The sequence below is a fragment of the Bos grunniens genome, chromosome 3 (assembly GCF_055505025.1).
Source record: "Bos grunniens cultivar Pamir isolate PY7600 chromosome 3, Bosgru_T2T1.0, whole genome shotgun sequence".
NCBI lineage: Eukaryota > Metazoa > Chordata > Mammalia > Artiodactyla > Bovidae > Bos > Bos grunniens.
In genome coordinates, this window is record NC_141167.1 from 85,598,694 (window position 1) to 86,175,409 (window position 576,716).

The window sequence follows — 576,716 nt, forward strand, 5'->3', positions numbered from 1 at the left end:
GCTCAGTCATGTCCGACTCTTTGCGACCCCATGGACTGCACAATCCATGGAATTTTCCAGGCCAGAATACTGGAGTGGGTAGCTTTTCCCTTCTTCAGAGGATCTTTCCAACTCAGGGATTGAACCCAGGTCTCCTGCATTACAGGCAGATTCTTTATCAGCTGAGCCACAGGGGAAGCCCAATTTCCCAGAGGCATTACTTATATGTTTCTTTGTCTAAATAAATGAGTCAAGAAGTCTGGAGATAAAAGTGGAGTAGGTAGGCAGCCATGTTTCTGTTGAGCACCAGAGACATCTCCATTTGGCTGTTTCATCAATATTTTAAATTCAACATTTCCACAACTGCAGTTGTCCAATTCCTCCCACCTCCCCAGACGTGCTCCTCCTCCAGTGAACCCCAGCCCCGTGAAGAGCATCACCATCCAGCCACTGCTGAAGCCAGAAGCCGACAAGCCATGCTTGGCTCCTTCTTTTCGGTCACCTCTCCCTCCATCTAATCACTCATGAAGTGCTGTGGGTTCTGTCTCCTGGGAATCCCCTGAACCTGGTCATTTCTTTAAATATCCACATATACTGTTCTAGTCCAAGCTCCTGCTGTCTCTCACCTGGACCACTGCACTAGCCAAGTAACTAGACCCCGTACCTCTGGTCTTCTACCCTTTGACTCATTCTCATTCTTGTTGCACACAGGCAGATCTTTCTGAAGTATTTCATTCTTGTGCTTAGAATTGTTTTCCCATTTTCCTGTGTATGGTTTTAAACCCCTCATCTGGATTACCGGGGTATGTAGGCTCTGACCCCTTTCAGCCTCTCCAGTTTCATCATGAGTCATTCTCTTCTTGTTTCCTCTACACCAGCCATTCTTGTCTTATTTCTGTTCCTGAAATGTCCCTTATTCCTTCTTGCCCTGGGGCTTACACACATACCTTTCTCAACTTCTGGCCCCCAGCTCCTAATCCTCCTAAATTCTGCCCACCGTTTGTATCACATCTCAAACGTGTCTTCCTCAGGGAGGGCCCTGGCATCAATCACTCCCACCACCAGGACTGTCATACTGAAGCAATGTTCTCTTGTAACACTCTACTCCTCTCCTCCCACCGTGTTAATCTCACCTGTTCAGTTATCAAACATCTGTCTCCTCCCCCAGTTTGTTAGCTCCACGAAGGCGAGAACTGGTTCTTATCTTGGTCACCACCGCGTCCTCAGTGTTCAGCATGCATTTGAGGCATAGTAGGACTCAGAACGGAGAAGGCAATGGCACCCCACTCCAGTACTCTTACCTGAAAAATCCCATGGATGGAGGAGCCTTGTAGGCTTCTGTCCACATGGTCAGGAAGAGTCAGACACGACTGAGCGACTTCACTTTCACTTTTCACTTTCATGTATTGGAGAAGGAAATGGCAACCCACTCCTGTGTTCCTGCCTGGAGAATCCCAGGGACGGGGGAGCCTGGTGGGCTGCCGTCTATGGGGTCACACAGAGTCGGACACGACTGAAGTGACTTAGCAGCAGCAGCAGCAGCAGGCACTCAGTATATATTTGTTCAATGAATGAACAAATGAATGGATAGCCTAACCATATTCTCAGGCCCTGTTTTAAGATATTTCCCATCACGTTAAACAGGATGTTCCAAGAATCCCACTCCTAAGGATATTGCTTATGATTCACACCTATGCATTTTGTACTAAATGTGCACTAAGCTGTAAGAGGAATATTTTTTATTTTTCTTCTTGCAAGTGGATAGATTATTCATACACCAGCAGACCAGTAACTAGAGGTAAGGCTAATCCTACATATTTTTTCCTCTACCTTGCTTCTCAGACTTGTCTTTTTGGAGAGGAGTGATAAAGCAGATGGATTTAGTTTTTATGTCAGTCATCATCAGCTGAGTGCAGGCTTTCTGTGTGAAAGGAAAGGCTAGCATTAAATTGATTGATGGTTCATTTTTTCCTATTTGCTCCTTGGCCGTTGGAGTGACACCAGGAGGGCTGTCTTGTTAGAGGTGTGTGAGACAATGGCTCTGACAAAGGCCGTTACACACACAGAATTCATTGCTTGTAATTGACCCCTGGAAATGAGCATGTTCACACATCGTCACTTGCATGTTGAGCTGCTTGGGAAAATCTATCCTGCACTTATCCAAGGGCTATAAGAAATTAATATTAGCATGTAATCTCACAAGGAATGTTTGGAATTGTATTTCTCTAACAAATGGGAGATGACAACTAATTAGTGTGAGTGTTAATAATTTTACCTTTGAGTTGTCTTCATTTCTGGCCACACACCAGGTGTGCAAGATATGAAAATATGTGATTTCCATGCACTGCCAGGGTTGTGGGCGGCACAGGTGTTGTGTCCTTGCAGTCTTCAGCCTTAGAGCCTATTGCTGTTATCACTTCCCTTATTAAAACATCCATGCTTTCTGCCCTAGAAGGTGAAGCTCCAGGCAGAAAGAAAGAATTCACCAAGAGGACCCAATATCGTCTACCAGGGTTTATGTCCCCTCTGGGACTTGCTCACAGAAAATTGCCCTGCCACCAGCCTGCCACCGGAAGTGGCTGCACCCTCTTGAATGCTCCTGCACCAGTGGGAACAAAATCTCCTGCCTGTGGCTGTCCTTAGCACAGCTAGGCCTGGCTGGGCCTGTCCAAAAAAAAAAATTTTTTTTAAAGTACAAAAGGAGCACACAGGAGGGATAAACAACGAAAAGCAAGAATGATAAAATGTCCTGCTTAGAAAGTACAGATTTCTGAGCCTATCTTGGCCACCTTGCTCTGGAGGCTCAAGGGCCCTTCTCTTTCTGTCATTTTCTCCTAAGGATGATATTGTGCTTTCACCTGAAAAGGGAGTGGTGCGCCTGACTTCCTGGCTTCTCAGAAGCAGTGTCCCTAGCTAGAGATGAGCCTCCGTCCACAGTCTGAGTTCTCCCTTTGTTCCTCCCTTGCAGACAATGTCAACCATCTCATCTTTCTCCTTCCAGCAGGAAATGTGAGTATATGAATAAGACCAACCATTTTTTTGGGATTCTGTTTCTGGGCCAGCATCATGATTAGTTTCTCAGGGTGAGAGGCAGGGGTACAGCAGAGAGGTAATAGGGGAGAGCTTGTTTTGTGACTTACAGGAAAGTGAAAATTCGCAAGAGATGTGGTGCAATTCTGTGGGAGTCGTTAGTAACCAGGTCTCGTGTTTCTCTCTTCCTCTCCCTTTCCCTCACTTTCTTTTTCTTTCTTCTCTCTTTCTCCCCATCTACCTATCATCAGAACTGCTAGTGGGAATGGATACTGATCCAAATGTGACAGTCAGATCATGCCAAACCTACTGGCCTGCTGGAGGGAAACAGTCTAGACCAGCACTGTCCCAATAGGACTCACTGTGATCAGGGAAACGATCTGTATTCAATGACGCTGCCCAAGATGGTAACCACCAGGCTTATGTGGCTACTGAGCGCTTGAAGTGTGTGACCAAGAAAGTAAATTCTAAATTTCATTTCCTTTTAGTGAAACTTAAATAGGCACACATGGCTGGTAGCTAATGTGTTAGTGCAGCTCAAGAGGCTAAATGCGGCAGGGACCCAACGGGAAGTAAGTCCAGCATCTCTGCCACCTAAGTGTAGCCCCACAGCCGCCACCCTGCTTGTCAAGCTGTCTGACCAGTGAGAGAGACCCTTCAGGACCCCCGTGTACATCGTGAGGCCCGCACACCCCCTTGGCGATGTGCTCTCACAGCACTCTGTGGTTTCTCCTCTGGGGCACTTTTCACAGCTGGACTTTAGAAACTCTGTGAGGTTCATTCATTATTTGTTTACTAAATAAGTTTATTTAGTTAATAAATTTAGTTAATAAATTAAGCTTAGTTTATTAAGCATCTACACCGACTGTCCCAGGCATGGTTTCAGGCATTGGGAGCACAAAGTGAACACTGCAGGCCAAGTCCCTGCTCTCAGGAGCCTGCTTTCTAATTGGTAGAGTCAGATCGGAAAGAATAAATACATGTATTTACTTATCACTTACTAGATTGCAAGGGTTTTATGAGTTTTGTGCCTGGAGCCTGGGATGAAAACCATGTATACATTAGTGACATTACAATATCATTACCTCGGTGTAAAGTGAAAGTGTTAGTTGCTCAGTCATGTCTGACTCTTTGGAACCCTATGGACTGTAGCCCACCAGGCTCCTCCGTCCATGGAATTCTCAAGGCAAGAAATCCGGAGTGCATTGCCATTTCCTTCTCCAGGGCATCTTTCCGACCCAGGGATAGAATCTGGGTCTCCTGCATCACAAGCAGATTCTTTACTGTTTGAGCTACCAAGGAAGCCCCAGTAATCAATAAATATCTGTGGAATAAACGATTTTCAGGTGAGCGCAGGGGCAGGGGGGTCTTTGCACCTTCTAGTCCACCCTCTGTATGCACTGTTGCCTTCACATTGACCTTGCCTCTCAGTCAGATTGTGTGGGCCGTGCCCACCATGTGAGGAGGCTCACGGTGGTTGTTCTGACCGAGGTAGAAAGGCAGAAGTGGACCTGGAGTACCCTTCAGGTACCGAGCCTCTCTGGATCAATTGGCCCTGCACCTGGTTGATTGCACAGTGGGACACTGTCATGAGAAAACAGATGGAGGCACACAGAGGAGGCGGCGTCATGGCTCACGCTGACCACTGAGCTCCCCAGGGAAATGGATGCTGACAGCTCGGGGGAGTAGAGGCCAGGGAAGCAATGTAAGAACTCACTCTGCATTTCTGTAACAACAATGATAGGATGGTTTTCCTGGTGGCTCAGTGGTAAAGCATCCGCATGCAGTGCAGGAGCCACAGGAGACATGGGTTTGCTCCCTGGGTTAGGATCCCCTGGAGTAGAGCATGGCAACCTACTCCAGTATTCTTGCCTGGGAAGTCCCATGGACAGAGGAGCCTGGAGGGCTACAGTCCAGGGGGTCACAAAAGAGTTGAATATGACTTGGTGATTAAACAACCAACCCTATCCAGCCATGAGGAAAAAGGTCAGGTATGTTCCTGCCTCCCATTCCCTCTTGTCTTCCTCCCGGGCATGACAACGTCTTCAGCGTGCCTGGGCCTAGAAGGTAATGGGGAGACCTCACATGGGGGTGAGATCTTTCCATCCTCTGGTTCAGGAAGGATGGGGGGGGCACCCTTTTCCCAGGAGCCTGAGGCAAGCACAAGATTGAGAAGGCAGAGCTGTAGTTACCCTGCGTGGCCTCTCCCTCCTCCAGGAAGAACAAGGTGTTGTGGGTTCCGCTCCTGCTTCACTTCCACCCTGACTCTGTCGGCAGCTGTCCACTGGCAGAAGGATCAGTTCCAGAGGCCAGGCCCAAGGCCACAGGTGACTGTAGAGTGCAGTGATGCATGGTGATTAAACAACAGATTTCAGGGCCATCCCCAACCTGCAAGGGGTCCATGAGTTTACTAGTTATCTGGAGATCATAATGACCCCAAGAGGTCTGCGCAAATGACCCTCTCTCTGCCACCCCACTCCCAACCAGAAGCAACCAGAGAGTAAGACGCGACTTCCCATGGGACAAAGGTGAATTTGAGACATGCAAGACCAGACAGACCCTGGGAAGTGCCCTCATCACTCAGCACAGGGCTTGTCCTTCAGCCCAAGCTTGGCCCCTGGACTGAGAAGTTCCCAGGCTGCAGTGCAGGGAGGAGGGCGAGGGGATGCTGAGATGGAAGGGAGGCTGGAGTGTTGAAGAGGAGCCAACAATGGAGGTGCCTGGATGCCCTGCGGGGAGAGTCTCCCTAGAGCCTTGTGGATCTCAAAGAAAACCCAGCAAAAAGCAGTGTTTAAAGCTCCCCTTTCTCCTAAGTTTTCACCTACCCTGTAGCTCTCATGGACCCCCACCTTTCCCCTGCCCCATGGCCTCACTGCACCCTGCCATGTGGCCTCCAATCCTCTCCTGTGCTTTGCACCTACTGCCCAGCTGAGTGATTATCAACAGCTTTAGGGTCCCCAAAGGGAGGCTCATCTTCCATTTTATCTCTGTTTCTAGAACCTGCTGCATCATCATGGTGGAGGCCCAGAGCTGGTACCCACACCTGGGGAAGCAGACCAGGTGGAAAGGAAGAGGATGCTGAGGATGGATTGTGGAGCATCCTTCTCTCTTGCTGGAGCCCCACCACCTCAGTTCTCACCATGTGCCCTCTTGTGGGTGCTGAAACAAGGATGAAGATGGAGTGTGGTGGAAGACACACCCCTTCTCTGTGGGCTGCACAGTCATGGATGGCCTCCTCTCAACCCAGATCCTGGACCCCCTTAGCCTCCGACCTTCAGACATCCGATGAGTCCCTGACTTTAAGACCTGCAGGGTGATGCTCCTCCCTGTGGAAGAAAGGGTCCAAGGAGGAGCTGGGAGGAGATAGAAACTCAGTTCAACTGGGTGTCAAGGTCAGGGACCCCACCTCTCCTCATATTAAAGAGGAGACTCTGTAAGCAGAGGAGGGAAGCCAGCCAAGTGACCCTTGAGTGGAAATCAGAACAGAAATCTTTTGCCACACAATCCCCATGGGAAATATGACAAAATTAGTAACGAGAATGAGGTCTCCCTCAGAGGATATGAGAATCACTGACTTGAAAATAACCGCAAGGGCATCTAGTCCAGCTGCCACCAGCTGCCTGAAGTTTTCCAATAGATTTTTGGACAAGCAGGCATCAAGCCTCACACAGCAGCTCAGTGCTTTGATTTCCAGCAAAGACCCTCGGTGAGTCAAGATTCCTTTACTCTGGGCTATGTATTTGGCTGCTTTAGTGAACTAGCCTTAAAACATTCCCCAGGACAGGTCATTCTTTTGTTGTTATGGGCTTTTATTCCTGTGAAAGCTCTGAGATCATGATTTCAGAACTGGAAGGAACCTAGTCATTTAATCCAGCCTCCTCATTTGACTTATGAAAACTAAAAGGAGCCTTGAGCCTTGGGCTAGAATTCAGACAGCATCCCCACTGTTGTCCCCCAGCACATCCTCTGAGGTTGCAGCCTCTAGCCCTAGGACCCTCGTGGCAGGACTCAGTAGACTCCTTGTCTTCTGTTACCTGATCCCCTGCAGCCCTGGTCGTGCTGACGCTTCCCTTGTCTTCAAAACCCTCCTCTCTTGGTCTTTGCATCAGCCTTCTTGGTGTCCACTCACCTTTTCAGTCTTCTCAGTTGGACGTTTCTCTACCTGCCCTGTAAATAAATGCAGGTATTCCCTACAGCACGCACTGCGCCCAGCTCTCTCACTCCGAATATTCTGTTAGTTACAATCACCTCCTGCGTATGGATAATTTACCAATATCCATCTTCAACCCACAGCTCTCTCCCCAGCTAGTACTTTATACTCTATAGCTAAAGATCCAGCTATTGACTGATCATCTCCTTGTCAGTGTCTCATAAGCATCTCCACTCAGTATGTTAAAGAATGAATGTAATTCACTATCTGCTCCCTCCAACCCTGTTCCACTCCTGCATTCCCCACCTCCCCAAAACATCCCTCTGTCATAATACTCAAACCCAGGAGTTATTCTAGACTCCTCTATTTCCCTTAACTCCTTCCTCCAGTCTGTGCCTACCAGGAAGAAATGATGGAAGGAGTATAGCAAACAATCGCACCAGGATTGAGGAAGGTGGCCTTGCCTCCCAAACTCAAGGGATGTCAAGAATGAAACGAAGAGCAGACTCCTGGTAAGATCAGCAGACACACCTGTGCCCATCATGAGTGGGACAGCCATGGCTTCAGTCTATCCTTAGATGCTTTCCAAAATTCACCTCATTAACATAAACCCAGGTATGAGGTAAAGGGGCTTGTTATGAATAACAGGACATCTGTTTCACTTATATGGCTCTGAAGAGACTTCAGGAACTGAAGACAAGAAATCAAATATTACAACAAAAGATGCTCCCATTCCCCTTACTGCTCAGAAAGTTCCAGAGGTTTTGGAAGCTGTGAGCCAGGTACCATGGAACCAGTATCTATGAGAAATACATTTTGGTCATCTGAATGACCAAATATATATTTTTATAAATCACAATATCTCAAGCTGCTGAGTCTATGCAGCCACTCCCTGATCACTGCCTCCTCCAAACATTTTTCAGCCACTTAAGGTTTATTCACTTTAAAAATAATGTGCTCATATGGGCAGCTTTGCTGCAATACCTGTGCCTTTCACAGCTATTATGCATTCTTATCTACCTTCGGCTTCTATGTCCTCACCTTCCCTTCTCTCATCACTGCTTTATTTATCTTAGGCTTCCTGCAACTGCTCTCACCAGTGGCCTCCATGCTCCTAATTAATTCCAGTGTATACTTTTAGCCCCTGCCTTGCTTGATCTCTTAATAATAGTTGGCACAGCTGGCCATACCCTCCTCTGTACCCTTGGCCTGCTTGACACAATGATTTTTCTCCTAACTTCATGGTAGGCTCTTTTGCCTACGTGACTGAGGCCTTGAAACACTGGAGTCAGGTGGCATTCTGCCCCAGCCCTCCTTCCTTATTCATCCTCAAGTCTTTCCTTGTGACCCCATCCACCCAGGGACTTGGATCACCATCTGTCTGTAAACTAATGGCTCTTTAATCTGTGGCACCTGCTCAGACTTGCTCCTAAGCAGAACTATCACCACGGGGATGTTGCCTGTGTATACGTGACACTCAGCGTGTCAGACGCTGACTCAGAGCCTGCTCCCTGTTCTCACCCTCACCATCACATCACTCAGCATCCCAAACCCCACTTATTCCAACAAGCCTCCCAGAAATGGCATACACCGGCTGTTCAAGGCAGACACTGAAGTTCATTTTTTACCCCTCTCACTTCCTAACCACCCAAATCCTATGCAAACAGGCTCTAAATTCATGTCCTTCCTTCTAATGCGGGCTGCCCCAGGCTGTGACCATCATTTCTCAGCGGCACTCCAGAACACACCTCTCATCACATCTCCCTGTGTCCACTCTTGGCCCCTTTCAATCCATCCTCACACTGCAGCCAGAGAGGACTTTACAAAATGCAGTCAAGTCACCAAGGGGCTGGGTCACTTGACTGCATAAAAGCCTTCAATGGTTCCCATGGTTCAGATAATGCTCCAAACCTCAACATGGCTTGATTTCTGTCCCACAATGGCACTTCTCAGACCCAACTCGCCAGCTTAATTAAACATTTTCACTTCTTCAAGTGCTTCAGCTCTTTCTAGTGTCTAATTAATTAATTTATATACATTGGCCATTAGACTTAAAGATCCACAAGGTCATGAGTCTGTCTGTTTTGTTCACCACAATATATGTAGCAATAAGCACAGTGCCTGACACCTATTTGGGAAAATATATGATTTGTTCATTCAGAAAATAGTCTTTAAGTGCCTAATGTGTGTCAAGTTTTATTATTGGTTCTTTGTGATATGGAAATAATATTTTTTAAAAAAGGGACAAAGTTCCTTGCCCTTAAGGAGTGTATATTCTAGTACAGAGAGACAGAATAAACACAGTGAGAAAAGTATATATCTGATGGTGATCAATGCCATAGGAAAAAAAAATATGTGGGGAAGGAGGAGGGAAAGAGAAAGAAAAGAAGAGACAGGGAACGAAAGAAAGGAGAGAGGGGTGGGGAGGGAGGGGGAAAACCAAGTAGGTATTTGGAGGACGAATGCTGCAGCAATGGGAGCAGGCAAGTTCAAATGTCCTGGATGGGCGTACACCTTAAGAGTTCATTGGCCAAAAAGAAGGTCTGTGTGGCTGGAGTGGGAAGAGCCAGAGGAGAGCAGTGAAAGATGAGTGCAGAGACACAAGAGACTCCATCACACAGGGCTGGACAGCCTGAGGGAGCTCCATGAAGGTACCTAACGTGGAGCCACTGGGGTACCTTCAGTGAAAGTAAAAGTGAAGTCGCTCAGTCATGTCCGACTCTTTGGGACCCCATGGACTATAGCCCACCGGGCTCCTCCATCCATGGAATTTTCCAGGCAAGAGTACTGGAATGGGTTGCCATTTCCTTCTCCAGGGGATCTTCCTGACCCAGGGATTGAACCTGGGTATCCCACATTGCAGGCAAACACTTTACCATCTGAGCCACCAGGGAAGTACCTTCAGTAGAGGAGCACTAAGGTGGGACAGGGCTTCCAGCAGTCTTACTCAAGATGCTATGTTGGTAATAGACTGAATGGGAGTAAAGATGGGGGCAAGAGTGCCAGGGAGGAGACTCCTGACACCATCCGGATGATAAACTATGACAGCTCCAACCAGGGTGGTAGCAGAGAGGCTGAATGCCATACAGATTTTGAAGATAGAATTGACAAGGTTTACTAATGAGTGGATGTTGCATATGAGGGGAAGAGGAATCAAGAATGATTCTCATGGGTTTTGGCTTGAGCAAATGAAAAGGTAGGATGGCCACTAAGATGGGGAAGACTGTGGAAGTTGTAGGTTTGAACATATTAATTTTAAGCAACCTATTAGACAATTGAGACATTTTGTGCTGATCAGAGTTACATTTTTTTTTAATTAAAATATCACTTGTCAAAATGCCTCATACCTTTTAGCATGAGTCTCATATTTTTCAAGCCCAAGGCTCTGGCCCTATCCCAGACTTTATAGATGTCGTAAAGCTGTTCTAAGGGGATACATTATTTTGGTACCGTCTGTGATGCCAGATCTCCAGAAGTGCTTCTGTCTAGATATTTACTCTGAGCATCGTTTTAAAAATTTAATAAGCAAAACATTCCTGGGTGTGCAGAAGGACTGGAGCTACTCTTCTCTCTAAAGCTTCCCAAACTCAGAGGTATTAGATGAGGTTTTCTTGGCCAAACCATGTGCCAGGTCCTCTGATAAACCATCTGCTAGGAATCTGTCCTTCCCTCACACTGAGCCAAGCGCTCCAGATGGGGTTGTGAAAGGACGCTAGTCTGGATAACGAAGGCGAAGGGAGAACCATGGGCATGTTTTCAAATCATTGCGCCTGGGCCATCAAGGACATCCTGAGATAATGTCCTTTCAGGCCTTCCTGGAGTGGTCAGATCACTGCTGGCCCAAGGATGGAATATTTAAGCCCAGCAAGCCCCTAAAAGAGCCTCTGTGGGTAAATTGGGGGCAGGTGTTGCCCCCGTGAGTAAAGTGAAAAAAAAAGAAGAAAAGATCACAGAACTCCAACCTGCTGAAAGACAAACATTTTACTGCAAATCTACAATATTAAATGACTAGAGAGAACTTTCTTTTCTTAAAATAACTTGCTTGCTAAGGAAAAAGATGTGCACAGTTCTCAGACTCAAAAGTGCATCCAAGGAAAAAAGCCAAGTTCTATAGACAGTGCATAATCCACCTGCAGCCTCTTGTGACAGGCCTTCGGCGATTAAAATTTTCGTGTCTCTATTTGGAATGGATTTTCCCATCTCAAAGAACTCAAGCAGCAAGGGGTCCAGCTGAATTCCTAGGGTGGTTCTAGACAGTGCCTCTTTTGCTATTCTCATATCGAATGGAGGAACAGGAGGAACCTGATGACTGATTTAAGTGTGTGTATTCAGTGGCTCAGTAGTGTCCAACTCCTTGCAACCCCATGGACTGTAACCCACCAGGCTCCTCTGTCCATGGGATTTCCCAGGCAAGAATACTGGAGCAGGTTCCCATTTCCTTTGCCAGAGGATCTTCCTGACCCAGGGATTGAACTCACGTCTTCTATGTCTTCTGCTTGGCAGGCAGATTCTTTACTGCTGAGCCACCAGGGAAGCCCGCCCAGTGTAGGAGTGGCCATCGAATGACAAGCCTGGTTTCTCTAAGAATTAGTTCCCAAGACTGATTAGCAACAAGATTTCCAAACCCTTCAGGGGAAAAGGCAACAGCAATGAAATGAGGATAAAGCTCTTCAAATGTTCAAATGATAACATGCATTTGAACATTTAGGATCACTATAAGTTTACTGTTTAAAACTTCTTTCATTTAGAATAGTTAAGTAATGCACTGGGTAAATAAGAATAGCTGGAGTGATTTTTATTAGTAAATGTATCAAATAACATGATACTCTCTTCTACTTAAATCTCAAAAATCAGTGTAAATAGTTCAGGTAGATTCTGTTTTCATCAGTATCTAGGAGTTCAAGTGGGGAGCCCTCTAGAGCAATGCATAAGAATATCAGAGGGAGTAGTTACTTGTAGAAAACATGCTCGTGTCTCCCAGCCTGGAAACTGATCCACTGCAAGTATAAGGCCCACATCTCTATACCCATAAAGATACCCAGGGGAGCATGGGGATGCTGCAGCTTCACTGGTGCAGATAAATGTTTTGAATGAATCGATGCATATTCACCATGAAGTACATTTGTAAATTTGTCTGTGATGGTAGGTGGCAATGACCCTGTCCTGAAAATCACTCTGGAATCATGCCCACAACACTGACATGCTAATCATGTGTTTTGAGGTCTAACCAGAGAGGCAGCAGGGCATGAGGTTACAGGAGGCTGGGGTCCTGGCTGGGTCACTTGCTAGCTGTGTGACCTTGAGCAAGTGAAGAAAACTTTATGTACCTGATCTATTCACTTATAAAGTGAAGAGTAGTAATTGTATAGCTCTTGGAGGAAAGTAAAGATGGAATGGTTAGTATGTACAGAGCATTTTCTCCAGTTCCCAGCCCATAATAAGGGCTGTATAGTGTTTGCTATCTCAATATCCCTGTCATTGTTGACAGAGATGAGGATTCTATACCGACTCTGGCAAGAAATGGATTAAAAGGATGCAGGCAAACAAGTTGCCAACAGTGTCCCATATCTTCAAATGATGTCACCAGAGGATGCAGGAACCAGGGCAGAACAGGAAGTCACAGCGCAGCTTGGGCACTTTTAGACTCTGCTGTGCAGGGGGAATGAACTGGCCGAGCTTCGTGGCTAGAGAACAAAGAGGGAGTCCAGAGGGCTTTTTGTCTTTTACAGAAGCTGAAACATGGCAGTATCATTCTCTCTTCCAGCATCCTCCACCAAAAAAGAAAACAACTCTAAGGATTTGTGGCACCAATGTGTAAAGTGTAGAAAAACATGAAATTCTCAGCTTTTTCTTAATCTGCTGATGTTCAGGACAAACATAACCCATTTAAAGATTTTGCATTTTAATGATCTTAGTAGCTTGAGCCATATAAAATTGCTGATTTGTGGATCAAAGAAGATAAACTATCAGCAGTTTTCATAGGGGTCAGTTCATAATATGCCCAGGACACTGCTATTCTGTGCAGTACACTTTAATTGTTATTTTTTATGCTTTGTACTCAAGGGAAAATTTATTAAAGGGCATGTTTACAAAGATGTGTAAGAAATAAAAACATTTCAGGGCTGACCTTTGGCTACATAAAGATTGAATTTGCATAAAACTTCCAACCATTTTGTCTAGCTAATACCTGAAACTTCTAAAATTGGAACGGACTTTAGGGAATGAAAACCTTTTCTAAACTTTTTTTTTAATGATGAAACTGAGGTCTGGGACTTCCCTGATGGTCCAGTGGTTAAGACTCCATGCTTCCAAAGCAGGGGATGTGGGTTCAGTTCCTGGTTGGGGAACTAAGATCCTGCATGCCTCGTGGCATGGCCAAAAAAGAAAAGGGAGGAAAAAAAGCAGGTATAGAGAGGATTTTCTCTTGTGAGAAAACTGAATCTCTATTGTCTGAGAATTTGTCAGGGTGTGTTCATAAAGAAGCTACATTCATGGTGTGGATAATACAGGTCTGAGCAGATTTGCTCTGACCACCTTCTTCTTAGCCAGGTTCCTGATTCTGGGTATGATAAAGCTTGGGAGAAAAATCCTTCTGTATCTAAGAACTCTCTGACCCCCTAAATCAAGTGACACTGCCAAGTTACAATCAAGTTACAATGTCCAGGAAAGAAATATTAAAAAAGAAGGTGTTGGGGCATCTATCTTGCTTCCATATTAGGTACCTGATGTTACCCCTGCTTTACAGGAAACAGGTTCAGAGAAGATGCCTGCACCCACACTGTCCGTATTCAGTTCAGTTCAGTCGCTCAGTCATGTCTGCATGCGACCCCATGGACCGCAGCACGCCAGGCCTCCTGTCCATCACCAACTCCCGGAGTTTACTCAAACTCATGTCCATTGAGTCCGTGATGCCATCCAGCCATCTCATCCTCTGTCATACTCTTCTCCTCCCGCCTTCAATCTTTCCCAGCATCAGGGTCTTTTCAAATGAGTCAGTTATTCGTATCAGGTGGCCAAAGTACTGGAGTTTCAGCTTCAGCATCAGTCCTTCCAATGAATATTCAGGACTAATTTCCTTTAGGATGGACTGGTTGGATCTCCTTGCAATCCAAGGGACTCTCAAGAGTCTTCTCCAGCACCACAGTTCAAAAGCATCAATTCTTCGGCACTCAGCTTTCTTTCTAGTCCAACTCTCACATCCATACATGACTACTGGAAAAACCATAGCCTTGACTAGATGGACTTGTGTTGGCAGAGTAATGTCTATATTAGCTTATAAAGAAGGGGCCACCTTCCTGAGGGCTTCCAAATCTCAACTGAGTGTATCTGATTGGGAGAATGGCCACAGGAGAAACCTGGCCTCAAGGAGTTTTGAGAATGCAGTGAGTATTGAAAATCCACCTCCCGAACTGAAAAAGCACAAAATAGAGATCAAGGCAATCCTTGGAGGAGGCACTGTAGGGAATGCGTTATACGAATTGGTTTTGGCATCTTTTCCTGGCCAATAACTGGCACCCCACTCCAGTACTATTGCCTGGAAAATCTCATGGACGGAGGAGCCTGCTAGGCTGCAGTCCATGGGGTTGCGAAGAGTCGGACACGACTGAGCGACTTCACTTTCACTTTTCACTTTCATGCATTGGAGAGGGAAATGGCAACCCGCTCCAGTGTTCTTGCCTGGAGAATCCCAGGGACGGGGGAGACTGGTGGGCTGCCATCTATGGGGTCGCACTGAGTCGGACACAACTGAAGTGACTTAGCAGCAGCAGCAGCATGGCCAATAACAGGGGCATAGCCCCATGGGCTTAAACCAGCCCTGGTTTATTTCTTCGGTTGACAGTTTGGTCATTTCTTTAAGTACAGTTGAGCCTTGAAACACATGGCTTGAACTACAAGCCCACTTACATGTATATGTATATTTTTTCCCCAAAAAATGCTTCCCTGGATTTCTCTAGTGGTCCAATGGCTAAGAATATGCCTTCCAATGCAGAGAGTGCAGGTTCGATCTTTGGCTGGAGAGCTAAGATCCCACATGCCGAGGAGCAACCAATCCTGCACATTGCAACTACTGAACCCATGCACTCTGGAGCCTGTTTGCCACAACTAAGACCTGACAAAGACAAAAATTTTTAAATACATATACACATGGGTAAATTGGGGGGATATTTGTGACAGTTTGAAAAAACTTGCAGACAAACCCTGTGGCCTGAAAATATTGAGAAAATTAAGAAAAAGTTATGTATGTGAATGATATTTAACATAAAATTAATAATGTTAGTTTTCTTACTGTTTCATAACTTTGCTTTCAAAAAATTACATTATATGGTTTGCCTCTCTCATAATTGTGAAACTGAGGGTTAAATCCATTTCATCTGCCCTCCCTAATCAAGGAGGATTTACATGTCCTCCTATCGGCACCATAATCTAAGCAATAAGATGTTTTCCTGGGGTTGCTTTGTAGTGATTTGGAGCCAGTTGCGTCTGGTTGGAGCTGAACTGGTTAAGACTGGATAGGACCGCCCACCCTTCAACTGGGCTTGTGCGAGTGACCTTTGCAGGCGCCCCACCTGTAGGCTGGTTACGCCTGCGCAGAATCACCCGTTACTTCACCTTTCTCAAATCATTATCCTTGCATCCCCGGGGCGTCCCACTCCTCAGCCCTCAGTGCTGCTTGATTCCTCCCGCACTCCCTCACCTTCGGAGGAGAGGGTTTGTTCTCCCATCTCATGGGTTCACTGCCTTGTGAATAAACCCCCCCTGCTGCAAACCTTGGCGTCTGGGCGTTTTTGGCTTGCTGTGCATCGGGCAAGTGGAACCTGGTTCTATAACAATTGAAGAAACTGCGTATCTTCACAGCTAAGTGTTTTTTGTTTAATGTAACATGTTTCTAGTATGATATTATGAGTATGGCTATAATACTGCATTGCCTTAAAAATCTTATAATGATTCATTCATTAGTATATAGGCTAAGCTACCATGAAGCTAATCGTATGAATCATACTAGGCTTCCATAATGCATGTTACCATTTCATCATTATCAATGCATGAATCATTACATCTGTAAATACAAGTTTTTCACGTTATTTTTTTCATTTTTGATGCCTTATGTTAGTAATATATGTAACATTGACTATCTTTTGTATCACAAGACAGTGTTGATGTAGGTACTGACTATCCTTGTGAAGAGGTGACGAATCACAGTACCGATAAATAGAATACAGTTCTCATAAATATACTTTCTTATGATTTTCTTAAAACATTTTCTCTAGTTTTATTGTAAGAATATAAGTATATAATACATGTAATATATAAAGTATGTGTTAAGTGTTTTATCAGTAAGATTGCTGGTCAAGAATATAAGTATATAATACATGTAATATATAAAGTATGTGTTAAGTGTTTTATCATCAATAAGATTGTTGGTCAACAATATAAGTATATAATACATGTAATATATAAAGTGTGTGTTAAGTGTTTTATCAGTAAGATTGCTGGTCAACAATATGAGTATATAATACATGTAATATATAAAGTATGTTTTAAGTGTTTTATCAGTAAGATTTCTGGTCAACAGACTACCACTAGTTTAGTTTTAAGGGAGTCAATTGACTGGGGGCGGGTAGGGGGTTGGGTGAACTAATCCCCACATTGTTCAAGGGAAAACTATGTATGAGAAGGTGCTGGGGTAGATAGGAAGAATACCCTAGCAAAATCGGATATTTTTAGGGGAAATGGGTGCTGGGTAGCCAGCTGACAGATCCCGAGTACCGTAGCGCATGCCACTGTTGGGTACCTATGTTTTGATTTTTCAGTCTTATGAGTTGGCTGTCTCTACCTCTGTACGCATCTGCGATTGTTTTCCTGGAACAAATTCTTAATGTTGAGTTGCTGGGTCAAAGTAGACGAACGTTTGATTTGGTCTTGATAAGCTTTCTGGAAGAAAGTTTGTTTCCTGGCAGGCCGTGCCTCCTTACGCTGGGAGCTGCACGTGTTCACACACGACGTGCAGCTGTGTTTTAAGTTTTGCTAATTTGATAGGTAAACGCCTGTGCTCCTCAGATAACACTTCACAGTGGTGCACTAGGGTGTGTGAGGCCACAGGAAAAAAATGTCACATCTTTGTGCAGCTGCAGTTCTTTTAGATTTACAGAAGCTGTTTTATATTTCTTGATACCTGACACAAAATGAAAAATCCATACAAATTTTACTGATAAAACATGAATCTTCAAAGAAATTTCCTGTTTACAATGGGATGTCCCTATCATCTCCTCCTTCCCAAGAGTCTCCCTAATTCCAGAAATTCACTTTCCTCTGCATTTAGTGACCTTGGTAGAAATCTTGAAATAATTGTCCTTCACTGGGAAATCATGAAATCTTGGTAGAAATCTTGAAATAATTGTCCTTCACTGGGATTCTCTGATTATAGTCATTGATTAAATCTGTGAAGATGCAGATAATGCTGACCCTGAGTATAAAAGTCATATTCAGAGGCAAGAAGTAGAAGAAGGAGCAAATGGAAAGAAGATGCTAAAACCTGACATCTGAGGACAAGTAGTTTCAACAAGGACAAAGAAATTACTCCAGAGGTTTAATGCTAGAACCATAGCCTACCAGTTCTAGAGATAGATAGAATCCAAGGCTCCTGCTTTTTTGCCACAGGAAATCCCAGCCTACAATGGCCAGCAGGTGGCAGGGAGATGAAGCCTGCCTACTGCATGTCCCACCACCATAGGGAAACCCTTGTTAAAACAAGCCACAGTCTCTTTGTGATTGTTGAATGGTATTTGGTTAAAATGGTATAAATTGTCTTATTCATTGGAATCATGTGGTATTTGGAATACAGTGATATTCAGTGAAAACTCCAGTGGTAAATGGGGAAAAGGTAGTATCCAGTTAAACTCATTTAAGAATACCAAGTGTCATTGTGAAGGCATTGTTCATGGGTATTGTGTGCTTCAATTATCCTAATGACCAAACAACTGTTTTCTGGTTTATTCTAAATGTAGGAGTCCCCAAACAATTCAATTTTATTTGATGCAATGCAGCTAAATTAAGTCTGTGTCCTTATAGCTCTTAAAGACAAAATACAGACAGACAGACATTCAAGCCAAGTGATTTTCGTCTGAATGAATACTTAACACATCAGGGTTAGCAAGATAGTAACCAATAGAGCTTGACTACATATTACTGAGTGAAGAGCACCCTTTCAGGTATGTTCATGCAGGAATATGTCTCTAATAACATGTAATAGCATAGTGCTTATGTCTGGGATATGATTACTTTTCTCCCCAGTAAACCTGGATTCAGTAGTCTATGTGGACATTCTCTTTGCCTCTGGATCCACTTTTTACCCTGCCCATAGGCAGCAGATCTTTATGGACAGCACTAAACAGAGGCCCTTGACCTCTGGCCTGTGATAGTTTGTGAGAGGCCCTGGAAGGGATGGAAGGGTAGAAGACATTGAAGCAAAGGTATTTGTTCCCCAGATCTCTCCATTGGGTGTAGGTTGGCAGTGACTCATCTTAGGCCCTCTCCCCAGCTTCCTCCAGCAGTTCGAGTTCCTGAAACCACTCATTACTCTTGCTCCTTTGAGCCCTGTTCTGCATTGCTTCAAGTCCGGAGATGCTTCCCAAAGCTTCAGTGGTATCCTTTAACCCTGCCCTGGGCTCTGTAAACAGTCTCTCCATTAGTCATGTGCCTTATGTTCCTTGCTGGGAGGTGACAAATGCAGCTCTTGTAGATTCTGTCAAGCAGCTTGAAATGTAATTCCATGAAACGCACAGGAAAAGCACTCAATTCCCCCAATCCACCCTCCAAATAGAAATGAGCACTTGACCAACCAAGAATTTATTTGGGTTCTTGAAAATGTTTTTGCTTTCAGAGATGACTCCTTATAAAATGGGTCATCCTGTTCATGACTTGGTGTCCTTTCCAGTTGTACCCCAAGAGATTGATAATTAGCACTGATAACACAAACTTCATCTCTGAGGCCAATGGTATTGCTTTTATTGGAGGAGGTGCGGGGGGAAGGGAGTGCCTGATAATAAGGGGGAAAAAATCTGACATTCAAGAACAAGTGTTAACACACATTCCGTAAAGAACAATTAGTGTCACTACCACTACACTCCTCACTCTGGTGCAATAAAACATTAAATCCTTGACTGTCCTTCTGATGTCTAGTAACTGAACATGAAAAATCCAAAGTTGCTTGAAATTTTTACAACTAAATACATTCCTTGCCTTTCTCGTAATCAGTCTCAAGAAGCAAAGTAAAATGCTTTCAGATCCTTCTTATATGAGAACTTACAGAGCTACTATGAGAACATGTAGATGGTCAGGGCATTAGATATTGGACATAGTGAAAGTTAGTCATGGAGAATTTTAGGTAGTCAATCTGCCAGAGAAGTGGAGTCACTATGAATACCATGAGATAAGAGCGAAGACGAGCTAGAGACACCGTGAAGGGGTATCAGGAGGAACTGTATGTAACCTCCCGGGTTCTCCTGTGCTTGTTCAGCACCATTTATCTAACATGACTTTTTCTGGGAGTAATGGCCACTGTTTTCTTTCTTCTAGACCTCAGGCAAGTTCCTTGGTTGACTATCACTTAGAAGCATTCAGAAAAGGGGATTCTAGGCCATGTGTTTCCCAAATTAGCCAAATCAATAAAGCATAATCCAGCCCAGTTCATTCCTGTTCAACTATACATTCCTCATCAAGCAAATTTAACTTCTAAATAAAGACAGTAGAGAAAATAGAAAAACCATGGTTCTGCCTAACATGGTTAACATGGTACAATTATTTGAAAGTGTTCAACCTCTCCTCCAGAAAGGACATATGCAAAATCTCCTACGCTACTTTATCTGCCTTTTGGTGGCATTCATTCCTCTTCGAACTGAGTCACTCCCACTCTGATAGCCTGTAACTTAAATATTGAGATGTGAGGTTAATTGCTATGAATATATCTTATGTTCGATAGTACAAAAACTAGTTAAATATGTCTGTCATTTATATGAATACATTTATATTAAAGCAACAGATTTATCACTATTTTATTCCTCATTTCTGCAACTTGCCATGTGATTATAACTGGTATTTCTAACTTCATCCACTATTTATTCCCTATTCATATAATTTTTCTTAGCTGGTCATAGTTCCTTGATGGGTTCAGTTCAGTTCATTTCACTCGCTCAGTTGTGTCCGACTCTTTGTGACCCCATGAATCGAAGCACGCCAGGCCTCCCTGTCCATCACCAACTCCTGGAGTTTACCCAAACTCATGTCCATCGAGTCTGTGATACCATCCAGCCATCTCATCCTCTGTCGTCCCCTTCTCCTCCTTCCCCCAATCCCTCCCAGCATCAGGGTCTTTTCCAGTGAGTCAGTTCTTCACATGAGGTGGCCAAAGTATTGGAGTTTCAGCCTCAGCACCAGTCCTTCCAATGAACACCCAGGACTGATCTCCTTTTGGATGGACTGGTTGGATCTCCTTGCAGTCCAAGGGACTCTCAAGAGTCTTCTCCTTGATGGGTAGGAGTCTCTAAACTTTATGCATGAAGGGTTTGAACATTTTATACTGTCCTGATGTAGCTTTTCATTAATTTTTGTCACAGGTTATATGAATACTAATACACATCTCAGGGGAGCTCTGGTTCTTTTTTCTTTACCTTATTATTTTGTATTGGGGTATAGCCAATTAACAAACAATGCTGTGATAGTTTCAAGTGAACATAGAAAGGATTCAGCCATAGGAATACATGTCTCCATTCTCCCCCAAATCCCCCTCCCATCCAGGCTGCCACATAACATTGAGCAAAGTTCCTTTTGCTATACAGTAGGTCCTTGTTGGTTATCCACTTTAAATAAAGTCGTGTGTACATGTCTGTCCTAAACTCTGTAACTATCCCTTCCCCCCATCCTTCCCCCTAGCAACCATAAGTTCATTCTCAAAGTCTGTGAGTCTGTTTTTTAAGTTCATTTGTATCATTTCTTTTTAGAGTCCATATATAAAGGATGTCATATGATATTTCTTCTTCTCTGACTTCATTCAGTATGACACTCTCTAGATCCATCCATGTTCATGAAAATTGCATTATTTCAGTCAAAGGGCTGAGCAATATTACATTGTATTAATATACATGTACCACATCTTTATCCATTCCTCTGTCAATAGACGTTTAGGACCTTTGCTTCCACGTCTTGGCTATTGTAAACAGTGCTGCAATGAACACTGGGGTGCTTGTATCCTTTGGATCATGTTTTTCTCCAGATAGATGCTTAGTAATGGGGATATGCATATATGCTTATGCAGGGTCATATGGTAGCTCTGTTTTTAGTCTTTTAAGGAATCTCTATACTGTTTTCCATAGTGGCTGTACCAATTTACATCCCCACCAACAGTGTAGGAGGGTTCCCTTCTCTCCGTACCCTCTCCAGCATTTATTGTTTGTGGATTTTTTTGATGATAGCCATTCTGGCTGGTGTGAGATTATATCCCATTATAGTTTTGATTTGCATTTCTCTAATAATTAGCAATATTAACATTTTTTCATGTGCCTGTTGGACATTTGTAGGTCTTCTTTGAAATGTCTGCTTAGGTCTTTGGCCCATTTCTTTTTACTGGGTTATTTGTTTTGATGCTGTTAAGTGTCATGAGCAGTTTGTAAATTTTGGAGACTAATCCCTTGTTGGTCACATCATTTGCAAACATTTTTTCCCAATTTGTGGGTTGTTTTTTCATTTTGCTTATTGTTTCCTTTGCTGTGCAAAAGCTTTTAAGTTTAAGTAGGTCCCATTTGTTTCCTTTTGTCTTTATTTCCATTATTTTGAGAGATAGATATTAAAAAAAAAAACATTACTACAATTTAAGTCAGAGAATATATTGCTTAAGTTTTTCCTCTAGGAGTTTTATAGTATCTCTGATCTCACATTTAGGTCTTTAGTCCATTTTGAGCATATTTTTGTGTGTAGAGTTAAGGAATGACCTCATTTAATTTCCTTACATGTGGCTGTCTAGTTTTCCCAGCACCATTTGTTGAAGAGACTGTCTTTTCAACATTGTATGCTGCTGCTGCTGCTGCTAAATCACTTCAGTCGTGTCTGACTCTGTGCGACCCCAAACACAGCAGCCCACCAGGCTCCTCCATCCCTGGGATTCTCCAGGCAAGAACACTGGAGTGGGTTGCCATTTCCTTCTCCAATGCATGCATGCATGCTAAGTTGCTTCAGTCATGTCTGACTCTGTGCGACCCTATGGACAGCAGCCCACCAGGCTCCTCTGGCCACAGGATTCTCCAGGCAAGAATACTGGAGTGGGTTGCCATTTCCTTCTCCATCCAACATTGTATAGTCTTGTCTCCTTCATCACAGATTAATTGACCATAAGTGCATGGGTTTATTTCTTGATTTTCTGTCCTATTCCATTGATCTATATTTCTGTTTTTGTGCCAGGACCATATTGTTTGGATGAATGTACCTTTGTAGTATAGTCTGAAGTCAAGGAGCCTGATTCTTCCAGCTCTGTTTTACTTTCTCAAGATTGCTTTGGCTATTTGGGGTCTTTTGTGTCTCCATAAAAATTTTGAGGCTTTTTTTCTGTTCTAGTTCTGTGAAAAATGCCATTGGTAATTTGATAGGGTTTGCATCAAATCTGTAAATTGCCTTGGGTGGTATAGTCATTTTGACAATACTGATTCTTCTAATCCATGAACATGGTATATCTATCCATCTGTTTGTGTCATCTTCAATTTCTTTCAGCAGCATCTTGTAGTTTTTGGAGTCCAGGTTGTCTCCTTAGACACAAACCTAGATTTATTCCTATTTATTTTTATTCTTTTTGATGTGATGATAAATGGAATTGCTTCTTGAGTTGTTCTTTCTGGTCTTTCGGTTGGTATTTAGGAATACAACAGATTTCTGTGTATTAATTTTGTAGCCTGCAACTTTACCAAATTTATTGAGTTCTAGTAAGGCAATGGCACCCCACTCCAGTACTTTTGCCTGGAGAATCCCATGGACAGAGGAGCCTGGTGGGCTGCAGTCCATGGGGTCGATAGAGTTGGATAAAACTGAGCAACTTCACTTTCACTTTTCACTTTCATGCATTGGAGAAGGAAATGGCAACCCACTCCAGTGTTCTTGCCTGGAGAATCCCAGGGACAGGGAAACCTGGTGGGCTGCACAGAGTCGAACACGACTGAAGCGACTTAGCAGCAGCAGCAGCAGTTTTCTGGTAGCATCTTTGTATCTTGTATGTATAGTATCATGTCATCTGCAGACAGAGTTTAATTCCTTTTCCAATATGGGTTCCCTTTGCTTCATTTCCTTCTCAGATTGCTGTAGCTAGGATTTCCAAAACTATGTTGAATAAAAGTGGTGAGGGTGGACATCCTTGTCTTGTTTCTGATCTTAGAGGAAATACTTTCAGCTTTTCACCAATGAGTATGTTGTTAGTTGTAGGTTTGTCATTGTAAGTATTATGTTGAAGTATGTCCCCTCTGCTTATTTAACTTGTACGCAGAGTACATCATGAGAAACGCTGGTCTGGAAGAAACACAAGCTGGAATCAAGATTGCCGGGAGAAATATCAATAACCTCAGATATGCAGATGACACCACCCTTATGGCAGAAAGTGAAGAGGAACTCAAAAGTCTCTTGATGAAAGTGAAAGTGGAGAGTGAAAAAGTTGGCTTAAAGCTCAACATTCAGAAAACGAAGATCATGGCATCTGGTCCCATCACTTCATGGGAAATGGATGGGGAAACAGTGGAAACAGTGTCAGACTTTATTTTTCTGGGCTCCAAAATCACTGCAGATGGTGACTGCAGCCATGAAATGAAAAGACGCTTACTCCTTGGAAGGAAAGTTATGACCAACCTAGATAGCATATTCAAAAGTAGAGACATTACTTTGCCAACAAAGGTCCGTGTAGTCAAGGCTATGGTTTTTCCTGTGATCATGTGTGGATGTGAGAGTTGGACTGTGAAGAAAGCTGAGCGCCGAAGAATTGATGCTTTTGAACTGTGATGTTGGAGAAGACTCTTGAGAGTCCCTTGGACTGCACAGAGATCCAATCAGTCCATTCTGAAGGAGATCAGCCCTGGGATTTCTTTGGAGGGAACGATGCTGAAGCTGAAACTCCAATACTTTGGCCACCTCATGCGAAGAGTTGGATCATTGGAAAAGACTGTGATGCTGGGAGGGATTGGGGGCGGGAGGAGAAGGGGACAACAGAGGATGAGATGGCTGGATGGCATCACTGACTCGATGGATGTGGGTCTGGGTGAACTCCAGGAGTTGGTGATGGACAGGGAGGCCTGGCGTGCTGCAATTCATGGGGTCACGAAGAGTCGGACATGACTGAGCGACTGAACTGGACTGAACTGATATTCCCTCTATGCCCACTTTCTGGAAAGTTTTTAATCATAAATAGTTGCTGAATTTTGTCAAAAGCTTTTTCTGCATTTATTGAGATGATCATGTGATTTTTATTCTTCAGTTTGTTGATGTGGTGTATTACATTGATTTGTGGGTATTGAAGAATTCTTGCATCCCTGGGATGACTTTCACTTGATCATGTTGTTTGATCTTTATAATGTTGTGTTGGATTTGGATTGCTAGTATTTTGTTGAGGATTTTTGCATCTATGTTTGCCCTGTAATTTTCTTTTCTTCTTTTTTTATGGCACCTTTGCCTAGTTTGGTATCAGGGTGATGATGGACTCATAGAATGAGTTTGGACATTTTCCTTCTTCAACTTTTGGGAACAGTTTCAGAAGGATATGTATGAACTCTTCTCTAATTGTTAGAATTTGCCTGTGAAGCCATAAGGTCCTGGACTTTTCTTTGTTGGGAGATTTTTTTTTTTTAATCACAGTTTCAATTTTAGTGCTTGTAATTGGTCTGTTCATATTTTCTCTTTCGTCCTGGTTCAGTCTTGGGAGGCTGTATCTTTTTAAGAATATGTCTGTTTCTTCCAGGTTGTCCATTTTGTTGGCACACAGTTGCACATAGTAGTCTCTCATCTTTTGTATTTCTGTGGAGTCAGTGGTAACATCTTTTCATTTCTAATTTCACTGGTTTGAGCACTTGCCCTTCTTTTCTTGGTGAGCCTGGCTAAAGGTTTATCAATTTTATTTTTTCAAAGAACCAGCTTTTAGTTTTCTTAATCTTCACCGTTGTTTTCTTTGTCTCTAGTTCATTTCTTTCTGCTCTGATCTTCTACTAACTTTAGGTTTTTCGTGTTCTTCTTTCTCTAGTAGTTTTATGTGTAAGTTAGGTTGTTTGAGATTTTTCTTATTTTCTTGAGGCAAGATTGCATTGCTATAAACTTCCTCGTAGAACTGTTTTTGCTGCGTCTCATAGGTTTGGAATTCTGTGCTTTCGTCTTCATTTGTTTGTAGGTTTGTTTTTTTTTTCTTTGATTTCTTCAGTGATCTATTGGTTATTTAGCAGCATATTGTTTAGCTACCATGTGTTTGTGTTCTTTTATAGCCTTTTCCTTGTAGTTTATTTCTAAAATCATGATGTTGTGATCAGAGAAGATGTTTGATATGATTTCAATTTTCTTAAATTTACCAAGGCTTGTCTTATGGCTCAGCATGTGGTGAATCCTGGAGACTGTTCTGTGTGCAGTTGAGAAGAATGTGCAGTCTGCTGGTTTTGGATTGAATGGTCTATAAATATCAATTAAGTCCAACTTGTCTAAGGTGTCATTTAAGACCTGTGTTTCCTTATTAATTTCCTATCTGGATGATCTGCCCTTTGATGAAGGTAGGGTATTAAAGTCCCCCACTATTATTGTGTTACTGTCAATTTCTTCCTTTATGGTTTTTAGTATTTACCTTACATAATGAAGTGCCAGAGTAGCTCTAATTCTAGATATATTCTTCCCTGCTGCTGCTGCCAAGTCATGTCAGTCGTGTCTGACTCTGTGCAACCCCATAGAGGCAGCCCACCAGGCTCCCCCATCCCTGGGATTCTCCAGGCAAGAACACTGGAGTGGGTTGCCATTTCCTTCTCCAGTGAATGAAAGTGAAAAGTGAAAGTGAGACCCATTGTGAAATAGTAACTTAACTTCCCTTGGTAATCAAGTCTCAGTGTAGTAACCTCATTTTTGCTTGTTAGCTCAGTTGTTTGAAGAGAACAAAGTGGCCAAGTGGTAGCTTCAACTTCCAGCTTAATGGATTTGTTAGATCCCCAGTGGAAGCATTCTGTCTTAAACTAAGAATGAGTTTAGCTTAAAGCTAAAGGAATGGGAAGCAAAATTTCACTAAAGGGCAATAAGGATAATTGTGAAAGTACTCACACCCATGACATTCCTTAATTACCAGACATGAAAATCTTGACTATGGGAAAAACAACTTATGTTGGTCTCTAATTTGGGGGTATATACTATATACTGGAGGATAGTACCCCAACTTTGTAGTGTTGCTAGCCAGATGGATCCGTAACTGAATCTTTAGTTCTGTCAGGTCAACCGCCTCAGTATGATGGGAAATATGGTAATACCAGTAAAATCTGAACATAGGACCATTGTTGCACTTAATTTGCTACAAAATGAATTCCTTGATCAGAAGCAGAGCTCTGTAGAGTAATGAATAAGGCACTCTGCAATTCCATAGATAGTGATTTTGGCAGAAGCACTCTGGGCAAAGAAGAAATCTGTATCCAGTGTAAGCATTTATTCCAAGGAGAACAAAGCACTGCTATTCTATAATGGAAGCCATCCAGAGTAATCAGGTGGCTGGCTGGTTCCCTTGGGGAATGGTACCATATTTGGCAGTCGGGGCTGCTCCTTGTTGGTAGATTGGGAGTTCAGCATAGGCTGTGCTCAGATCAGCCTTGAAGAGTGGAATTCCATGTGGCTGAGCCCATGAATAATAATGCCAATAATCAAGATTTAATCAGGGAACTGGAGCCACTTGACTGTTATTGGATTATTGTTGTTGTTGTTCAGTTACTAAGACATGTCCAACTCTTTGAGACACCATGAACTGTAGCCTACCAGGCTCCTGTGTCCATGAGGTTCTCCAGGCAAGAATACCGGAGTGGGTTGCCAGTTCCTTTTCCAGGGGATCTTCCCAGACCAGGGATTGAACCTGTATTCCCTACTTGGCAGGCAGATTCTTTACCAATGAGCCACCAGGGAAGCCCATGACTGTTATTGGATATCTTATATCAATACAACTGCGGCAAATACTAGACAAGTTACATCCTGAAGGGAATGTCAGAGGAACCAAGTCACGCACCAGCCAGTCCTCCTGAAACACAGGGGCAGGGTGGCAAAGTCCAGGCTTCAAGGGAAATCTAAGTGATCCTATAAGAACTGCAAAAGGGAAATTTTTGATAGTTCTGTGGGAAGCTGTGGCCTCTCTACTCCTGCCTCTGTGTATCCTCAGCCCAAAGTCTGGTTTTGAATGTAGGAGTTAGGTCTAGTAGTTGGAAAGAAGATCTGGATAAACAATAAAGAAGAAAGATGACAAGCAGTATCCCCTGGGCACTTCTGAATCTGTTCTTCTCCACATTCAGTAAGTTTCCTACATATGAACGAGTTCCATTCCAAGAGCATGTCTGTGAGTCCAGTTTGTTTGTAAGCTAAACAAAGTTAGTCTAGGTACCCAGCTAAGACAATCAGCTATGTATAGTACTGAACTGTAATAGGTTTATAATACTTTTCAAACAAATAATGCATAAAAAAGCAAAAAAATAAAACTTTTAAATTTATTTTTTTAATTGGAGGAAAATTGTTTTACAATGAGGTATTGGTTTCTCCCATACAACAACACAAATCAGCCATAATTATACATATATCGCCTCCCTCCTGCCTGCAATCCCATCCCATTAGGTCATCACAGGGCACGAGGCTAGGCTCCTGTGTTATATAGCAACTTCTCACCGCTGTTTCACACGTGGTAGTGTGTATATGTGATGCTACTTTCTGTTTGTCCCACTCTTTCTCCCCCCACTTTCCACAAGTCCATTCTCTATATCTGAATCTTCATTCCTTCCATGAAATAGGCTCTTCAATACTAGTTTTCCAGATTCCATATATATGTGTTAATATACGATGTATGTTTTTCTCTTTCTGACTTACTTCACTCTGTGTAACAGGCTCTAGGTTCATCGACCTCACTACAACTGACTCAAATTCATTCTTTTTTTAATTGCTGAGTAATATTCAATTCCAGGTTCCTATGCAGTGTTGTTCTTTACAGTATCGAACTTTACTTCCATCACCAGTCACATCCACAGCTGGGCGTTGTTTTTGCTTTGGCTCCATCTCTTCATTCTTTCTGGTATTATTTCTCCACTCTTCTCCAGTAACATATTGGGCACCTACCAACCTAGGGAGTTGATCTTTCAGCGTCATATCTTTTTTCCTTTTCATACTGTTCATGAGGTTCTCAAGGCAAGAATACTGAAGTGGTTTGCCAATGCATTCTCCAGTGCTGTAAAGGACAATATTTCTTTAATTGTTCAATATTTCTTTAAGTGAACAAATAAGCAGTTTTTCTCCAATTAAAAAATTAAATTTAAAAGTTTGGAGTCCAAAATGGCGGTGGCTAAAAGACAAGGAAGGGAAAAGCCAGTGAAAATAGAACAAAGGAAGGTCAAAGGAAGGTCTGAGGACCAGAGTAAAGACTTCAGGTAGAACAAACAGCACTCCTGGTTAAGCCCAATTTGCATAGGGCAGGCCCAGGTAGAGGAAAAAACATATAAAAGGAGGAGCCAAAGCGCTTTCTCCCTCTCTGTCTCTCCCACGTGCATGTGCTCTTTCTCTCCCCCTCTCCCCCTCTCCCCCTCTCCCCCTCTCCCCCTCTCCCCCTCTCCCCCTCTCCCCCTCTCTCCCTCTCTCCCTCTCTCCCTCTCTCCCTCTCTCCCTCTCTTCCTCCCTCCCCCCCTCCCCCCACCCACACACTCCTCCACTCTCTTCTCTTCAAGTCTTTGGGTTGGCATGCCCTCATGCTTTGAGGATTGATTCTACTGCTATCTTCTAAATAAAATAGAGCTGTAACACTGAAAAAAAAAGTTTTCTTTTTTTCTTTTATTATGTACTGTTTGTGTGAAAAGTACTATAAACCTATTACAATTCAGTTCAGATGCTGTAAAGAAAAATATTGCAAAGAAATATTGTAAAGAAAAATAGAAAAATAGGTTCATGAATCAAGGTACATTGGAAGTGGTCAAACAGGAGATGGCAAGAGTGAACGTCGACATTCTAGGAATCAGAGAACTAAAATGGACTGGAATGGGTGAATTTAACTCAGAGACCATTATATCTACTACTGTGGGCAGGAATCCCTTAGAAGAAATGGAGTAGCCATCATGGTCAACAAAAGAATCTGAAATTCAGTACTAGGATGCAATCTCAAAAACGACAGAATGATCTCTGTTCATTTCCAAGGCAAACCATTCAGTATCACAGTAATCCAAGTCTATGCCCAGACCAGTAATGCTGAAGAAGCTGAAGTTGAATGGTGCTGTGAAGACCTACAAGACCTTTTAGAACTAATACCCAAAAAAGATGTCCTTTTCATTATAGGGGACTGGAATGCAAAGGTGGGAAGTCAAGAAACACCTGGAGTAACAGGCAAATTTGGCCTTGGTATACAGAATAGTGAAAGAAAGTGAAGTCATTCAGTCGTGTCTGACTCTTAGCGACCCCATGGACTACAGCCCACCAGGCCCTCCGTCCATGGGATTTTCCAGGCAAGAGTACTGGAGTGGGGTGCCATTGCCTTCTCCATTAACAGTGGCTAGGCATATGAAGCAGGACTAATAGAGTTTTGCCATGAGAATGCACTGGTCATAGCAAACACCCTCTTCCAACAACACAAGAGAAGACTCTACACATAGACATCACCAGATGGCCAACACCAAATCAGATTGATTATATTTTTTTCAGCCAAAGATGGAGAAACTCTATACACTCAGCAAAAACAAGACCGGGAGCTAACTGTGGCTCAGATCATGAACTTCTTACTGCCAAATTCAGACTTAAATTGAAGAAAGTGGGGAAAACCACTAGACCATTCAGGTATGACCTAAATCAAATCCCTTATGATTATACAGTGGAAGTGAGAAATAGATTTAAGGGCCTAGATCTGATAGACAGAGTGCCTGATGAACTATGGACGGAGGTTCGTGACATTGTATAGGAGACAGGGAGCAAGACCATCTCCAAGAAAAAGAAATGCAAAAAAAGCAAAATGGCTGTCTGAGGAGGCCTTACAAATAGCTTGAAAAGAAGAGAAGTGAAAAGCAAAGGAGAAAAGGAAAGATATACCCATTTGAATGCAGAGTTGCAAAGAATAGCAAGGAGAGATAAGAAAGCCTTCCTCAGTGATCAATGCAAAGAAATAAAGGAAAATAATAGAATGGGAAAGACTAGAGATCTCTTCAAGAAAATTAGAGATACCAAGGGAACATTTCATGCAAAGATGGACTCAATAAAGGACAGATACGGTATGGACCTAACAGAAGCAAAAGATATTAAGAAGAGGTGGCAAGAATACACAGAAGAACTGTACAAAAAAGATCTTCATGACTCAGATAATCACGATGGTATGATCACTGACCTAGAGCCAGACATCCTGGAATGTGAAGTCAAGTGAGCCTTAGGAAGCATCACTATGAACAAAGCTAGTGGAGGTGATGGAATTCCAGGTGAGCTATTTCAAATCCTGAAAGATGATGCTGTGAAAGTGCTGCACTCAATATGCCAGCAAATTTGGAAAACTCAGCAGCGGCTATGGGACTGGAAAAGGTCAGTTTTCATTCCAATCCCATCACTTCATGGCAAATAGATGGAAAAACAATGGAAACAGTGACAGACTTTATTTTCTTGGGCTCCAAAATCACTGTAGATGTTGATTGCAGCCATAAAATTAAAAGACGCTTGCTCCTTGGAAGAAAAGCTATGACCAACCTAGACAGCATAGTAAAAAGCAGAGACATTCCTTTGCCAACAAAGGTCTGTCTAGTCAAAGATATGGTTTTAGTCATGTATGGGTGTGAGAGTTGGACCATAAAGAAGGCTGAACACTGAAGAATTGATGCTTTTGAGCTGTGGTGTTGGAGAAGACTCTTGAGAGTCCCTTGGACTGCAAGGAGATCCAACCAGTCAATCCTAAAGGAAATCCATCTTGAATAGTCATTGGAAGGACTGATGCTGAAGCTGAAACTCCACTACTTTGGCCACCTGATGTGAAGAACTGACTCATTGGAAAAGATTTGGGGAATGATTGAAGGCAGGAGAAGAAGGGGATGACAGAGGAAGAGATGGTTGGGTGGCATCACTGACTCGGAGCAAGCTCCAGGAGTTGGTGATGGACAGGGAAGCTTGGCGTGCTGCAGTCCATGGGGTCACAAAGAGTCGGACACGACTGAGAACTAAACCGAATGTTCCATTGTATATATGTACCACATCTTTATCCATTCTTCTGTCAACGGATATCTTAAACCCCAAAATAAAGCATTTTAATCTTATAGTACAGTACTTTGGAAAATACGGTAGTACAGTAGAATAGTTGGCATACAGGAACTGGCATTGAATGAAAAGGCAGGAAGAGTTACTGACTAGGGGAGGTGGGAGATTGTAGAACTTAAGGATTGTCAGCAATAAAAGACAGGTCAGGTTGCAATTTCACTCACGCTGATGATAGCATCTTTGAAAGTTCACAACTTGAAGTTTCTTCAAGTAATGTAGAAGACTTACTGTCTTTGATTGTGAGACCTTCTTCAAGTAATGCCCGTTGTTTTACTTTCACTTCCAAATCTTGTGTTAGTTCTTGTTTTGCAAATTTTACTCCAGGGAGACAAAGGGAATGGCATTCTGGGAAATGTAGTTCCATTTAACCAAATTGATATGGCACAGTCCACCACAGTCCCAGAGGAAAAGACTAATCATTCTTTGTTCATTAATTCAAGCAAGAACTTCATTGTGCCAGTGACACTCTAGGTATTCATTTTGCAGGGCTTAAAACAGCCTTAATGAACTTGAGTAGTGGGATATATAAGTGAATTTCAAACACCTAAATCCATAATTATAAACATGGTAGTGTAATAATGGAAAATGAGCCCATGAGAGAAAATGACAGAGGAGGAAAATGTAAATTCTCAGAAAATGCTTTGCTAAAGAATGATATCTAACCTGAGACCCGGAAAGAAGTTCAAGACAATGTTTCAGAAAACAGAGAAAGATATTTCACAATGTCTTGAGAGGAGTTGAGGACACTTGTTACAGCCTACTCCTCACCTGCCATTTTATCTAGAATCCCAGAATTTTAATTTAACCCTCCACTAAAACTTGCGACGTCAGGGTTACCACCCAGGCCCTAATCCAAGCCTGAATCTAAAGTCTGGTGGTTAACTCACAGTCCTCGTCTCACTTGATCACTCACTCGATCACTCAGCATTACTTGTGCAGCAGATCACCTCCACTTTGAAACATTTTCTTCACCTGGCTTCCATTGTTTGTCTGTCTATTAGGATGTGCCGTGCTCCATGATAGCAGGGCTTTGGCCTGTTCACTGCCATATCTCTAGTGGCATGGACGATGTAAGTGGAGAGTAGACACTAAGTAAGTACTTATTGAATGAATTATACTTTTTTAAATTTTTTTATATTCTCTCCCATTGCATGTTATTATAAGACACTGAGTATAGTTTCCTGTGTTATATAATAGGTCCTTGTTGGTCATCTATTTTATATATTGGAGTGTGTATATTTTAATCTCAAACTCCTAATTTATCCCTCTTGCCACCTCCCCTTTTGTAACCATAAGTTTGTTTCCTGTGTTTGTGAATGTATTTCTGTTTTGTACATATGTTCATTTGTACCATTTTTTTGATCCACATATAAATGATAACATGATATTTGTCTTTCTCTGTCTGGCTTGTCTTAGTATGGTAATCTCTAATATGATAATATGTTGTTGCAAATAGCATTATTTCATTCTTTTTATGGCTGAGTAATATTCCTTTGTATATAGGTACCACATTTTCTTTATCCTTTCATTTGTCAGTGAGATGAACACTTAAGTTACTTCCATATCTTGGCTATTGTAAATAATGCTCCTATGAACATTAGGGTCCATATGTCTTTTTGAATTATGTTTTTCTCTGGATCATATAACAGTTCTATTTTTAGCTTTTTAAGGAACCTCTGTACTGTTCTCCATAGTGACTATACCAATTTACATTCCCAGCAACAGTATAGCAATCCCCACACCCTCTCCAGCATTTATTATTTATAGATTTTTTGATGTTGGCCATTCTGACTGGTGTGAGGTGACACCTCATGGTAGTTTTGATTTGCATTTCTCTAATAATTAGTGACATTGAACATCTTTTCATGTGTCTTTTGGTTATGTGCATGTGTTCTTCAGAGAAATGTCTATTTAGATCTTCTGCCTGTTTTTGATTGGGTTATTTGCTTTTTTGATATTGAGGTATTTGTATATTTTATTTTACTTTTTGTTGAAATATAGTTGATTTACAATGTTATTTTCAGATATACAAAAAAGTGATTCAGTTATATATATATAAATGTAGATAGATACTTTTTACATTCTCTTCCATTTCAGCTTATTATAAGATGTTGGGTATAATTACTTGTACTATACAGTGGGTCTTTGTTGATTATTTATCTTATATATAGTAGTATGTATATTTTTATCTCAAACTCCTAATTTATTCCTCTCTTTCCTCTCCACATCCTCTCCAGTATTTATTTGTAGTTTTTTGCTGTTGGCTATTCTGACTGCTGTGAGGTGATATCTCATTGTAGTTTTGATTTGCGTTTCTCTAATAATTAGCAGTGCTTAGCATCTTTTCATGTGGCTTTTGGCCATCTGTGTATGTCTTCTTTGGCTAAATGTCCATTTATGTCTTCTGTCCATTTTTTTATTTTTTTTTTTTTATATTAAGCTGAGCTGTTTGTATGTTTTGGAGACTAATCACATATCAGTCACATCATTTACAAATATTCTCTTTGATTCTGTAGGTTGTCTTTTTCTTTATGGTTCATTTGCTGTGTGAAACATTTTATTTTAAAATTTAAATTAGGTCCTATTTACTTTTGTTTTTATTTCCATTATTCCAGGAGATAACTGAAAAAGATGTTGCTGGCAATTTATGTCAAAGAGTGTTTTGCTTGTTTCTTTTAAGAGTTTTACAGTATCCAGTCTTATATTTAGATCTGAATTCCATTTTGAGTTTAATTTTGTGTATGGTGCCAAGGAGTGTTCCAATTTAATTTTTTTGTTGTTTGTTTGTTTTTACAAGTAGCTGTTCAGTTATCTCAGCACTATTTATTGAAGAGACTGCTTTTTCTCCATTGTGTATTGTTGCTCCTTTTGTCATAGATTAATTGAACATATGTGCCGGCTTATTTCTGGGCTTTCTGTTCCACTGATCTGTATTTCTGTTTTTGTGCCAGTACCATACCACTTTGATGACTGTAGCTTTGTAGTATAATCTGAAGTCAGGGAGCCTGATTCCTCCAGCTCCATTTTTCTTTCTCAGATTGCTTTGGATATTTCAGGGTCATTTGTGTTTCTATACAAATTAAAAATTTTTTTTGTCCTAGTTCTGTGAAAAATGCCACTGTTAACTCGACAGAGATTGCATTGAATTTATAGATTTCCTTGGGTAGTATAGTCATTTTGACAGTAGTCTTCCAATCTAAGAATATGGCATATCTTGCCATTTGTTTCATATCAGATTTCTTTCATCAGTGGCATAGTTGTTGGAGTACAGGTCTTTTGCCTCCTTAGTAGGTATATTCCTAGGTATTTTACTCTCTGTTTTTTAATACTCTGGCTAGGTTTGTCATAGTTTTTCTTCCAAGGAGCTAACGTCTTTTAATTTCATGGCTGCAGTCACTATCTGCAGTGATTTTGGAGTTAATAAAATAAAATAAAAGTTTGTCACTGTTTCCATTGTTTTCCCATCTGTTTGCCATGAAGTGATGGGACCAGATGCCATGATCTTAAGTTTTATGAATGTTGAGCTTTAAGCCAACTTTTTCATTCTCCTCTTTCACTTTCACCAAGAGGCTCTTTAGTTCTTCTTCACTTTCTGCCATAAGGGTGGTGTCATCTGCATATCTGAGGTTATTGCTATTTCTCTTGGCAGTCTTGATTTCAGCTTGTTAGTCATCTAGCTCGGCATTTCACATGATATACTCTGCATGTAAGTTAAATAAGCAGGGTGACAGTATACAGCCTTGGGGTGGACGTACTCCTTTCCCTATTTAGAACCAGTCTGTTGTTCCATGTCTCATTGTAACAGTTGCTTCTTGACCTACATATAGGTTTCGCAGGAGGCAGGTAAGGTGGTCTGGTATTCCTCTCTCTTGAAGAATTTTCCACAGTTTGTTGTGATCCATACAAAGACTTTAATGTAGTCAATGAGGCAGAAGTCAATGTTTTTCTGGAACTCCCTTGCTCTTTCTATGATCCAATGGGTGTTGGCAATTTGATCTCTAGTATGTCTGCCTTTTCTAAATCCAGCTTGTACATCTGGAAGTTCTTGGTTCACGTATTGTGGAAGCCTCACTTGAAGGATTTTGAGCATTACCTTGCTAGCATGTGAAATGACTGCAATTGTGTAATAGTTTAAAATTCTTTGCATTGCCCTTCTTTGGGATTGAAATGAAAACTGACCTTTTCCAGTCCTATGGCCACTATTGAGTTTTCCAAATTTGCTGGCATAATGAATGCAGCATTTTCACCCCATCATCTTTTAGGATTTGAAATAGCTTAGCTGGAATTCCATCACCTCCACTAGCTTTTCTCATAGTAATGCTTTCTAAGGCCCACTTGCCTTCACACTACAGGATGTCTGGTTCTAGGTGGGTGACCATACCATCATGGTTTTCCAATTTCATTAGACATTTTTGTACGGTTCTTCTGTGTATTCTTGCCCCTCTTCTTAATAGCTTCTGCTTCTGTTAGGACCTTGACATTTATGTCCTTTATTCTGCTCATCTTTTCATAAAATGTTCCCTTGGTACCTTTAATTTTCTGGACGAGATCTCTGGTCTTTCCCATTCTATTGTTTTCCTCTATTTCTTTACGTTGTTCACTTAAGACTTTCTCTCTCCATGCTCTTCTTTGGAACTCTGTGTTCAGATGGGTGTATATTCCTTTTGTCCTTTGCCTTTTGCTTAATTTCTTTTCTCATCTATTTGTAAGGCCTCCTCAGATGACCATTTTGCCTTTTACATTTCTCTTTCTTGGGGATAGTTTTGATCACTGCCTCCCATACAATGTTATGAACCTCTGTCCATAGTTCTTCAGGCACTCTGTCTATCCCTTGAATAGGATCAAGATCTAATCCCTTGAATCTGTTTGTCATTTCCATTGTACAATCGTAAGGGATTTGATTTAGATCATACCCTGAATGGTCTAGTGGTTTTCCCTACTTTCTTCAATTTAAGTCCAAATTTTGCAATAAGGAGTTCATGATATGAGCCACAGTCAGATCAAAAACCCAGTCTTGTTTTTGCTGATTGTATAGAGCTTCTCCATCTTTGGCTGCAAAGAATATAATCAGTCTGATTTCTGTATCAACCATGTGGTGATGTCCATGTGTAGAGTTGTCTCTTATGTTGTTGGAAGAGGGTGTTTGCTATTCCCAGTGCATTCTCTTGGTAAAACTGTCATGGCCATTGTCCTGCTTCATTTTGTACTCTAAGGCCAAACTTGCCCGTTACTCCAGTTATCTCTTGATTTCCTACTTTTGCATTCCAGTCTCCTATGATGAAAAGGACATTTTTTTTTTTAATGTTCTATAAGGTCCTTTAGGTTGGTTTAGTGTATAGTATGCAAGAGATTTGAGTATTAATTTTGCAGCCTGCAACTTTATCAAATTCATTAATGAGCTCTACCAGCTTTCTGGTGGCATCTTCAGGATTTTCTATGTATAGTATCATGTTACCTGCAAACAGTGACAGTTTTACTCATTTTTCAATTTGGATTCATTTATTTTTTCTTCTCTTATTGCTGTAGCTATGACTTCCAAAACTGTGTTGAATAAATGTGGTGAGAATGGACATTCTTGTCTTGTTCCTGATCTTAAGAAGATATGCTTTCACCACTGAATATGATGTTAGCCATGGGTTTGTCATATATGGCCTTTATTACATTGAAGTAGGCTCTCTCCATGCCCACTTTCTGGAGTTTTTATCATAAATGGATGATGAATTTTATCAAAAGTTTTTTCTGCATCTGTTGAGATGATCATTTCATTTTTATTCAATTTGTTAATGTGGCATATCACACTGATTTGCGGATATTAAATATCCTTACAGCCCTAAGATAAATCCCTCCTGATCACGGCATGTGATCCTTTTAATGTATTGTTGGGTTTGGTTTCCTAGTAACGTGGAAGATTTTAGAGGAAGTTTTGGGGGAGTCTTGAGGTCAAAGATCAGACTGGAGTAGGTTTAAGAGACACTGGAAGAAGAATTAATGGTAGCAACTTTAACTGTTTTGAGGAACGTTGCTTTAGAGGAGACATAAAACAGACAGTAGCTAAAGGGAGATATGGCGTGCAAAGGAGCTTTTTTTTTTTTTTTAAAGAAATTTATATCTTGATGGGAAGGGTCTGATAAAGAAATAAAACCTGAATTTTCTGAATGGAGAGAGATAATCACTGGAGTGATGTCTTTGAGGACAGGAGAGGAATGGGATTCTGTGTGTAAGTGAATTGGTAGGCTTTGAACAGGAGCAGGGATGGTTCATGTAATACCAAAAGGGAAGGATGTTGGTGCAGATGCAGGTACATGAGTAGTTGTGGAAAAGCCTATGAATGGCTCCTGTGACGTATCTCTAATGCTGGTGTCTTTTCTACCCTACCTGTAAATGCTGGAGTGTCTCAGGGCTCAGTCATTGACTTGCTTCTCCTGCATTCGTTTGCTAAGATGGTCTTATTAAGTCCAATGACTTCAAATATGCTGCTCATTTCCAAATATTTTTATCCTCCCATAACTTCTCAAACCACAGACTCATACCCAACTTCTTACCTGGTATCTATGCTTAGATGGTGAACAGGCATTTTAGACTTTATGTATCTACAAGTGAACAGTTGACTTCTCATCTCCCTTCCCAAAGCATCTGCTCACCCTTCACCATGTATGCATGACACCATGCACTTGCATGACACCATTTAAACCAAAATGTTGACATCAGTCCTAATGATTCTGTTTTTCTCATCATTCCACATTCACACTGTAAATAAGGCTAGCAGTGACTTCAAAATATATCCAAGATCTCAGTACTTTCTTACACATCCTGTGGCATCATCCCAGTATGAGCTACCATTGTTTCTAATCTGGGTTATACGATCATGCTTTTATGATCTCTCTGGTCTCTCTGCATCTACTTTTGTCTCTTTAGTAAAACTTCCACCAATAAGCCAGAATGACTCTTCAGAATGCCACTTTGCTGCTCAAATCTTTTCAATGGATTTTTGAAAAAATAAAATCTAAAGTTCTTTCCATTATCCACAAGGTCCTAGGTGATCTGGTTCAAGATTAGCTTTCTCTCTCATCATCTGCTCACCTTTCCCTTAGCTCACTTTACTCTATAAACAGATCCACCTGTCAAACAAAGCACATCCCACCCCAGGATTCTGCACTGGCTCTTCTCGCTGCCTGCCATGCATTGCCCTGATATTCACATGGCTCCCTCCCTCGCTTCTTCGGGTCTGTGTTCAGATATTCTGCAGAGGGGCCTTCCGTGGCGACCATGTCTAAAGTAACACTTTCTCTATCTCCTTCCTCTGCTCTGATTTTCTTTGCTGTATTTATCACTTACTGAAATTTTCATTTGTATTCATCTGTCTCCCTGTTCTTGCCAATAAAAAGTTAGGCTCCACCAGAACTGAGCGTTGTGGTGTTTTACCACCACATACCTACAGCACCCATGCACATAGGTCAGTACTCAATACATGGATTGAATGAACGGGAGCTGTTAAAATTTGAAAACAGAAATGAAGTGATATGATCAGAATTGGATAAAGGCAAAAATAGGAGGAGGCATTGCAGCTGGGGGCTGGGCTCTTACAATAATCTCAGTGAGATAAGGTTGACTTGGTTGACTTGGTGTATGGTAGAAGCAATAGCGCTATTAAAAAGAGACTGATTTAAGTCTTCTCCCACTCAAAGTTGTACACCCCAATTTTGTTCAAGCTTCACTTCTCTGACCCATTTACAGATTTGGTCTCCTGGCAAAATACTTGTCAAATGTCTTGGCACATAAGGAGAGAATGCTAAAACTGGAAGTAGGCACAGATATCATTAAATTTGATGCCTTCCTCCTACAGAAGAGAAAACTGAGCTCCAGAGAGATAGAGATTCCACTCAGAGTCTCTTGTTGGTGAAAGGAGCCAAGACTCAACCTGCTTTGCCTTATTCTCCTGTGCTCTTTCATCTCCCAACTCATTGTATTATAGAACTGTAAGGAAAAAAATGCATGTACTTTTTAACATCTTAAGGACTTTGAAACTGCTGATTTAAAAATAACTTGCTATGTGATCACAAGTTCAAGTTTGGCTTTTTGCAAAACTTTAATTGTATTTTGGGCTGTGCTAAGAAGTCCCAAGAGAGTATATCAGGTTTTCACTAGAGTCTTTCTATTCAGTGGCTTCAGACAGTGGGGCAGCAAGCAAAGGCATCATTCCAAGGTTGATTCCCTATTTGCTTCATGGTCCTCCTGGATAGCTACTTAATGTCATCTTTAAGGCAGGATCTCAAAAAGCAGACTCTGTCCAATGTTTTAAGGAAAATGCAAAATAAATTGAGTAGTATCAGTAAACCAGCATGAAGAAAAATAAAGAAAATAACTTTTCCACACTAATGTAGATTCATTTCAACACATATCATTAATGTAAATTTTCACCTTCAAAGTGCCCAGGCAACAATATCTCAACATTAAGTGTAATAACTGCTGAGGGCACTTTCCCACCTCTCGACAAAACTTCAGCATGCTTTCCCTCCCTCCTTCATATATTCAGGTCTAATTTGCACAGGATTCAGAAGCACTTCACTCGTTCATGTAAATAGGCTGCTTGTTCCTGATGAGCTCATCACACAAAAGCTTCTTAAGAGCTTTCCTCTCCTTGGCAAGGTAATGTGTGATCCTGACATGCAGGGTGAGAAGAGAAAAGGGGTCATTCACTTGGGACTGATGGCCTGAGAAGCTAAAGAACACATGGGTAGAAGCGGTATTGTTTCTAGTGGCAACTACTTTCACGTCTACCAAAGTTTGTCTTTGGTTTGTACCCCTTGAACCTGAGCAGTGCAGAATCTGAACAGGTTTGAGAGGTGTGGTTTTGGCCTCCCTTTGGTTCACTTTGGGCTTCTCTGGTGGCTCAGATGGTAAAGAATCTGCCTGCAACCCAGGAGTCCTGGGTTTGATCCCTGGCTTGGGATGATCCCCTGGAGAAGGGAATGGCAACCCACTCCACTATTCTTGCCTGGAGAATTCCATGGACCGAGGAGTCTGGCAGGCTACAATCCATGGAGGGCTCACTTTTTCTTCCCATGCTGCATCCTCTCCCTTCCAGTCTCTGCTGAATCTGTTTATTTTTTAGGAATCTGATAATATAAGGAAGAAAGTTGTTAGGGGTTAAATTGTCTCCTTCCAAAATTCATATGTTGTAGTTCTAACCTCCCAATACCTCAAACTCTGACCTTATTTGGAAATAGGATCCTTGCATAGGTAATTTAGTTGAGGTCATACTGCAGAAGGTTGGGACCCTAACCCACTATGACAGGTATCTTTATAAAAGGGAAATTTGGACACTCACAGGGAGAGTAGCATATGGAAATTCATGTCCCAAACCAAAGAACTACTATTAAACTCTGGGAGAGCCCTGGAACAGATGCTTCTCTGGGGCCTTCTGAGGGAACATGGCTCTGATCACACTTTGATCTTGGATTTCTGCCTCTAGAACTGTAAAGACAAGAAACTCCTACTGTGTAAGCTGCATGGTGTGTAGTATTGTTTTTACAGCAGCCCTTGGCAACAGAGGTCCATCTAGTCAAGTCTATGGTTTTTCCAGTGGTCATGTATGGATGTGAGATTTGGACTGAGAAGAAAGCTAAGTGCGGAAGAATTCATGCTTTTGAACTGGGGTGTTGGAGAAGAGTCTTGAGAGTCCCTTGGACTGCAAGGAGATCCAGCCAGTCCATCCTAAAGGAAACCAGTCCTGGGTGTTCATTGGAAGGACTGATGCTGAGGCTGAAACTCCAATACTTTGGCCACGTCATGTGAAGAGTTGACTCATTGGAAAAAGATCCTGATGCTGGGAGGGATTGGGGGCAGGAGGAGAAGGGGACGACAGGGGATGAGATGGCTGGATGGCATCACTTTCTTGATGGACGTGAGTCTGAGTGAACTCTGAAAGTTAATGATGGACAGGGAGGCCTTGTGTGCTGCAATTCATGGGGTCACAAAGAGTCGGACATGACTGAGCGACTGAACTGAACTGAATGGAGGAATTTGTTGTTGAGTTGCTAAGTCATGTCTAAGTCTTTTGCGACCCCATGGACTGTAGCCCACAAAGCTCCTCTGTTCACAGAACTTCCTAGGCAAAAATACCGGAGTAAGGTTGCCTATTCCTTCTCCAGGGGATCTTCCCAACCTGGGGATCGAACCTGCATCTCCTTCTTTGGCAGGCGGATTATTTTTCACTGAGCCACCAGGGAAGTCTAATGGAGGAATGGCAGAGTGTTAATTTCCCAGGTTTAGCTCTGTCTCAAGCTATAGCATCCTCTGTGAGCTTCTGAAATATACATGGGATCATGTCATTGCCCAGTATAAAGCCCTCCAATGGCTCTCACCTCCCTTATTACTGGGCCCTCAAGACCAACCCAGTCTGCCCCAAGAAGGTCTCTGACATGATCTCCTATTACTCTTTTCCTTATAACTCTCTGCAACCCCACTGCACCTTGCTTGCATACTCAGTCATGTCTGACTCTTTGCCACTCCATGGACTGTAGCCTGTCAGGCTCCTCTGTCTGTGGGATTATGTCCACAAGAATACTGGACCTTACTATTCTACGAACTCTAAGCACATAGATATTCACACCTTTTTTTCCTCTCTCACTTAAATTTGGTTTTTGTTCAAAACTAATTTCCTTGACCACCCTATGAAGAATAACACTTATTTTGCTTTTTTCCTTCTTCAATAACACCTCTCAGTACCTAATTCCATGTATCTCTTTATTGCTTGTCATCATCTGCAAGCAGGTAAGCTTCTCAGGCATAGGACCTGGCAGGTTTGTTGTTGTATCCTCAAAGCCTTTGAATGGTGGAATACATCAAAGGAGCTCAATGTATATTTCCTGAATGAACGGAGGATTTGCCTGACACTTGGAGATATTATAATTTTAAAATTTCAGCAGCTATATTTCCACGGCATACTGGGCTGCTGCTTTCACGTTCCTGTTACTGTGGGATTGATTCCACTTCCTATGTGTCTGAAAACACTCCTCCTTCTCTCATCCTTTCCCAGCACAGACTCCCAGGAAAGGCATTTCCTAAAAGAGAAAGGACAGAAAATGAGCACCTCTGAGGAGTCATTCCTCTTATTGTCGCCTATATCCTCTGCAGTCTGGAACACAACAAATAATGGACTTAGGGAATCAACAGGAATTTTTTTTTTTAATTTATTTTTTAAACAACTAAATTTTAATCAACTAAATTTCACCAAAAGTAACCTATGCTCTTCAGGCGAACCTCCTACTTGGCTTAAAAGATCTTCAGTTTACCCAGTTGCTAAGATGGTCCCCAGTGATCGCGTTGTCCAGGTATTCAGGCTGCTTATAATCCCTTCCTTCCCCTTGAATGTGAGGTGGTTTAGTAGCTCACTTTCTAAGGAATAGAATAGATCAAGGTGATGGGCTGTCACTTCTGAGATTAAGTATGAAGAGGCTAACTTACACCTTGAGTGCTCTTGCTCTCTCCCTCTTGGATGGTGCAATTTTGGGAAAAGCCAGATGCCATCTTGTCAGTCAGTCATGTAGAGAGGCCCACGTGACTGAGCTTGAAAGCTGACTGTCCCCCACTTGAGCTGTGAGATGACTGCAGCCCTGGGTGACTGTTTCGAGGGCTTATGGGAGATTATGAGCCAGAGACCCCTACTAATATATTCCCTCCCTGATTCCTGGCCCCCAGAAAATGTGGGAAAAATAGGTGTTTGTTGGCCTCCATAGATAAGGGTTGGATTCATTTGTTACATGGATGTAGACAACTCATATACCATGTGCTGTGTTTGATTTGTGGTCATCAATTTTAAAGGACTGCTAATGTGAAACGTTACCTTAAGATGATTCTTTCAAAGGCAAATATACATACATACAAGAGGTTTTTTTTTTCCACATCTGAATTTAGCCTGCAATGTTTATTTTTGTATATTAAATGGCCAAAATGCAAATATATGAAAGCTCTGTTTATACATGTTGCCGCATTTAAGCTTCATGTCTGAAATAAGGTGCTTCATCACCCCATCTTAACTAAAGAGAAGCTGAGGAACAAGCAGTGTAAGCAGCTTGCCCAGGGTCATTCAGCCAGTATGTGGTGGAGCCCGACAGTCCAGTTTTAAAGCTGAGGCCTTGACCATTAATCTGTGCTGTTTCTTAGACAAAAAGGTTGATTAGGCTATTAAAATAGGTCAAATTGCTTTAAAAACTAGTTCTAGCTCTTGTGTAGAAGAGTTATTCAACCAGAACAAGAGTTTTCATGATTCAAAGATGCAGTGTTACCAACCTTTGAATTCTCAGAATTAAATGAGATGAGATTTTTTAAAATATTCAAATGAGGAGACAAAACCTAAATTATCATTGGGAAAAAAACAAAATATTTACCCTCATGGAGGCAAGGACATTCAAATCACTAGAAAATCCAAACGCATTTGCTGTTCAGACTTTGAGACATTATTAGATTTATTGACACATTTCAAACACGTCAGTATGTGCTGACAGCAAGAAGTATGAGGATTTTGGCCCAGTTGTGCTGCCTCTTGACCTAGGACGTCAGCAAATGCCCACAGTGTAGATAGAAGCTCCTCTGGAGAAAGGCCTTAGGGATTCTGAGAAATTGCAAGTTCCCGTGCATTTTCATTTCATAGATGAAGGTTGCCCTACCTGCCTTTCAGGGTTGTGCTGCGCCAGATTCAGTGAGACGAAGTCTGAAAAGATTCCAGGAGCTGCAGATCCCAAATGTAGGGATGCTTACTTTTTTTTATCATCAGCAGAAGGAAAACGTACTAAATGCAGATCATGTGCATTCTGCTTCCTGTGGGCACAGAGCAGTAACAACTGCAGAGTACTGTTGGAGCAGCCCAGGTGGTGTGATGTCCACAGCACACATGCCCAAGCAGTTAATTCAGGAGAGAAAGGTGGTGGTGTCATGACAGCAGCCAAGAGCTGGCCAGTCTCCAGTGCCCCCTCAAGGAGGTGTGGTTTCTGAGGTTCAGTTGCAACCTTCCACACAGAACTCAACTGCTAGAGTCAAAGTCAGAGCACATTTAGCATTTCAGCCACAGAACCTAGGGCCAGTGCCTGCCCACAGGTCCCCACGCAGGAGTGCTGGGGACCTGTTCACTCCACGAACATTCCCCGGCTTCTGGCATGTGCCAGTGGATGGGTACTAAGGGTACCATGGTGCATACAGCAGACCCACAGATCTGCCCCTGTGCCACTTACAGCCACGAAATGATTGTGCAAAGAATTTTGAGTACAGCTGAAAAGAGATTTGACTATCCTAGTTAGTACTAGCATATTCTAAAACCTCTATATGTTGGTGAAGTCGTTTGTTTCTTCTGTGGTTCAGAATAACTTCATAAAACCATGGAGCTTAGATAGAAATAATGGTTTTCAACTGGTTAACCCCTTCATTCTCAGAGACTGTGATTCAGGGGCTCTGTGTGCTTTCCCCAGGCTTGCTCAGCTGGAGAGGGGGCCAGGACTGTGCCAGCAGACGGGGGTCCACTATTCTGGGGTTTACCCCCCACCCCCGGGCTCAACATGCACCCCAGTGTCCATTAGCAGACAGGGCAAGGAGTGATTTGTGTTCATTCTGTTTCTGCTCTGCGGTCTCTCAATGTCTGGGTCACTGTGGTTGTACTGTGCCTAGAAATTCTGGAACTTCCTGACAGAGCCAGTCTAGAGTGCTTCAAGAGTTATTTTTCTGTCACTATTTCCCTGAATACTGTCTAACTGATGGCACCTAACTTGAGAAAGGATTCCGTTTGACCTTTTTTAGGGACTGGTTCATTACTTACAATAAGATACTTTTTAAAGTCTGCCAGACGCTAGAGCATAACATTTCTAATCAGAGCTCAACCAATCCCAGAAAACTAGTTTCAGTGAAAAATGAAGTGACTAATGGACTAAGTCTAAATGATTATGAGATGGGTGATAATCCTATTTTCCTAGTCAAAATAATGTAGAGCTGTTAAATTCAACTTCTGAGGTTTTCTGTGGGTTTGAATATTAATCTTCCTGAACACACACCTTTTTATTCCATCTGTAATTTGAATGCTCAAAATGTGATTATATGTAAGAAAACATGAGCTTTAGTATTTAAAATGAAAGCTTCCAGTCCATAATCTGGTCCCTAAGCATTTTACAATTCATCAGGGGAAGGGGATCAACATTTCTTGAGTACCTACCATGTGCCAGGCTCTTTACTGGCATATTTTTCTTCATATGTTATGATTTATCCTTCAACTCTCTCAGACACTTATAATTATCCCTTTATTACAGAAGATGAAATTGGTGCCCAGAAAGTCACTGGTGGTGCTGGGGTTTGAACCCAGGTGCAACTGCTAAAACTTCTACTTTCTATGATACCAGATGATTTAACATCATTCCTAGAAAGACTGTCTAATTGAGAATCTGTAGTTTTACCCCTTAATCCAATAAGTGAGCCTGATTTACACTGAAGGAATTCAAAGATTCATATAGCAACTACCCAAATTTGACAGCAAATCCATCTGACAGTGACCACCATAATGACAGTGATAAAAATGGTTCAGTGCAAGCCAGACACAATCACACTTTATATGTACAGTCTCAGTTGAGTCCCACAACCTCCGATCAAGTACCTGCTCTTATTATACTGATTGGCTGAGCCCCTGTGTGGTGAGGATGGGATGGGAACCCAGAGATGCTGGTGTCTGGGGCGACGGTTTATCACTCTTCTGTACAGCTGTCAAATTAAATAGAACAAAGCAAGGCACCTAAAGACTGATTATCAATATATTTTACTTCAATTACTTGATGGAAGACAATATTTTAATGATTTATAAGGGTTATTCCCATGCACCAAGCTCCTCCGTCCATGGGATTTTCAAGGCAAGAGTACTGGAGTGGGTTGCCATTTCCTTCTCCAAACTAATAAATGAAGAGGGAGTTCTTATCATGATTGGTAGTGGTAAGAGTGGTGATGATAAGATACAAGGTCTAAAGTCCCATCAATGATAACATGTTGAAGAGAAATCCAAAGGAATCAGCCCTTCAAGCAGTGGGAGTCAGGACTAGGGTAACCCACCATACTATAATGAAATAGGGGAGATTTTGTATTTCTAAGCACAGTGTGCTGGTGACATCAACCAGACGCTATTACCTTGGAACTGGCCTTTTCTGCTCTCTAGAAGGAATGGGTTTCCCTGCTGTTCTGAGCCAACCTGCCTCCACCACTGGGGACAACCCACAGGCGTGCTCTGCCAAGGGAAACTTGCCTCCAAGTCTCTCTGGCTTAGCACTTCATCATTTGCTATGGAAAGGTTGAATCAAAGTAGATAAAGGTCAATCTCTGACACCTCTCCCTCTAGGCAATATCTATTTGAGGCTCTCTTTTAGGAGGCAGGAATAGGAGACTGTTTCTGAATTGTGCTCATCTTCAATCATTTAAACCACTCTTTGGTATCACAGCTGCTCAGCTATGCAGTCTGACATCCCTAATCTCCCTTTTGTCCCTGTTGACTGCGAAACTGTGGACTGTGGCCCACCAGGCTTCTCTGTCTAATGGGATGTCCCAGGCAAGAATATTGGAGTGGGTTGCCATTTCCATCTCAAGGGGATCTTCCCGACTCAGGGATCGAACCTGTGTCTCCTGCATTGGCAAGCAGATGCTTTACCGCTGAGCCACCAAGGAAACCCTTTTGCCCCTATTAAGTGTGGTGGTACAGGCTCTGGAGTCAGACCACCCAAGCTGGAACTCTCTGACACTTGCCAGCTCTGTAAGGTGGGTCAAGCTACAGCCTCTCAAAATGCCTGTTCCTTTATCTGAAGAGTGGAGATAATATGGGGTTATACCTCCTGGGGTTATTGTAAATTAGAGCACATAAAGCATTTAGAACTGTGTGGCACGTGGTAAGCATGTCAATGATATATTATCTGCAACTATTGCAGATCACAGTTAGGGCTTCTAGTCTTGTGTTTATGATGAGATCTGCACATGTTGAATTATGTATGGAACTGTTCAATGGAAAGACTTCCGCTCTCAATCGATGTAATGCAAGTAGTAACTATTTATTATATTGACATATTTACAAAATATTACAAAGTGAAATACCACTCTAATTCACCATATTACACAGGGCTGCATACAGGCAAGACAAAGTATATGGAAAACATTTACTTCTGTCTTTGGTATTAGAAATCTACACAAATCGGCAGCATTTAAAGTTTCCAATATGAAGTATTTAACATAGACAAAGATGTAAATGGTAAGGTCATGAAAAGGGATGCTAATATCCTCTGCTGGGAAACCCCCAGGTCCATGAAATGTAGCAAGAGAGGGAGTCTATTGACTAAAAAACAACAAAAGAAACAGCACAAGCTACAGTACTTTACACAGGAGTGTTTCAGTTTGTATGAAGCTGCTCTCTGGTAACAGTTGGCAGACAGTAACAGACAAAACATTACCCAGACACAATGTTGCAGATAAGACTTTATGGGAGAGAATCCACTCCAAGAGACACCTTGAGTGTGTAACTTCACTATACAGAACATCTTATAAAACTCAATTTCATGATCATTTACACATATACAAAAACTTAACTGGTTTTAGCAAGTAACTTTTCTAAAACACAATCACAGTTTACATAATTCTGAGGTAAAGGTCCTGAATCTATCCTATTTGAGAAGTCCTAGCCCACGAGGGTCTCTAAAGGGAGAAGTATCCACCAAACATCAAGTTCTGGCTCTCAGTGGGTTGGGGAGAAGGCCAATCGCACCCACCTCATTTTAAAGATGATCCAAGATTTCAGAACTAAATGTTCCTAATTTGGCTCTATGCAGTTAATGCTTCTAATGTTTTCTGTAGATACTGAGTCTTGTCAGAACATGACTTCTGCTATGGAGAAAATATTTCATCAGGAAAGGGCCAAGTTAGTGTCTTAACTTGATTCTCTTGACTGGGCACTCTGTACATCCCAGGAAAAATGTACTTAGGCTCCTCATATAAACGGTGAAGACTTGGTCAGATAAATGCACTGCAGACTTATCTTCCCACCAGTTAATACACACCCGGAAATGGACTCAGATGGGAAGAGCCTCAGTGAGTGCTGGGAGCCCACAGTGGATAAGATCAGAAACAGAAAAGTCTAGTGACTCTCCTTTGTGTCCCGGAAATGCATAAAGGACCTTAATGTGCTTTCCTTCAGAAATCCTCAACGAGGTTGTTTGTGCTACTGTAAATACTCCAGGAACATGTGGGAATCAGCATGTATGTCCCAGGTCTTTTTCATTTGGGCAGGGGAGTTGGGGAGGAGGAAAAGGCATATGTTAATAATGTTGCTTCTCTGAAATGACTTACTATAAATCATAGTCGTTGGTCTGTCTATGTAAACAATGCCACCTTAACTCAGGTTACTTGTAACTACCTAAAAAAACATACCCAGCCCAGATTATCTCATAAAGTGAAGTACTACATTTTCTAAAATAACCCTATGAAATCATGAAGGTTGTAAAGATTTAACATGAAGATATTCTTTTATCCACTTTTTGGCATATGTCTTCTTATGAAAAAGTTTGCAAATATAATCAGGTTTTCAAATGAATACTTGACTCCTCCCTCCCACCTATGTCACTTACTAAGCCAAGCTGAGCATTTGCCTCTTAAACTTTCACATGAGGAACACCGGTGGTGGTGGGGAGGTGGGGTACAAGTGTTTGCCAGGCACTGAGTCACCTTGCCGGGCAATTTAAGACAAGTAATGCTGGACCTTTTCAGTAAGCTGCCCCACTGGCAGAACTCCCATTTTTCTTCATGCTGAAGAAAGCAAAATTAAACTTCTGCTTCTTTGTACCATCAAAAATTCTGGAGAATGGCACAGGAGAAGAAAGTAAATACACATTAAACATTTACTAATGGCTGGCATTCATGACATCTGACTGGAGAAATAGAAAGAAACATGAACCAATGTGCTTTCAGGGCTTTCTGGGGGAAGAAAGCTTTTGGCTTTGCCCTGGTCCCTGACGATGACAGCCGGGCAGGCTGTTTCTTGCATAGCTCTAGGCGAGCCATTAATCTGTCAGTACCAGCATCTTTAGAAATCCCAGCATTAAGACTTAGGAGGGGAAAGAGAGGGAAGATGTTGAATAGCCAGAAAGGCAGCTTTTTAAACACTTCAGTGAGTTCATAATGCTGTACAGGCTGCTGTTAATCCCGTCTCTGAAATTCCTGGTGCAGTGCAACGCTGGACTGGAATTTATTCGTCCTCTTCCACATACGTGGATGGAAACCAGCCCACCTAAAAAGGAACAGCAACCAACACAGCAATGTGACTCTATCCAGCACTTCAAAAGGCTCTACAAACAGAGCATTTCATTTTCATAACACCCAGAATTAAGCTGGGGTTTAATGCCCACTGCAGATGAAGAGGATTGGTTTAAACTGCTCCTAAAAGCCCAATAGAGTGAGTGGTAGAAAGGGTGAAATAAAATACGCTTCAACAGTGTTCTAATCTGCGAGGACACAAATATGTAAATTAAGGGGTTCTACTACTTAATGCTCTCTCTTTCTGCTATAGAACAGGATATAAAGACAGAGGTCCTATGCTGCTCTTTCTAATTTAGATCAGTGGCTCTCACAGGTATTTTGTGCTCCACATAAAGCTGATGCTCTAGACTTAAAAAGAGGTTTACAGACTCAAAAGAACTGACATGCTCCTAAACCCTTTTCCCAATAGGAAGCCATCAAATTTGCCTAAGTAAACTTTATTTATGTCAGTATCCTAGCCATGCAATGCATTTTTCTGGAGTCCCTGTTTTCAGTAAGGACCACCACCCATGTGGAGCCAGGACTCTGGGGGGTGACAACTGTAAGGTGGTGTAGGGGTTCCCCCCCAACATCATGGGTGCCAGTGGCTGCCCAGCCCCCTTCATTTACATGATGGTCACATTGAGAGGGACGCTCACCCTGCCGTTCACTTCTCCTCTCCACCAGCCGTTTGCACTCATCTTCGTGTAAATCTTCACCACATCTCCTTTCAGCAGGGACAGTTCTCGCATATCTCTGGCACAGAAGTCATACCGAGCAATAGCGATGCCCAGCACCTTTGGACTTAAGACTGTAAAGAAATGATGGGGCGTCAGAATGGCTTTGCACTTTACCAATCATAAGAAGCTAGTCAGATGGATGCTATAGATGCTATCAAGATGCACAGCCGTGATTTCATTACAGACTAGTGATGATGGCAGAGGGGCTTGAAAGCAGCAGGACTGCTGTTTCAATTCAGTCAGCGGTAGTCAGGTTCACAAAGTTTAAAGACTCATTATTCGGTGTTCATGTTCTTCATAGGAACTTCCAAACAGGGACTAGTTTTTGTAGTTTGGTGGGAAAAAAGGTTAATATCTAAGTTACTATCTAGGGTGACAGAATCTCAAATAACTAGCATAAATTTCCTATTGACAGCATAGTACTCCATTTTTAACTAGAACCTCTATGGTAAAAGCTTCACATTTTTATCTTGTAAGCTTCTCAACTAAGACTCAAAACAATCAACTTTTTTTTTTTTTTTGCTCTGAAAGGCTCCTACTGAATCCATGTCATCATTTCTAGTCAAATGGCATCTCCTCCCCCCAAATAGCCTTTTTTTTTAGTTAAATTTATTTAGAGACAGTTACGCTTTTATATATAATTTCACTTGTGAAGAAGCTTAAATCATGTTTCATAGAAAAAAATAATAAACACCATCCATGTATCTTCTTTGTTTCAAACAAATCTTATAGAACTGCCCTGGTGGCTCAGATGGTATAGAAAATCTTTACTGAAATACATAACCAAAAACAAGATTCAGCGTGTTCGCCTCCTATACTTAGATTTTTTTTTCAATGGTAGGAGAGGAGCTAACCTCTTCTTTGCCCTCACCTGCCTGTCCTGAAAGGAAAATTCAGTTCAAGCTAGACATCTGTTCGTCTCTGGTGTTTCGGAACACATTTCATATTAACATCTCTACCTGTTGCTCCTTGGGGTTATAAAATATTTTCAATTATATTTTCCGTGATTCTGAGAATCACTCACCTGGGATTGGTGGAACTTTATAAACCTTAAATGGTAGAGAAACTGAAGTATAAGAAAGGAAAAAAAACCATGGGAAGTGCCATACATCATATTTGTAACAGTTCCCAGAGTCTAGGCAGCTACAGTTGTGACTGTCACCCTGGAAAAGTGTGCCCTCTTGGAGACTGGGATTTCTGGCCTATTTTACAGAGCTTTGCAATGATAGAAATTTTTTAGTCTCCAGGTGTCCATCATAAGATAAACGAATGGCAATGCTGTAGATTTCAGAACTGTAAAGGGAGCAAAAATAGGTCATTTTATTTTACTGTTCGGACACAAACCACTTTAATAGTTTCCTTACTGAAAACCATCCCATTACTGGGGCACTACTCTTAGAGTCGTGCACATAAAAACACCCCAGTGATGGAAAAACCCATCATCAACTTAACTGTGCGACTTTGTACAGTTCTCTTAACCCCTCTGAGCCACATTCTTCTCACCTATAAAATGAAAGGTCTATACCAGATGACTTGTAAGGGCCTTCTAGTACTATATTTTATTATTCCATTGGGGTTTACAGGTTAATTTTTAAAAATCTGTAAGAAAACATACTTTATTCAGTCATCATGTACTCCCCACATGTCACATAAACAGCCCTTACATTCTCTGGCTAATGACAGAAATTAAGACCAGAATGCCTTGCACAAGCAGATGAACAGTCATCCTTCAAAGCAATATGAACTAAATTCTATTCTTATATTTGGAGATAAAGTTGGGATTTTGGTCCTATTTATTTTCTTAATGGAAAGACATGAACACTGGCTTTTCCCAACTAAAATTTCTGATCCTCAAGAAAACTGGTTTTATAAAGCACTTCATTCTCCCTTTATACTTTCACCTCTCAATTCTTTCCAACTGATGAAAGAAAAAATGTCTTGCTGAAATATAACATGAGCACACACATAAAACTGGAGGATGGGAATGTCAAGACAAACGATGACTTGATGACAGAGAAAAGGAGAGTGCATGGTGGGAATGTGACTGGAGGGGCTGCTTGTGAGGAAATGTATCTATATGAGAAGCCATACACAGAAGTCAAAATACTTGCAAACAAAAGCAAGTTGAAAAGACATATAAAAGCAGTAAAGCAGTACCTGACCAGAAAGGAGTGGAAGAAGGGGGGACAAAGCTGTAGTCTGGTGGAGTTACAAAAGAAAACCCACAGAACAAAGAAGGGGCTTAGAGAAGGAAAGAAAAAGAGAGAAGCAAAGAGCATTTAGGTGTTGGCAAAACATATCTTGACACAGCTATTTCGTTGTCTATAACCTTAAGAAAATTGTCACATCCAAGTTGAAATATCAAGCTTCATTTTCACCCATTTGTCTCCTCTCACCATTTCTAAATGAAGAACAAGCCAGATTTTTACATTTTGATTGACATTAATGCAATTCATTGTGACCCATCCCTTTACAGGTGAACACAGCAAACCCCTCCATGCTGCCATCGATGAACCCCTTCCGCCCAAGGATGGCCTTCCCTTGATGTGGTGCACAGTTCCTACTTTGTCACATCAGTGGAGATGGCGATCATCTAAATTCTTAATGTAATACACTTCACATTATAACTGATATAAAGAAGAGATATAAAGAGCCTATATAGGGTGGCATCAATGAAATATGCAGAACCCATAGAAAATTCAAGAAAATCATTCATAAAATTTGTTAGGAACCACCCTCACCCTCCAAACAAGCATGTGCATGGTAGCTTATTTCCAAAAATAAAATATGTGGAAAAGACAGTAAATATATCCCCCAGTTGTAGGAATGTACAGAAAATATCTATGCTTTTAGATGCTCAAAAACTGCTCAGTGTTTTCTATTCATTTAATTATCATAAAAACTCAGAGGAAGATACCCATTATATTTCTTCTTCATATTTGAGAACAGCCTAGACTCAAACCTACACAGTGTGACTCTAGTCAAGGCTCTTCACTGCTGCCTACTCTGCATCTATCCCTCTGCTTCAAGTACCACCTTAGACAGTTTTTAAACTCTCCCTGCTGATGCCAAGGTACCATTGTAATAGAATAGGAAGTGTGATTGTAAACTTTCTCCCAATATTTATTCTCCCCTTAATCCATGTAATAAGTTATTTGGTTGAGCTATGTTTGCCCAGAGACTCTATTACTAAGTTCTTGCTACTGGGATGGGATGTAAGCAAAAGTATCATGAGGCATCATTTCTGGGAAGGCAGCTGGCACACACCTCCACCCTTCTCTTGTTCTTTATTCTGCCCTGCTGTCTGGAATGCGATAGTTACCATCCTGGTTCTTGAGAAGGCACACCTCACCTTAAGGATGAACTTGAAAGAATCCGGGTTATTAACATACTCTTGTACCTAAGAATAGCAGTAGCTCATTAAGGGGATGCTTAGATTCCAACCCGGAGAAGGCAGTGGCACCCCACTCCAGTACTCTTGCCTGGAAACTCCCATGGATGGAGGAGCCTGGTTGGCTGCAGTCCATGGGGTCGCTGAGGATCGGACACGACTGAGCGACTTCCCTTTCACTTGTCACTTTCATGCATTGGAGAAGGAAATGGCAACCCACTCCGGTGTTCTTGCCTGGAGAATCCCAGGGACGGTGGAGCCTGGTGGGCTGCCATCTCTGGGGTCGCACAGAGTCGGACACGACTGAAGCAACTTAGCAGCAGCAGCTAGATTCCAACCAAACAGATTGGGCAGAGGAACTGAAAGGAGGGGTTCAGTGGTTCTTGGGTTCATATATAAATTGATGCATGCATGACACTTTTTTAGTAAGTGGCCACCCATATTTAACCTACCCTGAAGTGTATCCTTATTGATAATCAAGGTTCTCTTCTAGTCCACTGCATGTTCCAAGTTATACTTTTTTTTTTTTTAATGTGCAGTATGTGCCCATACAACTAATTTTATAATCTATGCAATTGACTTTATATTACCATGCAATGCAACTGGTTTGTTTGATTTTCAGGTCATGTTATATCTATTGTTAAAGAGAGGAAAGGACACCATCTCTGAATGAGGAAAATGGCACCCTAACTCTACTATTGGCAGAAAATCTGGTGCCAAGATTCCTATCCAGCGTTTGGGAGAACTCTTCATTCTACTCGTTACTTCCGTGTAATGAGGAGAATTTGTTCCTTAAACTGTTTTCTAAGTGTCCATCCTTGATTCTCTCTCTGGGACTATTTATCCATGGAGTAATAAAAAGAAGTGGTATTTTCCCAAAATTTCTAATGAAGGTAATTCAAGTCAAGAGTCTGAAAGATAACAAAAGATAAGTTAACTCTAGAAGGAAGAAATAAGAAATCAATGAAAACACAACTAAATGGTACTTAAATCTCAAATTTAGGTAGATAGCTCCTCCTCCTATTTGTTGAGCTCATCTTTGCTCACTCAACTGCTCAACTTCCAACAAAAACCGGCACAACACAAAGGAAAGAACATGAAATATGTTCACGTCTTGTTGCTCAGGATCCCTGAGAGCCATAATCTATCAGTGATATTCCTACAACAACTATCATTTTTTCCTGAGATGCTGAACAGCTATTAAATACAGTAGGTCTCATGGCATTAACCATACCATAGGCCTGAGAATCTTCTCAGGAGAGAAACTGATTAACCTCTTACATCCCAATATGTAGCTCTCAGCCAAACATTGTAAGTGCTGGTACGATGCTTTCTAGTTTCCTACACATTGTAGCATGACTTATTGTTGTCACTCTTTCCACATATCAATTTTCACTGCCTTTGGGTCCTAAATTCTTGTATTGCTGGCAAAACAGCATTTGAATGCCTGGAGATAAGAGTGTAAAAGAATGTGTCTCCCTAGGAAAGCATGGACTTAAATCTAGATGTAAGCAATGTCAGAATAAAGTATTTGATAAAGATATTTTGTGAAATGGTTTAACCTATAAAACATTTATGCCCACAGTGAGACTATATCCCACCTATTTCTACACACACATACAGATAGACGTTTTCTACATCATACTCCTCCAACTGTACCAAGACGCTAATGTAAGAATTATTGGTAGGTGCATACCCTGGAATGGAATTGAAACAGCTCAGTAACAGTGACATTCAAATGGGAACATTGAGGGGTTATAACCTCCCATTCCTTTTACTTCCTGGCCTAAAATTCATTCACCACCTAATACTATAGAGAGCCTGGTGCTAGTATATCACCTTATTCCAGGAAGCTTCTTAAGAACAAGAACTTTTATTCATATCTGTATCCACTGAGATAATATTAAAAATCTATGTTGAGACCTTTTTCATTAAAAGAATCATTTGCAAACTGCATGCCTTAGTTTAGGGCCTAACTTTCCTCCTTCCTCAAATACTTTCAACTCCTTATTAGCACAGACGGAGAACATTGCTCAGAGAGACCATCATACCAGGTAGGTCTCTCTGGTTAATTTCATATGATACCTGGCATTCAAATGGGCTAATGTTTATGGAACATTAGCAAATAAGTAGCTCATAGTCTAGGGACTTAATAGTTCTCATTAGGAGTTATTTAAAGTACAGTCGAATATTAACTCTTCCAAGTTAAAACTTGAAATACTGACATTTTCTAATAGAAACAGAAGCTATTGGCATAACCATCATAAACTGACTGGCAAATCACTACTGAATATTATTCAGTTCTGAGACTTGACTGAGAGGACAGAGCCACAGAAGTATGTCAATTAAAAAAGGAACACAATGTTCACAGTAGAATAAAAAGTACTAGTGAACTGGTATTGACACACGTTTCTGTTGTCAAGGTTAACTTAGCATTGCTTTAAAATGCTATGCTCTCCCTTGATTAGGCTATTCATGTTCATGAGCAAATGAAAATCCACTTGATTTTCAATAACATTTGAAATTTGTACACTGCAGAGACCAAGCTCAATCAACACTTGTCCTTAAGGTATTGATTATCAAATCAAGGTATTTTTGAACTACCACTTAATTATCCATCATTTGTATAACTGAAGATGAGGCTAAGCATTTGGTAATTATTCTCTGGGGCAGGAATTACCTAATGCTGAACCTTTAGTTGGAACAACCACAGGTATTCACACTCATTTATGTTAACAACAAAAAAGTTATCAGTAAAAAATATCAGATAGTTGTACCAATGGTACCATCATCAACACAGCTGTCCCTGAGTTTGGGCCCAGTGGCCTAGAGATTTTCCTGAAGACCTGTGTTCCTATGTGGACCCACTATGAAGGATCCAGGAATTCCTTTTACCAGGATCATCTACAGATGGCCTAGCAACCGAGAACATGTTGAGAATTTAATGAATATTTAAATTTGTGATCCTTAACCTAGTTTTATTTTGGAACCTAGTCATGTCTTCTTAGACTTGCAGCAACATTCATAGACATAGTATCAAATATCTGTTCCCCCAATCTCTCTCAAGTACACAGTGTTTATTCTGTATTTTATATATTGTCACTGAAGAAACTAATTCAGATTGGTTGAATTCTGACAGTAACCTAGCAGGACATTCTGACACATCAGATGTGAGATGGAATAGCAAGAGAATATTCTAAGATGACTGTAAGGTTTTTGGCTTAAGCAACTGGAAGATTGGAGTTTTTTTTTGTTTTTTTTTTTTTAGGGAAGTACTCAAATGGAGCCTAAATTCTACTCACAGCACTAAGATGAGTGATTTCTGTATCTCAGCATCAACTCTCTCTCCACTATATATAATATTGGTTTTACTTAATTGAATGCTGACATCTGGTAAATGAACAAATCTCCTCTAACCTAAAATTCAAAGATATGACAAGGAATACTTAAACTTATTATGAATATAAACAGCTACTTGGTATTCAATACTGCACAATCTAAATATATAAAGCCATTAACGAGAAAAACTGAGTATAATAAGGCCTTATTGTTATGGAAAATCAGATCATTTGACATTTCAGGGGACTTCAGATTATTTATAGGCATCTAGTTTACCAAGATGTGAACTTTATTCTAAATGCTTACTCTTTAAGACAGAGCATCAGACTTCAAAAGAGCTTACAAATTAGTGAAGAGAGAGAGTTGATACTGAGATACAGAAATCACTCATCTTAGTGCTGTGAGTAGAATTTAGGCTCCATTTGAGTACTTCCCTGAAAAAAAAATCTCCAATCTTCCAGTTGCTTAAGCCAAAAACCTTACAGTCATCTTAGAATATTCTCTTGCTATTCTGTTTCACATCTGATGTGTCAGAATGTCCCTCTGGGTCACCATCATAATACTGGGTTGGCCAAAAAGTTCGTTCAGGTTTTTCCATAAGATATTATATAAAAACCTGAATGAACATTTTGAGCCAGTGAGTGAGTGAAATCGCTCAGTCATGTCTGACTCTTTGTGACCCCGTGGACTGTAACCCACCAGGCTCCTCCGTCCATAAGTTTCTCCAGGCAAGAATACTAGAGTGGGTTGCTATTTCCTTCTCTAGGGGATCTTCCCGACCCAGGGATCAAACCCGGGTCTCCTGCATTGGAGGCAGACACTTTAACCTCTGAGCCACCAGGGAAGCCCCACATTTTAGCTAACCCAATGTATCACCTGTCTGGATGCGTGTTGGTCCAGGCTGCTGAACTGCTACATAAGCCTCCTGACTGGTCTTCCTGTTTCTACACTGTTGCTGTGCTCACGTGCTCAGTCGCTTCAGTCTATTCTTGGCAATCCTATGGACTGTACCCAGGCAGGCTCCCTAGAACAATCCTATTACAGTCAGACCACGTTTCCCCTCTGTTTAAATCCTTCCAATGGCTTCCCATTTGTTCCAGAGTAAAAGCTAAAGTCTTCCACAGCTGCACATAGGCTGATCTGCTCTCTGTCTCCATCTCTGCTGTTCACACTGCACACATCATATATGTGCCTTCCTTTGCACTGGCTCTTCTGTGCGCACTTCCTTGAGTTTTTATTCAACAGTTACTTTCACAATGAGGCCTACCCCAATGGCCCATAAAAGAGCCATGGACACATGCCAGTTGTGCCATGTGATACAGAGAAAAACCTGAGATTATTGTGGGGGGTGGGGTGGGGAGTGATATACAAGCAAAGAAGTAGTTAGAGGGCACTCAGTCCCCTAAATTCCCACCGTCCTACTGTTGACGATGAGCATGGAAGTTCTGCCAATGTCATGGTCAAAGTTCAAGTAGCCTGCTCTTCAGATGGATTAGGGTATTTATGTGAGTTTATCATAGTAGAAACTCCCCGTTTACTCTGGACCAGATATTTGTGACCCCTTCACCATCCCCCAAATTCATACGTTGAAACTTAATGCCTCATGTGATGGCGCTAGGAAGTGAGGCTTTGCGGAGGTGCTTAGGTCTTGAGAATGAAGCCTGCATGAATGGGATTAGTGCTCTTAAAAAAGCAATCCCACAGAGCTTCCTCATTCCTTTCCACCAGCTGAGGACACATGGCACCTTCTGTGAACCAGAGAGCAGGTCATTACCAGATACCAAATCTGTCAGCATCTTCACCTTGAACTTTCCAACATACAGAAGCATGAACCATACCTTTCTAGGGTTTATAAGACACTTGGTCTATGGCATTTTGTTACAGCAGCCCAAAGAGACTGCAGCACTGGTCATCCAAGTGACCTTGTTAGAAAGGGGAGCTTGTGAAGCCAGCAGCTGTTCTACTATGAAGAAAATTCAAAACTGCTGAACCAGCTTTCTACTAAACAACCAAAAGGAAGAAAAACTAATCTCTAGTTTTGTTCTTCATCACCTGACCACCTAAGTTAAATTCATAAACCACTCCCAGAACTCCTAAGTAGCATTACACTATTAAATTATTTTTCCAAAACACTCACCAACTTCTAGTATCAGTTCAGTTCAGTCACTCAGTCATGTCCGACTCTTTGCCACCCTATGGACTGCAGCACGCCAGACTTCCCTGTCCATCACCAACTCCCGGAGCTTGCTCAAACTCATCCCCATCAAGTCAGTGATGCCATCCAACCATCTCATCCTCTGTCATCCCCTTCTCCTCCTGCCTTCAACCTTTCCCAGCATCAGGGTCCTTTCCAATGAGTCAGTTCTTTGTGTCAGGGGGCCAAAGTACTGGAACTTCAGCTTCAACATCAGTCATTCCAATGAATATTCAGGACTGATTTCCTTTAGGATGGACTGGTTGGATCTCCTTGCAGTCCAAGGGACTTTCAAGAGTCTTCTCCAACACCGCAGTTCAAAAGCATCAATTCTTCAGCACTCAGCTTTCTTTATGGTCCAACTTTCACATCCATACATGAGTACTGGAAAAACCATAGCTTTGACTAGACAGACCTTTGTCAGCAAAGTGATGTCTCTGCTTTTTAATATGCTGTCTAGGTTCATCATAACTTTTCTTTCAAGAAGCAAGCGTCTTTTAATTTCATGGCTGCAGTCTCCATCTGCAGTGATTTTGGAGCCCAAGAAAATCAAGCCTGTAACTATTACCATTGTTTTCCCATCTATTTGCCAGAAGTGATGGACTGTATGCCATGATCTTTGTTTTTTGAAAGTTGAGTTTTAAGCCAGCTTCTTCTCTCTCCTTTTTCATTTTCATCAAGAGGCTCTTTAGTTCCTCTTCGCTTTCTGCCATAAGGTTAGTGTCATGTGCATACCTGAGGTTATCAATATTTCTCCAAGCAGTCCTGATTCCAGCTTGCGGTTCACTCAGCCCAGGATGATGTACTCTACTTATAAGTTAAATAAGCGGGGTGACAATATACAGCCTTGACATAATCCTTTCCCAATTTGGAACCAGTCTGTTGTTCCATGTCCTGTTCTAACTGTTGCTTCTTTACCTGCATACAGATTTCTCAAGAGGAAGGTCAGATAGTCTGGTATTCCCATCTCTTGAAGAATTTTCCACAGTTTGTGGTGATCCACACAGTCAACGGCTTTGGTGTAGTCAATAAAGCAGAAGCATATGTTTTTCTGGAATTCTCTGGCTTTTTCTGTGATCCAGTAGATGCTGGCAATTTGATCTCTGGTTCCTCTGCCTTTTCTAAATCCAGATTGAACATCTGGAAGTTCTTGGTTCATGCACTGTTGAAGCCTATATTGGAGAATTTTGAGCATTACTTTGCTAGCATGTGAGATGAGTACAATTGTGTGGTAGTTTGAGCATTCTATGGCATTGCCTTTCTTTGGGATTGGAATGAAAACTGACCTTTTCCAGTCCTGTGGCTCCTGCTGAGTTTTCCAAATTTGCTGGCATATTGAGTGCAGCACTTTCACAGCATCATCTTTTAGATTTGAAATAGCTCAACTGGAATTCCATCACCTCCACTAGTTTTGTTCATAGTGATGCTTCCTAAGGCCCACTTGACTTCACGTTCCAGGATATCTCACCTTAGGTAAGTGATCACACCATTGTGATTATCTGGGTCATGAAGATCTTTTTTGTACAGTTCTGTGTATTCTTGCCACCTCTTCTTAATATCTTCTGCTTCTGTTAGGTCCATACCATTTCTGTCCTTTATTGAGCCCATCTTTGCATGAAATGTTCCCTTGGTATCTCTAATTTTCTTGAAGAGATCTCTAGTCTTTCCCATTCTGTTGTTTTCCTCTATTTCTTTGCATTGATCACTTAGGAAGGCTTTCTTATCTCTCCTTGTAAAACTCTGCATTGAGATGGATATATCTTTCCTTTTCTCCTTTGCCTTTCGCTTCTCTTCTTTTCACAGCTATTTGTAAGGCCTCTTCAGACAACCATTTTGCCTTTTTGGCCTTTCTTCTAGTAAACTATATAATTTATTTTTATCTGTTATCCACTGTCCCCACTACCATGTGAGTTCCACAAAGGCACAGACTTTGTGAATGAGCCATAAGTATACAGATGTCCCCCTCTCATAAGCCTTCCTCCCACCCCACCCCAACACCCACCCTTCTCGTGTTAACACCGCCCAGGTGTTACCGAGCACCAGGCTGCTTCCCTCGCGATACAGCGGCTCTCTCCTAGCTGTCTGTCTGGCAGATGGTGGTGTGGATATGTCAGTGCTATTCTCGCAGTTTGTCCCACCCTCTTCTCCCCACGCCATGACCACAAGTCTGTCCTGTACGTCTGTGTCTATTCCTGCCCTGCAAATAGGCTCATCAGTACCGTTTTTCTGGATTCCATATATATGTGTTAAGATCTGTCAAATGAATGAATGTGGGGACCTGTGGGGCTTAATGGTGAGACTGTAATAGCTAAAGAAGGGATGAGGAAAGAAGTTCTTTAAGAACTTCCCTATGAGGGAGAACAATGAAGAAAAAGAGGGAAAATTAACTGGGAAGATGGAGCTTTGGATAGAAAGACGGAGCTCTGAATAGGAAAAGATTTGAATGAGCAAGTTAGCCAATCCTGAAATGCTTGTGCTCAATTCTTAAAAATTTGAATGTATTCATAGCAGGGTGGCCAGGATGGTGACAAATTTGGCAACCATGTATATGACAAGGGGTTGATAAATCTGAGTAGTTTATTGAAAAAGAAATACGGCAAGGAAGGGAACAAAGCACATCATATGAAAGGTTATCGTGGTAGAGTCTGCATATAGTGTATTTAACTTGGAGTAGCTTTGAAGAGACAGGCAGGCTTCCCGGGTGGCACTAGTGGTAAAGAATACGCCTGCCAAGGCAGGAGACACAAGTTTGATCTCTGGGTCAAAGGAGGGCTCTGGAGGAGGGCGTGACAACCCACTCCAGTATTCTTGCCTGGAGAATTCCGTGGACAAAGTAGCCTGGGGGGAGCTAAAGTCCATAGGGTTTCAAGAGTCAAAGAGATAACTAATGATGGTAAATAGCTACAATAAGTCAAGTTTCTGGAACAAAATAAGCATTTTAAAAATTTTGTTCAAAAAATAATTAGATGCTTTGTGTAGTTGTGGACATGAAGTCACCTGAGTATAAGCGAAACCTGAAGATGGCCTCTCAGAAATGTCTCAAAAGGTATTTGCTTTAAAAAGCCTCTACCAGGGTTGACGTGAAGTCTGAGAAGCCTCCATCCTAGGATCCCCCTGCACTGCCCTGTTGTTCAGCTGTTAAGCTAGCATGTAACACCCAAGAGGTATGTGTGGTAGAGTGTCTGATGTAAGTGGAGTCTTAAAATATTGACTTAAAGCTGTGAATGAAACGAAACCTTGACCACGTTTGTATTCAACTTCTCATGCTATGAGGAAAGGCGAGAGTTGCAGAGTTAATACTGGCTCCCTTATGCAGATCTGGAATTCAGCAGGGAAAGCTGGACACTGGTCATAGATACGAGGCAAAAAAGAGCTCTAGCATTGTTCCTCAAAGCTAGGAGCCTAATCCAAATTTTAGCGAGGGGAAAGAATAAAAAAGAATTCTTCTCAGTTTATGTTTGTTTTAGAAGAGAGAGACCAGAAAAACCAAAGCCTTGGGTCAGGCTGCCACATGAGGATACCATAGTCAGTTGGGGAGCATTACACATACTGAGAGCAGTTTTAACTTTAGAAAATAAGGTTTATAGACAGAACGGTATACAAAATGAGACATGTTAAAACATATAGACTGCTTTTTGAGCTTTGAAACACGAAAAAAGATAGCATTGAGTGAGGTTACTTGTATCTGTAGAATTTCAGTCTGTAAGCTATAGATTTCTGAAATGACCCTGGGTCCTGGCTGCTGCTGCTGCTGCTACTGCTAAGTCGCTTCAGTCGTGTCCGACTCTGTGCGACCCCAGAGACGGCAGCCCACCAGACTCCCCCGTCCCTGGGATTCTCCAGGCAAGAACACTGGAGCTGGTTGACATTTCCTTCTCCAATGTATGAAAGTGAAAAGTGAATGTGAAGTCGCTCAGTCGTATCCAACTCTTAGTGACGCCATGGACTGCAGCCCACCAGGCTCCTTCATCCATGGGATTTTCCAGGCAAGAGTACTGGAGTGGGGTGCCATTGCCTTCTCCGGGGTCCTGGCTACTAACTGTTAAATCTATCAAGTTCAGGATAAAAATGCCTTACAGTAGCTAGTAAAGCTCCTGATAAAAGTAAATAAAAAAGGGAAGCCCAACATGACCTAATAATGAAGATGTGCGGCTGTAGTTGATCAGTTGCCCAAGAACAGTAAATTCTGTGGATGTGATAGACATCCTAAGGAAAAGAATATACAAAACGTCAGCAGTATGTTGGACCCACCTTAGCCCAGGAAAAAGTGTGTATTTTGCACTTCCCACATGCCAGACATTGTTCTAAGTACATCACATATTTAACTCTCTTAAAGCAAACGATGCAAACATTACATATGCTGAGACACTATGATACAGAGTTGCAGGATGCGATAAACTAGGGAAACTTGTCACTTTGCTATATCATATAAGCAGCACTTCTGGTACATTTATTTAACCAATGAAACCTTCCCTGGATGCTTCTCATGGGGCTGGCAGTTCATGAGACACTAGATTGGAGACATTAATATATGTGAAAGGTGTTTGAATAACATAGTATTCTGTTAAAAATTAAATTATTAAATATCAGAATTACTAAGTTCTTATTCTGTATCAAGTATATTTTATAATACTTCAGACAATCATTCATGTAGGTTATTGGGGAAACTTTCATTGGCTAGAAGTATCCTCTCTCAGGAAGACCATGCATTTCACTGTAGGAAAGTTACAAGCCATTGAATACACTTTGCAGTATTAAGGTAATGTTTCCCTTCTAATTCCCTATCCATTGACTACCTGTCTACCCTAATAATGCACAGTCTTCTGATAACTCCAACAAAAAAAGAAAAGGATGGAAAAATTCGGAGAAAAATTTAAAATTAGTACTGTGAGACTATAGTGAGTTGAAGGGTGCCTCACCCCCACCCATCCCTCCACTGCCCTCAACCCCTGCAAAAGTTATGTCCACCTAAAACCTGTGAATGTGATCTTATTTGGAAAATAGGTTTTTGCAGATATAAGTTAAGGATCTCAAGATGAAATCATCCTGTGTTAGGATGAGCTGTAAATGAAATAAGTTTCTTTATAAAAGAAGAGAAAGGGAGATGACCCACAGAGGAGAAGGTGATGTGACCACAAGGCAGAGATGGGGAGTGCTGTCTGTAAGCCAGGGACACGAAGGACTGCCAGCGGCCATCCAGAAAAGGAGGGAGGCGTGCAGTGAATTGTCCCTCAGGGACTCCAGCAGGAACCGACCCTGCCAACATTTTGATTTCAGACTTGCGGCCTCCAAAACAGGAAGAGCAAATTTCTGTCGCTATTAATCCCCTCAATTTATGATAATATTTATGGCAGTTCAAGAAGCTATTTTATGAGATTAAAACAAATATTTAAATTACCAGCATAAAATTAGATTAAATCAAAGTCACATCCCAAATGACCAAGGAAAAAGAAGATGAAAGACTGAGGATAAAATCAGGAGATCAGAATATGAGTAGATAAATATGGGTATGTTGAACTACAAGGGCAAGAAGTTAAAAACTCGGTGGATGTTTGAGGAGTTAGTATAAAGGAGATAAATATTATCCACTATTAAGACTGTGACAAAACTAATAGGCTAAGATATTATCAGGATATTTAAAGAGTTATCAGGAATAAGCAAGTTACATTACAGTGAGTTAAATAAATATGAATGATACAAATTCTGCAAGTTTCTAAAACACTGGCTAAAATGAAGTTTAAGCACCTTGTCAGATGGCTAATAGAATCACAGAGGTACCTGCATGAAAGGAAAGCAACCGCACTAGTAAGAAGCAGGCTTGGCTCTGGCTTTTACTTTTTCCTGCAAGCTCACTTGTATGGTCCCAAAGACCCAGGAAGCCTTTGTCAATTTTTGAAGAATTGCTATAAGATTTGTCATAGCTTCAAAATGATCGAGCTGTTCTTTATTTGTTTTCAAACCCACTCATCTTTCCCAGTTTTTTCAAATAACATAGTGCTTTAATACCTGCTATGTTTCCCAAAGACCTGAGGCTCTGACTTCACTCATTTAGCCCTTCCTAAACACGTGTTTTATGAGAGGCGCTGTGCAAAGTGCAATTTGAGAATAAGAAGCAAAGGAACCTGGTTTCCAAGGCTTCAGGGAGCAATACACTTGAAGAAATTGTTAAAACCTATATAAAAACAATACTATTTATATATATTCTATGGAAACTGTGAGATGAAGTATGAATGATTCATAACTCTTATCTTCAACCCCAGCCACTCTTCTTAGTATCAGCTGCCTACTGAACCACTGAGTATGCACAGATACTAAAAATTTGTGCAAAACTGAATATATTACCTTCTCCTTTGTATGTGTTATATCCCTTTTATTTCTTGATCAGGCCATCATTTCACCATTTGGGTCATCTAAGGCAGATATCACACATGTACTATTTCTACCTCAATTCCTTTATCCAGTCAATTCAATCTCCAGATTATATCTAAATCAGCCCATTGTCTTGATTTACTGTCTTTATTCAACTTTTGTCCAAATGTCCATCATCCCTCCCCTGGACATCTGTGGAATTTTCCTCACTCCCTTCTTCTGTCCATGCCTCTCTCCAAGCCATTCTCACAGAGTAGGCAGTGATCTTTCAAAACAATGTAAATCAGTTCATATCATTTTCTGCTTATAATGCTCTACTACATTTCCATTGTACATATTAGAATCCACTCACTATGTTCTAAACATTTGGCCCCCTTCCAGTTCTTTAAATGTATCAAGTTATTTCCTGTTAATGTCCTTCACACAAACTGCTTCTTCACTCTGGTGTTTTCCTACCCTTCAGTAATCCACACCCTGCCAATTGTCTGTAGATCTTGTAAATTTCACCTAGCTGCCACTTCTTCAAAATGTCCTTCCCTGACCTTCCAGGTTAAACAGGTCCTCTTGCCGTACCCTTTCACCTGTGCATCTGCTTCACAAGACTTAGGAGAATTTGGTGGCTCAGATGGTGAAGGATCTGCCTGCAATGCAGGGAGACTGGGGTTTGATCCCTTGGTAGGGAAGATCCCCGGAAGAAGAGAATGGCAATCCACTCCAGTATTCTTGCCTGGAGAATTCCATGGGCAGAGGATCCTGGCAGGCTATAGTTCTTGGAGTCGCAAAGAATAAGACACAACTGAGCCACTAACACACACACACATGAAGTTATTTGTTTTACATTTGTTCAGTGGCATTAATGGTAAAGAACCCATTTGCCAATGCAGGAGACTTAAAGAGATACAGGTTCAATCCCTGTTAGGAAGATCCCCTGGAGGGAGGGCATGGCAACCCACTCCAGTCTTCTTGCCTGGAGAATCCCAAGGACAGAGGAGCCAGGCGGGACTATAGTCCATAGTGTTGCACAGAGTCAGACACAACTGAAGCGACTTAGCAGCACCACTGTCCATCTTATTCACTGTTATATTTAGCATCCAGAACAGAACTTTGCACATAGTGTTGAATAAAATATTTGTTGATTAAAAGAACGAATGAATGAATAAGTAAATACAGTATGGTCACAGGTAAAGAAGAGATGGTTTCAAGTACAATGTACTCAGTACTCTACACATCCTAAAATCAGTGCACCAAGCTCCCCCTGTTCCTGGAGCAGGTGGAGGAGGAGAATGCTGACATTTTCCTCCAATTCTGTTAGTTCTCTTCAGCTAAAGGCACCATCTCTAAATTTTATTACTTCTAAAATAATTCAGATGTAAAAATTGCAAGAATAGTACAAAGGATTCTAATTTTTTTTCACTCAAACTCCTCAAATGTTAATATTTTACATTTGTTTTAAGCTCTTTAGTTTTCCTGAACTATTTTATAATATGTTTCAGATGTAATGCCTTTTATCTCTAAATATTTCACTCTTGTTGTTTAATTGCTAAGTCCTGTCCGACTCTTTTACCAAGGCTCTTCTGTCCATGGGATTTCCCAGGCAAGAATACTGGAGTTGGTTGCCATTTCCTTCTCGAGGGGATCTTCCCAACTCAGGGACTGAATCCACGTCTCTTGAGTCTCCTGCATTGGCAGGCAAATTCTTTACCAGCTGAGTCACTGGGAAAGACCATTTCAGCGTGTCCTTCCTAAAATCAAAGGGATTTTCTTCTCTTACACATTAACACTACAATTATCAAAAACAAAAAATTACTAATCTAGAAACATTCAAAATGTGTTAATTGTCCCATATGTGTCCTTTATAGTAAAAAAGAAAAAAAGGAAAATACTTCCAGGTACAAGATTCTACCTGTTGTGTCCAGCTGTCATGTTTCATTAGTCTCCTTCAGTCTAAAACAATTCTGCACTCTTTCTCTGTCTTTCATGACACCGATATTTTTGAAGAGTAGAGGCCAATTATTTTGTAGAATGTCATTGAATTTGGGTTTGTCTGATGTTTCCTCATGATTAGATTCCATCTGTGGACCCTGGAGGGCAGGAATACCACCAAACTGGTGTTGCAGCCTTCTCAGGAGCATCACATTAGGAGGTACATGATATCAAGTTGTCCCATCATTGGTGATGCTAATTTTGATCACTTTTATGGTTTTTCTGTCCCTTTTGTAATTAACAAGTTCTTGTGATGAGAAACTTTGAGACCATGTAAATATAGAGGTAACCAACAATTTTTTAAACATTAACCAACTCTTTGGCCCAACTAATCTTCCATTTACTTGGGAAATACCTAAGGTCTATTAATAAGTTATGAAATAGCTAACTGTGCCACTTTCCCAAGTATAATGGTCCATTACCATTCTACCTTACCTCCTTTTTTCACGTGTACAAAGAAAGAAACCTAGGAGCTGCTTTTGAAAGAACATAATAAAATATCTAATCTCATTCCTTATTCATCAGATGAGAAAGTGGGGCCCAGACAGGCTAAGTGACTTGCCTAAGGTCAGACAGCTTACTCAGTAGCAGCCCTGAAAATAATTAAGCGCTCACTGTAGAGCAAGAAAGGCAAAAGTCAACTCAGTATATACAAGCCCTAAGGGTACACCTGCAGCAGTCTAAGGCAGTTTTTCTGTGACCATTTTTGGAAAGTAATGAGATTCTTACAGAGATCCACAGGACCGGGCAGAACATCTTCCACGGGGCCACTGCATGAGGGGTCTCTAGGGAAGCACAAGAGCTCACTGCTGTGCCCGAGTTCTCTTTGTTCTCTTCCTTCCTCTCTCCATCTCTAGCGGAAACACTCAAGTCATTGCAAAGGCAGAAACAGTCTCACAGTCCTAGGACAGAGCATTGCCTACTCCTCACCTAGAAATGCTAATATGCTCCTTGCTCAATACTCTGGATATCTGTTTAATTCTAAGTAGTATCTTTATATATGTTATTTTGAAATTACATGAGGTAGGCCTGTCATAATCTTACCATATTTTACACATTTGAGAATAGTTTTTAATTTGCCTAAGAACATTCTAACCTAGGGGCTTCTGAGATGGCACTAGTGGTAAAGAACCCGGCTGCCAATGTAGGAGAGATAAGAGGCACAAGTCTGAGGCCTGGGTCAGGAAGATCCCCTAAAGGAGGGCATGGCAACCCACTCCAGTATTCTTGCCTGAAAAATCCCATGGGCTATAGTCCATAGGGTTGCAAAGAGTCAGATATGACTGAAGCAACTTAGCAGACATGCATGCATTCTAACCTAGGCTAATACAGAAGCAAGCAGCCTCTTCCACAATGCCTCAGGTCTTTCTTTTCCAGGGTGACTATGTATTTAAGAGAAAAATAATAATAAGTAGCAGGCACCGGGAGCTGGAGCTCCAATCTTACCCAGAACATGGGTACTCCTTGTCTGTGGCTTGTCTGCTCTGCTTTCTCCGTTACTCAGAAGGAATGGAGACACCATGCCCTGTCCAAGCCAATGTCCCCTAGTATTTACTACTTCTTCATAAAAGTTATTCTGAGATGATATTTGGCAGTACACCCAAAGCTATGAACCAGAGGTAATGACTCTAAAGACATCCTACACAAACTTTCTATACAGAGTATGTAGAGTTTCCTCTCTACCACTTCTTGAAAGGCACATGTATAAAAACAGAAGCAATGCTTTAAATAAGAGTCCATCTTTAATCAGGACTTGGCATAAAATGAGCAAGGGATATTTTAAAAAATCATAAAAACAAAGATGTAAGTTGCTATGAGTTAAAACTGGTAATTCAACTATTAGAAATACATGGAAATGTTTGCTGTGTTAGAAGATGAGGGCCTGGTACTAGTGGGGCGAGCATCAGCCACAGTGGAAGTGCAGAATCAGCAGTAGCTCAGCTGACTTCTGTGTGTGTTTACCATGTTATCAGCACTCTGTGCAACGCTGTATGTATAGCACCTCATTTAATCTTCAGAATGATCTTAGTGTTCTTCTCATTCCATACAAAGTTAGCATCAAGCGAATAAAACATTGGGATAATATAAATCTAATCTAAGATTGTAATCCCACTCTATGGTAACAACTGAATAATCCTGGAGTGTAAGATCTTGGAGACCATGGAGAAATTATTGCTGACTGACGCACCAACTCACACCCTCACTGCTTTCTGGTCACTTTGGGAGTGAGATCTTTGCTTCTCATCCTGTATAGAAATAGGACTTGTCAGAGCCTCCTCATTAAAGTATACGCTCCATAAGGTCAGGGCCTTTGTATTCTCGACTACTATTTCCCATACCTAGAACACTGCCTTGTCTGTGGTAGGTGATTATTATATGTTGAAGGAATCAATAACTGAATAATATGTGAACAAAGGCTAGCTGTAACAGAGATTAAATTTTAAATGAATGATTCTCTTTTACTTCTCAATTATAAACTGGTTCTTATATCATGACTTGCCAGAGTCTCTTAAAAAGACTGGGCTTACAATGTTTGAACTCATGACTCTAAAAATCTTCCTGTGGCTGGCATGGATGTTCATAATCATGCTGTTGGATATGCTTTAAAAGACAAGAAGAATCTGTATCTCCATCCCTAGTGACTAAACAAGTTTAAGCGTTAAATATTTAGTTAAACACTAAACAAAAATTTAAACTAGGCAACTTCATTTGCTGTTAACAGTATTCTCTGAGCAACTACATGTGTCAAGCACAGGGAGTGCCGGTGCTTTCCCTGACTGCCAGCCCCTCTCACCTGGACTTTCTAAAACTGAGTGAGTGACTCAAACAGGATTTGTAGTGTAGCCGACCTCCTTGGCAACTTTTATTATCTTCTGCTACCAGGAAGGCAAACTAAAAGAACTGAAAATTATACTTTTCATGTAGGGAAAATGTCATAAGCCTGGTAAATTTTTAAGGAATTTTGTAGAAAATTTGTTTTTTTTTTTTTCCCCTTTTTGAGGGAAAAGGTCCATTTCTGAATTAGCAAAAATTATGTCCTATATGAGTGTCTAAGGTAATTGGGTAACAGAGGGCTAAAAGCATAGAAAGATAAATTTTAATGTGTTTACAGTTTCAACAAAAAAGTGTGCTCTGACTACTCTCATTGGACAAGCCTGTTCATTTATCACTGATCTCTGTGAACAGAACAGCTATTAAGTTATTCAAATTAAAAAAAAAAAACCTGTCAGTTGATGTGACAAATTACTTGTATATTTACTTTATGGAAGTGCTATGAAATTTTACTGGTGGTGTTACTGCCCTGAGCATTATTTGTTTCCCTTTCAGTTTCTGCTTTTAGGAAAAAAAAAGGTAAAATTATATTACCTGACGCAAATTCTTTTTCAAACACTCTAGATATTCTCATTTTGATTAGGCTAAACATTCTGAGGGCAATAAAATTGTATTCCTTTTTCTCTAAAACAGTTTATTAATACTTTTTAAATGCTATTAAAATAAGGGAATGAAAGCAGTTTATTCACAGCATTTTTTTCAGTGTTCTCTTTATACACTATATCTACTCACAGGAAGATTATATGACAGTAAATGATGAGAAAAGTTTTTGACTTGAACTCGCATTCAAATTATAATTGGGGACATATGTATAATTATGGCTGATTAGCATTGTTGTATGGCAGAAACCAACACAACAGCATTAGAACAATTTTCCTCCAATTAAATTTAAAGATGCTTTTGGTTTGTATGCTAATCTCTGTGATTATGTGTGGCACAGTGCTCATTCCAAAAGTGCCTAATGTATACCTTTAAATATTGGAATCAGGGGAAACGTGCTTTTGGTTACTTCAGAGTTCCAAAAGTAATCATTGAACTGGAATCGATAAGCAGACTTGGGGTACAAAGTTAGATGGAGTCTTGCTTAAATCCTGTTAATAAAACAGGATTGTGACCATAAACATGTGTCAGTTAAAAAAGAGTTTGGCTAATATAAAAGTCATGGAAAAGTACAAAACTTACATATCAACATACCCTTCATTTCTGATGGATTTGACACAAACATGATTTTTAATTTGGCACAAAGAACTAAATCTAGGCATGTTCATAAACCTGTTGGTCCATCTGATTCTACTTTGCTCTAGAAAAAATAATTCTTTGTTAAATTCATCAGCGTATAAATTGGTTCTGTTTCAAAATTTGGAATGAAGATGTTCAATGTTATCATGCCTTCAATCCTTAGGTGTCAGCAATTGTATTCTAAATTACAATACTCACAGCTGATGCCTGCTCTATTACCCCTCTGTCCAGTTGAATGTTCTGGCTCCTTGTATGGAAACTGCAGAGTTGTATCCAAGGTTCTGAATCCTTCTTTAAGAGAATGATGCTTGTAGTACTCCACAAGTTCCTTTAGGAGAAAAGAATCAAACACACAAACTCCTTGACACATAATGATATGCAATGAAGGGATAATCAACTTAATGCTAAATTTTCCATAAGCCCCCTGGTGCCTCAGTGGTAAGGAATCTGCCAGCCAAAGAGGAGATGCAGGTTCGACTCTAGCCTGCCACAGGCTTCCCTGGGTCAGGAAGATCCCTTGGAGAAGGAAATAGCAACCCCTTCCAATATTCTTGCCTGGAAAATCCCATGGATAGAGAAGCCTGGTGGGCTATAGTCCATGGGGTCGCAAAGAGCTGGACACAACTTAGTGACTAAACAACATGTTACAGTAAGTAAATGGTAACCTCTCCCTGCTTCCTGGTGTACAATACACCCAACTAGTAATTGTCCTTGTTACCCAGGCCATTTATAATGTGAGTTACCCCCCATTGTTACTCAATATCCTGTTAGTCTTCAGTCGGATGTAGTAAGTAAAAAGAAGCCATAATAAACCTCAAACTCAGAACAGAAATTCTTGTTCTTACTTATGAAATACTTTATTTTTGTTTAGGGAGGCAAGGGCTGTTTTATGAATATATAGTAATCTATAGTTTCCTGCATTTTCTTTCAACATAGCAGAAAAACAAACTTGATCCTAAATATGCTTTTCCACTGTAAACCAAAGTTGTTAAACCATAAATATCGCTTTCTTGACATTGCTTCTGGCTTACGAGGAAGTGTTAGTGACCTTCTCTTAGCTCTGTATGTCACCTCGTACTCACAGAAGTCAATAATGTAGTTCTTTCCAATTTTCTCTTATACCTAATTTGCCTTAAATACATCCAAGCCTAATATAATAACCACCCACCATCTTTCATACTGCGATCTCAGAATATTTCTTTTGCGATGTCAGTTTCACAGATTCTGCACAAATCTTAATCCCTCTACTTTAAACAGAAAATTAATAATGGTTAATTCATAATATAAAATGCATATTATCACTAGATGAGTACCAGTTATGTTTCTTAGAAAAACCTGAAATGAAAAGAAATGCAAAATAACTTTTAACCTAATTATTCAGTGCTTATTCTACAGCACTATTATTTAAAACTGTATAAAAGCAACTCATTTCTTAAAAAAAAATCACACTGTCATCAACTCAGCCCTTCCATTCAGTGCTCATGTTCAAAGTCCCCCAAACAAATCAATCGAGTCAAAAATCACCTGAAAGAAGAGAAAGAGAATCATCGATTTATTTATTATTTATGACCAAATTTGGATAAGTTGTGGGATACATGGTGTGGGGTGTTCCAGGGATCACAGAGATTATGAAGATAAGGTTCCTAGGCATACACACCGTGGAAGGAAAGAGAAAGGTTATGGGAGTTTGAAGGCAAGAAGGAAAGAGAGCCTCCTTTTCAGAGTCCAGAGGGAAGGAAGAGGGACGAGTTCATGAGAGGAGGTAGCTTGGCTTAAATTGAATAAAAGTATAATTTCAAAAGCCAAGAAGGATGAAAGGATTGTTTTAAGTAGAGCAGACAGGCTGGGAACAGACAAAGATAACAAAGACCATCTTCATAAACTAAAACCAGCATGGTTTGGTTCAAGTACTGGATAAAGCAAATGGAGAGGCTTTACCTTTCACATCTGTAAAATGGGATAATAAACCATTTCACAGACTATAGCAAAGAAGGGATAAAGTATCTAGTACCTGTGAATAATCATGAGAGCTACCATGATCACATGTGCTACATAGTTTTATATAGTGTGTGTGTGTATATATATATATAGTTTTATATAGTATATGTATAGTTTTCTATAGTTTCTTACAATCTTCAGACAAGAAACAAGAGATGGGTCTTTTCCCCACTGATGCTCAAGGCTCAGTGAGATTAATCAGCTTGGGCAAGGTTGTATAACTGGTGTCTGGCTCCAAAGTTTCTGCTCCCAACTACATTGTACTATTACCAAATAGTAACCTGGTAAATGTAAATATGCAAAACGGGAAGCAGAGGGAAGGAGCATTTTCTAAGTATCTTCTTGTTTTCTTAGACCCAAGATGATATGGTTTTACACATGCTATAACTTGAATTTTTTTTTCTTCCATTCTTTCTTCTTTGCTTGGGCCCAGATTATAAGTGTACTTGCTGAAGCAAAGGAGTAGAATCTGACCACCTTAAAAGAAAAAAAGCTAAAATATCAGAAGTTTTCAGTTCAGTTCAGTCACTCAGTCATGTCCAACTCTTTGCAACCCCATGGACTGCAGCACACCAGGCTTCCCTATCCATCACCAACTCCCAGAGTTTACTCAAACTCGTGTCCATTGAGTCGGTGATGCCATCCAACCATCTCATCCTCTGTCATCCGCTTCTCCTCCTGCCTTCAATCTTTCCCAGTATCAGGGTCTTTTCAAATGAGTCAGTTCTTCGCATCAGGTGGTCGAATATTGGAGTTTCAGCTTCAGCATCAGTCCTTCCAAAGAATATTCAGGACTGATTTCCTTTAGGATGGAATGGTTGGATCCCCTTGCTGTCCAAGGGACTCTCAAGGGTCTTTTCCAACACCACAGTTCAAAAACATGAATTCTTTGGCACTCAATTTTCTTTATAGTCCAACTCTCACATCCATACATGACTACTGGAAAAACCATAACTTTGACTAGATGGACCTTTGTTGGCAAAGGAATGTCTCTGCTTTTTAATATGCTGTCTAGGTTGGTCATAACTTTTCTTCCAAGGAGCAAACATCTTTTAATTTCATGGCCGCAGTCACCATCTGCAGTGATTTTGGAGCTCCAAAAAATAAAGTCTGTCGCTGTTTCTATTGTTTCTCCATCTATTTGCCATGAAGTGATGGGACCAGATGCCATGATCTTAGTTTTCTGAATGAGTTTTAAACCAACTTTTTCACTCTCCTCTTTCACTTTCATCAAGAGGCTCTTTAGTTCTTCACTTTCTGCCATAAGGGTGGTGTCATCTGGATATCTGAGTTTATTGATATTTCTCCCAGCAGTCTTGATTCCAGCTTGTGTTTCATCCAGCCTGGCATTTGCATGATGTACTCTGCATTAAGTTAAATAAGCAGGGTGACAATATACAGCCTTGATGTACTCCTTTCCCTATTTGGAACCAGTCTGTTGTTCCACGTCCAGTTCTAACTTTGCTTCCTGACCTGCATACAGATTTCTCAAGAGGCAGGTCAGGTGGTCTGGTATTCCCATCTCTGAAGAATTTTTCAGAGAGTTTGTTGTGATCCACACAGTCAAAGGCTTTGGTGTAGTCAATAAAGCAGAAGTAGATGTTTTTCTGGAACTCTCTTACTTTTTCGATGATCCAGCGGATGTTGGCAATTTGGTCTCTGGTTCCTCTGCCTTTTCTAAATCCAGATTGAACATCTGGAAGTTCATGGTTCATGTACTGTTGAAGCCTGGCTTAGAGAATTTTGAGCATTACTTTACTAGTGTGTGAGATGACTACAATTGTGCGGTAGTTTGAGCATTCTTTGGCATTGCCTTTCTTTGGGATTGGAATGAAAACTGACCTTTTCCAGTCCTGTGGCCACTGCTGAGTTTTCCAAATTTGCTGGCATACTGAGTGCAGCACTTTCACAGCATCATCTTTCAGGATTTGGAATAGCTCACCTGGAATTCCATCCCCTCCTACAGCTTTGTTCGTAGTGACACTTCCTACGGCATTAGAAGTTTATATCCCCAAAATGGCTTCACTGATCAGAATACAGCATTTATATTATGGTGGTTTTAACATGGTTTGCGAAGGCAAGGTCTGGAATTAAATTCTGCTCAGAGACCAATATTATCATTTAAGTTTTTTATTTATTTATTTATTTTTATTATTTTTTTCTAAATTTTTAAAAGAAAATCCATCCTGAACCCTCCTCCCTCATTTAAGTTTTTTAAATGCAAAATTTTGTAAGGTCTCTGAAAGAATCATACAGTGTATCATTTGCATCAGCAACACACTTCTCTTAGTTTTATTATTGAACTGAGTGTGTTCTTTAGAAAAAAATGTGAAAATAAACCTGAAAGTAATCATAAGCCAATAACTTTGAACTTTAATGTAACTGAAATTGTTATAATGTTATCAGTAATTTGTTATAAGTAACATGAATTTTATGCATGATATATCATGAGTAGTATGAATTAAAGTTTATGAGAAGTTGGGTAGAAAACACAGAATTACCATACTGAAAAGGACTTGTTAATCATTTAATACCTATCCACCTCCAGATTTTATGGGAGCAAAAATGACTTTTCCAAGGCCTAGGGCTGTATGGCTTGGTAAGCTGCAAACACTTCAGTAAGCATCAAAGACATTTGAGTTCCATTTTTACCGTCTTATGAGGGTAGATCTTCCTACATGTTTCTACTAGGTGGAATTAAATAGTGCCACTGTGCAGCTCTTCTAATTCATGCCTTTCTGCTTTCTATATTTTAGTCTAATCCGCCCCCGCTTTAGCAGTCATTGACCTTCAGGTACTACAAGTAAATAAGAAGATGCTAAACAAAAGAAATCACTAAGCTTTCCTTATCTCACACTGACACAGTGGTGTCAACAATTCAAGTCTCTCTGAAAAATAATGAGTGAGAGCCAGTTATTCCAATTACCAAGGAAACGGGCAATGGAGATGATTTATAAACAGCATTTGGACATGGATTGTCTGGCATACATGAAAATTAGAACAAAATTAATGCCTTGTAATCTGGATACAGAAATTCCTTTAGAATTTAAATGTAATGACTAGAAAAACAAAGATTTCGATTAACCAAGCCACTGAAACCGGAGGGGGTGAAAAAAGGTTAGGTTATAACAACCTGAGGTCAGTCTTCTTGAGAAACAGGCTGATTTAAAACAAATTCTGGATTTTGTTTGCATTTTACATCCTTTCCCAATTAAATTTAATCCTAGAGTGTCATTAGATAAATGAATATTACGTAGGTGATATAATGTTACCAGTCACCACGGGAGGAAACTGAACTATACTTAAGAAATAACTCAATTCCTAGACCAAGATATAACGGCAACTGGGTTATCTCCCAACAACACAAAAGGCATGATAAAAGGTAACTCCTTAAAGTTGCAGAGGGAAGCCCCTAGCTCCCAGAGAGAAGTGCCTCTTAACCCTTTATCTTCTTCCAGAGGGGCTGGTACTCAGATAGGAGCCATTCCTTCCAATCAGGTATCCAGGTGTGGCATTTCCTAGTTTAGGGTCCAAGTATAGATTTATTTGAGGCTTTGGTACAGATAGATTTACTAATTTGAGAATTTTTTCAGAACTGAGTCCTTTTAGAATTCTGCAGAATCACAGCGATTTCACACAGTGAGGCCTCAATATGAATTTGTTGAAGAAATGAACAGAAACAAAGAAGAGGTAGGTCCAGGAGAGTTCAGTGGTCTCTTCAGCATTTTTTTACAGTGATTTTCTTCCTGACAGAAGTATTTATCTAAGACTGAGATTTTTTAGCCTCTTGTCTGTCTTTTCACAATCATATCCATTTGCTTATTTTTGTTTTCAGTTTCATTGTAGTTTTGCAATTAATTCTTAATCCCCTCCCTTTAACTATCTGTATTATGTACTTCCTTACAAAAGATCCCCTGATATGGAGGGAAAAAACACATATATATGTCTCCAGCAGTGACATTTCTGATGTCTTACACACACCATGTAATAAGCTCTGTTAGCTTATGTGAACTCTTTTACTTCCCTTTCTGGAACATCACTGAAAAAACTTTTACCGCTCTCAGATACAAATTACTTGAAATCTTGGTCTTTATGGCGTATATTATAATCACAGCTTTCCATGCACATAGGAACCTGAGGATCTATGATCACTAATCCAGGTCATGGTGTTATCTACTGGCTTTTCACATCTAACCTTAGAGGATGAAGAACTTTCTTGAGCTGAATCCAGGTGACACAAAGTTGAATTGACTGGTTCTTGCCAGTGATTATTCCTTTCATCCTCTTGTGATGGGAGTCCCTTTTGTTGCTTTCAAAGTCAGCAAAGCTGGTAGTCAACTTTGGCCCTACAGCATTTTTTTTAAAGTCTCATATTAACCATGATACCACAGAGCAGCCTCATTACCAAGCACCCTACGTTCTGCAGGTGAGAGTCAAGCTGGTGTGTCTTTGCAGTGATGTGGAGACCCCCTGTGCATGCTTTGTTCATGTCTCAGCTGGGGCTGTCACTCATTATCTGTGCATCCACTTGCCACCTACCTGCTAGGTTTTCCTTTCAGGAAGAAACCTCCTCAGGTCCTGTTCTCTCTGTGCACAGCTTGCTTGCTCCAGCAGAATATAACTCGCTGCCAGCAAGGAGAATGCCTGGATCTTGGCTGCCAATTTGACAGGGTTTGCATTTTCCAGGACACATCCTTAGGATGCTGCCCATCCTTAGCTTTTGAATTGGGAATGTGATATTTATGTCAAGACAGGTTTCCGTACTTTTCTTTTGACTCAGTTCAATTCAGTTCAGTCCCTCAGTCACAAGATGCTTCAATTTCTTTAAAATGCTGATTCCTGTCTTGATCCAGTTCTAAATTTTTGGGTAAGACTTTTAAGCTGGCCTATTTTGTAAGACTGTCTTACACTAAGTTTTAACTTTAGTGTTAACATCTGCAAAGTGCTCTGAGATGTTTTCCAGATGGATGCAGTATGTATCATTTGATTGATGGTTCAGTCAATGACTGGTCCTTCCCAATGTTACTCAAAGTACTTAACAGAGCTCTACAAAGGCATCTTATGTCCTATATCCAAATTCTTCATTATCCTAAGAGACTCTCCAACTTGAGAAACAGGCCTGAGACTACTTTTCAGGAAATAAGAACTTTTTTCTTTACTGTTAACAGTGCACATGTAATGATATGTATGTATTGTTTATGTGACAATACATAATATTCTTGTATGCTAAGTTGCACTTTTAAAAATCAGAATCATCTTTATATGAAGCAACTTGGTAACAATATACTGTTTCAATTTAAATATAAAATTGCTATGAAATCACTGTCGTATGGTAAAAGTGTGATCTTGTTAATGTTTAATTGTCGAAGGTAATGAAGAAGAACTGTAGCACAAGTCACTTAGACTAGAAAATACAAAAAGGTTTTCCATTTGACAGTATATTGTATTTTGCATGAAATGAACCTGAATGTGTCTATGGTTCTAAGAATCATATAGTGTGGACCCTGAAATATTATCTTAAACTTGCAAACTTAGTTTACAATGAAAAATATGTTTAGAGTAATGTAAAACTTAACTAGAATTCTTAAAATTTTCAGGATTCTGCTGCAAAAAAGATATTATTCTCTTTAAATGTGTCAGCAAGCAAAATTTCCAAGAAACTATAGAACTAAACTGACCTTTCCAATAAGAGAAAACTAAGGACCACAGATTGAAAAGAACTAATCAATGCTTACCATTAAACTTTTAAACTTTCTATTTTCCGCAATGTGAAAAAAGCCATCTCTTGTTAAAATCTTGATGTGCTTTGCTTCATTATTGTACCTGTGGGCAATGGATAACTTATGAATATAAATGTGTTTTTAATCAGTAGAAATCAATAATTACCAGAGGGCATGCCCCAATAACATTATAGGAATTAATTCCGAAGACAAAATATATACCTATGCCAATACACTGGTGACAGCTAATTAACAAAATATATTCACTAGATTGGTTGAAGATACAACCAATTTTTTTTTTTTTTTTACAACCAATTTTTGAAGTGAGATTGGGGGGCAGTAGATTTGACCAATCATTCTGCCCAATTTACTTATAAGATCAGTTTGAGAATACAGAAAACAAAATAAAATCTGTTAATTTATAATTCTTAGGATTTACTAGAAACATACACGCATCAAGTCACCAAAGCACAGTGTTATGAAAGAAATCTGGTATGCCAATTAGCAGCCTATAACACTTAATACCATTTTTTTCTAACAGATATTTTCAAGTATTAATGAACTGTCTAGAGAGATGATGCATTATTTCTGCTGCAATTAGAACCTTGGTTTTCAGCTTCAGTGTTGTACACGTCAGATGATCTATGCAATTATGAAAACAGGAAAGCTATTTCTTGTCCTACTTACTTAATGCTAATTGCGTATTCTCCTGACTCTCTGGTCCTGTGTCTCACAAGGTAAGTACTGTTTACCCTGTTAATAAGTTCAGTCTCTGCCTGCAGTCTTTCCATGGCTCCAGCATACCTTTGAGAAACAAGGACACAGAAAATTTAGGTAATGTACCTGAAAGAGAACAGAGGCTAAAAATAAGTATCTGTCAGGATTTTAATTTAGTAGCAGATCTGAACTGTTTTTACTGCTATACTAATTCAAAAAATAATGCAGGAAAATGTCCTTTAAATACATTCAAACAAAGATACTTTAGTCTCTACAAAGATTACAACAGTGAACAATGCCAAACACACTAAACATTTATCAATAAATAAATGGAACAAAGGGAGGAATTTAGTGGGTATTGGGTCAGAGAGGGACTTCCCTGGTGGCTCAGACGGTAAAGCGTCTGTCTACAACGCGGGAGACTGGGGGTTCGATCCCTGGGTTGGGAAGATCCCCTGGAGAAGGAAATGGCAATCCACTCCAGGACTATTGCCTGGAAAATCCCATGGACAGAGGAGCCTGGTAGGCTAGCGTCCATGGGAGAGGGCTGTGGAAAGTTTAGTGTCAAGAAGGAAAAAGACTTTAGGGAAGGATGGCCTATGTAAGACACACTCAGACATAGACACGTGCACACATATACACACATTCCTCCAAAATTTCACATTTTCTAGGTAAAACAGTATGAAATAACATCTCCTTTGAGTATTAAGAAAATTTAGGGACAATTTAAATTATTTTTAAATAATTATTTTTTAGATATAAGATTAATTCTTAGTCCACAATTTTGATAACCAATTTTCTTAAGAAACTACTAGTAGCAAATAGAATTTTTAAAAGATATTTTCAAAACCAAAATTCTGTTGTTCCCAAACTCTGCTGGCTTAAGCATATAAAAATTCCACAACATTAAAAGGGACAAATTCAATGTTAAAATATTCTTATGATTGGTCTGTTCACATACTTTCCATTTATTCCTGGTTCAGTTCAAGGAAACTGAATTTGGTTTTGAAGATCTTTTTTCTTCCCCTCCTCTTTTGTTCTCTCCTCTTGTCATTTTATGTCTATCTTTAGTGATGTGTTTGGATTGCTTTGTTTTTTTAATTGTGTGTTTCAATTGTAGATTTTTGGTTTGTGGTTCCCAGGTTTTTTTTTTTTTTTTGGAGTGGTAATGTAGGGGATTTCTTTGGAGGGAATGATGCTGAAGCTGAAACTCCAGTACTTTGGCCACCTCATGCAAAGAGCTGACTCATTGGAAAAGACTGATGCTGGGAGGGGTTGAGGGCACGAGGAGAAGGGGACGCCAGAGTATGAGATGGCTGATGGCATCACTGACTCGATGGACTTGAGTCTGAGTGAACTCCGGGAGTTTGTGATGGACAGGGAGGCCTGGCGTGCTGCGATTCATGGGGTTGCAAAGAGTCGGACACGACTGAGCGACTGAATTGAACTGAATGTAGTTTAAGTTAAAATATATGTTGTTGTTCTTGTTTAGTTGCTAAGTTGTGTCTGACTCTTTGCAACCTCATGGACTATAGCCCACCAGGCTCTGCTGTCCGTGGAATTTTCCAGGCAAGAATACTGGAGTGGGTTGCCATTTCCTTCTCCAGGGAATCTTTTTGACTCAGGGATCAAAGCTGCATTTCCTGCATTGGCAGGTGGATTCTTTACCACTGAACCACCATGGGTACAGCATTTAAAAATTTTTATTTTATATTGGAGTATATTTGATTAACAGTGTTGTTTAGTTTCATCTGACAGCAGAGTGACTCAGTTATATATATATATGTGTGTGTATGTATTCTGTTTCAAAATTATTTTCTCATTTAGGTTATTACAGAGATCAAGCAGCGTTCTCTACGCTATACAGTAGATCCTTGTTGATTATCTATTTTCAATATAGCAGTATGTACATGTCAGTCCCAAACTCCCAATCTATCCCTCCTGCCTGACCTTTCCTCTCAGTAACCCTAAGTTCTCTAAGTCTGTGAGTCTGTTTGTTTTGTGAATAAGTTCATTTGCATTATTTTTTAAGACTCTGTATGTAAACTGATGTCATATATTTGTCTTTCTCTGTCCACTTCACTTAGTGTGATCATCTCCAAGTCCATCCCATGTTGCTGCAGATAGCATTATTTCATTCTTTTTCTATGGCTGAGTTATTTCATTCTTTTTATGGCTAAGTTATACCTTTTGTATATATGTACCGTATCTTTATCCATTCATCCATCACTGGAGTTATGGGTTGCTTCCATGTCTTAGCTATTGTAAACAGCATGGCAATGAACATTGGGGTGCATGTATCCTTTTGAACCATGGTTTTCTCCAAGTATATGCCCAGGTGTGGGACTGCTGGATCATATGGTAGCTTTATTTTTAGTTTTGTAAGGAAGCTAAATACTGTTCTCTATAGTGACCGCACCAATTTACATTCCCACCAACAGTGTAGGAGGGTTCACCTTTCTCCACACCATCTGGAGCACTTATTGTTTGTAGATTTTTTGATGTTGGTCGTAATGACTGGTGTGAGGAGGTGATTCCTCATTGTAGTTTTGATTTGCATTTCTCTAATAATTAGCAGTGTTCAGCATCTTTTCATGAACTTCTCGGCTGTATCTCATGTGAATTCATGTCCTTCTACCCTGCCATCCTGTCTTCTCCCATTATGTATCTCCCATGACATTTTGATATAGCAGTCTACAAATATACACACTTGTTTTATGTTGCTGATCCCTTAATTTCAAGTTCATCTCCAGTATCCTGCATTTGTATTCTCCTCTTCTCAAAACTGCTGGTTTTGATATCATATTTGTATATGGATGATATCCTATGTTTAGGAAAATCTCTCTTACCAGTGAGATTTCACATTTGTAGTTTTCTTGATTCTAGCTGTGGCCTTTTCTTTTCCACCTACAGAAGTTCCTTTAGCATTTGTTGCAAAGGTGGTCTGGTGGTGCTGAATTCTCTTAGTTTTTGCTTATCTGTGAAACTTCTGATTTCTCCATTGAAACTGACTGAGAGCCTTCCTGGATAGAGTATTCTTGGTTGTAGGTTTTTCCCTTTCATCAGATGACATATATTGTGCCTCCCTCTGGTCTGCAGAATTTCTGCTTAAAAATCAGCAGATAACCTTATCAGGGTTCCCCTGTATGTTATTTGTTGCTTTTCCCTTGTTGACTTTAATATTTTTTTCTTTGTCTTTTATTTTTGTCTGTTTGATTAATACATGTTAAAATATTCCTCCTTGGTTTATCTTGTATGGAAGGAATGCTGCACTTCCTGAATTTGAGTAAATTTCTCATGTTAGGGAAGTATTTGGCTATAATCTTTTCAGATATTTTCTCAGGCCCTCCTTCTCTCTCTTAGCCTTCTGAGTTTTTATCAATTTCAGATCCCAGGACAGAAAACCACTGTTTCTCCACTTACGCTCATGCCATCATAGTGCTGCCCCTCACTCTCCTTTCTGAAACTGCCCCAAAGCCTAGCCATCATCTGACCCAGTTTTGTCATGTTGTCACATTCGAAGAACATCCAACATCAACAAACAAGTCCTCAAGTTTTTGTTTGCTCAAGCTTCTTTGTCTCTACCCAAATTTTTTTTTTCCAAATTCTCCAAACGAATTATAAACCCCGCAGTGATACCTGTTCAGCACCATGTACTGTACCTATTAATTCTTTCTATGGAGACATCTATTTTCCCCAAACCCTCCACCCTCTTGGTCTAATCGCCACTGCTTTCTCTCCAAGCCTGCTGAATTAGTGTAGTCCTGGAATCCCTTCACTCCCATTTCCTAGATTTTGTATCTCCCTCTTTCCTGGTTTACTAGCTAATTCCTCAGATCTTAAACGAATATATGGGATGTAATACTTAGAAGTTCTCATATCTATGATATTTGTATTTTACTTAATAATCCTTAATTCACAATTTGGCTGGATAAATAATTCTAGGTGACAAATCATTGTCTTCTCAAATTTTAAGGCACTGTTCTGCTTTTCTAACTTCCAATTCAATGCCATTCTGATTTCTGAGTCTTTATCTTTTTTTTTCCCCTCTCTGGAAACTCAAATTCATTGCTCTATATAGCAAAGTTCATAATAATAAGCCTTCCGGTTATATGCTCTACTAAAAAGTTGAGTGTTGTCCTGGGCTCTCAGGAGCATCTTTGATGTAGAGTCATATAGCCTTCAGTTCTAAAAAATTTGGGGTTTTATCTTTTTATATATATATAATTGTTGTTAGTTTCTCTTTCTCAAGTTCCTATTAAATGAAGGCTGGACTTCTCAGGTCAGTTGTCTGCTCTACCTTTTCTCTATTATCTGTCTTTGATTTTCTAGAGGATTTATTCAACTTTATTTTCCAATTTCTCTACTCAATACTTAGAGAACTCTTTTTCATTCTCAATCTCTGTCTCTTTTATAAAACATCCAGCTCACTTGTATGGATATATTATCTCTTAATTCTGAGAATATAAATTAAAGGCTTCTCTCTTCTGCCCATGCTAATGTTTGTAATTCTTCCAAGTTTCTTTTTGACATTTATTTTTTTCTTTACTTCAAGGCTTTTCTCAAATGTCAGGTTACTCTTTGTTGTCTGCTCACATTTTGTTGTATGGCTCAGGAAACTTAAACAGGGCTCTGTATCAACCTAGAGGGATGGGATGGGGAGGGAGATGGGAGGAAGGTTCAAAAGGGAGGGGATATATGTATATCTATGACTGGTTCATGTTGAGGTTTGACAGAAAACAACAAAATTCTGTAAAGCAATTATCCTTCAATTAAAAAAAAAAGAAAGCGAGAAAGGCATCCAAGAACTGACTGGGAGTTCTGTGTGGGGGCAGTATGGGAGGCTCACTGGGTTGGAATCTGATCATGTGGGAAGAAGCTGATGATAGGGCTGGATTTTAGGTTTTTAATTCTGAGTCTATTCCATTTCTTTAGAGAAAAATCTTCCCAATTCCTATCTGGATGGAAGAAGAGAGTAGTCCATGTGTGTAAGACACAGCTGTCGCAGTACTGTAATTGAGCTGTACAAAGGAACTGAGGATCATCATCAGTCTGTATACTGACTTTCCTTAATTTGACTGATCTGTTTTCAGTATAGCATCTCTGCCAATTTTTGCTGGGCCTGCTCTTTCCAAGTCTAGGCCTCATATGGCTCAATTTTTCCAAGTAATATACCCTCTAATTCATGTCTCTTGCTAAGGGAGGGAAAGTTAAGTTGTCTGACTTCTTGGAGGATGAGGCAGGGACAGTGGTATCTGCATCCTTTTCTCCATAAGGATTTTCAGACAGTTCCCCAGATGTGAGCCCCATGTCTCACCCCAGTCTTCATGACACCCAAAAACACAGACTGAAGATTCATGGCTTATAAAAGAGACAAAGTTTACCTTACGGGAACAGCTTTAAAATGTGAAAATAACAAGGATATTTAACTCCTTAATGACTTGAGAAAGTGAAAGTCGCTCAGTCCTGTCTGACTCTTTGTGACCCCATGGACTATACAGTTCATGTAATTAATTCTTCAGGCCAGAATACCGGAGTGGGCAGCCTTTCCCTTTTCCAGGGGATCTTCCCAACCCAGGGATAGATCCCAGGTCTCCCGCACTGCAGGTGGATTCTTTACCAGCTGAGCCACAAGGGAAGATCAAAAACACTGGAGTAGGTAGTCTATCCCTTCTCCAGGAGATCTTCCTGACCCAGGAATCAAACTGGGGTCTCCTTCATTGCAGGCAGATTCTTTACCAACTGAGACTAAGCTATCAGGGAAGCCCTCTTAATGACTTGAAAACCACAGTGTAATTTTTCTCTAAACAGTTTAGTTTTTCTAAAATTGAAGGTTTCATTTTCTGATATGGTTGATCATTTTGTTCCTTAGCAGAAAGCATTTCACATGAAACTGCCTGCTTAGTGTGAAGAAACTGTCCCAAGTTTCTTAGAAAAGAAAAAGTAATTTTGAAATTCTATTATCTTTATTTCTTACTGTTTTCAAGGGTGTTCCTTCATCTAAATATCTTGATTTTTTTTATCATTAGAAACAATACTATTTGGTCATAATTTCAATAGAATTTTACATATTGGCAAGGGTACATTTTAAAAGAAAGGATTCAAAAGCTAATCTCCTGTGTTCTGAATGGTTCCCAGGTATCAAATCAGTTTATTTCATAAAATCTATCTTGTGTGTGGCATTCGTATTTCTCTAATGTCATTAGTTTTGTAACTATTATGCCTTCTTATATAGAAATAGTAAAAGAAAAGAGAAGGAAACTATTAGCACGCTTTCATGATTTCACCAGTTCTTGATGCTTTACAGTTTGATTATCCATGCTATCAGTTCTGTTCCAAAATTAATTTGTCAGGGTTACAGTCTTTAATTCCATGAAAACTAAGACCTCAAATTTGTCTTAAAAGAGGTAAACATATAGCAAAGATTTGTAGTTCTATCACAGACCTGCTATAATTTCTCAGCGGGCTCAGTGTTAAAGCCAGGGAAGGATGTCAGAGAAAATAGACAATGATTACGCAAAGCAGATGTGGCTGGGGAGGAAGAGTAAGACTGCTGAGAAAAGGATCCCATACTATGGACAATGTGTTCCTACAGTAACCTGACATTTTTCATGCTTTGGTTATATAACAGAAAATGATCAGTTTAAAATATCAAGAAACTCAGGTGTTACCTACACTTTCAAACTGAACTAGTACTTACTATATACTCTCAGAATACCTCATTTATATTCATACCCTGATTTCTAATTTGTATGCATACATTTTAATATCAAGAAAATGAAAATAGATGCAGTCATTTTAAGAGGAGGTTAGCCATATCACTAACAGAAACAAGGAAACAATAGATAATGATTATTACTTTTTAGACATTATGAGTTTAAGAGAAAATGACATCTTCAACCAGAAAAATTGTTTAGAATAGTTATAATCAAACATATGACGCTAATTAACATATTTTGGGTACTTACTATGTACTTAGTATTATACACATTTTATTTCATCTTTCCAACATCTGTATAAGGAACAATGCAAAGAAATAGAGGAAAACTATAGAATGGGAAAGAATAGAGATCTCTTTAAGAAAATTGGAGATATCAAGGGAATATTTCATACAAGGATGGGCATGATAAAGGACAGAAATGATAAGGATCTAATAGAAACATAAGAGATTAAGAAAAGGTGGCAAGAATACATAGAAGAATTATACAAAAAAGGTCTTAATGACCCAGATAACCACAATGATGTGGTCACTCACCTAGAGCCAGACATCCTAGAGTGGGCAGTCAAGTGGACCTAGGAAGCATTACTACAAACAAAGCTAGTGGAGGTGATGGAATTCCAGCTGAGCTATCTCAAACCCTAAAAGATGATGCCGTGAAAGTGCTACACTCAATATGTCAGCAAATTTGGAAAATCCAGCAGTGGCCACAGGACTGGAAAAGGTCAGTTTTCATTCCAATGCCAAAGAGTATTCAAACTACCTTACAATTATACTCATTTCACAAGCTAACAAGGTTATACTCTTATGCTCAAAATCCTTTAAGCTACGCTTCAACAGTACATGAACCAAGAACTTCCAGATGTTCAAGCTGGGTTTAGAAAAGGTGGAGGAACCATCAAATGCCAACATCATGGAGACAGCAAGGGAATTCCAGAAAAACATCTACTTCTGCTTCATTGACTACACTAAAGCCTTTGACTGTGTAAATCACATCAAACTGTGAAAAGTTCTTAGAGATGGGAATACCAGACCACCTTATCTATCTTCAGAGAAACGTGTATGCATGTCAACAAGCAACAGTTAGAACTGGACATGTAACACTGTACTGGTTCAAAACTGGGAAAGGAGTACATCAAAGCTGTATATTGTCACCCTGCTTATTTAACTTATATGTAAAGTATATCACATGAAATGTTGGGCTGCCTGAATCACAAGCCAGAATCAAGATTGCTAGGAGAAATATCAACAACTTCAGATATAAAGATGCTACCACTTTAATGGCAGAAAGTGAAGAGGAACTGAAGAGCTTCTTGATGAGAGTGAGAGAAGAGAGGGAAAAAACTAGCTTAAAACTCAACATTCAAAAACCAAAGATCATGGCATCTGGTCCCATCATAGCAAATAGATGGAGGAAAAGTATAGTCAAAGCTATGGTTTTTCCAGTAGTCAGGTATGGATGTGAGAGTTGGACCATAAAGAAGGCTGAAAATTGAAGAATTGATGCTTTTGCATCGTGGTGCTGGAGAAGACTTTTGAGAGTTCCTTGGACTGTGAGCAGATCAAAACAGTCTATCCTAAAAGAAATTAACCCTAAATGTTCATTAGAAGGACTGATGATGGAGCTGAAGCTCCAATACTCCGGCCACCTGATGCAAAGAGCCAACTCATTGGTAAAGACTCTAATGCTGGGAAAGATTGAGGGCAGGAGGAGGTGGCTACAGAGAATGACACTGATTCAATGGACATGTATTTGAGCAAACTCTGGGAGATAGTTAAGGACAGGAAAGCCTGGTGTGCTGTAGTCCGTGGGGTTGCAAAAGTCAGACACGACTTAGCAACTAAACAACAACAATCCTTTCTGGGCTAAGTTTTTGTTTCAGACAATGAAATTATACATTCCGCCCCCCCTCTCAATTTCATGAAACCTATTCTAAAATACAATATGCATATTTGCCCATGTCCCATTCCACTTTTGGCGATGATAAACTTTGGATTTACAGCCAAGTACTTGCACTTGTACTCACATGCACCACTCTCTGATAAAGATATGGAAAAGCTCAGTAGTATATAAATTCATTATGGTGTTCTGTTACATGTGAAAACATCTTTAGCCAGGACAAACAGAAATGGAATGTAGTTTACTACTCCCACATTTAAGCCGTCCTTGAGCTAAAGGTATGGTATTTCAACTCAGCGACATAAACATTTTTAATACTTACCAGGGTTGGCAAGAATAATCTACTGGTTTGGGCACCTAGGATATAAAAAGGCAAAAATAGATTAATATTACTTAAGGGAAGCTTTTAGAAATCAATCATTAATTCAGTTCAGCTAACTCAGCTCTATAAAAGCCTAAATAGCACAGTCCTAGAACTATCATTGGCAATATTATATAGTGCGAATCACAGTATATTTAGATAAGTAGAAAATAATTCATTTCACTTTAATTCTTTCATTCATTTTATTGCCACTTTACCTCTCAAGAAAGAGATAACAAGAAAATATGAATTGGAATCTTTCGGTATTAATTTTCAAGGCAGTTTAATCTTTTCATAGAAAGTTAAAATGAAAATGTTAGGAAAACCTAATAGCACTCTGCTTTCCCAAGACATTGGAAAATCAGGCAAAATAAACAATATACACTAGATATAGACTCTTATTATGTAACATAAATTTTAAACTCTAGAAGTCTACCAACTGGAAGACCTGTTTTTTTTATGAAATGTCATGGGAAATATTCAGTTTTACCTTTTTTTCCTATGTAGCTTTACAAAAGAGAAAAACTACATTTTCTATGCAAATAAAAAGAAAACTTCCAGTTGCTAACTGCAAGTAGAAAATGAACAAAGTCAAAGAAGGCACACTAATATTCATAAAATAACAAATTATATGCATACTACTTAATCTTCATGAATCACCTGAATCTTTGATGTATGTATTCTATAGTATTTACATTGAGTCCATTTACATTAGGTGATTAAAAATGCTGTTACTCTCAAGTGTAACTGAAGTATGGTCAATATGAATATATCTGTGCTATGTCCATTTTCATAATGGGCTATTACTGTTTTGACCTTCCAGGTTAAGAGTTATAATTTAAAAACTATCCTTCTGGTCAGAACATCTCTAAAGTTATCAATACTTAAATATGTTATCCTATGGAACATTTCATGCAAAGATGGGCTCGATAAAGGACAGAAATGGTATAGACCTAACAGAAGCAGAAGATATTAAGAGGAGGTGGCAAGAATACACAGAAGAACTGTACAAAAAAGAGCTTCACGACCCAGATAATCATGATGGTGTGATCACTCACCTAGAGCCAGATATCCTGGAATGTGAAGTCAAGTGGGCCTTAGAAAGCATCACTACGAACAAAGCTAGTGGAGGCGATGGAATTCCAGTTGAGCTATTTCAAATCCTGGAAGGTGATGCTGTGAAAGTGCTGCACTCAATATGCCAGCAAATTTGGAAAACTCAGCAGTGGCCACAGGACTGGAAAAGGTCAGTTTTCATTCCAATCCCAAAGAAAGGCAATGCCAAAGAATGCTCAAACTACCGCACAATTGTAGTCATCTCACACACTAGTAAAGTAATGCTCAAAATTCTCCAAGCCAGGCTTCAGCAGTACATGAACCATGAACTTCCAGATGTTCAAGCTGGTTTTAGAAAAGGCAGGGGAACCAGAGATCAAATTGACAACATCCGCTGGATCATGGAAAACGCAAAAGAGTTCCAGAAAAACATCTCTTTCTGCTTTACTGACTATGCCAAAGCCTTTGACTGTGTGGATCTCAATAAACTGTGGAAAATTCTTCAAGAGATGGGAATACCAGATCACCTGACCTGCCTCTTGAGAAAACTATATGCAGGTCAGGAAGCAACGGTTAGAACTGGACATGAAACAACAGAATGGTTCCAAATGGAGTACATCAAGGCTGTATATTGTCACCCTGCTTATTTAACTTATATGCAGAGCACATCGTAAGAAACACTGGGCTGGAAGAAGCACAAGCTGGAATCAAGATTGCCGAGAGAAATATCAATAACCTCAGATATGCAGGTGACACCACCCTTATGGCAGAAAGTAAAGAGGAACTAAAAAGCCTCTTGATGAAAGTGAAAGAGGAGAGTGAAAAAGTTGGCTTAAAGCTCAACATTCAGAAAATGAAGATAATGGCATCTGGTCCCATCACTTCATGGGAAATAGATGGGGAAACAGTGGAAACAGTGTCAGACTTTATGTTTTTGGGCTCCAAAATCACTGCAGATGGTGATTGCAGCCATGAAATGAAAAGACGCTTACTCCTTGGAAGGAAAGTTATGACCAACCTAGATAGCATATTCAAAAGCAGAGACATTACTTTGCCAACAAAGGTCCGTCTAGTCAAGGCTATGGTTTATCCAGTGGTCATGTATGGACGTGAGAGTTGGACTCTGAAGAAAGCTGAGTGCCGAAGAATTGATGCTTTTGAACTGTGGTGTTGGAGAAGACTCTTGAGAGTCCCTTGGACTGCAAGGAGATCCAACCAGTCCATTCTAAAGGAGATCAGTCCCGGGTGTTCATTGGAAGGAGTGATGTTGAAGCTGAAGCTCCAATACTTTGCCACCTCATGGGAAGAGTTGACTCATTGGAAAAGACTCTGATGCTGGGAGGGATTGGGGGCAGAAGGAGAAGGGGACGACAGAGGATGAGATGGCTGGATGGCATCACCGACTCGATGGACGTGAGTTTGAGTGAACTCCAGGAGTTGGTGATGGACAGGGAGGCCTGGCATGCTGCGATTCATGGGGTCGCAAAGAATCGGACACGACTGAGCGACAGAACTGAACTGATGGATTACATTTTAAGCTTCAGCACCATGAAAGATCCTGATATACAGCAAATAGTATTGAAAGTAAATGACACTTCCTGTCATTCAAATCCTGTAAATATTTTCTTATACGATTTTATTTTCACAAATAGAAATCAATCTTTGTTTCTGTTTTGATAAGATATAGATGGCCTCTAAAGTCTGAAAGGGAAAAAAAATTTTTTTCCTCCTTCCCTCTACCTCTTTGTATTCTTTAAATGTATGTTTATTCATAACACAGTCTCTCTTTCTGGGAACAACAACGAAAAGAGAAAAAGAGGAGGGAGGGAGGAGGTAAACAGCTTCAACATATTTTGGCTGTGTATTTTCTTGGCTGGGAAGGAGCCATAAAAGTTAAGGGTAACATAAAATTCTAAAGCAGAATGGGCATCTGATGCTCTTCACTCCTGATGTGTCCGCCTGGATCTTATTCTTTCTACAGTGAGTGCATTCTGATGTCTGATGAGCCAGCTATGTGTTTCTCAGCTATGATCCCCTTCATGAGAGTAGAATCCTGTCCTTTTTAATCTCACATGAGCCCTCCCCCTTTCTTTCATGTATACTTTGGGCCTTTGGATGAATATCTCACATAGAAAAGCTATAAATAATTTTTTAAATAGTTTTCCCCCAATGCCTTTTTATGCCTTCATCATAGGCTGTTTCCATTGTTAAACTTCTGCTACAGATATAGAATTTTTAAAAAGTTTTATTGGAAATACTGCATGCATGTGAAATTATACATAAGCTACACTCTTCTTCCTAAGTACATCTTGTAAAAGCTAGATGAGACAGAAGTGAACTTAATGTGTTTGTTAGGCTAGAGATGTCATTATTTCATCCTTACTAAAGAAAGACAGTTTTCTAGATAGATTAGATTTCTAATTTTCTTCAAAACTTTGAACATATTATTCTTACTGTTTCAAATATTGAAATCTCACTGTATAAAATTTCAATTTGTTTCTATTTTATAGTTCCTGTTTGCTGAGGTTTCCTGTCCATTCATTATAAACATATAGTTAACCCTTGGACAAAATGAGTTTAAACTGCAGGGGTCCACTTACTTGTGCATTTTTTCCAATAGTAAATACTACCGTACTATACGATTTGCATTTGGTTGAATCCGTGAAGGTAGAACCACAGATATGGAGGAAGTGTAGATATAGAGGGCTGACTATATGTTATAGATAGATTTTCCACTGCTTGGAGGGTCAGGGCCCTAACCTCTGCACGTTTCTAGAGCCAACTCTATTTTCCTTTTTGTCCTTGAGCACAATTATAATAGTTATTTAAAAAATCCTTTCCTGCAGGTTCCATCATTTGGGACATCTGAGGGTTGTTATCCTTTAATTGCCTTTTCTGCTGAGTGTGGTTCATATTTTCCTGTTTGTTTGTATACTCATTATTTAGTATCTTGGACAATTTGAATGAGAATGTTGTAGAGGCTCTGAATTCAGTTATGCTCTTACAAAGAGTGTGATATTTCTTAAAGTAGGCAGTTAATTTGTTTGAACCCCAACTGCAACCTCTGTCTTTCCTGTCCTAAGATTTCCTATCTCCCTTTCCAGCTTGTGTTTATTTCAAACTCTACATTCTGCCACTTTAAACCAGTAATACTGTGAGGTTTCTATTATATCTGAATTTTAACCACCCTGCATGGTGCATATATACATACACACACAGAATCATATATATGTGTGTGTGTGTGTGTGTGTGTGTGTGTATGAGACTACAGAGTTTGTAGTTATTTTCTGTGGGAGGATTGATCCAATAGGAGCTACCTGACAGTGACCAGAACTAGAAGCTCTCACTGTTGTTTGTTACGTTTAATCATCAACCCTTGATAGTTTTATCTCAGGTTCATTTTAATATTTTCACTTTGTCTTTGATGTTCTGAAGTTTCACTAAAATGTATCTAGGTATTCATTAACTTTAATATACACTTATCTTTATCATAAATCCTGGAAAATTCTAAGCCATTATTTGAACATTGCTTTCCCACAATTATCTATAGTGTTTCAATAAGATGCATTTGAACTTTATCACTCCATTATCTTACATTCTCCATATCTTAATCTTTCTGGATTGTTCACTGAGAAATTTCTTCAGATTTTTCTTCTAATTTTCTACTCGAGTCTAATAAATTTTGTAATATTTCCATTAAGGTTCTCATTTCAATTAGTGTACTTGATTCTTTTCAAGTATGCCCAAACATTAAATATCCTCTCAGACTTTTATTCCCCCTTTACTTTTTTTTCTCTACAATATTGTATTGGTTTTGCCATACATCAACATGAATCCACCACGGGTATACATGTGTTCCCCATCCTGAACCCTCCTCCCACCTCCCTCCCCGTACCATCCCTCTGGGTCATCCCAGTGCACCAGGCCCAAGCTTCCTGTATCCTGCATCGAACCTGGGCTGGTGATTCATTTCTTACATGATATTATACATGTTTTAATGCCATTCTCCCAAATCATCCCCTGCCTCCCTCTCCCACAGAGTCCAAAAGACTGTTCTATACATCTGTGTCTCTTTTGCTGTCTCGCATATAGGGTTATCATTACCATCTTTCTAAATTCATATATATGTGTTAGTATACTGTATTGGTGCTTTTCTTTCCGGCTTACTTCACTCTGTATAATAGGCTCCAGTTTCATCTACCTCATTAGAACTGATTCAAATGTATTCTTTTTAATGGCTGAGTAATACTCCATTGTGTATATGTACCACAGCTTTCTTATCCATTCATCTGCTGAAGGACATCTAGGTTGCTTCCATGTCCTGGCTATTATAAACAGTGCTGCGATGAACATTGGGGTACACGTGTCTCTTTCAATTCTGGTTTCCTCGATGTGTATGCCCAGCAGTGGGATTGCTGGGCTGTATGCCAGTTCTATTTCCAGTTTTTTAAGGAATCTCCACACTGTTCCCCATAGTGACTGTACTAGTTTGCATTCCCACCAACAGTGTAAGAGGGTTCCCTTTTCTCCACATCCTCTCCAGCATTTATTGCTTGTAGACTTTTGGATCGCAGCCATTCTGACTGGCGTGAAATGGTACCTCATTGTGGTTTTGATTTGCATTTCTCTGATAATGAGTGATGCTGAGCATCTTTTCATGTGTTTGTTAGCCATATGTATGTCTTCTTTGGAGAAATGTCTATTTAGTTCTTTGGCCCATTTTTTGATTGGGTCGTTTATTTTTCTGGAATTGAGCTGCAGGAGTTGCTTGTATATTTTTGAGATTAGTTGTTTGTCAGTTGCTTCATTTGCTATTATTTTCTCCCATTCTGACGGCTGTCTTTTCACCATGCTTATAGTTTCTTTTGTTGTGCAGAAGCTTTTAATTTTAATTAGATCCCATTTGTTTATTTTTGCTTTTATTTCCGATATTCTGGGAGGTGGGTCATAGAGGATCCTGCTGTGATGTATGTCGGAGAGTGTTTTGCCTATGTTCTCCTCTAAGAGTTTTATAGTTTCTGGTCTTATGTTTAGATCTTTAATCCATTTAGAGTTTATTTTTGTGTATGGTGTTACAAAGTGTTCTAATTTCATTCTTTTACAAGTGGTTGATCAGTTTTCCCAGCACCACTTGTTAAAGAGATTGTCTTTTCTCCATTGCATATTCTTGCCTCCTTTGTCAAAGATAAGGTGTCCATAGGTACGTGGGTTTATCTCTGGGCTTTCTATTTTGTTCCATTGATCTATATTTCTGTTGTTGTGCCAGTACCATACTGTCTTGATGACTGTGGCTTTGTAGTAGAGCCTGAAGTCAGGCAGGTTGATTCCTCCAGTTCCATTCTTCTTACTCAAGATTGCTTTGGCTATTCGAGGTTTTTTTGTATTTCCATACAAATTGTGGAATTATTTGTTCTAGCTCTGTGAAAAATACCATTGGTAGCTTGATAGGGATTGCATTGGGATATAGATTGCTTTGGGAAGTATACTCATTTTCACTATATTGATTCTTCTGATCAATGAACATGATATATTTCTCCATCTATTAGTGTCCTCTTTGATTTCTTTCACCAGTGTTTTATAGTTTTCTATATACAGGTCTTTTGTTTCTTTAGGTAGATACATTCCTAAGTATTTTATTCTTTTCATTGCAATGGTGAATGGAATTGTTTCCTTAATTTCTCTTTCTATTTTCTCATTATTAGTGTATAGGAATGCAAGGGATTTCTGTGTGTTGGTTTTATATTCTGCAACTTTACTATATTCACTGATTACCTCTAGTAATTTTCTGGTGGAGTCTTTAGGGTTTTCCATGTAGAGGATCATGTCATCTGCAAACAGTGAGAGTTTTACTTCTTCTTTTCCAATTTGGATTCCTTTTATTTCTTTTTCTGCTCTGATTGCTGTGGCCAAAACTTCCAAAACTATGTTGAATAGTAGTGGTGAGAGTGGACACCCTTGTCTTGTTCCTAACTTCAGGGGAAATGCTTTCAATTTTTCACCATTGAGGATAATGTTTGCTGTGGGTTTGTCATATATAGCTTTTATTATGTTGAGGTATGTTCCTTCTATTCCTGCTTTATGGAGAGTTTTTATCATAAATAGATGTTGAATTTTGTCAAAGGCTTTCTCTGCATCTACTGAGATAATCATATGGCTTTTATTTTTCAACTTGTTAATGTGGTGTATTACACTGATTTGTGGATATTGAAGAATCCTTACATCCCTGGGATAAAGCCTACTTGGTAATGGAGTATGCCCCTTTAATTTCTTCAACCATATTAAATATACAGTTTTGAACTTAGTATCTGATAATTGAATTATCTGCTATCCTTGTGAATATAATTCCTCATGTTATTGTTTTGTTGATTTTTCCTTAAGATGCATTTATTTCCTCATAAATGTAATGATTTCAAATTGTGAATTTATAATCCCTGTAACTTTATCTGTAGAAATTGTTTGCGGTACGAATCTAGAGAGATGGGTACTTGCATTGAGAAAATAAGTCAATGTGTAATCATCTTATGTTTCTTTTAAATTTTTATTTTATATTTGAGTATTATTGATTAACAATGTTGTGTTAGTTTCATGTGTACAGCAAAGTGATCCAGTTATACACGCATCTATTCTTTTTAAAATTCTTTTCCCATTTAGGTTGTTATGAGTATTGAGCAGAGTTCCCTGTGCTATACAGTATAATCCTGTTGCTTATTTATTTTAAAAGTAACAGTGTGTATATATCAATCCCAAACTCCCAATTATACCTCCCCATCCCACCCTTTCCCATGGTAAACGTAAGTTTGTTTTCTAATTCTGTGAGTCTGTTCCTGTTTTGTAACTAAATTCTTTTTTTCTTCCCTTAGAGTCTACATATAAGCAATATCATTGATATTTGTCTTTCTGTGTCTGACTTAATATGATTATCTTCAGGTTGATCCATGTTGCTGTAAATAGCATTATTACATTTTTTTAATGACTATGAAATATTCCATTGCATATATGTGCCACATCTTCTTTGTCCATTCCTCTGTCAGTGGACAGTTCGGTTGCTTCCATGTTCTGGCTCTTGCAAACAGTGCTGCAATGAACATTGGGATGCATGTATCTTTTTGAACCATGGTTTTCTCTGGATATATGCCCAGGAGTGGGATTGCTTGGTATGGTAACTCCATTTTTAGGTTTTTAAGGAACCTCCATACATAATTCCATAATGGCTGCAACAATATCCATAGTGTAGGAGGGTTCCCTTTTTCTCCACACCCTCTCCAGCATTTATTATTTGTAGACTTTGATGATGGCCATTCTTACTGGTGTGAGGTGATATCTCATTGTATGATAGTTTTGATTTGCATTCCTCTTAATAATTACTGATGTTGAGCATCTTTGATTTGCATTTCTCTAATAGTGATGCTGTGTCTTTGGGCCATCTATATGTCTTCTTTGCAGAAATGAGTACTAGATCTTCTGCTTATTGATAGATTAGGTTGTTGTTTGATATTGAGCTGCATGAACTATTTGTAAATTTTGGAGATTAATCTTTTGTCAGTCAAATCATTTGCAAATATTTTCTCCCATTCTATGGGTTACCTTCTCATTTTTTTAAGATTTCCTTTGCTGTGCAGATGCTTTTGAATTTAATTAGGTTCCATTTGCTTATTTTTGTTTCTATTTCCATTACTCTAAGAGGATCAAAAAAGTTGTTGCTGTGATTTGTGCTAAGGAGTATTTTGCCTATGTTTTCCACTAAGAGTTTTATAGTATTCAGTCTTACATTTGAGTTTTAACCCATTTTAAATGGGTTATTTTTATGTATAGTTTAGAGAATATTCTAATTTCATTCTTTTACATGTAGCTTTCCAGTTTTCCCAGTACCACTTATTGAAGAGACTTTCTCCTCACCACTGAATATTCTGGTCTCCTTTGTCATAGAATAGGTGACCATAGCTGAGCGGGGTTATCTCTAGACTTTATGTCCTTTTACAGTAATCTATAATTTTGTTTTTGTGCTAGTACCAAGCTGTTCTGATTTCTGTAGCTTTATAGTAAATAGTCTGGAGTCAGGGAGCCTGATTCCTCCGACTCTTTTTCTTTATCAAGATTGCTTTAGCTATTCAGGGTCTTTTGTGTTTTCATACAAATTAAATTTTTTTTGTCCTAATTATATGAAAAATGCCATTGGTAATTTGATAGGGATTGCACTGAATCTGTAGTTTGCCTTGAGTAGTATAGTCATTTTAACAATATTGATTATTTCAGTCTAAGAACATGGTATATCTTTCCATCTGTTTGTCATCTTTGATTTCTTTCATCAGGTCTTATAATTTTTGGAGTATAGGCTTTTGCCTCCTTAGATATGTTTCTTCCAAAGCATTTTATTCTTTTTGATGCAATGGTAAATGGAACTGTTTTTTAAATTTCTCTTCCTATTCTTTTGTTATTAGTGTATGGAAATGCAGTAGATTTCTGTGTATTAATTTTGTATCCTGCAACTTTACCAAATTCACTGATGAGCTCTAGCAGTCTTCTGGTAGCATCATTAGCATTTTCTACATACAATATCATGTCATCTGCAAATAGTGACAATTTTACTTCTTCTTTCCCAATTTGGATTCCTTTTATTTCTTTTTCTTTTCTTTTCTTTTTTTTTAAATTTAATTTAATTTTATTTTTTAACTTTACAATATTGTATTGGTTCTTTTTCTTTTCTGACTGCTGTGGTTAGGACTTCCAAAACTGTGTAGAACACAAGTGTCAAAAATGATATCCTTGCCGTATTCCTGATCTTAGAGGAAATGCTTTCAGTTTTTCCCCACTGAGTATGATGCTAGCTGCAGGTTTATCATATATGGCCTTTATTATGTTGAAATATGTTCCATCAGTGACCACTTTCTGGAAAGTTTTTATCATAAATGGGTGTTGACTTTTTCAAAGGCTTTTTCTGCATCTATTGAGATGATCATATGGTTTTTATTCAATTTGTTTATGTAGTGTATCACACTGATTTGTGCATATTTAAAAACTCTTGCATTCCTGGGATTAATCCCACTTGACCATGCTATATGATACTTCTAATATATTATTGGAGTCAGTTTGCTAGTATTTTGTTGAGGGATTTTATGTCTGTGTTCATCAGTGACATTGCCTCTTTTTGCAGCATTTTTGTCTAACTTTATCAGGGTAATGGTGGCTTCATAGAATGAACTTGGGAGTATTCCTCCCTCTGCAATTTTTGGAAGGGTTTCAGAAGGATAGGTATTAACTCTTCTCTAAATGTTTGGTAAGATTTGCCTGTGAAGCCATCTGTTCCTGGCCTTTTGTTTACTGGGAGTTTTTGTTTTTGTTTTTTAAATCACAGTTTCAATTTCAGTACTTGTGATTTGTCTGTTCATATTTTCTCTTTCTTCCTGGTTCAGTCTAAGGATATTGTACCTTCCTAAGGATTTGTCCATTTCTTCTTGGTTGTCCATTTTGTTGGCATTTCATTATCCTTTGTATTTCTGTGCTGTCTGTTGTAACTTCTCTTTTTACATTTTTAATTTTATTGATTTGAACCCTTCCCCATTTTTGTTGCTGAGTCTGGCTAGAGGTTTATTAATTTTGTTTATCTTTCTAAAGAGCAAGGTTTTAGTTTCACTGATCTTTTATATTGTTTCTTCATCTCTATTTCTTCTATTTCTTCATCTCTGATATTTATGATTTTTTCCTTCTAAAAGGAAACTTTGAGTTTTGTTTTTTCCTCTTTTCCTAGATGCTCTAGGCGTAAGATTAGGTTGTTTGAGATTTTTCTTGTTTCCTGAAGTAAGATTGTATTGCTATGAACTTTTGTCTTAGGACTACTTTTGCTTCATCTCATAGTTTGAACATCATGCTTTCATTTTTGTTTGTCACTGTATATTTTTATTTCCTCTTTAATTTCTTCAGAAATCCAATGGTTGTTTACTAGCATATTGTTTAGCTTCCAAGTGTTGTGTTTTTTACAGTTGTTTTCGCCTGGTAATTTATTTCTTATCTCATAGTGCTGTGATCAGAAAAAATGCTTGATATGATTTCAGTTTTCTTAAACTTACCTAGGCTCTCCTTGTGGCCCAGCATGTTATAAATATGGAGAATGTTTCATGTGCACTTAAGAAGAATGTATATCCTGATGATTTTAGATGGAATGCTCTATAAATATCAATTAAGTCCCTTGGTTGACTCTGTCATTTAAGGCTTGTGCTTCCTTATTGATTTTCTGTCTAGATGATCTTTCCATTGATGAAAGTGGGGTGTTAAGTCCCCCAACTATTAATGTGTTACTGTTGGTTTCTCCTTTTATGGCTGTTAGTATTTGCCTCATATATTGACATCCTCCTATCCAATTTACAATTGTTTTATCTTCTTGGATTGATCCTTGATCATTGTGTCCTTCTTTGCTCTTATAATAGTCTTTGTTTTAAAGCCTTATTTTGTTTGATACGAGTATAGCTACTCCAGTTTTCTTCTGATTCCCTTTGTATGGAAAAAAATATGTCCATCCCCTTAATTTCAGTCTGTATGTGTCCCTAGATCTGAAGTGAGTCTTTTAAAAGCAGCATGTATATGGGTTTTGTTTTTGTATCCATTCAGCCAGTCTACATCTTTTGGTTGGAATATTTAATCTGTTTATGTTTAAGGTAATTATCAATAAATATGTATGCTCTACTGTTTCTAGCTTAGAATTATTTAGGTCACAAAGGTACTATGACTTCCAACCCCTCACATGTGTGGTCTTTGGATTTAAAGTTAAGAATTCTTTAGAGGACAGTATGGTACTGGCACAAAAGCAGAAATATAGACCAATAAAACAAGTCAGAAAGCCCAGAGATAAATCCATGCACCTATGGGCACCTTGTCTTTGACAAAGGAGACAAGAATACACAATGGAGAAAAGATAGTCTCTTCAATAAGTGGTGATGGGAAAGCTGCACAGCTACATGTAAAAGAATGAAATTAGAATACTTTCTAACATGACACACAAAGATAAACTCAAAATGGATTAAAGACCTAAATATAAAAATTCTTAGGGGAGAGAAAAAAAATTTTTTTTCCTTTCCAACCAAATGCTTTCTTTTTCTTTCTAATCAAGGCCCAAGCAAAGATAAGCATATCATCTTCTGTAAGATCGTTTTCTTCTCATTCACCTACTGAAGGCTCTGGAATTCAGAGATACCCAAGTCTACCTTGTGCTGTAGCTCCAGGCTTTGTCTCCAAGTATCATATTGGCAGAAGTAATAAAACTGTCTCTTTTATGTTCTTCCTGTGTTTTCCCTCCTTCTAAATATTTACCTTAATTTGACCTACAACCAACAAATGAATCTATAATATCACTAAGTAAAACAGTAAAATTTTAATAGCTATTTATTAATTTTAAGCTATAAAAACAATTATATTTAGTTGGTAATCCAACTCATAATTGTGTGTTCCTACAACTCTTTATCAGCTTAAAATCCTAAGCATATTTCTTTTTCCAGTAACCAGTTCACCAAATACCATTCACTATGATCCTACAAGCTGATTCAATTAGTATCTGCCACTGATAACTGCCTACATTGAGTTAGGGACTTTGTTTGTTTTTTCACTCCTTTGCTCATTCATACAACAAAAATATGTTAAATACCTGCTCTGTGATAGACTATTCCTAAAATAAAACTTCAAATGCTCATTTTATGCTATATTCAAGGAGCTGTGGAAGGTAAACAGTATGTGGGACATGAAATGCTTAGTAGTTTTGATTTGATGTCTTTGCTGTGCTTAGTTGCTCAGTTGTGTCTGACTCTTTGCAACCTCACGGACTGTGGCCCATCAGGGCTCTAGTCCCTGGGGATTCTCCTGGCAAGAATAATGGAGTGGGTTGCCTTGCCCTCTTCCAGGGGATCTTCCCAACCCAGGGATCAAACCCAGGTATCCCACATTGCAGGCATATTCTTTACCATCTGAGCCACCAGGGAAACCCAGTTGATGTCTTTAGGTTTCCAAATCTTAATTTTCGGCTACATGCCTACATATAAATATCATTTCTTTAAGCATAGGAAGACTTAATGATGTTCATATAAATGACAGAAAACTGGCTAAACAATCATTTTTGCTTATCTAATAAAATGAATGGTATCAAGCTTCAGTGATTTTTTTCAAGATATAACAGGCTAAATAATATATGAAATTGGATCATAGAGCCAACAGAAATAGCAAGACCTTTTTTTATATTCATTTTGCTTTTGAAATTTAATTAATCTTGAATGAGTTGAGTAAATTATTCTTCAGATTACATCTGAGGTCAAGGATGGCAGACATTCCCATTATTAATTAATATTAAAAAGAATGTTCAGTTTAGAAATCTCAGAAGGACCAAAATTTGGCAAGCAAGATAGTTCAAGGTTTTTATTCCCTCCAAACCATTAATTGCGTTATATTAGTATCAGGAAAAAAATTTCATTTACTTAGAGTTAAAAACTTAAAGTTTCATATAAAAATCTACTCTAAACATCAAATTCTGATGATTAAATATTATGCTAAATAGAAATTTATAAATTTCATGAAGCATTAGGGAGTACATTTTATGTGACATTCATCCATAATAATATTTGAGTAAATATTCACTCTTCTTGTATTTGCCTAATGTGTTTGATGTTTTCAGACAATATCATTATGACACTAAATAAACAGTTATGACAAACTAGAGCACAGAAAAATGTATAATAGTAAGATATTTGACTGGAGAATCTGTGGACTTTCATGCTTTCTAGCATGCTTTCAAACACACTAGTTGAAGTGCAATATCTCTGTAACTCAAAGTGACTGGAAATAGATTAGATCCTCACCTTGGCTTCCCTGATAGCTCAGTTGGTAAAGAGTCCACCTGCAATGCAGGAGACACTGGTTCAATTCCTGGGTTGGGAAGATCCCCTGGAGAAGGGATAGGCTACCCACTCCAGTATTCTGGCCTGGAGAATTACATGGACTGTGTAATCTATGGGGGTCGCAAAGACTTGGACATGACTGAGCGACCTTCGCTTTTAATTCTTACCTCAGAGGGAAAAGGGAAATTAGTACAATATATGTGATAGGCAGCTTTAGTTTATTCCTTCTAAAACCTGGTAAAATTTTTAGTTTTGTTCCAACAAACAAAAAAATACTAAAAAGTTCCTCTTTCATATATTCCATTAACATTTAAAAATGTTTTCTGATAATGGAGTTATGATTTTGGTATGTAATATTATTAATAAGAAAATATAAGTTAATGAGGGACCAGACCAATATCCTTTGTACATTCTTGTATAATTAACTACAGCATCAAAAAATAAAGTAGAAAGAAATAAAATACTCATACTTACACATGGGCAAGGCTTGACAGCATCACTCGGAAAAAATCCAACCTCTCCAGATGTTAGATTTCTACCCTAAATTAGAAAAAAAAAATGCCAATATTGAGAACAAATTTACCATAACGATAATCCTGTAATGGTAGATAAATCTTCAGAATTACTTCCACATTGTACCGAATACTAGCATTAACTTACGATAGCTCAGGAAGGGAAACATAAGCAGAAAGGTTGTAAAATTGTTAAAACTAATAATGTAACTATACACCTAAAGCAACTAGAAAAAGAAGAAATGAAGCACCCCAGGGTTAGTAGAAGGAAAGAAATCATAAAAATTAGGGCAGAAATAAATGCAAAAGAAACAAAGGAGACCATAGCCAAAATCAACAAAGCTAAAAGCTGGTTCTTTGAGAAGATAAATAAAATAGACGAACCATTAGCCAGACTCATCAAGAAACAAAGCGAGAAGAATCAAATCAACAAAATTAGAAATGAAGAAGGAGAAATCACAACAGACAACACAGAAATACAAAAGATCATAAAACACTACTATCAGCAACTATATGCCAATAAAGTGGAAAACTTGGAAGAAATGGACAAATTCTTAGAAAAGTATAACTTTCCAAAACTGAACCAGGGAGAAATAGAAAATATTAACAGAACCATCACAAGCACGGAAATCGAAACTGTAATCAGAAATCTTCCAGCAAACAAAAGCCCAGGACCAGACGGCTTCACAGCTGAATTCTACCAAAAATTTAAAGAAGAGCTAACACCTATCCTACACAAACACTTCCAGAAAATTGCAGAGGAAGGCAAAGTTCCAAACTCATTCTATGAGGCCACAATCACCCTAATACCAAAACCAAAGATGCCACACACACACACACACAAACTACAGGCCAATATCACTGATGAACATAGATGGAAAAATCCTTAACAAAATTCTAGCAAACAGAACATCAAAACAACAACATATTAAAAAGATCATACATCATGACCAAGTGGGTTTTATCCCAGGAATGCAAGGACTCTTCAATATTTGCAAATCAATCAATATGATACACCACATTAACAATGTGAAAGATAAAAACCATATGATTATCTCAAAAGATGCAGAGAAAGCCTTTGACAAAATTCAACATCCATTTATGATAAAAACCCTCCAGAAAGCAGGCACAGAAGGAACATACCTCAACATAATAAAAGCCATACATGATAAACCCACAGCAAACATTATCCTCAATGGTGAAAAACTGAAAGCATTTCCCCTAAAGTCAGGAACAAGAGAAGGGTGCCCACTCTCACCACTACTATTTAACGTAGCTTTGGAAGTTTTGCCACAGCAATCAGAAAAGAAAAAGAATAAAAGGAACCAGATTGGAAAAGAAGAAGTAAAACTCTGTTTGCAGATGACATGATCTTCTATGTAGAAAACCATAAAGACTCCACCAGAAAATTACTAGAGCCAATCAATGAATAGAGTAAAGTTGCAGGACATACAATTAACAGAGAAATTCCATGCATTCCTATACACTAACAATGAGAAAACAGAGAGAAAAATTAAGGAAACAATTCCATTCACGATTGCAACGAAAAAAATAAAATACTTAGGAATAAATCTACCTAAAGAAACAAAAGACCTATATATATAAAACTACAAAACACTGATGAAAGAAATCAAAGATGACAAAAATAGATGGAGAAATATACCATGTTCATAGATCAGAAGAATCAATATAGTGAAAATGAGTATACTTCCCAAAGCAATCTATAGATTCAATGCAATCCCTACCAACGGTGTTTTTCAGAGAACTAGAACAAATAATTTCACAATTTGTATGGAAATACAAAAAAAAAACTTGAATAGCCAATGCAATCTTGAGAAAGAATAATGGAACTGGAGGAATCAACCTACCTGACTTCAGGCTATACTACAAAGCAACAGTCATTAAGACAGTATGGTACTGGCACAAACAAAGAAACATAGATCAATGGAACAAAATAGAAAGCCCAGAGATAAATCCACGCACCTATGGACACCTTATCTTTGACAAAGGAGGCAAGAATATGCAATGGAGAAAAGACGATCTCTTGCACACATGGTGCTGGGAAAACTGATCAACCACTTGTAAAAGAATGAAACTAGAACACTTCCTAACACCATACACAAAAATAAACTCAAAATGTATTAAACATCTAAATATAAGACCAGAAACTATAAAACTCCTAGAGGAAAACATAGGCAAAACACTCTCTGACATAAATCATAGCACAATCCTCTATGACCCACCTCCCAGAGTAATGGAAATAAAAGCAAAAATAAACAAATGGGACCTAATTAAACTTAAAAACTTTTGCACAACGAAGGAAACTATAAGCATGGTGAAAAGACAGCCTTCAGAATGGGAGAAAATAAGCAAATGAAGCAACTGACAAAGAATTAATCTCGAAAATAGAAAAGCAGCTCATGCAGCTCATTTCCACTTGATCTTAGCCAAAAGGCCGAGAAGTGATGCAGCTCAATTCCAGAAAAATAAGCGACCCAATCAAAAAAATGGGCCAAAGAACTAAACAGACAGTTGTCCAAAGAAGACATACATATGGCTAACAAACACATGAAAAGATGCTCAGCATCACTCATTATCAGAGAAATGCAAATCAAAACCACAATGAGGTAACATCTCATGACAGTCAGAATGGCTGCTATCAAAAAGTCTACAAACAATAAATGCTGGAGAGTGTGCAGAGAAAAAGGAACCCTCTTATACTGTTGGTGGGAATGCAAACTAGTACAGTCACTATGGAGAACAGTGTGGAGATTCCTTAAAAAACTGGAAATAGAACTGGCATACGACCCAGCAATCCCACTGCTGGACATACACACCAAGGAAACCAGAATTGAAAGAGACACGTGTACCCCAGTGTTCATTGCAGCACTGTTTACAATAGCCAGGACATGGAAGCAACCTAGATGTCCTTCAGCAGATGAATGGATAAGAAAACTGTGGTACGTATACACAGTGGAATATTCAGTTCAGTTCAGTCACTCAGTCGTGTCCAACTCTTTGCGACACCATGAATTGCAGCATGCCAGGCCTCCCTGTCCATCACCAACTCCCAGAGTTCACTCAAACTCATGTCCATCGAGTCGGTGATGCCATCCAGCCATCTCATCCTCTGTCGTCCCCTTCTCTTCCTGCCCCCAATCCCTCCCAGCATCAGAAATCTTTTCCAATGAGTCAACTCTTCGCATGAGGTGGCCAAAGTATTGGAGTTTCAGCCTCAGTCCCTCCAAAGAACACCCAGGACTGATCTCCTTTAAAATGGACTGGTTGGACCTCCTTATAGTCCAAGGGACCCTCAAGAGTCTTCTCCAACACCACAGTTCAAAAGCATCAATTCATTGGTGCTCAGCTTTCTTCACAGTCCAACTCTCACATCCATACATGACCACTGGAAAAACCATAGCCTTGACTAGATGGACCTTTGATGGCAAAGTAATGTCTCTGGTTTTGAATATGCTACCTAGGTTGGTCATAACTTTCCTTCCAAGGAGTAAGTGTCTTTTAATTCCATGGCTGCAGTCACCATCTGCAGTGATTTTGGAGCCCAAAAACATAAAGTATGACACTGTTTCCACTGTTTCCCCATCTATTTCCCATGAAGTGATGGGACCAGATGCCATGACCTTAGTTTTCTTAATGTTGAGCTTTAAGCCAACTTTTTCACTCTCTTTCACTTTCATCAAGAGGCTTTTTAGTTCCTCTTTACTTTCTACCATAAGGTTGGTGTCATCTGCATATATGAAGTTATTGATATTTCTCCTGGCAATCTTGATTCCAGCTTGTGCTTCTTCCAGCCCAGCATTTCTCATGATGTACTCTGCATATAAGTTAAATAAGCAGGGTGACAATATACAGCCTTGATGTACTCCTTTTCCTATTTGGAACCAGTTTGTTGTGCCATGACCAGTTCTAACCGTTGCTTCCTGAACTGCATACAGGTTTCTCAAGAGGCAGGTCAGATGGTCTGGTATTCCCATCTCTTTCAGAATTTTCCACAGTTTATTGTGATCCACACAGTCAAAGGCTTTGGCATAGTCAATAAAGCAGAAATAGATGTTTTTCTGGAACTCTCTTCCTTTTTCCATGATCCAGCGCATGTTGGCAATTTGATCTCTGGTTCCTCTGCCTTTTCTAAAACCAGCTTGAACATCTGGATGTTCACGGTTCACATATTGCTGAAGCCTGGCTTGGAGAATTTTGAGCATTACTTTACTAGTGAGATGAGTACAGTTGTGTGGTAGTTTGAGCATTCTTTGGCATTGCCTTTCTTTGGGATTGGGATGAATACTGACCTTTTCCAGTCCTGTGGCCACTGCTGAGTTTTCCAAATTTGCTGGCATATTGAGTGCAGCACTTTCACAGCAGCATCTTTCAGGATTTGAAATAGCTCCACTGGAATTCCATCACCTCCACTAGATTTGTTCGCAGTGATGCTTTCTAAGGCCCACTTGACTTCCCATTCCAGGATGTCTGGCTCTAGATGAGTGATCACACCATCGTAATTATCTTGGTTGTGAAGATCTTTTTTGTACAGTTCTTCTGTGTATTCTTGCCACCTCTTCTTAATATCTTCTGCTTCTGTTAGGTCCATACCATTTCTGTCCTTTATCGAGCCCATCTTTGCATGAAATGTTCCCTTGGTATCTCTAATTTTCTTGAAGAGATCTCTAGTCTTTCCCATTCTATTATTTTCTTCTATTTCTTTGCACTGATCACTGAGAAAGGCTTTCTTATCTCTCCTTGCTATTCTTTGGAACTCTGCATTCAGATGCTTATATCTTTCCTTTTCTACTTTGCTTTTCCCTTCTCTTCTTTTCACAGCTATTTGTAAGGCCTCCCCAGACAGCCATTTTGCTTTTTTGCATTTCTTTTCCATGGGATATTACTCAGCTACTAAAAAGAATGCATTGAATCAGTTCTAATGAGGTGGATGAGACTGAAGCCTATTATACAGAGTGAAGTCAGAAAGAAAAATACCAGTACAGTATATGAATGCATATATATGGAATTTAGAAAGATAGTAATGATGACCCTATACGTGAGACAGCAAAAGAGACAGAGATGTAAAGAAAAGACTTTTGGACTCTGGGAAAAGGCGAGGGTGGGATGATTTGAGAGAATAGCATTGAAATATGCATATTATCATATGTAAAACAGATCGTCAGTCCAGGTTCAATGCATGAGACAGAGTGTTCAGGGCTGGTGAACTGGGATGACCCTGAGGGATGGGATGGGGAAGGAGGTGGGACAGAGGGTCAGGATGGGGAACACATGTACACTCATGGCTGATTCATGTGAATGTATGGCAAAAAACACTACAATATTGTAAAGTAATTAGCCTCCAATTAAAATAAAGAAATATAGTGCCATTAAAAAATAATAAAATAAAATTGTTAAACCTTATATGTGGCTTCAGATTATGATTATAAAATAGGAATTCAGGTTTGACTTTCCAATCTACTATTCAATTTTGTTAGCTTCACACCCCTCAATCCTACAGTAGAGATAATACATGCATACTGTATCTTTCAGATTTACATTTGTAAATACAAGCAGATCACATTGGTTTTGTTCAATAATTATTCATAATTAATTAGGAATTAGATTTCACTGGTATTTGTATCCCTAACAGAACTCATGGGAATGTTCCTCAAATAGGATGAGACATTGCAAGACCCATGGAAATGGAAACAGATATGATGTTTTAGATGATTTTCAAATTTAGAAGAAACAGGATACTGATTAAGGCAAGAGGACAGTTAAGATTTTGAGGAATGGATTGTAATTCAAAATAGCATTGTAAATAAGAAAGAGAAATTAACAATAAGAAAAGAATTTATTCTTGGAGGCCACTAGTCAAATTCCTCTTTAAAATAATCTCATGACACAATTATTTCCCCTTTCTAGAAAAACAAACCATACGCAAAACATACTGCAGTAATCATAACATGTAATTAAAATGTTCTTGTGAGATTATTTCTCCTTGTCCAGATATTGGGCTTCTTTTTATTTGCTATTTAACAATTGCTTGCTTCTCAGTACCTCATATGAGTAAGCTGCATTATAATCGGATGCTACATGCTCTATTATTTTTGACAAAGAAGAGTAACAAAAAAAACAATCAGAAAAAGATCTCCGTCTTGAAGTAGTATCCCTTTGTTCTTACAGATCTTGGCAACGAGTTTGTAGAGAAAATTTTAAAAAGTAGGAACCCACAGTTAAAGACAATGAGGAGGAGGAAGATGAAGAGAAAAGAGAAGATGAGGGAAGGAGAGTGGAAGGGAAAAAGGGTAAGTGGAGCAGAAAAGGGGAATAATTAGAGGTATGGGGAGAAAAGAGAAGAGGAAAGGGTTGGATTAAAATAGAGGGAGATGAATTACATAACCAAGCAAAGAGAAGATACTAGTTGCGGCAAGGTTCTCAAACTGCAATTGCATTCGCATATTAGGGAAAAGGTAAGTGAACACATGGAATATTTATTCATTCAGTCAACAAATACAGTATCTAATGTTTGGTTAGACCATGAGAAAAATTCATAAGACAGTTTTTGTTTTCCCCTATATTTTCAGAAACTATGTATACACATAATACAAAGTAGAAAGGGCTAAATTGAAGAAGGAAATGGCAACCCACTCTAGTACTCTTGCCTGGAAAATTCCATGGATGGAGGAGCCTGGTAGGCTACAGTCCATGGGGTCACAAAGAGTTGGACACGACTGAGCAACTTCACTTTGTTTCTTTCTATGGTTCCTTTTGGAGAAGGAAATGACAACCCACTCCAGTGTTCTTGCCTGGAGAATCTCATGGACAGAGGGGCCTGGTGGGCTGCAATCTATGGGGTCCCAAAGAGTCAGACACGACTAAGCAAGTAACATACATGCACACACAAACAAAAGGGCTAAATACTGTTAAAAAGGTACAGGAAAGGCTATGGAAATTCAAAAGACAGATTGAGTACTCAGGGTTTTCCTGAAAGCTACATGGAAAAGGGGACATAGGAATGTAAAATATTCAGGGTTTAAACAAACAGAGATGGAAAAGGAGAATATTCTGAAAACAAAATACATCATGAGAAAGGCCTGGGGCTAAGAAATTATAACATGTGCACAGGAAATGCAAATCATTCCCTTTAAGCAGAGTCTAATAATGAGTAACACTTATTATACCCCTACTGTATGCTAAACACTGATCTGAGTGTTTCATTTAGTCCTTAAAATACTCCTTTGTGGTAGGTCCAACTACTATCCCTATTTTAAAGGTGAGAGAAATGAGACACAGAGGAGTTAAATGATTTACTCGTGATCACAGAGCTAGCAAGCGACAGAAGTGAAGTGAAGTGGCTCAGTCGTGTCCAACTCTTTGCGACCCCATAGACTGTAGCCTACAAGGCTCCTCTGTCCATGGAATTTTCCAGGCAAGAGTACTGGAGCGGGTTGCCATTTCCTTCTCCAGGGTATCTTCCCAACTCAGGGATCAACCCAGGTCTCCTGCATTGCAGGCAGACGCTTTACCGTCTGAGCCACCAGGGAAGCCCTGGTGAAGGAAACAAGTGACAGAACCAGAATTCAAATTCAGAAGCTCTAACTTGAGAGCTTTGCACTGCTTCTCCCTGCATCATGAGACTCACAAAGGGGCACAGTAGAAAGAAAGCTAAGGAACCAGCTTGACTATGATATCTGAAATTTATCACTGGCCACAGGGTCTCAGTAAAGGGATTATATATTTTAGAATAACTAATATGACATCAATATGCAGCTGGCTTGTAGATGGGCATGGCTTGGTAGGTGAGAATGTCATTAAAAAAATGGTGTCATAGAAAGGGGACAGGCCTGCAGGAAGGGTAACAGGTGCTAGCGATATCATTTAACTGCAGTGTTCAGGACTTGCCTGTGGATTAGATAGGGGAAGAGTAGACAATGGGAGTTAAAGACTCGGGGGAAAGTCAAGGAGGTGATTATGTAATCCATCTGGATAACACAGAGTTAGATGGCAATCATACAGAGGGGAAATTTAAAATCATAGAAGCAAGAATGTTGTGGAAGAAAATGTAGAGAGAAGAAATCAGAGCTTACAGAAATCAGTCTAACTAAAAAGCAGGAAGGAACCATCAGGGGGGAGGAGATCAGAAAAAGAACAGAGCTTACTCTACTGAATTCAGAATTTAGAAAAAACAATGATGTTCTGTGACAATGCATTTAACACTAGTAGATATCTTCTTGGAGAAGGAATTTTTCACTAAGCAGACTACTAAGGTCATTCTGAATTTTTCTCTTAATGAAATGTGCTAGCAGTACAGGTTACATTTCCTTAATGGTCACAGGCATCTCTTCAATCAAAAAGAAGTGAGATAATTTAACACACCTTAACAGATGAATAAAGTTACATTTCCTCACTAACTTCTACGAGATGTCAGTTTTAGCTACATGAAACAATATGTACTGTACTTAACGATTCTCTACTTATTAAGGGAGTAGCCATCCTAAAACATTTGGAAGATTGAAAAATAAAGTAGTGTGTAGGTGGGGTATTTTTGGTTCCCTGGTGGTTGTGCGTGGGCTGTACATTGATAATTCATTAATATTAATGGGTGGAGCAGCTGCCAATCCCCTATGCATGGCTGGAACTGAGGATTATAGCTATGAAATCAACCATTTTCAAAGCCATTGATTTTGTGCACTTCATATGATGATCTACTTATGAAATTTTTACTAACCTTGATAAGAGACATGTAGCTGAATTTCCTCCTTCTTTTCCTATGCGGGCATTTTATTCTGGGTCAGATAATTGACTTGTCATTCCTTTTATGCCTATTACAAATGCCAGAGATAGGGAGTCATCTTCTAGTTAATCTCCTGTCTGGTATTTGTTGTGGTGAGTTCCTTAACATCTTCAAGGTCAACTTGAAAACATTTACAGTTATATGTCATCTGATGTATCACACAGTGCTATCTTTATATGCATTCATTTTACAGGGCATTCTCTGCATTATGTGATGGGACTTTTGTAAATCTAACAGTACACATTGGGCCATTCTAGTGAAAATATTCTCTTTGGAAAGTACCTAAGAAAATAGGCTATGGGCTGTATATGGTAAGAAAAGAGGCACCTTTATAACTTTCATTAAATAAATTGGTGCAGACACAAAACAATATTAAATTATGATTCATAAAATATGCCTTTTCCTGAAAAACAAATTGCTTCCTGTATAAAAATGGATCAAAACTAAAATTGATGACTCTCTCTGATATGCCTGATCACAAGTATAAATGCATATTCAGACATTTATTTCTGACTTTCGCTTATAACTGTTTTTTCATTTTACTTCAAAAGGAAACTACAGTGAATCATAATGAATTAAAACTACTTAGAAATGCTTAGAAGTGATATTTACAATCTACTTCTATGGAGAAAAGTGTTAATGTATGCTAGGATGGCAGAGCTAAAATTGCATTTTTTAAACTCATAGACAAAATGGCTGAAAATGATACAGAATATCCTCCAGAAGTCTTAATCGTAAATTGCTTGGCTCCTAACTTTGTACAAAGGAGAAAGAATTGCTTTAAGAAAAATACAGAGTGTATTTTCCCTGTGGCTCATTTATCCCCTTAATACCACCTGGATTGGAGCTTTAATGCACTCCTGGAAATAGCACTGAACAATTTGAAACAGATTTGGAAAGCTGAACGTAAAAGGGATAGATTAATGGTTATTTATGAAAGATTGGAATTTCTCCCAAGTTACAATGCCCTAAGCACTTTCAACGTATGCATGATGGTGGTGTAGAGATTACTAGGCGATTCATCACCCATGGATAAGGGCCAGAGCAACTGTCACCCTGGCCAGTCACTGTCAGAAATACACACTCTGGTGGGGGTGGGGAGAGATGTACAGGGTGCCCACGAATTATGGGAATAGAGGTGAATATATAAATTAGTTTATTGACTGGATGGATAGCTTTTAGCAAGCACTATTTTGGGAATTATTCTGACAGGCTTTTTTTTTTTTTTTTTCCCTTCCCCTTCATTTTTTTGAGTACCTGAGATGGAACTAAAGGACCAGAAAAGGAGAGAAGACCACAACAAAGAACCTGTCTGAAGCTGGTCTTTGGTAAGAAGCAATCTCTGATCCTAGCTGCTTCCACACCAGTGTTATCAGGTAGATATACAGAATCAGACAGCAGGGACGTGGCATCGGAAGAGCTCATTCTCATCCCAGTTCTACTATATGAATCTGCCCCACTGCAGGCAAGGCTCAGTGGTAAAACAAGGATGATGATAAGCTCTACCACACAGGCCTCACCAGGGTGTTCTAAGGTTCAAAGAACTAATGTTTGTGAAAGCACTTGGTAAGTGCTAAAAGAAAAAAAAAAAAAAACACCTTTCTTTTTTCCCCTACACTATTGCTTTTTGATTTATCTCAGTTTTTTTAATTTTAAATTTTCATTGTTTAGTTGACCTATTCACATTAAAACAGAAATGCCTGGTTCTGTGTTTAACCCCATCTTCCTTATTTATATTTATGCAAGTTTGCTAAGCCACACGGAGAAGGCATTGACACCTCACTCCAGTGTTCTTGCCTGGAGAATCCCAGGGACGGGAAGCCTGGTGGGCTGCCATCCATGGGGTCGCACAGAGTCAGACACGACTGAAGCGACTTAGCAGCAGCAGCAGCAGCCAAGCCACAAGTGACACACTTTCATGTGTTTTAACCTGAACAGGAAACAGTGACATTGCAGAGAATCCAGATCTTAATCTCAATGCTTTCTTGCAATTATACACATTTTTTTTCATTGTTAATTGCTTCTTATTTGATGAGTAAGATAAGTTACATATTTTCCTACCAGTGATCACCTTGAAAATGTGCCAAACATAATTGCACATGGTTATACTGAATGATCATGATGTGAATTCCAAAATATTCATGCACACACATAGAACAACAAAACCATAAACCAGGTGCTTTTAAAATTTCTCAGTCAGAACAGGGTCTTTTACTTTTGTCCAATGTATAAACAGTAAACATGAAGTTTTTCAGAAGGCTGTATGAAATTCACATTCCTGGAATAATTCTTCTGTAGGTAAGTGGCTGTGATAGGCTTAGAATTCTGAATAACTCTAAAAAAAAACCCTTGCATCTTGATCTAGGATCTTTGAAATTAAATTTATCCTCAATTTATAAGAGTTTATAATTGCATCAAGTTATCAAAATATATGACAAAAGCTTCTTTAATATTTGATGGTTTTACCAGTGCACACAAAATTGCTTATGTTTATTGTTTATGCTTATTGCTTATTTCTCTCTGAAATTTTGGTAGACAAAAGTGTCAAAAACTTAAAAAATTTGTGAAATGTATGTTAAGAAAAAATTCACTAAAAAGCCATAAACTATATTTCTAAACTTATTAGATGTGAGATGACTATAACAGAAGAATGAGACATGAGACTGCAGTGCATTTTTCTTGTTATCCAGAAGATAACATTTTCTGATGTTCCTGAATTCTGCCAGCAGGGAAGGGAACACTCTAGCTATGTGTATCTTGAGTCCCCCGCCCCACCCTGCCACCCTGCCAAAGTCTCACTGGGTAGCTTACACAGTGTGATCCTGAATCAAAATATTATAACTGATGAAAGAATTATCAGCAAGCAAAAACTGATCTGCATATAAGTCAGTAAAATCACAAGTAGTTACTCAATACAAAATCTGAAAAGAAAAACAGGATTTTACCACATCTTGGAAGAAATCCTATTTGGGAGAGGCCACATAAGCCTCCCAAATAAATCAGCATTAGCAAGGTTCAAAATATAGGAATTTGTTTTTCTAATCCTAACAGATAACTGCACAGAAAGCAATGGCAACCCACTCCAGTAGTCTTGCTTGGAAAATCCCATGGATGGAGGAGCCTAATAGGCTGTAGTCCATGGGGTAGCGAAGAGTCGGACATGACTGAGCGACTTCACTTTAACTTTCATGCATTGGAGAAGGAAATGGCAACCCACTCCGGTGTTTCTGCCTGGAGAATCCCAGGGACGGCAGAGCCTGGTGGGCTGTCGTCTATGGGGTCGCACAGAGTTGGACACGACTGATGCGACTTAGCAGCAGCAGATAACTGATGAATATTTTCCTATCCTTGGTGATTACTTAAAATTAAAATCACAAAAGAAGTATTCTGAGTAATAGCACCATACAGATTATATGCTCATGACAGCATTAGGCATCTTTAAAGAAATACTATTTTACAGTGAACAGTTAGTACTTTAATGAAAAGTATATTGGCTTCTTAATATTCATACTATGCTAGGTACCAGGAGATTAAAAATGAATAATATGACTACTGTCTCAAGGATCCCATTCAGGTTGTATCTTAACCAGCTTTTGATTTGGTTATTTCTATAGCAATTTGTAGAATTTTGGAATAGAAGAAATAAAACATGTATGGTAATAATTTGATATGTATAGAAAGTCAGAAGCACAGTATTCTCTTCCTGGCTTTCAGATCTTTGGTAAGTCATTTAATCATTCTTGGCTTCAATAGTCTCACCTATAAAATGACAGACTTTGACCCACGGATTTCTGAGGTCGCTTTTACTACCAAACATTTTTATTTATATGATCACTTTTACCAAGTCCCTGCAGTTTTCCAGTCAGTTGCTATTACCAAGAGATATCTGACCCACAAATTCTTAATTAGGGATACTATGTGTCAGTAATTGAATCTGGTTATACTTATTTATACTTATAAATGTTGTCCTTATTTAAGAAGCCAATATACTTTTCATTAAAGTATTAATTCTATTCATTGATAAATAGTATTTCTTTAAAGATGCCTAATGCTGTCATGAGCATATAATCTGTATTGTGCTATTACTCAGAATACTTCTTTTGTGATTTTAATTTTAAGTAATCACCAAGTTTTCAGTTTTCATTCCAGTCCCAAAGAAAGGCAATGCCAAAGAATGCTCAAACTACTGCACAATTGCACTCATCTCACATGCTAGCAAAGTAATGCTCAAAATTCTCCAAGCCAGGCTTCAACAGTACATGAACTGTGAACTTCCAGATGTTCAAGCTAGATTTAGAAAAGGTAGAGGAACCTGAGCTCAAATTGCCAACATCCGCTGGATCATGGAAAAAGCAAGAGAGTTCCAGAAAAACATCTACTTCTGCTTTATTGACTACGCCAAAGCTACAGTCTTTGACTGTGTAGATCACAACAAACCATGGAAAATTCTTCAAGAGGTGGGAATACCGGACCACCTGACCTGCCTCCTAAGAAATATGTATGCAGGTCAAGAAGCAACAGTTAGAACTGGACATGGAACAAACAACAGACTGGTTCCAAATTGGGAAAGAGTACGTCAAGGCTGTATATAGTCACCCTGCTTATTTAACTTATATGCAGAGTACATCATGAGAAATGCTGGGCTAGATGAAGCATAAGCTGGAATCAAGATTGCCAGGAGAAATATCAGTAACCTCAGATATGCAGATGATACCACCCTTATGGCAGAAAGCAAAGAAGAACTAAAGAGCCTTTTGATGAAAGTGAAAGAGGAGAGTGAAAAACTTGGCTTAAAACTCAACATTCAGAAAACTTAAGATCATGGCATCTGGTCCCATCACTTCATGGCAAATAGATTGGGAAACAGTGAGAGACTTGATTTTTTGGGGCTCTAAAATCACTGCAGATGGTGACTGCAGCCATGAAATTAAAAGATGCTTGCTCCTTGGAAGAAAAGCTATGACCAATCTAGACAGCATATTAAAAAGAAGAGATGTTACTTTGTCAACAAAGGTCCGTCTAGTCAAAACTATGGTTTTTCCAGTAGTCATGTAAGGATGTGAGACTTGGACTATAAAGAAAGCTGAGCACCGGATAATTGATGCTTTTGAACTGTGGTGTTGGAGAAGACTCCTGAGAGTCCCTTGGACAGCAAGGAGATCCAACCAGTCTATCCTAAAGGAAATCAGTCCTGAATATTCATTGGAAGGACTGATGTTGAAGCTGAAACTCCAAAACTTTGGCCACCTGATGTGAAGAACTGACTCATTTGAAAAGACCCTGATGCTGGGAAAGATTGAGGGCATAAGGAGAAGGGGACGAGACAGGATGAGATGTCTGGATGGCATCACCGATTTAATGGACAGGAAGGCCTGGCGTGCTGCAGTCCATGGGGTCGCAAGGAGTTGGACACAACAGAGTGACTGAACTGAACTGAACTGATTTATAGAAGAGGAGGACAGATGGTTCAGGTCCTTAATGACTTTCATTCTGACTCAGTTTGAAGTCCTGTTTTCTAGGGTATATAGTATTGACTTGAGAAGAATAACATTCCTTTATTCAGATTACAATGAATAATTAAAATTCAATATATGTTATAATTTGATAAATGGCCCAAAGCCTTAAGGGCATGCATACTCCATGGAAACCCCTCACAGTATCAAATCAGTTGCAGATTGATGGCCTACTAAAGGTATTCTGTTATTGACACAAACTTATAGTAATTATGACAGAGCATAGTTTCTATGATGGTAAAATAATGTAAAAAACAGATTTCCTCAAACTTTTTCTTTAATAATGTTGTTCTCTATATGGAAAAGAAGCAGTAATACTTCACCATTGGCACTTCTCCTTAGACAGTAGAGTCCTTATCAGGTTACATTATAACCTATATTGTGCCCTCTACCAAATGTAGGTTATACTGGAAACCATGGGAAAAGAACCAATAAGAACTCTTAACCAAAAATGCCCATCTTGAGAGTTAACAATTAGAACCTCACCCACTTTGTCAGGAGGTTTGGCAGTTCCCACAATACCGTCTGTATACTTGGAAACATTCCTGCAAACTCAGTTTATGATCTATTCAATCAAAGCCAGTTGGCAGTCACCCAGGGAAAATGTTTCTTACAGCCCTTTACTAATGTCTATTATCTCCTATAATCATCTCTCCCGGGCCTCCCTTGTTTTATTACAGACCCACTCTGCCTTTTTCTACTTTTCTGTAATTAGGGACCCTGATTTAACTCAATATTTTGAGGTAAACACCTGTCAAAATAAGGGTCCCATAATTACAGGACATATTTCTACCAAATCAGCCTCTACTCATCACACAGCTTCTAATCCTCACATTATAATTTCACTTCTGCCTTGGTTTCTCCTGGTTTTACACAAGGGATGAGCAAGTGATAAGAGGCAGTGGAGAAGCAAAGCCAAGGTCACCTGAAGAGCACCCTGAAACTGTTCCAGTACTGCCTAACAAGGTATCACTGCCATCTTTAAACCAAGTTTCAGATTCCACAAAGAAATGCCCTCAAGAAGGAATCTGACCTCAGAATAGCAGTTCCCAGAGATGTTTACTCTCTGGTTCATAATGCCAAAGCAATGAGTCTTTTGATATTAGGATTCAACTTTTCTTAACAAAGGAGATTTGAATCTCTTAAAAAATACTTCTTTTGTGTTCTATTTGCCTCTGACTATGATCCAGCCTGACATTTCAATTTTGGATCAGGAGGAAAAAATGCATAGTTTTAGAAAATTCTATTATAGTTAATATTCTTGTGTGGTCTTGAAGGAATCAGAAAGTCTCTTTCTAATTAAGGGCAAAGGAAAATAATCTTTTGACATGATCTGACAACTAAAATTGCAGGCACAGGTGCTGGGAAGAAAGATCCACTAACTCCACTCCCCTTACCTCCCTTCTTCAGACCTCAGAGGGTGTCTGGGTCAGGTTCTATGTTATGGGTCAGGTTCTATGTTACAGGACAGATGGCTTAAGAACAAAAGCTCTATGGAGAACAGTGTGGAGATTCCTTAAAAAACTGGAAATAGAACTGGCATATGGCCCAGCAATCCCACTGTTGGGCATACACACCGAGGAAACCAGAATTGAAAGAGACATGTGTACCCCAATGGTCATCACAGCACTGTTTATAATAGCCAGGACATGGAAGCAACCTAGATGTCCATCGGCAGATGAATGGATAAGAAAGCTGTGGTACATATACACAATGGAATATTACTCAGCCATTAAAAAGAATGCATTTGAATCAGTTCTAATGAGGTGTTTGAGACTGGAGCCTATTATACAGAGCAAAGTAAGTCAGAAAGAAAAACACCAATACAGTATAATAATGCATATATATGGAATTTAGAAAGATGGTAATGATGACCTATACGTGAGACAGCAAAAGAGACACAGATGTAAAGAAAAGACTTTTGGACTCAGTGGGAGAAGCCGAGGGTGGGATACTCTGAGAGAATAGCACTGAAATGTGTAGTACCGTATTGTGAAACCTATTGCCAGTCCAGGTTCGATGCATGAGATAGGCTGGTGCACTGGAATGACCCTGAGGGATGGGATGGAGGGGTGTGGTGGGAGGAGGGTTCAGCATGGGGGACCTATGGCTGATTCATGTGAATGTATGGCAAAAACCACTACAATATTGTAAAGTAGTTAGCCTCCAATTAAAATAAATTAATTTACAAAAAAAAAAAAAATGAACAAAAGGTCAACAGTTCCCACAAGTAAGCACACCATTCCCTAGGCAAAGTCTATTTTATTCCCACTCTCCTTGACGTATCCAAGGCCTTCCTGGTCCAAACCTGCTGTGAAGAAAGAGCTCATCATTTTATCCTGTTTATATTAACTGTCTCCTGCAGAATTTATCATTTGTGCTTTTGTCTAATTATGGAGTTAAACATTTAATATCTATTAAAAGAATTTCAAGAATTGGGTGTCAAAATTGGGAGAGCAGAGTGGTCTTCTATGAACCTGTGTATATTAGGAGGACTCTTCATATTAAATATGGGGAAGATGAAATTTAAAAAATTTTTTCAAAACCAAACTGATAAGCATTGTTTCATTTCTGAAAAGTGAAGCATATCTTTCAGAATCACTAACAATTATACAGAAATATACTTTTTCTCCTTTTCAATTTTCTTTCAAGTCCCTGTGATTTTTATAGTAGCAATACCTTTATAAGTCAGTTAAAGTATTAACATTCCCATTATTTAAGTACAAAATTTAGGACACAAGGTTAAATGGTTTTACGACTATTCTGAGAGAACAAAGATAAATTTAAATCTGAAAAGATGAATGAATATTTTTCATATAACAGTATAAAGTGTAATTTAAGTTAATAACGTATGCACTATGGAAATAAGAGCTCTAAACAGTTATTCATTCTAACCCATGGACTGAAGACCGCTTTCATTTGAGGCACTAGAGATGAGAATATGAAAACCATGGTTCTTATCTTTCTGGGAGAGATCTATCTGGGCAGGGAGAAGGATAAATAAACCACTAGGATACAGTATTGGAGAAGGCAATGGCACCCCACTCCAATACTCTTGCCTGGAAAATCCCATGGACGGAGGAGCCCGGTGCATTGCTGTCCATGGGGTCGCTAAGAGTCGGACACGACTGAGCGACTTCACTTTCATGCATTGGAGAAGGAAATGGCAACCCGCTCCAGTGTTCTTGCCTGGAGAATCCCAGGGACGGGGGAGCCTGGTGGGCTGCCGTCTCTGGGGTCGCACAGAGTAGGACACGACTGAAGCGACTTAGCAGCAGCAGCAGGATACAGTATGATGAGTTACAAGATAGAAGAAGCCGTTTTGGTTCAGAGAAGGTGACCCACCAAATTGAGTACTGATGGTAATGAAATATTATCTAAGTGAATGGGGGTAAAAAGGAAATTTCAGGCAGAAGGTAAAATATGACCGAAGGTTTGAGAAAGGATGTCTTCTATGAAAAAGATCCCTTCAATTGAACCCTCCATTTTTTTTTTCAGGTTAGAACAAGAGAAAAATGAACTTGTGAAAAAATATTGCCTGGACTGTTGTATGTTTGAACACTAAATATAGCAGCCATGTGGGAAGCAAAATTTCTTGACCAGGTAAACTAAGACAAGGGTCAAGGTGCTGCAGTCACTGCCACCCTGTCTTCAGGGCTCAGAGAGGGGTAAGGGGCATTTAACACCTGTTGCCCATAGCCAATCCCACTCCAGGCTCCTTGCCTCCAGTCTCAGTCTGAGTAGAAATGCTTCCCTTCTCTTCAGAATTTCCCGAAGCTCAACTTATTTTCTGACTTTTTCTTCTTTCCTTTGAGGCAAAGAGCTAAAACAACTTAAAAAGCAAAAACTACATAGAGCAATGTTTTGTTTCCTGCTTGTTCTACCAAAACAGAACTAAACTGCCTTTAAAAAATGTGTTTTCCTTAAAGGTGTTAAAAATTACAAGGGACTCTCCTAAAACAAAGGATGGTCTAACATATAGAACTGAAGTAGCAGACCAGAAGTCTGGAAGAGAGTCTAATTTTAATTCTGCAAATGCCATCCTGTAAATGGATAATGAGTTTGGCCCTTTAAAAACCACAGTTAAAACTTACCTTCTTTATGCAGATTTCTGTGAATTAATCAGAATGAGTGTAAAAACATTTTCACTCCTTAGAATAAAGATCATGTAGATGCAAGATTTGTAAGTGTGAAGTATCACAACTATTTTCTAGGTTATTTAACTTTCATTGTGGATAAAAATATATATTTTTGGCACACTGATTACAGTTCTACTGCTTATAATTGCCTTTTGGTTCCAATTAGCTTACAAAATTCTCCCTGTGGAACACTTGGGTATTCATAAATGACAATGAAGCAAATAAAACCCCATGATATAGGACACAGAATAAAGCTTAAGACAATGAGAATCCTAAGAAGAAAACACATAAAAAGCACTGTATTGTAATGGATACCATAGATGGCATGGCAGGACTTTTACTTGCCTATTTCTCACTCTTTAATTTGTATCTTTTCTGGGAAAATAAAGGTCCCAATATGAAAAATCTCTTTCAGCCTGAAGGATGTGCTCAGTTATTAAGCCTTTATTATCACATACTGCAACAAGTTTATCGTCAGCCCAATCAGGAGCAGGATTGTTCCATATGTTACACTCAGTAGAGACTGTGCCTTACACCTGCACTAGAGAACAGACCCTAAATGACCAACTTCCTACTTTATATTCATTTCACTTGAAGATAATTTTATAGAACTTTCAAGGAAAGAAAAAGAGGAAAAAACAACAACAACAAAGAAAAGGCTGTGAAAATGGATCCCTTCAATGCAAAGACTGAACAGAGAACATTTTTATAGCTCAGTGGCAACTCATTGTTTGAAAGAAGTTATAATGAAAATGCCAACAGCCCACTCACTTCAATAGCACTAGAAATTACTGTTGTTATAATAATAATACAGACTAGACTAATAGCTATTCAAACAAAAAGTTCCTGATAGATAGTGGAGGATAATTTGTATTCTTTGGACATAGAGTATGTAGAAAACATGACAGTCTACAATAAAATCCAACTTTCTACACTAATGAGTGAAGCAACTCACTTGAAGAAAAAAAAAAAAAAAGATGAAAAGACAGTTTAGAAAGCATAATTTCTTGAAGATTTCCAAATAAGCCAAAGCACTTAACTAGTAAAAAAAAAAAAAAAAAAAGAAGACATTTTGGGAATTCAAATGCAAAGCCAATGTAACATCCCAATAGAGATTATAGATTAATATCTTCAACGTTTAACTCTAGACATATTTATAACAAAATGATTTAATTCACAAAAACTTAAAAATGGAAACCAGCTACCTTACCTTATCCCGAGTTTTCACCATTATACAGATCACTAAGGACACAGGGTTAGAAACCAGTCATCTATTAGACCCAACAGGAGGAAAGAGTTTTTTTCAGGAATTTAAAAAATATGTTACTCTAGATTCATGTCACTGAGTAAGTATGCAATTCAGGCCAGTGTCCTACAGTACCTCTCACATGTACGGCCTATGAAACAAAAGCTGATTTTAGCATGCCAGTCTTAAGGCATTGCAAGGTCTGAAGTGCCTTCTGAATCAGAAAACAATACTATGTAAAGTTAGTATGAAGGTTGTGGCAAGTATATTTTCACAGTACACAAATTCTTTGAAACTACACCCTCCATTTGGTAACTGTCAGAGTCAAAACACTCGAGTTCATTTTAACACCATATGTAAGTTAGCTTACTATAAATGACCCAATAGTTCACTGGGGATAATACCCTAACTACCATAGAATCTTACAAATTAGATCATCTGGTCAGTGGTTCATATTAAATTTATCTGGGATTCTAAACAATGTATTCATGCCTGGGCTCAACCTAGACTATTATTGACTATTGTGTATTAGCTCAATACACACCTGCTCAACTGAACTAAATGGGCTAATTGTTTTCTTCTGTTCTAGACATTAGCCTTTCTCGTTACTATCATATGTCCTCCCCTCAACAGAAATACACACACATTTCGTCATCCAGTGGTTCTCATTTCTCCTGAGAGTTTCCAAAGCCATTATACCATCATATTAGAAACACTTAATGTTTCCAGGCTGCTGAAAGGAAATGACAATAATGCCTTTCTTATCATCGGGAGAGCCTGGTGGGCTGTCGTCTGTGGGGTCACACAGAGTCGGACACGACTGAAGTGACTTAGCAGCACAGAGAACAACAGAAGGTAATACAATTTAGTAAGAGAACTCTGGGCCTTCCAGTTTGTCCCTCCATCCTAACAATAAAGAAGCTGAATGGGCTGAAAAATAAACAACTCTTCTTGAATCCTTAAGAGAGGGGAGGGCAAAGGACAAGCTTGGTCCCCAACACTAGACGGGCAGACAAGCAAATACAAGAAGTCACCACTTATAGCAGAGACTCACCAGCAGAAACTACTGCAAGATCCAGTGCCAGGGCAGAAAGACCTGCACTTAGCTGATAATTCGGGCTTCCCAGGTGGCTCAGTGGTAGAGAATCCACCTCCCTACACAAGAGATGCAGGCTTGATCCCTGGGTAGGAAAGATAACCTGAAGTAGGCAATGGCAACCCACTCCAATATTCTTACCTGGGAAACTCCACTGGCAGAGGAGCCTGGTGGGCTGCAGTTCATGGAGACACAAAGAGAGTTGGACACAACTGAGCGACTGAGCACATTTGACAAATTGCTGGTGGCTCACTGTTGACAACCCTAAGAGTTAAAAAAAACTCGAGGAGCCCAGTCACTGGGGTAACCCCATCATATTTTAAAAACTTACTTTAGGAAGCTCAACCAGATTCCCACAGAATTATGGGAGAAAAATTCCTCTTGGCTTCATGCAGAGGGAGGGCAAGAGGCATTCCGCTCTTAACAATGCCTGCCCTCAGAGGAAACTAGTCAACCAGCATACAACCTGCTAGGGTATTAGCAGAGCCTAGCTGACCTGGGGAAGAAAAATACTCAACTCCAGTCCTCTATAGCCATTCTGTTCCACCTTAGCAGGGATAAAGAAACCTTATGAATGTGTATGCATGTACCTACACACACACACACATTTGTGAAGTTTATCATCCAGAGCAAAAGCTCACTAAAAAATGAGATCTAATCATAGGGCTGGAAGAAGCACAAGCTGGAATCAAGATTGCCGGGAGAAATACCAATAACCTCAGATATGCAGATGACACCACCCTTATGGCAGAAAGTGAAGAAGAACTAAAAAGCCTGTTGATGAAAGTGAAAGAGGAGAGTGAAAAAGTTGGCTTAAAGCTCAACATTCAGAAAATGAAGATCATGGCATCTGGTCCCATCACTTCATGGGAAATAGATGGGGAAACAGTGGAAACAGTGTCAGACTATTTTTGGGGGGGCTCCAAAATCACTGCAGATGGTGACTGCAGTCATGAAATCAAAAGACTCTTACTCCTTGGAAGAAAAGTTATGACCAACCTAGATAGTATATTAAAAAGCAGAGACATTACTTTGCCAACAAAGGTCCGTCTAGTCAAGGCTATGGTTTTTCCAGTGGTCATGTACTGATGTGAGAGTTGGACTATAAAGAAAGCTGAGCGCCGAAGAATTGATGCTTTTGAACTGTGGTGTTGGAGAAGACTCTTGAGAGTCACTTGGACTGCAAGGAGATCCAACCAGGCCATTCTGAAGGAGATCAGCCCTGGGATTTCTTTGGAAGGAATGATGCTAAAGCTGAAACTCCAGTACTTTGGCCACCTCACGCAAAGAGTTGACTCATTGGAAAAGACTTTGATGCTGGGAGGGATTGGGGGCAGGAAGAGAAGGGGACGACAGAGGATGAGATGGCTGGATGGCATCACCAACTCGATGGACATGAGTTTGAGTGAACTCCGGGAGTTGGTGATGGACAGGGAGGCCTGGCATGCTGCAATTCATGGGGGTCGCAAAGAGTCGGACACGACTGAACTGAACTGAACTGAATTGTAGGACTATAGAATATTTCCCCTCCCTCCCCTCCTCACCACTGCACTGAAGGCCTATTTACAGCACTTCCCTTCACCCAGTGCATTACACTTGACTACCCAAGAAAAAAATTGCAAGACCTACCACAAGGCTATTGAACCTCACAGTGTCTTAGTTTGCTCATTTATAAAATGGGGAAAATAATAGTATTAATTTTATAGAATTTTTGTTCACACTGTATGTGTTAATATACATAAAGTATGCTTAGAACTCTTTTACATTAAAAAAAGGTATAGTGACCACTAGTCATTAGTGCTATTGTTGTCATTATTATTGCAACAAGAGGGAATTCTGTCCAAATCAGCTGGAAACAGAGCTAGGAGAACAAAAGTAGGTGGGACTTGAAAGCCTTCACAAAGAAGGCTCCTACTGAGCTAAAGCTGTGGCAGAAAGGGGTGCCCTGTAGGCACAGAGGGCACACAACACGTGGGCCACCACGAAAGATGAGATCAGAGAAGCAGGCCGGTACTGAACATGGATCCTCAGGTTCACAAACACTTCCATTCCAACCAAGAAATGTGGATCAGTATGGTCGAAGGAAGACACAGGAAGACTTTAGCAAGGGATTATGTAATTAACTGCATTTGAACTTTCCTGTGGTGGGAAGGGAACAGGAAGACAAATTCTGGAGGTGACAAGACTGGTTAGAAGGTGATCTCAGATGTCAGGCGACAGCTGATTGGAGAGTAGAGAGTGACAGAGATGGAGAGAGGAAGAAATGCACTGAGAGCTAGTCAGAGGATAAAACGAAGAGTATCTGATGACTAAAGAGGTATGGAGTGGGGCAAGAGAAAGAAACGAATAGAGAATATACCAAGATGCCCGTCTTGAGTATAGCATGGTAGATGGATTGGATGGTTATGTCATGAGTCAATAAGGATATTGAACACTTGAACAACACTACCAATGACTTGGACTTAATTGGCATTTGTAGAACATCCCAGCCCAAAAAGTAGAATACACTTTCTTTTCAGTTTTACACCGAACATCTCTCAAGATAGACCACTTTTGGGGCCATAAAATAATTCTTAATAAATTAAAAATGATTTAAGTCATACAAACTATTTCCTCTTGCTGTTTAGTTGCTAAGTTGTATCTGACTCTTTTGTGACTCCATGGACTATAGTCCACCAGGCTCCTCTGTCCATGGGATTATCCTAGGCAAGAATACTAGAGTGGGTTGCCATTTCCTTCTCCAGGGGATCCTCCTGACCTAGGAACTGAACCCATGTCTCCTGCATTGGTAGGCAGATTCTTTACTACTGAGCCACCAGGGAGGCCCCATTTTCTCTTATGATACAGAGTTAAATTATAAATTAAAAACAAATGTATCTGGGAAATCCCAAATACCTGGAAACTGAATAATGCACCTCTAAATAACCCATAAAAAGGAAGTGAAAGTGAAATCAGAAAATACTCTGAATTAATTTAAAATAAAAATACCAAATAAACATACCAAAATTTGGAGGCAGGCAGCAAAAGTAGTACTTAGAAAATTAAAGTGCTAAATGTCTATATTAGGAAGAGTTATCAAATCAATGAGCAAGTATTCTATCTTAGGAAACTAGAAAATTAAGAGCAAATTAAGTTCAAAATCATAAGAAGAAAGGATGTAATAGACTAGTTCCAGGTATGTTTGTTGTAAGCATTTTTGTTGTAAACATTTTTGCCATATGACTAACTGGTCATAAGGCAACTCTGCGACAAAGATAATATAATTGGTTGACAGTTTCTGGTTTGGCTGTTTCGTTTTAACTGGTTGAGATGTGTTAAGCTTTTCTAACACATCAGCAACTGTTAATGATGACCCTGTCCAGCTGACAAATGATGCTGATTTGCCCCAAGAGTTGCTTCCTATTTTGAAACACACTACATTGGAGGAGAAAGAGGCTGAGGATCTCAAAGGTAAAGAGTTGAAACCACATTTCCCCTAGAAATTTGGAATGTCTGCCAACAGACATGTGACAATATACCAAGAACAAGCAACAGTTCAGAGGCTTTCACGATACAATATAAACCTCAGGTACACCAAACAGGCATCCTATTGTTTGGAAACTGATATCACTCCTAACGAAGGAAGAAATTTTAATGAAAAAAGAAAAAGTGTGATGCCAAACAAGGGGACAAATCAACAAATATATATATATACACACACACACACACACACACACATATATACACACACACATACATACATGAATATAATGAACAAAAGAATGCAAGCAAGTGCTTAGGGACAGCTCACAACATAAAATCAGTTATTTGCATTGTATGGTCATGAGTCTACTACACACATTTTATTTTTCATTATTTCATGTTTTATGGCAAGGGTACCTTATGGCCAATTAGTTATGAGGCAAAATGATTGTGGCAAAGATGCTTAAGGCAAAAATACTAGACACAAACCAGACCAGAGCTGAAATCAATGAAATGGGAAACAGAAAAATAACAGAGAGAACCAGTGAAGCCAATTGCTGGTTCTACGAAAAGATCAACAAAATTCATAAAAGTTACAGGCATATCTTATTATTGTACTTCACTTTATTGTGCTTTGCAGATACTGTGTTTTTTTTTTTTTACAAATAGAAGGTTTATGGCAACCCTATGTCAAACAATTCATTCGGTGCCATTTTTCCAACACCATTTGCTCATTTCATGCATCTGTGTCACATTTTGATAATTCTCTTAATATTTCCAATTTTTCCATTATTATTAGGTTTGTCTGGTGATCTGTAATCAGTGACCTTTGATGTTACTACTGTGACTTACTGAAGGCTTAGATGATACCATTTTTTAGCAGTAAAATAATTAAGGTTTGATTAAGATATGAACACTTTTTTAAACACAATGCTAATGCACACTTAACAGCCTATAGTGTTATATAAACATAACTTTTATATACACTGGGGAACTAAAGACTTTGTGTGACTTGCTTTATCACAGTGGTCTGGACCAAACCTGCAATGTCTCCAAGGAATGCCTGTAGTTAGGCTGACCAGAAATAAACAAGTCACAGATTGTCAACTGCAGAAATGAGAGAGATGACACTGCATATTCTACACACAAAATAGCAAAGCTCCCTCGAATGAAATGCATAACCAAAAAGACATGTATTTACTAAAGAAGTTGAATTTGTAATTTTAAAAAATCTTGGAGTTGAATTTGTAATTTTAAAAAAATCTTCCTACAAAGGAAACTCCAGGCCTAGATAGTTTTCCTGGTAAATTCTACAAAATACTTCATGAGGAAATAACAGTAATGATTCTTTCAGAAAATTTAAGACAACAGTTCTCAATTCATTTTTTGAGTGTTAAACTATTACCAAACCCAGACAAAGACATTACCAAAACATAACAATAAAAAGGACAATATATCATTATTAACTGGGGTTTATCTCAGGAAAGCAAGATTAACATCTGAAAACCAATGTAATTCACCATATTAACAAAAAAGAAGAAGTATAAAATCATTTCAGTTGATTTAGGAAGGGCATTTAACAAAATCTAACATCCAACTTATGCAGGAGAACTATACAAAAAAAGTCTTAATGACTCGAATAACCCTGATGGTATGGTCACTCACCTAGAGCCAGACATCCTGGAATGTGAAGACATCTTGGCCTTAGGAAGCATTACTACAGACAAAGCTGGTGGAGCTGACAGAATTCCAACTGAACTATTAAATTTTAAAACACTAAAAGATGATGTTGTTAAAGTGTTGTACTACATATGTGAGCAAATTTGGAAAACTCAGCAGTGCCCACGGGACTGGAAAAGGTCAGTTTTTATCCCAATCTCAAGAAAGGCAATGCCTAACAATGTTCAAATTACCGTACAATTTCACTCATTTCACATGCTAGCAAGGTTATGCTCAAAATTTTTCAAACTAGTATTCAGCAGTACATGAACCATGAACTTCCAGATGTGCAAGCTGGATTTTGAAGAGGCAGACAAACCAGAGAACAAATTGCCAACATTCATTGGATCATCAAGAAAGCAAAGGAATTCCAGGAAAACATCTATTTTTCTTTCATTGACTATGTAAAAGCCTTTGACTGTGTGGACCACTACAAACTGTGTGAAATTCTTAAGAGAGACTGGAATACCAGACCACGTTACCTGTCTCCTGGGGAACCTGTATGTGGGTGAAGAGGCAATAGTTAGAACCAGACATGGAACAACAGACTGGTTCAAAATTGGGAAAGAAGTATGTCAAGGCTATATATTATCCCCCTACTTATTTAACTTATATGCAGACTGCATCATGTGAAATGCCACCTGGTTGAATCACAAGCTGGAATTAAGATTGCCAGGAGAAATGTCATCAGCTTCAAATATGCAGATGACATCAGTCTAAAGGCAGAAAGGGAAGAGGAACTAAAGAGCCCCTTGATGAGGGTGAAAGAGGAGAGAAAGTAAAAAAGCTGGCTTAAAATTCAACATTCAAAAACTGAAGATCATAGCATCTAGCTCCAACACTTCATGGCAAATAGAAGAGGAATAAGTGGAAGCAGTGACAGATTTTATTTTCTTGGGCTCCAAAATCACTGCAGACAGTCTGCAGCCATGAAATTAAATGACAACTGCTCCTTGGAAGAAAAGCTCTGACATAATGTATTAAAAAGCAGAGATATTAATTTGCCAACAAGGTCCATATAGTAAAAGCTATGATTTTTCCAGTAGTCATGTATGGATGTGAGAGCTGGACCATGAAGAATGCTGAGGGCTGAAGAATTGGTGTTTTTGAATTGAATTGTGGTATTGGAGAAAACTCTGGAGAGTCCTGTGGATAGGATATCAAACCAGTCAATCCTTAATATTCACTGGAAGGACGGATGCTAAAGCTCTAATACTTTGGCTAGAAAGTATTAGAGCCTAATACTTTTCACTGGAAAAGATCCTGGTGCTGAGAAAGACTGAAGGCAAAGAAGAAGGAAGTGGCAGAGGATGAGATGGTTGGATAGCATTACTGACTTGATAGACATGAATCTGAGGAAACTCCAAGGGAGTACAGAGGAGTCTGGCAGGCTACAATCCATGGGGTCTAAAAGAGTCAGACATGACTTAGTAACTGAACTGCAACAACAAACAACAACATCAAACATTCATTACTGATAAAAACTTTCAGCAAACCAGGACTAGAAGGAAATGTCCTCAGCCTCATAAAGCACATCTACAAAAACTGCAGATAACCCAATATCTAACGGTAAAGGACTTCATGCTTTCTTCCTAAGATAAAAAATAAAGCAAGGATTGGGATTTCCCTGGTGGTCCAGTGGCTAAGACTCTGCCTTCCAATGCAGGGGGCACAGGTTCAATCCATTATCAGGAAAGTAAGATCCCACATGCCACACAGTGCAGTAAATAAATAAATAGATAGAGAAATAAAGCAGGGATGCACATTTTTTTAAAACTACCTCCATTCAACACATGTTGAAGCTGAAACTCCAATACTTTGGCCACCTGACGCGAAGAGCTGACTCATTTGGAAAGACCCTGATGCTGGGAAAGATTGAGGGCAGGAGGAGAAGGGGACGACAGAGGATGAGATGGCTGGATGGCATCACCGACTCAATGGACATGGATTTGGGTGGACTCTGGGAGTTGGTGATGGACAGGGGAGGCCTGGCGTGCTGCGATTCATGGGGTCGCAGAGTCGGACACGACTGAGTGACTGAACTGAGCTGAACTGATTCAACACATGGAAGAAGACATAGAAGGCAGCCACGTGGCAAAGGAAGAAAAGCTTGTTTATTCATTTATAACCTGATTGTCTTTTTTAAAAAATCTGCTGGGATCTATAGAAAAAAAGCTCCTAAAACTAATGTTCTACAAGGTTTTAGGATAAAAGATCAATTTACAAAAATCCATTTATTTCTATGTATTAGCAATAAACAGTAGAAATTCAAATTTTAAAACTACCATTTATAATTGCATCAAAATGATATATGAAATAATCATAGATAAATATGACACAGTGGATACATATCTTCTGCTCTGACAATGACAAAACTGCTGAGAATCTAAAGACCTAAATAAACAGAGAGACATACTACGAACAGTAGTCAGAAAATTCAACGTTGTTAAAATGCCAGTTCTCCAGTACTGATCTACAAATACAATCCAAATCAAAATACAAGTAAGCTTTTATTGGTGAAATTTTCAAGACATTCTAAAATTTATATGAAATGTGAAGCACCTAAGATAGCCACAACATCTTTGGACAAAAGAAAACACGTGGAGGACTAACACTAATTTCAAGACTTACTAGTAATTGCAAAAATCAAAATATCATTATAATGGTATACAGATGAAGAAAGCGACCAGTAGAACAAAGATACCAGAAACAGAGCTACACAGATACAAATGGTTTTCTACAAAATGCAAAGGCAATCCAGTGAAGAAATGATTTTCAACATATGGTGCTGGTGATAAGAATCCCTGGTCGCATAGTGGATAAGAATCCATCTGCCAGTGCGAGGGACATGGGTTTGATTCCTGATCCAGGAAGATTCTACGTGCAGAGCAACTAAGGCTGTGCACCACAGCTTCTGGGCTCACATGCTGCTATCACTGAAGCCTGCTGCTCTAGGGCCCACGAGCTGCAGCTACTGAACCCCACTTGCCCTGGAGTCCATACACTGCAATAACTGAGCCCGAATGCTGCAACTACTGAAGTCTGTGCTCTGCAACAAGAGAAGACACCACAGTGAGAAGCCTGTGTATTGCGATAAAGAGTAGCCCGTGCTCACCAAAACTAGAGAAAGCCTTTGCAAAGCAATGAAGACTCGGCACAGCCAAATAAATAAATAAAATCATTTTAAAAGAACAAACAAATGATGCTGGAACACACTGAATCCAGAAGCAGAGAAAAAAATCTCTTTAATTATCATATATAAAAATAGCTCAACATCATAAACCTAAATATAAAACTTAAGACTATAAAGCTTCTAGAAGAAAACACAGGGAAACATCTTTGTAACCTTGGGGAAGGCAAGGATTTCTTAGATATTTACAATGCTCATAGTGTGATTCACAAAGGAACAAATTAACAAATTGGGCAACATCAAAAGTAAATACTTCTGCTCTATGAATAACATTATTAAGGTAATAAAAAGGCAAGCCAAAGGGTAGGAGAAAATATATGGAAAGAATCTAATTTATCAAGGATTTGTATCCAAAATATATGAGACTCTCAAAATTCAATGATTAAAAGCACACAACTCATTAAAAAATTTGACAATATTAGAACATCAGTGAAGTTATATGTGTGGTAAATAAGCACAGAAAAAGATGCTTAATATCAGTAGCCAGGGAAATGTAAATCAAAATCACAATAAGATACTACACATCTGTTAACCAAATCTAGGAAGACTGACCATACGCAAAACTGGTAAGGATACGCAGCACCTAAAAGTATCTTATACAGCTGGTGGAACTGTAACAGGATAAAGTTACTTAGAAAAACAGTTTGGTAGTCTCTTAAAAAAAATAAACATATATCTAATAATGATCTTTCAGTATTCAGTATTGTAGGGCTTCCCCATGCTCAGATTGTAAAGAATCTGCCTGCAGTGCAGGAGAACGGGGTTCGATCCTTGGGTCAGGAAGATCCCCTAGAGAAAGAAATGGCAACCCACTCCAGTATTCTTGCCTGAGAAATCCCATGGACAGAGGGGCATGGTGGGCTACAATCTATGGGGTCGCAAAGAGTCGGTGACGACTGAGCGACTAACACTTTGACTTTCAGTATTTACCTAAGAAAAACGAAAAGTATGTGTTCCTACAAAGACTTATACTTTAATGTTCACAGCACCTTGTTTGTAACAGCCCCAAACAGTAATAACCTGAAAGCCCCTCAACAGGCTAATGGATAAATTGTGCTATACCCATACCTAGAATAATCAACAACAATAAAAAGAACTTATTTCACTTGGCATTATGTCACTCAAGTTTTTCCATGTTTTTGCATATGGCAGCATTTCCCTCTTTTCAAAGACTGGGTAGTATTGCCCTATGTTATATAACACATTTTAATTTACTCAGTCATCCATTGATGAATATTTAGGTTGCTTCCAAGTCTTGGCTATACTCACATAAGGAATCAAAAATTGTCAAATTCAAAGAAACAGAGAGTAGGATAGGGGTAGCCAAAGCCTGGGGGAAGGAGGAAATGCAGAAGACGTAATCAAAGGATACACGTTGCAGTCATGGAACATGAATAAGTCCTAGAATTCTACTATACAACACCGAGTTTACAGTTAGTAATACTGTACTATATACTTAAATATTTGCAAAGAAGGTAGACCTTATGTTAATGCTGTTAATCACAAAATAAATAAATAAGATAGGATAGGAGAAAACTTTTAGAAGTGATGGATATGTTTATGGCATAAATTGTGGTAATAGTTTCAAGAATATATACTTATCTCCAAACTCAAGCTGCATGCATTAAACATGTACAGCTTTTTATATATCAATCAAACCACAATAAAGTGCTTTTAAAAAATGATAGAATTATTGTGGCTTCCCTCATAGCTCAGTTGGTAAAGAATCCACCTGCAGTACAGGAGACCCTGGTTCTACTCCTGGGTCGGGAAGATCCCCTGGAGAAGGGAAAGGCTACCCACTCCAGTATTCTTGGGCTTCCCTTATGGCTCAGCTGGTAAAGAATCCACCTGCAATGTGGGAGACCTGGGTTCGATCCCTGGGTTGGGAAGATCCCCTGGAGAAGGGAAAGGCTACCCACTCTAGTATTCTGGCCTGGAGAATTCCATAGACTGTATAGTCCATACGGTCACAAAGAGTCAGATGACTGAGGGACTTTCACTTTCATTTCACTATTGTTAAACAAAGCAACATGGTTTAATCTCAAGATAATTATGTTAAGTGAAAGAAGCCATACAAAAAAGAATATGTACTATATTATGTCCTATATAAAATTCTGAAAAATGTAAACTCATAGTCTGAAAGCAGAACTGTGGTTGCCTGGTGGTGTTGAGGAAGGGTGTGAGGGAGAAGGTTACAAAGGGCATAAGGGAGACTAGGGGTATGGGGAAGAGGTTACAAAGCAGCAAACAAAAACTCTGGGGCTGATCTCATCATCTTGATTGTAACAGTGCTTTCACTGATATGTACATGTGACAAAACTTATCCAATTCAACTGCACTTTCAATATGTGCATTTAATTATATATTGCAACGTTGTTTTTAATGGCATTAGTAATCCACGTAGGAATAGTTTCTGCAGGATACTGCATTACAAATAGGACATAAGGAGGCAGAGACTGAGGGCAGACTACTTTCTTAAGAAGCTCATCAGCTTTAAGAACAGGAAAAGAAGATGAGAGGGAGTGGAAGACTGATATAACCAGACAAAAAGTGGAGTTACATGTGCTTTAAGCTGGGAGGAGCCTGAGCATATTTATAAGCTGTAGAAAAGGAGCCAGTGGAGAGAATGAAATTGAAAATGTAGCGGTCAAGAGCCAACTGACGTAATGTGAGGACGGAATATCCAAGAAAAAGATAAGTCTTGAGTAAGACAAATCTTATGTATACACAAGCAGGCATGTTTTGTGGTTGCGTTGGGAAATGCAGGAGTGGATAGAAGAGTTAGAGTCTGAGTCTGTCATTCTCTTCCTTTTTTGGGAAGAATTAGGTATGAGAAGCGTAGGATACTGAAGAAGGTTGCTGGAACTCTAGAAAAGCCACTGGCTATAGAAATTGATATGTGGTTGGAGTTAGCTGTTCAACTTAGGGGCATTCTTCTGAAACAAGATGGCAGACAATAAGATGCTTTTGTGCAAACAAAGTAGCTACCATTTACACATGTACATGATGGATTATTATCCAACAATCCTTTTCTGCTCTCTGTTTACCCCTAGAAAACTTCACTCATGTGCTAAGCTTTCTGTTGATTCCACTCTTTTCTCCCTTGATTCACAATAGACTTTTAACACTCTTTAAGTTTGTTGGGAGGTATTTCTAACATATGCATGAAAATACAGAATAATTTAATGAACAGCAATTTTGACCATCCACCTCTATTCGATCATTACACTCTACCATATTTACCTCATTAAACAAAACCCTTGAACCAAAGCAGGCTAACTGGACAAGAGAGTTCATCACCAGCAAACATCAACATACTCGCTCACTTGTCACAATTTACTTATTTTGTAAATAATACCCAGAGCAAATACTCTGATAATTTCAGGTATTACTGTGGGTAGATACAAGTGGCCAGCAATGGCCTCTGGAAAACTAGTTGGTAGTTCCCCTGAAGTAAAGTGCTAATATGTTAGAACTGTGTGAATTAGATCATACCCAAAGTCTTGGGTTTGGAAAAAATGCTGTCAACGCATGGATTTTTAATATAAATGATAATTCTGATTCAGAGCCCAGATACTATTTTCTTTAGTGTTTGTTAACACTCATTGCCACTTCAGCATTGGTAAATTTGAGGGTGGTTAATAAAAAATATTTTTCTTCACGTCATGTAAAATTTCTGAAGCTGAAAGTATGCAATCAGTTCTAAAGACAAGAGCTTTGGTCTCCAAGAAGTAATAAATCATCTGTTAAATCTAAAACACTGTAATGTGAACAGTACCTGCCAAAACAGACTGTGTGCATCTCCTCTCAGAAGTTCAACTGTGTCCCCTGCCTGAATGTGTAATGGGGGTCCTTCATGAAGAGCGGGGGGCGGCGTTCCACTGTAGCTTCTAATAGCCTGCATCTTTGGTAAACCTGAAAATAAACAACACAACTCTTAGGATTATGAAAATAATAAAGTGTGAAATCCAAATGTATTTCTTAAAAAAAAAAACAACAAAGCCATTAGGAACATTAAAGAGTTTTAATAGCACCAAGCCCAAGGAAACATACGAGGTAACCACAATGGAATGCTTTTCAAGTTTCTCATTATTTGAGATGGTAATAAAATAAGACACATATTTATCCCCTGATTCCTTATACATTTTTCCTCTCCCTCACCATCAATCTCTTTTTAGTTGAAAAAATATTTCTCTTTCAGCTGATGCCTACTTCATAAAAAACACATCAAGTATAGTTTAATGGAAAAGAATCAATTTTTTCATCAATTCTGTCCTTTCTGCCTATTACTTTCCTCTTGGGCATTGGCTGATTTCATCACGAAGGAAGCCCACCCTTTCTGTGTATGTATCACATTGCCCAGTATAAGGCTCATATCTTAAGGTTATCTTTGTAATTCAAAACAAAAACGGTGATGGATGTGCCACTGCAGTCCTTAAGACATTTATATGGAGAAATTCTTCAGGCTCAAATTTAGGCTTGCAAAACGACACAATAAAGGGAATGTGTCTAAGCCAATAGTATCAACAGTACTTGAAATACTGATCCAGGCCTTTTGTTGTGTTTCTTGGAATTTCATTTTTGTGAACAGCAGCTTCAATTGCACCCAGGCCTGACTGCACCGACACGGCTTCCAAATGCACCACATCCCAGTCCCCTTTTCATCTGGAGGTGAAACTGCTCCTGCCAACAAGGCTGATTGTGCAAAACACAGTATCTGTTGCACATTGAAGGATTTAAGCTATTGTTTATTACACTTCAAGACTTTTTATTCTAAAGATTAAACACAAAGACGCTATAACTGGCTGAAATTGTGGCACTCAACAGAGGAGGATGAACGACCGTCATTCAGTTCTAAGTGTCCAGGTTACCTCAAAAGGACCTCTGTGTCTATATGAAATGCTCCAGCAAAAGGTTGAATAAAGTCCCCCAAATCATTTCTTAATAACCACCCAGCAGGGGGTGAGGAGAAAACAAGTGTGGCTATAAACTAAACAGAACTGACAAGTTTTATTCAGCACTTCCTTATCAGCCCAGTCGATCAGAAGACAGAAGGGCTGAAAAGCAATGCACCCTCCACCCCATTTAACAGCTGTAACTGTCGAGACGTGTTTTGAGTTGCCACATCTCCCCTTTGCTTCAGTTCTTGTGCCACAGAACCCCGAAGCGATGACTTTGATCCCACATCTCTCATGGAGTTTCCCCACCAGATGGTAGAAGGCGGTGGCACCCTTAAACAAACAGCAGACATTGTCTTTTCCAAAATGAGAGAACTCTTCTCGGTTAAGTGTTTATCAGACTCACTCTTAACATACTATACCTGAGTGTGTGTGCGTGTGTGTCAGTCACTCAGTTGTGTTCAACTCTGCGGCCACATGCACTGTAGCCCACCAGGCTCCTCTGTCCATGGGATTCTCCAGACAAGAATACTGGCGTGGGTTGCCATTCCCTCCTCCAGGGGATCTTCCCAACCCAGGGATTAAACCCAGGTTTTCTGTATTGCACGCAAATTCTTTATTATCTGAGCCACCAGGGACACCCGTATTTGACTACAGAAAGCTTATTTTACATTTTTTATTAAGATACTGTGGTTAACATAAAATGAGACCTAACCATCCCATGCATACCAAAACAGATTTAGAAGTTTAATAGATGGAAGAGGATGCTAAAATAGAATTTTTCAAATGCAGCATAGTTTGCATGATAATTATTCCATGTTGAGGGGCCAGAGTAAGCCTTGGTGTGCAGTAAGCCTTGGTTTTACTGAGCATTTCTAGGGCAAGAAAGGCATTTTGTTCAGTAGGCTCCCTTGATAATTTTGTTTTTATGTCAATTTTTAAATAAAGGCTGAAGACAAAAAGAAGAGTTTTTAAACCTGAAAGAGCTGATGTGGCCTTAAATACCGGGATCAGTTGAATGACAGGAAGGGCCCTGGCCTTCACTGCAATTGTCTCTGTAGACAAAGATCCACAGGGACAAAAAGAAGCAGTGCCATGTGAGAAATGGTGGGAACAGCAATTCTCTTATTGCCGATGTGCCCAAGTTACTCATTCTCAAGAAGAAATGATTGAAAATGCATAGACTTAAAAAAAATATGGAACACTTCATGAATTTGTGTGTCATAAGAAAAATTAAGTTTGATGACATTTCACCAACCAAATATAGGTTATGGATTAAAATCCAGAATGCCCAGGCTATACAAAAAGACTGTGAAATAGGTATGGAGCAATGTTGAATTATTTATGCTTTTCAATGGACTAAAATGTTGACAACATACGACCTAGTAAAATCATAATATTTAAAACTGAAAATAGTACATATATTAACATACTTCAGTCAAATAATGAGACCTAAGTACTAGTCTTAGGATTTACTTGACTAAGCAGTCTTTGGAATGATGGACTTGGTTTTCATAGTCTTGTTTATTCCTTATTTTTTCATTTACTCTATTTTTTCTGCTATTACTTTCTTCTTGGTTATGAGCTTCATTTGAGGAGTTGATTGAGTAGCACACAAGCACAGAGTATGTTGCTGATCTCATTCCTTAGACAAAAATTGTGTGACCCTTGCCAAGAATATGGTTGAGCCCAGGTAATAGTCAAAGGAGATTGCTACTAGCCTGAATTCAGCCATACCTGATTTGCCAGATATGTTTACTTGACTCATATGCTTTTCAGTGGGATGAGTTATAAATTTATAGTATAATGGAATTTATATTTTTGGCCACTTGTTAGGATCATCTTTGGCTATTTATTTCTCGTTGGCCAGCATATCCCATTTCAGGGTGACCTGTCAAGGCTACAGGGCAATAGAGATTGAAAAGGTGAAAGGAGTGAAGCCAGGGCACAGTGACACCATGAATTCTGACAGTCTGCCCCTCGCCTCTGATGCCTGCACGAGGAGGGGTTCTACAGTACTAGTGGGACGAATGGTTGCTTTCCAAAAGGCCCTTTTGTATTCCTTTCTTTATTAAAAAAACAAGACAGTGACATTGCCAAAAAAGGTGAAAATAATCACATTAACTGATAGATAAAAATGCAATTAAAATAAGAGAGGGAGTGGGTTAAACTTCATGTCCGCACTCAGCCATCAGTATAATTGTTGACATAATCTACTGCCGCAGCAGGCATTCACACCTCGTAAATGAGATCAAGAATGGAGGAGAAACTAGATTTATAGATGTTCATATTTAGAATAGTCATTTAGTGTTAATTTAGTATAGGTTGTCTTCTCCCCTTATAAAATATTCCTGACAGGTTTTAACCTCTGTTTAAAAATGTCCAGGACAGAACATTCACTACCCACGTCCCCGTGACAACTCAGTCATTGTTGCATATAGTTTATTAACAAGCTCTATCTGAAACTTACTCAGAACTTTCTCTAACTTCTCTCCATTGACCTGCCTCTTTCCATCTGGAATTACGCTGAAGAAGGCAAATCTCCTTTTTATAGACTAGACTTTCAAAATTTGTTCAGGCTTAAAATCCCTAGTTTCTTATTTGAAAAAAAAAAGAAATTCTTATTTTCCTTTGGTTATCCACCCTTCGAGGGATTCTGAGATGCAACATGGTATAAAACTACAAAAGCAGAACTGTAATTTCCCTCACTGATATGGACCCATCAGAAATAAGTGGCTAAATGTTATTCTAAAAAAAAACTGATTAAAACATATAAATTCCATTACATGATAAACTTATAACTCACTGCAGAAAGCTGCTTTATTCTTCTCAGGTAAATATGGATGTAATAGTTGTTTACTTTCTATTCTAGAACTGAATTTCTAATGGATATGTTGGTATAATTACAAGGCTGCTTATCAAAATCTGAAAAGTTATATTGAAACTACCTTCAGATATTAAATGCAAAATGATCATATGTAATGCCAACATACACAGTTGAGCAATCATGGGGTTTTCCAAAACTTTATATAATCAATAATCTTTATCCAAGGGGATATCATTAAAATGGCTGAGACAAAATAGATCTCTGTCCAAATGTTTAGTTATTTCAGCTTATTTTATTCCCTTCAACATATGCTTTGCTATATGGCTAACTGTGTCCTTAATATAATACATAACTTGTAGACAATTGTGCCCTTTAACTTTTGTTCATATTGGCAATGGCTGTCTGGGGAGGCCTTACAAATAGCTGTGAAAAGAAGAGAAGCAAAAAGCAAAGGAGAAAAGGAAAGATATAAGCATCTGAATGCAGAGTTCCAAAGAATAGCAAGGAGAGATAAGAAAGCCTTCCTCAGTGATCAATGCAAAGAAATAGAGGAAAACAACAGAATGGGAAAGACTAGAGATCTCTACAAGAAAATTAGAGGTACCAAGGGACCATTTCATGCAAAGATGGGCTCAATAAAGGACAGAAATGGTATGGACTTAACAGAAGCAGAAGATATTAAGAAGAGGTGGCAAGAATACACAGAAGAACTGTACAAAAAAGATCTTCACGACCAAGATAATCACGATGGTATGATCACTCATCTAGAGCCAGACATCCTGGAATGTGAAGTCAAGTGGGCCTTAGAAAGCATCACTACGAACAAAGCTAGTGGAGGTGATGGAATTCTAGTTGAGCTATTTCAAATCCTGGAAGATGATGCTGTGAAAGTGCTGCACTCAATATGCCAGCAAATTTGGAAAACTCAGCAGTGGCCACAGGACTGGAAAAGGTCAGTTTTCATTCTAATCCCAAAGAAAGGCAATGCCAAAGAATGCTCAAACTACCACACAATTGCACTCATCTCACACGCTAGTAAAGTAATGCTCAAAATTCTCCAAGCCAGGCTTCAGCAATACATGAACCGTGAACTTCCAGATGTTCAAGCTGGTTTTAGAAAAGGCAGAGGAACCAGAGATCAAATTGCCAACATCTGCTGGATCATGGAAAAAGCAAGAGAGTTCCAGAAAAACATCTATTTCTGCTTTATTGACTATGCCAAAGCCTTTGACTGTGTGGATCACAACAAACTGTGGAAAATTCTGAAAGAGATGGGAATACCAGACCACCTGACCTGCCAAATAAGAAATCTGTATGCAGATCAGGAAGCAACAGTTAGAACTGGACATGGAACAAGAGACTGGTTCCAAATAGGAAAAGGAGTACGTCAAGGCTATATATTGTCACCCTGCTTATTTAACTTATATGCAGAGTACATCATGAGAAACGCTGGACTGAAAGAAACACAAGCTGGAATCAAGACTGCCGGGAGAAATATCAATAACCTCAGATATGCAGATGACACCACCCTTATGGCAGAAAGTGAAGAGGAACTAAAAAGCCTCTTGATGAAAGTGAAAGTGGACAATGAAAAAGTTTGCTTAAAGCTCAACATTCAGAAAACTAAGATCATGGCATCTGGTCCCATCACTTCATGGGAAATAGATGGGGAAACAGTGGAAACAGTGTCAGACTATTTTTGGGGGGCTCCAAAATCACTGCAGATGGTGATTGCAGCCATGATATTAAAAGACTCTTACTCCTTGGAAGGAAAGTTATGACCAACCTAAATAGCATATTAAAAAGCAGAGACATTACTTTGCCTACAAAGGTTCGTCTAGTCAAGGTTATGGTTTTTGCTATGGTCATGTATGGATGTGAGAGTTGGACTGTGAAGAAGGCTGAGCACCGAACAATTGATGCTTTTAAACTGTGGTGTTGGAGAAGACTCTTGATAGTCACTTGGACTGCAAGGAGATCCAACCAGTCCATTTTGAAGGAGATCAGCCCTGGGATTTCTTTGGAAGGAATGATGCTAAAGCTGAAACTCCAATACTTTGGCCACCTCATGCGGAGAGTTGACTCATTGGAAAAGACTCTGATGCTGGGAGGGATTGGGGGCAGGAAGAGAAGAGGATGACAGAGGATGAGATGGCTGGATGGCATCACTGACTCGATGGACATGAGTCTGAGTGAACTCTGGGAGTTGGTGATTGACAGGGAGGCCTGGTGTGCTGCGATTCATGGGGTCACAAAGAGTTGGACGTGACTGAACTGAACTGAAAATCAGACAAGGACCCCACATCATCCTTATGCAGGAAGAATTAGCAAAGAGAAGAATCAGAAATATTAAAATGATGGTTTTACTCCAGTATTGTCACGCGGTTCTGGTTAAATAAAACTGAAGCCAATGTAATTATGTGGAACACTAGAGTTTTCTAAAACAATACAGAAGTATTTTTAAAAAGGGGATCTGAAGCAAGATTTCCTTTCAAATCTGAATTCAATACCAGTAAGAGTGACATATGCCAAGAAAGGATTTCAAGTGTACTTTTTAAAAAGAAGTTAATTCTAGGTAGAGTTCTATTGGAAAGTTGCTAGATATAAACTATTTCACTGGTAATTTTCACATAAAGCCTCAATGAACTTAGCCTACTGTACCTTTATCAGCCACTGTGGCTTCTGAGAAGAATGACTGCCACAGCAGAGATCAGTATCTATTCAGGAGGCTGATATGACTGCCCTAATGCAATGGGCTTCCCCAGGGCCATAACTTAGAGCTGAGAATTGTGTACTAGATAAATGAGCTGTCCATAACGTGCTGGCCTTTCACCTCTGAGGCCTAATTTAAAATCTAAACACTTGCACATTTAAAAAATAACTAGTTTTGCAGGATGTCAGAGGATATGGTTGGTTTATTCTGGGAAACTGATCACAAGCATAAAATATTCATTCATTCCTAAATGTCTCAAGCACTCCTAAGTGCAGGGCATGGTGGTCTGAGAAGGGAGGAAGGCCAAGCTTCCCACCCACAAAAAGCCTATAGTCCACTGAATACACAGGTAAACTAACACAACAATACAATCAGGCACAGGCTCTTGGTCAAGGGGAACTTTTTCCAAATATGCCTATTAATAAAAATTTGAGGCAACTGTTTTGGTAAGTCTTCAATTGTTCTTGTTGTTCTTTAGTCACTAAGTTATGTCCAACTCTTTGTGACCCCATGGACTGTAGCCTGCCATGGTCCTCTGTCCGTGGGATTTCCCAGGCAAGAATACTGGAGTGGGTTGCCATTTGCTTCCCCAGGGGATCGTCCCAACCCAGGGATCGAACCCATATCTCCTACACTGGCAGGCAGATTCTTTCCCACTGAGCCGTAGGACCCTGAAATAAGTATTTTATCTTTGCTGTACGTGTCCTAAGTGAAGAGGGAATCACATTCTCCTGGGGACAGGTGCAAGCAGCATGACTAACATCTGTACTGTCTGGTATCTTGCCAACTAAATCCTCTTTGCCATCTAGGCTCTTCCTGACACAAGTTACAATCTACCAGCAGGTCTGACGACCAGGTTGAGTCAACTGAGCTTCTGGCAAGTGAGGCAGACTGGGATGCTGGACTTCCCCTGCCCGTCACATCTTCCAGGGCTCTTCCCAGTGAAGCAATGACTTTCATTCATTTACTGCTCTTTACGGAGGAACAAAAGGAGCCTTATCATGGAAACCATCTGTTACAGCAGAAGTAGATGATTTGGTGGAGGAAAAAACCTGGAAACTGGTCTAAAGAACTAATTGTTCACAGAGGGAACACACCCTATCAATGATTTCGAAAATTTTCACTCAGAGAATCCTGCTTTACTTTTGTAAACAATGATGAGTCAAATGAAGGAGACAGCACTGCCACTGCTCATATAAAAACAAGCATCCAACAGGGAACCTTTCTTCCAACTTTATAAACACTGACTAGTCACTCCTTGGCACTATTTACTGGTGTATTAGTAAATGAAGGGTGAAAGATATAATACTGCCTTTTGCAAACCTCTTCCATTTATTAAAAAGATTTTAAAGACTACCAATTATAACAGAACTGTAAAATTTCATGTGTTATTCTAAAGTTCATGCAAATTTAACACTCTGTTCTATTGAATCAGTATGTTTTAGTGGCCAAAAAAATTAGGTTTCCCCAAAATCATTAAATAAAATCAAAGCTCTAAAAGCACATGCCATTTGTTAGACCCCTAGAAAACAATCTCTAGTAGGGGTAGAAAGAGACTCATTTGAGGAACAGTCTCAGCCAGGTCAGGATCTTCTTTAAAAACAGAAAAATGACACAGTTACACAACTTCAAGCTAAGAGCTCTGTCGCCTAGACCAACCACCTCAGTTTCTACCTTATAAAACTCTTAGACTGGCCTCCTAATTCAGTCCTCTAGGCTGTAGCTAGTCATTCTCTGCAACCTACAGGGAACAAGACCATTCAGGTATGACCTAAATCAAATACCGTACAATTATACAGTGGAAGTGACAAACAGATTCAGGGATTAGATCTGATAGAGTGTCTGAAGAACTATGGACAGAGGTTCATGACATTGTATAGGAGGCAATGATCAAAACCATCCCCCAGAAGAAGAAATGCAAAAAAGCAGAATGGTTGTTTGAGGAGGCCTTATAAATAGCTAAGAAGAGAAGAGACGTGAAAGGCAAAGGAGAAAAGGAAAGATATATCCATCTGAATGCAGAGTTCCAAAGAATAGCAAGGAAAGATAAGAAAGCCTTGCTCAGTGATCAATGCAAAGAAATGGAGGAAAACAACAGAATGAGAAAGACTAGAGATCTCTTCAAGAAAATCAGAGATACCAAGGGAATGTTTCATGCAAAGATGGGGACAATAAAGGACAGAAACAGTACGGACTTAACAGAAGCAGAAGATATTAAGAAGAGGTGGCAAGAATACAGAGAAGAACTATACAAAAAAGTCTTAATGACCCAGATGATAATCACGATGGTGTGATCACTCACCTAGAGCCAGACATCATGGAATGTGAAGTCAAGTGGGCCTTAGGAAGCATCAGTATGAACAAAGCTAGTGAAGTGATGGAATTCCAGTTGAGCTATTTAAAATCTTAAAAGATGATGCTGTGAAAGTGCTGAGCCTAGTATGTATGTCAGCAAATTTGGAAAACTCAGCAGTGGCCACAGGACTGGAAAGGTCAGTTTTCATTCCAATACCAAAGAAAAGCAATGCCCCAAAATGTTCAAACTACTGCACAATTGCACTCATCTCATACGCTAGCAAACTAATGCCCTAAATTCTCCAAGCTACGCTTCAACAGTATGTGAACCGAGAACTTCCAGATGTTCAAGCTGGATTTAGAAAAGGGAGAGGAACCAGAGATCAAATTCCCAACATCCGTTGGATCATAGAAAAAGCAAGAGAATTCTATAAAAACATCTACTTCTGATTCCTTGACTACACTAAAGCCTTTGACTGTATGGATCACAACAAACTGTGGAAAATTCTTCAAGAGGTGAGAAAACCAGACCACCTTACCTGCCTCCTGAGAAACCTGTATGCAGATCAAGAAGCAATGGTTAGACCCAGACGTGGAACAATGTACTGGTTCAAAACTGGGAAAGGAGTATGTCAAGTCTGTATTATTTTCACCCTGCTTAGTAACTTATATGCAGAATACATCATGTGAAATTCTGGGCTGGATGAAGCCCAAGCTGGAATCAAGATTGCTGGGAGAAATATCAATCACCTCAGATATGCAGATGACACCACCCTTATGGCAGAAAGCAAAGAACTAAAGAGCCTCATGATGAAAGTGAAAGAGGAGAGTGAAAAAGTTGGCTTAAAACTCAACATTTAAAAAACTAAGATCATAGCATCCGGTCCCATTATTTCATGGCAAAGAGATGGGGAAACAATGGACACAGTGACAGACTTGATTTTCTTAGGCTCCAAAATCACTGCAGATGGTGACTACACCCATGAAATTAAAAGACACTTGCTCCTCAGAAGAAAAGTTATGACCAACCTAGACAGCATATTAAAAAGCAGAGACATTCCTTTGCCAACAAAGGTCCATATAGTTAAAGCTATGGTTTTTCCAGTAGTCATGTATGGTTGTGAGAGTTGGACCATAAAGAAAGCTGAGTGCCGAAGAACTGATGCTTTTCAACTGTGGTGCTGGAGAAGACTCTTGAGTCCCTTGGACTGCAAGTAGATCAAACCAGTCCATCCTAAAGGAAATCAGTCCTGAATACTTATTGGAAGGGCTGAAGCTGAAGCTCCAATACTTTGGCAACCTGATGTGAAGAACTGACTCACTAGGAAAGATCCTGATGCTAGGAAAGATTGAAGGCAGGAGGAGAAGGGGATGAGAGAGGATGAGATGGTTGGATGGCATCACTGACTCGATGAACATGCATTTGAGCAAGTTCTGGGAGTTGGTGATAGACAGGGAGGCCTGGGTGCTATAGTCCATGGAGTCGCCAGGAGTCCAACACTGAACTGATGAACTGAGAGAATAGGTCTCCAGATACCAACTGATAGGTATTTGTGGTATTTGGGGATCATCCGAATCCCTGCTGGGTATAAAGTGTTGTTATCCTGAGGAGCAGAAAAAGAGGAGAGGAGCTCTCTTCAAGTAAGGAAAGGACTGAGAGCTCCCAGTGGGGTTGGGTGTGTTGTTTTGTGCTGGTCTCAGCTTTGATAGCTCAGTTGGTAAAGAATCACCTGCAGTGCAGGAGACCCCGGTTTGATTCCTGGTTTGGATGATCCCCTGGAGAAGGGATAGGCTACCCACTCCAGTATTCTTGGGCTTCCCTTGTGACTCAGCTGGTAAAGAATCCGCGTGCAATGTGGGAGACCTGGGATCAATCCCTGGGTGGGAAGATCCCCTGGAGAAGGGAAAGGCTACCCACTCCAGTATTCTGGCCTGGAGAATTCCATGGACTGTATAGTCCATGGGGTCACAAAGAGTCAGACACGACTGAGTGACTTGCATTTGCACAGTTTATCAATGGAGTTGAGGCTTCAAACTGCCCCAGGCTCAGATTAATCTTATAATTCACTTGAGGACAAAACATGTATGCTTTAAAAAAAAAAAAAAAAAGTGTCTTCTGTGTTCCTCTTGTTCCCTTAGATGCAAAGGACGTTGTAAATTCTCAATATATGAAGATTTACAAATTGCATCCAGACACATATATTCATTGTATAAAAACTTTTATGCCAGATTTCCCTTAAATTAAAACTTTCCCAGTATGCATTTTAATTGATTTGCGTAAGTTTGAATAATTAGTTACGACTTTGATATACTGAGAAACTGCTTCACTTGTATTCTATACCTGGCTCCTTCAAAGAGATCCCCAGAAGTCCTATACAAATAACCTAGCAGTTTGCAGACCAGCAGTTTTATTCTAAAAAATTCTAAAAATTTATTCTAAAAATCTCTATAAAGAAGGTTTCCCAGGTGACACTAGTGGTAAACAACCCCCTGCCAATGCAGGATATGCAAGAGATGTACATTCAATCCCTGGATCAGGAAGATCCCCTGGCGTGGGAATGGCAAACCACTCTAGTATTCTTGTCTGGAGAATCCCATGGACAGAGGAGCCTGGTGGGCTACACTCCATGGCATCACAAAGAGTTGGACACCACTGAAGCCACTTAACACACTACATATGAGACCTCTCTAAGATTTACTAAATTCTAGGAAGCAAGTAGTAACTCCCACCTTTGTAGGTGAAGAGAGAGCCTTGAACTCAGCTTAAAAAAAAAAAACAAACCATTATCCTTGACAGACTATGGAACTCCTAGTGCCTGACATGTCCCCATGCAGTTCTGTGGGTTTATGGACAAGTGGCCTCATGTAGTTCTTTTTACAGTAAGTTATTATCACATAAACCACATCATTTTGCTATTCTGACCACACCCGAGTGGCTCAGGGATGGTGATTAAAGCCCAGGTTGCAATGAATAGGCTGAACAGGTGAGACCCCAGTTGCTGAAAAGGAGGCTTGAAGGGAGACTGTCCAAGGAGGCAGACCTCAGTGAAGGATGAGAAATAGGACGGTCCATTTGCTCTTACAACACAAAAGCAGGAGACACATACAAGTCAGCAGGGAACAATGGTTTCTGACTTCAGAGAAGAGGTGATTGGAATTACTCGTTTCCAGAACTGTTGGTCCTGAGAGATTCTTACAAAGCCTGGTGTATTTTCCCCCTTTGTGGAAAGTACTGAGATCTGGAGTAAAGCTCTCTTGGGCTGTTTTCTTACCCTCCAAGCAGAAACCTCCATCCCACAAACATCTCTGCATGTTTCTTTTCTGCAACCACATATACACTATCAAGTGTAAATAGTGAGAATTTGCTGTATATCACAGGGAGCCCAGCCTGCTGCTCTGTGATGACTTAGAAGGGTGGAATGAGGGGGAGGCTCAAGACAGAGGGGATATAAATATATATAATTTTGACTGATTTGCACTGATGTACAGTAGGGACCACCACAACATTGTAAAGCAATTATCCTCCAATAAAACAAGAATCCAATCCTTAAAGGATATCTAAGGAATAACATAAAGTAAAAGTAAAAATGATTAAGGGCAGCTGAAATAACCTAGTTTCCATTCCATGTTCTATGAGTTCATTCATTTATTCAACAAATATTTACAGATTATTCATCATGTGCAGCTAGCTACTGGCTTAGCCACTGGGCTTGCAACTATAAATAAGAATGAGCTCATAAAGCTTGTATTTTAGTGGAAAAGATAAACATAAAAACCAATGAACAAATGAAATAATAACAGAGAAGTTTCATAAGAGTTTAGGGAAAAGTACTGGATTAGAGAGTAACGAAAATCTGTGTGTGTGCAGGGAGGAGTCCATTTCTTTAGAAGGTGATCAGGACAAACATAAGACCTCAGGAGAAGGCAGTGATCTTTTGCGGCTGGGGTGGGTGGAGATGGTTAGAGGGTGGAAGGTAGTAATTTAACAATCAACTGAAACAATAAAGATGGAGACTCAGGAGTAAGCTTGAAGAGAAAGAAAAGTGGCTAGTAACATTGCATGAAATCAACTGATAAAACTGATACACGCAGTCTTGAGGATCTAGCCCGTTTCATCACTCCTTTCACACACGCATCCTGTTGAATTATTTGAAATTCATTAGATAGGTCAAGTTCGCATTAACACGCTGTCCTTTCTTCCTGGCATATACTTGCTGTTGTCTGCACACCCATCTTACATCCCATGGTGGGGTAGGAATGGGGGAATCTAACTTACTTCTCTCATTTTTTAAATATGACTTCTGCTAAGAAACATACTAACAATCTCCCAAGTGTGAGTTAAGTGCCCCAAACATATACTCCCTTAGACACTCAAGCTTCCTGCTTCAGTACCACTTATTACACCAAAATTATTTATCTAGCTAGTATAAAATATAAATACTAGACAATAAGCATCTTCTTGTGTACTGTATTTGTAGAGTTTATGTATTAGAATATGATGGTGATGAAGATTGTCTTCTTTATCTTTATGAACTCTTTTGGAAGAAACAAGGGAAAAGTTAGCTATCCTCTCCCCAAAGCCACTCTTCCAAATACACACGCACTGAATTATACCCCCAAACAGCTCTCTAGTCAGCCATTTCTTCCCATTTTATTTCTTCCTCCCATTCAAACCTAATGTTTCAAGCTAGCCTTTCCTCACTTCCCACTGCACTCAGAATTAAATCTGACCTTCTGGCCTCTGCCCACAAAATCATGTATTTTGAGGCCGCTGATAACTCTTTAATCTCATCCTGTTCCAGCCTCATACTTGCTCACTGTTTTCCATCTTGCTGACCTTTTTATAGTTACTTAAGAGTCGGACCCGACTGAGCGACTTCACTTTCACTTTTTACTTTCATGCACTGGAGAAGGAAATGGCAAACCACTCCAGTATTCTTGCCTGGAGAATTTCAGGGATGGAGGAGCCTGGTGGGCTGCCATCTATGGCGTCGCACAGCGTCAGACATGACTGACGCGACTTAGCAGCAGCAGCAAACACTGAGCAAATGGGTCCAGTCAAGACAGTCTACATGAGGAACCCTAATTTCTATTTCCACAGCTATTCGTTTGTTGTATGTCTGCTCTCTTCATTTTCTTTATTTTTGTACTTGCCTGTTTGTATGATAAACACAATTTTCATAATATAATTTAGTTTTAATAATAAAAATATTCAGTTTTTATTGAATAAACTACCACTTCATCTTTAGTTGTGACTTGATTTTAAATTGTATTTGTTTGTGCTTTTATCTATAGCAATATGCTACCTATAACTGAAATTTTGAAGAAATAATATGATTTTAAGGTAAAAAACTGCTAATATATTTCTTAAAAGCCTTTAATAATGACTCTCTTAATAATTCATAGTCATCCTGAGTATCTTTAGATGACTTTCATCATTTATGGGAAAAATATTTTATCCCTATGCTATCAATTGCTTAATCAGCATAAAAATAACACAATTTCTAACATACAAAATAGCACATACTTTCTCAAACACTCTGCCCTAGTTTATTCTTTCCCCAGTTCTTTTCCATTATTCTCTTTTCTCTTTTCTCCCACCTTCCTGCAATTCTTTTCTTGAGTAGTAGAGAGCATATTCAGTTGCATGCCCAAATATTCTGATGTGTGCAGACAGGGTTCATTGATTTATAAGTTAAAATGAAGAGCATGTACTTCCAGCATGAAGAGCTGGAATTTCTGACTGGAAGTTTCAGAAAAAACAAATGACTCTGGACCCTCATTTCGATGTGCTGATTATCTTTTTAAGAAGTCAGGGGGCCAGGTAGGTCAGAAACCAACAATCAACATAGCTACATAAAAATGTACATACATTGAACAATCTCTTTACCTTTCTTATTGACATTCTTGCATAATAAATTAGTAAAATAAAATAGGAAAAAGGACAATTAGAAGAGCTATCTCCTTCTTCTAAAATGGCACTATGCTGAAATTAATAACTTGTAAGAACTTCTAATCTGCCTAGTCTTTATAACCTATTCTAGTCCATTTTCAAATTCTGAAAACCCACAGCCGTGACAATATCTGGGAACTCTGAGGCTTACTCTCTCCCCTGTTGTTTACCTTGATTTTTTTTCCTTTTAAAATTTTTCCTGAAATAAAATTCAGTTCAGATAGAACCATATAGTTACAAATGTATGAATTCAGATGTGAACTGAGTGTAAATGTATCTGCTTGAAATCAAACGCAGAGATAATTATTACTCGAAGCAGCACTGTTTCATAGGAGCAGGCTGGATTTGTACCTTCACTTTAATGTTGTAGAATTGCTTTTGTTTGGGCTTCCCTTGTGGCTCAGCTGGAAAAAAAAAAAATCCACCTGCAATGTGGAAGACCTGGGTTCAATCCCTGGGTTGGGAACAGCTATCCACTCCAGTATTCTAGCCTAGAGAATTGCATGGACTATAAAGTCCATGGGGTTGCAAAGAATCAGACACGACTGAGCGACTTTTACTTCACTTTTGACTGGAGCTACAGATCAACAACCACCATAGTGGAGTGGGTTGCCATTTCCTTCTCCAATATCTACATAAGATTGTAAATAAAATGAAACCATTGTCCCCTTCTCAGGAACATTCCTTCTTGACACTATAACAAGAAGAGAGAGCTTCCCTTGTAGCTCAGTCAGTAAAGAATCTGCCTGCAATGCAGGAGACCTGGGTTTGATTCCTGGGTCAGGAAGATCCCCTGGAAAAGGAAATGGCAACCCACTCCAGTACTCTTGCCTAGAGAAGCCCATGGACAGAGGAGCCTGGCAGGCTACAGTCCGTGGTCTCTCAAGAGTTAGACACAACTTAATGACTAAACCACCATAACAAGGAAAGGGAAAGATAACAGAAATCACACCAAGTTGCATATTCTTTTGAAATGATAATGTTCTAGCAGTGGAAACACTGCAAACTAGCAAGGGATATTATTCTATCAAAGAAGGGTCATAGGATAATTTAGTGAAACATTTTCATTGACATATAAAACAACTCAAGTCCAGTTGCTTATAGCTAGCTACAAGAAAAAAAAAGTGTTTTTTCCAACAGCAATTTGTCACCCAGGGAAGGTGATTAAAAAAATAAAAGGGAAGATTATGGAAAGGTCATATATGATTATTTCAGATTTAAATACTTATAATTAATAAATCACTGTCTTTTCCCAAGAAAGCTGCGAAAGAATCAGATTCAAAATGTTCCAATGAGAATGACAATTATGTGCAATAGAAGACCCTTCAAACTGTTATAAGAAGTTCAGGGATTTCCTTTAAAATTTTCTGTAGCCCTGAAGTTACCACACTGAGAGTATATATTCTGTCTCCTTCCTATAAATTGACAGAGAGTAATAAAAGAAATTAAGATATTAACCTATAAACTTTGGTCCTCTATAATTTTTCTATTTAAAGTATTTCAAATACATGTAGAATGCTAATTTTAGAAATACTGGGGGGTTTTTTTGGCCCTTCAAAATCTTAGGTTTTTTCTCCCTCTCCTATCAATTCAAAAGCCATTACTTCTCTTACCAGTCTTTATTTTCTTCTGTTCTTACTTTCCTTAGTCATATTCTCTCCTTAAATTTTTAGCTTCCTATCTTTTATCTCCTACATAAAGAGCTTCTTTCATCAACCATAAATACCAAAATTATGTTATGGTTTCAAGTTGTTCAAATTAAGCATAATAGGCTATGTAGGGTTAGACACCATTGCTTCTAATCATCTGAAAAATGGTTAAAATTAAATGAAACCTATATCCTAAGGGTATAATAAAAATATAAAGTAATAATTATTAAAATGTAAACCATGGACTACAGAGAAAAATATAAATGTTAAAATAATATTATGCTCCAAAGCTGTAAATGATCTGGTAGGAAATTATAGCTAAAAACAGGACTGTGCAAAGGAAAGACACATTTAGATAGAGTGTTCTGTTTTGCCTCACTTCTCAAAAGATCAGAGACATTGAACACAAAGTTCACATGCAGTTACAGTTTCCAAAAACATCTGAATACAACGTATACTAATATGGCTCATAACCCTAAAACAAAACCACTGATCTCTCATTAACTTTATGTATCATGAAAAATATACTCCTAAAGATGACCCTCTCCTGAGTTCTTGGACACAGTCTTGATCATTTCACTTCGATTTTTCTTGCTTCTCAATTAAGACAAACTCCTGCAGAATAATGAACAAAACTTCTCTTTCCTTGCCAATATCCCAGTGTTCATCCCAAGGTAGAAATGTGATACGCACTGGGTTGAATCATAGGAACTGGCTCCCCTTGACTGTTATTTAAGTACAAAAAGGCAGTTTCCTATGGCTTAACCAAAATGTGCCAAAATGATTCTTTCAAGGCACATGTATTGACTATCTAATATTAACGAAGTTGCAGCAAAAAGCCCTGCTTAAGCTCAAATATGACTCGAAGCAGGCAGAATTTTGGGTAGAAAAAATACTTCATGTAAATTTGTACTTGGGCATTGCCTCTGTGGAGCAACATTAATCAGTAACATTGTTCAATAAATTCAATAAACATTTGTTCAGGCCCTTGTTCCCATCTACCCTGGAGTCATAACTCTTGAAATACCTAGTTACAGGATTATGTTCAGGTTTCAAGAATAAGGATATCCTATTTTGCCCTTTGAAGCTACAGAGTATAATTTGAGACAGCATAGTCCCTATTGTTTCCTGCAAAAAATTTTTCCCTCTATATAGAAAATAAAATTTTTAATCTATTACAAAACCATAAAATAATTTGTCTTCAGAGCAGAGACTGCTTAAATCATTCATCCTTGCTTTATTAACTTCAAGCACAGTGCTTGGCATGAGGTAAAAACTTGGTAATAAGTAATTTAATTTTCAGGAGAAATTCTTTTGTGTTAACTTTAAAACAGACATATATGGTAAAACCAAATTAATATTTCTTCTTCCTCTTTTCTTCAAGGATTTAATAATTTATTATATTTGTTCTTAAAATCACTTTGATTGAACTAAGAAATAGAAATTGTGGCACTAATTTCTGCATTTTAGTAATCAAATTGAATTAAACATCCAAGGGCTGCCCAGGTGGTGCAGTAGTAAAGAACCTGCCTGCCAACGCAGGAGATACAGAGATGTGGGTTCGATCCGTGGGTGGGGAAGATTCCCTGGAATAGGAAAAGGCAACCCACTGCAGAATTCTTGCCTGGAAAATTCCATGGACAGAGGAGCCTGGTGGGCGACAGTCCATGGGGTCACAAGGAGTCATGTGACTTAGCACACTTATATCTCTGTCTCTCTTAATTAAACATCCAAGAAGGCATGGTAAACACAAAGCTAAAAAAAAAAATCCAGCATGTCCACCTAAGCAACTGAAACAGTGCCTTCCTTCCCAAATTCTAAGATGTCTCTAGGGACTATTTCATCAAACAAATAAACCCACAAGCTACTTCTCCAGAATACCACGTATATTAAGCTTTCTGCCATCTTCCAAATTGTTTGCCCTTTCTCTATCTTCTAAATAGAAAGATTCTTATAGAACATATCTTTTTGTCAAATTTCACCAAGACTAAATAAAATGATTTCACACAAAAGTGAGAAAGTAAGTTTAAAAATGCTTTGAAAAGTTACAAGTACTATTCCATTTATACAGTACTTTGGAATCTACAGATATTTAAAATATATTCATGGACAATTTTAGTAGATTGCCTGACTCACAGGTGGTCTCATTTAGTTGTGAATGTGAGAGGCATTAGAGATTTAATAATGAGTAAGGGATGAGGGTCCTTTCCTTGAGGAGTCTGACATATTGTAGGGATAAGGAGAAACACGTACCCTCCTACACAGTGACCTGCTGTGATTGTGACAGACGTATTGACATTGAAGTGCTCAGCAGAAGCACCTCAGCCAGAGAGTTCAGAAGACTTTAGAGGAGAGCAGACTAAGCTGAAATTAAAGTGTAAGTCGGCATCAGCCAGACACAGGAGGTGAGTGTATAAACCGCATCCCATTTAAAGAGGCTCAAATGACTTTCTTCAGCAGGACTTTTCATTTCAGCTACAGGAGCAAAGACAGGCTCATTCAGAAAATGGCACAAGAAGGGTTCAAACGTTGGACCATAGAAACTAAGCTGATCTGGCAAAGCAGGTAACACAGAAAGGACTGATGATCAGACAAGTAACAGAGGGGCCAAGGGTTGAGGAGAAAGAATATTTGAATTTAATGTTTTAGAAATGGAACAACTCAGGGTGATGACAAGTCCCCAGGTGGGGCTGACATGGAGCAGGGACAGAGGTCCTCAAGATGAAAACAATAATGTCAGGTGAAGTGAGGAGGCTCAGGTTTGAATGAGTCATCTATCAATATACTGTGAGTCACCCAGGTTGAAGGCAATATGCTCTCTGTGTGAGAGATAAAATCATGGAGAGAAGCCCATAGGAGAGCACAGTACATGTAATGCTCACAAACACAGACTTTGTATTAAACAAGTTTAAGGTTGAATGCCATAAACAGTCCATTTCCAGGTCTGGGAAATGGGTATACTGACACTTGCTGCTGCTACTGAGATGCTCAGTCATATCCAACTCTTTGTGACCCCATGGACTGTAGCCTGTCAGGGTCCTCTGTCCATGGAATTTTTCAGGCAAGAATACTGGAGTAGTTTGCCATTTCCTCCTCCAGGGGATTTTCCTAATCCAGGGATCAAACCCAGGTCTCCTGCATTAGCAGGCAGATTCTCTACCACTGTGCCGCCTGGGAAGCCCATACTGATACCACTAATGATCTTTGTGAAATAATTATTTCTTTGTGAAATAATTGCCAAATAGATTCATGGGATTCAAATGACAAATAGATAAAAGGGATTAGATGTGACAGAGTGCCTGAAGAACTATGGATGGAGGTTCATGACATTGTACAGGAGGCAGTGATCAAGTCCATCCCCAAGAAAAAGAAATACAAAAAGGGAAAATGGTTGCTTGAAGAGGCCTTACAAATAGCTGAGAAGAGAACAGTTGCAAAAGGCTAAGAGAAAAGGAAAGATATAAGCATCTGAATGCAGAGTTTCAAAGAATAGCAAGGAGAGGTAAGAAAGCCTTGCTCAGTGATCAATGCAAAGAAATAGAGGAAAACAATAGAATGGGAAAGACTAGAGATCTCTTCAAGAAAATTAGAGATACCAAGGGAACTTTTCATGGAAAGATGGTTACAATAAAGAACAGAAATGGTATGGACCTAACAGAAGCAGAAGATATTAAGAAGAGGTGGCAAGAATACACAGAACTATTTACACAAAAGATCTTCATGACCCAGATAATCACAATGGTGTGACCACTTACCTAGAGCCAGACATCCTGGAATTTGAAGTCAAGTGGGCCTTAGGAAGCATCACTATGAACAAAGCTAGTGGAGGTGATGGAATTCTAGTTGAACTATTTCAAATCCTAAAAGATGATACTGTGAAAGTACTGCACTCAATATGCCAGAAAATTGGGAAAACTCAGCAAATTTGGAAAACTCAGGACTGGAAAAGGTCAGTTTTCATTCCAATCCCCAAAAAAGGCAATGCCAAAGAATGCTCAAAGTACCACACAATTGCAGTCATCTCACACACTAATAAAGTAATGCTCAAAATTCTCCAAGCCTGGCTTCAGCAGTACATGAATCATGAACTTCCAGATGTTCAAGCTGGATTTAGAAAAGGCAGAGGAACCAGAGATCAAATCCAACATCTGTTGGATCATTAAAAAGCAAGAGAGTTCCAGAAAAACAGCTGCTTTATTGACTATGCCAAAACCTTTGACTGTATGTATGGATCACAACAAACTGTGGAAAATTCTGAAAGAGATGGGAATACCAGACCACCTGACCTGCCTCCTGAGAAATCTTTATGCAGGTCAAGAAGCAACAGTTAGAACTGGACATGGAACAACAGACTGGTTTCAAATGAGGAAAGGAGTACATCGAGGCTGTATATTGTCACCCTGTTTATTTAACTTATATGCAGAGTACATCATGCAAAATGCCAGGCTGGATGAAACACAAGCCAGAATCAAAATTGCCGGGAGAAATATCAATAAACTCAAATATGCAGATGACACCAGCCTTATGGCAGAAAGCAAAGAGGAACTAAAGAGCCTCTTGATGAAAAGTGAAAGAGGAGAGTGAAAAAGTTGGCTTAAAACTCAACATTCAAAAAACTAAGACCATGGCATCTGGTCCCATCACTTCAGGGCAAATAGACGGGGAAACAATGGAAATAGTGACAGACTCGATTTTTCTGGGCTCCAAAATCACTGCAGATGGTGACTGTAGCCATGAAATTAAAAGATGCTTGCTACTTGGAAGAAAAGTTAAGACCAACCTAGACAGCATATTAAAAAGCAGAGACATCACTTTGCTGACAAAGGTCTGTTTAGTCAAAGTTATGGTTTTTCCAGTAGTCATGTATGGTTGTGAGTTGGACTATAAAGAAAGCCAAGTGCTGAAGAAGTGATGCTTTTGAACTGTGGTGTTGGAGAAGACTCTTGAGAGTCCCTTGGACTGCAAGGAGATCCAACCAGTCCATCCTAAAGGAAATCAATCCTGAATATTCATTGGGGAACTGATGCTGAAGCTGAAACTCCAATACTTTGGCCACTTGATGCAAAGAACTGACTCATTTGAAAAGACCCTGATGCTGGGAAATATTGAAGGCAGGAAGAGAAGGGGACAACAGAGGATGAGATGGTTGGATGGCATCACTGACTCAATGGACATGAGATTGAGTAGGCTCCGGGAGTTGGTGATGGACACGGAAGCCTGGCGTGCTGCAGTTCATGGTGTCGCAAACAGCTGGATACACTGACTGACTGAACTGAACTGAGCACATTGCTTGCCGCATCGTCTTTAAATGTTTGACTCTTAACTTGTTCTATGTAATCATTTTTCTGTAATAAGTTTTTTCATTCACCTAGTTTACCCACATAACTTATATCCAATATTCCTATGCCTCAAAATGTTGCAAAAATAAGAAAATATCTTTAATATTAACATCAAGCAATCTTCATGCAGAATACTTTTAATTTCAATGTAATTACTAAAAAGTACAGTAATTAAAATTTTGTAGTATTAGTGCTAGGACAGAAAAATAGACAAATGGAACCAAGTAAAGAGCCTAGAAATATATGTACCCAGAAGAAACAAAGATGAAGTGTGAAAAGCAAAACTGTAATAAAACTTTTAGAAGACAATATATTAAACCATTCTTATGATATTAGATGGAGAAGGGTTTCTTATGCAAGACAGAAAAAGCACATAATGAAAGATCACTAAATTTGTTTTCACTAAATTTAAAAACTAAAATAGATATCACTAAAGAAACAGATGCATACGGTTGATGTAACCAAAGGATTAGCAGCCCAAATAAAGAACTCCTAAAAATGAGAAGAAAGAATATAAGCACAAAAAAATATGAAAAGACTATGAATAGGTAACTCACAGACGTGAAAAACTGAATTATCTTACACATGTGGTAAGATGGTTATTGTCAGGTTCCGGTATTTATTTCAGGGGTGGGGATGCAAAATTTAAAACAGTGAAGTAGCAATCTATAGTCTCCACATTGGGAAAATCTTACAAATCATTAACATTAAGCATTGTTGAAGTTTAAGGAAATAGGAACTTTCTAAACAGGATCTAACAAATAGCAAATATCTATTTAATAGATATTTAAAGAGTAAATAGTCAATAGCTATTTACTCTTAATAGTAAGTATATCTGCAGCTATCATATAATTTTTGGTATGTTTGAAACATTTCCCAAGTGCATTTTAAAATTTTATTTAAAGTACTTTGGTCTAATAAAATATCACTGTGAAGAGTTTCAAATGACCTTAAAAGTAGTTTATCCTGTATTTATCATGAATGCTATAAGTAACACAGAAAAACCCCTGTATTTTCAGTGACTATAAACTAGCAAATACAACTTGCAATGCACTGCAATAGCACTGTTGCTACTCTGAATTTTAACAAATCTTTACCATCTGAACATATCTGCACTTGTTGATACGATACTATGAATGACAGTATAAAGTACTAAAGCATTCCTGATGGCTTAGTACAGCAGGACAGTACAGGTACAATGACAGTACCTCCGTTCCCGAATGGAGGCTCCTGTTACACAGAAGTTCTCACTCCCTGCTCCAGCCGCAGCGCCTCTTCTTTGTGCGCCCTTTGCCTGCCTGTGACAGTCCTTCAGTAATGCTCTCAACAAGGGTGCCCAGAGAACAGAAGCTGAGGAAATGTTACTTCCAGATAGAAGCCTAACCTCCAGCCTCATCATAGCCTGTCACACATTTTTCAGAAAAGAATCAATTCTATTTCTTGAATAATTAATGCAACAAAACAATTTAACAAAGGTCAGGTGAATACAGCAGAAAGGTGACATATATAAGTGAATTTCTCATCTATAAAGCCAGGGTCAAAAAAGAAGAATTATTATTTTTTTTTTTTAAGAATTATTTTTTTAAGCAGAATTTCAAATTTCAAAGGCTGTATTCTCTTATTGTCCCTTTCTGGCTACCTCAGGTAGTAATGAGTATTACAGAGAGGGTGGCTAAGAAAGAATTGTCATACACAGGCTTAAATCCTTCTTGACATTTTGTCCTCAGACTGGCCTCTGGGCATATATCCTCTTTGACACCACAGTGGTTCCTAAAACCTGAATACATTACTTTTGATCTCACCATGACACTGCTCCAGAGGTCACCTGCAGTTCCACACAGCTACAAGAGGCTGCACAAAAAACAATTCAATGCAAAGATTGCAACAAAGACAGTGTTTTCTGGGATTCACAGAATACATCTAACGATGGAAGGTCTATTAACTGTAAATGTGGAAACAGCTGAAAATTAAAACGGCATTTTCACACTTGGTATTCAGTGATATCTGCAGGTGTTTCACAGGGACCATTGAAAATGTATGTCCAGCAACTTAAACACTCAATGACTTTATTAGTACAGTCACACATGAGAAACTGCTGATTGATTGCAATTAGTACAGCTATTCAGGAGAACCATAACTGGAAAATCTATAGTTTGGGTCCTAATTTTTATTCTGGAATAGAATTTACATGAGGACACAAGGATTTCATTAAATGTCATTTTCTCTCAGTTCTCCTATTTGGCACAATACTTCAACATGTCTTTTTTAGTAGAAAAACACCCCTGTTCAAACAAATGGCTTCAATAAAGTTATTAGCATGTAAATATAGAACATAGCATTATAAACATACAGATAGAGAATAGAAAGTTTAATTTGTTACTTAAAAGCTATACATACATAGAAAATGTGAATGAGAATTAGATAAATTCATCAAAGGAATTCACTTGTATAATAAATAACGGGCTAACAGATGATCCTGTCAAAAAGAAGAACCACTAACATTTCTAAGCATCTTACACATTCCAATATTTTACAACATTCATAAGGAAAACCACCAGGGATTCAGAAGTTTCTTCTTTAAGTATTCAGGAGAACTGACAATGTGATTAATCTTTAATGAGGAAGCGTTTATTTTTTATGTAACTATAACTACATATAAGTACTAAATACAAAAAAAATTTTCTATTTCTATATAACATTCTTGGAACCTATAGAAATGTATTCCAAATTAATCTTTATGTTAATTTTTTTTTTTTTTTTAGTAAATACTTACTAAGTAACTACTATGTATCACCTATTATGTAGGTCTTAAGGATACATGATTATCTGTTCTTTGTTTTCTGTTGAAGGTTTAAACATACAACTAGTTTTCTGTAAAATATTTTGACTAGGAAATGAAGCCTCCAATGAGGTGGGGGAGTGGGGGGAAGGTCTGAACCAGACCTTTCCTATGGCCCATCTTCACAAGCTTAATTGACAAATATCCAGAAAAACAAATTTAAAAGGGCAAACATTTATCCTCTCTTCTTTACCTCTATACTAAAGGAAAGCTTCTAAAATGCCACCATATATGACAGAAAGCTCTCCAACTGAATTAAAATTCCTTGGCATCTGAAAAGTATTCCCACAGATTATCTGATTCATCTTTAATTTACTCACTTCTTTCCCCACTCCATGTTTTATCTCCCTGTGTTTTTTCTCTCTTTAATTTCAGGCTATAGCATGTTGAAAACTCTGCAATGCTTAGAAAGGGGTAATTCCTTTCCTTGAAGGCCTCTTTCATGCAGCTATTATTCTTTGAATAACAGCATTGATGGTGAACCTCAGTTTCAAGTTGCTAAACTTAAAGATTTCTTTTTGCTGGGCTGTTGTATAATTGTTATTTTCATGTTAATTATCTCCAGTGAATACAAAGGCATGTTGAGGTTAATCTCCCTTGGCTTTAAAACAAGGTAACTAGAAAAGGAAATAATGCATGTGCCAGTTTTTGTAGACATCCATCTTTCTCTTCACAGAAAGACAGAAATATACATCAGGTCACCACAGTGACCTGACTTTACAGCTTCCCTCTCTAACACACGGCGACTCTCACTTTACATCCACTTACCCCTTTATGAAACACATCACTCACTGTGACTGTAAAGTGAAGCAGACCTCAGGAGGTAATTTATTTGTCGGTACTTTGGCTTTCGGTTTCCGTTTGTTCATCTTTTCCTAAGGTATCCATTTATCCTTGTATTTATTCATTAAAAAAAAATTCCAAATGCTTACTTCATGTTTAGAATGGGAGTAATAAATAAGAGGGGAATGTCCTTCCCCTATAAAACTTGGAATCTAACAGGGAAAAAGATAATTATACAGTTATGAGACATTTTGAGTTTTCTGCTAGAAAAATTGCAAAGGCTGTTGGAAAAGAGAAGAGGGCATTATCTCATCAGGGTTTAGAGCAGGAACTTTTGATAGGAAAAAAGTCCCCATTATTATGAGAGCTTGTCAGCAGGACTGAAGTTTATGTAATGTGATGCAGATGAAATGTTTTATATAAGAAATGGGACTTTTAAAAGTGCTCTTATTAAAATTATAAAAATTTATAGAATTTTAAATAACAATTTAAAGTTCATTTCTAAAACATAATTAGCATTATCTTTCAAACATTCATTCCAGTACACTTAATGATATGAAAAAACTGGAAACAATCTAAATGAATAGCAATAGGGAATTGGTTAAATTAAATTTAGGGTACATCCATATAATTGAATAGCAAGCTTAAATTTTAAAATAATATTACAGATAACTGCCTAATGGTATTGAATCATGTTCAAATATGTGTTGAAAACACAGCAGGTTGCAAACAGCAGTGTCATAGTAGAACTCATTTCTTTGACAGAAAAAAAAAGAAAAACAGTATAGAGAAGAACAGTAAAAAAGTCAACAAAGACACATACCACAATGTCAATAATATTTATATTTGGATTAGACAAATTTGAGAACTTACTGCTTATATAAATTTTCTATAGTTAACATCTGTTTCTTGTATAAATTTTTTTTTAAGTTCTCTTGTTGTTAATGAAATCCTTCCATGACACACAAGTTGCCTGAGAAATAAAGACCCAAAATCCTTGTGGTGACCATAAACCCAGGCCCAGCCCAGCTCCCTCCTACTCCGCTGATCCAATTGCCAGCCTCCAGGGCCATCACTAGTCAATACTGTATCCACAATGTGACTCATGGTTAGCACCCTCTCAGCACAGGTTTGGCAGGCAGAGGGCACATTTGTACTTAGAAAAAGCTCTCCTGAGATGCCCTGGGAAGACACTTTCCCATGCCAGGACCTGCAAGACTCTGAGGAACGGGGGGCTTGGAGCTCCCTTCATCACTAGGCTCTTATAAGAAGTGTACCAACGCCGTGCCACACTTGTGTTCCCACTGACACATCCAAAATACACACAACTTTCCTCAGACAAGTGGATCAGGCACTGTCACAATGAGGTCAATGCTAATACTTCTGTGATCACTCTGATCCCTGTGGGTACCAGCTCCAGGATGCCTTCCTAGCCCTCCCCCAACCCCCACTGCTGGCAATTAGATGCTCCCCTCTGTTTCACTGTGATTCCACAACGTTTTAAATTACTGTTACAGAAATGATTGCATTGGCTGTAAACTTCATATTATTATTTTGTTTCATCACCAGTGGAATATATGTAATAACCAGGTGGCTCAGTGGTAAGGATCCACCTGCCAATGCAGGAGAGGCAGGGGACACAGGTTTGATTCTTGGGTTGGGAAGATCCCCTGGAGAAGGAAATGGCAACCCACTCCAGTATTCTTGCCTGGTGAATCCCGTGGACAGAGGAGACTGGCAGGCTACAGTCCATGGGGTCGCAAAGAGTCAGACACGACTGAGCATGCAGTGGAATATAAACTTCACAAGATCTGGGACCATGAATTATTAAGTTGTCTGTCCTTAGTGTGGGGATAGGTGCTCAATAGTCTCTCAACAACTGTCTGTTGAATAAATGAAAGGCTGTGTAAATGTTCACCATTAGAGAAAAAAATTAAGAATACTTTTAATAAAAGTTTCAAAAGGTACTTCTTGACTAATTCTGCTTGTAGAAATAGCAACATAGGACCATTTAGTATGTACAATGTGTGCTGCCAAATTCTCTATTTCAACTGAGTCAGGACTTTGAGACTCTGAGAATACAGAACAAAGATCATAAACCTGGAGTTCTAGTCTATATCTAATATACTCTGGGACTCAGCAACACCCTGTTTCTCCAACTGGATCCACCAAGAAAAATAAAACTGGACCCAAGACTGATTGGGAGAAATACTTCTTTCTCCTAAATGACACACAATTGTTTAGATTTTTCCAGTCATTATGTGTTTGTAAGCAAAAAATTAAATAGCTCTGAGAGCAAGTGAAATTATAACTCACAGTGTGACTAACTGCTTACATGGTGTGTGCTCAGACACTCAGTCGTGTCCAACTCTTTGTGACCTCAGATACTGTAGCCCCCGACCAGGCTCCTCTGTCAGGGAGCTAGACATAGATAGCAAAAATACTAGAGTGGCGAGCCATTTCCTTCTCCTGGGAATCTTCCTGACCCAGGAATTGAACCCACATCTCTTATGTCTCTTGCACTGGCAGGCAGATTCTTTACCACTAGCGCCACTTGGGACAGACCTGAAATTTTAAAACCAGAGCACTGTGTTTAAAGTGATTGTGCCATTAAAAAAAAAAAAAAACTGCTTTTTTTCCCCAAAATTGAATCCACTTTGTAAAATGAGACTGTCAACGAAGTTATATGCCCACAGCATTATCAATACAAATGCATCTGTACCCTTTCTCCAATTAAAATTATATTTAAGAATATGACACAGTGTTTTTTTAAAAAAAGGTTACAATTAAGGCTGAAATATTAGAGAAGCTCAGAAATCAGGTACGGGAGCATACCTTCTCAATTTTCACTCTACTTGGTTTGGATTTTTCCTTAAAGAATTTCTGTAGGGGAAAAAAGCATCTGCCTGATGTAGGGAAGACAAGGTCAGTGGGGCATCAGTTATCTTAGACCTACACAGAGCATCTCTAGAGTCTAAAGGCTGCTGTTCTTCAAATGATCAATGCTATGAATGGAGACCCACTAGTTCTGTCTCCTACTTCATTCAAAGCACTGAGAGTTGAATGGATTTTATTCAAGGCCACTGGTCCTCAAGTTTCTTATATCCCCAATCCAACCAGACTGACAGGTTATGTGACTAGGTTTTAGCAAGAACATTTACTAATCAAATGAAAACTCCACAATCTACTGTGCTTTAGAGAAAAATGCTAACAGAAGCATATTCTCTCTGAGTCCAGTGGGTAGAAAAGACATATTAGTCATGAAAGTAATGGGCAAAGACATGAAGCTAAGTGTTTCTAACTCTATCCAACCCCTGTTTAAAATTCTGGCAGTTAAAAAGCACTTGGAGAATGAGATGGATGTCAGCCACAAAGCAGGAATTCCCCAGCATGGAATGAGATGCCCAATATTTGCAGCAATGTCCTACACATCTGCTCCTATCTGCTGACGGTGGTTTGTCTTCCTAAAGCTTCCCTGGGTTTGCAATCACTGTTCTTTATGAACCTGATCATATTTTAAATATGCCTAGGAATTCATGTTTTAATGAGATCTGTGGTAACTGGTGTATAAACCAGGGAATGCATTTATAATCAGGATGTGTGTTACTGCAGCTCAGTCAGTCAGGAGTCAGGGGAAGCCTCTGGGGAGGCAGTAATTACCTAATGCAAAGTTCACTCAATGACTTTAAAATATACTTTCCATTTATGTATATTCAAATAGCATTTTAATATATGAACTTTTATATTGTTGACTAGTCTTGTGTGAATTGGAGTTACAAAGAGGCTTTTGTAATGAAAAGCAAGGTTGGGAAATGCATTGTCCTAAATCAAATATTTCTGGGAGATAAAATTCCTAACAAAATAAATATATATAATATTCCATTAGAGAGGGTTTGAAAATATCTTTGGAATTTTTTTTTTTCTGTAACCTCTACAGGTTAAGCTTAAACTTTTCTCTAGGTTTTGAACTTTAGGCACATTTGGAATGAGCATACACATAGTGGGAAAAAAACACAATTGTATAAATTCCTCTTTCACCAGACTTATTAAACTTAGAAGAATGTGAGAGGCAAAACTACATGCAACTTGATTCAAGATAATTGCCAATAAAGTGGTCAGAGTTTCAAAAAAATGCCAATTTGCAGAATGAAGAGTTTACTAGGATTTTATCTCTGCTGAAAAATTGGATTGTCTTGCTTTTCTGTACCAGCAAATTCCCTACTATAATTCCAGCAAATAATGTTACAGTGATATTCTATCTAGCTATTATGGACCCTAAATGAAACTCCTATTGTTTCAATTTGGCTCTGAGTGGTTGATATTAGAAACAAATGATTTCACTTGAAGACTCTTGTAAAACTTATCAAAATATCACTTTATATACAAGCCTATGTTCCATCAATATATTGCTATGGGTTTAGAATCTTTTATTCTCTGTTCTTCTGGTCTGGAAAAAATATTACAGCTAGTGTAGACTCACTAATATTCAATATAATACTTTTTAATATTTACATACACTAATCTGAAAACTAAACATTTAATAAAAATAGGACTGCTGGCCTCAATGACAAACCATGTTTGTAATTTCCAAAGTGCACATCAATGTTAAAGAAAGAACATACACCACTTTGCCAAAGAGGTTAGAGAATTTGCACACCAGAAATCAGTGTACACTTTCATAAAGTTGAGCATACAATTCAGTTCAACATAGTTTTACTGAACATCAACTATGTTCCAGATACTATGGGTGTAAGTATGAAAAAGATGAAGTTATCTAGTAATAGCTATGAATTAGGGCACTTATGAAAATTTTAGAAAGTAGACATGTACCCAGATAATTTCCAGAAACTTTAAAAGTACTATGTCTTTTTTTTTATTTCTCATGTGTTCCCCATCCTGAACCCTCCTCCCTCCCCATACCATCCCTCTGGGTCGTCCCAGTGCACCAGCCCCAAGCATCCAGCATCGTGCATTGAACCTGGACTGGCATCTCGTTTCATACATGACATTTCACATGTTTCAATGCCATTCTCCCAAATCTTCCCACCCTCTCCCTCTCCCACAGAGTCCATAAGCCTGTTCTATACATCAGTGTCTCTTTTGCTGTCTCGTATACAGGGTTATCGTTACCATCTTTCTAAATTCCATATATATGCGTTAGTATACTGTATTGGTGTTTTTCTTTCTGGCTTACTTCACTCTGTATAATAGGCTCCAGTTTCATCCACCTTATTAGAACTGATTCAAATGTATTCTTTTAAATGGCAGAGTAATACTCCATTGTGTATATGTACCACAGCTTTCTTATCCATTCATCTGCTGATGGACATCTAGGTTGCTTCCATGTCCTGGCTATTATAAACAGTGCTGCGATGAACACTGGGGTACACGTGTCTCTTTCCCTTCTGGTTTCCTGAGAAACCAGGAAACATGAGAAATAAAATAAAAAAAAATAATAAAAAAAAAAATTTTTTTTAATTAAAAAAAAAAAAGAAATAGGAGATGGGTGTGAAATAAGGGAAATGAATGCACATTAAACTCCTGATTTTAAAACAAAGAAAAAAATAAAAGTACTATGTCAGAATCGTCATGGGGGAGGAACCCACAGAGCACATCAGCTGTAAGATACTGCTAGAGGAGCTTCTTGGATTGAGTTTAGGTAGATAAATGAAATAAAGATGAATAAGACTGAACCAGACAGAGAAGAGGGGTAAGGTTATTTTGGCCAGAAGCAAGAGCAGGAGCCAAGGTACAGAGGCAAGAAAGAATTCTGTGCATGTAGAAAATGACCACATAGATCTCTTGCTACTGCCAAAGAGAAGAGGAGAAGGAATGAGCTCAGTAGAAAGCAGGCCTTGGGAGGCTTGTACATAGTATCTTGTAGGCTGGTTCTGAGGATGCGCTAAACAGCTGAAGCAGGGGGCCATGCTCTCCTCTAGGTTAATCATTTTTCTGATAGTATGGAGGAGGCAATAAAGGAAGGTAGGATTAAAAGCAAGAGAAGCAGCTAAGAGACTATTATAGTAGTTAATAAACTGATTGCTGCTGCTGCTGCTAAGTCACTTCAGTCGTGTCTCACTCTGTGCAACCCCATAGACAGCAGCCTACCAGGCTCCTCCGTCCCTGGGACTCTCCAGGCAAGAACACTGGAGTGGATTGCCGTTGCCTTCTCTGAATAAACTGATTAATGATTTACAAAATACCTGTGGGGGTGTATCTGAGGAAGGTTGAAGGAAAGTTGGGAGGTTGAGAATATTTCACACCAGGTCACCTAATAAGGGGCAGGGTGGGGAGGAGCATTGTCTAAGGAGAATTTTAAAACTGTAATAAAAATAAACTGACTAAAAGTCTGCTTGATTTTTCTTATCACCACGAGCCAGTAATTCTAAGCAAAGTCAGTGATAAAATAACTCCCCCCACCTCTAGGGGGACCATTCCCACAGCACCAACCTCCTTGGGGCATCATAGCTAAACACATCTGTGCAAGGGGTCCTGCACTAAAATTCCCTGGGAGCTGGAAAGATAAAGACCAGGTACTCGCGGGAAAGCACTATCCATCTAGCAGGGGAGAGAAGGCACATACCCTGAGAACCATAATCCACAAACAGACTTTCTACAAATCGGTGCTTCTCCAGTCACACCACAGGATCATGGTGGGAGCCAAGCCCATCTCCTATCCCCTGCCTGCACCTGGCCATCCCTGCTGAGCGCAGGGCCCATGTCTTTTAGTTCACCTCTGAGATCCCAGTGTCCTGACCTGATCCAGAAGGAGGGTGCAATCCTCGTTTTCTTGCCTTAGTGAGCACTGCAGGGTAGAAAGCAAAGGCTTTCAGAAATCACTGATTCTCCCAACTCTGTGTAAAACCTGTTACTGAAGAGATGATGCCAGGTGTGTTCTAGAGGGGAGGAGAAGGAAGGGTCAGCTTTTGAGAACACCAAGAGAGAAAGGAGGAAGTTCCCCAGATGGAAATAGGGACGGATGTGTGTGGATTCCAGAGCACCCAGGAAATGCTAACTGCCCTGTGGCTTCTCCAGGGAGAAAGAAAGCTGCATGCACGCCTACAAAGGTTGGCCCTAAGCCTCAGACACCCGCTAGATCAGGAATAGACAGTCTTCAAACATCAAGAAGACAAATAAGGGCTTAAGGTTGGAATTAAGCCTATTTAAAAAAAAAAAATTTAATGGTGTCATCTCTTACACTCCTAAATTTATGGACTAGAGTTTCCACCAGCTACCTTAACATGAATGTCTTTCTGGAGACACAGAAGAGCACTCAGCGTCCTCTAAGACAGTTGACTGTCCCCAGCTTCTTATCCTGAAAATGCTGCACTACCTGCCTGGTACTGTCAGCTCTGTTTAAATATTAATCTACAGCCTTTTAAATATTATAATTAACTCTACATATGATACACTTCTACCATTATCTCCTGGTAACTGAAGAATCTCTTACTTTTAAAAATAATACATAGTACTTACCATGTGTTAGGCCCTAAGAGCTTAATACATATTAACTCATTTACGTCTCAGGATAATCCAAAGAAGTGAGTCTTATTATGATCCTCATTTTAAAGAAGAGAAAGTGAAGGCACAGAGGGGTTAAGTAACTTGAGCAAGGTCACAGAGCTGATACATAGTGGATTCTGCATCAAAACCCAGGTAGACTAGCTCTGTTCTGTGTACCATTAATTTACCCCAAAACATTATAAACCAGACACGTGGGAGCAGGCAGCATGTACTGCGCCTCTGCTCTCATGGGACTGGATTCTTAAAAGCAGAACAAACAAGACCACAGCATCGACACCGGCCTCAGGAGTCTGAAGCCTGGGCGCTGCCTCTGCAGGCCTCAGCTCGCCTTCCCCACCTGCCCAGATCTGCATCCTGAAGACAGTGGTGAAGACAATGGTGATGATTTATCCACTGCACACAAAGAACCTGACACTGGGCTAATGCTCTACGCATCCCTCCTCACAGTGAATCCACATATAGTAATTCAGGAAGGTGGATACCAGTACCACCCCTGCTTGACAGAAGACAGAATGAAGCAAAGGAGGTTGAGCGGCGTCCCAAAGGTGCACCGCTAAGTGGCGGAGCTAAGCCCTGAGCCCAGGGTAACGCCAACAACAAAGCCTAATTTCTTAACCACTTATACTGTCTGGCCTCCCACACACTGCACTTAAGAGCATGTCTGTGATGGAGCAACCACATGGGAAATATCATCCAACAAGGTCTCCGTATTTGCCTGGGAAATGCGATGCAATATCTGCACAAAATAGTGTAAACAGAATTATTACAAGTAATATTACCATAATTGAAGAGTGAGACCCTTGACCGATGAGAGTTTAGGATTAAACACACACACAGACATGACGAACAATAAAGCACAAGATGGGAAAACATAATCAACTTCTATAAATTATTTAAAATACCCAAATCCTATTTTCTACACAAAAACTAATGAAGATATTAAGGGAAAAGGCAGTATGTATAGAGAATAAACAGAAGCAGCATTTATTATATTTGTTTGGGGTCATTTCCTGACATTTTGCTCTGATTTTATTATCTAATCCTATTAAAATCAAAGCAAAGACACAGTAATGAAAGCTCTAGAAGGCTGTAGGGAGTGAGCTCTCTTCCCTGCCTAGAAATGTGGTGACCTTAGGTTGGCAGAGACCTGAGGGGCCATCCCTGTGCCTCCCTGCCTTGCTCATCCTCACCCAGCTGGTGGTCCTCTTTCATCTAGGACCCAAACTTCATCCATGCACCAGCAAAACTCCCCTTACCCGGAAGCCCTCATATCAAGGTCATACTCCTCCTTCCTCTTGAAATTAGCTACTCAGAATGCATATCCTTCATTCCGACCACGATTCTGCTCTCAGCCTACTTCCTTCCCCTGAGAGCTGGGTATGATCCATGGCTGAGGCCATCCTGGCTACAACATAAGTCTCCTTGAAAAAAAAAAGTGTACTCAGTGTCTCCCCCATACCACCCCCTGCTTCCCACAACAAGAATCCTAATATTTAAAAATATTTAATAGTTTTACTGGTTATGAAAGAACATATGTAACATTTGTATAAAACAGTGACTGAAAACTCAGCTTTAATCTTTATTTTTAATTTGTATAAACTTGAAACCATGCCTTAAACTCTCAGGGCAGCTTCCTCATCTGTAAAATGGGCATAAAATCTACCTTACAGGTTTTGTTGTAAGACAAGATATACAAAATTCTAGCACATGAATAAATATCACTAACATCCACCCCATGGTGAAAGTATGTATCGTATATGTTAAGAATTAAAGTTATGGTGTACAATGACATGTATCAGCAAATATTCCCTCTTTGTATTAAGAGCAGGAAACACTGGAAGCAAGGTCCTGGAATCTACATTTGTGCAGATCGGACAAGAGAAAAGTAACTGTTCTAGAAAAAATTTACTCACAAAGGAAGGTAGGTGGTTCTGTAGGAATTTCTAAGGTTTAATATTAACTTTTATATTTTTAAGTAAAGCCTACAATTGGGCATGCTACACAGGAAACAGAATTTTTGGCTTTTAGCTGGCAGTGCCTTATTCTGGAAGCATCCTGTAACAGTTAGTTCCCAAGCTCCTTATTGCAAAATGTTTGTTTGAATTCTCTTCAACTCTTTTGTAATAAGGGTGTGGCATTCAGGATTTCTGCAGGAGTCAGTGCTGACTATGCAGAGAAGATCTCCCAGGGAGAAAAGTCAAGAGCTGATAAGAAGGTCAAGAAGAACACAGGGAAAAAAAGAAGAGTGAACCTGGTGCTCTTTAAAACTGAAGACAGAAAAATTCTTGCCTATAACTTAATTCTACTTCACCTTACAAAAAACTCCTGCTATTCTACTCTGCTCAACCTCTTCTTCCCAAACTACTTTAATTTCAAAAATTAACTAAGCCTTGCTACGTGTCCATATGATTACTTCTTGATCCTTGACTGTTTTATGGGGACAAAAAGAGCTATCTGCTCTTTTACATTTACATAATATTATCACAAATTAAATAACAGCCAAATTAAAATAGCTCTGCTATTGCTGCTGGACACGATGCTTGCCTCTCTCCTGGGGCTTTCCAAAGTCTCACGGCTGCATCTTCAACCGTAACTTTAGAATGCCTTGTCTTTCAGCTTTTAACAATGCTTCTAATAGCAGAGGCCATAGAAATGAACAAGAAAGGGCAAGTCTTCTGACAGAGACAAGTAAGGAAACAACTTGTTTTCTGAAGTATCTGAAAACTTCAGCATCCATCCATTTCTATCCCCTGACACTTGGTAGCCAAGGGGCTGTAAATGAAAGTAGACAGGAGCCACTTTTTCTTCCATGTAAGATTTTTTTTTCTATTTATGATTGTTTGAATTAGTGTGTTTCTCTTCTCACATGTGGTTTGTATTATTCCTTTATTTTTTAAAAAAAGATTGTCATCATTTTCATCTACTAGCTAAGTATACTGTACTCAATTTTTCTTAATTATAAATACTTTTTAAAATTAAGAGACTGGAAAAAATAAATATGTAAAGACATACTAACAAAGAAAGAACAGTAAAATTTCCAGTAAATGGTGATTTTAAAATTGCATAGAGGATGAAATAACTACATGAAGAAGTGAAGTGAAGTCGCTCAGTCCTGTCCGACTCTTTGTGACCCCATGGACTGTAGCCTACCAGGCTCCTTGGTCCACGGGATTTTCCAGGCAAGAGTACTGGAGTGGGTTGCCACTTCCTTCTCCAGGAGATCTTCCCGACCCAGGGATTGAACCTGATCTCTCACATTGTAGGCAGACGCTTTACCATCTGAGCTACCAGTGAAGCCCGAAATAACTACATGGCTGACCCCAAAATTCCATCAAAACTACTAATCAGCTATATGATCCTAACACTGATAGACCGAAATATATGGCCAAATAATGAAGATTTCATTATTTGGCACTTATTTTTTGTTTTATTAAACAAGTTTGCATACTATGATTAAGTTCAATTTTCTATCTTAAGGCATTATCTCATTTGTGGCAATTGATAATCCTGTGATGTATATAAGACAACTATCTCTACCCCCATTTTACAGATGAAAAAACTGAGGTTATTCTCTTGCCCACCAAAGATTTCCACCAAAGCCTGGACTGAAATCCATCTTTTCAAACTTCAAGGTCATACTGCTTCTTACCAGTGATAGAATTTCTGTCACTGTGGTTATTGGCTAGTTACCTGTGCCAAGCACTGTGACTGAAGTGCTTTGCATGTTATGACCACATAGGCAGGAAGTAACAGAGCCAGGAATCTGTATCCAGACGTCTCTGATTCAGAACCCTAGATTCAGTCAATATACTTCACTGCTATATACTATGCATGGGCATCCTCAAAGCACATTAAATTTACATAACATTATCACAAATTAAATAATAGCCAAATTAAAACCTTTTAAAAATGAAGTTTGCTGAAGAAGAAAAAAATAGGGTCTTATAGAGGAATTTTTTTGCCTTTCAGAAATGTTATTGAAAAAATTGGCAAGAGACATGAAGTATGTTTGTTCTTGTGCTTCAATGATGATTAATGAACTCTGTTTTGGAGAAGCAAGATCTGTACTTGGCATTAATATTATAAACTTTTCTTATCCCAGTAGTTTCTCTTTAGGTGGGAAAACTGGTTACATAAGGCAGTGATTAATGATATGCCACAAATGTTGACTTAGTCCCAGACAGGGATTTTTTTCTCTCTCAAATCTAAACGCTTTACCAAAATTAATTTTAAGGCACACTACAAATATGAGTAAAGTGCGGATTCAAGTTGAAAATACATATGTTCAACCTGAGTCCATATGCTTTTTTCCAATTTCTTCCTGTTTTGCTAGGAAAAAAAAATCTTTGAACAGTCTGAGATTCCAAGAAGGTATTGCCATTTTGTTTTTTCAAAACCATTGGCCAGATTCTGTTCTTGAATACTGTTTGAATTTAAATGGGAGATTCAAAACTTCAAAATATGAGATCCCTAAAGCATGGCAATATAGTTTTTAAATGGTGAGCTTCTTCTTCTGGGAATTAACAGTTATAATATTAGCAATACGATAGTAGGTGAATTGGGGAAACACATGAATACTTTCATTATTCATCTATTTAATCCTTACTGTGTGCTCTAAATCAAGTGAAGGAAGAATTCTTAGTCCCAAGAAGTAAAGTTCTGCCTGAATAAAGGCATCAAATGATTCCTATGGGCCATTTGAACTATTAAGAAGTTACGAGCAAAACTTCTGGTATCTGGACATCCACAGGCATGTTTCCTGAACAGATCATTAGAAGCAACATGCCAGGTAGGAAATTGAAGTCATTATTCTACTTGCTTACAATTGGGCCGCCCAAGACAGGCTATTTATTAAACACCTAATTTTTCATGGCAACATATAAAACTTCCTAAATTCTCTAAAACAAAGAATTTCTACATTGCTTTGGAAATGAGGATATATCTATGACATTTTTCAAATTAAGCAGAAGTGAATTTTTCTTACTTTGATGATAAATTATTAAAACTAAAGATCTTTTAAAATAATAGGTTTATTAGGCTTAGCCCCATAAGCCACTGTGTAAATTAAGATGAGAAAAACCGCAAAATTAAGGAGGATATATTTACAAGGAGAAAAGAGATCAATGGAAGGTGGGAGAGACTCTGAACTCAATAGCCATGAAATATTTTTTCCTTCTACCTCTAAAGAAAGTTTAGGAGAGGCAATCCTAGTCTGTAATCCAACAAAAAAGCCTAGATTATCTCAATAGTAAATACCTATATATCTTCAAAATATTATTCCCTTATTACATATACATAGTATATACTATGACAAACTTTGTACAATATAACAGGATCTGAGCAAAATATATGTATAAAAAGTAAACAATGCAATATGGTTGTTTGACAACATATAAAAAAGGTAAATTTAAGTTTTGTAAAATATTGTACTGTAAATCCTTAAAAATATTTTGATGTATGTCTTGAAACTCCACACAGAATTTTCATTACTTAAATAAATATAAGTTAAATAATGTTACATAAATTAAACAATAAGATGAAGTAAATATTTAACAAAATTCAGAATGGGAGAATTTTCTAAGCATAAAAGCAACAACAACAACAAAAAAAACCATAAATAAAATATCAATAACTATGATCACATGAAAATTTAAAACTTTATACAGGAAGAAATAATAAATCAGAAAAAATTGGATAAATATGACCTTTGCTGGAGCAACCCTTTTGTCTCCATTCATGTTCTGTCGCCACCCCCTACTCAGTCCCCCCAGCTACTCACTTCCTGATGTTCACGTATCTAAGGTATGTGTCCCTTTAAGCATAGCCCCTGATCTCAAATCATACCTATTATCTTTGCTCTACGACACGGTGTTTTGTGTGTGGGGAAATACATCCTGTTCATCCTTGTAAACTTCACACAAAGCCTGTATACTTGTCAAATGGTTGAACAAACAAATGAATAAACAAATATGCTCATGAAACAAAGTCAAGTGATAAAAGCAGGACACTAAGTTGAAAATACAGACATTTTATAAACATGGCTACACATAAAGAAAACCAGTATTAGAAAAAGTGTATAACGAAACAAAAGTGTGAAGGGTCATTACCTAAGTGAGGGGATTACAGGCAATTTGTCCAGGAAACTCTTGTATGCCTCCTTATGTTTTCTGAATTTTTTAAAAATAAAGTTTTCAAAGTGTAAAACTCTTTCAACTGAAGAGTAGTTCCTTTACATTAACATATTCATTTCAGTTGTATATCACTGTGATTGAGCATTTTTACAGGTTACACTTCATTAAAATTGCTATAAAATAATGGCTATAACTCCCTATGCTACATAGTATATCCTTGTTGCTTACCTATTTTATATATAGTAGTTTGTATTTCTAAATCCCATACCCCTAATTTGTCCACCTCCCCTTCCTTATCACCTTTGGTAACCACTGTATCTGTGAGTCTACTCTGGTTTGTGTATACATCCATTTATATTTTAGATTCCACATGTCAGTGATATCATACAGCATTTGCCTTTGCCTGACTTATCTCACTAAGCATAATATTCTCTAGATCCATCCACATTGCTGCAAGTGGCAGAATTTCATTCTTTTTTAAGGCCAAGTAATATTCATTTGTATGCTGCAGGCTGATTCTTTACCATCTGAGCCTCCGGGGAAGCCCGTATTAATATCACTGCTTCCTTTTCCATTCATCAGTTGACAAGCACTTGAGTTGATTCGATAGTCTGGCTATTGTAAATAGTGCTTCTGTGAACATTGGGGTGCATGTACCTTTTCATATTAGTGCTTTTGTTTTCCAGATATATGCTAAGGCCTGGGACTGCTGGATCCTATGGTAGTTCTCTTTTTAGTTTTTAGGGCACCTCCATACTGTTCCCCATAGTGGTTGCAGCAATTTACATTCCCAACAACAGTGTATAAGGGTTAGAACTCTGATTTACCTAAGTTTCAGTGCCATCAAACGAACAAAACAAGCATGTGCTACTTCACCTTTAAATTTAAAAATCATCAAATCAATATAAAAAGTAGGAAATATCATGACATGAAAATATGATTTGTCACTACTACAGTTATACAAAAGACAACATTCCAAAATAATGTGAATGCAGTTTTTCAGAATTGCATGCTATTACAAAAATCACACATCAAGTTAAACAGTTAACTCCTTAAAATGGCTGTCTTAAAAAAAATCAATTGCATTCAAGTTTAATATTTAGACTGCCAGAAATCATTCTTTCCATTTCAAACCTGTTAAGCAGAGTGAATTCTGCTGGGTGTCATCCACCCAGCATGTTTCAGTGCCAGTGTCCACAGTTGTTTGTTTCAGAATCGCTAATTATCTGTCTTATCTTCTGCTAAGGATTCTTCTGGTGCTAAGTTTTAATCGTCCAAATTAATTGAAATACTGTAGCAATTTCAGATTAACATTTTCAAAATTAACAATGCAGAAAATAAAATCACCCATAAATTTGCTTTGTAACAGCAGCCACTAATGAACTCTACAAAACAGACCAGATCACATTGCTAATTTGCACTGAACTACATGGCTAAACTTCAGGAAATAAGCTTTTCTCTGTCCAAAGGTTGGCACAAACAGGGTACCCAGAAGATCTCTGGAAGAATGAGGTCTCTGGATCCAAACTTCAATTACGTCTTGGTACTAGCCAGGTGCTGTGTGACCTTGGGTAAATTACTTAACCTCTCAGAGCTTTGGTTCCCTCCACCATTAATGAACAGTATCTCCTTCCTAGAATTCGTAACAGACAGACAGACTCCAAGATGAATCCCAACAATTCTTGCCTCTTTGTATTCACATGCTTGTTTAATACCCTCCCCTGACAGTAGGCAAGACCTGAGACTTCTTCTGGCTGACAGAAAGGTGATGGGATGTTATTTCCATGATCATGTCATAGAAGACTTAATTTTCCATCCTTCTTGGAGACTCCATCACCTTATTGGCTTACACACTTTGAGGAAACAAGCAGCCATACTGGGGAGGCCTCTGGGCTAAGAACTGAGGACAGTCTCTGGCCAACAGCAAGCTGGGGGCTGAAGATGTCAGTTCTAGAGCCCATAAGGACCTGAATCCTGCCAAGAAGTACATAAGGAAGCTGGGACTGACTTGAGCCTTCAGATGAGATATTGCCTTAGCTAACATCCTGAGTGAGGTCTTATGAGAAACTCTGAAGCAGAGGACCCAGTTAAAAAAAAAAAAAAAACATGCCCAGACTTCTGATCCATAGAAAGTGTGGAATTAAATAAACATGTGCTATTTGTATGGTAACTTGTTACACAGCAACAGAAAATCAATACTACTGATTACAGAAGCCCAAGTGAAGATGGCGTGTTTAAGTATTAGTAACAAGTACCACCACCACTATCACTTACAGGGCGCTTACTGTGTGCTAACTCTTACTGATAAATGCCTTACCTATTATCTCATTTAATCTTTACAGTGACAGCAGAAGGACTTGTTACTATTACCCCACATTTTAGAGATGATAAAACAGGTTTATGGGTCCAAGAGTATACAACTAGTAAGTGGAGGGGCAGGACACAAACCCACATCTACGCCTCTGCAGAGTGCTCAGACTACATGGTGGCCCAGGGCTACCTCTGCAGATTAGAAGTGCTCATGCGAGTAAAGTACCCAATACAGTCAGCCTCCCCATCTGTGGATGCGGAACCCACAGACAGGGTGGCCCAACTGTGCTGCGCCATTTTCCATAAGGGACTTGAGCATACACAGATTTTAGTTATCTGTGGAGGATCCCAGAACCAATCCCCTGTGGATACCAAGGGACATGACTGTATAGACAAAACTAGAAGAGTCTTCCTTCTCCTTCCTTCCCCATGACCCTTTATTCCCAGAGAGCCAGGTTAGGGCCTAAACTTAATGACTGAAGGATGGCATTCTCTGGCTCTCTAGCACTCTCATCCTGACCCTCCAGGGTGAAGAGCACCTTTCCTCTCACCTGCCTCCACAAAACATGCCATGTAAGATCTTGTTTCTTTAGTTCTCTATAATTTGATGGGCCAATCTACATTAACATGTACGTAGGTAATAGTGGAACAAAGGATTATCTCCTTATGGAAACAGAGTAGCTCTATCTAAAAGAGAATATCACCTCAATATTTTAGATGTAAAGTCAGGGTTAGAAGAAGATACTGTGATGCAAGAACACTTTTGTTACCTTGCAAACTAAAGCTATGAGCAGTAGTGGTTAAGTCACTTGGTTGTGTCTGACTCTTTGCAACCCCCATGAACTGTAGCCCACCAGGCTCCTCTGTCCATGGGATTCTCCAGGCAAGAATACTAGAGCAGGTTGTCATTCCCTTCTCCAGGGGATCTTCCTGACCCAGGAATCGAACCCAGGTCTCCTCCATTGCAGGCAGATTCTTTACTGTCTGAGCTACAGGGAAGCCCAATATGAAGATGGAAGTACTGGGGGTTGAACCCAGGGCCTCACGCATGCTAAGAATGAGCTCTATCACTGAGCTATTCCCCTAGAAATGAGGCTTTTTCAAGAATCTCCAGTTTGCATTTTAGGTACATTCCTCAGGGTTTATTTTGTCTGATACTATTGATAAAAATCAGTCAAATAGAAGAGGCTACAGATGGAAAAAGGCCAAGGCAGGATAGGTGGAAAACCCAGCCACAATATGCCCAATGAGGAAAATGTCTGAAATTCACAATAACAGACACAATAACAGACCTACATTATAATCAGCTCAAACAAAGCTTCTTACTTTCCTGTCCCCATTCTTTTGTAAGCATAGCTGTTTTTTCTTACTGAAAACAAATTCAAGTGAACAGACTGAGTCAGCCTCTCTCCCCAGGCTGGAGGTGCACACAGACACCTGGTGGCTCATCACAGGTACCCTGGCTGCAGCCATGGCCTCAGAGATGAGCAGAGATCTGGGCCAGGCCAGTCAGACTCCTTGGGAATTTTGTTGGATTTATTGAGGGAAAGGTATTCCATTTTTTCTGGGATTACTAGCTGTGGGGAACGAAGAGTTGCTAGTGGCCAACTTTGCTTCCAAATGAGACAAGCCTGCCTGAGGTGCCTGACAACAGAAAATCAACAGAGAAAAAAGGAAAACAGACACAAGGAGAAATGAAACTTGATGATATCATTTGAGCCCCTGGATCTAACTCTACCTGAAGCCAAACACACTCAACTTTAGTTACTGAAGTCAGTAAATCCTCTATTCTCTTTTGTCCCTTAAACTATAGCTCCTTCTCTTATGACGGGCTCACATCCTGATAAACCCATTGTAAGCCGAAAACATCATAAGTTGAAAATGCATTTAATACACCTAAGCTATTGAACATCATAGGTTAGTCTAGCCTACCTTAAATGTGCTCAGAATATTTATATTAGCCTATAGTTTGGCAAAATCATCTAACACAAAACCTATTTCACAATAACGTGTTGAACATCTCATGTAATTCATTGACTACTAGACTGAAAGTGAAACAGAATAGTGTAAGTGTCTCAATTGTTCAGTCTGTGATCGTGTGGCTGTCTGGAAGTTGAGCTCACTGCCTCTGCCCAGCATCAACGAGAGTATCATGGCACACCTCACCAGCTGGGTAAAGAACAAAATTCAACATTGGAAGTATAGTTTCTACTGAATGCATGACGGTTTCACATCACTGTTGTAAAGTGGAAAAATTATAAGTAGAACCATCTTATTATGTCTATAGTCTACAATGAGTTTATTCCACTTGACAAATGAGCATACTGGGTGATACAGCATTGACGTCAGCATTTGAGAATATCAAACCTACTAAGAGACTGATAGCTTTATTTAAATATCTGTAGTTCTATATAAATGCACTTTGATTGATGTACTTGTCAGTTATCTGTCTCCTTGTCTTGTGCTCTTCTTTATTCCACGATGTGTCTCCCCTATCTTGCCATTCTGGTCAATGAAACCATTCATAACCAGCTACATCCACTTTGGTGGGTTCTCATACACCACACAATATTCCTGTTCGACAGCTATATGTTTGTATGGCCTATCTCTTCAACAAAACTCCAAGGTCCTCAAAGACAGGAAAACTTCCATACATTTCTAATATTGCTGCAGAAAAAAATGAATCTCAAAAGAAAAGGTATCTGTAAAAAAAATTTTTTTAAACCTAACATAAGCTTTTCTTTTCATTCAAATTAAAAAATTTAAAAATTGACTTGATTGGAATACACAAAAAGGTAAATAACTGCCAATATGAGTCATTTTGACAGAGATTCCACAAATTGCATTCCAGTGTTCTAATTAATGTGATAACCTTTCTCATTATTTGTGTTTAGAAGGACTATAAGATTATAAATGATTATGATACTAAGGATTCCTTTATCAATGTCCTCTTTCCTTGTATCAGGCAGATATTACTTGTATCAAATATTACTGTTTGAAGCCAATACTTTTGACTCAACTGCTTCCCTTCATTTACCTTACTTCAGACTAAAGTTCTGGAACAAGATTACCTGGTTCTCAGAAGTTGTTGGTTCAAAAGAAATTTGTGACGTTTCTTTGCCTACTTAGCATTACATGGCATGTTCTTTTCCTTCTGAAATGGGATAGTATTTGATTACAAGGGCCACAGGTTTACCAAAAAAGTTCAGGCCATACCTGATCTTCTAAGTAAAGAATGATTTCTTAATGATAAATGTTAAAAAGCAGATCACCAGGTTCAACACTTCCTTTTCAGAATATTTTTCTAAATATGTAATAGATACACACTTTATTTTCTAGGACGTAACTACTGTCATAGAGCTTCCCTGGTGGTTCAGACAATGAAGCGTCTTCCTGCAATGCTGGAGACCTGGGTTCATTCCCTGGGTCAGGACAATCCCCTGGAGAAGGAAATGGCAACCCACTCCAGTACTCTTGCCTGGAAAATTCCACGGATAGAAGAACCTGGTAGCCTACAGTCCATGGGATTGCAAGGAGTCGCACATGACTGAGCAACTTCACTTTAACTACTGTCATGATAGAAATTATGAGTTAGAAAGTGCATAAATGATCCAGAAGTAGGTTCTATATATACCACCCCAAATGTTTTGTAATTTCAATAATCACATAACTAATGCTGTATTACCCACCTAAAGTGCCCTGTAAAAATATTCAAACATTCCCTTTGCCCTTTTTTCCTTCGCTGGAGGTACCTGAGCCATGGAAATGACTGGGCTTTTGCTTTGCCCAAAGGTGTGGGCAAACCTGCCAGATAACAGCAATCATGACCCTTTGTGAGTTTGGAATGAGCTTTCAAAGGGAAAAATAAGTCCTCCCCAAACCAAAAAAAGATATGAAGAAGGAACTGTAATATACGTTTTAGAAAAACATCATCATGGTAAAGGGAAAAAGAAAGGCAGTCCCGAAAATAACTACATGGGGATCAAATGCCTTGTGCAAAACTAGTCTTATTGTCTGTGGTTTAACAGAAGCATGAGAAAACCAGCTATTTAAAAAACCAGAGCAGGCTCCCCAGCACTCATGCACAATTTGGATTTCTCATTTCTCTGCAGTGAATCTTAATCACTGGGTCCTATTGTCCCAGTTTTTCCCCAAGTTCATTCTTTCAATGTGAAATATATTTTTACACATTTACAATTATGCTCCCAATATTTAGATGAGGATTTATGTTTGATGAGAAATTCTTTTTAGAGGTGACAGAAAAGACAGAAGTGGGTATGACTGATTATTATGGAACTATAGTAATCTACAGACATTTTATTATTTATTTACTATAGACAAATGCTTCCCTGGTGGTTCAATTGGTAAAGTTGCCTGCAAAGCAGGAGACCTGGGTTTGATCCCTGGGTTGGAAGATCCCCTGGAGGAGGGCATGGCAACGCACTCTAGTATTCTTTCCTGGAGAATTCCCATGGACAGAGGAGCCTGGCAGGCTGCAGTCCATGGGATTGGAAAGAGTCGGACACGACTGAGCAACTAAGCACACATACACAAAATTTCACTTAAAACCTTTAACAGTATACATTTGTCTCCTTCCAAAAAAAAAGGAAAATGCATTTTTAGATCAGTACTTCAAAAAAAAAATCCTGGGCTGCTATTTTTCTCATCAGTGTTTTCTATTTGGTAATTAAGAAGATAAAATTTCTCTATTGAGAAACTGGCATCATGTTTAAAAGCAAACCTAAAGGGAATCAACAATTATGTTTAGATTTGGAATGAGTTTACCAATACTTTGAAATTAAAACATTAACAGAAAATGTATTAAATTGTAATTCAGTGCAAAAAAACAGCATGAAAAAAATTTTATATAAATGAAAACATATAGCCAACTCAGCTCAAAAGCAATCTTAACCTATATTTTCTCCTTTCTTCTCCAGTTCTTATTGCTTTCTGGCACCAATGATATAATTAGATCTTTTTATATGTTTACCAGACTATTTCCTAATTGTTTTTATGACACTATGCCATACCGTAATGAATCAGAGTATAAAAAAAATATTAAAATAGTGTGTGTATATATATATATATATATACACACTCTCATCTGCATGCATTTATGCAATCAAGACTTTGTGCCTGTATCTATTCCTTCCTTAGGCAGAATATAAATTGTGGGAGGGGCCGTGTTTTATAATCAATGATATGGCTGGTGTTTATTATTGTATAAGACACAAAGTTGGTAATATAAAAAAGATTTCTTGAATCCCTTTCTTCATACAGGAACAAATTGGAATGGCATTATTTATCAGTCTTATCCACCTGTAAGAGAAAATGACCATCTTTGAAGATGTCTGCTCAGAAGCAGTAAAACATCTCTTCAGTGAATGAAAAAAGACAATGTTTCTAAGCCGTTTTTTCCTCTTTGTAATTAAGAGGTTAACAATGAGTGCATGAGATGCAAGAGTTCTCCAAAAGAACTCTATTCATTAACTACTCAAAGCTATCACAAATCACATAAGTAACTTAAGATCAGAAGGAAAATGTTACTCCAAAACAAAGCTATGGTTATTCCAGTAGTCATGTATGGATGTGAGAGTTGGACTGTGAAGATGCTGAGTGCTGAAGAATTGATGCTTTTGAACTATTGTGTTGGAGAAGACTCTTGAGAGACCCTTGGACTGCAAGGAGATCCAATCAATCAATCCTAAAGGAACTCAGTCATGAATATTCATTGGAAGGACTGATGCTGAAGCTGAAACTCCAATACTGTGGCCACCTGATGTGAAGAACTGACTCATTGGAAAAGACCCTGATACTGGGAAAGATTGAAGGCAGGAGAAGAAAGGGATGACAGAAGATGAGATGGTTGGATGGCATCACTGATGCAATGGACATGAGTTTGAGTAGGCTCCTGGAATTGGTGATGGACAGGGAAGCCTGGTGTGCTGCAGTCCTTGGGGTCGCAAAGAGTCGGACACAACTGAGTGACTGAACTGAAACATTTCCCATCTCCCTCTAATCTTTAGGCAGTGTGACAAAGAACAAAGGACTGACTTTTTAAAAAGCTAGTGACTGTGCACTTAAATATAAGATGCTATGAGTTCCACAAATATGAGATAATTTTTCAATAGTCTAAAACCATGGAGTTGACTAAAGGAACACATGTCCTGGTATACAGAGTTACCACATGCGAACTAAAATTTTTATCTTCTATACTCAAAAGGAAAATTTAAAGCTCAGTATTAAAATTTAATTGGTAACTATGACCTTGGGTGCCACTTTAGGTGAAAAATATTACACTAGTGCTCAGATTTTCTTGAGATTTATGATCTCATGTTCTTGAAAAAGCCTAGCACCTCCGTGTTCCTGAAATAATTGATCTGTCTCTTACAAGTGCTATTTTCCTGAAACCAACATCTGTCTCAGGAAGAAAAGTACAATCTGATGAAAATACTCTGCTATATTTAAAAAACCAAAGAACTACCAGAATCTGCATCTATTGCATTACTAATAATAAACGCAGTCAAGACCATAAATTGATAAAATTTCTTAGCACATAATAGAAGATAAGAAAAAGTAAACTAAACTGCAAAGCCATATTTGTAAATACTACCTGTAAAATTAACTATAATAATAAAAAGTGAATATTTTAAATGTGCAAAAAAGACACAATGCAAATCTGTATCTCACATCTTTCATCGTTTGAACAGAACTCCACCTCAGCAGGTAAAGACCTGCCTGCCAATGCAAGAGACATGAGTTCCATTCCTGGGTCGGGAAGACCCCCTGGAGGAGGAAACGGCAACCCATTTTGGTATTCTTGCTGAAAAATCCTATGGACAGAGGACCCTGGTGGGTTACAGTCCAAAGAGTCACAAAGAGTTGGACATGACTGAGCACAGCACCATAATATACACCTTTAACCTAGTGAGTTTTTCTTTGTTTATTACAATCAGAAACACTACTATAATTCACCATCAGTGTCTCAACTACCACTGTTGATTGTGTCTCTTATTAAAGATAAGCAAAATATCATGGAAGCCATCAGATAAGTAGGCAATGATAGCAAATCTGAAAATGACTGTGATAATGTAACTTCTAGCTTCACTGAGGATTCAACATAAAATTCTGGATTTCTTTATAAAGAAATAACTGGCAAATACTTTTGATTCTCCTACACATGACAAAATGTTCAATGTTAAATAATACACTTAACACAAACTCATCTTTTAACAATACTTTTCACGTATACAGTAGAATGTACACAATATTTTATTACAATGTAAAGCTCACAACTTTGTAAGTAGGTACTATTATTAATCTCCTTTTACAAATCAGTAAAATACAGCACAGAGAAGAACCAAATTGCCAAACATCAACAGCAAGTAAACAGCTAAGCTTGGTCCCTACCCTAGGCAATGTGGCTCAAGACCATGCTTCCTCTTACTGGACTATTCCATATTCTTTGGGATACTGGTCCAATTTATCAGCAGGAGGATTTTTTTTTTAACATGTTCATAGCAATTTTATTTGTAAGAATGAAAAACTGAGAGCAACCCAACTGTCATCAATAGGAGGATGGATAAACGCAATAAACACATTGTGTTATATCAATACACATGGAACACGAAGGAATAAACTTGTGATTAAAATACAGATGAACTCCAAATTAATCAGTCTAAGTGACAGAATTGAGACAAAACAGAGTACATACTGTATAATTCCATTCATACAAAAATTTTTTAATGTGAACAAGCCAATAAGAAAGGAAACAGATTCTTATTGTCATGGTATAGAGGAGAACAGGAAGTACAGGAATAAAGAAAGAATAAACAGGTATTAGGAAATTTTGGTGGGCAGGAGGAATTTAAAAAACAAAGGAGTTGGTGCATGCAGAAGAAGTATATAGTCATTCATTAATTCATTTAACAAATACCTATTAAGCATCTCCTAAAACTACAAGCAAGCCCCTGTGTCCTTATCCTTTGACGTAAAAGGCTTTGCTTTAGTTTCCCAGGCCTCCTCTGAATCTCAAAGGCTGACTCAAGAGTTAATGAGTAGGAAATGTGAAGGCCCAGAAACAAAGAATAACTGTTGGGTTGGGGAACTGCTAACAATGTGGACTATAAATCTGCCACGTGACAGAATTACTGAACTCAAAGTTCTCTGAAAGATACAGAAAAAGGCCTGACACACATTCCTAAGTTGTTTTTACAGGATGAAAACACTGACCACAAGAACACAGATCCTACACTGGTTAAATCAGAAAGCTGATGATATTTGAAACTTCAACTTGATGCCAGCCTATCTGAGAATTACGCACAAGCTGATCACACACTCTGCAGCCTCCTCCCTCACAACTGCTTTTAATATCTCTTTCCTGAAAGCCATTTGGGAGTTCGGGTCTTTTGAGCATGAGCTGCCTGTTATCCTTGCTTGGGGTCTGCCATAAACACTGTACTTTACTTCAACAGAGTCTGGTGTCAGCAGATTGGCTTTAACACTCTAGGGTGAGTGGACTAAAGTTGGTTCCATAAGACTACTATCCAAAGAACTATGCATTAAGTTCCTTTCTAAAACAAACAGTCTAATGTACCCTTGTATATAGCTCTGAAATTTGGATCTGGTGAAGTGGTTACATCTGTCCTCCAAAAATTTTTTAAACAATTTTTTAACCATTTTTTTCCTACAAGTCACCCTAAGTGAGTCCCTGGAAAGCAGTCTATGTGCTAACACTTTGGAAAATAAAATAGCTAAAAGACAAAAGATAAAAGGACCTTTCAGCCTTTTTACCTATCAGTAAAAACACTGATAGCAAATAATGCTCTTGGGAAGCAGTTTATTCATGCTTAGGAAATCTCAAGCCTTACAGGGAAAAATGATTATTACATTAGTATCTAGAACAGGGAAGATCATCAACTATTTGCTTTCTTTTCAAAAGTGAGAAAAAATGAGAAAGCACTCAAATATATGTAATGGAAAGCTATATATATATATATATATATTTCCCCCCCAAAAAAAAACATAGCATATGGCACCACTTCTTTTGTGTTTGTAAGTTTATTCTTCATGACGTTCTAAAAACTTTGGACAAATAGAAATACCAGAAGAGTTACACCTACAGAAAGCATCACCTTTAGGATTAAGATACTTTACTACTGGTCCACTTTGCCATATTTATCATCAGTAAATTCATTACATCTACCTTTGAATAATTTAAGGGCTCCTAAAAATTTTAGCTATAAAGTACATTGTTAATAGTCAAAAATGTGCTCCTACTGACACACTATAAATGTAAAAGTGCATTTCGTTGGGGGAAAACAGATTAGATAAAAATGCCCATAGAAGAAAAGGAAACATTTTAAAATAATATTTATAAAGTTTAGACAACTTACAGAAACAGAAATACTATAACTTGTACAACATAAAGAAAAATATTATGTTCACAGTCATATACTCCTACTAAATTGAGCAGAAGTCACTTTAAAATATTATTGCTGAGTCTTTTCTACAAAGAGTATTGTCATGGGAAAGTCAGAACCAATAAAAAAGTAAGCCAGATCCCCTATTTTTTTTTAAATGGCCTTAATTTTGTTTTGTACTTAAAAGATTTAAACTGATCTCAGGACATAAGTGAGGCAATTTCTAGCCAGAGGCAACAAAGCTCCTATAAACCTTTTCAAACAGCTCATAAACTGGCATGGCTACCAGGGGTGTGGTTTCAGTTAAAAGCTATAACGCTTTGAAAGCTAAACTTTATAACTAGGTGAACACTGTTTACAATGGGAAAACAAAACACATAATCTAGATTATTTTCCAGCAAGATTACTCTATATTTCATGTTCCACTTGATTTATTATCAAGTTCATATATTGGAAATCCTCTAGCCATGAACGTCTTTACCCACAATAATATGACCATATATAACAAATCTTTGATAACTTAATTGTGGAAGGCACTGCTTAATGGATGAAAAATAATTATATGAAAATAATGACAGGGTCAACCTCATGATACTAAACGAGAAACAACTGAACGCTCTCTGCAGAGAAAAACTGGTCTCTGGAGAAGGCACCTGTTCACAAAGTCCTTAAACTCATTCTTCTATGATAAAATAGTATAGATATAGAATAAAGAAAAGTATTTTCCCAAATGGGGAGAGTACAAAGTTGTCTAGTTTATGACCTCTCTCACCCCCTCAGAGCAAGCTGTTTTTTTAAGTGCCAGTTTGCTGGTTGATTTTTTCCAGGTTTGGGAGGAAACAGGGAAAGGGTGTTGGAACTGTGAGCATTAACCAAGTACCCTGAGGCTGTTCAGTAAGCAAATAACCAGCTCAACTGCTGACTGGAAAGACTGTGGCACTGATGGTTACTTATCACATGACACTGTCTTAGGTAAATGATTTACACAGCAGACGGTCACCTCCTGGTCACACATTATATACCAAACTCCAAAGAACAAAGGCCAACAATCTGCCTGACTTTCCACTGCAATTCCCACACACTTTCACAATCACTTCACTAAAGAAATAATTATAGATGTTTAATCACACACCTGGATCCACCGGTCTATGGGTTCTTCGGAGTCCATTGGTCCGTTTCTGTGCAGAAAGACAAAACAAAGACTTTATGTTATCAAACTGCATTATTTTGCGACACTCTGGAAGTCCAATACATGTTGCACGACCTCCATTTAACACTCCTGTAAAACAGGTAACTAATAAGGACCTACTGCATAGCACAAGGAACTCAATACTCTGTAATGCCCGATGTGGGAAAAGAATCTAAAAAAGAGTGGATATTTGTGTACAGAAGAAACTAACACAACATTGTAAATCAGCTACACTCCATTACAAATTAAAAAAAAAAGACTATTACTAAATTTGATCAAAACACTCAGTTCCAGTTTCTTTTTACAATTTTTGTTTCTCTAATGTCTTCTACTTGCTAAATCATTGATATGACACTATGGGAAAGAAATACTTTTCATTCACCATCTCTGAGGATTATGACTCACTTTTTTAAGTCATAAAACAGGAATTATGAAAACAAAGCCTAGGTAGCCATTTTTGCTTAGAAAATGCTCCCAGCAAAGAGTTTTAATCTCCAAAATTCTAATGCAGCTTTTTTCAAGCCTGACAGACCACAGACTGGAGAAAGTATACAACCTCCAAACAAAGATCTCAAGCTCTTATTTTGAGCTTGGTATGGTAGTTTAATTATGAGATTTATGGTAGTTTAATTATGGATCAGTGATATCTGAATACTTTAAGAAACAAAACAGACATGCAGCTTGTAAACCATGAAAGTAAATTCTTATTACAGAAAATGAATCCATAAGAAAAATTGTGATTACAAAAATTATAGATAAGATGCAAAACAAAAGAGGTTTTAAATCTTTGAAAATGTGTGGTTACATGTTTGATTTTATAAGCATTAAATTCATTCCTACCCAATAACTATCGCAATCTCACTAATTAATAAGAACTTCATTTTCACTTTTGTTATATAACTGAATGCAATGCTCAGTCTATAATTACAATATAATTCAGATTTTCACAAGAGCAATTTTCTTTCTACATGTGTTGGGGTTTGTGCCTCTGTATGGAGCCCTGGTTTCATTCAGAGCAGAATTGGTTTTGCCAAGCTCACATTAACTATGGGTTTTTCTTAGGGTTCCCCCTGTTGCTTCTGTTCATAAGTTAAATGGGCCTCAAAGCAGATGTCAAGGTTTCTCAGGTAAAAGCAAATTGGAGAATTATTAAAAATATAAACTTTGCTTTTAACCCAATTACTTTTTAAATGCATTTGTTAAAGCCTAATACTATCATTAAGTCAGCATCGAAGCTACACTGAACAAGCTGGATGGCTGTACTGGGCAGAGAAAAGAAAACTAGTATTAAGAGAGCCTCTCCTTACTCAACGTGAGTGAGAAGAAAACACCACACTGGGCTTCTTAATAGCCAAGCACAAAAAGGGAAAACATGGCAAGTTACAGGCTCATATCCAATAACTTGGAACAAAACGGCCTTCAAAAAAACTTCTAAAATTGTATAAAATGTTTGGACCTCTCTATATAAATGACTATATTTTAAACAGGAAAATATATATTGATGAATGTCTCATGGGTGTTTACTGTCTACATTTCCCTTCATTTGCTTAATGTACAACAGACACTGTCTTTAGACTACTCTTATTCTTCCTACTGTCAAAGTGCTTGGAAGGCCAGAAAGGAATTCACTTTTTGGGTCTTATTCCTACTATCCCAAAGCCAGAACTATTTAAAATATTAACTTAGAAAGTGAAAAAGAGAATTTGAGTTGAAGAGCAACTCTGTAGCACCCTGAAGTTAAGATTAAAATAGGGAACACAGAACAATTATTTAGAGTATGGATTCTAGAATCTGACTGCGTAAGTTAAAATTCAGACCCTCCCTGTCACTTGGCATCTGACTGGGAGCAAGTTAGTTAAAGTCTCTATGCCTATTTCTTCATCTATAAAATGGGGATATTAATACCACCTACTTCATAGCATTTGTGGTGACAAACATGTTAATTCATGCTAAGTGCTTGGAACAGTTCCTGACACACAGTAAGGACTACTAAGTCAAAGCTTATTATTATTGTCATTATTATTAATTTCATGATATTTTGAATGTTGAAGCTCAGTTCAGTTCAGTTGCTCAATCGTGTCTGACTCTTTGCAACCCCATGAACTGCAGCACTCCAGGCCTTCCTGTCCATCACCAACACCCAAACCCATGTCCATTGAGTCAGTGGTACCATCCAACCGTCTCATCCTCTGTCGTCCCCTTCTCTTCCTGCCCTCTTCAGGGCATTAGGGTCTATTCCAATCAGTCAGCTCTTCACATCAGGTGGCCAAAGTATTGGAGTTTCAGCTTCAACATCACTCCTTCCAATGAACACCCAGGACTCATCTCCTTTAGGATGGACTGGTTGGATCTCGTCGCAGTTCAAGGACTCTCAAGAGTCTTCTCCAACACCACAGTACAAAAGCATCAATTCTTCTGTGCTCAGCTTTCTTTATAGTCCAACTCTCACATCCATACATGACCACTGGAAAAACCATAGCCTTGACTAGATGGACCATTGTTGACAAAGCAATGTCTCTGCTTTTTATATGCTGTCTAGGTTGGTCATAACTTTCCTTCCAAGGAGTAAGCATTTTTTAATTTCATGGCTTCAATCACCATTTGCAGTGATTTTGCAACACAGAAAAACAAAGTCAGCCACTGTTTCCACTGTTTCCCCATCTATTTCCCATGAAGTGATGGGACCAGATGCCATGATCTTCGTTTTCTGAATGTTGAGCTTTAAGCCAACTTTTTCACTCTCTTCTTTCACTTTCATCAAGAGGCTCTTTAGTTCTTCTTCACTTTCTGTCATAAGGGTGGTGTCATCTGCATATCCGAGGTGATTGACCATTCTCCTGGCAATCTTGATTCCAGCTTGTGCTTCCTCCAGCCCAGCGTTTCTCATGATGTATTCGGCATATAAGTTAAATAAGCAGGGTGACAATATACAGCCTTGATGTACTCCTTTTCCTATTTGGAACCAGTCTGTTGTGCCATGTCCACTTCTAACTGTTGCTTCCTGACCTGAATACAGATTTTTTATTTGGCAGGTCAGGTGGTCTGGTATTCCCATCTCTTTCAGAATTTTCCTCAGTTTATTGAGATCCACACAGTCAAAGGCTTTGGAATAGTCAATAAAGCAGAAATAGATGTTTTTCTGGAACTCTCTTCCTTTTTCCATGATCCAGTGGATGTTGGCAATTTGATTTCTGGTTCCTCTGCCTTTTCTAAAACCAGCTTGAACATCAGGAAGTTCATGGTTCACATATTGCTGAAGCCTGGCTTGGAGAATTTTAAGCATTGCTTTACTAGCATGTGAGATGAGTGCAATTGTGCAGTAGTTTGAGCATTCTTTGGCATTGCCTTTCTTTGGGATTGGAATGAAAACTGACCTTTTCCAGTCCTATGGCCACTGCTGAGTTTTCCAAATTTGCTGGCATACTGAGTGCAGCACTTTCACAGCATCATCTTTCAGGATTTGAAACAGCTCACCTGGAATTCCCTCCCCTCCTACAGCTTTGTTCGTAGTGATGCTTCCTAAGGCCCACTTGACTTCACATTCCAGGATGTCTGGCTCTAGGTGAGTGATCACACCATCGTGATTATCTGGGTTGTGAAAATCTTTTTTGTATAGTTCTCCTGTGTATTCTTGCCACCTCTTCTTAATAAGATCAGGTAAATGATAAATTTTTTCTATTAAAGTACTGTACTACTACTATATTTTAGGTTTTTCCTCCTGCAAGTTGTTGGAAAACAGTGACCCTGAAAGCAAACTTTTCTACAGGAAAAGTAGGCAGTGGAACAAAACTATGATTTGGTACATTGAAAAAAAAGAGAGAACGAGAAAATTTTAGCAATTTAGATCAAGTGCATTTTGAGAGTTTGAGATTTATTACAGTTTTAAAAGCACCTAAAAATATTTTATATATTCTAAAAAATTTTGAAATGTTTAGAACACATTTACACAATTTCAAAAGGCAAATTTCAATTGTTCTTCTGTCATATCCCATCCAAAATACTCCTCTCCCCAGCATATATTCTCAAAACCCTATATTCTCAAAAGTGTGAGACAGAGCTGGACAAGACCCATCTCAGGAGGAAGAGAGGGGTCCATCAAGTAGCCACCCTAGGAGCTCTCAGTGATCCACCCCCCCATGAGATCAGGACGATCAGTCTTCAGAACATTCTCAAACTTCTTTTGATTTACCAAGAAGTGGGAGGTGGGAGGGAGGGGACAACAAACCAACCTAATTTTATATCTAGCTTCATTATCTATTACCTTGCCTTTCTCGAAAACTAATATCTGTATTGCCCAAGAACCTCCCTTCTTGTCTCTTTTGGGAGAAACCTAATTCTCTCTGTTGATTTTACAAACAAAACAAGGAAAGATTCATTTGCTATATGAAACTGGCTTTGGTTCCTCTACTTAAAAGGCAGAAAAACCTACATTAAGGAATAGATCGGAAGTATACATACATACACTAAATACTGATAGACATGTAATGATGACCTTGCTTTCTAGCGCTAGAAGTTGCTTCTGAAGGTCCACTCCAAAATGGGAATCTGGAAGAACATCCCAGGTTAGGAAGATGGATCCTGTGGCTATTGAAAACTGACCTACCTTGAGAATGAAGTATAAATTAAAAACTCATAATCATTGTTATTGAAAGGGGAAGAGAATAGGACAAATTGGTCCATGGAGGAAAAAGAAGACCTTCAACAGAGAGGGGGAAGAAATCACGGAGCTTACAAAAGGGTTTCATTGTTTACTTTCGGAAAGACTCCCAAACATCACATAAGCATCTGTGTTAAGAGTGAATACACCTTTCACAAAGTCGTAGTGGGGAGGTATGGAGTGAAAGATGTTTCTTAACATTCTTTTTCTACAGTTTTTCCTTATGCTAAGCTAAAGTTTCCAAATAGGTTGGCCAGTATAAGATTTCACTATAATTATCCATTCAAAGTAGAGATTATTAGCAGAATCACACATTAAATAAAAATTACACTTATAATCAAAAGTTAAGCAAGTCACTAAAACACAGATGCTACATTAAAAAAAATCAATGTGAAAATGAATTCTTTTCATAATAGCCTTAATGTGTAATTTTTAAGAGTATTAAATGCCTGGAGAGCATTTTTTTGTATCGTTATTTTGTACCAGTGTGAAAATTATTAACCACTTATTATTAGCACACTTTCTTTTCTGTAAATATGCCCGTTTCTCATTACTTAAATAAAATCAAGTGAAATCATCTTCCCTGGGGGGCGGAAAATACATCTAACAGTATAAATGTAAAGTAATATTGAGTTACAGTTCAAAGCTCTACAAGAATATCTGTCTCAATAATCTAATAATAGTGTGAGAGAAGAAAAGAAGGCTACTTTCTAAGATCTTCACTCGCACTGCTGGAAGAACCCTTATAGTCCTGATAAAAAATCTTACCTGTCAACTAAACACTAAAAAAAGTTTACATTAATTATTTTAGCCCTAGCAGAACTTTCATGACCTATTTTTAAAATATTATTATCCTGTTATGCATTCCTTGAGCTAGATTCTAAAGTCTAAAATATAGCTGACAGATAACACTGAAAGGGTACACGTGAATTTTCTCACATCACATTCTTGGTTCCCAATATGCACAAATTACGTGCTGATGCAAAAAAGTGAAAGCAGTTACCTGTTGTTTGACTTATTGCTGTACTTTTCATTATTTTTAGCAACTATGTAAATACTACTCTATTAAAAACATGCTAATATTATACCACTCTTAATCAGATATAATTGTATATGCTAAAATGCTTTGATAAAGAAAGTACTTGTCTTTATACTGAAATTCTCAGATTATTGTATTTCTGGTTCATATTATTAATCACAGAACTTTTACATTTTAGTTTTCTTTGTAAGGATTTTTTGGGGAGGTCAGGTAAGAAATATATTACTTTTGGCTGAAGGCCAAGACACTAGTTGCCTATTATCTGCCACATTTTTCATTCTTTTCTATTTTCTTACAAGCGCTTTATTCTGAGAGGTGACAGGGATCTCGTACTTCTAAGCCATCAGACCTCAGAATCTGTTAAACCAAAGGAAATGTTCTCAGATTCTGATTTGATCAAGAAGACATGATACAAATCATGATTTTGCTCAGGTGGAAAACTGGCAGAAACATACAGGTACATCTTAGAAGAATGCTGGAACTTCTTAGTCCTAGTGAGTGTCAGGTAGCGACCTTGTTTTATCCTAAGATGAGGGCCACCCTTTCTCCTGTCCCAGCAGGATCAAAAAGATTTATTCCAAGGGAATGCCTTCAGATGCATTAAGTTTTATAAGCCTCAGGGTTTGTGGAATTCTGTAGCTGCAAACAAAGAGAAAGGTACCTCCACCAGATTAGTGCTACAACATTGCTACAGTATCTATTTGAAATTTACCTGAATAAATGAGTACCTAAGATTCTGAAATGCGCATCTTACACACATTCTGAGATGAAATATTCACATTTTCCCTCTAAGATCTTCAGATGGTATCTGAAAACTTCTCTTATTTAACCTGTGCATTTCACTCAAAAGCACTTGATTACTCGCTCTAGATCTGTTGCTATCCATTTTAAAAGGTACATTTAACTTTTTAGGCGTTTGAGCCTGCTTTAGTTAGCAAACAATCTGAAATGCAAAAGTTATATAAGAAAAATGTAAACGTTAATCTTACCTCGGATGGTTTGAGCGTCCCTTGTTCTGAAACAAATGTAAAAATTGGCATTGTCAGTGAAGTTGTTTTGTTTAGTTAGCAACCTTAGCTTGTTCTCTGCAGCGTGGTAGAACACTACTGCTTTGTTTTCCTAATGATACCTGTTAATATATTTCCAAGGTCCCTCAGGCTGGGCTAGTAATTGTTTTGCAACCAGGTTCTCTTGCCTTATTGGCTGTCAGGGAAGTGACTCATAGTACTAAATGACTTCTAGGTTAAGCTTAACTTTTTCAATTGTTTATTAAGCAATTTCAATCCAACCACATAAAGCTCCTTGAAACAGGGACTTGCACCAAGTTAATGTACATAAGAGAAAGCTAGGCGGGAGCCTTTCTTTCAACATACCCAGTTTTAAGAATCTAAACACAACACATTACAAACATATTACAACTGCCTATATTACAATTACTATAACAATTGCAAAGTTAACACATACAATTTGCATATGAATTTTGCATTAAGTGGCTGTTTCTTTTAGTTTTATTTGGGGGGAGGGATACAGATCGATTTAAAGATGAAAATTAAAAATGGACAAGATTCAATCCCAATGCTAATTTTCTTTACATCCCAGTTTACCTGTTTAGAAATAGAAATGACAAACTCCATTACATTTCAATTCCTGAAAATGACTAACAGTTAGGAAGGGCCCTGAGATATGCAAGAGAGTAACTTGGCAGAGGGCAAAGGGTATCTCTGAGAGGAAAGACACACTACACGTGGAAAAGCTGGTGGGGAATATTTTTGTTGCCTTCCCCCATATCCAGGAGTACTTTTGCATATTATAATTTCTCCAGACTGTAGAAAAACATCTCATCATTTTGAGCCTACGCTATATTTTTGCCAACCAAAATGATCCTCTGAAGAAGGATCTGAGAAGAGAAGACACTGATGGGAACATCAGGAGAGAAAGGGTAGTTCTAAAAGAGGGCTCTGTAGACTGAATGAACCTCTAATAGAGGTTCCAAGAAGCCTCAGATCCAGAGTTCAAGGGGAAAAGTACCAGAACACCTGAGTAACTGTCAGATTGCTTTACACAGGAAGACTGCCTGGGGCATGGAACAGGAGGTTTGGGGCCCTTCTGTTTTTTAAAGGACTATACCTGATTAATGGAACTGAAGAGGCATGAGCAAAAAGTCACCTTTCTGGAGAAAAGCAAACCCTGCATTTCTTTTTCAATGTCAACTCTATCATCCTAACTTTCCTACATAACTGCTATGAAGGCATCTTTGCCAGGTCTGAAGTTGGCCTTTACAAAGGACAAAAAGCTATTTCCCTTCTCCTCTCTGCTAGAAATAGGCAAAGTTTCAAAAGAAAGATTGCCTAAGAGAAGTTGTGTAGGGAGAGGGTCTATGAAAGTGCCATTTGGCTGGATACTGTGCCCAAACGGAGAACCCAGGTTAGGTGAACTCAGGTTCCTAACAGACAAGTTGTGATACCTGTTACACTGGTTTAACCAGAAAGACCTATAAGCCAGAAAAGCCCTACACTACTTTCTTCTTCTACTGTGAGTTAGAGAAAGAGCCTGAACTGGAAATCACAGACAGCAAGAAGCACCAAAAAGGAGGAGAGTTTAAATTTTCCATCCAAGCAGCTGAGGAAAGCTTTGCTATTTCCAGATGACCTCTCAATGGGAAAAGCTCCTGTCTTTCAGGGTCGGTGTTTAAAAATGAGAGTGCATCTTAATTTTAGTTCAGAAATATTTTTTTCTGACACTGCACAGAATTGTTGTTATGTCCTGGTGAAGTTGATCTGTTACAATATGTTTAAATATATTTTATTTTTAGCATAAAACCTAGGATAGCCCACATGGCAGTAGTTGGCACATCACGTTCCAGTAGTGCTCTGGGTTTCCTCAGGAAGACGAATGACTGTATCTAAAGAGATGGGAATACCAGACCACCTGACCTGCCTCTTGAGAAACCTGTATGCAGGTCAGGAAGCAACAGTTAGAACTGGACATGGAACAACAGACTGGTTCCAAATAGGAAAAGGAGTACGTCAAGGCTGTATATTGTCACCCTGCTTATTTAACTTATATGCAGAGCACATCATGAGAAACACTGGGCTGGAAGAAGCACAAGGCTGGAATCAAGATTGCCGGGAGAAATATGAATAACTTCAGATATGCAGATGACACCACCCTTATGGCAGAAAGTGAAGAGGAACTAAAAAGCCTCTTAATGAAGGTGAAAGAGGAGAGTGAAAAAGTTGGATTAAAACTCAACATTCAGAAAACAAAGATCATGGCATCTGGTCCCATCACTTCATGGGAAATAGATGGGGAAACAGTGGAAACAGTGTCAGACTTTATTTTTTGGGGCTTCAAAATCACTGCAGGTGGTGACTGCAGCCATGAAATTAAAAGACGCTTACTCCTTGGAAGGAAAGTTATGACCAGCCTAGATAGCATATTGAAAAGCAGAGACATTACTTTGCCAACAAAGGTCCGTCTAGTCAAGGCTATGGTTTTTCCAGTGGTCATGTATGGATGCGAGAGTTGGACTCTGAAGAAAGCTGAGCGCCAAAGAATTGATGCTTTTGAACTGTGGTGTTGGAGAAGACTCTTGAGAGTCCCTTGGACTGCAAGGAGATCCAACCAGTCCATTCTGAAAGAGATCAGCCCTGGGATTTCTTTGGAAGGAATAATGCTAAAGCTGAAACTCCAGTACTTAGGCCACCTCATTCGAAGAGTTGACTCATTGGAAAAGACTCTGATGCTGGGAGGGATTGGGGGCAGGAGGAGAAGGGGACGACAGAGGATGAGATGGCTGGATGGCATCACTGACTTGATGGACATGAGTCTGAGTGAACTCCGGGAGTTGGTGATGGACACCGACAGAGGCCTGACATGCTGCGATTCATGCAGTCGCAAAGAGTCGGACACGACTGAGCGACTGAACTGAACTGAACTGAACTGAAGGTGATGATCTAGCTATGCATACACCTGCACATCTTTACCTAGAAAACAAATCCAGGGAACAGAAGCTCCTCATGTACAGGCCCTTTCTGTCTTGCTGCTTGGTTCAAGCCAGCCAGCTGCAGGCATGAGTGAGCACTGAGCACAAAACACAAAGCAGGTAAGGTCCAGGCAAGGTATGAGTGGACTGGTCAAGTAAGGAAAAAACTAGACTGGCTACCACCATACGCAACACTCCCTCCTTAATTCTCCTGCTGCCTATTATCTCCTGTTTTCCTTCTTTGCATCTCATCAAGCTTTCCTCCTAATTCTTATTGAATGTACCTGCTCTTCACAAAGGCTCCTCTGTGTAACCCAGATTGGAAAGTGGACAAGGGGCTTCGTGCTGGATACAACTCCAACTCTGAGGGCCTGAGTCTTTAATGGGGACTTACCCTTTCCTTGCCCCCACTCCCTGTCCTCCTGGCCACCACAGCACCCCCGCCCTCCCCACTGCCATCCAGAAAAGAGGCTCATCTCTTCCATGGACTTGGCATAGTGCAGTTCACACTGTGATCTGCTCATGCTGGGCAGAGCACATAAATAGTGGCTCTTAAAAGTCTGAGGTTTTATTTAGTCATATTTCATGGCAGGGTTCTGTAAATATTCTGAGGAGAGGGCAAAAGCCAAAGGACTAGAAATAACTCTTAGAATCTGTGCTGAATTCAGAAATTCTTAACCAGGCTCCTTTTATTTATACTTTTGTACTTGTCCCAGTGGTTGTGCCATCAGACTGACTGGCCCCTTTACAAACACGATCTAAATTCTGATAACCATATGAAGGCAGCAGCTATAAATTTTACAAAAATAACAGTGATGAGAGAGCAGAAAACCCAACTGCAACACACTGTTTCATACATGTTTAAAGTAAAAGTCAATTCTGGACGGGAAAATAGAATAACAGCCTCTTCTGATGATGTATTCTATGGAAAAGTTGCTCTGATTTTGAAATCTACAACACCGTCCTTCATTTCCTCTTGATATGTACCCAAAGTTACTTTGGCGGGCACTCGGAGCTCTAAAACACTCTCTGTGCGTAACAGTTCCACATCAGGATGAGGATAATAAGAGCTCATGACTATCAAATGTATTTGGCTGAACTCTGACCAAATAGAAAGATGGGTGCTTGAGATATGACAAAAGATCTCTCTTTTACTGTCTCTTTTTCTTCTGGAAATTTCCTTAGAATGGTAATTCAATTCTTCAAGTTTCCAAAAGTTTCTAATCCTCAACTTGCCCTTACCCTGCAGCCGATTTCTCAGGCTCCTATTGATCAAACTATAAAATGTTCTTACCCTTTCAAGAACCTTTCTAGATGGTGACTCATGGGCCCTGAAGGGGTTTATACCTTGTGTTCTTTCATCATGTCCCAACCGGCTTAATGTAATTCAGAGCAGGGCTGTTACTGAGGTGCTTGGAGCCTGAGCAGAACTCCATCTTCAGCCCAAGCACAGTGCACGTATTTTATAAGACAAATGATTTTCACTGAGACTTTAGACTCCTATCATTCATTTGTTTAAACATAAATTTCAGTCCTATTATATTTGTTTTCTAACACAAGTGGCTCTCAATGCATACATTATTACACAACCAGCTGTGTCTCTTGTCTGAAGTTCTATTTCTTAAGACTAAACAAATTGGTGCCCAGTAAGATCATTTGTCTCAAAAGGGATCACAGGAAAGTAATTACCAGGAGAGCCTTTGAGGTTCTTTATCATCGTGGCTAATATTCTATTTTTATGAAACACTAAAACTGAAAGGCAGTAGGACTGATCAAATTTTGGAGGAAGTTGCACAAACCCTATTTTCACCACTCAGATCTACAGCAATATTCTGAAAAAACAAAAACATAACTAATACTTGGAAAGACACTTTGATTTTAAGTCTTTTCAGGAGCTCTAACAAGGACCCAACCATATAAGAGTTTTCAGTTCACTCTAACAATTATTAATGTAAGATTGGTGGTGGTGGTTTAGTCCCTAAGTCATATCTGACTCTTGCAACCTCACGGACTGTAACCTGTCAGGCTCCTCTGTCCATGGAATTTCCCAGGCAAGAATACTGGAATGGGTTGCCATCTCTATCATTAAATTGACCCAAATAATTAAATGGAAGGAATAATAACTAGAATATAAAATTGTCTCAATAAGTTAAAAAAGATAACTAATTTATATAAAAGACTTTAAATAATGTTAAATAGAACCAAAGTCATTTTTTGGTTATGAAATCAATGATTAAACTTCAGTTTATGTGAAAGTCATGTGATAAAATGCCTAGTGGTAGAAGGATAAAATAAAATTATATTCTAAAATTTATCTCATGATAAAACACTGCAGTGTGCTGTGCTTAGTCGCTCAGTTGTGTCCGACTATTTGTGACCCTATGGACTGTAGCCACCAGGCTCCTCTGTCCATGGGGATTCTCTAGGCAAGAATACTAGAGTGGGTTGCCATGCCCTGGTCCAGGGGATCTTCACAATCCAGGGATTGAAGCCAGATCTGCCGCATTGCAGGCAGATTCTTAACCATCTGAACCACCAGGGATGCCCAAGAATACTGGAGTGGGTAGCTTACCCCATTTCTCCAGGGGATCTTCCTGACCCAGGAAACAAACTAGGGTCTCCTGCACTGCAGTGGATTCTTCACCAGCTAAGTTAGCAGGGAAGCCCAAAAACTGCAATACTATTTATAAAAGAGCTATTTCAGATGGCAATTTGGGGTGCAGGTTCTAGGTAACAATCTTGCAGGTTTAAGCCATGATGACACCAAGGCTACTTTTAGGGATGGCTGCAGCAGCAGCAGCAACCTGGCCTAGATAAAAGAGTGATTAAACAGATAAGCAAATGGGGATCTGCTTCAGTTAAATATTAGAGCATCTGAGGCTTGCATTCCCCCTAAAGGAAAAGACGAATTAAACCAAAGTCATCTGCTCCAGCAATATTTGCCTTCCAATGTTACTTTCTTTGTTTAAAACAAGAGAATGTAAAGCAAGCCATGTTGATCAACATCAAGTTAAGAAGGGGACAAGAGGAGTTTAGCCATATACTGCAACAAGGGAAACACACAAAGGCCCCCAAAGGTTGCATCTAGGGCTAGACCTGCATGGTAGCATACTGTGAGAAAGAAACGCCACTCTAGAATTACATCAGTTTTGCAGTGACTTGTTGAGAAAGTCTCACACAATGGAGTTCATACTTATTCATTATTAAGGTTGGAAAGTTTTGGCAGCACACCTCAGAATCCATGTATGTGTTGATCTGAGGTTGCCATGGTGAATGTGAAGAAGTCAACTCAAGTTCAGCAAAAAAAGAGATTAGAACTGCCTTCTCTTTATATCTATGCAAATCCTCAAATGTTAAGACATACACTAATCACCCAACCTTCAAATTTGTTTCCAAGTCGTACAGTTTGTCTTAGAAAAAAAATAAACTTAAAGGACCCTTTTAAACACTTGAAATGTACTTGAGTTAATAATCTATCATAGTCAAATATTAATACGAATGAATTACTTTTAGAAATGAACTGCATTTTTGCCAACTAACTATTATTTTGAGGATGAATGAAGACTACACAAATTTAAGGGATATAGAGTATGAAATATAAAAGGTTTCTGAACCCAGGGAAGACAACATCCAAAGAAGACATAATTTCCACAGACACAAAAAAAGAAGCGTCTAAGAGCTATTTCAAATGCTTAATGGTTAGTATCTTTACCACATCCAACACTATCAAGGATTGTAGTTCGGTTAAAATATTCCTATTTAGGAAGGAGTAACAACATGATGGTCAACACCTTGACTTTGGACTGGATATTAAAGGATAGATACAAAAGATGAGAAACACATTCCCTATGGTGAATGTGCATTTCCTTTCTACTAAAGGAAATAACAAGGGGAGGAGGGAATTCTCTGACAGTCCAGTGGTTAGGACACCGCAAATTCACTGCCGAGGGTCTGGGAACAAGATCCCATAAGCCACATGATATGGTCAAGATAAAATAGAATAAAATGCTACAAACTTTCATTAAAAAAAAGGCTGATTAGAGGATGGGTACTCATTGTGAAAAACTCTTAAAAAATAAAATTAAAAATAAAATGGTCAGAGACAGTAGTGCTCACCAAAAAGTTCATGGGTTCCACTACTTGTCCAGCTTCCCTTGTAATTAAGTTGAGGCCATGTGACTGGTTTTAACCAATGGACTTCTAATGCTAAAAAATGGAATTGCTCACTTCCAGTTCAAAGGTCTTAAAAGCAGCAAGCCCAGGAGTCACATGTTGAATTCACGGTCATAAGATGGAACTAGCTTGGATCCCTAAGCCATTACTTATAAGGCAAGGACCCACAACAAATACCACATGTGTGAAAAGCAAACTTTTATGTGTTTAAACCATTGGGATTTGGGGTTTTTGGTTGCCACGATACAGCCTAACCTTGGCAAAGACATAAAACCGATACACAAACTAATTAAAGAACAATTTTTTTTTTAAGATAAGAGAACAATTTAATACAGACAACTATTAGATGGGTAGAGTAAGGTTAAAAGATTGGCAAAGATTGGAGAGGAAGTATTAATAAAAGAGGGTAATCTTGGAACTGTAGGGAGAAAATGGAGCACATTTCAGGGAGAGGAAACACTAAGAGCCAAGTAAAAATTCTAAAAATTGGGACCAAATGGAACAGGAAGTAAATTCCTCCAGAAATAGAGATATTTTTGTCATTAGGTGTCCCATGAGCCTGGTTGTCTTCTTGCTACTTATTAACCTAACCCAATGTCCCTTGTTAAAAGCTTAGTGATCAAGCTCAGGGTGTGAATTTTAACTTGAATAAATACTATAAAGGAATGCAAAAGTCTACTCAGTTTTTCAGATCAGGTTTTTATTCCACTTATCCCACAATCACTCAAGCTCTAGTCTCTCCAAGGGTAGAACCAGGAATTGTCCAATCCCCTACAGCCTCTTACTTCTGCTTCTAAGACCACAGTGATTTTTAGGGCCCAGAAATCTTGGTATACTGCAGTTCTACTCATTATTCTATCTATCTGTTGGTCTACCCACCTACTTATCTATTCATCATGGTCTCCCAGAGATCAGAACATCAATTCAGCATAGTTCTTATCAGAGAGAGGCTCACTGTCTAATTGAATTTTGAACATTATTCTTTGAGGAATAGAAGATATACTGAGAAAATAAGGGATACATCAGCCTTGATTTTAATAAAGATCACGTTGCAAAGTGTATAGTGAAGGAAAACTAACAGCAGGGAGGAGATTTTGTAGTTAATCTATAGCAATACCATATACACAGATTTTCTAGAGACTGAGGAGGAGAACTAAGAAGAATAGGTAAGTGAATGAAGATGAGAGGCTGTTAAGTCAAGGCTGACCCCCAGCTTTGGGTGACTGTATGAGTGGTAGATCTTTAAGACAAAAAATAGGAGGAAGTTAGCAGTGATGACTACTGAGATTGGTTTTAGATATCTGAAACTGGAGGTCACTGCAGGATACCCAGGAAGGGATACATTAGAAGATGAAGATTTGGAATTCAAAGCTCAGGAGAGAGGCCTTAAGTGGACATGGAGCCTTATCTACCTGGGTTGCAGATTATGGGTAATGCCAGAAAAATTAATGATATACAAAGGATGTGAAGAATGATTAACAGTGACAGATGATAGAGAAGAATCAAGTTGAATAAGGCCAGCAATGTGATGACCAGTGGAAATGTCAATTGCAAGGTGGAAGACTCTTTAGCTTTCATTTAGGCCCTTGGGTCATTTTGTACAACTTGTAACTCTTTCCAACTGACCACTCCCTCAGCTATAAACATGCCCAGTGTTGAATGAAAGGCTCCACTTTTTAAACTGTCTTCCAACCCAACTATATCCAACTTGTTTACAACAACTTAGCCATTCCTACTAGCCATGACTTTCTGAACCACAATGGATTCTTGAGTAACACTGAACCAAGTGGAATCTCTTTTTGTCTCCTGAAGAGAATATGGACTATTAACCAATGAAGCCATAAAGCTCTATAAAACCGGGGGTCAATTCAAATCACCTATGATTTATTTTACAGAGAGACTTGGAATCTTTAAGTTTGCCTTAAATCAATACTATTCACTTGCTTTAAATTTGGTTGTTGGGATGATTTCTCCCAAAGTCAAGTTCTCTCCTCTGTACAAAAGCCCCATTCAAGTAAACCATGTCTCCAGCCTCTGATATGTCTCATCCTGCCTCCTGCCCTTCTCCCGTACACCCGTTTTGCTCCAATCACATCACTCATGGAAAATTAATTATACTCATGGAAAATTAATTGCAAGCAATTACTCCTGGCTGTCAAAACAAAGAACTGTGCAAAAACTTAAACCAATATTGGGAACTGGATTTCTCTGCAGACTAGGAAACAGCCCATAAAGTCTAGTTTGCCCGTGTCCTCAAAATACCACCTATTTTACCACACACAGATCTGCCAAGCTCAAACTTAAAATCTACCCATGACTACAGCCTACACCAGAACAGGAAGGAGTGAGGCTGAGGAGAGGGTGTCAGGAGACTTCCAACTTTCAGAGGGTATCTGTTTGGCAGTGAGGGAGAAAAGGCTGCTGAGGAACAGACCTCTTTATTTCTAAGGGCTACCTAGCAAATCCTAACCTGAAGGCAAAGAAAGGGAAGACTCTTCCATACCACTAATTACCTGACTGTGGGCATTCAGTGCCACCAGTCTCTTAAAAATCTTGGACAGGAAAGGACAGAAAGAGGAGAGAAAAAGAATGAGGACAAGATGTGAAAAACAGAAGGAGAATGGAGGGCAATTTAAGGATGCAGGCAAAGAATCAAGAGAACACAAGACTTATGTTCAAAACTCCAAGAAGTGCTATTTCCTGGTGGTCCAGTGGTTAAGAATCCACTATTCAGTGCAGGGGTATGCATTCCTTCCCAAAAAATAGCTTCTTATCATAACACCTTGGATGAAAATACTGAGTTTTCATTGTATCCAGGCACTTTGCTATGCATCAACATTATTTCATATGATCCCTACAATAATCCTCTAATTTCATTTTTACGGATGAATAAATGAGATGTTTACACACTTTCCCCAAGTTCATGCAGCTAGTTAAGAGCTGAGCCAGATTTTTAATCATCTCTGCTTGACTCACAACCACTCTCCTACACTATTCCCTTTACACTGCAAGAACCTTGCCAACTATGGGATCACTTTCTACTCCTCATAGACTGAAACTCAGAAGACAGGGCTATGGGACTGACAAAAATCCACTCACCTACTATAAGCAAATAACATGTTAATTGTCCTCAAAGGGGATAAAGGACAGAACACATAAAGATGAAACCACAGAAATATTAAGTGATAAGCTGCATCGGGCAGGCAGTTAAATAGTAATAATGTGCTGGTGTGCTGCGCGCACTGCACCCAGTCGTATCTGACTCTCTGCGACCCCACGGACTGTACCCCACCAGCTGCCTCTGTCCATGGAATTTTCCAGGCAAGAATACTGGAGTGGGTCACGATTTCCTCTCCAGGGGATCTTTCTGACCCAGGGATTGAATCCCTGTCTCCTGTGCATCTCCTGCATGGCAGGCAGATTCTTTTAAGGACAGGACAGATAAAGATGGACCCACACACAAATATAAGTGATAAATTGCATCAGGTAGGCAATTAAAGGGCTTCCCTAGTAAAGAATCTGCCTGCCATGCAGGAGACCCTGGTTCAATTTCTGGGTCAGGAAGATCCCCTGGAGAAAGGATAGGCTAACCACTCCAGTATTCTAGGACTTCCCTGGTGGCTCAGATGGTAAAGAATATGCCAGCAATGTGGGAGTCCTGGGTTCAGTCCCTGGGTTGGGAAAATCCCCTGGAGGAGGGCATGGCAACACACCCTGCATTCTTGCCTGAAGAATCCCCATGGACAGAGGAGCCTGGTGGGCTACAGACCATGGTGCCTCAAAAAGTCAGACACAACTGAGCAACTACATACAGCACAGGCAATTAAATAATAATAAATGTATGTACTATTTCTATTTTATACCTTTGTAAACTGTTTCTGACCTTCAGAAACATTAGCAAGTGCTAATCTTGTCTCCTTTACCTACAGACCTTGAGCCAATTAACTGCATAAGCACAGTGACTCCCATCAGCACCTGGGCACTGCTCTTCTGAGGATGCAATCAGTCCAAGCAGGCAGGGCAGGCACAGTGCAGGTGCTCAACTAATGCCAGGCTCTTTCTCCAAGCACTGCCCAAGCCTGGCATAGAGAGTGGCTCGAGGAGCCTCGCAAATACGTCTATGGAAGGAGCCGAATGAGAGGAATGCGCCGTGATCTCCATTTTCTAATAGGATTCACAAGTTTTGTATGATTGCCTATTTTCTGAACTGGGCTCTGAAATGAGCTATTATTCTCTGTTTCACTTCTTCACATTATCCAAAATAATTCAATGTCCACCTTTCCCTTTGGGAAAATCAAAGGTTGACACAGCTACCTTTTGAACTCAGGCTGTTAAAGATCCCTTTCTTCTGTTCAAAAAGTTTTACTGATTTTGAAAGGTCTTATTGATAAAACACAGAGAAACTCAGGGGAAAAGGACAAAGAGAAAGAAGAAGAAAGAGAAATAATAAAGAGGCCAGAAAAGAAAGAGAAGGAAAAGAGCCCAAGAGGGGCAGAGAGAGGCAAAAGGCTACTGAATGCATAATTGCCAACAGTGTTAGAAACTGTCTCAGGTTACAATCATAAAGCATTATTTTTAAAAACCAAGGGGAAAACATTTACACAAAATCCAAAGGATGTACATTCTTTGTTAAAGGCTGGAAAATGACAATGTATTCAATTCATTAATTCATGAATTAGTCTGTGCACTGTTTACTCCTGGCAGCCTTAGCCTTTTGGAGATGAATATTTAAGAGAAAAGGGGAGAAATTCAAAAACCAAAGACAGAAAAAGAACCATTTCTTCCTGTTTTGTTTTCCAACTCTGTTTGTGTGCTGCAGCTATGTTTGTATAGTGTTGGCGAGATTTAGGGGAAGGGGTGAATGGAACAGGTGGTAGGGAACCTCCCAAGTCCCTCTTGAAGCCCTCCGTGGCTCAGCTAGGTATAAAAGTCACAAGAATTTCAAACCATTTTCTAATTGTGCTCATAAACAATAGTGTCAAAAGCCGATATGTTATAATAAACACATATTTAGAGTAAATTAGGCCTTAATTATGTTGAGCAAGTTTTATGTTCTCATTAAAAGCCCAATCACAGCAATAAACATGACTTACCAGCGGAATTAACTCTGCTGCAATTGTCTACTCTTCCCAAACATTCTTTGTGTGCTCTGGCACCACACTTAACACATAAATAACCTTGAAAAAATGTTCCCCTGCAAGGGAAAATCAGAGAGTGATAGGTTAAAAGGTGCAAAATTCTGCCTCTAGAAAACCATTAGCGCCAGGAAGCAGAACAAGAGAACACAGCACTATGCAGGGTCCCCTTCAAGCCAATGGAGAGAACCTTCCTGGGTTCTGAAGGAACGGTCCAGGCACAAGGCCAAGGAAAGATCTGATGGATCCAAACTGGTAAGGCATATACCCATTAGAAAACATTCTGACTGGGACCCTAGGGAAGCCGAAACATTTGGCAGTTACACCAGTTCCTTTAAACTGAAAACCAAGACCACGCCAACTGACCTCAGGAGCATCTGGCAGACTCTGCAGGATGTAACCCGGGTGAAGGTGTGCATCTTGAACTCGTGGAAGTTGGAGTCTGCATAGTCTGGTCTTATGTTGGATCTAGACAAAAGGAAAGAGGTAACATCCTCAAGAAAGCTTCACAACACAGCATCAGTCTAAGTTCATCAATTTTACACTGGGTAGAGAGGTGATTCAGACAAACAGGCTATTAAATACACAATGTTTTCTAAGCCAAATGCTTTGCATTAAAATAGGTACCAAAATCTGACTGTGTGAGAACCAGCAACATATAGACTGAAGCAACCGAATCCGGCTCAGAATTGCATGTTCCCAGGGAACTTTACAGACTGGCCACGTAGGTCAACCTGCCAGGAAAAACACAAAGCCTGAGGGATATTCACGCTGTGTGATGATTTCTTTTTTCTCTAGCCACATCACCAAAATAGAAACTAGCTGCAGGGGGCAGGAGGGAGGGGAAGGGGTGCTGCATTTCCACAGAGTTCCTGTCGAAATAGGTATGTGGATTATGTAATGATCTATAAAAGTGAATACAAATTTCCCAAAAGAGTTCAAACAAAGCATCAGTCTGATCATTAAAAATGTCTTCCTTAAAAACAACCCAGAGTTCTGGCAATCTAAATAAAAGGTAAACAAAATTACTTTATCATTTATATTCTCTTTATATTATACACATATGCAAAAAAAAAATACTAAGCGTACTGCAAAATGACATTCACTGTGCATTTACTCTGTGCCGATACTGTGATAAAACACAATGTGCTCATTACACCTCACTTAACCTTCACACCAATCCTAACTGTGTGGCACTAATCAATTCACTAGTTTACAAACAGGGAAATAGAGGCTTGCGTGCGTGCATCCGAAGTCGTTTCAGTTGTGTTTGGCTCTTTGCAACCCCATGGACTGTAGCCTGCCAAGCTCCTCTGTCCATAGGATTCTCCAGGCAAGAATACTGGAGTGGGTTGTCGTGCCCTCCTCCAGGGAATCTTTCCAACCCAAGGACTGAATTCATGTCTTGTATGTCTCCTGCACCGGCAGGCAGGTTCTTAACCACTAGCATCCCATGGGAAGCCCCAACAAAAGTTTACATTAAAGGAAAAGGCAGAGCTGGGAACTCCAACCCAGGTCTGTGCTCTTAGCCACCAAAATTGTAGTGCAAGGAGGAATTCAACAGTATTCACCTTCATATAATTAGATTTTTGTGTTAATAAGTATATGGGAAACTGTTAAGTTTAGTAATTTCCAGAGGACTTTTTATATTATTCTTAATTTGTCCATGTTACCAAAGAAAGCAGAAAAATTATGAAAGGATAAATTAAAAATGAATACAGATCAGAGGGACCCCTAGAAAGCTAAGATGAGGCTGAGATGTTACATGATCTGCGAGACTGTAGGAAAAGTTTGAGATGAGCCAGGATTTCCCCTTTTATAGAACACAGCGACTCTCAAGCACACACAGCCTTGGCATAATGAAGCATAACACAGGCGGGCAACCAGGCATCAATCTCTGAGGTACCAGGAGAAGCCTTACGAAAAAACATTCACAAAGGCAATTGGAGTAGCAGGCAGTGATGCAGAAGTGTCAGCAAGGTCAGCCTTGCAATCCATCTGCTGAATATAACCGTGCTAAAAATGAAATCAAATATTAGTGCCATCTGGGATTTCTCTGCTCTGTGCTTCTGGCGACCTCACTTTTTAGGAAAGTGTTCCACTGCGTGCTGCAAAGGACGGCCATTTCCATGGAGGCATTTTTGTGTTGCTGATTAAAAATTACAGAGTGTTTCTTCAGGAAGGGAAACATTGAAGAAAATATAATGATCTAGAAACAAAATTCTTTTCACATTGTTTCTTGAGTCCATACAGCCAGGCATTGATATGAGCGTGGAAACCCGTTTCCTCAGCCAGGGAGGCCCATTGTCCACCTCTCTCTGAGCACCAAGGTGACGCAGTGATAGAAGAACTCTCAAACAGCAACTTCGGTCTGGCAAACTTGAAGAATTCATCAGCCTGGAGTTTCAGAATACAAGTAGGTCTCCTTCAGGCAGGAACTCAAGTAAATAGATACAAAATAGCTAAGAATTTAATTAATTTTAGAAGTCTACCTAGAACATCTTTCTCTTAGGGTCAGCCCAAGTCATATGTGTGTGTTGTGTGTGTGTGTGTTTACCATTTGCATTTAACATTTTCACCAACTAACTAGGAATAAGCTGACTTTTCAGAAGATAAAAGCTGAGAGCAAGATTACACTGAAAGGTTAAAAAGAAAAATCTTACATAAAGGAAAAAAAATAGAAAATATTGTTGACAGTAGTTGCTGTAAGTTAAGCGAGACTTGAAGATGTATGGCAGAATGGTAGAAAGAACGGTTGGAAATTTGGGGCTAGTTTTTAACTTAACTGCATATTATTTTAAAATTTTTAAATCAAACACTAAAGAATAAAAGTTAACTCTATGACCCTGCTACTGAGGCACTACAGAATATAAAAGCATGGTTGAGAGCAGGAATCTGAAATCAGACCACCTGGGCTTACATCCTAACATGCAAATCACTAACAGGGTGACCTTGGGCAAGTTAATAGTACAAAGCAGGAATACTAATAAAATCAAACTCGGAAAGGAAGGCAACTTATGTGAAGTGCTTAGGACGTTGCCTAGCCCAGAGCTAGTGTTCAGTGAGTCTTGGCTCTAATTTATAAATTGCTGATTCTAATTCCACATAATAATGATGTAATCAGGACAATGCTTTTATGAGCCTTGGGACTGAATCTCTAGAGGGTCCCCATTCTCCTAGGAATTTCACTGCAGGACAGTTGTATGTTCAGTGTCCTTGGGACCAGGAATCCATATGTAATGATTTAAGCACATTAAGAAATAGGGTTACTCAGGAAAGGATATGTATGCAAAAAGTCCAGGGAATTAGATGAAGTCATATCAAACACCAACTAAAGATAAGAGAGATGTCAATACACATGGGGATGCAGAAACCAAAGACAGTAACTTAGCTGAATGGGAAAGCTGGAAAGGTAGGCTGAAGCAGAAGAGGATAAAGAAACATCAGGTTTATAGATGTGATAACACAAGGACAGAAATGATCAAAAGTAGAATGTATTGCTGCCGCTGCTGCTAAGTCACTTCAGTCGTGTCCAACTCTGTGTGACCCCATAGACGGCAGCCCGCCAGGCTCCCCCGTCCCTGGGATTCTCCAGGCAAGAACATTGGAGTGGGTTGCCATTTCCTTCTCCAATGCATGAAAGTGAAAAGTGAAAGTGAAGTCACTCAGTCGTGTCCGACTCTTAGCGACCACATGGACTGCAACCCACCAGGCTCCTCCATCCATGGGATTTTCCAGGCAAGAGTACTGGAGTGGGGTGCCATTGCCTTATACCTCTAATGTACCAGGCACAGTAATTGACTCTTCATATATTTTTTTCACATTTACTTCTCACAATAAACCTATGAAGTAGAGTGATTCATTCACTTCACACTTAAAAGCACCTACATGTAGACAGGCCCTGAAGCAGGAATAGAAAGAAGAGTCCCTGAGCTGGAGACCAGTGGGTGAAAAGGGGGGATGTAGGAGTGAGCAAGAGTGGCTGGCAGGGCCAAGGAAAGAGTTGATGTCTTCAACAGGGATTGACGCCACATTTTCACTAAGTTGCTTCAGTCGTGTCTGACTCTTTGTGACCTTATGAACTGTAGCTCACCAGGCTCCTCTGCCCATGGGATTCTTCAGGCAAGAATACTGGAGTGGGTTGCCATTTCCATCTCCAGACATCACATTTAGTTGACCCCTCAAAATCTCTATGACTACTATGTAGAGAATTCCTTGCAGTGCAGCAAAGGTGGACAGAGCAAGCCCAAGTACGGGGTTGCGCTGACTGCAGATGAGAACTGGACTTGTAATAGGTCAGCTCACTTGCCTGGTCATACAGCTAGAGAAAAAGGATTCCATTTAAGTAACTTGCTTTGATATACTACAGTTTACTTACGAGAACTTGGGTGGAATCTCATAGATTCCATTTCTTTTGCTTCATTTCAGTTCAGTTCAGTTCAGTTGCTCAGTCGTGTCTGACTCTTTGCGATCCCATGAATCACAGCACGCCAGGCCTCCCTGTCCATCACCAACTCCTGGAGTTCACTCAAACTCATGTCCATCGAATCGGTGATGCCATCTAGCCATCTCATCCTCTGTCGTCCCCTTCTCCTCCTGCCCCCAATCCCTCCCAGCATCAGAGTCTTTTCCAATGAGTCAATTCTTTACATGAGGTGGCCAAAGTATTGGAGTTTCAGCTTTAGCATCAGTCCTTCCAATGAACACCCAGGACTGATCTCCTTTAGGATGGACTGGTTGGATCTCCTTGCTGTCCAAAGGACTCTCAAGAGTCTTCTCCAACACCACAGGTCAAAAACATCACTTCTTCGGCACTCATCTTTCTTTAGGGCCTACTATTAATACAAGTAGGCTTCCCTTGTTTAATCAGTTAATCAAATATTTATAGAGAAAGGCATACTGATGCTCTTGTGGCTCCTATAACCTTTCGTGATCTTCTCTGACTGTCATCTTGTCCTCTGGCTCCATGTGGTAGCCAAGTTGAGGACCATACACCTCGCCTAGCCTGGGCAATCCTCTCCATCCTGCAGATCTGCATTTCAACCTCAGGCATCTCAAATGCAGCACACACAAAACTCAACCCCACACCTTTCCTAACATACCTGACTCTTTAAAAAAAAAAAAATACAAAGCCTTGTTTGGAGGGCTGATCTTTAATAGATAACAGCAATGGAGCTGCTAAGTATGAAATCCTGATATAACACATCTGATTCCAATCAAATTCTGATTTCAGTCTATTACCATTCACTCCTTTCAGGAGAGAAACTCAAAGAGGCATAATGAATTTTTCCCTTTCCCTGACATTCTCTACATTTTCATTTTCTCTTAACCTCTCCTCTGCTCCAATTCCCTCTTCCCTGACACCCTGACCAATTTCTACTGATTCAACTTTAAAAATACTTCCTCTAAAATGCAGGTTCCATTCTCTCTTCTCACTTCCTAATTCAAATCCTCAGTATCTCCCAACTAAATTGTGACAATGACCTTCTTAATTATTCCATCTCCTACTTTCTCTATTTAAGGCCATCTTTCCTACTATTTCCAGAATCACTTTTAAGAATGAAAATATGATATGTCACTCCCTCCTTTGAATACATCTGCTGATTCCTAATGCCGATGGGGATAAAGATAAATCTTCTAACAATGGCATGAAGAGTTTTTAAGCTCTAGCGTTAGCTACCACTCACCTGCCCCTTCTTTCCCAAACACTCACAGTTCAGTTCAGTTCAGTCACTCAGTCATGTCCAACTCTCTGCAACCCCATGAATCGCAGCACGCCAGGCCTCCCTGTCCATCACCAACTCCCAGAGTTCACTCAAACTCATGTCCATCGAGTTGGTGATGCCATCCAGCCATCTCATCCTCTGTCATCCCCTTTTCCTCCTGCCCCCAATCCCTTCCAGCATCAGAGTCTTTTCCAATGAGTCAACTCTTCACATGAGGTGGCCAAAGTACTGGAGTTTCAGCTTTAGCATCATTCCTTCCAAAGAACACCCAGGGCTGATCTCCTTGCAGTCCAAGGGACTCTCAAGAGTCTTCTCCAACACCACAGTTCTAAAGCATTAATTCTTCGGTGCTCAGCTTTCTTCACAGTCCAACTCTTGCATCCATACATGACCACTGGAAAAACCATAGCCTTGACTAGACGGACCTTTGTTGGCAAAGTAATGTCTCTGCTTTTCGATATGCTATCTAGGCTGGTCATAACTTTCCTTCCAAGGAGTAAGTGTCTTTTAATTTCATGGCTGCAATCACCATCTGCAGTGATTTTGGAGCCCAAAAAAATAAAGTCTGACACTGCTTCCACTGTTTCCCCATCTATTTCCCATGAAGTGATGGGAGCAGATGCCATGATCTTCGTTTTCTGAATGTTAAGCTTTAAACCAACTTTTTCACTCTCGTCTTTCACTTTCATCAAGAGGCTTTTTAGTTCCTCTTCACTTTCTGCCATAAGGGTGGTGTCATCTGCATACCTGAGGTGATTGATATTTCTCCCGGCAATCTTGATTCCACCTTGTGCTTCTTCCAGCCCAGCATTTCTCATGATGTACTCTGCATAGAAGTTAAATAAGCAGGGTGACAATATACAGCCTGTATATTCTCCTAATATGTCCAAATATTTCCTATTTGGAACCAGTCTGTTGTGCCATGTCCAGTTCTAACTGTTGCTTCCTGACCTGCATACAGGTTTCTCAAGAGGCAGGTCAGGTGGTCTGGTATTCCAATCTCTTGAAGAATTTTCCACAGTTTATTGTGATCCACACAGTCAAAGGCTTTGTCATAGTCAATAAACAGAAATAGATGTTTTTCTGGAACTCTCTTGCTTTTTTGATGATCCAGCAGATGTTGGCAATTTGATTTCTGGTTCCTCTGCCTTTTCTAAAACCAGCTTGAACATCTGGAACAAGCCATACACTATAAACATGCAGATCTTATCCAATTTCTCAGTCATATTCTTGTCTATAATCCTGGATTTTATAATCCATTCACTCTAAATGTTTCCCCTAACTTATAACTGCTAATTTACCTGGTTACTAACTTAGGACCCGATTTTAAAAAACAAGACTCCTTTGAATATTTTCTTTGGGTCCACATGATTAAGATAGTGATTATCAGTATCATCTGGATTCTCAAAGTACTTTTTTGGTTTTCTAGTACAATATTACCTTGTATTCGAACCGCTAATTATCTGCTTCCAACAACCAGAAACCTGTTCAATGCTATTTATGTCTATATTACCAAGACTTAGCTCAATGTTTCCTATCTATATGTATTAAGCTTACAGCATTGAATAAATTAACAAATATTCCTATCTATATATTAAGTATTCTGCTACTTAAAGGGAAGAACTAAAAAAAGTAAAAGTATAGTTGTCATACCCTCAGAAAGATATCCACTGAGTTAAAGAAGCAAAAACTCATATCCATGAAATAACAAAACTTATAATTAAGGATCAAAAAAATAAAAAGCGGAAATCAATTAGTGGCTAAACAATAAGAGAAAATCAATAGTGTTTCATGGATAAAGGAAAGGGAGAAAATGGCATAATTTTGGGGAGAAAACAAGGTTGAAAGCTCAACAATGAATATCAAGTGTTCATAGAACAACGGCAGATACACCATCTGTGACATTGTAATAGTTAATATTATGTCTCAAGCTGACTGGTCCATGGTTGCCCAAATTTTGGTCAAACATCATCCTGGGTGAAGATATTTTTGGACAAAATTAACACTTAAGTCTGAGACTGAGTAAAGCAATTGCCCTCCCTAGTGAAAGTGGGCCTCATCCAATCAGTTACAGGCCCAAATAAAATAGAAAGGCTGGCCCTCCCGCAAGTGACAATTATTTCTGCCTGACTACCTTTGAACTGGGACACAGACACTTTTGCCTTCAGACTCAAGCTTAAACAATGGCTTTGTCTGGGTCTCAAGTCTTCAGGTCATAGGAAAGACCCATGCCATCAGCTCTGCTGGTGGCTTTTGAAGTCATACTGGACAATACATCTTTGGCTCTCCTGAGTCTCCAGCTTGCTGACTTACCCTAGAAATCTTGGGGCTTGCCAACCTCCCTACATGCATAAGCGAATTCCTTATGACATATAATACACACACACACACACACACATACATACATACATACATACACACACACACACCCCCCATTTGTTTTGTTTCTATGAAGAAATCTAATACAGAGACACTAGAAAGTAACATTAGATAGGACTGCTGTTCTTGTTCAGTTGCTAAATTGTGTCCAGCTCTGTGTGCCTCCACGGATTGCAGCATATCAGGCTCCTCTGTCCTCACTATCTCCCAGAGTTTGCTCAAATTTATGTCCATTGAGTCAGTGATGCTATCCAAGCATCTCATCCTCTGCCACCCCCTTCTCCTTTTGCCTTCAATCTTTCCAAGCATCAGAGTCTTTGCCAATGATTTGGCTCTTTGCATTAGGTGGCCAAAGTATTGCAACTTCAGCTTCAGCATCGGTCCTTCCAGTGAATATTCAGGGTTAATTTCCTCTAGAATTGACGGGTTTCTAGGTCCAAGAGACACGGACTTGCAGTCCAGGAGATTCTCAAGAGCCTTCTCCAGCACCAGAATTCAGAAGCATCAATTCTTCAGTGCTCAGGCTTTTTTAGGTCCAACTCTCACATCTGTATGTGACTACGGAAAAAACCATAGCTTTCTCACAAACTGATGTCTCTGCTTTTTAATACGTTATCTAGGATTGTCATGGTTTCCCTTCCAAGGAACAAGTGTCTTTTAATTTCATGGCTGAAGTCACCATCTGCAGTGATTTTGGAGCCCAAGAAAATAAAGTCTGTCACTGTTTCCACTGTCTCCCCATCTATTTCCCATGAAGTGATGGGAATGGATGTCATGGCTTTAGTTTTTTAAATGGTGAGTTTCAAACCAGCTTTTTCACTCTCTCCTTTCACCCTCCTCAGGAGGCTCTTTAGTTCCGCTTCATCTTCTGACATTAATGTGGTATCATCTGCATATCTGAGGTGGTAGATAGGATTACTGGGCCCAATTATCAAAGGAGGGGATAGAAACAATACTAAAGTTCAAATTTGTCAGCCTCCATAATATTTTCCTTGACACCCATAAGCCGACTTAATATGAACCACCGAGGCTTTTCACTAATTTTGTGCAACCCCTAAAAGAAATCATCACTTAGCATAAAAATTGCTTGTCTGCAGGTCCATCTTCCTGCTGGCCTATGTGGTGCTTGAAAGCAGGGGAATTGACTTCTCCTTTTTAACTCGTCTCACCTTTACAGTTACCAAACATTCGACTAGGAAAATGAACTGCCAGGCATTTATGGTTGAAGGAAATCAGAAAAATATGCTTTTCCTATAGCATTTAATTTACTTTTCAGAAGGCTGCCTTTGCCGCATTGTCAGATGGAAATTTGGACAGAGTACAGTAGATATAAAGACATTTTTACTATGCCAAAAAATTTTATCTCCCATATAAAATAAAGCTGAAGAAAAACATAATGCTTAACCGAATTTCACTTAAATGCTATAATTTATGTTTATTCACCTACAACCTCTCCTTTGTGAGAAAACATTTAATCTTTTTATAACAACTACAATTCAGTTCATAGATACAAATATATTTCAGTAGAAAAGTATGACAGTGGAATTAGTAATATCAGTTCGGTTCAGTCACTCAGTCATGTCCAATACTTCGTGACCTCATGGACTACATCATGCCAGGCTTCCTGTCCATCACCAACTCCCAGAGCTTGCTCAAACTCATGTCCATTGAGTCGGTGATGCCATCCATCTCATCCTCTGTCGTCCCCTTCTCCTCCTGCCTTCAATCTTTCCCAGTATCGGGGTCTTTTCCAATAAGTCAGTTCTTCCCATCAGGGGCCAAAGTACTAGGCTTCAACTTCAGCATCAGTACTTCCAAAGAATATTCAGGACTGATTTCCTTTAGGATGGACTGGTTGGATCTCCTTGCAGTCCAAGGGACTCTCAAGAGTCTTCTCCAACAACACAGTTCAAAAGCATCAATTTTTCAGCACTCAGCTTTCTTTATGGTCCAACTTCCACTTCCATACATAACTACTGGAAAAACCACATCTTTGACTAGACAGACCTTTGTTGGCAAAGGAATGTCTCTGCTTTTTGATAGGCTGTCTACGTTGGTCATAACTTTCCTTCCAAGGAGGAAGCGTCTTTTAATTTCATGGCTGCAGTCACCATCTGCAATGATTTTGGAGCCCCAAAAAATAAAGTCTGTCACTGTTTCCATTGTTTCCCCACCTATTTGCCATGAAGTGATGGGACCAGATGCCATGATCTTAATTTTTTGAATGGTGAGTTTTAAGCAGCTTTTTCACTCTCCTTTTTCACTTTCATCAAGAGGCTCTTTAGTTCCTCTTCACCTTCTGCCATTAGGGTGGTGTCATCTGCATATCTGAGGTTATTGATATTTCTCCCAGCAATCTTGATTCCAGCTTGTGCTTCAACCAGCCAGGCATTTCGTATGACATACTCTGCATAGACGTTAAATAAGCAGGGTGACAATATACAGCCTTGACGTACTCCTTTCCCAATTAGAAACCAGTCTGTTGTTCCATGTCCAGTTCCAACAGTTGCTTCTTGACCTGCATACAGATTTCTCAGGAGGCAAGTAGGGTGGTCTGGTATTCCCATCTCTTGAAGAATTTTCCACAGTTTGTTGTGATCCACACAGCCAAAGGCTTTGGTGTAGTCAATGAAGCAGAAGTAGTAATATATTAGTAATATAGCCAGCTATTACTAATAGAATTAGTAATACAGCCAGCTATTACTTTAAAATTTTATATATTTAAACTTAATATTTTCCTCAATTTTAACTATAAACTATTACCTTTTAGTAATCTAGTTTTAGAACATAGGAAGTAAATATTGGCAAATTAAATAATCTACAATGATCCTGAGTTATTAGAGAGGAAGATGAGAATCATCTTATGACATCATTCTCTCTCATGCCTTGTCAGTATTTCCAAATCAAGTATTCAGTTAGCATCTGGGTACCCTCTCCAAATGAAAAAAAAAAAAAAAATCACCAGTATAGGCACTGTGACAGTTATGTAAAACACAAAATAGATTATTTTATCATACTGTATTAAAAGTTGAGCAAGAGAGCTGGAAGTATAAGTTAATACTTTGAAAAATACTTGTCTGAATGTAGCAGGCATTTCTGTGTACCAAAAATACATGGAAAAGTAAAAATATATACAAACTGAGCTACATGTGGCAATATTACTGAAATTCAGAGAATATACATTTTGATAAACAAATGCCAGGCATAAATTATACTGTAAATGTCCTATAAGAAAATGCTGAACAATCTTACTTATTCTATGTATTATTCTACCAAATTATTTTATTTTCTGACATCACAAGATGACATATTGCATCATGCATCGTTCTATTAACCTCTATTACTTTAATTAATAAATTAAGAATTTATTTATAATTTAATACATTTAAGTAAATCAATTTACTTAATAATTTATGCAATTAAATTATCAAAGGCAATAAATTTCTATGTTCTCTAAATTTTTAAAATATATATATATAACATATATGTATAAAACAATTTCTCTGATTAATAAAGACCTGAAAAGGCAATGGACCATCTCAATGGATGTCCAAAAAAGGCTTTAATAAAATGTATCATGAGCTTCTTAAGAAACTCTATGTGAACCAGATGCTAAACTAGATGTTAAGGGATGCATTCATAACACAATAAAGAATATTACACTAGGAGAATTGAAAACATATGCAAAATGCTGTCTCAATCACTAAAGGTTCCTGAAGTCAACTGTACTACTCAACACTTGTCTAGATCTGATCAATATGACAAAAATAATAAACATGAAAGATAAATATTATTAAAAAAATACACAGAATTATCATTTGGAAGCGATACTATTCAGACTACTAGGAAAAGCCAAGAGAATAAACTCAAAACTAATGAAACTAATCAGAGAAAAAGACATACCAGATGGTATCTGAAGAAATTCACCTGTAAGATTCCAGTCTTGTCCACCAGTAAAATGCAGTAATGTGTGTAGTGTTTTTACCTGGCAAAATTCCTCAAGTCTCATAGTTCAAGGATTTGGGGGGGTTGGTCCCACAGGAACTGAATGCCAGCAAAGTCAACCACAATCACTAAAAATTCCCTGAAGGAAAGCAGGTGCTCATCATGAACCACATGGATTGTTTCTTTAAAAGAAGTTTAGGCAGCCTAGCACAATGAAATTCAGTACCTCTGACAAACCAAATAACCTTACCACTTAGCACCGCAGGGACACGGAACATTTCAAAACCCAAAAATGTTTCAGAACTTTCCAGATGCCAGTCAAGGTCTAAGCCTGAAACAAACCCTTTAAAAGATATCAAACTCAAGCCTGCCATGTTAAATCTTTCCTGAACAAAAATGTCTAAGAAAAATCATAGCATAAAATGTTCAGGTTCTGGATGAATACAATTTAAAAATTAACTGAGGGAAATAAAAAAAAATTCAAGTTAATAAAAGCTACATACCAATTTCCTGAATAAGAATCTTGCATATTTTATTATAAATACACTTTCCTCAAGTTAATTTATAAATTTAAAACAATTCCTTTCTTTCAAAATATAAACACAAACACAAATATACAATGAGAATTTTCTGAACCTGACAAATGATTATAAAATTCAACTGGAAGAATAAATGTGTGAGACTAGTTGGGAAAGTTTTAAAACTAAAATGAATTATTTTAGAGGCTATGTGGAAAGCCATCATCCCCTAAGAGATATTAACATTTTTTAAAGCTGTTATTAAATCTGTATGGGACTGATAACGGAACAGAAAGATCAATAATAAAGTCTTCAAGGCGATCATGCACGTGCAAAAACTCAGTATGCGATTTTTGTAGCAGGCTGTTCATTTATTTGTCTATTCAAAACAAATAAATAAATAAAACTTAGAATCTGATACCAGGTGGTGGGACACAATGGTGAGTAAAAAAGAGTAAAGTCTCTGCCTGTTTGGGGAAAAGAAATAACTAAATAACTCTACAAACAATTGTGAAATGGCAGGAATAACAAGTGCCACAGAGAAAAACCATGTTAGGAAGACTTACAACTTGGAATGTGACCTTGTCAAAAGATTATCACAAAGGGCTTTCCTACAGAAACAATGCTTGAGCTGACATCTAAAGGTGATAGAGAGTTCAGATGATGAAAAGGAAAAAGAGGAACGTTCCAGACAGAGAAAAACTAACATTATAAATATGTTTCAGAAAATATATTTACAGCTTTTTAAAAATGTTAAGGAAAGACATTTCTATCACCCATTTTATAATGAAATAAAGTTTAGGCAATTCAAGAGTTATAGTATTTATTTGATAAACGTGTATTATATGCCTGTGATGGGCCGTGAATACAGTCAGTAATAAGAAATAGTAACATAGACAGTGAGCTGCCCTCGTGGAGCTTATTAAGTGCCAAGTATATCTATAAGTCTATATTTCAATGTAAAATTTAGAGAGAAACCTGAAATTTATTCTAAGCAAAAAAAAAAAAAAAAACAAGTACTTGAAGAAAATATTGATGACTACTTACAGAGTCTTTAAAGGTAGAAAATAAAGATGGCTGGATTTATTTATTTGTAAAACTCAAAACTTTTCCTTGAATAAACAATAATAAAAATTAAAAGAAAAAGCAAGTAAATAGCTGTAATTTGCATGATAAAAGATTAACATCCTTGCGATATGTAAGAGCCCTTGAAACCTATAAGAAAAAAAAAATGAACATTCCAATTGAAAAATTAGCAAAGAGATTAACAGGAAGATTTATTTTAAAAGAAATTAAAAGACAGCCTTCAGAATGGGAGAAAATAATAGCAAATGAAGCAACCGACAAACAACTAATCTCAAAAATATACAAGCAACTCCTACAGCTCAACTCTAGAAAAATAAATGACCCAATCAAAAAATGGGCCAAAGATCTAAATAGACATTTCTCCAAAGAAGACATACAGATGGCTAACAAACACATGAAAAGATGCTCAACATCACTCATTATCAGAGAAATGCAAATCAAAGCCACTATGAGGTACCATTTCACACCAGTCAGAATGGCTGCGATCCAAAAGTCTACAAATAATAAATGCTGGAGAGGGTGTGGAGAAAAGGGAACCCTCTTACACTGTTGGTGGGAATGCAAACTAGTACAGCCACTATGGAGAACAGTGTGGAGATTCCTTAAAAAACTGGAAATAGAACTGCCTTATGATCCAGCAATCCCACTGCTGGGCATACACACTGAGGAAACCAGAAGGGAAAGAGACACGTGTACCCCAATGTTCATCGCAGCACTGTTTATAATAGCCAGGACATGGAAGCAACCTAGATGTCCATCAGCAGATGAATGGATAAGAAAGCTGTGGTACATATACACAATGGAGTATTACTCAGCCATTAAAAAGAATACATTTGAATCAGTTCTAATGAGGTGGATGAAACTGGAGCCTATTATACAGAGTGAAGTAAGCCAGAAGGAAAAACACCAATACAGTATACTAACGCATATATATGGAATTTAGAAAGATGGTAACGATAACCCTGTATACGAGACAGCAAAAGAGACACTGATGTATAGAACAGCCTTATGGACTCTGTGGGAGAGGGAGAGGGTGGGAAGATTTGGGAGAATGGCATTGAAACATGTGAAACGTCATGTATGAAACGAGATGCCAGTCCAGGTTCAATGCACAATGCTGGATGCTTGGGGCTGGTGCACTGGGACAACCCAGAGGGATGGTGTGGAGAGGGAGGAGGGAGGAGGGTTCAGGATGGGGAACACATGTATACTAATTAAATAATTTTCTATTAAAGAAAAAAAAAAAATGGGCCAAAGAACTAAATAGACATTTCTCCAAAGAAGACATACAGATGGCTAACAAACACATGAAAAGATGCTCAACATCAAAAAAAAAAAAAAGAAATTAAAACAATCAAATATGTGAAACAGGTTTAAGCTGCTAGTGACCAAAAGAAATGCAAATTTAGGTAAGATATCATTTCACATATCAAACTGGCAAAAGAGAATAAAGGAAAAGAAAAAAGATAACACCTATCATGCATGAAGCTACAGAAATATCTGAAAACTTACAGATGTATTAATCTTCTGACATAAAATTCTGCTTATTAGAAATAACCATGAAGGGCTCCCTAGAACATATTTAATAATTAAAATTGGCACTGATTTAATTAAAAATAATGAAATAGGTAAATTATAGCATATCTATAGTTGGAATATTAGAAATGATAAAGTGGACATAAATATTAACCAAGAAAGATATCTGCAATATATTAAAGGAGAACAACTTGATACCAGATACATCCAGAATCATGATTAAGACATAACTGCTCATTAACATACATATGTGAAAATATAAACAAAGAGAGGCATTCGGAATTATAAATGATTTTTTAAATTTTAGAATATCTGTGTTATCTAAATACTTTACAATGAACATACATTATCCAATTTATTCCATCTACTCTTTCCAGAGACAAAAAGAATCAAATACAACCACAACAATCCATACAAGCTTTAAAACAAGTTAAGCAACTTGACTCAAATACACAGGTAATAAGTCAGTGAACAGAATCTGATTCTAAGATTTGTCTCAAAGCCTGTGTGTTTAATCACTATGCTAAAAATATCACAAGGCAATTAAAAAGTAAAGACAAACTGAATTAAATGTTTTCAGCATATATGAAAATATTTTTGATACAAGAGAAACCATTACAAATCAGTGATAATACAATGATAAACTGATCCATAGAAAACTTGACAAAGGATATGAACAAGGAATTCATAAAGAAAAACAATTCGTTGACAAGCCTATTCAGCCTCAATAGTAACTCTAGAGTGGTAGATGTTCTAGAACATGGGAAGGCTACAGCAGACACACTGTTCGGAAACCATCATTCCTGGACCCTGATTGCCTTGTTCTCCCCTACTCACCCCTCTTAGGGATGTGATCTTTGTGATGCTGCATTTACTCTAAGAACCAACAGAACTCATCATTTTTAAACACTCCCATGAATGGGAGCACACAGACTATTAGTGTTCAATATGGAAGGCAGCCCCAAGTACAGAAGGCTAGTACTGCTGCATGACTTGAAGGTCCCGGAACAGGCAAAATGCTGCCCCACACAGGTGAAGAGAGTGACAGCTGTGGGCACAGGAAAAGCTAGCTGAACTATGGTACACTTCCTCCTGCTCTAACCTCTGTCAGATCTTCTATCTTTGATTAATTACAAAGGATTCTTTTTTTTTTTTTTTTTTGGCTAAAATAGAGCCCATGTGAAAAGTTTGGTTTAAAAAAAAAAGAAAATTAAAATAATATTATTTTTTACAATAGTGAATAACTGTTAACAAGCAGTGCCCAATGATAAGGTACTAGGTAAATATATTGTGATACTTTCAAATAATGGAAAAATAGCCATTTAATCATTTTGGAGAAGCATTTTCACAAAAAAACATAAGCACAGATGTATTCTTGAAACAGTATACATGTACATATGTGTGTGTATCTGTATGTATGGATCTGTTACCATAAAAAATGATATAACACATACAGGAAAAGAAGAATTAGAACCAAAATAGAGTCTCATAGCCTCATGTAATGTTCCTTCATTGTACTTGTAACAATTTCCTTTTTTACATTTCTTCCTATGATTATTTGATTAATGCTTATCTCTGCCCCGCTCCCCCCCCAAAGACTTTTAAGCTCTGTGGGGCTGGGGTTATGTCAGATTTTGCTTATCATTGTATCTCAGGCATTATATGCAGTGCCTAACATAAACAGACATTCAACAAATGTGTCGGTGTTTAGTGGAGTATCTAAAGGAGATTAAATATGTTAAAAGTAAAATAAAGTTAGTATACACATGTATCCCAAAATATAATTAATTGTTAAACACGTTACAAGTGTAGTTCTATCCTTCCTAGCAGCCAAAGAAAAGAGGAAAACAGAATCTCTTGAAATATAATTGTATAAATTTTCCTGGCACCAAAGTGTAAGAAAAATTTCTCTGATATGTTTTTATAAAAGGGACTCTGTGTGAGATACATAGACAATGTCTTCAATAACACCATTATAAATACAGTTGTATACCTGCTCCTTTTAGCCCTCCCTGATATGAGTCATGGAGAAGGCAATGGCACCCCACTCCAGTACTCTTGCCTGGAAAATCCCATGGATGGAGGAGTCTGGTAGGCTGCAGTCCATTGGGTCGCTAAGAGTCAGACACAACTGAGCGACTTCACTTTCAGTTTTCACTTTTATGCACTGGAGAAGGAAATGGCAACCCACTCCAGTGTTCTTGCCTGGAGAATCCCAGGGACGGGGGAGTCTGGTGGGCTGCCGTCTATGGGGTCGCACAGAGTCGGACACAACTGAAGCGACTTAGCAGCAGCAGCAGCAGATATGAGTCAAGGGCATAATGCAGAAGAACTGCTCCTATTCTATCTATGTATCATCACTTAACAGCCATCATCTCCCCTAAAGTCAGATACCAACTTTGGCTAACCAAATATCTTTCAAATTTGAGTTAGTAACTCCAAACATAAAAATTATCTGTAAATAAACATTTATGCCAAATATTCAAATACTAGACCTGGAGGGGTAACAGTCCTCATCATTTGGAAGAAATGTCTAAAATAGATGAAAGGCTGTTATCTTAATTGATACTCGTTTACATAAATCAATTCTCCATGAGGGATAAAGACAGATTGGATATAAAATACACAAATCCCAGAGTTCAAAAAAGACTAGAGTTGTGTGAAATAGAAACACCATCCCCCACAAGCAGGGAAGATCTCTCTTCTCCCTGGACATAGCATCTCATGTGATGAAGTGTCTCGTATACCCTTAGAATCACCCATTAAACACTCCAGGATGTTCCAATAGAGCATCCAGGTTGTGTGTGTGTGTGTGTGTGTTTGATCAAGTTTCAAGCACTTTCTGAGGTCTCCAGTTTTGCATAAGCATACTTCAACCAAGTAAAGTCTTAGACAAAAATCAAAATAAGGTCAATCCTTTTTTACCTCAAATTTAGGCTTTCCTGTAAGATATAACTTTAAAAATCTCATTAGACAGTATTTTTTCCCTTTGTTAATAAGAAAAAAATTCAGAATGAAGTCCAAATTTTATTTTTAAAATAGTCTACAATGTGAAATTAAGGCCACAAAATAGGTAATGGATAAGTACAAAAGATGTTATTCATACAATCTTTTAGTAACTATTATAAATCTTTATCTGTTTTTTAACAATTTTTCCTCACAACATGGTACCATACTAATAACACTTCTGGCTATTTGAAAAGGGCGAAAAAAAAAAAAAAGAAAGAAAGAAAGAAAGAAAGAAAAACAGATCCTTCAAAAACCAATGTAAAAAAAAAGCAGAGTCCAGAAGGAACATCTTCACCTACTCCTAAGGATTCAAAAAAGTAACAAAAACAAAAAAAGAGATTTATAAATCATTTGCAAATCTTATTCTTTGTATTCCAAATCACATACAGTCTTTTATCTAGGGAAATGAATAAATACTTTCAAAATCCCAATAAAAATAAGATAATGCTTGGCTCTGAAAAATAGTATTTTCTTACCTATTATAAATACCACTTCCTTATTTCATTCAATGTTGATTTTATAATAATTTTAAATATGCATCCATCACAGAATTTCTGTGACATCTCAAAGAAACTATTGAATGAAATATAAAGTCAGTTAAATCCATAATAAATTTAAAGTGGAAAAATTGTCAGACTACATATAATTTTGTCTTTGTTATAAACTTGATGTGTGGCTTATGGCACATCTTTCTATTTTTGGTCTCCTCACCAATCAAGAACTCTGTCTGTCATCCCTGCTTATGGAAGGAAGGCCGTGGTGCAGGAGTGGGGGAGGAAGAGGGTCAACCATTTGTTGGACCTTGTTTCATCGATCACTCAATGTTGTTCTCAAAATAAAGTGAAAGCGCATATACGTACATCTTACTAAATTTTACTTATTAAATAGTGAAATGCATTATGTAAATGCTGGAGGCTACGTCTACCACTAGTGTTAGTATTGTCATAAGTAACAAAGATACAGCAGAAAACCCTGAGGTCTCATAAAGATAGAACAAAAAAATGGTGACCCTACCCATCACCATCTCCTGAATCAAGGGGAATAAAACTCTTCTTGTTATAGACAGTTAATAAGCATATTAAACCTTATTTGTTCACATATTCAGCAGATTAACTGACTACCTATGACATGCCAGGCACTTAACACTGGGCACACAACGCTAAATTTATCTGACCCCTACAATCATGGAAATGGCAACCCACTCCAATATTCTTGCCTGGAAAATCCCATGGGTGGAGGAGCCTAGTAGGCCACAGTCTGTGGGGTCACAAAGAGTCGGACACGACTGAGTGACTTCACTTCACTTGCAATCATGGACCTGAAGTTAATTTGGATTGCCTTGCCTTACTTCAATTTTTCCATAAAAATAGATTGTTTATACTCTTGGGGGAGGGGGACAAGGAGAGAGAAAGGAGAACAGCCAAAACATCTCCCACTGTTAGCTATTCCATGCAAGGGATAGGCCCTAGAGAATTGGGCTTTTCTCATTCTCTGGTCCCGTAGGTCTATAACATAATAAAAAGATTCAAGATAACATCTATTAGGAATGCTGAGTGGGCACGGTAAATTTAAGTTCTTGTAGTACATTTTATATTAAGTCTGATAATACAAGTCTGTTGCTGAACTAACATGTTTTAGAAGCATATGGTGATAGAGATGATACTGCTATGAAGTAGTATCAGAAACAATAGAAGGAAATTGAAAAGGTATCACAAGAACTTGCCCTACAAATTCTATGATGATTGTATATTAAAAAAAATTTTTAATCAACACTACATCCTATGCATACAAAGTTTCTGTTTTACAATAAACTCCATGTGTGGAAGTTCAGCATAAATTGATCAGGATTTCAGTATAAATTTTGCATCAATTGAGGCTACTAACTTTATCAAAACCAAAATCATTATTCAACAAAAGGACTCTAAAATGTTAAATACACCTATTAAAGAAAAAGATTATTAACATTACTGTGACATAACAGACAACTAAAAGAGATTTTTTTTAAAGTGGCTGGTAATATTCTAGGCCTGTGGGACACACAGGTTATGAAGATACACATCCTCGCCAAACTCGCCATAAGATTGTAGAGAAAGACACACACGCTGACTTGTGAAGCAGGTAAGAACTTGATGAAGGGGTTTCCCTGGGGGCGCAGTGGTAAAGAATCTGCCTGTTAGTGCAGGAGACATGAGTTTGATACTTGATCTGGGAAGATCCCACATTCCACGAAGCAGCTAAGCTGCTACACCACGAATATTGAGGCTGTGCTCTAGAACCCAGGAGCCACAACCACTGAGCCCTCATGCAGCAACTACTGAAGTCTGAGCCTGACATCAGACTTCGTAAATAAAGCAGGAACCTCAAGCTAATTCTCAGCTTCCCCCAGCCACAGAGACGCTGAGAGCTACTGCTTATGCAACCTGTTTTGTCTCTAAGTAGTTTGGTGGTGTGTATACGTGTGCACACGTGTGCCAAGTCACTTCAATCGCGTCTGACTCTTTGCAATCCCATAAATCAAAGCGCACCAGGCTCCTCTGTCTATGGGATTCTCCAGGCGAGAATACTGGAGGGGTTTGCCATGATGTCCTCCAGGGGATCTTCCCGACCTAGGGAGCGAACCTGCATTTCTTGTGTCTCCTGCACTGGCAGGTGGCTTCTTTATCACTAGGCACCACCTGGGAAATCCCAGTTTGGTGGTGGTGTTTCCCAAATGTTTCTGAAAAAAACAAATCCTATCCTGAGATTACTATCTGGGTGTCTAAAAGAAATGACAGTGAAAGAGGGTTTTGAGATAGCCTGTTGCTGTTTTCAGGTGTGCTTAGAATATGCAATGAAGTCTGAACCCAGCCTCATTCTCTCCACTGGGAAGTATTAGATTAATCCTCTATTCCTGACTTTCTGTTGAATGTTTTTTTTTTTTTTCCTTCAAAACTAATTACATTAGAGAAACTAGAGTAAAATATTCTGCAAAGCACACCTTTCTGACTATCCTTGTCAATGAACTTCAAATTGTCCTGTGATTTGGGATTCTCAGTCCTACAGTCCCTATCCATTCTAAAATAATTTAAACTCCCAAATGAGGCCCAAAGCACACAGAATAGTAAAACTCAAGTGGCTACTTCCCAAACAAAAATTGGAACAGTCTCACTGGCTGGAAATTAATGAATGTGCCAGTCTAGCTCAAAAAAAAGAAAGACATAACCACTCTCCAAAAAATATTAAGACACTCTAGCAAATGGATTCAATGTCAAAAAAACAAACAAAAATCATTTGGGGGCTACTATGCTCTGGCCAATGTGTAATAAAAATACAGTTAAACCCTTGAACTTAGGGTTGCTTTGAGGATAAAAGAGGACCCGCCTGAGCCAACAGAGCCCTCTAAGCCCCAACACTGGGTGAAGATCCAAGGTTCACAGAAGCATCAGCACAAATTTCTTCCTGTAAGGATTCCCCCAGTGGGCCTTGCCTCGGCTCCCAGCCACAAGCATCATGAGCCCAAATTACTGCCATCCTCTCCAACTCAGCCCCAGACTTGTGTCTATGCCCTTCAGGGTTGCTTCCCATACAGACTGGCAGAGGTGAGCACCCTATAAAAATGCTGCAGCCTTCAGCTCAGCCTTTAAGTCAGTTCTCCGCCGTGTGCCACCTCCTCCATTTGGAGCCCTCCTGCTTGCGCTGGTTTACACCTAGATTCTCCCTTTGGGCCCGATCCCTCCACAGACTGCCAGCTCAGTGAGAGAGTTAACTTGGTTTTGGTTTCTTTATACTCCCAGAGATTGCCTTTTAGCCTCATGCATGCAAGCCTGTGGGAAACAACCATTCAGGTTCTCAGCCACTGTATGCCACCCTGAGCCAGAACCCTGGCCTGCGTTCATCTGGGAGGAAAAATCAAAACTATCAGCATCAGCAGCCTCTTAGGATCTGGAGCATCATGATAGCTGCTTTCAATATATTTTCTCATTTAAAGTCACAACAACTCTGAAATAAGCACTATTAACTCCATTTGTAGATTATGAAACAGGTTCAGAGAGCTTAAGTAACTTTTTGAGGGTCACCTAACTAGAAAAGTGTCATGATTTAAATGTTGTCCAGTGATTCCAAAATTAACGCTTCCAACTCTATTTTGTATGACTTTCAGTTCAACATAAGAGAGAAATTTCAGGAGTCTTGGTCTCTGGGGAACTTGCATGTGGCCCATCCTTGGGATCACAGTCAGAAAGGAAGCACCAGTCTATTAGGTGTTTTTAGCAGGACACAGCCCTCAGCTTAGGCTTGTAGTCACACCAAATCCCCTAAGCTCAGAGCTCCAACCATGCAATGTCTGCATTTTTACCACCTCACCCCATATGCCATGCCAGTTCCCAGGAGGCATTCAGTATTACAGGTGGTTTCAGAGTAATGTGTCCAGTTTGTAAGCCAAAGCTTTGTTAGACCACATAGGGCACCAAGCAGCTTGGCAGGCCAGCCTACAAGCTAGTGGACCTAACTCCCCCTTGAACCTGAGGGTACACTGGCACAATTAAACACCATTGTCAGTCACACTATACAGTGAAGTTGCTCAGTCGTATCTGACTCTTTGCAACCCATGGACTGCAGCGCACCAGGCTCCTCTGTCCATGGGATTTTCCAGTCAAGGATATTGGAGTGCTTTGCCATTTCCTTCTCCAGGGGATCTTTCCAACCCAGGGATCAAACCCTGGTCTCCTGTACTGCAGGCTGACTCTTTACAGAGAGGGGCTTATTCCTTTCCCATCCCCAAAAGAATCTGGGATCATGTGTCCCATTTTTCCATCTTTCTGTGTGTGGCATCATGTTTATGGATAAACCATAGTGGAGAGGAATCTATTAAAAAAGAAGATAAATATATGTATATATATATATCTTTAGTTTGTAACATTACACACACACATATATATAACTGAATCACTTTGCTATACAACAGAAAGTAACACAATATTGTAAACCAACTATACTCCCAACACTGTGAAATGTTTATTGTAACAGATAAATAAAATAACAGCATTTACCATTTTATGATTTCCTAGTTGAGACTCAGAAAAGTTAAAGAACTTGGTCAAGCTCATGAAGCTACTAATGGGCTGAGTTCTGATTTGACTTATAAAAACTACCCAACACTCAGATCAGATCAGATCAGTCACTCAGTCATGTCCAACTCTTTGCGACCCCATGAATCGCAGCACGCCACACCTCCCTGTTCATCACCAACTCCCGGAGTTCACTCAGACTCACGTCCATCGAGTCAGTGATGCCATCCAGCCATCTCATCCTCTCTCATCCCCTTCTCCTCCTGCCCCCAATCCCTCCCAGCATCAGAGTCTTTTCCAATGAGTCAACTCTTCGCATGAGGTGGCCAAAGTATTGGAGTTTCAGCTTTAGCATCATTCCTTCCAAAGAAATCCCAGGGCTGATCTCCTTCAGAATGGACTGGTTGGATCTCCTTGCAGTCCAAGGGACTCTCAAGAGTCTTCTCCAACACCACATTTCAAAAGCATCAATTCTTTGGCACTCAGCCTTCTTCACAGTTCAACTCTCACATCCATACACGACCACAGGAAAAACCATAGCCTTGACTAGACGGACCTTTGTTGGCAAAGTAATGTCTCTGCTTTTGAATATGCTATCTAGGTTAGTCATAACTTTTCTTCCAAGGAGGAAGTGTCTTTTAGTTTCATGGCTGCAGTCACCATCTGCAGTGATTTTGGAGCCCAGAAAAATAAAGTCTGACACTGTTTCCACTGTTTCCCCATCTATTTTGCACGAAGTGGTGGGACCGGATGCCATGATCTTCATTTTCTGAATGTTGAGCTTTAAGCCAACTTTTTCACTCTCCACTAAAGGATTTAAAAACTACTACATAGGCCAACTGAAGTATCTTAAATCAGAAAATAACATCTCCAGAAGTACTGTCCCATCATAAGCTCAAAGGAAGCTATCTCACATCAGTCTCAGCTCTAAACCATCCTTCCTGGTCGTGAATATCCTTGTTTCTTCCCTCCACTCCAATACTGTCTACCGCTGTAACTTGGTCCTCACCTTTTAAGACCTTCCCAGATCACAGAAGCCTTACATGATCTGTCCATTATCTAAAATCATGTGGAACTTACTCTTTTATTTTTACTCTGATGATCCAGTCATTCTTTTATTCAACAACTATTTATTAAATGCCTAATGTATTCAAAGAACTATATAAGGTTAAAAAAAAAAAAAAAAAAGGTACATAGCCCCTGGTCTAAAGGTCCTTTCAAACTAGGATGAAGATAAAGGCATTAAAAGAAGCAGATCTAATAAAGCATTCCCCAAAGGTGCAAGATATGGTGGAGAATAAAGAAAAGATTAGTTAATTCTAGTACAGGTTGGGATGAGAGAGGGCATGAGGGCATGAAAAGAGAGCAACTGCCTTAGATCTGAGTCTTGAAAGATGAAAAGGGGTTCCCTGGCAGAGCTCAGGAGGAAATAGGTCCCAGGCCAGTAAAGAACACTGTGATCAAAGGCCCAGAGGAACAAAGGAGCCAAGCATGTTCTGGCAGCTCCCAGGAACTCAGCCTGGTTGCAGCACTGGATATGGTCAAAAATGAGGCTGAACCTGGGCATGAGCCAGACTGCAGATCCCATCTGTGCCTTCTCTAGGAATCTGATCTTATTCTGTGGACACTGAGAGACCACTAAAGGACTGTACATAGACAACCTGATTGCGTTATCTGCACATTAGAAAGAAAACCAGCATCCAAGCGGTGGAGAGGGTGAGACCAGAGGCAGAGAGACACCTTCGGTAGAAAAATCTGAAGACCTAAGCTAAGACAATGATATTAGAGTGAAAACAGGAATCAAATGAAAGATAATTCCAACAGTAGAGAAGCATGCTACATTGGAAATGGGCAAGTTAGAAAGGTTACCCTTGCAAAGCCCACTGGGCACTTTAGAGGCTGTGCTAGAAACTGGGAGACCAGATAAGAGGCTAACGGTAGTTTAAAAGACGTGATCAAGACTTTGCCATATTTTCTCTCCTCTTGCTTCCACATTACTGGTGTCATCACTGGGCAGGGTCTTAAACTCACAACTGGTTTTCTCAGTCAAAGATTGCGGATACCTAAACTGAGCTTTTCTTAAGCTCAGCTGGTGAAAAGTAAACTAAGTAAATGACATAAAGTGAAGAAAAGCAAGGGAGGAAGACTGGAAGAGGTTGACAAGGTCCTCAGGGTTGACTGACCAGACCAAACTTTAAGAACGCTGGTCATACTGGGCAGATTTCAACAGCCCCTCAGAGCCTGCTTCAACTATCTGGTTATCATACAGGAATGTATTCAGTCAATGACAGTTTTTATTGACACACAATTCCTTTTCCTTATATCAAGCAACAAGATAACTATGTTATCCTGGGAAGTATAGCAACTCTGATAGATGAAGGCAAACCCAAAACTCCTTTGAATTTAGGTTACTGCTGGACAAAACAAAAAAAAAATTCTCAAATGAAAGATTTTAATATTATGCTATCAATATCCCTCTCTCAGAAATAAATGATGATGTGTGACAGACTACCTTCAGGGCGGTTGAAAAAAAAAATCAATGATCTTTTAAAAATCTGAGCTCTGATATTTGCAAAGTGCTTTTGGTTCAGATGAGAAAAAGCAGTAGAGGAATACACCAACACATAAATAAATCAATCTATTTTAAAAAAAGAATAAATTGCTCACAGAAGATAAACAAATCACTCCAAAGCAGAATTTTATTAAACTCTACTCAGATCCGATTCTTACACGAGCCACAATTCTCCCAGAAAGTCTCTCTGAGGTCTGATTGTAAAGATGCACACACATCCTTCCCACGGAGCAGTGCTGACCACTAACGGCCAGTTGGCTCACTTCAGTTTCACCAGTCAATCTCAGAACTGCCTTTGAAGAAGTCATCGATTAAAGTAATCAATCAATTCTCTACGTAATAATGCTCTGGCTTCTTGTGATTTTAATATCAAAAAGCCTTCCTCACTAAAAATGAAGAGTAATCAAGATTCCTGATCACACACGATCTGTGCTTTTTGATCAAGTTAATTTCTTTGACTTTGCAAGATGATATTTTCTTCTGAATCAGCACAGACTATCAACTTCATTTCTTTATTGAGATTTTGAATGTAAGCAATGCCTTCACTTATAATTAAACTAATTACACTACTTTTGAGTATTCTTGATCATCATTATAGTTCCATAGATGGAATAAAGCCCACTTAGCAAATTTTCCTGATGGTTCACATGATAAGCACATGGAATTTAAAGCATATCATCACCATCAGGGCATGAAAGCACCAATCTTCCCAGAGCGACCACATTATCATTGTCCAGTATGTACCTCCACACACGTTCTTGTAAATACCCAGGCACTCACAGAGTAGTAACTGTCTGATGCAGTTTGGAGAAGCAAAAGAGAACAAGCACAATAGAAAAATGTCATAATTATTGTGCAGTTGTGTGGAAATAAAAGAATATGAGATTCCACTATTATTTCTGTATCACAATTAGCCTTCACACTTCCTACCTTCTTTTGCCCTTCACAAGCCTTCAACATATTCAACAAAGAAGCTGCAGAGAGTCATACATAGAGGAATTTTCTGATAATGCAGGAAAATAATAGGTCACAAATGTCCCCTTTAACTAGTGAATGAATTACGTCCCACAAAAGGAAAGAGTCCTGCCTGGGTTCCCCTGGTAAAGTCAGTGGTAGGACTCGGGCCCCACCTTATCTATCTCCTCTTTGTCCAGCACTCTGAATTCCACGTAAATGTCTTCTCCATTTGGTTTCCTATTCTGTTTCTAGGATGATTAATATGGTCTCCAACTTAATTCTCAGAATCTTTAAGCCTTCTTTACTATTCATCATCAACATTTTCCTCAGATGCCTTACCTTTCCTCCAAATTATTAACAAATATTACCAAAGCATAAATTAAGCATTTGGCACTTAACCTCTAAACACCTTTATGAAATCTGGTTTATTGGCAATTTTTTTTACATAAATGTGAATTCTCACTTTCCAAATGAATTTTAAAACCAATGGCAAACAGTCTACTAACAAACAATTAAAATTAATATTTGACTATTTCCCCAATGAGTCAGATATTCAGATTGTCAACCTATCTAGCATATTCAAAATGGCCAGCTAGCCATATTTTAAATTAAACATAAGCCCACAGGATGTAGCCTTTGTGGGCTTTGCACGTTTAGATTTATCAATATCAAGAGTCAATACAAACCTAATACTAACACACTCAATCTCTTATGTTGAAATTTTATAAAACCAAAGATTCTCTTAAAGCAGCAATACCCTTTTAGAATCATTTTTTAAACCCCAAATAAACTTAATCTAAGGGGAGTTTCACTATAATTGAATAAGGACTTGCAAGTTGGACTGTGCAACACATTAAACAATTAAACAAGCAAGAAGTTTAATTAAATTTCTAATTCACTTTGGGTTTTGCTCTATCCTGCAATTACAAGGTTGATTCATACTGGTATCAAGTGTTCAGGAGTCAGGAGCCCTGCTCAAAGTAAATCTGCAGTGTCAGTGGTGAGCAGTGCATTAATGCCAGACAGTATGATAGTGGGTCCCTGTGCTGATACCCCTGGATGCTGGCTGAGTTTTCTCCTCTACCCTAGGCCTACAGGTCCCTACACAGGGGACAGGCAGCTTTTCATGACACAGATATTGGAGAAAGAGGTAGACTCACCCTATTTATGAAAAAGGAACATACAGATGAAAGGCTTACCTTGGAAGAAAAGTCACCAGGAATTAAAGGACCTGGGGGCTAGTCTAATTCCTCTATTTGCTATTCCTGTGGTTTGAGGCAAGTTCCTCTACAGGCAAAGTTACTCCGGGTCCAAATGGATTTAGACTTTGTAGTCTAAAGCCACCCAGTACACAGATACTAAGGGGGAAAAAATCTGCTAACTGCTCTCTGTAAAACTGCTGAGGTTAGAGGGGAATGGGTATTGTTCCTGACCTTGTGCCTCCAAATATAGGGCTCTTTATTACACTGACCTAAAGAAAAACCTTTGCAAGGAGAGTCTCATATATGTGTGGTACATGTTGTACATGAATTTGTATATGGAGAAATGTGCATAGGAGAAAAGCACAGAACGTCCCCAAATCAGCTGCACTGAAGGAACGGCTTAGCACAGAACTACTTATCAATTTGTACAAGTCTAATGCCACAAGCAAAAGGAAGGCTTAGCTATATAACCAGATTAAAAAGTGTCTGAAAAACAAGATACACCAACGCAAGACTAGGGTTCAACATACAGAATCATCATTGTCACCAGGCATCATTTTAATCTTGATATTTCCTATCTTGAAGGGGCTAGAGTAGTTTCTAATTCATCATTTCTGGTTTCCATGGTAAGTGGAAAATCTATTAGGTTGCTCTACAATGTTTCTTCTAATAAATCTAAGCCCTGCAAAACAGTGACGTTTTTTCCTCAATCTGAAAGATGTTTAGGTCATGATAATTGGAAAATGCAATTCAAATCCCTATCACAATTAAATCGGCCAGGAATAGTTTTGCCTTAGTAAACTACATATGACCTCAGTTCTGCTTTGTTATGTATGAAACAGTATTTTCAAGCTATCTAGTTTTTAAAATGCACTGACAGCAACAGCTTTAATTTAAAATGCCAGTGTTCAATATGTCAAAACTCAAATATTCTCTGAGAAGTAGCTTTAATGCACATATATTATTAATGCACTATCAGAGAACAGATCCCTGAGTTGATTCTGACCAATGAGTCATTAGTCAAAGACTACATAAAGCAAATTTGGTGTATGATAGTAGATGAGAGAATTTTATTTCTTGTTGCCTTTACTATCCAAGGAGAAAAGAAACAAGGAAAGATATAGGAATTCTGCAATTGAAGGTTGGGAGATAGAAAAACTGGGTTTAATAAAACATCAGGTTTATTCTGAACTAGCCACTGGGTGAGAAACTCTTTGGAGGAAAGAATGGGGGAAAGCAGGTCATTGGACATGGACCTGGTGGGCTCAAAGGAGTATGACTGGATCTTGGCCTCAATCACAAGCTGTGTGGCTCAGGCAGGTTACTCTTTAGTTTCCTTACTTATACAGAGATAACTGCTCCCCTCATGAGTTTTAGGAAGATTTATGAGGCAAATACCAAAACCATAGCATTGTGCTTGGAATAGAATGTTTATGTCAGCAAATGTTAATTCTCTTCTGGAATTGACACAAAGAAAGGCTGAAAGAATAATAAAAAATACAGAACTTTTTTGTTTGTTTACTATAACAAAACTTTATTAAATAATACAGTATTACTTCTATGAATTTTAAAATTTATAAGGCTCATTAGAGCATTGGTGACTTTTGAAATCATTTTCCTTTTCTCAAAGGGCTACATGCTCTGTACAGATAGTGATGTTGCAAATATAAAAACGCAAATAGGATTAAACAATTAAACTAAACCCATTGACCACTAGAATAATCACTTCTGAGGCAAATAATCTGAGCTCCCAAATTTCAGTGTTTTCTTGGAGAAAGATGTTTAGAAGAAAGCCCACTATTCTAATAAGCAGTAGACAGGTCAAACACAGGATTCAGATAACTTCAAATCTGGCTCTCCCCAGGAAGAAGAAGCTATTCAATGTTAGTCCAAAGTTTATCCTGAAGGAGAAAAATGACAGTGTTTTCACACTGCGTTCATACCTCCAGTGACTTATGTAATTCATAGCCAGTGTTAACCTAAGTACCAGACAAACACACACACACACATTGATTTAGAACTCAATCCACCCTGATAACTGGCCAGAATTTAGGCTCAGACTATGAGCCTTCTCCTTCCCAATTCCTTTACCTCTAAAAAGGGGATTTAAACTTTGAAACTACAATCACATTATTTACATTATTTTTAAACACCATCAAATAGAATAAAGACTCTGTCTAAATTTACTAGGCTCAATCCTATAATACGGTGACCAAAAATCTTGCTATTAATTAACCTGCAAATCAAAACAATTTATTATATTCTAAGGAAATTCTTTGAAGCCCAAATCATCCTTACTAACTGCTAATAATATTCAATGTTGTTTTTTATTTGATTCTGCCAATTCTTATCTAATGGCATCAGTAGAAAGTACAAAGTAACTGAGTTCTAAATCATATTTTTCATCGAGTGCATGAATATACTACACAAGGATACCTCTTGCCTATAAAACAAACTGATGAAAACTTTTATCTTTGGAGAATACCAGTAGGTATTCTTCGGAGAAGGCAATGGCACCCCACTCCAGTACTCTCGCCTGGAAAATCCCATGGACGGAGGAGCCTGGTAGGCTGCAGTCCATGGGGTCGCTAGGAGTCGGACACGACTGAGCAACTTCACTTTCACTTTTCACTTTCATGCATTGGAGAAGGAAATGGCAACCCACTCCAGTGTTCTTGCCTAGAGAATCCCCGGGGCGGGGGAGCCTGGTGGGCTGACGTCTATGGGGTCACACAGAGTCGGACACGACTGAAGCAACTTAGCAGCAGCAGCAGTAGGTATTCTTGCTATCAAAGAGACAGCATGGTGCAGGGGGAAAGCTCTGGACTGAGATTCAAGACCAGTCTCTGCCAATTACTAACTGAAAAAACACACACAAAATACTTAATCTCTTCTCTATTTTCTGTCTCTATTTTAAAGATAATACCTTCCTGGCTGTCTTACAAAACTCTTTAAGGATCAAATGAGGTATTATCCAAAACACTTTGGGAACTATAGAGCACCATATAAGAGTAAAGAATTATCCCTCTGTGCTACCAGACTCTAAATGGCCTAACATGAAGGTATTAAAACCTGAAATCTTCCTTATAATACTCAGAGTAAAAAAAAAAAAAATTGCCAAGCATAATTCAATCAGAAGTCCCCAAATTGATTTCTAAACACCTTGAAAATTAAAACTGTCTCATTTACCTTTTTGTGGGCATATTAGCAGCTAATGTCATATCTTTCTCATAATATTAGATTGAAATTAAACATTAGATTCAGGGTATCCCAGGGAGTGCTAGTGGTAAAAAACCCACCTGCCAATGCAGGAGACATAAGAGACGTGGGTTTGATCCCTGAGTCGGGAAGATCCCCTGGAAGAGGGCATGGCAACCTGCTCCAGTTTTCTTCCTTGGAGAATCCTATGGACACAGGAGCCTGGTGGGCTCCAGCCCATAGGGTCACAAACGGCCGGACATGACTGAAGTGACTTAGCATGCACACAAACATTCAACTTACCCACACCTTTACCTGACCAGATTAGCATTCTACTAACCAGTGAAATAACTTCCCCAAATTAAGTTTCTTTTCATTTATTCAAAGGGAAAGTATATTTAAAACATGGACTTGGTGAATAGACATATTTCAATTTGTTATAAAACAGCAGTCTCTACAGTCAAAGTTAAATGAAGATAGAGCAAATATTTCTACAGGTAGTAAGTTCCTCAACACAATTAGAAAAGTTGCAGGAAAGGCTGAGGTGTAGGAATATAGAAACATTAAACACCTCTTCAGAGTGTTTATGAGTTCATAAAATGTTACGCTTTTTTAAGATCATGACTATTACAAACAGGTATTTAGGATAAATAGGAGAAAAATCATCCTGAACAAATTATTTTTTCTAAATTATGTACCAGTGGTAAATGGTATTCTTCCTAATTATTTTAAGCAAAAAATGCACATACTTAACCTACAACAGCTTACTTTTCCTAAATTAAAAGGAAAAATCTTCAGTTGCAAATGCCTTCTTTACATCCCCAGAGGGCCAATAACTCTTTCAAAATTTGCCTGAGAGCATCACATGGACTGGAGTTTTCTATGATCAAATGTCTAATTTCATTCTTCTCACATCAAAATAATGTGTACAAACTCTTTCACGTACCTTGCAATTTATCACTGCTTTGCATTGACGTTATAATGCTGACTTGAAAATATAAACTTTGCTAGAATAAAAACTCAATGAGAGAAAAGAGTTTGTCTTACTCATCATTATATTCTTGGTGCCTAGAATAGTTTCCGGGCATGTATGGGATGCTCAATAAATACATGAAAAAAATGAATGAATACAGATATATAGTATTCAGTCTCATTCAGTAATTGTTTCAAGTATGATATATAGTATTCAGTCTCATTCAGTAATTGTTTCAAGTATGACTATCTCTCCAACTAGACTGCTATTGCTTACTATTCCATGAAGAGGAAAACTGAAGTTTCTCTCATGGTTCTCATTGTGAGGATGGCCAGCCTTCAACGGCAACTTATTTTACATTATGTAGTCCCAGGTAATAATGCCTATGATCTAACAGTCTCTTATCAAGAAATATCTTAAAAGTACCAGAGGATCTTCCTGACCCAGGGAGTGAACCCTGCTTCACAGGTGGATACTATACTGTCTGAGCCACCAGGGAAGCCCTCAAAAGTAGCACGTGTGACATTAACTGTACTATTAGGTTTAGACTTATAAATTAAAGCTTGCCTACTATTACAGAATACACTGATTATGGCCTTTTCTTAGAGGAAGCTATATACAAGCTGACTCATTACAACAAAGTTCCAAAACAAACTATTCTTTGTGTTCATTTCTATTTAACCCAGACAATCTGGAGACAGTAGTGACCGCCAGTGCCCAGCTAAACTCTCCTGCTTGCAGTGCTATTGTTCTCATACACAAAGAAGAAAACACACACATGCACAATAGATCAAAGGCTCTGCTATAAAAGCTCAGGGACACCAACACACTAATTCAGCTTAATTTTATTTGCATTTAGTTTTAACCAGAGTAATGCTTATTTGTTGATGGAAATGTTGGCATCTATCCTTCATTCTTCCTTCTGCCTATGGCTTCTCCTTCCTTATAAGCATGCTCAGGAATGCCAGAAAAATGTCAAATAAGTATTAAATATAAGCAGAGAAACAGGAGAGAGGCTGGTCTCCATGAGGTAATAACAGAACAAGAATACTATTTAATATTTACTAATGCTTTGTCATGCATGAAATGCCTTTGCATGTTTCTGGGTCCAACAGGCTACTGAAAGACTCCATTTTATGACAGCTGTGATTTTTCTGAGCACTGTCCCATGTCCTACTTCCTTTTTATTGCTGTCAGGAAGCTGCGGTTTAGTTCCCTATACTGACTTAACTGCCAATTTTGAAAGGTTATAGACAATACATTAGATTCAGCGAGAGCTGTGCTGCCTTCAACTTGGGAGATTAATGTGAATAGGTCAGTAGCGGGAGGCTCAGCACAGCCTGGGGACGATGGATCATGTCAGTGTGGATTTCATATTCATAAACAAATTCTCCATATTAAAAACTGGTAACAAAAGCCTTTTAAGAAGAAAAGAATAAAAGGTTGTTTTTAGAGTGAATAATTTCTCCAGAGACCAAAAAAGCATGTGAGCAGACAAATTTGGAGATGCTTTATAAGCGGATACTTTGGTAATTGTGCTTGTAAGGTTGCGTACGTGCTCAGCTGCTCAATCATGTCGGACTCTGCGACCCCCATGGACTGTGGCCGGCCAGGGTCCTCTGCCCATGGAATTTTCCAGGCAAGAATGCTAGAGTGGGTTGCCAGTTCCTCTTCCAGGGGATCTTCCCGACCCAGGGATCAAACCTGTGTCTCCTGTATTGGCAGGCGGATTCTTTACCACTGAGCCACCTGGGAAGTGCCATGCCTGTAAGGTTACCAGTTTCCAAATAGAGAGAGATGGGGTTTAAACACCAAGAAAATACCAAAGCGGGTGTTATCATAGTCAGTTGTCACCCCTACAAACAGCTCGCCCAGAGGGCTCACCCTTGGGTCAACTCTTGACACCACCACAGCTTTCCTTCACATTTTCTCATCTTCCTCAGTGAGCTCTCCAAAGAGGGAATTTTGGAATAAATATCAGGCACAAGTGGCACTCCTAGTAAGAAGAAAATGCTCCAAGAGCACAAAGAATCATCACTGACTAGAAAACAATCCTTGTTGATGGGGTCAACTACTGAGTAAAGACCAACTCACCTTGTTGATGCTACTGGCCTGGATTCTTGGGAGCTCACAGTCCTTTCTGATAAACCACATAATACAGCTTAATGAAACCAGATACCTGAATAGCATTTTTTATATTCAATTGAACAGTACAAAATAATGCCAAATGTGTATTAATAGAATTCATCCAGGTGTTTTTGTTCTGGTTTTGGGGGAGTAGAGAATGTTTTGTAGCTAAATCGTCATGATAACCTAAACAAGAATTAGGTTCTACTGAGAAAATCATACTTCTACAAAAAGCCACTGTGTGGCACCCACACAGCCGAGATCTTTTTGTGGTAACACATACTCACTACATTCCCTAGGCCTAAATATCATCACCTCTGTGCTGTAAGACAAGAGTCACTAACTACAGCCCATGATCGCTCTTGCTGGAATATACCACGCTCATTCACTTATGTATTATCTATGGCTGTGTTATTACTACAGTGATGGAACTGAGGAGTTGTGACAGATACCACATGGTCCACAAAGCTGAAAACATTTACTTTCTGGCCTGTTCCAAGAGATGAAATTCACAGTCTCAACAGACACTTATTTTTATATTTAAGAAGAACCCAACAGACCTCTTAATGAAGAGAACAAAGAAGAGGAGGGAGAGGAAAGGAAAGGAAGAAGAGAGAGAATCAGTATTATTATTATCCTAGTAATGTAGTAATGATGATGTAGCAGTAGTCAGAGTAGCAGCAGTTTGGACTTGCTATAGAATTCTCCTATTTAGCTTTGTGTAGATGTTGGAGGAATCTTCAATGGATAAAAATATAAACAAAGTCAGTCTTTTGTATTTGCACAATAGAATGTCAAATCTGCTGCCAAACCTTTGATATCCCAACATGGGCCTCTCATCAATCAACAACAAAGGCCACTTCTCTTGGGACACTCACCAGATCTCTTAATCCTGAACTGATGTGCAAAGTACCCCAGTTTTATTCCTCCAAATCCCACAATGGTTAGTGGAGGGCTGTCTCTGACCTGTAGCCACTCCTCACAGGAGAAGCAGTGTGGTCAGGCATCATGGTCCGTTGTGGGGAGCAGCATATGGTGGGGAGGGTCACACTCCAGGTGCCACAGACGGGGTTAAAGAGACCAGGGAAATGGCAGAGGGAACAGGCACAAGAAAAGAGTCTCCCTTGTGATACCCATCAGGATCATGAAATGTACATGGTGACTGGACTTTAGGTGCAAAACGGAAAAGGAGTGAAGCCTCTCTTCTGAGTCTGACAGGTGGAAAAAAATTGTGCAGGTCACAAGGAATCAGGAGTGGGGACAGAGAGAAATACAAGGAAGCAGCTGGCTTTGAGCACCTCAGATCTTAAAACTGGTTCAAGTTCTATACCCCCTGTGTCTCCTAGAGGCAAGAAGGACTCCAATAGCACATGACTTGCATATTGCTCTGCAGTTTCTAATAGAAGTATAGATCAGATCAATATTACTTGAAAGAATATGGGCGATGTGAAAATCAGCCATTCTCCTCGGTTCTCTAAGTTCCATTCACGCATCGAGTCAGACTACCAAAAAAGCACTCATCCAGAAGGACAAAAAGAAAGCCTGGAAGCATCAGGTTAAGTGTCTATACAACTGCCTTCAAAAAACAGCAACCTCATTTTTGAAGGCTTACTTAAGGAAAAAATGGTATATGACATCAACTTCTAGAACATCAAAAACTCTAATGCTGCTGGTAGAGAACATGTTTTTCAGTGTCTCTTACCTAAGAATCCACATTGGAATTATCATACTAGTAACATTAGAATTACCATATTAGAAAAGCTTTACCTTTACTAGGATGATAATTCTACTAGTCAATTATACTAGTGAAGACTATTAAAGTCTTTATCATATTAGTAAAAGTCTCTTTCCCTTGAGGACTGTTGTGATATTTTGTCCGACAGTAAGAATTTCCTAATTCATTGAGTCTTTGTGTTTTTTTTTTTTTTAATTGCCTCTGTTCTCAGGAAACTTAATAAAATTTCAGATTTACAGTAAAAACTATGATTATCCACCATGTGCCAGGCATGATCATGGGTGAGAAAAACAGTGACAAGATCCCTGCCCTCTTGGTGTTTTTAGCCCACTAGAACAGCCATGAAATAGACAGATTGAATAGTAATGCCATGAATCCAAGGGCCCAGTTAACTCAGCCTTGGGACATGAAATATAAACACAGGGCAACCAAATTAGACCAAATGGCAACTTCATTCTTTTCTTAACATTTCAAAGAACACCAAAAGGACTATGATTCACAGTCTACGGAAATGCATTTCAAAAGTCCTTTTCCCCTCACCAAAACCCTCAGAACCCATAGCTATTCCAGAGCCTCACTCACCCAAAACCTAAAACTTTCCATTCCCAGACCCATGAGGCTTTATTTTCCCTTCTCCCAGCATTATCCATTGTAATTCAATTTAGCTTCTCTTCTAATAAGCAATAAAAAATCCTTACTCTTTAGGAGGAGACAATATAGGCAAAATAGGGCAGGGAGATAATAGACATCTTTAACAAGGAGGAGATTTCAGGTCTACAAATGCTACACTTAGATAGTTTTTGTCTGACCATATAATTATGATTGTGAGAGAAGACTAGTGGGGGATAAGGTTATTCATTTACCATAGTGGTCAGAAGAGATCTCTCTCACAAAGTGACGTTTAAAGCCAAGATCGGTAGGATAAAGAAGCAGCTACTCAAGGAGCTAGAGGAAAGACTATCCTAGTAAGAAAACCTCACGGTTGAATGCCTGAGGTCTGTGCATATTCTCCAAAAACTGAAAAACACATTCAATCTGGCTATAGGAAACAGGTGTGAGTTGTGGCTGAAGAGATGGGTGGTATAAAACACCATGCAGGGCCTTCTGAGGTCCTGGTAAAAATTTTGATAGTATACGAAGTGCCATAAATAACTAACAATGGATCTTAAGTAGGGCAGGACACAGCAGATTACCCTGGAAGCTTCTTGAAAAGCGGACTGATAAGGAGCTGTCAGGGAATGCAGAAGCTAATCAGAGACACGGAAGGCTTAAACCAGGGAGGTAAGGGTGAAGACTAAAAGCAAGAGGTCAACTTGCATCTGCAGAGACTGATGAGAAATTGACTACATGTGGAGGGAAAAGGCAAATCTTGACCTTCCATCTAATTATACATGAATAGATGGGATTGGGAGGAAGAGACTATTTGGATAGAAATATCAAGAGTTCAGTCTTGAAATTCAATCCATTATATATTAACTGAACATTATTGCATTTAGAAGCTACAGTAATTAAATTCAACTGCAATAGCTCTCTCAGTGCTATATGTCCAGGGCTTCCAATGGTGTCTGGCAACAAGGCAAAGTGCTCAATAAATACTTGGAGAATAAATGCAATTTCCTTTGATAATTACCCCTCTGGTATTCAGAATATCTGAGCAATACCTTTAGATTAAAACAAATTATATGGGACAAAATATAATTTTCTACTTAAAATGTGAAAAACATATGCATTGCTTTCATAGTCAAACTCCAAAAGGTGAATTTCAAGAAAATGTTCTTGTTTAGTGGAGCCAGAATTTGAGGAAAATGCTTTGAAACACTGTTCTGTGTGACCTCTGATTATTTAAATTTTTCTTTTTAATTCCGTGGCATGTGTGCTTTTCATGGTGAGTGACCTCAAATTCCTTCTGGAAGTAAATGGGGAATAAATTAGAAGGACATACTGTGGCTCAGATTAAACTCTACTGGTGGAGTTTCGTGGATGGAGTTCCACCCCTGCTCCCACCCCACACAGGAGAACACTGCCTTTCCGGGGTTCATCCTGGGAAATGAAACTTGGGGGCTGTCCCACACAGACGACAATGAAGCCTGGTCCCAGAGCCTCTCCCCAGCTCCGGAATTTCCATATGCCCTCTTCCTTCACTTCTCACTCCCGTTAGTCTTAGCATTTGACAGATATATACCGTGGGCTCATGTATTAGCAGACACTACTGGTCCCTATGCCATTTTTCCTTAGATGAGCTATGTGGCACTGTGCCTGGCATATGGCACACAGTGAAGAAATCTTAGATCGTATGGTGATCATGTCATATGCATCTTCCAGGGGGCTTTCCTTATTCAAGGGAGTAAACCTAAATTGCTAGAATTTCAAAAATTGGGTCAAGTCAGAAGAAATTGCAGGCCAAAGCACCTTTCCGTTCCCTTCAATTAAATATTACAGAGGCTGGTTCAGAATCTACCACTTGCTACCATATGCAATGCATTTTCCCTCATTCTACTTTTTCTTTCTTTAACTTTTCCTTTTAAAAGTCTTCTATTATTGAATTCTTTTATATCATATTTTACCCAACTTGGACTTATTTCTGGAACATGTAAGGACACCGTGTGATCCTCCGATTCCTAGTCACAGTGAAAAAAAAAAAAGAAAAAAAGAAAGAAACCTGGCTCCAGTTTTAGATAACAGGATTTGAGTCCGGGTGCTTATTTTAGCACTTCCTGGATAAAGAAAATGCTGTGAACTAAGATCCTGAACCCTATTGTAAATGATATAGCATTGAACTTGTACAAATGTGCTGAAATACTCCAGCGATTGCTCGTTTCCTGAGCTACAAAATGAGTATGACAGGGTTTATTAATGTAAATCTAACAGGAGAAAACATTAAAAACATTTGATTTAAGGGATTTGGGGAAAACACGTCCAGAGCTTCCTAACAACTTTCATTTATCTATTTACCTATTTACGGCTGTGCTAGGTCTTCGTTGCTGTGCACAGTCTCTCTAGCTGCAGGGCACAGGCTTTGCGCTGCAGCGGCTGCTCTTGCGGTGGAGCACAGCCTCTAGGGCACTGGGCTCAGTAGTTGTGGGGCACGGGCTTAGTTGCCCCACGGCATGTGGGATCTTCCCGGACCAGGGATCGAATCAGTGTCTTCTGTATTGGCAGGTGGATTCTTTACCAGTGCATCACCAAGCAAGTTCAGCTTTCTAACAATATTTTTAACATGGCTATGGGCAGTGTTCACATTCGCACTTACTGACATTATTAGGAAAACTAGCTTAAGCTAATAAATACATTTGCCATCCTAATGCACACATAACTAAGTGAAACTGTGTGAGAGAGTGACAGAAAGTCCTTTTGGAAATAAGAATAAATAATGTGTATCAATCAGGCTTTTAAAGATCTAAATGTATTTCTTAGAGTGGGATCCTAAGAACTATAGCTCTCGAACATTATTTGACTCAAAAACTGTTTCACCAATCTCAAGAGCAATCGGCCCTGCTACCACTTCTCACAGGAGAAAAAGAGAAAAAAAGATTTCCTTCTTCCTGCCCTATCCAAGTGGGTCACTGCTGCTTTTCTCTCTGTGAAGTCTTTCTTCCAGAGGTTTGCCAAGTTCTGCTGTGGTCCACTGCATATTTTAAATGTTGGAAGTGGCTATGGCCAAAGAAGGTCAGAAAATACGACTTCTGAGTGGGCTTGGGGGAGTGCTAGGGAAAGACAGATGCTGCGATTTAGGTCAGCTCTGGGGAGATGATTTGTGTTTACCAGATACTTACTGTTTATTGGTGTTCGTGCTTTTCTATGATCCTTTTTAATATTCTAAATTAAGAGCAGTATTTTAAACTCCCCAAAGGTGATTTGCAATTTTTTAAAATAAAAATGATCCAATCATCCTATAAACAGCAGAGCTGCCATCTTCTGTAAATAGAACTGGCAAGCATTTCATCAGTCTTAAAATATCACCTCCTTTGATTTCCTGCAACCCCCCAACAAACGCCTCCCTCCCCCAAGTTCCTTAAAACAATACTGCAGAATGCTGTAGGGGACTTACAGGATCCCTGTTAATGCCAAAGATATTTGAAGAAATGGTCTGCGTCAAGACACAAGGCTTGCTATTTAACATGTATTATCAGGAAGGCTGCAGGGCTTCTTAGTTTTCTTTTATTCTCCATGGCTTACAGAATAAGAGTACTAGAACTTTAGATAATGGGTACAATAGAAAAATTTGAGCCATAAGCAAAAATTTAAGCCCAGAGTTACCTAGATTATTCTACATTTCTGACAGGGCACAAGACCTGTCTTACAAAGCTGGGAGCAGGGCCTTCCTGCATAACAAGCTTCAAAAGAGAAGGGAGGAAATAAAATAATGGAACATTCTGATGCTCGAATAAAATCCTAATTTTATTTTGCTTAATTTTAATTCACATGCCATATGCGGCATAATCTCTGCTTAAGGAAGCCCTCAACTTTGAGCAATTCTCAAGAAAAGGTATCATCTGCATGGGCAGCCAGGGATACTCTGAAATGCAAATAGTCACGATGGATGTTTAATTACATTGCTGAGGTGCTTGGATGCCGCTCACAATAAAGACGTCCACCCAGCTTCCCTGTGTGTGATGCAGCCATCTTGCTTGTGGTAGAACAATTTAAACCTCTCCAAGCCCTTCCTGCATGTATACACCTTTACGGCAGGGACTGAGAGTGGCCTGCAAGTACCCACTTCTCCTTACTTTCATAATAGGAGAACCTTGGTTCATAGCCAAGCATACTCCCGCTCAGAATGAAGACTGCATTCTCTTTTTTTTTTTTTTAGTTTTTCTTTTTTTTTATTTAAATTTATTTAATATATATGGAATTTAGAAAGATGGTAACGATAACCCTGTATGTGAGACAGCAAAAGAGACACAGATGTATAGAACAGTCATTTGGACTCTGTGGAAGACTGCATTTTCTAGACTCCCTTGTCAGATACGGCCACAAGACTAAGTTCTGATCAGTATTATGTAACAAAAGTTTGCGGTGTTTCTTCACAGGATCCTTGAAAGTAGGGATCACCTTTTGCTGCCTAGAATGTAGATTTTATAGCTGGAGTTCCAGCTGTCTTGGACAACAAGGTGTGAACATTGAGGACAAAAGCCATGCAGACAATGGCAGAGCAGGAAGATCTGAGCCTGGCTTCCCGACAATACCCAGAGAGCCAGTATCCCACCCCTGTCCACCTACCCCAGATTCCCTTCCATGAAAACAGAGATAAGCATCCGTCTTGTTGAGGCTCTTGTATCCAGAGTTTAGATGTCTGATTTATGGCAAGTGAACAAAATATTAAGTGATACACCTGTCAATACAGTCCAAGGAGCCTGCCGACTCTGGATAACAAATTTAACTTTTCTCCTCTGCAGAAATTCCTTCACTCATGTAAAGATTAAACAAGTAGAACCCATAAGAAAATACCAGCATAGCATCCTTCCCACAAGAGCAAAGGAGCATTAAGGTCAATTCTGCCTTTGCACATAATCAGCAACCCCACATCCTGTCACCCCAGTCCCAACTGATCAAGTCCAAATACTGCCTATCACTTTAAACCTCTCTAAAACAGCACACTTGGTTATGATGTAGCCCACAGCTCATCAGAGAATGGGCAGAGGTCACCACCTACATCACTCGTGCTCCGAACCAGAGAGGTCCCTATACAATAGTCATTTTATGGATGCGTGCAAATACTAGGCTCTTTTAATTACTATAATCAACAACAATACATTAAAAAAAACTATAACAGTATACTGAAATATGTATTCTGATATTGTAAGTCCCTAGGGGTACAGGGATACGAAATACAAAGCAATATTAAATAACAGTGATAACAATAGATAATGCTTGCTATTCACACCATATCCTGCTGTTGTACTATCTGGCCACCATACTGCTTGACACATAGTATCTGGACTTCAAAATATCATTATTCTTATTTTACCAAGGAGGAAACTGAGGCTCTGAGAGGTTAAATAAATCGGCTAAGACTATGCAGCCAGTTCCTGACAAGGGTTATTGCTGAACCCAGAATTGCCTATAAGGTTAAAATTATTTTAGCTGTACAATCTCATCTTTCAGAATTTTAGAGATAATAATGCAAGGAAAATTTCTATTTTTCTCACTTAAGCACTGCAATAAAATATTCTAATCTTATCTCCATTTTATATCAATATAAGCATTTCCAAAAACAAAGGAAAGGAAAAAGCAAACAAAAAATCCAATAGAATTTGTCTGCAAAAGGTAAATTATGTTAGAACACAAATGAAGCAAATCACAAAAGTGCTTTTCCTTAATTTCACCTTCTGCTACCAGTTTCAATTTCAGGGTGACCTATATGTTTCCATAACAAGGGTCATTATACACCTTTTAATGCATGAACCTCAAAACTGAAAGAAAACTCCTATAATGACATATTCTTGTATAATTACATCTCTGTATGCCATTCCCTTTGAAACAGGTCTGATTTGTTTCCTACCTCTTTGTTGAGTCTCCACTTTAATAAAAGGAAAAAGCACTGAGAGAAATTAGGCCCTGAAGGCATTCATTGAATATGTCAAGCAATTTACCCAGAATGCAAAAAAGAAATAAGTTAAAAACAAACGGGAGGAACAAACAAATCTGTTTAAAATGAGATTTTTGCATGTATGAATATGTGTGTGTGTATGTGTATGTATCTGGGGGTATTTCTACTTAAAGATACATTCAAAACATGGCAATTACATTAAAAGTTTATCGGTAGAATAATTAAAATTTTCAGAAGCTGCTGAAAGCTAAGGAATCAAAATACACCCATGAGAAGAAAGTCAAACAGAAGGCTGGAGCTCCCTCTTTCTTTTTTTTGAAGAAATTCACCAAGACATCTCTCCTAGGAGACCAAAGTTCTCCAGCTGACAGCCCAGCAGCATAGCGCTCATGATCAGTGTTTTCACAACCTCTGTACACATGCTACAAACGTAGTGCATTTCTCGGTAGCTCATTGTTCATAAGAGACTTATGCAGTAGAAAAAAAGCACTTTTAAAAGTAGGAATACTCACAAAGCCATTTCAAACTGTTCCAGCCATTTTTTCTTTAAATCTTTTGTTTTGCAATAAAATTCTAACCCATTTTGTCCTTGGATATGGATGAGGTAGAAGCCATAAGACCACTGTTAAAATTAATATTCCTCAGGTTAATAGGTATCATTCATTAATAACACTGTGTTTTTCAAATCACTAAAATACCACCATAATCATCTACAAAACCTCTCATACGATTATCATCAAACTGTGAACAATCAAGATTATTGTAGTCAACTTCTTATCTATAACAATTGCTATGCCCAGTGCATTTTGCTGCCATGTTCATCAAGGCATTAGAGAGGATCATATCACCTGTGGCACTGTCTAATTGTTTCTCAAAGAGGCTTGTCTCTAATTAATCTCTAGAAACAAGAAGACCTGGATCAATGAGCCACCTCTCACATTACTGTAGCTCAGTTGGTAAAGAATCCACCTGCAATGCAGGAGACGCTGGTTTGATTCCTGGGTCAGGAAGATTCCCTGGAGAAGGGATAGGCTACCCACTCCAATATTCTTGGGCTTCCCTTGTGACTCAGCTGGTAAAGAATCCACTTGCAATGTGGGTGACCTGGGTTCGATCCCTGGGTTGGGAAGATCCCCTGAGGAAGGGAAAGGCTACCCACTCCAGTATTCTGGCCTGGAGAATTCCACAGACTGTATAGCCCATGGGGTCACAAAGAGTCGGACACGACCAGGTGACTTTCTTTTTCACATTACTGTATTAGCATACGTTCCTTGGATAGTCAAAGTTATGAGTAAATTACAGTTGTTCACTTCCAAGAATTTACCTTTTTATTTTCTTTATCAGTTGTAGGATTGTTGGCTATTTTGTACTGCTGAAGATCTATTATTTCCTTCATTTCATAGTTATCACCTTTCCTTTTACATACAATCACTGCCAAATCAAATAAGAAGATATGCCTGAAAGAAAGAGAGCAAGAGAGATTGATTTATTTAAATAGCTTGGAAGAACATGTGTTAATTCTTCCCAAGTAAAGTTTAATTTATCCCGTGAGTTAAAGACAAAGACAATGCTGCACACTGAAAGAATGAGCCGCATGTCCTGGCACTGCCCTTTACTAAATGATAACCCTGCTGTACCTCAGTTTCCACAGTTAAAAAACAGGCAAAATTATAACAAGAATAATATGCACACTGCAGGGTTGCTGCCAGGAACAATTAAGTCATAAAGCGCTGTTCATGAACCATTACTTTTTTCTTCCAGTTTAAAAGATAAACACCCATGGGAAAATATTAATGGCAACAATAGTGGTTAACGTCTTCCCTTGTTACTAGGTGTGGGCTAGACTGCCTTGAGGAGCATTCATCCCTTCCACAAAGATGGCTCACTTAATTTAAATCCCCAGGACCACCTCCTGAGGTAGGTATCATCACCGTCATTTTATTGAGGAGGAAGCCGAGGCTCGGAGAAGTTGGGTAACTTTCTCAGGATCACACTGCTAGTGGCTGCAAAGCAGGACTCACTCCTGGGTCTACTTGTGGAACCTGTGCTTGGCCCTGTAGACTGCTCCTATGCTTTAACGGACAACTTGAAATACAACTGAATGGTGCATGACCCTAATGTGAGCCACAGAAATCATGGTTAAATTTACACCTTGATATTTCTCTTCTATCTTATGAAAAGCAATGTAATTGAGGGAGAAAACAAATCTTATAAATCCTATCATCCAGTACCAACACTTGTATCTTTTTGAAAACTCTCAGTCAGTGATTAACACATATACACTGTGATAATGAGACATTCACACAGCCTTATTACTTGCATCACTTTCAAAGATTGTTTTCTGGGACAGGCTAAAAGGATGTGTCTCTCCTGAGACCTACCTTTAGAGCCTGGGTGTCAAGGTGGATGCAAGAGGGATGCTGCCCCCTACTGGTCAACTTTCTATTATCCTAAAGTTCCAGAAAATGGCCATTTCAATCAAATACATCAGTTTAACAACCACATACATATAGATAATTAGGGACATCAGGCAAGCTGACTAATCTTTAAGGAACACACCTACATATTTCCCTCAAGAAAATCTCACTTAAATGGCCCTTATTTGGACCTCATTCTCAAGACATGTTGTATTACTTTTAGTTCTTTTATAATGCATACCAAAGAGTAAAATTAAACAATTGTGTTTTCATGGTATCTATTATTATTTTATTGCTACTCTCATTTTAATGTGTACTTTTTTACTCTAGCTGACATTCTAGATTTTTCTTTTCCTTCTGAAGAACTCAAACTTAGGGAAATCAACAGATACCAGAACAAAGAAGGGACTACCTAACATGTCCATAGAAATTAAAAAGCAATAGATTGGTCTCTTCCCTTATTTTTATTCCTTTATTTCACTCCTTTATCCTAAAGGAAACGTCCTTAAGATTTTCTCAATCTCCTGATACTAATAACTGTTTTCTAAATAAGTACTGATCCTTCTCACCTTTCTTGTTTTGTATGTTTGTCTAGAGTGGTTATTCGAATTTCACCATCTCCCTGAGGTCGTCCAAAAAGCAAAACGGGTTGGTTCTAAAATAGAAAATGTACATGTCTCAGTTTTTCATAATCACATAAAGACAGAAATAAATATTAGTGAGGATATTTTCTAGGCACAACTTCCTTAGAGCAAATTTTATCATTTGACCTTTTGAGCACATTTACTCTAAAAAGCTCAGGTCTGTATGATATACGTTCAAAAACAACCTGTCCATGTTCATCCCAGCAGGCATACTGAAGACATTAATTAATTTTACTTACAACCCTGATAGAGAAGTTAGCTACCAAAAGAGAGGATTAACTGGAATAATGCAAATCACAAGAAAGTTACAACTGATACTTCCTGAGCATCCACTGTGGGCTAGCCAGTGGAATGGAATACGTACAGGACAGAACGATATAGACCCTGCCCTCATGAAACATACTGCCCACGGGGTGACAAATATTCACCCAAGTATATAATCACAAACGTGTGATTGCATGAAGGAAGAGCAGAAGCATGCGTAGCTGGAGGACCTAATTTGGTCTAGGGAGTCAAGGATGGCTTCCTTGAGGCTAAGATCTCAAAAATGAAAAGTCCTGACTTAATGATTAAAAATAATAAGCCATTTCCCAAAAGACAGACAATAAGAAGTTTTAAGTATTTATGAGCACCTAATCTACAAGATGCTAAAGGATAAAAGAACTGACTGAAAATATCAATAACATCGATGAGATTACATTCTAATAAAAAAGATATGTAATTAACTGTACTACAAAAAAGTATAAAGATTAATGCTTCCTAATAGGTAAGACAATCATAAAAAAGGTCAAAGTTAGGGTCTCATACTTCCTGATTTCAAAACTTACTACAAAACTATGGTAATCCAAACAGTGTGGAACTGGCCTAAACACAGACATCTAAACTAATGTAATACAACAGAACGTCCAGAAATAAGGCCTCATATAAAGGTCAAATGATTTTTGACCAAAGTGCCAACACCATTTGGTGGGGGATAGGAGAGCCTTTTCAACGAACAGTGCTGGGGAAACTGGATATGCACAGGCAGAAGAATGGAGTCAGGCCCTTATACTGTTTTCAAAAGCTAACTCAAAATGAATCAAAGAGCTACAAATACAAGACTTAAAGAAGAAAACATAGGGGAAAAGGTTTATGACATTGGATTTAGTAACGACTTCTTAGGACACCAGAGGCACAGGCAACAAAAGGAAAGGTGGACTTCATCAAAATTTAAAATTTTGTGCAAAGAACACTGTTAACAGAGTAAAAAGGCAACCCACAGAATGGGAGAAAATATTTACAAACAAAAGTGTGATGAGTTTGATATCCAATAATTCATAAAGACAGAACGTAGAATGGTGGCTGCCCGGGGCTGGGAAGAAGGCAGGATGAAGAACTAGTGTACAATTTAAAAGGGCAAATTTAATATATTTTACCACAATGAAAACAGCTATCTGGGCAATGTGCTATAGAATTACAAAGAAAGGGGGAAATGGCAGATTAGGGAGAGAATCTTTTTTTTTTTTTTCAATTGGACAGGAAAGAAATTTGATAGGAAATTATGAAAAAAGATATTCTGGGCTTTGACAACATTATAATAAAGGCCTGACTATAACAATGTATGGCAGGGACTCCTCAGGCAGTCCAGTGGTTAAGACTCCACCCTTCCAATACAGGTGGCAGAAGTTCAATTCCTGGTCGGGAACTATTAATAAGATCCCACATGCCGTGCCACCACACACACACGAAACGAAACCAAAAACAAGGCAGGGCAAATCGGAGACCTTACAATGCAGCAGGACAGCTGGAACATAAAGTATGTGGGCCGTTATTAGCTGGATAAGTTTAGGAATACAGATTAAGGCCAAATCATTGAGGACCTTAAATATCCATGTTAAGGAATGTTGACTGAATCCTGAAGGTAACAAAATCCTGACAAGTTTGGGAAAGCAAGTGAATGGAGAAATCCACGTTTTGGAAACACAGCTATGTGAAGAGGTAATTAGAGACTACTGTGATTGGAAAGGTGGCAGATGGAGTCCTGAAAAGGGGAAAGGGCTGTACGTGTGGAAAGACCGACACAGACCAAAGCTGTTGCAGAGAAAGAAGCAATAAAACTGCCCCACCAAGGAACGTATCTTAAATCCACTCATTTATCTGTTTTCTCTACCCACAGCCTTAACCAGACTTCCATCATCTCTCTCTTGAAACCACCTCAACAACTTGCTGACTGGTCTGCCTGATGAAAGAGTTTTCTTGACACATAAATCAGACTGCAAAACCCTCTGGTAAGAGCCTTTCACTAGCTTCCTGCTGCAATCCCTCAGAGCCTTGTCCTCCAAGGCTGCGGGGTACAGTTCTCCGGTCCTCCTCCGTCACTTCAGGGCCCATCCTTCTTCCTTTCACTCTCAATTTCCAGCCTCTCTTGTCTTGCAGCAGCTTCTTTTTTGTAATTTTTACTTTTTGGCTATGCCATACAGCATGTGGGGTCTTAGTTCCCCACCCCCTGTACTGAAGCACTGAACCCGTACCCTCTCTAGTGGAAGCGCAGAGTCTTAACCACTGGACCACCAGGAAAGTCTCCTGGCTCTTGCCCATTTCTGGGCATTTCACTTGCTATGGCTCCTGCCTGGAATCCTCTCTGTACAGACCTTCATGCCACTGGCTTCTTCTCATCCTTCATGCTCAAATGAGAAATGCCTCAGAAGGACTTTTCCTGAGCATCTTATCTAAACTAGGACTCCCCTCACTAGCCTCTGTTGCAGCAACCTGTTCACAGCATTCATCTCAATAGAGCAGTTTTAAACTCTCTTTTTACTGTCTCTTCACCCATGAGATCATGTTGCTCATAGTTACAGCCCCAGCCCCAAGCAAAACATCTGGCACACAGCAGTCACCCAGTAACTATACATAAAATGAATATATTAACAGGGCTCTACCATGAGTATGTATGGGGGTGAGGATAAGAAGAGAAAAAAATGGATCCAGTGTTTAGAGTTGGGACTACTAGGGGCAGAGGTATCACAATGTGATTAGGGACAAGCGATGGCAGAAGGTCCCTGGAGAGCAATGTGTCACAGATGCCACTGAACATTCATCCCTGTGGACTCTGTCAAACAGAAGTCAGAAAAAACCTAGAATAACAGAAACTTGAAGGTAAATTATTTTTTCTTCAAAAACAACTCCTAGAATGTCCCCCAAGCTGTGGGTTAGAGAAGCTGGATGGAATGATAATTACATACCAAATTTTCTATAGATAGCTGAAACTGTTTAATTTCACGAAGGGTCTCATTATCTCTTTTCACTTCATTCACATATTGTGCCAAGTCCTAAAGAATAAAGAGAAGGGGAGAAAAAGAAGGCACGATAAGATCAGACAAGAGATGAGCACTGTTTGAAAAGAAACACATCATTAATTTCATTAGTGATAAAAGTTACCGCCATAACTTTTCAACGACAATGAAATGAAAGCCCAGTCAATCAAAGCTGCATCTCTAAAGCAATTTAAAACCGTCTGGAGTACAGCTGGGAAGACTGAAGCCCTGTCCTTTACCACACCCTTGAGGAGAGGGAAGATCAAACACTAAACAAACAAAATAAGCTGCCATGCAGAACAACAAAAAGGAAACCAGGTTGGGAGCATGTAAATTTCAAACGCTGACCTTGAGGGAGTCACACTTGTACTTGAGTTAGAATGAGGACAATCATGAAGGATTAGACAGGACAGAAAAGTAACTAAAAGTGAGACAATGAATCCAGCAAGGCTGTTGTCTGTAACCAATTAAGTGTCTTAGTTCTGGGGAGCATTAAGTCAGTGGTGCCAGGTCAATTTCAAAGAGTTAATAAAGGGGAAGGAAAGAAGAGGAGAGAAACCAGGGCGGGAGAAAAGGAAGGAAAGAGCACAAACAACGCTGGTCTTGCTTTTCCACATGCCTTTACCTATTTTGAAACATCTTTTCTCATATTTGAGGAAACATTAGCTAATCTTTCCATACTGTAACCAGCTATTTTTATTATAGGTGCTCCAGATTTTTCCTGTTTTCTGGGTTCTTTTTCTTTTTTCCCCTATCCTCTTATATTCATCGGCAACAGCAGGAACAGAACTCACACAAAAAGCAGTTCCTAACTTTGTTCTAAATGAAAGCCCGATTTTTCATAGAATATCTCTGTAAGAGATTTCTTTAAAAAACTGGAAACCTGGTATCTCTTTTTTAATAATAATAAATAATCGTGTGCTGCTTCCTGGCATGGTATTCAAGTCACCTAAACAGCAGAGCTAACACTGAGATTCGCACAGGGACACGGGTAAGCATTATGCATTGCTTTGAGTAGAGTCATGTTGGCATTTTGTCTCCAGAACAAATACTTGGGTATGTTGTAAATTGGGGCAAATATTATTTCTTGCAAAGTCTAAGTCCAGCATAGCATGGAAATTGCGGTTTTATGCATTGCCCACTATGTTCAAAATGTCTGCGTTTATCTACTTGTATCGAAAGTTCTTAATTTTCAGATTTACCAGAAATAGAAACCCAGATTGATCCACTTTACTGACGTACAACATCCATGAAGATAAACGTGGCAGACATCCTCACTTGAGGAAAACAAGTCACACCAGTGTTCTGAAGTCATTAGCTAACCTGCTGCTTGCATAAGTCAACAGTTTTCTACCAGTAGCCATAAAAAGAATGTGAAATAAAACCTTTCTATTTAATCATTCCTGGTGATTATGGAAGGGGACATGCTTTCATAAACAACAAAAGTTATTTTAATATACCTCTTGGTTTTAGTTTTTGTCCAATAATTAAATCCATGCAAGGATATTAATTTCAGTTAAAAATATCCAGCTCTGCCCACTAACAATAAAACTACATAAACACTTATAGATATTATAATTCCTATTAGCATATCATACATATGTATTAGCAGTTTGTAGTCACTGCTTTCCAGTAAGAATGAGAAATACAAACAAGTTAATGATGCATTCCTCTTACCTTCATTGCATCAAGAGCCAATTTCAGATTTGCCTTCTCCATAGGATCAGTGGTATGTTTGACCAGCTCCTATTTGGAAGATACGGTTTAGTACTACTTTCATCAAATTAAAACAAAAACTAAAGAAAACATTTTACAAATAAACCATTTTATCATTATTTGCACCATAAAGTGATAAATCTGACATACCCAGGCTCTGTTTTCATCATAAATTTCAAACTGTAAGAAGATCAACTAGACATCAGAAGAACACGAGATGACGGTCAGAAAGTTTTCCTTTCAAAGTTGAACTTGAATTCTATCCCCCACTATCACACTGACACTCTTGCCAGATGTTAGGAAAGATCCCCTCCTGACAACTGACAGATGCTTTTCATTCATCGTCCAACTTGCCTTCATTACTATTTTTAATTCTGATGGCTATTATGTCTCAGGGCATTATGCTCTTCTGTTTACTGCTATTACTGTTACTTGTTCAGTTCAGTTCAGTCGCTCAGTCGTGTCCGACTCTTTGTGACCCCATGAACCGCAGCACGCCAGGCCTCCCTGTCCATCACCAACTCCCAGAGTTCACTCAAACTCATGTCTATCGACTCGGTGATGCCATCCAGCCATCTCATCCTCTGTCATCTCCTTCTCCTCCTGCCCCCAATCCCTCCCAGCATCAGAGTCTTTTCCAATGAGTCAACTCTTCACATGAGGTGGCCAAAGTACTGGAGTTTCAGCTTCAGCATCCTGTTACTTGTTAGTTCATCTTAAATGTCAGCCTATTCATCAGTCTTTCAAGTTTCTTCTTTCTTTGTCTGCACCTTAGAAATCAGTTATTGTTCCTTAGATTTTCACCTTGGTCTTCTGTTATTCTTACTTTACATACTCTATGAATTCTATCACAACCATTGCCATCGCATCACCTACTACCTAGTGGGACTGTTCACTCTCAAACGAATGTGCTCAATCCAGAATTCACGCCTGAGTCCCAGACGCAAATGTCCTATTTTAAATAGTTCTACTAGGTATCTCACAAGACCCTCAAGTCTAGCATGTCCAAATGTAATGAACCTTCACCCACATTCCTACTCTTGTTCCTGTTTATATTTTACTGAATGTTGGCACCTTTATCACTTAAGCCAAAACCTAACAGGTACCCCTGACTCTTCCCTCTCTCTCTCTCTCTCACTAAGTTCTGTTGATGCTAACTTTATCCTTCTCCTTGCAACCACCCCCACTGCCACTACCTTGGTTCAAGTCACTGCTCTTTTTCAAACAGGCTTCTGTTTCATCTTCCACCTTGCAGTCTTTCCTCACTACTCTATTCACTATTGACTATTCTATTATTTCCTTGCTAATCTATTCACTCTACTGACATCAGAGTTGAATCTCTAAATGTAAGTTAGATCCTGTTATTTGAACTTCTGGGAAACCCACAAAAGCTTCAGGCTGTCATCCATTCTTCATAGATGCCTCATGATATATGAATTCTGCAAACCTCCCTCAACTTCTCTCCTCACTTCCATTCAAACAACCTGTGTCCTATTTCCACTAAATTAATTGCAATTCTCAAAACACGTTCTAATATCTGATCCCATGAGGCATGGTGTTTTCTCTCCTCTAAAGCCCTTTCTCTCTAATCCACCCGTCAAACCGTTATTCTTCCTTCAAAGCTCAACTCAAGAATAGCTCCTCTGTGAAGCTTTCTACGACAGAGGCCTCTATTCAAGCCATAATTAACTAGGTCTTTATTTGTACCACCTTTGTACATACTTATCACATTGTATTGTATTTGGCAAATTACTTTTCATTTTCCCTATCTAAACAGTGAGATTTGTCAGTGTGAGGAGGGCAGTTTTATATTGTTGAGAGTCTCACACTATAATGTGGAACATGGAAGCCATTCAGAAGTCTTTGCTGAATTCAAAACCATTAGTGTTTCTAGTAAACAGAACCTATAAACATCAAATCTGTTAAGTATAATAAACTTGTCACACTTATATTCATTTCTATTTTTGCTTTTCCTCTATTAAATAATAAAAGTAAAGTGTTCTCAAAGTTTCAAATCCCACAATAAAATATTTTAATTTTATAAATCTGTGATTGCAAATCATAAGGCATTTCAAAAATTATTTACCCACTAAAACACAGTAGTATGTAGAAAATGTTCAATTCACACCACATGTACTCAACATATTTCTAAACAGTAGACAAACTAATTCTACTCTATATTATTTTGAGATGAAAAAACATTTCTAGAATTTTTATCTAAGTGTGCTATCCCAGATAAAACTTTCCCTACTTAAAAAAAAACATCATGGAACTAAATATACTTTTGAAATTTAAAATATCAAACAACCCAAGAGAAGTTAAGGGAAAAAAAAGTTTGCTGATTTTCTAAAAGGTATGGTCATATTTTATACTTTTATGTCTAAAATCTTTTAAGTGACCAAAATAGGTATTTCTTGAAAACTGTACCTTTTAAGTTCTTCAATCAATATTTGACTATCCCAAAGTTACAAAATAAATTATCATTTTCTTCTGTGATATGTTTTTAGTTTCATGATATCTCAGAAACTGACTGCCTAAGTCTTCCTTATTATTTTTTCATAAAATGCAATTTGATTAAGTTTCTTTGAGTTTAGGTCTCATAAATGTTTTAATGCATTTTTAAGGAATAATCAGGGTTGGAATTTTTCTGATTTCTCAGTAGAACAAAAATAGAAATGACTAATAATTTTGCAGCTACAGTTCAAGAAATTTAATATACAAGATGTATAAAGCACAGCAAATTCAGAATTATATTCACATACAGGTAGTAGATCTTTTTAAAATGACATTTCACAAGCATCAGCAGAGATGACAGACTAATACAGTAAGACATTTCTTTGGAGCAGAACTAATGAGTCTCCTGGTACAGCTATCAAATTAAATTTATAAGACTCTCCACCCTCATTAGAGGACTAACCATGGAAACCATAAGCTTTGGGGTTATAACAAGAATCACTTCAAAATAAATGTAGTCTTATTATAATTTAGTATAGAAAGCAACACAGAATGTGACACAATTCTCTTTCATTTATGGTTATAAGGCCCAAGTTCTAACACAATTAACCTGCCAAAACTCAAGTGTATCACAACATTGAGATTCTATCAATGATTACTGCTAACGACAGAAGACTAGGTTGTTGAAAGGATATTTGTATTTGTTTTGCGTGTTTTTTAATTTTTAAAATTTTTTGGAGCCACTTCTGTTTGCAAGACATAAAACATAGCTTTATGAAAGATACAGAATTACCTTCACACAAAAGGAGGAAAACTTTTCCAGCTGTTCTATTATTTCCCATTTAGCCATCCTCATAATTGAAAAATGTAAGGGGAAAGGGCTCCAAATATCACGTTTCTGAGCATAATTGATGCTTCATTAATGTTTGGTTGAATTAATGAATGAACAAACAATTTTAAGTTACATACCTGAAGGAGAAGGTGATACTTCAAAACACGCTGCATAGGAACCACAAGCAAATCTCGAAGAGTAAATTTCCCATTGTTTGCTCTTTTAGAACATTCCTAATGAAATATATTTTTTTAATTTAACTTTGTTAGTTTTACCAAACGAAGTCATAATACAAACATTAAAAGATGCAAAAGCCATAAGCAAAACTGCTATTATACAATAAATATTTTGCTCTTTTCCTTAATGATCCCCCTTTTTTAAAAAAAAGGAAGTATCATCAAAGAAAAACCAAAACAAACAAACAAAACTTGCATCATTTCAGCTCTAAATAAGAATATATACATAGACCTATTCTACACATGGAAATTATTTTCTCTAGTGGTCCTTCAGCATCTTCTTCCACTTAGCACTTAACCTTTCACCAGTCTCTCCAAGCAGGCCTATGGATCAGGAATCAAGAACAAGTCGCATTCATCAGACCCATTATGTGCCTTCCCCACCATCATGACTTTGGTTCATTTGGTTCTCACCAGCTGCCATGTGCTTTCTCTAATTTCCAGCAAAATCCACCACGGTCTTGAAGAGCTTTACTTCTAGGGTGTTAGTCTCAATCAAAACTGTTCTATCTCTCTGTGCTTTGTGGGTCTTTTCATTATTGTCATTAAATATATAATATCTTTCCTAATATATTTTTATATAGGAGTGATAAGAACACTTTCCTCAGTCAGGAAGAAATAGAGGAAAACAATAGAATGGGAAAGAACAGAGATCTCTTCAAGAAAATTAGAGATATCAAGGGAACTTTTCATTCAAAGATGGGCACAATAAAGGACAGAAATAGTAGGGACCTTACAGAAGCAGAAGATATTAAGAAGAGGTGGCAAGAATACACAGAAGAACTATACAAAAAAGATATTCACAACCCAGATAATCACAATGGTGTAATCACTCACCTAGAGCCAGATATCCTGGAATGTGAAGTCAAGTGGGCCTTAGGAAGCATCACTACGAACAAAGCTAGTGGAGGTGATGGAATTCCAATTGAGCTATTTCAAATCCTAAAAGATGATGCTGTGAAAGTGCTTCAATCAATATGCCAGAAAATTTGCAAACTCAGCAGTGGCCACAGGACTGGAAAAGGTCAGTTTTCATTCCAATCCCAAAGAAAGGCAATGCAAAAGAATGCTCAAACTACCGCACAATTGCAGTCATCTCACACACTAGAAAAATAATGCTCAAAATTCTCCAAGCCAGGCTTCTACAGTATATGAACCGTGATCTTCCAGATGTTCAAGCTGGATTTAGAAAAGGCAGTAGAATCATTGCCAACATCTGTTGGATCATCAGAAAAACAAGAGAGTTCCAGAAAAACATCTACTTGCTTTATTGACTATGCCAAAGCCTTTGACTGTATGGATCATGATACACTGTGGAAAATTCTGAAAGAGATAAGAATACCAGACCACCTGACCTGCATCCTGAGAAATCTGTATGCAGGTCAAGAAGCAACAGTTAGAACTGGACATGGAACAAACAATAGACTGGTTCCAAATCAGGAAAGGAGTACGTCAAGGCTGTATATTGTCACCCTGCTTATTTAACTTACATGCAGAGTACATCATGAGAAATGTTGAAATGGATGAAGCACTAGCTGGAATCAAGATTGCCGGGAGAAATATCAATAACCTCAGATATGCAGATGACACCACACTAATGGCAGAAAGCGAAAAAGTAAAGAGCCTCTTGATGACAGTGAAAGAAGAGAGTGAAAAAGTTGGTTTAAAATTCAGCATTCAGAAAACTAAGATCATGGCATCTGGTCCCATCACTTCATAGCAAATTGATGGGAACACAATGGAAACGGTGACAGACTAATTTCTTGGGCTCCAACATCACGGCAGATGGTGACTACAGCTGTGAAATTAAAAGATGCTTGCTCCTTGGAAGGAAAGCTATGACCAACCTAGACAGCTTATTGTAAAGCAGAGACCTTACTTTGCCAACAGAGGTCTGTCTAGTCAAATCTATGGTTTGTCCAGTAGTCATGTATGGATGTGAGAGTTGGACTGTGAAGAAAGCTGAGCGCCGAAGAATTGATGCTTTTGAACTGTGGTGTTGAAGACTCTTGAGAGTCCCTTGGACTGGAGATCCAACCATCCATCCTAAAGGAAATCAGTCCTGAATATTCATTGGAAGGACTGATGCTGAAGCTGAAACTCCAATACTTTGGCCACCTGATGCAAAGAACTGACTAATTTGAAAAGACCCTGATGCTAGGAAAGATTGTAGGCAGGATGAGAAGGGGATGACAGAGGATGAGATGGTTGGATGGCATCACCGACTCAATGGACATGAGTTTGACTACCTCTGGAAGTTGGCAATGGACAGGGACGCCTGGCATGCTGCAGACCATGGGTTCGCAAAGAGTCAGAACTGAGTGACTACACTGAATATATTTTTATACCTCTTAAGAATTTGTTAGTTGAAATGCATTAAATCGAATGACTGACTCCAAAAATTTGCTAAAATATAAACCCACTACCGAATTCAAAGTTTTTAAAGCCGCCAATATTATTTTTTTAATCTCACACTCAACTTTCTTAAAAGTTTACTGAAAAATAGTATTAACTGTCTCATTCTTTTGATGTTAACTACAACTTTAAGGAGAGTACTTTGAATTTGTAGTGTCAAAGCCTGAATTTAAATCAAGTTTGGCAACTCTTGGCTGTATGACCTTGAACAGGTTGATTTTCTGATTTTACTGTCACTCACATATTCATGATTTCATTAAAAAAAAAAGCAAGGTGCCATAAAAATATTTTTATTTGTGAGCAACCTAGTAAGTCCAAAATCCTAAGACAATTACATAACCAAGACCAAGGGACTTTCCAGTTCATGGAAGGAGTTGTATTCAAGACAATACTCTTGTTTCCATTTTGCCCATACTTAGCTTTTCCAGAACATGGAAGATATATTATCAGGACTACGGAAACAAACACCAGTAGCTCCAATGACCATATTGAGTTTGTGTGTTTGACTAGAGTTCTCAGGCAGGAACTGGGGACACATCCTGACATGTTAGCTTATGTCTTGTAAATTGCTGCGGTTCACTGGATGGATAACTATTTCACTGATTTCTTGCTTCCATAGCTTGTAACAAGTTCTGGATCATAAGTCTCAAATAGGAGGTCAAACTGCTAATATTATTGTAATGAATGGGTCTCATTTTGCCAGCTGCATTTTAAGTTCCTTGGAAACTGAGGTTGTATCTTACACTTGTTATGTTATGCCATCTTAACACAGTGTTAAGAATGAAAATGATATACATTTAAAATTCACTTTATGTATGGAAATCAGTTTAAAACTTTTGGGGTAAAATTAATTCAAGTTCTAAGTTATAGGCTCAAGAAGTAAAGAATCTAACACTGCTGGCATTAACTACAGTTGGGGGGCTGAGACCCCATAAAGGTAAAATGTTTATTAGTATTGAAAGTAAATAAAGGGTAGAAATGATTCTTCCACAACATCCAGTCAAGTGCTTGGCCTCAACTCTTAATCCTAATAGAAAAGAAATTGGAATAGGGATGAGCTACCTTTTAGAGCAAGGTAATGGGACTCCATTACCCTTCACCCCATGTTACTTTGGTTCTACAATAAGGGTGAAAAAAGGCAGAAATCATCAAGAATAAAAATAACCACAAAACAGAAAACATGAGGGAGGCACAAAGAAACCAATTATAAAGGAGCTTTCCCGCTCCCATGCTGGGACTTGCAGAAGACGGTTTTAGCAAAGACTATGTTTTGAAGGCTTATAGTAAGTATTTGATTAAATATTTCCAAATCAGGCCCATGGTTAGAAATAGGGGCATTTCAGCTGGGGAAAAGACAACCAGCATCACCTCACACTCAGCCTTCAAATTCAGTCTGAGGGTCTCTCTTTCCCTAAGATTTACAATGACTATAGAAACTATAACTCTAGAGATTGAAGGTGTGCTTATTGGGCAGGATTTTGACAGTGACTCTGAAAAGAAGGGAGAGTAACATTCAAAAATAATGTTGAGAATATAATGAAGGTTTGATTGTCCACTTGCTGACTCTTCTCTTGAATGAAAATTATGTATCTTTATTTTAAAAATACTGCCTTAATGGTAGCTTCATTAGGTAATCACTGTGTAAGTTGTAAAGTTTTAACTTGACCATCATATTTTAATTTGACTCAAGATGTCCTACAGTTTTAAACTTATGAGGCTCGGTGCTCTGGTGCACTGGGATGACCCAGAGGGATGGTATGGGGAGGGAGGTGGGAGAGGGGTTCAGGATGGGGAACACGTGTTCACCCGAGGCGGATGCATGTTAATGTATGGCAAAACCAATACAATATTGTAAAGTAAAAATAATAATAATAATTAAAAAAAAAAAAAAGAGGAGCAGAAGCCCTTTGAGCTAATAAGGTGGTAAGGATGTCATTCAGTGGTGACTCAAAACATCTCCAAACACAAGATCCACATCATCAAGGGATTGTAAGAGGTAAGAAAGGATCTATGATATAAAATTAGTACAGTTACCTGGTAGCCTGTTGATGTGCAAAGTTTCTCACCAATAGCTCCCCTTTGTGGGAATTATGAGTTAGGAAATCAGACCAGATATGCTCAACAGTGAAGGGGCTGTCATTTGAAAGTCTTCTATTTTTCCTTGTTTATCACCTGACCTTGTGGTTAAACCCAACAATCAGCAGCAAGGAGGGTATGAGAGGGCCAACCAAGCCACCCACAGTCACCCAAGAATGGATTATACATCTCTACCTGAACTTTAAGAAGATCCAAACATATGGATAATATATTTGAAATGACAATTCATATAACACAGAAATAATCATTTTTCAAAAATTTTTTGAAATTGCAAATCCTTCTTATGGGGGAAAAAAAGATGTACAAAAAAAAAAAAAAATGACAACACAGTTTCCAGACTTATTTTCCATTATTACCAGGTGCTTTGTTCATACTGATCTACTTGCCATTTCTCAACCTTTCCTGACTCTTCTGGTTAAGACATACCAATTCTTACAGAATTCTCTACAAGGAATCTCACCTATCAAGACCTACCCCATTCATTAGTGACCTAATTCAAATGCCACCTCTTTAGATAAATCTTCTATAGTCTAACCATACTAAAGTAATTACTCAGTCTTACTCATGGAGCCCTGGCAAAGAGTGCTTACTACTTAATCTCACCATATGTGTATGTGTCTTGTCTTACTTCTTATGGGCAATATCCATGCCCTTTTTATACACCTGCCCATAAATATCTTATATTTTTAATAAACAATTTAAATCTATGTATAGATTATCTCACATATATCTTACTCACCCTGTACCTTTTACTTCCCTGGGTAAATTACTCATAATCTCTCTGAACCTTGGCTTCCTTATTCATAAGATAAGAAAATTAATTGTATGTATCTGACAGTCATGAGGGCCTAATGAGATAATCCATATAAAAAAGCCATAAATCTATGTTACTACTGTTATTATTACTGCCACATTATTATTTTAGAGGGCTATCTAATATTTTATGAAATCACACTTAGAATTCATGGAAATTTACAGTTGCAATGATCACAAGAAGAAATATATTGTTATAGTTTATATTACTCTATGACACATACAAACAAAAAATAAACAGGCACCTCTAATTTCAGTCTGACATCCTCTTTTGTCTTAGAAATGTAGTCTAAACTAGAGATGGCCGACTCCACGCCACTGCAGTACTGCCCGTAAATAACCAACCTGAAAGGAAAAGATAGAGAAAGGAAGCTGAGGACAAAAAGGCAAGATTAAAGTAGAAGAGGAAATCCATCTACTTAAATCCACAGTTACCTATAACCAAAGCAAATCTCACTCACCCTGCACTTCTTACTTTCTAGGTAACCCTGGACAGATTGCTCAGAACCTCAGTTTTCTCGTTTTGTTGAACACACACCACACTCACAGCATTCTTACCTAGAAAATCCTATGGACAGATGAGCCTGCGGGCTAAGTCCATGGGGTCACAAAGAGTCAGACACAACTTAGTGACTGAGCACATGCACACATACAGTTCCAGAATTAGGGTCACTCATATTTATGGTATTAAAAGTGACTATTTTTAATTTCCAAATTTGAATGGAATTGATTCCATGTACAATTGTCATAGCAGGTGGATTTTACAATCAAACTTAATGACTGTTCATATTGTTGGAGTGGGCTTGCCAGGTGTGCTAGTGGTGAAGAAACTGCCTGCCAATGCAGGAGACACAAGAGATTCAGGTTCTATCCCTGGTCAGGAAGATCTCCTAAAGTAGCAAATGGGAATCCACTCCAGTATTCTTGTCTGGAGAATTCCATGGACAGAGGAGCCTGGAGGGCTGCAGCCCATGGGGTTGCAGAGAGTCAGACCCTTAGCATGCACACACACACACTATTGGAGTACATATATACATCAAAAACAAAATTAAAGTTTCTGTTCAAGTTTCTATTAGAGATCAACTTTTACACTGTTTATGCTCACTCAGGAACAGTTTTATTTTCTACTACAATCTCACTGTAATCACTAGTTAAAGCTCCACTCATTAATAAACTTCCTACTCCTTCCCACTTTTTAATTAAGAAAAATACATTATCTGAAAAGTGGGAATGCGAGGCCTGAGCTGTGCTGGGTAGGAGACCATTCATACTGCATGGGGTCTGAGTCTACTTCAGGAAGGGTATCTCTGGAGTGACAACAATTTTTGCAGAGAGTCTGGTTAATTTATTGTTTCTTGTAGCTCTCTGGTGGAAAAAAATACCACATTAATATTTATCTAATGTTGACGCAAAGCAGTTAATTAGCCACTTCTGGGTACTATGAACTATAGGGCTTGATTCAAAAAGAGAGTGTTATATTTTAAGCAAAATTCCTTGGTACTTCTAATTCATGTGAATTGCTCAGAAGATTTTTTTCAAACTCCGAAAGAGAAATTGACTTTGCCTGTGAATCTAATACTCCAAAATAGAGAATTATAAGCTATTAGAGTTGGAAAAAGCAGTAAGTACCAACTAATGTACCCCTAACATTTACGGACTAAGAAAAGGAGGCTCAGAGAGTTAAGATGACCTCCTGAAGTCTATGTACAGGACTCAAGAGTGATAGGTGTGTACAAGAACCTACACTTTCTGGTTTTCAGTGCAAAACTTGAACTCTTTTTTTCTTTTTCTTTTTTCCTGGTATATATAGAGAGAGCTCAACCACCACCCTGAGATTAACTGTCCCATGTTCTAATTACTTTGCACATAGTATCTTAATGAACCATATTTACAGCTGTTTATGAGAAACTTTAATACTAACCCTGACTGTAATTACAAACTAATAGCCACGAAGTTTAAAACCCAAAAGTTACCTTTCCTTGTAGTTAACGAAAACTTGATACAAGTTCTGGTCATTTTTATTCACAATGGAATCATGAATCTCTTGCATTAGGTTCCGATGAACTTTCACAAGTTCCTTAGAAAAGAAAACAACAGCAAGAGAAATTAGGAATCAGAACCAAAAAAAAACAAACCATCACCTGGAGCCCAGCATCCCTATTGTTGCCAGACTTGCCACTCAAGGATATGCTGAATGCCCTCAATATATAAACCTGCTCCCATCAGTAAAAAGAGGAAGAAGAGAAGGGGAAGAAAAGGGAGGGGGGAGAGAAGAGGAAGAAAAGAGAAGGGGAAACAGAAAGGTAAGGAGGGCAGGAGAAGAGGAGAGGGGAAGGGAAGGAGAGAGGGAGAGAAGAGAGAGGCCATGTACATGGGAAATAGCCATTTCAGATCTGACTCAAAATGTCAGTGTCCTGTGGAAAGAGAAATTATCTCACTAGTTATTAAAGGGTAATTTATTCCTTGTATTAAAATATGTACAGTTCATTTTCATTTTATAATCACTTTAAAATTTTAAATAAAACTATCCAAATGCTTAATGTTTTATTGACAGGATAAAGTAATGATTCATGTCCTTGGGACATGAAAATGTAGATTTGTACTTGTGTCAATTAGTGGTGTCCTGGAGCTAAGCTAACAATCATCAGACTAAATTACTTGAAACCAGACAGCTAATGGCATAAATAAGCAGCAAATACATTGTAGTAGGCCGTTTAATAGGGCAACTCAAAACTCAAGAATTTCACATTTTTCCTGATAAGCAAGTCATTTTCAGTTAGACGGTAAAATGCATACCACAGCTGGGAAACGACGAGATTCAAAAGTGTCAATTCTCCCACCACCTCTTCCCATGTAGCCTGCAGCGTACATTGACTGCAGGGCATACCTTTCCTCAGCAGGTATAAGTACAGCACAAATATGTTGGTCTCATCACTATTTTTTTTCCTCTATCACTTTTTTGAGGAGCATGGAAAAGCCATTAGAGTAAGGACTGTCAAACAGGTCCTAAGTTCTGGTGACTGCGTATAACTGGTTTGATACTTATCTTCCTAGAATGTGTGGCTTGTTTTTTTTGTTAATTTATTTTTTATTGAAGTATAGTTGATTTACAATGTTGTGTTAGCTTTAGGTATATAGCACAGTGATTCAGTTATACATACACACACACACACACACACACGTATATATATTCTTTTACAGATTCTTTTCCCTTACAGATTATCCCAAAATACTGAATATAGTTCTCTGTGCTATACAGTAGGTCCTTGTTGGTTATCTGTTTTCTCTTTTTTTATTATTTATTTATTTTAGATGGAGGCTAATTACTATACAATATTGTATTGGTTTTGCCATACATTGACATGAATCTGCCACAGGTGTACATGTATTCCCCATCCTAAATCCCCTCCCACCTTCCTCCCCATCCCATCCCTCAGGGTCATCCCAGTGCACCAGCCCTGAGCACCCTGTCTCATGCATTGAACCTGGACTGGCGATCTGTTTCACATATGATAATATACATGTTTCAGTGCTATTCTCTCAAATCACCCCACCCTTGCCCTCTCCCACAGAGTCCAAAAGACTGTTCTATACATCTGTGTCTCTTTTGCTGTCTCGCATACAGGGTTATCGTTACCATCTTTCTAAATCCCATATATACGTGTTAGTATACTGTATTGGTGTTTTTCTTTCTGGCTTACTTCACTCTGTATAATAGGCTCCAGTTTCATCCACCTCATTAGAACTGATTCAAATGTATTCTTTTTAATGGCTGAGTAAGACTCCATTGTGTATATGTACCACAGCTTTCTTATCCATTGGTTTTCTGATGGACATCTAGGTTGCTTCCATGTCCTGGCTATAATAAACAGTGCAGTGATGAACATTGGGGTACACGTGTCTCTTTCAATTCTGGTTTCCTAGGTGTGTATGCCCAGCAGTGGGATTGCTGGGTCATATGGCAGTTCTATTTCCAGTTTTTTAAGGAACCTCCTGTGTGGCTTGTTTTATGCTAAACATTCATTTGATAATCGTGAGCTTTTTCTTCCTTCTGTGTTACAAATCAATAAGAATGCCTTCATGTGGCCATAATCAGGGACAAGGACAACATGCCACAGTTCATCAATTCATGCACAGCAACGCTAAATATAAAGGAATCAAAATATTAGGGACCTCACCGGTGATACAAGCAAGCCTGTACATCAAAGCTTATGTATTGTATATAAAAGTTATATGTTAAAACCAAGGCCAATTCCAGAGGACTAAGAAGTTGAATCTTGCCTAGCAAGACCGCATACAGTATTGCACTTGGCTTGCTTCTAGGCTTCTTGGTAAATATTCTTTTAGGATTGTAAGGTACCCTGAAATTTGTAATGATTGTATAAATGTGAAGAAAAGTTCTTCACATCTTATCACTAAAATAGATTATTTTATTAGAAGGAAACGGTGTATTTCAGAAATGGAAGTTTATTATGTTACAACCAGAAGCAGAAAACACCAAAAAGCAGAGAACAGGGAACTGTAGGAATGGCAGTAAGTGGAAGAGCGGGATGAAGCCAGGACGGTGTCTGTAAGATGGGGTCGAGGGGCTAGAGAATGAGAGAGCAAGGAGTGGGGCAGAAGGGAACTCCCATGAGACAAAGAGACTGTAACACCAGGGATTCACTGGGGCTACCTTGTCATGACAAACAATTAAGTACATGAGTCTTATCCATTTGTGTTCAGCATACATTTTGATTGATTTTTGGTTGACAATATGACATGACAGTTATTTCCAGAAAATAAGACTATAAGAACTCAGGAGGCAGAAAATTGGGTTAAATTTCTTAGAGAATATAATGTTCAAGTAGAGAGCCACTACGTAAATAAAGATTTTATAGAAGTGTAGCTCCATTTTTACTAGCGATTTTTACTTACAGGAATGTTGATGAATACTGAATCAAATTCTGCTGCTGTCAGAAATCTTTTCAATGGTGCCATGAAATACTACCAGGAGAGAAGAGAGAGGTAATAATTAATCACAACTTATCCTAATCCATATGACAGTTTTTCATCAAGGAGCGATAAATATTTATTGAAAATTAATCAGTTTTTTGAATACCAAGAAAAAAGCAGAAACTATTTTCTCTGTCATAAAGATTCAACATTTGAACAGAGATATAAGACATAAATACAGGTTAACATATTTAAAATATGAAATAAAAGATTTGGCCTATAAATGCTTCTAAAATTAAGAAAAGAAAAAAAAAAAAAAGAAGAAGAGAGAATGCCATTGGCTGAATTGGCAAACAATGGCAACATTTTGGAGATATATTTGAGGACTAATATAAAATATCCCTCACATGCTTTGTGGAGATTCTAGATCCCTGAGATAAACAATCTGCTTATGCAATTTAGGGACCACTCCCTTTCATTCCTTGGGAATTCTAGTTCCTGGCCTATCATATCTCTGGTCCATTGCTACTCCATCTTTCTTTTTGACCATTTCAGTAACTATGTAGATGATCCTTCCAATAGCCTGGCTTCTTGGTTCCTTGAACTCCAACAATCTGTGCCCCATTCTAGCTGAGCTCCTCTTGTGGTCATAGCCCAAGACCCTGCCATTACCAACCACTGCATATGCTCCAGAGAATTAATTTGAAGCAAGCAACTCTCTGACTTCTACCCTCCCACATTTACAGCTCTTCCTCCAAAGGCTTCTCCAGCCCACTGGGTCTGCCCATCCCCTGATCATCCCACAGTTCCTCATATCCTCACTTCCCTTCTTACCCAGTGTACATTCCATGAGCCATCATCAGAATCACTATCCTGCAAATACCCTTACTCTCTCTTCTTTTTTTCTGGAAAAATGAAAACCCGGTTAAATCTAGCTTTCCATATATTTTGTGCCTGTACCTAAAAAGTTAAACAGAAGCTATATTGATAGCTAGTTCAAAAAATAATCACAGAACTCAACTGAACCTTCACACTATATAATCCCAGCACATTTACCCTCTCATTGTCTTAAACAACTCTTTCACACCTTCATCTATTTGTTTTTTTTAACTTGCAAACTGTCTGCTGGTTCTCATTCTCCTAGCCTCCAAATGTGGAAGTCACCAGAAGTGATCTTAAACCTCTTCTCTATCAGCATTTATTCCCTTGGCGGTTTCCTCTAGTGCCACGGCCTTAAACACCACTGCATAATGATAATGGCCCAGTTTATACATCAGTTCAACTTTTCCACCAGATGTCAGACACATATATCTAACTTCTTCCTCAACACATCCCGTTGGAAGCTAATAGGTATCGCAAATTCAGCAGGTCCCAGCAGACTCATGATCACACACCTACCCTTTCCCATCTCAGTCACCATCGTCATCATGCTAAAAACCTGGTGTACTTGATTGCTCTTCTCCATACACCCTTTACCTAACTCATCCTCAAATCCACTGGGCTCTACTTTCAAAGTTTATTCAGAATCTGACTACTGTCTACCACCTTTACCAATACTATCACTTTCTGTCAACTTTATTATTGCAATATTCTTCTAACATTTCCCCCAATTTCCACCCTTGCCTGACAAGAGTCAGAATGAGCTATTAAAAACTTGCATTAGATCCCATTACTTTTGCTACTCAAAACACTTCAGCTTTTAGCCGGGTGTTCCCATATGCCTCCTGTGCCGTGGGCGCTCACCAGGTTTCCAATCTCACCGCTCTCCTGCACTCAGTCTGCCTCAGCCTCCCGGCCTGCTGCTGTTCCTTGAAGTACACTGAACACTGTCCCATGTGAGGGCCCTTCTCCCAGGGATTGTCCGCTCTGGGATGTTAACATGGCTCACTCCTCAATTCACTCAGCTGTCTGCTTAAATACGACCTGACCATAGAGGCTTTCCATTACCACTCTACATAAGATAACACCAGATTCCCCCATCTCTCACTATCCCCTTCCTCTGCCTTATTTTTCTTCAGAGGACTTATCACCACCTGACATACTTACTTGCCTAAATTATAAACCCTCCCATGAGAGTCAGGAGAACTACAGAGTTTTGTTGTGTTGGTGGCTATACCCTCAGTCCCTAAATTAGGGCCATTCAGACACTAAGAAATCAATAAATCATTGTGGGATTGTGGGATGAATAAATCTGCTTTGAGATCTTTAAATCAAAAATTATACTGAATATCAGAATACACAGACACTGCAGAAACATTGAGCCTAAGGCATTAACTATACAAAGCAGTACAGCAAGTCCCTGACATACAAATGAGTTCCATTCTGAAAGCGCATGAGTAAATTCAATTTAAGTTCAACAGTTAGCCTAGGTACCCACCTAACACAATCAACCACATAGTACTTTACTATAATAGGTTTATAATACCTTTCACACAAATAATATACACATTAAAAAAATTTTTTTTTAATCTTATAGTGCAGTACCTCAAAAAGTACAGTCCAACAGCTGGCATATAGGAACTGTCACATACACTCACATCTTTGAAAGTTCACAACATGAAGGTTCATATGTAGGTGACTTACTGTGCTTGAAAATTGAGAATACCTAATGACTTACTTTTTCTATTGACTCCAGTGTTTCTGTATATTTTTCTTCTGTCTGCTTAATTTCTGCTAGGCAGCAACTTCGTATATCATTTTCTGGACATTTCTACAATTAGAATTTTCAAATTAAAATTATTTAATCAAATTCATATATTAATCTCTTCAGTAGAAGACAGAAATAAAAATTACTTAATTTTTAAGCATTCCATTCCAACATAATGATTTTTTTTTGGTTTGTTTTTGTTCTTTTGTTTCGTTTAGGCCATGCTGCACAGCTTGTGGGATCTTAATCCGCTGACCACGGATGGAACCCGTGTACTCTTCAGTGGAAGCATGGAGTTCTAACCACTGGACCACCAGGGAATTCCCAGGCCTTCGATTCTAATAACACAAATAACTTAAAGATACATTGAACTGCATTTGTGAAGCATCTTTGTTTTTAAAGGGCTTCCCTGGTGGCTCAGATGGTAAAGAACCTGCCTGCAATGCAGGAGACCCAGCTTCAATCTCTGAGTCAGGAAGATCCCCTAGAGGAAGGGCATCGCAACCCACTCCACTATTCTTGCCTGGAAAATTACATGGACAGAGGAACCTGACGGGCTGCGTGGTGTCACAAAAAGTTGGACACGACTGAATGACTAACACACTTTGCTTTTAAAAAAATTTTGAACAATGTAAATGTAAAAGTTTGAGATAATTAAAAACATACTTTGAGTATACTCTCTTTAAACCGAAGCATCTATTTTACTATAAATGTAACTCAACCTGGAAACATTATGAATGGTCTAATACCATTTTCTTAATGTACAGCATACTTTACAAGTGCTATAGAAAAACTCTCAAAAATCATAAAAGAATATTTGGTAAGTAAAAAAAAAACCTTAAAATATTTTTTCAAGAGTTCACATCTTGGTGTTTGGTTTTTACTAAGTGTTTAAGACTAGAGGCAGAAGAACATGGTAGGAAGATCAAAGGTTTGGGGATCAGATAGAATTGGGTTCAAGGACCAGTTTTACTGTCATTTAGCTTGTCATTGTGAAGAAGTTACCTAATTTCTCTGTCTCGATTTTCTCATCTATAAAACAAAATTACAGTAGCCAGCCCAAGGATCTGTAAATGAGATAACCCATGCGGAGCGCCTAACACCCTGAGGAGCGCACTGGACGTGCCCTGTGCCTTCTGCCATCATCACCACTCACCCTGGGCGACATGGACAGCCCAGCACCGTCAGCACAGTGAAGACAGTCCTGGGGAAAGAGAGTGAGGAATCTGCTGGTGCCCAAGGCAGCTGATAATTTAAGGGGGCACAGACAATATTTTGTCACCTAAAACACTTAAAATGCTGCCACAGGTGTCCAGTCAGCTGGCACAGCAGGTTAAAGCACACATTTATGACATTTACCAAACACAGGCCAGCCAATCTGTTTTCATCCCACAGAAGCTGCTGCTCCCTACCTGGGCATCAGACAACTTGTCAGCCTTTTATTAAATGCAAGAGGTCAAAGAGAGCTGAGCAAATTCATCAAAGTACTCAAGAAACCTAAACTACACCTAGCTCATGAAGAAAGACTTTTGTGTAAAAAAAAAAGACTATGTTCATAAAAGTTTAAGCAACTGACTTTTTCTTTTCTATTTCAAATTACAGATGATAAAATCATTCAAAGTAATTCTGAATGTTTTACATATTTTCATGCAGATAGTTTTGTGGGCTCATATTGACTATGGTAATATCTGAAAATAAGTTTATGAAACAGCAAAAAAATACTAGGGGATGTATAATGAAACAAAAGAAAGAAAAATACCTTATATCAACTCCTAACAAATAGGAAGAAATATTCTTTAACATATATTTTATGCCACATCAAATTTAAAGTAGATTTATCTGCTTTGTAAGAGATTTCCTTTCATAACAGTATAATTTTATGATTCCCTGAAATTATGCTCTATTGCCACTCTGCTTTATCTAGCTGGGTCGCACGCCCTTTACCTCTCAGACTTGATTTTTCTACTAGTAAAATGAAAGGATTAGACCAGAGATTCCCTATAGATGTTCTGAACTGCACAATGTCTCATTTTGTGCACTTCAGTTGTGTCCAACACTTTGCAACTCTACGGACTGTAGCCACTAGGCTCCTCTGTCCATGGAATTCTCCAGGCAACAATGCTGGAGTGGGTTGCCACGTCCTGACCCAGGGATTGAACTCACATCTCTTGTGTCTACTGCTTGGGCAGACATGTTCTTTACCACTAGCATTACCTGGGAAGCCCAATACCATGTTCATACGCCTCTAAATGCAATAGTATGTCATGGTTATACTGCTGCCGCTGCTAAGTCGCTTCAGTCGTGTCTGACTCTGTGTGACCCCATAGACGGCAGCCCACCAGGCTCCCCCGTCCCTGGGATTATCCAGGCAAGAACACTGGAGTGGGTTGCCATTTCCTTCTCCAATGCATGAAAGTGAAAAGTGACAGTGAAGTCGCTCAGTCGTGCCCGACCCTCAGCGACCCCATGGACTGCAGCCTTCCAGGCTCCTCCGTCCATGGGATTTTCCAGGCAGGAGTACTGGAGTGGGGTGCCATTGCCTCTTCCACATGGTTATACAGTTATACATAAAAAGGGATGGCTCTGATGGTAAAGCATCTGCCTGTAATGTGGGAGACCTGGATTCAATCCCTAGGTCAGGAAGATCCCCTGGAGAAGGGAATGGCTACTCACTCCAGTATTCCTGCCTGGAGAATTCCATGGACAGAGGAGCCTGACAGGCTACAGTCCATGGGAGTCACAAAGAGTCTGACACAACTGAGTGACTAACACTTTTTAAACATAAAAAAGAAAACAAAAAATGATTCCAGCAGAAGTTACTAAATAATTTTAACTATTATATTAATTACAATCATTTCATTACAATTGCAATTAATATACTTATTACATGAATATTATTTTATGTTATTAATTATAATTATATTAGCCATTCAAATAATCACTTTCCTAATAAAATAATTCAGACTAATAAGTCATGGTTATATAGTTAAAAGCAAGATACAAAAAAAGGCGACTCCAGCAGATGTTAGACTAATTATAACTATTGTATTTATTATAATTTTAATTTTAGCATAAATATTGTATTAATTATAATTATTACATTAATTAGTCCTTCAAGTAATCACTTTGCTTATGAAATACTCAGAGTAACTTAAAAAAGTCCTAGCCAAGTCAAAGTCCTACCGACTGCTGTGCTTCCTCCGCCTTCATCAGGTCCTCATACACCTCGCCACCTTCATCCTCCCCATATACACAGTCGTACAGACCCTCTTCATCTTCCACGTGGGTTTCACTGAAACAAAGGGTACAACATAAATGTCATTTTCTATCATGCAGTAAATACAATAGTGAGAAACAGGTTACTGGATTTTAGTAGAAAATCCCGATCAACTAGAGTGGAACGAGTGAAAGGCTCACATTCCAGTTCTGTCCCTCCTGATAAGAACAATGACAAACAACAGAATCCGACAGTGGTGGTAATGACCTAACACCCACTGGGCCTCTCCTACACCACTCTGCATGGATTATCCTCGTTTGCCCAGGCCCAGCATTTACTGTGTTAACAGGTAGGCATGTTGCTTGGTCAGTCATAGTGACAAGCATTTTGAGAGAACAAAAGATTCTTTGACTTGCCCAGAATGACACAGCTCATCACAGGGCAAAGCTAGGATTTAAAATTCAGGCTATCTTACACCCTGAGTATTTTAACTGCTTTATTATTGTTATTGTTGTTCAGTTGCTAAGTCGTATCCAACTCTTTGTGGATCCATGGACTGCAGCACACCAGGTTCCTCTGTCCTCCACGACCTCCCAGAATGTGCTCTTCATGTCCATTGAGTGAGTGATGCTATCTAACTATCCTCCTCTCTTCCTGCTCTATTTTACTGCCTCCCGCTGTTCATATGTCAAGGCCTCATGGGAATTCCCTGGTGGTCCAGTGGTTAGGACAAGGCATTTTCACCACCCTAGCCCCAGGTTCATTTCCTGGTTGGGAAATTAAGATCTCACATGCCTTGGCCAAAAAACAAAAGTCTCAGTTTCATCATCTGTATTAAAGGATATACTATGGAGAAGACAGGGGAGTTGGGAAGGAGTTACTCTGTTATAAATAATCTCTTTAGAGCGGTAATTTATGTTGATTATAATCATCAATATCTAGTGCAATAGTTTTCAAACCATGTTCCTTCAAGGCCACGCAAAGGATACCCATAGGTTCCCTTTGAGTCAGATTCCTTTTTTATCTGTTTTATTTGTATTTTGCTTAAAGAAAAGGTCCCAAGGCTACAAGACATTTTTAAAAGCCTTTTAAATTCTTCTGCTAGTCTCCCAGCAGTGGAAAATAATCTCTACTTTTAAAGCTTCCATGAATGCTTCCACAGTGACTGATTGATGTATCGTCCCTAAACTCTTCATGTGAGACAGTAAACCTGTTCAGTCAAAGCAGAAACAGCTGCTTCTACCTGTCACCCATTCTATCACTACTCAAGACTTTTTCCTTTCTGTTCAAGAGCTCCATAAATAGCTTCTACTAACAAACAATGCCAAAGAACTGAGATTAATAAATTAAGGTATGTTAGAAAGAAGCATTAACCTCTCTTGGAAAAGAAATTCCACTCCTCCAATACTGCCAGCCCTTAGCATTTCTCTTGGGCCTGTGCAGATAGAACATTATAAATTGATACGTACAAAAATAAAAACATTGTAGGTATAAATGTCACTGTGCAACTCAGAGCATTTTTCAAAGTAGGGGCAATCACAAGGTTGTCTGTGTTTGTCAGGAAGAGTTATTTGGAGGCATTTGACAGAAAATAACTGTCAAATACCCAGAAGAAAGAAAGGCGCCTTAAGGGAGAGCAATACAGAGAACTCTGCTCTGAGAAAACTCATTCCAAGATGACTTGTCCTCCTGTCTACCCACCTACCTGATTTCTACTAAGAACCTACTGATTGCCAGACCCAGAAGATACAGAAGAATGCCTAGATCCAGAAGATCCAAGGGCTCTCCCATAGTCTAATGTGGAAAACAGCACAGAAACACAGAATTCTATGATTCAGAGGAAAGAGTGAGCAATACTCTGACTAAGGAAGTCAGGGAAAGCTTCACAGAAGATATTACATCCGAACTGGATCTGCAGTGTATTTATTTACTCAACATGTATCTGGGGAATAAATACCATGTTTCAGGAGATATAGCTGCAGATGAGGCAGACACAGTTGCTGCCCTCAGGGATGACACACTGAGTGAGAAGACGGGATGAGTATTCAGACAAAGGATGCCAAGCTGTGTGAAGGCAGGCAGGTGTGCAGAGCCTGGTGATGTGAAGGGTGGAGTCCCGCCCAGGTGAGTGAGGGGAGATCCAGAGAAGGGCTGAACCAATCTGAGAAGAGCCTTGTCCTCTGTGAGGTGAAACTTACCTGGGCAACTGGGGACCATAGCGGGGTTATAGAGGGGTCGTGTGGAGAGTGAAGAAGTCAGACAGGGAGATGGGTCGGAGGTGATGAGCACCGTAACTAGGGTAAAGGCAGGTGAGGAGAGAAACATCGAGACTGTGTGACGTCCAACCAAGCAGACTTGGGGACCAATCTGGCTTAGGGAGAGGGAGGAAGGGGTGAAGGATGCTTTTCAGCTTTCTGCTCTGGAAAACTAGGGAGACGGTGAGTCGTATCGGCAGTTCCAGAATTTCCATACTGAGGGGCTTAGGCGGGCAGCCTCATCTGAGAACAGTGGGGCAGTTCAACTGGTTTGAGCACTTTCCATAACCCATCAAAGGATAAGAAGGTTTGATGAGGTCATGAAGGAACTGAGATTTAAAAACAAGATAAAGGAGTAGGTTCTATATCAAAGGGGATCCTGTTCAGAAGGAAGACAGGCTGTGAAATCCATTTCCTGCCTCAGACCCCCCAACTCGCCCTCCACCAAACAAAAACAACAAAACAAAATGCAAACAAACAAAAACTGACATCGTCTTGCTTAATCCTTGCTATTGACTATTTCGCATGAGAGCAGAGGCATATATGTATAAATCCACACAGATTTTTCTCTAAGAATTGCAGAAGGGACACATATGCACCCACACACATTGCGACTGGGCTGGAACAGTCTGGGTTTTGTTATTCAATCCCATAGTAAAACTGTTTCTTGCTAACAGTTTGGTCAATACTTTCTGATTGGCATAAAATGAAGAAGGGAGATGAAGGAAGGAGCTGTGATTTTTCAAATGGCCAGTAGATCACCAGCCATCCACATTCACTTTCCTGTGTCCAGGCCATCTATATACGGTTACATCTGACACTCTGGTCATGAAGGCTGGAGGAGCAAGGACACTGTACAGGTTGGCCATCGCACATGCTCCCCATGCCATCCTGCGTCAGCTTCTCTCCACCTCAGGAGAGAGTGCTTCCCCCTGCAGTGCAGAGCAGAGCAGACCACTGTTTGTTCCGGGGGCCTCCCTTCAGGCGATTCACCCCCAAAGGTGACAGTGAAGTATGTGAAGCCACAGAGCTCATCACAAAGCCAAGACTGAAGATCAAGACCTTATGGCAAACTCAAATGCAACAGCTGCAGGAAACACATGACATTTAGACCTCCAACTCCAGGCGGAGAGAGGAAGCGGACTGCATCTCCCAGGGCGGCCAGGCTGGGGACCGAGGTTTTCTCCAAACTTGCATCCTTACAGACTAATTCTGACATCAACAGAACAAGATGAGCAAGATTATAGGAACGAGTAAGGATAAGTGACAAATGATGGAGGTTAAAAAATGTCATCATAGCACTGGAAATAATAATATTCTTTTTAAGACCACAAAGAATTTAATTATATTACCAGTAATTTTATAGTCACTTGATAAAGACTAGAGCCAATTCAATGAGACACTCAGTAATGACTTTGCTGAAGATTAGTAAATTCTAGGAGATTTTAAATAGAAAAAATAAATAAATAAAAAGTCTACTTAAAATCAAAAAAAAAAAAAAAAGAAATCCTTCTTCTTCTTCTTTTTTTTTTTGGCTGCTCCAGGTCTAAGTTGCAGCATAACATGAGGGATCTAGTTTCTTGACCAGGGATCAAACCCAGGCCCCCTGAAATGGTAGCACAGAATCTTAACCACTGGACTTCCAGGGAAGTCCCAATAAGAAACCATTCTTGATGGACATTTGAAATATTAGACTTTGTGGCCCATCCAAATGCAGCCTACTCCAGGAGAGCTGCTGGCCGGCCCTATGGCTCCTATCACAGAGCTCTCCAGCTGAAAGTTCTTGGAGGAGCAACGCAGGGTGCTTGTAGGAGTCAATGCAGTGAGCTAGAACAAGAACTGCATGGGTTCAAACCCAAAGACTACTATTTACTAGCAATACGATCTTTGGCAAGTTACTTAGCTTTTCAAGACTCAGTTTTCTCATTTGTAAACTGTGGTGATACTAGTAACAACTTCAGAATGTGGTGTTACATGAGAGAGTGCGTGGAAACATGGTTATAACAGGCTTCTAGGAACTGACAGATGTTTCCTGATGGACAGCTCAAGCCTGAAATATCACGCCTGGAAGAGGTAGATGCTCAATGCAGCTTTGGCCTATTTATTCAGAAAACAGATATTTATTGAGGGCCTACTAGATACTAGACACTGTTTGTTTTTTTTTTTTTTTTTCAGATTTCACAAATAATTTTATTTTTTTATTATTTTTTTTAATTTTATTTTTAAACTTTACAATATTGTATTGGTTTTGCCAAATATTGAAATGACTCTGCCACAGGTATACATGTGTTCCCCATCCTGAACCCTCCTCCCTCCCCATACCATCCCTCTGGGTCGTCCCAGTGCACCAGCCCCAAGCATCCACTGTTTAAAGTGCTAGGAAAATAGCCAAGAACAAGGTAAAGTCCCTGATCTCGTGAAGTCGGTACTCTGATGAGATGGACAGTCCATGAAGCAAACCGAGACTACCTCAGACAGAGGCGAGTACCATAAAAACACAGGGCGAGGGAAGTGGTGTGACAATTTTAGGTAGGGTAGTCAGGAAGGCTTTGCTGGGAGGGCCATCTGAGTGAAAACTTGAATGGTGAGGGGTCAGCCCCAAGGGCGGAAGGCACAGCAAGGGTAAAAGTCCTAGAGTAAGAACAAGCTCCTTGTGCTGGAGTTATCAGGATGGATAAGTGGATGAATTTCCATAGGACCTGAATCTCTCCTGGAGCAGAATCTATGTCTTATTACAATTCTCTGCAAACATACCTGATCTTTGGCATCAGTTCCCTGAGGGGTGAGGATCACATTTTATATTTATTTGTAATCTGCACAAGTCACTCAATCAGCAGGAGATAATCAGCTGCAAAGACCTTTAGCCTCTCCTGACTATTTAATAATATGGCCCAAAAGGATTCTCTATTCAGAATCAACACCCTCTGATGAAACATCCCTGAATAACCCCCTCCCACACTAATCTCATCTGCCCTTGAACTTGCAGAGCAAGCATTATCTGTCCTATAAGTCTGATGGTAGATTCTACTTCTCTCTCTGATTGTTTCTTATTTTCCTGATTCCAGGTTCGTCTACTACCTCTACAATGCCTTTGAGAAACTTCCAAATGTTAACTTCATCGCCGTCTGTTTCTTTACTCTCCATAGAGACTCACACAATGCAAGATACACAACAGGAATTAAAAGCTACTTGAAGTACATTTTCTTGTGAACATTTCCATCAGGAGTTTGAGGTTAATTCTTACATGTCTTAATCACTAAGCCACGGTTCCCCTTTAGATAGCTACTTTAACACCTATGGTTAAAATTCACAAAGGATGCAAAAATTGGCACTGGTGTTAATTTTGCTGAAATTTTGCTGAAAACGCTCAACATACTCTATTAAATCGGGCAGGCCTTTGTAGATGTCATCATCATTAATGCTTTCTTCTGTCGGGAAGGGCCTAGGAGAGAGGGAAGAAAAAAGAGTGAATGAGCAACAAGGAGGTGGACATTTACCACTCACTAAACACTAAAGTTCAACTGCAGCCAAAGTGGTCAGGTCAGTCACCATGTTTCACATGACATCTGGGGTTCCTCCCAAAGTGTGGGACCCTGTGGCTGTGTCAGGGTCCCCCAGGAAAGCTGTGGCACCTGCTACCCCCAAACCCCTGCAGCAATCACTGCTGGTCACTACAGTCACGTGAGTGGTTGCAGACGTGCTAAGGTGCTCACCGTTTCCCACCAGCCACACACTTGCAGGCTCGCCTCACTGCCCACTGCAGCTTCCCAGTTCAGAGTGGGCCCTTATCTTCCACACTGTCTCTTTGCACTTAAGAGAATCTGATCTGACAAATAATTTGGTAACAATCCTCCAAGCATGACTCAGTTTACTAGTATCCATAAAAAAATTAGAAGTAAAAAATGTCATGTCCTCTATATATGATCATTGACTCTGATATACTTTTCTACTCAGACCATAAACTATATAAGTCATATTTTTGTATTTTCATCTATTGGACAAACGAGTCAAATAGGCCTCAGGGAGAGTATGATGTTTTCTTTGTCCCCTGGTCAAAGAAAATCACTTTAATTTATGCCCTGTTCCTAGCTATTGACTCCCTTGTTTGCCTCACGCTTTGATCTTTGTTCATAACAACAACATAATGCCCTAAATTCACATCTAACAAAATCACAGTGATTATACTATGGTGCCAAAAGTTTTACGCTTTCTTTACATACAGGCAGTATGTCATATGTTTCATAAAAACAAGAGGACCCATCAAAATAACAAATAAGCACTAAATAATTATATTTAGTATAGGGAAAATATTTCACATTGGTTTATAGATTAACTTAATACTTAGGACATTTAAGGAACATACATTTTTCAAATAAGTTAAAATGTGTGAGAAATGCCAGTTTCAAAATCCTTTTTTAAAACAAATATCTTGACATATTTTATTATATTCTTATATACGAGTCCATTGCAGTAAAAACAAATTATAAATAAGAGTAATTAAAAAGAAAAAAAAAAACTTCTATGTATCCTTTCAGAATGAACCATATAAATATGGTTAATTAACACATAAAAATAAAAGCATGCTATTTAAAAATCTTCTGCTTGCATATAACAAAATATATGCTGACATGGAAAGAGAATCATAAATTGAAGAGGCAATGACAGGGTATGCAACGTTTATCCAACCTATAGACTCCCTCTGTAGAAAGCTGTCAAATTCATGGTCCATTTCTGAGAAAGGGTCTGTGGGGCATCCTCCCCAAGGTCACTGTGCTTTGTACCCAAGGACTGGGCTGCCCAGCCACAGCTGATTAAACCTGTAGACATGATTGTATCCCCTCTGTTACAATCTGAACGAGAACAGAAAATTGGAAGCAACAGAAGACGAGACAGAGGTTCACAGAGCCCCATAACAGCTAGAGACAATTATAGACTCCTGAGGAAATCGCATGAGAAATGAGATCCATTCCATTTCCATATGGCCTGGCTGTGTGACTGCTGAAACTGCTTTTCTGTTGTTTCTAACATCATTAACAATACAACTTTCTAACTGAACTCACTTGAATATGCTGTATTTTAAACAGAAAAGGCCCAACACATGTATCTCCATTTCCATACTTATTGACTGCATAATATTTCACTACATGGAAAAAGTAGAATTTAACCAATTTACAGTTGACCTTTGAACAAGAGGGTCTGACCTGCACAGGTCCACTTGTAAACTGACTTTTTTCAGTAGTACATACTATACAATCCATGGTTGGTTGAAACCCCTGATGCAGAGGAACAGAGGGTGCAAAATATTAACTGTAAGTTATACTCAAATTTTCAAATGTGTGGACAGTGGGTGCCCCTAATGCCCACACTATTCAAGGGTCAACTATAATTCCAAGATTGCATTTGGTACCAAACCTTCAGTATATCTCCTTGTACATACATCATTTTGGTTGTCTGATTAATTCTTAAAATGCCTGAAAGTTGTGACTCCTTCTTATGGCTTATAGGATACAAATGTACTACAACATCTTTTAAAATATTTATTTAAGCATTTGTCTTAATGAATCACCTGTATAGAAATGTTAGAGGAAGTTAAAAACATAAATAAATAAATAAACGTATCAGTGATTGTCACCAGTAAATTGAGAACAGTATTTAGGCAAGGTGCTTTATTCAACTCTACGAAGAAGTTCTTACTTGCTCAACAAATTTCAAATGTCTATTGAGTACTACTATACTAGGTATTCTGAGTGAATGAGATGGAGTCCCTGTGTGCAAAGTGCTTTACAAACAGTTACTATTTGATAAACAATCACCTCACTGAACTGAACAGGACACACGAACCACAGGGAAACCAGCTTACCTGATTCCTGTGGCCAACGCTATAGGTGTGCGAGAAAGTCGCGATAACGTTTCTATTACCTGAGAAAAGAGGACAGGGATTATTAGACATGCATTTCATAAAAAAAAATTATTTTCAAGAACTAGTTTTACTAGCTAATATTAACAACAGCAGCAGAAATGTAATTTGTAGATACCACAAAAAATGCAGAATGGGAAGAGCCATAACTGAGAAGCATAAACATCCGGGTTGTAATTTTGTCCCTTGCTTTAACTTTACGATGCTAAGCAAATGACTAACCATTTGGTTTGCCATTTCTTGACCAGGAAAAACAAGGAGTTAGGCAAGGGAGTCCTAAAGGTCTCATATTTCCACTTCTACATGATCTCAAAGACCCTGTGCACTCTTGCACTGTCCAAAACAGTAGCCACTAGACACAGAGAGGCTGTTTAAATGTAAATGAATTCACATTTTTAAAACAAAAAATCAAGTTCCTTAGTTGGACCAGCTACCCTGCAAGCGCTCAGGAGCCCATGTGCCTAGTGGCTACTGCACTGGCTGATACAGACATGAAACGCGCCCACTATGACAGCGAGTTCCAGTGAACAGCACTGCTCTGTAGCCCGGTAGTTCACAGGGCAGGCTCTCAAGCCAGACCGTGTGACTGCTAATCTTGACTTCACCATTTATTGGCCATATATCCTTAGACAAACTACTGAAAGTCTTTGGGTTTCCATTTTATCATCTGGATACAGCTTACAATGATTTAGATTACTAATAATCCTTACCTTATTATAAGAATTAAAAAGATAATGCATGTAAATTATTTATAGGGTGGCTATTCTTACAAATGCCAACTTTAAGAAAATTATCTTATTCTAATTCTAGAAAAAGATCTTCCTACATTACCTTAATTATCTGTATCTGTTTCAAAAATTCTTTATAAATATCTTCAGTACTTCACCCTCAGTGTGCTCTGACAGAGCTTTAGCATTAGCACCTAGAAACTGTATCTTCCTTCCTACGTTTGTACCTAACAGCATCTCTTTCAAAGACTTAGTGAGGAAGTCCGTGAGCTAAAATGTATTTTTCTCATGAAACCACAGAGAAAACATAAATTGTTTTAAATTTATGTTTAAATTTAAACATAAATGGAAAGATAATAAATTGTCTTAACTCTCTAAACAAAATGGGAAGAGGTTCTACTACACAGTCTGTTCACAATGAGGAAAAAAAAAAGAAAGAGAAAAGGTAAAAATGTATCTCTGGGTGGAGGTAATCTTTGAATTCCTCAGTTCAAAGATGGAAATGTAAAGTTTCCAGTACTAGGCTATTCATAAGGGTATTAGCCACATATACACTTCCGTATCACCTACTTCAGGAGGCAGGATGTTGCTGTGGTTACAAACTGTGAGCTGAGAACACTTGCAGGGCTTACGCACCTGCCTTTATCACGTGGATAACAACAACACATCTCACAGAATTACTGAAAATTAAATGAGACGATGCCTATCAAATGCTTGACACAATAAATGTGAGCTGTTAATAATACACAAAATAAACTTATTATATACACATGAAATTTAATCAAAACCTTTTATGCAATTTCTTCCTGGTTTAACTGCTGAGGAGCAAACAAATACAAAAATAAAACACCCAGGTAACACTTGATATCCATAATAAATATTCCAGAATAAAGATAAAGCATCTTCAGTGAGTCTATAAATTCAGAAGACCATAAACAAATAATAAATTTACCAGAATAAATAGATTTCATGATAAAAATAGTCATTGGCTAAATTTCCAAAAATATGTATTCTTTAGGGAAAAGGCTAGCTGTTGGAGAATTCCAGGATAATCTGTGAAGTAATATTGAAACTCATGAATTAACTACATTGGTGAATTTTAGCCCGAGCCTTATCCTGATATAGAACTGTTCTAAAGGTATGGGGTGAAGTCTGCTTCAAATTTGTTTTTTTCACAGCAGTATCACTACTCAATAAGAAGAGAAATAGTAACAGCATTGGTATAGCTACGTGTTCTACTACTTCTGTTATTTATTTTAACACAAATGGTAAAACACCAAATTTACAGCCTGTTCCCATCCCACAAAGACTGTATGTAGTTTGATTTTTTTCATACAGTTGTCCACCAGAGGGAGCCAAACGATAGTCTATCATTTCACTGAGGCATTGAATGTAAGTATAAACATTTCTGAAAATTAACAAGCTGAAACCAATTCCTGTTATTTACTTAGACGGACTACTTATTGCTAAGGATAGAAAAATAACAAAGATATAATGTCCGTAGATGAGACAGAAGGATAATATGTATCACGTCTTAAAGTGACTCTGAGGACTATCACACAGTTTTGTGTCTATCGTTATACATCAGGCCCATCCACCAACTCTAAGTTTATTCAAAGCAAATAATGTTTGGTCAATGTAGTGTTTTTAGAACAGTGTGCATTCTGTAAAGGTGGGGTGTATCCAGATTTGGAATAGACAAGTACACAAGTTAATGCCAAATCCTCAAGCTGTCCATGTGGAGAATGACCTACTGTTAGAAACATCCATCCAAGTATATTTACAAAAGAAAATATCCCCTAGGGCAGTAAGAAGACTGACCTTGAAATTGGCCTTGAAATGTCTTAATTTCTAAATTGTTGCCTCAAATAGTGTGACATATGGACATTAATTCTCAGAACGGAGGTGTAACAAGTTAGAATATTTGCAGGTTAATAGGCTGACAACCAACTACTAAATCCACATCATGGATTTTCTTTCCCTACCTACATCCATCCTTTGTTTGATAAGAAGAGTAGCATTTATAAAGAAAAGGAAAAAATTCCAGATAATAGGAATAAGAGTGACGTGTGAGGAAGGTGGGAGAGGTGGGCAGGGCTTCTGTGTGTATGCTTTAAAAGGGTGAGCTAGATTCCAAAATCCATGAAGGATCATTGGACAAGTTTAAGGAAGAGAGCAGGGTCAAAACTGCATCTTTAGAATGTCACTCAGCAACGTGAAGGTCAGACTGGAGTAGGAGGACACTGGATAGAGACAGGGGCCAGAGATCCACAAAGAGGAGGGTTCTCAATCATCCAGGTAAGAAATGGGAGGTCTCAGCTAAGACAGCAGCAGGGGAGCTAGAGAAGAGGCAGAAACGGTGACCTATTTAGGAACAGAGGCCGAGGCACTGGGGAAGCTGCAGGAGGAGGAAGCACCCAGGACCATCTGGACTGGCTGCTACAGTGTGGAGGGGCCGGCTCCACCACTGCCCACCCTCAAGCTCCAGGATGCTCCAGAGCAGGAAGTTCTTGTTCTCTGTTTCCTCCAAACACCTGAGTATGTTCATCCTGAACTCAGCCTGGCTGATTCCCACCCAGAGCCTTCTCTGACCATCTCCCTGCTCCAGACTGGGTTCTTTTTGTCCCCACAGGACCCTGGACATCACTCTGCCCTAGCACCTACCACCTTGTTTAAAAATTTATCTACTATTTAAAATATTTCAGAAGGACTCATATTTGTCAGCTGAAATAATACAGAAACACATAAAAGTTGCACCCCCCAACCCATACACACACAAAGCTCTCTCACTTTCTGCCTAAAGGAAACCCAAGGTAAGAATCTGGTGTGATTCTTGAAGAATTTTTTTATATGATCATTATTTTAGCTAATGTGTTTCTATTATACAGATTTTTCTACAAACATGCTTTTGTCATTTAAAAAAATATCACAGATAGTGGTGTCAACACATAAGATCTTCTTTATTCATTTTAATGTTGTACCACATTCCAATGTCATATAACAAAATGACTTAACCATTCCCTTGCTGGTGAGTTTTTTCAACACTTTGCTACAGCAATGCTGTAATTAGCATTCTTGCCAAATACCTTTTCAATCGTGTGCAGGTACGTCTATAGGAAGGATTCCAAGATGGGACAGACTAAGGTATAACCATCACTCTTCAAAAAATTTGCACAAATTCACATCACACCTGAAGAGTGTGTAAGAATATAACAAGGCAGGGACTTCCCTGATGATCCAGTGGTTAAGAACCTGCCTTGCAATGCAGCAGACGCAGGTCAGATCCCTGTTTCAGGACATCCTACATGCTGTGGAGCAACTAAGCCTGAGCACCACAACTACTGAGCTTGAGCACCACAACTACTAAGCCCAAGCACCACAACTACTAAGCCTGCACATCATAACTAAGACCCAAATAAATATTTTTTTAAAAAGAACATAACAAGGCATTCTAATGACCTGTTCATTTGTCTGTCCTTCCCATCCAACAATGGAGAATACCTTAAGGGCAAGGAAGTTGCTTCTTCACTGTTCTATTCCCATCACCGAGCTCACAGCCAGGTTCCTACAACCACTTAACACAAAAATATTTGTTGCTGAAACGAATGACTAATACTTACCTTGCAAAACTGTTGTGAGGATTAGGGATAATATGTGTAAAGATATGTAAAGAGATTAGCCTGCCACAAGTGAGGAATGAATGAATAATTGAAGAGGTCCATTATGAAAATTAAATATTAAGTATGAGAAAGAGTTGCTTATCTCCTCAAACCTAGAGACAACATACACAGTGGCACTCCCCCATCAAAATTTCCCCCTAATGATAATTTTTATCTAGCTTGAGCTCTTTATTTTTTCCATCCACCCCCATTAGTCAGTCTAAAAGCCGTGAAATAAAACGTCTACACAAACAGAATGGCAACACAATAAAAAGTCTACACAAACAGAATGGCAACACTGTATACTAATAAAGCCACCCATTTTAACCCTTCTCTTCATGAGTCCTTCTGGCTAATTCTCCCCCTCTGCTAATCTAGCACATTTAGTGCTATTGATATTGCAATTTGTGAGGAAAACAAGTCAACCGTGCAGAACCAGTTTGTCACAGCTCCTTTCAAAGTCCTTTCAAAGCCCTGACTTAAGGAACCTGTGGACATAGAGAAGAAAAAGAGCAACCATGGGGACCAGCACACAGGTCTGCTATGGATTTACCTCCTTCAGTTATGTACTCTGAACCTTTCTCTCTTAACTCTCTCCCAGAGCAATGAGAAGGCTCTGAAGATTCCTGAACAGGGAGCTGGATGCAACGGGAATTCCTGGGGAAGTGTTCCATCCAGGAAGGGAGGTTCTGAAAGGGCAATCAGGTGGCTGCAGGCTTTAACCCCATGCGGCAGACAAGCTGAGCAGTCCCAGAAGGTTCTGCAGCATGAAGCTGCCGCCTCGCAGCTGAAGCCACAGACAGGGATGCTGCATCATGGTTCCTACAGGCTCAGAGCAAGGGCCCTGTGAGGTCACGGAGGAAAAACCCAGGCCCCAGAGGACACAGGTGGGAGTGTGGGCCTGGCCCTGCTTAGCTGGGTAATTCAAACAGAAGGACAGGCCTGCAGACTAGCTCAGGGCAACAGAAGCAGCCCAGAGATCTGGTTTTACCCAAGCACACTATTCTCTGACCCAACCAGACGCTGAGTTTCAGAATAACAAAGTATCTCACCTTCTCCTAAGAAATCAACAGAACTCATTACCTTAAGTTTCTTTGCAATTCTCATCTCATACAGTGAATTACCCCATTAGGATACAGTGTGGCTCAGGGCCATTTCCAGCAACATGTTTGCATCTTTCTCTCCTAAAATACCTGCTGTTGCTTTGAATATCATAATTACCGAGCACTTCTTCTGTGGGGAAAGCAAAGCAGTACAACCACATAAAATGAATAAAATATTATTTCTGTATATCAAGAAAGTTACAAACTATGGGAAATACATCTGCATTTTTCAAAAGAGTAGAGTATCTATATGGGTTCAAGTGGGTCCAAATTATCTTGTGCAGGTCTTGATACTAATCATAAATGCAAGGATTATTCTATATACGTTATTCTGAGGTCTCAAACATAAAGTGCTATAAAGAAAAGGAACTTCTCTTTAGGAAAGCAATATACTAGACTGGTTATGATGCAAGCCTAAGACTCATGTTTTCTGGATTCTAAATCCCAGCTCCACCTCTCACTAGCTGGGCGTCCACTTAGGACCATCCCATACTCTCACTGCTATTTCCTAATGCCATCGTTGCCACCATCATCATTGGTAAAGAAAGATTTGATCTTTGCAAAGTACTTTCAAAAATTAAATGTGACATTTTCCTCAAGTTATTATATGATACAAAAGAAAACTTTCCAAAGGCTGGGAATATATTTAATAAATTATGTTGTACATTCCAGTACATGATAGCCAATGTTTGTTAATAGCTGCCAACAGTTGCTAAACTGGTCTAATTATAACACTTTCCTCTTTAAAAATGAGGGCTGTGGATGTAAATGTTTTTCTTTTATTTAGTGTTCATTTTCTGCTTCTGTGTAATTAATGTTTAATCAAAATAATCAAATAAAAATACCAACTCCTGTCATACAGAAGTATTTCTAAGAGCCTGAAAACAACTCCATGTGACCTTGCTACAGTGAATTTTAGTAAAAAGCAAGCAAACAAATGTTCCCGCCCAGTCTGCTCATGAAACACTAGTAGGACCAGAATCACATACAGCTCATATGGAATTAAAACAGCTCTGAGAATTGGCAGTACAGAGGGAGGGGCTCAGAGATCATCTCCTCTCAGTCCCCATTATCTCCATACTCACTGCCTCAAATAAATATAAATACCTATAAACTTTTTCATAGAGGAAAACACAAGCAGAACACTCTATGACATAAAGATGACAGCAAGATCCTCTATGACCCACCTCCCAGGGTAAAGAAAATAAAAATAAATAAACAAGTGGGACCTAATTAAAGTTAAAAGCTTTTGCACAGCCAAGGAAACTATACACAAGGTAAAGAAATAACCCTCAGAATGGGAGAAAATATTAGCAAATGAAACAACTGACAAAGGATTACTTTCCAAAACATACAAGCAGCTCTTGCAACTCGATGCCAGAAAAACAACCCAATCAAAGAGTGGGCAGAAGACCTAAACAGACATTTCTCCAAAGAAGACATGGCTAACAAACACATGCAAAGATGCTCAATACCGCTCATTATTAGAGAAACGCAAATCAAGACTACAATGAGATATCACCTCACACTGGTCAGAATGGCCATCATTAAAAAATCTGGAGAGGGTGTAGAGAAAAGGGAATACATTCTGGAGAGGGTATGGAGAAAGGGGAACCCTCTTGCACTGTTGGTGGGAATGTAAACTGATACAGCCACTACAGAGGACAGCATGGAGATTCCTTTTTAAAAAAAATAGGAATAAAACTATTGTATGACCCAACAATCCCACAACTGGGCACATACCCAGAGGAAACCATAACTGAAAAAAACACATGAACCTCAATGTTAATTGCAGCATTATTTACAATAGCTAGGACATGAGAGCAACCTAGATGTCCACAACAGATGAATGGATAAAGAAGCTGTGGTACATATATACAATGGAATGTCAGCCATAAAACTGAATGCATTTGAGGCAGATCTAAGGAGGTGGATGAACCTAGAGCCTGCTATACAGAGTGAAGTAATTCAGAAAGCAAAAAACAAATATTGTCTATAAACGCATATATAGAGAGAGCCTAGAAGGATGGTACTGATGAACCTATCTGCAGGGCAGCAACGGAGATGCAGACACAGAGAACAGACGTGTGGATGCAGAGGCATGGGGGTTCAAGGGAGGAGAGGGTGGGACGAATGGAGAGGATGGATTGCGAGAGTAGCATGGAAACACACACTACCATATGTAAAAAGGACAGCCAGCGGGACCTGCTGTGTGACTCAACAGAACTCAAATGGGGGCTCTGTGACAATCTAGAAGGGTGGGGTGGGGTGGCAGGGAGGGTCATATATACATATATATACATATACATATATATATATATATATATAGCTGATTCATGTTGATGTATGGCAGAAACCAACACAACATTGTAAAGCAATTATCCTTCAATTAAAAAACAATTTTTTTTTTAAATCCATGTAACTAGAGTACGTGTGTCATTTAATCACAATTTCAGGACAAGTCCTTTGGCTGGATTGCCACCCCCAACCATATGGCAATCCTCCCAACTCCATCCTATAAATTCTGGAGCCTTCACCACAGTCTAGTCAACTGATCCTTAATTACTTTTAAGTCACAAACTGCTTTGAGAGCCTGATGAAAGTTCTTGGTTCTTTCCTGGGGTTGGAGGGGTGGGGGGACCCTATATACAAATACACACATACACATTAAATATATGTCTACCAAATTCTGAAATCCAGGGACCTCTTGAAGACCATTCAAGAATTTCCTAGATTTTCACTCAAACTCCTTCTTTGCCTACAAGAAAACCAAGGTGCAGAAAAATTAACTAGCTTGTCCAAGGTCAAAGAACCAATAGCAGCAGAACCCAGGTCCCTTATCCTCTACCCAGGCTACTGATCTTTCCAATTCACTCTCTTGTCTATGAATCTCCTGCATTTACTCCATGAACATCTACAGAATACTCACTACGAGCTAGACACCCGATCAATTTGTATACTGAGGATAACAAAATGGAGATAATTCCTATACAGAGTGAAGTAAGCCAGAAAGAAAAACACCAATACAGTACACTAACACATATATAGAATTTAGAAAGATGGTAACAGTATACGAGACAGCAAAAAAGACACTGATGTACAGAACAGTCTTTTGGACTCTGTGGGAGAGGGAGAGGGTGGGATGATTTGGGAGAATGGCATTGAAACATGTATAATATCATATATGAAACAAGTCGCCAGTCCAGGTTCGAGGCACAATACTGGATGCTTGGGGCTGGTACACTGGGATGACCCAGAGGGATGGTACGTGGAGGGAGGAGGGTTCAGGATGGGGAACACGTGTATACCTGTGGTGGATTCATGTTGATATATGGCAAAACCAATACAATATTGTAAAGTTAAAAAAAGAAAAAAGAAAACCCACCAGCTGTCAGGAAAGACCACGAGGATGATTAGTGAAAACAAAGACCTAGTGTTTCAAAGCACATCCACAACCCAGAGGAGAGAGAGGTCAGCTCTCCCCTTCAACCTGAAGGATAAAGTAAGGGAGGCTCAAAGTTCAGTTCAGTTCAGTCGCTCAGTCGTGTCCGACTCTTTGCGACACCGTGAATCGCAGCACGCCAGGCCTCCCTGTCCATCACCAACTCCCGGAGTTCACCCAGACTCACGTCCATCGAGTCAGTGATGCCATCCAGCCATCTCATCCTCTGTAGTCCCCTTCTCCTCCTGCCCCCAATCCCTCCATGCTAAAGCTGAAACTCCAGTACTTTGGCCATCTCATGTGAAGAGTTGACTCATTGGAAAAGGGAGGCTCAAAAGTTGACCCTAAAAGAGGGGACCCAAGGCTGAACCTTGAAAGGCGAAAGAGAATTTCATGGACTGTCTGCATGTTAAGTGAGGGATGATGGGTGAGAAACACCACCCTCTGACCCCATCCCCTCCATCGTCACCTGTTCCAATGAGAACATTTGCACCTTACTCTCTGAGAAGATCTTAGTAGTTGCCATTTCCTGAATCATAGTTTCCTTATTTGGTAGACAGTGAATAATTTTCAGGTTCTAAGAGACAAGGTCACTAAGCAAATTTTTTTCTAAACCAAACAGACCAGCTCTTGTCTTGTGAGGCATTTCCACACCGCTGTCATCTTGCTGTCTCTACATTCTTGGTCTCCACACTCTGCATCAGAAGACCCAGCAGAGCATCTTCTCTTCAAGCCTGTTTCTGCTCCCTATTCCCAAGGAGCCCACAGTCTCACTCCTCTCCCTCACCTGCCCAGACACCCAGGAAACTTTCCAGAATGGCACTTCTCCTTCACACCCTATCCTAGCAACCCACCCTTTTAAATGTCTCTCAGTCTGACTCCTTCTCTCTCCTAGTGCTCCTGCCTTAGTCCAGGCCTTATTTCTTGCCTTGATTATTGGAACAGCCTTCCAGTTCGTTTCCATGCCTTCAACTTCACTCCCTTCAAACTCATCTTCTGCTTCGTGACCATAGAGGCCGTGTGAGTTTCAGAACTGTCCATCTGAGTACACCACCATCACCACTATGCACACCTTAAAATTCCTGAATGTGAGCCCTCGTGCAGGGATCAAGTCATTTAGCTGCACACTCAGCAGCCTTCACTTGAGCTGGTCTGCTCCCTTTCAGCCTTATTCTGCCTACTCGCTTCATATTTCCTGTTCAGCCCTGTCCAATCACTTTGCCTGCTGTGCTCTAGATAGATTCCGGAACCATACACATAAATTCTAGCAGGTCGTAAAATTCACTTTACTATAATTCACAGAGATAGTTTCAAAATGAACACTTTCAAACTCAAGCGCTGGCAGGAGAAAAGCAAACTGGTATCAGCCATGCTAATTTTCTCACACCAAGTAAACAGAATTTACAGCTTTTCTTACACACCATTCTAACCATCCCCTGGGTCCAAATACCAAACCAGATGAAACCTGAAATTCATCAGTGCAGAGTTAGGTGTCTGAAGCACGACTCTCTAGTTAGATGCAAACATAAATACTGCTTCTCCTATATTTTACAATGGTCTGTTAGGATATGTTGAACTTAGTATGTGAATAATAAAGAATTCAATTATTTGTATGCAACTAAAAAATAGTTTTGAAAACATAATTGTATTTGCAAATTATTTCCTGCCTTAACACAGAGACACAATCTACAAATATTATGTGACACTTTTAACATGTTCACTACCACAACAGAGAGTTTAGCTGTGGACCCTGTAGGTAAACACTGATTACTCACTGCACAGTTATAGTAATGACTAGTTCAGCATTTGAGGTTGTAGCAGTGTCATTACCAGTTCACTGAGAACCCACTGTGGCTTTCACACAACTCACTTTAAGCAGACATGTCCTATGTGTTAGTATCAGGCCGGAGAAGAAGAAGTTTTTGTGATCAGAAATAGACTGGGAGAGTTCTGTGTTACTTAAGGGACTTGGAAATAGAATGAATTTTCAAAACTGCTCACAAATCATTCAGCTGGGTCAAAGTTAACATATTTTCCAAACCTGGCTCACTTTCAAAGTCATGCAGAGATCTCTCCTCTTTGGCTTCCTGCTTCCAGCATGCTGCCCACATGGCTATTCCTTCTTTAGAGGATGAAACTGACTGCCTGGAGTGCAGGAACAAACAGGCAACACCGCCAGGATGACAGGTCCGATTGTGGAGTGGAACATATCCCTTTCTGCCAGCCTGGAGATGCCCTCATCTTTATCCCAGACCCAGGTCTGCTCCAGAAATGTCTGCAAAAGTTATCCTCATATTTCAAATCACCTAACAGAAACTGCACCTCTGCCTACAGGGCTAGGTGAACAAAACGACAGTCCTTAAATGGGGCTTTGTTTTGGCTGGTTTGGTAACACTGGTCATTTCATACTGGTTAGGAGTATTTGTTTTCATATGCACTTGAACAGTTAAAAAGCAGGTAAACTCATTCTTTATTATGTTATAAATAGTTTTCTAACCAGAGGTGATAAACAGAAATATGCAAGCCACACAAATAACTTTAAAATTCTAAGAAGCTGCATTAGAAAAAATTAAAAAGAATACAGAAATATGTAATCAAGATACAAAAGCAAGACTCTTATATATATATTTTTTTTTTTTTAATTCTAAATCTTCAAAATTTGGAATGTATCTTACAGTTAGGCATATATAATTCAACAAAGGCATATTTGAGAGCCCAAGAGTCACATGTAGTTAATGGCTATAGACAAGTGTTAGCCATTCAGTCGTGTGCAACTCTTTGCAACTCCATGGACTATAGAACACCAGGCTCCTCTGTCCATTGAATTCTCCAGGCAAGAATACTGGAGTAGGCAGCCATTCCCTCCTCCAGAGGATCTTCCTGACCCAGGGATCGAACTCATGTCTCCTGTATTGCAAGCAGATTCTTTATAGTCTGAGCCACCGGGGAAGCCCAATGGCTATAGACAAAGTCCAGACAAAAACCTTCTGAGTGCTCACAGTATTAAGGAGAAGGAATCAAGTCCATAGTGAAGAAAAGGACGGGCCAAACCTGTCACTTTACAGATGCAGCTGGTAACTATGAGTGATACAGCCCCATCAGACTCCCCAGCTTGATGTGCTCAAAACACAGCCAGAGCCTACACTTCTGGAGGCCCGGGGCCCATTTTAACAGAACGAGGAGAGTGCTAAAGAGACCAGGCAAGGGAGTGGGGAGCCCTGGGGGAGGAAGAAACTGCTCCTCCACGCAGACCTTCTCTAGTTCACATTTTCCTGCCATCTCTAAGTGCCAAGTGTTTAATCATTCTCTCCCCCTGTCAATCTGACAGTCACCCATCAGGACATTCATCACCTACCCCAGGCCCTGCCCCACGAGACTCACTGAAAGCTGGGCAAGCCCTCTGCCCCCAATGTGCTCACAGCAGGGTTCGGAGACAGAAAAGCAATCACAGAGATGCAGATAAACCATTACACAGCTGATAAGAGTTGTGGAGGGATGGTGCACAGCACCTGTGAGAGTGCAAGGACAGTCCTTGTCCCAGACTCCAGGGGATGCTTCTTTTAGGAGCAGACATAGGAGTTGCGATCTGAATTTCTAATAAACTTATTTTTAATTTTTATTGGAGTATACTTGATTTACAATGTTGTGTTAGTTTCAAGTATACAATAAAGTGAATCAGTTATACCTATACATATATCTACTCATTTTTAGATTCTTTTGAGCAGACACTCCATTCCAGCATTTTTCAGGCAAAAGCATTAATGTTATCAGTGTGTGTGATAGCCTAAATGTTTGCATCCCCCCAAAATTAATATTTTTAAAACGAATCCCCAATGTGATGGTACTGGGCAACGGGGTCTCTGAAAAGTGAGTGGGTCCTGAAGGCTAATGGGATTGGTGCCCTTATAAAAAAAGACCCCAGAGAGCTCACACTCCTCTTCCTCCACATGAGGACACAGCAAAGAGATGTCTATGAACCAGCAAACAAGCCTCACCAGACACTGAATCAGCTGGCACCTTGATCTTGGACTTCTCAGCCTCCAGAACCATGAGAAATTTCTGTTGTTTAAAGCAGAAATTTAAACAATTGGTCTATGGCATATGGTCACAGTATCCCAGAAGGACTAAGAAAATCTCTTAACATCTTCGCTTCTTTCCATTTACTTTTCTTTCTCATGAACAGGGAAGACAGTGAGTTCCAGAGATCCATAAATTTATCTGTTTGTAAGCCAGTCCCCACTGTGGTAAGAATGGGCTCCCAAATGTCTGCCTCCAACAGGAACTTCTCCCATGCAAGCAAAGTAATGCTCAAAATTCTCCAAGCTAGGCTTCAACAGTACATGAACCGAGAACTTCCAGATGTTCAAGTTGGATTTAGAAAAGGCAGAGGAACCAGAGATCAAATTGCCAACATCTGCTGGATCACAGAAAAAGCAAGAGTTCCAGAAAAACATCTACTACTGCTTCACTGACTACGCTAAAGCCTTTGACTATGTGGATCACAACAAACTGCAGAAAATTCTTAAAGAGACGGGAATACCAGACCACCTTACCTGCATCCTGAGATATCTGTATGCAGGTCAAGAAGCAACAGTTAGAACCATACATGGAACAACAGACTGGCTCCAAATTGGGAAAAGAGTACATCAAGGCTGTATATTGTCACCCTGCTTATTTAATGCATATGCAGAGTACATCATGCAAAATGTCAGACTGGATGAAGCACAAGCTGGAACCAATATTGCAGGGAGAAATATCAATAACCTCAGATATGCAGATGACACCACCCTGATGGCAGAAAGCAAAGAGGAACTAAAGAGCCTCTTGATGAAAGTGAAAGAGGAGAGTGAAAAAGCTGACTTAAAACTCATCATTCAAAAAACTAAGATCATGGCATCCAGTCCCATCACTTCATGGAGAATTGATAGGGAAACAATGGAAACAGTGACAGACTTTATTTTCTTGGGCTCCAAAATCACTGCAGATGGTGACTGCAGCAATGAAATGAAAAGATGCTTGCTCCTTGTAAAAAAAGCCAAGGCCAACCTAGACAGCATATTAAAAAGCAGAGACATTCCTTTGTCGACAACGGTCCGTAGAGTCAAAGCTATGATTTTTCCAGTAGTCATGTATGGATGTGAGAGTGGGACCATAAAGAAAGCTGAGTGCCAAAGAATTGATGCTTATGAACTGTGGTGTTGGAGAAGACTCTTGAGAGTCCCTTGGACAGTGAGGAGATCAAACAGTCAATCCTAAAGAAAATCAGTACTGAATATTCATTGGAAGGACTGATGCTGAAGGTGAAGCTCCAATACTTTGTCCACCTGATGCAAAGAACTGACTCAATGGAAAAGACCCTGACACTGGGAAAGACTGAAGGTGGGAGAAGGGGACGACAGAGGATGAGATGGTTGGACGGTATCCCCGACTCTATGGACATGAGTTTGAGCAAGCTCTGGGAGTTGGTGATGGACATGGAATCTTTGCACGCTGCAGTCCATGCGGTCACAAAAACTCAGACAGTTGACTGAGTGACTGAACTCAACTGAATCAGACTTGACAAATTACAGTGCAATTTCCCTTGCATCCTTAGGTGGGTTAGATCCAGACTGCTAATGGCCACAGAGAAGTTAGGACTCCATCTGACAGGTCATAGAGTTAGGCAAGTTGTTTAAGCAGTGCATAACATGTTTGGATTTGCTTTCTAGGATAATTGTGCTGGCTGTTCAACAGATTAAAAGAGAAAGATACGGCTGGAAGAGAGACTAGAGAAGGGAGACTAAAAGTTCAGGTGACAAAGCACATAGCAAGGCCCAGGGCACGTAGCTGTGCAGGAGGGAATGCATCCAAGGGTATTCCAGAATACATCCAAGTAAGGTAAGACAGCTACGCAAATGTGCTTCTCAGATGGCTCAGATCCATGTTTCTCAACACTGGCTGAAAGTCAGAAACACCTGAAGCTTTTGAAAAACACTGATATCCAGACCTCCGTTTCACAAAATATGACTCAAACAGCCTGCGATGGGGTTCTAGCATCAGGACTTCTAAAAAACTTCCCAAGTGATTACAATACATGTGCATGCTAAGTCGCTTCAGCCACGTCCAAGTCTTTTGCGACCCTATGGACTGTAACCCACCAGGCTCCTCTGTCCATGGGATTCTCCAGGCATGAATACTAGAGTGGATTGTCATTTTCTACTCCAGGGGATCATCCCAGACAGGGATTAAACCTGTGTCTCTTTAATCTCCTCCTTTGCCAGGAGGGTTGTTTACCTCTAGCTCCACCTGGGAAGGCTGGGATGAAAACCACTCACTTGGATAAAGGACACTTTTTTGAATCCCTAAAGTCAAACAGAAACAGTTAGTTTTTAATCTTTAATTTAGCAAACAAATATTTTTTGTAATTTATATTGACTTTTAATTTACATACCACACAATTCATTTGCTCTACTTGGACAATTCAAAGATTTTTCGTAGGTTTACAGAGAGTTGTGTAACTATCACCACAGGCCATAGAGGTTTTATTTATTTATTTTTTGGCCACAAGGCATGTGGAATCTTAGTTCCCTGATCAGGGACTGAACCTGTGCCCCCTACACTGGAAGTGCGGAATCTCAACTGCTGGATAGCCAGGGAAGTCCCTAACAAGTAAGTAGTAAGTGCTTAAAACAGGCACTAAATTTAGTGCTTAGTTTCATTTACTCTCATAAAATCTACGAGTTCTGTGAAATAAGAACCCTCTAAGGGTCAGAGGTACCCCACTCCAGTACTCTTGCCTGGAAAATCCCACGGACGGAGGAGCCTGGTAGGCTGCAGTCCATGGGGTGGCTAAGATCGGACACGACTGAGTGACTTCACTTTCACTTCTCATTTTCATGCACTGGAGAAGGCAATGGCAACCCACTCCGTGTTCTTGCCTGGAGAATCCCAGGGATGGGGGAGCCTGGTGGGCTGCTGTCTATGGGGTCGCACAGAGTAGGACACGACTGAAGCGACTTAGCAGCAGCAGCAGCAGCAGCAAGGGTCAGAGGTAGAATGAGTTCTAAGAATATGACAAGCCAATAGCAGAACCTAGATGGAAACCCAGGTCTGAATACTCAGATCTGCTAAAAGTGGATAATGCTGCCAGCACTTCTAGAGTTGGACCTTTGATCGTGATATGTTTCTTAATTCTCATGTATCTTGATCCCCAAGGGGTGTAACCACCTCAGAAGCTAAATGTTGCTCCATGCTCCACTGAACCCTCAGTGTGTCTAACACCATGTGAACAACGGTAGCATCAAAACTCAGCTTATACTAAACTCACCATCACACTGCTGAAGCAAAGGTGGGCTACCTTTCCGTATTTTGTTGAAATATTTAGAAACCTTGATGTTTTTACAGAAAACATTTTTCAAGGTAAAAAGTACTACGGAAATATAAACTTTGCACATTTATAGCGTAAAACAGTTCTTTTAATAGTACAGTTCAAATTCATATGAAAATATAAATACGTCATAACTGTAACTTCCTGCATCTTTTTGCTTGAATAATAAACAAACAGGAAACACACTATTAACATAACCTTCTATGAAAGCCCATGTAAATTTCAACAACAAAGATATTAATATTTACTAAACCAGGAGTACCTTATTATGCAGTCATGCTAATGGCTTATGAAAATTTATTAGTTTGTTTGCTCTATAACATTTGGGTACAAATTTATATATAATAAAGTATCCATGAAAATATGTATGATCCTAATTAATTCTAACTTATTTCCACATCTCATTTGTTTGAAACTCAGAGCACAGTGTTCAGCTACAGAAATAATTAATTTATATGTAAAATTTTCTTGTACCATCAGCTTGAATACAAGAGGAGCAGTTAACATGACAGAACCCATGTATGACTGTTCAAAGCCAGAGCGCATCAGCTTATGTTCCTCCATCTGGCTGGCAATTAAGTAGACCATAAGGAAACACTGTATTCTAATTTCTATAAGGGTTATTTCTCTGTTTAGAAGTATAAATATTTATATGGATTTAAAGTTACCTTGGCCAAAAAATACAACAGTAGTAAACAACTGAGTACTATTATATATTATACATACTCAAGTGCACACAAACACACCTATGCATGCCATGCCTATCTCTGTACAGAGCACTTTATTAAATGCTCTGCTGCTGCTGCTGCTAAGTCGCTTCAGTCGTGTCTGACTCTGTGCGACCCCATAGACGGCAGCCCACCAGGCTCCACCGTCCAGGGATTCTCCAGGCAAGAACATTGGAGTGGGTTGCCATTTCCTTCTCCAATGCATCAAAGTGAAAAGTGAAAGTGAAGTCGCTCAGTCATGTCTGACTCTTACCGACCCCATGGACTGCGGCCCACCAGGGTCCTCCATCCATGGGATTTTCCAGGCAAGAGTACTGGAGTGGGGTGCCATTGGCTTCTCCGTTCTTAGATTCTAAAGATATTTAGAAGATATTAAAAGATATTAAATGCTCACAAGAACTCTATGAGGAAGATAATGTCATCATCTTCATTTTAGAGACAGCTAAACTGAAGAACAGAGAGGCTGAAGAGACCACACTCCAGAGGCTGCAAGCAGTAAAGCCAACACTTGCACACAAGGGACCTGACAGAACGTGTGCTCTCTGGACCACCACACGTGCCGCTTCCCATGTGAAAGCCCTGGTGCTGCATGGTGTGAGAGCAGAGAGAGATGGAAGACGTGGTCCTTGGGGTCTAGAAGCAAGAGCCCTGCCTGGTGAAACTAAGAAAGCCCACACATACTCAGACCCACATGCTGGAAATTAAAAGCCATGAAAATCAAGACAGCTCATGATTACTGCTTGATAAATCACACAGCCAACTAAGGAAGGTAGGTACCTGTGCTATAACTCACTACCCTTTTCATACTTATTATAACGTCTCACATTTGAAATGTTCAGTTCAGTTCAGTTGCTCAGCCGCGTCCGACTCTTTGCGACCCCATGAACCGCAGCACACCAGGCGTCCCTGTCCATCACCAACTCCCGGAGTTCACCCAAACCCATGTCCATCAAGTCGGTGATGCCATCCAACCATCTCATCCTCTGTCGTCCACTTCTCCTCCTGCCCCCAATCATACCATGATCAGGGTCTTTTCAAATGAGTCAGCTCTTCACTGGAGTTTCAGCTTCAACATCAGTCCTTCCAATGAACACCCAGGACTAATCTCCTTTAGGATGGACTGGTTGGATCTCCTTGCAGTTGAAGGGACTCTCCAGAGTCTTCTCCAACACCACAGTTCAAAAGCACCAATTCTTCGGTGCTCAGCTTTCTTCACAGTCCATCTCTCACATCCATACATGACCACTGGAAAAACCATAGCCTTGACTAGACGGACCTTTGTTGGCAAAGTAATGTCTCTGCTTTTTAATAAGGTTGGTCATAACTTTCCTTCCAAGGAGTAAGCATCTTTTAATTTCATGGCTGCAATCACCATCTGCAGTGATTTTGGAGCTCAGAAAAATAAAGTCAGCCACTGTTTCCACTGTTTCCCCATCTATTCCCCATGAAGTGATGGGACCAGATGCCATGATCTTAGTTTTCTGGATGTTGAGCTTTAAGCCAACTTTTTCACTCTCCTCTTTCACTTTCATCAAGAGGCTCTTTAGTTCTTCTTCACTTTCTGCCATAAGGGTGATGTCATCTGCATATCTGAGGTTCTTGATATTTCTCCCGGCAATCTTGATTCCAGCTTGTGCTTCTTCCAGACCATCATTTCTCATGATGTACTCTGCATATAAATTAAATAAGCAGGGTGACAATATACAGCCTTGATGTACTCCTTTTCCTATTTGGAACCCGTCTGTTGTTCCATGTCCAGTTCTAACTGTAGCTGCCTGACCTGCATATAGGTTTCTCAAGAGGCAGGTTGGTGGTCTGGTATTCCCATCTCTTTCAGAATTTTCCTCAGTTTATTGTGATCCACACAGTCAATTGCTTTGGCATAGTCAATAAAGCAGGAATAGATGCTTTTTTGGAACTCTTGCTTTTTCGATGATCCAGCAGATGTTAGCAATTTGATCTCTGGTTCCTCTGCCTTTTCTAAAACCAGCTTGAACATCTGGAAGTTCATGGTTCACATATTGCTGAAGCCTAGCTTGGAGAATTTTGAGCATTACTTTACTAGCGTGTGAGATGAGTGTAATTGTGCAGTAGTTTGAGCATTCTTTGGCATTGCCTTTCTTTGGGATTGGAATGAAAACTGACCTTTTCCAGTCCTGTGGCCACTGCTGAGTTTTCCAAATTTGCTGGCATATTGAGGGCAGCACTTTCACAGCATCATCTTTCAGGATTTGGAATAGCTCAACTGGAATTCCATCACCTCCACTAGCTTTGTTCAGAGTGATGCTTCCTAAGGCCCACTTGACTTCTCATTCCAGGTGGCTCTAGGTGAGTGATCACACCATCGTGATTCTTGGTCGTGAAGATCTTTTGTGTACAATTCTTCTGTGTATTCTTGCCACCTATTCTTAATATCTTCTGCTTCTGTTAGGTCCCTACCATTTCTGTCCTTTATTGTGCCCATCTTTGCATGAAAAGTTCCCTAGGTATCTCTAATTTTCTTGAAGAGATCTCTAGTCTTTCCCATTCTACTGTTTTCCTCTTTTTTTTGCATTGATCGCTGAGGAACGCTTTCTTATCTCTCCTTGCTATTGTGTATCTGTTTATTATTTGTCTCCCTGAACTACAGTATAAGGTGCATTAAAGCAGTGGGTCTGTCAGCCCTGTTCACTGCAGTATCTACAGAACCTAGAAAGCACACTGATGGTCAATAACGATATCTGAACAAGGGAATGACTGAGGTGCATTGACAGTAGAAGGAAATATTTGGAGATGGATTCAAGATGAGGGGTTTTGAAACAGGACTGAAGAGGCTAGTTGGAGAAAGACAGTATTAAATGCTTGGCCAAGGAGGCAGTTTATTTATGGGAAGCCAATAAAGGTTACTGAGCTGGAGAATGAACTGTCAAAAAACAGTGTGTTAACAATACTGATCTGGGAGCTGCACGAGACAGGTCAGAGGAAGAAGCTTGAACCTAGCAAGCTGTTTCAACACTCGCCCAGCTCAGAACTGATGAGCTTGGGAGATGGCAGGGGAAATGGATATGGTAAGCATCAAGCAAATGGGATCTACCTGACTTGTGCACTACTGGATACACCAAATCCCAGAGAAGCAGGTCTAGCTGGAGCAAACCTCAGACAATCTGATCTGACTCTAGTTCATTACACTATAAAAGATGCACTGGAGACAGGGTTAAATCCAGGCACTTTTTAGAAATACGATTCTGTTCCAGTGGTTTTGACAAAGGCTGAAATAGCTGACCCAGAACTGTCTTGAATCTCAGAGACCCATGTGACTGGGGGATTTCACATCAAGGCTGCTGACCTGGACCTGTGTCAGGCTGGATTCACAAAGCTCAGGCCTGCTCAGAAATAGCCTCCTACTGAGGGATTTGCAACTATTTGTGGGGTATATACACATCCGTGCGTGTGTGTGATCACACATGGACCAGTACTAATAAAGGAAGATTTTAAAGGAAATTTGATTCACAGTTCCCCCCCCACCCCCCGCCTTCATCTTGCTTTTCCTTCCCAGCCTTTGCTAAGGATCAAGTGCAATCACCATACATTAAGTTCTCCTTCCCACCTAAATTACGCTGAATTTAATCAGATCTTTGAAAGTCACTTGATTATGATTTAAGAAGAAAAAAGCTGAAGATTAACTTGTGTTTTTATTGTTTAATTTCACTTTGAGATTCCTTCTGTATTTCATTCCAGGTGCTTACTGATGTTTTCTTTAGGAGTAACTTTAGCTGAATTACCTAAATAGCTATTTTTGAAGCAGTACAGCAGTATCTGCTGCATTAGAACTCTGATGTATGTGGGCTTTAAGTCCTGAAAGGGATTTCACCTGAAGAGTCTCGGAAGATTTTCTTTCTGGAACTGGGATACTTTACAATGAGCAAGGAGTACTTTTTAGTCATTAGTGCCTCTGAGCTATGGGTCAATCCAGGATAATCTGAATTTCCCTCAGAGTCTGAGTATTTCCTAAGAACTGGCAGAAAGAAAACCATCCTCTCAAAGGCTATAGAAACGGAGTTCAGCCCTGGTGGGCAAAACGACACCAGCGAGCATGCAGGGCGTTACTCTGGTGCTCCCAGTCCTAATTTTTCCTCTGACGCAGTTTTTCATTCGATATTTTGTTTCCGCTTAACTTCAGATAAACCTGGAATGGGTACGGTTTGCTTACAGGACAAAAAGAGAGGAAGAAAGTCAATAAAGTTCACAACTCTCTCACCAGAGTTCTTTGGGGGTCATTAGTCCTCTCTTCTGAAGCTGTTGCTCAGTGATTCTTTCCAGCCAACCTTTGAAAACAGACTCAGACACGGGATATACCAGACACGTGCTGCCTAGCAGCTGGACAGTGCTTGGTTTCACCTGCCAAGCAGATTTGCCTCCTGGCAGTCCCCAGGAATGGGAAAGAACTTCCAAATGAGAAAGTATTTATATACAGAGGAAATTATTGAGATAATTCATGTCTAAATAACTTCATAAATATCTTTTAAACCCTGCCACAATAGCATCCTTAACATATCCACAGTGCTGTACCAAAATTCCTATGCCAAATTAATGCAATTTCTTGGCTAGAACAAGGCAGGCTGAATCTACCCTATACTGGCTTCTATGCAATGATAGAGTGTACTCTAATAGGATGTTTATGTCTTAATATTATCGTCTTATTTTTATAATCTTCTGTCTTAAACACCACCCCCAAATGAATATCCAGTCAAAATATGGCATATTTAAGAGGTTTGAAAATCTGGATCATCTTTTAAGGTTATTTCCCAGAGAATGCTTGACAGCACACTGAATTAAGAGAATAAAACTCTAGAATGGCAGCCCAGATTCAAATATTTATATCCAGTTATAAAAACTTGCTAAGTCGTGGGTCTTTTAACACTGTAAAGAGAGGAAACCTGAGCTGATATAAAGAGCCCTAAATTAAGTAGAACATTATACTTTGTCCAAAGGGGCATTTTGAATTGGATATTTCAAAGCAGCTATTCTGACAAGGCCAGATCAAAAGAGCTGTGCTTATTTGGAAGCAATGAACAGAAAGATACTCCTGACACCTGATTAAATCCCTGATTCCTGCACTGATCCTCACATCTCATTCCCAACTCCCATCTCATCAAATCCTAATTCTCAGAATTGAAGACAGGGTAAACGTTCAAGAATGGGCAACTGATCACTTGATTCAAAACAAAACAGGACAGCTTCATGTTATTTTTTTCAGGCCATATCAAAAAATCTGTGGCATCAAATGGCTTATCAAATGGCTCCTATGGCTTTGGTAATATGACTGCCTGAAAACATCATGCCAAGAGAATGGGACTCCACAGAGATTTTGATTCCAGCTGCGACTTGATGTGAGACCATGGACAGACCAAGTGGTTTCTCTGGACCCTAGGGCCTCATCTCTAAAATGATGGGCTAGTTGGATCTCTAACCTCAACTCTATCCATCTAAGCTGCCACACCCTACCTCCTAAACAATAAGACAACAGTGGCACAGTCTTGCCATTTTTTTTTTTTTTAAGTATGGTTGACTTACAATAGTATCTTAGTTTTAGGTATACTGCAAAGTGATTCAGTTTTGTTTTTTTCAGATTATTTCCATTATAGGTTATTACAAGATATTGAGTATAGTTCCTTATGCTATATAGGAAATCCTATTTTATAAACAGTGTTTATCTGGTAATCCTATATTCCTAATCTATCCCTCTCACCTCCCTCACACCTTTGGTAACCATAAGTTTGTTTTCTGTGTCTGCTATCATGTATTTTTTAATGGATCAATCCTCCTAGAAAAAAGACATGTATACTCATGCCAGTGTACTGGACTGTTCACACATGTTACATAATTTGATGCAAATGATTCAGTGGAAAGACTCTATATATTTTTTTTCTACTAAAATATAAATATTAGAATCCCTCAATATAAGATGGGTATAATTTTTTGAACCCTCAATTCATTTAAATATGAATCTGGTCTTGATCTAAATTAGGATCAAAGATTTATAAAAGCACATTATGTTTCCAGGTGAAGGGAGAAAAGCACTTTACAAAATAAATTCCTAGGAATCATGGCAGAGTCAGTAATTTTTATAGTAGTCTGATTAGTGGAGTTTGAAAGATACATGTATATTGTTGTGGCTTTTTAAAGTATATTATATAAATTTACCATACAGCTGCTGCTGCTGCTGCTGCTAAGTCACTTCAGTCGTGTCCGACTCTGTGCGACCCCATAGACGGCAGCCCACCAGGCTCCCCCGTCCCTGGGATTCTCCAGGCAAGAACACTGGGGTGGGTTGCCATTTCCTTCTCCAATGCATGAAAGTGAAAAGTGAAAGTGAGGTCACTCAGTCATGTCCGACTCTTAGACTCTTAGCGACCCCATGGACTGCAGCCCACCAGGCTCCTCCATCCATGGGATTTTCCAGGCAAGAGGACTGGAGTGGGGTGCCTTTGCCTTCTCCATACCATATAGCAGCCTCCCTTATAAGTGCACACTGATTGGACATTTTTGCCCCAATATATTTGATTCATATCTCTTACCTTCTCTCCACAAAATATTAAATAGTTCGATTCAATCATATTTATCTGCTCTTTGGGTCTGATGAGTAAAACAACTTTAAAAGATTATTATTAGCTACCATTTTTCAGAGCTAACTGTGTACCAGGAACTCTACAAAATAAACTGTGAGGTGGGAATTATGCCAACTTTACACAGTGTGGATCAGCACCAGAGAAATTACGTACACAGTGTAACAACCAGTGGAATTCACATCCAGCTCTCTAGCTCTCTTGTATAATAACACCAGGTTGCCCTACAGTAATTCTCAAGCTTGAAGAAGCTACTGTTTGTTAGTTTTCACTTCATCCTTCACTTAACACATATGCTGAACATCTGCACGTCACAAATTCCAGTAAGTGTCAGGGAAGAAAAGGAGTGATAATCTTTTTTCTCAAGGAATTCCCAATAATGTGGAAAAGGGAGAGACACGCACACCAACACTGCAGTCAAATGTTAAGCTCTGTGAACAAGGTATTCACAGGGCTCAAAAAGCACAACAGTCAAGACCTCTTGGCTCTATGGGTCAGGGGAGGCATTCCAGTGAGTTGCATTGGAATAGGGTTTTTAAAAATGATTATAGAGATTTGCTACATGAGCAACGACATTAAGACCAAAGAACAGCAGAGACAGTAAAGAGCAGAGAACTTAGGGAAACGACATTATGTGTCAGTGATGGCACTGTTTCCAGGTCGGGTTAAAAGTGAATGGAGAAGCGAGATACCATGTTAAAAAGAATTTTTAATCTTAGCTTTTATATAGAGCTGAAGTTCGCATACCTTATCCTGCATCAGTATTACATGGAGGACTTATTAAAACACAGATGCTAAGCCTCATCTCTGCAGTTTCCATTTCAGCAGACCTGGGTGATGTCTGAAAATTTGCATTTCTGATAAGTTCTAAGATGTCAGAGACTGTCAGACTAAGGATCACTTTTTAAGAACCACTGATAATAGAGGGTGAAGCCATGGAGAGATTAATGCCAGAATACAGTTTTTAAAGTTATTCCCCAAAGCTCTTTCTCTGCTTTCCCCTAAATGTTAATCTAGACAAGTTCTTGATTTAAATGCAGGTCTATTTGATGTAAACAGTATTGTGGAAGAAACACATATCAACAGAGGAATAAGGAATGCATTTTTTAGTGTTCACTCCAATTCTACCTTCTAAGAAAAGTAAGGTTCTATAAAGACATCTCTTGCCTTCCCACTGCTTAAGCAAGAGTAAAAGGCCTAAGCAGAAATAGGAAAGGGTCCTCTGAGACTTAGCTACTGTATCAAGGTGGGAAGCAAGGTAGCCCCTGCTCCCAAGCTTCCCACCCAACCCCAGGCCAAAGGTTACCCATGCGCCCTGTAAACAGGATATTCAAGGGCATACACTGAACTGTCAGTTTATCAGTGACTTTCTGGTAAGTGGAGACGTTATACATTTCACTTTTGCTTTTATTTTTTAACATTTCTACATGGCGTGAAGGTTTACTAATAGGTCTACATAAACTTTTATTTGAAAAAAAATTTAATGCAAAGATGCTTTCAGAATAATACAACAAACAGAAACAGTTTTCAAACTCTCTTAAACTCTTGGGTCAACTCTCAAACTTTCAAACTCTCTGTTCTGTGGTGCCTGCTTTTGGCTCAATAAAATGTTATCAGAAGCTCAGAACTTAAAACTGATGAAAGAGCTGGCCAGGAAAGCGTGATATGCTAGAGATCTAAAAATTCTTTGAATAACAGCAACTTTACTATTTCTTGAGATAATTACAGTACTTTGAAAGTACTTTGACTTAGGATTGGATTTTACTTTAATTTTTTCCTTTAAGTCATACTTGTACCTTATACATATTAGCATATGTTGAAAACTCAATTAATTGTGCAAAATTTCCTGATTCAAAATCAGTTTATTTGCCTTTTCTGTTTCTGGTGTTCACTCAACAAAAAAGAAAACAAACATGTCAGGTTCTGTCAGACTGAAAAAATCTAAAACTGTAATAACACAAAGACAACTTTCATTGTTCTCCATTTAATTTTTTAGATCCAAATTTGTTACAATGGTATGTGAACTAAGCATAAAACAAGCCACGCGCGTGCACAAATGTGGGGGAAAACTGTCTGGCATAAATACAGACTAATATGTAAAGTAATAGAGTAATTTACTTTCCACTAATAATAGCTTCTATTACTATCAGCACTTGAAGATAGGAACATATTTTGGAATATTTGGTACAGTTTTCCTTGCTGTGAAAATACTAATATTTCTAATTTGAACCCTAAACTATAAGGGATGGGAAACAATTCTAACTATTCATTGTATTTTTTTCCCCAAATGAGGTTTTATTCATTCTAACACTGTAGAGCAAACCTGATATAACCACAAATGTGACAAAACATAGTGGATTTTTTTTTTCTACTGCTCAGCAGTGTCACTCAAAAAAGCACTACTTTAAAGCCACTGAAACTCTTGGTTTCTAGGTGTCAAAATGATCAAATCAGAGTGCTTTTCCAAGAGAGATTTATTTCAAAAGTGCAAATGCTAATGCTTTCTTCTCTGTCCTTTCTCAAACAGATATTTGGAAGGGGAGAGCTAGAAACTACAGTAACTTTCTTCCCATTACAGTCAGACTCAAGAGTTTAGAACTTAACTCTGCAGTTTCTCTTCTTACATAATGGAGACTGTTACTAACCCCTACACTAAAACACGATCTGATTTGTCTTCAGCTCTTATACATTGAAGCAGGGTTGTGAAGAGAATCACATGAGATCTGATTATGTAGTGCAGAGATCTGATTCCACATAACACCTCTGCTCCTCCAAGAGGCAAGCCAGAAGGACCCTTCTGGCCAGAGAAGCAGCCAGAAGGATAATGGTGCTGGAGGGCCATTACACAGGGGCTTGTAAACAGTGCAGGCAGCAAACCAAGAAGGGCGCCCCCTAGCGATGAACAGTGCACACCTGGCTTGATGGCCTAGCCCCACCACTCTTCATGCCCACTCTACAACTGCCTGCCTAGCTAGCTAGCTAGCTAAAGTCGTTTCAGTCGTGTCCGACTCTGTGCAACCCCGTAGATGGCAGCCCACCAGGCTCCTGTGTCCATGGGATTCTCCAGGCAAGAGTACTGGAGTGGGTTGCCATTGCCTTCTTCAATGCATTAAAGTGAAAAGTGAAAGTGAAGTCGCCCAGTCGTGTCCGACTCTTAGCGACCCCACGGACTGCACCCTACCTAAGCTCTGCAAAAGCCGGAGACCAATGCCGGAGTGGGAACAGTTGATCAGTGGTGTCCGACTCTGAGACCCCATGCACTGTACCCAAGTAAATCCTTGGCCTTTTGAGTTTGCCTTGAAAAAGCATTAAATGTAACTTAGGTTTAAAAAAATGTTTCTTTAAAACAAATTAAAAATGCTTTTTGGGTTTTCTTTTCCCTCTTTTGTAGGGAATGTACAATATATTTCAGTGTCCGAGTCCAGGACCTAGAGGAACAGAAACTGAGCAATGTTATGGTTCCCCTAAGAAATTTATACATTTACCAAAAAAAGGAGTGTCAGGATTTAATAACTGACATAAATGTAGTGCTCAGATGATCAGGCAAGACATAATGTGGGCTATTTTCACACACTTGAACGATGATGATTGATTTCAGAATCCAAATGCTTGTTTAGAAAAATGCTTTCACCATACATATTTAATTAGGTCTCAAAATGGAGATAATTTACACAGTGTCCTGGGAGGCTTAGCTGACACAGGATTTCTGAAAGTTTTGATGCTAAAATGTCCATCTTTAGTAGAAATATGGAAGACAGATGGGCTAAGCAATGCTAATGCTTAGATAATGCTCAAGAACAAGGGCCATTATTGAACACAGGAATCACAGACATGAATGACAAGGACATGCACGGGAGGCTATTAGACCTATGAAGAGAGAAGGTGCTTTTAATGAAAAGTGATTAGAAAAAAAAGAAAAGTGATTAGAAGAGACAAAAGCAGTGATGCACAGAAGACGGAAAATTTCAAATTACTTTAAAAACTCTAAACATTATTTTCTTACAATATGGTATTTTTGTTAGCATATTTTTTTCATGACTATTGGCAAAAAGAAATTATGCTAAGTGTAAAACAAAGAAATACTCTGTCATTTTAATGAAATTGGAGGTCACTTTTGGCCCTTGCTCTCACACCTTACAGTGAGGGCACTTCAGGATCCAAATCAGCTGCCCCTTGGACTCCCCTGGTGGTTCAGTGGTTAGAAATCCATCTGCCAATGCAGGGGACACAGGTTCGGTCCCTGGTCCGGGAAGATTCCACGTGCTGCGGAGCAACTAAGCCCTTGCACCACAATCACTGAGCTGCATGCCCTGAAATCCATGCTCCACAACAAGAGAAGTCACCGCAGCGAGAAGCCCACACACTGAGAAGGGCCCTGCTCACTGCAACTAGAGAAAGCCCACGTGTGGCAAAGAAAACCCAGTACAGCAAAAAAAAATTCACGAATTTAAAAAACCCAGCCTCCTCTATAAGTCACCCTCAAATCCAAATTACTATGACATAGGACTTCCCTGCTGGTACAGTGGATAAGGATCCACCTGACAATGCAGGAGATGTGGGGTGCCCTGGTGTGGGAAGGTTCCAGATGCCACGGAGCTACTGAGCCTGTGCACCACAACTACTGAATCTGGGCTCTGCAACTTCTGAGCCTGCGTTCTAGAGCCTGTGAGTCCAACTACTGAAGCTTCAACTACTGAAGCCCATGTGCCCAGAGCCCATGCTCCCACATGGGCACATTATCCCACAACTAGAGAAGCCTTTGCTCACTGCAACTAAAGCCTGGTTGCAACAACGAAGATCCAGTGCTATCAAAAATAAAAATTAATTTAAAAAACTATGACATAGGGCACAAGAAACTAGATCTATTCCAATTTCAGTTGTTGCTTCAATGACCCACAGCATACTCTGTATTTTTAAACATGTAAATGTAAAATGATATACATATTATATGATTGTTTTAGGGCTACCCAGTACTCTATAGAGGAAGAGGTCATAATATATTTAATCAATATCCTATTGTTGAACGCATGAGGATTTACCCCAACTTATCACAATTATAAAACAATGATTAAAAAAATGAATACATTTGAATCTAAATATTTGTCCATTATTTCCTGGCAATTATTCCTAGAAGTGAAGTTTCTGGGCCAAAGGCTAAGAATATTTACTTTTAAAGTCCCAGATGTATTATACTGCTAAACCATGGAAGATTTCTTTCTTTGCAGTGTCCCTACAAATAAGTTATTCAAACTGCTCACACGGATGAGTAGAACTTGCCCAAAGAGAAGGAGACTGTTGTATTACCAATCGTGCCTTTGATCCCTAAGAAGCATTCGGAGGTGCTCCTGTGATTTTTTTCGCCCCTTCAAGCCATTCTTGTGTTATTCTTGGCAACTGAAAAAATAAGCGACACCATACAATCCTTTTCTTAGAACTATTTCCTGAAGGTTTCCTTTGTCCACTGTCAATTCAGCAATGTTCTGTGGTGGGGTCATTACTATAATTAGACACAAGCTAAGAGTCTGGGAAATGAACACTACCTAACTTCCAAGGAAAAGAAGAACATGGAATGAGTGAAAGATTTAACACGTCCAACAAGGTCGATCACATCTCTGGGCAGTAAACAGCACTGCTGGGTCAGTGCCAGGTTTTGCAAGTGCCTGAATGACAACGTGGCACAGGCATGATCTGGTTCCTTGGGATCCTTAATACCTCTTTAATTTATAGACAAGTCAATCACAAATATTTTACGAGCATTTACAATATGCAAGACCTTGTTTCTAACAAATATTATAAAGGAAACAAAAAAAAAATCTATAAACCAATGAGCTTATAAAGTAGGGTAAGGGACCAGAAAAACATTCAAAATTCATTAAAAGAGGAGAGAAGATATTTAAACATTCCAAAACAGTAACATAAAAGTCATTAAGCAAAGGCACAATTTGTGCAATTACTGTAGATTACAATCATTTTGTGGACACATCCTGTTTTTTCTTAGAACACCAAATTTGAAATTGGGTTACAATTCTTTCCCAAATAACCCCAACATTATGAAACTGAGAACGACAGAAACAATTTACAAAACATCTTTTTATACATTAGAACAAATAAAACTATTTGTAAAGTATTTGATGATTTCAATTTCCTAGAGAAACACTACTAGAAAGATTTTAAGAACACTCGTTGCAGCATAATTTATTGTTATAGAAAATGACATGTCACAGTAAAAACACCTTTTCAATTGCTAAATGTTTCTAGAAGCTTCTTTTTTTTTTTAATAAAGACTGTATTTTCTGTCATAAGTTCTCCCCTTTTAGCAAACATTTTGTCACACAAGAAAAAGGTGATACAATTATGCTGATAAATTGCTGCTGACAGGACAAACTCTAGAGACTCCAAAAGCAGCAGCCTGGACGGGATCCTCAGCCCCACCATAGGCTGCAGCCTTTGGGAGTCTGGGAGCGGCCACTACAGAAAGATGGGCGGTGCTGTTCTTATGGGAGAGCTCAAGGCTCTCCCTCAGCCCACTTCCTACCCCTTCAGAACCGCGAGAGAACAGAACAGAAATACACAGAAAAGGGTGGCAGCAGAGCTGCGTGTTTTCTTCTGAGAACCAGAAGAAAATGACATTCTTGCACAGAGAACTAAGCCAGTCAGACTTTCCAGTCATACTTTCAATTTCACATACTCTTATTTGCACCTGTAACTAAAGAAATTAGGATCGTTGTGTAAACTGGTATAACCCAAGGAAATTTTATGATTTCATGAAAGTCCATAAAGTAGTCTGATTTGAATGCTGCTTCAATCATTGTATTTATATGACAAGACTAAAATATATTTTCCTACACTTTTATGCTTTTTCAGTTAGTGAATCTATGGGATAGTTTATTTTCTTTTCCTCAGTACCTCAGCTGGACAATTTATCTTTCTGTCATCAAATAGGTAATCATGTTACAGCAAAGGCCCCAAACACATTTTTTCCATTCATCCGGATGTCCTGAGATCATCCCACAATGTGCAGTAAGAATACAGCAAGAAAAATGAGTGAAAAACAGGAACACTAGGCAAAAGGGCCAGATGTCAGGGAAGGAAGATGAACAATGAGGGAAAGGCAGCATGAGAACCACCAGGACAGAAAAAAATTTAAAGAAAAAAAAAAGGGAAATGTAAAAAGCCCAAAAGTAATTTTAAGAAACAGGAAATAGATTAGAAAAAAACAGTATTCTCAAAAAGGTCTTTCCATTTCAGGAATATGTATATAGTCCAACTTTTAAAAGCCCCTTCCTAACTTATGAATGCTGTCTGAATTAACAGATGATTTAATTTTCGTCTAAGACAGACAGTGAAGGCCACAGAAAGATGAAAGAAATACAACTGATAAGGTTTGGGGTTTGTTTTTGTTTTTCCTTCCTTTTTAAATCTCATTTCATGTTCAGGAGGCAAGGTCTTAATCATTCTAAAGCTGTTCAGAAGATGAATAAATATCTTGAAATGATGCCCTAAGGCTCCTTCTCTGCTTTATATTCACAGATGACTTGGACAAAGGAGCAGGGGCCTGGCAGTCCGACCCACATAGGATGTGGTACTGAGCCTGATGACTCACCTGCACAAATGAAGAAGTAGGCTGACATTTTATTTAAAAATAGGATGACACCTTGGCAAAGACTCATATAGAAAGCAAAGTAGACAAAAATCTGACCAGGCATAAACACTCAATAAGAGAGAACTGGCTGAATATGATCTGATTTGTTTTAAAAAATCAATTACTTCCTCACCATACACCAGAGAAATTCTAGGTCATTAAAGATTTTCAGAAATGTTTACCATAAGATTAAAAATATCTCATGATGGGGAGAAATCATAATGGAACATTTCAACAGACTAGGATTCATAAAAACGTAAAACTATCACAATAACAAAATAATCACAAACAAAATCAAACATATTAAAGACAGTTAATGCTTCTGCTATCCAAACAACTCTCACAAATCAATTAGAATACTATTAAAACTACAAAGAAAAATGAAAAAGAGCAAGTCTAAAGAGAAGAAATTTATGATGGCTGTTAACATACTGTGAATCAGGGCTCCTCTGAAAAATGTCTTCTAAAATGACTTCTAAAAGAGATTTCCATGAAACAAGAATAATTCACAGATTAAATAATATGGACTGAAATTTTATTCTGTTTTAAGGTTTTTTCAAGTTGCAATAAGAACACATGAGTGTACATCATCATTTTCTGTAAGTAGATAGATCCAACCACCATGCTATACCTCATACCAAAATGTTTCCCATTGTAAAAGCCATTGTCACCTCTTCCCCTGGAAGCAAGCACAAAATTTTAAAATGGCAAATATAAAATTAAGCAAATTCACATATTCTTAGAATATTACATTTAAAAAGAAATATTAGGCTCCCATGGTGGCTTAGTGGTAAACAATCCACCTGCCAGTGCAGAAGATTATGGGTTCGACCTCTGGTCCAGGAAGATCCCACGTGCCATGAAGCAACTAAGCTTGTGTACCGCAACTACTGAGGCTGTGCTCAAGAGCCTGGGGACCACCAACTACTGAAGCCCTTGGGGCTGGAGCCGATGCTCTGACACAAGAGAAGTCACTGCAGTAAGAAGCCTCCACACCTCAACTAGAGAGTAGACATCGCTCTCTGCACCTAGAGAAAGCCACGCAGCAACAAAGACCCAGCACAGCCAAAAATACAGTTTTAAAAAATGAAAAGAAATATTAAAATAGTATCATTAACAGAAGTTTAGAGGAAGGCACAGCTCTAGAAGTTTTGACTTGCAGGAAGTTACTTAGCACAATAGCTGAATACACTAAATTACAGTTCTGTTCGATGCTGCTGGCAAAGATGACACTCTGGTGCATAAACAGGATCTGTGTACGGTGAGTAAGAATCTCAGTGTAAAGGTGCCACAATGAAATACAGAAAGTGCGAAATCCTCTAATAGATACAAAGAAAAATCCTAGGAAAAACAACCTGTCAACTTTTTTGTGTGTTACATGTATTTTATTACCTAAAATATTCTGATAACCATTGTACTTTTTCTTTATTATTTCTTATACGGATTTCCAAAGAACAGGAATAGTGGACAATAATTTTATGTACCTAGTCAATATTCAACATGAAGAGTTACAGCTCAGGTTATATATACAGCACTGTTTTTTAGGTGCTCAGCGTAAACTTCCATATGGAGAATAACACACACAGAGCTCAAAAGTCCAAGCATTGATTAATCCAGAGCTGCTAAATCAGATTCCTTTCCCACAGTATCATTAAAATATATAACACTAACGCAAAGAGTCAGACACGACTGAGCGACTGAACTGAACTAGAACATACATCCAAGGCTATACATTTTCCATTCAATTAATAATAGTCAATAATCTATTATGAGTCTAAAATCAAGAACAGAATAAATATAAGTACATGTCATGATTCTTCACCTTAAGGACTTGGGGTAGGGGGGCATGGAGGGATATATGAATATGAGAATTAAAACACCTTATGGAATTAGACAACATCAATAAATAATTAACTATGAGTACTGATTATAAATAGGTGTGCTCATTTGCTCAGCTGTGTCCAACTCTTCATGACCCCATGGACTGTAGCCCACCAGGCTCCTCTGTCCATGGGATTCTCCAGGAAAGAATACTGGAGTGGGTTGCCATTTCCTAGTCCAGGGTATCTTCCTGAACCAGGGATCAAACCCACATTTCTTGTGTCTTCTGCATTGGTAGATAGATCCTTTACCAATGTGCCATGTGGAATCCTAACATAGAATAGTAAAAAAGAAAAATCGGTAAGAAAGTCCGGAATGATACGGGGACTTCATAGAAAAGGAGAGAGAAACTACATTCCAGAAAAGGCAGAATCTAGATATTTGAAAGAACAGGGATCATACTCTAGACAGGAGACAGCACCAGCAAGAGCAAACGCCCACCCTGATACTCTCTTTCATCAGCCACCAACAGGATCCAAGTTGGTTAATCACTTATTAAAGGTCACTGACTCCTGAATCAGCCAATGGTTAACCATAATTATTTTGAGCAATGAACAGGCATGAGGAGAACAGCACTATGAAATAGTATTCTGGTAGGAATCTGCAGGAAGGATCCAAGAGAAGAAACTGGTATTGGAGAGACAGGGGAAAGAAATTATGGATAAAATTCATCCTTAAGGTCCTGAAGACTCACACTTGGGTGATGCCCCCACCAGGGAAGCCCTAGGAGACCTGAACTTGACTTAAAGCATCAGTAGAATTTGGTGATAATTGTTTCCAGATGATGAATGAGAGAGAATACCAAAGTTTCTATCCCATCTCAGTTTTCTTATTATAAAGAGAAAATACTCAATAAATTATCACCTAAACATGATAAGATGCTACAGTGTTTATCTGTCATTCTGTTCACCTATTGTGTATCTGAATCACCTTCCTATATCTGAAGAATGCCTGCCTATCTTAGGAGGAAGAGCCCACCTCCTACTCGATGAATAAAAATGTCCCAGACACACATCTCAGCCTCCACTGCAATTATGGCCTAGGCTCATGACCTACTTTCTGCCTCAGACTCTGACTAGAAAGTTTAGAAAAATAAAAAAAGCAAGGCATGTAGACACACTATCATGCCAATTGGTGGCAGAATCTAAATCAGGGCTCCAGCAGCAATGGATGGAGACAAGCATCAAGTTAAACGGACAGTGCCCTCGGCCAGCTCGTCACCAGGTAAGTTCAATGGTGTTATTTTAGGTACAAATCCTGGCTGTCTGCTTCTAAGGCCCTCCCAGAGATTCTGTGAACAACTCAATGTGCTTTAACTGACTTTCTTTTCTGTTTGTCATCCAGAGTCTGATTCTGTGGCTTACAACTCAGAGTCCTGATTGACAGAGGTGCTACTGAAAATAGCCTGTGAAACAGTAGTAAAAGCACTTTTAAGAAGATGAGATATTCATAATGAATTTCAAGCACTGCCTACAAATAATCAGGGCACTATCTATTTAAGATACAAAATATAAAGATAACCCCAAACCCTGGCTTCTTCCACAGGCGTAACAGGCACTTATTCCATTGGCTGAAAGACAGGCAATGAGATGTACTGACAACAAGAATGTGGGCTTTAGAATCTGATGATGCTCAAGTAACGACTTGAAAATTTACTGACAGACTGACTTTGGGCAAGTAATTTCCCTTCTCTGAGCCTGTTTTTCTCATATTTAAAGTTAAAATAACCATGTCAATTCCACAAAGTGGTTGCTGGGATTAAATGAAATAGTTGATGTATCTGGTGCCAAGTACACAGTGGTATTCAATTTAAAAACTGTCAGTCTCTTAACTGACTTATGCTGGCCACACACAGTCCTCCTTCCCTGACCCAGGTTATACAATCTTGTCTCTATTCCTGATTCTTCAGACCTCCCAGCATTGTAACATCAGTCACCTCAAAACTTCACTCCAGTATCAAATGGGCCTGCCTATAGAAACTCGTTGGCATTTAGGCCTAATGCTTTCTAACTCCTTCACTTTGTCCTGCTTTGAGTCATAAGAACATCAACCTGACAGTCCAGGTGTTTAAAGTAATATATTCTCATTTCAGATACTTTGGAAAGCATAGGAAAGTGTACAAAAGAAGAAATATGAAATTTTACATTTGGAAGAAATCTAAATGAATGACTATTCAAACACTCTCATTTTTGAAATTAGCAAACTGAAGCACAGAGAGGGTCAAAGATGGTTCCAAGCCCACAGGGATCATTTCAAAGACAAACAACCTATACTGAGCATCCGTAAGTGGCAGCACCAGTGAACAGAGCCAGTGCCATCTTCAGTCAGCTCTCCTGACTCCAGTCCAGAGGCTGATGCTTCCTACCTCCCACCAAAACCACATAGCAATAGCCTTTCAATAAGAGGTGCTAAATCTTGAAGAGAAAGTACGAGCTTCTAGGGCAGAGAAGGGCATTTAGCATAACTAGAGGCATAAGTGTACCCGTGTACCGCAGGTCTGCAGACAGTGAACCAACAGGCATAGAGAGGCTCGAGTGGTGGAAAATACAAGACATGGAAATAGCCAAGCCAGTGAGGATCAGACTATGAGGATCTTTCAAGGATGCTTTAGGGACTGTGAGTCTTTTTCTCTGTAGCAGGGGGAGACATCAAAGGCTCAAGAGGAGCAGAGGAGGGGTAGGATCAGAACCGAGTTTCACAATTACGCCAACTGGAGGGGAGACAGAGAGAAGAAAGGAAGGTGAGGTGAGTGACCACTGGTGGCTAGGTAACTGGACAGGACTCCTTTCCACAAGCTAAGGCTGAGGAGAGGGAGACAGGAAGGAAAGAGTGGCTGGCAGAACTCAAGGTGGCTCTGAAAACAGGACAGTGCAACCTCTCTCAGAGCTACCAGGCACCCACAACTGTGCTAAGGCCACACACTAAAGATAAAGAACAGGAAGGAAAAGAAAAAGACAAAAAACTCAGATGAGCAAGTGGCTCTTAAAGAAGAAAAGCGCAATTTACTGTTCCGAGTTCATTTTCTGGACTCAACATTGCAATTTCATCTAACAACTAATGATTTAGGAGACCAGATCCCCAAGGAGCACCCCCACAAGCTCTGGACAGTGTTCACACGGAGGCAATTAATTCAGCAAGGGTAACAGGGAGCACGCTAGTCATTAAATGGCACAGGGGGACTCCTGACCAGGCCAACGGCTCTGAGGAGGCTGCCACCTGGACCACGCTTTAGAAGATGAGGGGAGCAGGGCAGGCTCATCTGGACCTTGTGATGCAAGCAACCCTCTCACAGAACTGATGTGAAAGCCATGACGATTTAGTAGATCATAAAAACACCCAAAGGCACTCCCAGAGGAAAGCATATCTGCCTCCCTGTTTAATCTTGTAGTCTCAAAGGACCCAACACCAATCAATCAGGATCCATCTGGAATGCGGTTGCATTCTCTGGGACCTCAAGTAACTACAGCGGAATCGCACCCAGAGCATGTTGTGCCATAAAATGCTGATCGTGCTTTCAGTAATAACTAGCCAGGAATCACACAGACACAAGTTTATTTGCTTCCTTTAAGGGAACAAGACTAGATAAGCAACATGACATGTCGTACACTGGTATTATCTAGAACAGTTAACAAAATGTACTAGAACTATATATACCACCAGACATCCATCTCAAAAACATATTTTCAAAAAAGCGGCATCATGTCATTTATGTAAACAACGTATGTATGTAAAACAGAGAACTAGCATAGAAAGTATTTGTAAGTACACACAAGTAGTAAAAATAAAAGTACAGGATAAAATCACAAAATGAAGGCTGAGGACATTCCATGAGGCCAGGTCCCCAGGCAGCCGACTGTTTAGTTTCCTTCTAAAACTTACTCTTGTCACTTCACTTTCATCATTAGGGAAAAAGTTAAAAAGGTGTTTACTCCATAGGCCTCCACTCAAGTACCTGACTTCTCTAAGAAATTTGAATCTTTTAGTGAAACTATGTATGGAGTTTTGAACAATCAAATTTTATAATATCAGAATTTTTTAAAATCACTTATTAGTGTATAGATTATATTCTATTAGTGATTTTTATTGAAATTAAATTGATTTACAATATTACATTAGTTTCAGGTCTACAGCATAGCAACTCAATATTTATACACTATATTAAACTTAAAGTATATTACATTTAAAGTTATTAAAAAATAATGGTTATATTTCCCTGTGTTGTACAATAGACCCTAGTGACCTCTGTTTTTAACTCAAACTTCAGGGGGAAAAAATAGGCTATAAAGTTTTCTGAACCTTTGATACAGACCTCCTCCAGCTGAAAGAGCAAAACATACTTCATCAAGAAGCTAAATACTTTGTCTTTAACAATTTTTCTTTCTCCTTCAAAATGTATTACTATTAACTTCTTACAAACACAGACTACTACTTCTCTTAGTATCACACAAATTGGCTATATATAAATACTTCCTTCAGTGTATCTATTAATCCCAAATGACTAATTTATTCTTCTTTTGAGAAAAAAAAATCATAGGCAGTATGGAAGTTTTAGCTGTATATGTAACATTTTTATACCAAAAAAAGAAAATGATATGAAAAAATAGAATATAGTATTTCTTAAATCTTGATGATGAGACTATAGATGCCTCAAATTATATTTTTCAAAGTAATGGAAATATTATTTTTAAGTTTTAAGTGGAAAAATATAAGGGTGGGGGAATTTGTTAAGTAGCTTTTTGTAGTGCCTTTAAAAATATGTATACTGCCCAAAGACTTCCTCTAAACTGTCTTATCATCATATAAGTATGATGAGTGTAGGATTAAACTCTATGTCAACACTCACAACAACAACTGCCGTGTCCTTTTCTCAAGTCTGGGGTTGCCAAATCTAACCTTCATTTCTCTGATAACCAATTTTAAAAAATCTTTCTAATCCAATATACTTCGAATAAAAAAACAGTAGTCTAGGCCCTTTCTAATTTACAATGAGGAGACAATGTTCCTTAACAGAAGGAAAATAATGCAAACTTCCTAATGACTTAGATGACTAAAAGAATAAAAAAACAGTATAAATCTACTATCTATAAGTCATCCTTTGGGAGGTACCTCTTTAGCTCATAAGCTGTCTCTGGAGAAATACAATGTAAAGAAACAAATTTCTACTTTAGACTTCTATGGATGAAGATCTAACAGAAGTATATTAATCATAGCATTCAAATTTCCTAAAATAATCATTTCTGATGCAAATCAAAACTACAATGAAGTGTTACCTCATACCAGTCAGAACGGCCATTATCAAAAAGTCTACAAATAATAAATGCTGGAGAGAATGTGGAGGAAAGGGACCCTTCTGAACTGTTCGAATGTCAGGAATGTAAATCAGTGTAGCCACTAAGGAAAACAGTATGGAGATTGCTTAAACGAAGAACAGAGTCACTACATGATCCAGAAATCCCACTCCTAGGCATATATCTGGAGAAAACTCTAATTTGAAAAGATACATGCTCCCCAATGTTCATAGCAGCATTATTTATAATTGCCAAGACATGGAAGCTACCTAAATGTTCATCAACAGATGAATGGATAAAAAAGATGTGGTTTGTATGTGTGTGTGTGTGTGCGTGTGTGTGTGTGTGTGTGTGTACACACATAAACACGGTGGAATACTACCCAGTCATAGAAAAGGAAATAATGCCATTTGCAGCAATGTGATGGACCTAGGGTGAAGACTAGACTTCATACTAAGTGAAATTGGACAGAGAAAGACATATATCACTTATATACGGAATCTGAAAAATTATACAGATTAAATTATTTACAAAACAGACTCACAGAAAGAGCAAATAAACTTATGATTACCAAAGAGGAAAGAGTTGGGGGGATAAATTACTAATTTGGGATTAATATATATACATTACTATATATAAAATAGATAATGAGGGTCTACCATGTAGCACAGGGAACTACATTCAATATCTTGTAATAATCTAAATGGAAAAGAATCTGAAAAAGAATATATGTGAATCACTTTGCTGTACATGCAAAACTCATACAACATTGTAAATCAATTATAGTTCAATAAAAAATGATAATCATTTCTGTTATTACACTCTTAGAACATAAAGTTCTGAAGACAAAGAGCTTTCAGACATCTGAAGAGAAATAAAAATGTTATATAGCATGTGTATTCACTGATGTGGCGAATAAGCATAAATTGCGAGGAAATGTGATGAATACTAAAATCTGATGAAGAGTAAGAAAAACAATGTTCATTCCAATGAGCCAACATGGGAAGGAAAGATAATAAACAAAAGTATAAAACAATTATAGATTGCTGCTACAAAGAAACTTTTCTTGCTGTGAGGTCAGTGAAGTATTAAAAAACCATCTAAGATAGACAGGGCCTCTCCTAGGAGGTGACATTTGAAGAGTGACATAAGTTTCAAAAGAAGGGGCCATCCAGGTAAAGATCGAAAAGGGATGTTCCAGGAAGAGGATCGGCAAATGAAAAGACTCAGAGTTGGGAGAGTGCCATTGATGTATTCCAAGAGATAGCAGGACAGCTTATGTGTCCACAGATTGGATGAGAGGAAGTGAGATGAGGTTGAAGGGATATACAGGGGACAGTTCATCCACAGAGGAGACACTGGAGAGCTTCTAGCCAGGGAGAGCACAGCCTGAGATACAGTTCTACAACAGCACATTGGCTGTTTATGGAAATGGACTGGAGGAAGAGGGAGCAGAAGTGGGAAATGGAAAGTTAAGAGGCTACTGTAATAGTCCAGGCAAAAGATGGTATTAGCTTGGAGTCGCTGCTAGTAAAGAGAGATTCATTCCTCCCACAGTAAGTATTTTTTGAACACCTACTGTGTAGTAGACACTGTTTGAAGTGGTAGAGATATAGTGAACCGCTAGGCTAACAAGATCTTTGTTCTTGTTAAGATGATATTCTCAAAGAAGACAAAAAATAACTAAATAAACCACAAATTTTTAGATGCTTTGAAGACAAAAAATAACCAAGTGGAACTTATAGGAAGGACTATGGGAATGAGGATCTAGAGAGACTATTCAGTCTACGAAGTCAGAAAAGGTCACCTTTTACTGAGATCTGGTTGATGAGAAAGTGCCTAGAAGTACAAAGGAGATGGAGAAGGAGTGTGGACAGAATACTGCCTAACATTCCAGTAAACACTGCAGCCACCCACATCCCCACCCTGAAGGGAAACCAGGATAGAGAAATCAGGAAGCATTACTTCAAATACTGGCCCTAAGTAGTTAAGATCCGTATCTCTGAAGTAATTTCAGTGACTCAGCATCTTGTACCTTCCCATACAAAGAAAACGTTCCCTGATAGCTCAGAGGGTAAAGAATCCTCCTGCAATGCAGGAGACCCCAGTTCGATTCCTGGGTTGGGAGGATCTGCTGAGAAGGGATAGGCTACCCATTCCAGTATTCTTGGGCTTCTCTTGTGGCTGAGCTGCTAAAGAATCTCTCTTTCCAATGCAGGAAATCGGGGTTCGATCCCTGGGTTGGAAAGATCCCCTGGAGAAGGGAACAGCTACCCATTCCAGTATTCTGGCCTAGAAAATTCCATGGACTGTATAGACCATGGAGTCTCAAAGAGTTGGACACGACTGAGCAACTTTCACTGACTGACACTGACATACATAGAAAAAACTAAAATAATTAACTTGAGATGCCTGGTTTTGTCATTAGCAGTAATCTTTTGATGTTCAAGTACATGTTGTTGCTTTTCCCACCAAAGAAAAACAAACAAAAAACTCTCCTACATATCTCCTCCCTTAACTCTTTACAGTGGTTTCCCAGAGCTATCTGAGAGGCTGTCCGACACTGGGTTATATAGTCCTCAGTAAGGTGCCCAAATAAAACTTAGCTCATAGTTTTTGGGCTTCCCTGGTGGCTCAGATGGTAAAGAATCTGGCTGCAATGCAGGAGACCTGGATTCAATCCCCAGGTTGGAAAGATCCTTGGAAAAGGGAATGGCTACCCACTCCAGTATTCCTGCCTGAAGAATTCCATGGACAGAGGAGCCTGGCAGGCTAGAGTCCATAGTGTCTCAAAGAGTCGGACACGACTGAGTGACTAACACTTGCTTTCACTTTCATAGATTTTAGGCTGTGAGGTTTTATTCTTCAGCCAACAGATGGAACACATTTTTGATGAATCTTGCATATAGAATCAGCCACACTGGCTTCCACAAGCGGTGAGAGAAATGAAGGAATCAGAATACTAATGCCCAGGATTATGATGTGAGAAGTTGCAGGACAATGGTGCCATTTTAAAAAATGAAATGTTGGGGGAAAGTATCCACATGAATTTAAGAAAATCGTTATAGAGATGGTAAGTAAAGCCATGGGAATGGATAAAACTGCCAAAGTACCCTGTGCAGCATGAAAGAAGGATAGGGCTTAGAAGAAGGCCTGAAGTCTCCAAATTTCAGGGAGTAAGTAGTGGAAGAGAGTCCCTTGATGAGGGTTAAAAAGGAGAGTGAAAAAGCTGGCTTAAAACTCAACATTCCAAAAACTAAGATCATGGCATCTGGTCCCATCAGTTCATGGCAAATAGATGGAGAACAAGTGGAAACAGTGACAGATTTTATTTTCTTGAGCTCCAAAATCACTGCAGATGGTAACTGCAGCCATAAAATTAAAATATACTTCCTCCTTTGAAGGAAAGCTATGGCAAGGCTTGACAGCATATTAAAAAGCAGAGACATTATTTTGCTGACAAAGATCCATATAGTCAGAGCTATAGTTTTTCATAGTCATGTATGGATGTGAGAGTTGAACCACAAAGAAAGCTGAACACCAAAGAATTCATGACTTTATTTATTTTGGGGGGCTCCAAAATCGCTGTAGATGGTGACTGCAGCCATGAAATTAAAAGATGCTTACTCCTTGGAAGAAAAGTTATGACCAACCTAGATAGCATATTAAAAAGCAGAGACATTACTTTGCCAACAAAGGTCTGTCTAGTCAAGGCCATGGTTTTTCCAGTGGTCATGTATGGATGTGAGAGTTGGACTGTGAAGAAAGCTGAGCACCGAAGAATTGATGCTTTTGAACTGCGGTGTTGGAAAAGACTCTTGAGAGTCCCTTGGACTGCAAGGAGATCCAACCAGTCCATCCTAAAGGAAAACAGTCCTGAATAGTCATTGGAAGGACTGATGCTGAAGCTGAAACTCCAATACTTTGGCCACCTGATGTGAAGAACTGACTCATTGGAAAAGACCCTGAAGCTGGGAAAGATTGAAGGCAGAAGGAGAAAGGGACGACAGAGGATGGGATGGTTGGATGGCATCACCGACTCAATGGACATGAGTTTGAGCAAGCTCCAGGAGATGGTTAACGACAGGGGAGCCTGGAGTGCTGCAGTCCATGGGGTCGCAAAGAGTCCAACACAACTTAGCAACTGAACAACAAGAAGTGGAAGAGAAACCAAGAAAAGAGGCAGAGGGATGGCTGGTGGGGCAGAATTAAAGCCAAGAGAATGTCTGTTATAAACAGTTTCTCCTCAAAACTCCTATTTTGACACTCCAACTACCAACATGGTTGTATGAAAGCATTTGGAGATAGGGTCTCAGAGTCAGTAATTAAGGTTCAGTGAAGTCCTATGTCAGTAATTAAGGTTAAATAAAGCCCCATAGTCAGTCTCTCCCATCAGGAAGCTTCCATAAACCTCTTATCCATATCTCTCAGAGGGCAGACAGAATGAAAACCATAATCACAGAAAACTAATCTAACTGATCATGTGGATCACAGCCTTGTCTAACTCAATGAAACTATGAGCCACGCCGTGTAGGGCCACCCAAGACAGATGGGTCATGATGGAGACTTCTGACAAAATGTGGTCCCCTGGAGAAGGGAATGGCAAACCACTTCCGTATTCTTGCCTTGAGAACCCCATGAACAGTATGAAAACGCAAAAAGATAGGACACTGAAAGATGAACTCCTTAGGTCAGTAGGTGCCCAATATACTACTGGAGAAGAGTGGAAAAATAATACCAGAAAGAATGAAGAGACAGAGCCAAAGCAAAAACAACAGCCAGTCGTGGATGTGACTGGCGATGGAAGTAAAGTCCATTGCTAAAAAAGCAATATTGCATAGGAACCTGAAATGTTAGGTCCATGAAACAAGGTGAACTGGAAGTGGTCAAACAGAAGATGGCAAGAGTGAACACCGACATTTTAGGAATCAGGGAACTAAAATGGACTGGAATGGGCGATTTTAACTCAGATGACCATTATATCTACTACTGTGGGCAAGAATCCCTCAGAAGAAATGGTGTGGCCATCATAGTCAACAAGAGAGTCTGAAATGCAGTCCTTGGGTGCAATCTCATAAATGACAGAATGATCTCTTTTCACTTCCAAGGCAAACCATTCAATATCACAGTAATCCAAGTCTATGCCTCAACGAGTAATGCTGAAGAAGCTGAAGTTCAACGGTTCTATGAAGACCTACAAGACCTTCAAGAACTAACACCCAAAAAAGATGTCCTTTTCATCTTTCATCACAGGGGACTGGAATGTAAAAGTAGACAGTCAAGAGATGCCTAAGTAACAGGCAAATCTGGCCTTGGAGTTCAAAATGAAGCAAGGCAAAGGCTAACAGAGTTTTTCCAAGAGAACCCACTGGTCATAGCAAACACCCTCTTCCAACAACACAATAGATGACTCTACACATGGACATCACCAGATGGTCAATACTGATATCAGATTGATTATATTCTTTGCAGTCCAAAATGGAGAAGTTCTATAGTCAGCAAGAATAAAACTTGGTGGTGAATGTGGCTCAGATCATGAACACCTTATTGCAAAATTCAGACTTAAATTGAAGAAAGTAAGGAAAACCACGAGACCATTCAGGTATGACCTAAATCAAATTTCTTATGATTATACAGTGGAAGCGACAAATAGATTCAAAGGATTAGACCTGATAGAGTGCCTGAAGAACGATGGACAGAGGTTTGTGACATTGTACAGAAGGGAATGATCAAGACCATCCCCAAGAAAAAGAAATGCAGAAAAGCAAAATGGTTGTCTGAAGAAGCCTTACAAATAATTGAGAAAAGAAGAGAAGCGAAAGGCAAAGGAGAAAAGGAAAGATATACTCATTTGAATGCAGAGTTCCAAAGAGAAGCAAGGAGAGATAAGAAAGCCTTCCTCAGTGATCAATGCAAAGAGATAGAGGAAAACAATAAAATGGGAAAGACTAGAGATCTCTTCAAGAAAATTAGTGATACCAAGGGAATATTTCATGCAAAGATGGGCACAATAAAGGACAGAAATGGTATGGACCTAACTGAAGCAGAAGATATTAATAAGAGGTGGCAAGAATACACAGAAGATCTAAACAAAAAAGATCTTAATGACCCAGATAACCACAGTGGTGTGATCACTCGCCTACAGCCAGACATTCTGAAATGCAAAGTCAAGTGGGCCTCAGGAAGCATCACTCTGAACAAAGCTAGTGGAGGTGATGGAATTCCAGTGGAGCTATTTCAAATCCTGAAAGATGATGCTGTGAAAGTGCTGCACTCAATATGTCAGCACATCTGGAAAACTCAGCAGTGGCCACAGGACTGGAAAAGGTCAGTTTTCATTCCAATCCCAAAGAAAGGCAATGCCAAAGAATGCTCAAACTACCTCACATTTGCACTCATCTCACACACTAGCAAAGTAATGCTCAAAATTCTCCAAGCCAGGCTTCAACAATACATGAAACAAGAACTTCCAGATGTTCAAGCTGAATTTAGAAAAGGCAGAGGAACCAGAGATAAAATTCCCAACATCTGTTGGGTCATAAAAAAGCAAGAAAGTTCCAGAAGACCATCTACTTCTGCTTTATTGACTGCTGGGGACCAGCCCCAGCTGATCCAGGGTATTCGAAGGAGAGACGGCCTAGGCGACTATTTATATGCTAATTAGAGATATAGGGAACAATAGAATGAGGATAGCTCAGTAGGAAAATTCAGTGGAGAAAAGAAGCTGAGTAGCTTGGTTTACGCGGGAGACCAATAAAACTTCAAGACAAGAAGTTTGCACCACTTACGTAGGCCGCAGGCGCCCTCTCGAATAGCGGAAGGTGTCTCACCCTAGACTCCTTCTCGAGTGGGTCTTAGAAGCCCAGGCATAATTAGTAAGCGTGGTGGGTTCCGCGCTCCAGATGGAGACTCAGCTGGAGGTTAGAGGGAAGAATGACATGGGGAGACCAAGCGCTGGTGAACAAGGCCCATAGCTTTATTTTCAACAGGGGCTTTTATACCCTAAGTTACACATAGAGGATAATAGGGGATGCAAAGTCAGCAGTCTTTGATTCTTATCAAAAACCAAGGTTTCTTTCCTGCAAATGTATCGTATACAAATGGTTTAGGTGATTTACATCATCTTCTGGCCAAAAGGCCTACTAACATTTTATGACTCAAGGACTTATCAACAAAGACTTATTTTCTCTAAGAGTAATTATTTCAAGGTTTGGCACCATCTTCCAAAGATAAAATTGCATTCCTATAGGGCGGATGTGTAATGGGTTTACAACAAAGAAAGAATTTATTACCTTAAGGGTCTAAAGTTACTAACACCAAGGCCACTACTTATTTTTTCTACATACCCACTATTAATTGATACATATTCAAGGATACAATTCAGGGGATGTGAAAACTTGGCAACAAGCATTGACTCATCAATGAAATCCTTTACTAGTTTATTCTGACAGTTTTTAACTCTCTGAGAGGCTCTAAGCTATTTGAATATCTTAAGCTTCCCATGCCTCTCGAGGCTGGGAGACTGCAAACAATCGTATGCATAGCTGCAGGAGTCCGGGTAAACTTGTCAGGCGAGTTAGAGAGCCATCAGAGGGGTTTGGATTTAAACACTCCTAATTGCCCAGGAACTTTATTAATTGGAGCTGTAAGTTAACTCTTTGACAGAGAGAGAGAGATGGTGGTAGGGGACAGCCCCCAGTAAAGTCAGAGGTGAGAGCACAAAGCAATAAAGTAGGCAGACTCTGGTTTTTTGGGGGAAAATGCTCGAGAATATCCGGGGGGACTCCTGAGGCTCGATCCCGCCTTTGCGTATGCCGAGCCTCCTTCCTCATGACCTTTGTCACGAGTGGAATGCCTCACCGGCTCCCCGCAATTGACTATGCCAAAGCCTTTGACTCTGTGGACACCACAAACTGGAAAACTCTTAAAGAGATGGGAATACCAGATCACCTTACCTGCCTCCTGAGAAATCTATATGCAGATCAAGAAGCAACAGTTAGAACTGTACATGGAACAACAGACCGCTTCTAAATAGAGAAAGGAGCATGTCAAGGTTGCATATTATCATCCTTATTTAACTTATATACAGAGTACATCATGCAAAATGCCAGACTGGTGAAGCACAAGCTGGAATCAAGATTGCCAGGAGGAATATCAATAACCTCAGATATGCAGATGACACCACTCTTAAGGCAGTAAGTGAAGAACTAAAGAGTCTCTTGATGAAAGTAGAAGTGGAGAGTGAAAAAGTTGGCTTAAAACTCAACATTCAGAAAACGAAGATCATGGCATCTGGTCCATCACTTCATGACAAATAGATGGGGAAACAAGGGAAAGAGTGAGAGACTTTATTTTGGGGGGCTCCAAAATCACTGCAGATGGTGACTGCAGCCATGAAATTAAGACGCTTACTCCTTGGAAGAGAAGTTATGCCCAGCCTAGACAGCATGTTAAAAAGCAGAGACATAACTTTGCCAACAAAGGTCCATCTAGTCAAAGCTATGATTTTTCTAATAGTCATGTATGGATGTGAGAGTTGACTTAAACTGAGCACTGAAGAATTGATGCTTTTGAACTATGATGTTGGAGAAGACTCTTGAGATTCCCTTGGACTGCAAGGAGATCCAACCAGTCCATCCTAAAGGAAATCAGTCCTGAATATTCATTGGAAGGACTGATGCTGAAGCTGAAACTCCAATACTTTGGTCTACTGTCCTACACATCCAAACATAATTCACTTATTTTCCACCAAAATAAAATACCTTCTCTCAAAATGTCACAGGTCTAAATCTTTGTCAACTTTCAAAGCTCACTTAAATGTCACCTGCTATCTGAATCTCTCTTCTTGTTTCTGGCGAAGGCTGACTCTCCCTTCTGGAACTTAGGTTATGTCTTTCTCAGGACACTTATCAAACATTGCTTTATAATGCTGTCAATTATGTCCAATCCTATACAACCAGGTTAGAATAGGTAAGCTGGAGGGAAGGAATCTTTTCTTGTAATCTTTGTATCCATTAAAACAACAATAATAAATGATATGCTAAAGGGATATTTCTTGTTAATAAAATGTAAGGCTAATGGTAACAAGATCTCAAACTATAAATATTTACCTTGCTATTGTCTTGAAGTTAGTAGGTGTTACCTGATGAGTTTCATTCGTGTGAAATATTAGGTATTTTCAAATGTAATTGTAATGTATGTGTGTATATGTGTGTGTGCGTGCGCTCAGTCATGTCCGACTCTGTGACTCCATGGACTGTAGCCTGCCAGGTCCCTCTGTCCATGGGATTTCCCAGGCAAGAATATTGGAGTGTGTTGCCATTTCCTATTCCAGGGGATCTTCCAGACCCAGGGGTCGAGCCTGCATCTCCTGTGTCTCCTGCATTGGCAAGTGGATTCTTTACCACTCCACCTCCTGGGATGCCAATACACATGTTTAAAGCTAAATACTTATTTCTCTTCACATCATTGCTTACTAGCTTTATAAAGTCATTAACCCTTCTCAGTTTCAGTGGTAAAGAGATAATACAAATATGAGCCCTTCTGCCTAACAGTTTATAGTAGGGCTCAATGCAATAACTGAAGTGTAAGTGTTCAGATAAACTGAAAACACCATATAAGATACAAAGATTTTTTTTTCATTATTGCTCTAGTGTGCTGCAACTCTGCAAACAACCTGCTGATTGATGTGAATGTGAATGCTTCTCAGGAAGAATCTCATTCCAACCTCGGTGAGAAATCAAGGGCTTTTCTGGGCACTTAAGCTTTATGATACTCGACAGACAGGTCAACTGATTATTCCAACCAAAGAGCTCTCACAAAAGGCCTTGTTACAGAGGTTATGAAGGTGAAGTCTTTGAGATAATGTCTTCATCAATCAAATTGATTTTCCTGATAAGATATGAAACCAATATTAATATAAAAAAAGAAGCAGATGGAAAATAAATGTCACAATGCTAGCCTGGTCTATTTTTTTTGGATAAGTAACAGCATCTAAGCACAAAATAGTCACAGTTTTCTAGTTTTTTGTATTAAAAGTGTTAGTTTTCATTGTAACTATGATTTGCTCTATAAATAGTATATCTTTAGAAAAATGAACATATTAATGACCTAACACAGTCTACTATAATTTCTCATATACAACCCCTCATAATATTTTTGTCTTCTAATATTTTAACATAAAGTTTTAGTTTTATCTATTTTTTCCTATTATGAATCATACACGATGACATTCAGTCAAGGCTTCTCTAAGCAAAATAAACTTTTCTGTGACTAAGTCAAAGATGAAAACTTCTTAGCAGGAAAGCTATGACAAACCTAGACACTGTGTTAAAAAGCAGAGACATCACTCTGCCAACAAAGGTCCATATAGTCAAGGCTATGGTCTTCCCAGTGGTCACATATGGTTGTGCAAGCTGGACTGTGAAGAAGGCAGAGCACCAAAGAATTAATGCCTTAGAACTGTGGTGCTAGAGAAGACTCTGAGAGTCCTTTGGACAGCACAGAGATCAAATCGGTCAATCTTAAGGGAAATCAACCCTGAATACTCATTGGAAGGACTGATGCTGAAGCTCTAATACTTAGGCCACCTGATGCAAACAACCAACTCACTGGAAAAGTCCCTGATGCTGGGAAAGACTGATGGCAGAAGGAGAAGAGAGCATCAGATTATGAGATGGCTGGATGGCATCACCAATGCAATAAATATGAACTTGGGCAAACTTCAGGAAATGATGAGGGACAGGGAGGTCTGGTGCGCTGCAGTCCATGGGGTCACGACGGCGGCTGAACAACAAGCCAAAGGTAAAATGAAAGAACGGCCTGCCGTAGTAGAAAAGGAAAGGAAAGCACTATGTCACACTTATTCTTCGTGCCTTCCTTTAAACTCCTCTCTCTGTTCTCCAGATGTGAGTTTATAGAAATAACCTACAAATGAAGTTAGCGCTCCCTGCACTACACATTTTCAACTTATCAACACACTGATCATTTCTACCCAGTGAAGGAATGTGAATGGGATCCAGTACATTCTGTAGGATTTACAACTGGCTGAAAAATCACACTTGAGAAATAATGATTAAAGGATTGATATATGGAGAGAAATCTCTAGAAAGTAGATCACCATGGCCACAGTTGCCCAAATCAGTCAGGATCAAAGAACTCTTCTTACATAATCTAGGTCATAGCCACAGAATCCTTTCCAGCAATGTTCCATAGAACTCTTATCAACAGATCCTACCTAGCAAATGAGTTAAAACATATTTGAAGTCCCTGGATTAGATTTTCTGAGGGATACATCCTTGCCCTCATCCAATCTTAGATTTCATTTGATTTAAAATCGAATCATTGATTTTATTTGAGACACCCTTATGATTTCTGTCAAGACTAATATTTTTAAAGGGTCTCAGTGGAAAATCAGAAGAAAAAAAATTTTTAACAAGTCAGAAGAAAAAAAATTTTAATATCTTGGTTTATTCAAGGCCAGTACTGTTCTGGACTAACTGGGGCCTTTAGACTAAATTGGAAAGGTCCTATGAATTGTATATCCATCCACCTATTGTCTGGGATATGAGAGTCAACAAAGAACTAGACTGGACATATCCCAAGACAGCCAGTCACAAACTTCTGGGTACTCTGGGCAGAGTTTTATATATTCCTGAGTCAAAATGGTTTTGGTCAGCTTGAAGAACTAAACAGTGCAGCAAGATTGATTCTGCCATTTAGCTTTTCTCTGGAACACCTGGTACTTGAAAATTAGTCCTCAAACTCTTTCCAAGGGCTCCCATTCACCCATCCCTGGGTTACTCTTGGGTTATTCTTGGGGAAGAACAGCAAAGTGGTTTCTGTCTTTCAGGAGTACATGATTTGGTGATATAGTGGCCACATACCATCTGAGTAAATATCTAGTCTGTAAGGCAGAAGGTCTGGGATCTAAACCTGGTTGCATCCCTAACTGGGTGAGTATATCAGTTTTCTGTGACTGTTATAACAAATTACCACAAATGTAGTGACTTAAATCAGCTCATATTTATTATCTTACATCTCTGACCCATGTTGGTGGGTCTCACTGGACTGCTTAAGGTGTCAGTGGCCCTTTTTAGAGGCTCTAGTAAAGAACCCATTTCTTCATCATTTCCAGCTTTACTGACTCAAGGCCCTCTTCTCACATCTTCAAAGTCAGCAACGTTGCATCTCTCTCTGACTCAGATGGGAAAGGTTCTTTGCTTTTAAGAAGCCATGTGATTATCTTGGGCCACCTAAATAATGCAAAATACCTCCCCACCTCAAGGTACTTAATCATATCTGCAAAATCTCTTTGGCCGTGTAAGAGAACGTATTCAGAGTTTCCAGGAACTCGGACATGGACCACTTTAAGAGGCCATAATTCTGCCTACCACTCCCTGAGCAGCCTTGGGAACACAAGTTTACCCCCTCAGTGATAGGCCCACAGAATCCAAAGCCCCTTTCAGCCCTATTTTAAAACACAGGCATGTCCATATGAAGAATCCTAACAGGCAGCTTCGCACATCACAAATTATAGATGCTGGAGAGCAGCAGACACACTGCCCTCCCTTCTAGTCATGATCCATCTGCCCTGATGAGCTAATTACACAGTGAAATGTTAGTAAAATAGACGAAGTGATTTGTGAAAAGAATGACAATAGGACATTTGCTACTTGCATTTGCTACCCTCCAGAGCAAGTGAAAGAGGGTGACAGTGATGCTTACTCCAACACTATTGTGTTTTAAATCAGGGTTGACTTCTTGTGTGATACTGTCAAAGTCAAACGATTGTCCCTCAACCATCTGTTCCATTATTTACACGGAGCTTTCTGTGGTCTTCTCTCCTAAGCTGCATTCTGCTAGCAAGCCACATAAAAATGCAAAGTCACTTCATGCTTTACATTAAAGTGCTTTAGAATTAATTCTGAGCATAAAATCTAGGAGTAAGGTTTATTTATACCAACTTATTTTTACCTCAAGCACAAAGCACACCATTAAGGACTAACAGCATTTTAGTTTCTTGGTGGGCATTTCCTTTACAGAAACCACAGTCCTGTACAGTATTTCCTGTAAAATAACCACATCATTCTTTTTTCTCAACGTGGGGACATTTGGCAGCTGAAGTTGCAAGTAACCTACTGAAGTTTTCTATTTACTGTGGCCCTATATACTCACCCAAACATCAACTGCACATGTGAGAACAAAATTAGAAATTTTAAAATACTGATTTTTAAATCTTAAGAAGAATTTTCATAATGCCAAAGTATGGCTTACAATTTTTCTCTCATATAGTTATGGAATGTGCTTAATGTCAACATAGATCATGTTGTTTCTCCACATCATTTAATCAGAACAAACAAGGGGCCCGTCATGCAACCCTTTTTGAAGGAGATTTAAGGATCTCAGACTTAAGAGATCTGTTATTTCACACACTCTGTACAGGTTTTATTTCATTTAAAGGATAAGAATTTAAGTGCAACTGTGTATGGAAGCACTTCTTGTTAATGTAGCAGAACTACTTTTAACTCCTTCACCAAAGATAACAGCCTCCTTTCAAGGTAAGTGTTGTGGTCCAGGCGTGGGTTGGAAAAGAATTTCCAGCCATGAGACAGAATGAGAGGGAAATACAGTTTATTAGAGTGGGAGATGCTGTTAGAAGAGTGGGCCAGCTCCAGAGAGAACCGACACTGAACAGGGGCCCTTGGTCCACTTTTATACCCAGGTCCAAGGAGTGGGATAGGGCTCTTGCAGGTCATTTGCTGATTGAATGGGGCTCATATACTGGTGGGGAGTATACTCCTGTGTGGAGTAGGACAGGAGACAGGCTATACTGCCCAGGAGGACCTGAAATTCGTTAACAGTTACAACACGGGGGATGGAAGGACGATAAGGGTCTGGTTTTTCTGTTCCTACATTCTAAGGCCCTCCTTGGTTTTATCTACTCTTTCGTCCTTGGGTTACCACAGGAGGTAAGTTCCTCTTGACAGTGGATGTAGCTTCAAGAGGACCATTCTAAGGACAGGAACGTACAGCCACATAAAGCTAGAAAGTCCTCACGTTCAAAACGAATTAAAATCGTTACTTCTCACCACCTTCTACATTTCATTATACAGACTCACCTATAAGGTGGCCAAAACAGCTACAAATTTAAAACAGACACAAATTTAAAACATATGTATATCTATGACTGATTCATGTTGATGTTTGACAGAAAACAATAAAATCCTGTAAAGCAATTATCCCTCAATTAAAAAATAAATACATTTAAAAAATATATATGTGAACATACTTAAGTTTCAAGTATCGACCAGAAAATAGCTAATCAGATAATCCATGATAGATTTTAAAATGGAAAGGGAAAGAAAAAATAAAAGCTATACCCGAATATCAAGAAAGGGAAGGCACAGGAGTACTAAAAGGATTAAGGCAAGACTGTATTTAGGAAGAGGTGCTGCAATTCATGGAGTTGCAGAGTCGGACATGACTGAGCGACTGAACTGAACTGAACTGAATCCAGTGGTTTTCTTCCGTAAGATGGAGAAAATATCTAGAATACAAGAGAAACAATGACTGATCGTAGGACTGGGGGGATTTCCCAGATCTTATCTTAAACTTCAAACCTCACAGTTCATTATTTTTGGAGTGGGTTAAATTTAGTATTAAAATGCCCCTTCTTCTAATCAGCTTCTGTTCCTTTCGGCTGTTAAAACCATGGTCAGAGAAACCTGACAAGCATAAGCTCCAGAACCCAGAGTTTCTCAAGCACAGGAGAACATTCACTGTTCTGTAAATAAGATCAAATTAAATAAACACTCCTTTAAGTAGTCTAAGAAAATTGCAAAATCAAGCAAGGAAGGCTTTCTCTGTATACAAGGTTACATCTTTGTAAATTCAAACTAGGTTACCTCAAAGCAAATGGTAGTAACTTTCACTTAAAATCTTTACTCAAGAGAAGGAATGCTCAGATGTAGGGACTGACCACAAATATTTCTAATAAGAACTTGCTAAAATAGTGGATAGATGGCAGAGAAAGTTTTGGTGGTTTTTTTTTTTAAAGACCATTAGGACTTCTTTTCAGTATATAGTCTTTTAAATCATTCTTATCTGGAATACAATATGAGGAAAATAATACTTTTAAAATGTATTGAAATCCTTCTCAACAGAATAATACCAATTTGATATTACCAACTTGAGATGAACAGAATTGAGTGAATTGAAACTGTTTTAGTATGATTTATGAGAAAAATGAGTTATAAATTATGAAATGAGTTATAAATTAAAAAGTTATTATGAGAAAAACGAGTTTTATGAGTTTTAAAAGCTGAAATGCAACAGAGCAAACATAAGCAGAGCTCACATGTAAATAAACGTTAATAAGTAGAAATTATCTTTCCATATATATTACAACTTATTCCCAATCTTTTCCTTTCAGATCAGTCTTTCCTCTCCCTATTCCAAATCATTTCTGACCTTAATAGCTTATCTCAAGCTTTGCTCCATCTAGAAGCTCTTACACAGCTTACTCCCCACCCCGCTTAGTTCTCAGCCCTTTGGGTCATACTATTCATTAGGGTACTTGGTTATATTTTTCCTTACATATTTATGGGCAAGTTTCATCCAATGAGATGAACTTGAGATGAACAATGAGATGAACAATGAGAACTGAAACTTGTTCAGAGCAGATCTTACACTTTAAATCTCTATTTTTAGGGTATTCTAGCCCCCACCATCATGATGGTATAGTTGGCCCTGCTGCTGCTGCTGCTAAGTCGCTCTAGTCGTGTCCAACTCTGTGCGACCCCACAGATGGCAGCCCACTAGGCTCCTCTGTCCCTGGAATTCTCCAGGCAAGAACACTGGAGTGGGTTGCCATTTCCTTCTCCAATGCATGAAAGTGAAAAGTGAAAGTGAAGTCACTCAGTCGTGCCCGACTCTTAGCGACCCCATAGACTGGAGCCCACCAGGCTCCTCCACCCATGGGATTTTCCAGGCAAGAGTACTGGAGTGGGGTGCCATTGCCTTCTCCGATAGTTGGCCCTAGTACACTCCAAATAGATTCAGACTGGTTTTAGAAATATTTCAACCACAGTTTCAACCAAAATTTTATCCACAACTCAGTGGGTGGTTCTGCTGAGTTTAAGTATATAAAATCCCCCCTCAGCTGGAAAAGCTCCTAGAGGAACCGTGACCCAGCACTGATGTGAAATCTAAACCAGTCTGGCCTATAACATCTATCCAGTCCTGATGAGCTTGTTAAATCGGATCAGAGGATTAGGTTAAAAACAACCAGATGAGGCCAGAGGCAGTCATCCACATATAAAGTAAAGTGTTCTGATCTGGCAAGTAACCATGAAAGTGGGGGTGAAGGGCAACAAGGGTACTGACTAAATCAGAGGTAAGTGTGCAATGCTGGGATACAATAATAAATATATATTTGAACCTCATTCCCAGTTCGTGGCACAGAGCTCTTAAAACCATTGTAATTTTCTGAGTGAAAGGGATGCAATGAACATCTTTTGTTATAATATTCGATCTTTGACTCCTGGCCCTGACAGAGCTTCTTAATTCCTTGGCTCTCAAATGTGACAAAATCACCTTCTGTGCTAATTAAGTAAGGATCCTTTTGGGATCCTCAGTCAGTTCAGTTCAGTTTTGGGATCCTAGACAACTTCAGAATGGGAGCTGGTGGCCAGAAAGACCAAATTTTGATTAGAAAATCAAAATTTCAGCTCTACCCTCAACCTTAAGGGGAGAAGGCTGAAGAATGGGTTATTACTCAATCGTGCCTACATGATGAGACGCCCATAAAAAGTCCTAATGGTAGGGTGCAAAGAGCTTCTGGGTTGGTGAACACATCCACGCACCAGAAGGGTGGCATATCCCACTGCACAGGAACAGAAGCTCCCATACTCAGGACTCTGCCAGACTTTACCCTGTATACTGCTTCATCTGGTGATACATTTGTAATGCATCCTTTAGAATAATCTCTATAATAAGCCAGCAACAGTAAATACAGTGTTTCCCTGAATTTGTATCTAGAAAACTGTTAAACTTGAGGACGGAGTTGGGAAACCCTCGATTTTGTAGCCAAACTGAACAGGAGTGTGGCCATCCAATCTTGCCACGTACTTAAAGTGGGCGCAGACCTGTGGGACTGAGTCCATAAGCTGTGGGGTCTGCACTAACTCCTAATAGTGTTCGAAGTGAGCTGAACTGTACAACATGCAGTTGGTGTCAAGAGTATATGAATTTGTTGGTGTGGTGCAGGGAGAGAAGAGAAACACATCTGAGGTCAGAAGTGCTCAGAGTAAAAACAACTCAAAGAAACAAAGAATGGACAGGGGAGAGTTATCAACTCTCTCTGGACAGTTCCCTCCTTTGGAAAATGACATCAGAATTTTAAGATACCTCAGCTCTCCTTCGGCTTCTAAATTCAATGCCTCAGGAGGCAGAGCACTCACTGAGAACACATAGGTGCTGACATTGTCACTAGAGCATCAACAGAGCCGTATGAATTTGAAAAACAGAAACACCTTCAAAGATGATAGAAACCCACAGGTCTGGTCATTAATCTGTGAAAAGTAACTAGTAACCTAGTGGCAATCTGAGGCAGTCTTACCAAGGACTTTCTCTTTTATCACGACAGCGTTTTCAACTTTATAGTTTTTCATTTTTATCTGAATTTTTATACACAAGAATTTACAAAGCAAACCTTAACAAATAATTTTTTTAAATAAACTCTTTCAACTGACCAATCCACAGGATGTAACACATTAAGTGTCTTTTAACACCTTGCTAGAAATAGCTCTCCTTATCTCTATCATCCAGCTAATTTATATTTTCTAGAAGGTGTTTTATGGTCCAACCATTCATAGTTAAGCCACAGCAACTTCAAAAAAAAAAAAAAGATCATAGAAAATTTATGACCCTGAAATTATACTGAGAAAATAATGAAGTTATGTGAATGCACTCATGTCCTTTTTCTGATTTACAGAAGGTATATCAACTATTTTCACCATTCACAGAAAGTTTTTAGTTAAATAATTACTAAGAACACATGATGTCTTCCGTTCAGTTGCTCAGTCATGTCCAACTCTTTGCAACCCCATGGACTGCAGGACGCCAGGCTTCCCTGCCAATCACCAACTCCTGGTGCTTACTCAAACTCATGTCCATCAAGTCAGTGATGCCATCCAACCATCTCATCCTCTGTCGTCCCCTTATCCTGCCCTCAATCTTTCCCAGAATCAGGGTATTTTACAATGAGTCAGTTCTTCACATCAGGTGGCCAAAGTATTGGAGTTTCAGCTTCAGCATCAGTCCTTCCAATGACTATTCAGGACTGATTTCCTTTAGGATGGACTGATTGGGTCTCCTTGCAGTCCTAGGGAGTCTCAAGAGTCTTCTGCAACACCACAGTTAAAAAGCATCAATTCTTTGGTGCTCAGCTTTCTTTATGGTCCAACTCTCACATCCATACTAAAAATAAAAAGTAAAAAAATCTTTTCCAAATCTAAAATATTATGGTTCTATGATCAGACCTGAACCCTCACTTTAAAAGAAACAGCTCAATTCCTGATTACATATGCCTGACTACTCAATGGAAAATACAAATAAAACTGTTGAAAGTGTTAGTCACTCAGTAATGTCTGACTCTTAGCAACCACATGGAGCCCGCCAGGCTCCTCTGACCATGGGATTCTCCATTCAAGAACACTGGAGTGGGTAGCCATTCCCTTCTCCAGGGGATCTTTCCAATAAAGAGCTTGAACCCAGATCTCCTTCATTGCAGGCAGATTCTTTACCAAGTGAGCCATCAGGAAAACACAAATAAACAAAAACTGACACGCTTTTCATTCAATTACTATTAACAGAGCCAGCACTTCCAAAAGCTGAATTTATGATGGTCACTGCTAGATGATGGTTATCTGCCATATTTTGTCAGCTTGTAATTTTCACTATTAAAAGGTTTCTAAAACTTTGAAATGAAAGTGAAAACCTAATGAGAAATGCACAGAACTCTTAAGTATCTAGAAAATCATAGAAAAAAATCATGTAGATGAAAGAATTGTGTGCATTAAGCATTAGCATTTACATTAGCAGGGCCTACTATGGGCAGGTAAGAATACAAGAAAGATTTGACAGAGACCCTCTACATTATTTAAAATTATTTTAATTATCAAATTTATATGCAAATTGGCTTATAGCAATGACACTTGGCAGAAAACCAAGAAGGTAGGCAAAGAGCTAGAATATGATCAAAGTTAACTGACTGTTATTAATGGAAATAAAATACAATTCCAATCACATATTAGGTTTCTGACACTATAAATTAAGTCATTTGATTAACACAGAATGAAAAACTTTCAAATAATTACTCAAACAAAAATATTCCAAAATTCCTAGGTTGGAGAAAAAGAAGCAACTTTTGCCCTTGAATAGCCTAAGATACAATCTGCTTAATAGTTGGAAGAAACCTGAAAAAGGACAAAAAAAATCCCTAGTAAACTTCCAATCTCTTGGACAACTATACATTACAAACTCCTGATCATCAGAAATTAAACTCAGACCCAAATAGCACTTTCTCTTATCAATTTAGCTCAACACATTTAGTGCCAATTATATTCCAGGCACCACATTAAGTACAAAAATGAATTTAAGACCGTGGAGGAACTGGAGTTCGTTGCTGATGATGTTTATATTTGTGCCAAGTCTGACTTTGGCTGGACCTTCAGCAGCATGATTCAAGGTTGACTTATTTGTAGGTCTGTTTATATAATATACAGTTAGCACAATACTATTTGAAATGGTACTTGATGAATATTTATACTGCTATGAAACCAAGGGTTCAGCTTAGGTTCAACACATTTGTACTATGAATCTATGGCATGTTTAAGTCTGTTGATGTGCAGAACACAAAAGGAAAAATGGTGAGGTTCTTCTCCTCTGCTAATCCCAGTGTTATTAAAGCTCTCCCAGTTTCGCCTATCTGGACCATCCCTACCTCCTTTAGAGCTCATTTCTAGCATTAACTAGCCTGGTAATTCCTTGGAGCCAAACATAGTAAGCCCCACCTCTTTTCGGATTCCTTCAGTTCAGTTCAGTTCAGTTTCTCAGTTGTGTCCGACTCTTTGTGACCCCATGGACTACAGCAAGTCAGGCTTCCCTGTCCATCACCAACCCCCAGAGTTTGTTCAAACTCATGTCTATTGAGTTGGTGATGCCATCCAACTATCACATCCTCTATTGTCCCCTTCTCCTCCTGCCTTCAATCTTTCCCAGCATCAGGGTCTCTTCTAAGAATCAATTCTTCGCATGAGGTGGCCAAAGTATTGGAGCTTCAGCATCAGTCCTTCCAATGAATATTCAGGACTCATTTCCTTTAGGATGGACTGGTTGGATCTCCTTGCAGTCCAAAGGACTCTCAAAAGTCTTCTCCAACACCACAGTTCAAAAGCATCAATTCTTTTGGTGCTCAGCTTTCTTTATAGTTCAACTCTCACATCCATACATGACTACTGGAGAAACAATAGCTTTGACTAGATGGACCTTTGTTGGCAAAGGAATGTCTCCACTTTTAATATGCTGTCTAGGTTGGTCATAGCTGTTCTTCCAAGGAACAAGCATCTTTTAATTTAATGACTGCAGTCACTATCTGCAGTGATTTTGGAGTCCAAGAAAATAAAGCATTTTTTAAACCTCTATTACCACTTTTGCATCTTCTCTTTCATAGAGAAGATCTTGAGTTCCTCAAGAACAGAAACTGACTCCGCATTATATTTCATCAATATTTGGCACTAAACTCAAAACTAGGGAGCCCTCAATACTGAAAGAAAAGATAAACCAATTAATTAGGGTTTTTAATAACTGTGACAGTATTTGGACTCTATAATTACTATGCAAATATTATCCATTACAAAATATTTAACACTATATAGTATTACCATTTTATATAATGATAACAGCCTAAAAACACTACCACTTTAATCTTAAGAAGAAATAAAGCTCCATGGGAAAGAAATAGAGAACGTGAAAAACATAAGAAAGTTAAATCCCTAGTTATTACATTAGTCAACAGGTCTTTTTAAATTAGTAAATTTAAAATAATAATATATTAAAAATACAATGGTGAAAAAAATAACAAAATGAATAGGTAAAAATAATTAAAAGTAGTTACTTCTGAGGAAGTAGGATAAGGTGACAGAGAGTGATAAAAAGAACTACTGTTTTCTAAGTGTTTGAGTTTTTAAAATATAATAGGTACCATGTAGCCTAGTTCAAGTTCCTCTTGATATGTAAAACACAAACTATGGACCTTAAATACAGTCTACCATTTCAGATTTATTATTTATTGAGGCTGTCTTGCCCTCTTCCCATTGAGAATCATAAGCATTAAAAATTAACCCTGAACCTAATATATTCAATAGCTTAACTCCTGAGTGGATTCTAGGATGCCTAGAATTAATTTCATAGTAAACTTAGTACTTAGCAATTAAGTAGTTCATATGAAAGTCTATTATCAAATATTAAAGGAAAATAATGAAGAGGCTAATTTCTATGAGTTCACCCAATCAGTTGAAATTCCCTACTGTTCTTAGTGTCTGATCAAACATGAAATCAAGTAATAAAACCCAACAATGCATGACAGCATTTCCTTGCCTGTTAAAGAAATACAATGTTTAGACTCCAGGAATGTTTCTGAGAACACAGGGAATCTATGAAATTTAATATTCAATAAATTTTTAAACATACTCCATGTACATAGTACATGCCAGGTATCAGGGGAAATTTCAAAACTGGAGTTGGACCAATACTACTATTAAGTTGCCTTTATCTCTTTTCCTACACTTCTCACTTATAACTGAAACCAGGAAATTTTTAAGCTTTATTTACATATGACTAATACTTAACTACCAATATTCTATATTTATTCACTCCAAAAGCTCACACTCTTTTGCAAAATAAATAAAGTTCTGAATATTCAGGAATCAACTGCAGAATGTGTTTACTACTTGTAGTCAGTGCCCATTACCTGGCCAGCATTTTGTAGCCCCATCAAGCCGTAACAGTGAGAGTGAAAGTTGCTCAGTCGTGTCCAGCTCTTTGCGACTATACAGTCCATGGAATTCTCTAGGCCAGGATACTGGATTGGGTAGCCTTTCCCTTCTCTAGGGGATCTTCCCAACCCAGGGATCGAACCCAGGTCTCCCGCATTGTGGGTGGATTCTTTACTGAAATTTAAATAATTCCACTGTCTTTGTTATTTTGAAACTAGCAAAGGTATGGTGAGCTGCTCAGATAACAATGATGGTTTCAAAAGACGATGCTGGAATTATCAGTGGATTTTAATTAATTGTTCCATTTCAGCTCTTCTCTGACCACAGTGAATAATGAAACACTGGCTATGACAGTGCCTACTTGCAAGCATTTTGTTCATCAAGTTCACACCTCAGGTTCACCTCACACGTGAAACAATATCAGATTTCAACAAACCATAATGAACTTTTTGTTCTTTTTCAAAAGTAAAACAGTAGTGTGGAGATTTTAAAACTACAGGAAAATGTAATGCAGAACACTTTTTAAACACTTGTGATACCACAGCCCCAGGGTTATAATTATAGTCAACATTTAGAGTAAATTCCTCTTGTCCCTTCACTATGCACTTGTATGTGGGCACGTATAAACCCGTTTTAAAATAGCATCATTATGTACATATTCAAAACAGGTAGCTTTTAAAGGGAATTAAATGCATGTCACAACCATCTATGATTCAAACACCACATATTCACACTGTAAATGTTTTTCATATGCAATGCCTCTGATGTTATCAAGTCAAAAATTAGCTATTTTAGGGAATGGCTCTCACACTTTTAAACCACTGGACCCCATGTAATACTCTAAAGCAGTAGTTTTAAAAGTGTTCCATTGCAGAAAATCAGTAAGGACATGGTACTAACAAATAGCTTGCTCCTATAGGCATTTATGAAATATCCAACCCATGACAGTAGAATATACATTATTCCCAAGTTCACATGGAGCTGGACCACATTTTGAGCCATGAAACATACTTTAAATTTTAAAGAAAAGAAAGTATACAAAGTATGTTCTCAGATAACATGGTAATTTTAACCGAAAGATAGTTGGAAAACTCCCAAATACCTGGCAATCTGACAGTAATAAGTAACCTGTGGATCAAAGAAGTCTCTCAAGTAAAATTTAAAATATTTTAACTACAAGATGATGAAACCATAAAATCAAAAATTGTGGAATGGAGCAAGCACAGGCTTAAAGGGCAACTTTATATAGCATGGAATGCATGTATTAGAAGAAAAGAAAGATCTAAAATAAAAAACTTAAGCTTTTACCTTAGGAACAATGGAAAGAAGAAAAGTTTACTCCTGAGCAAACAAACGAAGAGATATAATAAAAATTAGAGCAGAAATCAATGATATCAAAAATAGAAAATCAATAGAGAAAAACAACAAAACCAAAAGCTGGTTCTTTGAAAAGCTGAATAAAATTGATAAACCTCTAGCTAGGCTAAACAAAAAGAGACAGAGAGATGAGACAAATTACAGTATCAGAAAAGAAGGAGAGGTCATTACCACTGATCTGATGAACATTAAAAGGATAATAAAGGAATACCATAAACAATGGTATACCCATAGATTTGACCATTTAAACCTAAGGGACCAAATCTTTGAAAGGCATAAATGTCAAAACTTACAGCTGTAGAACACTGTAAATGTTTTGCTATTCAGGAAGTGGGTGTAATTGTTTTACATTCAGTCTATGAAAAGCTGCTGCTTCAGTACACTAGAAGGCACTGGGGTCATTTTTCGTTTCCTATGAAATTACATATATTTTAAGGAAGTTGTACAAGGACCATTTTTTATTGGAAGCACTTAAAGACAAAGGTATTGAAAGACTAGACAATCAAAAAATGATAACACCGTGCCCTTTTTCTCTCTAGTTCCTATACTTTGACAGATACTCATTTTTCTCTAAACCATAAACGCTGCTGCTTTCCAGGGTACTTGACCATTGGCACATAGGCCAAGTGTCTTGCTTTGATGACACTTCACTGTCTATTTATATTTCATAGAATCTCTATAATCCATCAGTGAAATGCTCCTAAGTCAAAATTCTTTACAACATCGTCCCGAGGAGAGTTAAAAAAGTAGCTAAAGTTGAGTCAGGGGTTCTGGTCAAGGCAGAAGAGGAAAAGGGAACCCAGGAATAGAGAATAACACGTACAGAGAAATAGAAGAGGAGAAATCACTGAACATATTAAAAAAAAAAAAATCCAACTGTGCAGTTGGTAACAGCACAGGATACAAATATGACACATTACAGATATCCCAAAAAGCCACAGTGAAGAATTGAAAATTCTGAGCAAGGAATATGTTCAGAGATGCTTCTCAACATTCATGGTGGCAGTCATTTGTCAAGCAACTTGAAGAGAAAGGCTAGAGGCAGAGAAATGATGACAAAGCTACCATCACAGTCCTTACTATCAGAAGTGAAAGCTAGAGTAACTCTGATGGCAGTGTGATGGGGAAGAGTGTGGGTACCAAAGGAAGACCATATAGGGTGATGATGATGCGGGAGCATCTGTGTATACAGCAGCAGTGAATTCCATGTGTCTGAAGTCTTTCACTCACACTATCAGAAAACACCAGGCACCTTCTACATGCCAGGGAATGTTCTAAGATGTAGTAACATAGCAGTGAATACAATAAAGCTCTTGTGCTAAGAGAGGAAACATTCTTGTGTGTGTGTGTGTGTGTGTGTGTGTGTGTTAGGGAAAAGGGGTGATAAATAAAGACAATTTATAAAGTATATATGATACGTCAGATGTAACAAGAATTATTGAGATGGCTACACAAATATAAAAGGCAAAGGAATTGTCAGAGAGGCAAGGGGAAATGATAGAGGTTGCTATTCTGTTTCAAATGTTCACAGGAGGCAACTGTAATGAGGACATTTAAACAGACCTAAAGTGAGAGAATGACCCTTTTCTACTATATCCCTACTGTGGTAAATTTACTTCAGAAGTAAAAGTATCAGTAAGGTTTGCTATAGACTAAACTGTAATTATGCTCCAATTTAAAATAGGTATTACTAACATATAAGATCGCAAAATAAAAACATTAAATAAGACATATTTCATCTGGGCCAAGAGGTATAATATACTGCCACATACAGAAACATATTTTAGGTGTTAGATATTATTTTCATCCATTACCCTGAAATGACAAGATGACTATCCCATTTTCTAAATCTGAACTAATATTACTGAACACTTGAAATGAAGCTAGGTTAAACTGAGACATGCTGTAAGTATAAATGCAAACAGAACAGGGAAAAAAAGAATATAAAATGTCTCATGAATGCTTTCTGTATGATTTTATGTTGAAATAATACTTGGATGAATTGGAGTTAATAAAATATATTATTAAAATTAAATTGACTCATTTCTTTACTTTTTTAATGTGATGACTAGAAAATTTAAAACTACATGCACAGCTTGCATTTGTGGCTCATATTTCTGTCAGATAGCCCTGTTCCAGACAGTTTCATTACTTATTAATCAACTTTTCTATACTTACACTGCTCATGCTGCAAATCACTTAAAAACAAACATCCATTTCTCAAGAATATGAAATCGGAGAACACTGAAAAACAATGTCTAGAAAATGTTTTTTCTTAATATGTGTATTGTCTATCCAATACCTCCCTCTTCTTCTGAAAACTGAACCCCTCTTCTTTCAGACACTATTTAGTCCAGAAGAAGCTATCAGGAAATACTGGGCACCTTCTAAGTGCCAGGGACTGTTCTAAGATGCAGGGATACAGCAACCAAGAGAAAACGCCCAAGTTCTACTGAGTCCACCAGCCTGGACATGGATGAGTGGCCAAGGAGGGGAGTGGGGGATGGGATGGCTGAACCAAAGGACCCCGAACTGTTGGCCAGATCTGCGTGGTCTGGGTGGATAGCTGACCCAAACTGGGTCAATTACAACTTTTCCCACTGACTTCTGCTCTTTCTGAATCACTGTTTTAGATGTGTCTCTGGTAGACAGCATACATTTGGGTCTTTCCCTGAGAACTGAATTGGAAATATTTTCAGTATTTTTACCCAGAGGGTAGACTTTCTCTTTTAGCAGTAGTTTCACATTAACCTCGGACCAAATCTTCTCTCCTACATTTTTTTTTTTTAAACCATTCTTGTTCATGGTAACGGTTTGAGGCAAGAGTATGAGACATAGCTTAATGAGATTCTGGTGTTTTTTTTTTTCCTCTTTCACTTAAGAGTTAATTTGAGATTTGGGTATCCTCAATCCTTGTGTTTTTACCTTTTTCTTCTTGTTGCTCTGTATTGTTTGGAAGACATATTGGGAGAGTGCACAGATTCAGGCAGCTGGTATTATCTGTGTATCTAGAAGTTTTTCCCACTGATTTTTTTTTTTTTTTTAATTAACAACTGCAGCTGTAAAAAAGTCTTCCAAAGGGAGAAGTTGTGAAATACCAAGGTATAGATCTACTAGTGGCCATCCACCATGTTGAAGAATCGAGTTAACAATAAGAGCTAAAGCCAGCACACTGAGGAAAAAAAGAATACATAAAAGACGGTGAGGCAGGGAATTTCCTGGCTATCCAGTGGTTAGGATCCCTTGCTTCCCCTGAAGGGTGTCCAAGTTCACCCCCTGGTTGGGAAACTGAGATTCTACATGCTACGCAGCATGGCAAAGGGAAAAAAAAGACAGTGAGAGAGAGAATGGTATTTGAAATCTTGGCTCCAGCTGTTCCTGAAGCCTATGTCTACTCTGTATTTCCCAATAGTTTGGTTGTTGCAATTTACAGTGGAATCTATGAGGCAATAAATTCTCCACAACGTGCCTATCCTAGGGCATAATGCTCTGGAGTCAGCAATTTGGATTCTAATCCTGGCTCTAAAACTTGCAATTCTAAGTAAGTTGCCTTTAACCTCTTTGTGCCTCAGGTTTGTCATATATAAAATGGGAACGATAAAAGTACCTACCTAATAAAGCTGTTATTAAAATCTGACAGGATAATATATATGAAAGTAATACAACTACATAGTTAACATTTGATAAATGTTAACTCTTAGTACTAACAGTAACACAAATTAGATTTCTATCATTTACAACTTCAACAGTCCTCACTAATACAATACAGAGTTAGACCACCGTCCTTCAGAAATATTTTTTTAGTATGGGAAAAAGACACATTTGTGTATATGTATGTTTTGGGGGAGGTGGTTTCATTAACTACTGATCTGCCGCAGGAGTGAAGAGGCATCTTTGCAGCGACATGGATGGACCTAGAGACTGTCATACTGAGTGAAGTCAGTCAGAGAGAAAGACAAATATCATACAGTACCACTTATATGCGGAATCTTAAAAAAGGCTACAAATGAACTTATCTACAAAACACAAAGAGAGCTAAAGATGGAGAAAATAAACTTATAGCTGAAAGTGAAAAGTGAAAGTAAAGTCACTCAGTCGTGTCCGACTCTTTGCGACCCCATGGACTATAGCCTACCAGGCTCCTGGGTAGGCTATGGCAACTGGAGGATAAAGGGAAGAAGGAATAAGTTGGAAGACTGGACACAAACACACCATTATATATATAAAATAGGTAACTAATAAGGACTTACTATATAGCACAGAGAACTCTACTCAGTACTCTGTTAATGGCCTATATGGGAAAAGAATCTAAAAAAGAGTAGATTTATGTATATGGAAAACAGGTTCACTTGGCCGTATACCTGAAACTAACACAACATTGTAAATCAACTATACCCAATAAAAAAAATTTTTTTAAAGAAAAGAATGAAGAAGCATATCCAAAACTCTACACTAGCAAGGAGATGCAGAAGGGTTTGGGACATAGAAAGCCAAGCCTCATCCCACATTGTCTGCACCAAATTTCTTCACCTATCTCTCTCCCTACAATAGATAAATTATAAAATGATAAATTCAGACACCAGGAAACATTTTGTCAGAGGAGTCTTGTGAATTGTGGTAAATAATCTTAGGGTGAAACATACCCCCACAGAAGGTAGAGACTTCTGCTGTGGAGGTTGAAAGAAGAGGATTCTTCCTGGAAGAAGGAGAAGAGAAAGAACTTTAACAAAGGAACAGGCTGGGAACTGAGGCGTATTTGTGATGGGACTGTCTTTTAAAAAGGTTTCAATTTTTTTTAAAGTTTTCTTTTTCTGAACTTGGAGAATTGTCAGATTAATCAACTATTTTTGTAAAGTTTTGCTTCCTAACTACAATTCCTTCCTGTTATCTACCAGCATCTAACAAAGTCTATCACAAATATATTTCTTTTTGGATAGCTGCATAGTACAAGACCAGGTAAACATGTCCTTGGCATACACAGCAGCAGAACTTGGAGAAGAGTTCTCCTAGAACTCTAGGAGGTGACCAGTAGCACAAGTAGAAAGGGCCCAGTGTGCAGCTGGGAACAAGGTAGAGCTGGATGAAGTACAGAGAAGTAGCTGTCACGTGGGAACTGAGCAGACCTTCATTCCCAAAGCAGAAGGAAACTGGGGAAAGGAGGTAAGGAGGGAGGGGCTGGCTTGGCTTCCATGCATTTTCGATCATCAGTATAAATCTGGCCTCAAATAGATTTTTCTAAAATGGTCACTCCCATATTTATTCAGTTTTAATTCAATTATAACAATTAGCCCACCCTGACTAGGAAAACACTAAGGGGGAAAAAAAGCCAGTTTTATATTTAAGTAGTGAATTTTTATTTTGTCTTTAATTTTAAATGTTCTTTACCATCAACCGAGAATGAATTTAATACATTTTAGATTTAGGCTCTGGGAAAGATATTTATTTACATGAGGGAGAAAAGTCACAATGCCCTCTACATTTGTTAAGAGTTCTTTTAAATAAACAGGAAGTCAAAGGAAAATAGAAGTGCTCCCACAGGATGCTGTCCCCAAAGGGAACAGGCTCTGAAAGATAATTCCTCCCAAACCAAGATGTTCCTGGAACTAAACAGATAATAGATGACTTTTTTTTTTTAATGTATCTAATGTCACTATCAGGTAACATCAGCTAAATGTCTTTCAACACATACATGAATCTACCCACTCAATAAATGAAATGTGTAATCAAATCAATATAGTATTTTTATACAATATTTAGAGAAATATGAACAAATTGCTTTCATTTTATTTACTTGTTTTAAAAAAACATTTTCTAATAGTTTCAGATTTTACTAGATATAATGAAACAGAAATATGATATTCAATTACACTACAGTGATTTTTTTTTTTTTTTAATTTGCAAGTCTCAATGAGGTAGAGCTGACTGCTGGAAAGGCCATGCCTAAGGGGCACAAATGAATTATTATACCTTCAACTAGGGATTCTGGTGCTAGGCAACTTGTGCCAGGGGAATGACTACCAGAGGTGAACCATTTATTAAAATAAAACTCGGGATTGTACCTATACCTTTAATACAAAGTTTTGATAGAAGTATAGAAGTGTTTCTCCCCATAGGAATAATGGAATTCTGAATTTTGTACTTCTCTCTTTTTTGTTTTTTATTCCTAAGAATGCACCATCTTCAAAAAGTAATTTTAATTCAATTATATTTCTGAAAGACTTTCCAAAATCCTCCTATATTTTGAAAATAAAATTCCTTTCTTATTAAAAAAAAAAAAAAAAAAGCAATTCTAAGGTTTTGTACATACCATGAGAAATCCTGACCAAAAAACGATGCACCAGAAACCACTTCAGACATGACAGAACAAAAGAATATTTTGACTCCAGGACAAGATGGTGACCTAGGAGTCTCCTGAATTTCCCTTCTCCCACAGATGCACCAAATATACCGCTATACATGGAGAAACTCCCTCTAAGAGCAATCTAGAGAAGAGCTCAGTGATTCCTATCTACTGGGTGACTGATAGAAATGAGTAGAAAAGGCTGAGAAACATTCTTATCATGAATCTCACCATTGACATAGCACCATACAATCAGAAAGAAACCCCCACCCCATTCTCCCTGAGGAGTAAAGGCCTCATATCTAGCAACTGATTTTTAAGGAATGCTCTCCAAATCATTTAGCTCTGAAGGCCAATAAGACTTGTGTTCATGAATTTCAGAGAACCACAGCAGACAAAATAGCAGTTGTTAACAAGTGCACCAGTATTTGCCACAGCCATCCTCCCAGGACTCAGCACAAAGAGAGCAGGCAAAAAATGCCCATCTCCAAGTCTTTGTCTGAAAGAAGTCTGACTGCATACTTTACAAGCTGCTGACTCAAGGTCTAACTTCTCAGTAGCACTCATCCAGGTGCCATCCTTGCTACTGCTACTGCTGCTGCTGCTGCTGCTGCTGCTGCTGCTGCTGCTGCTGCTAAGTCACTTCAGTCGTGTCCGACTCTGTGCGACCCCATAGACGGCAGCCCACCAGGCTCCCCCGTCCCTGGGATTCTCCAGGCAAGAACACTGGAGTGGGTTGCCATTTCCTTCTTCAATGCATGAAAGAGAAAAGTGAAGGTGAAGTCGCTCAGTTGTGTCCGACTCTTAGCGACCCCATGGACTACAGCCTACCAGGCTCCTCCATCCATGGATTTTCCAGGCAAAAGTACTGGAGTGGGGTGCCAATGCCATCCTTGCTAGAGCCCCAAAGAAACAGCAGACACTTCCCCCATATTCTCCCTCTAACTCATTGCAACAATAAATCCAAGTCACCAGTGCCTCAATGGAGGGAGCTTATACAAAAATCTACCACCCTAACTTTTTGAGCTGCCACCCAAGACACAGGCCATACTTAAGGTGATGAAAGAGAAAAACCTACAACCCAGATTACTGTACCCAGCAAGGATCTCATTCGAATATGAAGGAGAAATCAAAAGCTTTACAGATAAGCAAAAGCTGAGAGAATTCAGCACCACCAAACCAGCTCTTCAACAAATGCTAAACGATCTTCTCTAGACAGGAAACACAAACACATAAAGGGTGTATAAACCCAAACCCAAAACAACAAAGTAAATGGCAACAGGACCATACTTATCAATAATTACCTTAAATGTAAATGGGTTGAATGCCCCAACCAAAAGACAAAGACTGGCTGAATGGATACAAAAACTAGACCCCTATATGTGCTGTCTACAAGAGACCCAGCTCAAAACAAGGCACACATACAGACTGAAAGTGAAGGGCTGGAAAAAGATATTCCACACAAATAGAAAACAAAAGAAAGCAGGAGTAGCAATACTCATATCAGATAAAATAAACTTTGAAATAAAGGCTGTGAAAAGAGACAAAGAAGGACACTACATAATGATCAAAGGATCAATCCAAGAAGAACATATAACAATTATAAATATATATGTGCTCCACAATATGTAAGGCAAATGCTAACAAGAATGAAAGGGGAAATTAACAATAACACAGTAATAGTGAGAGACTCTAATACGCCACTCACACCTATGGATAGATCAACTACACAGAAAATTAACAAGGAAACACAAACTTTAAATGATACAATGGACCAGTTAGACCTAATTGATATCTATGGGACATTTCACCCCAAAACAATGAATTTCACCTTTTTCTCAAGTGCACATGGAACCTTCTCCAGGATAGATCACATCCTGGGCCACAAATCTAGCCTTGGTAAATTCAAACAAATTGAAATCATTCCAAGCATATTTTCTGACCACAATGCAGTAAGATTAGATCTCAATTACAGGAGAAAAACTATTAAAAATGCCAATATATGGAGGCTGAACAATACGCTTCTCAATGACCAACAAATCACAGAAGAAATCAAAATATGCATAGAAATGAATGAAAATGAAAACACCACAACCCAAAACCTGTGGGACACTATAAAAGCAGTGCTAAGGGGAAGGTTCATAGCAATACAGACTTACTTCAAGAAACAAGAAAAAAGTCAAATAAATAACCTAATTCTACACCTAAAGCAACTAGAAAAGGAAGAAATGAAGAACCCAGGGTTAATAGAAGGAAAGAAATCTTAAAAATTAGAGCAGAAATAAATGCAAAAGAAAAGAGACCATGGCAAAAATCAACAAAGCTAAAAGCCAGTTCTTTGAGAAGATAAATAAAATTGACAAACCACTAGCCAGACTCGTCAAGAAACAAAGGGAGAAGAATCAAATCAACAAAATTAGAAATGAAAGTGGAGAGATCACAACAGACAACACAGAAATACAAAGGATCATAAGAGACTACTATCAGCAACTATATGCCAATAAAATGGACAACTTGGGAGAAATGGACAAATTATTAGAAAAGTATAACTTTCCAAAACTGAACCAGAAAGAAATAGAAAATCTTAACAGACCCATCACAAGCACAGAAATCGAAACTGTAATCAGAAATCTTCCAGCAAACAAAAGCTCAGGACCAGACGGCTTCACAGCTGAACCCTACCAAAAATTTAGAGAATAGCTAACACCTATCCTACTCAAACTCTTCCAGAAAATTGCAGAGGAAGGTACACTTCCAAACACATTCTATGAGGCCACCATCATCCTAATACCAAAACCTGATAAAGATGCCACAAAAAAAGAAAACTACAGGCCAATATCACTGATGAACATAGATGCAAAAATCCTTAACAAAATTCTAGCAAATAGAATCCAACAACAAATTAAAAAGATCATACATAATGACCAAATGGGCTTTATCCCAGGGATGCAAGATTCTTTAATATCCACAAATCAATCAATGTAATACACCACATTAACAAATTGAAAGATAAAAACCATATGATTATCTCATTAGATGCAGAGAGAGCCTTTGACAAAATTCAACATCCATTTATGATAAAAATCCTCCAGAAAGCAGGCATAGAAGGAACATACCTCAACATAATAAAAGCTATATATGACAAACCCACAGCAAACATTATCCTCAATGGTGAAAAGTTGAAAGCATTTCCCATAAAGTCAGGAACAAGACAAGTGTGCCCACTCTCATCACTACTATTCAACATAGTTTTGGAAGTTTTGGCCACAACAATCAGAGCAGAAAAAGAAATAAAAGGAATCCAGATTGGAAAAGAAGAAGTAAAACTCTCACTGTTTGCTGATGACATGATCCTCTACATGGAAAACCCTAAAGACTCCACCAGAAAATTACTAGAGCTAATCAATGAATATAGTAAACTCGCAGGATATAAAATCAATACACAGAAATCCCTTGCATTCCTACACACTAACAATGAGAAAACAGAAAGAGAAATTAAGGAAACAATTCCATTCATGACTGCAATGAAAAGAATAAAACACTCAGGAATATATCTACCTAAAGAAACAAAAGATCTATATATAGAAAATTATAAAACACTGATGAAAGAAATCAAAGATGACACAAATAGATGGAGAAATATACCATGTTCGTGGATCAGAAGAATCAATATACTGAAAATGAGTATACCACCCAAAGCAATCTATAGATTTAATGCAATCCCTATCAAGCTACCAACGGTATTTTTCAGAGAACTAGAACAAATAATTTCACAATTTGTATGGAAATATAAAAAACCTGATAATGGGAACTAAAGAGACATTTCTCAAAAGAAGAAATGCAGATGGCTAACAAACACATGAAAAGATGCTCAACATCACTCATTATCAGAGAAATGCAAATCAAAACCACAATGAGGTACCATTTCATGCCACTCAGAATGGCTGCTATCCAAAAGTCTACAAACAATAAATGCTGGAGAGGGTGTGAAGAAAAGGGAACCCTCTTACACTGTTGGTGAGAATGCAAACTAGTACAGCCACTATAGAGAAGAGTGTGGAGATCCCTTAAAAAACTGGAAATAGAACTGCCATATGACCCAGAAATCCCACTGGTGGGCATATACACCAAGGAGACCAGAATTGAAAGAGACACATGTACCCCAATGTTCACTGCAGCACTGTTTGTAATAGCCAGGACATGGAAGCAACCTAGATGTCCATCAGCAGACAAATGGATAAGAAACCTGTGGTATATATACACAATGGAATATTACTCAGCCATTAAAAAGAGTACATTTGAATCAGTTCTAATGAGGTAGATGAAACTGAAGCCTATTTACACACTTACTAAACAGAGTGAAGTAAGCCAGAAAGAAAAACAGCAATACAGTATACTAACACATATATATGGAATTTAGAAAAATGGTAACAATAACCCTACATGTGAGACAGCAAAAGAGACACAGATGTATAGAACAGTCTTTTGGACTCTGTGGGAGAAGGCGAGGGTGGGATGATTTGAGAGAATAGCATTGAAACATGTATATTATCATATGTGAAACAGATTGCCAGTCTAGGTTCAATGCATGAGACCGGGTGCTCAGGGCTGGTACACTGGGATAACCCAGAGGGATGGGATGCGGAGGGAGGTGGGAGGGTGGTTCAGGATGGGGAACACATGTACACCCATGGCTGATTCATGTCAATATATGGCAAAACCACTACAATATTGTAAGCCTCCATTTAAAATAAAGAAGTTTAAAAAAAGAGCAGTAAAACTCACAACCAGAACAGCCAAAAGAATAAAGAATGAAAGGGAACAGTATTAAGGGACTTACGGAACAGTATCAAGTAGACCAACATTTGTGTTATAAAGGTCCTAGAAGAAGAAAGAGAGAAAGTGGCAGACAGCTTATTTGAAGAAATAATGGCTGAAAATTTCCTAACTGGGGAAGGAAACAGATGTCTAGATTCAGAAAACCCAGAGAATCACAAATAAGATGAACCCAAAGAAACCCATACCAAGACACTAGATAATTAAAGTGTTCAACATTAAACAAAAAGAGAAATTTGACAATTTGCAAGTGAATAGCAAATTGTTATGAACAAGGGAATACCAATAGGACTATGAGCAGATTTTTCAGCAGAAACATTGCAGGCCAGAAGACAGTGATAGGATGATATTCAAAGTTCTCAGGGAAAAAGACTGCCAATCAAGAATACTCTACCCTACAGAGCTGTCCTTCAGAATTAAAGGAGCAATAGAGAGGTCCCAGACAAACAAAAGCTGATAGTAGTTCATCACCACTAGACCAGCCCTAAAATAAACTTTAGAGGGAGTTCTTCAAGCTGAAACAAAAAGATACTAATCAGTAACATGAAAATATATGAAAGAATAAAACTCACTAGTAAAGTACATACAATCTTCAGAATACTCTATATCCTAATAGTGATGGGAAAATCACTTATAACTCTAACATACAGTTAAAAGGCCAAGTACAAAAGTCACCTACAACTACAATAATATTTTTAACAGAAACACAATGTAAAAAGATATAAATTATATTATTAAGAATATAGAATGTGGAGGGAGTACAATAATGTAAGGTTTTTGTATGTGTCCAATATTACGTTATAATCAGCTTAATATACACTGTTAGAACTTTAAGATGTTATAAGAAAGTCTCTGGTAACCACAAGTTCAATTCAGTTCAGTTGTTCAGTAGTGTCTGACTCTTTGCAAGCCCATGGATGGCAGCACACCAGGCTTCCCTATCCATTACCAACTCCCAGAGCTTGCTCACACTCATGTCCATTGAGTCAGTGATGCCATCCAACCATCTCATCCTCTGTCGTCCCCTTCTCCTCCTGCCTTCAATCTTTCCCAGCATCAGGGTCTTTTGCAGTGAGTCAGTTCTTCCCATCAGGTGGCCAAAGTATTGGAGCTTTAGCTTCAGTATCAGTCCTTGTAATGAATATTCAGTACTGATTTCCTTTCGGATGGACTGGTTGGATCTCCTTGCAGTCCAAGGGACTCTCAAGAGTCTTCTCCAACACCACAATTCAAAAGCATCAATTCTTCAGCACTCAGCTATCTTTATGGTCCAACTCTCACATCCATACATGACTACTGGAAAAACCATAGCTTTGACTACATGGACCTTTGTTGGCAAAGTAATGTCTCTGCTTCTTAACATGCTGTCTAGGTTGGTCATAGCTTTTCTTCCAAGGAGCAAGCGTCTTTTAATTTCATGGCTACAGTCCCCATCTGCAGTGATTCTGGAGCCCAAAAAAATAAAGTCTGTCACTGTTTCTATGTTTCCCCATCTACTTGCCATGAAGTGATGGGATCAGATGCCATGATCTTAGTTTTCTGAATGTTGAGTTTTCAGCCAATTTTGTCACTCTCTTCTTTCACTTTCTTTCACTTTGTATCCCTTTACCAGCTTCTGTGTCCCCCACTAACTCCATTCCCTGTTAAACTACTATTCTGCTCTCTGATTCCATGAGTTTGACTTTTTATTTTCACTTCCCCCTGCTCCGGATTCCCTAAATAAGTGATACCATCTAATATTTGTCTTTCTCTAATTTATTTAATTTAGCTTGACACCCTCCAGATTCATTTGTGTTGTTTCAAATGGAAGCATTTTCTTCTTTTTTAAGTTTGAAAAATATTCCATTCTCTCTGAATTTTACCTCATCCTTGTCTCTGTCTTTCTTATTTTATATATATATATATATATAAAATAAATATTTATGTGTGTATAGAGTGGTATGTCTGTGTGTGTGTGTTACAGAGAGAGAGACTGATGCAATCCCACTTGTTTACTTTTAGTTTTATTGTTTTTGACCTCATTCCAAAAAATTGTTTCCAAGACTAATGTTGATGAGGTTCTTCCCTAAGCTTTCTTCTAGGAGTTTTGTGATATCAGGCCAATGTTCAAGTCTTTAATCCATTTTGAGTTAATTTTTGTAAATGGTGTAAGATGGGGGTCTAGTTTTATTCTTTTGTGTATGGATATCCCATTTCCCCAGCACCGTTTATTGAAGATACTACCTTTTCTCCATTTAATATTCTTGATGCCTTTGTTGAAAATTAATCGACCAAACATCTGTAGGTTTATTTCTCATCTCTCTGTTCTGTTCCACTGATTTATATGTATGTTTTTATGCCAGTACCATACTATTTTGATTATTGTAACTTTGTAATATAGTTCAAAATGAAGAAGAGTTATGTCCCCAGGTTTTTCCTTCTGTCTCAAGGTTGCATTGGTTATTTAGGGTCTTTTGTATCAGTAGTTCCATATAAATTTTAGGATGAAAAAATTTTCTTAAAATGCCTTTTGTATTTTCTTAGGAATTGTATTAAATACATAGATCGCTTTGGATAGCGTGTACATTGTAACAATATTTTTCTAATTTTTGAACATATGTATTTTAAATTTTTTTTTCATTTTTTCACCAATATTTTATTTTTTTTAGTTGTATAGCTCTTTTACCTCATTGGGTAAATTTATCCTTAACTATTTTATTTTTTTAATGCAATTGTAAATGGGATTTTTCAAACTTTATCTTTTCAGTGGTTCACTGCTAGTGTATAAAAATGCAATTGATTTTGCATCCTGCAACTCTGTATTCATGTATTAGTTCTAAGAGTTTTTTATTAAAGTTTTTAGTATTTTCTATATGTAATATTTTGTCATCTGCAAACAGATGTACTTCTTCCTTTCCAATGTGGATGCCTTCCATTTCTTTTTCTTGACTGATTAGTAATATTGACTGACTTTCAGTAATATTTTTAATAAAACTGGTGAGAGTCATTTATTCTTGTCTTGTTCCTGATCTTGATGAATTTTGGATATAAACTACATGTTAAATAAATGGAACTGACAGAGACATACAGAACATTTCATCCAACAGTGACAGAACACACATTCTTTTGTTGGGACGATATATTCATTATTGAAAGTGAATACTGAAATTCTTTATACTATTTTTGTATTGTTGTCTGTTTCTCCCTACAGATCTGTTAATACTTAGTTTATATTTAGGTGTTCCAGTGTTGGGTACATAAATCAATTTATCATATATTCTTTGATACATTGATCCCTTTATTATATAGTGGCCTTGTTTGTCTCATTACAGTTTTTGACTGAAAGTCTATTTTGTCTGATAAAAGTAAATATACTTCAACTTTCTTTTATTAAGTTGGTACAAAGACCTGGTTTTGGACTTTGAATTTTAAATCATTGTAACTATGTTCAAACACATTTTTATTAATCACAATGGGAGCCATTAAAATCAACACATTTGTGCCAATGAAAAATAAGTTTATTTATTCCTGTAGCATAAAAATTCATGCTTCAGGATTCAACAAACTCCTGGAAAGCATTTTCTTCCTCCTGTTGGTTGTGGAAGCACTTTCCCTGCAAAAAGTTGTTAAGATACTTGAAGAAGTGCTAGTCAGTTGGCAAGAGGTCAGGTGAATATGATGAATGAGGCAAAACTTTGTAGCCCAGTTCATTCAACTTTTGAAGTGTTGGTTTTGCAGTGTGTGGTTGGGCGTCATCATGGAGAAGAATTGCACCCGTTCTGTTGATCAATACTGGCTGCAGGCATTGCCGTTTTTGGTTCAACTCATTGATTTGCTGAGTATACTTCTCAGATGTAATGGTTTCACCAGGATTCAGAAAACTGTGGTGGATTGGATGGGTAACAGACCACCAAACAGTGACTGTGACCTTTTTTTGGTGCAAGTTTGACTCTGAGAATTGCTTTGGTGCTTCTTCTCAGTCCAGCCACTGAGCTGGGCTTTGCTGGTTGTTGCATAAAATCCACTTTTCATCACATGTCATAATCCAATTGAAAAACAGTTCATTGTTGTTACGTAGAATAAGAGAAGACAACACTTCAAAACTGACTTTTTTTTATTTGTGGTCTGTTCATGAGGCACCCACTTACTGAGCTTTTCACCTTTCCAATTTGCTTCAATTGCTAAATGCCCATGGAATGGTCGACATTGAGTGCTTCAGCGACTTCCAATCTATTTGTAAGAGGATCAGCTTCAATGATGGCCATTTTCGAGTTCGTTGTCAACTTCAATATGAAACGACAAAGTTCAACAATGCAAATCCTCAGTTATTTTTGCACCAACCTAATAGTTTTTATTTGCATGTAATACCTTTTTCCATCTCTTCATATTCAGTCTATGTATGTTCTTAAAGCTGAAGTGAGTCTCGTAGGCAGCATATAATTGGGGTCTATATACTTTTTTAACTCATTTAACCACTCTCTTTCTTAATATTTATATTTATTTATTTGGCTGCACCAAGTCTTAGTTGCAGCATGCAGAGTCTTGGATCTTTGTTATGACTCGTGGGCTTTTTAGTAGCAGCATGAGCATACACATTCTTAGTTGTGATGGACAGGGAAGCCTGGAGTGCTGCAGTCCACGGAGTCACAAAGAGTTGGACATGACTGAGTGACTGCATTGAACTGAAAGGGGTACAAATTCAGTTGTCAGAAAAATTATATTAGGTGTAAGGCTCCAAGGCATGACACAGTGATTATAAATTTTATAACTGAAATGAGCTGAGAGTAAAACTTAAGTGTTTTCACCAAAAATAACATAACATAAAATAAATGTGTGGCAAAGATGTGTTTACTTGATGGTGGGTATCCTTTCATGGTATACACACATATAAAATCAATATGTTGTACACTTTAAATATATAACAATTTTATTTGTCAGTTATACCTCATTTTTTAAAAAAAGAATACACATCACCACACAAATGCTATGAGGAGGGCACTGGATCACTAATATTTCATTCCACCTTTATCAAATTTCAGGATTTTCATTTGGAACTAAAGATTTAGTAATCTCATGAACAAAAATTAAGCCTTGTAGTTTGTTCTTCAAATTTGTGTTTATTTTTCCCATCACTTTCAATGACTTTCAGGATTTTTACTGGTTGTTTGTATTAAAAATTGTCTGCAAGTGTATGCACATTAGTGTGGTTCTGTGTGGGTAACAATTGGCTGAGTCCTTGGAGCATTCTTCTTTTTTCATCTGTGAACTGCATAAAGGAGTGGTTAAGAGCTCATATTCTGAAATGTGACCACATGTGTTGCAATCCCTGCTCACGTGGCCATGGCAAGTTACCCAACCATCATTTGTAAAACTGAAATAATAAAATACCTAGTAGTCTTGCCTGGAGAATCTCATGGACGGAGGAGCCTGGTAGGCTGCAGTCCATGCTGAGGGTCGGACACGACTGAGTGACTTCACTTTCACTTTTCACTTTCATGCATTGGAGAAGGAAATGGCAACCCACTCCAGTGTTCTTGCCTGGAAAATCCCAGGGATGGGGGAGCCTGGTGGGCTGCCGTCTATGGGGTCACACAGAGTCGGACACGACTGAAGTGACTTAGCAGCAGTAGTATTAAATTCAACAACCTATGCTATGCTGAAATACAGGAGGAGAAACACGTTTTCCATTGTAATCAAATTTACTCTTTATGGAAAATAAAACTTTTTAACACTATATTTGCCCTAAGTATCACATTTTGTCAGAGTCTGCAATGTGCCTTTTATTGGGGGGTGCTTTTGAGGTTCATCAGTCAGTCAGTTCAGTCGCTCAGTTGTGTCCGACTCTTTGCGACCCCATGAATCGCAGCACACCAGGCCTCCTTGTCCATCACCAACTCCCAGAGTTCACTCAGACTCACGTCCATTGAGTCAGTGATGCCATCCAGCCATCTCATCCTCTGTCGTCCCCTTGTCCTCCTGTCCCCAATCCCTCCCAGCATCAGAGTCTTTTCCAATGAGTCAACTCTTCGCATGAGGTGGCCAAAGTACTGGAGTTTCAGCTTCACCATCATTCCTTACAAAGAAATAAGTTTTCCTAAATTATATAGGAAAACCTACCAACATTTTCTCTGAGTTCTTGTTATAACATTTAGAAAGTTCTTTACCATTCTACACGCAAAAAGAAAATCATCTATATTGCAGCTAGTTCTTTTAACACATCATTGTTTTGAAAAACCACAGTTATTCTTTATGACAAAGAAGACACAAACCATCCAAGAGAAGCTAGAGAAAACAAAAAAAACTTACTAATCAGGAGCAATGGAATTCATGCAATATTCTTATTCTTAAATATAATCCTATGTTAGGGCTAACTCTACAACCTGGTTAAAGTAAAAGGAGAAACAATCTTTTAACTCCCTCATTAAAAAGTAACTAAACATTCCACAGAAGCATCAGTAACTTACACAGTAAATTTCCATGTGATCAACAGCTACTCTTATACTCAGATGAGATTGTAAAGTGGGGAGGGGGTGGGGGAAACTGTATAATATGTTTATCCAAAGTAGACTACTGCTAAGAGTGAAAAGGCACTATTAATAATGATGCTGGGTCAAACGCATAAACCAAATTCACCCTGGGCAAAGACAGGTGTATGAGTACCAACCACTATGTCAAAGAAGATCCTCACCTTTAGATCTTTCAACAAATGGCTTCAACAATAAATAATTCTTTTGTTTTCCGTGAGTTTTACAATCCTATAGTTGTGTTGCCAGAATCTGTGACAGTCAGGATATTCACTCATTGTCTCCAAGAGCTCATCTGCCACTCACTTTTCATCTACCTGCAGTTGTGTCTCCTGCCACCCCACTCTCCTGAAACTGTCCTAAAAGTGGTCTGTGTTGTGTGCTTCAGTCGCTAAGCCGTGTCTGACTCTTGCGATCCCATGGACTATGACAGCCAGGCTCCTCTGTCCATGGGATTCTCCAGGCAAGAATACTGGCGTGGGTCGCCATTTCCTTCTCCAGGGGATCTTCCTGACCCAGGAATTGAACCCGCATCTCCTGCATTGCAGGCAGATGATTTACCAACTGAGCTATGAAGTTACTCCTAAATCTAACAGCATTTTTCTGCAATTTTCCTGCAACATGTGATTATAGTGACTTCTCTGCCACCTTGAAAGTATCTTCCCCCTGCCATGTGAATTGTGAATACCGATATGGCTCATCTCTCAGGTGTGTGAGATGAAAAAGGTAGAAACCTACTGAAAAAAATGATGTAAAAGGGTAACACTAATTTCTGTAACAAACCCCCAAACTTCAATGTTTTAACATATTAAGAGTTTATTTTTGTTCACATAATAATTTAATCAATTTTCCTGGTCAGCAGGCAACTTTCCCCTACATAGTGATTCAGGGACCCTGAACCCATCTATTCTGTGGCTTCCCCATTCTCTAAGGCCTCAAGGACCTTTGTATTTAGTTGGTGGAAAGGAAAAAACAAACGCACATGGAGGACAGCAGTTAGAAGGTTCTATGGGCCAGACCTGGAGATGATATATTCTACATACATACATGTAGTCACATGGCCACATTGAACTGCAAGAAAAGTTGGGAAATGCCATATAGATATGTTCCCAAAAGAAGAAGAAACAGGTTTGGTGAATAGCATGACAGTGTTTGTCACAAACAAGGCTTTTCATGAAATCCACAGTATCTTAAAACTCTATTTACATGGGAAAAAAAAAAAATCCTTAAAAGCAGGAGCAGGAATTGTGTTATCGCTAGAACCTACACCAAATCTTTGTGTTTCAACCATGCCTGACTCTCCTGTTATGACTGGTAGGTGACTCACCAAGGGCTAAGGAACGTGAAGAAAAATAATTCATCTCAATGACCATAAAACCAGAAAGGATAAAAAAGAGGACTCAAGAGCAAGTTTCCCAGGGACTTCTCTGCTGGTCCAGTGGCTAAGACTCCACTCCCAATGCAGGAGGCCCAGGTTCCATCCCTGTGAAGGGAACTGGATCCTGAATGCCACAAATAAGAGCCCACATATACAACTAAAGATCCTGCATGCTGCAACTAAGACCCAGCACAGCCAAATGAGGGAGGAGGTCCCAAATAGCATAAAGTGCTTACTTGTTCCTTTGCCTCTAGGGGCACCTGCTGAGCCCAGAGAGGGCACAGGCTATAAGAGAGGAGGAAAGTGCTGAGAGAGCGAAGAAGAGCAGCCTCTGTCCACTTCTGCCCACAGCACAGTGTGACTCTGCTGCCCTGAGAGCTGCAGATGACTCATCTGGGCCTCAAAGGCTTCACTGGTGGTATCCATCAGCCTTTCCCGACTGGGGTCACAAAAGCACCTAGGGAGTAAGGGACAAACAGCCTGGAGCATCAACCTATGAGCACATGCACAAGCAAGCTCACAGGTGACACTGATGATACCCAGTAGAGCAGGTAAAGAGCAAGATGAGCAAGATGACAGATGGACACAGAAAACCTTGTAATCAACCAAAGAATGGCCATGAATTCTTCTCCATGTTTTGATATTAACAAACAGTCTCAGATGTATCTTTTTGAAAAACAAATGCTAAAGTGACAGGACTACTAACTAAAATATTCAACAATCTGAACAAGATTAGCCTAGCTGATTTTGTTTAATAGGGAACAACTATCACTTTCAAATTTTCTGCATGATCAAGGGAAATAGAATTAAGTACAGGGAACGTCTATAAACATCTTATGTCATCATTATCCCCATGAGCAGCCATGAGGTTTATCTTCAAAAAATAATAAATCATCACTAGATTTGTTTTTAATAGATCTGCTCAAAGACCATGACACAAGTACATGAAAAGGAAAGCTATAAATTCATTTGCATGTGATTTTTATATATCTGCATAGGCCTGGTGTGCTGTGATTCATGGGGTCACAAAGAGTCGGACAAACTGAACTAAACTGAATAAGATTTCAAAGACCTATAGCATATTCTTTATTGACTTTCAGGGTTTGTTTCACCACCACCCTTTGAAACACAGTAATGTTTTGATACTTGCAAAATGAAATGTGCTATTTTTAAAAAATGCCAGTTATGGACTACTTTAGGTGTTACCAATGGTGAATATGGGGAACAGCAAAAAGTTCTTATCCTAAATTCCTATATTAGAATATTTTTTCTTTTCCAGAAAAAAAAAAAAAAAAGCCTAGAAAAAAATTCAACTCCCTATCATTGACATCACAAATCATTAATCTTGAAAACTAAAATCTGATTAGGGCAGACATAATATTAAGCAATAATTACAAATGTATATTCATTTATCAACATAGCAATACAATTTCACAAAGAATTAGGGAGATGAGTACAGACCTTATGTTAATTAGCACACATACCTACTTAAAAGTAAGCCTAATTCATGGTAACTTGGATTTCCAAGTAAAGAATCAACACTGAATTTCTGTTGACTAGGCAAGAAATAATTTAACAAATGAGAAGGAAAACAACCATAAGAGACAGAACTGGGGAACTCTTTATTACGCCAAACCCAGGTCTTCTGACTAATTCCAAGAATTTTCTTTTTCTATTACAGAAAGAGAAGCAATACTGTTACTGTTTCCAAGTTCCCTTTTGTGTAAAAGAACAACCATACTCCTCACAACATATACTCTTTGAGTTCTAGTTTTACCAAAAAAATTAAAAGAGGCCATGTAGAAAATATGAACTCCATCATCTACATTGACAGCTCTCATTTTAAAATAATCGTCTTTTCTTCATAAGCTATCCAGAGTCAAAATATTATGCTTAAACCACACAAACTGTAATTTTTGTCAAATACCAGCAATTTCATATGGTTCAGCTTATATATAATACGGGCTTTCCAGGTGGCACTAATGATAAAGAACCTGCCCCCCAGTGTAGGAGACATAAGAGACACAGGTTCAATTCCTGGGTCGGGAAGATCCCCTGGAGGAGGGCATCATAACCCACTCCAGTATTCTTGCCTGGAGAATCCCATAGACAGTGGAGACTTGTGGCCTACAGTCCATAGGGTCGCAAAGAGTTGGACACAACTGAAGTGACTTTGCACATATATAATATGGTTCAAGATAGGTCATGAATTATGGCCACTGATTAATACTGACCAATCAGTAGTAAATGTTTATGTACTTTACGTCGCATCACTCTGGTATTTGGTTCCTCAGAAGATTAAATGTATAACTTAGATCTCAAATTGGTACAAATACAAACTGTACTGAAAAGAGAGCTTTCATTTGAGGAGAAACAAACAATAAGTAAACAAAAATAACTGCCTCTGTCCAATTATATTTAAACATGTATTTCATCAGCTAACATTTTTTGAGCACACATTCACATGTCAGGCACTATAGTGAAGGCCTTACATACAACATTACCTATTTTAATCTCCTCAGAAACTACAAAATAGACAAATAGGTTTTCTTGATTAATTAGTTGATGTTGTTGACATACTGCCTGCCTTCATGTTCACTTAGATCAAATTTGTAGAATGAATAAACTCACATATATATAAATAAATGCACTAAGAGAAGCTATATACAAAGATAAAGACTGCCTTGTTATTATTAAATTGCTAATGCGTTACTTTTATTCTTTTCTCACCCCCACCCCCACAAAAAAGTCCATCTCCTTTGGCATGTAATAATAATTTAGTATCATTTCTATTTTTTAAACTATTCTTATTAGAAATCCTAAATAATAATCCCTAAACTAGGAAGTTTGAATTTCATTGAATCTTTTAAAAGTTAGTAACATATTTTCCATCATAATGAATAGTGCAGGTTCAGGAAGAGTAGAAGATAGTAAGTATAGAAGAGATATTTCAATACATTTTAAACTGTTGTTTCATTGTTGTAAAACTTCTTGTGAGTATTCTGAAGGCTATTCTTTTTTATTTTTTTGCGGGGGAGGTTTATTTCTTTGTTTTGATTTTTCATTTGTGTTTTTGGCAAATCTGGGCTTTTTTTTTTTCCTGCAACAAAACTAAAAGCTTTTTTCATTAAATATTCAGAAAGAATGCATAATATAAGGGGGGGGATTATTGACTAACTGTGCCTAATTCTTGTCTCAAAAAATCTTTGCCAAATACTATGCTGCACTTCCTAAAGATGGAATGAAGAATGCTTTCCAGATTCCTTTTAGATCAGCTGGTGCTAGAAAAAGAAAGAATGTGAAACAAGGTTGTATGGATTACATAGGAAATTTGACATTGAAAAGGAAAGGATACAACTATTACCTTATATTCTTAACAAGACCCAAATTAGGAACAGGTTTTATGTATTTAACAAATGCCATGTAATATAATACAGGGAGAGAAAGTGTTATCCTGAACAAGTCACAGGCACACTGGCCCTATAGTGAAGAAAATAAGGCTTAGAAAACTTTATGACTTTAAAATTTAGGGAATTCTTGTCAATTCAGTAACTCTTAATATTAAAGATATAATAATTATAAAATTTAAATTAAAGGGGGAAATCCATTCAGTTATGAGAAAATTCCCTTGTTTCCTTTCCATTTCTTTGCTACTACAGGTATAAAACTTAAACATATCTTTATTTTGAGACTGATATATACCATTAAAATATAGGATTTTTAAAAAATATTCTCTTTTCTTATAATCTATTTCCCAAAATTGTTGCTTTTGAAATATTAACTAATACATTCTTTAAAACCAAAATCCAAGAAAAACTTAAATATAATACCATGCAAGGAAAAGAAAAAAAAAAAACAAAACAGTGAAATCTCTAGATCAGAACATCCTGGAAATATGAGTCATACCTATAATATTTGGGTCAACTCTCTGTGGAAATAAAATCCCATGGGCAGGAATATGACATCTAACTCTCTAAATGTTCTTGAAATTATAGGCTTATTTCATCACACAGGACTGTATCAAAATGCTGATATTTTCAACAGAGTCTAAATGGCTTAAATGTTTTCTAGATAATACTTTTTGAGCCAGATGAAAATCGTAGAACTCAAGCACCTATGACTCTCTCTCAAGGATTCTTGAGTCTCTTGACAAAACAGCATGTTTACTGATCAATCTATTTGTCTGCAAGAATATATTCAGTGTGCTGAAACTCTATATAAAATCATACTGATTAATTCCGGATGATTGTTTCAGAGCTTGGTACATAGTAGTCCTAAAATACTTAAAATTGTTTAACATTATTGGTGCTAAGCTATTTGATTCTTTCAAAAACATTTACTGAGCCCGTCCTTTAATGAATGCAGTCAAGGCTTTTTAAAGTGCCCTAGATAACAGAAAATTCAAGCCTGTCTCTAAACTCAAAAAATAAAAAACCACCGTAGTTTTAGTCCAATAAAAATCCACCACAAATGATCATCACCTTTAGTAAGTTATCAAGAAATTAAACACAAAACATGTATAAAACATTTTTCTTTGAAAGACAACAATTAAATACACTGATGCAATCCTGGTTCAAAAATCAACCATCTATAAAAGATATTTCAGGGATAACTTGAAATTTGAGTATGGTCCACACATAAAGAGAGAGATGGTCTAGCGGCATTAGGGAAGTATTATTTATATTATGTGTGATAAAGATTATTATGGATATATAGGAAAATAGCCTTATCCTATAAGGGCTTCCCTCATAGCTCGGTTGGTAAAGAATCAGCCCGCAATACAGGAGACCTGGGTTCGATTCCTGGGTCAGGAAGATCCCCTGGAGACAGAAATAGCAACCCACTTCAGTATTCTTGCCTGGAGAATCCCATGGACAGAGGAGTCTGGCAGGCTATAGTCCATGGGGTCACAAGAGTAGGACATGACTTAGCAACTAAAGAGAGAGGGAGCTATAAAATGAAGTATTTAGGAGACAAATGAATGATATTTACCTATAATTTACTTTGAAATGGTTCAGTAAAAATAGCAAGTTCTGTACATATAACAGTACTAGATAAAGCAAATATGGTCAAATGTTAACAACTTTTGAATAGTGGATATATGAGGGGTTACTGTCATGGTCTTTCTACATTTTTGTATGAATGATTATTTCTATATATATTTTTTAATTTGTGGGCTTTTTTCTTTTCCCCAAACTCCAACAGGCATAAAGGTTTAAGGCTAATTCAAAAGCTCACTTTTTTAATTAATTGGATTTTTTGTTTTCTTGACTTCAGGATAGCTGAGAGATAAGCTGAGAGATAAATGTAATCCTCAAACTAGTTAGTATGATGATAGTGTTCCTTCCTCAAAACAGCTTCTAATCTCTTTCAACTTTCAATGTTCTAATCTTTAACTGCTCTGTTTTATAACGGCTGTTGTGGTAAGATGTCTCAACTTATTCTTAAACATGAGCAAGTTTTAAACCAAAAGGAAGGACTTGAGGATATTATGTTTATTTTGTTTTAAGAAGAAAAGAGAGGAGCATGAAAACAATCTTTACACATTTGAAGGATTTTTCTACATAACATTTGTAAGTTAATTCTATGCTGCTCCAAGATCAATGACTAGAAAATTTAGGAAGATAATGATTTATCATTAGTGATGATTTTCTAAGTAGCTCATTATCTGTAACTGGAACTATTGCCACTTAGGCAATTTCTAGAAGAGAGTAAATGTACAGAAGAAGGGAAAAATCTGTAGAAGGGAATAAAACTGTAGGCCAAGAACAGAATAGGAAAAAGGATATAATATATATATATGTTTGATTGCTTACTTATCTACCTAAATACCTATTTACTTATGAAAATCTTAGGGGCAGTCTACTGACCAAAATCTAAGTTACAAAAAAAAAAAAATCTAAGTTACAACAAATGAGAAAAAGCATTAGTGATCTTTTTTAAACAAATGCTTATTAATAACATCTCCCTTTATATTTCATAGTAGTTTCAGTACAATGCTCCAAAATTTTCAAGCTCCCTAAGAAACTGTATTTTATCATCTGGAAGTAATAAACATTTTTCAGAAATCTACCCAATCCAATTGGATTTACCCAATTCAACGCCAATGCTATCAGTCATCAAAACTTGACCGAGACTGACCACTACAAATGGTACACTATATCCTCCCATAACATAATACAACCACTCTAAGATCATCGTCTAAGATGAATTATGAGTAGGCAACTACTTTAAAAAGACAACCTCAAGAGTAGAAATTATCTATAAGCTACCTGCCCACTCTGAAGCAGCAAGCATCATTCTATACCATTTACATAGAAACATAGGATGAAAGTAGCAAGATAAAGCGTTCCTAGGGTCACCAAGCATATTTAGAGAAAAAGATTGTGTGACACATGCACACAGTGTCAGGGAGAACACTCCAGAAGATTTAAATGCCATTCATTCTTTCTAACCTGATGATTTTTGACTGCTCTATGCATTGACTTGTCCCAACCCTGTGTGCATGTATATGTTCAGTCATGTACGACTCTTTGCAGCCCCACGGACTGTAGCCCATCAGGCTCCTCTGACCATGGAATTTTCCAGGCAAGAATACTGAAGTGGGTTGCCATTTCCTACCCTAGGGGATCTTCTCCTCGAACACTACATTGATTCAGAGGATTTTCCCATCCAGAGGGCACTATAACTGAGGCAAACCAGAGAAAGGCCTACGTTCCATTAATATTTCTCCAGTGCAGTCCTCCAAAGACACGGGTGCTTTAGATGGAAAACAAGTGACTCAGAAACTAAAACGTCCAGAGGAAGCTTGCGTGGCCGGGCGCCACACAGCTGCAGTGACTGCCAAGCAGTGTTTCCTGCATCTTCTGGTGTTCATCACGCTCCCAATGCGCACTTCCTCTGCTAATCCTGTACAGATGAGAGCATCCATCCCGCCATCCTGCCCCCCACCACTCCACTCACTGAGCAGGGATAGCTCATTTCTACAGATGAGCACAAGCCATTAAAAAACTGGGAGAAATCAAGATGTAAAGTGACATTCTCCTTTCCTAGAGGATCCTGTTTATAGGAGCTACATGGACTCAGTTAAGGACTAAAGGCCAAGAGTTCTGCATCACTGCTGCTTGTATAGACCAGTAAATTGGCTATTTTAATATCATGCACTGGGGTTAACCAATTCTCCTTGTGGATTTCTCAACTGTAATACTCACAATAATAATTTCTTGAAAGCAAACTTAGACTCAATGAACTCCACATATAACTTGCAAAAACTGTTCCTGACTTCTAAACCAGTGTGACAGGGTTAAGGACCTCTGAACACAAGTAAGACAGCATATGGCCCAATAGCTAAGCTAGGAATAGGAATGTGAATATATGAATATGAATCAGCATGCATTTGCCATAGCCCTGGAAATACACTTTTCCATGAAAGCTTATTACAAAAAAATAAATCTAATATTTAAAAGAAATCATGACCTAGCTATTGTAAAATGTTCTGCAACAGACACTAGGGTACGCACATCCCTTGTAATTATGGTTTTCTCAAGGTGTATGCCCAGTAGTGGGATTCTTGGGTCATATGGTAGTTCTATCCCTAATTTTTTAAGGAATCTCCATACTGTCTTCCATAGTGGCTGTATCAACTTACAGTCCCACCAACAATGCAAGAGGGTTTCCTTTTCTCCACATCCTCTCCAGCATTTATTATTTGTAGATTTTTAAATCTATAAATAGCCATTCTGACCAGTGTGAGGTGATATCTCATCGTAGTTCTGACTTGCATTTCTTTAATGAGTGATGTTGAGTATCTTTTCATGTGTTTGTTGGTCACTTGCATGTATTCTTTGGAGAAATGTCTGTTTCAGTCTCCTGCCCATTTTTCAATTGGATTGCTTGTTTTTCTGCTATTGAGCTGCATGAGCTGCTTGTATATTCTGGAGATTAATTGTCAGTTGTTTCACTTGCAATTTTTTCCTCTCATTCTGAGGGTTGTTTTTTAATCCTGTCTATTAAAAAAAAAAAAGAATCGGTGCAAAAGCTTTTAAGTCCCATTTGTTTACTTTTGTTTTTCTTTCCATTACTCTAGGAGGTGTGAGTCAAAGGGGATCTTGCTGTGATGTATGTCAAAAAGTGTACTGCCTATGTTTTCCTCTAAGAGTTTTATAGTTTCTGACCTTGGATTTAAATCTTTCATCCATTTTGAGTTTATTTTTGTGTATGGTGTTAGAAAGTGTTCTAGTTTCATTCTTTACATGGAAGCAACCTAGATGTCCATTAACAGATGAATGGATACAGAAATTGTGGTACCTATATATAATGGAATATTATTCAGCTACAAAAAAAGAATGCATTTGAGTCAGTCCTAATGAGGTAGATGAACCTTGAGTCTATTGTACACAGTAAAGTCAGAAAGAGAAAGACAAATATCATATATTAATGTACATACATGGAATCTAGAAAGATGGTACTAATGAACGTATTTGTAGGGCAGATAAAGAGGACAGACATGTGAGCAGAGTGGGAGAAGGAGAGGGTGAGATGAACTGAAAAAGTAGCATGGAAACATACATTACCATATATATAATAGATAGCCAGTAGCAATTTGCTATATAACAAAAAAAAAATTTTTTTTTTGCTGTATAACACAGGGAGCTCAACCCAGGTCTCTGTGACAACCCAGAGGGGTGGGATGGCGTGGGAGATGGGAGGGAGGTTCAAGAGGGAGGGGACAAAAGTACACCTGTGGCTGATTCATGTTGATGTATGGCAGAAATCAGCACAATATTGTAAAGCAATTATCCTACAATAAGACTTTTTTTTAAAAAGAAAGAAATCATGATACCACAAAAGGTTTTTAAATGTTCTACCAGAGACTAAACCTCCACTAGATAATCAGCAAGTACAAATAAAATCAAAAGTGGAATATAGGGAAATTTTTAAATGGTCAAATATAGTAAAAACCTTTGAAAAATAAGACACACAAAATACCTGCTGGATTACAAAATTTATCTACAGAAAGTTAGTCAGAAATGCCATTAGATTTTTAATATTTCATAATAAATATAAATCGAGTATGACCTTTAAAATTTGATGATTTGGGAGAACGGCATTGAAACATATATAATATCATATAAGAAACGAATCACCAGTCCAGGTTCAATGCAGGATACAGGATGCTTGGGGCTGGTGCACTGGGATGACCCAGAGGGATGGTACAGGGAGGGAGGTGGGAGGAGGTTCAGGATGGGGAACACGTGTACACCCATGGAGGATGCATGCTGATGTATGGCAAAACCAATACAATATTGTAAAGTAATTAGCCTCTAAAAAAATAATAAATAAAATTTAAAAAGAAAAAAAATAAATAAAATTTGTGAATCATGATGTTGTACACCTGAAAAAAAAATAAAATTTGTGAATCATGATGTTGTACACCAGTTGATTTGTTGTATCACAAATAACTATACCTCAAAAGAATAAAAACTTAAAAATAAAGAAATCCCATGAGCATTCTCTTGCATTAAACCCACATCACAGCAGGAGTTGCACCTGCTCCTGCTCCACTGTTTCCCTCTTGCAAAGAATTCTACTTCCTCTCCAGTCATCCAGGAGCAGCTCAGGAGTCTCTCTTCTCTATCCTTACCCTTACTGAAATTAAAGTAGACCTTAACAAAAAACAAAAACCTAAGCCTAGGTATTTTCAGAGAGGATTACACAACTAAGAATCATTAAAGCAAAACATTACTTTATGAAATACTATGTGAACATATTAATTTACCAATAAATGGCATTTTAGAATTAGAAGGGATTTTAGATTTGAGGAAAGGTTAAGTTAAAGGACTGGAAGGGGACTAGAATCCAGTTAAAATGTGCTTTATAAATTACATAAAACTCAGTGTGAACAACAGGTGTCCTTCTTCCAGAGGGTCTTCAGTGCTTCATAGAGGTCCTTCTTTCCATCCTGTCTAATGTGGCTTTGTAACTAAGAAGGACCCTTTGTGGCTTTCATGGGAAAGACCCCTACCCTCATCCTCTGCTTTAGCTCCTCTCTGAAGTACCTAGATAACAGTATCTGATGCAAAAATCTCCACCAAATGGAAGACAGTAACTACTCCACAAACTTGAGCATGTAGCCCCCAGCCCTACTGAAGTCTAAAGAGTAGTGTTGTCAAACCCTGTGACACCACCCTATTACCACACCATCAACCAATTAGAGAACTGTGCACAGCCCTGGACCTCCCCTCCCTCACTATGCACTTAAAAAACACTTTCCTGAAAACTATTGAGGAATTCAGAGTGTTCTGACCACTAGCTGCCAGGACTCTTTGCTTGACAACCTGCAATAAACGCTGCACTTTCCTCCACCACAACTCTGTCAGTAGACTAGCCCGAGGACAGGTGAGCAGACCCGAGTTTGGTTCTCCTTTGGTTCATAACAGCTTCCTCCAATGGTCCATCATTTTACTCTGTTTATCTCCTAATGGCACTTATCACTGGGCATAGTTATCTTGTTTATTTATGCTTTACTTGTTTTGTTTTTTGAACTCAAATAGCATCTTCAGGGAAGGGAACCACCTGTCCATACTGGTTAAGCAGCACTGGCTCCTTAAGCTCCTTTAGCTCCTCTCTGAAGTACCTAGATAACAATATCTGATGCACATTTCCTGAGTTGTTTTACAGATGCAAAAATCTCCACCAAATGGAAGACAGTAACTACTCCATGAACTCGAGCATGTAGCCCCCAGCCCTACTGAAGTCTAATGTAATGATATCAAACCCTGTGACAATGAAGTAATGAAGCTCAGGTTCTTCATGTCTCAGCACAGAAGGAATTATGTAAAGAGAAAAAGTGCTAGAGAGAAGGTTTATTAATATCCTTTGTAAAGAGTATATAAGAAAATTAGAAAGCATCACTTAGAAAGCATGACTACGAACAAAGCTAGTGGAAGTGATGGAATTCCAGTGGAGCTATTTCAAATCCTGAAAGATGATGCTGTGAAAGTGTTGCACTCAATATGCCAGCAAATTTGGAAAACTCAGCAGTGGCCACAGGACTGGAAAAGGTCAGTTTTCATTCCAATCCCAAAGAAAGGCAATGCCAAAGAATGCTCAAACTACCGCACAATTGCACTCATCTCACACGCTAGTAAAGTAATGTTCAAAATTCTCCAAGCCAGGCTTCAGCAATATGTGAACCATGAACTTCCTGATGTTCAAGCTGGTTTTAGAAAAGGCAGAGGAACCAGAGATCAAATTGCCAACATCCTCTGGATCATGGAAAAAGGAAGAGAGTTCCAGAAAAGCATCTATTTCTGCTTTATTGACTATGCCAAAGCCTTTGACTGTGTGGATCACAATAAACTGTGGAAAATTCTTCAAGAGATGGGAATACCAGACCACCTGATCTGCCTCTTGAGAAATCTGTATGCAGGTCAGGAAGCAACAGTTAGAACTGGACATGGAACAACAGACTGGTTCCAAATAGGAAAAGGAGTATGTCAAGGCTGTATATTGTCACCGTTTATTTAACTTATATGCAGAGTACATCATGAGAAACGCTGGACTGGAAGAAACACAAGCTGGAATCAAGATTGCCGGGAGAAATATCAATAACCTCAGATATGCAGATGACACCACCCTTATGGCAGAAAGTGAAGAGGAACTCAAAAGCCTCTTGATGAAAGTGAAAGTGGAGAGTGAAAAAGTTGGCTTAAAGCTCAACATTCAGAAAACGAAGGTCATGGCATCTGGTTCCATCACTTCATGGGAAATAGATGGGGAAACAGTGGAAACAGTGTCAGACTTTATGTTTTTGGGCTCCAAAATCACTGCAGATGGTGACTACAGCCATGAAATTAAAAGACGCTTACTCTTTGGAAGGAAAGTTATGTCCAACCTAGATAGCATATTCAAAAGCAGAGACATTACTTTGCCAGCAAAGGTCCATCTAGTCAAGGCTATGGTTTTTCCTGTGGTCATGTATGAATGTGAAAGTTGGACTGTGAAGAAGGCTGAGAGCCGAAGAATTGATGCTTTTGAACTGTGGTTTTGGGAGTTGCTGATGGACAGGGAGGCCTGGCATGCTACAATTCATGGGGTCACAAAGAGTCGGACATGACTGAGTGACTGATCTGATCTGATACAAAAAAATGAGGCATGAGAGAATGATCACGTTCCAGGTCTCAGAACATAAGACCTTGGGATGGATAGGAGGGTCCTTGGCTTCACAAAGAGTAAGCCACAGTGAAGAGTAAGCAGAGACACACATTCCGTAGACAGAATGGGATCTGTCTCAGGAGGCAAGAGTGCCCTGAGGTGTAGACGTGTTGAGTTTAATGGGCTGGGTAATTTCATAGCCAGAGTGGGAAAATTATTCCAGCTACTTGGGGAAAAGGTGGGGATGTCTAGGACTTAGGTTACCAATTTTGGGCCTTTTATGGTCTGTCATAAATGTCCTGGTTCCTGTGGTGTGTATGACACAACTAATGTATTACAGTGAGCAAATAACGCGGCTCAAGTCCACTGGAAGTCAAATCTTCACCACCTTGGGCCTAGTAGGTTCTAGTAAGTTTTTGTTGTGTCCTCAATGGCTGTGTCAGTCCTTCAGTGGCTGTGCCCTGCCCCCTTCCCTCCTGTCTTAGACACGTGCGGGCAGAGGAAGTATGCAGCTATTTGCAGAATGAAGGAATGATGGGTGAATTGCTCAGGAGAAGTTTTTTGAGCCTCTGCCTGACACTGTGCCAACTGCCTACCACAGACTCTGACTCACACTCCTCATTACAATCCTGTGAGGTAGGGATCACCATCTGGGCCATGGTATAGTTCAAAACATGGAGCCTCTGAGGAGCTGAGCAACCTTTTCACACTGGGAGCTATGGGTGGGGAGGGTAAAATCCAGCTTTAATTGATTTCAAAGTCTCAGGAGCTGAGGAAGGGAATATATTTCATGTGCCAAGGCCACATTTCTTTAGGACAGAAAAGGAGGATGAAGGTCCAGCCGGGATGGAGGGAATGGGCAAAAGCAAATCAGCAGAGTCTGCCCAGGAGCACTCAGTACATCCAAGAATCAACAAAAGTCCAAGGTCTGGATAAAGCAGTGTGTGTATGATTTTGAACTGTCACTGGATATCAGAGGGTAAGGGAAATGAGGAGAAAGGGGCATCCAGGCAAAGAAAATAGTGTTCAGTTCAGTTCAGTTCAGTTGCTCAGTCGTATCCGACTCTTTGCGACCCCATGAATTGTAGCACACCAGGCCTCCCTGTCCATCACCAACTCCCGGAGTTCACTCAAACTCATGTCCATTGAGTCGGTGATGCCATCCAGCCATCTTATCCTCTGTCGTCCCCTTCTCCTCCTGCCCCCAGTCCCTCCCAGCATCAGAGTCCTTTCCAATGAGTCAACTCTTCTCATGAGGTGGCCAAAGTATTGGAGTTTTGGCTTTAGCATCATTCCTTCCAAAGAAATCCCAGGGCTGATCTCCTTCAGAATGGACTGGTTGGATCTCCTTGCAGTCCAAGGGACTCTCAAGAGTCTTCTCCAACACCACAGTTCAAAAGCATCAATTCTTCGGCATTCAGCCTTCTTCACAGTCCAACTCTCACATCCATATATGACCACAGGAAAAACCATAGCCTTGACTAGACGGACCTTTGTTGGCAAAGTAATGTCTCTGCTTTTGAATATGCTATCTAGGTTGATCATAACTTTCCTTCCAAGGAGTAAGTGTCTTTTAATTTCATGGCTGCAGTCACCATCTGCAGTGATTTGGAGCCCCAAAAAGTAAAATATTAATTTGGAAAATGAAAGCAACTTAGATAATTTGGTGGGACTGAAACAAGGAGGGTAATGGGGCTAGGAAAGCAAGAAATAAGGTTAGAAAGGCAGATAAGGGGCCTGACCATGAATGTCCTTGTGCGGTTCCTAAAGGGGTTTGTATTTTGCCCTGTTACAAGCAACAGAGACCCACTCTCCAGTTTTAAACTCCTGAGCAACATGATCAGCTTTGCATGTTTGTAATATTACTCTGAAAATGAGTCTGTAATGATTCAAACCTAAAGGCAGGTCTGGGAGACTATTTCAATAATCCCTGTAATGAGGGCCTTAGCTGTTTACTTCCTGGCAGAGTGAACAAAGGAATAGCTGTATCCAAATAGAAATAGGTTAGAAGAGGGAAGACGGAGAAGGCAATGGCACCCCACTCCAGTACTCTTGCCTGGAAAATCCCATGGACGGAAGAGCTTGGTGGGCTGCAGTTCATGGGGTCGCTGGGAGTCAGACACGACTTTCACTTGGACTTTTCACTTTCATGCATTGGAGAAAGAAATGGCAACCCACTCCAGTGTTCTTGCCTGGAGAACCCCAGGGATGGGGGAGCCTGATGGGCTGCCGTCTATGGGGTCGCACAGAGTCGGACACGACTGAAGTGACTTAGCAGAAGAGGGAAGAAAAGTAGTCCAGTTTAAACATAGTGAATTTGACATGATCATAAGATGCCTAAAGTGCTACCTACATACACATTTGAGAAATCCTAGGTTAAAGTTTTTACTGTTTTCCTCACTTTAGGACTTTCCAGTGCCTCCACTATGCTATATCCCACATGTAAAGGAATGATGTAAGATGCAGTGTTTACCATACTTAATCAAACAAGAATATTTACCCCAGCCTATTAACAGTTCTCAGGACAATGGGGTTACTTGGAAAATGCTGTTCTAGAAGTTTCTAACTATATTAAGATTAAAAAACAGTGAAGAGTTTTTTGAATGGGCTCAAAAGTAATTAGAAAGCAGACCAAAAAAAAAAAAAAAAAATGTAGCCTGAATAATCACTAAGGTGTAAAGAATAAGACTTGCATGGCTCAGGTTCTTAATAGATCGTAAGAATAAGGAAACCTGCCTAGTATTCAGGACCCCTGTGAAATATACTATCGAAGTGAAATAGATAGGTTGAAGTTGCTTAAAAAGTCAGCTCTGTCCAAAAACAAAGGAGAAAAATACTGTAAATGATGCAGAAATTGTGTTAATAGCCAATCAGACATACACATTAGGCAAGGCTAAAAGCTATTTCCTCATCTCTGCTTAAGTAGACCCAAATGAGGCTCTTGAACAAGCTTTCTTTGTTCAGGAAGGAATCACTGGAGAGCTCTCCCTCCATCATGTAATACAGGCAAGCCATCTACTGAAGGGGGTAAAAGGAGGTCTTTGTGGGTGGACAGAGGTTGACTCTTCACAGTATCCCTGCTGGGCTGAGTTTGCTGGAGGCTTGCTGATTTTCAGGAAAAAGTCCAGGGCCACCTTGGAGGACAGAGACCAGAGATCCTGAATGCTGTTCTGAGGATGAAAGTTGGTACTCCCCTTGGGGCTGAATAATGAAGCCCTGACCCAAAGACTACTAGCAGGAAAGGATATATCAGCAGCTCTTGGACAGAACTCACTGCACAGATAGGGAAATCTGGCTTGGCCAGGCTCAATGCAGAGGTGAAAATGCTGGGGGGGGGCAGCTGGAAGCAGGTCTGGGTGGGGCAGGGGCTGCTGAGCAGGGCATGCCAGCATCAGAGCTGAGAAAGGCACCACACAGGGCCTGTCTTCATAGTGCCAGGCTGGCAGGCCATCAACTGAAAGTTGAGTTTCTCGTGGTGATCCAAAGCAATACTGAATAGGGCCCAATGGCCCACAAAAGCCCCAGAGACTCCTGAATAATTTAGGATGGCAAATACTTCAAGAGAGAAATGTCAAACTTCTAATTAGAGTAGGAGTTCAAAAAAATAATTTAGAAAGAGAGATTGTAATTAAATACCAAAATGAATCATGCTGGGTACATAGGGATATGAGAAAAAATGTTTCTAGTTGTTGATCTACATGGATGCACTAGCCAGCCAATAAGGATCTTTCAAACCATACCAAGGTGAGGTCCCTGAGGCCACCCACACTCAAGAAAAGCTCAAGAGACTTTGGAAGGACTTTCTTGTAACTGGGAAAGCCAGGAGATATATAGGCAGTAGGCAACCATTACAGATATTCAAGTATCAGGTTTAATTGTGTTGGGATACAATGGAAACCAGACTGTGAAGGGTGAGCTTCCTAACATACACACATACACACACACACACACACACACACACACGACTGAAGAGGGAAAGGAGATGTGGAGATTAGCCAGTCATCCAGGCACAGTGCTGAGAGCTGGCCTGGGCTATCAGTACAGACTGAGCAAGAAGAGGTCCTCGTACCTTTCTTTCTATATACACCCTGAAATATGCAAGTCAGGATGGGAAGGTTGAAAAAGTAAAAACACACAAACTTACAGGACACAGCCTGAAAAACTACTCTCATAAGACATGATAAGGCATTACACATGGGACAGAAATTTGAGCTCACAATACAAAGACAATGATCTATGGGGATGGGAGTGTACAATAAAGCCTCTTGAAGCAGACAGTAGAGATAGTTGCCAATTTCTACAAGACCAATCATTTTAAAGCCTTTTTCCATCAAGTTAACTATGTATTCCTTGGTTTTCTCAGTAAGCTCAAATTTATTTTTAAATGGCAATGTATTTAAAGTGCTGAAGAACCAAATCACTTCATAACCTAAACCTGATGTAGCTGCTAATTTGATTTATATCATAGAGAAGAGGAAAAAAAAATGTGATGAGTGTTACGGTATCAACTATCTTCAGTGAAAGTGTCATTACAGATCTCTCAACTAACTCTATGCATAAACACACACCACACACATAAGAAACATATTCATAGAACAAAACTCCAGGAAAACATAAGGTATAAATAACTGTATGTGTGCATACACACTCACATATGTATATCATAATTTGAGCCAGAAAGAATCAAGCTAGAGTTTCAAAAAAATGCCGACTCATCTTTTTAACTTTACACATATGCACAATCAGAACTGTGAATGATCTATGATCTATCCAAACTACCAGTTTCCGAATGGACTGACATTCATTCAACTGATCATTTGTTGAGAAACATGCCAGACGTTTTACACCAATTAACCCTACTCTCACAATAATTCTGTTTGATAGAAATGATCCCATTTATAGATGAGGAAACTGACAATTAGAAGAATGAAGTGATACCTATGTGGTCACACAGAATCCTACAGGGTTTGACTTTCTGGACTAGTTTGTTTTGTTTTCAAATTAATAATTATCTCTAAGCCCTATTCACTTCCAGATGAAGGGTTTCACAATCTCTTTAAGTCTTTATTACCCTGATGTTTTAAGGTTATCTTCAAATCACTCTGTAGGGTCCAAATATATATACATATATATACTCAGCTGGAGGGCCTCAGGAGGATGAGAGTTCTCATCTACAGAGGCATCATGCCTATTTTCTTGACCTTGTAAAGTATAGACAAACATGGGAAGGATGTCTGAAGACTCAGAGCCTCTTCCAAACCTGAGGAGTATCTATGATACTCCTTAGGTCACTGGTAAGGAAAAGAAAGCATTAACCACAACGTTGGGACAGTCCTTCTGTTTAATTATTTACATGCTACAAAACAGAGATGTTCTAGGGCTGTCTGCATATCTCCCTTCTGTATATGAGGGAAGATGTAGACACTACAGAATGGTTTCCAAGTTGTGTGGAATGCTGGTAACAGAAGAAAGGGTAAACTATCTACACAACTGAAATCATGTGACAAACACAACCAGGTGATATTGTTGTTGCTCAGTCACTCAGTCCTTTCCGACTCCGTGACCCCATGGAATGCAGCACACCAGGCTTCCCCATCCTTCACTATGTCCCGGAGATCGCTCAGTCTCAGCTCTATTGAGTGGGTGATGCCATTCAACCATCTTATCCTCTGTTACCCGCTTCTTCTCCTGCCCTCAATCCTTCCCAGCATCAGGGTCTTTTCCAGTGAGCTCGCTCTTCACATTAGGTGGCCAAAGTACTGGAGCTTCAGCATCAGTAAATGAACATTCATGTTTGATTTCCTTTAGGATTGACTGGTTTGATCTCCTTGCAGTCCAAGGGCCTCTCAAGCATCTTCTCCAGCACCACAGTTTGAAAGCATCAATTCTTTGGCACTCAGCCTTCTTTATGGTCCAATTCTCACTTCTGTACATGACTATTGGAAAAATCATAGCTTTGACTATATGGACCTTTGTCAGCCATAGGTACACCCATATGAATGTTGTTTTAGGCCAGCTTTTTCACTCTTCTCTTTCACTTTCCTCAAGAGGCTCTTTAGTTCCTCTTTGCTTTCTGCCATAAGGTAGTGTCATCTGCATATCTGAGGTTATTGATATTTCTCCAAGAAATCTTGATTCCAGCTTGTGCATCATCCAGCCTGGCATTTCCTATTATGTACTCTGCATACAAGTTAAATAAGCAGGGTAACATTATACAGCCTTGACACACTCCTTTCCCAATTTGGAACCAGTCCATTGTTTCATGTTCGGTTCTAACTGTTACTTCTTGACCTGCATACACGATTTTCAAGAGGCAAGTAAGGTGGTCTGGTATTCCCATCTCTTTAAGAATTTTCCACAGTTTTTTGTGATCCACACAATCAAAGGCTTTGGCATAGTCAAAGAAGCAGAAACGGATGTTTTTCTAGAATTCTCTTGCTTTTTCTATGATCCAATGGATGTTGGCAATTTGATCTCTGATTCCTCTGCCTTTCCTAAATCTAACTTGAACATCTGGAAGCTCTCGGTCCACATACTGTTGAGCCTAGCTTGAAGGACTTGGAGCATTACCTTGCTAGCATACAAGATGAATACAATTGTGTGGTAGTTAAGAGTATATTTCTCTCACTCCTGGTTGAAAGAACTAAAGAAAGCAGGCCTGAGGAACAAGAAAAAAAAAAGGAAGACTATTTTGGCTCATGTCACAGAAAAATCCAGATACATGTACCTGTCTCGGGGTACAGCACGAGTGCAGGCTCACATGATGCCACTAGGATCCTCCTTAGCTCTGCTCTCTCTGAACTGGGTTTGTTTTGAAAGTTCATGTGGTTCCCAGATGGTTGCAGCTCCTCCAAGCCTCGTATCCACACTTTTCTGTGGCAGGCAGAGAGCAAAACAAAGCTGGTCCTGCCAATGTCTCAACACAACACATGATACAGGTCTAAACTGAGTGACTTGCCCCATCCCTGAACTCATCACTACGGCCAAAAGGATGGGATAGTCTAACTGACTAAACCACCCAAGCTACATGATCAGAAAAGGAAAAAGGGTGGTTTCTCAAATAAGATCTGACGCCACAGAAGGAGGGAGAAAGACAGCCATGCAGGATGAAATAGATTAACACTATACCACAGTAGAAAGAACAGAGTTTATTCACTAATATTGCTCCTCCAATATCACTAATTCTTGCATTCACAATTCCAACCGAGAGTGCAGAGATGGGGTGAGAGGTGGGAGGGAGGTTTAAGAGGGAGGGGACATATGTATACCTACGGCTGATTCCTGTTGATGTATGGTAGAAACCAACACAATATTGTAAGCAATTGTCCTTCAAATTAAAACAAATATGCTCTTTAAAAAACAGAAAAAAAAATTCCATCCCTGTGTTTACTATTGAATCTGAAACCCATTAACACTAGTAATGATAGTTGTAATAATAGTAACAATAAGAGTAAGAACAGCTAATATTTACTGAGTACTGCATACTTTGGACCGAGATACTGTTTTTAAGCACTTAACATATATCATTTCATTTCTCACCTAAACTCAATTTATAGATCAGGAAGTTCAGTTCATTCATTCAGTCATGTCCAACTCTTTGTGACCCCATGGACCACAGCACTCCAGGTTTCCCTGTCCATCACCAACTCCCGGAGCTTACTCAAACTCATGTCCATTAAGTCGGTGATGCCATCCAACCATCTCATCCTCTGTTGTCCCCTACTCCCACCTTCAATCTTTCCCAGCATCACAGTCTTTTCCAATGAATCAGTTCTTTGCATCAGGTGGCCAAGTATTGGAGCTTCAGCTTCAGTTCTTCCAGTGAATATTCAGGACTGATTTCCTTTAGGATGGACTGGTTGGATATCCTTGAAGACCAAGGGACTCTCAAGAGTCTTCTCCAACACCACAGTTAAAAAGCATCAGTTCTTCAGCACTCAGCTTTCTTTATAGTCCAAGTCTCACATCCATACATGACTACCAGAAAAACCATGGCTTTGACTAGATGGACCTTTGTTGGCAAAGTAATGTCTCTGCTTTTTAAAAGCTGCCTAGGTTGGCCATAGCTTTTCTTCCAAGAAGCAGGTGTCTTTTAATTTCATGGCTGCAATCACCATCTGCAGTGATTTTGGGGCTCAGAAAAATAAAGTCTCTCACTGTTTCCATTGTTTCCCCATCTATTTGCCATGAAGTGATGGGACCGGATGCCATGATCTTAGTTTTCTGAATGTTGAGTTTTAAGCCAACTTTTTCACTCTCCTCTTTCACTTTCATCAAGAGGCTCTTTAGTTCTTCTCTTTCTGCCATAAGGGTGGTGTCATCTGCATATCTGAGGTTACTGATATTTCTCCTGGCAATCTTGATTCCAGCTTGTGCTTCATCCAGCCTGGCATTTCATATGATGTACTCTGCATATAAGTTAATATGCAGGGCGACAATATGTGCAGCCTTGACATACTCCTTTCCGGATTTGGAACCAGTCTGTGGTTCTATGTCCAATTCTAACTGTTGCTTCTTGACCTGCATACAGATTTCTCAGGAGGCAGGTAAGGACTGGGGAAACAGACTCTTGGAGGGCACAAACAAAACCTCATGCACACCAGGACCCAGGAGAAAGGAGCAGTGACCCCACAAGAGACTGACCCAGACTTGCCTGTGACTGTCCAGGAGTCTCTGGCAGAGCCATGGGTCGGCAGTGGCCTGGTGCAGGGTCAGGGGCAATTGAGTGCAGCAGTGTGTGCACGGGACCTTTTGAAGGAGGTCACCATTATCTTCATAGATAAGGAAACTGAAGCTCAAATAGGTTAAGTAGCCTTGCACAAGATCAGATATTATACAGAATGTAACCAGAATGCAAACTGCAATCCAATTCAGAAACAACATTCTTCTACAAAAATATGACACTACCTTTTCTCAATAATTTTTAAACCTGAATCCCCAACCCACCCTTAAGCTAATGCTCTAAATTCCTATAGAAAGTGCCTGTCCTAAACTTGAACATACAGAAACTACCCTATCACTATTAAAATCATCTGGAACTACCTTCAGCCAGTGTGATTCTGTGATTCAAGAAAACTTATCACCTTACACTTGCCAGGTGCTTTATAACACTTGAAACAACAGACGTGACATCTGTGGGTAGAGGGAAGCAGGCCCTTATATCCACCCAGAGCTGTCAAGGGAAGGAACTGACTTCATCACTCATGTGGACAGCAGCAGCCGCCTGATTTCTGTTACTCACTAGAAATGGTCTCATTAAAGAAAAATCCCATGTGTTTCCACATTATAAATGTGCCAACAGACAGCTCAGTAGGAGATATTTCCAAACAACAAAAGTGTTCATCAGAAAATGACAATCTGAACAGAGGAACTGAAAATCCGTTATATGTAGCATGGAAGTGAGCCAGTTTACAGATCCTGTTGCAACATAAAAAATAATATAATTAATAATTTCTAACATTCCTGGGGAGAAAGGATTTTTTAAATAACATTTCTGAAGCAAAGGTGTCAACTAACAAAATTTATTTTTTTTTTCTTGCTGTTACTAGAAAGCCAGAGAAGGATCCAATCTTTTTAAAAAGAAAGTAAATAACTTTTCACAAAAACACATAAACATAGGCAGAAATAGGTGGTGAAAAGTGAAAGTGTTAGTCGCTCAGTCGTGTCCAACTCTTAGTGACCCTATGGACTGCAGCCCACCAGGCTCCTCTGTCCCTGGAATTCTCTAGGCAAGAATACTGAAGAGGGTTGCCCTTTCCTTCTCCAGGGGATATTCCTGACTCAGGGATTGAACCCAGGTCTCCCACATTGCAGGCAGATTCTTTACTCTCTGAACCACCAGGGCACATAAGCTCCGCCAACCTGAGAGCAGAAAGAAGACTCAGCAGGCTCAGGCCAGGACTCTACCTCTGACAGGAACCTTGTTCAGCACAGCTGACCCTTGAACAACAGTGGGGAGGGGGTTGTCAGGGCACGGACCCTCACCACAGTCGAATTTACAGTCAGCCCTCCATATACACGTTTCCTCCATATCCACAATTCTGCACCTGTGGATTCAACCAACATAGGTCGTGTAGTACTTACTGAAAATAATCTGCTGTAAGTGGACCCAAGTAGTTCAAACCCTTGCTATTCAAGAGCCAACTATATTTAACAACCCTCAAAGTCAGAATGAACCTTAAGACCTCTCTCTGCTGACTCATGAATGAGTTCAAGTTACTCAACTCATTGTACAGCCCTGTGTGATTTTATAACCAATGTACTGAAAGTGTTCAGAACTATTCTAATTTTTGCTGACATGTAAGTTTGAACTAATACTCTATTTTCAGTGAGTTAAGAGCTCAATACTAGAAATTAAAGGTAACGCTGAAAGGCTAAATTATCATAAGCCCCTCTAGAGTACCCAAAATGTATGCTCTTCACTATCTCATAAGCGAAAAGGAAAATTACTTATTCGTGTGAACACACGCGGTATCCTAAATCTAGAACTCATGCAGTATCTTAAATGATTCCTCTCTTTCTAAAGATAAAGCATAATTAATTCCAAGTGACAAAGTGTTTGTGCTTTTTTATTTAATACGTTCCTTTGGTTTTTCTCCTGTGAGTTCATCCTTTTCCTTAGGCAAGCATCAGCACAGCACTGAGACCCAAGATATAGGCACAAACAAGAAAAGCAGAAGGCTGGGAAGTCAGAATTCTGAGCTCCAGATCTTGCTCGATCCCCAAGTAAAGCAACCTTGAAATCACTATTTAATCTCCCCACCCGCCAGTTTCCTTATTGGAAAAGCCGGAACATTTGCTTCCTTCCTTCACCAAGACTATTATGAGAATCAAATAAGCTCAGTGATCTGAAGCAATCCCCAAGCTTCAAAATGCTATTAAAAAAAAAACAAAAAACAAAAAAACAATAGGTACTGTTATTGCAATTAATACATTTCTAGGTGAAAAGGTACCAAACACGCATGGATCCTAGATTCACTGTTAGTATGAATGAAGGTAGACAGGAAGCCCACAGAAAGAGATTTTTTATGTTAATGAAAAATTTTAATCACACTTCAAGGAACAGAGAGACACAAACTAACCTGTCTAAATCCTGTTAAAATTGATAACCACAATACAAGAAATTACTTTGTCTCTAAATTAACCCTCTATTCATGTTTCTTAAAGATGTTAAACTTCATCAACTGTCCAAGTTTCACCACTTAAAATCTAGGATCTGCAAATGGGTATAGTAATAGGAACTTCATATTTATTGTGTGCTGAGTCACTCAGTCGTGCCTGACTCTTTGGGAACCTTTGGACTGCAGCCTTCCAGGCTCCTCTGTGCATGGGATTTTTCAGGCAAAAATACTGGAGTGGGTTGCCATTTCTTCCTCAAGGGATCTTCCCGACCCAGGGATTGAATCTATGTCTCCTATGTCTTCTGCATTGCTGGCGGATTATTTATCCACTGAGCCATTGGGAAAGCCCTGTATTTTCACAGCGGGATTGATATGAGAATTGAGTTTATACCTGCAAAGCACTTAGGACAGTGCCGGCCAGGGTACTGGCTCCGGGAAGATTTGTTCTCCTGTGCAGCAGTGGAGAACCATTCATATCTGGGGGCAAACCACTGCTCAAAACTCTACCAGATGAAATGTGGATTTCAGACACAGGTTTGCTCATCTGTACAAGGAGGAAAATAGTACAGGTACTTACACCTCACATGAAGGTTAAAAAATGTATTTGAAGATTGGAAAGATACCTGCTACATCCAAAGCGTTCAGTAAGTGGTGGCATTGGTGGTTTTGCTTAGAATAATAATGTCTAATAGTAGTAATACTGGTAAATTATTGAACAATCCCTTAAATTCTTGAACTTTCAGTGATTTATTTAGCTTAAATAACAGTTCTGAAATAACAGTTGCATGAATCTTGGCAGTAGAAAAATTGTATGTGATTTTAAAATGGTAAACATAGGAATAAGTTCTCATCTGCAACCTCAAGTTTAATTCTGCTTCAGACTTATCACTGCCAAAATATTTTAAAAAGTAAGAACTATAATAATGCTTGAAAAACATATGGTTAATTCCTTTACATTTAACTTTCTATAACCTTAGCTCTCCTACAAAGCTTGCATTGTCTAATTAATCTAGTGTGCAACATTATTCCACTAAAACAAAGCCATGCATTTCTAAACAATTTTTATGACTTCCCAGTCTTTGTCAACACCATTTCTGTTTGTGCAAATGCCAAAAAAAAAAAAAAAAAGACTGACTTTCTGAAAATCTTTTAAAAGTCAAGACTTTTCTTTCATTTTTCATTTCCCCAATTCATTTTCATTTTTCATTTCCCCCAAAAAGAGGAAGAAAATAAAGGAAAACAGAAGAAGATTAAAAAAAAATAAGAATAGCAAAAGATATCTTTATAAACTGATAAGGCATTTTTCTGGGGCAAACAAACTACAGAACTACCCACTTCACCAGGTGTTCTATCTGATTTCTCTCCATCTTCATGGCTAAAGACAAACGTGCCACCACCTCTTTACAAAAGGAGCCTTTGCTTTCAGTTCCTTATAATTGTCATCATACGTTATCCTCTAACACACTGCTGGACCTCAAGACAACTAAATCACAGCTGGCCAGAGAAAAGAGGAATTCTAGAAACCATGTCCTTATACCTATTTCCTTTTGCACATACTACTAAGCGGGCAGGTGGCCTGATGATGGAGGAGACTGCTGACGTTCAGAAGATCACAAAGTGACCAAGAGCAAACCCAAGCCCTCTCTCTCCCTGGACAGGGGGGCTTTCCGATATTTGCTGCATGTCAGCATTAAATTTCTTACATTTCTGTTTCAACTTTGTACTATTTATTCCCATTGCCAAGCAAACCAATCTGCTGCTTGGTTTTTATTTTATAATCAAATACTACAATGTAAAAATCAAAGGAAGTACCACTCTCAAACAGCCTTTTGATGAGATACTAGCATGTGAATTATCAGAGTAAGAGCAAATTTCTCAGTATTGTTTAGGTTTTTCCCTGCTTCTGTATTTTCATAATGCAATTACATCAACAGGGGTTACCTAACTGCCCTTATGCTTAATCACTTCAAAATAAATGAATGTAACTTTTGATAGGATGATTCCTATCCTTTTTCTTTCCATTCTTTTGAAAGGTTGTCAACTATTATACACAAATGCTTGGTGTACATACAATAAGAGCAAATATTAAAACCAATTTACACCTAGTAGCGAATGGACTCGCGGACACAGTGGGGGAAGGTAAGTGCGGGAAGATCTGAGGAAAGTAGCACTGACATATGTACACTCTCATGTATAAAACAGCTACTGGGAAGCTGCTATATACCACAGGAAGCCCTGGTTGACGCTCTGATGACCCAGACGCATGGGTGGGGGGAGGGGAGAGAGGCTCAAGAACAAGGGAATATATAGATGATTACGACTGATTTGCACTGCTGTACAGTGGAAATCAACACAACATTGTAAAGCAGTTTTCCACCAATTACAAAAGAAAAGGAAAAAAGAACCAATCTATACATGACAAATACCACTGAAATCTAAAAATCTAACATGTATCTGCTGAAATCAAGGCAACAACAGTTATTCAACAGCCTCAGACATTTCAGTAATTGCATGTCCTCTGCAAGTCACTGACCCAAGTGTCAAGACAGACAACAGAATATTCTTAGCTTCCAAATGTTAGGTGTCCTTCAGTTTCGGAGAAGTCTGGAAGGAAAGAATATTGGTCCTCAGTTATGAGAGCCCAGCAAACTATCTAAAAGAAGGAAAACAGTAATCCTGCTTTCTGAGATAACCAACAGGAAAAGTTATATCTGGATAAAAGATTTCCCTTGTACTGCTTTAAATAAAAAAACAATAATAATAATAATTCTACTATCATTTGTACATTTGTTCTTTTTTTTTTTTTTTGGCTAAGCCACCTATATGTAAAATTTAACTACATAATGCCCACACCACTTCAGTCACATGTCCTACTTCAAGATAAACAACAGTATTTGATAATGTGTTCTCAAGTTTAAAAATACATTAAAAAAAAAAAAGTAATTACCTTTCCGAAGTCACGGACATCAAACAGGTCAAATGCCTCGAACAGTTCACTCTTTCTCATTCCAAACGTCTCACAACAGGCCGTGAGGAATGTCCTTATGTTCTTCAAACAGAGAAACTGAGGAATGGGAAATAGCTATTAGTATATAGTGAATCATTCTAAATGCTACCTATCCTCTGTCACACCCAGAATGCTGAGGAAATACCAAGCAAGAATCCATCTGCTCTTGCTGGTGTTTTCCGTTACCCTGTCGGCAATATTTAATGATTACCCACTCTCTCCCAGGCACCATGACACAGCGGTGAACAAGGTAGACAAAAGTCTGCCCTCATGATCAGATCAGATCAGATCAGATCAGTCGCTCAGTCATGTCCGACTCTTTGCGACCCCATGAATCACAGCACGCCAGGCCTCCCTGTCCATCACCAACACCCGGAGTTCACTCAGACTCACGTCCATCGAGTCAGTGATGCCATCCAGCCATCTCATCCTCTGTCATCCCATTCTCCTCTTGCCCCCAATCCCTCCCAGCATCAGAGTCTTTTCCAATGAGTCGACTCCTTGCATGAGGTGGCCAAAGTACTAGGGTTTCAGCTTTAGCATCATTTCTTCCAAAGAACACCCAGGACTGATCTCCTTCAGAATGGACTGGTTGGATCTCCTTGCAGTCCCAGGGACTCTCAAGAGTCTTCTCCAACACCACAGCTCAAAAGCATCAATTCTTCGGCACTCAGCCTTCTTCACAGTCCAACTCTCACATCCATACATGACCACAGGAAAAACCACAGCCTTGACTAGACGGACCTTTGTTGGCAAAGTAATGTCTCTGCTTTTGAATATGCTATCTAGGTTGGTCATAACTTTCCTTCCAAGGAGTAAGCGTCTTTTAATTTCATGGCTGCAGTCACCATCTGTACTTACAGTCAAATAAGAGGAGACAAGAACCAACTCAGCAACAAAAACAAAAAAGTAACTATGTTTATTTTTTCATGGTGGTAAGTGCAATAGAGAAAACTAACGCCAGGAGAAGGGATCAGGAGTGCTGGGATGGGTGGAGGGAGCCTCAGTGAGATGGTTAGAGAAGGAGTCGGTGGGAAGAGGACGGATAAGCAGGGAAGCTGTGAAGGTGGGGAAGGAGCAACCATGCAGAATTATAGGACAGAGTATTCAGCCTTAAGTAGCATCCTATGTCAAGGTCCTGAGGTGGAAGCTTCTGAGGTTATGTCTGAGGAAGAGGCCAAGATGAACAGAGCAGAATGGATGACAAAGAGAAAGGCAGGAGGTGAGCTGGAAAGGCAGTGAAGTCAGATGAAAAAGGATCCTACTGGACAGGCTTTTACTCTGACTGAGATGGGAAGTCACTGGATACTTTGGGACAGAACTGGGATTTGATCTGATATTTTAAAGGGTTCTTTTTTCTTTCTTTTAAAAAGATTTTATTGAAGTATAGTTGATTAACAATATTATATTAGTTTTCAGGTGTATAACATACTGATTCAAATTTTTTATAGATTATACTCTATTTAAAGTTTGTTGGCTATATTCTGTGTTCTGTACACTATATCCTTGTAGCTTATTTTTTTTTCTAATAATACTTAACTCTATATTAAAAATACTAATACTACTATTCAACAAATGATCAATATAAAAAATTTAAACAAAATTAGTTTTGGTAGTTTTGGTACTAAGTCTTTGAAAACTAATATGTATTGTATACTTACAGCATATCTCAATTCAGTTGTTATTTTTTGTGGGGGGAGGGGTTGTGCTACATGGTTTGTGGGATCTTAGTTCCCCAAAAAGGGACTGAACCCATGCTCTTGGCAGTGAAAGGATCCTAACCACTGGACCACCAGGGAATTCCTAGCATATCTCCGTTCAGACGAGCCCCATTTCAAGTGCTCCACAGTCATATGTGGTCAGTTGCTGTCATAATGAACAGCATGGTGCTAAAGTTTCAGTTGTAGGTTTGTAAACAGGCCCTTCTCTTTTATTCAAAATATGCACAGACCTATCAAGTACAAACTTCTCACCTGAGCTTTTAAGGTCCTCTGTTATGTGCCCCACTATGCAATCAGGCTGGTCTCCTCCTTGGTGCTGGTTACTCCATGCTCATTCCTGCCTCTATGCTTGAACTTTGCCATTCCTCTATCCAATAACCCTCTCTCTTTTCCCTTTTCTGTTCTAACACCCAACCCAGCTACTGTTCCATCTCCTCCTGGACTATAGCAGTTTCTACTGCTCTTTTTTCAGAGCTTTTTTTTTTTTTTTTTAATACAGATCAAAAGGGTTTAGAGCAAGGTTAGAGAGAGTAACACTGGATAGGAAGCTATCACAATAATCTGGCTGAGAGACACCCATGGGAAGATGAGGTGTTCAATTTTGACTTAAATTGGAGATGCCTATTAGTCATGCATGGAACATGGGGCAGCAGACAACTGGATATACGGATCTGGAGTTCAGGGCACAGGTGTGTGCTTCAGACATAAACCTGAAAGTCTTTGGAGTATACAAAACATTTTTAACCATGATATCATCTGAGATGACTTTGAGAGAAAGAAGAGGAGAGGAAAGGATCTGGGGTCAGGTCATCTTAGATCAGGAAAAGAAAAGGAGCCTGCAAAGGGGCTTAGAAAGAGGGAACCAGTGATGAAGGAGACCAACCAAGTAAAGAGGCTTTCCCTGAAGCCAAGTAAAGAAGGTGTTTCTAGAAAGAAGGAGTGATAATCTGTGTCAGCTGCTGCTGCTACTCAAGTAAGATTTGACCAGATGTTTTCCTTGAAATCTGGCTGTATGATGCTAACAGGTGCACCCTGACAAAAGCAGGTTCCATGTGGAAGATAGGGGTGGGGAAATGCTGTATGGAGCAGCTTCAAGACACAACAGGAAGACAGAAAGTAAAGACAGAATGTATCAATAGATTCTGAGGAGTTTTGCTGCACAAGAAAACAGAGGATTGAGGAGGTAGTAAGCAAGAAAGACAGGTCAAGGAAGGGCTTTTTAACAATGGAAGCTGTTTACAACGTGTTTCTAGAAAGGGAGAGGCACAGTCACCCAAATGAAGTCCTTGAGTGGGCAAAGGAAAAGGGTCTGATGCTCAGGCACAGAAGCTGACCCTGGAGAACACACTCAGCTCATCGACACCAACAGGGACAAGAGGTAAGGCAGCCACCATCACAACTTAAACAACCAACAGAATTTACTTTCAGCATCTAAGATTCAGATCCAACTAAGCAAAGGACACACATACTCCGAAAGTGAATTTCGGAAATAGCTGCAATGGCACACATTAAAAAGAAAGTTATTAACCTCCAATAGTTGAGAAATCTATTAGCCTATTATTGCATCTTTGCTTTTTTTTTTTTTAAAGCACTGTCAACATTTTATTTTGTTTTTGTTTTCCATCTTGGTTTGTTTTTTAATTTCCAGAAAGCACATTTTACTTTTTCTACTTTGGAAACATTCAGGTTTTGCATGGGCTTAACCCAGACATAGTTTTACCCTTTACAGGAATCCTTCTTGAGGCTTAAATATTTCAGGAGGGGTTAAAACCACAGGGGAAACATCATAAACCCTTTGAAGCACAAAAGCAGCAGCCAATCTGCACATTCAGTTACTGCTTTCATTTTTAAAAATTCATAAGAGACCTTTATGACACAGAATCACTCTGCATGTAGCTCTTCCACATAGAATTGCTTATTTACAGATTAAAAGCCTTACATTCTGCCAAGATAGACAATAATTACTCTCTTGAGGATTATGCAACGGCGCTCTTGCAATATTTTTTACATAATTAAGTGCCCAACTCATAGCTCACCAAGGAACAAAGCATAATTGCACATGCTACCCTCTGAAGATTTCGCACCAAACTCAAAATTTCCCCCGTGTCGGAAAAACTACAGTAGAGCTCCATTCAAGGGCTTTGATCATTAATTCAGAAAACTACTACTGAAAGCAAAAAAGAAAAGAAATACAGTCATTACTGAATGCATTACAAGAGATTATTTAAAAACAGAACTTTCCCTGACTTCTGAAATCAATCTTAACCTTATTTGCCCCTTAAATAATTTAATTCCACAAATATTTACTGGATTTGAAGAAAATCACCGGTACGCACTGCATTTCCAGGCAGTCATCAAGTTTGGTCACCCTTTTATTTATGTATTTTTTCAGTCAACAGTTTTTGAATGCCTACAATGTTCCAGACACTGGGGATACTGAAAATGAATAAAACAAGCTTCTCTATTAATCGCGGCTGGAGATTTTCATAGTTACCACCAAACTGGCTAATAACACTAGGATCACACTTCTGCTAATGGCTCTGTGCAAGTGCAGAACAAAGTTGAGGGATGGAGGAAGCAGGCCCTAATGTCATCACAGAAGCCCTGGATAGAGCTGGGCCTGCCAGCCCACCCACCCCAGACTTTTGCTTTGTTTTCCTATGTTGAACTCTTTCCTTTCCAGTTTTTTTGGTTTTTAATTTTTTCTTTTTTTATTTCAAACCTAAAGAAGAATTGAAAGAACAGTACAATGAACATTCCTTTTACTCAACAACTATAACATACTGCCATAGGGGCTTTTGTGTGCCAGCCATTTCTCTATTTATTCATAAAAATTTGTATGTGAAAATAAGTTCAGACATCATGGCACTTCAATCGTAAATAACCCTGCATGCATTTGCTAGGAATAAGGACACTTTCCTAAATATGTATAATACCGCTATGGGCCTCAGAAAATTAACAATAATTCCATATTATTCCATATCCATCCCATATCCAAATTTCATCAATTGCCTACCCAATGTCTTTTTAAACTGCTTCCCCAAACACACACCAAGTCTAGGGTCCAATTCAATTTTATCCATTATATTTTATTTTTTGCAGTATTTTTAATCTAAAATTTTTTCTTTTTTTTTATTTCCGTGACACTGATTTTAGAAGAGACCAGACCCAGATATGTTATAGAATGTCCCACATTCTGGATGTGTCTAATTATTTCTTCATGGTATCATTGAATTAATTCCCCCATCACTTATATCTCCTATGAACCAAAGCTACATCAAGATACAAGTTAACCAGTTTGGGAAAAAATATTTTATACTGTGAACTTCCTATTTCATCATATCAAAAGACACAAAATGTTAGGGTAACCCATTATTATTGACATTAGGCTTGATCACTTGGTTAAGATGGTTACTGCCACATGTATCTACTCTAAAGGTACAGGTTCTCTTTTATATCAATAAATCCTGAGAGCGATAATTTGTTACCATGAGGCTGTTTTTTTCCCAATAATTTTTCATCACTTTTCATCCACTGATAACCCTTGCTTTAATTATTCCATTTGGGACAGCAAAATTCTATCTTTCCTTCCACATTTATTGGCTGGTATTCTCACTGAAAAACAAGCTTCCCCTGCCCTTCTCCCTTCCTTTTTTTGAAATCTTTGCTTGTGTAATAATTAATTGCGATCATTATTCTTTTGGATGTTCAGATTGTCCTGAATTTGGCCACTGGGGGTCTCTTCAAACTGGCTTCTGTGACCTTTTGACATGACTCCATTACTGTTTGTTTTATTATATCAAACTGTCCTAGGCCCACCTCATGTTTTCTCTGCCCAAGTTCTATAATCAGCCACTTCTCCAAACAGTTCCTTTTCAAGTTTTATAGTAAATGGTATTTAGAGAACAAGTCTGAGCATCAGGCTGTTCCCAAATTACATGAGCCAATTACATCAAATGAACCTGTAACTCCACCCTTTGCTTAAGCAATGTATCACCAGCAACAGGAAGAGTTAATCTAAACAAATCCTATCATTTTCTTTGTGGCATGCCTAATAAGCCAACTCTTATCTCACACTGTTAAGAAAGAAAAAACTTGAGTTCACTGAAGACCAGTGAATACAAGAGTTTCGTTATGCTTGGAGATGTTACTGGTCTTCGAAACACTGACAGTCCTTTGTATTTAGCAGCTCAAAACCTCTGCCTTCAGACCTGGTATATGATGGGCAAAGACAAATACATTTCATTAGTTCGTTTCATAACCATACTTTATGTTTGACCAAAAATTATATAACTTTGCTAAGTTTTTAGTACAAGTGTTAGTCCCTCAGTCATGTTCGACTCTTTGTGACTCCATGGACTCACTGCAGCCCGCCAGGCTCCTACAATCCATGGAATTCACCAGGCAAAAATACTAGAGTGGGTTAGCCATTCCCTTCTCCAGGGGATCTTCCCAACACTGACATCAAACTCAGGTCTCCTGCACTACAGGCAGATTCTTTATCATCTGAAGCCCATAAAAGAGAACTTTAGGGCTTTTCAGAATTTAGGATGAGTACTTTTAAAACCAGAATTAAATAACTCAAGGATTTTTAAAATATTAAATATATCCACGCATGATTATTACAGAAATCAAGGATTGGCAAAAGGTTTCAATAGCGTTTTATCATTTAACACATATTAATGAGGTGCCTTTTATGTACTAGGTATCATAAAACTTCAAAAATGTCCCCCAGTTGGGTACTTATTTATTAAACACACATTAATTGAATGAAATTGCCAAGAACTGAGTATTTTTTAAAAAGCAAGTATGATCCAAACTCTGCCGCCAAAAGAGATCAGGCAGAGCATACAAACAAGGAAACGTGTAGTTACATGACAACATGGCAAACGCTATGAAGAAGTCATTCAGAGGTCCCTCAGGAGTCCTGGCGGAGAAGGTGATGACACCCCACTCCAGTACTCTTGCCTGGAAAATCTCATGGATGGAGGAGCCTGGTGGGCTGTAGTCCATGGGGTCGCAGAGTCGGACGCGACTGAGCAACTTCCCTTTCACTTTTCACTTTCATGCATTGGAGAAGGGAATGGCAACCCACTCCAGTGTTCTTGCCTGGAGAATCCCAGGGACAGGGGAGCCTGGTGGGCTGCTGTCTATGGGGTCACACAGAGTCGAACACGACTGAAGTGACTTAGCAGCAGCAGCAGCAGGAGTCCTGGAGTGTCAGAGACAGCTTTCTGGAGTAAGTGATCCACGAGACCCTGCAGGGTGAGTGGGAGTCAGTCACAAAAAAGAAAGGAGTGCTCAGTGTTCAGGGAGGGGAAGGGAACCTGCCAGACTCAGAGTGTGAGGATGTCCAGGTAAACAAACAGGAAGGGGATGAATATGAGATAAGACAAAGAATGGACTGGTGAGGGCAATGGAAGGGGTTCAGAATGGACACAGCTCTCTAGGGAGCAGTGAGAGCAGGGCTGGACAGAGGAGCTGGGACTCACAGAGCAAGCCCAATGGATGCAGGCTTTATCTAGAAGAAACGTTGAGGTTTTACATACGAGAGTGCAATCCTCAGTTATTCTTGAGTGTTTGCTATATACCAAGTTCTATGCTAAATGCTTACACCTTCTAATCTTCCACATTAACTCAATCAGGGAAGGTTTTTTTCTTTCATATATACTGAGGCTTAGATGTTTAAACAGGTTTATGCAACTGCATATGCCAAAGTAACACAGTTGTAACTCAAAACCAGACTTTCTGGCTACAGAGCCTATATCCTTAACTGCTATGTTATACTAGCTCCATCATGTAGTGTGGAGAATTAACTATTTTTGTTTTCTCTTTATTAGGGAGATTGTGTGAGGCAGATGAGATAAGAACAGGACAGTGTCATGTTCACATAAGGAAAAAATCACAGTGATTTGGATTAGAATAGTAGAAGCAGAAAGGGAAACAACTCTAGAATGTAATATGGAAAGGAAATACCTGGTAATTGACTGAATATAGGAGTGGAGTGGAGAGAGTAAAGGAGAAAAGAGTTCAGATTCATAATCATAGCTCCATCCTCGGCACTGCAAAGACAGAGAAGGGATTCACTGAAAATGGTCACTTAGCAAATTAGGGAACAGGAAACAGGTGCCAAGAATTGAGTCAATTAAACTTATTTTCATCTGGAAAGTCCTGGTATGGAGATATTCCACAGCCCCTCTCTCAGGTATATTCTGTGACAAGTGACACATTCTAATGATACAGTCCCTGGTCTTCGGCCGCGATGCTCTCACCCTCTCTTCAGAAACGCATCAACAGCTTACTTATTTACTACAGGTTGAAAAGCACTCGATAAAGATGCAGAAAACCCTCAGAGAGGAAGCTAAGACCAACCATGTCTAAGACACCCTGAAAATCATACATCAGGCCAGAGCTCTCTAGACAGTTTCCTAACCAACAGCTATCACAACAGATGAAGCTAAGTTGCTTTTTACCTTTGTGGCTCTTGTTAGCACTTCAATGCTATTGATACTGATGTTACAGAAAGAAAACATTTAAAGGTCGTGCTGCTAAAATTCACAGTAAAAGGCTTCAAGACTCTCTTCTCCCTCTACTCTTTTTATAAAGTGTATGGTTTCCTTTTCCTCTATGTATGTAGAAACCACTTTGACTCTTCTCAATGATACAAATGCAAACAGGATTGCTTCCCTTTTTCTCATCTGAAAAAATAAGCATGTACTTCTCTAAAACTGTTAGCAATATTGGACTAGTGTTAACTGAGGCTGCGTAACAGGAAAAGCCTCCACAGCTTATTATGAAATAAGTTATTTTGATCTCAACTGAGAAATGGTGTCTTGTGGGAAGGTCAACAATTTCTAACACAGCTTCATAATCACATAGACATGTTGACATATTGTCATTTTCATAGGAACCATCAGTAGCCAGGTCAGCAGATAAAGTAAGACCTTTCCAGGGTCTCATTTCTTTGTGGGACACTCATTATCTCATTTGAAGGAAAGTCTGAATTTGAGCATTTGGCATAAGTTGAATTATGAGTGGTCCTTAACAGGCTGATGGACAGTTCTGAAGACACAAGAGAGACCACAATGAAGCCCATCCACAAATATTAAGGTAAAAGCAGAGTTTTCCTTCTGGGCTGTCTCAGCTTAGACTTAGTCAGGTCTCTGCCTAGTACCCTTGTCATTCTAACTCCTCCCAACCCCCACCCCCCATTTAGAGAACTGGCAGGCTGGAAGGGAAACCATAATAAATTAAGTTTCTCTCCTATTGGGATTTTCTATTTCTGTCCGTTTTACCATATCCTCTCCTCTCTCCCACTACATCTGTCTTTTAAGATTAGGTCAACTAAATCTTACATCTTCTGGAAATTTTTTTTTAAAGAGAAGAATAATTTTTACTTCTATGAGGACTTTATTTATCCCTTTTGCTCGTGAGTCAGTAGGTCCCCACAGAAGGGGCATCATTCCCATTGTTCTTTGAAGACCATACTTACAGATGAGTTCTGAATAATTATTAAATAATTACACTGCACTTGGCATCAGTTCAGGACTGCACAATATCTTCCATTTTCCTCTTGATCCTACTATTACAGATAAATGAAAACCCTAAAGGACACTCAGGCAGAAGGCCAAAAATGGAGGAGGGCCATTTCACATCTTCAGTTTTGTGTTCAAATCTCTAAACTAAGACTGCCCTATTTTCAGTAAACTAAAAGCCAATTATTTCCGTTTTGATTATATGCCAGGCTGCAATTCATTTTTAGAAAATAAGTTTTTTAATTTCTTAATCACAAACATAGTAATTTAGGAACACTGAAATTTACAGAGTTTTTGTTTTTGTTTTATTTTCTCCATGATGAGGCACTTTAACGGATTATATATAAGTACTGAAATGATTAAGATCATATGTGTAGGGCTAACTTGTAAAAACATGTACATCCTACATATTCTGTAGCATCAGACTCATACCTGTGATAATAACTATCTGGACTACATCTGTTTGCCCAACCAATGATACATGAGAGAAACATTTTTGAGAGCATAGACTACATTTATTTCATCTATGTATCTCCACAGCTTTTTTCTTTCAGTTTTTTAAATTGGACGATAACTGCTTTACAATGTTGTATTGGCTTCTGCCATACATCAGTATGAATTAGTCACAGGTATACATATGTCCCTCCTGAATCCCCCTCTGATCTCCCATCCTATCCCTTCCACCTCATCTCCCACCTCTAGGTTGTCACAGACCTCTGCATTGAGTTGCCTGGGTCACACAGCAAATGCCCACTTGCAATCTGTTTTACATATGGTAATGTATAGGTTTCCATGCTATTCTTTCAAATCATTCTACCCTCTCCTTCCCCCACTGTTCTCTATGTCTGCATCTCCACTGCTGCCCTGCAAATAGGTTCATCAGTACTGTCTTGCTAGATTCCATCAGTTCAGTTCAGTCGCTCAGTTGTGTCCGACTCTTTGTGACCCCATGAATCGCAGCACACCAGGCCTCCCTGTCCAACACCAATTCCCGGAGTTCACGCAAACTCACGTCCATCAAGTCGGTGATGCCATCCAGCCATCTCATCCTTTGTCGTCCCCTTTTCCCCCTACCCCCAATCCTTCCTAGCAGCAGAGTCTTTTCCAATGAGTCAACTCTTCGCATGAGGTGGCCAAAGTACTGGAGTTTCAGCTTTAGCATCATTCCTTCCAAAGAACACCCAGGACTGATCTCCTTTAGAATGGACTGGTTGGATCTCCTTGCAGTCCATGGGACTCTCAAGAGTTTTCTCCAACACCACAGTTAAAAAGCATCAATTCTTTGGCGCTCAGCTTTCTTCACAGTCCAACTCTCACATCCATACATGACTACTGGAAAAACCATAGCCTTGACCAGACGGACCTTTGTTGGCAAAGTAATGTCTCTGCTAGATTGCATACACATGCATTAATATACAATATTTGTCTTTCCCTTTCTGACTTACTTCACTCTGTATAATAGGCCCTAGGTTCATCCACCTCATTAGTACTGACTCAAATGCATTTTTTTCTAGCTGAGTAATATTTAATTAAATATATGTACGACAGTTTCTGTATCCATTTACCTGTCGATGGACACCTAGGTTACTTCCATATCCTAGTTATTGTAAAAAGTGCTGCAATGAACATTGGGGTACAAGGGTCTCTTTCAATTATGGTTTTCTCAGGGTATATGCCCGGTAGTGGGATTACTGAGTCATATGATATTTCTATCCCTAGTTTTCTAAAGAATCTCCATACTGTTCTCCACAGTGGCTGTATCCATCTACATACTCACCAACAATGTAAGAGGGTTCCCTTTTCTCCACATCCTCTCCAGCATTTACTGCTTATAGGTTTTTTAATGATGGCCATTCTGACTGGTGTGAGGTGATACCTCATTGTAGTTTTGATTTGCACTTCTCTCATAATAATCAATGCTGAGCATCTTTTCACATGTTCATTAGCTATCTCCATGTCTTCTTTGGTCTGTTTAGGTCTTCGGCCCATTTTTTTGATTGGGTTGTTTGTTTTTCTGGTATTGAGCTACAAGAACTGCTTGTATATTTTGGAAGTTAATTCTTTGTCAGTTGTTTCATTTGCAATTATTTTCTCCCATTATGAGGGCTGTCTTTTAATCTTGTTTATAGTTTCCTTTGGTGTGCAGAAGCTTTTAACTTTAATTAAGTCCCATTTGTTTACTTTTGTTTTTATTTCCATTACTCTAAGAGGTCCCCACTGTCATAATGGACATATTTCTTAATAAATTGATGAATGTATGCTGATGCAATTTTATCTGCATAAAATAATAAACAATCATCATTCCTTGGTAACCAATGAACTCATATGGAAATTTACATTAAATTGTCACCATATCCTCTTACTAATGTTAATATATCAATGTCTTCATTATTAAATTACCTCAAAAGTCCTTTTAGAAGTTGGTGATTTTAATAAATATAAATCAAATAAAGACTTTAAATTAGTAAGCAGTTATATTCATAAGCATCATCTGGTTTGCCAGCCCAGATGATGGTGTGTATTCAGGGGTGGTCTGCTAACTAGTTTTCAGGGTCCCTGGCCAGCTGTCACCATCACACACACACACAAGCCCTCTGCTGCTTTCAACAGCTTGTCTTCATCAGAAGAGGCACTGTATCCCTCTCCTTTGGCAGGAACTTAGACTTTTAGTTTCAAAGGCTTACTGTCAACCCTAGCATTAGTCTTTGTACCCAGAAACAAAAAGGTTAATAAACAACATCTTTAATCCTCCTTGTGTGTTTCTAGTCTTTGCACTAGAAAATCACGGCCGGGATGTGCAGAGGTCAAAATTAGCCTATTTTACTATTGTCCATTAACCTGCTAATGAAAGCAGTACATGCTATTGCCTCTAAAGAGAACCCCCAATCACATTTTCACCTGGAACACATCTAGCCTGAAGCACACAAAGAATGGCCCAGTCTGCATTTCAGAGAAGCCTGTCTTGCAAGGTTCCTTATTATGAGTACAGAAAAATAGGCATTTCCTTCTGCACAGGCGATTAAGAGACAGTAGCTGTAAGTCAGGATTTTGATATTGGTGGGAGCAGTCATAGCGGAAGCGGCAGGGATAGCAGTACCATTAGAATGGAAGTTGTGGTTGTGGTGCAAGGAGCAGTGGCAACGGAATCAGCTGAACAGCCAAGAAAGCCACGCCCTGTGAAGCGGGAAGTGAGAGCCACTGCGACTGGGTTACCCCAGAAGGCTGGCAGCCGAGGTGGGTGCTCAATGAAATCAACATTCGTGAATGAGGGAAAGTCTTGGGGTGACACAAATTAGCACTGCGTTTAGAGATGAGCCTTGGGAATGCATGCATCCAAGAGAATGGGAACACAGTTTAGTGTGGGTCTGATCGAAAACAAAAAGCTGTATGCCAACAGAAACAAGGACGTCTAACTGCAAGCACCACCCCATACAGCCAACCACCTGGATGCAACCACAGAGCACTCCACACTTCACCCAAGCACGACTGATAAGTCCCCACGGAGCCCCCAGCTCTCCACTCACTCCCTGGCATGGCCAAAGCAGGACTGAGTAGCCGGAGATGCCACAGGGAAGGAAAGAGTGGAAGGGCGAGTGAGCCTACATCTCTCCCTCCTCACTCACTCTACCCTGGACTCTTTGCACTGGGTACTGTTATAATTGCGATTTACAGATGCGGCAACTGAGGCTCAGGGAGTGAAATAATTGGCTCTACGTCCCACGGTCAGTAAGTCGGAGAGCAGATTTCGCAGCCAGGTTGTGGCTCCAAAGACCATGCCTCTAACAGCTATGACCTTCTGTCTCCTACATAGCAGACTGTGTCCCAAGTCAGGGAACTGGGAGCCACGGCTCCAGCTCTCCAAGAGAAGACAGTCCTGTGAAGCAGAGAAACATGCACAAAAAGCGTACTGCAACCCTCGAGTAGTTAAGAAGTCCAGAGGCAAGCACTGGCTTAGTAAGAGCACAAGGGAAGTGCTCCATTCCATAAAGGGGGCAAGCTGAGATTCATTCCTCCAAGGAAGTAGCAGAATTGAGTGTCAGAGAAGGAAAACAATGTCATGAGAAATGGTATGGTTAGAAGCAAAGGCCTGGCCTCTTGGAGGAATGCATAAAAATCACATGGCCTCCACAGCGAGTACAAGCAAGAGAGCACTAGGGATGAATGAGACTTGGAAAGTCGGTACAGACCAGATCCCAGCTGGATCTTGGAACTTATTTCTCCAAAAGAACATGGCAATGCCTCATAATAATGTATGTAACTCTACAGTGAGTAAAACTATATGTCCCAGATGTAGCACAAAGCACATCCATGAAGAATCTTAGTTAATACACAGCAAGGGGCTTCCCAGGTAGTACAGTGCTAAGAACCCACCTGCCAATGCAGGAGATGCAAGAAACTCAGGTTCAATCCCTGGGTCAGGAAGATCCCTTGGAGAAGGTGAGCCACTCCAGTATTCTTGCCTAGGAAATTTCATGGGCAGAGGAATCTGGCGGGCTACAGTCCACAGGGTCACAAAGAGTCAGACAAGACTGAGCATGCATACGTGCATATAGTCCTACAAGGTAAACACTGTATTCCATTCTATCCATAAGAAATTGAGACAAAATAATCTAAGATCCTGGCAGCTAACAAGTAACAGAACCAGATCCGAGCACCGTCAGGACTCTTCCCTGCCACACAGTGTGGCCTCCGTATTGCTTGTGTTGTGAGGCTCTACAGCAAGGTGAGGACCTGACTACAGGCCCCTAGACAGGAGAAAGAAATGACAACCTGCTGGGAGCGAGCTCCGCCCATGGCAAAGGTCATGAGGAAGGAGGCTTGGCATACACAAAGGCAGGATCGAGCCTCAGGAGTTCCCCTGGAAATTCTTGAGCATCTACCCCCCAAACCAGAGTCTGCCTACTTTCTCCTTTGTGCTTTCACCTACACCTCTGACTTTACGGGGGGCTGATCCCCCACTACCTCTCTCTGAAACAAGAGTTAGCTTACAGCTCCAGTTAATAATTTCTGGGTGTGACAATGTTTCAACCTACAAACTCCTTTGGAAATCCTCTAGCCTGCCTGAATAGGTTTTTCCCGGCCACATGTGATTGCTCAGAGCCTCCCAACTGTGAGAGGCATGAGATGTTCTAAACTGTCTAAATACAGATTCCTTTGAGGAGTTAAAAGATTGATTAGAAATTGTATTGGTGAAGGGTTTTTCACTTGTTGGGCCAATGTTTGCTGCTAAGTCTCCATATCCCTTACCTGCTGTGTCCCTGGCAGTGTATTGGTTAATATAATTGGTGTAAATAGTAGCTTTAATGTTTGTAACCTGGGACCCTTGAGTTAATTCTTTTTCTTGTTATAGCCCACCACACCTTTGCTCTGTAGGAATGCAACTTTATCTAATGCTTTTGGAGGGTGGTGCTTGACTTACCACCTTTAGAGAAAAATAAGTTTTCTGAAGAAAAGGTCTTAAAATGTTAACAGGCCTCCGGGCCAGAAGATGATGCAAATCACCTAAACTTTTGCATATGATAAGTTTGCAGGAAGAAAGCCTGGCTTACTGCATGACTCTACCCCTTCCCCCATTATCCTCTATGCATAACTTAAGGTATAAAAACTACTTTGGAAAATAAAGTGCAGGTCTTGTTCACCGAAACTTGGTCTCCCCATGTCGTTCTTTCTCTCACCTTCTGGCTGAATTATTCAGCCTCTTTTCTCCACTGAATTTCCTCACTGAGCTATCCTTATTTCAGCCTCTTTTCTTCACTGAATTTCCTCACTGAGCTATCCTTATTCTATTACTCTTTATATCCTTAATTAACGTTTAATTAAGCAGTTGTTTCCTGATCCTCGCCGATGCCGTCCCCGCTTCGAATTCCCTGGATCCACCGGGGCTGGACACCGGCAACAACCTACTCCAGTGTTCTTGCCTGGGAAATCCCACGGACAGAGGAGCCTAGTGAGCTACAGTCCACGGGGTTGCAAGAGTTGGACATGACTTAGCGACTAAACCATCACCACCACAGGCCCCTACAACTTAAGCAGACTTGGGACTGCCCCAAATAAAGCCTAGGATGACATTACTCCACAGGAAAGTATTATAGTCACTTCAACTGTTGGACTTCCTTTATCCTCCTTTGCCCCAAAAGTTTTAAGAAATCTAAGAGGAAGACTGGGTTCTGCACAGTGGATGATTCTGAAGATGGGCTCTGTACAGTGGATGATTTCCAAAAATGCGTTTGTCTTCCTACAAATCTCATTCATCTCAGCTTCTGTAGTCTTGTACTTTCTCCCAACTCTGCCCATGCTGGACATTCTGTCACACTGTTCCCTAGAGTTCACATCCCCCTAATACGCATCCCAGACATCACACTTTTGTATCAGCCACTGACTGCACTGCACCAGTATTCAGTATAAACTAAAATTTAAAAAAAACAAACAAACAAAAACATACCTATTCTTGGGGAAAACTTTAAAAAAAAATGAGAATTTTAAAAATACAACAAAAATGTACCTAAAAGCATTACATTAATAAAAGTACTACCAGCTATATTTTTTCAAAAGCAAGAAAATAAGCTCAAGTTACCTTCCTTAAATACAATCTATTAAGTTAAAAAAGAAACAGATAGCATATTTGTGATTTCCGCCCCCGCCTTGGCTGTGACCAGGGATTGAACTTGGGCCATGGCAATGAAACTGCCAAATTCTAACCACTAGACCAACAGGGAACTCCTGTTAGTGCTTTTTCCTGTGCAAAAAAACTTTCCCTGCAGCAGCACCCACAATGCAAGGCTGTGGACCAAATCCACACTTGGTCGATGTCAGAGCAGCAGCCTGGGGCCCCGCCTGCCCTTCAGTGTGGGGCGCTACAAGCCCAGCCCGTGAGCAGCAGTCACAGTGCCTGCCAGGTAACACAGTTCAGGAAAGCTGTGGGAAGCTGATTTCTAACTGATCACTTCAATCACGGGCTGAATTTAGTACAGCTGACCCTTGAACAACACAGGTTTGAAGCACATGTGTCCACTTATACAGGGATTTTTTTTTTTTTTTTCCTAATAGTAAAAACTACAGTACTGCATCATAAATGGCTGGTTGAACCTGAGGGTGGGGAGGAACCCCAGACCCAGAGGAATACCCGAAGATAACAAGGAAACTCCCGTAAGGAGGAACCTTGGATAAACAGAGCTGAATAGAAGTCACATATGTATTTTGACTGCAGGGAGGGTCAGCATCCCAATCCCTGAATTGTTCAACAGCCAACTGAACACTTTTTTGACTATACTGACCTACCAAGTGAAAGTTGTTAAAAGAGAAATATCAAGTACACTCTTACAAATTTAGTTTGAAATGTTCTTCCAATGCCACAATGCTGTTGTTCAGTCCCTAAGTTGTGTCCAACTCTTTGCAACCCAATGGACTGCGGCACACCAGGCTGCCCTGTTCATCACTATCTCCTGGAGTTTGCTCAAACTCTTGTCCATTGAGTCAGTGATGCCATCCAACCATCTCATTCTCTGTTGCTTCATTCTCCTCCTGCCCTCAATCTCTCCCAGCATCAAGGTCTTTTCCAATGAGTCTGCTCTTCATAACAGATAGCCAAAATATTGGAACTTCAGCATCAGTCCTTCCAGTGATTATTCAGTGTTTCCTTTAGGATTGACTGGTTTGATCTCCTTGCAGTCCAAGGGACTCTCAAGAGTCTTCTCCAGCACCACAATTTGAAAGGATCAATTCTTCAGCACTCAGCCTTTTTTACAGGCCACCTCTCACAATCATACATGACTACTGGAAAAACCATAGCTTTGACTAGATGGGCCTTTGTTGGCAAACTAATGTCTGTGTTTCTATGTTTGTCAGGGCTTTCCTTCCAAGAAGCAATCATCTAATTTCATGGCTGCAGTCACCATCCACAGTGATTCTGGAGCCCAAGAAGAGAAAATCTGTCACTGCTTCTACTTTTTCCCCTTCTATTTGCCATGAAGTGATGGGACTGCATGCCATTATCTTTGTTTTTTGAATGTTGAATATTAAGCCAGGTTTTTCACTTTCCTCTTTCACCCACATCAAGAGGCTCTTTAGTTCCTCTGCCAATACAGTGGTATCATCTGCATATCTCCCAGGAATCTTGACTCCAGCTTGTGACTCACTGCCACAATAAGTGCCTCCCAAATCCCCATATTTGAATATCCAAACTACATCCGTCATTTTGCTTTTCACACGGAAAATTATTTTTAATATTTTACCAGGCTCAAGTCTCAATTTTCATTTCAAAACCCTTGCTGTTCACATGAAGCTGGGGGCACAAGATACTCCAAGGCACACACCACCCATAGCTTAGATACTCAACTTTCTGATGTCCCATGATCCCCACTTTTCTTGACCTCCTTATCAGAATGATAAACATTTTAATTTTTCCAGCATATTTTTAATTTTTTTCAGTTCATTTTCTACTTTGTCCTTTCTCTGTGTTAACAACAAAGTGGGAAAGCAATATTGTTAAATTTGAAACAATTACTAATTTTATAAAATACCAGATTATCTGGGTTCTAGTCAGTCCATTAACTTCAAAATTTTCAGAGGCTTTTTTTGCTCAAATATCTTTAGGAGTATATTTAAGAACTCTGCTAATTTCTGTACATAAAGTACATATAATTTCTGTATATAAAATATAATGACTAATGGCCACTTTATAATTTTGTGTGTTATTCACCCAATCATGTCTGACTCTGCAGCCCCATGGACTTTAGCCCACTGGGCTCCTCAGTCCATGGAATTCTCCAGACAAGAATACTGGATTGGGTATACATTCCCTTTTGCATGGGATCTTCTTGACCCAGAGATTGAACGCAGGTCTCCTGAATTACAGGCAGATTCTTTACTGTCTGAGCCACCAGGGAAGCCCATATAATCCTAGCAACATTATTATACCTACTGGCATAATTAAGTAACATGGAAAACACTGTTATTAACCATATAGTGTCGTACTTTGTTGAAATTAGACATCTATAGTGCAACTAAAAATGAAGGGTGACACATTTCCCCAAGTAATTTCAACTTCAGAAAAGAGGCATTTTCTCTAAAATTAACCCCCAAAATGTTTAAACTGCCATTCAGATCAGCAGCTTATTTAGCTCTAGACTGCTGCAGTCCATGGTGTCGCAGAGTCGGACACGACTGAGCAACTTCCCTGTCACTTTTCACATTCATGCATTGGAGAAGGAAATGGCAACCCACTCCAGTGTTCTTGCCTGGAGAATCCCAGGGACAGGGGAGCCTGGTGGGCTGCCGTCTATGGGGTCACACAGAGTCGGACACGACTGAAGCGACTTAGCAGCAGTAGCAGCAGCAAGCAACCTACTCCCCTTCCTCCTTCCCTCACTCCAGAGGATAACAGCACTTTCATTTTTCTGAGTGTCTTTCAGCAGGCTTCTTCTGCACACTGAACAGCTTGGAATAAATCTGAATAACTGAATAACCTTGAAACAAAATTATTCTCATATAGATCACTGGGTTGTTTTGTTTTGTTTTTTGCCTAATTACATTCTATTTCTGCCCACATTTCTAACCTAATTGTTCTTCTATATACACCCACACCCCTTCTAATTTAGCATCATCCCCAAATTCTCTGTGTCACTTTTAATTTTATTACCCAACAGAGAGACATCTTTATGCTCCAGATTTTGGCTCGTCCCATGATTTCACAATGATTTTTTATTAAAATAAAGTTATAGCTTTTCTAAGTTAAATAAGAATACATAGACTCTGCACTAAAATCATGATATTATCAAGAACTGAATTACAGGTCAGATCAAATCTGACCTATATATGTTATCTGTATGTTTACACACATGCATGCACATATGTGATTTTTTTTCCAATAAGTAGCACTGCTTCAATATAGTATTTCATTCTGGAAATATTAACCAAGCAGAAATACATCTTAATTAGGTGCAGAAAATGTTCCTTGGTCTTTCCTTTTTCCCACTTTTTTCTTAGCCTCCCAGTAAACTCTATTATCTCTAAATCCAAGAGATTTGTGCTCTGTTTAGAAAACCTGTTACAACCAATCACCAGCACTTCTCACCACACCTTTCTTGAACTCCATATCAAATTAACAGTGTTTTATTACCAAGGTCAATACAAAAATCTAAAAGGAAAAAAATTAATGGATGTGTTAATCCAGTTGTTAATTCCCACAGTTGGATACCTTTAGTCTTCTTTGAGTCAAATCTCCCAGTGAACTTAACTTTTGCAAACTCAAATCTGCGCCCAATTTAGCCTTTTTTCTACCAAAGATTTAAAAATACTTTCAGGTCACACAATTTACACAGACTGTACTACATCATTCTAGAATTGTCTTCTAAGTAAACGTTCATAGGTTTTCTTCAGCGTCAGTTACCCACTGCCACCCTAATCCTAAAAGGAAGTTGTAGATTGGGTGTTTTGTTTTGTTTTGTTTTAATATAACACCAACTGAAATGCTATTGTATGATTTTTGAACAGTTATTTGTAAATGTAGTTCCTCCTACCTAAAATGGGATTTCCATAAAGGACCACTGTCCTGATTTACTATGGATAATCTTTAAGCCCTATTGTCCTGCTTTAATTATTGACCATGTTATTATCATTTAAAAAAGGTTGTTTGTACAATAAATTACATCATTTTTCTTCCTCTTCCTAGAACATCCCTCACTCTTTACAATACCACACTCATATGTTAAGGCTTCCCTGGCAACTCCAGGTAGAGCTGATCATTCTCTCCTCTTGTTATACCACTTTAATCATATATCTTTCATAAAATGTACCATATTGTATAGTAAGAAGACCTTTTTATTCATTATTATTTCCCAAACATAGACTAACACAACACACACACACATATATACTTACACAGGACTGCACACATTCACTCATACACACCATACACACTGTATACAAAGGGTAATAATACTGGATACCAAAAGGAATAAGAACTAGGAACAAAAGACCTGGGTGTAAATCCTAGCCCTGTCATCAAGAATTACATGATTGTGTGGACTTCACATATTTATCATTATTAAGCAATCACTTAACCCATATGAGTCTTGGTTTCTCCATTTATAAAATGGGGATAATCATACTTCCCTATAGGTCTGCTGTATAAGGTGAGATAATCTATGAGAAATCAAAGTTCATTAATTCATTTCATCTATGAAGCACCAACTGAGTGCCCATTAAGTGAGAGGCATCATCAAGGACAGGCTGATGCCAAAGACACAGGCTGATATAAGGATAGATGCCAAAATAGAAGAGAATATAGACAAGCCCCTTCTCCCAGGGAGTTCATAGTTCAGGGACTAGCACTTAACCCTAAGGAATTATAGAAATGTAAGCATCATTACTATTCTCTTCACCTTCCTGTAAACTCTATCTATACATATATAAAGAATGAAATAAAGGCACTGAATATGGATTCATTAAAAATTATAAGGATCCCATGAGATTCTTTTCTGAGTGATTATTTTTTCCTTGAATTTCTGCAAATCAAGTATTAGGCTTTTCATTTGATACTCAAGCTCTTGAGTTTACAGAAGACAAAGATAATCTTTTCTTGGCCTAGTCTTTCCCCATTTTGTTTTTCCAGATTTATTAAGATATAATTGACATAACTTATTTAAGTTTAAAAAAAAAAAAAAAACTTGGTCAAGTTGCTAAAAGCTCTAGCATCACCTTGCGAATAATACTTATCAGTCAGATGTTCATACTGTCAGTTATCCTATCATGGAACATTTTCATTTTTAGCACTATAATTTATTTTAGAACTTACTTCATCTGCAAGATTCTATAAAAATTTTAAATAATTTTTCTATTAATATTTTACTAGACTAAATTTTAAATGTTTGCTTTTTAAAATTTGACTTTTATATGTCTAGAAGAACACTTTTCCCAGGAGTACTCATCTCCAACTTTATAATAAAAACCAAAGGATAAAAGTTTGCTTAACAGTAATCTCTTTCTGCAGAACCCATGTGTTCTTCTGAGCAAGGTTATCTGGAACATCTTTATTAAAAACATCAAATGCCAAATATGGCATTCTTCTTATTCACCATATTCACCTTTTTCCCTAAGTAGGTGTCGGTCTTCATTATATCCCCCAACAAGATCACAAAATGACAAAGTTCCCACATGAGGTAAATGTCAAGACTGCCTCCTGCAAAAACAGCACATCACGATTTACCAAGAACACACATCAGGTCCTATACAGGAAGTCTGCAGCCCCAGGAAAGGAAGGGGCAGCAAAGAAAGCCAGGCGACACACAGGTGGAGCGGCTGCTGACTCAGCCCTGCAGCAGTGCTCACGTGAAGGGCCAAACTATTTTCCGTAACTGATCAGATATGGACGTTCCTTAACATTTTAGGCAGAAATAGTCACTAGAGCCGACACTCCAAATAATAGTATATTAAACGTCTGTTCCTTTAAAGAAAATTTGACACAGAGATAATTCGGAAGAAAAATCCCATTCAGTAGTTCCTACTGCAGAGTGAATTTGAAAATTATAAAAATGTAATGTGTAGAACTTAAAGAAAAAAAAAAAAAACTAGAAGGAGAAAAAAAACAAATTTAAACTGGCACCAATTTATTAAGTAAAACGTCCTTTTATGATAGTTTTTTTTTTTTTTTCCTGGCTGCAGAAAATTTCAGCATAAGTTCTCAGACATCCTAACTAATACAAGCTTAAATCTCATTATAAGCAAATTGTTACAAATCTCATCAAGTAACAAATTTTATTATAATGAAATTAAGTGTTTAGAATAACAAAGTGATTCCTAGAGCTTGTCAGGCAGCCCACAAGAAAAGAGGAAGGGGAAAAAGAAAAAGACAGGGGAGGGAGAAGATGGGGAAATCTGGTTGCATTATTATTTATATAATTAAAAATTAAGGACAATAAATGCTTCCCTATTAACTGTACATTTTTTAAATCACAGATGTCAAATACTACATGGTTTTACCAGCAAACTACATAATAGTGATGATAGACATCTTTAATTTCAAACAATTCACTCATAATTTAACACAGTAATCAAATGTACCTTCTCAAAAATCTCCTCTCAATGTAAGATAACTCATATTCCTGGTGTTCTAGTTGCCTAAGCTGCCCAGTCCACTACACAAGACAGTTATATTTGTTCCAATACAGAAGATTTCATTTACATTATTTTAATGTATTTACCACTGATTCAAGTGCCTTTCCCCCTCCATAGCCCAAACCTCCCATAAAGCTACCACCAACCCAAATGCCTAGGGGTTGGGGTTGGTGGGGGGGGCGGGGGGGCGGAATCAAGAGGAAGGGACTGAGTTGACCCAGTCAGTTTGAAACATGTAGAAAAAAAAAAGAGCTATGGAGAGGCAGGGGAAGCAGGTACTTGAACACAGGTCCAGAGTGACTGTAAGAACTTAAGGCTTCAAGATTTCAGAGACTTGGACCCTTCAGTTTTACCCTCAGGATGCAAGCTGGGAGCTAAAGCCAATCTGATTTCCTCAAAAGCAAAGAAGACCACAGCTAACATCTGCTTTCTACATATACTATCTGTACCTATAAAGGTATTTAATTCACATGGCTTATCATCTATCATTGTAAAAATAACACAGGAATAATATGAGTAGAACTAACATTTACACAGGTCTATGTGCCAGGCAGTACTCTAAGCATCAGTGTGTGTACACACACACACACACACACACACACACACATACACACTCATTCAATCCTCCCATCAATCCTTTGGGTTAACTACCTCCATTTTACAGATGAAGAAACAGAGGCAGATAAAGGTTAAACTCTTGTCCAAGATTGACACACAGAGAATAAGTAGAGAGCAAGGGTTCAAAGGTAGGCACCATGGCTTCAAAATCACTACTCATAACTACATTATCCTAAAAGCACAGGAAGGAAAGCTTCAGGTGCTCGCCTACTTCACTGACTGCTGTATACTTCTAAAAGATCATAAAAGAGTAACATTATTTACATTTCATTAAATAGTAATCTCATTGATTATGTGTCCTATTTGCTCAAAAATGAATTACATAAGACTTTTGCACAACTGTTAAATTTTATATCTGATAAATATGAATCACATGGAAATATACAAACAACTATCATTATAGTGCATATGAAGCTCACAGCAATTTACCCACAAAGTGATTCAGCAGAGAAGTGCTATTGCATAGAGAGATGAGTAGTGAGGTAACATTGGAAATGCCAGGCATTTGCTCCAGTGGGGATCCATCTCACCTGGGACTCCAGACAGGAAGTGGGTCTCCCTGCTAGAGCAGGGGCCTCACACTCCCCCATGGCCACAGCTCACCAAGACTCTGACTCCACCTGGACAGCACAGGCATATAATGTTCAGGTCAGAGAGCCAGGGAACTGCAAACTCACACAGCCGTTTCTACAAACTCTTAGAAGGCAACCTGCATTTGGCAGAATGTACTGGATATAAATCAAGTATTAAAAAGAAATCAATTGCTAAAGCTCTCTCTCCACTTAGAGACTTAGACTTCATTTGAAGAGGTCCTTAAGAACTGGCTTTTGGAAAAAGACAAGCATGCAGAGTGCCCCCATCCCTTTCTCCATTCAAAAACTATGCTTCTTCCAATATCATCAAGATTACCACTGTCTTCACTCATCAAATTAACTGCACAGCAGCCCATATTACCAATTTTATGTCTGATACACTGGATATAGTCTATTTAGTGTACTGCATTGCTTTTATTGTTCAGTGTTAATCAATGAAAAAGACGTTTATAAACTTTAAGCTATCTGCTCACAAATTTGCTCCCACATAATCTTTATCTACTATAAAGTCCTTTAGTTCCTTAAGTATAAAATCTCCTACCACAGAGAAACCTGTGAACCCCAGCCTAACATTCTAGAATGGAGGAGGAGGTATTGGGGGCATGAGCTTCTATTTGGTATCTATAATCTTATCTTTAAAAAGGCTGGTATTCAGTTATTAGTCAGGGATACAATCTCTAAAAACCTGTGTTTATAAGAATGTCAGATTCTATAACATGTTTCCAGATCTATTGTATAACCCACTGTTTGTATTAAGTATTAGAGAGGGACTCGGACGCATTTGCAATGTAGTCGACCATTTAGGCCATACGGGACGAAAGAATGTCATTTTCAAGTTTGACTCTTAACACTGATCAGATCCTCAAAAGGCCCCTCCCCAGAAATAGACAGGAAGAGAGATTCACTCTGTTCAAGTGCTTGGCACTCAACAAATATAGAGGGAGAAAAACAGCCTGACCCAAAGAAATCTAAAACCTGTAGTAAAGTTTAAGCCAGTACACAAAGGGCCATAACACAAGGAACAGGAAGCAGCTGTGACAACTGCCCCAAAGTGCTAAAGACCCAAAGCCACCACAGAAGTACTGAGAGCTCTCATAGCAGGGCCTGGGGCTGTTTGTGCATCTCTGTTGCCTAGAGAGACACAGTGATAAATATATGTTTAATGTGCTCAATTAATAAATCCCTTTGAATATTTCACCAACAACATAAGGAAATGGGACTGTGTCTTAAAAGATCAGATCTTCTTTGCACAGGAAGCCCTACGAACTGGAAAAGCAGAGAAAGGGTGAAGGCAAAGCAGAGAAACGAGAAGGCGAGGCGAATGTGAGAAGAAAGAGGGAGGGGGTAGCAGCAATGTGGACAATGGATGGCAGGAGGCGCGTGGAAAACTGAGAAAGCTGAGGAAAGGCAGGAGGTGCAGCAGGCAGGGGCTGCCGCCACACTAATGAAGATCCCACAGCCCCAGCTACGTCTGGAGGCCTTTATCCTATGGGACAGCGAGTCACATCATTTGACCCCGTGCCCCACATCATGTGCACACATCCTGCTTATTGCACAACAGCTCAGTAAGTGCAGATCATGATGGTTCTTCAGAACTGCTTATCTAAGCTCTCCTGGTGGTACTTCTAGCGTTCAGAATTACACACTTCCCACACTGATGCTGTGAGAATCAGTCCTCTCTATTACGAAATGAAGGTGACAGAAGACATTTTCAATAATTATACTACAGCCCTTCCTTGCTAGAATTGTCCCCAAGCATTTTCCCACACTGGTCAATAAAATCCGAAGTCTCAGAATCACTATTTTTTTAAAAATGCCACATTTTAGATTTTTTTCACTAAAAAGAAAAAAAAAAAAGTTAAAAATATGAGTAAATAAGCCCTTACCTAACTTGGAATCTATTAAGTATTATGTGTTTCTTTTTTAATTTTTATTTATTTTTATTTTTGGCTGTGTTGCATCTTTGTTTCTGTATGGGCTTTTCTCTAGCTGCGGTGAGTAGAGGCTACTCTCCAGCGGCAGTGCACAGGTTACTAACTGCAGATCCTTCTCTTGTTGCGAGGCATGGGCTCTCGGGCACGTGGGCTCAGGACTTGCGACTCCCTGGCTCTAGAGCACAGGCTCAACAGTTGTGGTGCACGGGCTTACTGCTCCACATTGTGTGGGATCTTCCTGGACCAGGGATCAAACCTATGTCTCTCTCCTGCATTGGCAGGCAGATTCTTTACTACTGAGCCAACAGGGAAGATCTCAAGTGATTTTTAGATAAAAGAGATTTTATTACTCTTATGAATAAAAATGTCAGTACAATTTGAGAAAAAACTGATAAAAATCACTGGTGTTATTAAGTTAAAAAAGCAAAAAAGCAGATAAGACTCAATACCTGTAGAATGACCTCATTTTGTAAAATATGTGTGGGAGGGTGTGAGCACGTGAACACATATATACGTAACACGTGTGTGTGTATATATATATACATGTATACTTGTATCAATAAATTTAATAATGGCTATCTCTGGGTAGTGAGATTTCAATTTATCTCCACTTTCCTCATAAATATAAATAACTTTTATAAGCAGATGCATTCTTCATCTGTAAGTTTGAAAATAAAGCTGATTTAACTCTGGAAAAATAAATATGAGAAAAAAATAACATGAGAAAATAATATTTATCATCAACTCCTTGAAGAAATAATGAGTTTCCACCATCACCAGTGACCTTCTGAGTAAACTATGGTTCTCCCCTGCCAACCCCATACACAAGCCTGGTAGACAGGGATCTCTTTATATGTACATTTAATACATCAGTTTACACTAACAATGTAAAGATGGTTTTTCCTAAAAAAAGATTTCAACTTCTAGGGTCCCTACAGGGCAATAGGAAATCATCAGTTGATTCCTGACTTATTATGTTTTATTATACTTAACAACTCAGATACTTCACAGCACTGCAAATTTTGCTGGTATCTAAAATATATTTCCTGTAAAATACACCTACAGAAAATACATCTTCCATAAACTAACTAAATGTGCATACATTAGATTATATATGAATATAAATAACTGAATGTTACATTTTGACATGTCCTATAATAAAGAAACACGCACAAAACACCTTTTAAGCTGTTCTACACAGTGTAGATCAATTTAAAAACTGTCCTTAGTAATGGGAAGATTCTTCATCCTAACAGAAAATTAGTATATCAACATTTCAATCCAAGAAAGGATACACTCAGGCCATGTGTCAAATGCCCTCTGAGGACTGAGGATACAGAGATGAATGGGCTGCAAGGCCTACCCTCAAGAAGCTTATTATCCATCAGGGAAACAAATACACCAACAAATACAAGTTCACTAAGACAGTTCAAGTAATATGATGAAGATGATGGAAGGAGTTACATGGTTCTCTAAGGGCACAGGGAATACAACGGTTATTCCATCTAGACGGTGGGGTTGGGAAAGTTTCCTAGGGAACTTTTTTCAATCCAATTATTATTTCTAACAAATGAATTACAAAGACATCTATTTCTTTCACTATGGACTCAGAAAGACAGAGTGTCGAGAGCACAGTTACAGAGATAAATTAAGACAAAGAACCTAGAGGTGAGCTGACAGAGGTAAGCAGCCATCAAACACTGCATATCACTTCCTAGCACTTAAGTTTTGTGAAAGTCCTGAGCAAGGCATAGTTCCCTCCTCGAGAACTGCACAGCCCACTGGAAGAGAGACACAGGGACAAATCATTACAACACAATTTGCTGATGGCTATAAGAGCGGTGTGTCTCAGCCATGGGAACAGTTAACAGTTGATGACACAACTACACGGTGAGGGTTCAGGGAAGGTTGAAGAAACAAGGAGCCATGTGTGGGCTTGGAGGACAGTAGAGTTCACTAGATGAACTTTCTGCAGCAGTAGGATGTACCTGGGCTCAACAAGATCCTTTGTGCTGTTACTTCATCATCCTTGCTGCTGCTAAGTCACTTTAGTTGTGTCCGACTCTGTGCGACCCCAGAGATAGCAGCCCACCAGGCTCCCCCGTCCCTGGGATTCTCCAGGCAAGAACACTGGAGTGGGTTGCCATTTCCTTCTCCAATTCATCATCCTTAGCTCATTCTATAAAACCCGTATTGTTCCCATTTTTTAGCTAAGGTACATGTGGTTAAACAGGTGAAATAACTTGTCCAAAGTCAAACTAATAATAACAGGTGAGGTTGGGTTATAAAAGCAGACCAAAAGTCTCACTTGGCTCCTTTGGCTTTTCCCAGACAGCTAAGCACAAAACATAAGGCTTACTTTGATCGGTATCCTGGCTGGTTTCAACCTAATTTCTTCAGGAGTCTCCTTTAGGTCTTTCAACAGTTCAGTCTCCATAAAATTTCTATTTCTTCTACAGATTCATACATTTTCAGCATGCTTATTATGTATCAGCAGGCATTTGTAGCTCACTAAAATTATCCCTACTTCCTCCACTTTTCAAGAAACTTCAACCTGCTCTGGACACACTACAAAGTAAAACTCAACTCTTGATATTTCCAGTAATTGAAACAAACATTTATCTATGGATAGACATCCATTTGTTACATAGTATGTAATCTGAGGTACTTAGGCAACCCACTAAAAATGAACAGGGTATATGAAGTGAAAATATGATACAGTGTAGTCACAAAGTAACACTAGCTACAATGTATGGAAGAGATAAAAGTTACCCAAACTGGCCCACCGTTGCATGCAAATTTAATATCTTCCCTACATCCTTCTGGAAAAAATGTCTTTGCTAATGGCTGAAACTCATCAGTACAGTATCTAACAGTTGGTTTTAGGTCATCACCATTAATAGAGAGAGGTGAGAAGTTTTCTTTTCCACACAAACAGTGAAATGTCACACCTTATAAAGCCCTCACATTGAAGTAGCCACACTGTATCAGACCCACATCCAATCTGTTGTCAAGACAAGTCTCTAAACTGTGAGAGCATAAGAGCTGATGAGTACAGTCTTGTTACAGAAAGACCAGTGCCTCTAAACCACAAAGACTGCTAACACATGTAGTGTGATTGACACCATTTTTCTAAATGACCTTATAATATGGTCTGCTGTAACAGCTATCTTCACCATGACATAAAGAAGAGATGGCTCAGTTAACAGAGGTTACAATATCACAGTTGCAATAGGACTTTGTGGTCTCTGGGAACTTACCAGTCTTATATCTCACACGCAGCTATTTATGGTGGTGTTGTGTGATTAAAACTCCCAGGAAAATGGTCCAGAAGTTCTCCATTCATTCAGTCTTATGTTATTAATAAATTTTTTCTGTCTTGTGTTTTATGTAAATACAATTTCTATAAAGCCATCCACTGTATAGCAGAGACTCGGTAATAACTGTCACCCACTTACACATAAAATCAACCAATTTCCAATAAAATTAGTGATGCTGTACTTAGTAAAGACTACGAGTCTATAAATACATATAAGTCAGACCATCAGAGGAAAATACAGCTATAAAAACTGATGATATGATAAGGGAAACATCATTTATATTGCTGGGCACCCAGGCAATGTATCTGACAATTTACCGAGGGCAAGTAATTTACCGAGGGCAAGTAATTTCCAGTCTTTCTCTCATAATGTATTAACTGTAAGATTATTAAAATAATCTATGGTTCCCAGGATATTTCAAACTTTAAGAAATCACAGGAATACTCCACATCTGTTAGACACTGCCAGAACTACTGTCTCAAATTAGTATGCACTTCCATTAGAACACATTGCATTCCTTTCAATGTCACATCTTTTCAGCAGTCACTGCAATTTAAAAAAAATAATACAGGTGCCCCTTGAACTGGAGAAGGAAATGGCAACCCACTCCAGTATTCTTGCCTGGAGAATCCCAGGGACGGAGGAGCCTGGTGGGCTGCTGTCTATGGGGTCGCATAGAGTCCAACACGACTGAAGCAACTTAGCAGCAGCAGCAGCCCCTTAAACAAAGTGAGGGTTAGGGGCCTGGCCCCTCAGTGCAGCAGAAGTCAGATTATCACTTTACAGTCAGCCCTCTGTGTCCATGGTTCCGTATCCATGGACTCAACCAACCATGGACTCTGTAGTACTGTAGCACATATTTGGTGAAAAAAGATCTGCACATAAGTGGTCTCACACAGTTCAAACCTGTGTTATTCAAAAGGCAACTGTGCAGAACATCAATCAGTGTGGAATAGGAAATGAGGATATGGGGATGAGTAACTTTATTCTAAGATCTGAGAAACTGTGGAGTGGCCAGCAGGTATATATATCTCACTAGAAAGTAGTTGTGAGTATACAAGAAATAAAAATAAAATTTATTTTTCCTTTCCATTTATGTGTATCCTTTTTCCCCCCAACAACTATTATGTTGTCTAAAGCTAACTACTTTAAAACAAAAATGCTAAGGTTGTTGTTTTTTTTTTTTTTTTTTTCATTTTTGCTGTTTTGACCCAGGGGTGAATCGGGGGTGGCGGTGGGGGGTGGGGGGGATCATAGATACTCCGATGTGTTACAAACTGAGTCTCAGAACCTCTGTTCCTCTGTTGTAGATGGATTCTTACCTTCCAAGCCAAAGAACAGGAGGCCATGAAGGTCTCTAGGGGTTTCACCCAGTTTTCTGAGCTAAGTTTCTAAAATGATTGATGGGGAATCACCTGTCAGTTCAGTGATAAGGACTGTGCTTTACTGAGAGAGCAGGTTCAATCCCTGGTTAGGGTACTAAGATCCCAAAAGCCACACAGCATGGCCCCAAAATAAATAAATTTTAAAAGTAAAGAATAAAATGATTGCTAAAAAGATTGCTTGTGATTGAATGTATGCCATCATTTTACATTATCAGTATAACAGATGGCAATTTAACTGTTACCATACTTCCCAACCTTGCGATGATTTTGCTCATTGTCCATTCTGTGGCATTTGTCTAAACATGATGATTAATACGATGTATAATTTTTATTTCACATTCAAAAAGAATAAATTGCATTCTTTTTGGTAACATCCTCCCTCCTGCCTTTTCAACAACTGTCAAGTATAGAGGTACTACCTAGATAACAATTTCACAAAGGGGTAGATGAATTTGCTCTACAGTATGCATTCAGTCTGTAAGTAGACTGTTAAGACTGGCTTCTGTTTCCTACACATTTGAGAATAACCTGAGGTCCTACATGTTCAAACCATCAAGAAAATATTTATGCAATGATGCTAAAAAAAACTTATGAAATTACGCCAAGTATATATCACCTGCCATGAGATTATAAATCTTATTATACAGAAGGCAGTAGGATGCCCATGAAGTTAAAATTAAGAAAAAAACCTTCACTAACGCATTTATAGAATCTCCTGAAATGAGGCAACTTGTCTATGTATAGCCATGATCATGTTTACCCTACCAAATAAAAAACTTATTAATAACTTCCCAGCCCTAGATACTGATATTATTGTATCAAGAGATAAATCACAATGGCTAACATGACTGCATTAGTAAACTAGTCTTAGGTTAAAAATGTAAAGGCAGAACCAAAATGAAATCATCTACTGGTGTGAAATAGTTTCACTGACAAGGCAAAGCTTGAGGGGATGGCCTTCCTTCTCAACAGAGTCAATTAATACACCAAAAGGAAAGATAAATCAAAATTAAGGTGTGGAAATGTGCTGCTAAGAAAAAAAGGGGGGTAGCAGGATATTTGATCTAAAAAATATCTGAACAGTTGGCCTATAAGAAAAAGGATCTCAGGTCTTTCAGAAGAATCTGCAGCTGTATCAAAGGTGTGATCAAAGTGGACCAAGTCATGTTTGAAGTAATAAATGGAAAACAAAGTTTGAAAAACAAATACCATCTTTGCCAGAGATGTGTATTCACACCCTAATCAGTCCCAACGTGATGGGCAGGGATGAGAGCAGGAAGGAATATGGGTTAATAGTGAGGGCTTGAGAGGCAGAAAGGTGCTGGTATGACCCCCACCACTGTTGCTTATAAGTTGTGGGATGCCAGGCAAATGACAGTCTCTCTCTCTAACCTCTAATGGAAATAACACCAGTCTCACAGAGTGGTGTGAAGAAGGCAATCACCTCATCACAGAGGCTAAAGCAGAGCCTGCATCTTTATGACCATGTCACAGCTTCAACTAGAAACTGACAGAACTGATTCCTCTCCTCGTGGGCTTCCCAGGTGGTGCTAGTGGTAAAGAACTCACCTGCCAATGCAGGAGACACGAGAGACATGGGTTCGATCCCTGGGTCGGGAAGATTCCTCTACTTTAAGTTTGTTCAAAACCTCCCTCTATCTACCAAATATTCCTATCTTAACTTCCCCCAGCTGTCTCAAACTAAGCATAGCGAAAACAGAACTCATATTTCATGAGAAAACTTTGTGTTAAAGCAGAAAATTAACTTGCCTCATCCTCCCATTCTTATGACCTTAAAACACACTCTTTCAGGACTGCATTATCTAACCAAAGTCATGCAGTAATAAACATCAATGTAGTTATTTGGGAGCCCAGAAAATTCACAATTAGAAATGTTGGTATTCACTCTCTATAATTAACATTTATAAAATACTTTACTAAGTTCAGACTTCAAATGTAATTCATAGAAGGGAAAGTTAGCATTATCACACCAATCAAATGCCAGGAGTCCTTGTCCATCCCAATCTCTAGGGGCAGAAAAAGAGCAAGCCCACACCTGCCGCCTTGGCCTAGCATAAGGCAGAGAACACTCTCACAGAACGCAGTGTGCGCCATGATGAGCCACACGCCACATTCGTAACTCCTGAGTCAGCATTTGTGTGCTTCATGTCAGATTACCTAAGCAGATATTCACAGTAATTTTATGAGGAAGATCACATTTTCCCCATTTAACACATAAGGGAACTAAAGCTCAGAGAATGAGGGAACTGACTCAAGATCATATAGCACTCGGACAGTGCTGAGATTTGAAACTTCAGAATCTGATTTTATTTGCAGTTTAATTTTTGTTGTTTCTTTAAACAAATTATCAATGGTATAAAATTGTAGAATAGAATCCTCAACCTCAGAGCCCTTTTCCATTTAACCTTGCTCTTAACCACCAAATATAGTCCCTACCTCTGCCCTTGAAATACTCAGAGGGCCATCCTGTTAGGAGCCATGAACACAATGCCTGGGGCAAGGGAACTGATCAAGAGCCTACAGAAAATATGAGGCTGAAGGGTGAAAAAGAAGTAGTGCTTCAAAATGATTGAAAGAAAATTTCTATATTGAAGTTATCTTAACTGTGACACATATCACAGAATCCAATGACAACTGCTCAAGTGAACAGTCAAGAAAGTTTAGTTATATTTGAAAACAGTTTTTAAATTAAACTTTTCTTACTCTAAAAGAATCCCCCAACATACATAACAGTTGTAGAGAATTATAGCCAATTATAAATTAAATGTGCTATTTATAGCCAAATAATCAAACCCACAATTATGATGATGATCATTATTGTGAACATTTATTGAGCAATTACCATGTACAAGCACTATACTCAGCACACTACAGGAATTCTTTAATTTAATCCTCATAATTCCATGATAAAAGCTCAATTATACTCACTTAACAGATGAGGAAATGAACTTGGAGAGATTAAAAGGATTGCCCAAGATCACACAGCCATTAAGTGGTGTCAATGGAATTTACATCCAGGCCTATCTAATTCCACAGCCTTACCAATACCCAATCTAAATCTTTCTATGCACAGTTAAGAAACAAGCAAAGATCAACATCCTCCCTGGGTCATCGGCTATTAAATCACTTACAGAAAAATAAACAACAAAGCCCCCTCTTCTCAGGCGTTGAGGAAAGCAAGGCCACACATTCTACTCCAAGACGAAAGCTTCATACTGCCCTTCAGAACTGTTAGTCAATCCATGCAAAACGTTACACGATATTTGTTTTTAAAGCAAAGAAGAACTAAAGAGCCTCTTGATGAAAGTGAAAGAGGAGAGTGAAAAAGTTGGCGTAAAGCTCAACATTCAGAAAACTAAGATCATGGCATCTGGTCCCTTCACTTCATGGCAAATACATGAGGAAACAATGGAAACAATAATAGACTTTATTGGGGGGGGGCCTCCAAAATCACTGCAGACGGTAATTGCAGCCATGAAATTCAAAGACGTTTGCTCCCTGGAAGAAAAGTTATGACCAACCTAGACAGCATATTAAAAAGCAGAGACATTACTTTGCCAACAAAGGTCCCTCTAGTCAAAGTTATGGTTTTTCCAGTAGTCATGTATGGATATGAGAGTTGGATTATAAAGAAAGCTGAGTGCCGAAGAACTGATGCTTTTGAACTGTGGTGTTGGAGAAGACTCTTCACAGTCCCTTGGACAGCAAGGAGAGGCACCCAGTCCATCCTAAAGGAAATCAGTCCTGAATATTCATTGGAAGTACTGATGTTGAAACTCCAATAACTTTGGCCATGCTGGGAAAAATTGAAGGCAGGAAGAGAAGGGGATGACAGTGGATGAGATGGTTGGATGGCATCACTGACTCAATGGACATGAGTTTGTGTAAACTCTGGGAGTTGGTGATGAACAGGGAGGCCTAGGGTGTTGCAGTCCATGGGGTTGCAAAGAGTTGGACATGACTCAGCAACTCGACTGAACTGAACTGAAGCTACATGATTAGAAATCCCAGATTAGCACTGTGGTGTGGGTCTCCCTGGTGGCTCAGATGGTAAAGCATCTGCCTGTAATGCAGGAGACCTGAGTTCAATCCCTATCCCTGCGTCGGGAAGATCCCCTGGAGGAGGGAATAGTGACCCACTCCAGTATTCTTGCCTGGAGAATCCCAGGGACAGAGGAGTCTTGTGGGTCTTGTCCATGGGGTAGCAAAGACTTGGACATGACTGAGAGACTAACTTTCATAGTGGCAGCTGACAGCAAGGGAGAAGTAAGAACTACAGTAATTGAAGGTCACAGTACTGACCCTGATTCCAGAAAAAAGTCAAACTCAATTCAGTATATTGTCTACAAATCACAATAAATTTAAATAAATTTAAATATATGCAATATTAAAAAGTATTTATCTCAAGTTAGAAAAGTTTTTAATTTTGGCTTTTGAAGGGTAGGCTTGAGTCACACGAAATTTTCTCAGGCAGAATCTAACTACTTAACCCCAAGCAAATACAAGGATACTCAATTGCTTATTGCCCTAAAAATAAAGCAGACTCTCTTCTTCTCCCAACTTCTACAACACAGTGGCAGCACACAAAAATATAATTCATCATAATCAGTCAGAGTGAGGAGAAGGCAATGGCACCCCACTCCAGTACCCTTGCCTGGAAAATGCCATGGACGGAGGAGCCTGGTAGGCTGCAGTCCATAGGGTGGCGAAGAGTCGGACACGACTGAGCGACTTCACTTTCACTTTTCACTTTCATGCATTGGAGAAGGAAATGGCAACCCACTACAGTGTTCTTGCCTGGAGAATCCAGGGACAGGGGAGCCTGGTGGGCTGCCGTCTATGAGGTCACGCAGAGTCGGACGCAACTGAAGTGACTTAGCAGTAGCAGTCAGAATGAAGGTTTTTAACAGATTTTTCTGATTATAAAAGGAATATGAGCCAAGCATATAAAAGTCCAAAAATATAAAGAAATGGAAATTAGAAAATAAAATTACCTATAATCCTACTAACATTAACATCTATATCTGTATATTGCATTTTTTAGTTTGTTTTATTGTTCTTATGAGCTACATATAAAACATAAGTTTAATAGAAGTAACTTGCAGACAAAGAAATAAGGAGTTGAACACAAGGGGAAAATTGAAGATTACAGTGGATCAGCCAAGTAGACATTTCTAATGGAATAAAAATGCTGTGCCTCGCAGGAACACCACTGCAGGACAAGAGACTCTGAAGGCTCTGTAACAAGGATACTGCACTCTCTGAAAACTGCTTCAACTAACTTAAAATCCTCAAAATGCTTAAGATAAATAAATAAAACCTATATCTAATAATTTAAAGGTTCATTTGGTTTCTTCACTATCTTTTAAGGAAAAAATGTTCTGAGTCTCAGAACAACAGGGTTCCATGGAGATAGCTGCTGCACACTCTTATCAGCTCGGTGAAAATTAACTGTTAGTTGGCTGGTCAAGTGAGTGTGAAAGGGTTCTGTTACAGTCAACCAACAGAGACGTAATACCGAGGAGGGAACAAAACAAAACCTATCAGCCTGAGTTTAAATACTCGCTAACCCACAAATATAGCAGACAACTGGACAGGTCCTTTGGATTCCTCTTTTCTTCAGTATATTGTCTAGAAGCAAATGCTACCTATTTGCTGCAAATGACACTAGTTTAGACAAAAATGTAGTCAACCTTGAATGTTGGTAAGAGCTATCAAGTGCCATTATAGAGTACTAAGGTAAGACAGCCTCTGGGACTAAACAGTGAGGAGTTTGGAAGTTGTTTTGCTTTGTTTTCCATTTTTCTATGAAGAATGAAAGCGTGTGAAATCTGTGGAAAATACTGAAAACATACCTAAAACTATCATGTTCTGAAAAGCAAATGTTTCACAAAAATCTATTTTTTTCCACGGAAATAACCACCTCAAGAACAGACTGATATTTTCAAAAGAGAACCAATCCATCAATTTAAATAAATAAATAAAACTTGATTTTTTTGTTTTGTTTTCTAATTCTCTTAAAACCTCAGGTTTTAGGGAATTATCTGGTAGTCCAGTGGTTAGGATTCTAAGCTTCCACTGCAGCAGGCACAGTTGGGCATGATTCCTGGTCGGGGGAACAAGAACCCACAAGGCACAGCCAAAAACAAAACAAAACAAAACACATTAAAAAAACAAACGAACAGTACAAGAAAGCACCTCGGGCTTTAAAAATGCATAAGGATATACCACCAAGCGCAGATAGTGACTAATGTTTAATATCTGCATCACCAAAATTTTTCCCCAAACAATCCTATACCTAAAGCTTGAGCTTGTCCCCTTATTTTCCTTCAGGTCTTAGCAGTTAAAATCCCAAAAAGCATGTGTTGACAGTGAACAGGACCTTGGGACTCTGACCTGCTGGGACAAACTGTAGAGAGAAAGATCAAACTAGGTTTCCACTGAGGTTGTTTCTGAACCAATCTTTCTAGCTGTAGAACCTCCACTGCCCTCCTCCCCGTCTCACATGATGAACAGTAACCACCACAGACCTTAGGTCAAATTCTTATTTTGCTAAGATTTTATCTTCCCCAAATATCCACCAGCTCCTCCAGGCAGAGACTAGAGATCTGCATCCACACTGAGAAAGACACCACAGGGTCCCTCCCAAAGTACCAAGTGCACACGAGGCAACTGCAAACTTGATTGACCCTCAGGAGCTGAGTTTCTTTAGCAAATCCCTTTGTGAAAAGGTTGTCTCAACTACTCAGCTCTACGTGAACTGAGAAATCTCAGCCACACTTTCCACTTGGTAAAGTGGCGTGATGCTTAGAATCAAGTCAACATGTCTCTTTCTCGTTTCTCTCCAGGGCTAAAATCAAGACTTCAGTGTCATGTTTGTCCACCTCTAAGCTAACCTATTACTGGGCTTCCCTGGTGGCTCAGAGGTTAAAGCATCTGCCTGCAATGTGGGAGACCTGTGTTTGATCCCTGGATTGGGAAGACCCCTGGAGAAGGAAATGGCAACCCACTCCAGTATTCTTGCCTGGTGAATCCCATGGATGGAGGAGCCTGGTGGGCTACAGTCCACGGGGTCGCAAAGAGTCAGACATGACCGAGCGACTTCAATTTCTTCTCCTGTAGGTTTGTTGTTGTTCACTTGTTCAGTCAAGTCTAATTCTTTGTAACCCCATGAACTGCAGCACACTAGGCTTCCCTGTGCTTCACTATCTCCCAGAGTTTACTCAAACTCATGTCCATTGAGTCAGTGATGCCATCCAACCATCTCATTCTCTGTTGCCCCCTTCTCCTCTTGCCCTCAATCTTTCCCAGCATCAGGGTCTTTTCCAGTGAGTTGGCTCTTCGCATCACATGGCCAAAGTATTGGAGCTTTAGCAACAGTTAAAATCTATAAATAAATTATACCTCTCAAGAACATAGGACTTCCCACTAGTGGTAGACAATCTGCCTGCCAACACAAGAGATGCAAGAGACACGGCTTCTAACACTGGGTCAGGAAAATCCCACGGAGTAGGAAACGGCAACCCACTCCAGTATTCTTACCTGGAAAATTCCACAGACAGAGGAGCTTGGTGGGCTTCTGTCCATGGGGCTACTGAGCACACACAAGAACACAAACATAAGACTGCCTTTTCTTTGCACCATCTATAGATACTGTCTACAGAAATCCATGTCTTTTTAAAAATATTTTAAAATCCTAATCATTTTAAAAATGCTTTTGGCATCTGACTGTACAAACCCAAAGCAAAGGACATGTTTAAGATGAATTTCACAAGCTGTATGTCCCTAGAGAGACATCAGAGGGCCACGGATCAGCTTCAGTGTGAACTATCCGGTTTGATGGTCCTTTGCTATTTCCTTGTGCCCAGGTGTACAAAAAAATCAAGAGTATAAAAGTGAAATTACACTGCCAACCACTCACAGAAATGGCAAAAAAGAAAAAAATTTATGCTACAAATTTTAATCAGATAACTAGGAAAAAAAAACGTTTTCCTAACCTGTAGCAAAAACTCAACTCATGAGCCAAAAAAGAGGAACTGCACTTGACCTTAAAAAGTACTCGAAGATTTCCAAGACTAGATCTCAAAGATAACTAAGGTTTGTTTATCATCCATGAAATACATGACAGCACAAAAGGATCTCTCTTTCTCAAAATAATGACATATGAATTCTCTAGCCCAAAGCTGTCAACGTGGTTATCCACTAACCTATTCACAATAACCCTTAACCTACAGACGACACCACCCTGATGGCAGAAAGTGAAGAAGAACTAAAAAGCCTCTTGATGAAAGTGAAAGAGGAGAGTGAAAAAGTTGGCTTAAAACTCAACATTCAGAAAACTAAGATCATGGCATCCGGTACCATCACTTCATGGGAAATAGATGGGGAAAGAGTGGAAACAGTGTCAGACTTTATTTTGGGGGGCTCCAAAATCACTGCAGGTGGTGACTGCAGCCATGAAATTAAAAGACACTTACTCCTTGGAAGGAAAGTTATGACCAACCTAGATAGCATATTAAAAAGCAGAGATATTACTTTGCCAACAAAGGTCTGTCTAGTCAAGGCTATGGTTTTTCCAGTGGTCATGTATGGATGTGAGAGTTGGACTGTGAAGAAGGCTGAGCACTGAAGAATTGATGCTTTTGAACTGTGGTGTTGCAGAAGACTCTTGAGAGTCCCTTGGACTGCAAGGAGATCCAACCAGTCCATTCTACAGGAGATCAGTCCTGGGTGTTTTTTGGAAGGAATGATGCTAAAGCTGAAACTCCAGTACTTTGGCCACCTCATGCGAAGAGTTGACTCATTGGAAAGGACTCTGATGCTGGGAGGGATTGGGGGCAGGAGAAGAAGGGGACGACAGAGGATGAGATGGCTGGATGGCATCACCGACTTGATGGACGTGAGTTTGAGTGAACTCTGGGAGTTGGTGATGGACAGGGAGGCCTGGTGTGCTGCGATTCATGGGGTTGCAAAGAGTCGGACACAACTGAGCAACTGAACTGAAGGAGAACAGAAACTGAAGGAAGCACTAACAAAACCTTTACAACTGCCACAGCTTAATTTTTTGCCACATAATTTTTAAGACTTCAGGTTGTTTCATAAATAACTACAAATGGCCTCCGGTACCATCACTTCATGGCAAATAGATGGGGAAAAGCAGAAAGAGTGGCAGATTTTATATTTTGGGGCTCCAAAATCACTGAGGACTGTGACTGCAGCCATGAAATTAAAAGATGCTTGCTACTAGGAAGAAAAGCTATGACAAACCTAGACAGTGTATTAAAAAGCAGAGACATCACTTTGCCAACAAAGATCCATATGGTCAAAGATATGGTTTTTCCAGTTGTCATGTATGGATGTACCATAAAGAAGGCTGAGCACCAAAGAATTGATATTTTTGAACTGTGGTGTTGGAGAAGACTCTTGAGAGTCCTTGGACTACAAGGAGATCAAACCAGTCAATCCTAAAGGAAAACAACCCAGAATATTCATTGGAAGGACTGATACTGAAGCTGAAGCTTCAGTGACTTTGGCCAACTGATGAGAAGAGCCAACTCACTGGAAAAGACCCTAATAATGGGAAAGATTGAAGGCAAAAGGAGAAGAGGGTAACAAAGGATGAGATGGATGGAAGGCATCACCAACTCAATGGACATGAGTTTGAACAAACTCTGGGAGATAGTGACGGACAGGGAAATCTGACGTGCTGCAGCTCAAGGGGTCGTCTAAGAGTCAGAGATGACTTAGCAACTGAACAACAACAAATGTCTATACACGTACAAACAGAGAGATGGCGATGATGATGATGATGATGATGGTGATGGAGGAAGAGAAGGTAAATACAAATACTGATGATTTTTATAGTTACCATAAATACTGGTAATTTTATGATTACCAAATAGCTAATTAGTAGTGAAATTCTAGAAGCAGAAAACCAGTCTGACTGTGCAGGCAGAGCCAGAAATATCAGAAGTGCATGCTGGGCAAGATTCAAAGGGCAGCTGACACAAGAACCTCAATTTTATGTTGCAATAGTGATGTGCAATCAACAGTCCTGGGCCCTGCCCTCTGGACCTTGCAGCCCAGTTGCTGCAGTCCCTCCTGTGTGCACTGGACTCACATGAGCTGTCTTTGGGTCCCAGTTCCAGCTATCTGCTACAGAGGCAAAATATTTGAGCCCTAGTGCCATCACTCCACAATAAGGATAAAGGGATTCCTCTCCCATAAAATTATTGTGATGATGAAGTGTGCTAATACGTCCATGAAAACACTCTGTAGCCCTTCATGCACAACACAAACAGAATGTGTCTCTGTTTTACTAGGGAAGACATTGTCCCCTCCAGCCGCCTTTCTCCAGGATGTCAAAGTGTTTGGACAGCACTGAGACTTTCAGATATAACCAGGAAGTACAACCTATAATTAAAGTTACTTCAACCAGCATGTGAGCACTTAGTAAGCACAGTCATATGTTCAGCACTGTACTAGACACTGTGGGAGACAGAAAAAAACAGAAACAAGATTTAGTCCTTTAACTCCAGAAATTAAGTTTCACTGGTGAAACAAAACCAGTGCATGTGAAACAGCAACAAGGCGTAGAGGCCAGCACGTGACTAAGGGGCTAAACTTGTAGGTAGTACTTATTTTAGAACCCAAAAGGAAGGGAAGTGTTTTTAATTTTAATTGACCAAAGTTTACAGAAGGCGTTTCAGCAGAGATGTAGAGTCCAAATACAGGTACAAAGGCAGGAATGTATCTGTGAGTCTGATTAGAGATTATCTCAAGTAGCAAGTGGTAAAAAAGCAAAAATTCTTCAGAGTATAGGGAACATAAACACCAAGAAAAAATTCCAAATACAATTCAACGGGCCTAAAATGAAGACTAAATAGATCTGAAGGTCACAGAAAAATATCACCATGAAAATTTCTGCAAGGGTAAGAGTTGCAAAAGCAAAGAAGCTGATGCTGATTGGGAAAGTTTAATGAGACGCAAAACCTCCATCTGTAATAGGTTTATTTGCAAATCTAAATTCCTTGGCTGATTTTTAAATGCAAACTCCAAAACACAAGAATGGGAAGAAACAGATGTAATTTCTGATAAGCCAGAATAGACGTAAGGTATGACTGTCTCACATGCGGCTTACCAGACTGGAAGCAGCACGTATTTCAGAAGGATCTGGAGATAAGATAGACACATGTTCCAATCCTATGTGAACCTGAATTAATTACTGGGTCTCTGTTCCTCAGTTCCCTCATCTACAGAGTAAAACAGCACATATTCCAGAGTTATCGTGAGGTTCAAAGTTAGAAAAAAATTTCTGAAAACTTTCAGCAGTATCTAAATGTTAATTAAATGAGAATAAAATTGAGCACATTTTGTGAGTTGATGAAGACTCTGAGGACAAGGGCTGTGTTGTATCCTCCAGTGCAAACCTAAAACCCAGCTCAGTCTCTCACATCTACAGGATGGCTGCTGCTGCTGCTGCTGCTGCTGCTAAGTTGCTTCAGTCGTGTCCGACTCTGTGCGACGCCATAGGTGGCAGCCCACCAGGCTCCCCCGTCCTTGGGATTCTCCAGGCAAGAATACTGGAGTGGGTTGCCATTTCCTTCCCCAATGCATGAAAGTGAAAAGGGAAAGTGAAGTCGCTCAGTCCTGTCTGACTCTTCGCCACCCCGTGGACTGCAGCCTACCAGGCTCCTCCGTCCATGGGATTTTCCAGGCAAGAGTACTGGAGTGGGGTGCCATTGCCTTCTCCAACAGGATGGCAGCACATTTCAAATAAATGAATGAGTGTCAAATTTCATGCAATGGATTTCTGGAGCACACCCATTATGTTCTGTGCACTAAGCAGGTCTTGGGTCTAGTGCATGTGTACGCTCAGTTGTGTCTGGCCCTATGGACTATAGCCTACCAGGCTCCTCTGTCCACAGGATTTTCCAGGCAAGAATACTGGAATGAGTTGCCATTTCCTTCTCCAGGGGATCTTCCCGACCCAGGGATCAAACCCAGATCTCCTATACTGCAGGTGGATTCTTTACCACTGAGCCACCAGAGAAGTCCTCAATTACAACCATCAGTTCAGTTCAGTTCAGTTCAGTCACTCAGTCGCGTCCGACTCTTTGCGACCCCATGAAGTGCAGCACGCCAGGCCTCCCTGTCCATCACCATATCCCAGAGTTCACTCAAACTCACGTCCATCTAGTCGGTGATGTCATCCAGCCATCTCATCCTCTGTCATCCCCTTGTCCTCCTGCCCCCAATCCCTCCCAGCATCAGAGTCTTTTCCAATGAGTCAACTCTTCACATAAGGTGGCCAAAGCACTGGAGTTTCACCCTCAGCATCAGTCCTTCCAAAGAACACCCAGGACTGATCTAGAAGGAGTCAAAAAAGAAAGCACAGGGCTACGGAAGTCCAGAGCAAGGACAGGAGCATTTAACCTAGTCTACATGCTCAGAGAGGAGCAAGCAACAGTTATCAATTACTTATGTAATTTCCCAGCAACCAAAGCTATTACAATTTAAATGCCTATTGATTTAAACACAGATTTTTTTTCAAATATTGATTTGGACATCACATTAAAGGGAGGAGGGGAGAGGGAGGTTGTACAAAATAAGTCAGACGGAAGAAAAAGTTTTTCAAGTAAGTTCAAGCGACATCAACGTATCCCACCTACAATACACAAAAGTAACGGAAGCACAGTGTTTACCCACAATCAACATTTTACCAGAAAACCCACAATTACTATAAGTCATCTGCCTCTGTAGTTACAGATTTTTCTTAAGAGGGCACTTATCCCTAAAGCATAAAGATATATGAATCTCTCTTATTTCAAATACATTCCAAGTAATGCTTCTGATTTTGAAGCTATAGTTTTAAAACCCAAGCCGAGTATGAACTTCCAAAATTAATAAGTATCTGAGTTCCTCCCCTCTGTAAAACATCAATAAGCCACTGAAGAAAATGCCTTAAAATAATATCCAACTATCAAAAAATTTACAATCCATATAGGAAAAAATACTTATAGGAGTTCAATAAATAAATGCAAACTACAAAGATATCACGAGACACAATCCCCTGTCTATTCTGATACAAGCCCTAGTTTCAGGCAGTCTTTGCCTTTTTCAAAAAGAATATTTATTTATGTATGCTACTCTACTCTTAGTTGTGGGCTTCCCTGGTGGCTCACATGGTAAAGAACCTGCCTGTAGTATGGGAGACCTGGGTTCAATCCCTAGGTTAGGAAGATTCCCCTGGAGGAGGGCATGGCAACCCACTCCAGTATTCTTGCCTGGAGAATCTGCATGGACAGAGGAGCCAGCTGGGTTACAGTCCATGGGGTCACAAAGAGCTGGACACTACTGAGCAACTAAGCACAAGCACAGGCTTAGTCGTGGCACATGTGCTTTCTAGTTGTAGGGCATGGGCTCAGTAGTTGCGGTGGGCGGGCCCAGCTGCCTGGTGGCATGTAATGTCTTCATTCCCCCGAGTCCCCTGCATTGCAAGGCAGATTCTTAACCAGTGAACCACCAGGGAAGTCTCACCTTTGTCTTTTTAGTTCACTTGTGCAAGTGTCTGGAACAGCGTCTGTCTCAGCAGGCAGCGACTGAGTGAATGAAATTCACACAGTGAGCTGGGAGAGCAATGTTACAACAAAGGGTTCAGGAACATTTTCATGGAAAACAAGAATTAGGGGCCTAAAATGACAGAATCTAGACAATAAAGAAAAGGTGATGGGGGAGGGGAGCGGGTGGAGAAGAGTATCCGGCACTAAGACCAGCTGAGGAGCTGGAAAGTGTGAATGTGACTAGAAATTCAAGCAGAACACCCCCAGGCTAGAAATGTTAGCAAGGATAAGACTGTTCAAAAATTTAAATGTCAAATTGAAGTGCACAGACCTGACCACTTTAGCTACAGAAAATCACCACAGCTTCTTGAGAGAAGGACAGTGTGGTCACCACCTGCCCATTGGAAGAGTCTTGTGTGGGTAGGAGTACATGGCACTACTGCCGTCATTCACAAAAGAGCTGAGAATGTGGACCAGGTGGGGCAGAAGTAGCCTGGATGAAAACAATGAGGAAGCTCAAAACTGCTAACAACCCTCCCATGACTCACTGGAAATTACAACCTTTGGGAGACTACTTACTCAGCATTTACCATGTGCCATGTGTACCACACTAAACACTTTTATGCATACGTTGACGTAATTCTCAAAAATAACTCCAAAATAATAAGAATTTTATGATAAAACTAAGATTCAAGGAAATTAAGTAACTGCAAGGAGTCCAGCTGTAGTCTGACTCAGAGCTCACTAATCTGAATGAACCACTGTGCTCTAAGTTAGAAAGGGATGCCAGAGATATTTTTTAATTATGAGGTTATTATTTTTAAATCCAAGTGACTAGAAGAAAGATGATACCATTAATAAAAACAGAGAACACAAGAAAGACACAGATTCAGACATCACGTTTGAGGTCACAATACACAGCTAAGAACTGTCTAGCAGGCACTTGGGAATGAAGGAAGTCCAAGATCAAAAGTGGAATGTGTATTAGGGTTAGGATGTATAGACAGACCCAGGAATTAACTTTTAAAAGATAATAACAGAATAACATTGAATTATTTTATCAACAAATATTTTGTGAGCATCTTTCCTATGCCAAGCATAAGGCTAACTTTCAGTTCAGTTCAGTTGCTCAGTCGTGTCCGGCTCCTTGTGACCCCATGAATTGCAGCACTCCAGGCCCCACTCCAGTACTCTTGCCTGGAAAATCCCATGGATGGAGGAGCCTGGTAGGCTGCAGTCCATGGGGTCGCTAAGAGTCGGACACGACTAAGCGACTTCACTTTCACTTTTCATTTTCATGCATTGGAGAAGGAAATTGGCAACCCACTCCAGTATTCTTGCCTGGAGAATCCCAGGAACCAGGGAGCCCGTCGGGCTGCCGTGTATGGGGTCGCACAGAGTCGGACACAACTGAAGTGACTTAGCAGCAGCAGCAGGCCTCCCTGTCCATCACCAACTCCCGGAGCTTACACAAACTCATGTCCATCGAGTCAGTGATGCCATCCAGCCATCTCATCCTCTGTAGTCCCCTTCTCCTCCTGCCCCCAATCCCTCCCAGCATCAGAGTCTTTTCCAATGAGTCAACTCTTCACATGAGGTGGCCAAAGTACTGGAGTTTCAGCTTTAGCATCATTCCTTCCAAAAAACACCCAGGACTGATCTCCTTTAGAATGGAGTAGTTGGATCTCCTTGCAGTCCAAGGGACTCTCAAGAGTCTTCTCCAACACCACAGTTCAAAAGTATCAATTCTTCAGCGCTCAGCCTTCTTCACAGTCCAACTCTCACATCCATACATGACCACAGGAAACCATAGCCTTGACTAGACGGACCTTTGTTGGCAAAGTAATGTCTCTGCTTTTGAATATGCCATCTAGGCTCGTCATAACTTTCCTTTCAAGGAGTAAGCGTCTTTTAATTTCATGGCTGCAGTCACCATCTGCAGTGATTTTGGAACCCAGAAAAATAAAGTCTGACACTGTTTCCACTGTCTCCCCATCTGTTTCCCATGAAGTGATGGGACCGGATGCCATGATCTTCGTTTTCTGAATGTTGAGCTAAGTAAAACCAAAAGTTTCTGCTTTCATGTAGCTTAAATGGCTGAAAGATGGGAGCTAATAAGAGCTGAATATACACAGTGTAAATCACCTTTTACACGATTAAATGTGATTAAATATATACATGCAGAATGAGAAAGCACAGGAAGAAAAGGACACCAGATTGGAAAGTAAAATAGTACAAAGTAAAATGAGAAAAAAAACAATCCTATGATTTCAACAAAGCAACTGAAATAGAAGCCACAGTGTGGGTTATAATGAATTAAGTAACAGCAGACCTGGTAAATGGGACCGACATGGTAAATGTGACTATGGAACTCAGAAGGTCTCTACCAATCTGAGTGGAACTAAACAAATCCTGAGCTTTCTGTGAGGATATAATGTTTCAAAAATGTAAGCCTAGACTGTTACAAACCAAACCAGGGTAAACAAAGAAGAGGAAGTTCAGGATAAAAGGTACAAGATACAGGAGAAACGAAGTATATTTCAGTACATCCCATTTCAGAAGTATTTTCTTGGTGTATCTGAATTAGAGTAACTGGATATTTTAATAGGAAAAAGAAACTACTACAGGAAAACAAACCATAAAGTAGAAAGTTATTTCAAGTATATTTGTAAATGTATTTCCACTGTTACATGTGCCATATGAAGAAATATCAAAATAACAAAAATATCAAATTATCCATATATATTAATGAACTGGATAGTTTAACTCAAGTTATTCTCCAGTTTATGTTTTAGTTAAAATTTATAGAAATAATAAACCATTAGATATTGGCTACAACAAAATACATTTATATTCAAGTAAAAACAAATCACTGACTTGAAATATACTATTTGTCCTAAAAATGAAACTTACATTTACCTTCAGATGACAATATATTTTCATCAAACAGTAATGTATTTTTGTGGAGAAAATTTAATATAACTATTGCTGAAATCAAATTCACTATGGAATTATTATTCTACTCATCAATTTAAGCATACAATTTCATCACTAGAGGCAAGGAATATAAAACATATCAAATCTAGACTAATTCTATTACATGGTCCAATGAATCTATTTTAATGCTATTTCCATGTAGCAGATCAACTCTAAAAGTTTATCTTTTAGCCTATTCTTAATATAAATTAGGTAGTTGTCTATAATCCTGGGTAAATCAGACATCCTTAAGGACAAAGTGCCTAAGAAATTATCTTTTCTGGTCCCACTGTGTTAAAGATGAGAAACCAAGACTAGAGGAGGTTAAATGGCTTTCTCAAGTTGACAAATCTCATTTTAAATAGATGGATGGGGGAAGATGTACATTATGCATTTCCTCCAACTATTATAACATACTTTATATGCATATTTTAAAATAGTTATACATGCAAACATAGTTATTAACATATTTATACAAAGACATATAGAATCTTTATCTCCATAAATGCGTGAAACAGCTTATTAACATTTAAATCAGTTTATGAACCACATTAAACCATGTGGTACCTTAATAACAACAGACATAAAATTAAGAAAAACAGAATCAATGTCTCAGAAACAGAACTCAGAAAACACAAATATTTGATACTTAATAAGGGTAACCAAAAAAGGGGGGGGGGGGCGGGGAATCAGTGAGGGAAGAAATTGATCCTGGTTTTCATCAGATAGCTTATTTATGAAATAATTTCTTGAAATCACTTGAATAAAGGGGGAGAGGGTTCAGTGATAATCTTTTCTTTAATAATGGCTGCTCTTATCTCCATATTGCAGAAGCAGGCTTAAGGTCTTTAGCCTGCATTTAAACCAAACAGAAAACTGCCATGCTTTCCTTTCAGAACACTTTGCATAAACTTCAAGACCTACAGCAAAGGCAGAGGGGATTCCCTGCGGAATCAGGCTCAGGTGTGTGATTAAAACAGTAACAGTACTGATACAGTGTTAGCATTATAGGAATTTATTCAACTGATGCCCATTTAACAGATGAGACACTAGATAAAATGCATAGGAGTTCACTGCTAAACCACCAAAAACATAGGTATAAACATGGCCCTCCACTGTGAAAACTCTAAGACAAACAGACATAAAATTCTTCCCCACTAGGTAATGAGCAAAAAAGAGCTATTAAAAGATAAATGATAAAGCCATACCTGGGAGAACAGTCAGCTATAAATTAACAATGCCCTTGTTACCATTTAAGGGTAGTAAACATGTCCACCAACTATTGACTTGGAAGGAGAGACAATATTTTGCGCAAATGTTACAAATGGTAGCTATGACATGATGATCTTTAAAAACTGATATATCTCTGGATAATCTACGATTAAAACAGAAAAAATTCTGCCCAATTAGTTGAACTTTACAAACTATTTCTCTTTAAGAAGCTCCCCACCTATTCTTTACATTTCACTGTAAAACTATATATTTTTCAAAGAAATTATTTTTAAAAAATTTTAAATGAATGCAAAGAAAAAGCAAACATTTCCCTCTCCGCTAGTCAGAAGGAATCCATCTTTTACTGAATTTCCTCACAAGTTGTTTGTACTTCTTAGAGTGATGATCATGTGTTCCCCTCAGGATTATGTCTGTGTGTGCATATGTGTGCCTTATTTCACTTCCAGCTTTTAAACTAGCTGAGAACAGATAAGAGCCTTATCTACATTTTCTTCTCCACACAATATCTTATATTGCATTTTACACGCATATAAATAATAAAATGCTTATATCTTTGAATAAATATTTTATTTCATAGATACCATCAAAAACCATTATTGCTGGCTTCCGTCTCCACTGCAATTCACCTTCACACTGTTCTTTAAAGGATTATTCTAAAACAAAACTCCAATTATATTATTCCCTTCCTTAAAATCCTTCAGAGGCATCTTACTTCCAAAAGGATCAAGTTTATAGGCATGCCACATACGGCTATTATAATCCCATCTCCTATCACTGCCACAAACCCACAGTTGGGCTTCAGGAAGGCTGCGTTGTTCCTCCATGTCTTTGCTCTCTCCTCCTGGTCTACCAAGCACATTCCTATATATCAGTACTCAAATCCAGTCTTTAGACTTCACAATGCACTTTCCTCAAACACACTGCATACTACTAAGCATGTGCCTGTCCTATGGCACTTCTATTATTACAAAGGGCAGGGAGCTGGGAAGGTAAATATGGCTTTTCACCCCCTCTAAGTTGTAAAAGGATCATTAGGTGATAAAAGCTAGAAACCACCTGCAAGAACGTTTGCTAATCCCAGAACTTAAGAGTAAGACCTGGCACCAATGAAGTCCCAGAAGACAGTAGAAAAGTTTATTCTACTCAAGCATGAGGCCTGCCTGACAACTGACCACCATACTATAGCCAATATCGTGGGCTTAGGGATGCATTTAATTTAAAGCACTTGGGGAAAAAAATCTTAAATAGAGGATGAAGCACAAGCTGGAATCAAGAATGCCGAGAGAAATATCAATAACCTCCGATATGCAGATGACACCACCCTTATGGCAGAAAGAGAAGAAGAACTAAAGAGCCTCTTGATGAAAAGGAAAGAGGAGAGTGAAAAAGTTGGCTTAAAGCTCAACATTCAGAAAACAAAGATCATGGCATCTGGTCCCATCACTTCATGGCAAATAGATGGGGAAACAATGGAAACAGTAGAGACTTTATTTTGGGTGTAGTCAAGATTGCCAGGAGAAAATCACTAAAGATGGTGACTGCAGCCATGAAATTAAAAGAGACACTTGCTCCTTGGAAGAAAAGTTATGACCAACCTAGACAACTTATTAAAAAGCAGAGACATTACTTTGCCAACAAAAGTCCATCTAGTCAAAGCTATGGTTTTTCCAGTAGTCATGTATGGATGTGAGAGCTGGGCTATAAAGAAAGCTGAGTGCTCAGGAACTGATGCTTTTGAACTGTGGTGTTGGAGAAGACTCTTGAGTGTCCCTTGGATAGCAAGGAGATCCAACCAGTCCATCCTAAAGGAAATCAGTCCTGAATATTCATTGGAAGGACTGATGCTGAAGCTGAAACTCCAATACTTTGGCCACCTGATGTGAAGAGCTGACTCACTAGAAAAGACTCTGATGCTGGGAAAGATTGAAGGCGGGCGGAGAAGGGGACGACAGAGGATGAGATGGTTGGATGGCATCACCGACTCAATGGACCTGAGTTTGTGTAAGCTCTGGGAGTTGGTGATGGACAGGGAAGCCTGGCGTGCTGCAGTCCATGGGGCTGCAAAGAGTTGGACACGGCTGAGCGACTGAACTGAACCGATGATGGTAAATGTTTAGACACATAAAGTAATTCCTTTAATTTTCCAAATACTTAGCTTCTAAAGTAAACTTATCTAATATGCTAGAAGAATTTGCAAACAGGAGGCACTGGATTTATGGTTTTATTTTCTTAATCTACAAAAACTCGGAGTTAAAAGCATAAAGAAAACAGAAATACTAGTGCTGTTCCTTGCTACAATACTAGTTAACAATGAAAAATCATAACCTAGTTATTTCACATCTTAGCTTTTTGTATGTAAGCCAGCAGGCTACACCAGCAGGCTACAGTCCAGGGGGCTGCAAAAGATTCGGACACGACTGAGTGACTATGCATACTGCCTTGTACCTTGCTCTCAAACGTGACCCATAGAATAAAGGCTAAGGCCTTCGGAGGTTTCAGTAATTACAAAATGCACAGATTCAATTATTTATCTTCTTGATCTGTCAAAACTGCATTTGGAAGAAGGACCATTTCTTCATCTATCACCTCATGCCCCACTCTAGCCAGAGGGCTGACCATTCACTCCAATGGGCTACTCAACCTCACACATACCTCAAGTGCCCCAATAACAAGTTGTAATTATGACACATTTATACATCTAACTGCCAAAAAACAAACAACAACAACAAAAGGAAAAAACTTCCACAGGGCTAGAAATTAATGTCTTCTTTTCTATCTCAGGATCCAGGGGAAAAAAAAAGAAAATAATCACTTAATTATCCCAGAGAGTAGGACATCAAGGGATACTTTAAGGCAAATTTTACTAAATTAAGTTAAAAACTGAAAGTGTATTATCTAACAGAAATCACCATATGCTGAGCACACTGTGGGGTCTGTGTCTTTCACCATTTAAAGATGTATATGGCTATCTATAAAAGATATATTGTATATAATTATATTAGCCTAATTTGGGGTTCTTACAATATAGCCTAGAAAGTGGTGATTTTCTTTTTACTTTCTTTTTTCTTTACTTTCTTTTTTAAACTTTTACAAGGTTGTGTTGGTTTCTGCCATAAAACAACACGAATCAGCCACAAGTATACATATATCCTCTCCCTCTTGAGACCCTCTTTCCTCCTCCCCTCCCACCCCTCTAGGTCATCACGGAGCACCAGACTGGGCTCCCTGGGTTATAACACAACTTCACACCAGTTATCCATTTTACACATGTCGATGCTACTTTTTCCATTCATCCCACTCTCTTCTTCCTCCACTGTGTCCACAAGTCCATTTTATACATCTGCGTTTCCTTTCCTTCCTTGCAAATACACTAATCAATCAGTTCAGTCGCTCAGTTGTGTCCAACTCCTTGCAACCCCATGGACTGCAGCACGCCAGGCCTTCCAGTCCATCACCAACTCCTGGAGTTTACTCAAATTCATGCTCATTGAGTCGGTGATGCCATCCAGCCATCTCATCTTATGTCGTCCGTCCCCTTCTTCTCCCGCTTTCAATCTTTCCCAGCATCAGGGTATTTTCAAATGAGTCAGCTCTTCGCAACAGGTGGCCAAACAGCTTCACCATCAGTCCTTTCAATGAATATTCAGGATTGATCTCCTTTAGGATGGATTGGTTGGATCTCCTTGCAGTCCAAGGGACTCTCAAGAGTCTTCTCCAACACCACAGTTCAAAAGCATCAATTCTTCAGCGCTCAGCTTTCTTTATAGTCCAACTCTCACTACATGACTACTGGAAAAACCATAGCCTTGACTAGATGGACCTTTGTTGGCAAAGTAATGTCTCTGCTTTTGAATATGCTATCTAGGTCGGTCATAACTTTCCTTCCAAGGAGTAACCGTCTTTTAATTTCATGGCTGCAATCACCATCTGCAGTGATTTTGGAACCCAGAAAATAAAGTCTGACACTGTTTCCACTGTTTCCCCATCTATTTCCCATGAAGTGATGGGACTGGATGCCATGATCTTCGTTTTCTGAATGTTGAACTTTAAGCCAACTTTTTCACTCTCCACTTTCACCTTCATCAAGAGGCTTTTTAGTTCCTCTTCACTTTCTGCCATAAGGGTGGTGTCATCTGCATATCTGAGGTTATTGATATTTATCCCGGCAATCTTGATTCCAGCTTGTGTTTCTTCCAGTCCAACATTTCGCATGATGTACTCTGCATATAAGTTAAATAAACAGGGTGACAATATACAGCTTGAGTGATATTCCATTGTATATATGTGTACCACATCTTCTTTATCCATTCATCTATCAATGGACATCAGGTTGCTTCCATGCATTTGCTATTGTAAATGGTGCTGCAAGAAAATCATGATTTTCTAAGCATCATTGGCAACTCAGTTTTTAAGACCTTTGAGAAAAATTTTATCAATTTTTTTTTAATTCAGTATAGGAACTGAATTTAAATCAGTTCCTATACTGATTTAATACCCATGTCTAAATAATAATTGAACTATTAAAAAATTTAACCACATATAGAATTTTGAGGAGATGCCCTGGTGGTCCAGTGGTTAGAACTCTGAGCTTTCACTGCCAAGGGCCCAGGTTCAATCCCTGGTGGTAGAACTAAGATCCCACAAGCACAAAGCAAGGCCAAAAAAAAACAATTTTGACAGTTATTAAAAGATAAATATCAGCTTGATAACCAGTTTTACCCTCCAATCAATATTATGTCAAAAACTATTAACTAATAAAGCTTTTTTTTAATGCTGATTCTCTGTATGGCTGCTACTGCTGCTGCTGCTAAGTCACTTCAGTCGTGTCCGACTCTGTGTGATCCCACAGATGGCAGCCACCAGGCTCCCCCGTCCCTGGGATTCTCCAGGCAAGAACACTGGAGCGGGTTGCCATTTCCTTCTCCAATGCATGAAAGTGAAAAGTGAAAGGGAAGTCGCTCAATCATGTCCGTCTCTGTATGGCTAATAGGTCTCTAAGATGGCATAAAAATTGCCTTATCAGCAAAAAAGGAATTATGTCTCCTTGCTATCTCCCAGCTTCTGCCATCTTCTCAACATATTACCACCAAAACATCTACAGCATTTGAATTTCTGATCATGCATGTACAATATACACTAAGAAAATTTAAGAAGCTGTAAAAGCTTATATATGACCACATTCATTTTATTGACAGTAGCTATAAATACTGCCTGCATATCTATTTGGAAAGTTGAGGCTATGATCAAAGTGTTGATCCTGTTCTTTACAGGTTCCATGAGGGTGGGAGGAATAGGGCCACATGTTCCCTAAGAATACTTATTGTATTAATTATTAAATAGTACTGAATAATGGAAGAAAATTGAGAAGAACAGTTGGAGAAACTCCTGGCAAATACTGTGTGAGATAGTAATACACCTAGAGTTACAGGACAAAGCCACTCTTAATTCTATACCAAACAAAAGAAGTACATATGCCCACTAAATTACATGTACTGATATTCAAAGCCATATTAGTAACACCAAAAATTGTTAACAGTAAAATAGATACATTGTGGTATATTCATAATATGAAAAAAATATACTAGTTTAAGAAACAATGTGGATAAACCTCTAAATATTGAGTGAAGATGTGAAACACAAAATAGTACATTATGTACGATTCTATTCCTATAAAGTTTAAAATAAGAAACAAGAAAAACTACAAATTTGAAGATGACATTAGAAGTACCTTTGAGGACTAAAGAGACAAAAGAGGGATTTGAGGGTGCTGGTAATATTCTCTGCTAATAATAGAGGTGAGTTTGTAAAAATTTAGTGAACTCTATACTTATATACAGAAAAGTGTACAAATCATATTATGCTGTAATTACAAAACTAAATTTGTACTCCCATGTTCATAGCAGTATTATTTGCAATGGTCAAAAAGTAAAAACAACCCAAGCATCCATCAGCAGATAGATGCATAAATAAAATGTGGTATATATATTCATAATTAAATATTATTTAGTCTTAAAAAAAGTAAATTCTGACACTTGCTACCTGTGGATATAACTTTTAAGGCTAAGTGAAATAAGCCAATCACAAAAGGACAACTATTGTATTATTCCAGTAATGTGGGGTACCTAGAGTAGTCAAATTCAAAGGGAGAAAAAATAGAATGGTAGTTTCCATGGGGGAGGAATGAGGGGGTTTTGTCTCATGAGTACAAAGTTTCAGTGCTGCAAGATGAAAAGAGTTCCAGAGAGGCACGGTGGCCGTGAGAGCTGCATGACAATACAGATAGAGTTGATGCCACAGAACTGTACACTGAAAAATAGTTAAAATGGTAAGCTTTATGTTATGTATCTTTTACCAAAATTTTTAAAAACTGATGTAAAAAAATAGTTCCTGGAATCACTAAGGGATTCCCACTGGCCAAACATAGGACAGTTAGAGTGCCGAAAAGAACAATGACTACTTTAATGAAGACACACTTAACGTATAAAAACCCACTGATTCAGAATGAGACAACAAAATAGAAAGACGCCTCACTTCCCATTTCCAGGCCAAAAAGAATGCACTGGTCATTACTTGAAATAAGTAGGGCATCAACTCCTTACTCTGGAAATTGGGCATCAATGGGAAAGAACCATTTTTCCTGCCTTTCCCATATAAATTATACTTCAGAGTTACCAAATACCTAAGATAAAGAATATTCTTCTTTCTTTACTGAAATATTCCAGTCAAAAATGTGGAAGAAATAATGACAATTTTTTAAAAACAAAACTTTGCAAATCAATAAAATAATTGCTTTGGGCAAAGATTAATAATCAATGACACGATTGATGAAAAGGTGACAAAAAACTCTACAATATAGGAATGAGACTGCCATCACCTGAATCCACTGATCAGTCTTAGCGCGTCTACAAGCGGCACAACCAGACATGATTCGTCTCTCAGATGATTTTAAACGAAGTGCACTGCACCATCGTTGCAAAAACAGGGACACATGAATCTATTCAAACCGCTGGAGCTAATACTCAGTTTAAAAGAATTCTATATTGTAAAGTAATTAGCCTCCAATTAAAATAAATAAATTAAAAAAAAAAAGAATTCTAGTCAATAAAGGAACAAGTCAACACCATCATGAAGAAGCAAAACAAACCAGAATGAGGGATATTCTACAAGACAAGTGACCACGTTTATTTACCATGTCGCCTACTTGGAGAAAGGGTAAGAGACTTAGGACAAGTAAAATCCAAATGCAAAGTACAGGTTGTACTTGAATTCTTATTTGGACTAATTAAAAAAAAAAATGAGACAATATAAGAAGTCTGAATGTAGACCATATGTGAGATTATACTGAGGCACTGTTCTTTTTGCTAGATGTGATCATGGCATTCTGGCTAGTTATGAAAATGCTAAAACATTGAAAGGTGCATGTCAAAGCATGCAATGAATGTCTTAGGCAATAAAAAATAACAACAAAAAAGACATATCACTGAAGAATATATGGTTACTTCGAGGATTCCCCTGATGGTCCAGGGGTTAAGAATCCACCCGCCAATGCAACGGACACAGGTTCAATCCCTGGCTCAGGAAGATCCCACACGCCACAGGGCACTGAGCCTGTGTGCAACAACTACTGAAGCCTACACACTCCAGAGGCCCTGTTCCGCAAAGAGAAGCTACTGTAACGCGAAGCCTTGCACCGCAGGTGGAGAGTAGCCCTGCTCACCGCAGAGAGAGACCGTGCAGCGCAGCAAAGACCCAGCGCAGCCAGAACGTAACCAACTTTTTAAAAAGAATATATGGCAACTTTAATAACTGGTGAAGTCAAGTGATGTGTTCTGGGAGATCATGTGCTCTCTTTGAAGTTCTCATTAAAAATAATTTTAGATTATTTAGTCGATGCAGACTATGCTAATACATATATCAGATTGTCCATCAACTTTAAAACAAAAAATTAAAATAGTCTAATAAAGAATTACAGTCAGATACTTCATTTTATAAATAAGGAAACTGAAGCCCAGAGAGCCTCACTGGTCTGCTGGAAATCCTACAACTATCAGTAACAATCAGCACCTGAACAACTAACACTGCACCGTGGAAACCCAAATTCCATGCCTCAGATTTGCGGGGTTGCTAAAGGAAAAGTGGGAGGAATTCTCAGTAATTTAACTCTCATACTATTTTATTTCAAATATGTACTTTTGAACAGTAAGCACTGTCCCTGCGCAACTCATTTGAGAAATAGCTCTATATATTAATATTTATCTGTTTATGTATTATCTATTTATATATTAATAATATAAATCTATCACATGCTTAAATATTTTTCTCACAGTCAGCCGGTACAGCACATAAGACTGTGATGCTCACTTAGGCAATGACAATCTACGTGGTTCATGGCTCTGGGCATTCCTGGTGCTTAAACTATGTTTTCATCAGGGTTCAGTGACCTATACCACAGTGACCTCTGGTTCATTTACTCTACCTGCTATTATGTTATGTGTTAGCAATGATTGTAATGCATCATAACAACTCCAAAGATATGCAAACTGTAGTACTAGAAATGCCCCACAGGTACCAAAGTAGATGTTAAGAGATAACTTTTCAGAGTTCAAAGCAAATGACAATGCAGCTGAAGAAACTGATATGGTGAGTTGGGCAGCATCATGGAGGGACTGGCAGAAGGTCTCTGTCTGGGAGGAAGGGATGGAGGGGAGGGAGGGAGAGAGGGAAAGAAGAGAGAGGAGAGAAGGAGGGAGGGAGGGTAGAGAGTGAGGGGAGGGAGGGAAGGACAGTCACCTGCAGAGACAGAACCCGAAAAATATGCAAAGACATGTTGGATTTGAGGTGATTTGAAAGGAAACAAAACAGTAACCATGACACATGCCTTGGGAAACCCAGTTCTATGAGGACTGTGCTGTGAAGACTTGTAAAGTACTCTGAGGTAGAGCTGAATGATGGCCCCCAAAGAACCCACATCCTAATCTCTATAACCTATGAACATGACCTTGTGGAAAAGGAACTCTGCAGATGTGATTAAACAAAGGATCTTTAGTTGGTGAAATCATCTTGGACTAGCCGAGTGGTCCTAAATGCAATTAGGAGAAGGGGACAGCACACGATGAGATGATTAGATGGCATCACCTACTGGATGGACATGAATTTGAGGAAACTCCTGGAGATCGTGGAGGACAGAGGAGCCTGGTATGCTGCAGTCCATGGGGTCGCAAAGAGTCAGACACAACTTAGCAATTGAACAATAACAACAAATGCAATTACAAGTGTTCTTATAAACCACAGAAGAAAAGGGAGTGTGAAGATGGAAGCAGACATTGAAATGACGTGCTTTGAAGGTGGAGCAGGGGGCCACAGGGCAAAGAATACAGGCAGCCACCGGAAACTGAAGAAGGCAGGGAAACGGATTCTGCCCTTGAAGCCCCTAGAAAGAATTAGCCCCGAGGACATCTTGCCTTTAGCCCAGTGAAACTGATTCCGGACTTCTGGCCTTCAGAACTGCAAGATGATCAGTTTGGGTTGTTTTAAGCCAATAAATGTGTAGTAATTTGTTACATCAGCAACAGGAAGCTAACATATACTCCAATGATGAGGAACACACCCCCACAATAAACAGAATATGACTGTATAAAAGAAATGTATAACAAAGTAATGAAAAGCATATGGATATACTTAAAAACCTCTTAACATTTTTAGGCTTAAATGAAAATAGAATCAACAGTTTTTTCCCAGCATGTTTATTTGGGGTGGGACAATGTGTTTTGTTCATCTTGATTTGTTGATCCTACTCACACTGGAGTGGGTGTAAGAGGTTTGTTTTGTTGGCAGTGGTATGGCAGTGGTACTTCCCTAAAAGACAGTCTCTCTCCAGAAACCACTTGGTTTTCCTCTACCTTCATCAGCAAAGAACATCTTAGGCCCAGGGTTCTTTAAAATCTACTTGTTTCAAATTCTGAATACAAATGTCCTCAGAGTCAGTTCCTTAATTAGCTCACTTCCAAATTTAGAGATTAAGAGGAGGGGAGAGAAGGAGGGCTCATCTACCCATTCCCGCAACCACATTTGCAACACTTCAGATTTTAACTGAAGCATAAAATTTGAATCTCATTACTTAATACAGGGAAAAAAAATAAAATATACTATCAGTAAATAAAGAAATGTTCCTGTACACATCGCTACATTTAAAATACTTTAAACATCAAGGACCTTCTGTATAGCACAGGCAACTCTGTTCAATACCCTGTAATAACCTAAATGGGAAAAGAATTTGAAAAAGAATAGATTACATGTATACGTATAACTGAATCACTTTGCTGTACACCTGAAATTAATACAACCTGTTAATCAACTATACTCCAATATAAATTTTTTTTTAATTTATTTCTTTTAAGGCACTTCCCTGGCAGTCCAGTGGTTAAGATTTCACCTTTCACTGCAGGGAGAACAGGTTCAATCCCTGGTCAGGGAGCTAAGTGCCTCATGGCCAAAAAACATAAAACAAAAACATATTATAACAAATTCAATAAAGACTTCAAAAATGGTCTACATTAAAAAAAATCTTTTAAAACATTTTAATTAAAAAACATTTTGTAAATATTCCTTTAGTCATAGGTAAGGAGGAATGTTACATTTTCTTCCTTGGCCTTTAGCATAAGCCTGGCTCACACAATGATCGGATTAAAATCTGACAGCTCCACCAAGCTGTCTTGTTTGAATGGCAAATACAAAATGGTTTTGACCGTTATCTTTATGACCATACTCAGAAGCCTCCACTTCTTAATTTCAATTCAAGAAACTTTGATTTCCTCAAGGGAATTAAAAAGGGGCCTATATGCTTATCTTGGGGTAGTAACAACTCCATAGTTTCATTTAAAATATGTAAAAAAAAAAACCAAAAAGTTTAGTCACTCAGTCATGTCTTTTTGCAACCCCATGGACTATAGCCTGCCAGGCTCCTCTGTCCATGCAATTTTCCAGGCAAGAAAACTGGAGTGGGTAGCTATTTCCTTCTCCAGCGGATCTTCCTGAGCCAAGGATCAAACCCAGGTCTCCTGCATTGCAGATTCTTTATCATCCAAGCCATCATAGATACCTTTTAATACTGGTAAGGATAAACTCTTTAAAAGTACTCTGTAAAATGGCTACATATAAATGTTGCAAAAACTTTAGACTTTCCCAGATGTCATCTCTAGAATAGAAACAAATATACCTCTACTAAGCTTAAAGTTATACATTCTTTAAGGTGATAGGAAAGAATACTGAAAAAAAGGTTGATCTGAGAACAGAGTATTTTCCCACTCTTCCCTGCCCTAAAACACACACAGAACTAAACAGATTCCATATCTTTCATGTGTGGAATTATTTTTCTGAGCCATTACTGCTGCTGCTGCTGCTAAGTCACTCCAGTTGTGTCCGACTCTTAGCGACCCCACGGACTGTAGCCTACCAGGCTCCTCCGTCCATGGGATTTGCAAGACAAGAGTACTGGAGTGCGTTGCCATTACTAGTGAATCATAGAAACAATTACTTAAGAATTTCTAATTATTTCAGGCAAAGAAAAGACATCAGGAGGAATGGTTCCTAAGAAAAGTAAACTTCTAACAAAAAGTCAAAAACAGAAAGTTTTGTTAAAAATAATACCCATCTTACACACAGACACACACACATACAACCTGCATTCTTAAATAAAGAAAACCTGATTGGCATATTGAAATCTATACATATTATTAAAGGGTTAATAAAGATGCTTTTAATAAAAAAAAAAAAGAAAGAAAAAGAAAACCTGCATTCCCAAAACAAGTTGTGACAAAAACTTAACCACTTAAATTATGCACTGTTTTTAGAATTTCCAAATATTACATTCAGGAAATTTCAGACTTAATACATCCTCTTTGAAGAATTTTATAAATCATTATATTATTATTAAGATAAAACCATTACGCTAAACAAAATATAGCTGTGCACCAAGGCATATGAGAGGAGAAATATTGCAAGAAAGAAACTCCTAAAAAAACCTAACTACAAGAATGTCTATAGCTTTGAATAGACCACAGGAGGGTGACAACTTTTCAGGGCACTTAAAAGTTTGTCTCAGATCCCATTGAGTACTAGTAATAATAGCTTCCTCCATCCCTTTCTGCCATACGATATATTCACCTCTCATAGATTAAGCCAACTGATGGAGCCAGGTTACAGTTGGCAAATATCTGTATTGGCCAATTGGTCAATGAGATGGTTGGAAGGATTCTACTTTCAAGATAATTCCCTAAGGTTTTCTCCATGGGCAAGAACAGCTGCACAATTCAAGACTCCTACAGCTCTGCAAAGCAAAGCATTTACTTGTAATTCATTCATTCATTTTAAAGCAATTATGTCAAATGTGATTTAATTCCATTCATGTCAAACACTGAGCTCTTCCTAAGGAAAAAAAAACCCTAGAAAAGCAAAGAACGTATACTTCAAGCAACAGTTAAAATGCAGAGCAATGAGGCTTCAGTTCAGTTCAGTCACTCAGTCATGTCCGACTCTGCAGCCCCATGGACTGCAGCATGCCAGGCTTCCCTGTCCATCACCAACTCCTGGAGCCTTATTCAAACTCACCTCCATTGAGCTGGTGATACCATCCAACCATCTCATCCTCTGTCGTCCCCTTCTCCTCCTGCCTTCAATCTTTCCCAGTATCAGGGTCTTTTCAAATGAGTCAGTTCTTCACATCAGGTGGCCAAAGTATTGGAGTTTCAGCTTCCACATCAGTCCTTCCAATGAATATTCAGGACTGATTTCCTTTAGGATGAACTGGTTGGATCTCCTTGCTGTCCAATGGACTCTCAAGAGTCTTCTCCAACACCACAGTTCAAAAGCATCAGTTCATCAGCTTTCTTTATAATCAAACTGTCATATCCATATATGACTACTGGAAAAACCATAGCTTTGAGTAGAGGGGCCTTTGTTGGCAATGTAATGTCTCTGCTTTTTAATATACTCTCTAGGTTAGTCATACCTTCTCTTCCAAGGAGCAAGAGTCTTTTAATTTCATGCCTGCAATCACCATCTGCAGTGATTTTGGAGTCCAAAAAACTAAAGTCTGTCACTGTTTCCACTGTTCCCCCATCTATTTGCCATGAAGTGATGGGACCAGATGCCATGATCTTAGTTTTCTGAATGTTGAGCTTTAAGCCAACTTTTTCACTCTCCTCTTTCACTTTCACCAAGAGGTTCTCTAGTTCTTCTTCACTTTCTACCATAAGGGTGGTGTCATCTGCATATCTGAGGTTATTGATATTTCTCCCAGCAATCTTGATTCCAGCTTGTGCTTCATCCAGCCCGGCATTTCACATGATGTCCTCTGCACATAAGTTAAATAAACAGGGTGACAATATACAGCTGGACCTACTCCTTTCCCAATTTGGAACCAGTCTGTTCTTCCATGTCCAGTTATAACTTGCTTCTTGACCTGCATACAGATTTCTCAGGAGGCAGGTCTGATGGTCTGGTATTCCCATCTCTTTAAGAATTTTCTACAGTTTGTTATGATCCACAGAGTTAAAGCCCTTGGCATAGTCAATGAGGCTTAGGAAAGAGGTAAAACATAACCGTTCCCTGGTGGCTCAGTGGCAAAGAACCTGCCTGACAATGCAGGAGATGCAGATTCAATCCCTGAGTCGGGACGATCCCCTGGAGAAGGAAATGGCTATCCACTCCAGTATCCTTGCCTGGGAAATCCCATGGACAGAGGAACCTGGTGGGCGACAGTCCAGGGGGTCACAGAAGAGTCAGACATGACTTAGCAACTAAACAACAACAACAAAACATGTTTTGACAGAAGTCGAGCGGCAGCATCCACAGTGCAGAGACCACTGTGGTCTCTCCTACAACATTCGGGGCAGCAAGACACTCAAGGAACAAGGGTAACAGAGAAGGAAGCGTATGACAAACACATAAAGCTGGTCCTCATTCACAGAGATTAGGGATACATTTCCACGTCAGAATAAAGAGGACATTTTGTCCATTCATTCACTCAAGTTACCGAAATGAATAAGAAATCATCTGTTCATTGAAGAGGTTCACAGATTAACTGTGGAGAGAGAGGGGACAACAGGGCATGGTGAGTGCTACGACAAAGAAGGTAAGCTAGTAGAGCAGACGGAAGAGGCATTTCTAAAACTGTGTGGCGTCCCCCAAGGCCATCACCCGTGTGAGTTCCAAAGTCATCTGGGAGTTAACCAGCAGATCTGATGGAGAAGATGTGCCTTTCCTAAGAGCGGCAGATGCAGGGACAAGGAGATGAAGCATAACGTGGCCTGTTCAGGCCAAGGTCTGATGGAAAGGACAGGGGTAGGGAAGGAGACGAGCGATGAAGCCAACACGGTGGGCAGGGCTTTGTTGAATTAAAATATTGGAGATTTTCATCCTGAAGATATTGAAAGATTTCATTCAAGAAATCTCAAAAACCATAAATATTTTAAGAAAAGACACTGTACCCAGAGGCTGTAGAACCAAGAAGCAGCAGGAAGACCACGTGAGAAAAGAAACAAGTCTCTGAAACTACAGCAACATCAGAGAAGCAGAAACATCAAAAAGGTGAAAATATCTGAATTCCGCTGTTGCTAAATCTGAAGCAAGTTGACAGATAAAGGAGAGTTTTGTTTTTTTAATATGTGAAAGGCGAGGGCACATCAGTTCTATGATTTGGGGGCGGAGGGAATAATTGAAGTCGCTAGACCGGAAGAACTCTTTTAATGTGAACTGCTGTCAAAAATACCCTGAAAGTATACAAACAATGTTTAAATACCTGGAAAATAATCTAACTAATCAATAAATGCCTTAAGGCAACTTACATTTCTGAATGCTAACGGGAAACCTCTACGACTTAAATTTGAGGAAACTGCATTTAGCCAATGGTGAACTGTGCATTGGATTAGAAATAGAAGAGGATTAGCTTAGAATCGAAAGGTAAATCAGATTCCAGGTCTAATTTTTAGACTATAAATCAGCGATCTAGATTCTAACACTAACCAATTTTTCTTAGAGAATTTTTAAAAACAGAACAATCTGGAGAAACAGCAGTGACACTATATGCAAATTCATTCATTAGCTCTGCTTTGCAACTTGTGCTTTTGGTTGTTTCATTCATTTGCTTAATTGACTGTAAGGAAACCAAAACTGGCCAAATGAGTCATGGATGAGTCACAGCTCACCTCCTGGAGCAGCCACAAGCCCAACTACAGCTCACTGCACCAAGCCTGAATTTCAAGTTGAAGAAGAATGTTGGGGAGGGGGCTGGAGGGAGCCATGGCTGTGGAGGATGTCAAAGAAATTGTTGGGGGAACAAGGACATCTTCAGAGCAGGCTTCCCTGCACATCCTTTCCAGGCTGGAATTTATGGGCTTACATCTCATCCCTCATCACAGATGAAATATACCTGCATCCAACCTGCTCGTTTTCCAACTGATCCTGTGACACACGGTCATTTGTTAAAAGGAAGGGACAACTCAAAGTGCATCTCTGATGCTGCCTTCAGACTTCCAAACGCTGTGGGAAACGGGAGGACCAGAGTGACTACCCAGATTGCCACACCTTACAAACGGATAGGTAGAAGATACCCAGCAAGGGGGACACAAAGTCCATACATCCTCTCTCCCACCCTGAATAAAAGTTCCATCATTCATACTATAATCCTGTTTTAATAAATAATATACAGGTGACCCACAAAATCACAGTATCTGGATATTTGAAAAACAGATACCACAAAATATATATGATGACTTAAAAAAAAGAAAAAGAAAAACACCACCGAGCTAGAGGCAGGGATGAAATCAGTGCGTGACACACTGTTTCCTGACATATTGACTCAGGAATGCTCCTGCCTTTGCTAGTGAGTGTGGCCAGTGACTGCAGCAGATGTAAACATCAGCACAGAAGTTGTTCACACTTCCATCTCTGCTTGCCAAATACTAACATCATTTCCTTCCTGCTGGACTCAACATTTTCTTCTTGAGGAAAATGACCATATAAGTCTTAACACTGGCTGGTATCCTCTACCATTTGAGTTAAGCAAAACGCATCCAACAAATGTATGTCAAATGAGAAATGAGTAGGAAAAACCTACAACTATTTCTCGGCTGTTTACACCTCCCGATCACCGTGCTAATACAACGCTGCTGCTCTTGCTGTTCAGTCACTCAGCTGTGTCCAACTCTTTGCAACCCCATGGACTGCAGCATGCCACACTTACCTGACTTTCACCATCTCCTGGAGCTTGCTCAAACTCATATCCATTGAACGAGTGATGCCATCCAAACATTTCGTTCTCTGTTGCCCCTTTCTCCTCCTGCCTTCTATCTTTCCCAGTATCAGGGTCTTTTCCAATAAGCCGACTCTTCACATCAGGGGGCCAAGGTATTGAAGCTTCAGCATGAATCCTTCCAATGAATCCTCAGGGTTGAATTTCTTTAGGATTGACTGGTTTGATCTCTTTGCAGACCTCTGAAGACTCTCAGGAGTCTTCATCAACACCACAGTTCAAAAGTATCACTTCTTTGGAGCTCAGCTTTCTTTATAGTCCAGCTCTCACATCCATACATGACTATTGGAAAAACCACAGCTTCACTAGATGGACCTTTGTTGGCAAAGTAATGTCTATGCTTTGTCATACGCTGTCTAGGTTTGTCATAGCTTTTCTTCCAAGGAGCAAGCATCTTTTAATTTCATGGCTGCAGTCACCATCCACATATATATCATTATCCTACTTTCAAGCATTATAGCCAAAATGCTCTTTAATTTCACCATAAGGTTTTCAGGAGCCAATACAACAATTTCACAAAATGTAAAGAGATTCATGTTTTTAAAATACCTATATTTTACTAACACCCATACAGGTAAGCCTCAATTTACTAAAAACTTTTAAATATACTCCATTAAAGTTTCTAGTCTTTAGAATTTAGGATACATTCTCCCAATAAGGCTAAGTCGGTCATGCTCTTAGGCCAGCAGCCAGGAGCTCTCACTTCAAAATAAAGAAACTGAAAGTAAAATCATTTTGGCATTACTTCCTTGCTTTCAACATGATAGAATGCACTTATCATATCAGATCACGGCTGTCATCTTCTTGGCATTTCTGGTATGGATCTAAGCCCTAACCCTCATGGGAAGCCAAGGACTACAACTGTTCCAGACCCCTCAAATATGAAGGGACTGGGAAACAGAGAGAGAAGAATGGAAACAGGGAAATAATAATACTAAAGAATGGGAGAGGGGCTTCCCCAGCAGTCCAGTGGTTAAGTACCCACCTGCTAATGCAAGGGACTCGGGTTCAATCTCTGATCCGGGAGAATTCCACACACCTCAGAGCAACTAAGACCATGCCCCACAACTACTACAGAGCCCCAGGCACCTAGGGGTTGTGCTCTGCAACAAGAGAAGCCACTGCAGCAAGCAGCCAGTGTATTGCAATGAAGAGTTGGCTCCTGCTCACTACAACTAGAGAAAGTCCACTTGCAGCAATGAAGACCCAGTGCAACCAAAAATTTAAAACGTATAAGCAAATAATTTTTAAAAAAGAAGGAGATCCCTGAGCCAGAAGAACAGCCGGTCAACTTAAAGCAACACTTCTCCATTCTATCCTTCAGACCCAGGGCCAAGGGAACCCCTGCCAAGGGAGGCTGAGGAGGGAAAGAGCTGCCAGACAGTACCACAAAGGCCAGAGGCCCTCTGGAATCTACTAAGGGAGCATACTAAAACATCAGGGATAGCTGGGGAGACAGAGGGCGAATTCCCAAAAGACTGAAATATCTGTTCCCTGCACAAGCAGGGGTGTGGACAGAAAAGGGAAGGAACAGGAGAAAGGGAAGAAGTGCCACTGCCTTCTTTATACATCTAGAAATGTGCAACGGTGGCAGCCCCAGCCCCTCGGGCCCTAATTGTGGAAACTTTCTTTCCCAACCTGCATAGGCAAAGACTCTTAGCTGCAGTGGCTCTTTGAGTCCCACGTTTCTGGCACTCACTCACTCACATACCGAATGAACGTGGGCTCTGCCTAGTACAGTCAGCCATCTCCACAGTCTTTCATAAGAAGGAATGCTTTGTCTTGGGCCTTAGCATCTGTTGCAACTGCCTTTTCGGTGTCATGGCTTCAGGCTGTGAGAAGCGCCTTCTTAGGAGAATCATGTTGGTCCCCACATTTCTTCCAACTCAACTTGAGCAGATTCCAACGCTGTTTCCACTGTTTCTGAAGCCACATCCCTGGAGTTCTGAGGACTGGCATCTAGAGGCACCAGAGAGGTCCCTACACATTTTAATGACCAGGTCCTCAGTATCTTTCTCTTTCTTTCTTTCCCTTTTTTGCCACAAGTCAGGCCTCATCAACGCAATGAACATGAACTTGGGCAAATTCCGGGAGATGGTGAGGGACAGGGAGGCCTGGCGTGCTACAGTCCATGGGGTCGCAAAGAGTCAGACACGACTGGGAACTGAACAATGAGCAACAGCAGGCCTCATACTTAATTTTTCTCTGTTGATTCCATTTTCTTTTGAGAAAGATTCAGAGGCCCTGCCTTTCTTTCTTTTCCACTTTAGAGCTACCACTGTTGGACAGAAATGAATGGTTTACTTCCCAAGTCAGATACTCCTATCAGGCCACCTCTAGCCAGGTCTGGGCTGGCTCCTAAAATGCACCTTCAACTCCCCTGTGCCTTCCCTGAGAGTCCTAACTCCATAAAGAACCCGAGCAGGAGCCGTCAGGGCATAAGTGATCCTTGCAGGCCCAATTAAACTTGGTTCCTTTACCTTGAGACTCACTCACTGAACTCTTCAGTACTTTGTAACTCTCTCTTAAAAGCAAACTTGCTGTAACCACTTGGTGTTACTATTCCAGAGCCATCTCAAGGCAAAGGGCAGAAGAATGCTTTAAATGCCTCAGAAGGTGCTCCCTCATGAGCACAAGTAAAGCCTGGCTTGGATCCACCAGGAAAACAAAGTCAGTTGCATTTCAACCTCTGCTGGCAAAAATCTTTATGCAATACACAAAACCACACCCAGCTCTGAGCTATGAAAATCTACTTTCCAACTGCTCCTATTTCAGACTCTAGCTGAATCCTTCAAAGGGCACTTTGCGTTATTTTCTGAATCTTTGTGAAAACCTTTCAGAAATTGTTCCGGTCTTTGTCTTTTTTTTCTCTTTTTAAACTATATTTCTACAGCCCTACTACCCTTTCTAATTTGTGCTATTAGAAGGAATCTCCTTTCCTTTTTGTATCTGTCTATCGAATGAGCGACTGAACTGAACTGAACTGATCCTGAGGTAAGACCTCCCTTTTCCCTTCATATCTCTCACAAGATGTGAACCTTTTGCCTGGCTTACTTAGTCCTTTCAGACTACCACTGCTCCTTTTCTGATGACTGAAGTTACAGTCAGCTCAGTTCTGTCCAACTCTTTGTGACCCCATGGACTGTAATCTGCCAGGCTCCTCAGTCCACAGAATTCTCCAGGCAAGAACACTGAAGTGGGTTGCCAGATGATACCAAAGCATATTTTTCCAAGCCACTCTAGTTCCTCCTTGATTCTCTAAGAAAACCTAATCTTTTTGAATCTGAGTGTCACAGGCACAGGCCTTTGTGATTACAAACATCTTAAGATTACAGACATCTTAATGTCTGGGTTTGCAATAATTTCACTGACTCACTGGTCTATCTAAACCCAAGAATGCAGAACATACTTCCTAAGTAAGGATATTCCCCTTCCTTTGTGTTTGCTTAAGAAATTCTTTAACTCTTCTATAGGTGAAGCCACAGTTCTATGAGCCAATGTCAGGAACTTAAGTAACAAACCAAAGTCATGTTTGACAGAGCAGAGGAACTTGTTAAAGTGTCAGAACACTGCTTCTGTCCCGCTGAGCACCATGAGCCTCAGCTCCCTCTGGGGCTGTCTCTGCAGCCTGCCCCGCTGCAGAGATGGCACTTTCCTGGTCTGCTTGAGGTGTGTATGTGGGAGGGTGGTGGCGTTGAGGTTGGTCATATGATGGTGTTGGTGGTGATTTAATTGCCAAGTCATGTCTGACTCTTTGCGACCCCATGGACTGTAGCCCCACTGGGCTTCTCTGTCTATGGGAATTCTCCAGGAAAGAATTCTGGAGTGGGTTGCCATTTCCTTCTCCAGGGGATCTTCCAGATCCAGGGTCAAATCTGGGTCTCCTGGCTGCAGGTGGTCTCCTGCATTGCAGGCAGATTCTTCACCAACTGAGCTCCCAGGGAAGCCCGTGGCCATATGATGATAGGTGGTCTATTAAGATCTTGGATAAACTGCAAAATTACCTTAGTCTCTCCAGAGCCCTCCTCTGTCCTGGAATGAAATTAACTAAATGTGGTGAGGCCACTTTATCACTTTCTACCTTGGCCTCATTCTCACAGTTTAGAGGAGGAAGCTCACACAGTAGCCCTCATGAAACCTCATCACTACTGGTCTGAAGTACTGGCCTGCAGCTTTGACTGAAACACAGTGAAAGCAGCAAATGCTATTCCGCCCCAAATAACTAAAAAGATCCAACCCCTCCCCCAGCCTCACCTGCAACTAAAGTCCAAGCTGAACCCACAAAACCCAAGTGCAACATACAAGTGCCTCAGCTCACCCACAGAGCCCAGCAAGGACCATGAATCTTGCACTTGGCGAGGCCTAAGCCCCATCACCAATAGCTGAGTCTAGTGGAGTCACTGGTCTATGCACTGGGCCATCACAAGCTTCACAGTCCCCCAAGGGCAAAGCAATAAATGTTTCCCTTTCTACTGAGGGAAAAACTTAAATGAGCAGTAGATATCACAGAAACAGAAATAAGATGTGAATGGGAACTATTCATTGATAAAAGCTAATATACACTGGAAAGTGTGGCTGAAGCATGCAAGTTCTCCTCCTGTTCCCCTCTACCTCCAAAAAATACTGTAAGCCTTCCCCTCCTTGAGGCCAGCAGCTGCTCTGTTTAGTCTACCCAATATATGAGAGGACAACAGAAAAACATCACCCTCTCTGCAAGTAAGCAGGTCTCAAAGAGCAGATCCAGAAGAGGCTGAGTCACATAGAGCCAGGTGTTCCTCTAACACGTTAACAGAAGTTCTTCCACAGGGAAACAAAGTATAGGAAAGGAGATGATCGTGCAAAATAGACCCCTCCTATAACTTCAGCTGTTTGTTATACATTCCGCACCTAATTAGAGTTTGAATTTAGTATGAGTTCAATCAACTGAAAGAATGAACTCTGCTTCTGAATGAACAAAATATGGCTTTACACTTGCGGAAGTTAATAGCATCATATTAAATAGCTTGCATTCCTAAGAGATACAAGCCAAAACGGTAGGAGGTCTCAATTGCAAGGAAACAGACCGAATATAATCCAATCTCTTAGGAATGTTCATCTTCGGCATCAAGTCCTTCTGCTGTTTGGCTCAAGATGGTTCTGTGCCAAGCCTCCCAGATGGCTCAGGTAATGCTATTACAGGTCTTGGATGAAGATGTTGGCAAAGATGAAAGATTGCCAGATATTAAACTAAGTTTGACACAAGAATGTGCCCTCTTCTCTTCGGACTTGCCCTCACTGACATGAAAGATTATATAAGAAAAAAAGCAGGCAAGATCTTAATTACAAGATACATGCGAGTTTTATAAAGGCCCTTGGAAAACCCCTAGACATTTAATTTCATAGAGCAATTTGAAGTCACAAACGCTTTTAACAAATTAGACCTAAGATTCTTCTCTGTTGTGATCATTGCTAATAATAAGTTACTATTATACATTCCTAAAGATTTACTGAGTGCTCCATGCTGGGCTCTGTGCTGGTCCCCAGGAATTTAGCAGTGAATAAAATCTCACTGGGCCCTGCCATCACAAGGCTTAGGTCTACTGGGGAAAAAAAAAAATCAGTCTTTAAGCAAAGATCTCTACCAATGATGAGCTGCACAACAGGAAAACTTAAAACCCAAGAAACAAGACAAATGGCAAGTTTCAAATCTAGAAGAAAAAGAAGTGGTGACAAATTCTGGTAGTGGAAAAATATTTACCAACATGGCTATAATAGAATGAGCAAGAAAGAGGGAGACTGAGGATGGAAGGGAAGATCACAGGGGACCCTATTCAGGGTTCTGGACTTCACCCTCAGAGCATGGGAAGCTTTCTAAGAGTAATGAAAGGGTTCATGTGATCAGATTTAAGGATCCTTTTTTCAAGGTTGAAGACAGTAGGAGAATGCACTGGCATAGACAGACCATCAGAGTATACGCCAAGTTGGAGGAGGCAGAGGGCCAAGTGAGAGCGGACGGGAGTTGGGGAGGAACACAAATGGACTCAAGACAGATGGTGAAGGGGGAGCACTCAACACCTTCCACAGACAAATACTTGACAGTTACCGTGAGGCAGCTACTTATAGCGATGAAGAACCCACCTGCCAATGCGAGAGACACAAGAGACGTGAGTTTGATCCCAAGGTCAGGAAGATCCCCTGGAGGACAGCATGGCAAGCCACTCCAGTATTCTTGCCTGGAGGATCTCATGGACAGAGGGTCCTGGCAGGCTACAGTCCATGGGATTGCAAAGAGTTGGACATAACAACTTAGCACAGCTCACAGCACAGCTACTTATCACCCATTTTACAGGTGAAAAAACAGACTTAGTCAGGTCAAGTCATTTGCTCATTTAGCAATAAGCAGCTGATATATGAATCAAATCTAAATGACACCAAAGTCCTTGTTTTCAACGAAGACTTTGAAGTCTTGCCCTTTCTTTGTCCATTAGAAATATTTCTCTACAAACCATCTGACAGTATGTTAATAAGAACTGCAAGAATGTTTTATATCCTTTGACCTGAAAACTTCATTTTGGAAAATAAAGCTGAAGGAAATAATCCAAGCAGGGAAAGAGGAATAATCTGTACAAGGGCATTTATAATCATACCATTTATAAAAGAAAAGAACTGGAATTATAGCCAAGCTCCCGGGATATACCATAATGGAAAAGAATATTTTAAAAAGACTGCTTATGTATAAAACTAAGTCACTTTGTTACATAGCATATTAGCACAACACTGGCAAATCAACTGTACTTCAATAAAACATAAATTTAAAAACATAGATGAAACTAAGAGAGAGAGAGAGATCTGTAAGTAACCCAAGTGACAATTATGTAAACAGGAGAGGACTCATCATCATGTTCACAGCTACATACTACTCCAGTATTACTTTCTATGTGATCCTGAAAAAGGATTCAGTCCTTGCTCAAGTTCTTCAGCTGTAATGATTAAGTTATCTTAATGAATTTCTCAAGCATCTAGGGAAACTGGCATTAATAATACCAACCATAACTGCATTTAGTTGAAGAACTGTTATTACCTCTCTCTAATGTGCATATTGAAATGCAGAGACATTACTTTGCCAACAAAGGTCCGTCTAGTCAAGGCTATGGTTTTTCCTGTGATCGTGTATGGATGTGAGAGTTGGACTGTGAAGAAAGCTGAGCGCCAAAGAATTGATGCTTTTGAACTGTGGTGTTGGAGAAGACTCTTGAGAGTCCCCTGGTCTGCAAGGAGATCCAACCAGTCCATTCTGAAGGAGATCAGCCCTGGGGTTTCTTTGGAAGGAATGATGATGAAGCTGAAACTCCAGTTCTTTGGCCACCTCATGTGAAGAGTTGACTCATTGGAAAAGACTCTGATGCTAGGAGGGATTGGGGGCAGGAGAAGGGGACGACAGAGGATGAGATGGCTGGATGGCATCACTGACTCGATGGACATGAGTTTGAGTGAACTCCGGGAGTTGGTGATGGACAGGGAGGCCTGGCGTGCTGCAATTCATGGGGTCACAAAGAGTCGGACACGACTGAGCGACTGAACTGAACTGAATGTGCAAAGCTCTGAGGAAGGAACCTGTCATATATCATCTCACCTAACAAATACCCTAACAACATACAGAGTAGACGGTGCTGTTCTCTACAGGCAGCTGAAAGAATAGAGAGGCCAAAGAGCTGCCCTAGACCCTACAGCTAATCAGTACCACATCAAAATCAGGATTCTAAAACCCATGTTCTCTTCACTATAAATGCCACTCCCTGATTATCAGAGGAAATGGAGGTTCAGAGAAATTGAACAAACTAAGACTCAGAGATCAGAAAGCTGGTTAGTGACAGCACGAGAATTTCAATGAAGGTCTCCCAATTTCAATATAGACCTCTTGTTATATCACAGTTGTCATAGGAGAAATCACCAATAGATAGATAAAACTATACATATTAAATCACATTTAAGCCATAATATTCTAAAGCTTGGATTCAACTGACCTAAAGAAAACATCTGCAGAAAGACAGAATACAACAGAAAATAAAAATTTGCAAAGGCTAACAAAAGGTTATCCATTCAAAAAGCTGTAGGAAAAGCCCTGTATCAAGAAAAGATTACATGGGGTGGGGGACAGAGGACCTCCCATTATTACTAAGTGCCTACTATGTCCTAGTACTGTGCTGGCTGTTTTGCCCAACAGAATTTACTTGCTCTTTGCACCACTCTGCAGGAAGAATCTTATTTCACAAGACAGACAACTAAGATGGTGAGAGATTACGGGATTTGCCTATAGCCACAGCCCAGGTGGTATGGTGTGAACCCAGGCCAATCTGATACTAAAGTTCATATTTTTTCAATAAACCACACTGCCTCCCACTGCAACACAATTGGTAGAATTATATTTTTTTGCATTCTGTGATTAAAATGAAGGACAGAATAATATCTGGCATTCTTGTCCAAGCAACATTAAGGCTAATGTTATTAAATAGTCATGCAACAGCCATTCATATGAGCACTCACTCTGTACCATGTATGACTTGGGAACATAAAGTTGAACAAATGGTCCCCAATCCCATGGAACTCAGAGTCTAGGAGAAATAATGCTTTTGTGCCACCATTAATGAATATCCATATTCTTGGCAATTTGGGACACATCTGTGATATCTCTTTTGAAATGGCAAAAGCTCAGCTCTCTTAGGAGCTGAGTAATTCTGGATGGCTAAATTTCTGGATAGAATTTGCTCTTTGAAGCATGAGATCTTTGACTTCACAACTTTTCTTATTTAATCATTTCTCAATGCTTTTGTCAATTCTCTCAGGACATTCTGAGTTCCAATGCCTGAGATCTTGTGCTCCCCATTCTCACTGATTCCCCTTTACTATTCTGTCCAATGAATGGACTGATAGATGGATGGGAGTGAATAAGATCTTCATAATAAGTACCTCACATAAGCAATTCTGAACTCAGTCACTTTCCAATCTTAGAGAGTTTTTCTGGTTTGTTTTTAAGGAATAATACAATTTAAACTTATCTTGAAGTTCTGGGTCATTATTAGCATTGTGATCTGAGAAAAAAAATAATGTGCTATGATTCAGGAAACCAAGTAAACTTGGGAAAACTGATGCATATATTAGGGGTCTTAGACTGATCATTTTTAAAATGAAGGAGCTGAACTACAATTACCTCTGAGGCGTCTTCCAGCTCCACAACCGTATAACTCTTTGAAAATAAAATCAGTTACTATAATGGTCGATTCACACAGAACCATCCTTCACCTGAGCCTTATGTAGTATGTTAATTAGTTTGGCTGCATTCTCCATAGTCCAAGATGCACGTGGTTTATGAGCTCCTGAGTCCATGATTTACAGTTTTGACTCCTGGCCTAACTTTCAGTTCTCTTTTCTCATTTTAACTTGCAACTTGTAATCTCCTTGAACTTGGAGGGGGAAAAAAAAAGGCTTAATGAAAGGAATGGAATCTACATTTATTGAGTATCTTCCAAGTGCCAAATAAAATATGCATGACTTTAATTAATTTAATCCTTACAACACTGCAAATAGGTATTATCTCTATTTAATAAATGTGGAAACCCAAGATCAGAGTTATTAAGTTGCCTAAGGTTGTAAGTAGCATAGCTAGGGTTCAAAGCCAGGCTGATGGCTCCAAGGCCCACGTGCTTTCTACTACACAATGCCACGTATTAGAATAGGGAGTAAATTAAAGGTCCTCAGCCTTGAAGTCAGAATCTAGGAACTCTTCCTAATGATTACATAAATTACATTTAGCTTATTGCAAGTACATGGAGTTTAAGAAATTCATTTTCCCTCTTCTTCTGTAGAGAAGGGCTTTATTAGTATTATTTATTATTATTTTTAAGTGCACTTTTTTACTTAGCTTATTTTATAGAAAACCCAGGAGGGCTTCAGGTAGTTATCAAATAAGCGAGGATACCAAAAAGCTTAGTGCTAGCTAGGTGAGAATTTATATATATCATTTAAACCGGTGAATCATTTACTAAACATTGAAGGGAAAAATTAAATCCTTTACCAAATTTTACTACTTTTCTCTTAACTAAGGTCATTAAATATAACCATATATTTTAAAAGATTAAGCTTTACTATCAGGGCTGCTGCATCAATATGCTCAAGAATCCAGCTTCATGTTCTAGAATTTATCAGGATGAAACAGATAAACAATAATTATATCACATTCTTTCCTTAAACACTGTCTCTGGAGGCACCAAAATCTTTCATGTAGGTGCTCATCCTGAGCTCCAGAAATCTCAGTACCTACTTCCTCTTCACTGCAGATGAATGACTTATATTCCACTGAATCTCCAAGTATAGTTTATGGGCAAATGCAAGGTTCTATTTTCAAGTACTCTGTCATTCAACTTCAAAAAGCTGAAGTCAAGCATTTCTTGTGTGGCTGACTACGAACTAAGCTAACAAACTTTAACTAGCCAACAAATGCTTTTTCATATGTGCAAGTCAAATGCCAGGGAATTTAATAATCATCTGCTAAATCTGCACTTTGGAGTATCAGTAAGTGATCAATAATTCTAGATCTACTTTCCTTTGTTAGGCACCACATATGTGATTAAGTGGAAGTTGCACTAATTGAAAGATAACATTACCATTAAAAAAAGGCTCACTAAAATAAGCAGACACTGTGAACTGTTTACAAGGGGGGACATGCAGCCTCAGTCCTGCTGGGAAATGACAAAAATGACTTGGGAGCTTCTGGTTTGTCGGTTGATGTTCACTCAAACACACCACTGGGTTCTGCAGACCACAAACCAAAAGAAGTACTGCTCATGCAGAGTGCTAAACTTCTCAGAATCAAAGTTTTCATAACACCTGGTTCCCTCGGGGATTTTCATTGATTAAATATTCCCTTCGAGACCCCAATTCCTCTCTTGGGAGTCAGAAGGCCAAAAACTGTACACACGTACTTGGAAAGTTCGCGACAATCACTCCCTCTCGTAACAGTGATAATGGTCACCATCACAGGGAGTGGATACGATGGACTGGGCCAAGGACGAGTTCAGGAGGGTTGGGTGGTCATGGTGAGAGCCAGGTGAACTTGCAGGGACTGGGGGAAAGTCGGGGACTCAGGGAGTCTGTCTTTAGCAGACTGGAGTCTGAAGTGGGAATGAGAGGAAGCCAGAACATGAGGTATTACAAAGCAGTGAGAAAAGAAGCATCAGGCCACAGTGAAGCTGGACAGTGAACGCAGGCTGCGGTGCTGACTTCAGCAGCTCTCTTCAGCTCACATGCGAGAACAGGAAAGCCTATGGAGCAGGGGGCTCCAGGAAAGCCCCTCTGAGGTCACAGAAGGCGAAGGGAGTCTGGGTGAAAGCGGCTGGCTGCAGATCCAGACCGGACTGAGGAGTACACGGCCAGGGGCAAATGGACCAGGGAAGGAGGAGTGGTCAATCAACTAAAGAGCACAGGGAGGATGAAGAAGGGTTCAGACAGGTGTGAGGGCGGGAGAGGTGGCCAGCCAGGAGGTTAGAGGGAGAGCGAGCAGGCCTCCACATCCTCTGTCTCTCACACACACACCCCACCCAGTTTTCTTTCACAAACCTTCTTCCTCTCTAGTAACCACTCGCATCTGTCCTCTTCCTGGTCTCGTCTCGTCTCGTCTCACCCAGTTGCATGCACTTTTGCACTGACCTTGTGGCATCCAGTGACTTACCTTCTGTCTGCATTTTTGCAAAGGCCTCCCTCCAAGATCAAACCTGCTTTCTCCCAGCCCCTCAAAAGCAGAAACTCCCTATAATTTACCTGTATGCCTTCAGTGCCCTGCACACAGGGGGAGGCACTAGATAAATGTCTATGAAAAGAAATACCATGAGCCAGGCACACACGCAATCCACTTTGTGCCATTAATGTCATGCCCTGCACATCAGCAAATTAACAGTGCATCCAAAAGAGCATCACTCACCTACCAGATATTTGCCATGTCCATCATTCTAACTCACGAATCCCTTCCCATCCCCCTGTCTTATAAGGGCACGTCCGAGGTAAAATCCATGCTCTAGACTGAAAGCAACACAGGGTCAGGGACTGACTTTTATTCACCTTCGAATCCTAAGCATCTACTACAAAGCCCAATATTTAGCAGACAAAGGGATAATTTGATTCATCAATCAGTCATATGTACAAATTCCCATGAAAACAGAACCAAACAGAAAGCAGAAGAGCTCTGAAATTACCAAAAAGCAAATAATCCACAAACTAGATAATCAGACTCTAAAATGACTGAAAACTGCTTTTACTATGTTAAATGCTTCTATTTTAAACACAGAAAACTTCAGTACCAACATAATAATGTCACTTTACGTTTTCAGAGTAGGCCTTGCTTTCTCCGAGCTCCTGCAATTCACCATCCATCAGCTAAGCTAAGCACCAGGAATAGGAAACTTCACTGAATTTGGAATTAGGACAGCTGGACTCAAGTCCTGTCTTTACCACTTCCTGTCTGTGACCTTGAGAAAAGTCCTTCAGCCACTGCACATCTCAATTTCCTTCTCTGCAAAGCAGAGATAAGATCTTGTTCTTCCTGCCTCTTAGACCTAAGAGGATCAAGGAGGTAAGGGGAGGAGGAAGGAAATAAAATCTTGCTGAATACTTACTATACCCAGACATTTTACATATATTACTGAATTCTCACCACAATCCTGCAAAGTAGATTTTTACTATTTCTAGCCTATTATAGGAGGAAATTGAGACTCAGCAAGGAAACTAACAATTTTATGAACTTGGGAAAAGTTAAGTGCCAGAGGTAGGATTCAAATATTTCTGGCTGGTCCCAAAGCTCTCCTTGTGAAAGATTAAATGAAATCTAAGTATGTGTAAAAAAATTTAGCTGCTTTTTACCAATTACCATATATGTAAGTATTTTCTATCATTGCTTTAAGTATGGAAGGTGGAGACAAAGAGAAGCAGCTATTTGCTAAGGCCACATGTCAGAGACAGAGATGGGGCCAGAACCTGGGTCTCCTGACTTGTGGCCTGAAGTCTTTTCATTAAACCACCCCACCCCACACCCCCAGGAAAAGGCTCCTGACATTACTGGGCACAGAGGCATGATGCTTGTTTTTTCAGACCAGCTGTTACAGATCTATTTTAGGACAAGCACTTTGAAAATCATGGAAGGTGAGTATCAAGTGTTTCATTAAATATTCCATATTAATTGACCCTTTAGAGAACTCCCATGTGAGCAGCATATGCTGCCGGCTTCCTGTTAAGCAAGCCACTGAGAAGCTGACTACACTTCTTGCAACACATATTTTGAAAGCACATTCAGACAGCAGCACAAAGTACAATTTGAAAATAGTTTTCCATGAAAATCAGAAGTAGCTACTACTTCTCTGGCCATGCTTCTGTCCATTAAATGCTCATGACTGGGGAAAGGCAGAATGTAAATTTGTGACTGTCCTTAATTCCAAGCAGGGTCTGTGTTAACAGGGGGAAAAGAAACAAGAGTGGGATATAATACTCCAAATAACAGCTAACAATAGATGTCTGTGAATTTATAAGAAGAATGGTTATAATATGGAGGGTGGGGGAAGTGGGGAGGAATAATCATGTGAAAACATGCCATGTAAACAATGGTATTCTGCCCAGGGAAATGTGAGCAGTCCTGACCCCACTCAAGAGCAGGGCATTAAACTACATCCTGAGAACCAGCTGTCACAAGGCACGGTGTTAAAAGGCCAGAAAGGACCTGCTATACACTCATTGTCTCCTTTCCTCTTGTTACCTTTCCTCAGCTTTTCTGCCTTTGTTTCCTTTCCCCATCAAATACCTGTCAAAAGCCTCTCTCCCATTTTACACTGATACATGTGAAAAATATGGATAAAACCATCCAGTTGATACATTCAACTGTTGTTTAGTCACTAAGTCCTGTCTGATTCTCTCGCAACTCCATGGACTATAGACTGCCAGGCTCCTCTGTCCATGGGATTTCCCAAGCAAGAATACTACAGCTGGTTACCATTTCCTTCTCCTGGGGACCTTCTGGACCCAGGGATCAAACTTGCATCTCCCACATTGGCAGCCGGATTCTTTACCTTTGAGCCACCAGGGAACCCCGATTCAATACCCTAAACCAAAGTTGCTACTCACCATGCAAATTCATATGGCGGTGCTATGTTCAAGAGCCACAGAATCAATCAGAACATTCTTCCGCAGGAATGCCACAAGAGCAAAAGACAGAGGAAAAAAAGAAAAATTCCTCATAGCTCACTTTCAAATTTGCCAATAGCCTTGCAATTGGGATCGCAGTTCACTTTAAATGTTTTCATTCTAATCTTGCCTCTATCATGAACTACTTGTTAGGACAAGTTACTAACTCTTCTTAGCCTTGAAGAGTATCACGAGGATGAACAGCAGTGTCCCTCTCCTGGTGCTGTGATGACTGGCTGAGATAATGTGAGCAGTGTTAATACATTGCCTGGCATGTTTCTGCAAAAGCAGTAGTAATAATCATCGTAAACGTAGTTAACATTTATTGAGCATTTGTTATGTGCCAAACACAGGGATAATTAGTTCATTTGGTCCTTTCAACCACTCTAGTTCAAAAGAACTCTAGGTAGGGTCTTTTATTAAGTCTGTTTTGGAGATGAAGAAGTTGAAGGACAGACAGGTTCAGGCACTTTCTGGTAGTCACTCAGGGGGAAAGCAGCAGTATGTAGCAGAGTAATGTTATCTGCTACTGTTAGTAATGCTGCTTAAGGAACAGATGTTTCTGGCTTGTAATGACATAGTGCTCAGCACATAGTATTACATTTTATACAGGTGTGTTTGACAAGGTAGTAAAGAGTGAGTTTCATAAATACATCAATAAGTTTCACTAATGCCTACTTATGTATGCAAGAAACGTATGAGTCCCTGGGTCAAATTCTAGAGATGCATATAAATGAAAAAGCCTATGATAGCCTCAAGCAGGCTCACAGCATGGAAGGGATAAAGATAAGAAAAAGCTTGCAAAACAGTGCCAGGAATGCTGCCCTCCACCCCTGTACACTGTACAGTGTGGCACAAAGCAGTAAGTAAGCCACACACGTGGGAGGGGTAGGGTGACCCTCACTGCAAAGTGCCCTTGAACCAAATCTTCACTCAGACTAATGAGAAAGGGCATTTAACGTGGAGAAATGGGCAAACGCAAAGGCAGAGAGACATTTAACAGCACAGTTCATTTGAGAAGCCACAGAAAGGTCAGGAGCAGAGTTGAGAAAGCTTTCAGACATGAAGCAGTACAGCCCATGGGCCCCTAAGTGCTTACTGAGGAGCTTGGATTTTATCCCATGGTCCATAGGAAACCATTAAACAGTTATAAGGAGGTAGACGGCAGACCTGCCCTAGTTGTTCAGGTTAAGCTTTAGGAGTCCTTACTCACTCTCCATCACTCCCGACGGTCATGGGCAAGTCTTTGTGTCTCTATCTTGAAAACGCATCCTGTGCATGCCAACAGAAAGATCCAGGAGACAATAAAAGACATAGGAAAGCACACAGATAGGGTGAAGGAGGGCTGGCCTTTGCTAAGAGCACTGATAATTCATCCACAGAACACGAGAGAAAGCATCGTCTACGGGTTAGATGCAGGAAGGTGGGAGCCTGAAGAAACTCTCCTCTGACTGTGTCTGTTTTCTCAGAGGAGTAGGAAGCAAGATCACCAAGTTGAGAGGAAGAATGGATATGGAGGTTCAAGAAGAAAAGGTACCAAATAGGCATCTGGGAGAGTCAGAGACTGAATGGTCTAGGGAGGTTTTCCAATTGGTCTCAGTACCCCGTTATACTCCTAACAACATAATTATTGAGAATCCTCAGTAGCTTTTGTGTTTGGGAGTTTATCTATCAACACCTAACATATTGGAACTTTAAAACGGAGAAATCTTTAACATATACACAAACATACAACCACAGCAATGACAGCAGCATGTAGCTTGGGGAAAACTCCACTATACACCTGTGAGAAAATGAGAGTGAGAAAAGGCAAATAATGTCTTAATATTATTTTTAAAAGTTTGACCTTAGGGAAAAACTAAAAGCATTTGAGGGGCTATCAGAAGTCTCCCTCATAACTCAGTTGGTAAAGAACCCACCTGCAATTCAGGAGGCCCTGGTTTGATTCCTAGGTTGGGAAGATCCACTAGAGAAGGAATAGGCTACCCACTCCATTATTCTTGGGCTTCCCTTGTGACTCAGCTGGTAAAGAATCCACCTGCAATGCAGGAGACCTGGGTTCAGTCCCTGGGTTGGGAAGATCCCCTGGAGAAGGGAAAGGCTACCCACTCCAGTATTCTGGCCTGGAGAATTCCATGGACTGTATAGTCCATGCAATCACAAAGAGTCGGACACGACTGAGTGACTTTAACTTTCACAGAAGTCTCCAGATCATACTTTGAGAATGTGTGGTCTAGAGAAATGTAATCAGGTGGCTGAGTCACCTACCTGAGGACAGGGATGTGGAATTTAAAGTTAGTGCACGTAGGAGGCATAGGTTTTCCTCCACTGGGTTCAGCAGCTGAGCTACAGGCAGAAAGTGGAGAGCTGGATTTAACCAGGGTTGTATTTTAAACAGATTGAATATCCCTACCCAAGAGAAGCTAAGGAAGTAGCTACAATGGCCATGGTATTTAAGATGAGCAGGAAGGAAATGAAGACATGAAGGCAGTGAAGAGGTGGTAGGACCAAGAGTTCAAAAGATTACTGAATTTTAGGTATTAGTAGAATAATCCAAAAAGGAAGGATTAGTAAGAGAGTAGGATGCTTGAAACAGAATACGGAAGGTAACTGGTAACAACTTCAAACTCAACATCCAAACTGTCTATATGCCCTTCTCTCTGAAATCTGCACCTCCTCTCTATTCCCCTAGTCACCCAAGCCTAAAACCTGAGCTCATCCTGGATACTTTCCACTCTCACTGCATCTAAGTGGTCCCAAATCTGATCCATTACAACTCTTCATCATCTCTCATCTTTCTTGCTCCTCCCTGTGCCTTCACTCCAGCCCCTTCTCATCCAGCGGCCTCATCTACGCTTGACTGAACTTCAGCAGGAGTTCTTCTCACACTCAGCTCCATCCTGCCCAATTCACCCTTCACTCTGCTGTGGAAGAACTTTCCATGGTGAACTCTGATCATGTGATCTTCATGCATCCATCTATTCATGAAGAAACTATAACCCCAGAGATGGGGACATAAAATAGGCAGATATAGGCTATCATCATGAACACCAGGTCCATCAGAGTATGAAAAGGAGGTAATAACACAGTGTCATGAAATAATACAGAGGATACACACAAAAAAAGGCAACAAAATAGAAAACTCAAAAATTCTCAAGGTGTTTATAGAGAAGCCAGTGAAAAAAGTTAAGAAAGAACATAAAAAATACAAAAGAACCAGAAGAGTGTAGTGTAGTGAGAATTAGAATTTCAGGACAGAAGGAAAGTTAATAACACAAATTGCCACTGCAGGTTTAAGGGGAAAAAAAAAAAAAAGAGTATGTTGTATTTGAAACTTAGGATCCTATTAGCGGTGATCTATACTGGATCAACCCTATTTGCATTACAAATATGATATAATTTTCTCCATCTTAGGAAAAAAAAAAAAAAGGCACTGTCTCATTTTCTTCACCCTGACAGACACAGGATTGTACCTTACCAGTAAAGCTTTGGCACGCCAATCCTTTATCCCAGGCTCTGGTTCCTAGAGAGCCCAGGTTAAGCCATCAAGTATGCAGACAGACAAAGTGCTTAAGATGCCTGAGCTACTTCACATGAAAAGATCTTGATTGGTGTCAAATTTAAAATTATGCTGGCCAAAAGAATAAGCCAACAAATGGCAAAGAGGTTACTGACTCCTGAGAAGAAAAACTAAATAATGACATTATTCTGAACTGACTGGCTAAAAATGTACCGGCACACCACTCTTTTCGGACAAGGATAGCCCTTTTTTCCCCTCAACCATATAACCCAGTAATCTTCACACAGCAGTAACCTGGCCATAGGGATGCAGACTTGCATTTGGAAAGCACATCTTAATATAATTATGGTTTTCAAACAATGTACAGTTATGTATAGCAGAAATAAACTTCTCTTTAAGCAGTAACAGCCATAAAAACCCAACTGTGTAGGTGAAAAAGACAATCATTGTAATATCAGTTGTAAATAAACTAAATACTAATTGAAAAAAAAAAAAAACCCAACTGTGTGTTAGGAGCTTTGAAGGAAATCCTGGGGACAAAAGTGAATTCTTTAAGAAATGCTACATTACCAATGCTTAGTACTCGGTGAAAAATATTATGTTGGGGAAAAAAACATGGACATCAATGACTGAATTGAAATGATATTCAGCAGAGTAGCCATCAGAATGAAAAGTTTTAGGAACACATTAAATATATTTCATATGTGTATGTGTTAGTCGCTTAGTCATTTCTGACTCTTTGCGATCCCAAGGACTGTAGCCCACCAGGCTCCTCTGTCCAAGTCTCCAGGCAAGAATACTGGAGTGGGCTGCCATTCCCTTCTCCAGGGAACCTTCCCAACCCAGGGATCGAATCAGGTCTCCCACACAACGGGCAGATTTGTTACAATCTGAGCCACCGTGGTGTAACGGCAACCCACTCCAGTTTTCTTACCTGGAAAATTCCATGGACAGAGTAGCCTGGTAGGCCACAGTCCATGGGGCCACAAAAAGTCAGACATGACTGAGCAACTAACACTTTCTGGTTACATATATTTCACTTATTTTTTTTTTATATACATACACATCTTTTCCACACATACACATATATACAACTGTGCCATATGATAAAATTTGTCTAAATCTAAAAGAGCTCTTGTAATTGGTATTACATAAAAATTCTATATGATAAGAAAATAACCCTTTTGATCTCTTTTCCCCTAGTAGCCACTATCCCATTTATCTGCTCTCTCTACAGCAAAATTACCCCCAAGCACATGACTATCCTTGTGGTCTAGATCCCCTATTTGTCCTTCTTCTCCAGGGGAGTGTTTGCCCATCACACCCCAAATCTGTTTCTACCAAGGTCACTCAAGTATTTCATATTGCTTAATAGTCCATCTTCATTCCTGTTTTCACTTGAACAACATTTACATATCTAATCAGTCCTCCTAGAAGCACTTTATTCACCTGATTTGCTCAAACCACATTCTGCTGGCTTCCCCTCCTACCCTGTGGCCATTTTCTCTCAACTCCTCTACAGGGTCTCATCTCTCTACCCTTGACACATGGGCAAGCCCCAGGGCTCACACCTCTGACCTTTTCTTTGGACACTACTCCCTACGTGATACCATACACTGCCAGGATTTTAAATACCATCCATACTCTGATGACTCTTAACTTTATCTCTCCAACTTCTGAAGTTGCCTGCTCAGCATCTACATGCCTGATGGACATTTCAGACAGAACTAATTCCACATTATCCTCCCCTTCTCTCCACCTCCCATCTTCTCCATCTCAGTCAATGAAGAACCCATCAGTTCAGTTCCCCAGGCCAGAAACCCTGGAGCCATTCTTGGCTCCTTTCATACCTGCCATCTGATGCTGTCAATAAGTCCTTGCCGGCTCTACCTCTAAAATATACCTAAGGCTGGATTCTTTCTCACCCTCTGCCCTGCTATCACTCTGGTCAAAGCCACCATCATCACTGCTGGAATGACTGCCCGAGCCTGACTCTTCCATCCTGGCTGCTCTGCCATCTACTTTCAACACGGCAGCCAGAATGACCCTACTGAAATTAAATCAGGCCATGTGATTCCTATTTTGCTCAGGGTGAAGTCTTAAGTCCTCCACAGCCCACAAGTGCTAAAAATCTAGTTGCCATCTTCTCTTTGACCTCATCCCTACCACTCCTTCCCATACTTACTCTCCTCTAGCCATTGGCCTTCTGGACGTTCCTCCAGTTTACCTGCCATTTAAATACCCCTCACGACCTTAGCACGTGGGTGTTCCTTCTGCCAGGAACTTGCTTCTTCCAAACATCCACATTTCTGCCTTCTCGCACTCCCTTCAGGTCCTGCTCAGTTGTCAGATCCTCAAAGGAAGCCTTTCTTGACTACCTTCCATAAAATCAAATCACATTTCCCTCTAGACCCTTACTCAGGCTCACACCTCTTCAGAGCCCATCACATTATATAGCCGTTTATTTATTGTTCCTCACTAAAATATAAGTCCTTTTAGGGCAGGGATTCTATTAATAGAGTTTACTGCTCCAAGCCAGTACCTAAAACAGTGTCTGGCACATAGTAGGAACAAAGTATTTGTTGAAGGAACCCTTGAAAACTGAATAAGTCATTTTAAGAAAAGTCAAAGTTTACCTATACTGTATACAGTGGTCAGTAAATTTATCAAATGTGTTATTACCATCCTAAGACAAAGCAAAATTACAAAATAATAAGACTAGAGAAACTGCCTGCAATGCAGGAGAACTAGGTTCAATTCCTGTGTTGGGATGATCCCCTGGAGAAGGAAATGGCAACCCACTCCAATATTCTAGCCTGAAGAATCCCATGGACAGAGGACCCTGATGGGCTATAGTCCATGTGGTCACAAAGAATCGGATACAACCGAGTGACTAACCCTAAGATTAAGATAACTTCACTGACATTACATCCGTGGTTGATTACAGGCATTTATGGAGACCTTCTTAACCACCAAAAGTGACGTCAAGCCCAAAACCCAGTCTTCCATAAAGCACCTCCCCAGTACAAATAGCACAGGAAGGCTCTTCTCTTCCAGAATCATGTATATCCTTGGTATCCTATCTGGAACACTGCTTTGGATGAAAAGTAAATCTGTCTAATATATACAGAGATCAGATTTCACAGATTGTGTGGATTTTCATGGATCATCTGGGTTTTATTTAACTTTTATTCTTTATAATAAAAGGAATATGTTAAGTATGTAACTGTGATTAATATTTAGCACTTTAATAAAATAAAATCTAAATCAGAGTTAAAAAAAAAACCCTATATTAAACTGAAGAATATTCTCTTCTTTCAATACAAGACCCCCAAAAGGCCGATGTCCATAGTCAAAAACAATTACTAAGTAAGAGAATCTAGATCCCATTTATAATTTTATTTTGGAGGACAGTTGATTAGGACTCCAAGATTCAGACCTAAAATTGTTTAATTATTTGAGGGTTATCATTTTTTAACACATATAAGGTAGAAGACTAAATAAGAAGAGTGGATGAAATCACATTCATTGGAGATAAACATTATTAAAAGAGGCTACTCATTTTAGCCTTTCTGAAATATTAAAAACAAGCAATAAACAAGATACTGATACACTAGAATTTCTAGTGTCAATATCTGTTCATAACAGTCTCAAATACCACAAAACTCTGAAGTGAGAGTCTCCAGTTATTTCCTGGCTTAGAAGATCAGGTGCTAAAAGAGTCTATTTCAAATTAATATCTTCAACAAAACTTAAGCCAGGTAGACAGAATGAGTCTTAGATATAGCAAAAGCCACAAGAACTAGTAATAGCAACTCTAAATTCAGAAGAGTAAGGTCTGCTGGGACATATGTCAGAGTTTCACTGAGTTATTAGATTATTCACTATAGTGTATGAATTGAGCTGACAGATTAGGAGCCTTATAACCAGAAGCAGATGGACCCTTCACCAAGAAAGACAGGAGTAGTTAGAGGCAGAAATGTCAGCCCAAAGGAACTTGTAGACCTTGCAATTGATAGAATTTTGAGTGTAACCTTTTACCCTTAATGTGACAATAGCAAAAAAAAAAAAAAATGTTTTAAGTAATTTTGCTAAAAGTGAACACCTATTAAGTGCATAGTATCTGCCAGGCACAGAAGATGTATTAAGTATGTCAATGAATTATTTAATGAAAACACTACTAAGTCTCATTTAAAGATTTAAGGACAACTTACATAATACCTGTGCAGCACTCAGCTGTTCAGCAACCTTCTCTCTGCAATGTGGCCAAGAATCAGGAAGACAGCAGAAAGAGACATCACCGTATTCAGGTACTAGCCTTCCATGGTTCATTTTTGGAAGAAGTCCAGACTCACAGAAAATTGTTGTTTAGTCACTAAGTCATGTCCATAGAAAACTACTGCAGAGAATTTGGACCCAGGAAGCTCAGGGTTAAGAACACCAAAGCACAACAGCCTAAGGAAGCTCATTCAACTGTTCAGCTCATTATAACATGGTGACTTATCTGATAGAATAGTGTAGTAATTCCTTTAGGGCAAGGATCCTGAAGTGTTCACTGTTGTATTCCCAGTAGGGAATAGAGTTCTTAGAGCAGTGTACGAGCCCAATTTTCATTAATGATGCTTATAATGACGATTCTTGGTCGTCAGAAATATTAAATTACATCTACTATATTCTACCAGGAGAACAAAGAGCAAAAACACATTTGAAAAATTTTTCATCCATTGTTAATATTGAAGTAAAGGTTAGAAAGTTGAAACAGAGAGAACATCAACTGTCAAAAACACTTGATTATTGAGAACCACTTAATGAACAACCCCCAAGGGTTCAGTTGCAGGATACATACCACACTACCTGCTGGTGGACCGAAACATCCTAAGGCCATAGGCCAGGTGGAAAATGGGGATCTTCAGACTGGATAATCAGTTGCAGCTCCCTTGAGAACTCTGTGCAAAGCAGCAACTTCCAGCTTAATGGAAGTCTGTTAAATCCTTGGACAGGATATTCCGAACTGTGACAACTCTTAAGGGGTTCATGGAGTTAGCCAACACCACCCCAGAATATGGGAAAGTATGAAATAAATTATCTCATTTCTAAAACCATATGGTTCTCACCACTTACAAGCCTGTTCTTTCTTGGGAACCACTAACCAGCAGGTTGAAGGTAGACAGGCAAGGTACGCAGAACTGGAGGTGCAGACGGGCCCTGATGAAACGCTGACATCCAGAAGAGAGGAATGTGCGTGCTCTAACTTTAAAAACATAATTATTACATTATATCGAGTCTGCATTATATAAAGTTCTGCTGTAAAAGGCACTGTTCTGGTTGCTAAGTAGCTGAGGCTCTGTATCATTCAGGATTAGTGCTGCTAAAGTGTATCATGTAGGGAACTGTTTCCTCTCCCTTTCAAGCTGAAAGTGTTTTTTTAAACTCTGAAAGTGGCTTTTTCTCTAAAATAGAAAATAGATGTACTGAGTTGTGTTTAACAGCTTTCTGCATAAAAACTTTCTGACAGGACCAAGAAACTACCATTCCACTGTGTAGCGACTTACAAGTTTAGGATGCACACAGCCTTCCAGAGTTGCATTTTTTTTTTTTTTTAAAGTCCTCAAAGAGGCACCTCCAGGAAGGGCTCCAGCCACCGAAGCCAAGAGTGCACCATACCACCTGAGCAAGCACTGAATGAAGGCAGGCGGAATCTGGAGCGAAACTTCTCGTTTCCTGCCGCTGTTGAGAGAGGCTGGACTGGCTCCTTCTCACATGGCTTAAGACGAGCTATAAACACAACCATGAAGCTTGCCAGCTGGCCCCAAGCTCAGGGGCTTTCAGGGTAGCCGCTACGTTGTGCTCCCTTTTCCGCCCTTTGGCCAGTGTCATTCCTGTACAGATAACGGTACCGGAACGCCCTCCACTTCCTAGAGTCCTCATTTATGTCATGCTTCCTCTTTCAAGAAAACATGGGGACGAAATGCAAGCAAAAGAACTAAAGGCACAATTACCCCCATCAGCTCCTTCCATGCCTCCCCATCGTTATTAAAAAAGAGCTAGACCAAACTCTTTTTGTTGCGCCCAACACACACACACACCCATCCACCCACTCACCCCCAGTAGGTGAAGGGCACCTTAGGACAGCTTGTTCTTTCCCGCCTCACAGAAAGCCCTTAAGAAATCCTCATACCATCTTAGGACACAGGGCTCTGGCATTCAACTAAAGATCTAAACCATGTCAAGCCAAGGTACAAGAAGCCGAGGCGGACCACAAAGCAGAAGGCAGGGCAAACAGAGCGTACCTAGATGTTTGCATTTACACAAAGACATTAGCCGGCTGATTAATGGGAGATGCCGGCTGGAGGCGGAGGCGACCGCGCCGGCCTCGTTACCTGGGACATCTGCGGCCTCAGGTTGATCTCCTTCAGGTTGATGGAGTGCGCCCGGAGGTTGTTGAGCAGCTGGCAGAGCAGGACTCCATCGCGGAGGGTCTGGGCCAGGTCAAACACCTGCGCCGAGTCCCAGGTCACCCGGTGGTTGGCGGGCAGCACCTTGCAGTGGATGAGCCACTGGGCGCATTGCTTCCACGGCTCCATGCCCGACGGCGCCTGGACGCTGCCCGGCCGGGGCAGGCAGCGGAGATGCAGCCGCCGCCGTTCCTCCGCTCCGCCGACGCCAGCCGCGGCCGGCCCCTTGCCTGCGACGGTGCGAAGGAGCAAGCGCCGCGGCGGGCGGATCCCGGGCCCCGCGCCGGGCTCGGCTCCGATCCCGGCCCGGGTCCGCCGCCTCCTGGCCGCCGCCGCCGCTAGTCCCGCGCGCTCTTCGTGCGCTCCCGCCGGCTCGGCGGCGGCAGTCGCACACAGGCTTCCGACTTGCGAGCCCGGCGCCGGGCGACTGAGCATGCCCAGCGCGCGGGCCGGTCTCGCTGCCGTCTGCGAGTCCCCAGAGGCGCGGGTGGGAGAGCGCGCGCCGCCCTGGCCCAGGGTCGACGGCCCGAGCGGGGAGGAGAAGGGAGGGGAGCGGGGCAGCGAAGGGGATCCCTCAAGGCGCCCCCGCCCACCACAAGCCCTCAGGTCGGTGGAGCTCGCACAGCCCCAGGCATCCGGAGATCTCCTGCATGGGGAGAGTGTGTCTAAACAGTGTAATTCGGTGGGGGCTTCTATTAGGACCTCCAAAACACAATTTTTAAGGGGTCCGAGAGGAGCGAAGGATTAATTGGGGCATCCGGACTCCCCAAAGAGATGAAAAGAAAAAATAAATAAATAAGGCGGCACAGGGCATCTTGAGAACGCAACACTGAAAGTTACCCCTCACCCCTTCCACCTTCTAAATTCTCTTCCTACAGATAACTCATGTTCCTCAAAGTTAGTTGCTAGTGAGGATGTTTTGCCACAATAAAAGCGTGTATCTGGAGACGCCTGCCGAACCCACCCCCACCCCTCCCCGCAGCTTATTTCAACGCGATGTGTTTTTCACTTATAGATGGTTTCCCTTTCCCGTCTTGGGCTCGGAACTGTTTGGCGTCGCAGTCCTGGCCCTTTCACTAAAAGCACAAAACCTGCGGGAGAGAAATAGGCCTGTGAAACGCCCACCGAGCCACTGCGGCCGCACTACGCATGCGTCGGCGACGGGCCGGTTTTGAGCGCGTAGGGAACGCTAGTTCTCAGCGGCACGGGTTGGGATAAGTTTTGAAACCTTTCGTAAAAGGTGGAACGTGAACCCAGAACTCGAGAGCTGGCTGAGCAGTGCATTCGCATTTCTTAAATTTTGGGGGACTCTTAACTGCCCCCTTTTACTCCTATTGCCCCTCAAAATAAAAAATGGTGTTTAAATTATTTATCATAATTTATTACCACTTGAACTTTCGCACTTCTGCGTAAATGTGGTCCTGTATCTCTGTTTCGATATATATTCTTCACATTTTTTAAAATAAAAATAAAATATGAAAACCGGTGGGATTTTAGATCATTTTTTATTTTACTATTATATTTCTGTAGCTCAGATGTTCTATTATGAACCAAATTAATTTTATAAGCAGGTCAAAATGTTATTCTTAAAATTGTATCTGCTCTGTTAAGGACAAGCACTGCTTTTCCACTAGCCTGTGACAAGCACAGCACACTGTACACTGAGCGTTAAACAATAAATCGGCCTGAGGATTTCCTTTCCTCCCAAGCATCCTTTCCCAGCAACTTCCTCTTGTGTTCAAATCAGATTGCATCAACGGTACAGTGTTTCCTAACCTGTAATCTTGACAAATAAATCATACAAAAGTTTATTGCTTCACACCTGAAACTAACACAGCATGGTAAGTCAATTATGCTAAATGTTAAAAAAAACATTTTTTTAATAAACTTTATATATCATCTTTAGAAACACAATCCAGCACATCTGAATCATTATGTAACAAAAGGTCCGGCATAAGGAGAAATTTAAATTAGAAAGGAAGTTTCGTTAAAAAGGAAGAAATAACTAACAAAAATATAAATTTTGTTTCAGGTAGCATCAGATCAACTTTGGGTGTTTAGGACATTTTCAAAGCCCAAAGTATATGTATCAGGAAGGAGAACTGGGTTTAGAGTCTCAGCACTCCTAGGTTCTAGCAACATGCCCTTGGGAAAATGATTTAATTCCTCTACATCTGTAAAATGGGGAAAATAATATTCAGCTCACTGTCTGGTCATTCAGATCAAATGATACAATGCCTTGCTATTCAAGATGCAGTCTATGGAGTGACAGCATCACCCAGGAGCTTATTAGAAATGTAGACTCTTGGGCCCTACTCCTACACCGAATGAATCAAAGCTTACATTTTAAAAAGACCTCCAGGTGACATATATTTACATTAAAGTCTGAGAAGCACTGATACAATGCCTAAGACATGTGACGCCTAACAGTAAGAACTCAATAAGCATTAACTAATAGCTCTTAGGTCACAAAAAGGCAGCAATGACCTAATAAATTCTATTAAACTTTTTATAATCATATATATTAATATATAAACATATATTAATATACATATGTATATATTAAAAATATGACTTCGAAACATTCATTGTTGTTGTTCAGTTGCCAAGTCGTGTCCAGCTCTTTGCGACCCCGTGGACTGTAGCCCACCAGGCTCCTCTGTCCACGGGATTCTCCAGGAAAAAATACTGGAGTCAGTTGCCATGCCCCCCTCCAGGGGATCTTCCCACCCCAGGGATCAAACCCAGGTCTCTTAGTCTTCTGCATTGGCAGACGGGTTCTTTACCACTAGCACCACCTCGGAAGGCTGAAATATTAATAATACCTCTCAAATACAGTAAACCAGAGATTGGAGAGAAGAGCAAGAAGAAAATATACTGAAGGCCTAGAAAAGAAGGAGGCTAGTGGAAGTGCAAGGTCCTTCCAATAAACAAGGAGCTCAGTAGAAAAAGATGAGTCATGTGGGAGACATTAGTATCAGAAATTCAGATGAGAACAAAAATGGCAATGGGTTTTTTTGAGCTGTCAGTTTTGGTCCATGAGCTGAGTGATAGAAGACTAGAATCTGTCAGTGGCATCTCCCTGTCAGTTTGCTGCTGCTGCTAAGTCGCTTCAGTCGTGTCCGAATCTGTGCGACCCCATAGACAGCAGCCCACGAGGCTCCCCCATCCCTGGGATTCTCCAGGCAAGAACGCTGGAGTGGGTTGCCATTTCCTTCTCCAATGCATGAAAGTGAAAAGTGAAAGTGAAGTTGCTCAGTCGTGTCCGACTCCTATCGACCCCATGGACTGCAGCCTACCAGGCTTCTCCATCCAGGGGTTTTCCAGGCAAGAGTACTGGAGTGGGGTGCCATTGCCTTCTCCGCTTGTCAGTTTAGGGCCCCAGTGTTCCAATGAAGGCCATTCTTGCACAGGTGAAATGAGACCCAGGACTCAGTGGTCCCATTGCCCTGCAGGCTACCTGAGTACCTGAAGCTCGTCCACACGCTACTGAATGCCAGGCCCTCTATTGGGCACTTTACATACATTATCTGCAAGTTAGAGGAAATCACCACCACCACCATCACTGATGAAGAACCAAGATCAAAGGCATTTATCACCTTGCTCCTGGTTACACATCTCAGAAAGAGCCTGAGTTTGGCTTCTACAACTATGCTATTTCTATTCGAAGCTATTCCCCACTGTAATATTAATAATTAGTGAATTTAATTATTGGTTTAAATGTCTTTCTCCCCGCTAGACTGAAACACCTTGAAGGCAGGAGTGATAACTTATCCCAGAATCAGCCTTTGTGCTTGGCACACCACAAGCCTCAGTAAATAATAGTTGAGTAAACAAATGAGCTATGTGGCACCTTTTTACTCCCTGGGCTCTCTCTTCGTGGTAGAGCAAAAAGATTAGGAAGTATTCCCCCTGATGTTAGTTTCACCAGATATCAGGGCCCCATAAAGGGAAGGTCCACTCCTTCTGATAGGGACAGACTAAAAGGATAAAGCAGGTGATTAAGTAGTTAATTCCACTAGGGGATTGTAAGTAAAAATATATGGGAGACCCCTGTAAATTAATGGTTACTCAAGAAAGCAAGTTTGCTTAGCAACATAACCACGTAGCAGAGGCAGAAGACATGCCCCCAAACAATAAAACAATGGTGGCATGAGACCCACATCCTGCCCAGGGAACTCAGTAAGTTCATGGTCCCTAGAACACGCTCTCTGCACACATAAAAAACAATAATTTGTAGACCTAGCTTGACCATGTAGAGACAAGAAAATCCCCCTGCTCAACCTGAAAAGGGAACTGACGATGGAGGCAGGATGTCTGCCTAAGAAAGACAAAGTATCTCTCCCACTCCCCACTTTTCCTTTGATTATTAAACTATAGCCCAGTAAGTTCTCGAGTGTAGCATTTCTTGCCCACTCACGTGTAAACCTCACAGGCATCCTATTCTAATAAATCACTTCTCAGCTATCACTTTGCCTCTTGCTGAATTCTTGTCTCTGTTGAGACATAAAGGACTATGGTGCGGGAGCTCTTTAGAGTCCCTAAAATGACACCAAATGGTTTCACTGCCTGTGGGTCTTGCCACCGTTTCTGGATCCTCCCGCAGAACAGACCTACTCTTCTCCTGCATGGCTCTGCGGTTTGGATCTTTGCCTCGGTGCTATACTTTATAAACAAGTGGGAAATGGGACAGGTGGCTTTTTGAGCTCTAGGAAAGGTAAGACAATAAATGATGGATACCACATTCTAGGTCTTGTCCCATGTTCAAAATTACACCATAATCAGAAAAGTAAGGATTAGAGAATTCACTGGTTTATGCCTCAACCCTCGTGTACCAAACCACTGAAGGAAAGCTGGTGAGAGCCACGTAAATCCACTGCTTGCTAGAATTGGTGCTATCACTCAATCTTTACCATTTTTTCTTCTTATTCTTTCAACCTGAGTTTAGAAAAGCACTAAGCTATCTACCACCAAGAAATTCAGAAACACAAATTTCTTATTCCTTATTTATTTCTTATTTTATGATGCAAAAGAAGTACGTCATTTTGAAGCTCTAGGAAAGAATTTTTTTAGGAAATAATTTAAAAAGCAAAAATGTAAGTATTGTATACTGCAAACTGAAATACAGCCTGTTAGGTTAACTTTCTTCAACTACAATCAAATGTTGATTGGTTTCACATAAACATTAGGGATGCAGGCTTTAAGTTTCTAGTAATTTGATACTGTTTTAAAAATAAATACCAGAAAGTCATTGTGAAGATAGGATGGTGGTAGATGGGACTTCTATAACAATCACTTTTTAATAAATGTTCTCAAATCAGTGTGAATTTAAAGATTTTTAGGTACAACTGAGCAGGATCTTGTTAGGATCTCAGGATTTTTTCTCTTCTGACATGTTTAAGTCTTGATAATGATAACAACAACAATGACAATAATGGCCCTTTTTCAAAATGTCACTTAGCATCTAACAAAAGAAATTCACTAGAAATAATTTATGACACAAATAGGTTCCAAAGCAGCAGCTTAAAAAGGAGGGTAAGAACATGACTGTCATTGTGTTACAAGGGATGAGCTAATAGCTAACCAATGTGCAAATACATGAAATTTATTTCATTTGTAAAATTGTTCCCCCTTTCTCTGTAGGGAAAACACACACACACACACACACATACACACACATGTTTAATTCACCACATTAATTGATCCTCAGCTGGATCTTCTCAGAATCTGGTTCACATTAAACATGCTGTACCCCTCAACCCCTGCTTAGACATTCGTCCATTGTCAGACAATAGCTGTGACTCGTGTATACATTGTGTTTTAAAAATGACTGAGAAGGGCAAACTTACAGGGAAAAGATAAATAGTTATGTATTCCTGTGAGCAACTATAGGCCTTAATCTAATTTGTAAAACACTCCCATTTTATTTGCATGTTGATATAAACAAATTGTGGAAGAAGGTGAATGTTAAAATCCATAAGGAAACTTTTGTGGGAAGTCCTTGCTGCTCCTGTTTCCACAGAATTCTATGCATATCTCAAACATTACACTAAGTTCCTTGTAGAAAAATCATCTCTTTGACACCAAAACCACCACCATCTTCCCTGGACCCCTACCCTTGTACCTTGCTGTGGGCTCCTTGGGAACAGAGATTGTAACTAATTCATGTCACATCTCCAATGTCTAGCACCTAGTAGGAGATAAAGAGAGGGAGGGAGGGATAAATGAAATGAAGAAGATGCAAATCATGGGATGACAGTAATCCTGGGAGAGAAGAGGAGCAAGGCTTAAGTTCCCGTTACCATTTCCACATTTCACTGAAATTTATTCCTACCACCAACAGTGTCCTTAGGAAAATAAAGCAATGCTGCCAGACTGATTGGCTTTATCCACATGAAGAAAGTGCAGGAGTTTTAAAAAGCCAACTGATTTTCATTTCAATTTTCTTTAACAATTGAAATCTGTTATAAAAATAATAATAATAATAATAATAATTGAGCTTGCCTGGTGGCTCAGACGGTAAAGAATCTGCCTGTAATGCAGGAGACCTGGGTTCAATCCCTGGATTGGGAATATCCCTGGGAGGAGGGCTGGCAACCCACTCTAGTATTCTTGCCTGGAGAATCCCCACAGAGGAGCCTGGCGGGCTACAGTCCACGGGGTCGCAGAGTCGGACATGACTGAGCGACTAAGCACATCCCAAAATTGGGAACTGCCTGGAAAAGGTAACATCTAGTTCAGTTGATACCTCATGTCTGATATAAGACAGTGACAACAACAGCTGTTATTTGTTGAGAGCTTATTGTGAGCACTAACAGGCAGCTATTGAACTTTCTACGCATACTTTTATTTGATTCACATAACCTCTCTGAGGTAAGTACAATTATTTTCCTCATTTTATGGATGAGAAAACTGAGACTAAGAAAACTCAGTTAGCTTTCCTAAATGCAAGCAGCTGGTAAGCAGCAGAACCAGCACTGAAGCCCAAACATCCTAATGCCAAGATCTACCTGAGGGCCACACAACCACACGTGATGCCGCTCTGCCTCCCTGGAGATTTATAGAGAGAGATTCCCAAGAGCAGACTGCAACGGGATGACTTTACATAACCAGCTTTAAATGCTACACACCTGTGCAAGTTTATGAATAAATACTCTTTTAATATTTCCATGAATGACATTCCCCCCTATTGCTGTTCACCTATCAGGAAAAGAATCTAAATCTGTTTGGTAAAGCAATATTGTTTTAACTCTTTATTTTTAAATATTACTTTTAAAGGGCCTGGTGGGTTAGTCAGTAAAGAATCCACCTGCAATGCAGGAGATCTGTGTTCGACCCCTGGGTCAGGAAGATACCCTGGAGATGGAAATGGCAACATACTCCAGTATTCTTGCCTGCAGAATTCCACAAATAGAGGAGCCTGGTGGGCTGCAGTCCATAGGGTCACAAGAGTCAGATACAACGTAAAGACAAAACCACCACCATTCCATTAAAAAATGTTTTTAATGTTAAGCATTCCAGTTATTCCTGTCTTTATAACCCTTTTGTTTTATTTTGTTGTGTCTTGTTATGTTTCAGACTAACACGAGGTTTTGAAATGGTGTGCTTTAGAAATCTTGCGGGGATCTTTTTTGATCATTAGACTCATTCTGACAACATGGGAGTGATTTCATAAAAAATGTAAACCTGCTTTTCTGCGAAGTGACAGGAGAAATCTAAAAAGCACCAAAATGGAGACAATGTGCCTCATTCACCTTCCACATGTGCACACACAGGCAGAAAGGCACTCACATTCCTGTATTTGTAGACCATTTAGGTTCCATCCTGTCACTGTGGCATTAGGTTCCCTGTAAAATCTGAACCGGGTGTTTATTGCTCAAACACAACAGGGAGACACTGGCGGCACTGAAAGAAGGCTGTGCATATCTGGTCAGAAGGAAGACACAGTGATCATTTCTGTTTCAGACCATTTGGTTTGTTGCTGGCTGTAACTTTTAAGTTGTTCTTACAGAAATTTCCTAGATTTTTGAAATAACTCATGTGTTCTGCTAACTTTGTTTCCTTCCTCCCCTCCACTGACATTTTTCAGGAACTAAAATTCGGGGCTTTTTAGTTCAGAGTATAGTGTTAGGGTGTAAGAAAGAGGTGAGTCTACAGAGGGTGGTTCTTAGAGAACAGGAATAATTTAGATTATTTTAGAGAGCGAAGAGGATGAAATTGGTAGACCTGAAGAAAATAGGATAGTTACTTTTTATACACACATACACACACACACACACACACACACATATGTAGGAGAAGGAAATGGCAACCCACTCCAGTATTCTTGCCTGGAAATCCCATGGATAGAGGAGCCTGGTGGGCTACAGTCCACACAGTTACAAAGAGTCAGACACAACTGAGTGACTTTCACTTCATAGTGAGTGAAGTGAAAGTCGCTCAGTCTATACATACATACATATATGTATATATGTGGGCTACAGTCCACACATACATAATACACATATACATGCATATATGTATATGGATATATATATGTATGTATATATGTGGGCTACAGTCCACACAGTTGCAGAGTCAGACATGACTGAGCGACTTTCACTTCACTGTCTATTGTGAGTGAAGTGAAAGTCGCTCAGTCCATACATACATACATATATATACATATGTATATATACACATGTATATATACATACTCACTATATATATATACACACACACATTCTATATATACACATAATACATATATGTGTGTGTATGTGTGTGTATACATATTTTCCCCCCTTTGGCTGCACCACACAGCATGTGGGATCTTACTTCCCTGACCCACACCCTCTATATCAGAATGGGGATTCTTAACCACTAGACCACCAGGGAAGTCCTTACTTTTTGTACATTTTAAATGTCATTACAACATATGAAGAACAATCATTTCAAAAAAGGGAGAGGGGGAGGTTATTATCCATTAAAAATAAATCTGTCAATATATCAAATCTGATTTACCTACTGCATGAAATAAATACGTAGCATTTTCTAAGTGCAAAGGCACTCTGTTGAATTTTATGTGAGGTTACAGAATAAAAGTGACACAGGATTCCATTCTAAATCTCTGAAAAGTTGGCCAACACTACAAGGCAAGGATATGGAAGATGGCACAAAGACCTCAGATTTTTCTGTATGGTGCAGTTTTTATATTGAATGTCAACTGCTTATAGAGGTTGAAACTAGAAGAAACTTATGAACAGCACCGAATAGAAGGATTGCTAGATAAAACAAACATACACCTTTTTCTTGATGTCTGCCATAGGCCTAGAAGAGCAGCCAGCTAAATGAAGTCTATTATCTTCTAGAGTCCTGATATCTCCACATTCATGTCCCTTTCCCTCTGTCTCCTTAATCACTTTAATTATCAGGAACCAGGAATAGCTTTTGGGTGCCCCCAGGCCCAAAAATGTTCACACTGATGCCATTCGAAGAAACAAAAAGAGTTGACAGCGTTAATTAAAAACTCCTAAGTGCTGAAAATTCTAATGGAGGTAAATCATTACAAAACCCCCATCCTCCTATACCAGCACAAATTTCCCAAGCTATCCCGCTTCAGCACTAAATGGTTCAACTTTCTCACAAAACAATGGGAGAGGGCCTGCTCCTGGCTGCTAGGGAAGACAGGTGATCAATACCAGCACGAGGGCTGTGGTCACCCAGCCTCTCTTCCTCCCACTGATGGGGAATTGAGTTACTTGAATCAAAGTGAATGAGATTTTACTGCTGACTGTCTATCAGTGCCTTTCATTTTGATCTCTTATTTGAAAGTGCCTGGGAAGATGTAGCCACTGGCTGAAATTTCTCTTTACAGCTGCATGCTGTGATCTGCATGTGGATGGTGGATAACTGTGGCCCCACATCTCCATTGAAGTTACCGGTTGAATTTTTGGAAAAGGAAAAGGAGATGGATGCTGCTGTCCTAAAGCCAGTGGGTCTCCAGCACTAGAAGGAGGATGAACAGAAAGGTCTTTCCTCACTATGACATCTGGTTCAGACGTTTTATGGCAGATACCTGCCTCATCATTGCTTTTCCATTCTCATAACATCTCTCACATTTGGAGATTAAAAGTTCTTTAGTAACACCTTCCGGAGTGTATACAAAAGATTAAAAAGTGTTTATCTTTAAAGAACCAGAAACTGGTATCAGTGAGGAAAAGATTCATACATCTTTTACATTATAATCTAATTATTGTCGAAGTCAGCTTTAACTACCCTTTTCCACTTCTCTGAATTTAAAGACAGAGATAATATCTTGCTGTTTACAAAAACAGATTCAAAGGAGACACAAGGTTAAAGATGTTGCCTGTGTGTGATCTGTTTTTCCCCTCTAGATTTTCTACCCAAAAGTTCTCCACAATATTCTCAGACTCTGCAGATACACTGGAGACAATCCAAGCCCTGAATTCCACTTTTTCAAAGGATCTTTCAGGAATGAGCTAAGCAGTGGTCCGTCTGCAGCTGGATCAAAAACTAAACTGGCATCTCATTCAAGTTACACACTGTGGCAAAGTTACACACTGAGAGCAGCTGTTAAAGTAGCATTGCCTGTGGGTTCAGTTCCTCCATCAGCCGTGCAAGCTTCGCTATGCTCCATGGCCACAAAACGTGGTTCTAAACAAAGCCAGATCGGCACCGGATGCATGTGATGAGTGAGTGGGAGGATCCAGCTAGGTTGAAGCATCTCCCTCTGCCCACTTCAGACTCTTGCAAGCCCAGGTAAAGGCTGCCTCCTTGGGAGGTCCTTCCCTGATAATGAAAGAAAACCTCATCCTTGCCTCACCACCACCGCCATTTACCCTTCCCCACCTGTGTTATTTCTACCTTGTCTTATAGTAGTCCTTAAGAGGAGTCCTTAAGGAAAGACAGTGTTTAGATCATCCAGGAATTTCCAAAACTCACTATTTATTGAATGAATGAATAAATGAATGAGTGGCCTAAGACCTATTCCTATAGACAATACTGCCTCTAGTCATAAGCTACAAAAAGTTTGCGTATGATTTCCAGCATTCTTGTGCATATTTAACCTTATGTTGCCTAGGTTTTACATTATTTAACAGTTTTCTCTAAAAAAAATTGGAGTGTAAGAAGCAGTCTAAGCAGTGTAAGAAGGAGTGAAGAGAAAGTTTTAGGAAGTAGTGGTGGCTGAAGACAGAGGACAAATATAGCCTAGAAATGAGCCATCCAATTAAAGAGCAAAACTACTCCAAAAGTGCTAAAGAAGACAAAATATTTAGTGCAACTCTGGTGGTAAATGTTATCTATTTACTTAAGCAATTATTGTAAACAAAAATGTCATTAAAATAAAGATATGTCTAATAGAAGTCTCAGAATTTTTTTCAATAAACCTAAATCATACTTCGCTCTAGAAAGTGTTGTTTTTCAAAGTGATTTTCTCCATAATATCTGAACTATACAAAATTTGTGTGAGAGAGATAAGCCCTTCCAGCTGTGAAATTAGCTTAGTCACTAGCCTAGTGAGCCCATCCATGAAATACCCTGGTTATTCGCAATTTGTCATCTCTGAGCTCTTTAAATTAAATGTGGTTACAGTTCATTCCCAGAAGAGGTCAAATCACTTAGCAGAACTTAAAAAAAACAAAAGAGGATGTGTCAGTACTATCCTTAATCAAATTCTTTCACTTTTTAAATTCTTTTTTACTCTTGGCCTTGGTTACCTAAATTCATCTTCAGGGTTATAAATGATCATTGGCCATTTATCAGAGCAGGAGTCTCTCTTGAAGGGTGTAGGCATCTGTAAATTTAAACATATACTGGGCTTCGATTTTGAGCCAGGAGCTGAACTACATGGTTTTACACATCTTATTTCACACACAATAGACCTGTGGAGATTTTGTGTCCCAATTTTACAGATTAGGAAGAGGTTCCGAGAGGTAAAACAATGTTTATATCAATCTGCTATTAAAAAAAAAATACCTGTGGCAGATTCATGTTGATGTATGGCAAAACCAATACAATATTGTAAAGTAATTAGCCTCCAATTAAAATAAATAAATTTATATTAACACACACACATAAACAAGATTCCTGAGTCTACCTCAAGCCACTAAATCAGAATGTACGAGGTCAACATAGGAATCTATTTAATCAAAAATTTTGCATTTTTTTAAACTAGTGCTCTAGAATGAGGATGATGACCTTTTATTATGAAAATGTTCAAACTTAGAAGTATAAAGAACTTTTACTAAATCCCCATGCACCCATCATCCAATTTCAACAGTTATCAACACCAAAGGAGTGGGTATCTTTTTAATTGTTCAAACTTTGCCCTGTGATGCTATAATTTCTATGTTCATTGAATGAAATATCCAGGTGGTCCTTTAAAATAAAATTTGAGAACCAGTGGGGTTTCATGACGTTCTTATTGTCACTTAGCTGGGGAGCAGCAGAACTGAGAAGCAAATCTAAATGATACAACTTCAAATAGTGTTTGCTTTCCTCCATTAAACCATAGCTGGTATGCATCAAGTCCCTAAATATTTCTCGACCTCCTTTATACTCATATAGCACTAGATTGAGGACCAAAACATATCTAAAGAAATAAATACATATTATTGTTTTTAAAATATGTATAGTGGAGAAGATTAAATAGACATACTTAACAGTTAAATTATATTTCAAAATGTTCTGTAACCAAAAATAATGATGTAGATAATAAGCACATTAACATATCAGAAAGTAGAAGATCAAAGAAGAATGAAATTATTTAAAAGTCTTTACAGAAGAGATTAAGACTTGATCTGAACATTTAGCAAGAAAAGACTTTACAAGTAAAGAGTAACATGTGAAAAACACAGCATTCAAAAAAAAACAAATTACTTTTGGAGGACTAAGGAATAAAAAAAAAAAAAGGCTGGCTGTACCAGAGAGTCTGAGCAGCCAGATCACGGAGGTTCTCAAAGGTGAGACAGAACAGAGGTAACAGGAAGCCACTGAGAATTTTTGAATAGGAGAGAAATACGATCAAAGTGATAATTCAGAAAGAAAACTCTAGCCACAGTATGTTTGGAAAAGATGAACTTGGGAGTTCGAGGTGACCAGAGAAGAAGTTACTGCACTGAATCAGGCACAAGATGAAAAGGATCAAGACTTGAGAGATGGCTATGGAGCATTTTATGGAGTCAGCAGAACTTGGTGGGGATAACAGGGAGGCAAGAGTTAAGAATGTCTCTGAGATTTTGTAACTGAGTCATTTAGAAGAACTAAGAAATATCAGAATGAGTTTTACTGAAGACATCAGAGATAGGAGATTACTGTTTGGGTCAGAATGAGGGTAGGAAGGCTAGGGTTGAGCATAGGGAATGGTTGAAACAGTGATAAATAGGAAATCAAAGGAAAGGCTCATTGGAAACCAATAGTGAGATTCAGAGATCTGCTCAGAGTGAGGGAACAAGAGGAAAAGAAGAGCCAGAGAAGAAATGGTTAGTGGCACTATGGACATCCCAGTGAACTGTCACTGAATTACCCCAGTCCGGGTGGGTGCCCACCAGAGCACTACTTCAACTTAGTCCCTGTGTGGATGCCCTTTATAAAACTACCCCTGAGTGGTCCTAAACAGGTAGAAAGCCCTGCCGTATAGTTTCTGTAGTGACTTCCAGATAATCAAGCTAGGATCAACCCTCATTCAATATATCTGACTTATAGAGCATTAAAAATATCTTTTAAAACTTGGACTATAGAGGATAAAATGAATTACAAGGTAATCAAATGTGAACAGACCAATCACAACTAATGAAATTGAAACTGTTATTAAAAATCTTCCTACAAACAAAAATCCAGGATCAGATGGCTTCAGGCTTCAGATGGAATCAGATGAATTCTATCAAACGTTTAAAGGAGCACTAACACCCATCCTTATCAAACTCTTCCAAAAAATTGCAGAGGGAGGAACCCTCCAAAACTCATTCTATGAGGCCACTTATCACCCTAATACCAAAATCAGACAAAGACATCACGAAAGAAGAAAATTACAAGTCAATATCACTTATGAACATAGATGCAAAAATCCTCAACAAAATGCTAGCAAACAGAATCCAATAGCATATTAAAAGGATCATATGCCATGATCAAGTGAGATTTATCCCAGTCTTGCAAACATTCTTCAATGTACACAAATCAATGTGACACACCATATTAACAAACTGAATAATAAAAATCATATGATCATCTCAATAAATGCAGAAAAAGCTTTTGACAAAATTCAACACACTCATTTATGATAAAAAGAAACTCTCCAGAAAGCAGGCACAGAAGGAAACAACCTCACATAATAAAGGCCATGTACTAAAAACCCATAGCAAACATCATTCTCAGTGGTGAGAAACTGAAAGCATTTCCTCTCAGATCAATAAAAGACTGATATCCACTCTTGCCACTATTATCCAACATTGTTTTGGAAATCACAGCCATGGCAATCAGAGAATAAAAAGAAATGAAAAGAATTCAAATTAGAAAAGAAATAACATTATCACTGTTTGGAGATGGCATGATACTATACATAGAAAATCCTAAAGATGTCGCCAGAAAACTACTAGAACCAATCAATGAACTAGGTAAAGTTGCAGGATACAAAATTGATACAAATAAATCTCTTTCAACAAAAGACCAGAAAAATAAATTAAGGAAACAATCCCATTTACAATTGCAACAAAAAGAATAAAATACCTAGGAATAAACCTACCTAAGGAGGCAAAAGACCCGTATTCAGAAAACTGTAAGATACTGATGAAAAAAACGAAAGACGATACAAACAGATGGAGAGATTATACCATGTTCTTGGACTGGAATAATCAATGTTGTGAAAATGATGATACTACCCAAAGCAATCTACAGATTCATTGTAGTCCCTATTGATCATGACCTTTTCTAATGCTCACAATTCAGTGGCAAAGACAGACAAAATCTTTATCTTCATGGAGTTTACAGTCTCCCTCTGACTTTGCTCAGTGACTAATGATTTATGAGTATTCTCATCCAAAATAAAGCAAACTGTTTCTAACTGTGTCAATTGTATGTGCTATCTCTGCCATTGCCTTTTTGGTTATGTGCACATTTGAACTCTGGTTTCACATTTGAACTCAAAGCTGTATTTTCTTGTCTACCTGCCAAGAATACCATCAGACCTTCTGATTTCAAAGGCATCCATATTCAGTTATATTGCAAGGGGTCAGTAGTTGATCTGGCTTCCCAGGTGGCTAAGTGGCAAAGGATCTGCCTGCTAATGAAGGAGATGTGGGTTCACTCCATGAATTGGGAAGATTCCCCTTCCCCTGGAGAGGAAATGGCAACCCACTCAAGTATTCTTGCCTGGGAAATCCCGTGGACAGAGGAGCCTGGTGCACTACAGTCCATAGGGTCACAAAGAGTTGAACATGACTTAGTGACTAAACAATTACATCACATCCCCAGTCCCCTGAGCAGCCTCTCTTTCTGCTGAAACTGAAGGTACCAACTGCTCCCTGATCTTCCATTGCTATTACACTTCTGTATTCAATCCTCATTTCCAAGTTCCCGTGACCCTTGTGGTTCTCATTCTGTCACCTGCTGGGAACAAATAGTCTGGCCCTCTGAGGCCTCAGTATGGTGCTACTAGGAAGAGCAACACCCTCCACTCTAGAAACAGCCTTCCCCCATTTGTACCTCTTTCTAAACCCTTTGTAAATCCTGAGCCCATAGAAGGAATTTTAAAATCAATGATTCTGACCACAAGCAGCAGAAAAAAGTCTTTCTTTCTTTCCTCCAACATCCAAGTTGCATTGTATCTCAGAGATTAAGACAGAAGGAAATTTCAAGAAGGATGGGGTGTGAGACTCAGAGAACTGGGCTTGCTGGTTCCAGCTTCACTTTTCCGCCCGTTTATTAAAAGCTAGAGCAAATACTTTTTTAGGCTCCTTTAGAAAACCAAACAAATTTTGTCATTTTTGTCACTTTTCGTGGATTTAATTTATCCAGGAAAATTGGTTTTTTCAAGAAAAATGCAGTGCTTAAAAGAATATCTATTTAGCAGATTCAAAGGACAATATATAGAAAATCTATCAACAAGAAAGTCCTACAGTATAGTACTGGGAATTATGTTCAGTATGTTGTAACAAACAATAAACTAATGGAAAAAAATCTGAAAAAGAATATATATATGAAACTGAATTACTTTGCTGTATACCTGAAGCTAATACAGCACTGTAAATCAACTACAGTGTTAGTAGATCAGTGGTGCCCAACTCTCTGTGATCCCATGGACTGTAACCTGCCAGGCTCCTCTGTCCACGGAATTCTCCTGGCAAGAATACTGGAGTGGATAGCCAGCCATTCCCTTCTCCAGGGGATCTTCCTGACCCAGGGATTGAACCCAGGTCTCCTGCATTGCAGGCAGATTCTTTGCCATCTAAGCCGCCAGTGAAGCCCAAAATCAACTATGCTTCAATTAATATATAATTTTTATAAAAAATATTGCATGTCTACCTGGCCTTGTTAGTACATTAAAAGAGAATATTTCACTTCAGCGAGAATGCATCTTCAATCATATACTTTTGGAAACAAGATTTCCATTTTTTTTCTAATCATAAATGATTAGAATATTTCACCACTAATATTGTCACCGCTCATTTAGGGTAGCTTCCCTGTCGAGTTATCTACTCATTCTTTTATTTTCTTCTAAACAACATTCACTATAAAAATATAGAGTTTTTCTAATTAATAAATGTGAAATCAATCCTGAAAAAAAGAATATTGTTTTATGCTGCAAAAATAATAGGACTAACATCCAAGTTAAATAATTCTCAGATAGATGTTTCAAAGGGACCACTGTTTCAAGTGGCACCCATGAAAAGTAAATGGTTTGCTTTACTAAGGCTCCTAAGGGAGAAAGATTGTCCACAGACATGAGGTTCATCATCGGAAGTAAACACTGTTCTATAGCTGAAGCTTTGTTCTTTTTCTGAGTTTTAAGGAGACTCAGAAGCTTAAATCTTTTATTAAAAATGTATAAGGCAATTGTTACTATCTTATTTCATTTTCAGTTTTCTTCTTCTCTTATCTGTCATGAATTTTGTATGATGAGGAAACAATTTCTCTGCTATTAAAAAATGCTTTTAACAAGAGAGAGATGTTAGCTATAATAGGAAGGGATCAAATGATGGATTTAATTTCAGTGTAGAAAGGAGAGTTTTCCTCAATGGTCAAGAAAAGAAAAGTAAGACATTTTAATACACAATCAATTTTGTATTGTGTATCTCATGGCTTCACAACAGTTAGGCTCCCATCAAACACATATTTTCATGTAAGAAGTTCAGAGCATGAGGTAAAAAAGATTTTTTTTCTTTCCATAGAGAAATAACAGCACCCAAATTCCCAACAACACATGCTGAATGAAAGCTTTCATGTTAATATGGATTAACTTATCTTGACTTATTTTAGCACAGAATTTGTAACTTCAATTAAACATGGAATACATATTCAATTATAAAGTATTTTAAGCTCTGAGGCTTCTAGTAGAAGTAATAAATTAATCCTGTAGAACCAAATTACACATTCCTATCTTCTATTTCAAAAGATAAAATGTATCAGAAATTCAACAGAGGATTATGAAGAATTATCAGGATATAGAGAAAATCATTCATTAACATACTCTAAATAAAAGTGAATTTTGCAGTTTCTAGATGAATAGTTACCAATTCTTAATAAAATTAATATCAATTCTTAATAAAATAACATGCATAATATCTAAAGTTCTGAATCTCTGGGAATGAAAAATGCTCTTCCTTCAAAGTAAGCTGGTTTCGAGCAATAGCCCCTCCAAACCTACTAATTTTAAGAGCGAACTTTAACACAGTTGACATTCGTTTTCTACATTCAGAGAAATTGTAGACTCAAAATCATCATCTGCACCCTATTTCTGCCTTCCCCACCAAGAACTGATCCAGTAAGTTTCTGCCAAAATGACTCTTCTCAATTTTCCATTTCAGTCACACAGCTGGTTATGACTTAAGAAAGCATGGTACTGAATGTTTCATGTGCCTCCCCACACATACACACCATTCACGTGGTATCTAGTTATCAAAGCAATGTTGTAAATTCTAGCAAGTGTCAGCCAATATGTGGAAGATCAATATTATTGTAACACTAGACCAAAGGCAGAGAATTAGGGTTCTAACACTAACTGCCCCACATCTGCCTACGTGACCTGAGATAGTCTGGTTTTCTTTGACCTAGTAATTAAGTGAGTTGCTGCTGCTACATCGCTTTAGTCGTGTCCGACTCTGTGCGACCCCATAGACGGCAGCCCACCAGGCTCCCCCGTCCCTGGGATTCTCCAGGCAAGAACACTGGAGTGGGTTGCCATTTCCTTCTCCAATGCATGAAAGTGAAAAGTGAAAGTGAAGTCGCTCAGTCGTGTCCGACTCTAGCAACCCCATGGACTGCAGCCTACCAGGCTCCTCCGTCCATGGGATTTTCTAGGCAAGAGTACTGGAGTGGGGTGCCATTGCCTTCTCCGAATTAAGTGAGTAGAACTAGATTATTTCTAAATTTGCTTCCAACTGAAAATTCTGATTCTTAAGGTACCCACATTCTTTCCCAGTCCATCAGACTCAAAAATATGAGATTTAACTACATCATTTTCATCTAAGCTATCATCAAGCACCTTTTTTTGATTGGTTGGCTTTTCATCTCATTTGGACCATAGGCATGATCCATAACCTTGTTATTCATTCTCCCCATGGTACATATCCACTTCTCAACATCTTTCCTAACTATGAATATTCAGGGGTTCCCTATAGCCTATTAGAGATTCTTCATAAGAGATGACAATATGATACATTTTGAGAAATAATTTGGCTCCAATTCATCAATCAAACCTTATTCTCCAATACAGTAGAGACACTGGTTCATTTCCCTCCGGCCTTTTGTTTGCCATGGTGTCTCGTCTTGAAACTACTCCATTCCGACACCCAAAGCTAGCCAGTTATAATTCATATAAAATATATGTAAATTCCTACATATATTCAAAATTCTATATTCAAGTACTCAAGACCTGCTGCCTTCAACTAGAGAGAGGCAGCATAGCACAGTGGTTTTAAGTGCCTTTGCTGAAGTCAGATCACCTAGATCCAGCTCCTGGATCTGCCACTCGCTAATTCTGCAACTTCAAATATGTGAAACAACCTCTCTGTACTTTGGTCCATACAGTGGGGACATATTAACACCTGTGGATTGAATTGTGGTGAGGTTAACAAGTTAATATGTATAAGCACCTGGAATAGTGACAGTAGATAGTCTAAAAGTGTTGGTGACTACTATCACACCAGCCCTCTGTAGCACGCTTGGTCAGGAACATGTATTTAGGCATATATATATACATGTAAAATTGGGGTATAGTTGCCTTACAGTGTTATGTCAATTTCTTCAGCTGTACAATGAAGTGAATCAAATATATGTATGATATATCCCCTCCCTTGTGAGCCTCCCTCCCACCCCACTCCCATCCCATCCATTCAGATCATCACAGAGCACCAGACTGAGCCCCCTGCTCTATATGGTAGGTTCCCACTAGCTATCTGTTTTACACATGGCAGTGCATATATAGGCACATATATTTAAACTGTCATCTGCTGCTCATTTCTCTTTCTCTTGACTAATTATAAAGAGAAGAGGGGAAGACTTCCCTTGGTGGTCCAATGACTGAGACTCTGTGCTCCCAATGCAGTGGGCCTGGGTTTGATCTATGGTCAGGGAACTAGATTCCACATGCCACAACTAAGACCCAGTGCAGCTAAATAAATAAGTACTTTTAAAAAGAGAGAAAGAGAAGAGGAGAACAAGAGTGATGCCGTTCTCTCCATGGGCACAGAGTGCTGTTCAAACTTCCGGTATCCACAACCAGAGTGAGAACTATGAATCTATAGAGGAAAGCTATAATGATGATTAAAGGGTTGAAAAATGATGATTATAAGGAAAGACTAAAGAGCCAGAACTAGTCATCCCCAAAAGAACGTTAAAGGTTATTTAAATAAAAGCCTTTAGAATACAAAGGGCCCTTGAAAGCCCGCTGGGAATTGTTTACTGTCCATTTTCAACTTCCATTTATTTCCTCCTCCCTTTCCCTCCCCATGATTGTGTTCCTGCCATGTCTCATTCTGTTCCTTTTCCCTGGCTTACCTCAATCATGCGCCAGACACTCATATACATCATGTTCACTACTACTCTGGAAGAGGGATTTTATCAAGCTTTTTATTGAAGCTTTGATGATTAAATAGATTGCCCACTGTCACACAACTGATCCAGTAAGTAGCAGAACCAGAATTCAAATCAGACTCTGATGCTAACAGCCAAGATCAGCCCATGACACATGCCATCACTGCTATTTCCCCTTAGACTTCCTTATGCCTTATGCCCATCTCTCCTCCCAACTCTTTCTGCTTTGCACATTAATAGGCACATAAAAAATATTCATAAGAGCTTGCTGCTTCAGAGGAAAGTACCAAGAGTTTTAACTACTGCAATAATTCAAGACGTTGGGCAATCTTTTTTGAATGAGCAACATTAATACAGTAACCAGAGAAGGCAATGGCACCCCACTCCAGTACTCTTGCCTGGAAAATCCCATGGACGGAGGGGCCTAGTGGGCTGCGGTCCATGGGGTTGCTAAGAGTCGGACACGACTGAGCGACTTCACTTTCACTTTTCACTTTCATGCATTGGAGAAGGAAATGGCAACCCACTCCAGTGTTCTCGCCTGGAGAATTCCAGGGACGGGGGTGCCTGGTGGGCTTCTGTCAATGGGGTCGCACAGAGTCAGACACAACTGAAGCGACTTAGCAGCAGCAGCAATATAGTAACAGATTAGTTAACTGGTTCTCCCGTGTATGAACTAGATTAAGATTCCAAGGGGAAGGCATCTGGCTTGACAACTTGTGGAGTGATTTTTGGAACCAAAGCTTTTCTGTTCATAGAAAATCCAAGTGGTTGAAAATTCCTTAGCCAATAAAACGAAATGGCTGCAAATGTCACCAACTTATAAAACCACATTTACTCTACTAGGGGTTGATAGAGATAACTAATCTGGAAATTTAAAATCTAAGCATTTTAATCCCCTTAACACACAAGAGAAACTAACGGATAATCTGATTATGCTCACAACTCAGGCAAAGGTTAGTGGGTCTGTGAACTATAGAAGTCTCTCAGTAAATCAAATTTTTGTAAACTTTGCCCACGTTTCAAGAAAATCTATGTAACAATTACAGAAGATTACCCATCTAAAAGTATTCTATTATTTCATTTAATGACCACAAAATGAATACGATATGGTGGAAATCTTGACACTTTTTTATGATATGTGAAATCTGCTCTGAGTCTACTAATGTCTTTAAAAGAAACAAGTAAACATCCCAATACAGGAGCTTCAGATAAAATGAAAAGCTTCCTTTATTCCATCAATGTATGCTGATTTGTTCTTTGCTCTTATGAGATTGCTGGATGGCATCACCGACTTGATGGACGTGAGTTTGAGTGAACTCCAGGAGTTGGTGATGGACAGGGAGGCCTAGCGTGCTGTGATTCATGGGGTCGCAAAGAGTTGGACATGACTGAGCGACTGAACTGAGCTGAACTTCCTTAAAACTGAAATTAAACAGACATATATAAACTCAGGAGAATCCTACCAGGCACTATAGATCTGACCCTGTTAAAAGATTTTCTTTGAGTGGAACATAAGTTTTAACCATCTTACTGTCATATAATCAATAAAGAAACTCGACGATGTCTTTTACTACTGCAACTCTCAAATATTTTTCCCCTGTGCAATTATTTAAATCATATACAAAAGTATATATACATATATAAAAGAAAGTTAAATATATATATATACACAAAAGTAATATATAATCAATCCAGAAAGTTAAATATGTGTGTGTGTGTATGTATGTGTATATATATATGTATATATAAAATAAATAACCAGGAATTCCATCTCCAAGACTTTTAACATTTTGGTGTGCACTCTGTCCATTTTTTTCTAATGTTATATATATTTTAAAAAATTAAAGTGCCTGCTTACTGTACACACTATTTTAGAATATTTTTTTCATTCAGGATTTTATTAAAATTTTCTGATATTTATATAATCTATTGTTCATTTTATAAACTCTCTTGTTTCATTTAATACAACATACAAGTAGTTGTATTTTGTATTTCTAATGCGTGCAAAAAAGTGAATAAGTTATTTGGAAACACAATTAGTTTACCAATATCAAGATACTCTAGTTTTTTATAACCACTCTATCTTGCTCTTAGATTCAAGGGTACTCTGCTTTAAGCAAACCCACATATCATAAGATGGAAAAAAACATTATATAGTCAACTAGAAGGAAAATACTTTTTAAGTAGTACAGCAGGCCAGCCTGGAGCAAGAGTACAAATGGAAGGCACATATAATATATCTAAATATTTAAAAGCTATAAACCAAACCAACAAACTGCCGAATAAAGGATGTTGTACACTTCTACCTTGATAAAAGTACTTCCAAAATCATCTGAGAGTCAGGTAGGATGAAGAACTCCCAGAACAACATGGAGGAATAGGGAGATCGGCCTGGCCTCTGTCCACAGCCTATGGCCTGCTTCTCCTTCTCCTTGCATCCCTGGCTCTGTCTTACCCCACCAGAGACTCATGCACATGCATGTGGACACTTCAGTCCTGTCTACAACTCTGCCCTCAACTGCTGTCCCTTGGCCACCCACCAGGCCTGGGAGGGTGTGCTCAGTAGCACATCAGCCTTTGAGATGGGAGGAGGGGCAAGAGGAAGAGAGCTGTGCAGGTCTTTGGAAGCCAGCTGAAGGGAGAAATGGTAGGGAATTGGGCAATCTTAGGTACCAAAAGCATAGTGTAAAAGAAGGGGGGTGCAGATTCTCACTGAGACATCCCCCAGCCCTGTGACTTTCTGCTCTGATGTACATGTGTTGCGGTGTAGGGTGTGGAGTGCAGACCCTGGATGGACCTTCTACACCACAGGGCCCAAGGGCCTCTTCTGCCTGTGACTGAGGGCAGTACCAGGGCAAGCCCACCTTTTGGAGAAGATTTTCTTTTACAAGCTTGTTTGAAGTAGATACTAAGACCCTGAAGGACAAACTCTGGCAAGAGAAGATCTAAAAGAGGGAGAATGATTAAAAGTCTGAAGGCAGAGCACATGTGATTAGATAGTAAAACCTTCTGGTTCTCATGAATCACTTGATGGTAAGGAGAATTTTTGTCCCAAAATGGAAACCCATGAAAGAGTTTGAACCTAGTTGACTTAGGGTTATAGTAGATTGACAGACAGAATGTGCCAAGAGGAAATAAGTTCTCTGGAACTTTCAAAACCCTAAAGAAATGTCTGAATTCTTGAAGACCATAAAAATAGTGGGCCTTGGGAGGGAGAATGTTAAATTGACATTATCTGACTCAATGAGGGACAGAGACATGACAGCTGACATCTTGGTAATATCTATATGAAAATCTGTAATTGAATAAAGTGTGAGTGCTTTTTCACTTTGCAAATACAGTTTATGATTATTTTTAAGTGAATGGTTTAGGGCTTTTAAATGATTATAAAATGGGTGACAAAATAAACATATTTCAAAAGATCACATGTACAAATACCAAAATCAGAGATCAACACGGCTCTGAATTCCCTTGTGCTATATACAAAATCCAAAACTCCCTCTCCCTCCCCCTGTTTAGGACACCAGAATTCTTCAGTTGAAGCTAAGGTTTTCAAATAAAGTTCAAGAAGGAGTTTTCAAGATTTAACACCAGTGTAAAAACCATCTACATTTCCATGCAATGAGCTGTCTGTGTCTAACAAGTTTTTAGGGGTACTATTTCCTTTCACAGAACAAAGCAGTAAATCAAAGTGATGAGTTAGCTCCATATAGTGAAGCAGGAAGCACAATGTACTGTTCACTCCCTTTAATATACTGAATACCTTGTGATTTTAGCCAAAACAGACCTGACTTCTCTAGCAGCAATGGCTAGGGCTTGTTCCCAATAGCTTCTGGCCCTGCAACTACAGATCCTATGAAAGAGCTCTTAAATGAAGTGTACGTGAAAGTTGCTCAGTCGTGTCTGACTCTTTGTGACCCCCGTGGACTATAAGGACTATATGAACTATAGAGTCCATGGAATTCTCTAGGCCAGAATACTGGCGTGGGTAACCGTTCCATTCTCCAGGGGATCTTTCCAACCCTGGGATCCAACCTAGGTCTCCTGCATTGCAGGCAGATTCTTTACCAAGTGAGCCACCAGGGAAACCCAAGAATACTGGAGTGGGTAGCCTATCCCTTCTCCAGTGGATCTTTCCAATCCAGGAGTTGAACTGGAGTCTCCTGCATTGCAGGCAGATTCTTTACCAGATGAGCTACCAGGGAAGCCCTGAGCTCTTAGGAAATACAACTTATTACCAAAAGGAAAAAATTCAGGAAGCACCAAACCCTTCCTAGTCAAGACTTTTCAATTCAAGTACTACTGTCAGTAGTTTTTGGTTCTGATAATTACTTTGGATCCTTTATGACCTCTGTGTATCTATATTGACCCCATTTTGCCTAAACTATTTCCCATTATGAGCATTCAAATTCACTGAGCATCTGTTATGTGCCAAGGATCACTACCTAGTGTGGGAGACAGTCCAAATGCACGCTTATAAACAAAAGAGCACCAGGGTAGGAGTTCTTTCATGGTCCAATGGTTAAGAATTCACCTGCCAATGAAGGCAACACAGGTTCAATCCCTGATCCAGGAAGATCCCACATGCTGTGGGGCAACTGAGCCCATGCACCCTAAAGCTCGTGCTCTGCAACAAGAGAAGCCACTACAGTGAGAAGCCCACCCACCACAGCTAGAGAATAGCCCCTCTCGCTACAGCTAGAGAAAGTCATCTCGTAGAAATGAAGACCCAGCACAGGCAAAATAAATTAATTTTGAGAAAGAGCACCAGGGTAGAGGTAAAGTCAATTGCTACAGAAGCACAGAGGGAGGGAGGGACCAGCTGCCTGGGGTATGGTAGGGGAAGAGGTGGGAAGAGAATATTTCACTGGGTTGGAGACATAGGTGGACAGGCGTTAAAAGAATAAAATGGCACACACGAAAGCTCAGACGCCGAAAGGTACTCAACAAACTCAGAGACCAGTAAGTTGTATGGAGAGGCCAATATATTGTGTGTAAGAAGTGAGGGAATTCTCTTCAGTGGGACAATCAGCATAATGTAAAACTGGTGTAAATTAAAAAAAAATACCCTAGAATTGGAGGCATTGTGTTGTAAGGCTTCAAATTTTGAGATCAGCTTCCTGGATTCTTAGAAACTAAAGTAGAAAGTTGCTACATTTTTTAATGAAAGGTTTTTAGTAGAGTATTTTTTTTAAGTTTTACTTTGGTAGAGTTTTATTTCTATGCAACGAACAATTGACAGACCTCTGTATTTTTCTCTCTCTTCCTGGCACATAGTATTATGTATAGTTTTGAAGCAATGATGATGCTTACAACGGCTTATTTACCTTGATCTCTTAAATTATAAACACTACAAAATGTCAAAATTGTGAGAACTGATACAACTTTGCTTTAAAGGGGTACTAGACTGGAACTTGTCCTATTATATTTAAGGAAGACTTGGAGTGTTTACTGATGGTCATGATTTTAATATTTCTGAAGGCTGTTAAGGTGGCCTGGGTATGTATTGAAAGCTAAACTTTAAAAACAAATTTTTTTTTAACAAATAACTATTTTAAATAAATCCTATTTCAACACAGTGGGGGAAAAAATGAGGGGAAAGAATCGTGTAAATCTAATGGTTGAAGAAGAGGATAGAAGACAGACAGAGCCAGACTGTAAAAGGTCAGCAGAGAAATCCACAGCTCCCCCCCACCCAAGAAAGTTGTCCTCAAAGCCCACACTTGAGGGATGAAATCACTGTAATAATGAGATTCTTCTGACATCTTGCCAGTGAGACCCTTAGTAGAATTAAGAGTTTATGCTGAATTTTATTTTCTAAGGAATTGTGTTAGAACATGATTCTGTAGGCATCTCTGAGGAGCCAACAGACTGCATGCTGTTCCTAAGACCTCGAGAGGCCTGGCTTCACAGAGGAAGAAAGTTGAACACACCAAAATGTTATGAAGACCTTTGTATAACTAACCTGGGAACACAGGGACCATGTGATAACAGAGACGGAGAGGTCCAGGGCCAGGCTCCTGGGAGAGACTTCAGGAAGGGCAGTCACCTAGTAGTGTTTTTAGCATGAGGCCATGTTTGCCTGAGGGACAAATACTAATGTAAACAGTGAGAATGTGCGTGGGCACTCTTGAGAGATGCAGAGGCTCAGCCTTAAGTATGTCAGCATAAACATCCGAAAGCTGTATCCAGACTGAAAGTGAAAGTTGCTCAGTCATGTCCAACTCTTTGCAACCCCATGGACTGTACAGTCCATGGAATTCTCCAGGCCAGAATATTGGAGTGGATAGCCATTCCCTTCTCCAAGGAATCTTCCCAACCCAGGGATCGAACCCAGGTCTCCCACATTGCAGATGGATTCTTTACCAGCTGAGCCACAAGGGAAGCCAGGATTCAAAACCCCTCTTCATGCAGCCTTGGAGCATTTGGGTTCTTACACCTCCCTACTCTGTAACACACACAGCAGAACACAGATGCCACTGTGTGGTTCTACCAGCAATCTAAATATTCAAATACAAAAGTCTGAGTGTAAACCATAACTCATTGGCAACTTTCATTTTTAGAGAAAATGGTTTATTTTTACTGCCTAAGTTGAATTATAAGCTATAAAGAAACTGAAACTAAAAAAAGGTTTCTAGAGATGCTTTGTTGTTGTAGTTTATTTGCTCAGTCTTGTTTCTTCTGTGACCCCATGGACCATTGCCCACCTGGCTCTTCTATCCATGGGATTTCCCAGGCAAGAATACTGGAGTAGGTTTCCATTTCCTCCTCCAGGGGATCTTCCCAACCCAGAGATGGGACCCAAGTCTCCTACACTGGCTGGTGGATTCTTTACCATTGAGCCACCTGGGAAGCCCAGGAGAGATGCTTTAGATGGTGACAAAGGTACCTCTATTTTCCTTTGGTGGACATTTGCTTTTTGTGCCTGAGCAGCATTCACTTTCTCTTCTAGCCGATCCTTTAGGACATGTCCTACACAGCCTTGGTGGATGGTCAACAAAGGTGTCCTACCAAGGGCGTGTGGGTCCAGCTACAGTAGTCTTCTTCCCCAAAAGCAGAGTGACAGAAGAGCAAGAAATGACTGAATTTAAATTCAAGAAATGATTGAATCTAAACCATTTCTCACCCTTCCTCTCTCTCTGCTCTTCTTCTCCTCCACTTTTTCTCTAGAATCTCTTGCCACCCACCCCTTCTCTCCCCATCCCTCTGTCTCTCTCCCTCATTTTCATTGTGATAAGTTAACCAGGCTTGGTCTCTTGCTTGAAACCAAAGACTCCTAGAGAATATATTGCAGTCCACACATCTCAGTGACCTCGTGAACCTAAGGGAATGATCAGAAGGGCAACCACAAGGGAAAGAGACGAGAAACTTGGACACTAAGTTCACAGCTGTATATAAGTTCACAATGGCACCCCACTCCAGTACTCTTGCCTGGAAAATCCCATGGATGGAGGAGCCTGGTAGGCTGTAGTCCATGGGGTTGCTGAGTCGGACATGACTGAGCGACTTCACTTTCACTTTTCACTTTCATGTATTGGAGAAGGCAATGGCAACCCACTCCAGTGTTCTTGCTTGGAGAATCCCAGGGACGGGGGAGCCTGGTGGGCTGCTGTCTATGGGGTCGCACAGAGTCGGACACAACTGAAGCGGCTTAGCTTAGCTTAGAATTTCCAAGTTGTTTCAAAATGGTGTAAGAGGAGGAGGCAGGTGGTAAAGATGGGGTGTGGAATGGAAAATTCTGCAAGCATAAGCCAATAGAGGCTCTCTTGAGTGCTAATCCAGGTTCTAAGAAGCACCCTGGGCAAGGCATGCATTCAGGTGAGTGAGGGCAGCACCATGGACCAGCTGAGTCACCACTGACACAGGGGTAAGGGCAGCAGCAAGAAGGTGGAGTGTATCCTCCAAGCTGGTATTATGGAATCATTCAGAGCAATATCAGAGCCCCCTGAACAACCAGCTGGAGCCAAAAAGGAAGGCATAGAGTGTGTGGCGTAGCATGTGTGGAAGCTGAGGGTCGCTTGCTCAGCCGTGGCAGGAGCCTTCCTATCGTTTCTGACTTAGTGTCCAACTAGCAATTTTTCCAGGAAATGGAAGAGTTCTGAGAGCAACGCAGGTGCCTCAGAGGCTCTTCTGAATCACAGCACTCTTCCATTCCCCCTGCACTGGAAGTAGACTCAGTATACTCAGACTTTGTATACTCAAACCCACAAAGAGCAGGTTCCCCTAGTACCTCACAGTTTAGAGTCTTTGTTTATAAGGGAGAGTAACACAGCACAGAGCCCAGGACTTAAGTCCTGCCTCCTCTGCCTTATCTGTATAGTTCAGAGGAGCACAAAGCCATCTCAGAGCATTTTTCTGGGGATAAATGAGATGGTGCATATTATGCCTTTAGCACAGAGACCCACACATAGTAAGTGCTCAACAATGGGAGGGAAAGTGCCAGCAAAGAGGCTCAGTGATGCAACCAGGAGCAGCTCCAATCCCTTCATTGTCCTTTTCAAAGTCCTGTGAACATTCTGCATAAGAAAAAAGCCTGCTGCTGGGTCCTGCACTCCCGGAGACCATAAAGTCTAGCCCTAGAAGTCTCCACTGCAGGTGGAGAGGTCAGGAGGGGGTTTGGCTCTTGCTTCAAGAGGGGGGAAGGGGAGCATCTGGCAGCAAAGTCCCTTGAGGCCAAGTGGCAGCTGACTCACACAAATGGCATTTGGATCGAGGTGGAAGGAATAAGAGAGGAGCCTGCCCCTGCCTCCCGGAAATGGGCTCCTCTCTCATCATCACAGCTGCCATCTTTCATCACCCAGGCCTCCCCCAGATGTGGCAGCCAACTCACTCACTGAATCCCCTCCCACACCAGGACATGTCAAGACTTCACTGCCTGCCCAGCACTCCTCTGGTCCCGTGTATAACAGACAGAGCAACAGCAGAAGATGTGGGGATTGGAGGAGGATTAAGACCTGTTTTGTTTTGTTTTTTAATGTAGCTGAACAACAATATACATCTGACATTTAGGTAGTTTGACTATCAGGACAAGAGAAAGTACCCTTTGAGAAGACAAAGATCCACGTTCACAGAGACAAATCAAAAGTTGTAACAAATAACGGTGCAGAAAAACAAAATCCTTCCACTTGTATGGTTGCTTCCAGGGAGTCGTGGTTGGGACACTGTTGGCTCCAGCATCAGTGAATCAGTGAGACAGTGAGGTTTGTGATGGACACTGAGAATTAAATGGTTTTATGCAAAGTCACACTATAATCACAGGGGGAAAAACCCTAAACTTTTTTTGCGTATTTGCACTACATTTTTTTTTTAATACAGAAATTTCCAATTTTTTTTTCTATTTTTATGTCCAATTGTTTTTGCATCAGTAAAATCCCATTTGGAAATTGTTCTACCATCACACTGTCTCTTTGGAAATGGTCCATGGGAAATTAGTAGTGCTGAATTCTCATTTCCCTCTAAAAAGTTCCCTGGAGGAACTTAAGCTCTCATTTCCAGTGGCTTCATATCTGTACTCCAATAACAACGTTCTCATTTGATGCACAGATTTTTTAAAGTACTATTATTCATTAGGAGTCCCAAATCCTGTGCTAAGCATTACAGGCATTGTCTAATTTTGTAGATTAGCCTCAGAGAAGTTAGAAGTTAGTTGCAGAGCACAGGAGCTCAGACTCAAATCCGTCCTAGTTCTTTGCATTCGTTACGTGACCTTGATAGAATTAGAAGAGCATGTTTCACAGTCTCAGGTTTTCTATTACTGACTCTATGTCCACAGTAACTAGCAAATATGAGGTGTTCAATAAATCTTTAGTCTTCATCACTGTTTTTACTTCTCTTGGTACTTCTGAACTTTACCTCCTCTTAGTGTATTCCATCACAAGCTAACCAAAGGAAGCATTCAGCATCTATAATTCTCTCTCTAGAATTTGAGGAGTAAGTTTAGAGTATAAAATAGGAGTTATACAAACCATAAAATGAACTTTTTGATTGATTACTGAGAGAAGTAATTGGGATTCACATTATTATTTTGTTGTCATAGATTTCTTCACAGCTTTTCAGTATTCTCAAAGTCAAGGAGGGTAAAGGATGAAGGGAAATAGCTGGATTACTAAGGATGCAACCCTAATGGGAAGAACCAGATGGTCTCATGGACCACAAGTGAGTAGAATTCAGGTGTCAGCCATCTAGATATTGTCAGCCATCTAGATAGCCATCCATGTAGCTGTACTTTCTCATTCCAGATTCCAACACTGTCATCAGAGATTCTCCCCACATCACCTCAGCCCAAACCCCAGGGCAATCCTGTGAGGATGGAAATCTTGTTAGCCCTGTTTGACAGATGTGGTGACTAGCTTAAAGGAGTCAAGCAGTTTCCCTAAGATCACTGAGCCACAGAGTGGCAGAGCTGGGCTACAATCAGTTCCCTCTGAGCTCTTAGACTGTTAACTAATACTGTTTCCAGCAAAACCTTAGCCTGTTAAAAAAGTTACCCTTCAGGAACCTTCCTGGCTGAGATGGGCAATGACCTACAGAGACTGCGTTTCTGATCCAAATCAAACCTAGGCTGAAGGAGACAAAGGAAGAGCCAAAAACAATGATCCATTGCCTACCTTTGTGAAAGATGATGGTAATTCTAGGTCAAAGTCTAATGAACGGATGTCCGCATAGTAATTAGCACTGCAGGGCACCTCGGCTGGCAGTCTTGGCAGAGCAGCTGTGGATCGTCATAGAAACGGACTCCTCACTCCTGCAGAGGAATCCACTTGGCTGACCCAGGACAGAGCAGGCTTCTGCCAAGGACCCCCCTTTCCCCCAAGATGGAATCCTGCCCCTCCAACATCTCCCCAAAGAGCAGCAACTCACAGAGGGAAGGTCACAAGAAGATGGGGAAGCTGTGCTTCTTAGCAAAAAAAAAAAAAAAAAATTAATCCTCCATCTAGTTGCTTTGAAACTTGAACTGGCAGCTCACAGTTGCCCCCAGGGGCAGCATCTCAACTCTGCTAAGGAAAATTTAAGTAGAATCAAACTTGGTTCAATATATCCCTTTCTGTAAGATTCATCATTTATAGATAGTTGTGTCTGACTCTGTGCAACCCCATAGACAGCAGTCCACTAGGCTCCTCTGTCCCTGGGATTCTCCAGGCAAGAATACTGGAGTGGGCTGCCATTTCCTTCTCCAATATATCACATATATGATAACATATAAAACTAGTGTTAAATTTTTACTATTATTTATAGTATATGGCATTATGTTATAAATCTACCTTTTATTGGGGAAATTAGGTGAAGGAACCAAAATATAGAAAACACCTAGCATGAACTGAGCATTTTATTTAAACTGCACAGCCCTATGAGAAATTTATTATTAAATCTTCACTGTATATGAAAATAATGAGAGTCAGAGACATTAAATAATCAGACCTACATCTCAGACTGTATACAGCTGGGATTCAAAGCCAAGCCTGCCTGATTCCAAAACCTCTGCTTTTTCTACTACAAAATTTCACACACATTTGTTTTACTTTGCATATGTCTACATCTGGGATTACTCTGCAATACATAAATTACAGAAAAATTCCAAAATTCAAACTAGTTGGAACCCAATTTACTAGAATTTTGATCCTTCTTATTAGTTATCTGTTTTACATTTAATAGTAAGTGTACATCAATTACAATTTCTCAATTTGTCCCTCCCTCCCTTTCATAGGGCTTCCCAGGAGATGGTAGTGGTAAAGAAGCCAATGCAGGAATCACAAGATATGTGGGTCTGACGCCTGGGTGGGGAAGATTCCCTGGAGTAGGAAATGGCAATCCACTCCAGTATTCTTGCCTCAAAAATCCCATAGACAGAGGAGGCTGGTGGCCTATAGTCCATGGGGCCACAAAGAGTCAGGCACAACTGAGCAAATGAGCACCCTTACTCTCAGTAACCATAGGTTTGTTTTCTATATCTGTGTCTATTTCTATTTTGTAAATAAGTTCATTTGTACCATTCTTTAGATTCCATATGGCACCCCAACTCCAGTACTCTTGCTTGGAAAATCCCATGGATGGAGGAGCCTGGTGGGCTGCAGTCCATGGGGTGGCTAAGAGTCAGACACAACTGAGCGACTTCACTTTCACTTTTCACTTTCCTGCATTGGAGAAGGAAACTGCAACCCACTCCAGTGTTCTCGCCTGGAGAATCCCAGGGACGGGGGAGCCTTGTGGGCTGCCGTCTGTGGGGTCGCACAGAGTCGGACACGACTGAAGTGACTTAGCATAAGCAATATCATATATTTGTCTTTCTCTGACTTACTTTGCTCAGCATGACAATCTCTAAGCCCATTCATGTTGCTACAAATGGCATTATTTTGTTCTTTTTTATGGTTGAGTAATATTCCATTGTACATATGTACCACATCTTCTTTATCCATTCCTCTGTTGATGGACATTTGGGCTGCTTCCATGTATTGGCTATAGTAAATAGTGCTGCAATGAACATTGGGATGATGTATCTTTTCAAATTATAGTTTTCCTACCCAGGGAGATTCTAAATTATTGAAGAAAGATTCCATTAAGTTCAGAATATACTACTTAGGCAGTAGTATATTCTAATGAATTTTCCCAAGTTTTTTTGGTAGCAAGCTGAAAGAAATGTAATGGGGGGAGGCAGGAGGGCTATCTAGAAAACTACATTAGTTTCTTGATCATACAATTAGTCTACGTAACTAGATCCCTTTTAAAAGAAACCCTCATTTTCTTCCCAAATGAGGGAAGGCCCAAATTTGACCATGTGGATGAAAATATGTGCCATTGGGTGATGAAGCAAAATGACCAGGTTCAAATCCCAACTCTATCACCAGTCAGCCTCTGGACCACTAGCAAGGCTTAAATCTTTGGGCATCATATTTCCCATTAATGAACTGATGAGTTAGAATAAGATGATCTCTAAGTCTCCTTGGGCTTCCTTTGTGGCTCAGCTGGTAAAGAATCCATCTGCAATGCAGGAGACCAAGGTTCGATTCCTGGATTGGGAAGATCCCCTGGAGAAGGGAATGGCTTACCCACTCCAGTATTCTGGCCGAGAGAATTTACGGACTCTATAGTCATGGCATCCGGTCCCACCACTTCATAGGAAATAGATGGGGAAACAGTGGAAACAGTGTCAGACTTTATTTTTCTGGGCTCCAAAATCACTGCAGATGGTGACTGCAGCCATGAAATTAAAAGATGCTTACTCCTTGGAAGGAAAGTTATGACCAACCTAGACAGCATATTCAAAAGCAGAGACATTACTTTGCCAACAAAGGTTCGTCTAGTCAAGGCTATGGTTTTTCCAGTGGTCATGTATGGATGTGAGAGTTGGACTGTGAAGAAGGCTGAGTGCCGAAGAATTGATGCTTTTGAACTGTGGTGTTGGAGACGACTCTTGAGAGTCCCTTGGACTGCAAGGAGATCCAACCAGTCCATTCTGAAGGAGATCAGCCCTGGGATTTCTTTGGAAGGAATGATGCTAAAGCTGAAACTCCAATACTTTGGCCACCTCATGTGAAGAGTTGACTCATTGGAAAAGACTCTGATGCTGGGAGGGATTGGGGGCAGGAGGAGAAGGGGACTACAGAGGATGAGATGGCTGGATGGCATCACTGACTCAATGGACGTGAGTCTGAGTGAACTCCGGGAGTTGGTGATGGACAGGGAGGCCTGGTGTGCTGCGATTCATGGGGTCGCAAAGACTTAGACATGACTGAGTGACTGATCTGATCTGATCTGATAGTCCATGGAGTCACAAAGAGTTGGACATGACTGAGCAACTTTCACATTAGGACACACAAGTCTCCATCTAGGGGTATGCATTCATGCATTCGTTCATTCATTTAATAAATATTGATACTTTTATAAACAGAATGTTCCAGTGTTTGATGATCCCATCTTGACATTATTACCATCATCAGTGTTACATAATTATACTTCAAGTATCTACCTAAACTAGGCATAATGAATACAAACAAATGACTGTCCTTCACAAGGAGCTCACAAGAGGAAGCATGACATATACAACTGTAGAAGGTAGCCCAATGGTTGGTATGAGGAAGAAGCATTACAGGGATTCCCAAGAATTATTTAAATTTCTTTCATTATTTCAGTAGTTATGCTAATACAAAGATGTTGATTTATGGAGGATTCCTTAGCTTCTGCATTGGACATGGGATTGTATTTGATCTTTCCTCTGCATTTCACCTTCATTGTGGAAAAACACAGATATCCAGAAAAATAACTAAATGCAATCAAAGACAAATGGCTACATGCACACAGCAAGTCTTCATAGGAAAATATGAACAATTGCATGCTCAACAGTCAAAAATTCGCCTTCAATTTGGTATTCTAGTAAATGCCTGCTATGTGCTTCTGCTGAGAGGGCATAGAGATAGAAGAGAATAAACCCTGTCCCCTAGGACGTCACCATTCACTCAGGAAGACAAAGATGTAAACAGTTCCAATAGGTGTAATGACAGTGGTACTAACAACACGGCTTCTGGATGATCAAAAGGAGAGATTTAATGCTGCTTGAAGAATCTAGGAAGACTTCTCAGAAAAGACAGGGCTTCATCTGAGCTCTCAAGAGAGAGGACTTTGCAGAGTGTTGTGTGAACAAAAGCAAGAAGGCCTACTCTTTCAAGTCTAAGCAATCTGTGCCAAGACCCGTCTGCGCCAGAGTAAGTAAATCTATATGATTGCAGCATTAGGAGCTTGAGGGAGCTAGAGGCAGTCTAAATCCAAATCCACAGGGCTTCCACCAATACTGAGTAGCAACTAAGAGCATGAGATTGAGGGCCAGACCTCCCAAGTGTGAATCCTGGTTCTAGGCGACCTTAGGCAAGGTACTTAGCCTTCGGTTCTATTGTTAAGTATTAAATGACTTAACATGTGGAAGTGCTTAAGCTTGCCTGGCACTTAGTAAGGGCCATAGAAATGTTTGCTATTCAATATACAATGAAAAGTCCCAGGAGGAAATGAAATTAGCATGTGAGCTAAGTGGTCTACTTATAGTTATCCTTACTGTGCAGTGGCTATATTAAGGAGCTGGAAAAGGACTCTGTGGTTGTAATTGTGTTGCAAAGTTTAGAGGAATATATATTTAATCTACATACCTATTAATGACAGTCCCTCAGCCCTGGGAGCTCTCAGCTTGTTCAGATTCCAAAGGCATACCACGAAGGATGGTTCACATTCTCAGGAACTCCCAGGATTTGGAGGGGATATTTCCTTTCATTAAAACAGTCAGGGTCAGGACTCGCTTTAATATGGAATGACTGTCCTATTTCTTATTCACTCTTTCATGAGTTTTATTATAGTTTGCTTAGAAAACACTAGTGTATTGGAAAATAAAGATTAGGGTCATAGAAAAGAATGTAGAATGTCTAGCCAGACGGGCACACATGATTCTTTCAAAAGATGCCAAGGACATTTTCCTCTTAGGAGAACCAGGAGCAACAGGCTTAAGAGAGTTCTAGAGACTGTGTGTATTAATTATAAAGACTATTCTTTGTTTCTCTGTTCTACTGCTCATAGGTAACCAACCTTAAGAAGAAAAATCACTGTTATCAACAGCCAGAAAAGAGAAGGTAAAGTTAGAATTGTCTTGGCAGACTCCAAAAAATGTGATTTTTCCTTTTTTGATGGATAGTAAGTGCAGGTATTATAATTCACAAAGGTTATTTCTTTAGAAAATTCTGAATCAAAACCTCATTACTCTCATTGCATTTTCAGCAAGAATTGAATTTCTAGATTATGTAAGTTTTAAGTCTGAACTTCACTCAAAGATCTACAGGTCGCAGAAAAATAAGCAGGGTAGCATTTCTATCCCATGTGCTACACAGGAGGGTTGGAAAAGGAGGCCAAGAAGCATCACCCCCCAGGAGCTGCAGCAGGGCAGTGTGACCTAGTTGTAGATCCAGACATCTGGCATTCTAGTCCAGTTTTGCTATGATCTGGGCCACGTCATTTACTAACTTCCCTGGGCCTGGTTTTCTTTCTGTGCTGAACTGTACATTAATGCAGGAGATAATTCCAAGTAAAGTAGTCAAAAATGGTGTTTCTTTCCCTCCCTCCCTCTCTCTCTCTCTCATTGCTATTTTGCTTCATAAAGGCCCAAATTAGGAAGATGTTAGGTTTTATATACACACTTAGGAAAATGTATGCATATCTTTATTTGATGATGATGTATCATACATAATGATCATATATATCATTATTATGTTGTTGTTATTTAGTCACTAAGTTGTGTCCTACTTTTTGCAACCCCATGGATGGCAGCATGCCAGGCTTCCCCATCCATCACTGTCTCCTGTCCTGGAGCTTGCTCAAACTCATGTCCATTGAGTCGGTGATGCCATCTAACCATCTCGTCCTCTGCCATCCTCTTCTCCACCAAATAATTGATGCTTTTGAACTGTGGTGTTGGAGAGGACTCTTGAGAGTTCCTTTGACAGCAAGGAGATTAAACCAGTCCATCCTAAAGGAAATCAACCCAGAATATTTATTGGAAGGATCGATGCTGTAGCTAAAGCTCCAATACTTTGGCCATGTGATGTGAAGAGCTGACTCACTGGAAAAGACCCTGATGCTGGGAAAGACTGAGGCAGGAGGATAAGGGGATGACAGATGAGATGGTTGGATGGCATCACAGACCCAGTGGACATGAGTTTGAGCAAATTCCAGGAGATGGTGAAGGACAGGGTAGCCTGGCATGCTGCATTTCAAGGGTGCAAAGAGTTGGACATGACTTAGTGACTGAACTGAACTTAGCTGTAGCCTGCAAGACTCCTCTGTCCTTGGAGTTTGCCAGGCAAGAATACTGGAGTCAGTTGCTGTTTCCTTCTCCAGGGGATTTTCCCAACTCAGGGACTGAACCTGCATCTCCTGCGTTGGGAAGTGGATTCTTTATCACTATATAGGGGCCTCCCAGGTGATACAGTGGTAAAGAATCCACCCGCAAATGCAGGAGACACAAGAGGCACAGGTTAGATTCCAGGTCTGGAAGATCCCCTGGAGTAGAAAATGGCAACCTGCTCCAGTGTTCTTGCCAGGAAAATTCCATAAACAGAGGAGCCTGGTGGGCTACAATCCATAGGGTTACAAAGAGTTGGATGAAACTGAGTATGCACGCACATACACACACACACACACACACACACACACTCACGCATGTGCACACACACCTGTATACATCATGCATAATATTTCTGTAAATTGTTAAAACTCATGCTGTCTCTATGTTATCAGTCAGTATTAGTTCAGTTGCTCAGTCATGTCTGACTATTTGTGACCCTATGGACTGCAGCACGCCAGGCTTCCCTGTCCATCACCAACTCCTGGAGCTTGCTCAAACTCATGTCCATCAAGTCGGTGACACCATCCAACCACCTCGTCCCCTGTTGTGCCCTTCTCCTTCTGCCTTCAATCTTTCCCAGCATCAGGGTGTTTTCCAATGAGTCAGTTTTTTACATCAGGTGGCCAAAGTATTAGAGTTTCAGCTATGTAATATTATTGTCTAAATGCTGCAGAATGATCAGGTGGATATTGATGGATGATAGGAACCAGCACTTTTCACTTCTTGGGTTACTTTCCCCAAAATGCCAATCATGTGCATCAAGGGAGCTTTTTTGCAACAAGTCTGCTTAGGGAGCTGTAGTATTTCTGTGTTTCCTGGGCTCTTCCTATTCCATGAGCTCCTCATCAGCAGTGGTTCTCCAACTGTACTTTTTGGACCAGCAGTGTTATCATCAGCATCACCTGAGAACTTGTTAGCAATGCAGCTTCTCAGACCTCACTCCAGATCTGCAGAGCTAGCAGCTATGGGGCCCAGAAACCTGTGTTTTCACAAGCTTCCCAGCTGATTCTTATGGATTCCAAATTTGAGACTCTCTGCAGTATAGAAACACAAAGTTGGCCATTCGGGGAATACAAGAAACTACTACAGCAGAATAGAAATCTGGTGGTATACAAATCACATGCCAAGTAGGTAATTACAGTGCCGTCTCTTAAAATGTTACTGAGATATCCTCCATTTAAAACTGATAGCTTACGGTGAATGGTGTCGGGGTCATGATCTCAGAAGAAGATTTAGCTTCAGGAACAGGGACCAGACTTGATCACTCAAGAGCTTTTATATAGCAGTTTTATTAAAGTGAAAAGAGACAGACAAAGCTTCTGACACAGACACCAGAAGGGGGATGGAGATACCCCCCTTGCTAGTGTTAGCAAGGGAACTATACACTTTTTCAACTGGTTATTAAAATAAATCAAAGATTGTCTCAAAGTTGTAAAAATTTTACCAGACCCACTCCCATAGTTTACATTTTAAGGTAACAGGTTTAGAATTTAACAATAGAAAGATCTTAACAAACTCATTCCCATGATACACATTTTAAGATAACAGGATTAGTCAGAAGGTTTTCAGGAAGGAGAAACTGTTCTCAAGCAGGATACAGTGTTGTTACATAATCCTTAATATAGCATTTAAACTGTGTTGTTTGTTGTGTAATCATCACTTCCAGGCATAAAGAAAAAGCATTTTATTTGATTAAGATTAAGGACTGTTGTCAAATAAAATGCTTAGTCAAATCTTAGTCAGGGTCAGAGTTTAATAAAACACTGCTATACAAAAGCTCTTGAGTGATCAAGTCTGGTCCCTGTTCCCGAAGCTAAATCTTCTTCGAAGATCATGACCCCTACTAAGATTTGACTAAGATTAAAGACTGTAGGACCTGGAATGTTAGGTCCATGAATCACGGCAAATTGGAAGTGGTCAAACAGGAGATGGCAAGAGTGAACGTCGACATTCTAGGAATCAGCGAACTGAAATGGACTGGAATGGGTGAATTTAACTTAGATGACCATTATATCTACTACTGCGGGTAGGAATCCCTTAGAAGAAATGGAGTAGCCATGATAGTCAACAAAAGAGTCCGAAATGCAGTACTTGGATGCAATCTCAAAAACGACAGAATGATCTCTGTTCGTTTCCAAGGCAAACCATTCAATATCACAGTAATCCAAGTCTATGACCCAACCAGTAATGCTGAAGAAGCTGAAATTGAACAGTTCTATGAAGACCTATAAGACCTTTTAGAACTAACACCCAAAAAAGATGTCCTTTTCATTATAGGGGACTGGAATGCAAAAGTAGGAAGTCAAGAAACACCTGGAGTAACAGACAAATTTGGCCTTGGAATACGGAATGAAGCAGGGCAAAGGCTGATAGAGTTTTGCCAAGAGAACACACTGGTCATAGCAAACACCCTCTTCCAACAACACAAGAGAAGACTACAAATGAACATCACTGTCGCCGAAATCAGATTGATTATATTCTTTGCAGCCAAAGATGGAGAGGTTCTATACAGTCAGCAAAAACAAGACCGGGAGCTGACTATGGCTCAGATCATGAGCTCCTTATTGCCAAATTCAGACTGAAATTGAAGAAAGTAGGGAAAACCACTAGACCATTCAGGTATGACCTACATCAAATCCCTTATGATTATACAGTGGAAGTGAGAAATAGATTTAAGGGACTAGGTCTGATAGAGTGCCTGATGAACTATGGACAGAGGTTCGTGACATTGTACAGGAGACAGGGATCAAGACCATTCCCATGGAAAAGAAATGCAAAAAAGCAAAATGGCTGTCTGGGGACGCCTTACAAATAGCTGTGAAAAGAAGAGAAGCGAAAAGCAAAGGAGAAAAGGAAAGATATAAGCATCTGAATGCAGAGTTCCAAAGAATAGCAAGGAGAGATAAGAAAGCCTTCTCAGCGATCAATGCAAAGAAATAGAGGAAAACAACAGAATGGGGAAGACTAGAGATCTCTTCAAGAAAATTAGAGATACCAAGGGAACATTTCATGCAAAGATGGGCTCGATAAAGGACAGAAATGGTATGGACCTAACAGAAGCAGAAGCGATTAAGAAGAGGTGGCAAGAATACACAGAAGAACTGTACAAACAAGATCTTCATGACCCAGATAATCACGATGGTGTGATCACTGACCTAGAGCCAGACATCCTGGAATGTGAAGTCAAGTGGGCCTTAGAAAGCATTACTATGAACAAAGCTAATAGAGGTGATGGAATTCCAGTTGAGCTATTCCAAATTCTGAAAGATGATGCTGTGAAAGTTGCACTCAATATGCCAGCACATTTGGAAAACTCAGCAGTGGACACAGGACTGGAAAAAGTCAGTTTTTATTCCAATCCCAAAGAAATTGCCAAAGAATGCTCAAACTACTGCACAATGGCACTCATCTCACACGCTAGTAAAGTAATGCTCAAAATTCTCCAAGCCAGGCTTCAGCAATACGTCAACCGTGAACTTCCAGATGTTCAAGCTGGTTTTAGAAAAGGCAGAGGAACCAGAGATCAAATTGCCAACATATGCTGGACCATCAAAAAAACAAGAGAGTTCCAGAAAAATATCTATTTCTGCTTTACTGGCTATGCCAAAGCTTTTGACTGTGTGGATCACAATAAACTGTGGAAAATTCTCAAAGTGATGGGAATACCAGACCACCTGATCTGCCTCTTGAGAAACCTATATGCAGGTCAGGAAGCAACAGTTAGAACTGGACATGGAACAACAGATTGGTTCCAAATAGGAAAAGGAATACATCAACCCTGTATATTGTCACCTTGCTTATTTAACTTATATGCAGAGTACATCATGAGAAACGCTGGGCTGGAAGAAGCACAAGCTGGAATCAAGATTGCTAGGAGAAATATCAATAACCTCAGATATGCAGATGACACCACCATTATGGCAGAAAGTGAAGAGGAACTAAAGAGCCTCTTGATGAAAATGAAAGAGGAGAGTGAAAAAGTTGGCTTCAAACTCAACATTCAGAAAACGAAGATCATGGCATCTGGTCCCATCACTTCATAGGAAATAGTTGCGAAACAGTGGAAACAGTGTCAGACTTTATTTTGGAGGGCTCCAAAATCACTGCAGATGGTGACTGCAGCCATGAAATTAAAAGACGCTTACTCCTTGGAAGGAAAGTTATGACCAGCCTAGGTAGCATATTGAACAGCAGAGATATTACTTTGCCAACAAAGGTCCGTCTAGTCAAGGACGGTTTTTCCAGTGGTCATGTATGGATGTGAGAGTTGGACTGTGAAGAAAGCTGAGTGCTGAAGAATTGATGCTTTTGAACTGTGGTGTTGGAGAGGACTCTTGAGAGTCCCTTGGACTGCAAGGAGATCCAATCAGTCCTGGGTGTTCTTTGGAAGGAATGATGCTAAAGCTGAAACTCCAGTACTTTGGCCACCTCATGTGAAGAGTTGACTCACTGGAAAAGACTCTGATGCTGGGAGAGATTGGGGGCAGGAGGGGAAGGGGACGACAGAGGCTGAGATGGCTGGATGGCATCACTGACTCGATGGACGTGAGTCTGAGTGAACTCCGGGAGTTGGTGATGGACAGGGAGGCCTGGTGTGCTGCAATTCATGGGGTCACAAAGAGTCGGACAGGACTGAGCAACTGAACTGAACTGAACTGAAGGACTGTAGATGACTTCCCTTGTGGCTCCGATGGTAAAGAGTCTGCCTAGAATGTGGGAGACCCAGGTTCAATCACTGGGTCAGGAAGATCTCCTGGAGAAGGAAATGGCAACCCACCCCAGTATTCTTGCCTAGAAAATCCCATGGACGGTAGAACCTGGTAGGCTACTATCCATGGGTCACAAAGAGTCAGACACAACTGAGCGACTTCACTTTCACTTTCAAAGACTGTAGAGGACAAAAAAAAAAGAGGTTTGTCCTTTTCTCCTCCTTGAGAGGAGGGGACTTCCCTGGTGGCTTAGATGGTAAAACATCTGCCTACAATGCAGGAGACATGGGTTTGATCCCTGGCTCAGGAAGATCCTCTGGAGAAGGAAATGGCACCCCACTCCTGTACTCTTGCCTGGAAAATCCCACGGACAGAGGAGCCTGGTAGTCTACCATCCATGGGGTTGCAAAGAGTCGGACATGACTGAACAACTTCACTTTCCTCCTTCAGAATTCCAGATCCCTATGTCCTTGAGAGCCCTAGACCCCTTTCTCCTTCTTGGGGACCCTGGACTTGTTATCATCCTGCCTAGGAATTGACTCTCTCAAAACCAAAATGTTAATATGACTTTATTCAGTCTTATGTCATTTCTTATATCCAGAAACATATATTGAGCCATTTCATATCCCGAGCGCTGGAGAATTCAGATGAAAAAGAATTAGTTCCTGTACTTATCAACTCATACTCCACTAATAATCCAAGAGAGAGCAGAATTTACATGATGACTATTTATCAAACAGTACTGGGAAAGATCAATGTTCATTCAGCGCTCAGCTTTCTTTATGGTCTGCCGGGGTCCAGCCCCGGCTGATCCAGGGTATTCGAAGCGGGGACGGCGTCGGCGAGGGTCAAGATACAATAGCTTCAATTAGACATTAATTAAAGATATAAAGAGTAATAGAAAGAGGATAGCTCAGTAGGAAAATTCAGTGGAGAAAAGAGGCTGAGTAGCTTGGTTTACGCGGGAGACCAATAAAACTTCAAGACAAGAAGCTTGCACCACTTACGTAGGCCGCAGGCGTCCTTCCGTTCTCCCGAAGGAGAGGAGGCACTGAGGCCTCCCCGGTAGGATCTTAGAAGCCCAGGCATAATTAGTAAGCATGGCAGGTTCTGCGCTCCAGATGGAGACTCAGCCAGAGAGAGAGAGAGAGAGAGAGAAACATGGGGAGACCAGTATTTCGAGGAACTGATTCCAATTCTTTATTTTCCAGAGTCTGTTTTTATACACTGAGATGTTATACAAAAGTCACGCGGGGACAGCAGTCCTGACTTTTATTAAAGTCAGGTGCTTCACACAAATGTATACAGAGGTCTTAGGGGTGTTACATCATCTTCTGGCCGGGGGGGGCCTGCTGACAATTTATGACCTTCTCCTTGTGACAGTGGTCAGTCAACCAGAACACTTTTTTCTCCAAGGGTGATTATTCTTAAAACAGAGGCCACCCAAATAAAGTTACATTCCTATAGGGTGAGGGTGTAGTGGGTTTTAGTTAAGGAAAGAATTTACTTAGCCTAAGGTCTAACGTGATTTATATCAAAGGTTAATACTTATTTCTTCTATATATTCATTAATGTGTGTAAGGGCAGGGGATGTGGAGACTTAGCAACAAACATTGGTTCAACAAATGAAAAACCCTTCACCAATACAATTTCTAATCAGCCCATTATACTTATACTAATAGTTTTCTAACTTTTCTAAGGAACCTGTTTTTAGAAGGTTTAAAGCATCTCATGCCTCTCACGGTTGGGAGGCTGTGAGCAATCACATGCGGCCAGACAAGCCTGTCAGGCAGGCCAGAGAACCTTCAGAGGAGTTTGTACGTTAAAACACTCTTGTCACGCCCAGGAGTTTTTATTAACTGGAGCTCTAGGTTAACTCTTTCTCCGAAAGAGGTGGTGGGGGACAGCCCCCCGTAAAGTCAGAGGTGTAGGTGGGAGCACAAAGTAGTAAAGCAGGCTCTGGTTATGGGGGTAGATGCTCGAGAATTTCCAGGGGGACTCCTGGGGCTCGATTCCGCCTTTGCGTATGTCAAGCCTCCTTCCTCATGACCTTTGCCACGGGCGGAGTACCTCACTCTGGCCCCTAACAATGGTCCAGTTCTTACATTCAAACATAGCTACTGGAAAAACCATAGCTTTGACTCCATGGACCTTTGTCAGCAAAGTGATGTCTCTGCTTTTTAGTACACAGTCAATATTTGTCATAGCTTTCCTTCCAAGGAGCAAGTGTCTTTTAATTTCATGGCTGCAGTCAACATCAGCAGTGATTTTGGAGCCCAAGAAAATAAAATCTGTCACTGTTTCCACTTTTTCCCCTTCCACTTGATGTGAGGCCATGGGATTGGATGCTATGATCTTAGTTTTTTGAACCTTGAGTTTTAAGCCAGCTTTTTCACACTCCTCTTTCACCTTCATCAAGAGGCTCATTAGTTCCTCTTCACTTTCTGCCATTTAAGTGGTGTCACCGGCATATATGTGGTTTATTGATATTTCTCCCGGCAATCTTGATTCCAGCCTGTGAGTCATCCAGCTTGACATTTCACATGATGTACTCTGCATGTAAGTTAAATAAGCAGGGTGACAATATACAGCCTTGAGGCACTCCTTTCTGGATTTGGAACCAGTCTGTTATTCTGTGTCCAGTTCTAACTGTTGCTTCTTGACCCGCATACAGATTTCTCAGGAGACAGGTCAGGTCATCTGGTATTCCCATCTCTTGAAGAATTTCTCACAGTTTGCTGTGATCCACACAGCCAAAGGCTTCAGCATAGTCAACAAACAGACGTAGATGTTTTTCTGGAACTCTCTTGCTTTTTCGATGATCCAAAGGATGTTGGCAATTTGATCTCTGGTTCCTCTGCCTTTTCTAAATCCAGCTTGAACATCTGGAATTTCGTGGTTCATGTACGGTAGAAGCCTGGCTTGGAGAATTTTGAGCATTACTTTGCTAGCACGTGAGATGACTGCAATTGTGCAGTAGTTTGAGCCTTCTTTGCCATTGCCTTTCTTTGGGTTTGGAATGAAAACTGACCTTTTCCAGTCCTGTGGCCCTGCCGAGTTTTCCAAATTTTCTGGCACATTATGTACCTAATACCAATTTGGCCTAATATTGGACAGACTCATTTTGATCCTTTGGTTAAATTCATATCCAGCTTATATCTCCATTGCAAATAAATGTACATTCTTCCCATTGCAATTTTTAAGTGCAGGATTATGTTTTCAAACACTATATTCTGTTCTCCAGAAGTAATTTATCTAGTAGTTTCACTATCCATTAATGACGCTTGTTTGAAGAATTTAGTATATTTTTGGCCACAAAATGGAGATTTTCCTAATTCTGTAATTTCTTCTAAAATCTTTCTCTGTCATTCTTGCACAAAAACACAGCTTTTTCTTTCTACTTCTTGCATACTCTGAAGCGTTGGTATGGAATATTGATTTTTGTTTGTTTGGTTTTGGTGTTTTTGCTTGGGGCGAGGGGGTCACACCACACAGCTTGCAGGATCTTTGTTCCCTGACCAGATATCGAACTCAGGCTCCCTGCAGTGGAAGCACAGAGTCCTAACCACTGGACCTCTGGGGAATTGATTCTTTTTAAAAAGTCAGTATACTGTAATTTAGTTCCATGATTAACTTTTACTGTGCAATTTCCAAATTGGGCTTCCTGAAGGGACCCCAAGGCAGTCCCTTATCCTTTAGCCACGTCCTCATAATTCTCTGAGCCCTTCCTTGCATGTCGACACAATAACTTATCCTAGGAGCACATTTTCATGCCCCACATCTGGAACCAGCTGTGTCTCCAAGGAATTTTGGCTCTCTTTAATAGGCCATGGTCTTCATAAGTCAACATGTAAGAGCCCTGACCATGAGGCTCTGGAGTTAAGCTCTAAGACTGTACTTTATGACTAGAATAAAGTATAATATCCTCCAGTAGCTGAGGTATACGAATGAAGCTTTGGAAATACAGAGGGGGATGTGGCACGAAGAAAAGAGGTTGGGCACGTTTGCCCTGCTCATCCACCTTTACTGTTATTCCCACGCTGACCCCAGAATTATTTCACTGTAGAAACAACATCTTTCTTATCTGGGCCCCAAGAGTTTCAGTTTTTTATTTCACCCCAGTCACACAAATATCTGGAAAAACACCTTTTCTGGAGCCTTCAGAGAGGTCAGAAGCCATTCTTCTCTCCCTCCTTCCACTCTTGTTTCTTCTTTTATACTGATTCACTCATTCTTGACTTCCTTGTCTTCTTTAACCATGTAAAGTATGTTTCCTAAATAATAGTCTCTCCCTGGAGCTTTAAACTTTATTTTTGCCATGCCCCTGGGCATGTGGGATCTTAGTTCCCTGACCAGGGATGGAACCTGTGCCCTCTGCAAGGAGAAGCACAGAGTCTTAACTATTGGACTGCCAGGGAAGATTCTAACTCTTGCCCTCCTTGTAATATACCTCTCCAAACCTCAGTGTCTTAACACAAGGCTTAGTACAAAATACTAGCTCACTTAAAACCCAATTTTATATCACATGATATCACTTATATGTGGAAACTAAAACAATGATACAAATGAATGTATTTACAAAACAGAAATGGACTCAGACAAAAAACAATCTTGTGGAAACCAAAAGGGAGGAGCAGGGAGAGATAAATTAGGAATTTGGGATTAATGGCTACACCTCACTATAAATAAAACAAACAACAAGGCTCTACTGTATAACACTGGGAACTCTGTTCAACATTCTGTAATAACCTAAATGGGAAAAGAAATCGAGAAAGAGCTGATTTTATTTTACATTTTTTTTACATTATATTTTACATTTATCCATGTACATGTATAACTGAATCACTTTGCTACACATCTGAAACTAACACAACATTGTTAATCAACTATACTTTAATTTTTTTTAATCAATTTTGTATTTTAATTACCCTGTCTCATGTGGAGGTCCTTCTTAACCGCATATATTTTAGGACAATTTTTATTACCCTGGGTAAGTTTAAAATTGTATTGTGAGGGAGAGAGGAGAAAATACGCACCTTAGAGTTAACACCAAGCCAGGTTTCCTTAAAAGGCAGCAAAAGCAAGCTAGCTGAATGCTCACCTGGGCTGTAGCAACTCAAAATACAAAGCCTGGGTGGGTTTGAACATTTCTAGTTGGAGCGTCTTCCCAGAACATCCTTCATTCTGTACTGTGTTATGTTTCTTTATTACTATTACTGCTGCTGCTGTTCTCAGTAATGAAATTAATAATAACATTTTGGCCTCTTCAGCCATCTCAAATTTCTGTCCATTTTAGCCCACAGGAGAGACAGCCAGCCTGCAGAACACTGCCGTTGAATAGTAAGTGATCTTTCAGCAGCACAAAGGAAAGAATCAAGAGACTGTTTAAAACCATTCCCTTAGATCTTTTCCAGACAGGAATTAATAAAGCATCCCTGTTTGGGATCACAAACTGACCTGGAAAATAGACCCACAACTGCAAACCCATGTCCTCCCCTGGATACTCCAGACCAGATCTCTGTCTGCTGACAAACCAACAGCTACGCTAACCCATTGCTCACGCTGAACCTGTTTTTTTGCTGTTGTTTGACCATGAGCCAAGCAAAACGAACATTCATGTGGTGCATTTGGCAGCTGCCCCACTCCAGAATGCACTTTTCCACAGCCTGGGAGAGGCTTTGAAGCTGGCCTCCCCTCTGCTTTGGCCCAAGCTGGGGAATCACCCTGGGAGGAGCAGAGATCAGCCAGCACTGAGTCACACTGCCCTTCAGGTCAGGCGACATTCAGGAAGGGCCTGGCCTATTGGCCTCATGACTAAGCAGAATGACTTGGCCAATTCCTTGGGCTTCAGAAGAGGTTAGACATCACGCAAGAGCCTTTTTACTGCGAATCTAGGGTAAAGAGCTTAGCCATTTACACTCATACTTTGACATAAGAACATCCGTCCTTTTGCCTGCGTGTCTTGAGTTGGAAGAGTACCCCGGTGTAAGGCTTTAGAAATGTTTTGCAAACTCACACTCAGTTTACCAATAATTAATTACAGGATATAAACTCATATATGACAAGGATTCAATACAAAGAGCGCAAGAGTGAGTGCACAGATTAAAAAAACAAATGAACTTAGAACACCAAAGGAGAGAATGGAATAAATGAATGAAGACTGAATGGATCCCAGGAAATCCAGGTTTTAGTCCCTGCTCTGTTCCTTCATGGCCTCTCATTTAACCACTTGGACATTCTGTTCCTTCATGGCCTCTCATTTAACCACTTGGACATCAGAGCCCCATCTAGAAAATGCCTCAGGGAGATGATTCTTGGTATCTCATCCAGTTATAAAGGGTTTATTTTTAAACTGTGTGCACACACAGGTTAATAAAAAAAAATTCAAACCAGTTTATAGTTCGCAGCTATCAGTAATATTCAAACAGCTTCTCCATGAGCCAGAATCCAAGAGCATCCCAAAGTTGAATTACACCACATGATTAACAAATTGTGATCATTTGAATTTTGAGTGTCACAGGGTCAAGCAACTCAATCTCTGTGACGCATATCATCACCTATTATATTCAATATACATCACCTATAATATTCACCTATAAATATTCTAGACATATTTACTCCCAAACTATTTAGAAAACAGCAAAAAAATGTGTATTACTCACCCCAGGCTTATACTGCTATTCTCAGATGGACACAGATGAGCTCTTTAAAACTGTTCCCAATGTAAAGATGATAACCTGGAGGAAATAATGAGTTTGAGTCATTTTAGTTAACTAAGCATCTTCCAATTAATGAACAATTAAAGGAGTGCCAAAGTTCACATGAATTCTTGAGACCTCCCTGACAGTCCAGTGGCTAAGACTCTGTGCTCCCAATGCAGGGGGCCAGGTTTGATCCCTGGTCAGGGAACTAAATCCCACGTACCTCAGTCCGCATGCCACGACTAAAAACTCCACATGCTGCAACGAAGATCAAAGACCCTGTGTACCACAACTAAGACCCAGTACAGCCAAATAAATAAGTATTTTTTAAAAAACAATTCTTAAGGTTAATCAGATATGAAGCCTTATTATTGCTATCATAATTTAAAATATGACATACTCACTACTTCTGGCTAGTCTTTTTTCTTTACTATTGCACTCTGCTAATTTAAATCATGCTGCGAGTTGGCATTTCAAGAAGTTGAGGATAAAACCATCTTCAGCATACCAAAAATGATCACCAGTGTGTAAAATAGACCTGGTGCTCTCCCACATCTCCAAGTGATGTTTCCCTCTTCCAAGCTGCCCTGTGTGCTGTGTGCTTAATTGCACAGTCTTTGCGACCCTTTGCGACCCTATGGACTGTAGCCTGCCAGATTGCTCTCAATGGGATTCTTTAGACAAAAATACTAGAGTGGGTTGCCATGCCCTACTCCAGGCGATCTGCCCAACCCAGGGATAGAACCCAGGTCTCCCACATAGCAGGTAGATTCTTTAGCCTTTGAGCCACCAGGGGAGCCCTCTAAGCTGCCCTACATGTAATTAAACTACAAATGCAAAAGGGCCACCTACATCAAATGCACACCTTTCTTGGAACATGTTGTGCCAATGAGAATTAAAGCAGTTATTGGGAGGGATTAAGAAATAGTCTTCAGGATCAAATGCCCCCAGTATATTATTGTAATAAGAATGATATTTTAGCAAACATGAAGCTGATAATTTTACCTCCCCCCAATATGTTTCGCTTCATCCACTTTTGAATCAAGAGATAAAAGACCCATGGTGGAATAAGAAGGCGTGCTAAAGGAATTTAGATGCCCTCGCTGCCCAAGCAAGGCCATAGTCCTTTCAGAAGATGTTTTAAATTCCTCTAAGATATTAAGATTAGGACTTCCCTGGTGGCTCAGATGGTAAAGCGTCTGCCTACAATGTGGGAGACCTGGGTTCAATCCCTGAGTCAGGATTCTCCCCTGGAGAAGGAAATGGCAACTCACTCCACTACTCTTGCCTGGAAAATCCCATGGACAGAGGAGCTTGGTAGACTACAGTCCATGGGGTCACAAAGAGTTGGACATGACTGAGCAACTTCACTTTCACTTTCTTTCACTTTTCAAGATATTAAGAACCAAACCTGGAAGATCTACATCATAGAATTTCATCAATCACATACAGGATCCTTCTCCCCCAAAGTTTAGCCACAAAGCTGCAGGTGGACCAAAGGAGGCCATGAAATAGAAGAAAAAGAGGAAGCCCTTCCGCTCTCATGATTGGGGGATGGTGGCTGCATGACAGAAGGCAATTAGAGACCTGGACAATATAGAAAAAATAATAAGGCATATGTTCTTTGATTTAGTCTAAGTTAAAATTAAAAGACTGCAGATAAAAGTGACATTTAATGAGAAAACATAGGAGAAAAGAACCCTTTTGTCATTTGCATTTTAACTTCTCAAGGTAGTGTGTATTCTCAGAATTTAACAAATAGAATACTAAGCAATACTTGCATCCGTGGCTTCAGGATCAGAGGAACAAGGAGCCCATTAAAGAGACTTGGCAGGTGAGGAAACAATGTGAATTTGAACAAAATCCATCACCTGTTTTGTTTGTGGAACAGCAAGAGGCCTTTGGTTTACTCCTTCAGGAATGAACCTTCTATTGTAAAACAAACAATAACCACAAAATTTGTAAAGCATATTGAATATAGATGTAACATTATAGGAAACAGAAGTTGTTCATTTAAACTGTAAATATTATCGTGAACTTGTGTCAACTGACATACCATTATGTAAATTGTATAGATTCTTTTGTAAATGAGAGAGCTCCAGACTCCCTAGTCTAACTTTTCCTTTGCAGATTGAATGAATAAATGTTGCCTCTAAACGTTTCTAGTTTTAATACAATGTGAAACAATGTTCTCCTACAATGGTCTGTTTGTAGAATGAACCACCTAGGCTGGAGGCCAGATGGAGGATATGGAAGAAATTCAAAGGTTAACTTCGCAGGTGACTCAAAGGTAAAGAATCTGCCTGCCAATGCAGGAGATGTGAGTTTGATCCATGGGGTCAGGAAGATCCCCTGGATGAAGAAATGACGACCCACTCCAGGACTCTTGCCTGGAGAATCTCATGGGCAGAGCAACCTGTTAAGTCCATGGGGTGACAAAGAGTTGGACATGACTGAGCACGCACACACATGCACAGATGTGGACCTCCAGAGCTGGGGTGAAGTCAATCAGCTCGAACCAAGTATGGATCCTGACAGAGGAGATCAGGAGTAACTATGAATTCACTGACCTCAGACATCTGCGTCAGATGGCTGAAGAGGGCCAAGTCAGTCTAACTCTAGGACACCCCAGCTACTCTCTCTGCTACCATAAGTTTACATAAACCACCCCATACGTGCAAATGTACCCAAATGCCATCTATCTTGTACTTGGGGCTTCCCTGGTGGCTCAGCGGTAAAGGATCTTGTACTTAACCCATCTTCAAAGTGGATGTAGAAATGGAAGTATGACTGAGTATGCAATTATTGCCTAGCGAAAAACCAAAAATTACCTAAAGAGCTGCTTACATTATTAGTTCAGGATAAATGTAAAGCCATCAACGACCATTTTCCCCCTGCTCTGCAGTGAGTGGGGGTCACCAGGAAGACTAGATTAGTCATAGATAAAAGAAAGAAAAAACGTTCACTTTGCAGTAGTACAGGAGACGGCAGAGGATGAAATGGTTAGATGGCATCACCGACTCAATGGACTTAAATCTGAGCAAACTCCCGGAGATAATGAAGGACAGGGGAGCCTGGGATGCTGCAATCCATGGGGTCGCAAAGTCGGACATGACCTAGCAACTGAACAATAAGTATAGTGAGTGAATTTGCATCTTTGCTAAACTGCCTATGAAATTAGAGTGACAATGATGACTCTGATCTAAGGGGCGCCTGGGAAGCTTTTTCCCGCATAGTCCACCTTTCTATACTTTTTACAGGGGAAATCAGCTTTTCCTTATCCTGGCCCAAAACTCCAAACTTCTCAGTAGGTAACAAAGGTAAATGTATTAAGTACAGATGGTATTGAAAATGAAGCTTGGGGGTGAGAATAAGCTCATTAGTTAATCTGAAATTAATTCAGAACTGTTATCCTTCTAGCTTCTGTGAACCATGCCCTAGACTAGAGCAATAAGTTTTAAGGAAAGTAATGACTAAACATCATTGAGCACCTAATAGGCACCAAATGCTGTTCCATAGAACTTTCTGTGATCTGCATTGACAATTATGGTAGTCACTAGCTATGGCTTTAGACCATTTGAAATGTAGCTAGAGTGACAGAGGAAATAAATTTCAATTCTCACTAAATAGCACCAGTGGTCAGTGTCTAGTGCTATTGTATTGGACTATGAAGGTTCATATAAATGTTAAAATATTTGAGGCTGTAAGCTAGAAAGAGATACAGGGCATGGGAAATATATTAACTTCAATCTCTGGTATTTGAAAAGCAAAGCAAAGATTACATGTAAATAAAAAATGATGTCCACTTTCCAATTTGCATAAAGCTAGCTCTGCACTGAAGTATTGGGCTGACCAAAAAGCTTGTTTGGGTTTTTCCATACCATCTACCACCAACAAACAAATATCTAGGGAAATTATATGTATTACATTTCTGTTCCTGAAATTGCTTATAAAATGCTTGGAGGCTGTAAAATACTGCAATGCTTTTGCTTCTGAATTCCAAAAATGTCCTCCCTCTTCTTACTCCATTCCACTTCTTCACCATCATGGGCTTATTTTTTTCATTGTTCCTTTGCTTTTATTTCCCAGAAACAAGATGGTGAGAAATAACATAAGAAAAGCTAAGCATATACATTTTACTATATAGCTTCGTGCAACTCAGACAATGAAGAGGCATTTTGAATATCATCAGCCACAATGCTTTGCTATCCTAGAGATTATAACTTACAGTCTTAGTGAGTCTGAAAGTTTACAATTTAGGTTTGGATTTGATAAGGAAAAAAGGCACATGAGAATGTTAGCAACATGCTTGATAGGCTAGAATAGGAGGAGGGAAATATTCAACAATAGAGCTAGCATATTTCATCCCTATATATTTAAGTTGAGAACCAAAAATTACAGTAAAAAGGTAGAATAGGAATAAGTACATTTTAGAAACAACAATGCATATGCTCCCCAGTATATGCTGACTAATTAAAACAGTCAGAAGAACTCCATTGATCAGCAAGAGGAATTAGAAAAACAAATACATGTAAAACAACTGCTCCGTCCGTCAATTTGGAACCCAGTTGGGTGATGGCCTCAATTAGATAGAAGCACTGTAATTTGGTGCTTGATGTTTACTCCATCTGTCAGGTTCTTGGAAAGTTTTGTTAAGGGTAGATGGAGCAATTATTCTAAATGATAGCACAAAAAGGCATCTGGAATACATTTCTCAGTGTCTGGAGAGCTTGGCTCAGCACAGATTACAGTGTTATAAATAGGATCATCAGCATGTCCTTGACAAGAATATATCAAGAATCTTCACAAAGCTGGGGAGTTTTCATTGTCTTATGCAATAGAGTTTCCAGCTCTGTCTACAAGTTGGGGGTACTCCACACTGGAGGCAACTGCAACTCACCCAGGCACCCACACTCAGCACCCATTCTCAGTACTCATAACACACATGTACTAAGTCGTTTCAGTCACGTCCAACTCTTTGCAACCCTATGGACTGTAGCCTGCCAAGCTCCTCTGTCCATGGGATTTACCAGGTAAGAATATTGGACTAGGTTACCATGCCCTTCTCCAGGGGATCTTCCCGACCTAGGGATCGGACCCACATCTTTTATTCAAGTCTCTGGTGAAATGATTTGTGGGCTTCCCTGGTGGCTCAGCTAGTAAAGAATCTGCCTGCAATGCGGGAGACCTGGGTTCAATCCTGGGATGGGAAGATCCCCTGGAGGAGGGAAAGGCTACCCACTCCATTATTCTGGTCTGGAGAAGTCCATGGACTGTATAGTCCATGTGGTCACAGAGAATCAGACACGACTGAGCGATTTTCACCTCATTTCACTTAAATGGTTCATTTGGTGCCAAACTTAATGAATTTTGAAGACTGAGATGTGGGGAAAATACACACACACACACACACACCATACACACAGTAACATTTTACAAAGGAACTCTAGTAGCTAATTCTTTAGCTATAAGGCTCATAACATCACCTTATTCTGAATGTGTTCATGCTGCCCTAAAGTTCAAGAATAATCAAAGTAAAGGTTTATTTTAAATTCTTTTCATGAACATTGGGGTACACGTGTCTCTTTCCCTTCTGGTTTCCTCAGTATGTATGCCCAGCAGTGGGGTTGCTGGATCATAAGGCAGTTCTATTTCCAGTTTTTTAAGGAATCTCCACACTGTTCTCCATAGTGGCTGTACTAGTTTGCATTCCCACCAACAGTGTAAGAGGGTTCCCTTTTCTCCACACCCTCTCCAGCATTTATTATTTGTAGACTTTTGGATCGCAGCCATTCTGACTGGTGTGAAATGGTACCAAGCTGTGGTACATATACACAATGGAGTATTACTCAGCCATTAAAAAGAATACATTTGAATCAGTTCTAATGAGGTGGATGAAACTGGAGCCTATTATACAGAGTGAAGTAAGCCAGAAGGAAAAACATAAATACAGTATACTAACGCACATATATGGAATTTAGAAAGATGGTAACAATTACCCGGTGTACGAGACAGCAAAAGAGACACTGATGTATAGAACAGTCTTATGGACTCTGTGGGAGAGGGAGAGGGTGGGAAGATTTGAGAGAATGGCAATGAAACATGTAAAATATCATGTAGGAAACGAGTTGCCAGTCCAGGTTCGATGCATGATGCTGGATGCTTGGGGCTGGTGCACTGGGACGGCCCAGAGGGATGGTATGGGGAGGGAGGAGGGAGGAGGGTTCGGGATGGGGAACACATGTATACCTGTGGCGGATTCATTTTGATATTTGGCAAAACTAATACAATTATGTAAAGTTTAAAAATAAAATAAAATTGGAAGAATAAAAAAAAAAAATAAATAAAAAAAAATAAATTCTTTTCAAAAAATGTAAAAGTCCAAAGTACTTACTAAAGACCTATCTATTTGATACTCAATTCAAAAAGTATAAGCAGGGACTTGATAAAAGAGGGGTGGAAGACATTGAGGGAACCTAACCTCCTCATCTGTGATTTCTAATAGTGTGTATGTTCAGTTCCATTTACTTTGATAAATAACGCATGCTGCCACCCTAGACACACAAATGCAGCCAATGGCAGAATTGATAAATACATTTTAAAAGATAAATCTTTGGAGAAAAAGTTAATAAAAAACCTCTGGATAATTTAAGAGAACTTTTGAAAACGGACTTAACAGCAAATTTTAAGGATATTTTAAAAGAAATAACAAGTAAAGATTACCCAAAATGGTATACTAAAACTTTTGGAAACCTTAATGAAATTAATGATTTCCTGGAAAAATTGAAATCAAAATAGACACAAACGTGTTAATCCAATGAATAGACTCAAGAAGTTCTTGATTCTTAGTCAATAATCAAGAAATAAAGAGAAAGTTTCCGAGATTTATCTTTCAAATACCTTCTATGCACAAGGATTATATCAATGAGTTCAAAACTGTGATTACATTTAGTAGCTCCATTTTTTAGGCCTTTACTATCTGCTTGAGATTGCACTAAGTGACTTACATGCCTTGTCTCTTTAATCATCACAATAACCTTATGATAGGAATTGTGTTTTCCAAGTTTTGTCAAAAAAATTAGAAATTGAGGCTTAGACTCAGTTTATAAAACTAGTATATGTCTGATCCAGTGGGCAAACACAAGGTACAAAAACTGTCTTAATACATAAAATATTCCTTAACATGAAAACATGAAAAGCTTCAAAATAACTGGATGAAGCAAAAAACAAACAAACAAAAAACACAAAAACCTGAAAAGAACAATATGAGAAAGGAAATCACAGAGAAGTCTCACTCATGATTGTAAGTGTATGGCTCTTATACAAAGTACTAAAAAGCTGAACTCTAGTGTATTTTTCCAACTTTATTGATGTATAATTGACAAATAAAACTTGTATATGTTTATAGTGTACAATATAATGTTTTGATATATGTATACATTGAAATGATTACAATAAAGCTAACAAATCCATCATCTCAAATAGTTATCTCAGGTATGTGTGTATGTGTGTGTGTGTGTTTATAAGTGTGTGAATGTGGGTTGAGGACATTTAAGGCCTACCCAGCAAATTTCAAGTATATAACATGGAATTATTAACTATAGTCATTATGCAGTACATTAGATCTCCAGAACTTACTCATCCTGCATAACTGAAACTTCCATTTCTCCCACCCTCCAGCCCCTGGTAATCATTTATTGTACTTGCTACTTCTAAAAGTTTGACTCTTTTAGTTTCTAAATATAAGTGAAATCATGCAATGTTTATCTTTCTGTGCCTGGCTTGTATCACTTAGCATGTCCTTTGAATTCATCCGTGTTGTCACAAATGACAGGGTTTATTTTTCATTGCTGAATAATATTCCATTATAAGTATACACATTTTCTTTATCTATGCATCAGACCTTGTACACTTAAATTATATCTGGCTATTGTAATTAATGCTATAATATCTCCCTGAGATGCTGATATCACTTTCTTCAGATATGTACCCAGACATGGTATTGTTAGATCGTATGGTAGTTCTACTTTTGATTATTTTGAGGAAACTTGATCGTGTTTTTCATAACCAATTTACAGTCTCACCGACAAGAGTAACAAGAATCTATCTCTTCTACGTCTTTGCCAACATTTGCTATTTCCTGTAATTTTGATAATAGTCATTCACGCAGGCATGAGGTGACATTGTATGTGGTTTTGATTTGTAATTCCCTGACGACAGTGATGTTGAGCACATTTTTAATATACCCCTTGGTCATTTTTATGTTTTCCTTTGAAAAATGTCTATTCATGTCTTTTGCTAATTTTTAAGTTGTTATTTGTTTTCTTGCTATTGAGTTGAGTTCCTCATATATTTGGGATATTAATCCCTTACCAGATGTATGGACTATAAATGATTTCTTCCATTTCATAGGTTTTTCACTCTGTTGTTTCCTTTGCTGTGAAGAACCTTTTTAGTTTGATTCAGTGTCATTTGTATATTTTTGCTTTTCTTGCCTATGCTTTTTGTGTCATATTTAAAAAATCATTGCTTGCACCAATGTTTTCTTCTATGTTTTTAAAGTTTCAGGTGTTAAAGTCTTTAATGCACTTAGATTTTATTTGTATAATGGTATGAAATAACAGCTAACTTTTATTCTTTTTTATTGAAGGATAATTGCTTTACAGAATTTTGTTGTTTTCTGTCAAACCTTAACATGAATCAGCCCCTCCCTTTTGAGCCTCCCTCCCATTTCCTGCCCCATCTCACCCCTCTAGATTGATACAGAGCCCCATTCTTATGCATGTGGGTATTCAGTTTTCCCAAAACTGTTTATTAAAGAGTGTCCTTTCCCCATTGTATGTTCTTGGCATCTTTGTTGAAGACCAGCTGACCATAAATGTGTGGACTCTTTCTGGCTCTCTATTCTCTCCCAGTAGTCCATATGTTTGTTATGCCAGTACTATATTGTTTTGATGACTACTGCTTTGGTTTATAATTTGAAGTCACATAATGTACTATCTCCAGTATTTTTCTTTTTGATAATGATTGTTTTGATTATTCTGGGTTTGTGTGGGTTCATGCAAATTTTACAGTTGTTTTCCTATTTCTGTGAAAATTGCCATTGAAGTTTTGATACAGATGGTGTTGCATCTGTAGGTTACTTTGGGTAGATCACTATGAACATTTTAACAACAATTATTCTTCCAATGTCACAAACCTCCATCCATAGTTCATCAGGCACTCTATCAGATCTAGTCCCTTAAATCTATTTCTCACTTCCACTGTATAATCATAAGGGATTTGATGTAGGTCATACCTGAATGGTCTAGTGGTTTTCTCCACTCTCTTCAATTTAAGTCTGAATCTGGCAATAAGGATTTCATAATCTGAGCCACAGTCAGCTCCCAGTCTTGTTTTTGCTGACTGTATAGAGCTTCTCCATCTTTGGCTGCAAAGAATGTAATCAACCTGATTTCTGCATTGACCATCTGGTGATGTCCATGTGTAGAGACTTTTCTTGTGTTGTTAGAAGAGGATGTTTGCTATGACCAGTGTGTTCTCTTGGCAAAGCTATATTAGCCTTTGCCCTGCTTCATTCTGTACTCCAAGGCCAAATTTGCCTGTTACTCCAGGTGTTTCCTGACTTCCTACTTTTGCATTCCAGTCCCCTATAATGAAAAGGACATCTTTTTTGGGTGTTAGTTCTAAAAGGTCTTGTAGGTCTTCATAGAACTGTTCAACTTCAGCTTCTTCAGTCGGGGCATAGACTTGGATTACCGTGATACTGAATGGTTTGCCTTGGAAATGAACAGAGATCATTCTGTCGTTTTTGAGATTGCATCCAAGTACTGCATTACAGACTCTTGTTGACCATGATGGCTACTCCATTTCTTCTAAGGGATTCCTGCCCGCAGGAGTAGATATAATGGTCATCTGAGTTAAATTCACTCATTCCAGTCCATTTTAGTTCACTGATTCCTATAATGTCGATGTTCACTCTTGCCATCTCCTGTTTGACCACTTCCAATTTGCTTTGATTCATGGACCTGACATTCCAGGTTCCTATGCAATATTGCTCTTTACAGCATCGGACCTTGTCTATGACCAGTCCCATCCACAACTGGGTGTTGTTTTGCTTTGGCTCCATCCCTTCATTCTTTCTGGAGTTATTTCTCCACTGATCTCCAGTAGCATATTGGGCACCTACTGACCTGGGGAGTTCATCTTTCAGTATCCTATCATTTTGCGTTTTCATACTGTTCATGGGGTTCTCAAGGCAAGAATACTGAAGTGGTTTGCCATTCCCTTCTCCAGTGGACCACATTCTGTCAGACCTCTCCACCATGACCCATCCATCTTGGGTGGCCCCACACAGCATGGCTTAGTTTCATTAAGTTAGACAAGGCAGTGGTCCATGTGATCAGATTGGCTAGTTATCTGTGATTGTGGTTTCCGTCTGTCTGCCCTCTGATGCCCTCTCTCAGTGCCTACCATCTTACATGGGTTTCTTTTACCTTGGACGTGGGGTATCTCTTCAAGGCTGCTCCAGCAAAGCGTACTTTATTTTGGTGGGGGAGGGGGGCTCCAAAATCACCGCAGATGGTGAGTGCAGCCATGAAGTTAAAAGACACCTACTCCTTGGAAGGAAAGTTATGACCAACCTAGATAGCATATTCAAAAGCAGAGACATTACTTTGCCAACAAAGGTTCGTCTAGTCGAGTCTATGGTTTTTCCAGTAGTCGTGTGTGGATGTGACAGTTGGACTATAAAGAAAGCTGAGCTCTGAAGAATTGATGCTTTTTAACTGTGGTGTTGGAGAAGACTCTTGAGAGTCCCTTGGACTGCATGGAGATCCAACCAGTCCATCCTAAAGGAGATCAGTCCTGGGTGTTCATTGGAAGGATTGATGTTGAATCTGAAACTCCAATATTTTGGCCACCTGATGCAAAGAGCTGACTCATTTGAAAAGACCCTGATGCTGGGAAAGATTGAGGGCAGGAGAACGGGATGACAGAGGATGAGGTGGTTGGATGGCATCACTGACTCAACACACATGGGTTTGAATAAACTCCAGGAGTTGGTGATGGACAGGGAGGCCTGGCACACTGCAGTTCATGGGCTTGCAAAGAGTTGGACACGACTGAGTGTCTGAACTGAACTGATGCTTATAGTCCATGCATGTGGAATTCCTTTTGATTTGCTTTCTTCAGTTTGTTTCATCAGTATCTCATAGCTTTCACTGTGTAGTTATTTCACCTCCTTGATTATATTTATTACTAAGTTTTTTAGTGTTTTTGATGCTATTATGAATGGGATTGTTTTCTTAACTTCTGTTTTGGGTAGTTTATTGTTGGAGTATAAGAACCCAACTGATGTTTTTTTGTATATTGATTTTGTATCTTGTGAATTTATTGAATTTGTTTGTTGGTTCTAACAAGTTTTTTTCATAGAGTTTTTAGGTTTTTTTTCTTCAAATAGTTCATGTTATCTGCAAACAGATAATTTTAATTCTTCCTTTCTGATTTGGGTACCTTTTTTCCTTGCCTAGGTGCTTGGGCTAGGACTTCCAGTGCTATATTTAATAGAACTGGTGAGGGTGTCTTATTCCTAATCATAGAGAAAAAGCTCTCAACTTATCACCATTGACCATGATGTTGATGTTGGCTGTGGGCGTGTCATGTGCGGCCTTTCCTGACTGACTGAACTCAACTGACCATAGAACTCTGGTAAGTTTGTATAGTATCATAGTCCTTTGTATTTCTGTGGTATCAGTTGTAACATTTCCTCTTTCATTTATCATTTTATTTATTTAAGGCTTCTCTTTTTTATTCTTAGTCTGGCTAAAGGCTTGTCAAATTTAAAAATTTTTCAAAATCCAATCTCTAGGTTTGTTGATCTTTTCTAATCTTTTTAAAGTCTCTATTCTTTTCCTGCTCTGATCTTTATTATTTCCTTGCGTTTGCTAGCTTTGTGCTTAAGTTACTCTTCTTTTTCTGCTTATTTGAGGTGTAAAGTTACTTGAGATCTTTTTTTCTTAATGTAGCTGTTTATTGCTGTGCATTTCCCTCTTAGAACTGCTTTTACTGTATCCCCACACGTTTTGGTATGCTCTGTTTCCATTTTCATTTGTCTCAAGATATTTTTTATTCCCCTTTTTAACTTTTTTTTTTTTTTTTTACCAACTGGTTGTTCTGTAGTGATTTTTTCTTTAATTCTCACATTCGAAAATTTTCTAATTTTCCTCCTGTTGGCTCTAGTGGTAAAGAATCTGCCCACCAACTCAGGAGATGTAGAGACACAGGTTGAATCCCTGGGTTGTTAAGATCCCTTGGAATAGAAAATGGCAACCCATTCCAGTTTGCCTGGAGAAGTCCATTGACAGAGGAGCCTGGTGGGCTATAGTCCATGGGGCTACAAAGAGTCAGACACAACTGAGTGACTGAATACATATACATTGATTTTTTTAAGTCTCATACCATTGTGGCCATAAAAGATACTTGATATGATTTCAATCTTCATAAATTTTGTAAGACTTGTTTTGTGGCCTAACATATGCTCTATCTTGAAGAATGTTCCATGTATATATGAAAACAATATATATTCAGCTGCTATTGGATGGATGTTCTATGTATTTCTGCTACATCCATTTGGTCTATATTGGCCTTCCAGTCCACACTTTCCTTATTGATTTTTCTGTCTGGATAATCTATCCATTGTTGAAAATGAGGTATTGAATTCCTTTACTATTGTTGTCTTATTGGTTATTTCACTCTTCAGTTCCATTAATATGTGCTTTATATTTTTAGGTGCTCCAGTGTTGGGATATTGGGTGAATATATACTTATAATTGTACCTCCTCTTAATGAATTAATCCCTTTGCTATTATCTAATGACTTTGGTTGGCTCTTGTCTCTTGACTTAGTCTGATTTATCTGATATAAGTATAGGTATTCCTGCCTTTTTTTTTCCCCTTAATGCATGGTATATTTTTTGCCACCTCTCTATTTATGTGTGTCCTTAAAGCTAGTGAGTCTCTGAGGAACATATATAGGATCCTGTTTTTTTTGTTTTTTTTTTTTAATCCAGTCAGGTATTCTTTGTCCTTTGATTGAAAATATTGATGGGTAAACATTTAATACTGCCAATTGCTTAACTGTTTTCTGTTTTGTAGTTTCTTTGTTTCTTTCTTTCTCTCTTTCTGTCTTCCATGGTGATTTGATGAAATTTTGGCAGTGGTATGCTTTGATTGCTTTCTCCTATGTTTTGTATATCTTCTGCAGGTTTTCCTTTGTGATTACATAAACATGAGGCTTACATAAAACATCTCATAGCTATAATAGTCTATTTTAAGTTGATAACAACTTTGTATACCAAAAGGTTACACTTCTAACTTCTCCCTCAATATTTTATGTTACTGATGTCACAATTGATATCTTTTAAATATTATATGTCTGTTAACAAATTATTATGACTATAATTATTTTAAATAATTTTATCTTTTAATTTTTTACATTAGGGTTAAAAGGAATTTATGTACCACCATTAGAGTATTCTAAATTTGAGAGTACTCAAATATTAGAGTACTTTAAATTTGACAACATTCTTACCTCTACAGTGAGAATATACTTTCATATTGTTTTTGTATTGTTAGTGTCTTTTCAACTTGAAGAATTTCCTTTAGCATTTCTTATAAAGTAGTTCTCAGGGTGATAACCCTTAAATGAATGAATGTTTACCTGACAGCTAAACAAGGAATAACTATCCAAGTACAAAAACAATAAAAAAAAATAACAAAGGAAGGTGACAGATTTAACATACAAAAACTCAAAATGGCTGAGTAATATTCCATTATGTGTGTGTATGTATTCTTATATCCACTACAAAGGAATGAAATTCTTTATCCATAAAGAGATATAGTGTATACATAATCTTTATCCATAAAAGAATGATATTCTGCCATTTGAAGTAATGGGGATAGACCTAGACAATATTATGCTTATTGAAATGTCAGAGAAAGACAAAAACTGTGTAATATCACCTATATATGGAATCTCAAAAATAATACAGACAGATGTATATATAAAACAGAAACAGCCTCACAGATATAGAAAACTAGTGGTTACCAGTGGGGAGAGGGAGACAGGAGGGTTTAAGAGATACAAACTACTATGTATATAATTGTTAAGCAACAAGGATATATTGTATAGCTCAGAGAATTATAGCCATCATTTTATAATAACTTTTAATGGAATATAATCTATAAAAAATATTGAATAACTATGCTATACACTTAAACTAATGTTGTAAGTCAACTTTAATTTAAAAAATTCAAAATGTGAACAAATCGAAGATTATTATCAAATAAATGATACACACAACAAACTGAAAAAATGTGGCAAAGTAGTAGATAAAGGGAAAATATTCTTAAGCACTTCATCCAAATTGAAAATAAAAGGCAAAGAACCACTACAGAAGATGAACAAAAAAAATAAATAGACAATTAACAAAAGAGAAATTTTAATATGTATCAAATAAATGAAAAACAATCTCATACAGAAGTAAACATTTAAACATTAATAAGATTGTTTTAATTTATCAAATTATCAAAATAATACTAATTCTGACAAGACTACAATGAAACAAAAGCTACATACACTGCTATGTGTATAATTTATCCAAAAGCCATTTAGCAAGACCGAAGGAAGAGTCTTAAAAACATTTCTACATTTTGACCCAATAATTCTGAACCTGAATTTAAAATTCAGGAAAAACTTTATGTATATGTATTATCCACATTTACATGGATAATACATATAGAATTATTTATGACAGTGAAAAATTGGAAATAACCTAAATATCAACCACTAGAAATTAGTTAAGCCATTCATATGATGCAGCTATTAAAAATCATGTTCTGGGAAACATTTACTAAAACCAAAAAGCCTCACACTATTAAATTCATGTTCATACTATATATTTAGGTAAGGACTGAAAAAATCACCCCAATGCTCATAAGTATTTAACAAAATCAATTGAAATATTATGATAATTTTTAACAAAATGAAAAATCCTTCTGTTGTTTTTAAAATAGAATATAAAATATGGACAAATGCAAAGAAAGATGGTAAACAAATTTACAGTCTCTACCTACACACGGATCAAGCAACAATCCGAACAGCTTGGGATTCCAGGTAGCCAAGTGGACAGTTATCCATGTGAGGAACAGGTGAGGATTTTGAACCCAGGAAGTGAAATATTAAAGATAGATACAGGACCACTGCTCAAGAACCGCCTGACGCCAGAGCAAAGGGCATCTGGGCTAGTGGCTCCTAATATACTATTTCCTGTAAGGGCAAGAATTAGGGTCTGTGTGGGGCTAAGCCTGAATCTGCAGCTGTTTGAAGAATGAGAGAACCGATACTGGATAAGCCAAAAATTTTAAAGGTCTAGTCCTGCAGGTGGTTTCTGACAGATATAGAAAGCAAGCTTTAAATAAAAGGCCTGAAGTTTCTACTGAGAGAAGAGAGAGAGAATTATTGATACCAAAACAGTTCAACAAGCCTCCTAGTGCAGTCAAGTAAATCAACAGAGCTCAGGATCAGAAGGAATCAAGCCAGGAGTCCCATAAAATAAACTAACAGTCTAAACGAGACTCACAGAACTGGTTTCATGAGGTTCCAGGCTGAAGGATGGACTCTGGGCTGCTGAATGGAATATGCTGATAGTGGCTACAGAATGGCTTCTTTTTTAATTAGTAGTCTAATTTTTAATGCTGTTTTAGCACTACCTTTGAATGCCTGCAGATTCCTCAGGTCCAATTGCCTAACAGATGGGGAAAATCAGCTTATGTTTCCTGTTGAATCACCCCAAACAAGCTTCTAATAGTTTACTTTGTAATCAACCAGAAAAGAATGGTTTGCCTACATTTTGCTTAATCTTTGGAAAGAAATATGGAAAGGGAAATTTCTTTAACAACTGCTGCCTAAAGCTTTATTCACCTCTGCAGTATAGAGACTCAACTGATTTTTCTCCACCACATTTAAGTTCTTTCTATACCATAGAATTTTAAAATGCATCTTTGGCACACCACACATTCAGGAGATGAAGGAGGAGGTGCACAGCTTATTTATCCTGAGGAGGTTTTAAGAAGTTCGTGGAATTACACTTCCAGGAGTTTAATACTTGGAGCAATTGCATTCTGTTGCTCTTCTTCAAACACATCAGAGAGTTGATTTCCCTTTTACAGAACCACTTATAGCACTCCTTTCTCCCCTCTATGAATTTTTTTTTTTTTTAAGTTTCTTATGCCTAGAAAGTAAGAGGTCAATTTCCAGGAAACGGCTTGCCTTAGATGTCCAAATGCAGATAGCGCTGACGGGGGAGAACAGACTTCTTGGGGTTTGATTACCCCCAGGGGACACTACACCCAGCTCCACTCCCACCATCCAGAAAATTGTTTTTAGAAGTGATTGACTTTAACCTTATTAATGATTGACTCAGAAATGTGGACTATATGGTTACACCTAATATTAAGACCTTTCTGGGCAGTGGAAAAAACTGTAATAACATAACCCTTCAAAGGTAAATTACTGCCTCACATTTACTAAAAGCTCATTGTATAAACAGAACTAGAGTGCAAGGGGCCTTAAATAGCCACACAGTCTCTTTCTGTGCCCACACCAAATTGAAACCAGGATTAAATAAATGTGGGCATTCAACATTTAATAGGGAGTTCTGCCAAGAATTGGAGTTAGACCACCTAAAAAGCCTGCCATGAAGCGAGTATTTCTTTAAATAAAAGACTCAGGTATCCATAACACCTAAAATTGGCTTCTTAGTCATCTATAAAATATCAGTAGCTCCCCGCAAATGAGTACTCATAACCAGCCAGCTGCCTACCCTCTATTGATTTACCAGCACCTGCACCAGAGCCTGAATCCTATACCCCAATTATGATCCAAGGCAACAACTCTGTCATAGCTACTGATCCAATGTAATATCCATAATGTTTCTAGAAATGTCTACAGAGGAGAGTTTCATTTTCTTCCTGATAAATGGAAACATATAGGTAACTGTAAATGTCCCAGAAGCACTGTCTTTAGGCTCAAAAAATCAAACCTTCTACTTGTTACATTAATAATTCACAATACATAATTCTGAGTTAAGAAGTATAAAGTACTAATCAAGCACATGGTGGTTTTCTCTTTCCAAGTCATTTTCCAGAAATATCAACTCATTTATTCACTCAACAAGTATTTAGTGTGCCAGGTACTATTTAGTTAGTAGCAACAAAATAGTTAACAAAAGAGACACAAATCCTAGCCCTCACAAAACTTATATTCTGAGGGGATGTGGCAGGTGTTGTTTATTCAATTGAGTGCAGTATATACCTTTTCCAAAGCTCATTTAGTACTCAAGGTACAAGTCAAACATTTTTTTAAAGTTTCATCATTAGCGTTATAAGGGACAGTGTTTGCCAGATGCTTCAACTTGGGGCCAGAATTGTGGTAACAAATGGTATGAATTTAGGTACTATTCTAAATGGGTCTTTTAACGTGGAATTTTATTTCCCAGAGTCCCTTCTGAGAAAGTGGGAGCCATTTATACCCGACCTGAAACATCAGAATTGCTAGGTCAAAAATAGGTACATTTTCAGAGCTTTAATACATATTACAAAATGTCCCTTTAGAAATTCTGAGTCAATTTACTCTTCTAGTAGCAATGTATGAGTACTCATTTCACCAACAGGTACACTCTTGTCAGTACTAGATGTTTTTTTACTGGATCTTTTTCAATGTCATAGGGAAAACAATATCATACAGTTATCATAATTTGCATATAGCATAAGTAGTTGTTGTAGATAGACTTAGCTGTTGGAATAATCAGTGAGTGAGCTCTGAAGATCTCCAATGTGATGTTTCTCTCAGCATAGCCTCGGGTTTTATAAACATTGTGTCTTTCTGAGAAACGGGGCACCTGTGATGTATTACAATATAAAGAACTCCCACACATGCCCAGCATGCAATGCCTAAGTTCCTAAACCATCAAGTCTTGCTCCATTTACAATCTGGTCCACCTTGGCAATGAAATTCATCAAGATTTATTTGGTTGCCAATGAAGGAAACTAAATTCTTTCTTATGCAAAGAAAAAGAAAAAGTACTGGCTTGACTGGGAAATCAAGAGGTAGATCTAACATGGCTGGATCCTGCTTAACAATGCCAACTCTTATTCATTTTCTGTCTCTCTCCCCCATCTCTGCCCTTTCCTCTCCTTGTCTCTGATGTTATTTATGCTCTCCCAGGCTCCTCTGCCAGTTCCCCTAGAGATACAACAAGGAATATACTGGCCTGATTTAGAACCAGTTGGTTCTTCCTGAACCAACAAATTTGCCCAGCCTAAGACATCTGCCCATCTCTGTGGGTTTTGAATAGTGGGGATAGGGTAGGGAAGAGATACACTCTGATTAACAGCTTTTCTGAGACTATGTGGAGGAGAGGAGGAGTTCACCAGAGGAAACAGAATAAAGACAGCAAAGCTGATTGGACAGACAAAAACTACAATTACAGTTACCACTGTTCACTATAGTTTCCAACCTTGTCTTCACAGTATGCCCTGTCAAGTACACATACCCCAAATCATGCCACCACATTTTCCCTGGCCTCTGATCTTTGCTTTCTTTCTGGCTGGTCACACTTTTTGACCCACTCAGCTTGGGCTGTTCATGGAGGCCAACCTTCAGGGTAATGTCCCTTCCAGATCAACTGTCTCAGTTTTATGACTGAATCTTATAAATCATATACTTTTCACTCCAGTCAAAACAGCAAGCTTGAGTAAGAGACACGACCTTGATAAAGTAGCAGTTTCTCAAACTTCTAAATGTCCATTCCTCATCAAATATTCGCCAGGATTTTGAGGCAGCAATGTGGGAGAATTCCAGGTTGGGGAATATTGGGTTTGTTCAGGGCTCTGAGGGGGCTGAGTAAACTGTTTGTTTTGGAAGTGGGGGAGGAGGTAAGAGGGACGGTGAGTAGAAGGGAAGGGGGATGGAGAGAGAACACTGAAACATTAGCGTCCCTGAATGGGAGCTCAGTTGCCTCTCCTGTAGATCCACTCCAGCAGGAGCCCAGGACACTCTGCCCTCGAATTCCCAAACTGAGCATTCTCGCTGAGTTGGTTCTCTACTCTCAGTGCCACCCCAGAAATAATCTTTCTCCAGAACCCCCAACCAGCCACCTTGGTTGAGCAGGTCTTTGTAGGCAGGTTTCTGTCATCTTCATTGAAATAGACAGATTTGACTGTTCACTGAAAGTACATTTTATCATTTAGCAGAATGTTTATTACCATTTTAGAATTTACTGTATTTGCTTGCCTCCATTTCATTACTCACATGTCTATTTTCCCTCCATTATTTTTTTTAATTTATTTATTTTAATTAGAGGCTAATTACTTTACAATATTGTATTGGTTTTGCCATACATCAACATGAATCTGCCACAGGTGTACATGTGTTCCCCATCCTGAACCCCCCTCCCAACTCCCTCCCCATACCATCCCTCTGGGTCATCCCAGTGCACCAGCCCCAAGCATCGTGTATCCTGTATCTAACCTGGACTAGCGATACATTTCTTATATGATATTATACAGGTTTCAATACCATTCTCCCAAATCATCCCCCCCACTCCCACAGAGTCCAAAAGACTGTTCTATACATCTGTGTGTCCTTTGCTGTCTCACATACAGGGTTATCGTTACCATCTTTCTAAATTCCATATATATGTATTAGTATACTGTATTGGTCATTTCTCCAAAGAAGACATACAGATGGCTAACAAACACATGAAAAGATGCTCAACATCACTCATTATCAGAGAAATGCAAATCAAAACCACAATGAGGTACCATTTCACTCCAGTCAGAATGGCTGTGATCCAAAAGTCTATAAGCAATAAATGCTGGAGAGGATGTGGAGAAAAGGGAACCCTCTTACACTGTTGGTGGGAATGCAAACTAGTACAACCACTATGGAGAACAGTGTGGAGATTCCTCAAAAAACTGGAAATAGAACTGCCATACGACCCAGCAATCCCACTGCTGGGCATACACACCGAGGATCCCTCCATTATTTTTTATCCTTTTAAACGGCGAGCAAGAAAGAGACATCTTCCCATGTTAAGGCCATACTGCAAAGGAGGGAAGCTGGATGCCCCTTCTTTGGTTTCCTCATTTCTCAACAGCCACACCTTCCCCACCCATCTGATCCTTCCAGTCTCAGCAGTGGGTCAGTCAGTCACTCAACAGATGCTGTGGGAAGGTCGGGATTTCAGAAGTAAGCTCAGCTCACACCTATAGGGGACTCCCATTCTAGCTTTGACTTTAAAGATCCACCTCTGGAGAACAACAATGATCATATTATTTTTATTTTACAAATCTGGAAATTGAGATATGGAAAGGTTAAACAACTTGTCTAAATCACAAAACTAGTAGAGGACATTTAGACTTGGCTTCCCCCACCCCCATCGCCAAATATCTTGCTCTTTCTTTTCACAAAACAACACAGTCTCTTTAAAAATGCAAGTTCACTGGAGATGAGTTGCATGTGACATGGGTCAAGAGTTACAATCCATGTTTATCTCTTTCTGGGCATTCTGTCTGCATTTCTGACACTGGATGAACCTGTCTGCCTGGTTGAGTGTAGATAACTGAGACTAGATCTCAAGGCTCTTTAGGTTTGATCTAGAAGTAAAACAATCCGTAGAGATTTTCCAATATTACCCTTTAAGATACACGTTGATATGCATGAGTCAAAGAAACATTTTAAAGAAACAGTAAACTAAAAAACTTAGAAAAGGTTAATAGGAAGAGCCTTGCATTAGAAATTAACAGATATAAGTTTAATTCTGAGTTCTACCATTGACAAGGTATCTTGGGCAATTTATTTTATTACCTCTGAAGTTTTGGGTTGTGAAAAAGAGACAGAGATTTTAATTAGATTTTTCCTAATACCCTTTCCAGTTCTAAAATTCCATGAACCGGATATACACTTTATGAAATATAATTTATCTTTCATTTCTCCTTTTCTCCTCTAAGGAGAAGCTTTGGACTTTTTCTCACTTAAGGTACCTGGGATGTTGAAAAGCCCCCGAATTTAAGGAATCATTTTCTTCCACTGGACCTCTGTCAGATTCAGGCTCTCATTGTCCATGGCAAGCATCTGCAAATCCAGGCTGACCTCTATCCCTTGCTCCATCGTCACTGACACACATGGATGCTCCCACCCCAGTAGCAGTTGGTCCCCTTGAAATGTCAGTTAAGCAGGGCCTCTGAATCAGGGACACGCATATCCTCCCGTAGCTAGAGATGACCACGTTGTGGAAGAAGCAAGCTATCCACTCTGGTCCTCCTCCTTTTCCTGAGAGATTGGGAGGAGACTAGAAAAACCACCAGTGAAGCCTGTGGGAATGCTGTAGGTGCCCAGCAAGTGACAATTTTTCCTTTCCTGAAAAAGGGCCTTGGTCTTTGGGTTTAGGAATCTCCCTCTGGTGCAGTCTTTCCTGATGACAGTACAATTTAATCAAAAGTTGAATGTTTTTGAACCCCTTGTTTTCATCTGATGCATGTGTGTGTGCTCAGTGGCTTCAGTCAGGTCCGACTATTTGCAACCCTATGGACTATAGCCCACACAGGCTCCTCTGTCCATGGGACTCTCCAGACAAGAATATTGGAGTGGGTTGCCATGCCCTCCTCCAAGGAATCTTCCCCACCCAAGGATCAAACCCACATCTCTTGCATTGCAGGTGGATCCTTTACCCACTGAGCCACCTGGGAAGCCCATAGTTCCCCTTAAACTAGCATTAAGGCTTCCCCAGTGGCTCAGTGGGTAAAGAATCTGCCCGCAATGCAGGAGACACAGAAGATGTGAGTTTGATCCCTGGTTTGGGAAGATTTCCTGGAGAAGGAAAAAGCACCCACTCCAGTATTCTTGCCTGGGAAATCCCAAAGAGGAGCCTGTCAGGCTACAAACCAAAAGGTCCCGAAAGAGTAGGACACAGCTGAATGACTAAGCATGAACCCACTAAAACATAATATGCAGCAGTTAAATTAACCCAGACCTAACCAATTGTATCCAAACGTGAACACACTTAGGTTCAACAAATGTAAAATCCGCTAGGAAGATATAGCCATCATTTGTAAAACAAATTCTTGACTCCCTTGGCCATCATTTGTAAAACAAATTCTTGACTCCCTTAACTTGGGTACTGATCAGAAAAATGAATGGGTTTTAAGTGTAAAAAGATTGAAGGGTAAGAGATGGTTTGCATGAGATCGTATGAGTAAGCCTTTTGAGCTCTGAATGAGACCTTGTTTGTCTCTGCCCAAATCCATTGACTTTTCATCTGGCAAATCCCTTTCATATGCCATTAGTGCTTCAAAATTTGAGCACACAGACCCTCACTTCAACATATCTAAATGCGTGGGTCCTTTCCCCATCCCCTCAGGACCCTGCCCTCAGCATAGAAAAGTGAGAGTGAGCTAATCTGGAAAACCAAGCATGATGCCAAAATTGATGCTAAGGGCTTCTCTTCTCCGGAGAGGGCAATGGCACCCCACTCCAGTACTCTTGCTTGGAAAATCCCATGGACGGAGGAGCCTGGTGGGCTGCAGTCCATGGAGTCGCTGAGGGTCAGACACGACTGAGCGACTTCACTTTCATGCACTTTCATGCACTTTCATGCACTGGAGAAGGAAATGGCAACCCACTCCAGTGTTCTTGCCTGGAGAATCCCAGGGACAGAAGAGCCTGGTGGGCTGCCGTCTATGGGGTCGCATAGAGTCGGACATGACTGAAGCGACTTAGCAGCTTAGCAGCTTCTCTTCTCATCCAGTTATTTGAGTGCACTTCAGCTTGGTCAACTCAGGCCCTTTTACATGCAGTTTCCTCTCTCTGGAACGCTTCCCCTTCCCCCAGCCTGGACACTTCAATTTAGCCTCCAGGTCTTAGATGGAAGCTTGCCTGACTCCTTAAGACTGGATCAGAACCCCTAATGCCCCAGCTTATGCCTTTTATAGCATGCATTACTCTCTGTTGACCTGCCTTTTACCTGTTAAGACCTGCAGTGTCTAAGGGAAGTTTCTCCAATGATGGAGAGCTTCTATGTCTGTAGTCTCCAAAATGGTGGCCACCAGTCATGTGTGGCTACTAGGATGCTTGAAATGTGGTTAGTAGGTCTGAATAAATAAATTTTAATTTATTTAAGTTTAATTAATTAAATGTTAATAGCCACATACAGCTAGTTGTTGCCATACCAGACTATGCAAGTCTAGACCTTGTGTCTCTTAAACACAAGGACTGTGTTTTTTTCACCTTTGAACCCTTGGTACTTAGCCAAGAGCCAGACAATAAGTAGAGGCTGGATAAATATTTGTGGAATAAATGAATTTGGAGGGAAAAACTCTATTTTTCAGACTGACAAACTTACAGAAGGTTTTTGCCAGGGGAGAAGGGTGTGGGGAAGAGACAGGGAGTTTGGGATCGACATGTACACACTGCTATATTTAAAATGGATAACCAACAAGGACCTCCTGTATAGCACCAGGAACTCTGCTCAATATGTTGTAGACTGGATGGGAGGGGACTCTGGGGGAGAATGGATATATGTATATGTATGGCTGAGCCGCTTTGCTATGTTCCTGAAACTATCACAATATTGTTAATCAGCTGTACTCCAATACAAAATAAAAAGTTTAAAGTAAAGCTCTGTTGTTTCACCAGAAGAGCTTTCACAATGGGACCTCTAGGCCAGGTAGAAAGAAAGAGATGCCTTGATTGACAAGGAGGAAGCTTTTAAAGGGCCAGATTGTCACCCAGTAACACGTCTATGCAAAAGGACAAGGGTGCTGCCTGTGCCTCTCTCTTCCTTGCTCAGTACCCTTTATCCCCCACTCAGGCATCATTAGTTTCCCAAGTCCTTAGTCTCCCAAGGCCAGTCCTTCTGGTCTACCCAAGCCCTCACAGGGACGCATCCCAGTGTCATTGAGAATAATTGGTTGCAACTGGCAGAAGCCAACTCAGGCTCACTTAGGCAAAACAAAAGCCTAGAAGGATATGGGTTAATTCACATAACTGAAGAAGAGTGGGAGACTTGGACTTCAGAACAGACAGGAACCAGAGCAGCTCTAGAATCTTCGTGCCAGGTCCTAATGAAGAGTTTCGGGGTGGGGGGCTGGAGCCCTTGTGATGATGGGATCTATTTCTTTTCATCTCTCCCAGGATTGAAATCTATGAAGGCTATATTTGATTGGCCTGGCCTTAGACAGGAAAAGGAGACAACTTGATGGACTGTTGCTGAACATAAACCGAAGAGGCACTTGTTCCCCCAAACCAAAATCAGAGTGTTCAAGCTAGAATAGATGCTGGCAGGCAAAAATGATGGATATCCATGACAACTTCCACTAGCTTCTTTGCCAGGTACTTTCTTTTCCTGTTTCATCTTCATCTCACCCCCCAACCTAGTCCACCCAAGATGACCCAAGTATCTCAATTCCTATTACTTTATGGAACTGAAAAGTTTGCCTGTCAAGTCTTTAACAAACTTGTTTTGATCTAGAACACTTATGGTTGAAAAATTAATTAATGTGCAAAAATACAAAGATTACTTTCATTTTACGAAAGGTTGTCTTTAAAACCTCTCTTTAAAATGATGTAAGAATATCAGCCACTATGGGGGGCCAGGTGGAGAAAGATTTGCAGGTAGAGGAACTTGGAGACCAGTCTTTCAAATCCATTACTTGGTCTACAAGTGGGTTTTGTCTCACTTCTCGCTCTCATCTCCTCACTCTAAGGGGGGAAATATCATCTGCAATTACATCTACAAAGATAATAGCTACAAATAGTATGTGTGTATACAATACAGCAGTTCATATATAAAAGATCCTATACTTTTATTTAAATAGTTTTAATCCATTGATGAGAGTGGTTAGTCAACTTCACCCATCACCTGGAGAGGGGCCTGAGAAGATTTAAAGGAAAATCCAAAAAGAAAGTGACCTGTGAAGGACTAAAACAACTCTGCCAGGTCCCTAATCCCTGCTTTATTGGCTGAAACACTCCATCTTTGAGGTCTGGTTCTCTCAAAGTTGAGAAACAATGCCCCAAATAAATAGTGCCTAGAGCCCAAAAATCATCCTTACAGGAACTTCCACCCAGGTCTCTGCTGAAAATTTCTACATTCCCAATAGCAAATGGTTCTCCACACCATGACCAAGGTGAAGGCTGACAATTAAGAACCCATTCAGCTTCTAGCTTCCCTATGGTAGCCCTGGAATAGAGGAGCAACAGAGGAGGCCCGCAGAAGCCGACGATAAGAACTCACCAGACCAACAGATTTGCTCACACATTCTCTAAGGATAATGTAAACCCAGCTGTTTAGTCTCCGGCTGGGTGGCCAAGCCTCTCTCTCCTGCCCACAATTGTTCCAACTGTCAATTATGGCCTGTGAGTCACCTCCGCAGAGATAAGCATTGTGCTACAGAGACAATCCCTAGGGTCATCCTGGGAATGCTTATCGTTTTTTTCTCATACCACAAATGTTCCACTTGGCTTCTTCCATCTGGCATTTCAACACCTGAAAAACTTCAGACTTGGAGTGCAATACACAGTGAGCTTCTGAGGGCTTTGAATCTCTTTGGAGGCTTCTGAATCTTGTGATGTTGCAGGGCACTCATCACAAAGACCAGTGATCGCTGTACGTTAGTCAGTGCCCTACTGTGGGTAAAGCCCTGCATTACGGTGGCCGTACAAACAGTCTGGAACCCGGCATTGTAATGTAGCAGGGAGAGATGTAGAAAGCTGATAGAATTACATAGCAAATGAGTATGAAATGAACAATAAATATCTTACATGCTATAGAAACGTAAACGGAGACAGATGTCCCTCAAGATGAGATGACTGAGGGAAGCAGAGACAGCAGACATAAGAAGGACATGACATAACTGAAAACATACCCTGGCATGGATGACCCATGAAAACATCATGCTGAGTGATGGAAGCCAGTCACAAAAGAACTAACTGTTGTATGATCTTGATTTATAGGAAATGTCTAGAATAAGCAAATTCATAGATAGTAATTAGTGGTTTCCAGGGCCTGGGGTAAGGGAGGAAATGGAGAATAATTGCGAATGAGGATGGGTTTCTTTTGAAGGGGGTGGGGCACTGGTTAATGAAAGTATTCTATAGCTAGACTGTAATCATAATTAAAAATTGCCACAATTAGTGATGGCTGTGAATATACTAAAAAACATTGAATTGTACACTTTAGATGGGTGAATTATAATGGTATGTGAAATACATATCAACAAAACTGTCTAAAAAAATGTTCTGGGAAATTTTTTAAAATATACTTTTGATAACTCAAGTTGTTTTCATATCATTTCTTTCATTACTCTAAAAATCAGCTGCCGAGGAAAATCAAATTAATCACAGCTTTATTTTGTATTCTATCATTTGGAGCCAGGAAAGTTCTATGGGAACCCACAGCACAGTTGCCAGTGTTACAGGCTGCCACTTCTAGCCTGTAACACTCACTTTCTTCATCCTCTAACTAATTTATATAGAAATTGTGTGCCTGCAGTGTCTAGATCCTGAGGAGATAGTGCTGAATGAGAGACCAGGTCCCTGGAGACTCAGAACTTTAATTTCAGTAAGACAGGTGGGGAGAGGTAAAGAGTGTGTCAAACAGTCTCTGGGAACTTGAGATGTAGAGAGCAGCTCTGGAAATATTTTACCTGAAAACATTCAGCAAGCCCATGAGTTGAATTTTGGTCATCCATTGTTGTCTTCTGCTATGAACTGAATGTTTTTGTCTCCCCCAAATCCATGTTGAAACCCTAATCCTCAGTGGGGTGTTCAGAGATGGGGTCTTTGGGAGAGTGGTTTCACAGATCACATGACCTAGTTTTATGTCTCCCCAGAAGTCTATAACTCTACCTTGTTGATCACTTAGCTTGGATCCTGAGATATGTACATTTATTTTTCTTTTAACTCTGCTGCTGCTGCTAAGTCGCTTCAGTCGTGTCTGACTCTGTGTAACCCCACAGACGGCAGCCCACCAGGCTCCCCCGTCCCTGGGATTCTCCAGGCAAGAACACTGGAGTGGGTTGCCATTTCCTTCTCCAATGCATGAAAGTGAAAGTGAAGTCGCTCAGTTGCATCCGACTCTTTGCGACCCCATGGACTGCAGCCCACCAGGCTCCTCCGTCCATGGGATTTTCCAGGCAAGAGTACTGGAGTGGGGTGCCATCATCTTTTAGCTCTAAAGTCCCTTAAATTTGAAGAAAGCCATATATACACACTTCTAAATATAAAATAGATAACAAGGACCTTCTGTATAGCACAGGAAACTATACTCAATATCCTGTATAACCCATAAGGGAAAGAAACCTTAAAAAGAATATATACATATTCAATTATATATACACAAACAAAACTAAATCACTTTGCTATATACCTGAAACTAATACAGCTTTGTAAATCAATCATGCTTCAATTAAACAAATTTTGATGGTCTTAAGCTATATTAATATACTTTTTATAATTTGATAGAATCTTGGCGTCTTTCATGTTCTTTTGATGATACAACTCTTATCCATATTTAAAATTATATTCACTGAATTTTGGACACCTCAGATGGTTCTGACTCTGTTAAACTGTATGAGAGCAAAGTTAAAAGTGCAGTCAATGGTGTGTCCAAGTTGAGAGGCACGTGAAGTAGTGGTTGGAAGCACAGACTGGATCCTGGCTCAATGGGTTTGAATTCAGCTATGCCCTTTACTGATTACATCACCTTGGACAAGTTATTTAACACCTCTCTGCCTCACTTTTCCCATCTGAAAAATGGGTTTGCCATAAAGAAATGAACAAGGCTACATGTGTCTCCACCACCTTTGAGTACCACTTCAACTCCTCTGGGCCCTCCTTTTGCTCTAACTACCTCTCTGGTGAAAGATTTCCTTCAGGCTTGACCAGCTCCCCCTAGGGGTATCTTGAGGATACTTCACTCCTAGAAGTTTGCATACCTACTGTTTCCTCTTACAGAGCTTCCCTGGTGGCTCAGACAGTAAAGCCTCTGCCTGCAATTTGGGAGACCTGGGTTCAATTCCTGAGTCAGGAAGATCCCCTGGAGAAGGAAATGGCAATCCACTCCAGTACTCTTGCCTGGAAAATCCCATGGACGGAGGAGCCTGGCAGTCCATGGGGTCTCAAAGAGTCAGACATGACTGAGCTACTTCACTTTCACTTCCTGTCACAGAGCTTCTCTAATGCTCCAGTGGAGAACACCCGTGGGAACCACTCTGAACTGGTGGTATGTGTGCAATCTTGAAGTTCAGCAGAGACCCACTTTTTTTTTTTTTTTTTAGATACTACTGCATCCATATTTATTTACTTACTTTACAATATTGTATTGGTTTTGCCATACATCAACATGAATCCACCACGGGTGTACACGTGCTGCCCATCCTGACCACCCCCCCCGACCTCCCTCCCCGTACCATCCCTCTGGGTCATCCCAGTGCACCAGCCCCAAGCATCCTGAATCCTGCAACGAACCTGGACTGGCGATTCGTTTCATATATGATATTATACATGTTTCAATGTCATTCTCCCCAATCATCCCACCCTCTCCCTCTCCCTCTCCCACAGAGTCCAAAAGACTGTTCTATACATCTGTGTCTCTTTTGCTGTCTTGCATACAAGGTTATCATTACCATCTTTCTAAATTCCATATATATGCATTAGTATGCTGTATTGGTGTTTTTCTTTCTGGCTTACTTCACTCTGTATTTCATCCACCTCATTAGAACTGATTCAAATGTATTCTTTTTAATAGCTGAGTAATACTCCATTGTGTACATGTACCACAGCTTTCTAATCCATTCATCTGCTGATGGACACTAGGTTGCTTCCATGTCCTGGCTGTTATAAACAGTGTAGCGATGAACATTGGGGTACGTGTGAGAGACCCACTTTTGATCTGAGAGGTAAAGAAATCATGGGTAAGTAGCACCACTTTCCTTGGGCAAACAGTCTTAAAAAGCATTTTATTGGGTGTCCTGCAGAGGGCCAATTACCCATGGTGGTCACCTACTCAGTAAGGCTTCCTTGTATTGACTTTCCCTCCTTCTGTATTTCATTGGCTTTTGTGTTCCTGACTCCTATTCTCTGGGATCATTTCCCAAATAAGCTGCCTATACATAAGTCTTTGGCTCAGCTCAGCTGTGGGGGAACCCAAGTTAAGACCACATGGAAAGTGCTTAGCACAGTGCCCGACATACACTGAGTCCTACATAATAACTAGCTGCTACTATTTTGCAAAGGAGTGATTGTCATGATAGGCCATGAAACTTAAGCTGGGTTAGGTGGGAAATGAGAAAATGATAGAGAAAGTGAAAAAGTGGTGCCAGTGGATTGAAGATCACATGAAATATTGAGTAGAGGTAATAGACCAAGTGAGCTGGAGGTGATCAAATAGTCAAACTCTTGAAATCAGTCTTTCAATGTGGTATAGTTATTGATGGTAACATAGTCTAGAATACGAACATGGAAATAATAGGTGGTTGAGGTTAGAGGGAAGAGAAGATCATGAGAGGCAAAGAGGTCAGTGGCTAAGAGGCCATGGTGTTTATCCATGCACGAATTAGAGAGCTGTCACTCCAACAATCCTATATGACAAACTACCTCAAAACTTAATGATGCTACCCTGAGAAAGTCATAATTCAAAAAGACACATGTACGCTGATATTCATTGCAGCACCAGTTACAATAGCCAAGACATGGAAGCAACCTAGATGTCCAGCAATAGATGAATGGATAGAAGCTGTGGTACATATATACCACAGAAGTTGTGGAACATAGATACAATGGAATATTACTTAGCCATGAAAAGGAATGAATTTTAGTTGGTTAAACTGAGGTGGATGAACCTAGAGTCTGTTATATAGAATGAATTCAGTCAGAAAAAGGAAAAAATGAATATATTAACACATATATATGGAATCTGGGAGAAGGCAATAGCACCCCACTCCAGTACTCTTGCCTGGAAAATCCCATGGACAGAGGAGCCTGGTAGGCTGCAGTCCATGGGGTCGCTAAGAGTCGGACATGACTGAGTGACTTCACTTTGATTTTCACTTTCATGCATTGGAGGAGGAAATGGCAACCCACTCCAGTGTTCTTGCCTGGAGAATCCCATGGACAGAGGAGCCTGGTGGGCTGCCGTCTATGGGGTTGCACAGAGTCGGACACAACTGAAGCAACTTAGCAGCAGCATGGAATCTAGAAAAATGATACCAATGAATCTATTTGCAGGCAGGAATAGAGATGCAGAGAACAGACTTATGGACAGTGAGGGAAGGCAAGGGTGGGATGAATTGAGGCAGTAGCACTGACGCATATATATTACCATATGTAAAACAGATAGCCAGTGGAAAATTGCTACATAACACAGGGAGCTCAATCTGGTGCTCTGTGACAACTTAGAGGGGTTGGTGAGGGGAGGGAGGCTCAAGAGGGAGAGGATACACGTACACTTATGGCTGATTCACATTGTTGCACAGCAGAAACCAACACAACATTGTAAAGCAATTATCCTCCAATTAAAAAAAAAAAAAACTTAATGATGCACACCACCACCGAGCACTTGGCATCACGCTCACAGGCCTGCAGTTCAGCTGGCCCATCTGGTCTGGCCCCAGTCTGCTTGTGTTGGGTTTGGTTCAGGTCTGTCACAAATGTGTTTGCTCTGGGGTCCAGGCTGATGGGGTCCTAGTGACCTGGGGCATGCTCATCTCCTGCAGATCATCATGGCAAGAGCCAAGCCAAATTCTGCAGGCATACTCGCCATATCCTCCAATGTTACATGGCCCAAGTAAGCCTGACAAGCCCAACACCAAAAGTTCAGGAACAAGAGGGAATATTTGCTGAAGGATAATCGAAACTATCACCAAATGGATGCTGAGGTCACCACGAAGGGCGATGTGAATAGTGGTGAAAAGGAAGACAGTGAACCAGGGGCAATGGAGCAGAATTTCCTCCCGTTGCTCCCATTCAATATTTTTCATGGAGCTGTATTTTTCCCTAACTCCTTCTGAAATCTTACGCACAAGTTTTTCAGTTACTATTAAATAATAGAGGCATCCCTGGTGGCTCAGTGGTAAAGAATCCACCTATAGTACAGGAGATGCAAAGCAGAAGATGCCAGTTTGATCCCTGGGTTGGGAAGATCCCCTGGAGAAGAAATGGCAACCCACTCCAGTATTCTTGCCTGGAGAATCCCATGGACAGAGGAGCCTGGTGGGCTACAGTGCATGGGGTTGCAAAAGACTGGGGTTGGGCATGACTGAACACACTGACCAGTATTAGGATAATAGTCTTTTGTTTGCTTTTAATTGCTAGATGCTTGAGTTTTAGTCATTAACATGTCCAGTTCTATGTAATAATCAAAACACCAAACTGCATTCGAATTCAAGTTTCTCTCCTTCCTGATTTAAATCTTCTGAAGGTGGGAAGCCTGCAGCAGGACTGGGAGCAGGGAGTGGCTTCCCTACCTGTCTGCCTGCCCTTCGCCTGGCTCCTGCTGTATTGAAGAGGTGCCAAGAACCAAGCAAGGAGATGTGGAGGCAAGCAGGGCCTCACCTGACTAGCAATGGTAAAACTGGCCTTCGTTTCCTCTGACCATAGTGGATGTTTTAAATCAACTGATATTGACAGATGTTTAAAGTTGCCTCTCTCCAGGACGCTCTAGTAGTTTCCTTAGAGGCATTCCTGCCTCGTGTTTCCTAGGACTTCTCACTGTCAGTTTCTTTATGGAAAGCTGTTCTTCCTCTCAAAGCTGCTTACAAGTCCCCTCCAAGTCCCCAGTTTTACTCCACACTGGCTCTCTCTGTTGGGATCCTGCTGCCTTGCACACTTAGGTTTCTTAGTCACAGGTCCACCACCCACCTCAGTGCCTCCAGGGACTCCAGGGGACACTGGTCAAACTCCCTGAGTGGTTTCCTTGAAGTTCTTCTCAGTAGGCTTAAAGAGACAGGAATCATTTTCACCCTTACTCCGTGGGGGAGACTGAAACCCACAGCACACTAACAATTCTCTCCAAAAAACATTCCTAATCTCTTATTCCTTTCTCAGAGCTGGATGACTAGTCACCTGAAGGTTATAAACACAGTTCTCAATCCTCCTGCCTGGGTGATCCAGCAGCAACTGCATTCACTATCTTGGAGCCTCATATTTTCGGACCACACAGCTTATGGAATCTGTTCCCCAACCAGGGATCTAACCTGTGCCCCCTGCAATGAAAGCACAGAGTCTTAACCACTGGACCACCAGGGAAGTCCTTCAAAGCCTCATTTTAATGCCCTTCTGCTCATGAATGTAGGAGAGTCACTGAGACGGCACAAATGGAATGTTGGGTGGGCAGAGACATGATTTTCACTCTGCAGAATCAGGATTCCATTAGGGAACTGATTTTCCTCCTTACAACTCTTTCCCTGGATTCCTAGTCATTAGATTCCTGCAGGAGCCATCAGAAAAGAAGTACAGGGGGTTGCAACTTATCTGCTCATAATAGAAAATGTAGAAGGCACTTTTATCATTTAACGGTGGAAAATTCATTACAATTTGAGCTACAGGAGCTCAGAGGAAGAACTATAATGAAAGCTCTGAGTCATGAGACGGTAAAGACAAGGACTCTTCAGGCCACCATGAAGAGGAGAGGAAACTTAGAGCCTGCATATTTTATATATAGAAAACCAGAAATCTAGACCCCATACGAAGTGAAAAATCGGAACCAGCATGTGGGAAAACTGTGGAGTAAGAGAAGTTCAGGTTTCAGGGTTCACCCACCACTCCCTTCTGAGGTCACCCTCTCTCACTTCCCTGCACTCAGGAAGTTCTTCATCTAGGGGAAGTTAAGTCTCTTCTGAGACGTAACGGGCAGTGCGGCGTTAAATTAAGAGGCTCAGATGAGCAAATACACACCTCTATATATAAAATAGATAACAAGCACAGGGAACTACATTCAATATCTTGTAATACCTAATGAAAAAGAATCTGAAAGAGAATATATATGAATAACTTTGTGGTACATCTGAAACTAACACAACACTGTCAATCAATTATACTTCAGACAAAAAAAAGTCAGGTGATAACCTCAAATGTTCCACTTATCCAAAGCTCCTCCATTGACAAAGTCAAAGCCGGAATCAGAACAATGGGAGGCATCAAAGGGGTTTCAGCTAAGTCAAAACATGGTCATATTTACATTCTCAAATGATTACCCTGGTTCTAGTGTGGAAAAATTTGGGGATCAGTGAGAGCTGGAGAAAGGGACTTTATAATTCAGACCATGTGTAAATTGAACTCCATGTCCTTTGGAGAACAAATATATGATGATATTCACAAAGCTATTTCAAAACAAAACAATGCCGTGGGATTCTTGGATTTTAAATCATTTATGTCACATTTGTAAAAGTAGGTATGATGTTCTGGTTGTCCTTGAACCCTTGGTATCAAGTATAGTGCCTGGCTGCTAAAGGATGTTTCTGAAATTGAATTGAACACATGGAATAATCAATATATAAGTAAAAAAAAAAAAAAAGTTTCAAGGTACTGTTTCTTGAAATGTTCCTCTGATGAACTGCTGTATTTGATCTTTTCTGATAGTGAGGGTTATTGTTTACAAATTTTCCCCTTTTGCATTGGTTACCAGTTAGCTTAGAGACCGCTAATTGTTTTAGCCTTCAGTTTCAGTATAATTGCTTCCTTCTCTTTTTGAAAAATCTCAACAGTTCTTCCTATCTAATGAATCTTATAAAGTCCCTTTATATAATTTTGTAAAGGAGGCAGGGTAAAATGAATCACATCTATGTCTATGTTCTTTGCTTTAGAATAAGGATATGTATCAAGATCTGATTGATGGTCGGTGCCTGGAGTTGAGATGGCTGCTTGAAGACACAGGCAGGGCAGTTTCCCTTCTAAAAAGGGTAAAAGATTTTTAACAAGTTACTTCCCTTGTGATGAGTGCTAGGAGAAGACGTACATGTTGCTATTTTTATGACTAGCGAGTGACCTAATCAAACTCAGAGGGTTGAGGAAGAGATATTTAAGTAAGACCAAAGGATGATGAAGAATTAGGTGGAGGAAGAGTGGGAGAACTGTTCCTGGCGGAGAACTGTGTGTACCCAGCGGAGCCAGGGTGAGGACGAGTCAGCAGGAGGGGTGGAGGAAGCAGGAACTCCCTGAGGCCTGGCAGCTCAGTACAAGTTGTTCTAAAACAATGGGAGGTAAAGGGCTTAGACAAGATCCTGACAAGGTCACATCAGGGCTTCCCTAGTGGCTCAGAAGGTAAAGAATCTGCCTACAATGCAGGAGACCTGGGTTCAATCCCTGGGTCAGGAAGATTCCCTGGAGAATGGAATGGCAACCACTACAGTACTCTTGCCTGGAGAATTTCATGGACAGAGGAGCCTGGTGGGCTACAGCCCATGGGACTAATACACTGACAAGTCACTCTGGTCCTAGCATGAGGCATGAACAGAAGCCTGGAAGCAGGGAGAACAGGAAGGACGATCCCCTTATCAAGGCTGGGGGTACACAAGAGGGCGAGGGCAGTGAGGGTGAGGAGAGGTACATGGGATAAGGATTGCTTACTGGTTGCACGTGGGAGATGAAGGGGAGGGATGAGTCAAGGATGAGTCTCAGATTTCTAGTTTAAACCTCAGGGTGAAGGGTGAGGTCACTTTCTTAGAAAGAGAAAGGAGGAGGTTAGGAGTGGAAGGAGAGGGGAAGACCATGAATTCAGTTTCATACAAGCGGAATTTGAGGGGCCTGTGAAACAGTCAAGTGGATGCATGGCAGAAAAAGTTTGACATGGGGGTTCGCTCAGATGATCATTATATCTACTACTGTGGGCAAAAATCCCTTAGAAGAAATGGACTAGCCATCATAGTCAGCAAGAGAGTCTGAAATGCAGTACTTGGATGTAATCTCAAAAACAACAGAATGATCTCTGTTCGTTTCCAAGGCAAACCATTCCATATCACAGTAATCCAAGTCTATGCCCCAATAACTAATGCTGAAGAAGCTGAACAATTCTATGAAGACCTACAAGACCTTCTAGAACTAACATCCAAAAAAGATGTCCTTTTCATTATAGAGAACTGGAATGCAAAAGTAGGAAGTCAAGAAACACCTGGAGTAACAGAAAAATTTGGCCTTGGAGTACAGAATGAAGCAGGGCAAAGGCTAATAGAGCTTTGCCAAGAGAATGCACTGGTCATAGCAAACACCCTCTTCTAACAACACAAGAGAACACTCTACACATGGACATCACCAGATGGTCAACACTGAAATCAGATTGATTATATTCTTTGCAGCCAAAGATGGAGAAGCTCTACACAGTCAGCAAAAACAAGACTGGGAGCTGACTATGACTGAGATCATGAACTGCTTATTGCCAAATTCAGATTTAAGTTGAAGAAACTAGAAAAAACCACTAGACCATTCAGGTATGACCTAAATCAAATCCTTTACGATTATATAGAAGTGGTAAATAGATTCAAGTGATTAGATCTGGTAGACAGAGTGCCTGAAGAACTATGGATGGAGGTTTGTGACATCCTACAGGAGGCAGTGATCAAGACCATCTCCGAGAAAAAGAAATGCAAAAAGGCAAAAGGGTTGTCTGAGGAGGCCTTCACAGCTGAGAAAAGAAGAGAAGCTAAAGGCAGAGGAGAAAAGGAAAGATATACTCATATGAATGCAGAGTTCCAAAGAGTATCAAGGAAAGATAAGAAAGCCTTCCTCAGTGATCAATGCAAAGAAACAGAGGAAAACAATACAATGGGAAAGACTGGAGACCTCTTCAAGAAAATTAGAGATACCAAGGGAACATTTCATGCAAAGATGGACTCGATAAAGGACAGAAATGGTATGGACCTAACAGAAGCAGAAGATATTAAGAAGAGGTGGCAAGAATAGACAGAAGAACTGTACAAAAAAGATCTTCATGACCCAGATAACCACGATGGTGTGATCACTCATCTAGAGCCAGACATCCTGGAATGTGAAGTCAAGTGGGCCTTAGAAAGCATCACTAAAAACAAAGCTAGTGGAGGTGATGGAATTCCAGTTGAGCTATTTCAAACCCTAAAAGATGATGCTGTGAAAGTGCTGCACTCAACATGCCAGCAAATTTGGAAAACTCAGCAGTGGCCACAGGACTGGAAAAGGTCCGTTTTCATTCCAATCCCCAAGAAAGGCGATGCCAAAGAATTTTCCACACAATTGCACTCATCTCACATGTCAGCAAAGTAATGCTCAAAATTCTCCAACCCAGCTTCAACAGTACGTAAACTGAACTTCCAGATGTTCGAGCTGATTTTAGAAAATGCAAAGGAACCACAGATCAAATTGCCAACATACACTGGATCATTGAAAAAGTGAGAGAGTTCCAGAAAAACATCTATTTCTGCTTCATTGACTACACCAAAGCCTTTGATTGTGTGGATCACAACAAACTATGGAAAATTCTTAAAGAGATGGGGATACCAGATCACCTTACCTGCCTCCTGAGAAATCTGTATGTACATCAAGAAGCAACAGTTAGAAATGAACATGGAACAACAGACTGATTCCAAATCAGCAAAGGAGTACGCCAAGGCTGTATACTGTCACCCTGCTTATTTAACTTATATGGAGAGTATATCATGAGAAATGCCAGGCTGGATGAAGCACAAATTGGAATCAAGATTCCCAGAAGATATATCAATAATCTCAGATATGCAGATAACACCACCCTTATGACAGAAAGAGAAGAAGAACTAAAGAGTCTCTTGATGAAAGTGAAAGAGAAGAGTGAAAAAGTTGTCCTAAAACTCAACATTCAGAAAATAAAGATCATGGCATCTGGTCCCAACACTTCATGGCAAATTAATGGGGAAAATGTGGAAAGAGTGTCAGATTTCATTTTCTTGAGCTCCAGAATCAATGCAGATAGTGACTGCAGCCATGAAATTAAAAGACACTTGCTCCTTGGAGGAAATGCTATGATAAACCTAGACAGTGTATTAAAAGGCAGAGACATCAGTTTGCCAACAAAGGTTCATATAGCCAAGCTATTGTTTTTGCAGTAGTCATGTATGGATGTGAGAGTTGGACTATAAAGAAGGCTGAGTGCTGAAGAATTGATGCTTTTGGACTGTGGTGTTGGAGAAGACTCTCAATAGCCCCTTGGTCTGCAAGGAGATCCAACCAGTCCATCCTAAAGGAAATCAGTCCTGAATATTCATTGGAGGGACTGATGCTGAAGCTAAAGCTCCAATACTGTGGCTACCTGATGTGAAGAACTAACTCATTTGAAAAGACTCTGATGCTGGGAAAGACTGAAGGTGGGAGGAGAAGGGGACGACAGAGGATGAGATGGTTGGATGGCATCATTGATTCAGTGGACATGAGTTTGAGTATGCTCCGGTAGTTGGTGATCGACAAGGAAGCCTGGCGTGCTGCAGTCCATGGGGTTGCAAAGAGTCGAAAATGACTGAGCGACTGAACTGAACTGATCTCAAAGGAGAGTCTGGGCTTGAGATAAAATTTCCATAGTTCTTTGACTATAGGAAATGCAGACATACCTCATTTTATTATACTTTGTTTTCTGGTGCTTCATAGATATTGCTTTAAAAATAAACAAAACCAAACTGAAGGTTTGTGTCATTAGATAACAGCATTTTTCAGGGAATTCCCAGGCGTTGCTAGTGGTAAAGAACCTGCCTGCCAGTGCAGGTGACCTAAGAGATGCAAGTTTGATCCCTAGGTTGGGAAGATCCCCTGGAGGAGGGCATGGCAACCCACTCCAGTATTCTTGCCTGGAGAATCCCATGAGCCTGATGCGCCTGGCCAGCTATACTCCATAGGGTCACAAAGAATTGGGCACGTCTGAAGTGACTTAACACAATACAGAACTTTTTAGCAGTAAAGTATTTTTTAATTAAGGTCTGTACATTTTTAAAGACATAATGCTATTGTACACTTAACTGATTACAGTATAGTATAAACACAGCTTTTATATGCATTGGGAAATTTAAAAATTCACTTTACAGCACTATTTGCTTTATGGTGGTGGTCTGGAACCAATCCTGCAAGATTTCCAAGATGTGCCCATAAATGAAAGATTCAGGACTGGATGAGTTCACCTAGGGAGTGCAGCTTGAAAAGGGTCTCAGATGAAGCCCTGAGAGTCTTTGAGTTTTAGTGGGAAAGGTGTCAAAGAATACAGAGAAGTAGATGCCAGAAAGGTTTTGATTGGTGTTTGTCCAGGAAACCAATCTCTTGAGAGATCTTACATAGGAAGTTATAGATCCAGGCTGTGAAGGGCCAACTCACTGGAAAAGATCCTGATGTTGGGGGAAAACTGAGGGCAGGAAGAGAAGTGGGTGACAGAGGATGGCATGGTTGGATGGCATCATTGACTCAACAGACATGAGTTCGAGCAAACTCTGGGAGATAGTGAAGGACAGGGAAGCCTGGCATGCTGCAGGGGTGCAACCATGATACAACCATGGGGTTGCAAAGAGTTGGACATGACTGAGCAATTGAACGACAAATAGATTCAGGAAGATGGGTGCTCACAAACCTATCAGAAAGTAGGAGAGCAGGAAAAAATTGCTCTCACATTTATTGCTGTCCTTCAGAAAATTAGAAAATTTAAAGAAACTGCAGCAACTCTTGGGGTGATCATATCTACCTGTGCTTAGAGGTGGTGAATTTTCAAGAGTGGTGGAGATAGCTACAAACCTCCCACAAGCCAGGTGCTGTTGGAGAAAAAATAACTTCTCTCATTTCTGCCTTCCTAATCTCACACAAATGCCTCTCATTGGCAGGACATTAAGGCACAACCTTTCAGGCAAGGGAATCTGGAAATCTAGTTGCACAAATTATAGCCCTGTAATACAGGGAGAGCATAAAAAGCCCTGGGTTTGGATGCTGAATGCCAAACAAAAAACAACAGAAAAACCAACAGCAGCAACAATAATAATGGTAACCAGGTATCCAGCCTGGGTAGGAAAGTGTTGTGTCTCCAACACTCAGGAAAGAGTTTCAAAGAGTGAAATTTACTCCCCCAAATGTTTAAGTATCCATTCTCTTGTGCTAAACTTTTTACTGTTTGTAATATCCAAAGTGATTTCTGTTTTCCTGAAAAAATGACCTCCATTACAGCTGCAGCTCTGTAGTACTGCCTCCTCCCCACCCAACATGGTGACCATTTTCCAGAAGGAGGATGAGAAAACTAAATTTGTGAAGGATTATAGAGCTAGCAGTAGCAAAATTAACATTTTAATCCAGGCTAATCTCAATCCAAGTTTCATGCTCTTTGGATCACACTAGTGTTCTTGCCTGGAGAATCCCAGGGACAGAAGAGCCTGGTGGGCTGCCATCTCTGGGGTCGCACAGAGTCGAACACGACTGAAGCGACTTAGCAGCAGCAGCAGCAGTCTTTTGTACACAGAAGGTGGAAAACAAAGACTATACGAGAGAGAGAGAGAGAAGCACAAGAGAAAAAGTAAAGCGATAGACAACAGCTCCATGAAAACAAAAAGTACAGAAGAAGAAACAAAAGCATTCCTTTCTTTTCTCTCCCCACTCCAAACCATCTCCTTGTCTTCCTTCTTACTTAATGCCCCCATGCTCACCCTGTATCCACTTACCAAGTTCTTTCCCTTTGCCCTCGTCTCTTGCCCATTTGCCTCATCTCAACTCAGGTCATCATTTCTTGTCTAAATGATTGTAACTTCCTCCCTGTTATCCAGCTCTGCCCTCATCCAGTTCATTCTTCACATTGTCACCAAAATGAATTTTCCAAAGCAGAAAATGGACCTTTTCTGTAACCTTTCAAAAGGGTCTCATCATCTTTTAATATAAAGTTAGTAGCACTAGTAGGAGTTAGTCGCTCAGTCATGTCCGACTCCTTGCCACTCCATGGGCTGTAGGCCGCCAGGCTCCTCTGTCCATGGGATTCTCCAGGCAAGAATACTGGAGAGGGTTGCCATTCCCTCCTCCAGGGGCTCTTCCTGACCCAGGGATTGAACTCATGTCTCCTGCATTGCAGGCATTCTTTTACCATATGAGCTACAGGGAAGTCCCTTACATAAAGTTAAAATTCCTTCAAAAAGCAAAGATCATGGCATCCAGTCCCGTAACTTCATGGCAAATTAATGGGGAAAATGTGGAAAGAGTGTCAGATTTCATTTTCTTGAGCTCCAGAATCAATGCAGACAGTGACTGCAGCCTTGAAATTAAAAGACACTTGCTCCTTGGAAGAATAGCTATGATAAACCTAGACAGTGTATTAAAAGGCAGAGACATCAGTTTGCCAACAAAGGTTCATATAGTCAAAGCTATGGTTTTCCAGTAGTCATGTATGAATGTGAGAGTTGGACTATAAAGAAGACTGAGTGCCGAAGAACTGATGCTTTTGGACTGTGGTGCTGGAGAAGACTCTTGAGAGTCCCTTGGACAGCAAGGAGATAAAACCAGTCCATCCTAAAGGAAATCAGTCCTGAATGTTCACTGGAAGGACTGGTGCTGAAGCTGAAGTTCCGATCCTTTGGCCACCTGGTGTGAAAACTTGACTCATTGGAAAAGACCCTGATGCTGGGAAAGCTTGAGGGCAGGAGGAGAAGGGGGCTTACCATTCCATTTTCCTCTCATTCATCCATTCCTTTGTATGTGTCCTGTGGGCCAGCTATACCAAATTCCTCACCATTCATACCCAAGTCAGAATTCCTTTTACTTCAGAGGAGTCTACTGATGCTTTGGCTCTACTGATGTTATTCTCTCTGCCTGGAATGTCCTTCCCTTTCTCCTCACTGGTCTGATTCTTACTCCTTCTTCCTTCAGTGTTCTGCTTGGGAAGTTTTCCCTGACTTACTAGGCTGTTGTTTGTTCGTTTGTTTTTTTTTTTAGGCTGTTGTTGATATCTCTCTTCTCTCTGGCACTTTTTGCTAACCTGTATTAGACCACTCACCACACTACATGGTAACTTATCAAGTAGCTTTTCTGGTTTTCCCACAAACTGTAAGCTCTTTATGGCAATAAATCATCTATTTCTCAATAATAGATACTTTCGTATAGTCAATACCTAACAAGTGGCTAAATGAATGAATGAAGCTGTTCATGAGGATTGCGCAATATGGACAGACTATCGCCATAGTAATCTACTCATGGGAATAAAAATCTTTTCATGAGATGATGATTAGTTCAGTGAATGAAGTCAATAAAGATATGATGGCATATTAAAAAGTTGATCAAAAGTCAAGAAGCCAAAGAAGGCCATCAATCAATTACCAGCTTTCAAGTAAGGAGGAATTGGTAAGAGGTCATCTTACATTTATGCACTCTGTTTATGGTAATATAAGAATATAATGAGCTACATATGTTTGTTTTGATTGCTTAGTAAATCTGTTTATGATTTTTTCCATGCTGTATAAATTGAATTATTGTGAAATAACCCAATTTGTTAAAATTCTAAAGTTTGAATCTCTAACTAGACACTGAAATTAGAAACCACTGACTCGAGATGCATCCTGTCAACCATCTAATGACTACATCTTGGCAAGAATAGAGTACTCTACAGGCAGGCCCTTAGGTTAGCACCTAGTGGTTGGAGAAGCAGGTAGGGAGGAGGTAAAAATGTTTATATTTGAATAATAGTAATAGCATGTATTGAGGACTTTCTAGGTTCCAGGCAGTGGAATTTAGTGGAATTTCCACTTATTGTCTCAATAAAGCCTCACCTCAATCCTCTGGGATTGGTGTTATTATGCCTTTTTACTGAGGGGGAAAGAGAGGCTATGATGAGGTTAAGCAAATTTCCTAAAGTCAAGAACTTTAAATGGCACCACTATGTTGCCCAGTCATTCTATTTTCCACAGTTCATTTGCAGCAGAGATGTTTGACTAAGAAAAAGCAAGCACGATACATGCCATATGGATGGGTCGTGATTACCTCACAGTAGAGTCACCTAAGGAGAAAGGATTTTGTTTGATCTGGAAAATTGAAACTCACTGCCCAACATTCAGCTCAAGGGGCCCCTCCGCTATGGGTAGGGCCCTCCTCAGTGCTCTTACATAAAGCTGACTGTTCCTCCTCTGTTTGCATTTCTGTATGTCTCTATAAGGAGGTTTTATCATTTTGTTTTTGCTCTTTAACCTTGCATTACAGTCTACATGGCTGTCTCCTTAATAGAACTGTGAGCTTCTTGAAGGAAGAAGTGATGCTTCATCCTCCCATCCCAGCACCTCCCATGGTGCCTGGTACTTACAAACCTAACAAATGTCTGTAGAATGATTAAATGCCTGAGTTATATAAACAACGGAGGCGGTAGTATAATCTGAGATAAGGGAAAAAATGAGAACGAGCATCTGCCAGCTTTTGCACACAGGATATGACCTAGACTTCCTCGGCTTGAAAAGTGATGCTCACATTTTGGACTGTTGCAGGAACAAAGGAGAAAATAGAAGATACCGGAAGGGCAGAAGCAGGGATTTTCCTGTACCTGGGCTCTTCCTGGGAGGGTGGGCTTTCTGGTTGTGATTGCATTAGCACTTTCTACCTCAGGACACTGCTTCTACACAGAGGGGTACCTTATTACAAGATATATAATACCAATTCTGAAAACAGGCCTCTAAGCGAAATAATACACACACCCTCACAGAATCCAAAACAAACTCAGCACAATTCAAGAGGCAATCCGTTATTTCCATGTTTGCCTGCTTTCTCTGTAAACACCTCACGGACAGATGACACAGGCATTCTTGGAGCTGACAGTCTTTTCAGAGTCAGACATCATGCCAACTTAGAAAACTCACCATCACCCGAAATGGAGATCTTCTAAATCGTCATGACCTAATTTTTAAAGAGAAGAAGAGGCCTTCTGGAGCCCATGCCTCCCTGGTGTATACTAGAAAAGCCCTTCTGTCTTAGGACTTGGCACAGAGATAGCGCACTTAAACTGTTAATGTTACAACCGTGGTTTTCAGTCCCATAGACTAAACTTTGGAGAGAAAAAAAATGAATACTAAATACCTGCTGTCAACTCTGGTACTCGGAGCTGCTGGAAATGAATCTCTTTCCCACAAGAAATAGAAATAAAAACAAACCACTCAGAGAGTCTTGGCCTTTATTTTGGCTTATGGTCATAGTCTTTCTCTGTTTCTCTTTTTCTCTCTGTCTCTTCACAAATTCCCTAAGTGGAACAGGTTCACCTTAAGCAAAAGTGGTCTTGACAATCTAATCAAAGCAGAAGTGAGGGCAACCGCGGTCTCCAGGACTTTGCCACACCCAATATAAATGCTATTTCTTATGCTTTACCAACACTTCCTTTTATCCAACAAGAAGTACAAATGTATACAGTGCCAGGAACAGCACTATTTTGGAAGTCCTTTCCTTCCAATTGAAGGTGAAATGGGACCAAGACTTTTTTTTAAGTAAGTTAAGTCATTTGATTACTAAAATAGTGCTGTTCATAGCACTGTATACATTTGTACTTCTAACAACTACCCACTCCAGTATTCTGGCCTGGAGAATTCCACGGACTGTATAGACCATGGGGTCGCAAAGAGCTGGACATGACTGAGCAACTTTTACTTTCAATCACCTCATGTAACAATTGTTCAATCTTTTAGGGTCTTTGCTATATCCATCAATAAGCAATACAGTTTTCTCAGTAAAGGGTGGTGCCTAACATTCAGTAAGTGTTCATGAATGAATGAATAAGCAGATAGAGCAGTCAACCATAAAGATAAAGATGGCAGATTTCATTAAAACTCAATAGTGTTATTATGGTCTTTTATTAGCTGGAAAACAAACAAGGAAGTAACCTGAACAGAATTGTAATTACAAACCTGCCACAAATTTGCAGGGTTTTATGAGAAATGTTATTTGGTTCTTGCATGTCTTTTTATAATGTGAGCAAGGTATTTATCTCTTTCTTCCTCATAAGGATATTATAATTCAGCAGGTTATTGGTACAATCCATCAGGTTTTAAATTTCAATCTGTAGCTTAAAATTGCCAGAAGCTAAAAATTCAGCTAACAGGTAATAGTAATCCTGAAGGGTCCTTATATATTCAACACCAGTTCAAAGATCCCACTGTGGACTCAGTCCCCACAGGTCGCTGGGACCTCCTAGGAGTCAAGAAAATCCAGCTGAGTCCCCCCAGGAATCTCCCTGAAAGTCTACAGTCTCACAATGGGTCTGTCCTTGGGCCAAGAAAGCCAACACTCCATAATCTATAACTGCAAGAGAAATTTCAAGACACACTTTACAGGAGAGTTTCACCAACTTCAATGAGCATTATCTGGGGTTACCTGGGCATCTCATAAAATGTGGTTTTGGATTTAATAGACCTAGGATGGGGCCTGAGATTCTCTTTTGCTAATAAACTCCTAGGTGGTGATGATGATGCCTCTAGGCCATGGATGGCCACCCTGTAGTCACAAAAGTCTGGAGTTTTCTGGAGCCACAGAGTGCCTCCTAACTCACCTCAGGATAGCAATCACAGAGATGCCACGTGGGCTCAGATCAGAGTCTATGGAACAACTTCCTATCTAAGTAGCAGCCCTTCAGAGCATAGTCTCTGGAGCCAGACAGACATGAACTGGGATCCAGAGGCTCCCGCATTCAGGAGCTTTGTCACCTGAGGCCGATATTCTTTGGATCTCAGTTTCTCCATCAGTTGTTGCTCAGTCGCTAAGTTGTGTCCGAATAGTAAAATGGAAGTGATAATACCTACCTAATAAAGCTGAAAATTACCAAAATTGCAGAAATTACCAACTGCACCTAATTTGAAATCCAACTCTCCCCTTTGCTCTTACTAGCTATGACACTTTAGAAAAATCACCCGACTTTGCCAAGCCTCAGTTTCTCATCTGAAAAAGCAAAGATATCGATACCTAACATGCAAGGTTGTTTTAAAGATTAAGCGAAATAACCCAGTGTCCCTAGTATTGGATGCATCCCTGAGGTTTGCATTTATTTTAAAATATTATGAATGTAGGATTTTAGAGGAAACAAGTCATAAAGCTAAAACATTTACAGTGTAGGTGAGAATGTTGCCATTTTTTAGACAAGTCAGATCATAGAATATAATTCTCCCCTCTCTTTGTCTAATTCTTATTTTCCTTTAGGGCTCAGTTTAGATGTCATTATCTCAGGGAAATCCTCACCTTGGGCTAGATTAGTCTTTACATTCTACAGTTATTGACTTCCTAGGTGGCTCAGTGGTAAAGAATCCACCAACCAATGCAGGAGACAAGGGTTCAATCCCTGGTTTGAGAAGATCCCCTAGAGATGGAAATGGCAACCCACTCCAGTATTCTTGCCTGGAAAAATTCCATGGACAGAGGAGCCTGGCAGGCTATAGTCCATGGGGTCACAAAGAGTCAGACATGACTGAGAACTGAGCATGCATCACCAATCTTTCCTACCCCTGGGCCAGTTTAGACTCTATACTCTACAGTCATTATGGTGTTCAGTACTTGCTACTATAATTAGGTAATCTGCCTCCCACAATGGTCTCTGTGATCCATGATGCTGCCACCGTCTGCTTTGCTCAATGTCGTGTCCCTCAACCCTAGCATGGTGTCCAAGTAGATATAAGCCATTCTCTTCATATTGTTTACATAACTTAATGAAATAGAATTCACAACTTAAGTGGCCAGCTTTCAAAATAGATCTGAAAGGAGACATAATTTTTATTCTAAAAGTTATACATAAAATATAATAATTTCTGTCATTCAAGTCATAGGAATTACCAAAGATTAACAGCCCTTGAGACCTGCAGGAGACTGAAGAACACAAGCATGAATAAGTCACAGGTCTGTAACTCCCAGACTAGTAGGGTGATTAGGTGGGATAGGCATTATTATTGAGGTCAGTATGAGAGGTTCCTGGACTACAGATATGGCAGTCATTTCTTCTTCGGGCGAGCAGTTGGGGGGGAGCAGTGGGGAGGAAGCAGGAGGAACTGCAAAGGAGAGGATAGTTGAGCTGGATCTTGAAGGATGAGCAGGAATTAGCTTAGTG

The 576,716-nt window shown here is 39.6% G+C and overlaps 1 protein-coding gene and 1 long non-coding RNA gene across 5 annotated transcripts; one reads left to right on the forward strand and one right to left on the reverse strand.

The window, feature by feature from the left end:
* The first annotated feature begins 14,780 nt into the window (after nt 1–14,780).
* LOC147375947 (uncharacterized) lies at nt 14,781–54,833 on the forward strand. Its single transcript, XR_015160593.1, has 3 exons — nt 14,781–16,014; nt 53,159–53,288; nt 54,696–54,833. It is a non-coding gene; the product is annotated as an uncharacterized LOC147375947 (long non-coding RNA).
* On the reverse strand, nt 47,691–483,204 carry VAV3 (vav guanine nucleotide exchange factor 3). Of its 4 annotated transcripts, XM_086391513.1 has the most exons (28): nt 481,992–483,204; nt 393,513–393,629; nt 286,299–286,357; nt 283,815–283,880; nt 278,150–278,258; nt 274,937–275,029; nt 272,302–272,370; nt 269,358–269,461; nt 267,630–267,729; nt 261,961–262,056; nt 258,499–258,567; nt 256,750–256,836; nt 253,454–253,539; nt 251,792–251,924; nt 250,980–251,089; nt 208,276–208,377; nt 207,868–207,968; nt 195,606–195,631; nt 188,864–188,909; nt 136,827–136,963; nt 103,846–103,911; nt 89,405–89,439; nt 80,435–80,551; nt 79,763–79,850; nt 72,228–72,357; nt 52,840–52,923; nt 50,602–50,753; nt 47,691–49,934 (listed from the first exon to the last, which is right to left on the reverse strand). In XM_086391513.1, exons 1-28 carry the CDS (start codon nt 482,499–482,501, stop codon nt 49,893–49,895), a joined length of 2,934 nt encoding a protein of 977 aa, XP_086247639.1. In that variant the 5' UTR covers nt 482,502–483,204; the 3' UTR covers nt 47,691–49,892. The 4 variants fall into 4 exon arrangements, with proteins under 4 accessions (XP_086247639.1, XP_086247636.1, XP_086247637.1 ...); XM_086391510.1 differs by lacking the exon at nt 52,840–52,923; XM_086391511.1 differs by lacking the exons at nt 52,840–52,923; nt 481,992–483,204 and adding an exon at nt 480,458–481,703.
* Between the last annotated feature and the right edge of the window lie 93,512 nt (nt 483,205–576,716).

Bases quoted from the DNA above. Each gene is read 5' to 3' on its own strand.
- VAV3 (XM_086391513.1), bottom strand. From the start codon at position 482,501: ATGCTCAGTCGCCCGGCGCCGGGCTCGCAAGTCGGAAGCCTGTGTGCG. The intron at 103,912-136,826 runs GTACTGTTCACA...TTTCTAATTTAG, and splicing joins CACACAGTCTGTTTTGGCAG to GGTAGAAATCTAACATCTGG. The intron at 89,440-103,845 runs GTAAGTATGAGT...TTTATATCCTAG, and splicing joins CTGTCAAGCCTTGCCCATGT to GTGCCCAAACCAGTAGATTA.